Below are 576716 nucleotides of genomic sequence, written 5' to 3' on the forward strand. Positions count from 1 at the left end.
AGAATGGCCACACGCCCGACACATCTACACAGATGGATCAAAGGACTGTAATACAGTGGGTAGTGCCTATATTGATGTTCAATCCGGCAGCTGTGGTAAATTCAAGCTACCTCCGACAGCATCTATATTTACGGCTGAGCTTACAGCCATTTTGGGGGCTCTCGAATACGCTACAAATCTTCCTGAGCGGTTGATTGTGGTGTTGTCTGATTCTAGATCAGCACTGCAGAGTCTACAAACCATTAACTCACGGTCAACATCCTTGATTCTCGTACACGAGATTATTGCACAGGTACATCGACTTGAGACACAGGGGAAGAAAGTTTCATTTGTGTGGGTAAAAGCCCATGTAGGAATCCCAGGCAATGAGCTAGCAGACAAAGCAGCACGATCTGCTGCCACTGAAGGCCAACAGACATACACGACAGTTCCAGCATCGGATTACACCTCCTTGCTTCGTCGACGGCAATTGACGGCGTGGAACAACGAGTGGCATGATACCTCCCAACAACGCGGAAAACACTATGCCACTATCCATCCAGATATTGCGAACGTTCTTTGGTACCATCAGCGTCCCTATTCGCGTCAATTCGTCAGAGCAATCGCAAGAATGAAGTTTCATCATGGTTGTTTCCCTCAGCATCTGCACAAAATTCAAGTATTACGATCTCCCTTCTGTTCATGTTCAGCTGATACAGTTGCCGATCTTAATCATATATTCTTTGGATGTTCACACCACTTTGTTCGCATTACCTGCTTACTACAAAATTTATTGGCATTGGGTTACCAATTACCCCCCTATTCTTTCGTCAATTCTCCACAAAAGTGACCAATCTGCTTACTTTGAGCTATATGCATTTCTTTCTGACATTGGACTAAGAATCTAAGACCTTCACCTAGCATCGAACTTACCATATCAGAACTACAAAGGCCTTATGATGATAAGACGAATCCATCTCCCCTGTCTCCGAGCAATAAATAAAATACCGTAAATAAATAAAAACATAAGTTCCTAAAAATCCCTCCCATTCATAATTCACTGGCTGAGTGGGCTTTGACCCGAATGCCAAAAAAAAAAAAAAAAAAAAATTCATAGTCCGCCATGCTGACCACTTCGAAACCCCGGCTTCTTGTCCAAGTCGTCTTAGGGATTTTGTAGACGTATGTTCTAAACTTTCTGCGATTTCATTTACTTTTTCCTCGTTAAGTACATGTTTATTTTTTAACACTTCACTTTTTATCGAGTAAAGATTCAGTCCTCTTAATTGGTTTACGAGTTTCCACACGGTCTCTCTATGTGGAGGGCGTACACCTGGAAATTGTGTTACAAATCGCCTAACCACTTCCCTGCAAGACTCTGTTTTCACATAATTATGGTACATAAATACCCTTTCCTCTACCATGTACACATGTAGAGGCATTATGAGAATTATACCCCGAAGTAACACTTCACAACTGGAGAACACTTGAAGCGACAGATCAATACTTCATACACATTCTAAACACGGACCTGAACTGCGAAGTGCGGGCATTCTCGTGCGGTCACTGCGCTGTGTAACGGGAAGTGATGAGTCAACGGGAGACAGATAAGCTGGGCGCGCCTGCCGGCCAACCGATGAGACAAACTCACTGTAGAATATATCCACGGTATCCCCCGCCTGTCATAAAAAGCGACTAAAAGGAGTGCTCTCAATTTGGAAGCGTGGGTGGGTGACCACCGTTTCCCTAGCAGAGTCTGGCATTGCTTACACTTACTTCAGGCTCCTCACTTTTATCTTTTCTATCAAGTCTCATTTTTACGTCCGTCGTGGGCCCTCCCTTTCTTTTGCCGATACCTTCATTTTTCAAGTGTCGCATCTCTTCCACTTTTCTTCTGATTTAGTGTTAACAGACGATTTCACTTAGTTTTACGTCCTTTTATGGTGGTGGTGGTGTTGATTATTGTTTTAAGAGGAAGTACGACTAGGGAACCATCCTCTAGATAACACTAATCAGAGGGAAAAATGGAAGGGATCCGACATTTCGAAAAATGAAGGTATCGGCCAAAGAAAGACAACGTCCACGAAGCGCATAAATTGAAAGACTCCCTAAATCTCGAGACCTAATACCGCCGAGGTCAGAAAAGGACAAGTATTGTCCAACTGAGGTCGGATGCGATACATCAAAGTGAGGAGCCTGCCATACGTAAGTGAAAGAAATGCCAGTATTTAGCTAAAGCTCCCGCGGTCGCCAAGTTAAGGGCCTGTGGGGCCTCTCTTAGTCACCTCTTACGACTGACAGGGAATATGTGGGTGTTATTCTACTGCCACCACCCATGGGCGAGTTAGCTGTGCGGTTAGCGGCACGCGGCTGTGACTTTGCATCCGGGAGATAAGTTAGTGGGTTCGAATCCCACTGTCTGCAGCCCTGAAGATGGTTTTTCGTGGTTTTTCATTTTCACACCAGGCAAATGCTGGGGCTGTACCTTAATTAAGGCCATGGCCGCTTCCTTCCAACTCCTAGGCCATTCCCATTCCATCGTCGCCATAAGACCTATCTGTGTCGGTGCGACGTAAAGCCACTAGAAAAACTGTATTCTCCGTAACTTTTTTATGTAATACTTCTCGATAGGACCAATAATATAGGTATTTTTAAAAAAAATTATGTACCTTCACCTAAACTACCATTTCATCCAGAGTGAATAAACATGATGTCTAGCCTAAACTGCAGTAACTTATTCCCATACTTTCTTTACAAACCAATTTTCATTAAATTTTGTTCACCCATTTTCTCGTGGTTCGACGTTGATATGGACTTAGAAACAAAAATAGAAATCCAAGTATATCTTTGTCATCATAGCCGGTACGGTAAAAATTATAAGACATAAATGATCGGAAATTTAATTCTATATTTCTTACGTAGTATTTACCAACAGGACCACTAATAACATACATATTTGAGATCTCAATTTTAGGCCTTCCCCTAAACAAGCATTTCACTCAGCATGAATAAAATTATTTACAGTTTATATTGCAGTGCTTCGAGCTAGCTCCGATTTGACATACCGATGTTCATTAAATTCTCTTCAGCCATTTTCCCGTTATGCCCGTACGTACATACATACAATGATGACGGAAAATTAAAAAGTGCGTATCCTTTTAACCGTGGACACGCCCGATACAAAAATAACATAATTTTTAAATTTTGAGCAATGTACAGACAATGCTAGTATTTTATACATATAGATGTTAAAAGAAATAGAAGAAATAGCAGGTGGTTGGTACAAAGTACCCCGCCCCCTATGGTTGGTATTCCTAGGGTTAAATAACCCATCGTTCTACTTTAATGAGTTATTCAATTAAATACTATATTATTCTATGTTGCGGATAATGAGAAACTGTCTTCAACAAAACGTTGTTATACAAGCCGCACAGTGGTGTCGTATATGCCCCCAACGCACAAGTAACTTACAGTAAACAAAGTAGGGTGGTATCCTATTACTGGCGTTCCAACTATCACATAAACACTGAAGATAGACTAGCAAGCTAATGCCATTTGGAACACACAGTGTGATTCTAGGGATAAAAGGGCTTCCATGTCAACAGGATGGTGTCTAATTAGCTTCCCTTAACCGTACGTCTGTAACTGGTTCAGTAACGCGTAGCGCAGCCAGCCACCATAGAACAAGAATAAGCAGTAGCATCATCAATGAAATATGCTCTCCCCTTTAGTATCATGACAAAGCAATATATTAATGTTGAAAGCATTTCTTATCAGAAGAAGTATACTACCAAAAAATTAAAATTAATCAATTTCATCAATTGTCCCGAGTGTTGAAGGGATAAAAAGCCCAGAAAGGTTTCAAATTGTAAGTTTTGAACAGTTCTATCAACTAAAAAACAAATTTCTGAAATCACTTCCGGGCTAAATGTAGTTCCCGAAAAGCAGCCTAAAATCGCTTGTTTTTCTACAAGGTTTCTTTTTAATCCAAATCCTAGCCAAATTAAGTTATTTACATAATTCTATCTGTAATGCGTTTCTTGGTTCAATACCGTCAGGTATATTTTAATTTTTGAAAAATATCCACACCGAATGTAATTATAAGGACTTAAGTGCAACACATTAGCGCTCGTAGTGGTAGAAAAAATGCAAGTTGCTAATCTAATCGACCGGATAACGATGATTAAGAAATGGATTTTAATTTTTAGGAGTAAATAAAGAATATGTTCTCAAATTTTACTATATTTTATGTTTTGAATAATGAGTTGCTTGCTTCTAGCTAGAACTGTGGATTTTTTCAGGTTTCCTTGTTTCGTCTTCAATGTCAAGCTAGTGACATTGTCACTCTCCAAAATATACTGTCGTAATTCGAAAAATATTACCAAAACCTGTAATGCACTCCATCTGCTTGTAAATAGAAACTAAAATTTACCAGTAAAAATGTCACAGTCCACCTCTGTGGTGTACTGGTTAGCGTGATTAGCTGCCACCCCCGGAGGCTCGGGTTCGATTCCCGGCTCTGCCACAAAATTTTTGAAAAGTGGTATGAGAACTGGAACGGGGTCCACTCAGCCTTGGGAGGTGAAATGAATAGAGGTGGGTTCGATTCTCGCCTCAGCCAACCTGGAAGTGGTTTTCCGTGGTTTCCCACTTCTCCTCCAGGCAAATGCCGGAATGGTACCTAACTTAAGGCCACGGCCGCTTCCTACCCTCTTCCTTGCCTGTCCCTTCCAATCTTCCCATCCCCCCACCAAGGCCCTTGTTCAGCATAGCAGGTGAGGCCGCCTGGGCGAGGTACTGGTCATCCTCCCCAGTTATATCCCCGACCCAGGGTCTGAAGCTCCAGGACACTGCCCTGAAGCGGTAGAGGTGGGATCCCTCGCTGAGTCTGAGGGAAAAGCCGACCCTGGATATTAAACAGATTAAGAACAGAAAAATGTCATACGAAATGAAATAAAAGAATATCAGTTTTAAATATAGTAAAATGTATTCTCGTATTATAACCTATAATAAAATTTATTGCTGAAAACTAAACCTTACCAAAAGTCAGCCGACGTTATTTTCCAGGAAAGACAAAAGTGAGTGTTAGGTCATAATTATCAAACTTAGACTGCAGCGCCATCTTTTAATTTGTTCCTGAGCACGTCAGCAATATTATGGGTACAGACGAAACAGTTGGAATGATTTGTGGAAAAGATCTCTGCAAAGAAATAGGGCTTTTCCACACATGAAGCCAAACGCTGAATACTCGTAATGAATCATTTTTCTAGGATAGAACTTTGATTTCTTTCTCAAACTGTTCGGAGGACAGAGTTTAAACCATCCTGCGAATACATGGCTATTTCTGACTTTTAGCATGGTTTAGTTTGTTCGACTCCTTGGCTGAATGGTCAGCGTTGAGGCCTTCGGTTCAGAGAGTCCCGGGTTCGATTCCTGGCTGGGTTGGGGACTTAAATCGCGTCTGGCACTATGGAGGAAGAAGAAATTGTAACGGCATGCACATCTACAGCAGCAAACAGTGAGAAAGAAGATGGAGTGGACGAGGAGGGAGCGATCACAGCGCAACAGCGGACGACGCATGCATATGCTGGGCACCAGCTGACAAACATTACGGTGTACTTGGAGCGTCAGCCCGACACCATTCTAGCTGAACTACGAATGATAAAACGTTTGCGTGACCATGCTTCATTCAGAATCCACGCGTGTTTGAAATAGAAGACAGCGGACCGTTTATTTGTAAAGGATGTGATTTTATGTGATTAAGATGTTTATGTTTGTAATGTCTTGTAAACAATACTATGTACATAACTGAAGCGTGCGGCCGAATAAGGGTCTATGTTACACCCGGCCTGTTTCAAGTTATGAGCTTGAAAAGAGAGGAGAGCTTCAGTATGCCTGACGGAAGGCAAGTGCGCGCGTAGACCCTTATTCCGCACAAGCTAATTCTCTAACATAACTTCTGGAAATCGTGCCCATAGAACTTACTCCGTCAAATACTCAACCTGGGTAAAAAATGTTACATAGGCCCGTATTCGGGCGCACGCTTCAATTTTATAAACTGTAATTCTGCTTATTTAAGGATTTTGTTTAGGTTATTACTAGGGTTCAGAAGTTTATGACCTAAAGAAGTAGACAAATATGTCCTAGAAACTAGGTAAATATGACTTTTTTTTTTTTTTTTGGTATTTGCTTTACGTCACAACGACAGAGTTAGGTTTTATGGCGACGATGGGACAGGAAAGGACTAGGAATGGGAAGGAAGCGGTCGTGGCCTTAATTAAGGTACACCCCCCAGCATTTGCCTGGTGTGAAAATAGGAAACCACGAGTAACCATCTTCAGGGGTGCCGACAGTGAGGTTCGAACTCACTATCTCCCGAATGCGAGCTCACAGCTGCACGCTCCTAACCGCACGGCCAACTCGCTCGGTAAATATGACCTAAGAAAAGGTAAAATATGACTTAAGCATTTTAGGTATAGTTAGCAAATATTACAGTATTACTACATTTTGAAATCCTGTGTTTCAAAATCGACTCAAATAACACGCACCTTGTTGAAAACGACGCCTCAATTTGAACAAAGATTCTCAAAATAGTATCAATTATGCGGTTATATCATTAAAATGAGCAAAATATGACCTAAGCAATAAAAATGGCCGAAATATGCATTTATATGCAACAAAAAATTGTTTTAAACTGGGTCAGAGACCCATCATTCACTGTCATTTCTCGGATTTCGGGTAAAAGGACTTCAGGAATGGAATATGACTTTGCCTTAACATCCGAACCTTATTTATTACCCATATAAGCCGGATTATCCGGATTTTCCATTGTCCGGATTAATTTTGGTCCCAGTTAGTCCGGATAAACGCTGTTTTACTGTATGTATGTTCCTACATTTCTATAAAAATTTCATTAATTTAAAAATAATTTGATAGAATCTGATGTTCTTTCAAGACCGGAACATGCCATTCTCTGTTTAATAGCGTGATTTTTACAGATACCGTTATAGGTGTAATAATTACTGTTTGACAGACTGAAAAGCTCTTTGCATTTCGAAGAAGTTAGAAGTAACAGGCATGAAAGACTCAAGATTATAGCTGATGCGAACAGGAGGACAATGGCAGGAGAGTGCGTAAAATAAGGAGATGAAAGCTAATTTACGAATTAAATTCATTCGTGGACCAGCTCCGGTCATGTGCGTCGAATGGAAGAGGAGAAGTCACCTACGAAAATAATGGTCTGGGCCTTGGAGGGTAAGCAAAGCAGAGGGAGCGCAAGGCGATGATGGTTAGATTAGAGTTTTAATAATTGAAAAATAAAAATTATGTGGAACTAAACGAGGCTACACAGCTAGTTTAAAATAAAGGATTGTGTAGGAGCTTAGTTACTTCACAGAGACTTGCAGACTGAACGATTAAATGTATAATGGTAAATGATGATTTATTTATTTATTTATTTATTTATTTATTTATAAACTGGCGAAGTTAATTAATTTATAATATCACGATAATCAATTAAAGTTAATGAGATAAGACGAGTAAATAAGATAAGGAGTAATAACAGTACAATTAAATAAAATTGCTATTGATGAAAAAAGTAGAGAATAAATAGGGAGTAGACAAAAAACAGGAAAATATCAAATTAATAACTAAAGAATAAGTATACCTACTAACTAGCTTTAAGAAAAACATATTCTAATACGAGGCAAAATGAAATAAACAATGTGTGTGTGTTTCTTACATCATCTTAAATGAACAAATTTCTAAGCCTTAAAGTTTAAAATTAAGGTGCTCGGTTCGCCCGGAAGGACGTGGGTTCGAATCCCCGTCAGGAAGTCGTAAAATTTAAGAAACGAGATTTCCACTTCCGGAGGTCCATATGGCCCTGAGGTTCACTCAGCCTACACCAAAAATGATTACCAGGTTAATTCCTGGGTCAAAGGCGACCGGGCGTGGAGCTAACCACTCTACCCCATCACGTGCCGAGGTTAACAATGGTCGAAACCTTTACCTTCCACTCCTCCAAGGGCCTTCATGGCCTGTACGGAGGTGACTTTGCTTTGCCAATAGATACCGTGCACTAACTACCGCTATTGCACGTTCTTCCATGAAGTTCCGTACCTCTCTTTTCTTCTGACTACCACAGACACAACATAACTCTGGAGCTGGCCACTTTAATTAGATGTGCGATTCCTGGAAGTAGCGATTTACCAAGAGACTGTCAGTGTCCCTGCGGTTGGTAATAGTCTGCTAGCGAGAATTCATTCTACACAAAAGGCTCGTTATATCAACCTTGTAAAAATCAGCAAATAAAATGCTATTGACGTCACTTCAAAGTACTGTTTCCACTCTCAAGGTTGAGAACTAGAAGAATTGTTCTCGGAAATATCAGAACGAAGGAGGGTATGCCGATAATTATACATTCAGAAAATGTATCATATAAACGAAATGTACAATACACTGTTACAATTAATTTAAAGGAATAATTATTAATTTTATTTAAACATTTTAAATTAAGATTAAAATACAGTTTTCAGGGTGGTCGGAAACAACGTGAACCGGGTATATGAGCGTTAAAGCGTTGCTCTTACAGATAAATAATTAGAACAAATTACTTCGATTTTTCACGCCATTTTTATTTTATTACATGATGAAATTAGTCAATCAGATCGCTTCGCGGACGACTTCAGCTGGGCTTGCGAGGCGGTGTTGCTAAATCTGCGTGGGAATTTGCAGTGGATTACATATTTCCTTCAGGAATGCATGAGAAGTAACATGTCTCTATTGACACGTTTTAATGCGACGTGTTAAAATTATATTTTCCTACGAAAGCACGTGCCAGTAACGTGATATATGATGAAGCTGAAGAAAGTCGATAAATGAGGACGATTTCCGAATTTATTGCAGGGTACAGTTCCTCGTCCAGAGTTGTGGGAAATTCTCCATGGTTCTCAGATTGCATACTGTATCTCTGACCACTGGCGCGGCACTCTAACGTTGATGATACCGCCCTTAATATCTACCCTTGAAATACAGTTAAATGACTCTTTAGTTTTTTCCATTACCCACCTTGAAGTAACATGCAAGTCCTGTCCCACAGAACATGGACTAAACATTCAATTTTTCGTAATCATATGAGTAATTCCCTGTCTAGAAAGCCAAGAATAACGGCCGAGAGGATTTGTCGTGCTGACCACGTGACACCTCATAATCTGCAGGCCTTCCGGCTTAGCAGCGGTCGCTTGGAAGGCCGAGACCTTTCAGGGCTGTAGTGCCATGGGGTAAAGTATATACATTATTATCCTTCGTACTATAAATAAGTACATAACATAAAGGAAGAAAATATATTCTAAAACGTTTGTTATATACAGCCTTTTGATAGACTTAATGTTAACAAATATTTTTGAGAATACTCTTCCTAAAATTACCAACTCCATGTGATTACCATGACATCATATGCACCTGATAACACAATGCTGAGTGAGTAGATTCCCAATACGTAGTTTGGTTGAAATAAGTCCGGCAGTTTTCCACTTTCAGGAATAGACAGCCAGACACCAAAGGGAAACGTTCTACCTCATGTTTCTTAGATGTTCAGTTCTATTAAGTGGGGTTAATTTACAAACCGAGCGAAATATAATGCATCCTCTGATTTTCTTCTATTAAGGATCCTTCAAATAACTGTGTGTCTGCGAGAGTGACCGTCACTGGTTGCAGGGCATGAAACACGTAGAAAATAGTAACTTTCTCCGTCATTTGAAGATAAGCGCAATTATGCACATGACAAATACGATTTAGAATGAAGGGGCGTTTCACACATGGCCTACATATTTTGCATATAAACAATGGTGTAAGAGAAAATGAAACAAGAACTCTTCTGATCTTCCTATAAATCCCCATTCTATTGAATGATTTTTAAATAATATGCATACAGAGACCTGTTTCTGGATGAGTAGACTGTAAATATAAACTTTGGTCGAGATGAAATCAATAGTTTAAGAGAGGAATGAAGAAAACCTATCCCGGTCTCCCTATAAACTCCCGGTCTGTTCGGTGATTTTTAAATAACATGCATATTGAAACCTGCTCCCCGATGAGTAGAATCTAAATGTGAAATTATGTCGAGACATAATCAATACTGTAAGGGAAAATTGAAAAACTTTCTGGTTTTCCTATAAACCCCCGGTCTACTAAATGATTCTTCAATGCTGTGCATATAGAAAACCTTCTCCTGGATGAGTAGACTCTACATACGGTATGTTGTTTGATCCAGATATAATGGGTAGTGTAAGAGAAAATTGATGAACTCTTCAGGTCTTCCTATAAACGCCCCGTCTATTCAGTGATGTTTAAATAATAAGCATGTTGAAACCTGCTCCTGGATGAGTAGACTCTAAATACTGCATGGCGTTTAGCCGAGATTATAATAATTAGTGTAAGAGAAATTTTGAAGAAACTCTTCTGATATTCCTTCAAACCCCCAATCTATTTAGTGATTTTTAAATGATATGCATATCAAAACCTGTTCCTGAGTGAGTAGACACTAAATATGAAGTTTGCTGTGTAAGTGTAAATAAGTGAAAATTGAAAAAAAAAACGCTTCTGGTCTTCTTATAACTCCCATCTTTTCTGTGAATTTTAAATTATATTCATATCATAACCTGCTCCTGGATGAGTAGACTCTAAACATGAAATTTGGTCGAGATCTATTCAGCCGTTTATCAGTGATGGTAGAACAAACAGACAAACAAACACGAAAGCTAAATGTACCAGGGCTACACCTTCATTGGCTATTTAAACTGCACGCCTTCTCTAAGGCCATCTATGTAAATAAACTTGAACTTGTGAACTCCCAGAAACTTTTGTTTCCTACAGTTAAATGTCTCTACCATCGATTTATTTGCCCCTCTCGCGGGCTAAGCTCAAATTATTTCATAGAGTAATGTTTATTTTTGATGTTTGTAAACCTGGTTCTGAGAATGATTTTTTTATGTACCGAAGTTGTCAATATTTCAGCTGTTCGACTGTAATCCTCGATTGTAATCAACCTATCAAAAACTTGGAAATATTGTCTCTAGGCAATTAAAACCGGGGCTGTGTATCGGAATCCAAATCTATCAGTAAAGAGTTCTGGAAACTTCCCCTTATGGTACTATAAAAGCAGCGCGCTTTAGGACCGTATTGTCTGAATTGCTCTAATGTTTGAGGAGTGTGGCGTGACCTGGGAGGGCAGGGGTGAGGCCTGCGTGAAGAAGATCCAGCGGCACAAAATAATGGCAGAAGTTACCTAGACCTGTGATAGACTCTGCGAATAGTTTGAGAGGAAGGTTTTAACCTATTTACTTTTAATGTAATTTTGTAAAACTGGTGGTTTCAATGTAGAATTTTAGGCAAGTCTAAGAACTCTGTTCTAATCCCTAATGAGAAATATCTAATGTAAGGGACCAAATAGTGATGACCCTCTGTCTTTCCCATTCAACCTTGCATTGGGTGACAAAAGTTTATAAAAATTCAGAATTCTGTAAATCATGTCTCGGCCTTAAAGTTCCTCTTTTAGTCACACCTTATAGTGTAGCTTCTGTATCTTTGGGCCACAAGCCTACTTTTGGATTTAACCATTTATATAAGGAGGGCAAGTGTTTCGCTTACTAGCCTTTTGTTTATGGCCGGTTATGTGCAACCTTTTCTTTTGCCATTAAGGTCACTTAGTACGGGCAATTATGCCCCTGTGTATTCATTTCAGAGAGTAAATTTTTCCTTGTGTTAGTTCCATTTGGGAACAGTGACTATTGTGCAATGGATAAGCCCACATTGGGGCAACAGTTCATGAACACTTTAATGTGAAGTGGAATTTTTATTGCGCCGTAAGATACTGATGCCTCCGCGAGGCTAGACTATGGTATTGTGGAGCTCAGACTCCTGAGTAGTGTAACTTCTGGTGGCTAATCCTGCTCTCATAAAATATTGTACCTGTCAAGAACAATATTGCTCTTTTCTATGTAAATTAACTGACTGTTAATTATCACTAGCTTTTGTTCCTGAATTTCGGAGTTCTAAGTCCCTGATATTGTTATAGCTGACGATATCAGTAATAATATATTCTATTGGCTTGTTATTCTTTCAAATTCTGTATCTATCAACTTTAAACTAGCAAAAAAAAAAAAAAAAAAAACAAGAAAAGAAATAAAATTTTCAATTTTTGTTAAAAGTTGCTCTAAGTAATTCCTTGTCCAGCCATTCAGCCCAGGCGCTTCCTAACCCTCTGTGAGCCACGGAAATCTCGTATCACTAAAACCACTGATACGATTTTGAGCTAACCCAAAGCGAATAAATAAGTAGTATAATTGGATGGTTCGGCGGCCTCCTCCTCCTCCGGCTCTCGGAAGAGGCCTCCTCCTCAGCCAGTGGCCTCCTCCTCCTCCTCAGCCAGTGGCCTCCCAGTGGCCATCTCCTCCTCCTCCTCAGCCAGTGGCCTCCCAGTGGCCTCCTCCACCTCAGCCAGAGGCCTCTTCCAGTGCTGCCAACTTAACCTAACTAGCGCGAGATAAACAAAGCCACGTGCTTTTTGACAGACAACAACGCACCGCTAACCTCAGTACTGCCATCTTGACGGGCCTAAACCTCAGTAGTGCCAACTTAACCTCACAAGCGCGAGGTAAACAAAGCCACGTGCTTTTTGACAGCCACGTGCTTTTTGACAGATTTGTAAACAAAGCCACGTGCTTTTTGACAGCTGTCATCGACAACAACGCATCGCAAACCTCAGTACTACCATCTTGACGGGCCTAAACCCCAGTAGTGCCAACTTAACCTAACTAGCATGAGGTAAACAAAGCCACGTGTTTTTTGACAGCCACGTGCTTTTTGACAGATTTGTAAACAAAGCCACGTGCTTTTTGACAGACAACAACGCATCGCTAACCTCAGTACTGCCATCTTGACGGGAATAAACCTCGGTGGTACCAACTTAACCTAACTAGCTCGAGATAAACAAAGCCACGTGCTTTTTGACAGCCACGTGCTTTTTGACAGCTGTCATCCGCCATCTTTAAACTACAGAGCGCTGTGCTGCCCTCTTTCGTCACCTGTCATCGGCAGTGCTGCCATCTTGGCGGGCCTAAACCTTAGTGCTACCAACTTAACCTCACTAGCTCGAGATAAACAAATCCACGTGCTTTTTGACAGCCACGTGCTTTTTTGACAGCTGTCATCCGCCATCTTTGAGCACAGTGCTGCCCTCTTTAGCTACTTACCTTTGAAATGTGGTGGCGGATAATTTGAAAAATGCTTTTTGACAGCAGCCATCTTGCATCGCAAACCTCAGTGCTGCCCTCTTTAGCTAGATACCTGTGGTAGCAGACAATTCCACGTGACAGCAGCCATCTTTAATCAAGAGAGCACCGTGCTGCCCTCTATGTGGTGGCGGCAAATTGAAAAATTCCACGTGCTCTTGTTTGGAAACAAACTCACGTGCTTTTTTGACAGCTACCATCCACCATCTTTAATCAACAGAGCACAGTGCTGTACTCTTTAGCTAGATACCTTTGAAATGTGGTGGCGGCAATTTGAAAAATTCTATGTGCTCTTGTTGGGAAACAAAGCCACGTGCTTTTTTGACAGCTGTCATCCGCTATCTTTAATCAATAGAGCACCGTGCTGCTATCATGCGGGCAATTTCGTCACCTATCACCCGCCATCTTTAATCTACAGAACACCGTGCTGCCCTCTTTATGGCTACTACCTTAAGCATGTAGTAGCGGGCAATTTGAAAAGTTCTGTTAGCTATCATCCGCCATCTTTAATCAAGAGAGCACCGTGCTGCCATCTTTAGCTAGATACCTTTGAAATGTGGTGGCGGCAAATTGGAAAATTCCACATGCTCTTGTTTGGAAACAAACTCACGTGCTTTTTGACAGCTACCATCCGCCATCTTTAATCAACAGAGCATAGTGCTGCCCTCTTTAGTTTGAAATGTGGTGGCGGCAAATTCCACATGGTCTTGTTTGGTAAACATAGCCACGTGCAGCTATCATCCGCCATCTTTAATCCAGAGAGCACCGTGCTGCCCTCTTTATCGCAGTAGATGTAAATTCGTCACCTGTCATACGCAGTGCTGCTATCTTTAGCTAGATACCTTTGAAATGTGGTGGTGGATAATTTAAAAAGAAAAATTCTACAGCAGTCCTCTCTCGACGCTAATTGCATAAGATGGCGGCTATACATGACTCCTTAAGGGTGCTTACGCAAGACGGCTGCTATACAAAGGTTCTTATGAGACGCCCTTGGGATGCTTGCGCAAGATGGTGGTTATACAAGGCTCCTTATGAGACACCCTAGTGATGCTTGCGCAAGATGGTGGTTGCTCTTATGAGGCGGCTTAAGGGTCCTTGCACAAGATGGCTAGAGACGCCCTAAGGATGCTTGCGCAAGATGGCGGACACAAGATGGCGGCTATACACGTCTCCTTATGAGACGCCTTAAGGGTGTGGCGGTTGCTCTTATGAGGCGGCTTAAGGGTCCTTGCACAAGATGGCTAGAGACGCCCTAAGGATGCTTGCGCAAGATGGCGGACACAAGATGGCGGCTATACACGTCTCCTTATGAGACGCCTTAAGGGTGCTTGCGCAAGATGGCTGCTGCTCTTAGCTTAGAGGCTAACGTGTCGTGCTAGTTCGATTCATTAAATTTAGGGCTTAAATGCAAAATGTTAAATATCTCGAAAGCAGTGCACCGTAGAGCAAAACGGACAAAATTTTTCTGCCTAATACCTAGGTTCGCAGTATGAGGAACAAGAAAATCATAGTCTAATGATGGGATCAACGGTTCGGTTCCTACTTAGGCCCTTTGGCATTTGCTCTGTTTTAGCTTGTATTGAAGCGAGTCTTCGTAACATGATCAGGTTTAGCTATGGTAGAGAGTATAACATGCCGTGCAGGTTCGATTCATTAAATTTGGAGGCTTAAATGCAAAATGTTAAATATCTCGAAAACGATGCATCGTAGAGCAAAACGGACAAAATTTTTCCGCCTAATACGTAGGTTCGTAGTATCAGGAACAAGAAAAAACATAGTCTAATGATGAGATCAACGGTTCGATTCCTACTTAAGCCCTTTGCCATTCGCAGCTATCTATTTCTACAAGATGGTGGCTGCTCTTATGAGAAACAAGATGCCTTGAGACGTCCTAGGGATGCTTACGCAAGATGGCAGACACAAAATGGTGACTATACATAGCTCCTTATGAGACGGCCTAGGGGTGCTCGCACAAGATGGCGGCTACTCTTATGAAGAAAGCTAGCTTAGAGGCTACTGCGCAAGATAACAGCTGCTGTTATGCATGTGGTGGAGGGCAATTTGAAATTCTATGTGCTTAATCAATAGAGCACCCTGCTGCCCTCTTTAGCTGAAATGTGGTGGTGGATAATTTGAAAAATTCTTTTGACAGCTATCATCTTTAAACAAAGGCGACTATACATAGGCTGTTAAGGCCTTATCATTCTCCTCCTCCTCCTCCTCCTCCTCCGCCTCTTATGTCAAGGCATAGCTTTATATCGAACAAGTTTAAACCTGCATCGCGAAGGCAAGCGTGTGCAGCGATAACATTATTGTGCATGTTTAGACTTTCGAAACATAAGAAGAGTAGAATCAAACGCTGTACTCGATACGACATGTGATCAGAACATTGATTGATGCGTTCAGAAAACAAAATAAGTGATCAAGACTAGAATCGAACAATGTACTCAATACATCATGTGTGTTTAGAATATGTCAGGGGATACGCTTGTTCTAAGAAGATCAGATTGAAACATAACAAGACTAGAACAGAACACTGTAATCGATGTTGTTAACTTCAACATGTGATCAGAACATTGATTGATGTGTTCAGAACACAAAATAAGTGATCATGACTAGAATCGAACACTGTACTCGATACAACATGTGATCAGAACATTGATCGATGTGTTCAGAACACGAAATAAGTGATCAAGACTAGAATCGAACGCTGTACTCAATACAACATGTGTTTAGAACATGTTAGGGGGTACCCTCGTTCTAAGAAGATCAGAATGAAACATAACAAGACTAGAATCGAACACTGTAATCGATGTTGTTAACCTCAACATATGATCAGAACATTGTTTGATGTGTTCAGAGCAAAAGTACAATTTTGATGATTTGCGCAGCTAACTCGCTCGGTAAACGATATAGCTAAAGTATAACTTCAAATTATTTACCTTCCATCATTCGTCTTGTGTGTAAAAATCAGTCGAACAAGTTATCGCATAAACATGGCTGAAAAAAAATCGTGATAGGGTATGGAACCCAGGGGTTACATCTTATCAGAAGGGCAAAAAGGATGAAAGGACTCTTCCTCCTCCTTACCGCACATTCCTTGGCTAAAGGGCTAATGGGCTAAAGGGCTAATGAGCTAAAGGGCTAAAGGGCTAATGGGCTAAAGGGCTAAAGGTGCAACAACCTCATCGATCGCTATCAGCAAGAACGCTTGTACTTTGTTAAGTGTAGAAAATTAATCTTTAATGGTAAATGGTTTTATGTTCAGAACAAGGAATGGAACCTAGGGGTTACGTCTTACCTAATAAAATCCCCGAGGTGCGATGAGTTACGTTTTTCGAACTAGTGTTTGGAACACTGAACTTTTCAAGATGGCAAGAGTGAGGTTAGCAATGTTCTGTTGTTGGATTTTAAATTCCGCGCTACAACATGCATAAGGTGGCAGCCCTTGAGGTTTACTCCCGTAAAGATGGCAAGAGTGAGGTTAGCAATGTTCCGTTGTTGGATTTTTAAAATTCCCCGCTATAACATGCAAAAGGTGGCAGCCTTGAGGTTTACCGCCGTAAAGATGGCAGCAGTGAGGTTAGCGACGCTCAATTGTCCTTCAAAGTGAGGTTAGGGTTCGTCAAGAAGACAGCTGTCAAAAAAGCACGTGGCTATGTTTACCAAACAAGAGCACGTGGTCGTGACGTCACGATCACGTAGTATGCTGCCTCAGCATGTAAAGTTCAATGTCTACACCTACGTAGTTAACACTCTGCTATGTTCACAAGATTTTTATACATCACTATTCTTTAAGCTTTAAGTTCATTCACATAGGCTATGCTAAGATAGCAGCACAAACACATGCGAACTTTGTACATTCTAATGGAATAAGTTTAGTACTGTGTGCGTCATGGATACATGATGTGTGCACGCATTTAATCTTAACTATACGTAATGCTGCTGCTTTGTTTACAAGATTTTTATACATTGCTATTCTTTATGCTTTAAGTTCGTGCACGCACAAGCGATACTCGTACGCTCTAGCAGGAGAAGTTTAGTACGATATTCGATACATGCATTATCGATAGGTGATGTGTACACGCTTTAGAACATAGCTCATCTTTATGCTTTAAGTTCATGCACATGGGTTAGGGATACTCAAAAGCGATTGCTACATGCTCTAGCGGAAGAAGTCTAGTACGATAGTAGATGCATGTAACATCGATAGGTTATGCTAAGATAGCAGCACACTTACATGATTTTAGCACAATCTAGTGGGAAATGTTTAGTATGATAGTCGTTTCGTGCAAAATCATTAGCTAATGTGTAAACGCTTTGAAACAAGGTATTCTTTGTACTTTAAGTTCATGCGTACAGGTTATGCTAAGATAGCGGCACAATCTAGCGCAAGAAGTTTAGTACGAGAGTCGATGTATGTAAAATCGATAAGTAATGAGTACACGCTTTAAAACATAGTTATTCTTCGTACTTTCAGTTCATGCATCTTAGTTATGCTAAGATAGCAGCACAGTCTAGCGGAAGAAGTTTAGTACGATATTTGTTGCATGCAAATCGATAGGTGATGTGTACACACTTTGAAACATGGCTATTCTTTTTACTTTAAGGTCATGCGTATAGGTTATGCTAGGATAGCAGCACAATCTAGCGGGAGGAGATTAGTATGAGAGTCAATGCATGCAAAATCCATAGGTAATGTGTACATGCTTTGAAACATGGCTATTCTTTGTACTTTTAAGTTCATGTGTATAAGTTATGCTAAGATGCCAGCACAATCTAGCGAAAGAAGTTTAGTACGAGAGTCAATGCATGCAAAATCGATAGGTAATGTGTACACGCTTTGAAACATGGCTATTCTTTGTACCTTAAGGCCATGCGTATAGGTTATGCTAAGATACCAGCACAATCTAGCGGAAGAAGTTTAGTACGAGAGTCGATGCTTGTAAAATCGATAGGTAATGTGTACATGCTTTGAGACATAGCTATTCTTTGTACTTTAAGTTCATGCGTCTTAGTTATGCTAAGATAGCAGCACAATCTACCTGCAGAAGTTTAGTACGAGAGTCGATACATGCAAATTCGATAGTTGATGTGTACACGCTTTGAAACATGACTAATCATTGTACTTTAAGTTCATTGGTATAGGTTATGCTAAGATAGCAGCACAATCTAGCGGAATAAATTTAGTACGAGATTTGATGCATGCAAAATCAATAAGTAATGTGTACACGCTTTGAAACATGGCTATTCTTTGTACTTTAAGTACATGCGTACAGGTTATGCTAAGATAGCAGCACAACCTAGCGGAAGAAGTTTAGTACAATATTTGATGCATGCAAAATCAATAAGTAATGTGTACACGCTTTGAAACATGGCTATTCTTTCTACTTTTAAGTTCATGTGTATTGGTTATGCTAAGATAGCAGTACAATCTAGAGGAAGAAGTTTAGTACGAGAGTCAATACATGCAAAATCAATAAGTAATGTGTACACGCTTTGAGACATAGCTATTCTCTGTACTTTAAGTTCATGCGTATAAGTTATGCTAAGATAGCAGCACAATCTACCTGCAGAAGTTTAGTACGAGAGTCGATACATGCAAAGTCGATAGGTAATGTGTACACGCTTTAAAACATGGTTATTCTTCGTACTTTCAGTTCATGCATCTTAGTCATGCTAAGATAGCAGCACAATCTAGCGGGAGAAGTTTAGTACGAGAGTCGATGCGTGCAAAATCGATAGGTAATGTGTACACGCTTTGAAACATGGCTATTCATTGTACTTTAAAGTCATGCTAAGATAGCAGCACGATCTAGCGGATGAAGTTTAGTTCGATGGTCGATGTATGTAAAATCGATAGGTGATGTGTACACGCTTTGAAACATAGCAATTCATACTGCTGCTCTGTTCCCAAGACTTTTAAGAATAGCTAATCCTAATGCTGCTCTTAGCGACGTCGAGCTAAGGATTGATTACGTGACCGTGACGTCACGACCACGTGCTCTTGTTTGGTAAACATAGCCACGTGCTTTTTTGACAGCTGTCTTCTTGACGAACCCTAACCTCACTTTGAAGGACAATGGAGCGTCGCTAACCTCACTGCTGCCACCTTTACAGCGGTAAACCTCAAGGCTGCCACCTTTTGCATGTTATAGCGGGGAATTTTAAAAATCCAACAACGGAACATTGCTAACCTCACTCTTGCCATCTTTACGGGAGTAAACCTCAAGGGCTGCCACCTTATGCATGTTGTAGCGCGGAATTTAAAATCCAACAACAGAACATTGCTAACCTCACTCTTGCCATCTTGAAAAGTTCAGTGTTCCAAACACTAGTTCGAAAAACGTAACTCATCGCACCTCGGGGATTTTATTAGGTAAGACGTAACCCCTAGGTTCCATTCCTTGTTCTGAACATAAAACCATTTACCATTAAAGATTAATTTTCTACACTTAACAAAGTACAAGCGTTCTTGCTGATAGCGATCGATGAGGTTGTTGCACCTTTAGCCCTTTAGCCCATTAGCCCTTTAGCCCTTTAGCTCATTAGCCCTTTAGCCCATTAGCCCTTTAGCCAAGGAATGTGCGGTAAGGAGGAGGAAGAGTCCTTTCATCCTTTTTGCCCTTCTGATAAGATGTAACCCCTGGGTTCCATACCCTATCACGATTTTTTTTCAGCCATGTTTATGCGATAACTTGTTCGACTGATTTTTACACACAAGACGAATGATGGAAGGTAAATAATTTGAAGTTATACTTTAGCTATATCGTTTACCGAGCGAGTTAGCTGCGCAAATCATCAAAATTGTACTTTTGCTCTGAACACATCAAACAATGTTCTGATCATATGTTGAGGTTAACAACATCGATTACAGTGTTCGATTCTAGTCTTGTTATGTTTCATTCTGATCTTCTTAGAACGAGGGTACCCCCTAACATGTTCTAAACACATGTTGTATTGAGTACAGCGTTCGATTCTAGTCTTGATCACTTATTTCGTGTTCTGAACACATCGATCAATGTTCTGATCACATGTTGTATCGAGTACAGTGTTCGATTCTAGTCATGATCACTTATTTTGTGTTCTGAACACATCAATCAATCAATGTTCTGATCACATGTTGAAGTTAACAACATCGATTACAGTGTTCTGTTCTAGTCTTGTTATGTTTCAATCTGATCTTCTTAGAACAAGCGTATCCCCTGACATATTCTAAACACACATGATGTATTGAGTACATTGTTCGATTCTAGTCTTGATCACTTATTTTGTTTTCTGAACGCATCAATCAATGTTCTGATCACATGTCGTATCGAGTACAGCGTTTGATTCTACTCTTCTTATGTTTCGAAAGTCTAAACATGCACAATAATGTTATCGCTGCACACGCTTGCCTTCGCGATGCAGGTTTAAACTTGTTCGATATAAAGCTATGCCTTGACATAAGAGGCGGAGGAGGAGGAGGAGGAGGAGGAGAATGATAAGGCCTTAACAGCCTATGTATAGTCGCCTTTGTTTAAAGATGATAGCTGTCAAAAGAATTTTTCAAATTATCCACCACCACATTTCAGCTAAAGAGGGCAGCAGGGTGCTCTATTGATTAAGCACATAGAATTTCAAATTGCCCTCCACCACATGCATAACAGCAGCTGTTATCTTGCGCAGTAGCCTCTAAGCTAGCTTTCTTCATAAGAGTAGCCGCCATCTTGTGCGAGCACCCCTAGGCCGTCTCATAAGGAGCTATGTATAGTCACCATTTTGTGTCTGCCATCTTGCGTAAGCATCCCTAGGACGTCTCAAGGCATCTTGTTTCTCATAAGAGCAGCCACCATCTTGTAGAAATAGATAGCTGCGAATGGCAAAGGGCTTAAGTAGGAATCGAACCGTTGATCTCATCATTAGACTATGTTTTTTCTTGTTCCTGATACTACGAACCTACGTATTAGGCGGAAAAATTTTGTCCGTTTTGCTCTACGATGCATCGTTTTCGAGATATTTAACATTTTGCATTTAAGCCTCCAAATTTAATGAATCGAACCTGCACGGCATGTTATACTCTCTACCATAGCTAAACCTGATCATGTTACGAAGACTCGCTTCAATACAAGCTAAAACAGAGCAAATGCCAAAGGGCCTAAGTAGGAACCGAACCGTTGATCCCATCATTAGACTATGATTTTCTTGTTCCTCATACTGCGAACCTGGGTATTAGGCAGAAAAATTTTGTCCGTTTTGCTCTACGGTGCACTGCTTTCGAGATATTTAACATTTTGCATTTAAGCCCTAAATTTAATGAATCGAACTAGCACGACACGTTAGCCTCTAAGCTAAGAGCAGCAGCCATCTTGCGCAAGCACCCTTAAGGCGTCTCATAAGGAGACGTGTATAGCCGCCATCTTGTGTCCGCCATCTTGCGCAAGCATCCTTAGGGCGTCTCTAGCCATCTTGTGCAAGGACCCTTAAGCCGCCTCATAAGAGCAACCGCCACACCCTTAAGGCGTCTCATAAGGAGACGTGTATAGCCGCCATCTTGTGTCCGCCATCTTGCGCAAGCATCCTTAGGGCGTCTCTAGCCATCTTGTGCAAGGACCCTTAAGCCGCCTCATAAGAGCAACCACCATCTTGCGCAAGCATCACTAGGGTGTCTCATAAGGAGCCTTGTATAACCACCATCTTGCGCAAGCATCCCAAGGGCGTCTCATAAGAACCTTTGTATAGCAGCCGTCTTGCGTAAGCACCCTTAAGGAGTCATGTATAGCCGCCATCTTATGCAATTAGCGTCGAGAGAGGACTGCTGTAGAATTTTTCTTTTTAAATTATCCACCACCACATTTCAAAGGTATCTAGCTAAAGATAGCAGCACTGCGTATGACAGGTGACGAATTTACATCTACTGCGATAAAGAGGGCAGCACGGTGCTCTCTGGATTAAAGATGGCGGATGATAGCTGCACGTGGCTATGTTTACCAAACAAGACCATGTGGAATTTGCCGCCACCACATTTCAAACTAAAGAGGGCAGCACTATGCTCTGTTGATTAAAGATGGCGGATGGTAGCTGTCAAAAAGCACGTGAGTTTGTTTCCAAACAAGAGCATGTGGAATTTTCCAATTTGCCGCCACCACATTTCAAAGGTATCTAGCTAAAGATGGCAGCACGGTGCTCTCTTGATTAAAGATGGCGGATGATAGCTAACAGAACTTTTCAAATTGCCCGCTACTACATGCTTAAGGTAGTAGCCATAAAGAGGGCAGCACGGTGTTCTGTAGATTAAAGATGGCGGGTGATAGGTGACGAAATTGCGCGCATGATAGCAGCACGGTGCTCTATTGATTAAAGATAGCGGATGACAGCTGTCAAAAAAGCACGTGGCTTTGTTTCCCAACAAGAGCACATAGAATTTTTCAAATTGCCGCCACCACATTTCAAAGGTATCTAGCTAAAGAGTACAGCACTGTGCTCTGTTGATTAAAGATGGTGGATGGTAGCTGTCAAAAAAGCACGTGAGTTTGTTTCCAAACAAGAGCACGTGGAATTTTTCAATTTGCCGCCACCACATAGAGGGCAGCACGGTGCTCTCTTGATTAAAGATGGCTGCTGTCACGTGGAATTGTCTGCTACCACAGGTATCTAGCTAAAGAGGGCAGCACTGAGGTTTGCGATGCAAGATGGCTGCTGTCAAAAAGCATTTTTCAAATTATCCGCCACCACATTTCAAAGGTAAGTAGCTAAAGAGGGCAGCACTGTGCTCAAAGATGGCGGATGACAGCTGTCAAAAAAGCACGTGGCTGTCAAAAAGCACGTGGATTTGTTTATCTCGAGCTAGTGAGGTTAAGTTGGTAGCACTAAGGTTTAGGCCCGCCAAGATGGCAGCACTGCCGATGACAGGTGACGAAAGAGGGCAGCACAGCGCTCTGTAGTTTAAAGATGGCGGATGACAGCTGTCAAAAAGCACGTGGCTGTCAAAAAGCACGTGGCTTTGTTTATCTCGAGCTAGTTAGGTTAAGTTGGTACCACCGAGGTTTATTCCCGTCAAGATGGCAGTACTGAGGTTAGCGATGCGTTGTTGTCTGTCAAAAAGCACGTGGCTTTGTTTACAAATCTGTCAAAAAGCACGTGGCTGTCAAAAAACACGTGGCTTTGTTTACCTCATGCTAGTTAGGTTAAGTTGGCACTACTGGGGTTTAGGCCCGTCAAGATGGTAGTACTGAGGTTTGCGATGCGTTGTTGTCGATGACAGCTGTCAAAAAGCACGTGGCTTTGTTTACAAATCTGTCAAAAAGCACGTGGCTGTCAAAAAGCACGTGGCTTTGTTTACCTCGCGCTTGTGAGGTTAAGTTGGCACTACTGAGGTTTAGGCCCGTCAAGATGGCAGTACTGAGGTTAGCGGTGCGTTGTTGTCTGTCAAAAAGCACGTGGCTTTGTTTATCTCGCGCTAGTTAGGTTAAGTTGGCAGCACTGGAAGAGGCCTCTGGCTGAGGTGGAGGAGGCCACTGGGAGGCCACTGGCTGAGGAGGAGGAGGAGGTGGCCACTGGGAGGCCACTGGCTGAGGAGGAGGAGGAGGCCACTGGCTGAGGAGGAGGCCTCTTCCGAGAGCCGGAGGAGGAGGAGGCCGCCGAACCATCCAATTATACTACTTAAATATATCAAAATATGCCGGAATAAATTATATTACAGACAGCAGACCCCCTAAAACTTTATTTGTAAAACTAGTTACAGAACCGAATCCTTGCGAAACTGTCTGGTTCTCTTAAATGTTGGGCAGCGACGGGTTTATAAAGCTTTACCGTTAACCGTTTTGTTGCTCTGTGGGCAGCTTGTACCACGAAACGCGACACGGATTTTGAGTTCTTTGTAATAAGAGTTCGTATTTCATCTATCTTTTCCTCTCTTAAAACAGTTCGTCTCCTGCGTGTTTATCACTAAATTACGTATCGTATTCCTATGGGGGAGGAGAATGGCAGGAAATTTTAAAATGAATCGAAAGCGGCACTCTAACCAAATAATGCTTCACATAGCATAACACAATGAATGCACGCAATATTATGAAGGAAGACTGAATAATAGATATGGGAATATTTCCAACGGTCTCATTGTTGGGGAGGCCATCTTCCTCATGAGACTTATCTGTAGGACCCGCATGAGGGAGACATTAACTGGAAACCATTAAAGTAATTTAAGAAACGAGTCAGACGTCCATAAGAGATTTCCAACTTTCTTGTTAATCTTGTAAAACTTCGGTGTCTGGAGCGAACCATTTGGTAATAACTAGTCCATCATTGAAATATCTTGGATCTAAGATCTCCTGTTCTACAACATATTTGTCACCATCTTAAACACAGTAATAAATGTAAACATCTGTCGAAGGCCAAGCCATAGGTCATACCTGACGTGAAGTTAACGAGTGGACTTCAGAATCGACAAATTTTGGTAGTTAAAATTGAGTAAATCACATTTTTATTCTGTAAATTTTAATACAGTCCATAGTTTCTTATGTGTTCATTTAAGCAGACGGGTTATATACTACTGTATATAAACTGTCAAATTCAGTTATAATGGCTGAGGACGACCCTTAAAGAGTCGAAACCGGCGCCGATCTATAACTTACATCAAATATTAATTTGTATTGAATTGTGAGGTATTAACTCATAAGGCACATTTCACAATATCCAGTTATCGCTGTTGAGAGATTATATATTAAATCTTTAAACTCCATATCCAATGTTGGCTTTAAATAACCTAAAATGTTTATGGTAGCCTAATAATAATAATAATAATAATAATAATAATAATAATAATAATAATAATAATAATAATGTCCGCCTCTGTGGTGTAGTAGTTAGTAAGATCAGCTGCCACCCCCGGAGGCCCGGTTTCGATTCCCTGCTCTGCCACGAAATTTGAAAAGTACAAGGGCTCGAACGGGATCAACTCAGCCACTGGAGGTCAACTGAGTAGAGGTGGGTTCCATTCCCATCACAGCTATCCTGAAAGTGGTTTTGCGTGGTTTCTCTCTTCTCCTCCAGGCAATTTCCGGGATGGTACCTAACTTAAGGCCACGGCCACTTCCTTCCCTCTTCCTTGACTATCCCTTCGAATCGTTCCATCCTCCCACAAGGCACCTGTTCAGCTTATCAGGTGAGGCAGCCTGAGCTACGCACTGGTCCTCCTTCCCAGTTTTATCCCCCGACCACAAGACTCACGCTCCAGGACACTGCCTTTGAGGCGGTACAGGTGGGATCCCTCGCTGAGTCCGAGGGAAATACCAACCCTGGAGTGTAAACGGATTGAGAAAGAAAGAAAAGAGGTAATAATAATAATAATAATAATAATAATAATAATAATAATAATAATAATAATAATAATGCTGTACATATAAGACGAACGCCTAACAACTACTCTACAAGTCTGTCTTAAATAACTCATCGGATGCTAATCAGCCAAAATGACAAGGAGAAATGTGATATATATGAATCTGCAGTTCATATTACGCTGAGAGATATCATTTGGACTCTACAGAGGTATTATGTGGTAAGGGAAATAGGCACGATTACTTACATATATCACAACATTCGCGAGAAATTTAATTTGGATAACCAATTTTGTTAAGGACATTGGGTTAGCAGTCCTGAAAGGCTCGTTTACAATAGTAATAAATCATGTATGCTCCTAACTATATATTTGTCCTGTACACTAAGGAGTTACTCATGGGTATCAAAATTATTGAGAAATATTAAATATTAAACATAATTTTTGGTTATCGCTTTCCAATGTACGCTAGTTTCTTTTTTTAATTGAATGTGCCGAATATTTGTGATTTATTAAAGAAGCAATTAAAATACTTCACCTACGAGCAATTTGTAGACCTATACAATTTAATTGTAACCACTTCAATTACTTACAGAGTATACGTTTTGTTTTACACTAGCTGTTGTTCGAGGCTTCGCATGCATGAAAATAAAATCCGTTTTGTGGTCATTCGTAGAAGTAATGATATTGGAAACTGTATCAAAGTGCCTTCGATATCATTTTAATAATGTACGGATGAGTTGGCTTCTGTTGATTTGTTGACAGTACTTGACATTTTCAAACAGAAGAGAACGAAAGTGTAGAGAAACCATCAGCTCATAGATAGTCGCTTAACATGGCCATATAGCATACGATCGGGCATAAACTCTAGTATTGGTACACCACTAAAAATAGTAGTGTCTCAAAACAACAAGTCAAGAGCTAGAGTAAAGTGTTTTTGATTCCTTTGGATTCTACACATCGAGCAGAAGGCAAGGAAGTACGCAATGGTTAGCAACCGGACAGTGCACCTGGGTGTGGTACCGGTTGTCCAAAAAGGAAGTCACTGAACTTGTTCGCCTCTCCCTGTTGCTAAGAGGCGTTATTTTCGTGATTGAAAATGTTATGATTAATATTATTAATCAAATGCAGGGAAATTCTGGACGACTCCACGAAAATCTTGGTAAGTTTCATGAAAAGTGACCTGGCGGTTTTTGCGTTTAATCAATCCAAAATGAATGACAGGCAAACAGAAAAAACTTTCAAAATCATTGGCATCGTCTCCGCATCGTGTATACTGTCGTCAACTCTCTCAAATGTGCGACATAAAATGAATGTATCGTCAGTTACTCCCACTAAATTCTCATTTTATACTCTGAAATATTTCAATTGCAATATACTATTGTCGCATTCACAATGTGAGCAGTTGAAATTGTTTAAATTACACTTGAAGTAATTTTTAGAGGTCTTCGCCGATTCCTTCCACTTCCACACACAATTTCATTCACCATCATTAATTTCGTCTTCATAACCACCTCAACAGAATTTGATGTCAGGAAAGGCACCCGATCGTAAAATCATGCTTTGTAATTTCATTTCACTTCATCCCTGGCCCCGTATCAGAAAACGTAACCAAAGGGTAACCACGCGTACACTAGAGTAATTTTAATTCCTTCTCTGTTAAATTGGAAACATGATATAAATGTCAATATGTATTCAACTCAGTGACGCGCTCGGAAGAGAACGCTTTAAGTCAACAATTTGATGTTTACCATGGGATTGCAGCGCACTCACTTCAGTGATTCATGAGTTATCGAATACAAACAACTCATCTAATTACTACACAGTAGGCCTACCACTGAAACCTACAGTAGCATACGATTCATAAGTTAAGACAAATTTTGATATAACCGTTTACTTCGATATATAACCACTAACAATTTGCAAAATGAATGATTCTGAAATTACGAAGCTGAAACGTTAACATATGACTATATCAAATTTTATTTCACCTGTGAAACAATATTCTTAAAAAGTTGGGAGATGATCGCGTCATTGGTACAGATCTACCAAGTTTATAATTAATATCCTGAATAAGCCTATCTATTTTACATACAGTGTCAAACAACACATGACTAAAGCGAATAAAGCTTCTGATATGAACCTTCCCTCTACTAAGCTTAGTAGTATTCAATGAAATGCCCATTGAGTTCAATTTTCATTATAAATACACAATATCATTTGGATATAATATTCACTTTGTGAAGCAGATGGACTTAAAATGTCAACATGTAAAATCATTTATCGTGTTGCAATTTGACACGTTTCGTTATAGTTTGATCATTAGCTTAGAGTTATCGAGTACAACACCTAAAATTAAGCATGAATGTCACATTGAATTTATAAATCTTATGGACGAATGACTTGAGCAAGTAAAAAGCCATAGGGCGAAAATACAACTTTACTATTTTCGGGATACTTTCTCTGTTCAAAACACAACAGTGGCAGTCACATGAACATAATTTGCCGATAAAAGTGTGGTTGTGGCTAGTTAAGTCTTGTATATGGTAACGTCTTACAATTAACCATTTCTTATGATAATCATTGTGAATATTAAATTTACTATCAATGAATACTTGTACCTCAATTTACAGAAATCCAATATTCTCCAAGGTAATCTGTACTCGTCCATTTGCCTCAGATGACCCAAAAACGGAAGCCTATTTTATGCGTACTCCTTCATCCATCAAGTTTATTCCTCACTTTTTATTTTCTCATTCCAAGTACCTTCCAGCCACTGTTCCCACGTATTTGTACTAGCGATCATTCTCGCTACTTTCATGTCTCTTACTTCTGACATCAGTAAGATACCTCGAGTCCACCCAGCTTTCACTCCTGTACCACAAAGTCGGTCTGAAATATAGGTGAACTATTTTTAAATCACATCTGATTTTGTTTTTGTTTTTTTGCTATGAGCTTTACGTCGCACCGACACAGATAGGTCTTATAGCGACGATGGGATAGGAAAGGCCTAGGAGTTGGAAGGAAGCGGCCGTGGCCTTAATTAAGGTACAGCCCCAGCATTTGCCTGGTGTGAAAATGGGAAACCACGGAAAACCATCTTCAGGGCTGCCGATAGTGGGATTCGAACCTACTATCTGATTTTGTAAAAGAGAGTCTAGACCACTAACTTCGCCACTAAATAAGACACTAATAAATAAATAAATAAATAAATAAATAAATAAATAAATAAATAAATAAATAAATAAATAAATAAATAAATAAATAAATAAGTAAATAAATAAATAAATAAATAAATAAATAAATAAATAAATATAATTTGGTAGGGACATTCCGAGCGACGATTTACAGTATATGTGCTAGTCGGCATCATTGGTGATTGCCTAATTGGGCCCCACATATTATTCGCCTCTCATAGGTGTAAATTACCTAACGTTCCTGAAAGAAGAATTATCGGCGTATCTTGAGACTTTACCATTCCAAATGGACATGAAGAGGCACTTCTTCGCGATGGTGCACCACCTCATGCGACCCACGATGTTCGTGAGCACCTCGACTGTACATTTCCACGCCGTTGGATAGGGCGCAATAGACCAATTACTTGCCATTAGGTGGCCAGTTAGGTACAATATCCAGAGTTTCGCGTATGTAGGTGAAATCGACATGGAAGATGAGATTTACCAACGTATTTTTTCCTGCATCGGAACTCATTCGGGCGGGGGGAAGCATGTGTGCGAACAAATGATGGAGATATCGAACAACTACTCGAGTAGCTTGGGCATCCTCGGTGTCCATTTTGAAGTTTACCCACAATTTGTACCATAGTGCGTGATGTTGTATGTGCGAAGGTCAAAGTCCGCAGCATGTCACTGGATGTGGCTGTGAATTATAGACACCGACTCCAGTGTCATATTTACTTGTCTGACGGTCACCCATGTGCAGTGAGTACATATGTGTTTACAAACACTCGCCACGCACACGACGTAAAACAAAACAGAAAACATTGACTTTTGTCCTCCTGGGCAATAACAGGGCCATACAGTAGGAAATGCAGTTCTTACACGCCCCTCATGTTTTCAGTATAACTTTCCCTTACACTTTGTATGTTCATTACTTTTATATACTTATCTCTCTGGTAGTATGGGAGTGACTACATGAGCGACATAACAGAAGTAGTGATGAATGGTGTAAAAATATTACTTATATGCTTGTCATATGTATAAGTTTCAGTGGACTTGGTCGACTGATATATAAACGCACTCTGTAACTCAGTGAGGAAAGCAACGGGAATTGACATCTCTGCTCATTTCTATAGTACGCCTTATCAGTTATAACCAGACTTATTACGGCAGGTGTGGAAATGTTGGGAATCCAACCAGTATGCGAAATGAGGACACAACAAACAAATAAATAAGCATACATGCATTTATACATACATAGATACATACATACATACATTTTTTAAAATGCTATTTGTTCGGGGCGTCGACCTATGTGGATCTTTTGCCCCTACTGGCACCATATTGTATGAACCTGCGTGTAATTGGAATGGCGGTAGTGTGGAATGTTGTGTGTGAGGAAAGGGCGATTAAGGACGTCACACACACCACTCCCCAGGCCAGGGATATTAATCATTACAATTAAGAACCCATGACCCGGCCGGGAATCGAACCCGGGACCACGTTACTCCCTATCCGCGGGGCCGGACTACAAACATACATACAAACAAACAAACAAACATACAAACATAATGTTTACGTGATTACGATATTACACGTGAATATACCAAGAAACTACCATGTACCTCCCATGGCACTACAGCCCTTGAAGGGCCTTGGCCTACCAAGTGACTGCTGCTCAGCCCGAGGGCCTGCAGATTACGAGGTGTCGTGTGGTCCGCACAACGAATCCTCTCGGCCATTATTCTTGCCTTTCTAGACCGGGGCCGCCATCTCACCGTCAGATAGCTCCTCAATTCTAATCACGTAGGCTGAGTGGACCTCGAACCAGCCCTCAGGTCCAGGTGAAAATCCCTGACCTGGCCGGGAATCGAACCCGGGGCCTCCGAGTAAGAGGCATGCACGCTAACCCTACACCACGGGGCCGGCTACCATAGGATGGCCTTTTTAACGGATCTTTTACTTTTTGGCAAGACATCCATATCAATTAAAAGTTATCGTGTGTTATAATTATAAGCAAACAAATGCTCCACATATTTCTATCTTTCATTTTGGCGAAATAATGGAGTGCGCGATCCCACATTCATAACGTTAGTCTTCTTAGTATTCTCCCCACGGCTAACCTTTTTTCTGGTAATTCATTCTTCAGAGGGAGGCTTTCGCAACATATTTTACAAGACTCGCTAATGAAAATTATAATTCAACGAAATGGTGACAGACATACTCAAGTTTTTCTTTAATATCACTGGTTTCTACGGAGGAAGGAAATCAAGCGTTAGAAGAAATATGAGAGGAAGGCTGTGAAATAGGCAAGTTCTTTTCTATACTGATTTAAAGTGGAAATGTAGAGGCCAGCTTTGACCTTTAACTGAATGTTGAAATAAAATGAACCTGAAGCCATGAAGCATAATAGAGTCTTGCATCTTAAAACCACATAAAACCCCTTACCGCATACTGTGACAAATATGGCACACACCGGTTTTATTTTTATACAGCCTATATTGAACTGTTTATTTCATTACTGAATAGAGTGACAGATATGGTACACTATCAACAATAACTGGATGCGAGCTGTTGAGGGAGTAAGGAACTATTTGACATTATTCCCTTGTTTGTGTTGTAAATAGTTGACTAGATATCTGACCACAAGAAATTTGTATTTTATACAGTAATAGTTCGATTGTTTTTATAAAATTACTGTGGAAGCATTGATATGTCAGGACATCTGTAAAGATGTAAGTTTGAACATTTGTCTACTGGAGTAATTATAATCTTTCAAATTAGGTTTGTGACAGATATGGCACAATATGCAGTTGTGACATAATCTATTTCTCGTTACTGGATATATAAAAGTCAAATCTCTTTCCTTTCAGTTGGTTTACTGCAATGGATGTAGGAAAGATTTTTGCCTCTTCAACTCGCGTACTAATTACGCCCGAGGGGAATATTAGTGATGACACTGATCTATCAGATGATGATAGTGCATTACGTATAGAAGGAAAGAGATATGACATTACAGGATTCAAATCAGGTCAAATAAGTGGTATCTGAAGATATTCTTTCACCTCATAGACTTAGTTTGTGTAAATAGCTGGTTGCTAGGGAGAAGAAATAACTCATACTACATGCCCCTGGTTGATTTCAAGGTAGCTGTTTCAAATGCCCTCTGTAGAGCTGGGAAATCGGTATCAAGAAAACAAGGTAGGTCAAGCAACGAAGTCCAAAAACAACTGGATATTAAAAAGAAGACGGGGGGGGGGGGGGCTGCAACAGAACTCACACAGCGCGATGTACGACAGGACGGAGTAAATCGCATACCACTCTGGCTGGAGAAACGTGGTCGTTGCAAGTACCTAGACTGCACAGGAAAATATTTTGTAGCTTGTCAGAAATGCAATGCAGAATTGTGCTTAAACAAGGACTGAAATTGCTTCATGAAGTTTCATGAGGACTAGCTAGGTTAGTGTCAAATTGTAAGAACTAGCTATATTTGTGTGCAAGTGTCATAAGAATTCTCTATTATTGCGTCACGGTTTGGGAGGACTTGTTAAATTAGTGTAATGCCTGAAACCTTTTGTCATTTTCATAGATCAAAACTAAACTTCTAAGTGTAGCACTTTTAATTGGATATATATAACCCTCTCTGAATGTAATGTATGCTATTTCCTGTTTCCAAGTTACCACTGATACCATCGAAGGATAACCATTATTGCATGTTGTCCCGTATATGGCACAAACCATAAACCAACAACAAAGATCTGCCACATGAAGTTCAGATTTTTAAAACTTTTTTTCCGTAAGTCAGGACACTATATTTAAGTAGTCAGAAATTTTTCAGGAAGAAAAAGAGTCATCCAGTAAGGGGATAATGCTTCAACCAACATCAGCTAAGTTTTGGTAAATAAAAAATTTAACTAGTTACTCTATAATAAAATCCCAAAAGGGATTCGGTTTATTCGATCATCTGGCAAAGTAAAATGAAACGTTGAAATTGACGTGCAGGCAACTTAAATGGCTTCAAATTAAAATGCTTGCATACGATTGTCACTTTACCGTTGATATCCACTAAGTCATACGAGTTCGTTTTGGTTACTAAATTTTCTAATATGCATTTTCAGAAGAATTTATTTCAGATAAAAATGTTCTTCGAATACAATATAATTCTAAAATATATTACGTCCTAATTTTCCCTTCAATAATATGAGCAAAAGTTAGATAGCTACTGTAACTGTCAAAATAAATGTTACCAAGCGAGTTGGTCGTGTGGTTAGGCGCGCGCAGCTGTGAGCTTGCATTGGGGAGATAGTGGGTTCGAACCCCACTGTTGGCAACCCTGAAAATGGCTTTCCGTGGTTTCTCATTTTGATACCACGCAATTGCTGGGGATGTTCCTTTCCATCCCATCGTTGCCATAACACCTATCTGTGTCCTTGTGACGTAAAGCAAGATGAGTAGTTATGAAGTTTAATAAGAGATTAGGATGTTGAATTGTTCATTGTGAAAATATTTATATATTCACTTGTTTATTTATATACATCGTTGAAGATTTTTACATACGAGGGCTGTAAATAACGTAGTGGCAACGTAGTCCAGACACTCGCAGGAGATCGGGCATGCGCAAATAAGATACTGGAGCGGTCAGGTGGCGCTGTTGTCGATGTTTAGTGTGCATTTGACGGGCATCCAGTTAGGAGTGTTGTTGCTGTGTGGCATTTAAGTGAAGAGTGTCGATTTCGCAGCTCTAAAGCATGTTTTTAAACGATGAGCAGCGTTCGTGGATTAAAATCGAGGCTGCCCGAGGCAAAAATGCATTAATATGTTATCGAGGATTAAGTGAAGCATGTGGCGAGAATAGCATTACCATTTAGGATGGTTGCAGAAGGGATCAAGGCGTTTCGTGCGGGTCGGAATGAGGTTTTGGAACACCCTCCGTAGTTACCAGTCATGAGTCCTTGTGACATCGACCTGTTTCCGAAGTTAAGGAACCCCTTCGAGGCCGCTGATTTCCTGACGCAGTAGGGCGCTCCGTCGCTGTCACCTTGCGAACGGTCCCCAACTGCTTCGTGACATTGGCAAAAGGCAATAAGTTAGTTTTTGCGGCCGACTACAACCTTCTTATTTTTCTTTTTCTACCGCTTTATCCCACACCTGTGGGGTTACCGGTGCGAACTCTGTCGCACATATGGATTTGGCCCTGTTTTTCGGCCAGATGTCCTTCCTGACGTCAACCCTATGGAGGGATGTAATCACTATTGCGTTTTTCTTGGTGGTTGGTAGTGTGGTGTGTTATCTGTATATGAAAAAAGAAGTGTTTGGACAAACACAAACACCCAGTCCCCGAGCCAGAAGAATTAATGAGACTTGATTAAAATCCCCGATCTGGCCGGGAATCGAACCCGCGACCCTCTGAACCGAAGGCCACAACGCTGACCATTCAGCAAATTAGTCGGACTTGTGGGTGATTACAATGAATTAATGTAATGCTATTGTACCTGTTAGTTCATTAAATATTGCGTTCTATCAACATGGCCACTACTCTATTAACAGCCCTCGTATAATTGGTATAATAGCAATTACAAAATTAATTTGGTTGATATTGAAAATAATTCGCTTGCAATTAATGTATTTTATATGCCTCTAATATACCGCGCGTTCATTTTAAAACTCCCCACCCTCAATACAATCAATGGTTCTTATTTCGGTTTTTGGGTCTTACTTGGGAAAAATATAATAATTTAATTTTTGAGAGTAAAGTTCGAAGCCATTTCTGGTTGATTTTCGTGTTTTCCTCATTTTTAAAAAATATTTCATTATATTCAAGGTGGGATATTTTGAAGTGAATGCACGGTATGTTAAATGGTGACGCTAATTTGCTCAAGTACGAACAACAATTATCACAAATACAACGGACTGGCACTCATCACGCGCCCGCTCCAGAATATGGGTAGACAGGACACTCTGTTATAACGTCATATTGCATTGAGTTGAGGTTGCACGGCGTGTGACATTTACTACTAAGTTTACATGGGGATTACATGTAGTAATATATTTTGTATTGAATCCGGCAAAGAAAATCGGCGTAAATAAATGATACAGAATCGCCATAATATCCGTATCGCCTACATTATTTAATCGATATAACCTATCATCACGTGATCGATTGCGATGTTTTCTGTTTTCATACCTGCTTTTTAAATAGCCTAGTGAAGTCCAGTAACCTAGTTAGTTGTGGATGTATTAAAATCATTTCTGTGGATGACCATTCTTCACTTTCTCATGTTTCTTTTGCCTGTAAATATTCAATTGGCTATCGAAATTGAATAGTAAAGATAATATTATGGAAGTTACCAAACTCGATAGCTGCAGTCACTTAAGTGCGCCCAGTATCCAGTATTCGGGAGATAGTAGGTTCGAACCTCACTGTCGGTAGCCCTGAAGATGGTTTTCCGTGTTTCCCATTTCCACACCAAGCAAATGCTGGGGCTGTACCTTAATCAAGGCCACGGCAGCTTCCTTCCCACTCCTAGCTCCTTCCATAAGATCTATCTGTGTCGGTGCTACGTAAAACCATTTGTAAAAAAAAAAGTATATGGAAGATGATATTTTCGACAGAACAAACATAGATTGTTCGCGAAGTCGTTATCTTCTCAACAGGAAAAGCTGCTTCTTGTATCATAACAATAATAATTTTGTGTGGCTATTTCTAGCCTGGTGTAGCCCTTTTAAGGCAGACCCTCCTACGAGGGTGGACAGCATTCTGCTGTGTACATGAAACTGCGTGTTATTGTGTTGGAGGACTGTGTTATGTGTGGTGTGTGAGTTTCGGGGATATTGGGGATAGTACAAACACCCAGTCCCAGAGCCAAGGAAATTAACCGTTTACGATTATAAACTTCGACCCGACCGGGAGTCAAACCCGGGGTCCTCTGAGCGGAAGGCGACTACGCTGACCACTCAGGCCTTCTTGTATGATTAAGGCAAACGCTGACTCGCGATTACGGTCGTATTCATTGAATTAGAAACATTCTTTCGTTGGAAACTTCTGCCTTTTCTCTTATCGTCTTCCTTTATATCAAACAGATGGTTCGGTTACCTTCAGCGAAGACCAGAAAATTATATGACGTACCGAGTGGAGTATACCTATACGTTACCTTCATCGACTTAGAGGTCCCGATCCATGGCTAAATGGTTAGCGTGCTGGCCATTGTTCACAGGGGTCCCGGGTTCGATTCCTGGAAGGGTCGAGAATTTTAACCATAATTGGTTAATTCCGCTGGCACGGGGCTAGGTGTATGTGTAGTCTCCATCATCATTTCATCCTCATCCGGCTCCCTGGCGAAATGGTTAGAGTGCTGGCCTTTGGTCACAGGGGACCCGGGTTCGATTCCCGGCAGGTTCGGGAATTTTAACCATCATTGGTTAATTTCGCTGAAACGGGGGCTGGGTATATGTGTCGTCTTCACCATCATTTCATCCTCATCACGACGCGCAGGTCGCCTACAGAATCAAATCAAAAAACGTGCATTTGGCGAGCCGAACATGTCCTCGCACACTCCCGGCACTAAAAGCCATACGCGATTTCATTCATTTCAACGACTTAGAGAAAGCTTTTGACCGAGTCGACTGAGAACAACTTCTCCTTACCATGAAAAAAGCAGAAATTGATTGGAAGGATCAATGGGACAAAGCAAAATGCCAAAATGAGAAGATGAGTTAGGCAAGAATGTCCACTCTCTCCGTATTTCTTCCATATGTTCATCGAAGAAGACATCGCAGTCATGAAGAAGAAAACAGCTGGGGTCAAAATTAGTGGTAAACAAGTACATTCTGTAAGATTTGCTGATGATATTGCCATACTGGCAGAAATCGGCAAAAGTATTCAGAGAATGATCAACATATTGGGTCGATGTATAAGTTCGTGTGGTGATCTTTTGGGTTGGCACAATACGGCGTGAAGGGATTACTTATCGTTATTCCGTTGTTTTAACTGAGTTACGAGTTTGTTTGTTGTGAAACACAGGTTTTCTTGATTGTGAACGTATTATTTGTGTACATTTAAGACAAACGGATATGGAATGTCAAGTTGAGAATGAGCATTTTCGACACATTTTACTCTTTCAGTTTAACCGAGGATCCCGTGCAGTAGGAGCTGCGAGAACAATTTGTGAATTATACGGGAATGAAGCAATTGCTAAAATAACAGCACAAAAATGGTTTTCCCGCTTTCGAGCAGGACGGTTTGACTTGTCTGATGATCCACGTTCTGGAAGACCTTCAGATTTTGACGAAAATCGCTTGAATGAGTTGCTTCGTGAGAGTCCTTGTCAAATACCGCGAGAAATGGCGGAAGTTTTTGAATGTGATCAGTCAACTATTGTACGCCATATTGTACGCCATTTTCATTCAACGTGTAAGGTACAAAAATTGGCTGTGTGGATACCACATGTGCTGAGTGACGGTAACTAATATCAACGAGTAAACATCTGTTCGTCATTGCTTGCCCGGCACCGGTTGGCTTGAGATAGGCACGAAGCATTCCTTTCGAACATTGTCACCGGTGACGAGAAATGGTGCCTGTTTGTCAACATGAAGAAGAGGAACGAGTGGCTTAGCCCATCAAAAAAAAGCAACTCCCCGTGCCAAGGATAGTGCCCATCCATGTGTGTTTGGTGGCACAAAGATGGCATTCTTCACCATAAACTTCTTCCCAAAAACGTTACGATTACCTCTGCTGTGTATAATGACCAGCTAAGACGGCTTGCCGTTGCTATTGACAACAAAAATCAAAGACAACAACCAGTCTTATTGCTCCATGATAACGCTCGTCCGCATACAACGCAATTGACCAAAGGTGAGATAGCTGAACTTGGCTGGGTACCTCTTCCTCATCCTCCGTATTCACCTGACCTTGCTCCCTCAAATTTCCATCTTTCCCGCTCACTTTCTAACCACATTCGGCGGCAAGTGTTTCCTGACGAAGCTTATCTTGACCAATGGCTAACAGATTCCTTCCAGTCAAAACCAAAACAGTTCTACAGGCGAGGCATTCAACTGCTACCTGAACGTTGGCAGGAGGTCATAGAGAGTGGAGGTGAATACATGACTGCGTGATTGTGATTGAGAGTGACAGTGCGTGACAGTGGCAGTAAAATAAAATATAATATAATATAAAATATAAGAACCGCACGAACTTATGCATCGACCCAATATTAGCAGAAACCTTAGGCAAATGGTACCTCAAAACTAATACAAGGAAAACAAAAACCATGGCAATATGTAAATCCAAGAAAACACCTATGACACACATCAAAATTGGCCCTGGTAAAATTGAACAAGTGAGAGAGTTTTGCTACCTAGGAACCCTGATCATGAGTGATAATCGGAGCATATCAGAAGTCACGAAAAGGACAGCAATGGCAAAGAGAGCCTTAGAAGATAAAAAGCATCTGCTGGCCAACACACGTATAGAGATGCAAGCTCGGAAAACCTTTGCAAAAACCTTTGTATGGAGTGTGCTCCTGTATGGTTGCGAAAGCTGGACATTAGGAATACAAGAAAAGAAAAGACTAGAGGGAACTGAAATGTAGAACTGGAGAGGAATGCAGAGGATAAGTTGGACTGAAATGAAAAGCAATACCGAAATCCTTAGAGAGATAGGAGAAAACGGAATCTGATCTGATAACTGAAACTGAAAAACGGAAAATAAAATGTATTGGTTCACATTCTGCGGCATGAGGAGTTTCTTTATAACATCACTGAAGGAAGAATTGCTGGAAAAAAGTAAGAGGACGACTCAGAGTGTCTTATTTCAAGAACCTGCTTCTGAGGATGAACTGCAAGACCTACGCTGCGTTGAAAAGACTGTCTCTAGGTAGACATTTATGGCTGCGGCGACAAGGCTTAGCCTTTGGGATATGATGATGACAGAGTGGAGAAGCAGACAGTAGAAGGCCAGCCAGCTCTGAACAGACCTAAATTAAGATGGAAAACATGCATCAGGAAGGACCTGAATAGGACTAACACTGATGAAAATAGAGTGCAAGGTCGAAGTTACTAGAGGAGAGTTACCAGAAAAGCCGACCTCTTTGGGTGGCATAAGGCAGAGAAGAAGAAGATTTAAATCAGATGGTTCCTTTCGATGTTTCTTGTGGTTAAGGGGATGAAATTGATGTAACTACACTAATCAATAAGCATCCCCGAAAGACGGTAGAAATCAGTGTTTAATATTCTTTTCTGAATTGTGTGGTATTTTTAGTGCCTGTGTGAGTTCAAGGGTCTTCCCCGGGACGGCGTATGGTGATGGGAAGTGGTTGGAACATGGGCAGGGGGCCATGACCAATCGCGCTCATCCCTGATAACATGACCATTCACCCAAACGCCGTCGTTCGCTTCACGTGTAGCTCCCGCGTTCTTCTCACACGCAGCCGCTTTCCTTAGAAAGCGATAATGAATGACGATATTAGTGTTGATGAATCTTTCCGATACTGTCACCTTCTAGCGGTGTTTATCGAGTAGCACTAACAACCATGCTATTAAACTTCAAACAAAAACGGCAGCCGGCATGGGGACCTGCCGAAAATAAAACTCTCCAGGTAGTAGAGAAGGGGACCTACCGAAAATAAAACTACCCACATAGTAGTCAAGGGGACCTACCGAAAATAAAACTCTCCACACTGTAGACAAGGGGACCTACCGAAAAAAACTCTCCAGGCAGTAGACAAGGGGACCTACCGAAAATAAAACTACTCACATAGTAGTCAAGGAGACCTACCGAAAATAAAACTCCCCACACAGTAGACAAAGGGATCTGCCGAAAATAAAACTCCCCACACAGTAGACAAGGGGACCTACCGGAAATAAAACTCCCCACACAGTAGACAAGGGGACCTACCAGAAATAAAACTTCCCACACAGTAGACAAGAGGACCTACCGGAAATAAAACTCCCCAGGCAGTAGACAAGGTGACCTACCGAAAATAAAACTACCCACATAGTAGCCAAGGGGACCTACCGAAAATAAAACTCACCACACTGTAGACAAGGGGACCTACCGAAAATAAAACTCACCACACTGTAGACAAGGGGACCTACCGAAAATAAAACTCACCACACTGTAGACAAGGGGACCTACCGAAAATAAAACTCCCCACACAGTAGACAAGGGGACCTAACGATTATAAAACTCCCCACACAGTAGACAAGGACACCTTCCGAAAATAAAACTACCCACACAGTAGACAAGGGGACCTAACGATTATAAAACTCCCCACACAGTAGACAAGGACACTTACCGAAAATAAAACTACCCACATAGTAGACAAGGTGACCTACCGAAAATAAAACTCCCCACACTGTACACAAGGGGACCTACCGAAAAAACTCTCCAGGCAGTAGACAAGGGGACCTACCGAAAATAAAACTACCCACATAGTAGTCAAGGGGATCTACCGAAAATAAAACTCCCCATACAGTAGATAAGGAGTCCTACCGAAAATAAAACTCCCCACACAGTATACAAGGGGACCTACCAAATATAAAACTTCCCACGCAGTAGATAAGGGGACCTACCGAAAATAAAACTACCCACATAGTAGTCAAGGGGACCTACCGAAAATAAAACTCACCACACTGTAGACAAGGGGACCTACCGAAAATATAACTCCCCACACAGTAGGCAAGGGGACCTACCGAAAATAAAACTTCCCACACAGTAGACAAGGAGACCTACCGGAAATAAAACTCCCCAGGCAGTAGACAAGGGGACCAACAGAAAAAAACTACCCACATAGTAGTCAAGGAGAACTACCGAAAATAAAACTCACCACACTGTAGACAAGGGGACCTACCGAAAATAAAACTCCCCACACAGTAGACAAGGGGACCTACCGAAAATAAAACTCCCCACACAGTAGGCAAGGAGACCTAACGATTATAAAACTCCCCACACGGTAGACAAGGACACCTACCGAAATTAAAACTACCCACACATTGACAAGAGGACCTACCGAAAACAGAACTACCCACGCAGTAGACAAGGGGACCTACCGAAAATAAAACTACCCACATAGTACAAAATGTGATCTACCGACAATAAAACTCCCCACACAGTAGACAAGGACACTTACCGAAAATAAAACTACCCACACATTAGACAAGGGGACCTACCGAAAACAGAACTGTCCACGCAGTAGACAAGGGGACGTACCGAGAATAAAACTACCCACACAGTAGACGAGGGGACCTGCCGAAATTGAAACTCCCCAGGCAGTAGACAAGGCGACCTACCGATTATAAAACTCCCCACACAGTAGATAAGGGGACCTACCGAGAATCAAACTATCCACGTGGAACGATACATAGCCACCTCATTGTGGTAGTCCTCGAGTAGCGCTAAGAACCATGTTATAAAGCTTCAAAAATATTCATTTCATCTAAAAATAAAATATACCGGATTATCCCGGGTGAACAATTGGTATTCAGCTAGTTAGCTTATATTCTCCTTTGTCCTCTTAATTATCTGCAGGTACATCTATCATATGAATGGATGAAAACCATAACGGTGTAAGTAGCATTTTGGTCATTCAGAGAAAAAGGCATTCAGACATCTTCAACACTCATATAAAGCATGCTATTTGTAGTTATACCGCCCATCACTAGAGCGCAGAATATTATCGCTATCACTTGTATCTCTTTGCTGGTGAAAGGATACATCCTCCCGGAGTTACATCCTGCACTTAACTCATTTTTTTAATGTCACTTATAACGTTATGGTTTTCATCCATTCATATAATCTACTGCGTATTACTATTGAATGGTAGACCTCCTTAACATACCTACAAGCAGTGTCCACACCCTCCTTGTCACTCGGTATTCCCGGAGACTCCAGCTGCGGCAGCTCCTGGAGACAGGTATCAAGCCGGGTCTTGTTCTGGCACATCTCCTCATTGCGAACTGCCATCACACCGACTGTAACAGGAATAATTTATGGTAATTACTCAGCCCTCGCTATGTACAGTAAGTAATGAGAATGGCAAGCTGTCGGCGATAGGTTACCTTCTCCTCAACACAGTGTAGGATAATCTCTTGAAAGGGAATTGTGCAAGCATAGTCGTCGGGAGAAACCTTCAATTAATGTAGAATCACCCCTAGTCTTAGAGTTTGCTTACCTTCAGGGGAAATTCAGATTGCTATTATTTTACGTAAATACAATTACAATTTTGCATGTACATTTCATAGTTTGATCAAAATAAAGGCCACTGGGTGGATGGGATGAAGAAGGAGCTAGATAAAATAGGATCGGGGTATACTCTCTGGCACGTAAGCCTATACACTAATGGTACAGCCTTACTTGTTCTCCTCTGTTAATACTGAAGGTAGTGATTTTTAGTTATTTTCTAACTGTTGTGTTCGATTCAGTGTCGCTAACCATACAGTTTAGGGTCCCTACTTGCCTATACGACGTCTTACAGTTACTGTTAATCTCACACGTTGGCAATTCGTGACTTACGAGAATTACGTGTTGCCACTGTCGTATTATCAAAATCACTAGTGTTACATTTGCGAGTGTAAGTAGAGCATATTTTCTTTTTCTGTGGGATTGTAAATCTGTTTGGGTAATACAAGGTAAATAGAATTGTGGCATGTTCAAATAATGCACGTAATAACGTAGTTGGTGTGAAATGACGAACGCAGCATTTTAATAATACGGTCTTATTTCGTAAAATTCGTTTGTATAGAATACAATTAGAACGCATAAGAAGCAAGAAAAATTTGCAAGAACTGTTCCGAAAAGGAAAGCAACATTACCACCTGTATAAGGATCAGTTTAGTTGAAATGGAAGGAAATGTCGTTATCAGCATAACCCAATTGTCTTGTCACGACTTTGGTACGGTTTGCAGACTTAGACTTTGTGTATTCTTATTGAGTTACGGCATATGTACATGTAATATATTTGGTTGTATGTATTGTTACAGCGTGATTTCAAGTAAGTCCAACAAGTAATAGCAAATTTCAATAAAGGAGCTGAATTATTTACACCGGGCAAACACCGAGGAATACGGTTATAGTAATGTGTATATCAAAATAAAGGAAGAAATATGTAACAATAAATTGAGTGAGGGTGAGAGAGTGTGTGTATTTCCTTAATTCCTCACTGAGCTTGAAAACCGACTTAATTATGAATACCATAACTGATAAGTCTCACTACTATAGTACTCGTCGCGTAAGGCTATACACTAGAAAAAAATATTGCCAATCTATTCTATATTTTGATGACTCATCACTGCTGCCAACTTGACTAGTTACATATTGAAATCACGAGACATAACCATCGACAAACTAACCTCAATGTAAGTATCAATAATGATCAATAATGGAGGCTCACTTACCCAAACCTACAGATGGTGCATCATTCGATACACAAGCAATAATTAGCATAACAATCGAGGTTTAGCAAAGCCGATGTTCTTTATAACGCATGCTAAACAAGTCAGCCGTCATTCATCCACAGTATCTATACTCGAGGGACAATGTTGTGAACGAAACTGTACACAACATCCGTAGGTATGGCGAGAAATTGCCGTCGAATGTTGTCTTTCAGCATCCCTAATGAAGTCGGAAGATCTCGTTAGACTTGCTACTTCAGGTAAACCCCACAACCAATAATCACACGGATTAAGGTCAGGCGAAGGTGAAGGCCAAGTATGATGGAAGTGGTGGCTCAAAACGCGCATCCGACGCCCTCCCTCACGACAGCTCCTTTTATACCTCACACGGATCATAAGCGGCATCACTGACGTGTCGCTGTCCAGCGCGATCTGTTGGCCAGTTTGTGCACTCGTTGTTGATGTCAATAAAAAACCCTGTCATTACAAACATGTGTGGCTATGTGTACCTGACGTGTTGCTGTCCATCGCCATCTATTGGTCATTTTGTGTACTTTATTTCGCTGTCAATAAAACCCCATACCATGGGAATCATGTGTGTCAATTATTACCTCTCTACCTCCAATATTCCGTAAAGTATTGCCTCTTCAAATGTTAACGAAATTTTAGGTCATCTCGTATATGCTAAGCATGTTTTCATGCGGTTCAAAGCGTTCGACGTCAAGTGTGTCCCTGTTAGTACCGTAACGATCTTACGAATATTGGAAGTCTTTACATCGACTCCACCAATGTCATATATAGCCTGTATGGAAAAGGCTCTGTTTTACTTTGCTTGGAGGATAGTGCCTATTTTCTTTCCTTTTCAGAGGAAAAATGTTACAAGAATGTTTTTTTTTACTGGTGGAGAAGGTTTTAGATCTGAAAAGGTTAAACACAAAAAGGTACTTCATGCATTATTGTTATTGTATTGCTCAAGAAGTTAAATCCTGAGAATTGGACTGCTCTATTATGCAAAGCTTAGAGCTGATCCCTTATCTCGTCCTTACACACGTACAGAGGGTGTCCTTTCTTTAAACAAAACTATTAAAACAGTAGCGCCACAGCAGCTGTCTCTGCACAGCCCGTGTGTAATGTAAATCTCACTCTCAGTTCGTGCTCAGCAACAGAACCACTCGACTAGCTTCCACCGAGCATCACGGCCTGTTGCAAATTCTAGCAAGAAAATTGAATTATACAAATGTGCTATTTCCATTTGTCAGTAGCAACGATCATTATGGTCATTAGTCCCATGTGCATAATGTGGACAGATAATGATGATGTTTTTTGTTAAAAGGGGCGTAACAGCTACGTCATCGGCCCCTAACGGTACGAATGCAACGAAATGAAACGATAATTAAAACTTCAAAATGTATCCATTAACTACAATATAAAACGAATGAAAATCCACATCCTGTTTCCAGTCATTCGACCGGGTCAGGAATGGAATGAATGTAGCCCCCATCTAGCGGCGATGATAGGAATTGTACCAGCTGCCGAAGGCTATCGCACTCCTCTGGGGCAATGATTAATGAATGACAGATGGAATGAAATAATATTGGAGAGTGTTGCTGGAATGAAATATTTCAGGTGAAAATCGGAGTACCCGGAGAAAAACCTGTCCCGCCCCCGCTTTGTCCAGCACAAATCTCACATGGAGTGACCGGGATTTGAACCACGGAACCCAGCGGTGAGAGCCCGGCGAGTTTCCGCCTGAGCCACGGAGGCTCTATAAAATATAAAATGAATAATGATGAAAAAATGACCATAAAACCAAAACAACCAGTGGATCCAATTCATACCGCCTTCTTTTCTACGATGATGCTTGTTATAAAACTGGGTCGAAAATCCCGGTCACCGGCCTTTCATAATAGCACTAATCACTGGTAAAGCAGAACCATGGTGTTCCACCTATAGTGGTAGTAAGCACAGGTGACGCTGACCAGTGATGTTCCTCTCATAGTGGGACTAATCACGGGCCACTTATACTTTTACTGCCGCTCACTTGGTGGTACCAATCACAGGTAATATAGACCCAAGGTATGTCACACATGATGGCACCACTCGCAGGCAACACAGACCCATGATGTTTTTCACATAGTGGGACTAATCGCAGGCCACGTATACTGTTGGTGCCGCTCACCCAGTGATACTAATCATAGTGGAACTAATCGCAGGCCACGTATACTGTTGGTGCCGCTCACTCAGTGATACTAATCATAGTGGGACCAATCGCAGGCCACGTATACTGTTGGTGCCGCTCACCCAGTGATACTAATCATAGTGGAACTAATCGCAGGCCACGTCTACTGTTGGTGCCGCTCACCCAGTGATACTAATCATAGTGGAACTAATCGCAGGCCACGTATACTGTTGGTGCCGCTCACCCAGTGATACTAATCATAGTGGAACTAATCGCAGGCCACGTATACTGTTGGTGCCGCTCACTTAGTGATACTAATCATAGTGGAACTAATCGCAGGCCACGTATACTGTTGGTGCCGCTCACCCAGTGGTACTAATCATAGTGGAACTAATCGCAGGCCACGTCTACTGTTGGTGCCGCTCACTTAGTGATACTAATCATAGTGGAACTAATCGCAGGCCACGTATACTGTTGGTGCCGCTCACTCAGTGATACTAATCATAGTGGGACCAATCGCAGGCCACGTATACTGTTGGTGCCGCTCACCCAGTGATACTAATCATAGTGGAAATAATCGCAGGCCACGTATACTGTTGGTGCCGCTCACCCAGTGATACTAATCATAGTGGAACTAATCGCAGGCCACGTATACTGTTGGTGCCGCTCACCCAGTGATACTAATCATAGTGGAACTATTCGCAGGCCACGTATACTGTTGGTATACTGTTGGTGCCGCTCACCCAGTGATACTAATCATAGTGGAACTATTCGCAGGCCACGTATACTGTTGGTGCCGCTCACCCAGTGATACTAATCATAGTGGAACTATTCGCAGGCCACGTATACTGTTGGTATACTGTTGGTGCCGCTCACCCAGTGATACTAATCATAGTGGAAATAATCGCAGGCCACGTATACTGTTGGTGCCGCTCACGCAGTGATACTAATCATAGTGGAACTAATCGCAGGCCACGTATACTGTTGGTGCCGCTCACCCAGTGATACTAATCATAGTGGAACTATTCGCAGGCCACGTATACTGTTGGTATACTGTTGGTGCCGCTCACCCAGTGATACTAATCATAGTGGAACTAATCGCAGGCCACGTATACTGTTGGTGCCGCTCACTCAGTGATACTAATCATAGTGGAACTAATCGCAGGCCACGTCTACTGTTGGTGCCGCTCACCCAGTGATACTAATCATAGTGGAACTAATCGCAGGCCACGTATACTGTTGGTGCCGCTCACCCAGTGATACTAATCATAGTGGAACTAATCGCAGGCCACGTCTACTGTTGGTGCCGCTCACCCAGTGATACTAATCATAGTGGAACTAATCGCAGGCCACGTATACTGTTGGTGCCGCTCACCCAGTGATACTAATCATAGGTAATGCAAACCCACGGCGTATCACACATTATGGTACCACCCACAGACAACACAGACCCATGGAGTTCCTCATATAGTGGAACTAGTCACGGGCAGCAGCCAAACCTGTGGTGTTCCTCACATAGTGGTACTGATCAGAGGCAACGTAGACCCGTTGTGTTCTTCATATTGTGATACTACTCACAGGTAACGCAGATGCATTCTGGGCAGCCGAGTGCCCGCCACCCCGCCTCGGTGGGATATAGACGATGGTACTAACCACAGACAACGCCCAGACCCGTGGTATTCTTCGCATAAGGGTACTATTCCTAGGTAACGTAGATGCACGGTGTTCCTCACAAGGTGGTACTAGTCGCAAGTAACGTCGACCCATCGTGTTCCTCACGTAATGGTACTAATCACAATGGTTCTAATGTCATCATCCCTTGGTCGCCCCTGTTAGTTGCCTCTTACGGCATGCAAGTGATACCGTGGGTGTATTCCTTGTCTGCGTCCCCCACCCACAAGTCTTATGTGGACGGAAGTTGCCTGGTAATACTGTATAGTGCAATGATGTTATTAATGCACGATTCAAGAAAGACCCTTCAAATCAGTCCTTGATGGCATATCAGTTGATTGTCCATCAACTTAGATTTCGGAATTTGTTGAAGGAAACATAACCCCCGATCAGCTTACTCCGATTTACTAACTGAAGATCTGTAAAGAAAATGATTTCGGCAACAACGCAATTCGTGACCACTGCTTTGCTGATTCGCTAAGGATGGTGTCAAGCAAAGACATCAAAGTGACAGTGAATCAGGAAACAGCTGATCGTGTTCTGTTAAAGCTGAATAATGGCAGTTTTGAGGCTTTGTTTTGATTTGGTTTTCGATAAAATGAGCGATATACCCATTAAGAAAGTGAGAGGCTCAAATGTTTGATAGAATGATAGAGTCATCCTACTTATAGCAGAGGAATCTATTCTATATAAATAAAATTGTTTCTGTTTGTCTGTTTGTCTGTCTGTTTGTCTGTTCCACCATCACGTCGAAACGGCTGGATAGATCTCAACCAAACTTCATATTTAGAGTATACTGACCCCGGGGAAGGTTTCGATATGCATATCATTTTAAAATCTTTGAAAAGACGGGGGTTTTATAGGAAAAACGGTTTTCCTCCATTTTCTCTTATACTATTATAGGCAAAATATCGAATTTGTCGTATAAGGACGAGACAAAGCTCAATTTAATCCTCTTGACGCAAAGAACAAAACTCGGTAAGCCCTACGGGCCCGAAAACCATGTTTTAAGGCCCTAAAACCAACCGTTACGGAGATATTGGCACCACACTACCCCTGCTCTAGGAATCGGATAAAGAAATGAACTGCCGTAACCATGGCAACGTCAGCTCCAGGATTCTAGAGCAGTGAGATTATGCATGTACGTTTGGGCATAGCTGTCAACCAAAATAGGTACAAATAAGACTTAATATCTGGGAAAAAAATATACTGTTGTGTAAGGCACTCATAGGACTCCTTTGGGCGGGGATGGAAAGGGGGTGAAGAACGAGTGTAAAAATCTATATAAATAAAATTGTTTCTGTTTGTCTGTCTGTTTGTCTGTTCCACCATCACGTCGAAACGGCTGGATAGATCTCAACCAAACTTCATATTTAGGGTATACTCATCCCGGAGAAGGTTTTGATATGCATATCATTTTAAAATCCTTGAATAGACAGGGGGTTTATAGGAAAACCAGAATGGTTTTTCCACCATCACGTCGAAACGGCTGGATAGATCTCAACCAAACTTCATATTTAGAGGATACTCATCGCGGGGAAGTTTTCCATATGCATATCATTTTAAAATATTTGAATATATGGGGGGTTTATAGGAAAATCAGAATGGTTTTTCCACCATCACGTCGAAACGGCTGGATGGATCTCAACCAAACATTGTATTTAGAGTATACTAATCCCGGGGAAGGTTTAGATATGCATATCATTTTAAAATCCTTGAATAGACGGGGGTTTATAGGAAAACCAGAGTGGTTTTCCCACCATCACGTCGAAACGGCTGGATAGATCTCAGCCAAACTTCATATTTAGAGTATACTCATCCCAGGAAAGGTTCCGATATGCATATAATATTAAAATCTTTGAATAGACGGGGTGTTTATAGGAAAACCACAGTGGTTTTCCTCTATTTTCTCTTATACTATTGATTTTCTGTAAACTTCGTTTACCGTACGTGAAACGTCTCTTCATTATAAACAACTTTCGTTATGTTCATAATTTACCTTACTCTTCACATGACGGAGAAATTTACAATTTTCTGCTGGTATCATGCTCTGCATTTAGTGACCGACAGACCGACAACGAACCTACAGGTTACCATGGCAACGTCTCTGACTGCATGCCAGTAGGGAAGTAACGTATTGCCATTTTCCTCATCATGCTTTTAAATTCGTGGTTGTTCCTTGGGTAGATGGCAAGAGAGGCATCAATCGGCTCATCTGAGGGATATTGGCGGAATATCGTTGGAGGTTATAACCGCCCTCGAATAGATTAAGTAATAACACCATTAGTCATCTTCATATTTGTTTACCTAAGAATCACTGAACCTAAATTTCTCCTCTGTTAGCGCTTTATTATATCCATAACTCACGGCATTTATTTATTTGTCGTTATCCGGCTGTCCTCAGTTATAATCCATTTTCTATTAGTTTCAACATTCTTAACTGTATTATTTTCTTCCTTAATTACGCCGTATGTACGTGAATGCTAGAAACTACTGGATGCATTTCCACCAAGATTCGTATTTAGAATACACCTGTCCTTGATAGGTTTCAGGGCAAATATTGTTTCTAAATCCCTGAACTAACTGGGGGTTTATACGAAACCGAAACAGTGATTTTGCACTTCCAAAAAATATACACAACAAAAGTTTATGGAAGTCTACCTACCTTGGTAGAAATTAATGTCTAAACCTTTTTTTCTCATGTGCATCATTTCGATACGAGGATCAATAAGGGAGATATCATTAAAGGACCGTTTTTCTGTACAAGTCCCATCGGACTTAACTCACGAGCGGGTGCGTGTAAAGCGTATTCCTTACAACTTGAAAACTACTGAAGACATTCGAAACAAAATTTATATTTAGCATCCACCTGTCCAAAGGTAGGTTTTAAACGTAAATAACATTTCATGTTCCGGAATGGACTGGCGGTTTATAAGGAACCGAAATGGTGATTTTACTCTTCCACAATATATACAGAACAAGACCAACCTGACTGGAAATCGACCAAACCTGATGGAATTCCACCTCTAAACCTTTTTTTTCATGTGCATTTTTTCGTCAGGAGGATTAATAAGGGAGATATCATGAATGGTCACTTTTGCAGGTTAAGTCCAGCGGACATAGCCCAAAAGGTGTTTTACATGGAGCAGATTCCTTATCTATATAAATCAAATCGTAACGACTGTGTACCTCTACACTGACTATTTTGGCGAAATTTTCGTACAGCTTTCCGTTTAAGGGGTAATAATAACAATCTCCATAATTTTTGATTTCCTGAAAGTCCTAATTTTTACCCGCCTCGCCCAAAATCCACATTGTGGCATAATCTGCCAGAAGAATAAGAAGATAATTGAAATTTGACAAAATTATACGTTTTAGCCTGTAACGAATGAAAAATCCTATATCATTAAATTTTTCATTTTTTATCCCCGAAGAATATCGAAATATGCAGGCAATTTTAATGATGGTGCAGACCTTCGGAAATTCCTATCACGTAACAGATTGCACAATCTCCGTTCAATTTGGAATGATCTACAACCTTGGTCTTATGACTTTATGCCGTATCTGTATCCCTTTTACGTTTGATTTTTCTCTATTAATCGATGTTAAGTCAATTTGGAATTTTCACATGCATTATTCATACTTTCAATTACTTATATGAAATACAGAATCATCAAACTCTTCACGAAAATTGGCCCACTCAGTAGCCATATGTGAGCCAAATGTTACGTATGTAGCTGTCACATTATTATCCGAAAAGTAATGTAATGTGAGATGATCTTACAAAACCTTTACCCTGTTCCACGTTTCTAAATCTGACCCAAGAATAGATGACATATCATTGGACCAGCCATTTAGGCCACTAAATCCGGCGTGTCTTATGGTATAATCCTTTGTCGATATGACGTACGTTTAGTAGCAGTTAATCTGTAAATGAAGGTCTTCAATATTGTAAACACGCATATACTTTCGTATGTCGATCTATATATATTCACTGATGTCGATTTAGCGATCGAGAAAGGGTCGGTCTGCTATTGTAATCAGTACTCCCCACACCGACTTTGACTGGCAGTAGGAAAGGGTTCCTTCTCCAACTCCTGTGTAACTGTCATTAGTAAGGAAGGCCTACAATTGTAATGAATAGTTCCCTTCTCGATTTGACTTGCAGAAGGTAAGTGAGCATGCAGTTTTGTTTAAAACTCCCCTACCCGATTGTGTTTGGCAGTAGGCAAGGGTGCCCGCCATTATAAAGAAATGTACTCATCTAAAATGTGACTGGCATTAGGCATAGTGGCCTGCTATTTTGATGGAAACTCACCAACTTGGTGTGACTGGCAGTACGCTGGCTGGCAGTAGGAAAAGGGGCCTGTCATTATAATGATAACTGCACAACTCAATTTCGAGTGATAGTAGGGTAATTGCCTGCCATTATAATAAAAACTGTAATCTGTCTGGAGGTAGGAAAGGGGGGCTGCCATTTTAACGAAAACTCCCCAAATCGATTCTGTCCGCATAGTAGGCAATGGGGCCTGCAATTATAATGTAAACTTCCCAACCTGATTGTGAATGCCAGTAGGCAAGTGAGCCTGCCGTTATATCACAAATCCGTAACAAACACTTTACATTGGAAACGTACGGGGACCTCCCCATGCTCTTTCTCGGATAACGCTAAGAGACATGCAATTTTAAAACTATCTTATTTACTGCATGTACACTATTTACTTCGATATTCGAATACAATGTAGAATACCGTAGCGAAGCACGGGTACATTCGCTAGTACATTCATACAATATTACTGAAAATAAATAAACTGGTGCTTTGTGGGCGAAACAGAAATATAGCCTAGGCCACATAGAAGGAAATTGCTTGCGACTTCAGTTAAGCCAATTACGAATAATTGACGGCAAGAAAGCACACGAATCCTTACTTAACCTAAATCTTTTGAGGAAGTCACCTTCATTCCACGCAAAAAGTAGTTCATGTCTATATTCAAAATTCTTCTTAATATAATTTCTTCATCAGAAGTATTCATGTTAAGAAATTACAAGATATAAGTGCAATTATCAATGAGACTGGCGAACAGGCCACGATACACTGGCTTGCAATGATCGGAGTACGGTGCGAAAAGTACAAAAGAGCAAGCAAACATGCTACAGACAGGTTCAAGCTTTGTCACGTTGGCTTATTAATTCTAAACTTTGGTTACACATGAATATGGCAGAAATTAGTATTTATTTCAAGATATGGAGTAATTTTGTTGATGGAAATTAACTTGTTCTTTGTTCAAAATCGGTATAAGAATGAGGTTATACGTGAGACTAATGGCTACAGAAAACAAAATATTGCATAATTCAAATCGCAGCTTCTACATGAACTTCCATTCATTATCACTGAAAGGTTTAATCAGAAAGAATGAAAGAATAGCATCATCGAGTTTAAAGACTGCAGACAATACAGCTAGGTTTTATGACGACCACAGGATAGGAAAGAGCTAGAAGTGGAGATTAAGTGACCGTAGTGAAAAATAACATCTTGTGGAAGTATCAGAATTAATTAAAACATCAGACATACTGTGTGTGCACGTTCAGCACGGACGTCGCGCGTCCGCTCCCCCGCCTCGGTGGAACACACACGATGGTACTGATGATGATGATGATGCTTGTTTAAAGGGGCTAACATCGAGGTCATCGGCCCCTAATGGTACGAAATGAGACGATATGGAATGACAAATTAAAAGTCCAAAATTCTCCACTGACCAGAATTCAAAACGTGAGGACGAAGAATGAATGGATGAAGATGAATTTATAACAATCAGTGGATGCGACCCGCAATGCCTTACATTCACAGATTCTGACGTAAAACAATATGATTACTGACCAAGGGACTGCTGCTATAGCATAACATTCAATCGATGATGCTTGCAGTCTAAAGGGGGTCCAAAATCCAAGTTATCGGCCCCTCATAACGGTACTTATCGCTAGGAATGTAGAACCATGGTATTTTCAAAAGTAGCAGAGACTCGCGGTATTCCACACATTATGGTACTACTCACAGGTTATGAAATTCGACATTACAGACCTATGGTTTTTCACACTTTGCGGCGCCATTTACAGGCAACGCAACCCTATGGTTGCCAGCACATAAGAGTACTAACCACAGGGACCTTCCCCTATCCCGTGGTGTTCTTCATATAGTGGGTACTAATCATAGGCAAGGCAGAACCATGGTAGCTATCATCCCATGGTCCTGCTCATATGGTGGTACTAATCACAGGTACTGCAAAAGCCGACCGCACGGTGCTCCTGTTTGCTACTAATCACAAACCTATTTAGTACATAATATAGTGGTACTACGCGCAAGTAAAAGCGACCCATGATGTTCTCCGCGTGGTGGTACTAATCACAAGTAGTTTCATTGTTGCAAGACAATCATCCATTGGTCGCCCCTTTTAGTCGCCTCTTACGACAGGCAGGGGATACCGTGGGTGTATTCTTCGTCTGCGTCCCCCACCCACAGGAGGTTGTGTGTTTGGTCGGCGAGAGGTATTTTATTTCCCTCAAGTCCGCCGGTAAGCCGGTTAGGACCCCCCTATCCGCCACCTGGGACGCGCCACGATGGTACTAATCGCAGGTAACGTCGACCCATGGCGTTCCTCAAAAGTAATCGCGCATGGTTCCAATTCTCTCTCTTTTGGTCATCCCTTTTAGTCGCCTCTTGCGACAGTCAGGAGATACCGTGGGTGTATTCTTCGTCAGCGAACCCCACCCACAGAGGGTATATTTTATGCACAGTTAAAATTTCTGCTTCATATTTCACCTTTTCCGGGATTAAGTGCACTAAGATCGAAAATAGAGTTAATTAGTTAGGTTGCGTCGACGTCACGAGAACGCAGCATAATAAAATTTCTCTAAATTCAATATTTAACTTCAAGGATAGCTGGGATGTGCACTACATACAGCAGTATAGCCTTTATGTAGCATTGTGTGATAACTATACCCTGGCGTAGCATTACTGAAGGGATCAAAACCAGAAATATCACATTTCTCCATTAATATTAGCTAAATCGTAAAATCGTAAATAATATAAGTTGTACAAAATATATTTATATTGTATATGTTTTTTTCATCGTAAGAGATGTAATAACGGAGATTTTCACCATTATTACATTTTCTACAAACTTCCAAATAGCACCGGAAATCTTATTTCTGTCATAAAGGTTTAAATAAAAACAAGTATCGAAACATCTACTTTTAAGTATTTTATGTCTGATTCTTTCTTATTTTTTATTTCATTTTTTATGATTCTTTCATAACGAGTTTTTTTGTTATTTGCTTTACGTAGCACCGACATTGATAGGTCTTATGGCGACGATGGGACAGGAAAGGACTAGGAATAGGAAGGAAGCTGCTATGGTCTTATTTAAGGTACAGCCCAGCATTTGCCTGGTGTGTGAAAATGGGAAACCACGGAAAACCATCTTCAAGGCTGCCGACAGTGGAATTCGAACCCACTGTCTCCCGGATGCGAGCTCACAGCTAACCGCACGGCCAACTCGCCCTGTTTTCACGAGTTTAAGGAAGTCCATCAACAGCCATCCACGGTTGTAAGGAGCAGCTGACTGTCGTAGCGAGAGGTCATACGTGCCTGTCGCTCCGCTGTCTCTCTCCTCTCACCGAGACCTTCAAGACTACGAGACTACACTACCTGTCCCAATCGGTTACCGCTTCTCGGTACCTAGGGTTAGATAGGGAATCTGTAGGCCAGGGACCCGCTTAACAACGGATCATCCCGCGTCTACTAGCTCGCTTTAGAATGTCCCCACACAAAAACACACGGCAACAGACTCGTAATCTCCAAAAGGGCATTTGTCATGCACTTAGGAAAGAGCAATTTGTCAGCGAGTCTGGAGCCACTACAGACATATGCGACGAACTTCAAGAATTGACGGAGAGTGAGGAGATGCCGTTATCACGGCTCCCTACCCACTCTACGGCCGTCAGTCCACCAGCGGAGGGAACAGCGCTGTTCTCACAGCGCAACCCCCCGCCAACCACCCAGAGTACGGTGGGGCTGACCAGCCCCATATCACTACACAAGGACACCTTTAAGGACTACCTCCATTTCCTGCCTTCAGGTAGCCCTACCCAAGCCGCCAACGGCCATACCATGTTGTGCTCCACGGTGCTGTCACCGCAGTTAAGCAACATAGGCCTTGGTCAGTGTTTGGATGGGTGTCCACAAGCGCGCAGCTCAGCGCTAACGGCCCCCGCTACGGCCACGGACCCGGCCGAGCGGGGACTGTTGGCGACCCACCACTGCGTGCCCCCCGTGAGCAGTGAGCTAAATGCGCCAGAGGAGCACAGAACAGTCACCCCTGATTCTGTGCAAGTAAACCTGACGCACGAAACTCACGTAACGGGGTGCGCCATGCAGTACTTTGCGCTCACCACCACCACGAACACAACAACCACCACCACTACCAGGACAACCCCCATAGCCACCCCGTCAGTAGCCACTGGCAAGCACATACCTGTGCAGCTGCTGCCCACTCGGCCGGCTGGCTCTACTCGAGCCGAGCCCCGAGAAAGGAGCGCGCAGCGCGGGGAAAGCGAAGCAGGAGGCCTGACGTTATGTGCGAGTGAGCGGGAACCGGGGTTCGACTCTGAAGTGCCGGAACTCGCACATGGGAAAGTGACTGGGGAGACACCTGAACATAAACAGGAGGCCACCTCTCCCCCTAACACAAATCTTGCCCCCAAACCCAACCCAGCGGCAAGCCAGCCGGACGCCGGGAAAGCGGGACCCAGTCCCGCCAACCTGTGTGATGAGGCGGCGCCCAAGGTAAGGAGTGAGGGCAAGAATAAACGAACTGGGCGAAAGGCCCAAAGTAAAGTTCAACCCCACCACAAGCAAGCTGGCAAATCGGACTCCGACTCAGATGAGGAACAACTGGTGATAGATGCATCAAGCACATCCCAGGATGCCGACTCTGAAGGCTCGGGGGGAGAGGAACCGTGCGAGCGCGTGGCGACCGAACCCGAGGTCCCAGCCACCCGGCTGGGAAACCAGGGCGACGGCTTCAGGGAGGCAAAAGGGAGGAAGAGGGGGAAGGGGAAAGGCAAAGTAGCCCAGCCCCTGAGCCGCAAGGCTCAGAAAGGCGGGGTACGTAAACCAAGTACCCAAGCCGATAACAACACTCGGCTGAGCCCACCTCAACCACCACCACCACGAACACAACCAAACACCCGTAAGGTGGCAACCCCCCCACCCCTTACGGTGTACACCAAGAACACCAAGTCACTAGAAGAGGAGCTCCTCAAAAAGCTAGCGCATGATCAGAGAAACTACTACTTCTCTAGGCCGAGAGTAGATGCGCACGAAGCAATCCGGCTGCATATGACTAGCTTTGAGAGCTATGAAATCGCTATCGAGGTGCTGAAACGGCTGAATATTAACTTTGTAAGAATATTGCCCAACAGCACTATGAAGCGATTCGTAGTGAGGACTCCCATTAACGGAAGTAATGCGGATGAAATCCAACTTGCCCTGAAGGCGCAGGACATCCCCGCATTCTCCGTGGTGCGAATGAGACCAGGAAATAGGCCTGCCAAGGGCAACCTTTTCCTAGTTGCCGTGGCGGATACCCCAGGAGCGGACAACATGCGGAAAATGAGGATGCTCGCGAACATGCTGGTGTCAGTCGAGCCGTACCGCCCCCCAGCCACTGGCCCCCAATGTGGAGTGTGTCAGAGGCATGGCCATCCAGGGGCGGGGTGCCGACTGGAGCCCAGGTGCCGCAGATGCGCCGCCTCCCACTTGTCTCGCGACTGCCCCCATGGCAACGACCCTGCGTATTCCAAGTGCGCAAACTGCGGGGAAAAACACGCGGCTAATTTCAGAAACTGTCCCAGCCGCAGGACACTCGAAGCCGTCAATCAAGGCAAAGGGCCAAAGGGTAATAAGCGTGGCAACCCTAAAGCCCAAGCAGGCCCTTCAGGCAAAGGCGCATCACGCAAAAATAAACCAGGCCAGTCAGGCAAAAAGGACCCTTCAGGTCCTGCAGGTCCCTCAGACACAAAGGGCCAAGAACAAGGCCCTTCAGGCACACAGCGCCCATCAGGCATGAGAATATTAAATTTTAAACCCCTAAGGACGGTGGGTGAACACAACCCCGGGCCCTCAGCCCAACCAGCCCCCACCACCGTTCAAACCAAGAACTCCAAACTAGACAAAAAGAAGGCCCAGACCCAAGCAAGAAACCAAAGGCAGGCTAAGCCCACGCAAGCTCATACCGAGCAGCCACAGGGCCCCACCCAGGCCAGCTCCACCCCCCGCAGTGAACCTGCCAATAGTAAACCGGCATTCGCACCACCGCCCCCAACGCCCGCCCCCTGCACAACACCAATCACAACACCTACACAAGAACAGGCACAGAAGCCAGAAGGGAAAATGGTAGTAAAGGCGTTCAGGGAAAGGATCGAAGAAATCCTGAAAACCTTCTTCCCGAACCTGAACCTCACGGCAGCCATAACCACTGGGGTTATGATGGCCAACATGCTACCATTCCCCTGGCTGAAGGACCTGATTAATGCCATTGCTGACCTCCTGACCCTAGATGGCTGAACAACCAAACGAAGACGATAATAATAATAATAATAACAATAATAACACGCAGGAGCTTCGAGTTCTAATATGGAACTGCCAGGGCGTCAGGTCTAGGAAATACGAACTCGAAGCCTTCCTAGCCGCGAACACTATACACGTAGCTCTCCTAACTGAAACCTTCCTCCCACCGGGGAAGAAGTTCACTATAAGAGGCTACAAAATACACAGAAGCGATAAGGCTAATAGAGTCGGAGGAGTGGCAGTTCTGGTAAGGAAGGACATCAAACATATGGAAATAGACTTACCAGAACTGGTCGAGCTGGAAGCGTGCGGAATTGCCATGCCAGTGCGAGGAACACTCGTTAATGTAATATCGGCATACTCCAGACCTAAACACCTTAACACACAAGATTTAGAATCGGTATTAAGGCAAAATCGAAACACGATCCTAGGAGGCGACCTAAATTCGAAACACGCCAGCTGGGGGTGCCTGAAACCTAACGCAGACGGCGAAAGGCTGTACAACCACATGCTATCACAGGACTATGTGGTAACAGCCCCCAGCGAACCCACGTTCCTAGCACCAAACGAACAGGTCGACGACATACTGGACATCGCCCTACTGCGAAATATTCCTCAAAGACACACCATAAAGGTCATTAACGACCTAGGGTCGAGGCATCAACCAGTAATATTTACACTGGAAGCGAACCCGGAGGAATATGAGAATAACCCCAAGCGCCGACTCAACTATAAAGCAGCCAATTGGGGTAAATTCGAAAGAAAATTAGATTCACTCCTGCAGGGGACTGAGGACATACAAATAGTAAACCCAGCCCAAACGGATGAATCACTAAGAACACTCGTAAATGCGATCCAGGCAGCCACAACTGCGAGCATTCCGGTACACAAACCTAGACAAAACACTAACATTGAAATACCGGCCCACATTAAAGATCTAATACGCCAGCGCAACAGACACAAGCGCAACTGGGCCCGACACCACCGCGATGAAGACCGGATACGTAAAAACGAACTCAGGGTCGAAATCGAAACCGAAATAATGGAGTATAGGTCACGAATCTGGAATAACAAACTGAGTACATTCGACACAAATACCAGACCGGTGTGGAACTTAGCGAGACATTTCACGCGAGAACCACACGTGATCCCAACAATTAAGGGACCCAACGGACCAGTATACGAAAATCAAGACAAAGCAGAGGTGATAGCCGACTCACTCGAGGAGGCCTTTAAGCCCAATGACGAACCGTCGGACCCCGCCTTCATTAGGCAAACAGAGGTCAAGGTAGCGGAATTCCTAGCAAACGCACCTAAGCCCGAGGTTAAGAAGACTAATATCCACGAAATTAAGTGGATAATAGATCACCTTAACCCGAAGAAGGCACCCGGCCCAGATGAGATTCAAAATATAATAATCAAAAAGCTAACACCGAAAGCCCTCGCACTACTCACTAAAATATACAATGCAATGTTCCAATTGCAGTATTATCCGGAACAGTGGAAAAAGGCGAGAATTCTTGTATTCGGCAAACCAGGCAAGGACAAATCTAACCCCAATAATTATAGGCCCATCAGTCTCCTGGACGCCCTCAGCAAAGTATTTGAGAAAATACTGCTGAAAAGGCTCATAGCACATATCAAGGAAAGAGGAATCATTCGAAACGAACAATTCGGTTTTAGAAACGGCCACTCCGCCCCGCAACTGCTTACCCGGGTCCTAGAACAAGCGACCATCGGACTAAACAAGCGGAGGGACACAGGCACGGTATTCCTTGATATCCAGAAGGCATTCGATAAAGTCTGGCACGAAGGCCTATTAGCGAAATTAATTGACCTCGAATTCCACCCAGGGTACATAAGATTAATTAAATCATACCTGGAAGGCCGAGAGTTCCAAGTAGATGTTCATAACACGCTGTCAAGCACGCGACCAATCAGGGCGGGCGTAGCCCAGGGGTCACTTATAGGGCCAATCCTGTTCATTCTATTTACGAATGACATGCCGACAGCGGAACTCACTACCACGCACCTCTACGCGGATGACACTGCTATCACAGTACAACACTTTCAGCTAGCATGCGCCCGAAAGAGACTACAAGTAGCACTGCGAACTCTCGAGCCCTGGCTAACCAAATGGCGTATCAAGGTCAACGTTGACAAATGCCAAGCTGTGTTGTTCACTAGGAAGAACAGACGCACACGTATGCCAGCTAACATAAAACCGCTCAAACTATTTAATCGGGATATAGCATGGCACGACAAGGTCAAATATCTAGGAGTAGTCCTAGATAGAAAACTAACCATGCTATATCACATTAAAGACATCCAGCGGAAAACAAACGCACGACTGGCACAGCTCTATCCGATACTGAATAAAAGATCCAGTATTAACAAGCGAGTAGCAATAAACATGTACAAGGCCCTAATTAGGCCGATAATAACGTACGCAGCTCCCGCCTGGGGCTACACTGCTATGACAAACCTGGATAAGCTGGAACTAATACAAAACAAATGCATTCGAGCAGCGGCTAGACTCCCGTATGACACACCAATACGCCACCTACGCGCAATTGCGAAAGTCAGCTCGATAAGACAACACATACGAAATCAAACACTCCGAATGTACAAGAAGTCATGGGGTAGTAAGGTCAACCCACTAGTCAGTGGAATAGGACGCTATGACGTCGATCTATACACCAAATACCCCACACCGAAACACATTCTGTTCAGGCACAGGGCCAGGAGGCCGGGGGCCCAAAACCGCCCTCGCTCTTAAACTGACACCAACCCACAATACCGCACCACTTAACACTATGCACACACACCGCAACACCTGTATATATGTGCATGCTTGTCTACAACATACATCCTTTCCCTAGATTGTGTTATGTTATTGCTATGTTACAGATTTGGCCAAGCGAGCGAGGATTGAGAGAAGTAATACATCACGACGAAGGCAGCACAGCCAAGAAAGAGACGATCCAATCCTACCCGCTCCCACCAACGACAAAGGAGTGGACAAAAAACCCACGCCTGCTAATATCATTAACTATTAATCTACTAATTGTACTTGTATTTGTTCTACAGGACACGAGAGCGGAAATGCGGCCCGCACTCTAAAGAAGAAAAGTAATAATGTATATATAATAGGATGTGTGTATATTTGTGTATATATTTACAGAGACAAGTGTGTGACACCAACACCGCAAAGAAGGGACGTCATCAGGCGGGAAAGAAGATGCCCCTTACAACAAGTAAGGCTTGGCACTAATCCCCTTCTCCTTAAAAGGAGACTTGGCACCAGGGACTGCTGGCTGCTGGACCAAGGGACTAACCTGTGGCCCAAAGCCCAGACGCCAGCGGACCCGAGCCGCACCAGGCAGTGACAAGTAGGACTGATCCCCCATAATAATTGACAAAAGCTAGGTAAATGGTTATGATTGCATGACACATATTCCTAACTAACACAACCTCTGGTCTTTTTCCAGCCCACATCCTTGCATGTGCTATCACAAGATGTCAGGTTTTACATGTAGGCTCTTTCTTCTTTCTGCCTATGTGGTTTTTCCCTGACCCTTCAATACCATACTTCAACACCATATACCTAACACAATCTCGCCTGGTAACGTGTCTGACATGGAAACAGGCAGATACTCCTTGTATCACTTCCCACTCTACCCAGCTATCTCTTTTCTACTTAGAAATTAATAGCATGTCGGAGGCCATGTAGATTGAGTCGATGGTCACGGCGGGGGAGCGGGCTACGGGGGCCCCCCGTATAAAAAAAAAAAAAAAAAACCGTCGTAGTTCACTGGGGGCACCACTGATGTTGGTGAGGTAGTTTCCTTCATTTGTTCACTCTTGAAATCCCACCTTGGCAGCCTGCTGTCTGAGTGTATTGAGCTACTTCACTGCTATTTCTGCTGAGCTCGCCAGGAGTGCCAACGCCATTTGCAAATTCCGGACAATCCACTCTTGACCGTCTCGTTTGTGTCCCAAGTTAATCCCACTGGAGACTTTCTGTTTATCCAGCTCTTTCCAACACTCTTTGAAGATCTTGTCTAATGCACAGGTAAAAAGGAGATTAGAAACCCCCTCCTCGTCTAACTCCTGTCTTTATCTCAAACCTCTCTGACAGTATTTCAATGAACTTCACTTGTGATCAGGTGTTACAGATGTCCTGTTGGATAAGGCTGTGCGTCTTCTGGTCCAGTCCCATTTCCCGAAGGAATTCTTAGGAGAGTAGGTGAGTCAACTGAGTCATATGCCTTCTTAAAATATTTATTTATTTATTTATTTATTTATTTATTTATTTATTTATTTATTTATTTATTTATTTATTTATTTATTTATTTATTTATTTATTTCTGACTAGCTGTCATATCTGTCGTTAACGGGTTAGATTTTGTACAGTTGCAGCAGTAATACAATATGCCGGAGATGAGTGGCTACAGAAGAGACAAAGCATACCTTAACTAACAACAATGGCCGTGTAATGTTATTGTTGAAATATTTCAGGGACTTAGGACATTGAAGGCCATCTCATTTCTTCTACTTCCTACTAGGTGATGTCACAGCATTCAAGGCCTGGGCTTGCCATATCCTCTTTCATGATTTTCTTTTCATTTATTCTGCGAATGATCTATTTCACAGTTTTCTTATTTCGATAGATATGTTCATTCTTTTCCTGATCAATAACAGTTAATGACAAAGAGGTTGTACAGCTTATTAAAACAATCAAAGCAACCACTGCCATTGCAAGCTAGACCTTTACCATGGTGACTGAGCAATATACGCACACCAGCAATTCTCGCTGTTGGTGGTGGTGGTGGTGGTGGTGATTATTGTTTTAAGAGGAAGTACAAATGGGCAACCATCCTCTATTAACACTGATGGAAGGAAAAATAGAAGACGTCCGACACTTGGAAGTTATCGAAAAAGAGAAAAGATGACCAGGCCGCGAAGGGCGTTAAAATGAAAGACTTCCTAGGCCTCGAAACCTAATATCTTTGGGGTCAGAAAAGAATAAGAGATGACCAAGGGAGATCGTATAGGATATATAAAAGTGTGCAGCCTGGCACAAGTAAGTTGAAGCAATTCCGGAACTCAGCTAAGGGCCCCGTTGACGCCAATCCACGCTCCGAAGCTAAGAGCCACTGGGGCCCCTTTTAGTCGCCACTTACGATTACCGTGGGTGTCATTCTACCACCTCTGCCTATAAAGGGTACAAAGGTGTAGTTCTACACGCCTTGAACATATGTTCATCAATCAATCAATCAATCAATCAATCAATCAATCATTGATCCTCATTTAGAGCTGTTGCCCAGATGACAGATTGACTAACAATTTGTTTATCTAATATTTACTTAAATGATCCCAAAGAACTTGAAAATTTATCAAAAATCCTTGATAAATTATTCCACTCCCTAATTCCTCTTTCCATAAATTAATATTTACCCCAATCTGTCCTCTTGAATTCCAAATTTATCTTAATATTTTGCCATAGTGGTTTGGTCTCCATGTGTGTGCTAAATTGTGTTTTGTGTTACAAGAAAAGTGGCCATTTGTATGTAAGATTTGTGTACTTTTCGTATGGGTCCTGATATTAAGGTGAGAAACATTCGTTCGTTTACTTGTATTACGAGGGCAGATCAAAAAATAAGTTGCACTTTCCAGTTATGGCAATTTATTACACCACCTATACAACAGCAACACGACTATAACGACATACACTGTAACGTCACATTTCCACATAGTTTCCAAGAGACTTCAAACATTTCTGCGAACGCACAACCAACTTGTCGGTGCCGGATGCATAGAAATTTCCTCCAGCGTTCTGCAACCACTCGGAGACAGCGGCCTTCACTTCCTCGTTGGTCTGGAAGCGTCGACCGCTGAGCTCCGTTTTGAGCTTACCGAACAGATGAAAGTCACATGGTGCTAGGTGGGGACTGTAGGGTGAATGTTGCCAGACCTCCCACTTGAAACGCTGCAGTAGTTCTCTCGTTTGGCGGGCCTTGTGAGGTGTTGCGTTATCGTGCAACAAAATCACACCGGCACTCAATTTCCCCCGGTGCTTTTCTTTAATCGCTTTACGCAACCGGTGCAACGTTTGACAATACGACGCCGCGTTGATCGTCGTTCCTTTGGACATGAATTCCAAATGCAGCAAACCCTCCATGTCAATGAACACTGTCGCCATAACCTTACAGGCTGAAGGTTGAACCTTGGCCTTCTTCCGTCGTGGTGATGAGGGGCGTACCCATTCCATTGACGTTCTCTTCGTTTCGGGGGTGAAGTGGTGGACCCACGTTTCGTCGCCTGTGACGATTCGCCGCAGAAACCCGTTGCCGTCCGCGGCATAGCGTTGCAAAAATGCCATACGACATGTTCAGCTGCGCCACTATTTCTCTCAGTTTAATGCGCCGGTTCTGTCTAATGATCGCATTCACACTGTTGACCTTTGCACGGGTCCTGGACGTTGCGGGCCTGCCTTCGCGATGGTTGTCCGTGATATCCGAGCGTCCGGCTTCGAATTGCTGACACCACTTTACGATACCTTGCCGGGAAATGGACCGATCCCCATACACAGCACTAATTTCACGATGAATGTCCGTGCAATTCTTCCTTTTGGTCCATAGGAATCGGATTGTCGCACGCACCTCATATTTGAAGTGAACGTCCAGTTGACGCGCCATTGCATTTGGCAGCTATTCACACAATACTAGACAAGACACCACAGCGACCTGACTAACAGACGTATGGGCAGTGTCTGTCCCTTTCTCCGCTGTCCCACGTTTACGACACACAGCGCGCTGCTGCGGCGCGTTAGTGCAACTAACATTCTTTTTTTGCTAGGGGCTTTACGTCGCACCGACACAGATAGGTCTTATGGCGACGATGGGATAGGAACGGCCTAGGAGTTGGAAGGAAGCGGCCGTGGCCTTAATTAAGGTACAGCCCCAGCATTTGCCTGGTGTGAAAATGGGAAACCACGGAAAACCATCTTCAGGGCTGCCGTTAGTGGGATTCGAACCTACTATCTCCCGGATGCAAGCTCACAGCCGCGCGCCTCTACGCGCACGGCCGCAACTAACATTACGATCCACATACGTACATACAGGATGTTTCCATAAGAGCATGCAAAAATTTAACAGGACATAGAAAATGATCCACTGAACAATTTGATGTAGGGAACTTGGGGTCGGAGAAGCCGGCTTAATGAGATATGGAAGTAAACTTGTCTACCGCTTTGTCTCGCATTTACTGTTTTCCAGCTTACTTACAACTAACATGCGTACAAGTTTACACGTGCTGTGCTGTTTATTTAGGTGTACATTATATATTTCCTGCAAGGAAACAAGGACGAGCCTGACTAGGAAGTCATGATGCATGTTTTGTTTACTTTACCTGTCCATGAGATGGCTCTGTTGTATCGTATTTATATTGTCCCATGATAGAAAGTGCTATGAATCACCGACAGATCCATCCATTACTTAGTGCTATTCTGAGATGTACAGCACAATACGATGTAGCGGTACTGGCACGGTTTCGCAGAACTCACTGACATGCACCTTGTGCATGGGGAAGTACGATTCAATACTCTCGCTGCTGAAAGGCTGTACAGGGAACGATTTCCTAACAGGGATCATCCGTCACGACGAGTGTTTATTTCTCTCGATCGACGAATGCGGGAGACTGGCTCATTGGAAATAAGAAACGAAGGACCTTGCAACATGAGGACCACTCGCACGCCCGATTTTGAAGAGGAGGTGCTGGAACGTGCTGCAGCTGACTCCACTAAAAGTACTCGTCGTGTTGCACGCGAAATAGGCGCTGCACACACTAGCACTCCACGAACAACAATTACACTCATATTACCCACAACTCGTCCATGCAATGCTTGTGACTGACTTTGCACCAAGGGTCACATTGTGTCAGTGGTTGCTCCAGCAATTGATTGAGCGACCAGATTTCCTCCAAATCATGCTGTTTACTGACGAGGCCTCATTTGATCGTGATGGTATTTCGAACAGCAGGAATAGCCATGTGTGGGCTGTGGAAAACCCTCACGCTATAGTAGAGTCAAACCATCAAGTATGTTTTGCTGTGAATATCTGGGCCGGTATTGTAGGTGACAATCTCATTGGGCCATATCTTCTACCTGGCCGCCTGAATGGCCAAATTTACTGAGGTTCTTGCAAAGAGTTCTGCCTGAGTTGTTGGAGGACGTACCCGTGGCTGTTCGTGTGAGGATGTGGATACAACATGACGGTGCACCGCCTCACTTCGGTGTGGATGTCCGCAACCATCTCAGTGCTGTATTTCCTGTTCGCTGGATTAGAAGGGGAGGTCCTATTCCATGGCCTGCGAGGTCACCTGACCTGAACCCCCTTGATTATTTCCTATGGGGATATCTAAAGTCACTTGTGTATGAGACCCCAGTGGATACGGAGATGAAATTAGTTGCCAGAATTGTAGCTGTTTGTTATGTGATTCCAAACACACCAGGAATATTTGTCAGGGTGCGTCAGAATCTTGTTCGCCGATGTCATGCTTGCATTGAGGCTGATGGCTGTATGTTTCAGCACGCTTTGTAAGATCCAGTGCAAATGGTACGTTCATTGTGTCAATGATGGTATTTGCAGTTAACTGTAACTAAAGTAAATAAAAAAAGTGCACAGTAATGTGATTGTATTACTATTATCTCCTTAAGCTGGCTTCTCCGACCCCAGGTTCCCTACCACAAATTGTTCAGTGGAGCATTCTCTATGTCCTGTTGAATTTTTGCACGCTTTTACGGAAACACTCTGTATAGATACCGTACTCATTGACATCATTATATTTGTGATCCGTCAAAATGTTTGGGTTAGGGCAAGAAAAACTCACAAAATGGCGTGGTTGCTGAAATCGCACCACCACTGAGTTGCCTAAATAGCACCGGTACGATTTAGGAACCTTTACTGGTGCGATTTAGGAATCTTAGTAAATATAGGTGCTTAGACTAGATGTTTTCATACGATACGTTTGCAGGATAAAATCGTGGCCGTGAAAGTTGACGTTCTACAATGAGTATGGGCCTAATGTTGTTGTTTCTTTCTTTGTTTCTTTCTAGATTTCGGTTAATAAGCAGGGAGGCAGTACGGGAAATGGTCTCCGGAGTTTAAAGAAGGGAAAATAAAACTGAACGAATGTAGCAGAAAATATGATATACTATAGGAAACTTTTCTAAGGCACGCCCGAAGGGACGTTAACCGTGGCAGCAACGCGGCAGTGAATGGAACACAAACAGCGTTACCATTCGCAGCTGAAGAACTCGTAGTGTAATTTGTAGAGTTCGAAGAAAGCATGTTCGGTCTTACGGTAACTGACGTCAGAAAGTTAGGATTTCAAATACTTGAGGTTAATCCCCGTCTTGGTAATGTATGGAAAAAATGGTTCTACGCTTTTATGAAACGTCATCCTACACTAAGTTAACGACAGCCTGAAAATATGTCTATTGCTAGGAGGGAGCAGAAAGAATCAGAGAGAAAAGCAACTTGCTCTTCATCTGCATCATTTGTGAGGATTCTGTGGTAAAGGACATGGCGCATTGCAAATGCTGCAGAAAATGAGCCCATGAAACCTGTTCCGTTATTCTAAAACATGAAACAACGTTTCAGTGCGAGTTTTGTGCATAAGTTAAAGACTGGACCTGAACACTGATACAATTATTTTCTTGCTTTCAGTGGACTGATTTATGGACATTTAATTCCATAACAATCATACAGCATTTTTTAATATATTTTTTTAGGTTTTTTGGTTTCGTATTTAGTGCAATGCATAGTGAGACTACTTCGAAAAATACTGTCATTTTTCAAAACAAGTTCAACTGAAAACCACGTACTGGTAGGCATGAGTGCGATTTTGACAACCTATGATGCAATTTAGGAAACCAGTAGCCTAAATGGTACCACACGTCGAGCTTTATAAAAGCACCAAAATAAAAAGTAGGCCCTATATATTATCTATAATAAAAATTACTTAAAAATCCTTTTGATATCCAAAACACAGATGAACATTTCTATATATTTATATTACTGAAATAGAGGATGTTAAGGCTTCTATTACAATTTTTATGAAAAGTGGTGCGATTTAGGCTACCTTACCTTACGCCATTAAAGATATATCCATATACGTGACCTGTTGCCTGGAAGGAGATCTAACGTCGGATTTTTCATTTTTTAGATTTTTTGTGATTCTAAAATTGGCATAAGATCCTGGGCATTTTAAAAAAAGAGTTCATGATTCTAAGTGCAGTACTTCAGAAGATATTAATTACTCTAGGCTGCAATAATTTTCTGGTTTTGGTGAAAACTGGTTTTCATATGGAAAACAATGTGTTGATATCGAAAACGCTGAATGTTTTGCCGTAACATATATAGAGATTTTATGTAATTAAATATTTCATATGACCTTTCTTGCTGAAAATAATCCATACTACTGTTTCCCGAAATATTTACTATTCCTCCTGAAATACCATGCATTACTGTATGTGCTCGAATGAGTGAACCAGGCTTGGGTGGCCTTTTATAGTCATGTTGAAGCAAATATTTCACCACTGAACTTAATTATGACTGGCACTTTTCACTTTGTATCTCAAGCGAATTGACAGCCTATCCGCAGGATGTTTGATCGGCTGCAGCAGGCGCTTTACTTCGCGCAATCTGTCACTTGCTCTAATGAAGCTACCTCTGCCCTGTCCTGTGGCTAGCGTGTGACGGGACGTGATTAAATTCTGCACTGCTTCAAGTTTAGACGCTGGATGCAGGAATAACAGTATCCCTGACTGCACAGATGAGATTGCCACTTTATTGCCTTCTTTGTTGGGCCGACATACCCTAAAGCAATATTCATAATCTTCTTTGCTGAACCGAGCCAGTTGACTGCAAGGACCGTGTAGCTGTATGCCTGCATTCGGGGGATGGTGGGTTCGAACCCCACTGTCAGCATCCCTGAAGATGGTTTTCCGTCGTTCCCCATCTTTACACCAGGCAAATTCATTTACATCACAATCAATTATTTCCCAGTCGTAACCTTTTGCTATCCTGGCGTCGCCGTAAACCGGAAGTGTTAGTTCAGTCCAATCAAAATCCAATCAAAAGATGAAATTATTATTATGATTACTATTTTATTTATTTATTTATTTATTTTTTATTTATTTACTATCGTTTGGCTTTTAGTAGGGAGCCTCCGTCGCCCAGACGGTAGCAGCGCGGTGGCTTCTCATCGCTGGGTTCCGTGATTCAAATCACGGTCACTCCATGTGAGATTTGTGCTTTTTAAAAAGAAGCTGAGGTGGGACAGGTTTTTCTCCTGGTATTCCAGTTTTCCTTGTCATATTTCATTCCAGCAACACTTTCAAATATTACTTCATTTCATCTCTCAGTCATTAATCATTGCCCCAAAGGAGTGCGACATGTTTCGGCAGCCGGCACAATTCCTATCCTTGCCGCTAGATAGGATTTCATTCATTCCATTCCTTCCCCGGTCGAACGACTGAAAACAGGCTGTGGATTTTCATTTTCATGGCTTTTAGTGCGGAGAGAATCCCATGATATGTTCGGCTCACCTGGTGCAGATCTCTCTATTTGACACCCATAGGTCACCTCCGCGCCTAGATGTGCGATGATGATGATGATGATGATGATGATGATGATGATGATGATGATGTAGGGAGATTGTGAAACCCGGAGTCGGCGCATAGTCTTCTCCTGTCGATTAACACCAAAGGGTCTCAGTGCTTTACTTTCCCATCCGACGGACGAATCACCGTCAACAACGTAATTTGCTCTCACGCCATAAGAACTCTGCAGAAAGGTTTGGAATTAAATTCAGGCTTTTGGCACGTACTCTACTGCCGGCTAACATTTGATGATGAATTCGTTTTTCGACCAGCGGGACTCGAACCGCGGTATCAGACCAAATAGTTTTGACGCCTTAACGATCATGGCCACCAAGGGCGCTATAATAATAATAATAATAATAATAATAATAATAATAATAATAATAATAATAATAATAATAATAATAATAATAATTTTATTATTTTTTACGTCCTACTAGCTACTTTTACGGTTTTCGGAGACTTCGAAGTGCCAGAATTTTGCCCCGCAGGAGTCCGTTCACGTGCCCGAAAATCTACCGGCAAGAGGCTAACGTATTTGAGCACCTTCATATACCACCGGACTGAGCCAAGAAGAGGTCTGATATGGTGGTTATTCGGTATGTATATGAATAAAGGGTAGTGATTGGAAAATAACACGATATGTATGTTGTGTGGTGAAAAACGAGAAAATTTTCACCTGCTAAAAGCTTGTAAGGGAACTCTAGTAATTAGAAGAAAATTCATAGACGAAAGTCAGTTGGCTGCCTTAAAACAGGAAGGTAATGATCATAAAATCATAGGGTGGTTGGTTAAGGAATGGAAAAATACGGCTAATATAAGTAGATTTTTAGATATAGTGAGGAAGAAATGTGTAGAGAATCCAAGGAAAAGTTGAGGTAAGTGTTGTGTGTGTATCAATGAAATGAAATGAAATGGCGTATGGCTTTTAGTGCCGGGAATGTCCAAGGACATGTTCGACTCGCCAGGTGCAGGTCTTTCGATTTGACGGCCGTAGGCGACCTGCGCATCGTGAAGAGGATGAAATGATGATGAAGACGACATATACACCCAGCTCTCATGCCAGAGAAATTAACCAATGATGGTTAAAATTCCCGACTCTGCCGGGAATCGAACCCGGGACCCCTGTGACCAAGGGCCAGCATGTTAACCATTTAGCCATGGAGCCGAACTGTGTATCAATAGTAGGCTACGTATGGAAAACTCCAGTGTCTAGATGTAACTTTAAGTCAAGTGTTAAAAAAAATCAGAAACGAGTGTTAGTAGAAAGGACTGTTTGCTTTAACTCAGCAAGAGAAAAGACGTTTGGGAGTGTGTTCCCCTACCTAACGAATATCCGACCTGGGGAAGTCAGAGGGTGTGTCAGCTGACTGAGTTCCTATCCGACTGAGAATATTGGGATAGGAAAGTTAACATTAAGCAAGCATTTTTTTATGATGCCTCCTTTGCTACTGGATACAGTAGAGAGGAGGGGGAAGGGGATACGAGAGTACAAAAAAAAACTCGTGTCCTCATCCTGAGGTAGTGCAGCTCTTTTCAGGCATACCCCCATTGGAGGTGAGCTGCATGTACCATTTCAACCACACACCAGCCCTCCTGCCATTCTTAAATTCCTGGCAGTACCGGGAATTGAACCCGGGCACCCGAGGACGGCAGCTAATAACACTAACCGTTACGCTACGGAGGCGAAGGATAGGAGAGTGATAGTTGGTCATGAGATAGGTGGCTTGTAAGAGAGGCTCCGCCCCCAGATTGCTGGTTATCCGCGACGGCGGGAAGGGGGAGTTCATCCATGCAGATGAAGATTAGATGTAGATTAGTTTTGTATACCTGTTTATTTTTTGTGTTTTTAATATATTTCCTCCAAGAAATGATCTAATTGGGAGAGTTCTGTGTGGATCACGAGAAAATAAAGCTACTGCGAAGATACCACCGGACTGATAATGAGTTGCATTTATAATGCAGCTCCGGATCGAATCCCAACCAATGTACCGATGCATGGGAATTTGAAAAAAAATGGAATGCCTCTGTGGCTTCTATTATACGTAATTTAGGAGGTCCCAAGGCTATTAACAGCATATTAGCGGTCACATTAAAACAGAGGACCAGCTTACTTTACACGATACTCTCAACGGATTGTTTCGCAGACAGAACTTAGTCCTGGAATGTTCTTGATATTTGTATTACACTAAAGGAAATGAAATACTATTCTTGGTATCTTCAGACCAAGAAAGAAATAGTTTTGTCATCTTCCTCTAGCTGAGAAATGAAGCAATCATTCATGAAAATCGCGGCCACATTGGTGAGAAGCCACGGTTATCAGGGCCCCTGGAGAAAGAGCAATTCCATCTCCGTGCCGACCATGAAAGTTTTATTAGGAGTGGAAGGTAAAGGTTTCCACTATCCGTAACCTCGATACCAATCGGAAAGAGTGGTCAGCCACATCCTCAGCCTCCTTTGCAGAATTAACCTGACGATTCTGTCGGATATAGACTGAGTGAACTTCACCAAAAGTCTAACTAAATCTTGCTTCTGAACGGAAATCGAAACAACGCACTCCAGGGAGAACAAGCATGTCCCTACCGCTTTGGGAAAAGAGCCTCCATTCAGGAAAATATCAAGTGTAAAACTTTATATATCTGAAACGTCAACCTTGATCTGTCTTTTTTGGTGTTTATGGAGTTGACCGTTGTTTCAAGCGAAGAAACAAGGAACCTACTTGACCATTGTAGCCTAAATACTGAACGAAGAAGGAACAGACCCATCTTCTCAACGAGAAGAAAGCAGATTTATTATTATTATTATTATTATTATTATTATATTACTAGCTGAAGACAACCCGCTTCGCTAGGTATTTTTGTACATCAGTGCGGTTTTCCCTATATAGAAGACGTTCGTTAAAAGACCACTCTTTTTCTGTTTCTTCTCTTATTTTTATTGTCTTTTCGGGGTACATAAATATCTTACATTCTAAGTCACTTCATACAAATATATTCTTATTTGATGTCTTGTTGTCTGGCGAATGCACAAACAGATTTTCTGCTTTTCCGACACGGGAGAAGGCAACATAGGGCTGACCTAGTGTGAAACAGGAATCCTTCAAATTAACTCCGAAATTGTGGAACGTTTGATCCTTAGCCTCATTGATAGTCATACTATAAGCTAATCTCACTGAAAATTGTAATCGTTTGAAACAAAATGACAAATCATTTAAGACCAATGGAATTCTTGGAACGAAAAATGTACTGAAGCAGCAAACTGTTGTGGTTCTGAGATCACAATATTCCTGCAAGTTGAATCAAAGAAGGTATATAAAACCAAGTAGTACATATCACAGCCTTCTAGAGTAGGCTACATCTCACTCCGACACTTCCAGTACATTCTCACTCATTTTAATATATTCAACGACGAAATCAGCCACTTTCAAGCCCCACATCTCCTACACCACCACAGCTATAGACACGCAACCGCCATATTGTACGATGAGAGAATCGAGGCTAATACCGCACACGAACACCAGTGGTCTGTAGTGTGTAGTTGTGGCTGCAAGGCGAAATATACGGACACACACACACGAACGTCTATTTATACGTATTGTAGGCCAACTTCAAACCCCACATCTCCCACACCACCGCAGCTACAGACACGCAGCCTCTATAATGCACGACGGGAGTCTCGAGGATGTTACCATACACAAACACCAGTGGTCTGAGATAGGAAGTTGTGGCTGCAAGGTGAAATATAGGAACACACTCGTCAATTTTATATAATGTAGTCGGCCACTTTCAAACCCCCCACATCTCTCACACCACTACAGCTACTGGCACGCAATCACCACAGTGTACGATGAGAGACTTGAGGCTACTACCACACACAAACACCAGTGGTCTGCGATGGGTAGTTGTGGCTGCAAGGTGAAATATACGGACACACAAGTCTATTTATATATACGTATATAATTACTATTATTATAATGATTCCCGCCTTTCTGTTGTAGTGGTTAGTGTGATTAGCTGCCACCCATGGAGGCCCGGGTTCGATTCCCGGTTCTGCCACGAGACTTGAAAAGTGGTTCGAGGGCTGGAACGGGGTCCACTCAGTCTCGGGAGGTCAACTCAGTAGAGGGGGGTTCGATTCCCTTCTCAGCCATCCTCGATGTGGTTTTCCGTGGTTTCCCACTTTTCCTCCAGGCAGATTATGGGAGGGTACCTAACTTAAGCGCACGGCTAATTTCTTCCTTCTTCCATGTTATATCCCTTCTAATGTTCCCATCACCCCACAAGCCTCTGTTCTGCATAGGAGGTTAGGCCACCTGGGTGAGGTACTGGTCTTCCCCCCAAGTTGTCTCCCCTCGACCCAAAGTCTCACGCTCCAGGACACTGCCCTCGAGGCGGTAGAGGTAGGAGCCGTCGGTGAGTCCGAGGTAAAAGCCAACCCTGGAGGATAAATGGATTTAAAAAGAAAATTATTATTATTATTATTATTATTATTATTATTATTATTATTATTATTATTATTATTATTATTATTATTATTATTATTATTTGCTTTACATGGCACAGACACAGACAAGTCTTATGGCAAAATGGGATTGGTAAGGGCTAGAAGTGGGAAGGAGGCGGCCGTCGCCTTTATTAAGGTACAGCCGCAGCATTTGCCTGGTGTGAAAATGGAAAAACACGGAAAACCATCTTCAGGGCTGCCGACAGTGGGGTTCGAACCCGCTATTCCCCGAATGCAAGCTCTCAGCTGCGTGACCCCAACCACACTGTCACTTGCTCGTTGATGAAAGGAGAATTAGCGAAGAAGATCGTATTGGAAATTGGTCAAAGATAAAGCAGCCACAAGTGTAAAGAATACCAGAGTTGTTGTTCTTGATGGCTGAGTGAGATTTAAACTCTATATTGGACCTTCAGCTTCCTTCTCTTCCAAAAGTGGAGATTGGCATTGAGGAAATGACACTTGCAGCGCTTGCGCATCCTGAAGTGAAGTGACGCTTGATGAGGTACTGTGTGTAGTAATTATCATCGATAATGGGGGTTTACAACATGCCCAGATGAGCTAGTGTTGTTTTTAAGTACGAACATGAATAACACGTTCGCTCCCCACACGCTAAAGTACTGAGAGCCTGTTGTGGAATGCTGTTCCATAGAGGGTCGGAGAGGCTGTGTTCTGTAAAGTGAGGCTTGTCACTTCCATGTCGCGTGTTTTTACCCTCACAGAGCTAAAATAATGGATGCATCTCCTAAAAGCACAGTCCAGTGGAGTTAGCGAAATGACATTGACTTTCCTCAACAAAGTGCCGAGAACATTCCATCATTTAAGCTGAAATAAAATAGAAATCTACCATTAACTGGTGATGGTGCTGAGGGACGGGAAACTGCTAGGCCTAATTTTTTGTTCCTTAGAGGTTGATTAGTGTTACACTAATGAACTGATACAGATTGTGTAGATTTAATAAAAATGTTATTTGTTTTACGTCCCACTAACTACGTTTTTACGGTTTTCGGAGACGCCAAGGTGCCGGGATTTAGTCCCGCAGGAGTTCTTTTACGTGCCCGTAAATGTGATTGTGTAGATTTAAGCCCGAGAACCGGCCACATGGCGGTTTCTAGAGACTTAAATATTAGCCAGTTACACTCAAAATGCAATATTATTATCATTGTTTCTATACAAATTGTCATCCATCTGCTCAGTATTTCAAGCTGAGCTATGGGCCATCAAATCTGTTGTGGAGTGGTGTGAACGCAACAGCAGTAGCACTCGCATACTAAGTGACTCGCAGGCTGCGTTGAACACAATCAACAAGCACATTGTCAATCCAATAGCTGTTACTATAACATCTAGAGCACAGCAGTGCCTCTACGTCTGTCTTTCCTGGATCCGAGGACGCATCAGGTCTCCTGGAAATGAAAAGGCAGATATCCTCGCAAAAGCAGCTTTCTCATTCAACATAGAAATTACCTACAACAAATCACCTCCAAGCTATGCAAAAGCCCAAATCCAAACACATCTAATAGTTAAGACAGTGGAACAACCTGTGGACATCAAGTACAAACAGGTCTAGGCCTACTTATTTTTCTTCTTCTTTTCCTACCACTTTTCCGACACCTGTGGGGTCGCGGGTGCGAACTGCGTCGCAAATGGGGATTTGGCCCTGTTTTACGGCCGAATGCCCTTCCTGACACCAACCCTATACGGAGGGATGTAATCACTATTGCGTGTTTCTGTGATGGTTGGTAATGTAGTGTGAATATGAAGAGGAGAGTGTTGGGACGGACACACACACCCAGTCCCCGAGCCAGAAGAATTAATCAGAAGCGATTAAAATCATCGACCCGACCGGAATTCGAACCCGGGACCCTCTGAACCGAAGGCCAGTACGCTGACCATTCCGCCAACGAGTCGGACCAAGTACAAAAGGATCTATCAAAAGAGAATTATTATTTCCCGACATATATAGCCGACTCTATTGCAAAACATTAGTGACCAAATTCATTCTCACTCTGTTTCTCTCCGGCCATGGAAAGTTTAAGTGCTACTTTGAGCGCTTCAAAATTAACATTGCAGACGATTACTTGCGCCTTTGTGGATTTTCACAAACGATGGGCCATTTGCTGTTCGAGTGTGCCATGTTTGGAAGGACACGATTCGAACCTGAGTGTCACCTAAACAGTTGTAATGTGGAAGTTTCGAACTATGTACTTAGGAAATCCTGCTGCTACAAACAGTTCTTTAAGTTCTTCACCACATATTCAATCAATAATTTAAAAAAACTTATCAAAACTATAACCCTAATATACTCATGTACAATAGGATTCAATCTGTCAGCATATTTAATAAATAAATATTCTTTCTTTTATCGTTATGCCCACTCAAAGAGCAAATTTGAACTTGTTCGTTGGCGTGTTGGTTTTCGCTTTCTTTTCCTCCCAAAATCTCTTCATGAAAGTACTGTGTTGCATCTTGGGTTCTGTTGACCACTTCCTACCAGTTTTCTTTTTAGGTTTCTCCGCGAATATGTGCTTGGCTACTATTGTACTAAAGGCTCGACGATCTTCTATGATGTCGTCCGTGATATTAATTTCTTGGACCGGGCGAATTGGTCGTGCGGTTAGGGGCGCGCGGCTGTGAGCTTGCATCCGGGAGATAGTGGGTTCGAGCCCCACTCTCGGCATCCATGAAGATGGTTTTCCGTGGTTTCCCATTTTCACACCAGGCAAATGCTGGGGCTGTACATTAAGTAAGGCCACGGCCGGTTCCTTCCCATTCTTAGGCCTCACCACTTCCATCGTCGCCATAAGACCTATCTGTGTCGGTGTGACGTAAAACTAATTCTTAAAAAAATTCGAGACCCACCTTAGTTACTTCTAGCCACTTTATTTTGGCCTTCATTGAATTATTATTATTATTATTATTATTATTATTATTATTATTATTATTATTATTATTATTATTAATAATAATAATAACATGAAAAAATAAAATCTTTAAAGATCAGAGCAGGATGAAACGTAAACGTTTTTCAAGGCATTTTCTTGATGTTTCCTGTGTAACCGGGTTAACATATTTCCTTCTTACTTTACTATAAAGAGTCCAGTTCCTGATAAACTACTTGAATCCTGTTTCATTAAAAACTAGCATTTTTACTGATTTCTTATCTAATTAATAATCATTCCGATTTATATTTGGATACTGTGTGAATTCTTTGTAATACCTGACAGTTTTAATAGCTAAATTACAACATTTATAATTATGTTGTTTTTTATAATTCACTAATTCTTCATTTAAGATGGAAATATTGTTTATCAGATACATGGACACATACACTTAATTGTAAATAACTTTATATAACCATGCTCTCTATCTGTAAGGGAAGGCCAATTGATATTTATCCTGTCAGGATTGACTTACTTGACTTATATCCTGTGTCCCCTTTCGTAGCAAAGGGCTGCAACAAAAGTCATCCATTGGTTCCGTCTCCTGGCAATCAGCTGTAATTCTGTCCAGGATTTGTCGTCCTCCCTCATCTCTACCTCCACACTTCTCCTCCAGGTCATCCAAGGTCTTCCTCTTTTTCTTGCTCCTTGCGGGTTCCAACTAAGTACTTCTTGCTCGATAGCATCCTCCATTCTCAGACAATGACCTATAAATTCCCATTTTCTCCTTTTTATCTTCTGTTTATGTGGATTTTTACTGTCAGGATTAATATATCATTAACCAATAAATCAAGTAAAAAATGCAGTTGTCAGCACAGACAACTCAAGTGTTATGTAAGAGTACGATATAGCTAAAAAATACTACAACGAAATTGTTTTCATAATAACGGTACTATGAACTAAAATCGACAACAGTAGATGTACTCTACTACACTGTCCCTTCCAAACTGGGACGTTCTTAGATACAGCAGAAGCATTATCTTCAGAAAACTATGACTATTCTTCTTCATATCTTCCCGGAACACTCGCAACAGTCATCCTCTTAACAACATTATTCATCCATGTCGTCCAGTGATATACTCAATATATAAATTTCTCCACTTGGTGACAAAGTTGCCATAAAGAGCCTTTACAATCCTTTGAGTTACAGCGCACATACACAAGCTACTTTCTCGACTCCCCTTGAGCTACTGTGACTGACTCTCCTATCTCATTCTGTTGGATTTCTTGCACTTTCAGCTTTCACGTTTTGTTAACAGTTACATTTCCGACTTCAGACATAACTATTTCATTACGAGTTTAACGTTTTGAATTTTCACATTAACTCAGAAATAACAAATAATAATGTTATTTCCTTTACGTCCTACTAACTATATCTAAGGATTTCGAAGACGCCTAGGTGCCGGAATTTAGTCCCGCAGGAGTTCTTTTACGTGTCAGTAAATCTACCGACACGAGGCGGATGTATTTGAGCACCTTCAAATGCCACCGGACTGAGCCAGGATCGAACTTGCCAAGCTGGGATCAGAAGGCTAGCAGCGCCTCAATTATCTGAGCCACTCAGCCCGGCACCTCAGAACTTGCAGAGTCAGAAGACAGGAACTTACCGTTCCATCGTTAGTCGTCTGCCACAGCTGCTTCAATAGAGCTCTTAGATCTTGGGGTCGTAGCGGGTTCATTTCTGTCACTACATTGACCAAACGATAGGGTTCAGAAGAGAGTCTAACTACTTTAAATGAGGAGCAAAATGTGCTTACTAAATTCTTATTCAATTAAATCACGAGAAAATATTTACCAAAATCATCCATAAAACAATCACTTAATAATTTATAATGTCTTGACGCAGTCACAATACATAACGTGAATGTTATCTTCTTATTACCGTTTAACATTATGTTAAAAAAATGAATAACGTATTATAAAATTCGTGGACAGAAAAGTAGAGAAACGAAAATAAAACCTGAAAATCGGGCACCATTAATCCAAACGTTAACTGAGAGTTAATCCACAAGATCCGTGGAAAATCTGACCTTTAACAAGTAGAATTCCAGATTAACATTTAATTAAGGTTATCCACCAGTCTGGTATCCTATTGGATATTGGAACATCCCCCGAATGGTCCCTTAATCGAACCAAATCGACTATCAGTTGCTTTGGATAGGTTGCGAAATATTACTAGAAAGCATGCTGTTCATTACAAGTTAACAGCAATGGTCACAATCAAAAATAAAATTCCACCATGTATTGTCATCTCATGACACTCTTTAGTTACAGGATAATCCCGATGCTGAAACATGCATCACCCAAACAGATGTTCAGAAGGAACCAACAACAACTTGATCCAAGAGGATCTTACGTTACGTCGTCCTGAAGGGGGGAGACCCAGCTTAACAAAGGAAAATGAAAGGTTAATATTTAATCGATTGTTAAATATGCTAGAATTGTTGTTGACATTTGCTGAACATATCCCAGTATTGGCATGCTTCCTAGCAACCAGAAGCAACTTCATGTCAGAATTTTAATAATTTTAATATTTTAAAATGAAATGTTGAAAATTTCCTGCCTTTTAACAATATATCACTGTTTCCCTTATAAATTCCAAGTTTATAAGAATTTTCGTACTTTTCCTTTTTTGAAGTGTATATCAAACCTACAGCTACAAAACGAACCTCAATGATTAACATAGACTGTGATTTGGATTTTTTGTCGGACTTTTATTCCGAGCACCAGAAAAAATTATTTGTGTAAATAAATATGTTATATAAAATCTAATTTAAATCCTATTGATCTGAATAAGTACAGATTGTAGTACCTCACTATGGGAGGAAACTCTGAAAAAATCATAATTATCCATGAAACAGTAAGAGAGTTGTGAAGGAAACCGTGATATATTGTTAAAAAGGCGGGAATTTTTGAACATTTTATTTTAAAATGTTATAATTAGAATTTTGACATTATTGAAGTTGCTTCTGATTGCTAGGAAGCATGCCAATACTGGGACATGTGTAGCATTTGTCAAAACAACGTTTGTAACATATATAACAATCGAATGAATATTGGCCTATTTTCCCCGTGTTAAGCTAGGTCTCCCTCATGAAGGAACAAAACTGCGAAATGCAGGAAGCACTAATTCATTATGCATTTAGAAGAAATGCTAAACACTGAAGATAAATAAAAGTTATAAGTCACTTGAAAATGTTCTTACTAAACCGACTTGTAGGTCATAAATAGTTGTGTCGTCAAGTTTATTAACATAAAGGTCCTCATCCAAACAAAATAAAGGAAAACTTTCCAATTTCTATAACTACGACTATCATTACAAATCTGTCTACCTACACTTGTCCTATTAAACCAGATTACAAGTAATCGGTAGACCAACGTCTCACCTAACATAAAGTGAAATAACGAAACTTGAAAATAAAATATATTAACAGCTGACGAATCCAAACCGCATTCGTAGCATAAATCCACCATAAACATAAATTAACTAAGTGCCTACACACGGCACTATCATAAGATACACAACCTCCAAATAATAAATTTAAAAGTAAAGAAAGTAAATATAAAAATGAAAGTTCACCGAACTTGAACAGGTACGGCTAAGCAGTAATCATCAATCCCCATTAGCCAGGTTTCCATGCTGGACAACCCTCACATTCATGCCACCAATGATGCAACGCTGTTATGGGAGCACCTTCTGGCTGGTAAGAATTATGCCGAAACATGGTCTGAATACTACCTGCTAACACTCTTCACATCTGTATTTACTGCTGCAGACACTAACATCGTTCAAGCCGATTCGCAAAAATGACTAACCTATGGCTTGCTTATATACAGACGACGCCCTAATCCTGTCGTTGAGCCTACGAAGTGTCTACACATCCTTAAATTTATATAATACACGCAGCATCTTAAATCTATCGTTGAGCCAAACTTGGGATATCTACACATCCTCAATATTGTCAGGCGAAACTCGAATCTCTGTGAGAATCTTCCTCGCTCTCACCCCCTTGTTATGCCAGATGGCCACGAGATATGAGACTTAAAGCTTATCTTGGCTAGTCTACAACTCCCCTACTGGTTAAAAGACATACTATAATTTAATGAAAGCTATCTATGTACTCACGGTTTTCATTTGCAGAGGTTAAGGAATTCTACTACTAATTCAACTAAGGAAATATCTTTTGCCACTTTACCATTTGTTAAAATATTTTATCTCAAGCTAGCTAACTCAGTACATATCACAAGTTTATTTGAAGGAAGAGTTCAAGATCCCTACATGACATTAACGAGGCGTGGATCCACCCTCGCGACGACCAGTGGAAGGGATACTTATAGCTTCTCTAATGACTCTATCCTGACCATGAAGTATGGTGGTGTTATCATACTATTTGATAACCACTGTACCGATTTCTTTGAAACTCACCCCAAAAATATCCTCCTAATTTTCAAGTCATGATGGTGTTCTTACTGATTTTTCCCGTGCTTTTAACGGGCGTAATTAATTAATTTCATGTAGGTGATTTCGCGCACTTTCTGACTGCTTGATATTGTCATGTGCAGCTAGGCTGGCTGTATGTATGCCGTAATTTCTCCAGGCTTAATCAAAGAAATTTCCACCCTGTGGGTTTTAGCTTCATTTAATATTTCTGGCAATTCTTAATTATTTATTTCTTGGTTAATGATACTGCCGAAATCTCCTGCAATGAAGGTTCATTATATGGAATTTAATTATTAATTACACGCGGTCAGCCGAAGTATTCCGACACCGTCCGAATGGATGGTTCGCTCGCTCCCACGGCAGTCTTATGGTGACTTGTCCCGCCACGGAGGGTGAGATGAGCTTGCAATAAAGAAGTATCGTTGCGCTTGTAGTTGTATTTTGTAGTTGCAATTTTCTAGTTGCAATATTTAACAGGGATAGAATTATGGGTTCAAGGTGGTGGTTTAAGGTCTCATTATTACACAGAAGTTTTTCGGTGATACAAGCAGGGAAAAGTGATGAGAATGGGAGGATAGCGGCCATGGCCTTAAGGCGACCTGGACGTGATCGTATTGAAATTTATGCAGAGATATCTCAGCATGTAACTTTCGTTCTGTACCATCTTGTAATCTGCAACAGTACTACACATAGTGTAAGAAGTATTGCTTGCTAATTCGGAAGAATTTATGTCTGTACCTGTTTACTGTGCTATACATTGAGTAGCCAAATATCCCTGGACGGGGTTCTCCGTTAGAAAATATGCCTGAAAATGAACCCTGAGCATTGCGGCTAGCTGTGCCGTAGCTGAGCAGTCTGTCACAGGCACCAGTGTCATGAAGATGGCAAAACCTAGCGAGTCAACCGACTTTGAACGTAGGATGATCATTGGTGCACGAGCATGGGTCATAGCATTGCGGAGATTACACGCGAACTCGGGTTTCCGAGGTCAACAGTGTGGAGGGTAGACCTTCAATATCGCAAAGAGAGTGTTACAACCTGCGTAAACCGCCACACGGGAAGAACACTGGTGTTTAACGCTCCGGAGGACAATAGTGGGCGCTTGACGGGCTACTGTGAATCAGATCACCGCCCAGTTGAATGTTGGGAGTCACCGCTCTATGGTGACACGCAGTCGGTTTGAGGGGCACTCCAGTGAAGTAAATGAAATGAAATGGCGTATGGCTTTTAGTGCCGGGAGTGTCCGAGGACATGTTCGGCTCGCCAGGTGCAGGTCTTTCGATTTGACACCCGTAGGTGACCTGCGCGTCGTGATGAGGATGAAATGATGATGAAGACGACACATACACCCAGCCCCAGTGCCAGTGAAATTAACCAATGATGGTTAAAATTCCCGACCCTGCCGGGAATCGAACCCGAGACCCCTGTGACCAAAGGCCAGCACGCTAACCATTTAGCTGTGGAGCCGGACATTCCAGTGAAGTTACGACCACGCATTGGTCCTCCATATCTTAATCCAGTCGAGCATTTATGGGATGCTGTCTATGCTGATGTACACTCCGTGAACCCCGAACCAATCACATAAGACTAATTGTGGGTAGCTGTGCAAGGTGCGTGGGTCCAGATCCCTCCAGAATGATTCCAACACCTTGCCGAGTCGATGCTTCGCCTATTACTGCCGTTCTGAGGGCTCGCTGAGGAGCACATTGTTATTAGCATCACATACCGTGCCTTCCCATGACTTTTGGCCACTCAGTGTATTACAGCTTACGAAATAGGCAGCTGAAATACCTGAATCTTTGTGATTTAGATACACTTTTCTCATAACTTAATTGTGAACTTGTGGTGCAATTCAATGAGTTTTGTTGACTGCATCCATAGCCTATAGTTAATCTATTCATTTCGGTAAATATTTACTATAAAAAAATTATGCGAATGTGTTTACATAATAATATGCCACATTAATTGAAATTGTCATAAATTTACTATGGAGGCAAAAACAAATAAAATAAAATAAAATGCACGAAAGACACCAGGATAGAACAGAACAGACCTGACGAATGGGGAAAAAAAGTGTGTGGAGAAAACCAGTTTATTTGTTTCTATTTATTTCGTCTACCACTTTCGTCCCTGATTCGTCTGATGTCCTCTCTGATACTTCTCACGCACAGACGGTGTGATAGAACATCTCATTTTTTGCTACTTTGCTTTACGTCGCAGCGGCACAGATAGGTCTTATGGGGACAATGGGACAGGAAAGGCCTAGGAATGGGAAGGAAGAGGCCGTGGCCTTAATTAAAGTATAGCCCCAGCATTTGCCTGGTGTGAAAATGGGAACCCATGGAAAACCATCTTCAGGGCTGCCGACAGTGGGATTCGAACCCACTATCTCACTGCTGCGCGCCCCTGATCGCACGACCAACTCGTTCGGTGATAGAACATCTTAACCGGAGCTGATGGAATTTAATGTTGTCGTTATCTCCCGCTTGGAGCGCTGTGCCAGCATACAGCGAGCCACCTGGTGAAGAATGAGCGTACCACTAGAGCTCCAACTGTAAAGCATTCTTAAATTCAAACCCTCATTATTGTAGAAGTCTTCCTCGTGAACAATTGAGATTTTCTTCTGAAGGCGCAGACCAAAGTTCAGTGCGAAACGTAAACAGTTTCACCCTGTTTTCTTGACATGGCATAATTCAAAAGTCCATATTATGTACGGGCCATAACAGCATCAATATTAACAATTTACCTTTGTCAGCTATAACTTTTAAATAGAATCACTGATATCTGAAAAAAGCTAAAAATTTGTCAAACCACATTTCTACAGACCTATGCAGTAGTTTAAACATTTTATTACAATGTCACAGACTCTTCCATATCGTAGAAGCAAATTGTGACCTCCTATACATCATAGATATATGAAGCGCATTTAAAATAAGCATACAGCTGCCCTGACGTTATTGTACAGTATTGTGGACGTTGTAATAAACCCTGCGCAATAAACACCAGAACAACAGCACATCGCCATCTTTCCGGTCAGTGCGGCGGTTAAGCAGGACAACGACAAACTCAGCAGGGGGTGGAAACCACAAGCCAGGGAGGGCTTCTACCTAGCTCGTCATTGTTCGTGTTCAGCCATACATAGCGCAAGGGAAGCGGTAGAGTAACGTAAAGAAAACACCATTATAATCGTTAAATTTCAATAGCATGCGTGGTAAGGGAACTTTTAGATGGTACAAAGGATGTTGTCAGAATTATTGTTTCTATTTATATCAATCGATAGAGAAGGTATTTTTCAAAGTAGATACCTAATAATTACTTTAATTATCACTTTAAATGTTTATTATATTAGTACTCATAAATACACAGTGGAAATTACAGGTGCAGGTACTTCCTGAAAATAAGAGTTGTGACCAATTCTGACACTCATTAGGGTAATGAATAAGGGTATTTATTCAAATAATAATAATAATAATAATAATAATAATAATAATATAAAATATTAATTATTAATTATAATACTAATGTTATTATTATTATTATTATTATTATTATTATTATTATTATTATTATTATTATTATTATTATTATTATTATTATTATTTAGCGTAGCACTATCTATGTTTTTCTTAGGCACAAAGTTGCCAAAATGTTTTCCCGCATGAGTTCTTTACCAAACCAGTAAATATACCGACACGAGGCTATCGTATTTGAGCACCTTCAAATCTCATCGGATTGAGACGGATCGAACCCTACAACTTCGGCTCAGAAAGTCAATCATCTACTGTTTCAGCCAACTATACTGCTGGTACTGATTGTTTTCGCAACTCTCAACATAGCAAAGCCATCTCCGCATAGACCATAAAGGTCCCTGGGGAGGAGGAAGATAAAGGCTTCCACCTTCTCTAACCTCGGTTCTAAGTTAGCTCTACATGCAGTCACCTTCGACCACAGAAATTAACCTGGCACTCATTCGTGGTGTAGGATGAGTGAACCTCGGGGTCACATCCCTCTACAGCAGTGAAAAACTCGTTTCTAAATTTTACGACTTCCTGATGGTGAATCGAACCCACGACCATCTGGATGAACCGAGCACATATTTAAAACATCTTTTCAGCTATTATCCGTCCTTGATTATACGCCGTAGTGCCAAAAATTTATCCTGAAGAGATATTTACCGAGCAAGTGGTTGTGAGGTGGGGTTTCATGTACCTATCGTCTTGCATTCGGGATATAGTAGGTTCGAACCCCACTATCGGCCTAGCACTTTCCTATATGTGTCGGTGCCACGTAAAGCAGATTGTGTACATTCACCTTCATCATAGATTTCTATGTCTTTCAGCATTCGGTCTGCAAGCCTCTGTGAATTAGCTAAATGCTTCCACAATCATCTACTTTCAACGAGCTCTGCGACCTCCTTAAGTCCCATACCTCTCATATTTAAACGATCAGAAAATCAGTCTAACCATCCTCGTATTCTTCCCTCCTTCATCCACCCTCTTCCCTTACCCTCCATGGCTGAGTCCGTTACTCTCCTAGGTAAACCATCTTCCTCCACTCACCTCACATTACCACACAACAGGTGGTGGTTTATTCGTACAGCTTCATCCTAAAGGAGGTTTAAATATATTGATACACGTCTCTCAGATTTAAACACCAGGTAAATACCAAATGACTCCCCCGGGATTCGCACTCTCGACTTTAAGAAAAGTAGATGGGTACTTAATCGACTCCACTATTCAACTGATCGCTAGCTCTCGATGTCGAAAGAAGATAATAAGGATGATCCTTAGGATAGGAGGGACAAAATGTGTATGGCTGAATTTCTGAAGATAGGAGCCTCAGGACTTGCAGAGTCCGATGACTTTGAAGTTTAGCCCGTTTTAAACAATAACGCAGTATTTACTCTCTGCTATTGTCTTTGTGATTCACTGTCAAACATGTCATACAACTAAAAAACTATTCCTACTTGATCATTTCCTTTCCAAGATGAAATAAAATGTAGTTCTCTGACATCGTCAATAATTACTTATTCTCCCATTGAAGATTATGTCACGAAAATAAACCTGCGATCACTTTTTATAGTGTTATATTCCATTAAAAATAACTCGTGTATACTGTATTACCTATAATTGAAATTCCTTCCGATGTTCATGGATATTTAACTCATTTTTACTGGTGATTTAACGTCGTGTAAACACATAAAAGGCCTTCGTCGATGCAAGGTTCAGAAAGGTCTAGTTAGTGGCTGTGACCTTTATTATGGTACAGCTCCAAAATATATTAAAATTGGGTAACCACGGAGTATTTCTTAGGGCTGCTGGCGGAGAAGCCACCATCTCCTGAACGTAAGCTGACAACTACTTGACATGAACCGCGCAGTCAATTGTATCGGTTAATTGATAATTTGGAAATAGTCTAAGCGAATTCTTCCACTCAGAAAACGAAGCTCTGCATAGACTAGTATACCTTCTAGGAATGTTCCACGAGCACTTTGCATTCATAAAATGTTACCACTGTCAACTCTTAAATTAATTAGGGATCCCGGAGAGTCGTTCAGATATGAATCATTGTGTTGATTTCGGTTAAACTCAGTGTAGTTTTCCTATGTGAATCCAGCAGGCATGGTTTTCTTCCACTTGTCCCTCGCGTGGGTTCAATAAATTCCTTTTCCTCATCCTTCAGCAGACTCCAAAGTAACGCAGAATATAAGATTGTTCCTATAATTAAGGGTGGGAAAAATAAAACTGGCCCGGAAAATATTTATAAGACATTCAGAATTTACCCTTGTTAATGAACAGGGAAACGGACCATCACAGGAAATGCTAGAAACCGTGATTTCGATGCACCAATCGATTGCTGTCACATGTCTGCGCGGTTGCATCTCCCGAGTACGTCGCTGTGTCACTACGTGTGAGTGAGTGGAGCAGACGTGTTTAGTGACCAGTTGAATGCAACACAAAATGGTGCTCACGATAAAACAGCGCGTGTTTATTGTCGAGTGTTATGTGAAGCACGATTCGTAGGAAACCTGTGCGGAACTGTTTGCGCAAGAGTTTAAGACTGGAAGTGTTTTGGAAAAACCTCCATCAAAGTCTGCAATGCAAGACTTAGTGGCAAAATGGCATGAAACGGCCTCTGTAGAGAATAAAACCGTAACTATCCGAAAAGAGTTCGAACACCAGAAAACATTACTCGAATGAAGGAAAATCTTGAACGAACTTCGGCAAAATATCAACGCCGTTTACCTGTGCAAGTGGAAATTAAGAGATCGTCGTGTCGAAATATTATCGAAAAGGACCTGCATCCGTATCCATACAAAATAATTTACTGTTGTGCATGAGCAATGTGTTATAACGTCCAGACAAACCTTCGCGTGTTGAGTTCTGCCGGTGGTTTCGGAGTGAAGTGGATTCAGGACTTTTGGATCCTCAGTTTTTAATTTCCCGCATTTTATGTGATGCTCATTAACAGGGGTCAATCCCGCCTCAGTCCTATTGTAAATATTTTCCGGGCAAGTTTTATTTTGCTCGCCCTGTATAGACGTACACCTACAAACTAATGGTGAAAGATGACTTAATTTCCTAAAATGAATTGACAGTAATATTAACAATACTTTTGCAAGTACATTCAACTTTATAGGTATGTCATTTTACATAAATGAAAACTCAGATCAATCTTAGATTTTGATTAATTAACAGCCGTTGATTACTTTGGTACTCTTCTACTTCTTCCTGATCTATTCCCGATTTCCTTAGGTCGGCATTTTGTACGGTTTCACTATTGCGTGTGTGTCCCTGGTGGTTTACAGCGTGATGTGTTGTATGTAAATGATGCATATTAAAACGAAGACAAATATTCAGTTCCCGAGCTAGAAAAATTGACCAGAGAAAGTTAAAATCCCTGACCAGTCGGGAATCGAACGGAGGGGCCCTCTGAACTGAAGTCCCCCTGTGTGTGGGGGCGGTAGAATAACACCCACGGTATCCCCTGCCTGTCGTAAGAGGCGACTAAAAGGGGCCCCAGGGACTCTGAACTTTGGAGCGTGGGTTGGCAACCACGGGGCCCTTAGCTGAGTCCTGGCGTTCCTTCCACTTACTTGTGCCAGGCTCCTCACTTTCATCTATCTTATCCGACCTCCCTTGGTCAACTCGTGTTCTTTTCCGACCCCGACGCTATTAGGTTTGCGAGGGCTAGGGAGTCTTTCATTTTCACGCCCTTCGTGGCCCTTGTCTTTCTTTGACCTATATCTTCATTTTTCGAAGTGTCGGATCCCTTCCATATTTTCTCTCTGATTAGTGTTATATAGAGGATGGTTGCCTAGTTGTACTTCCTCTTAAAACAATAATCACCACCACCACCACCATCATCTGAACTGAAGGCTAGTACGCTGACCATTCAGCAAACGAGACGGGCGTTTATTATCTGGTACGAGATGTATTCAGTTTTGTATGAACCAAAGACTGAAGTTTTAACATTGGCAATCTGCAATGCACTCTCCCACAGTACTTTGAAGTTGGTTATGCAACCCACACAACCCGCATGCACAACTGAGATGAGCGTACCAGGCGGTCCGAAAGCAGCACACAATGCAAAAGCAAAGTTGGAAAATCGCTCTGTTGGGGACTACACATGCAACACTTCAACAGACAATATAACAACATTCAGCATAAGTAAATTCTCCGAGAGCATGTACTGTAGTCTGCATATAGTGCAAGCTTTATGCTTAACAGTCGTACAGTGAACGACATACAACAGGATGTGTGTAAATTCACCTGTCGATGGAAGGGCAGCACACACACACAGATTGATGATCCTGAGTAAAATAGGTTATTATTGCACAGTAGACGTATTGAAGAGAGAGATCACAATTAAGTCGCCGTTCGGCATAGATTACGTCCGCTAAATTTAATTTCTATAAGAAAGAATGGGGAAATAAACATGTGTCAATAATTGTCCCGGTCAGCATGCGACCTTCAAATGAAACGTTTGGGCGATTCCAGCAGATGTATACAGGTGAAAATACCCCGTTGTTAAGGTTTAGGCTCAGAAATGGTCGAAATGGTGTCGAGAGGTTCACGTCTCAAGGCTCGTTAACTCTCCATTCTCGTCAATATGGTCTGAAAAGTAGTCCAACATTATTACTTTTTAACTTTTAGGTCAATAATGTATATGTATATTCAGAGAGAATAAACACTTCCCCCATAATGAGGTTGCCCATGAGGACAATATAAATGATTTCTGAGTATGGATAATGAACCTTTCAAGGCTTTGAGGACCACATTTTTCGTTAACGACTCTGCTATGTTGAAATTTGAGTGGAATTCTTCGAAGAAGTTGGAGATGATTTCGGATGATACTGTAAGCGTGTTCTCACATCCAAAGGAAAAGATGTACGCTTGCGTGCAGAAAATGTAGCCCATGTACTGTAAGTACAGTGATTTGGTTGGTAATTAAGTGTCTGATCGAACCCACCCCATTCTATAGCGTTAATCTCCTTACCTTTCTTTCATACTTACAGCAACATGATTGATATGTGTATGAGCACTTAACACCCCTTCGTCTACAGGTCTAATCTCTAATCATATTACATTGCGCTAGCCCAACTATCAGTCTTTACTCCAATCATAGAAAATTGTATTAAAAGAGACTATGTACGACACCTTCTTCATTTGACACCAGGGTAAAAACATCGTTCATTGGTCTATTGTTATTCTTATGGGTCTACTAAAACCCAGCCATAGAGGAAAACAGTAAGTCTAGGTGAAGACAGGTGTGATTTAGGTAAATTTTGAAAATGTATCGAAGAGAAAGCACTTTTATGCAAGTGGAAAAAGTTAAATCCGCTTTGTAAGACAATTCGCCAACTTGGCGGAAACGATCTACTGGTGAAGAACTACTACAGCGACTGAGCTACTGTACAGTATACACCACCAGCTATCAGTGTAATTCTAAGGATATCGATAAATTGTATTACTCTCCTAGTGTGGACGTCACTGCGATATTCTTTCTACTCTTTCTTCGAACCCTGTCAGGGGGGTCACTTTTCGACGGCAGTTTCTAACATTGTTCACCCTGTTCGCATGTGACCATTCTAAAATCAGTACCAATATGGTTAAATATTGCTATCCATTAGCAATAAAATGGTTTTTTATGATGGATAATAGATTCTGTATTCACTTCAAAATAATTTTGTAATTTTTGCTCTCATTATTACTGATATCGTAGTTCACGTTTCACTTAGGCGCTAGGCATATGACCGTGTTCTGTTCCATGTAATTACTGTATGAGGTAATTATGAGTGAAATGACTGTACTGCTATGTTATCTGTTGCATTACGTTATCGTTCCTACTTTAAACTAGATATTATACAGTTTAATCTGGATATCAACAAAGTTATCTTCCTATAACCAATACAGAAATATTTAGGAATAAATTGGACACATTATAGGTGCGCGTATATACAATATATTATCCGCATCTGCACTTAGTTCATCCTCCCGCATTCGCACCCGCGAATGGTTATCTGCAGATATTGGAAATAATTAAATACATTGCACCCAATATAAACATAACACAGACCTGATACCTGACACCAGCCCTCCTACAGTCACAGGTTTATGAGGGATCTCCTCTTGTGACAACTACCGACGTACTCATCAGTTATCTTTCGTAAACTTTGTTTCTTCCTTCCACAAATTACGGGCAGGAGCAAGTTAGGTTCGGTCAGATTTACGACTTTATGGACTCAAGGCTCTTTATATACCACCATTCTCCCACACCTATGTCAAGGGTCGCCTAACCAAAAGCAAAAATATACCTGAGTAAAAATCCATAAATTTTACTATTTGGAAATTATCAGCAAAATTATCTACACTTCCATACAGTTTACATCCGCCAAGACACCAATTTCGCGGATATCCGCGGATAAATCCGTAAAGGGCTCTAAATATAAGGTGCTGAAAATTACTTTAATCCTGGTAGAGAATTGCTGAACATTGGTTCCCATTATTGATCATGATTATGAATAAACAAAAATAAGAAAAAGGACAAGTGCAAAAAATGTTTACTTCTGTCGTAACAGGCCTTCATATACAGTTCCTCCCAGCCCCATATATTTCAAGTGAAACATCTGCCCGGAATTCCTGGAGACCAGGAAGGTTGAACATTTATTATATACTCCACATGCCAATAATTCTAATTCCTCTCCTCATAGAACTTGGCCCATATACTGTAATATTATAGTGTATGTGTGTGTATGTATGTCAGTCCTCAGCCCGAAGGGTGGCTGGATCCTCAACAGCTCCACCATTGGCTGTCTTAAACGGCCAAAACAGTACTGAAGAGGAGCACTAGAGAAATGAGGAGTGAGGTAGTTTCCAGTTATTTTCCTCACTGAGCCAGAAGTTGCTATTACATATTAGTCTGTTAAGCCCACTGGAAAGCACCCACCATCCGACCCTATGAGCAACATTTTTACACCATTCATAGCAGGGAGTGGCTGCTTAAAAACTGACATTACTAGCATCGCTCATACCTCAGTCACTTTCATACTGTCAAAGCAAAGGATACGGCTGGAGGTAACAAAATTGCTCTAACCCATACCAGAATACATAGTTCACTGTGAACTCTATGTCTTACCAGCAAAAGCATAATATTATGTCATACAACGAAAACATGGAACTTTCAATGCCAAGTTTCGTAAGGTAACTCGATAGCACCATTGCACCTTGAAACAAATGTTTACGTTAGTCCTTGGTCCAGAGGGAGATTCACGGCGGTTCTCAGAAGCATCTCTGGGGACTGCAAGCTTGCTCGTGTGAGCGCAACGTTCTGCTTCACCTCATGGACCGCAGATCAATGTACAACGGCCCGAGCAAAGCTCTCCAAATAACTCGATAATTGACCAACTGTGGTTGAGGCATCGCAGGATATATAACACTGTAAGCTAATAAAATAATTAAGCTCTTTAGATAATACTTGTACAGCAATAACATAAATACTTTCCACATAGCATTAATTCCTACCCTTAGTGTAACAATAGGTGACGCGGATACACATTATGTTGAATAGTCAACCCGAAAGCTGACTGGATTCTCAGAATCTCCACCACTAACTGTAATAGATGGACTAGACGTCACTGAAGAGGTATACTTGGTAAATTGGCAGTGATCCAGAGGTTCCTATTGTATATCAGTCTACAGTATCAATGCCACTGACATGTACGCACCAACCGACTAAATGAGAAAATTTCACATCGTTCACATCGGGGACTTGTTGCATAAAGAATAATATTACAATACTAGTATCGCTCAAACCTCAGTCCCTTTTATTTTTCAAAGCCGAGGAGAGACCAAGACAAGCTCAATGAAGGGACGAATTGGCTCTAGATCACACCAGAAGACACAGGGCACTGTAAACATTAGGTATCGCCAGCAAAGGCGTGATACGCAGTAAGTTTTCTCGAAGTGAACTGTACCATTTTAGAAACTCAGTGATCCCAATTATGCTTGACTCGTAGAACGTATGCCCGTTATAGACTACAAAATGTACATATTTCCGCTTACACACAAAACATTACCCGAAATTGACCGTAAAAAATTCCAAAATCCGCATGAAAACATCGTGGTCCATATACAAGTATGAAAATGGCGAAGGTGCACCATCACGAGCTCATCCATTCATACTGACAAAACATGATAAGATTTTCATAGTGCCTAACTCACGGGACTATACCGTATAGTAAAAAGAGTTTTTCGTGAAAAACATTTCAACACATTAGGTCATTTTCAGTATATATAGTACATATTGAAGGGATGCAAAGTATAGAACCCACAACCTCCCTATATCATAGTTGGCCTGGATTCCTTAACCATCAAGGTTTGTCATGTAGTGAATGGCGTGAGGCAATTAAGATGACAGCAAACATCTTAGCAATTAGATCGATACCAGGAAGATCTCCGAACGATTCCCTTAGTAGGCGCTGTCTTAAGGAGATTTAAATTCTTGCGCATGTTCTGGTATCTTGTCCTCATGGAGAACTTTCAAGGAATACTCGCCTAAATAACATCCGCTCGTTAACTGCGTTAATTAGGTTTCCAGGTATTTGAAGAGGTTCATGGCTTAGTGGACAACGAAAGCCACAGATGAATCGACATCATTGCCTTCAAGAATAAGAAGAGAGGTTACATCATCGACCCCACTGTTCGCTTTGAAAGTCATAAGTCATAGCCCTCGTATGTCAACCTCGAGAAGGGGAATATTTACCTGCCAACTCCTCCTTACTACAGTGAAAAATACCAGCTAGAGGAACTCGATATAGGTGATTGGAGCGCGGGGAACAATTCCCGTTTTTACCGCCAATTTTTGGAAACAGATATCTCTGCCATTTACAGCTTTACGTGAGATTGCCATCATAGCCTTAAAGAGTTCATTGATAATTCTAAGAAATCATTCTTACAATTACATTGCCATCAAAATTTATCAAGTACATCTATCTCTCTTCTAAAACTGAATGTAAAAGTATACTTTGTCGAAAGGGAGCTTCTGCTTGAGAGGAAGTGTCATAAAAAATAAAAAGTGCGTTACGTTACGTTTGGTTTTGTAAAATTGTAAAAAAAAAAGAAGACTTCGTGGCTTTAATTAGGCAGAACATATTTTTACATGTGAGGGTTACGGTAACAAATGAGCAGCAGAGCGACGAGTGTATGAGTGAAGAGACAAGAGATCCTGAGTTCGGAGCGGCAGACAAGAACCTCAACGTGCAGTCTTGTTCCCAGAGCCACATTTTGTGCAAATCTGTTGAACATGATTAGACCCCTTACATGTCCTCGAATCTCTACACTTACTTAGCTGACATTAAGGAGACAGGTATGTACAGGTATACGTAAAGTACCTCCAGCTTGTGCAGTATTAAATCGCTGTTGAAGGCGAGCGCAATGAGAGGCCCTACGTGAGGATTTTTTAGTGGAGTGTGTGTCTGAAGACTGATGTAAAGACAACTCGAAACTTCAGAACATTATAAGCCGCATAGCGTGCACAATTATACTGTGAGGATGTTTGGAAAGCACACATCTCAAAGGATGTAAGGGAGAAAGTGGTTTTCTACAATCAACCGCTCGAAATAAAGGTCCTCATCAGCGTTGATTCTTTGGTCGGGACACAAGGGATTTTGTACCTACGTATGTTGATGACATTGTGAGTTTTGAGGAACACAAAGCACATTTGGATGCAGTTTTATGTAAAATCAGAGAGGGGGCCTCACATTGAAACTGGATAAGTCTAAAATGTTGCTCACAACAGGTCACATTTTTCATACACACTATATCTGCGAAGGGGGTGAAACCATAACAAACGAGATTAAAGAAGATCAACAACTTAAGTACACCACGTAATGTAAAACAGTTAAAATCATTTTGGGGACTTTGCAATTATTTCAGACGTTCCGTTTCGTAATCAGATATTCAGCATTGCTAAAGCCATTTAGAGAATAGCTGAAAGGTGGTTCTGAATGAAAGCAGACTGTTGAACATGATGAAGCATTTCAGAGGATGAAGAAAGGTTTCGATGATGCCCTGTGCTAGATCGGGAGTTCACACTCATGACTGGTCTTGTTTTTGTAACACATGAAGGAAAAACAGCATATGGTTGACCATCTCAGTGTAACAACTTAATATTCAACATATGAAGTAACTTTGTCAAGGGTTAGTGACACGATCGTTATCGAGGGCGTAATATCCGAGTGACGTAATCACTAGCTCCTCATCAAGGTGGCCGCTATTTAAATCCCGGCCAATGAATGTGAACATTTTTAATGAAAAGTCACGTTCCTGTGAGCCGGTTTCCACGTTAAACTGGAGGCCCTATAGTTATTAACAATCACGCAAAATTACAAGCTTCTTTCGTAATTCACATTCATAGGCAGAACTTGATAACATTCCCAAGCTACGATCTAATTTTACATCATTGCAGATATATCACGGAATAACCGCCTGACGGTCACTTGAAATTCATCGCTGTTCAGGCAGAAAGTCATGCCTCACAATGCTCTTCCTATCCATTATTCTCCTTAACACTGGCCACGCCTCCCAACCACACATGGATATTTAGTTCATCAGAACAATATTCGTTGTATTCATATACCTATGTGTATGTGTAAAGTAAAATGAACCCTTACCGTACCGCACTCTAGGAATGTATGTTTGCACGACTTATGTACGCACTCCTACTGCATAATGTACTTAAGGTTCATTTTACTTTACACCTTAGCATACGAAAATGAACACAACGTTAATTGTTCTGATGGACTGCACATCAATATGCGGCTGGGAGGCGTGAAGGTGTGAACAGTCTTAAGGAACATCTGAATAGGAATATCATTGTGAGACATGACGTTTTGCCCAAACAGCGATGAATTGTTCTTAAAAACAGAAATAACGATAGCAAATTATAATGGAAACATCAGACAAATAAAAGTAAACACAGAGCTCGATAAATGTTCACCTATTCTTGGTGCCCCCTGTTTTAGCCACCTTACAGCCACATAATGTTGTTGTTGTTGTTGTTGTTGTACTTCATTTAAGGGGTGTACAGTAATTTGTGTGTATCTCTTCGTAACTGGTATGAGAAATGGGAAGGATATTGTGGCGTGGGCGACCATATGTATAGCCATCGTCACGTAAAACTATACTCTAAAAAGCAAATATCGCCGCCCTATTATCTTTATGTTTTACGGCTCATCACTGCTGCCAATATTACTAGTTATATATTGAAATCACGAGACATAACTATCAACAAACTAGCCTCAATATATCAATAATGGAGGTTCCTTCATCATCATGATCACCTGTTTACCCTCCAGGGTCGGCTTTTCCCTCGGACACAGCGAGGGCAGTGTCCTGGAGCTTCAGACTCTTGGTCGGGGATACAACTGGGGAGAATGACCAGTACCTCGCCCAGGCGGCCTCACCTGCTATGCTGAACAGGGGCCTTGTGGAGGGATGGGAACATTGGAAGGGATAGGCAAGGAAGAGGGAAGGAATTGACCGTGGCCTTAAGTTAGGTACCATCCCGGCATTCGCCTGGAGGAGAAGTGGGAAACCACGGAAAACCACTTCCAGGATGGCTAAGGTGGGAATCGAACCCACCTCTACTCAGTTGACCTCCCGAGGCTGAGTGGACACGGTTTCAGCCCTCATACCACTTTTCAAATTTCGTGGCAGAGCCGGGAATCGAACCCGGGCCTCCGGGGGTGGCAGCTAATCACGCTAACCACTACACCACAGAGGCGGACGGAGGTTCCCTTGCCCCAGTAAATGATCAATCAAGATATTCATAATTAAGTCTGTTTTCAAGCTCAGTGAGGAATTAAGGAAATACACACTCTCTCTCACCTTCACTCAATTTAATGTTATATATTTCTGCCTTTATTTTGAAATACACATTACTATAACCATATTCTTCGGTCTTTGCCTGGTGTAAATAATTCAACCCACTTCTTGAAATTTGTTAAGACTTGCCGGAGTGAAATGAAACCTTGCTGCAATAATACACACAAAGAATTATATTATATGTGCGTTATGCCGTAAGTCCATAAGAATACACAAAGGCTAACTCTGCAAACCATACCACAGTCGTGACAAGAACAGCAGAGGAGGTAATGTTGCTTTCCTTTTCGGAGGAGTTCTTTCAGATTTTTCTTGCTCCTCATACAACCTAGTTGAATTCTATATACACGAATTGGACGAAATAAGACCGTATTATTAAAATTCTCCATTCGTCATTTAACACAAGCTACGTTATTAAACGCGTTATCCGAACAGCCACAATTCTACTTGTCCGGTATTACCCAAACAGATTTATAATCCTACCAAACCAAACCAAACCAAACCCCATGGCACGACAGCCCTTGAAGGGCCTTGGCCTACCAAGCGACCGCTGCTCAGCCTGCAGATTACGAGGTGTCGTGTGGTCAGTACGACGAATCCCCTCGGCCTTTATTCTTGGCTTTCTAGGTCGGGGTTATAATCCTACAGGAAAAGAAAATATGCTTTATTTATACCCACAAATGTATCATTAGTTATTTTCACAATACGGCAGTGGCAACACGTAAATGTCTCAAGTCACGTAAAAAACCATGTTTATACAGTGCCAACGTGCAAGATTAATAGTAACTCTAAGAAGTTGCATCGGCAAGTAGGGTCGCTAAACTGCATGTTTAGCGACACTCACTCGAACTCAACAGTTAGAAAATAACTAAAAATCACTACCTTCAGTATTAACAGAGAAGGATTTTTAAAAATTGACTTTACATCGCACCGACACAGATAGGTCTTATGGAGACGATGGGATAGGAAAGACCTAGAAGTGGGAAGGAAGCAGCTGTGGCCTTACTTAAGGTACAGCCCCAGTATTACCTGGTGTGAACATGGAAAAGCACGGAAAGCCATCTTCGGCGCTGCCAATATGGGGGCTCGAACCCACATTCTCGCGGATGCAAGCTCACAGCTGTGCGCCCCTAACCGCACGGCCAACTCGCCCGGTGAGAAGAAAGACTAAGGTTATACCCTTAGTGTATAAGCTTACATGGCAGGCAGTAGACCATGGAACCGCCTTTTTACTCGCGCTTTAGTACGTGAACTTAAATTCTGATTATTTTTCCTTGCACTCAAATGCTTCACAACCCTCCATTCTTCTCATGAACTCACCACTAAAATCAGTTTATGCACATAACTTCATCCACCACGTTCCTACCTAATTTTGATTTTATCTCCTCTTTCCTGGTATCCTCTTGCATTATTCCCACGTAGGTTTTCAATTGGCAGTATTACCGAAATTCGCCGTACAAGGACTTGACCTTGTTTCTCAGACCACTCTAATTCCCTTTGATTGCAAGCAATAATATGAAAACGTTACTGGTCCCGTAGCTGTGAGAGATGGCGGAGCCTCTTGTGATAATAGCTCCGACTTGTTGAAGATATCGTGAATGCTGCATGGCCCTCTGATAGGAGAAATACCCGTATGTGGTTTGACTTATGTGGCTCGTCGCCGCAGTACTCTAGAGGGTCATGACTCAGAATGCTGGCTGCCGTCCAAGCCCACCACTTTCAGCAGTACGAGTCAACTCGCTTACACAACTTAGCGCTCAAACTTCAGCATTCACTTCATCAACCAGTGACAAGACTTTTAAGGCGATTGCTGTCTCTACTTCTCTGAATACTTCCATACCAGCATTAGTGGTCGTAGGTCGATAACCCCTATATTCTCAGCCATCCATCATTCTTCGATCCATTTTTGCTGTTTATAGCCCCTAGAATCTACTTGGTCGAACGCGAAAGAGGGATAGCATTTTTAACAGTCTTAGGCCCGTATTAACCAACAACATTATCTCGGATAACAGGTATTATCTCGGTTTAAAATTTTACCGGAGATTGTTTGCTCGGGAAAATGGGGAATCTAATAGCCTTTCGAGATGGCTGCTCGTAGACGGTTGGAATACATAATCGCTAGAGAAAAACACAGCGACGAGTAATATGATCAAGATTATGCAATTAATAAATGTCCTAGGTTGATAAAAGTACGTTCGACATATTTCGAGGGCTACGGCGACACTGATTTTCAGACATAATTTAGGTTTTCTAAGTCTTCAGCACTGTCAGTCTTATCCAAAACGAATATAACCTGGAATTCCCAACACATAGGCAGACCTAAAATGAATTCTGGATTATAGCTTATATCTTGTACGGGGTACACGACTGCCTGACTTTTAAATGAAGAATTAAGGAATACTACCTTATATTTTGAGTGAAATATACAATGTGTATACCATAATTTGTTTTCTTATTCTCTGTGTTGTTAATGCTTTCAGTCACCAAATTCAATAACATTTCACTCTATTGGAAAGTCATATTGGGCTTCTTTCTTCGTTTCTGCTCAACAGCCGACATAATGTATGCAAATTATTTGCAAACCTCCAATGGGATCAAAAACTTGTTTACATCTAGATAGTGGCGGCTGCACGTAGTCATTTGTTTTCCGTGCACCAGTATGAAAAATTTGCGGTTCAAACTCAGATTGAAACAAAAACTTAGTTTTGGTAAACCGAGGTAATAAATTCTGTGGTGCATACGGAAGGGAGCGTTATCAGAGATAATGACATTATCCGAGCTTTGGAAATCTAAGATAACAGTAAAAGTAGGCTAACTGACGTTGGCGAATACGGTATTCCCCAACGCGAGCAAAAGGTTTCGTCTTGGTTGAAAGCTAATAAAACCACGATAACTGTTACTATCTGCGCACTTTTTAGCGGTAGATTTACACCCTAGTGCTGAATCGATCGACTTCGGTTACCTTCGAGATTCGTATTGGCAACCTTTGAAACACAAACTAAGAATCGCTTATCATCGCTGTGCGACATCTGGCGTACATTTTAAATACTCGTACTGTTGTTGTTTACACAGCAAAGCCAAACTATAGAATTCATGCTGGGAACAAGATTTGCATCGGGAAATATTATATAGTATTATATATTGTGTATGTGACACAGTTGTTGGCGTTAAGAAAATAAAGATTTAGAAAATTCATATCTATCGATCATATTATCGATTCAATTCAGATTTCATTTCCATTCAGTTGGCAGTATTTACCGGAACCGGAAGTGCTTCCTTCTTACTCCTCACCGACTACAAAAATCTATCACTAAAAAGTGCGCGTACAGTATATTTGTATTCACCAAGAAAATTATCTCGGATAACGGGTATTACCTCGGTTTAAAATTTTATCGGAGATTGGTTGGCCGGTAAAATGGGAAATCTAAGATAATAGCCTTTCAAGATGGCTGCTCGTAGACGGCTGAAGTATTTAACTGAAAGAGAAAATCACAACGACGAGGAATATGACCAAGACTATGCAATAAAACGTCCTAGGTGGATAAAAAGTGTTACATACTTTGAAGACCACGATGGCACTAATTTTGAAACACACTTAGGTTATCTAAAGATTTAACACTGTCAGTGTTGTCCATGATCGAACATAACCTGGAATTATAATCTATTAATTATATGTAATAATATCAACTTCATTTTCCGTATTGATCCAATGATCACAAATATAATGATAGGGACTTTCCACCTAATCAATACATTTATTTATTGTAAAGTACTTGAAATATTTTTACATTGCTGTACCGGTTCAGATCCTATGTATGGGTAATCTTCAACTGCTGAAGAACCTTAGTCTTTTTAAAAAATATATATAATATTAAAACATTACTTATACTAATCTGTAATCTTTCACCTTTGCTGTTCGTAGTTTACATGGATCATCTGCTGAAAGGTATAAAATGGCAGGGTGGGATTCAGTTAGGTGGAAATGTAGTGAGCAGTTTGGCCTATGCTGACGAATTGGTTTTAATGGCAGACTGTGCCGAAAGCCTGCAGTCTAATATCTTGGAACTTGAAAATAGGTGCAATGAGTATGGTATGAAAATTAGCCTCTCGAAGACTAAATTGATGTCAGTAGGTAAGAAATTCAACAGAATCGAATGTCGAATTGGTGATACAAAGCTAGAACAGGTCGATAATTTCAAGTATTTAGGTTGTGTGTTCTCCCAGGATGGTAATATAGTAAGATTGAATCTAGGTGTAGTAAAGCTAATGCTGTGAGCTCGCAGTTGCGATCAGCAGTATTCTGTAAGAAGGAAGTCAGCTACCAGACGAAACTATCTTTACATCGGTCTGTTTTCAGACCAACTTTGCTTTACGGGAGCGAAAGCTGGGTGGACTCAGGATATCTTATTCATAAGTTAGAAGTAACACACATGAAAGTAGCGAAATGATTGCTGGTACAAACAGGTGGGAACAATGGCAGGAGGGTACTCGGAATGAGGAGATAAAGGCTAATTTAGGAATGAACTCGACAGATGAAGCTGTACGCATAAATCGGCTTCGGTGGTGGGGTCATGTGAGGCGAATGGAGGAGGATAGGTTACCTACGAGAATAATGGACTCTGTTATGGAGGGTAAGAGAAGTAGAGGGAGACCAAGACGACGATGGTTAGACTCGGTTTCTAACGATTTAAAGATAAGAGGTATAGAACTAAATGAGGCCACAAGACTAGTTGCAAATCGAGGATTGTGGCGACGTTTAGTAAATTCTCAGAGGCTTGCAGACTGAACGCTGAAAGGCGTAACAGTCTAAAATGATAATGTATGTATGTATGTATGTATGTATGTATGTATGTATGTATGTATGTATGTATGTATGTATGTATGTATGTATGTATGTATGTTATACTAATTACGAATGACTAATGCTAAATTACAATGATGTGTTTTGGTATTAAAATATGCTTGGAAGAGTAGCGTGAAGGTCTAAAATGTCCATCAGTTCGTTTTAATGACACTGAGCTTGATGTACATTCATATAGTCAATCATTCGTAACCTGGAATTTCCAACACATAGGTTGGCCTAAGGCGAATTCTCGATTGTAGCTTATATCTTGCACGGTATACGACTGGGTGATTTTTAATGACGAACTGAGGAATATTTGCCTTATTTTTTAGTGAAATATACAGTGTGTAGGCTATACTTCGTTTTCTTATTCTGTATGATGTCAATGCTTTTGCCACCAAATTCAATTACAATTCCTTCACTTGGAACGTCATACTAGGTTTCTTGCTTCGTTTCTGTTAACAGTGGACATAATTTCGTATCAATTATTTGCAAACACCGAATGTAATTAAAAAATGTTTACATTTCGGTAGTGGCGGCAGCATGTAGTCATTTAATTTCGTTCGTCAGTATGAAAATTTTAAGCTTCATATTCAGATTGAAACGAAAACTTAGTTTTGGTAAACCGAGATAATAAATTCTGTGGTGAAAACAGAAGTTATAGCGCATGCATATACTCTGCCGTGGTCATAATCAATATAAATCGTTCTTAATTAAAGAGGGTGAAAAATAAGCCTATTTGTATAGGTATTACATGATTCCTTTATTTAGTTCTGCGTTTTTAAAGGGCATATGATAATTGCCTATTAGGCCCGTATTCACCCTCGCGAGTAAAAGCTATTATCTTGGTTTAAAGCTGAGAAGACCCAGATAACAGTTACATTTGTATTCACCAACCACATTATCATGGTTTAAAATTTTACCGGAGAAAAGTTGGCCGGTAAAACAGGAAATCTAAATAACCAAGAGTATGCAATAGAACGTCCTAGTTAGATACAAAGAGCGCGATATATTGAACCCGAGTGACTTAGGCCCATAATCAATCATGATTTGATCGGTAAAATAATATGAGACATTTATTGAAATACAGAGGAGTGTATTTGAAAATATTTCGTTTAGGTAATGTCGAAATCAGAGCGAAGGAAGGACGACAGACTGGAGCCTGACGGATTAGCTCAACACGACAACTTTTAGCTACTTCACAGCAGGGAATATCATTAGTTGGCGTACAAGGAAATACAGAGTCCACAAATAAGTCTTGGTCAGAAAGAGGAAGGGGGAGAGTCATACAAAGAAAACCCACCACATGAGTAAGACCTTGGGATATTTTTGGTAGGACGGAAATTCCATGACCTCATGGAAAATTACAGCGGCTGAGTGTACGTTCGCTAGCCTAAGTTCGAGCAGGTGGAGATTTAAATCACGTGACCGCTTGCCGGCCAATAGTAAAAATTTGATGGGAGACTCAGTGATACCATCTTAAGGAATGAGGGATGAGATATTTTCGTAACTACAAAAGTAATCAGTAATAAATTAATATGAGTACGCGGATGGATGTAATGAATTTATTAGATGTCACGCATGGAAAAATAATCAATACTTATTGGCAAATTAATTAAATTGAAGGCTGGATTTCTTGGAAACCGGACAGCTTGAATCTCATTGGCTGAAAGAAGACCACGTTGTCAGAGACGCTTACGAAGGCGCGAAATGTGAGGAGCGAAATCCATCCATATCTCCTAAATCTGTGATCACCTGGAGTTCATATTTTATCCAGCAGATATGCTAGCGGAGTGGATTAATTTGATGTAAATTTTAACTTCCAATTCGGAGTGCAAGTACCGATATTAAAAATCCCCCCCCTCCCTAAGGGGCATGACGTCAACAAATCCGCGGGAAAAAGGCTTCATCCATATATACGGAGCTGAATTGACGCTCGCCAACACTTGTCTTGAATCGTTGGAGCTGAATTGACGGTCGCCAGCCACTTGTCTTGAATCGTTGGAGCTGAATTGACGGTCGCCAGCACACGTGAATTGAATATCGGGAGCTGAACTGTTGGTCGCCGGTAACTTAGAATTCTACGGACGTACAGTCATTTAATGGCGCGAGCATCCGCCAGTGTTTGTAAAGTGTGATCGCGCTCAAGCAACATGTTAAATCTGGAAATAGTTAACGTAGGATAGTGTTTGTTATTTATGAATAATCAGTGACGTAAAGTAATTATCCTGCAAGAGAGTAGTATAAAATATATCACCATAAGTACGTACATAATAGACTGTGTGACGAACAGTACTTTAAGGAAGTAGTAGCCCGTACTTAGCTATACCGAACCGATGTAATGAACACGTCAAGAATGCCGTATAAATCGGGCGTATCGCGACGGGCGAAATAGTTGACACCTCGTCGTACGTGTCTAGGTCCATTGTGCGGTAGGTGGACGAAGATTAAATAGTGTAAATATATTAAATTCTTGGGTCTAGGATAGAAATTTGTTGTATCCAAATTAAAGTATACAGTGTTAACGTAGTAAATGGTGAAGGTTTGTGGTAATCAAGATATGAGTGTAAAATAATAATGTGCCAGGAAATCTTTTGTGAAACTACGCCATCAAGGATGGAGGAGTAAAACGCAGAGAGGGGCTGGATGAAGCCTCTCGTCTGCAAAGCTGCAATGGAATACCGATAACTAAGATGAGTACTAAACTGTAAAATATATTTGGGAAATGTTATCGTGATGGGAAAAATGGGAATAATTTGATCATACTTGGTTACTTTCTGTAACAAGATGGGTCGCTTAACGACCCCATCCTAAATTTGTAGCACGGACAGTAGTAAATCATAATAATGTAAATAATCGGGTCTTTTATGTATTCAGTTTGTTGGAGATGTAAATTTGTATATATAGTGTAGTACGTTAAGTCATGCATGCATTCATTAATTTCTTTGTAGTCGATAATTTTCTTTACATTTGATTTTGATTATGCTAGTTAAATAAGACCCGATATGTGCTTTTATGTTTTGTCATTTTAACGAGCCATTTAATGACATGGAAGGAAAATCCAGCTTCGCCATACCAAGTGTGTTTTGTTGAAATTAATATGGTCATATTTTCAAAGTGAAGTTGTTAAATTTGTGAGATGCGATTAATATACTAATATTTCCAAGTAAATCATATCTGGAGTGTTTAGTGCCAGAATAAATTGAATTTGTAAAAAGGGGTTATGCGTTAAACATATTACGAGGGGACTACCGAGTTACAGGCGAAAATATTTTTTTTTAAATATTAATAATAATAATAAATAAATAATATAACTATTGTTTTTAAAGAAGATATTTTTTTTATATGGTTCGGGGATAATAATAATTTATGTGATCAAGTGTTGAGTTTATTGGGAATCATTTAATGACGGGAGGTCGTTTTAATTCGGAATTAAAGTGCGTGGTAACTTAATTTGATCGAATAATAATATTGAAATGTAGATCGGTGCTAATAATCCGTACATGTTAATGAACGTGTGGTTTAAATTACGGTCCAATATTTTTTTACGTATAAATGTCGCGTTTTGAAGTTGCGATTCATTAGCCGGAACATGTAGTGCTAATATTACGAGACCATGATTGTCAAATTTTGGTAAATATAATTTCAAGATGTTACGATTATTTGTGGAGAATGAACTAAGGCATAGATCCAAATGAGATAGAAAATGTGAAAGAATTTGCAGTCAGATAATAAAAGGTCGTACAATGTCCGAAATGAATAAATAAGTCAGTTGATAATTCTGTGAGGAATAAATAAATGAATCGAGGAATATTGAGATAGAGAGGAAAATAAATTCCGTACGAGAGACACTTAGGATATTGATATGAGTGTAAAATGTACGGGCAGTGTCACAGAGAAATACTGAGTTACGCAGCGGGTAGAATTCGAACCCGTGACAGCATGTACGAAATAAATAGACTGCACAGTTATTCGTTGAGAAACAAGGGATCTAAGGATAATGAGAGTTCAGATTCCACAGAAATGGTCGTATATTGTATTCATTGTAATAACGAGTGAGGACAATCATGATGTCGTGATAATAATAATAATAAATATTGCAGATAAAGGATTGGACCGCCTTAATTAATTGAGCGTTGATAAGGATGTTAAACGGGAATCTAATTGAGAATATGCAACCGATAATAATAACAATGTAAGGACGATGTTAAATCACCGCGGTCGGATTAATAATAATTGTCATAATAATAACTGTAATGATGTCGTTGGTTGATCAGTGAATTAATTTGTAATTGCGACCGATATCTTAATATATAATTTGGCGGAGGTGACCGGTCCATTAATAATAATAACCTCTTAAGTGACATGTATGATAATAATAATATCTTGGGTCACCTATTCATTAATAATAATAATAACCACGAGAGGGATATAATAATAATAACAGTAATAACCATTTGTGTTTGCATCCCGCATAATAATGATGATATTAATCAAACGTGATAGTGCCAGGAACCGTTGCATAATAATAATAATAATAATAATAATAATAATAATAATAATAATAATAATAATAATAATTTCGAGGATGATAATATCGTGAATTAAATTATTTGGTGACGATATCCCTCTATTCGTATGTTTGAATAATGAGAATGATAATATTAGAGTCTTTTGGTATCTTTTTATTGTACGGTTTCCGTATGGGACGATGTGACAGTCATACTTGCGTGTTTGTTTACTTCGCTCGCGATGCGAGGGGGGCCATGGCCACGGTATTTCCCACCGCTTCTCGTTATCTCATCTGTGTCAGTAGTCTACTGAGGCTAACTGGTGACAATTCAGATCACATGTAAATAAAATGTAAATGCTGATTCATTGGTATGGCATCAGCTGGATATCGTAGGATAGGAACTGTCCGTGGAATCCAGTTTTCTCAATTCACGAGAAACATTACCCAGTCCGAGTACCGGTCTCGGAAAAATGTATATAGCCGGAGTACGTCATCTTAGTTAAATCGGGAAGCCGACCGTAACATGGGTTATGCTCGGGCTCCCGATAGAAGGAAGCTATATCCTTGAGTAACGGTTCGATTCAAATGGAATCGATCCGTAAATTATACCTCCAAAATGTCATTTTATTTCAGAAGCAACGCAGCAAGATATTGATACCACTTGCGGTATGGCAAGTGATTTATATATGTAACATGTGTGTAAATTCAAATATTGTTGCCACATGTATCAAAGTTTTATACGTCAAATGGCGTAATAAACCGCTCCTTCTGGCAAATTATTTCAAAGGAAACCACTCTCATAATCTTTTTATTGTAGTTAGATGATGCCCTTTTAAAGTAACAGTCACTTCCTAGTCCTATCATGGAGTCCTTAAATTCAAGTTACAATCGAGCCTTCCCCCTTTTAATTTTAAGTTGCTCCGTTCATTCCCGTGTTCTATTATGCCGTTATATTTATATTTGATGATTTAAATAATGAACCGACACCCCTGAGATAAATGCTAGTCTGGGACTCGGGAGGTGGACGGGTGCAAAATGGCGCCCAACGTGGGGCTTTAAGAACGGCAAAGTGTTGCTTTAAGAACGGCAGAGAGGCCAATTTCATTGCTAATCAATTGTAAAATTTTTATATTTTTATACTTTTTTTTCCAAATTTTATATTTTTAAATTTTTGATTTTTATTTATTGATGACCGCATCACGGTCAAGTGTGTGTTCACTTGTAACGTAATATCATGTTAGAATAAGGTTAGTTTCGAACGGAGCTAGATTTGACTAGTGTATTATTATAATCCATTGCTAATCTCTTCAAGTTTGGCAATGATTCAAAATTCAATAAGCTCGAAGATTTGATGTTTCTCTTTTTCCCATATGAAATTTAATATTATTTTGGTAATTCAGGACTCCATTTAAATGTCATTGGACATGAGATGAATATTATAAACAGCTGTTTAGGAAGGCTTGAAATGGTAAAAATATTACTGAGCACCAGTTCAAGTTATTAGTTAAAAAGAGGTTGAGATGGTATAAATTAAAATTAACGTATTTCAGGGCAGGAGATTTCCAACTTCATCGTTGTTTTTAATGTTGTTGTTGTTGTTATATTGGAGCGGTTTATTGTGAAATCTTAGGCGCAAGCCAGCATTCAAGTTGAATGACCTGCAAATGTAAACAAGTTTTATAGTCAAAATTTTTTTTTGTTAAATGAAAGTTAGTGTAGGGGTATAATGTCATAGGATAGGGCCTAGACCCAATAGCGTATTCCTTCGTGTGCAGCAAGGTGAGAGGCCGATCGGCCCTTTTGCTTTCTCAAGAAAAGTTATAATGTCTGACGACGGTGGGGAGCAATCCCAGGACATAGTGGTAGAAGGACAGGGAGAGGTGAAAACTCTCACGTTAGAGGACTTGATGCAAGCATTGGCTGCAAGTATTGGTCCAATGGAACGAAGGTTAGATCAATTACAGACTAATAGTGTTTCGGTAGAGAATAAAATAGATCAAGTACAGGCCGATAGTGTTTCTGATAGACAGGAAATTATTCAACAAATGAAGGTTAATAGTGCTTCATTAGAGAACAAAATAGACCAAGTACAGGCTGCGTGCGAAGTTAATAAAACAGAACTGAAAGCACAAATAGATGCAGTTCAGGCCGCGAGCGTAGCGATGGGACAGGAACTTAGGGACAAATTAACTCAAGTCCAGGAAGCATGTCACTTCGCGAAAGACGAATTAAAAGTGCACATGGATGCGTACATTACCATCGTTAATGAAAAGGTTGACCGCGTTAGAGATGAGGCTCAAATGGAACGCGCAGAAATTAAGGAAAAATTGAACGCTAGTGTCAAGGAACTCGCCGCTCTACGATTAACAGACAGAAAAGACATAGAATCACACATAGAGGAAATTCGGGATGAATGTCGGAAGGAGAATGACATCGTCCGGGGACAAGTCGAAGAAAAATGCGCGCAGATAGCTGGCACCTTGGACAAGCATGACAAGGGCATGAACGAGTTACGTGGGGAAGCCGCACGTACACTTGTCATCGTAGCAGGACTGAAAAACAAAGTCGAAGAACTAACTATAAATTTAGAAGACCGTAGCCAGAGAATAACTAAGTGCGAAGACGCAAACTTAGCGTTATTCCAGCGGACGGAAGACTTAATTGAACAGGGCCAATCATTTGCCGACACGGAAGTTCGCCTATTAGAACAATGCAAGGCGTATAATGGGCAAAATTCCGGCACAAAAGAAATAGCCAGTTGTAATCCCGACGGAATGGATGACATGCGAAAAGACTTGGAGATGTTGAAGGCTAGGTTGGAACCATCAGCGTCTAGCCAAGATTTTAACCTCCAATATCGCGAATACGAACCCCATGATAACCAGGGGATTCATAAGAAAGGAGGCCTATCCCAAACTGATACACACGGTTTCAAGTTTGAAAACAGAGATGGGTCGTCTACGTCATCAAGTGCTATCCCGACATCGGTGGTACACGTCATTAAGATGTCTGATGACAAGCCACCAAAGTTCGATGCCCGTGGGCATATCACCCCGAAAGGTTTCATCCGGGAAATCGCCGGTTATATAAATGAGAATAAAATACCAGTAGAGCGACAACTGCGAACGGTCGAGAAATTCCTAGACGGAGCACCAGCTGTATGGTTCAGGGCTTTCTTGTATACTTTTGAAGATTTTGAAGGATTTCGGCGGGCTTTTCTCCAAAAGTTCTGGAGTATTCAGGAACAGCAGGAGTTAAGGCTGGAAGTATACTCCAGACGATATGCAACATCTTCACCAACGAAATTCTCTGATTACTTTGTGGCACAATTTCACAAGCTACGGGAGCTTGATAATCCAATGAGCGAAACAGAATTGATTAGCGCCATTGGAAAACAATTGCCATTCGAGGTCCAACGAATGATGATAGCGTCAAATGTCCAGACAGCTGTCGATGCGGAGGCTTTATTACGTCAATTAGACCTCACAACGCATCATTCGAACCCAAGACAAATTAGGAGCAGGGACCAACAGGTGAATAATATCGAACGGACAATCGAACCGAAGACCACTAGTACGAAGAACCAGGGAACTAGTACTGATCCAGAACCTCGTCGAGCATATAATACGGAGTGGAAGCCGCGACAATGGACGAGACCAAGGAATTTTGCGGAAGGCAACCGGCAAACCAACCAAGGGAACTTTCGAGCTGACAGGGGATACCGTGGATTCCAGAGAAGTAATTATAGGCCGTATCCAGCTAGGAATCAAGGGAACCCGAGATATTACCAGGGAGGATCTCGTCAGGAGAAGGATGACCGATACCAAGAGTCTAGGCGGTATATAGAAGAGCTGAACAAGAGAAAATGGAAGGAGGCGATCCATGATCGAGGCCGTGAGGAGGAAGCGACAGGAGCGGAGAGCTTGCAGTTCCAAAGAGCAAGGAAAGGGGGCAGCGACTTGAACCCGAATGCACCGACGTTCGATTCGGGACAAGGAAACAAAGAGATGTGACTAGAAGCAGAGGATGAACGAGAGGAAGCAGATGAAGAGCCGGAAGAAGATGATGTCGAAGAAGAGGATGAAGAAGATGACGGAAGGGAAGAAGAAGTCCAAGTAATCCATACACCAATTGAAGCAAGGCCATGTCCAGAGTGTGGAGAGATAGACAGAGACGTGCAGGAATTTGTCAATACGATCCATGAAATCGAAAGACAGAACGAGGAGTTAAGGGTCAGGAACCAGATGTTGAGAGACGAAATCAATAGCCGTCGCAGAACAGAGGATCCGATGTCAAATCATGATAGTAATGATATGGACACATCATAAAAAAAAAAAAATCTCATGATGCTCACTAGATTTTTTTTACCTGGGCAAGAGGAAGATGAACCCGAGTGACTTAGGCCCATAATCAATCATGATTTGATCGGTAAAATAATATGAGACATTTATTGAAATACAGAGGAGTGTATTTGAAAATATTTCGTTTAGGTAATGTCGAAATCAGAGCGAAGGAAGGACGACAGACTGGAGCCTGACGGATTAGCTCAACACGACAACTTTTAGCTACTTCACAGCAGGGAATATCATTAGTTGGCGTACAAGGAAATACAGAGTCCACAAATAAGTCTTGGTCAGAAAGAGGAAGGGGGAGAGTCATACAAAGAAAACCCACCACATGAGTAAGACCTTGGGATATTTTTGGTAGGACGGAAATTCCATGACCTCATGGAAAATTACAGCGGCTGAGTGTACGTTCGCTAGCCTAAGTTCGAGCAGGTGGAGATTTAAATCACGTGACCGCTTGCCGGCCAATAGTAAAAATTTGATGGGAGACTCAGTGATACCATCTTAAGGAATGAGGGATGAGATATTTTCGTAACTACAAAAGTAATCAGTAATAAATTAATATGAGTACGCGGATGGATGTAATGAATTTATTAGATGTCACGCATGGAAAAATAATCAATACTTATTGGCAAATTAATTAAATTGAAGGCTGGATTTCTTGGAAACCGGACAGCTTGAATCTCATTGGCTGAAAGAAGACCACGTTGTCAGAGACGCTTACGAAGGCGCGAAATGTGAGGAGCGAAATCCATCCATATCTCCTAAATCTGTGATCACCTGGAGTTCATATTTTATCCAGCAGATATGCTAGCGGAGTGGATTAATTTGATGTAAATTTTAACTTCCAATTCGGAGTGCAAGTACCGATATTAAAAATCCCCCCCTCCCTAAGGGGCATGACGTCAACAAATCCGCGGGAAAAAGGCTTCATCCATATATACGGAGCTGAATTGACGCTCGCCAACACTTGTCTTGAATCGTTGGAGCTGAATTGACGGTCGCCAGCCACTTGTCTTGAATCGTTGGAGCTGAATTGACGGTCGCCAGCACACGTGAATTGAATATCGGGAGCTGAACTGTTGGTCGCCGGTAACTTAGAATTCTACGGACGTACAGTCATTTAATGGCGCGAGCATCCGCCAGTGTTTGTAAAGTGTGATCGCGCTCAAGCAACATGTTAAATCTGGAAATAGTTAACGTAGGATAGTGTTTGTTATTTATGAATAATCAGTGACGTAAAGTAATTATCCTGCAAGAGAGTAGTATAAAATATATCACCATAAGTACGTACATAATAGACTGTGTGACGAACAGTACTTTAAGGAAGTAGTAGCCCGTACTTAGCTATACCGAACCGATGTAATGAACACGTCAAGAATGCCGTATAAATCGGGCGTATCGCGACGGGCGAAATAGTTGACACCTCGTCGTACGTGTCTAGGTCCATTGTGCGGTAGGTGGACGAAGATTAAATAGTGTAAATATATTAAATTCTTGGGTCTAGGATAGAAATTTGTTGTATCCAAATTAAAGTATACAGTGTTAACGTAGTAAATGGTGAAGGTTTGTGGTAATCAAGATATGAGTGTAAAATAATAATGTGCCAGGAAATCTTTTGTGAAACTACGCCATCAAGGATGGAGGAGTAAAACGCAGAGAGGGGCTGGATGAAGCCTCTCGTCTGCAAAGCTGCAATGGAATACCGATAACTAAGATGAGTACTAAACTGTAAAATATATTTGGGAAATGTTATCGTGATGGGAAAAATGGGAATAATTTGATCATACTTGGTTACTTTCTGTAACAAGATGGGTCGCTTAACGACCCCATCCTAAATTTGTAGCACGGACAGTAGTAAATCATAATAATGTAAATAATCGGGTCTTTTATGTATTCAGTTTGTTGGAGATGTAAATTTGTATATATAGTGTAGTACGTTAAGTCATGCATGCATTCATTAATTTCTTTGTAGTCGATAATTTTCTTTACATTTGATTTTGATTATGCTAGTTAAATAAGACCCGATATGTGCTTTTATGTTTTGTCATTTTAACGAGCCATTTAATGACATGGAAGGAAAATCCAGCTTCGCCATACCAAGTGTGTTTTGTTGAAATTAATATGGTCATATTTTCAAAGTGAAGTTGTTAAATTTGTGAGATGCGATTAATATACTAATATTTCCAAGTAAATCATATCTGGAGTGTTTAGTGCCAGAATAAATTGAATTTGTAAAAAGGGGTTATGCGTTAAACATATTACGAGGGGACTACCGAGTTACAGGCGAAAATATTATTTTTTTTTAAAATATTAATAATAATAATAAATAAATAATATAACTATTGTTTTTAAAGAAGATATTTTTTTTTATATGGTTCGGGGATAATAATAATTTATGTGATCAAGTGTTGAGTTTATTGGGAATCATTTAATGACGGGAGGTCGTTTTAATTCGGAATTAAAGTGCGTGGTAACTTAATTTGATCGAATAATAATATTGAAATGTAGATCGGTGCTAATAATCCGTACATGTTAATGAACGTGTGGTTTAAATTACGGTCCAATATTTTTTTACGTATAAATGTCGCGTTTTGAAGTTGCGATTCATTAGCCGGAACATGTAGTGCTAATATTACGAGACCATGATTGTCAAATTTTGGTAAATATAATTTCAAGATGTTACGATTATTTGTGGAGAATGAACTAAGGCATAGATCCAAATGAGATAGAAAATGTGAAAGAATTTGCAGTCAGATAATAAAAGGTCGTACAATGTCCGAAATGAATAAATAAGTCAGTTGATAATTCTGTGAGGAATAAATAAATGAATCGAGGAATATTGAGATAGAGAGGAAAATAAATTCCGTACGAGAGACACTTAGGATATTGATATGAGTGTAAAATGTACGGGCAGTGTCACAGAGAAATACTGAGTTACGCAGCGGGTAGAATTCGAACCCGTGACAGCATGTACGAAATAAATAGACTGCACAGTTATTCGTTGAGAAACAAGGGATCTAAGGATAATGAGAGTTCAGATTCCACAGAAATGGTCGTATATTGTATTCATTGTAATAACGAGTGAGGACAATCATGATGTCGTGATAATAATAATAATAAATATTGCAGATAAAGGATTGGACCGCCTTAATTAATTGAGCGTTGATAAGGATGTTAAACGGGAATCTAATTGAGAATATGCAACCGATAATAATAACAATGTAAGGACGATGTTAAATCACCGCGGTCGGATTAATAATAATTGTCATAATAATAACTGTAATGATGTCGTTGGTTGATCAGTGAATTAATTTGTAATTGCGACCGATATCTTAATATATAATTTGGCGGAGGTGACCGGTCCATTAATAATAATAACCTCTTAAGTGACATGTATGATAATAATAATATCTTGGGTCACCTATTCATTAATAATAATAATAACCACGAGAGGGATATAATAATAATAACAGTAATAACCATTTGTGTTTGCATCCCGCATAATAATGATGATATTAATCAAACGTGATAGTGCCAGGAACCGTTGCATAATAATAATAATAATAATAATAATAATAATAATAATAATAATAATAATAATAATTTCGAGGATGATAATATCGTGAATTAAATTATTTGGTGACGATATCCCTCTATTCGTATGTTTGAATAATGAGAATGATAATATTAGAGTCTTTTGGTATCTTTTTATTGTACGGTTTCCGTATGGGACGATGTGACAGTCATACTTGCGTGTTTGTTTACTTCGCTCGCGATGCGAGGGGGGCCATGGCCACGGTATTTCCCACCGCTTCTCGTTATCTCATCTGTGTCAGTAGTCTACTGAGGCTAACTGGTGACAATTCAGATCACATGTAAATAAAATGTAAATGCTGATTCATTGGTATGGCATCAGCTGGATATCGTAGGATAGGAACTGTCCGTGGAATCCAGTTTTCTCAATTCACGAGAAACATTACCCAGTCCGAGTACCGGTCTCGGAAAAATGTATATAGCCGGAGTACGTCATCTTAGTTAAATCGGGAAGCCGACCGTAACATGGGTTATGCTCGGGCTCCCGATAGAAGGAAGCTATATCCTTGAGTAACGGTTCGATTCAAATGGAATCGATCCGTAAATTATACCTCCAAAATGTCATTTTATTTCAGAAGCAACGCAGCAAGATATTGATACCACTTGCGGTATGGCAAGTGATTTATATATGTAACATGTGTGTAAATTCAAATATTGTTGCCACATGTATCAAAGTTTTATACGTCAAATGGCGTAATAAACCGCTCCTTCTGGCAAATTATTTCAAAGGAAACCACTCTCATAATCTTTTTATTGTAGTTAGATGATGCCCTTTTAAAGTAACAGTCACTTCCTAGTCCTATCATGGAGTCCTTAAATTCAAGTTACAATCGAGCCTTCCCCCTTTTAATTTTAAGTTGCTCCGTTCATTCCCGTGTTCTATTATGCCGTTATATTTATATTTGATGATTTAAATAATGAACCGACACCCCTGAGATAAATGCTAGTCTGGGACTCGGGAGGTGGACGGGTGCAATATAGCTTGAAGACTACGATGACATTGATTTTAAGCACTCCCAATGTTATCCATGATCGAACATAACCTGAAATTCCTAACACATAGGTAGGCCTAAGATGAATTCTGGATTATAGCGTATATCTTGTACAGTACACGAGTGGGTGACCTTTTAATGAAGGAGAAAGGAATACTACCTTAGTTTTGAGTGAAATATACAATGTGTAGGCTATAATTCGTTTTATTATTCTCGGTGACCCAGTCTAGGAAGCCAAGAATAACGGCCGAGAGGATTCATCGTGCTGACCACACGCCACCTCGTAATGTGCAGTCCTTTGGGCTGAGCAGCGGTCGCTTGGTAGGCCAAGACCCTGCAAGTGCTGTAATGCCATGCGGGGGTCATTCTCGGTGTCACCAAAAGCAATAACAATTCATTTTCTTCAAAAGTCCCCTTAGGTTTCCTACTTCGTTTCTTGTAACAAGAAATGAAATGGCGTATAGTTTTTAGTGCCGCGAGTGTCCGACGAAATGTTCGGCTCGCCAGGTACAGGACTTTTGGTTTGACTCCCATAGGTGACCTGCGTGTCTTGATGAGAATGAAATGATGATGAAGGCTACACATACACCCAATCCCCATGCCAGCGGAATTAACCAATGACGATTAAAATCCCCAACCCTGCCGGGAACTCTGTGACCAATGGTCAGCACGCTAACCATTCAGCCATGGAGGCGGACTTCATTTCTGCTCAATAAAGGACATCATTTATGATGTAAAGTATTTGTAAACCTCGAATGAAATCAAAACTTGTTTACATTCGATATTGGCGGCAGCATGTAGGCATTTGTTTTCCGTGTGTTAGTATGAAAACTTTAGTTTTCGGAAACAGATTGAAACGAAAACATAGTTTTGGTAAACCGAGATAATAAATTCTGTGGGGAATACAGAAGTGAGCGTTATCCGCGATTATGACATCAGAGATTTTTAAATCCATGATAATAGCAATGGTAACTGACATTTGTGAATACGGGCCTTAGAGTGTGATAGTGACAGTAATAATTATACACGCAATGTAAATAGTTATGTACTGCTAATAAATTCATAACAAAAAATGTTCTATTTTACAAGTTATAATTGTATTATTGTTATTTGGGTCATCATTCCATAGACCGGTTTGATGAAGCTCTCCCCCTGCCACCCTTTGTTTCAGGAAAGTAACACAAAACTTCCTTGGAAGTAAGAAGAGATCCTAAATATAAAGTGTTTGTGAAACAAATGATCAAAACTTATAAATGTTTAGGATAAAATATGTCCTTGAAAGTAAGTTTCATGCAGGCCTACTCGGATCTAGATTTCTTTCCAGAGAGTTGCAGTGATTTATATGGGATGATCAGGAGAAAATTTTCACAAAGACATAGCATGGAGAGACTTTATGAAGGGAAATGGATGCCCACAATGTTACAGATTATTGCTGGAGTATAATTCGAGACAAGGAGGATGCTCAATACAAAAGGAAGAAATAAGACATGAAACTTTGTGCTGGCAAATTTCTGGCCTTATTTTCCATTTTTTATAAACATTTATAAATATTATTGTAAATGACTGTTAAAAAGAGAACAATATGTGAACACTTCAGCTATCGCCTTCTGTTATTATTATAATGTTTATAGCCCCTTAATTGAATTTATATCAGTATGTCTATGACTCTAAGTTAAAGCTGAACCCATTGAATTTCAACGAAATGCTAAGTCCCTCGTTCGGTAAAGTATATTTATTTGCACTTACAAACTGTTGAGTGGCAGCCTTTGCTGCATGTAGTTTCCAGTGGTTATATACAGACTCTAGAAATGAACTGATAGACTATAATACCTATTTGCAGAGAAATGTAGGTCCAATGTCTCTGAAATATAGCGCTCTTAGAGCACCTACTTAAACACTACATTTATTGTCCTATGGCTCGCTGGTACTGTTTGTACTTTCAAACTGCCAAATGATCGAGCTCGAAACTTTGCTACATACAGCTGGGCATAGATAACTAGAGGCTGGAGTAAATGTGCACCAACACGGCCTAAAGTCTGTCCTTGAGCTTTGTTAGTCGTTATACTGAATGCAAGGCGAATAGTAAACTGTCTTCCTTGGAAGAATAGTTTCCATGGTTTTAGATCAATTCTAGGAATCAAACCTCTCTGTTCAACACTTAACTCCGTAATTATTTCGAGATCCGAACAACTGTTGTGCATATTTCGTCCTTGTTTCGTTCAGATGCCCCTGTGAAGAATTTAAGTTTCTTAATTACATTACAATTGATCCAGGTTTTAATTCAAGGACATGAGGAGGCAAGCCACTTAATTCTAAGCTGTTCAGAAACTGTATGGGAAATTGGAAAGTTTCATCTTCAGTGATTAAGTTATTAACACTGTCGTACGTTCTGGCCATTCCAGGTAGAATATCTATAGCTCTAGAATTGGTCTGATCACAGTGTTCGTTTACAGGGGCAAGAAAGGCAATTTTGGAGAAACTTACAGCATCTACTGGTGACTCAAATTTATCCCCGTAAATTTCAGAGACGATGTCTTTCTTTGACAAGATAGAGCGTGGTCAGTCAACAACAGATCACTCTGGCGATTGAGGATTCACTAAATAATAAACTCCATGACCAATTTTCAGCAAAAAATCGCGAAGTCTAATTCTTCGGATATTGCTCGTATATTTTTAAACAGATGAATTATTTTAAATTTTGACCAAAAAGAAGAAAATTTAATATCGTTTTGAATAACAGCCTGTATGGACGCATGTGGAACAACAGACAAACCCTGTCTGAAATCTCCACCTAGAACAATAACCTTCCCTCGAAAGAAGATGGAATTACCCATGATGTCTATCAAAGGTTCCTAACGCACATCAGGGCATGCACATAGTGGAGTGTGCCAGCCTGGCCTCCGGAGAGACCTGATACAGGTCTTTCGGTATGACGCCTTATAGGCGACCTGCCTGTCTATATATGAAGATAGGGCCCTACTTACGATGAATTCTGATGGTGAGGACGGTACACACACCCAGCCCCCGAGCTATGGAATTAGCCAATGAATTAAAATCCCTAACCGGCCGGGAATCGAATCCGGGACTTGCGGACCAAAGGTCAGCATGCTAACAATTTAGCCACGGAGTCGGATAAAATTCCTTCTCTCGTCCCAAGGTGGTGAAGCTCTTTTCAGGCACACCCCCAACAGAGGTGAGCTGGGTGTACAATTTTGAACACATCCAAGCCCTCCTGCCATTCTTAAATCTCTGGGAGTGTCTGGAATCAAACCCGTGCCTTCGAGGACGGTAGCTAATAACACTACCGTTACGCTACGGAGGCGGACAATTGGGTGATTATTACTTCATTTTTTTCATACCAAACAAAGCTCGCATAGCTGTGAAATTTTCTGTTAGCTGCCACTTATAACGTCGACAATTCTGCACCCATTTTGCTCTCCTACTACTATATTTCGGAAATATAAATTATCTAGTCCCTTTAGATGAGTGACTTTTACAATTTATAGCCTATTCGTATGTCACTATATGGCGATTTTCCTTATCCTACCCAAGCTTCTAAAATCCCTAAGTATGGCAAACATCTGCTCCCTTCGTACTCTGCCATACGCGCTCCTTAGATCTACAAAACATAATATGTACAATTCTCGTAACATATTTCAGTTACTCGACGCATACTGAAAATTAGATCCTGACAGTCTGACATTATACTGATTTTCTGTAATTAAATAAATAAATCTATATAAATAAAGTTGTAGGGGGTCCGCTGTCTGTAATTTCGTTTGTTTTGGCAATCTTTCAGATATTTATCCGTTTTAGGCAAACTCAAGGCCGAATCCGCGGTTTTTATTTTCCGTGTCTCTTTATCCGTCTGTTTGTTTGTCTGTTTGTCTGTTCCACCATCACGAAAAACGGCTGGATAGATTTCAACCAAACTTCATATTTAGAGTATACTCACCCCGAGGAAGGTTTCGATATGCATATCATTTTAAAATCTTTGATTGGACGGAGGGTTTATAGGAAAACAGGAACGGTTTTCCTCCATTTTCTCCTATACTATTGATTTCCTGTAAACTCCGTGGACCGTATGTGAACGTCTCTTCATTATAAACAACTCTCGTTATGTTCATAATTTACTTTACTATTCAAATGACGGAGAAATTTACTATTTTTTGCGGGTATCATGGTCTGCGTGTGTGACCGACAGACCGACAACGACCCCCTGTGGGTGGGGGCGGTAGAATAACACCCACGGTATCCCCTGCCTGTCGTAAGAGGCGACTAAAAGGGGCCTCAGGGGCTCTGAACTTTAGAGCGTGAGTTGGCGACACGAGGCCCTTAGCTGATTCCTGGCATTGCTTCCGCTTACTTGTGCCAGGCTCCTCACTTTCATCTATGCTGTCCGACCTCCCTTGGTCAAATCTTGTTCTTTTCCGACCCCGAAGCTATTAGGTTTGCGAGGGATAGGGAGTCTTTCCTTTTCACGCCCTTCGTGGTCCTTGTCTCCCTTTGGCCGTTATCTTCATTTTTCGAAGTGTCGGACCCCTTCCATATTTTTCCTCTGATTAGTGTTATATAGAGGATGGTTGCCTAGTTGTACTTCCTCTTAAAACAATAATCACCACCACCACCAGACCGACAACGAACCTACAGGTTACCATGGCAACGTCTCTGACGGCTTGCCAGCAGCGAAATAACGTATTGCCATTTTCCTCATCATGCCTTTAAATTCGGGTTGTTCCTTGGGCAGAAGGCAAGAGAGGCGTCAATCGGCCATTCTGCGGAGTATTGGCGGAATATCGTTGGAGTTTATAACCGTCCTCAAATAGCTCAAGTAATAACACCATTACTCATCTTCTTATCTGTTGACCTAAGAATGCCTGCGCCTAAATTTCTCCTCTGTTACTTCTTTCTTGTATCCATAACTCACATCAGCATAACTTATTGAGGGGCATTTGATTTTCCAATACATTCACTTGGTATTTACATATTTGTCGTCATCCGGCTGGCCTCAGTTTTAATCCAGTTTTCTGTTAATTTCAACTTTTTTTACTGAATAATTTTCTTCCTTAAATACTCCGTATATATGCGTGTGCTAATCCCGAAAGCTTGACACTCTTTCCTTTGAGGAAATATTCCAAGTTATGCAAATGTATAACATTTGGCCCCGGAAAATATCGAAATATGGATGCAGTTTTAACGACGGTGCAGACCTTCGTTTCGAGATAATTGGTGGCTAATCGGTAAGTCTTATCACAAATCAGAAGGCACAATTCCGTTTCATTTTGGAGAGATCTACAACTTTGGTCCTATGACTTTTTGTCGTATTTCTATCCCTTATGTGTTAAATAGAGCTGTATTTCTCGATTTCAAGTTAATTTTTTACTTTCACACGTATATGTTAACATTTGGCACACTTATAGGAAAAATAGAATCATGACATTCGGCACGCACATTGACATGGCCAGTGGCCATGTGACAGCCAAATTTTATGATTCTAGCTGTCACATGAATATCACAAATATAAAGTAGTATGCGAAAACTGTACAAAATTTCACACCATTCAATGATTCTAATTCAATCTAACCCATAAATATAAGGATACGAGAAGATGTCATGGGACCAACCATGTAGAACACTGAAAGAGGCGTCTGATGGTGGAGTCCGTTTGTAGATATGTTGCAGAGTTTCAAAGCAGTAACTCTCGAAATACAGGTCTGCACTTATATAGTGTCTGTACATTGACTATTTTGGCGACATTTCTGTACATTTATCCGTTTCAGGTGTAATAATGACCACCTGCATATTTTTAGCTTTGGTGTCTGTCTGTTTATCTGTGTGTCTGTTTGTCCATAACTTGGCAACTACTGGATATATTTCCACCAAACTTCATATTTAGAATCCACCTGTCCTGGGGTAGGTTTTAGGGCAAATATTGTTTCTAAATCCATGAACTGACTGGGGTTTATACGAAACCGAAACCGTGGTTTGGCACTCCCACAAAATATACACAACCAAACTTAACAGAAATCTACCTGCCTTAATGGAAATTAATTTCTAAACTTTTTTCTCATGTGCATCATTCCGATAAGAGAATTTATAAGGGAGATATCATTAACAGACCGTTTTTTGGTACATCTCCCACCGGACTGAAGAAACGGGTGCGTGTTGAGCGTATTTCTTACAACTTGAAAACTATTGAAGATATTTGAACCAAACTTCATATTTAGCATCCACCTCTCCAAGGGTAGATTTTAAAGGTCAATAACATTTCCTGTTCCCGGAATGGACTTGCGGCTTTTAGGGAACCGAAATGGTGAATTTACTCTTCCACAACATACACAGCACAAGACCAACCTGACTGGAAATCGACCAAATTTGTTGGAAATCCATTTCTAAAACTTTTTTCATGTGCATTTTTCGACAGGAAGATTAAGAAGGGAGATATCATGAATGGTCAGTTTTGCAGGTCAAGTCCAGCAGACATAGACCAAAAGGTGTTGTACGTGGAGCAGATTCCTTATCTATCTATATAAATAAAATCGTAACGACTGTGTGCCTGTACATTGACTATTTTGGCGAAATTTTCGTACAGCTACGCGTTTAAGGGGTAATAATGACCATCTGCATATTTTTTGGTTTAGTTTCCTGAAAGTCCTCATTTTAACCCTCCTCGCCCAAAATCCATATTGCGGCATAATCTGCCAGACGAACAAGAAAACTGAAATTTGGCAAAATTATACGTTTTAGGCTGTAACGTACAGAACATTTCCAAGATCTTTAAATTTTTCACTTTTTATCCCCGAAGAATATCGAAATATGGAGGCAATTTTAATGATGGTGCAGACCTTTGGGAAGTCCTGTCACATAATGGACGGCACAATCTCCGTTCAATTTGAAGTGATCTACAACCTTGGTCTTATGACGTTTTGTCGTATCTGTATCCCTTTTACGTTTGATTTTTGTCTATTTCTCGATGTTAAGTAAATTTGGACTTTTCACATACATAATTCATACTTTCAAACACTTATAAGAAAGATAGAATCATCAAATTCTACACGAAAATTGGCCCAACCAGTAGCCATATGTGAGCCAAATGCTATGTATGAAACTGTCACATAATTATCTGAAAAGTAATGCAATGTGAGTTAATCTTACACAAATTTTACCCTATTCAACGTTTCTAACTCAATCTGACCCTTCAATAGATGAGATATCATAGGACCAGCCATTTAGGCCGCTAAATCCGGCGTCTTATCGTACAATCCTTTGCCGATATGACGTTTCGTTTAGCAGCAGTTAATCTGTAAATGAAGGTCTGCAATACTGTAAGCATGCATATACTTCCGTATGTCGATCTATATATATGCACTGATGTCGTTTTGTAGCGATTGAGAAAGGGTGTGTCTGCTATTGTAATCAGTACTCCCCACACCGACTTTGACTGGCAGTAGGAATGGCATCCTCCTCCAACACCTGTGTAACTGGCATTAGTAAGGAAGGCCTACCATTGTGATGAATAATTCACTTCTCGATTTGACTTGCAGAAGGAAAGGGAGCATGCAGTGTTGTTTATAACTTCCCTACCCGATTGTGCTTGGCTGTAGTCAAGGATGCCCGCCCTTATAAACAAATGTATCCATCTAAAATCAGACTGGCATTAGGCACAGTGGCCTGCTATTTTGATGGAAACTCACCAACTTGGTGTGACTGGTAGTAAGCTGGCTGGCAGTAGGTAAAGGGGCCTGTCATTATAATGATAACTACACAACTCAATTTCGACTGGTAGTAGGGAAGTTGCCTGCCATTCTAATGAAAACTCCCCAACTGTAATCTGTCTGGAAGTAGGAAAGGGGGCCTGCCATTATAACGAAAACTCCCCAAATCGATTGTGACCACTCTATTGTGAATGGCAGTAGGCAAGTGAGCCTGCCGTTATCATCACAAATCCGTAACAAGCACTTTACATTGGAAACACCGTATTGGGATCCTCCCCATGCTGTTTCTCGGATTACGCTAAGAGACATGCCATTTTATTTACTGCATGTACAGTATTTACTTCGATATTCGAATACAATGTAGGATACCGTAGCGAAGCACGGCTACATTTGCTAGTAGTAAATAAATAAAGAACATTTTTTTTTGCTAGAGGCTTTACGTCGCACCGACACAGATAGGTCTTATGGCGACGATGGGATAGGAAAGGCCTAGGAGTTGGAAGAAAGCGGCCGTGGCCTTAATTAAGGTACAGCCCCAGCATTTGCCTGGTGTGAAAATGGGAAACCACGGAAAACCATTTTCAGGGATGCCGATAGTGGGATTCGAACCTACTATCTCCCGGATGCAAGCTCACAGCCGCGCGCCTCTACGCGCACGGCCAACTCGCCCGGTAAAATAAATAACATACTTACATCATCATTATAGACCGTTATGATTTTCAGCGTTCAGTCTCTAAGCCCCTGTAAACTTACTACACATCGCTACAATCCTGTATTTGCAACTAATGCCGTAGCCTCATTTAGTTCTATACCTCTTATATTTAAATCGTTAGAAATTGGGTCCAACCACCGTCGTCTTGGTCTCGCTCTACTTCTCTTACCCTCCATAACCGGGTTTATTATTTTCCTAGGTAACATATCCTCCTCCATTCGCCTCATATGACCCAACCACCGAAGCCGGTTTATACGTACAGCTTCATCCATCGAATTCATTCCTAAACTTTATCTCCTCATTCAGAGTAGCCTCCTGACATTGTTCCCACCTGTTTGTATCAGCTATCATACTCGCTACTTTCATGTCTGTCACTTGTAACTTATGAAAATAAGATGTCCTGCGTCCACCCAGCTTTCACTCCCGTAAAGCAAAGTGTGTCTGGAAACTGACCAATGTAAGGATAGTTTCGTCCTGGAATTGACTTCCTTCTTACAGAATAGTGTTGATCGCAACTGTGAGCTCACTGGATTAGCTTTACTGCAACACGATTCAATCTCAGTTACTATACTATCATCCTGGGAGAACACACATCCTAAATCCTTGAAATTATCTACCTGTTCCAGGTTTGTATTACCTGTCTGACATTCAGTTCTCTTGGATTTTTTACCTACTGACAGCAATTTAGTCTTGGAAAGGCTAATTTTCATACCATACAGTACTTATTGCAAATATTTTCAAATTCCGAGATATTAGACTGCACACTTTCGGCACAATCTGCCATTAAGACCAAGTCATCAGCATAGACCAGCCTACTTACTACGTATTTCCGGCTAACTCAATCCCTTCCTCCACCTTTCAGCAGATGATCCATGTAAACTAGGAACAACAAAGGTGAAAGATTATAGCCTTGTCTAATCCCTGTAAGTACCCTGAACCAAGAACTCATTCTACCATCAATTCTCACAGCAGCCCAATTTTCAACATAAATGCCTTTGAATTATTTTAATAATCTATCCTTAATCCCATACTCCCTCTGTATGGCCAATATCTTTTCAGTAAATAAATAAATACTCCAGTTGGGGTCTTACAAGAGACATATGCACTCTTCTTTAAATCCTTACTACAACCCCTAAATATCCTCATAACCTTGTGCAGAGATCTGTATCCTTTATAAATAAATAAATAAATAAATAAATAAATAAATAAATTAATTAATTAATTAATTAATTAATTAATTAATTAATTAATTAATTAATTAATTAATTAATTAATTAAATAAATGCTCATGCCTCGTCCTTACATTCACTAAGTATTACTTTTGAGACTATCCTGTATACAAGATACAGTAGCTGAATCCATTCGCTCAATATGTGTCTCGGGGTGGAGTCTGCAGCACTCGAGCTGTACCAGTTGTGAGTAACCGCGCTGTACCACAGGCGGATGTAACGTATGACAACAACTTGGGACGGAGAAGAGTTTGGGGAAGTCGTTATTACCAAAACAGGAAGTCAAGCGGAAAGCGAAGAACACGAGATATATCTAGGTGGAGCTGTGCAAAGAACCGACGCAAGAAGGTCGTTTATTATAAACGATAAACTGAAAGCCGATGTTTAAAGTCAACTTTACAATTTCTCATAAATTTTAAAGCGGTATCGGAGTTCACATTAACTCTTATTCTTTCTGCACGATGTGTACGTTTCCCTCATTATACAGAACTACTGGAGAGTCCGCCCCGCGATTAATCAATCAATCGAACACCACTGACCTGCTTTTAGGGCAGTCTCCCAGGTGGCAGATACCCTATCTGTTGTTTACCTAGTTTCTTAAATAATTGGAAATAATTTGGAAATTTCTCCCTTAGAAAATTATTCCAATCCCTAACTCCCCTTCCCATAAAATAATATTTGCCCCAGCTTGTCCTTTTTGAATTCCAACTTTATCTTCATATTGCGATCTTTCCTACTCTTAAAAACACCACTCAAAACTCAAACTTATTCATTTACTAATGTCATTCCGCACCATCCCTCCACTGAGAGCTCGGAACATGCCACTTAGTCGAACGGCTCGTCTCCATTCTTCCAAGTCTTTCCAGCCCGAACTTTGCAACATTTTCGTAACACTACTTCTTTTTCGGAAATCACCCAGAACAAATCATTCTGCTTTTCTTTGCATTTTTTTCCAGTTCTCGAATCAAGAAGTTCTGGTGAGGGTCCTATAAATTAAAACCATAGTCTAGTTGGGGTCTTACAAGAGACATATGCATTCTCTTTTAAATCCTTATTACAACCCCTAAATACCCTCTTAACCTTGTGCAGAGATCTGTATCCTTTATTTACAATCCCGTGTATGTGATTACCCCAATGGAGACCTTTCCTTTTTAACACCTACAATAGGTACTTACAGTGATCCCTACAAGGAACTTTCACCTCATCAATGCATTAATTAAAACTCAGAGGACTTTTCCGTTTAGTGAAACTCACAACCTGACTTTTAACCCCGTTTATCATCATACCATTACCTGCTGACCATCTCACAACACTGTCGAGGTATTTTCGTAGTTGCTCACAATCTGCGTACAGGTCAGCATTCAAAGTCCCTTCCGACGTCGCATGGGTCTGTAAAATCTCCCTCTCCGTCATCCGAGAAGTGGTTTTCCGATTTGGACAAGAGCCCCCCCCCCTTCAGTATTAACCACTTAATACAGACGAGTGTCCTTCTTTGCTGCCATTGTAAGGAACGGACACCCAAATTCAGAAACCAGTCTACGCAGCAGGTAATTCAAAGTGACGAATGTGTCACCACTACACAGTAAGTCACAGGCAGGTGATCTGAGTTTCCTCCACTAGAGTGTCTTTTTTCACTGTTTTTCCTCCGTGTTCCTTCCCACCCCATCTGAGTCAAGCATCTACTCCACATTCCTCACCCTCAGCATAGAACACTCCAACAATTCCTTCTAATCCGTCTCTCAAGTCTCTTCAACAATATAAATGAGAGACACGACCTTGATATATCGTCAAGTAGAGGTACATTATGGAAGAGTATAAATAATTAAGACCGAGCGAGTTGGCCGTGCGGTTAAGAGCCGGCAGCTGTGAGCTTGCATTCGGGAGATAGTGGGTTCGAACCCCACTGTCGACAGCCCTGAAGATGATTTTCCGTGTTTTCCCATTTTCACACCAGGCAAATGCTAAGGATGTATCTTAATTAAAGCCACGGCCTCTTCCTTCCCACTCCTAGCCCTTTCCTATCCCATGGTTGACATAAAACCTGTCTGCGTTGGAGTGACGTAAATCAAATTGTAATGTAAATATTTAAGAATTTCATATAATGAACTTTGCCGCCATTTCTATCTACAACGACTTTGTTATGGGGGTTCTCGTGGTTTTGAATTCGGACACTAATTATTTATATGTACTTGATCTTGTTTTAGCCAACAGGCTTGAAGATGTGGAATTTGTCTCCTCTCTAAGGCACATTGGGAAATGCAAGCAAAGCTCGAAGATTTAGTAGAGGAAGGGAACAAGGTGAGACTAACGATAAATTCACAGAAGACCTAAGCCCTAGGGATTAACAAAAACAAATTAGACCCATCTGGTGAACCTATCGAGGATGTGGATAGATTAATTTACTTAGGCAGGGTAGTTGCCAAAGATGGAGGGGCTGCACAGGGTGTCTCGCAGCGCATTCAAAAAGCAAATGGTACATTTGTCCGGATCTACCAGGTGTGGAAGAACAAGAGGATATCTATCAGGACCTTAATCCGCATCCTCCGAAGTAATGTCAAGTCTGTTCTATTATATGGGTCCGAGACTTGGAAAGTGACTGGAGTATTACCTCCAAGTTGCAGACCTTTGTTAACCGAAGGGTTCTTAACATCTACCGGCTGGAAGTAAATTCCTACTATAAAGTTTGGAGTAGGACGGGAGAGAGTGAGATGGCCATACAAATAAAGCGGTGGAAATGGAAATGGGTTGGGTTACACTGAGGATGGGAAACGAAACAACAGAGAGAGGCGCTGGACTGGAACCCGCAGGGTAAAAGGAAGAGAGGGAGACCCACGCAAACGTGGCGAAGATCTGTTCACATGGAAGCAATGGAAGTAGGCAAGACCTGGAGTGAGGTAAAGAGACCGGCTGTCAACAGGACCAGATGGAGATGCTTTGTTGATGCCGTAAGTTCCACGAGGAGCAACAGGAATAAATTAACTCACCTGATCTTGTTACAAATTTATTACGTTTTATTGTGTGTGAGTGAGAATTTTTTTTTGCTAGGGGCTTTACGTCGCACCGACACAGATAGGTCTTATGGCGACGGTGGGATAGGGAAGGCCTAGGAGTTGGAAGGAAGCGGCCGTGGCCTTAATTAAGGTACAGTCCCAGCATTAGCCTGGTGTGAAAATGGGAAACCACGGAAAACCATTTTCAGGGCTGCCGATAGTGGGATTCGAACCTACTATCTCCCGGATGCAAGCTCACAGCCGCGCCCCTCTACGCGCACGGCCAACTCGCCCGGTATGTGAGTGAGAATTGCCCAGTGTAGCTGTTTCTTGTACTTTGAGAATTTACGAATAATAAATATCTAACCTCAACTTTAGGGGACTTCCGGAATGGTACCTGAGATGTAAACGAGTTATGGCTAGCTTAAATGCCACCAGAAGGCATACGGTGCAAGCGCGATATTTCAGGGCAGATGAGGCGTCAATAACAGGTTGAGCGCGTAGAGACAAAGCTGGATGTTGGCGACCACATGCCCATGCAAAAATGTACAACGCGTTTTAATTCAAATTTGCTCTCTCATTAAGTGCAATCACAGTATAGTGCAGGCAATAGGGTATTTTGCCTGGAAAAAATCATGGCAGTTCTGGAAATAGATTTACTTTATGCTTTTTGAGTCTCTGAATCGATATTGCTTGTGTTCCAAAGGGATCCAAAAGCCCTGTCAACGCTCCCTCATAATGGTACTTATCGCTAGTAAAGTAGAACCATGGTATTTTTCATGTAGTGGTACTGATCACAAGTAACGTAGACTCGCGGTGTTCCTCACATTGTGGTACTACTCACAGGCAATATACTACGCACAGTTAACGCAGACCTATGGAGTTTCTCACATAATGGTGCCACTCATAGGCAACGCAAACTCTTAGTGTTCCTCATATTGTGGATACAATTCACAGGCAATGCAGACCCACGGCGTCGTTCATATAGTGGTGCTAATCACAGGCAACGCCCAGAGCCGTGGTGTTCCTCGAAAAGCAGACCCATGATGTCCACAACCAGATGCTGAAACACCCCAGAGAATTTAGCTTCATTTTTCCTCCTTGGGGTGTTCTAACCGAACCTGGACAAGAGGGGAGACTCCGTCATAGTGGAATTACTATATACGGGTACAGTAAACCAATAGTGATCCACCCACAGATCCAAAGTATTCCTCACATAATGGTACTAATCGCAAGACGCATGGTGTTCCCTGCGTGATTGTATTAATCATAGGTGATCTCATGGTTCAAAATTCAGCATTCCTTGGTTGCCCCTTTTAGTCGCCTCTTAAGACGGCCAGGAGTTACCGTGGGTGTATACTTCGTCTGCGTCCCCCACCCACAGGGGGGGGGGGGGGTTGTCCAGTATTATCTATAGTGTATTTGCTACAATCTTCTTCTACTTACTGTGGGTGCTATGACGTTACCTCGTGTATTTCATGAACATTTTATTGGACTGCAGTGTGATATCGTGCATTACTGGATCTGCAGCAATGCATGTAGCTCCTAGTAACAGGACTGGGAAATACTGGATCTGCAGCAATGCAGCTACTTGTTTGTAGCTATTGTGATAAGCCTGTTATTCAAAGATATCCCAGGACGTAGAGTACGGTGCTACTCCAGAACTTGGTGAGGTTGGAATGCAGTGAACCCCCCTGTGGGTGGGGGCGGTAGAATATCACCCACGGTATCCCCTGCCTGTCGTAAGAGGCGACTAAAAGGGGCCTCAGGGGCTCTGAACTTTGGAGCGTGGGTTGGCGACCACGGGGTCCTCAGCTGAGACCTGGCATTGCTTCCACTTACTTGTGCCAGGCTCCTCACTTTCATCTATCCTATCCGACCTCCCTTGGTCAACTCTTGTTCTTTTCCGACCCCGACGCTATTAGGTTTGCGAGGGCTAGGGAGTCTTTCATTTTCACGCCCTTCATGGCTCTTGTCTTTCTTTGACCGATATCTTCATATTTCGAAGTGTCGGATCCCTTCTATTTTTCCCTCTGATTAGTGTTTAATAGAGGATGGTTGCCTAGTTGTACTTCCTCTTAAAACAACAATCACCACCACCACCACGAATGCAGTGAAAATGCACAGTTATGCTTCAACAGTAGTCGAGTTACTGACTTGTACCTTGTTAACCATACCATAAGCGATTATTTCAAAGTCTGATATGCTCAACGTTCTTTGAAACTCATTTCGGAAATAGTTTGAACATTCATCGACAGATGTCGCTACTATCAACTTTTGTGCGGCTTCTGGGGGGACGATGGACAATTAATTTTCAAAGTAATTTTGTGTGTCAAAGTTTCCTAAACTGAATTGTTTATTGGTTTATTTTGGTGTTCTAAAATTATCAACACTTCTATCTCTTCGCGCCAACTTAATATTTCAGCCAATAAGAAATCTGGAACCTTCCTTTCCGCTATAAAAGTTGGGACCGTTCGGGCCGTATTGTCTTCGTGATCGCTCCAGTCAAGAGGTTTGCTGTAGAGTGTGTTCGTAGTGGAGGCTGGGGGAAGGGCTGCCTCGTCCATCTGCGGGAGGTCCACCAGCTCAAGGATATGGCAGATTTTGTGTAATCATATAATGGTCTCTGAAAGATAATCTGAGGGGAAGGTTTCAAATGTCTTTCGTAATGTAACTTATATTTCTCAATGAAAACTCTCAAATAAGTCTAAATAACTTAACCGAACTTGGGGAATAAAGAGTGTGTTACCCTCTCGTATTCCCTTTCAACTTGATATTGAGGTGACTATGATTTTGTAATATTTAATATCTACCTCATAATTTTGTAACTTAAACATTTTCTCTTCATCTAGTCACCTCCGTAGCATAGTCTTAGCCTCTGTAACGTCGGGCCGTAAGCCCAAATAGCATTTTAATAATGTTCTGGTGAATTCCAAACGAGTGCAAAAGTCCGCCTCCTAACATTTTCATTTTCGGCCAGTAGCTTTAACCTTTTTTCTTTTAAACTAAGGCCACGTAAATGGGCACTTATTGCCCCTGTTAAAGTTCACTACTCTCATGTAATTTCCACTGTTGAGCAGATAAGACAGTGTCTACTGTCGGTTTTGTTAAATGTATAATATGCCTTTAGAAGGCCTAAATCTGTAAATTTTAGGAGAATATTCTCCTGAAAGTAATTGTGTGGAGCAAAGAAGCTCTTGCTTCCACTATTGTAAAGTCTGGAACTCGCTCCTCTTGTGTGTTGGTTGAAGGAAGCAATAGTTCTCTTCTTAAATTTGTAACTAGTGACCTTCAAGCTCGCATTGTCAAATTGTTGTTATCTGATTATTCTAGGCTTTTTCTAGAATTGTTTACTCAAGATTACGAGCTAAACTCATCTACCTGACAACATGTTATTATCTAACCATGTTTAAGTTTTGAAAAGTAACAAAAGATCAAAGAAAGAAATATAATCACATTTTTAGCTATAAATTAATCTCCCATCTTTTCTATATACACTGACTGACAGAGCAAATGCAACACCAAGAAGGAGTGGTCAGAACTTTATGCCAATTGCAGGGTAGACTGACGTCACTGAGGTATGCTCATGATGTGAAATGCGCCGCTGTGCTGCGCACATAGCGAACGATAAATGGGACACGGCGTTGGCGAATGGCCCACTTCGTACCGTGATTTCTCAGCCGACAGTCATTGTAGAACGTGTTGTCGTGTGCCACAGGACACGTGTATAGCTAAGAATGCCAGGCCGCCGTCAACGTAGGCATTTCCAGCAGACAGACGACTTTACGAGGGGTATGGTGATCGGGCTGAGAAGGGCAGGTTGGTCGCTTCGTCAAATCGCAGCCGATACCCATACGGATGTGTCCACGGTGCAGCGCCTGTGGCGAAGATAGTTGGCGCAGGGACATGTGGCACGTGCGAGGGGTCCAGGCGCAGCCCGAGTGACGTCAGCACGCGAGGATCGGCGCATCCGCCGCCAAGCAGTGGCAGCCCCGCACGCCACGTCAACCGCCAGTCTTCAGCATGTGCAAGACACCCTGGCTGTTCCAATATCGACCAGAACAATTTCCCCTCGATTGGTTGAAGGAGGCCTGCACTCCCGGCGTCCGCTCAGAAGACTACCATTGACTCCACAGCACAGACGTGCACGCCTGGCATGGTGCCGGGCTAGAGCGACTTGGATGAGGGAATGGCGGAACGTCGTGTTCTCCGATGAGTCACGCTTCTGTTCTGTCAGTGATAGTCACCGCAGACGAGTGTGGCGTCGGCGTGGAGAAAGGTCAAATCCGGCAGTAACTGTGGAGCGCCCTACCGCTAGACAACGCGGCATCATGGTTTGGGGCGCTATTGCGTATGATTCCACGTCACCTCTAGTGCGTATTCAAGGCACGTTAAATGCCCACCGCTACGTGCAGCATGTGCTGCGGCCGGTGGCACTCCCGTACCTTCAGGGGATGCCCAATGCTCTGTTTCAGCAGGATAATGCCCGCCCACACACTGCTCGCATCTCCCAACAGGCTCTACGAGGTGTACAGATGCTTCCGTGGCCAGCGTACTCTCCGGATCTCTCACCAATCGAACACGTGTGGGATCTCATTGGACGCCGTTTGCAAACACTGCCCCAGCCTCGTACGGACGACCAACTGTGGCAAATGGTTGACAGAGAATGGAGAACCATCCCTCAGGACACCATCCGCACTCTTATTGACTCTGTACCTCGACGTGTTTCTGCGTGCATCGCCGCTCGCGGTGGTCCTACATCCTACTGAGTCGATGCCGTGCGCATTGTGTAACCTGCATATCGGTTTGAAATAAACATCAATTATTCGTCCGTGCCGTCTCTGTTTTTTTCCCCAACTTTCATCCCTTTCGAACCACTCCTTCTTGGTGTTGCATTTGCTCTGTCAGTCAGTGTACATCCATTCATACCCGCACCTTCTTTCACCTCTGCGTTCCACAGAATTCTCGGAACAATTATTATTATTATTATTATTATTATTATTATTATTATTATTATTATTATTATTCTACATCTTTATGCCCTACTTAGGAACTCGATTGAAGCAGCTTAGCTGATGTGGTCTCTTCATCCTCTCGCTGAGCTGCTTCTTTCGTTCTTCTGTCGAAGTTATAGTGGCTCTGGTATTAGGTTTATCTTCGAACTGGTGAGTGCCGATTTTGGTTCTGAATTTACATCTGTCTTGTACTATGTCTTCCAAGATGTTGATTTCCTGGAGATCTGATTCAATTTCACGAAGCCAGCTGTTCGTGGTTTTAGATGAAAGGGCCAGGTTGAGATTTCCTTTAGTTAGTCTAGTACTGTTGATTCTGATAATGTGTCCATAAAATTTCTCGTCTTTTCCGAAAAGTTTGAGATAATTTTTCAGAATGGCAATATATTTCCTGGGATAAATTTTTCCTCCATATTCCCTCTATACAAACTGGGCCAAAAATGCTAAAACTTTCCATTCCTGTTTCTGTATGTCTTTGGCTAGAGACACACCACCAATGGTTAAGGTTTCTGAAGCATATAACGCTTCACATTTGATTACTGTAATATAGTGTCTAATTTTTGCTTTCCCAGATATTGATTTTTTTATTGTACCTGTTTCAATTGATCCTGTGAGCTTTCTGTAATTTAGAAATTCTTTCTTTATTTGCTTCGCGGTTTAAACCGGAGGACTGAATAATTTCTCCCTAATATTTGAATTATTATAATTATTATTATTAATAATTAGAAATTTGTACATTTCATTACTGTTTTTTTTTTGCTAGGGGCTTTACGTCGCACCGACACAGATAGGTCTTATGGCGACGATGGGATAGGAAAGGCCTAGGAGTTGGAAGGAAGCGGCCGTGGCCTTAATTAAGGTACAGCCCCAGCATTCGCCTGGTGTGAAAATGGGAAACCACGGAAAACCATTTTCAGGGCTGCCGATAGTGGGATTCGAACCTACTATCTCCCGGATGCAAGCTCACAGCCGCGCGCCTCTACGCGCACGGCCAACTTGCCCGGTTCATTACTGTTAAATGTAAATCAAAAGCACAGTTCTAGCTCTTCAGGCAAGCAACTCTATGTTGAAAACATCCTAGGGATATCAGCTACGAATTTTAGGTTAATAAAATATAATAACGTATGAGAATATATCGTCGTTGCCGGGACAAAACCTCCTATGTGATAATATTTTTGGAGATATACTGACCTGCAGCACATACATTATGAAGAGCGAGAATGCCTTGACAATATTCACACAATATTGCACCTTAGATGACAGAACCTTACCGGCCAAAGTTCTAAGCTAAAATATTTCCCATAGGAGGTTTTGTCCCGGCAGCGACGATATTCTTTATTTATTTCTAAAATTACAATTATTTTCTTTATCATCGTTGACCGGTCGATTAGATTAGAAGTTTGCCTTTTTTTACCATTACAAGCGCTAATGTGAGTCAATGCATTGTTTTACTTAAGCACCACTACGAGCGCTAATGTGAGTCAATGCAGAGTTTCACTTAAACCCTTATAACATTCAGTGTGTACATTACCAAAAAATTGAAAAACACCTGAGCGTATTGAACGAAGGAACAAATTACAGAAATAATTATGTAAATAAGTTCAAATTGCGTAGGATTTGGATCAAAAAGAAAAGTAAAGTAAAGAAATATGCGATTTTAGACTGTTTTTCTGGAACTGCATTTAGACCGGAAGTGATTTTTGAAGTTTGTTTCATTTTATTTTCCTAGAAGTATCCAAGACTCAAAATTTGAAACCTTTCCGGGCCATTGGGCCCTTCAACTTTCGGTACAATTGAGGAAATTGTTTAAATTTACGCTTTTCATAGTATGGGAATCCCTACTTTGTCTGCTAAGAAATGCTTTCAGCATTAATACTGTTCTGTATACAAAGTATATCTGAAGATTAATAATTGCTCTCTTTCAATACCGGTACTCTACAACACCATATAAAGTCGAAGAATAGAGGAATCAACATTTGCCTGGTAGATATCTGATAAAATATACTTTTTCACTAAATAAGTTAACACTTATAAATCGACCTTTTAGTATGTCATGGCCTTAAATCCATCGCATCCTCAATAAATGTTGCAAAGGATGTATTGGTCACATTCCTTACCACATTATGTTCGTGATCTTTGACGGTCCTTGTTAAACTGTCATGGCTCATTCGAATCTCACTAAGTCATGATACAGAACGTTTAACAGGTAGAGTCGGCCCATCCTTTTTACTATTTCTGTCCACTTCTTCATTTAAATAATTTGGAAACCACTTATTCAGTCTTACGTAGTGGCCTTCACTTGATATCCCATCATCTGAAAACGGAAGTTGCAATTCTCCCGGCAACTCCGCAAAAAATACAGCTCAAGACTGGATTGAATTCACTTTGTAGAATATGAAAATCATATGACAACATTCCGCAGTGGTAATCTCAACTCGCAGTGAAATGTGTTATTTAACATCAATGTAGGAAAACAGTCTTGCCTAGAAGTAATGGAAAGAAAACTTATACAAGAGAGCATGTACGTATAATGAATAGGAAAAGATAGAGTAACAAAACAAACAAAGCTCGACTGTAATGTCGTGAGACAGATTTAGAAATTGTAGAATTTTATCATTTCATGTCCGAGATGAAAGCGTCACTTTATTTTAAGGTTTGTATGTACGAGAGCTTTAAATATAGTGGTGGCAATATAGTAGAGACAGGGTCGAGACACTCGCAGGATATCGGGCATGCGCAGATAGGATATGGGAGCAGTAAGGTGGCAGAGTTTTCGATATGTAGTGTGCATTTGATGGGCATCGAGTTTGCAGTGTTGCTGCTAGTGATGGGCTAGCGACGGAATCGAGTAGAATCCAGTAACATGCTCTTAGAATCGGTATACTGTACTCGACTCCAGACTCGAGTCCAAGCATACTAGTGTCACTAACTGGGCACATGTCTCAGAACTATAATCTGTTGTACTGGAGTGCACGGGATTCAGGATCACCAACAGAATATTTTGATGTGGATTGCAATATATTTGCTGCTGATGATTGGTTTTGTTGAGTCATCGGCCGTCAATAATTTGATTGTTACGATAATTATTGGTTCATGCATGCATGAACGTATCATTTGTTGGTAAGTTTTCACCATTTTCGGTACCTCTCCTACTTGTATGAATTTATGTTATATGTGGTTCTTACCTTAATTGTTTTCGGTTTGGTAACCTTTCGTTGATTTAATACAAGTTCCCTTCGACGAGCAATCATGTCACAGGTTAGATGAATACTACTTGCCTATTTTCCTTCTCTTCTCCGCTAACTTACGTCATTTTTTCTTGCTTGTTGATTGGTTGCATCACCTTGACATGACTGTTTGCGTCACCGGTAACTTCATTTCTAATTGGTACCGAGAATGTATTCTTCCGCGCCTTTCTACTTTCTCATTGGCTACATCTGGTTTTTTCCTTTGCCTTTGTTATATTATTAATTAATTTGAAATTGTGAATAATCTTTCTGGACTTCCTTTCTCCCGCTATTTTGCATTTTTGTTAAGGTTTGTATGTACTTTTGAGTAATTACTACCGTTAGTCTTACAGCACTACTTTATGTCGTATCTAGAACCTTCTGCAGTGCTACTTAAGGACTAACCCAATCAAGTTCTACAGGACGTAGCCCTCACTCTCTTCAAGGATCTCACCGTAATCGCTGCTCCACGGCAGCTTTTATGTTGTACTATCGTCCAGGCAGAAACTTCGCCGGGGGCCGATGACCTTCGATGTTAGGCCCCTTTAAACAACAAGCATCATCATCATCATCATCATCGAAACTTCGCCGCACGCACTAGAGAAGGCGGCTTCTCGATGACATGTATCTCGGTACATCTTGCTCGAGGTCGTTGACATGGACTTCGCTCGCTTGTTAGAACTGCAGTATGACACGTCGAGCGCTATTTCGACACTCTAGCAGCTGACTCGGCCGGCATTTCTATTTTTCTACGGATTTGTACTAATGGGAGCCTGGACCTTGTATTCTGCACCAAGTTGTGCACCAAGCTTACGAATATTCTATGAAATGTTTTAGCCAGCCATGTCTATTTCTGGAAAATAACATTTTTTTTGGGGGGGGCTGGTTTGGAAAAATTTCAATCGCACTGCAGTGGTGGACTATTTAGTTGCTGGTTTAACATTTGGCAACCTTTCTTCAATTGTCTCCCTGGTGGAGAATTTAGTGCTGTTTCGATTCAAGCCTTATAATCAAATTTATAATATTTGTGAATCCATTGGTCATAGCGACCTTTTTAATATCAACTTTATATTTTTTTATAGCTTTAATGTTCATTTAACTAGTCATTTTATTCAATTTTAATATCGGTCTGGCTTGGCCCAGCCGTTCAAAGTTAACGCAACTATTTCAGATAATCAGAATTTATGTTATTCAATTTAATATCGGTCTGGCTTGGCCCAGCCGCTCAAAGTTAATGTAACTATTTCAGATAATCAGAATTTTCAGGCTCCATAAGACAACAGCGTTATTTATATTTATATATCATGCGCACAGCCGGTGGCCATTTGGCTCAAGGACATGTGCCCAGCATTTGATCTTGTTAATTCTCAAAACTATTTCAACTATTTATTGTTATTTCTTCAAATATTGTAATGAATGTTGTAACTGCTGATCTTTACTTTTCTCATTTCCCGTAAAACTTAGGAATCCTACTCTGGCTTTTCCTAGTTTTCTCCAGAAATTATCATCATAGGCACTAAAATGTATGACTTACTAACAAACTATCAACTTAAAAGACAGATAAGTAGGACCGAAGATAAGCGTGGGATGGGGACAGTCTCCCCACTGTGTCCCCCACCTTTTCTGATGGCGATAAAGCTAGCGTTCTATTATTATTGTTAATATTTCTTTTATTACAAAGGAGCCTGGAAGTAGCCACCAGGGAATTGTTGACAGCTATTCCCGCGACGTTCATGTAGGAAAACGTGCCATAATTGTGCGAAACAAGGACAATATTATTGCCAGAGAAATTTATTGCAAACATACATGTGTAGGGCGTTCAAAAACATATGTGGTGTAGTATCACTTATTGGTATTGTTTGCACGCAGTCTGCATGAACAACATGCAAATCTCAACTAATTCCTATTGGATTAAATCACCTTAAAATTCACCGGCCAGTGGCTAAGTGAGGTGCTCCCTTTTATACCTGTAATTGTGCATTTCATCAGACAATTAACACACAAAGGATTAGGTTCATATCAGTCCTTAAATGAGAATATTACGGTTGTAGGTGTCGAGCATTGTTGCTCTACGTCATGTTTCTTGTATGAGAGAGAATTGCTGTATTTACACAACCAGCAACGGAATTAGAGTATATTTTTTGATGCCGTAAGAAGAAAAATATTGATATTCATCGACCTACAGAAAAGCAGAGCACAAAATATTTATTTTAAGTAATAGATGGTTTTATGTAAGTAATATATTAAAACATTGATTTTCTGTTGTTAAACTACGTTTACATTGTTTACATAACTATGTTACAGTATTTACCTGGGTATGTACTATGATCCTTGTCAATCCCACGACGGTGATGTAATTGCCCTTCAGGCATTATCACTCTGATTTCATGTGCTGCGTTCAGGTGTTTTAGCATTGTGTTTGTACTTTTGTTGTAACTTAAAGTATTATTACATATGTTGCATAGGCCTACACCTTTACTGGAAACAGTTTCAGGGACATTAACGTAGTCCCATACAACCGATCTCTTCGTACACGACATTGTTGATGTTTACAGTACTGCTTAAATCCCGCAACTACTCTTCGACCTTCGCTCAACTTCTAAAGACTGCAATACACTCGGTTTTGTTCCTTTGCGTAATCATGTGTTGCAATGATAAACGTCAAAACGGGGGATGTACTTTGTTCATTGCGTTCCATTAGCTGTTTGGCTAGAACAGAATGATGTTCTGTCTAATGATTTGCTGCGTGTACATACATCACATTCTGGACGTCCGACTCGTTGGCTGAACGGTCAGCGTCCTGGCCTTCGGTTCAGAGGGTCCCGGGTTCGATTCCCGGCCTGGTCGGGGATTTTAACCTTAATTGGTTAATTCCAATGGCACGGGGGCTGGGTGTGTTGTCTTCATCGTCATTCCATCCTCATCACGACGCGCAGGTCGCCTACGGGTGTCAAACAGAAAGACCTGCACCTGGCGAGCCGAACCCGTCCTGGGATATCCCGGCACTAAAAGCCATACGACATTATTATTATTATTATTATTATTATTATTATTATTATTATTATTATTACATTCTGGACGCCTAATCTTAATACCCTACATTATATCGGCCGAAAGTATGATGCAGATCTAAACTGCTGTTTTCACCTGTTCCCCCGGACGATTGTTAGCTTCGGCGCGGCTATGGTTACAATAAGTCTGTCGTGCTACCGATCATGTTAGCACATCACTGTCCCTGTGTCTATGAATAATGGCTACCTGCGATCCAACTTTCCAGTATCGAAGCAATACAATGTGTGTAGAAAGACCGTCTATAAAAATACACTAAATACAACATGCATGCCGTGACAGTGATTTTATTAGTTTTACGTCCAACTACGTACATTTTATGGTTTTCGGAAATGCCGGTATTCAGTCCCCCAGGAGTTCTTTTACGTGTCAGTAGTTCTACCGATACGAGGCTGACATATTTGAGCACTTTCAAATATCACCGGACTGAGCCAGGATCGAACCTGCCAAGTTGGGGTCAGAAGGCCAGCGCCTCAACCGTCTGAGCCACTCAAACCTGCCAATATTAGAATAGATGGCATCTTCAGTGGAGTGGGTAAGAGACGCCGTGAACGGATATTTTCATATTTTATTATGCGTAGTAGTTGTAGTATTATGGTTCTCAAGCCAACATCACAGTTAGGTTATTCCTTTTGCTTATTCATTAAGATTAAGGTGATCAGCATTCATGGATTAAAATTGAGGTTGCTCGTGGGAAAAACTAATCACAATTTATTGAGGATTACGTGAAGCCTGTGGCGAAATGCATTACTGTATTAAGGTACGATCTGTTCCCTAACACACTTCGAATGATTTTTGTAAGCGCTCCGGAGGCGAAACGTGCCACCATTGTGATGCTAAGTTCAGATGACCACACTGTTCCTATCCTCTAAATATAACTCCAACAGAAATATGTCACTTTTTTTTAATTGACGTGGTATACAATGCAAGGGAAATGAGAGTAATCAACTCTGCCTCGTGACATGAATTTATCGTAGTTATATTCCTTACGAAATATTTTCAATTTCATACTCCTTCCTTTCCTTCACCACATACCTTCATTATTCCAGGGTTCGAAACGTTTTCCCTCACCTCCTTCCATGCAAATCAGGAATCGGCCCCTTAGTTGAATATTGTCAGCGTCGTAGACACCGATTCACGTAGGCTTGGGTTTGATTCCCTATCCGGTCGGTTATTTTAGCTGTGTTCGAATAACATTTAAACAGCATATGACTTTTAGTGCCGGGAGTGTCCGAGGACATGTTCGGCTTGCCAGGTGCAGGTCTTTTGATTTGATTCCCGTAGGCGACCTGCGCGTCGTGATGAGGATGAAATTATGATGAAGATGACACATAGACTCGGCCCCCGGGCGAGCGGAATTAACCAATGACGGTTAAATTCGAACCCGGGACCCCTGTGACCAAAGGCCAGCATGCTAACCATTTAGCCATAGAGCCGGACTATGTTTGAATAATTTATGTAGCTATTGGACTGCCACTTCTCAGTAACGAAGGTGGACTTGATGAAATCAATACAGAAGGCATTAAAGTTGTACAGTTTAGATAAAAGTGGTATTTTCTTTTAAAAGTACGATATTATTTATTTATTTATTTATTTATTTATTTATTTATTTATTTATTTATTTATTTATTTATTTATTTATTTATTTATTTATTTATTTATTTATTTATTTATCCGTTTACCCTCCAGGATTAGTTTCTCCCTCGAACTCAAGTGAGTGATCCCAACTCTATCGCCTCAAGGGCAGTGTCCTGGAGCGTGAGACTTTGGGTCGGGGAGAGACAACTGGGGAGGAAGACCAGAACCTCACCCAGGCGGCCTCAATGCTACGCTGAACAGCGGCCTTGTGAGGGAATGGGAAGGTTGGATGGGATAGACGAGGAAGAGGGTAGGAAGCGTCCGTGGCCTTTTAATACCATTCCCGCATTTGCCAGGAGGAGAAGTGGGAAACCACGGTAAACCGCTTCGAGGATGGCGGAATCGAACCCTCCTCTTCTTACTTGACCTCCCGAGGCTGGGTGAACCCGTTCCAGTCCTCGTACAACCTTTCAAATTTTGTGCCAGAGCCGGAAATCGAACTCTGGCCTCCGTGGGGTGGCAGCTAATCACACTAACCACTACACCACAGAGGCGGACAAGTATAACATACGCAGGACATAACTTTCGGTTACACACCATCGTACTGAAATGAAATGGCGTATGGCTTTTAGTGCCGGGCGTGTCCGAGGACATGTTCGGCTCGCCATGTGCAGGTCTTTTGATTTGACTCCCGTAGGCGACCTGCGCATCGTGATGAGGATGAAATAATGATGATGAAGACGATACATACGCCCAGCCCCCGTGCCAGCGAAATTAATCAATGACGGTTGAAATTCCCGACCCTGCCGGGCATCGAACCCGTGACCCCTGTAACCAAAGGCAAGCACGCTAACTATTTAGCCATGAAGCCGGACACCATCGTACTAACTTGTGTCTTCATTTTGCACTATACCCCCACATTTCTTCTGAGTAAAAACATAAATGGAAACTATATACTCGTGTATAACACCACCAGAGGCACTATGAATCACACGTATTGGTGCATACATCGCATTTACACAGATAACATTAAAGCATTGACTGTAAAACTCTTCTCTAAAATAAACAACTATATTTAGTGATGGTTCATGTAAAAATGGTTTCAGGCTCTCCCAGTTCCAATTCCAAAAAAGGAACCTAAATTTTTTCTTTGTAAGCCATAATGGATTTTCATTATACAGGGTGTTAGGTGTATACGTGCAGATATTAAGCTAGTCGGCAAAGAAAAAGACATATCACAATATATGCTATGTACTTTTTACCTTGTCCTATTAGTTTGCCCATAACTGAGCCAAACATTTCAGGACCTAATGTGTTTTGAACGGCCGTAGCAGGTTATGCCGGTTACGTCATTCTGTCCACGCGTAGTGGAAGTACAGTAGCAGAATATAGGGCTTGTTGAACCTGTTTCTTATCGCAGGCCAACGCATGTTGTTGTGCACTTCCCCTAAAGGCTTGGCAAGTAGGAGAGGATGGCTCACGTGCCAGCCACTTGCTGTACTTGAAAACCGGTCTAGGGTACTCTGTATGAAATGTACACAGAATCGTTACAGTGACCTCGAAGATACGTACCAGCACATACATGCGAATCAAGTATTGTGTAGGTGTGTGTGATTCATAAGACGTCAATGGCAATACTCAGTGATCCAAGCTGACAAAATGAAAGGAAATAGTTAATAAGTAAATGAAAAATGAGCGCAACATTTCGGTGCTGTTATTGCGACAGGCTACGATGAATTTCTGACAATAGACAATGCGAGTTGTCTATGCTTATTCATAAACTTTTCAGGTCAATGAAATGACGGTGGACACTGAAAGAAAAGGCTGTAAGTATTCAGTCATATTGTTATTAATGAGACAGATTTCAAAAACCGTAGTTGCAACCATGCGTGAACATTGCTCGAAGGAAAAATAGCTACTGTGGATTTTTTTGCTAGTTGCTTTACGTCGCACCGACACAGATAGGTCTTATGGCGACGATGGGACAGGAAAGGGCTAGGAGTGGGAAGGAAGCGGCCGTGGCCTTAATTAAGGTACAGCCCCAGCATTTGACTGGTGTGAAAATGGGAAACCACGGAAAACCATCTTCACGGCCGCCGACATTGGGGTTCGAATCTGCTATCTCCCGATACTGGATACTGGCCGCACTTAAGCGACTGCAGCTATCGAGCTCGGTCTACTGTGGAATTGCCGCCGGGCATTTCTAATAGAAGGCTTATTCTTCTTTTTCCTAATCTGTTTACCCTCCAGGGTAGGTTTACCCTCGGACTCAGCGAGGGATCCCACCTCTACCGCCTCAAGGGCAGTGACCGGGAGCGTGAGACATTGGGTCGGGGGATACAACTGGGGAGAATGACCAGTACCTCGCCCAGGCGGCCTCACCTTCTATGCTGAACAGGGGCCTTGCGGCGGAATGGGGAGATTGGAAGGGATATACAAGGAAGAGGGAAGGAAGCGGCCGTGGCCTTCATGACGTTACAGCCCTAGCATTTGCCTGGTGTAAACATGGCAAACCACGGAAAACCATCTTTAGGGCTGCCAACAGAGGGGTTCGAACCCACTATACCCCACTCATGAGCTGTGGAACATCTCCATTCAATAGGACAAGGCGATTTCCAGCACCGCTTCTAATTAACATCTGGATGGGTGTAGTTGGAGGTCGGTTACATCTTTTTATTAATGTAGAGGCAGTACGTTACTGGAGCTTTCAGAGGATGTGTCGCTTCGACTACGCCGAACCACGTGGATTTTACACGATGGTGCAGACATTTCCTCAACGGTAGACAGGACGATGTGGAACTATCAATTGGCCAGCCCTTATTCCAGTGGATTGTTATGTCTGGCGGGACATGAAACACAAAGTATACTGAACTGAAGTAACCACTTCGGATGACCTCTGTAAACATAATTTTTCGGCACCAGAGGATATTCTGAACAACACAGGTTCCTTGTCTCGAATGCGTCGCAACTGCATTCGGAGAAGTGAAGCCTGCAGAGAAGCCCAGGGTGGTCACTGTGAACAATTGCTACGAGTTTCGCTTTGGTATGTCAGATGTTACGCCATTTCTGCCCCGTAATGACTTGGGAGTACAGTACAGTATCGATATAGTATTTTGAGTCCCGATAGTTCGATATTCTCATAAATCCGAGCAGTGAAATTGAAGTACCGGTAACAAAAATTATAAATCGAGAGTTTCAGTGCGCGAGTGACTTGTACGTGCCGAAAGCTGAACACAACACAGGGAAGACGTGCTTGTTAAAACTCTAGACATTGACCTTGAACGCATTTTGGCAGTTCCTCAATTCTACCCTGCATGTGGTTTTGGTTTTTTACGTGTGTTCGAGCAATTTATATTTTGTTTCTTATTCACTACGAGTTAAAACAAAAGGCTCTTTTAAGGGCCGATGACCTTAAAACAGCAATCATCATCATCATCACCATCATCATCATTAACACGTATAAAAATTCAATAAAATGCTTGTGTTATATTCATCACTACTGAAATAGGAAAAAATTCAATCAAATTAGTTATTTCATTCCCAGACCTCGTGGAGGAGTGGGTGGGCCTTCAGCTATGCGTGTAGCTCATGGGCCATGTAGTAAGAAAGTAGAGTTGTGAGGATGAAATAATTCAAGTTGGACGTATGTCTTGTACATACAATAAATTGAATTGAATACGTTAGTAAATATGCTTGTTGTTTAAAGGGGCCTAACATCGAGGTCATCGGCCCTGTTAGTAAATACCTGACCGCGCAGAGAGATAACCGCAGCAACAACACGGACCCAAGAGGAGGTCCGCAGAGCACCCCACCCAGGACAGAGGTCCCCCCAAACACCCCGTTTATTGAGTAAATTTTCATGGTACGATGTTGACATAGTACAGTGTTGACATACATACATACATTGGTAAATAAACAAACAAACAGAGAGAAGTGGTTGGCCTTGAACTTGCTGGGCCGATTGAGACGCGTTCTTAGTCCAGTTATGTGAACAAAACAAGCACTGAGGTCATTGACCATGCTACACTCTTAAAGGCTACAGAGCAGATTAAAGGTGATGTATCACAAGGTCAAACTTAAACATGTAACAGAACGTAAGATGTAATTGTGACACATGAGAAACGAAACGCAATCCGGGCTGGGAAAACAAACACAGACCTTGCAGCACTGTCTTGAAGCACAGACAGAAACATAGATGTACCGGCACACGACACAAAAGGTGAATTAAAGACGGAAAAAGTATTGTGTCACGTGAAGCTAAAGAGAAGTTATAAATAAACGAAATAAACTAAATCTAAATAATAAAAATAACAATAATAATATAAAAATAACAATAATATTAATAACAAAATATCAAATATGAATAAGAAGTATACGACTTAAAAGGAGAGTAAAAAGAGGAATAAGACGAAAATATGAACAGGTGAATAATAATAATAATAATAATAATAATAATAATAATAATAATAATAATAATAATAATAATAATCAGACGAGGAAAAGAGTAATAATAAGTAGTTCAATATGAGTAGTAGCAATAATAATAAGACTGAATAATAATAATAATAATAATAATAATAATAATAATAGTAATAATACCGGTAATGTTATTTGCTTTATGTCCCACTAACTACTCGTACTGTTTCTGGAGGCGCTGTAGCCTAATTTAGTCCCACAGGAGTTCTTTTTACGTGCCAGTAAATCTACCGACACCTTCGAATACCACCGGATTGACCCAAGATCGAGCCTGCTAAGTTGGAACCAAGAAACCAGTGCTTTAACCGTCTGAGCAACTCAGACTGGCCACTTTTATTTTGATAAATTTATTAAGCACTGCAAAGGAAGCAGTACGTTATACTTTATTTTACCATTACACATATGCTTTTCGTTTGTAAGCACGAAATAATAATGTAATTTATTACGTCCTAATAATTACTTTGACGGATTTTGGAGACGCCGAGGCGCCGGAATGTTGTACCGCAGGACTTTTTTTAATGCAAGTAAATCTACAGACACGAAACTGGCGTATTTCAGCACCTTCAAATACCCCCGAATTGAGCCTCCATCGAACCTGCCAAGATGGGATCAGAATACCAGCGAACTATCGTCCGAGGTACTCAGCCCGGCATTAGAGCTTGGAATACGTTGGTCGTGCGGTTAGGGGCGCGAAATTGTGAACTTTCATTGGGGAGATACTGGGTTCGAACTCCACTGTCGACAGCCCTGAAGATGGTTCTCCGTGGTTTCCCATTTTCACATCAGGAAAATGCTGGAGCTGAACCTTTATTAAGGCCACGAACGCTTCCTTCTCACTTCTACACCTTTTCTGTCCCATCGTCACCATAAGACCTATCTGTGTCGGTGCGACGTAAAGCCAATTTTGAAAATCATCATATTTAGGACATTATACAACTGTCGAGATCCATAGTTATAAACGATGAGAAGTATTTTCTGGGCAGACATTATTGGCGAGTAGTCAATAAAAATAATAATAATAATAATAATAATAATAATAATAATAATAATAATGATGATGATGATGGTATTTGCGTTACGTTTACGGTTTTCGGAGACGATGAGGTCTCGCAGGGATTCTATTTACGTGTCACTAAATCGACCGGCACGAGTGTGACGTATTTGAGCACATTCAAATACCACCGGACTGGCCCAGGTTCGAACCTGCGAGGTTGGAGTAAAAAGGCCAGCACCTCAACCGTCTGTGCCATACAGCCCGGCAGGAAGCACGAAATGTAGGTACGTACACCGGTAGCAGCCTTCAGCTGCTATCGTACTTCAGTTGCTCGTAAACATAAAACCAGTTTGGCAAGTATATTACGTAACATCTCGTTACAGTAGTACATTTGCTCTGAAACATAAACAGAAACCGGTTTGGCACGGGTGGCGCGTGACTTGCCTGTTATCAACGGAAAGCTATTCATTCGCAGAACAAGGCATACTACCTATTCTAAAAACATCGTACCCCTTTGCTTTCGAAAATAACTTCCGCTGATTACTAAAAGTTTGATATATAGTGGTTCGTGACATCGTTCTCTATTGCTACAAGAAATATCTGCACGTATACACCTAACAGCCTGTATAGTTGCTTAGGTAATTAATTTGTTTCTTTCGTAATGTTACTTTAAGCTTTGGAAGTAGTCTTTAACTGATCTAAATCAGGTACGTTTTCAGTGGCAATGGAACCGGAAAGGCCTAGGCCGGGGAAGGAAGCAACCGTAACCTTAACTAAGTTCCTGATGAGAAAATCCCGGTTCAACCCGGTGTTATCTAAGGAGTTCAAATAGGCCAGCCTTGTGTCTGTAATTTTATTAGCATGTAAACGAACTCCTGCCAGACAAAATTCCGCTACCTCGCCGTCTAAGAAAACAGCAAAAGTAGTTAGGGGGACGTAAAACCAAGAATATATATATACAGGGTGTTAGGTGTATACGTGCAGATATTAAGCTAGTCGGCTAAGAAAAATACATCTCATAATATATGCTATAAACTTTTTACCTTGTCCTATTAGTTTGCCCATAACTGAGCCAAATATTTCAGGACCTAATGTGTTTTGAACGGCCGTAGCAGGATACGCCGGTGATGTCATTCTGTCCACGCGTAGCGGAAGTACAGTAGCCGAGTATAGGGCTTGTTGAACCTGTTTCTTATCGCAGGCCAACATGTTGTTGTGCACTTCCCCTAAAGGCTTGGCAAGTAGGAGAGGATGACTCACGTGCCAGGTCACTTGCTGTACTCGAAAACCGGTCTAGGGTACTCTGTGTGAAAAGTACACAGAATCCTTACAGTGACGTCGAAGATCCGTACAAGCACATACGTGCCAATCAAGTGTTGTGTATTTGTGTACGATTTTTAAGACGTCAATGGCATTACTCAGTGATCCAAGCTGACAAAATGAAAGGAAATGGTTAATAAGCAAATGAAATAAGGGCGCAACATTTCTGTGCTGTTATTGCGACAGTCTACGATGAATTTCTGACAATAGATAATGCGGGTTGTCTATGCTTATTCATAAACTTTTTAGGTCATTGAAAGGACGATGGACACTGAAAGAAAAGGCTATAAGTATTCAGTGAAATTGTTATTAATGAGACAAATTTCAAAAACCGTAGTTGCATCCATCGTGAACATTGCTCGAAGGAAAAAGACCTACTGTGGAATTGCCGCCGGGCATTTCTAATAGAAGGCTTATTCTTCTTTTTCCTAATCTGTTTACCCTCAAGGGTTGGTTTTTCATGGGACTCAGCAAGGGATCCCACCTCTACCGCCTCAAGGGTAGTGTCCTGGAGCGTGAGACATTGGATCGGGGATACAACTGGGGAGAATGACCAGTACCTCACCCAGGCGGCCTCACCTGCTATGCTGAACAGGGGCCTTGCGGGGGTATGGGAAGATTGGAAAGGATAGACAAGGAATAGGGAAGGAAGCGGCCGTGGCCTTAAGTTAGGTACCATCCCGGCATTTGCCTGGAGAAGGGGGAACTACGGGAAACAACTTTCAGGATGGCTGAGTTGGGAATCGGACCACCTCTACTCATTTGACCTCCCGAGGCTAAGTGGACCCCGTTCCAGCCCTCGTACCACTTTTCAAATTTCTTGTCAGAGCTGGAAATCGAACCCGAGCTTCGGGGGTGGCAGCTAACCACACTAACCACTGCACCACAGAGGCGGACGGAAGGCTTATTACTGAACAGTAAGTACCGATAGGTAAAATGATGACTGTAATGGACCCGTTTAATTAGAACTTCCGTAAAAATAATATTACTACTACTACTGCTACTACTACTACTACTACTACTACTACTACTACTACTAATAATAATAATAATAATAACTTTACGTTCCACTAACTAATTTGCACGGTTTTCGGAGACGCTGAAATGCCAGAATTGTTTCATCGCAGTATTTTTTAATGCAAATAAATCTACAGACACGAGACTGACGTATTTGAGCACCTTCAAATACCACCGGACTGAGCCAAGACCAAGCCTCCCAAGTTGGGTTCAGAAGGCCAGCACTTTACGCAGTGCTGCACCAATCATCTTGCCGGGCTGAGTGGCTCAGACGGTTGAGGCACTGGCCTTCTGAGTCCAGTCTTGACAAGGTGCTCAAATACGTCAGCCTTGTGTCAGTAGATTTACTGGTACGTGAAGAACTCCTATGGTACTAAATTCCTGCAAATCCGCGTCTCCGAAAACCGTGAAAAGTAGTTAGTGGGACGTAAAGCCAATGACATTATTATCATCATCTTACCTGCACAGTTCATAGGGGTATCTTACCTGGAGTTCCTCATAGGTACGTTCTTAGAGCTTTCAGAGGACGCTCCGTTTCGACTACGCCGAAACATGTGGTTTTTACACGATGGTCCACCACCTAATATAAGCCGCTTACTGCGTGATCATTTGGATCAGTCCTTTGGTCTATGGCGAATAGGACGACATGGACCCATCAATTGGCCCGCCAGATCTCCAATGGATATTACGGAAGACTGGATTCGGAGAAGTGATTTTCTTTTGTTAGTTGCTTTACGTCGCACCAACACAGAGAGGTCTTATGGCGACAATCGGACAAGAAAGGCCTAGGAATGGTAAGAAAGTGGTCGTGGCCTTAATTAAGGTTCAACCCCCGCAATGCCTGGTGTGAACTTGGGAAACCACGGAAAACCATCTTCAGGGCTCCCGACATTGGGGTTCGAAGCCCCAATCTCCCGGATGCGAGCTCACAGCTGTGCGCTCCTAACCGTATGGCCAACTCGCCGGGTACGGAGAAGTGAAGCCTGCAGAGTAGTCCAGGGAGGTCACTTGAACAATTGCTACGTGTTTCACATTGGTATGTCAGATGTTACACCATTTCTGCAGCGTATTGAGTTGGGAGTTCAGTTCTCAATCGATGTAGTATTTTGAGTCTCGATAGTTCGATATTCTCATAAATCTGAGCAGAAAAATTGAAGTACCGGTAACAAAAATTATAAATCTAGAGTTTCAGTTCGCGATTGCCTTGTACGTGGCGCAAGCTGAACACAACACACGGAAGACGTGCTTGTTAAAACGCTAGATATTGACCTTGAACACAGCATGGCAGTTCTTCATTCTACACTGTACTGGTTTGGGTACTTTGCGTGTGTGTGTCTGTTGATGTGCATGTTTAATGTTTATACACAAAACCTGTTTGTCACACTTTGTCGTCTAGTGCTAACCACAATACGAAGATACACCTGACTCATCGCAAAGAGACCTGGTTCTGGTCTTACGCATACTATCCTGTAGTAAACTACTGCGAGCGATGTAGGCACGGGTGAAGTACATTTCATCTTGTTTCCTCCTACACCACACATATTTTACTATTTTCTTCCCTGCCTTTCAGCTCCTAATGGCTTGTTAATAATAATACCGGTAATGTTATTTGCTTTACGTCCCACTAACTACTCTTACTGTTTCTGGAGGCGCTGAGGTGCTGTAATTTAGTCTCGCAGGAGTTCTTTTTACGCGCCAGTAAATCTACCGACACGAGGCTGACTTATTTGAGCATCTTCGAATACCATCGGACTGAGCCAAGATCGAGCCTGCCAAGTTGGGGTCAGAAGGCCAGCGCCTCAACCGTCTGAGCCACTCTGCCCGGCAGCAAAAAATATTATTATTATTATTATTATTATTATTATTACCGGGCGAGTTGGCCGTGCGGTTAGAGATGCATGGCTGAGAGCTTGCATCCCGGAGATAATGGGTTCGAATCCCACTCTCGGCAGCCCAGAAGATGGTTTTCCGTGGTTTCCCATTTTCACACCAGGCAAATGCTAGGGCTGTACCTTAATTAAGGCCACGGCCGCCTCCTTCCAACTCCTAGGCCTTTGCTATCCCATCGTCCTATAAGACCTATCTGTATCGGTGCGTCGCACCGACACAGATAGGTTTTATGGCGACAGATATAACTAAGGACTAGGATCGGGAAGGAAGCAACCGTGGTCTTAATTAAGGTACAGCCCTAGCATTTGCCTGGTGTGAACATGAAAAACCACGGAAAATCATCTTTAAAGCTGCCGACAGAGGGATTCGAAGCCAGTACATCCCGAATATTGGATACTGTTCGAACTTTAGCGACTGCTACTATCAAGCTCGGTGATGATTTAAGAGTGGATTTCTGCCGCTGGTTAATTGATCAAGCACTCAATCCAGAATTTCTGTCAAGTGTATTAGTGACACATGAGGCAATTTTTATAGAAGGATTGTTTAATATTTAGTATACCAAGGCAACCTCTAGCACCGGCTCTCAATTAATATCTGGATGGATGCAGTGGGAAGTCTGTCTCTTTGACCAATCGTCTTTTTATTAGCATTATTTTGCTTTACGTCCCACATACTGTTTATACCGTTTTCTGAGACACTGAGGTGACGAAATTTCATATCGCAGGAGTTCATTTACGTGCCAGCGGTAGAGTGTCGGCCTCCGGATCCCAAGATAGCGGGTTCAAACCCGGCAGAGGTAGTCGGATTTTTGAAGGGCGGAAAAAAATCCATTCGACACTCCATGTCGTACGATGTCGGCATGTAAAAGATCTCTGGTGACACATTTGGTATTTACCCAACAAAATTAATTAAATCTCAGCCATAGACGCCCAAGAGAGTTTCGGTTTACTCGGTCTGCCATCTAGTGGGGGCCTAGAGTAAAACGGAACGTCGAAATTGACGAGCAGACAGCCAGATGGCGTCAAATTGAAATGTCTGCACACGGTAGCTGAGGCCATACGATTATTATTATTATTATTATTATTATTATTATTATTATTATTATTATTATTATTATTATTATTATTATTATTATTATTTCTACGACACGAGACTGACGTATGTGTGCCCCATCAAATATCATCAGACTGAGCCAAGATTGAACCTGCCAAGTTGGAGGTCGGAAGATAAGGACCTCAACGGTCTCAGACACTCAGACCGGTACCAATCACCTTACTTGCATAAATTTGATCGGTGTAGCTTTCCTTATGGTGACGATGGGACGGGAAAGGAAGCGATCGTGGCATTCATGACGTTACAGCCCCAGCATTTGCCTGGTGTGAACATGGAAAACCACGGTAAACCACCTTTAGGGCTGCCGACAGAGGGGTTGGAACCCACTATATCCCACTCATGAGCTGTGGAATATCCCCATTCAAGAGGACAAGGCAGTTTCCAGCACCGGTTCTAATTAATATCAGGATGGGTGTAGTTGGAGGTCGGTTACATCTTTTTATTAATGTTATCTTGCTCCTGTACAGTAGATACAGTACGTTACTGGAGCTTTCAGAGGACGTGTCGCTTCGACTACGCCGAACCACGTGGATTTTACACGATGGTGCAGACATTTCCTCAACGGTAGACAGGACGATCTGGAACTATCAATTGGCCAGCCCTTATTCCAGTGGATTGTTATGCCTGGGGGGACATGAGAAACAAAGTATACCGAACTGAGGTAACCACTTCGGATGACCTCCGTGAACGTATGTTTAAGCACCAGAGGATATTCTGAACCACAGTGGTGTCTTGGCTCGAATGACAAGTTGCTTTACGTCGCACCGACACAGATAGGTATTATAGCGATGACGGGGCAGGTAAGGGTTAGGAGTGGGAAGGAAGCAACCATGGCCTTAATTAAGGTACAGCCACAGCATTTGCCTCGTGTGAAAATGGGAAACCAAGGAAAACCATCTTCAGGGCTACCGACAGTGGGGTACGAACCCACTATCTCCCGAATACTGGATACTGGTAGCACTTAAGCGACTGCAGCTATCGAGCTCGGTGTACCAGTAAATATACCGACACGAGGCTGACGTATTTGAGCACCTTCAAATACCACTGCACGGGGCTAGGTTCGAACATGCGAAGTTGGAGTCAAAAGGCTGGCACCTCAACCGTTTTAGCCACTCAACCAGGCAGGAAGCACGAAATGTAGGTACGTTTAATTTACTTAGTTGTATAATATGTCCATTTTTCGTTTGAAACAAAACGTTCGATGTGCTTCGATAATTCAATTCTGATTCTACTCATATGGATATCCTATGCCATGCATTTGTTCGTTGGCGCAAGGAACTGTCTTCCTTCTTCTACCTTTACGCAATGCACAACGGGGATCGTACCGCATTTCACGTCCCGGCGTGCGTATCCCAACCAATAATTATATCACACGCTCGTACAGGTCGCGCACCGGCACAGGTTTTCAGGTCATTTCCATACTCACTAGACCACAGGGCTGACGACCACAGATATCCCTATCCCCTAAAGGACGTAACAGCAAATGAACCAGTATTAACGCTGAGAATTCAATACATCTCCAGGGTCCGAAACCGATAACTAGTGTTGTCTGAAACCCCTAAGACGGAAACTAAATACTAACAACAACAAACCAGTCTGGCGATAATGTAACGTAACATGTTGTAGACTGGTAGCCTTCAGCTGTTACCGTAGGTCAGTTGCTCGTAAACATAAAACCAGTTTGGCAAGTATATTACGTAACATCTCGTGGCATGGAATAGGGAGCCCTCAGCTGTCACAGTAGTACATTTGCTCTTAAACATAAACAGAACAGAAACCAGTTTGGCAGGGATGGCGCGTGACTTGCCTGTTATCAAAAGAAAGCTATTCATTCAAAAGAACAAGGCATACTACCTATTCTAAAAACATCGTACCCATTTGCTCTCGAAAATAACTTCCGAGGCTTACTAAAAGTTTGATATATAGTGGTTCGTCACATCGTTCTCTATTGCTACAATAAATATCTGCACGTATACACCTAACACCCTGTATATATAATTAGGGCAACAGATGGTAAGGTTCCAACCTACCCTCTCCCGTACTACCTAGCTAACTCGCTAGGAAGGCAAGCAACTAAGTGAAAGAGCCTACAGGTCCTACCAAAAGTTTAAGGATACCTGCATACAGTATTTCAGGAACATCACTCCTGTCGCTAGAATATCGGTCTCAGGCATACGATTTTTTACACGGAACTAACACATATTTTGAGGAACATTTGCTAAACTTTTCATAAAAATATCGCTCTTAGTTTTGAAGTTATTAAATATTATGTTTATAATAATTGTAAAGAAAAAATTTGGCACTTGAGGAGATCTTGGCAGTACAATATGGGGATTACATTAACTATATTTGTTATAAAGAAACACAGATACTTGTACAATATTTATAAGTCTAATAGAGCAGCCAAATGTGTTTCCATGAAAATAATTCTCTCATTTTATAACTCGCAATAAAATCATAAGATGTCATAAAACAAACATTTCTTGACCTTGGATGGACAGGAGACCCCTCAAGCTACCGAGATCATTTGTGTGTTACGTTGTAATCCCCACATTGTATTCTCCAGATCTCCTCAAGTATTAAAGTATAGCTATTTTCTTTACAATTATTATAAACGAAAATACTTATAACTTCCAAATTAAGAGTGATATTTTAATGATAATTTCAGCAAATGTTTCTCGAAATATGTGCTAGTTCCCTGTAAAAGCATCGTATGCCGCAGACCAAACGTTTGAGAACAGGAATGATGTTTTTAAACTTTTGGTAGTACCCATATGTAAATATTAGAGGTTTAGAAGTGCCTTACCGAGGTGTGGTGAAGGGTGTTCGGTTCATCATCAAGAACGTGGTTTCGTTTCTCTTGTCTGGTACTAGAGACATTCAGAAACATGACTTTAATTCCTGGAGAGGCCCCTGAGGTCCACTCACCCTAGTACAGAAATGAATACCAGGTTAGTTCCCGGGCGGAAGGATGGTGGTGGTGACTATTGTTTTCAGAGCAAGTACAACTGGGCAACCATCCTCTATTAACCTAATGAAAATCCACAGACCGTTGCCAGTCATTCGACTGGGTCAGGGATGGAATGAATGAAGCCCCATCTAGCGGCGAGGATAGGAATTGTGCTGGCTGTCGAAGCCTGTCACACTCCTCTGGGGCAATGATTACTGACTGACAGATGAAATAATATTGGAGAGTGTTGCTGGAATGACAGATAAAACCGGAGTACCCGGAGAAAAATCTGTCCCACCTCCACTTTGTCCAGCATAAACCTCATATGGAGAGACCGGGATTTGAACCACGGAACCCAGTGGTGAGAGACCGGCATGCTGCCACCTGGGCTACGAAGGCTCTTCTGTTAACACTAATAAGGAGATAAAAAGGAAGATGTCTGTCCCTTCGAAGAATGAAGGTATCAGGGGAAGAAATTGAAGGGCTACAAAAGACGTGAAAATGACTGACTCCCTAGACCTCGCAAACATCGTACCATCGGACTCGAGTTGAGCAAACAATAGCATATTCAGGTACGAGCCTCGTGGTCGCTAACCCACGCTCCCGTAAAGGGAGCCCTACAATCCTTTTAGTCACCTTTCACGATAGACAGAGGGTGGTGGGTGGTCGTGGTGGCCATTATTGTTTTAAAAGGAAGTACAACTAGGCAACCATCCTCTATAAAACACTAAACAGAAAGAAAAAATGGAAGGGATCCAACACTTCGAAAAATGAAGTTATCGGCCAAAGGAAGACAAGAGCCACGAAGGGCGTGAAAATTACACTCCATAGGCCTCGAGTGCTCTAATGCCGTCGGGGTCGGAATAAACAAGAATCGACCAAGAGAGGTCGGGCAGGATAGATGAAAATGAAGAGCCTGGCACAAGTAAGTGGAAGAAATGCCAGACCTCTGCTAAGAACCCCGTGGTCGCCAACCCACGCTCCAAAGTTCAGAGCTTCTGGGGCCCCTTTTAGTCGCCTCTTACGACAGGCAGGGGATACCGTGAGTGTTATTCTACCGCCCCCACCCACAGGGTAAGTACAGACAGAGGGTACTGTGTTATTCTACCACCCTCACATATAGGGCCTGAAGGTGGTAGAACATAAAGACTTAACCATTCTACTCCAGTTAGTGCAGAGATTACGCACAGCAGAAACCTTCACACTCCAATCCTCCGGGTGCCTTCATGGACTGCACACGCATGGCTTCACTTTGCACTTAAATATTAGTACGGTACTTTGGAATATTCACTTTGTACAGCCATAAGCTTCTGAAGTCCTTATTCATATATTCTTTTCTAAAGGATTTTAAAAGTTTTAATCAATTTATTTTACTCGACTTACTGGAATGAAGCAAGAAGAAAGAGAGATTCGGAAAAGTAATATTGAGTGGTTGAGCAGTTCCAACTTAATTCACGTAATTAGATATTGAAGGTTTTGAGAATTCAAGATTGCAATGGTAAAGATGCAAGTCTTCCAACTCTAGTGAACATTAAGCAATTTACGAAGAAAGTCTACATCTGAAACCGAACCTAATAATTATCTGTAATGGTTCAACGTTGCATTTACAAACGAAACCCCATGGTACTACAGCCCTGATGGGTCTTGGCCTACAAAGAGGCCGCTGTTCAGCCCGAAGGCCTGCAGATTACTAGGTGACGTATGGTCAGAGCGACAGACACTCTCGGCCGTTATTTTTGGTTTTCAAGACCGGGGTCGCAATCTCACCATCAGATAGCGTAGGCTGAGTGTACCTCGCAGCGATGCATTTACGTATATTGAAATACACTGACTGACAGAGCAAATGCAACACCAAGAAGGAGTGGTTCGAAAGGGATGAAAGTTGGTGAAAAAACAGAGACGGCACGGACGAATAATTGATGTTTATTTCAAACCGATATACAGGTTACACAATGCGCACGGCATCGACTCAGTAGGATGTAGGACCACCGCGAGCGGCGATGCACGCAGAAACACGTCGAGGTACAGAGTCAATAAGAGTGCGGATGGTGTCCTGAGGGATGGGGATGGTTCTCCATTCTCTGTCAACCATTTGCCACAGTTGGTCGTCCGTACGAGGCTGGGGCAGAGTTTGCAAACGGCGTCCAATGAGATCCCACACGTGTTCGATTGGTGAGCGATCCGGAGAGTACGCTGGCCACGGAAGCATCTGTACACCTCGTAGAGCCTGTTGGGAGATGCGAGCAGTGTGTGGGCGGGCATTATCCTGCTGAAACAGAGCATTGGGCAGCCCCTGAAGGTACGGGAGTGCCACCGGCCGCAGCACATGCTGCACGTAGCGGTGGGCATTTAACGTGCCTTGAATACGCACTAGACGTGACGTGGAATCATACGCAATAGCGCCCCAAACCATGATGCCGCGTTGTCTAGCGGTAGGGCGCTCCACAGTTACTGCCGGATTTGACCTTTCTCCACGCCGACGCCACACTCGTCTGCGGTGACTATCACTGACAGAACAGAAGCGTGACTCATCGGAGAACACGACATTCCGCCATTCCCTCATCCAAGTCGCTGTAGCCCGGGACCATGCCAGGCGTGCACGTCTATGCTGTGGAGTCAATGGTAGTATTCTGAGCGGACGCCGGGAGTGCAGGCCTCCTTCAACCAATCGACGGGAAATTGTTCTGGTCGATATTGGAACAGCCAGGGTGTCTTGCACATGCTGAAGAATGGCGGTTGACGTGGCGTGCGGGGCTGCCACCGCTTGGGGGCGGATGCGCCGATCCTCGCGTGCTGACGTCACTCGGGCTGCGCCTGGACCCCTCGCACGTGCCACATGTCCCTGCGCCAACCATCTTCGCCACAGGCGCTGCACCGTGGACACATCCGTATGGGTATCGGCTGCGATTTGACGAAGCGACCAACCTGCCCTTCTCAGCCCGATCACCATACCCCTCGTAAAGTCGTCTGTCTGCTGGAAATGCCTCTGTTGACGGCGGCCTGGCATTCTTAGCTATACACGTGTCCTGTGGCACACGACAACACGTTCTACAATGACTGTCGGCTGAGAAATCACGGTACGAAGTGGGCCATTCGCCAACGCCGTGTCCCATTTATCGTTCGCTACGTGCGCAGCACAGCCGCGCATTTCACATCATGAGCATACCTCAGTGACGTCAGTCTACCCTGCAATTGGCATAAAGTTCTGACCATTCCTTCTTGGTGTTGCATTTGCTCTGTCAGTCAGTGTATTTTGTCGATGCTAGAGCAGAAGAGCGCTAGGTTTGTAGTAAGATACAGTTCCCGCATTTGCCTGATGTGATATAGGAAACCACGAAAAACTACCTTCAGGGCTACGGACGGACAGGTTTCAACCCACCATCGTCAGAATGTGACCTTACAGCACACATTCAAGAGGAAGAAGAAGAATGATTTAGAGAATCGCCCAGGGAATTGACAAAACTTTCGATACAATGAATTAAAGTACATGTATTTTCCAAGTAATGATCTTAAATCATAAATTGTTGGTGTTTCTGTCACGAATGGGTTAGAATTAATAGAAATAAATTCTCGTTATGTCAAGTTGATGCGATACGTACATAACAATACAGTTTTTGTTATATGGTGTAGTTAATGCATGCAGAAAATATGTTTCGCACGCTTTTTCGTAAATTACCATTACTGCAGTGACTATATTGCGGACTGAACTGAATGCTGGACTGACACTTGATATAATTCATCTCGAAGCCCTATAAGAAAAAAATGTGTCTTTTATAATTTATAATTACAAGACAGTGGTGAGGTATAAGGAGCCGAAACACTAGAACTAATGCGAAGAGGTGAAAGGAACAAAATTATTAACATAGGAAGAAGAATGGTTACAATCATTCTTGGCCCAAGGACAACAGAAGCATAATATAACAGGCCACGGTCTAATAAGGAAATATATGTACATGTGGAGAATATAGTGAACACCATGTGTAAAAGGAGATTGTCGTTTTTCGGACATTTGAACAGAATGAAAAATGACAGACTCACAAAACAAATTTGTAATAAAATCATAATGTACAACGAGCGTCGTCTACACAGACATTAAATAATCTAAAAGAAGCAAACAATGACATTAAGGATGCACTTAATAGGAAGTTATTTAGGAACAAAATTCAAAAAAAGTAATCTTCAGAGATGAACAAGAAAGAAACATTTCCTAGTATAGGTCACTACCGGTAACCCTCTCAACTTCTCTGAACATCTTCATCGTATCACATGTCCTTGGCCTAAGAGACGGCGTTACCGTCTAGGGGGCCCGCCATCCCCTTCAGGGACGGAATTAAAACATTTAGTAGCAGTAGTGTTTCTCCCCGTCTGTGTAGAATACGAAATATACTGTCATGCCGGATGTCAGCGGTAGTGTTGAGCAGTGCTAAGAACAATATAACACTGTGAACATTGTAGTTCTTTGCTAAAAAGAAATTTGATCTAACCAAAAATGAGTTAAGATGTAAAAAATAGTGCACTGCTGCGAACATTAAAACTATTCTCGTTTTATTTTTCTGTATTTGTATTTTTTGCTCTCAAATCTCGTCTTTGCGGGAGTTAAATGTTATGAACTAGTTCAATTGAACAGTGTTTACCTGTACACCTGTCGAAATGAGAATGAATTACGACAAATCCTCAATATAACAATAATTAACAATTCCCTCTACAATAGTTTCTACGGCCCGCCCGATATCGTTGAATCGAGATTTCATTGTAGTAGGAAAGACATGCCACTTAATTCAAAATAGTGATTTGTTAAGAAGGAAGCCATACTTTTGCAGTGTCGACTCAGTTAAATGTAACTTAAAAGATTTTTCAGTCTGTGAAACACACCTGTTCACTATAACATGTCTGTAAAAAAGATCATTAAACAAGGAATAAAAATGCACGCTATTGAAAAATGAATGTCATGTTTCGTCCTTAAAAGAACATCATCAATTTCTACCAAGTCACATTCAATATTCAGATTATTTCTGTTTATTTCTGCCTAAACCCATGTGAATTTAAAATTTGGAACTTATCTTAATGACGTCTTGCCTTGTTTCAACTCCCGCATACTCTGCGAGGCCTGGACAGAAATAAACATGCACTGATGACGCACTTTTAAGAACGAAACATGTAATTCTTTGTTTCATGGTGTGTAATCTTATTCCTTGTGTAATAATGCGGTTTTATTTACACGTATGGCAAAGTGTAATAGTTATATTTAACTTGTGTGTTCGACAGATTGAAAAGCTTCAAGTTACCAAAATCGTGACACAACTTCGTTTGTGAACATGAAGAGGAAACCGGCTCATAGTGTCTTCAATAGGAAAGCCTTTAACATTAAGGAATATCTCCTTTAAGCTTAGTGGAGAAACAACTCTCGCGGATAAAGAGGGAGCTGGCACTAAAAGGTGTGCTAACCTGCTTGTACGGCAGACAGAAGATTAATCTTCAAATCTTGGTGTATCTGGATTAGCCTACACACCCATGTAATTAATTTACAGAGAGTATTTGAACCTTCCTACCTGGATTTCCTGAACGCTGGATAGAAGAGGATCTCTGTCATCGTCGGCTTCGTGTAAACACGGGTCAAAATAATGAGTGGTAGCTGAATGAGGCACGCCCGTATACCTAAACCCATTAAGGGTTATACTTTCCACAAAAGAGCGATTGGCTAAACATTTCTCCCCGACCGAAACGAAGGGACATACTATTATAAAGATTACGAACTGTATCTACATATTGCCAATAAAAGGGTGCATTTCTACATGTCCTAGAATCCATTTCAATGTCAACCGTTTTTTTATAAATTGTCCTAAGCGGTGTTTGTCACTTCTCTACGCAACATTTTTGGCACAGTGTGTACTAGACAAATGAATACTGAAGAGTAAGAAAAGAAATGTCCACTTCTATGGTGCAGTGGTTAGTGTGACTAGCTGCCACCCCCAGAGGCTCAGGTTCGATGCCCGGCTCTGCCACGAAATTTAAAAAGTGGTACGGGGACTGGAACGAGGTCTATTCAGCCTCGGGAGGTCAACTGAGTAGATTCCCACCTCAGCCATACTCAAAGTGGTTTTCCGTGGTTTCCCCACTTCTCCTGGCAAATGCCGGGATGGTACCTAACTTAAGGCCAGGGCCGCTTCCTTCCCTCTTCCTGGTCTATTCCTTCCAAACTTCCCATCCTCCCCACAAGGCCCCTCTTCATCACAGCGGGTGAGGCCGCCTGGGTGAGGTACTGGACTTCCTACCCAGTTGGATCCCCCGACCCAAAGTCTCCCGCTCCAGAAAACTGCCCTTAAGGTGGTAGAGGTGGAACCCTTCGCTGAGTTCGAGGGAAAAACCAACCCTGGAAGGTCAACAGGTTAAGAAAGGGGCCTGGTGCAGGTCTTTAGAATTGATGCCCATAGTCAACCTGCGTGTCTGTGAGAATTTGGCTCTAGCTATGATGAATTATAATGCTGAAGTTGGCACACACAACCAGTTCTCCAGCCAGGGGAGTTAAGGTTAAAATCCCCAACGGTACCGGGAACTGAGGCCAGGACCACTTGGACCAAAGATCAGCATGTCAACCTTTTAGCCATGAAGCAGAACATTCCTGCGATTATTCAGTACAAGGAGTGTCAGGCTCCTTGGGTGAATAGTCAGCGGCGAGGATTTCGATACAGAGGGTCCTGGCTTCGAGTCTCGGTCGGGTGGGGATTAGAGTCGCATCTGATTCATTCTCCTGATTCGGGGACTGGGTGTTTATGTTCGCCTCAACGCTCTTGTCTTTATACACACACCACACTACCAAGCACAACTTAAATATGCAATAGATAATATATTCCTCCACATAGAGTTGGTGTCAGAAAGGCCATCTGGCTGTAAAACAGGGCCAAGTCCATGTGCGCTACACAGTTCATACCCGCAGCCCCATTAGGGTGTGAGAAAAGTGGTGTGCAGCACTGAATACTTACTGATACCCTACACTGGATGTAGTTCCTGTGACTCACTCCCCTCCAGCCCTCTTTAACAGAAACTTTCTCACGAATGAGTACGGAGTAAGTGAAAGTGCTCCGATGTCACAAATGTATAGTTCGTGGAATTTCCTCGTTAACGACCGGCACGCTTTTGAAGCCTAGCTGGCCGGCTGTGTTTACATTCCTTGTCCGTGGAGTACCCGGATTTAACCCTACTCGAGACACAGCGTTATCACCTCTCCGTTTTAACTACTTAGCCTCTGAGAGCGAGCAGCGAGAGTGGACAGAACTGCGTACATCTGTGCAACACTTGAGACCTGACAAGCGAGCCGGCTCCAGGACCGACACGCTTTTGAAGTACTCCACGTGGACTGTCACTGACAAAGCAATAATGCTATTGGTCAAGAGCCATCTCCTATTGGTCACAGCAGAGGTAACTGTAGACAGTCTTAAATCTGGTTACTGTCGGGCGGTGGTACTGCTTAGCGTTTGAGCCACCGGTCGTCGTCCGGCTCCAAGGCTAAATGATTAGCGTGCTGGCCTTTGGTTCTATTCCAGGCAGAGGCAGGAATTGTAACCTTAATTGGTTAATTCCCCAGGCACGGGGCTGGGTGTATGTGCCGTCTTCATCATCATTTCATCCTCATCACGACGCGCAGATCGCCTATGGGCATCAAACCAAAAAGACCTCCACCAGGCCCTTCCGGAGGCCACACGCCATTATTATTACCGGTCGCCAACGAGGAACTTCAGAGAACTATACTTGGAAGCTGCTGCCAGAGCCAATACGTTCTCAAGACAATTAGTTCATGTTATGCTTATTGGTTACAAAGAGTCACTGAGTTTAATCAGCCCATTTATGCAGCATCTACAGGGTTATTCACCTAAGATGTTACACGGAAATAACGTCTAAATCATTAAAGATATCGGTATTCTGTTTTCATATTCGTAAATGATACCCAGGGACTTGTAAAATAACGTGCTACTTATTCTTATGGGATGATTAATAACCGAGATATTAATGCTAACTCCATATTTTTAAATGGAATGGCAGAAATGCATACAGCTGGCCTAAAAGTTCAACTTCGTACAAGTTCAAGTATGTAAGTATTTTCAGAATCGGACAGTTACTTTTTGAGATCTCAATAAAAATCACATTTGGGCTTTTAGCAGTGACGAAGCTATTAGTTAAAGTTTTTTGTAGGGTAGTTACAAACGTTGGCCGGCCCCGCGATGTAGGAGTACGTGCCTACCTCTTACTCGGAGACCCCGGGTTAGATTCCCGGCCAGATCAGGGGTGTTGACCTGGATCTGAGGGCTGGTTCGAGGTCCACTCAGCCTACGTGATTAGAATTGAGGAGCTATTTGACGGTGATATGGAGGCCCCGGTCTAGAAAACCAAGAATAACGGCCGAAAGGATTCGTCGTGCTGACCACACGACACCTTAATCTGCAGGCCTTCAGGCTGAGCAGCGGTCGCTTGGGAGGCCGAGGCCCTCCGGGGCTCTTGCGCCATGGGGTTTGGTTTTTAGTTCCAAACGTCGAGTTTTCTTGGTTGCAAAATTGTCAATCACACGGTCCTTCAATACTTTATCACTCATCAATTCCTTCGCAAGCTTTTTCTCGACAGAAATGGTACTAAAACTGCTGAGTCTTTCATTGTTCTTGTATTACGCAAGTATGTCTATCCTCTTCAGAGTGCTCATACTCCTTTCCAGAAGATGAGCCCTTTTTGAGGATATGCTAACAAATGAATGAAACGCTGTCAGATTATGAATGAAGAGTCTGACTTATTTTATTGTTTTGGGGCAATGGAGAAAAACGAGGTTTAACTTGTGGGCATAACAGTGTAGAAATATTGCCCCTAGGCAAACTTGTTTTAACGTAATGCTCAACATCCCTATGCTTTCCTGCCATTGACATACGACTTTATCAATCACTCCCCACTTTCGCAGAATGTCGACAATTAATTCTGATAGCCTGATACGGTCTTATCAATCGAAACATCAGACAAGCTCATTAATCTTTCTGTGGGATCCTGTTTCGAGCAGAACCGGAATATTACACTAACTTGAGATCTGTTTGATACATCTAAGGTCTCTTCTGCCTGAATACCAATGTAATCACTAGCATCTAAGTCCGCTTTGATTTTCTCCTGAATTATGGCAGTTTCAGACTCAATTAATTCATTCTGTATTTCGCTTGATCTGCCTTTAAAGCCCGATGTGGGCTGGAGATGATTTCGAATGTACTGTTCCTGTTTCGAAAGAAGATCTAACAACTCTAGGTAATTGCCCCTGTTGATTGAGTCTTCCCCTTCAAAATGACCTCAAAATCCAAGCTGCAGTCTCCCAAGAAACACAATGTCAACAAGTCTCTCAAGAAGAAGTTGATTTTGTTTCACGACTTCGTTATGTTTATCGGCTTGAATTCTTGCACCCGTGCCCCAGTAAACGGAATTTCTCCTCATTATGAATATGTTTATTTGAATTTTGATGCTTCTCTGCTTTTCTAAGAAAGGTTTTTGTAACGATTACCTCATTTAAATTCCACTCCTCTTCACCACCAAACAAAACACTCTTATAATATAAAAGCTTCTTGCTTTCAGAATAGGCTGTTAACCATGAATATCGTGTATAGCAAGAAAATTGTAATTTTCTCGCTACTTTACAGTCAAAGTACTTAATGTCCAAATTAGGCATACATCTTTTGCTTTTGGCTTCACACTTCTCTTTGTAAGTCCAAGATGAGAACAGTTTTACGGGTTAAAGAGTTCAAAAGACTCGCAAGTTCCCGAAGGGGCCTACTTCACTCTAATGAGTTTCAACTGGATGATGTCAGTCTTGTTTTAAACAACTAACAGTCCATGTTTGAATTGTCACATATAAAGCCTACTAATTCAAAAGATTAACACAGAATTAACAATACGGTATTTCATTGTCACCTTCGCGCGGGGAGTTTCCGCACTCTCAAATAGCAGGTGAGGCATGCCTCCCTGGGGTCTAGACTCCGCGGCGAGAGGAGCGCGGGCGGTAACCTATCGTTCCTCCGCCACCCCACCCAGTCAACAAGCTGATGGAAGGGAAACAAAACAAAAAGTCCTGAGTGAGACAAGTTACAGACTGCCTCCTGGTCAGAACAAGTAGTCTGCTGTCGCCAACCAGCGGGGCGATCAGCGAATTACATCATCTGCTGTCATCATGTAGCACATATCAAATAGAAATTACTGTTGATTAGCCCAATAATGACAGAAGACAAATTTGTTACGATATGTATGTTTAATCGTATTTCCTAGGGTAGGCATTGCCTCAAATGCCTCCAAGTAGTTTCGCCACTGGCTTTTGAGTGCCGCATCAGACAGCGTACGTTCGGCCAAGGACATATTGGCACGCGAACTGTTTTCTGGCATTGATTCCAGCCACATAACTGATACAGGCTTGTACTGTAAACTATCGTACACAAAATGTGATGTACCATAACATACCCTGGGTGTGCAACGTTATTGTATGACTGGCGAATACACACCGGGGAAGGAAGATTAAAGTTGTTGTTTCTCTTGTTTAGAATTCCATGTGTGCTTAGTTTGGCGTTTTTCCCCACGGATGGGAATGGAAAGGACGTTGGCCGTGGCCCATCTCAAAGGTACCAAATTATTTAATTTACTCCTTATAAAAACATCAACCCCCCCCCCCCCCTATTCTGTCATGAGTTCGCCTGTCATACACACTTTGCGAACCCATCACATGTGTACGATATGCTTACATGCCTGATATGCATTCTGTGGCTGCAATCACCCTCAGGGAACTGCTTGCGCGTCAATATATCCTTGCCCGACTGCACGCAGTCTAATGCGGCATGCAAAACCGCGCATGTTATTCTTATTGATATCTCGGAAAGTAACTGTCTGATTTTGAAAATACTTACATATTTGAACTTGTACGCAGTTGAACGTTTAGTCCAGCTGCACGAATTTGCGCCATTCTATTTAAAAATATGGAGTTAATATTAATATCTCTGTTATTAATCACCCCATTAGAATACGTGGCACATTATTTTATAAGCCCCTGGGTATCATTTACGAATATGAAAACAGAATACTGATATCATTAATGGTTTAGACGTTATTTCCGTGTAATATCTTAGGTGAATAACCCTGTATATTATGCACAGTGTACATTTTATTTCAAAGTGAAGGAGAAACCCAAACTAAAATATACTTACTAAACACAAGACCATATAAATATGAGTACAAACTTAAATGAGTATATTATGAGCTAAGCAAATGGGCATAAACAAAATATAAATCAATGATGGAAGAGGTGGGTGCAAAAGGTAGGGAATTTATTTCCAAAGAAAAGAAATTACTAAGAGAACTTGTCGCTTAGTAGACAACGAGATGTTATAGCGATCGCAGTGTACCAAACCCCATGATGCAACAGCCCCGAAGGGCATTGGCCTACCAAGCGACCACTGCTCAGCCAGAAGACCTGCAGATTACACGGTGTCGTGTGGTCAGCACGACGAATCATCTCGGCCGTTTTTCTTGCCCTTCTCTATTGGAGTTAATATCTCACCGTCAGATAGCTCCTCAATTGTAATCACGTACGCTGAGTGGACCTCGAGTAAGCCCTCAGATCCAGATAGAGATCCTGGCTGGGAATCGAACCCGGGGCCTCCGGGTAAGAGGCAGACACGCTATCCAAACACCGCGGGGCCGGCCATCGCAGTATACTGAACCATTCTGTTCATGGACCAATAGTATAGATTTTAGTATTGGATATTGGGATTACATAAGACCACCCAGGGAGTCATTGTCTTATAGTTTATTTCATAAAAGATTCCAGAAGAAGCGTTCTCGTGTGAAGAGAGCTAGAGCGTCATTATGAAAATCTCCAGAACCTCATTAAAGGGAGTTATGTCCCAAGCCAAGCCTCTTAATGAAGATTGGGGACGCTTCCCGGATCCCGGCAAAACTAACCTTCGGAGGGAAGAAGGAATTAAATTAATATATTTGGTTACGAAAGAGATGCATTGGATCTGATACAAGAATTGCAACCTGCATAATGTATGCTTAATTTTGATATGCATTAGGGCTGCAATCATAAATGCATTCGTTAAGTAGGGTACTTGACGTGCTTTGTGCGGGAAAACTTCGAGTCGCGGGCTCGCGTATCCTGCACGCGATCAAGCGGCGTGGCTACGCCAACCTGATTATAAATGCAAGGCCGCCTGGCACATCAGTCTCATTCTCTGACCGTAAGGCTGCTTGAACGAAGTCGTCATGCTGCAAGTCGGTACCGAGAACAACGTGTATCTTCGAGCTGCACATACAACTAGTACTACTGAATCTGCGAGGAAGTAAGTAATTAACTTGCATATTCAGCTAAATTCTTGATATTACCTGTATTGATATGCTATGGTGAGATGAGGTACTGCCTATAATAGACTGATGAACTAGTAGCTTCATATTTCTGTGAGGTCAAGTTGTAACTGACGTAATGCTGGAATAAATGTAGGCTCAGGGTAGTTCTGATACCACTACATGTTGTCCGAGTGAAAGGATGGAATAACATACTAAGAGTGGTGAAGAAACTATAGTGTACCAGGTTTAAAATTCAGAACAAGACTTGGTCAATGTAACGTGTGAGGCACAATATTGGTGGAAACAGGCATCGAGTCTGGACAGTCTGTAATAAATGAATTTGTTTTCAGTTACCCCTGCATCAAGCCAGAACGAGCTTCTACATCATCATTGCGAGGAAGCCACAACGGGAGCTGAAGCCGGCACGACATCGGGAATCGATCCAGGAACGTTGGGCGTACCTGATCAGCGCGACGTCGAAGGGGACATCTTCCAACCATCTAAGGAGCTGTACGAAGGACTCACGCAAGATAGAATGTCTCCCATTGTTCACCAGTATCTGCTGCAAGCGTCGCAGTTTGTCATGATGTGGTAAATTCAGTGGTCCACAGGAAGGGCCGCTCCGTCATGTCATCAATCATATAAGGTCAGAGCTTTCCAATTCTGTTTCAAGCATGTCATTTAAATTTAGATAGGAATAGGGGGGCCGTCAGCCAACAGGTTAGTTTATAGTAGGAAAATTCTTGGTAATAAAGAGCTAGGCCTCAAGCTCGAACCCCGTACATTAGGGTAGATGATAGTTGTAGATTCCTTGTTGGTGTGTTTATATTTCATTTCGATAGTATTATATTAGCGTACGTGTTATCTTCATGGGTCAGGTCGAACTCCCTTGGTCATGGTAGGTTAGTTAAACAGGCAGGCACTGTTTATTGTGTCGCGTTTAGGCATTTGTCTCTGCAGACGTAGGCTGTATAGTTGAGACCAGGATTTACCCCGTAATTCACCTAGCTTTACTGACAGGGCGAGCGAGTCCGAATGTTTGAGTGATGTGGGCATTATGCATGTAGCTGACTGTATGAATTGATATGAGAGAGCCCCAGCACAGTTTGAGAGTGTATTGGATGCATTTGAGATGCCTTATTATGGCCATGTGACTATAGCTTACTGTATTGTGCCTTTGTATTATCAACGTTGAGCCCATGGGAGGCGGAAATAAAATTTGTTATATTGCTGGTGATATTGAGATGAGGGCGGATAGCCCGTGTGTATTTAAAAGAGTGCTTTTAGCAGCCAGATTATGTGAGGTACTTTGAAAGGCGAAGTTTCTTAGCACGCAGTCAGTCAGCTGGGCTCATAAATTGTGTGGACTGCCGCCTGTCGAGTGCTCGGCTGGTGAGGGTTATTGTGCCTGACGTCACAGTCTTGAAACTTGGTTATATGGCTGTCTGCAGCTTGTCGAGTGTGTAAGGGGGAGAAGACGACCTTGATGTTTTGTACGCAGGGAGAGATTTTGTTCTGTTTGTTCTACTTTAATTTTAACACTGGCCCTTTTGATACTGACCCCTCGGACATGTTGGTTGTGTTCTTTTTATATGGTTTGTATATGGATATTCTACGCCTTACTCTTCATGGGACCAGGGCTCGAGACCGAGTCAGGACACTGTACATTGTGTGTTTATATTTGTTTTCACCGGGGTTCGATGGTACGAGGCATAGTAAAGTTTATGGAAATTACGGTTAGATGTGTATTTCAGCAGATATCCATTTTTCTAGATTTCATTACTTACACAATTGTAACATGCTTGTTACAGCGCAGCTGTTTCGTGAAGGCAGTGAACTGGTTGTCATCGGCTCAACATTATCTTTACCCCAATCATATTTGAAAGCTCTTATATTTGTAAATAGTATATTTTTTATGTAATAAATCCCTGATTGTAAAACTTTGAATGCAGCGATGTTTTCTGTTAGATTTTTTTTCATTTATTTCAGCTGATTCTTACCTGATTAGTCACATATCCTAGTGTTTTATCTTAATATTGCCCTTTGTTCTCCCTTGTCATCCCTGAGAAGTGCGCGATTGTGCGGCCGAGCGTGGATATGTGTTCAGGTAAGACTATGTGCACAAGATCACGTTTGTGGGAGTTCTTTCACTACTGTACTCTGGGTTCGAGACCGGCATTCGCCTGGCCGGAACCATAGGGTCCTGTAGGGCACAATACACAATAATTATTCACTAATTAACTACTACTACTACCTAATAATAACTGTGTGTGCCTATTCCTAGCCGAGTGCAACCCTCGTAAAATGGTCAAAGCTCTGGGCTATACTTATTGAGATGGGGACGCCTAGACATTTAGTGTACCTGATTCAACAATTGTACTCTTCGAACACTGCGACAGTGAGAGTTAATAGCAACTTCTCAGACATCTTTTCTACTATTGCTGGAGTGCGACAAGGTTGTATTCTCTCCCCCCCCTCCTATTTAATGTATACAGTGAATACAGTATGAGTGAGATTCTCGAGGAATGGAATGAGGGCATCACAGTTGGTGGCAGGAAAATTAACAATCTCAGATATGCGGATAGCACTGTGATAACTGCAACAGATGATCATGAATTAGAAACCATCATGCAAAGGTTAGACGAGCGATGCAGAGAATATGGTCTTGAAATCAGCAATAAAGAAACCAAAGTGATGATTGTAGATCGTTTTAATAACAACAGCCCTGCCATAACAAGAAATGCTGATTATGAGGTTGTTAGTCGCTTCAGGTATCTGAGATCTATTGTTACAAATACCGGAGGCTGTGAACCTGAGATCCGTAAGCACATTCAACAGCAAAATTTACTCGCTCTGAAAGGACAACACCATCGCTTCCAAGACAAAGCTCACCCTCATTCCAACTCTGATCTTCCCTATCGCGACCTATGCAGCAGAAACTTGGACGATGAAGACGGCGGATCGCCGCAGGATTGATGCTCTAGAAATGTGGCGCTATAGGAGATTACTGCGAATACCATGGACAGCACACCGCACTAATGAATCGATCCTGCAACAGCTCGGCATCAGAACAAGACTGTCGACCCTTATCAACCAAAAACAACTCAAATACTTTGGTCATATTACCAGAAGACGGGAGTCAATAGAAATACTTATCATACAGGAAAAAGTCGACGGCCGAAGACCTAGAGAACGTGTACCGTTACGATGGATGGAGCAGATCAAGAGCTTGACCAGCATGATCTTACAGCAAGCAAGTCATCATGCCCAAAGCAGAGACTCCTGGAGGTAGATCACCAAAAAGATTGTCGCGTGATGCCACTACACCCTTACGAGTCAGAGAGGGAGAGAGAGAGAGAGAGCGCGCGCGCGCGCAGCCCTTGTAAGGCAGACCCTCCGATGAGGGTGGGCGGCATGTGCCATGTGTAGGTAACTGCGTGTTATTGTGCTGGAGGAGAGTGTTATGTGTGGTGTGTGAGTTGCAGGGATGTTGGGGACAGCACAAACACCCAGCCCCCGGGCCACTGGAATTAACCAATGAAGGTTAAATTCACCGACCCGGCCGGGAATCGAACCCGGGACCCTCTGACCCGAAGGTTAGTACGCCGACCATTCAGTTAACGAGTCGGACACTGCTACTATCAAGACGTTTTCATTCCTCCCCTGAAGGAGGAGGCAGGCCTCTTAGACGGTGACGTCGTCTCTCAGACCGGGAGATTTGTCACGGTGAAGGAGATGCACGAAGGTGAGGGGGTTGACGGCCGTGTTCTATACTAGGAACTATCCCGGCATTCGCCTTAGTGCAAGAGAATGGAAAACCACGGAAAACCATTCTCAGGACAGCCGACGGTTGGGGCGAACCGTGAGGTCCAGCGCTGTCCCGTCTCCCGAATACAGAGGCGTAGAGCAACGGTAGAGCTCGGTTGGTCGGTCGGAGTGCAGAGCTGTTGGACCACGGACCAGCCATGGCCACTTGTGGGCAGAAATCCACTCTGCATCCAGCGACCCATTAACTAATGCCATACATTGCTATTATATTCAGTTATTACGTGTACTTACTAAAAGTTTTCTATTCATTCTTGAAACTGGCTGTTAAATGGTTTCTTGCAGGCGAGGTTTTAGCAGAATTCGTAAATCAGAAAAAAGAGAGAAATGGAGGTAATACTTTGTAATATTCTGTGCATTACGTATTTTTATGTGTGGCAGCCGAACTTGGAAATGAGGTGAGAAATATAACATCGTTTTTCATGAGGTAATTTATCAAGATTATTTGAATAGTTGTAAATGTTCCTGAAAATATTCCATGTTTCCTTTTTTCTATTCCGTGGCTATTCAATCGTGATTTGAATTATCATCACGCAGAGAGAACTCTCTAACAGAGCTTTGTCTTACCGTGCTTGTGATTAATGTCGTAGGACAATTGAGTATAATTGCCTCACTGTCACCAACATTCCTTTCGCATTCTATGCGCAGTTTGCTTTCAGAACTTTGTTGTGTTATGCATGCACATTTAAAGTCTGCTGTGTGACAAACGCGTTAAGTACACTGTTGTAGTCTGAAGTAATATAATGTGTCTTTTACAACTCATGCATCGTCCGGGAAATGATCACTTCCGAGTTATGAAGTGGGTACCTGATAAATGAAATATAAAGTTCGTATTGTTTCAACGGAAGATAGTGGATTCAAACCTCACTGTCGGTAGCCGAGGTTTCCCATTTTTACACGAGGCAAATGCTGGGGCTGTACCTTAAATTAAGGCCACGGTCGTTTCCTTTCAACTTCCAACTATTTTCTATCCCATCGTCGCCATAAGACCTATCAGTGTCGGTGCGACGTAAAGTAAATTGTAATAATAAAAATAAGTTAGGTACCATCCTGGCATTTGCCTGATGGAGAAGTGGGAAACCACAGAAAGCCACGTCGAGGATGGCTAAGGTGGGAATCGAACACCCCTCTACTCAGTTGACCTCCCGAGGCTAAATGGACCCCGTTCCAGCCCTCGTACCACTTTTCAAATTTCGTGGCAGAGCCGGGAACAGAACCCGGGCCTCCAGGGCTGGCAGCTAATCACACTAACCACTACACCACAGAGGCGGACAAGTGCTAAACTAATGATCCTATAATAATTACCCAGCGTTCCATTTGAAATCTTCAGAACAGAGAGATTAAGTTTTAAAACCTGAGTGATGGTAATGTAATAACTGATTTCTGACTCCTAAAACAAACAGTTATAATTAGAAGTACGCTAAATATTTGGATATTGCCATCCTTTAATTTTAATTAAATTTAAAATGACTGTTTACCTCATGGCTCCAATGACCAGCTCGGTACAGGAATACAGCCACTTCAGCCAATCAGAAGCTGTTATCGCCCTAATTTTATCGTTGTCATGTTATTACTTTAATTTTACTTCGTACATTTTTTAAATACAAATTAATCAGAAAACGCACTGAAACATCTTCAGTACTAGATTTAACCACAGACCACGCATTCAACAGGACGTAACTGTGTCAGACTATCCGATGAAGCCGACAGGCGACGTATCAGGAGACTGCGATCCAAATAGCTCAAATGCAAAGGTACTTTGTTATTATTATATTGAATCGCTCAGATAAATATATTTCTATATCGTATTAGTGATGACAGAATGAAAAAAAATACAAATAAATAGAACTAAATGTGTTGCTAGAGAGAAGTCAGTCCCAGCGTATCCGTCGAATGCAATTCAAAACAGAGTATTGGTTAGTTTAAGCCGAATTGTTTTTAATATTTTCAGTTATGCAAATATGTAAAAGTATATTTCTGTGGTGAATGTTTTATTCTCTGCGTAGGTTATGAATTTGTAACTGTTAGGTTCTTCAGCCTGCCGAAACTAATTTTGAATAATAAATGTATAAACTACATGGAAAAGTAAACATATGGTAACAAAATTATACCTGAAAAACAAGCAACTTAATTAAAATAGAATGAAATGTTTCGTTCTTGATAGAATATCATCAGTTTCTATCGAATTACACTCAAAAATGTTTAAACATTTCTGTTTATTTGTGCTTAAATCCTTAAATAGTTGAAATTTGGAACCTATCTTAATGACGTCCTCACTTCTCTCCACTCTGCTAGATTTTATACATTTATAAATATTTTTGAGTGCGATTTGATAGAATCTGATTTAGTTACGTGTTTTCCATTTCATTATTTCCCATAAGACTGGTCACGCCTCCCAGGCACATTTTTAATGACCTTTGGTTATACACCACCTGGCCAGCTGGTAGCGATAAGGATAGGGATGATGCTATGTTCTCTCGCCATGAGGCCAGTCATGTCAGGGTGGGAAGGTGAAATGAAATGAAATGAAATGAAATGTCGTATGGCTTTTAGTGCTTGGATATCCCATGACAGGTTCTATTTGACTCCCGTAGGCGACCTGCGCGTCGTGATGAGGATGAAATGATGATTAAGACAACACAAGACACCCAGCCCCCATGTCATTGGAATTAACCAATTAAGGTTAAAATCCCCGACCCGGCCGGGAATCGAACCCGGGACCATCTGAACCGAAGGCCAGTACGCTGACCGTTCAGCCAATGAGTCGGACAGTTAGGAGATTATCTTTATTAACTATTTCAGTTGGTGCCTTCTGCATCAGAGTTTATATAGTTAGATTGGTGTCTTGTAGAAAATGGATCAGTGCTCTGTAGATTTTGTTATCGTGGTATTGAAGAATAATGTTGACATTTGTGGAGATATGTAGTGAGCGAAGCTGTGCGAGTAACATTGTTCGTTGTTGCTCATGTCTGGAACAAGAAAATACTATATGATTCAGATCCGCATCATCGTAATCATCATGTGGGTAAACTTCTGAGGTAGTCACTCCGATGCGATGGAGATGGTGAGGGTAGCATCCGTGTCCAAGCCTCACCCTGATGATGATTGTTAGATGTCTCCATGCAATATTGTATTTTCAGAACCCAGGTTTTTCTGTATTGTTGTTTGCAGTGTTGTGTAATGTGTTCCTCGTTGGTGGCTAGTTCTTGCCCATTCATCTTTCCACTGGGTATAGGCTCTTATTTTAACTAGCGGCATACGGACGCTGTATTCCAGCTACATATTGATATACAGTCCATCAGAACAAGTTTCATTGAGTTCATTTTCCTTTGCGGTTGTGTATAGGAAAATGAACCTTGCTAAGATGTACCGTAGGAATGTACGTTTGTCTGACATATTTACCCATTCCTAGAGTATGATGTATTCAGTGTTTAGAGTGGTACTAGGCAGATAACAAATGCTCATCAGTGAACAATCAAACAAGAAGTGTTAGTTGAACAAATCTATGCTTCATAAAAGTAAAGGGTACTATGTCACAAATGTGAAATTCAGCATGTCTAAAAGTGTGTTCTTTTCTGAGTTTGTTTCACTTACAAATGTTAGTGAAAAGGTTCTTCAACTTCTTTTACATAACAACACGAACGTCTTGTCCGTTTTAACACCCACACTCATCCATTGATATTTATCATATATTTTGGAAATATACAGGACTTGGTGCATTTTAACTCTAACATAAAAAGTAGAAAACGAAATTAGCAAAGCACTATGTCATGATTTGACACAGTAAATTTATGATTAAATCGTAATTCACTCAGAAGCAGTTTTTATAGTTCGTGATAGGGAACGCAATATTTCCTTACACAATAATTTATTTCTGCAAACACACACACACACACACACACACACAGACAGACAGACAGACAGACAGACACAAACCTTGGCTACATTTTCTTTTCCTTACAATGCTACATATCGACAATAAAACACTTTAGTTTTCACGGAATATAAAATAATAAGCTACACATTGGTAGTATCTTTATGGTTGTCCACGTTGTCCTTACATTGTTAATGCACAGACAAATTCGTGTGAAAACCTCACAGTTAGTATATACATATTAAAGAGTAAGGCAAGAAATGTTGTACTAAAAACAAGAGCACGAAACGAGGTATAGAAAGAATAAAATTAATTCTTTGTGTCAGGAAGCGTACATTCACTCTGAATACGAACAACTTCACCACTCTCTCAAAGGAACTCTTACAAAATTCGATGCTTTATGTTAATACAAAAATACATTTGGCACCCTTCCACTGGTAGACACGATTGAAGAACAAATGTAACAGTCCTGTACTTGTAATCTTGTAACAATAGCGCTCTTCTTAGAACTACGAGTGAAAATAAAGCGTTACTTCTGAAAGGGAGATAAAATACTCTTCTAAAAGACTAGCATTTAAGAACGTGCCAAGAAAAGTGCAAAATTATCCGCCCTGTTTATCTCTTCCAAACTTCTAGCGTCAGACTCATAATAAAGAATATAACGTAATAAACAAGTTTAGAAAGCACTTCACGTAATCGTTAGGAATTTGTCACAGATGATTATTTAAATGTACCGCTTCATTAAGTGTTATTCTGAATAAGAGTAGCCCACCTGGTGGCCATGATCGTTAAGGCGGAAAGTGTATATGGCCTACAACTGTGGTTAGCCGGTTCGAGTCCCGCTGGTCGAAAAAAATGTCACCATCAGAATGTTGGCCGGCAGGGTACGGGATGTGGTGGTATACAATTTCTAATCACTAGATAGCGTGCCAAAACCCTGGATTAAATTCCAAACCTCTCCGCAGTGCTCATATGGAGTGAGGGCATATGACGCTGTTGATGGTGATTCGTCCGTCGGATGGAGACGTTAAGCCTTGAGCAGACCCCTTGGTGCTATTCGACAGGAGTAGGCTATGCGCCGGCACCGGGTTTCACCCTCTCCATTTCTACGATCATATATCACGTCATTCATTTCATCTCATTAACTCCTCTGATGAGGTTGACGTCAGGAAGGGGTCATAAAATTCGCCACGACAGGTTCACTCACCTCATACGCGACCCCGTAGGGAAACGGGTTGGCCATACACAAAATTGTGACTACAATGGTAATTTCCGTTCACTTGTCTGTCTGTCAGATCATCAGCCCAGGGGTGAGTTGGATTCTCAAACAGCACTACCAAAGATAATGCCGTTATAAGGAAATTGCAAAAACCAACTGTAGTACTAAAATGAGGCGTACTAGGTAAAATGAAAAGTGAGGTAGTTAGCCATTACTTTCCCCCGCTGTGCAAGAAAGTGCTATTGCAGCACGACTGGCCCTATGAGCAAAACCTTGCATAATAATCTGACGCACTTGTCGTGAACCGAATGTCATTACTCAGCACCCATACCCCAGAAGGTTTTTTTTTTTTTTTTTTTTTTTTTTTTTGCTACTGGCTTTACATCGCACTGACACAGATAGGTTTTATGGCGACGATGGGATAGGAAAGGCCTATGAGTTGGAAGAAAACGGCCGTGGCTTTAATTAAGGTACAGCCCTAGCATTTGCCTAGTGTGAAAATGGGAAACCACGGAAAACCATCTTCAGGGCTGCCGACAGTGGGATTCGAACCCACTATCTCCCGGATGCAGTTCCCATACTGTCACAGCCACGGATGAGACTGGGACTTCGGTGGAAGGTACCCTTCACTCTGGACTGTGTCATGCGATGGATGCAAAAGTACTGTATCCATCAAGAAATGACAACAGGCATCGCTTAAAGAGAGAAAAACTTATAAAAACTTATTTTCTCAGAGAAATGCGAAATATTCTTGCTTCAAAATACCGGTTGGTACGCCCACCCCTTTTATATAGTTTATGAAACCCATTCAACATCAAATTTCTCTTTTAGGTCGATATTGCTCTGAATCCTGCCTTTGTTTCAGCAGTGTAAATGAGCCGTGGAACTAGCAAGGGGAAAACGACTATGCACAAATTATCTGTCAAATCCTACGGATCATTGTAAAAACATACGATTTATTGCTCCCTGAAATAACACGTGCACTCCTAGTAGATCGAATTTATAGATTATGCCACGTGATATGTAATAAGTATGTTACAAGATTGTGAGCAACCGCAGAAACACAATGTTGTGAGATGGACAGCAGGCAATGGTATGGTTATAAACGGGGTTAAAAGTCAGGTTGTGAGTTTCAAAAATAGGAATAGTCCTCTTAGTTTTAATTACTACGTTGCTGGGGTGAAAGTTCCTTATGGGCATTGTTACCGTGGTTGGTGGATCAGCAGAGGTGAAAGAAGGTGCCGGGATTAATGGGTCTAACTACTAATCAAAGTTAATTTAAAACTTTAACAAGGTTATATTTTCTGAGTTTTAACAATCAATAACAACAAAATTTAACAGGATCCAAGAACTTTAAATCTCTTGGGCTACAAGGCCCTAGTTTTACAATTTCGAGCTCCTAGCTCCACGCCCCAAATTTGTTCAAGGGCGGAAATCCCCTAATGACATGGAGCACTTGCTCCCACTTTACAATGTCAAGCCTCCCAGAGGTATTCCAACAACACTAGAAAAGAGCTGACACGCTCTCAGTTTTTCAAGCCTTTTCAAGGCAATATCAGAAACAATTACTAGCCATCAAGGCACAACATACAAAAATGAAACAGGGGTATCTTGTACCCAGCCTACAGGGCCTTCGTGTAGAAGAAATAACAGATAAATAAATGGCCCGAAAACAAAATGAAAGAAGGCGAACACTTGCACTCCTCTATGTAGCTTCTTAAAACCTAAAAGGCACCAGGCCGATGAAACAGGGGCTATTCCCAAACTATGGAGGTGACCCGTATAAGAATTATTTAAGACATTAAGGAAGAGAAGAAAATCAGTTACCAAAACATAGTCACCTCAAACCAAAATGAAGGGGAGCTCGAGAGGGTAAATCACTCTCTATCCCCGAAGTACAGTTACAGATTTAATTAAGTTTTTACATTAGCCGGCAGAAAATTACATGTTTAGAAAGATAGGTTACATGGTAAAGGTTTCGGACCTTTCCCGCGGGTTCAACTGCTGAGCTATCAAGAAATAAAGACGTTAAATGGCCATTACCTCGCTGAAGACCTGCTGCCTGATGAAGGAGGCACCACCCGCCTCCTACTTCACATCCACACACTTAGATAGATGTTGATCAAGTTGTTGTTGGCCAAGAGACGTGAAAATCCGCAGTTTATAAACCCTCGGGAAAAGTTAGACACTTTTCATGAATAATCAAGACACACCCACAGAATTTTATTGGAGGATACAAAGATTACACTCAAGATCGAAGAAGAAACCTGCGATAGGCTGAAAATTAATTACAGAAATTAGGGATTGCCTGAATTCAAAACTGGCGGAAAGAAAAGGTCAATATTGCCAACCCACAAAAGAATGAACGAAATTTAGTAAAGAAAAAACTTATGAGTACAAAATTTCTTCAAAAAAGTTCCTTCATTTCGCACCAGGGTGCATGATCATAGTTTTTAGTAGAAGCATCTATGAGAGAATGTCCACACTTCTTGAACAACGGAAAACAAAACAAGTTGTAATGCACACAGTTCAGGAAACTTCACCATTAAAAAAACTTACTGTAGTGACATCTTCTGAGAAAAGTTTAAGTCAAGTTCCAAGTTCGGTGTTTCTCCTGTAGAGGAGGTTTTATTGGCGCAAGATTTAAAAGTGCGGCGTAGGGGTGTACCGTCCGGTACAGGCATCACTCTAAGTACCCAAGTGTTAATATAAGGAAAGATTTTCATTGGGGCAATCACATAAACAGGATTGTATATAAAGGGTACAGATCTCAGCACATGGACGAGGGTATTTAGAATTGTGGTATGTAAAAGACAGGGCATGTTAAGTCTCTAGTAAGACTCCAAGTATAGTATGGCTCCAGTGTACGGGATCCTCACCAGGATTACTTGATTCGGGAACTGTAAAAAATCCAATGAAAAACAGCTCTATTTGTTCTGGGTGATTTCTGACAAAAGAGTAGCGTTACGAAAATGTTGCAAAGTTTGGACTGGGAAGACTTGTGAGAAAGGAGACGAGCTGCTTAACTAAGTGGTATGTTCCGATCTACCAGTGGAGAGATGGCGTGGAATGACATTAGTAGACGAATATGTTTGTGTGGTGTTTTTAAGTGGGAAAGATCACAATATGAAGATAAGGTTAGAATAATTCAGGAGGAAAAATTGGGACAAATATTCTTTTGTAAGAAGGGGATTTATGGATTGGAATAATGTACCAAGGGAGATGTTCAATACATTTCCAAATTCTTTGCAATTAAGAAAAGGCAAGGTAAACAACAGATAGGGTATCTGCCACCTGGGTGACTGTCCTAAATGCAGATCAGTGGTGATTGTTGTGTGTGTGCGTGTGTGTTTGTACTTTTCAGGGTGATGGTAGAAAATTAAATGAACGCCGTAAACCATGATTGAAAACTCTGGTGCCGACATTAGCATTTTGGGTGGAAGGGGCGCAGTTTAGTGCTACATTTCTGATGAGTATTATGTAGGTTGTCTTTTTGGCTGAGACGGTAATGTGCCAAAACCTGAGTATCGGTATTGTAGCGGTTCAAATCCACCCGCACGCATTTTTTGAATAACAGGTCGTGCTTGTCCTGGCTGCGTAATATCCAATATTCAGGACCAAATAAAAATTGACCCGCTGGAACAAGTAGCTATATGGCCATACAACATCCACTGTTAACAGCATAAAGCAAAAAAACTAAAACGTACCAGCCTGGAAATTGAAACTCTTTCTTGGAAGCTTGGCTCTGCAGTAGCAGTGGCTAGGGCTCACTTGCGTTACTGCGTGGAATCTCGCGTCAAAAATGCACAACAATAATTTGGACTAGACCGGCCACACACAGCGTCTTCAAGGTCGCCCGCTCGAGGTCCATTTTGTTTGCGTGTTTTATCGTTCAATATCTGGCCACATTTGCGGAATCAAAACGCTGCGATATTGCGCTCTTGTTTGAATACTGCGCGTGATCCAATTGCGTTCGTTTTGTACTTTCACTTTGCAAAATTGAATTAGACTGTCAATAATTCTGGAGGTACAAAAGTACGATACAAAGGTCCAAGAATTCAAAAACAAAAACTTGAAGAGACATGCGTGGTTATCAACAACGGGCACTGTGTTGGGGGAGACGTTGTCTCGTTTGCAGATAGCATTTTTCTGCAAACAGAAAAGCATTTCAAATGAGTTCACGTACATTCTTTAATACTCAAAATGTTATCTTGCTTGTCTTAGTTTATTGTGTTGGAGCACAAATTGTCCACTTGGTTCGAATATTTTCTTTGACGACGACGACTAACAACCAACACAGCACATAACGCAACAACGGTGTTATTTTTTCATGGAATTTCTTACATATGCAGAGCAATGGCAATGCTTTGCTACTTTACAATATACAACACACTAATAAAATCACGCCCTGCAAACACGCACGTGTGGTCACGCGCCATGTCGTCCAGCTGCTTGAAAAAACACGCAGTAATGCAGCTTGAAATCACGCAAGTATGCCCTAGCCTTAGACGTGGTGTAGGACTGGCACGTAATTTTTAATTTTTAATGCTTTCATTCCTCACCCTCAAGGGGTGAGGCGGGCCACCCAGAGGGCAACACCCTCTCTCTGGCCGGGTGGCACGTATTGTATCTGTTTGTAGTCCTAATAGACTTCTTGCCAAACGTAACAGTGGTCATTTCCAACAATCATTATAGTTTACGTCATTGAAATAACACTGGCACTATTAACTACGTTTATAAGAGTATTTTCGAGGATGAACTCAATGGTACACCTGTAGTTGTAATAAGGCAATATAGGACCAGATACTAATGTTTTAGGTTGATTATGATATAAGATTTCGTCATGTTGCATATCTCCAAAAGAAAATAAGGAGCGGCCGGGCCACCCGGTATATCATGAATGAAAATCGCGTGGCACTTATGGCCAATTAAGGGCTTCGTCCTATTAAGACGAATGCTACACAGCCAGAGGGACTGCAGATATTTGAGTGGCATTTGGCCAGCGTGACAGTATTCTCAATTGCTTGGCTTTCGTGACCACATCCACCTCATAGCAGACAGACCCTTATAGGTCTCAGGAGGTTCACTGAACTACTTCCAGCCCTCAGTCGAGAATTTGAATCTCTGAACTGGTTTAGAATCGAATTCAGCGCCTCCATGGCTGACATATTATGAATAAAATAATTTTACTTATCCGTATATGCATCCAGTGTTATGGAACCTGGTTTCCATCCAAATATGTTTGAAGTGGAATCCTGAACTAGTTAGGCAACTTTAAAATTTGTGAATTTATAAATTTATCAGAACTATATTCCAGATGTGTAGGCCTATATATGTCATAATCCGTGTAAAGTACAAAGACTTCAAAAATGTTGTATTCCACTCCAAATGTGAAAGCATATCAGTCGCTTGAACACAAATTCTAGATTAAAATTAAGGGATAAAATGTGTAACAAAACCCTTTATTGACAATAATCTGGATGTGTGAAAAATAGCCTACATGTGTGATAATGGAAGTAAATGTCTTTTGGTTATGACAGGGTGAACTATTTTATTTTTATTTTTCTCGTTTTTACATACAGTAACAGTAAGAATTTGTCGGACAGAATAATCTATACATGTAATATCTAATACCCCTGTTATTAAATAAATAAGAGGTAATACATTCGAAAATACTAAACTCTGAATTTAATGCACTTCGTAGGTACTATAACTATCCAATTGTGATTTGTAGACGAGTTTACAAACTAATAGTACCTTTTACTTATTTGAGATACGAAAATTTGCTGGTCAATATTTTTCGGACAGGAGATGTTTAGCTACTCGAGGCATGCTTTGCATTTGTTATGCGCTGTGCAGGCAGATCCCAGTCAGTGCCTTCCTCATGCACAAAGCAGACGCAACGATTCATGAGCGAAATGGGACGCAGAGGAAAGAACATTACGTTTGATAAAAGGCAATTAGTAATATTCCATCATGAAAAAGGGAAAACATGTCGACAAATCGCAGATTTGCTTAATAGGAAGAAAAGTACTGTTAACGATATTATCTGCCAATACAAATGTCAAGACAGAATTGAAAACTTGCCTCAGACAGGTCGCCCGAGGGTCCTTAGTAGGAGAGAAGGGAGGGCAGCAGTAATAAATGTGAAAAAAAATCCACGTCTTGCTACAATCACTATTGCTGCTGCATCTGAGAACGAGTTTGGAAAGAAGATCAGTGCAAGAGCAATATGGAGGGTGTTATATAGAGGTCATTTTCAGGGGCTAACTGCAAGAAGTAATCCCTATATCAGCAATAGGATCAAGCGACAACTATTTGCTAAGGAGCATCTTAGCATGGACATGAACCGGTGGAAGACCGTAATTTTCTGTGATAAATCGACATTCAACACTTCTGGCTCAGATGGGCGCGCCATAGTTTGGTGACAGCCCAATAAAGAGTTTAAAGAAAGGAATATGAAGGCAACGGTAATACATGGAGGGGGACATGTTATGGTTTGGGGCTGTAGAGTAGGTAAGCTGGATTTTATAGACGGAAACATGGACTACCGCCAGTATCTTCACATTTTTTAAGAAAACGTAAATAAAAGTGCAGAAAATATGGGAGCTGGGGACTGTTTTAAATTTTATCAGGACAACGACCCGAAACATATGGCATATAATGTATGGCTATGATTGTTGTACAATTGTCCTAAAATTGTGAATCCGCCCCCCCCCCCCCCCACAAAGTCCTCACATTAACCTCATAGAGAATTTATGGGATATGCTGGAAAACAACATACGGAAACTTCCCATAAATTCCAAAACTGATGTGAATAGACGACTGCAAGAGGAGTGGGAAAAATTGTCCCATTCTACCACAAGAATACTCGTGGAGAGCATGCCGAAAGGCCTGACTGAAGTCCTCCACAGGAAGGGGAGAATCACAAAGTATTTGTTGTGTGTGTCCTCCACCGCCTGCAAGCTCCGCAACCCGCCCATCATCGACGCTTATAGATACCACGAGGTGTGACTGCTACGCGCTGACGTAATCGTGTGTGACGTCAGTCAGCGGATGTATATTGGGCGACGTCTTCTCCACTGCAGGCACTCCCACAGTGTCCAGCGATCAGACTACACCGTATGTCAGGCACGGAGGTATCCTCTTAAAAAGTGTTCTGAACAGGTGGACTAATTCTGGTCGGGAGGTTTCACCTCAGGACGTCTCCGCCTCAAGTATCCTGCCCCCCGTATCACCGACATGCATCCTGTCCTAGCATTCTGCTACTCATGAACTTTACCACACGTTCCCTGCAAGTTCTCCAACTTCGGCCTAGCATTCTGCTACCACGAACTTTAATCCAAGTTCCCTGTATAATTCTACAAACTACAGATAGCCATTAGCTATTACGACATTCGTTTCTTCAAGCGTCCTATCTGATCAAGATAGACAGCATTGTACATATGAACATCAATATATATGATTGTACAGACTTCTCAGACCATCAGTCTACTAGTTTATGTCATTATTTAACGTGTGCAGCGCTTCAAGCATCAAGTCAGTTTTCATTTCTGTTTTTGTATATACTGTGTAAAGATTTACAAATAATAAACCTTTATGTTGTGCTTTGTATATCGAGTTCTTTGTATACAACAGTATTAATACTCCTACATGGACTCCATCCTTACTATTTTTGTTGTACATTCATTTTTGTCAGAATATTTATGAACTGGCAATTTTGTATTATTATAATTACATTCATAAGTTTCAAATTTTTGCGTATCATGAAATGAAGTGCATATTTATGTTTGGAATCTTTTTATGGAAGTATTCATTCTGGCGTAAACAAAATTAAACGATATATATGTTTATTATTAATCTTTCTATGTTAAATATAAAAGAACTAGCCTCCGTGGCTCAGGCGGCAGCGCACCAGCCTCTCACCGCTGGCTTCCGCGTTCAAATCCCGGTCAGTCCATGTGAGATTTGTGATGGACAAAGCGGAGGCGGTTTCCCCCGTCATATTTCATTCCAGCAACACTCTCCAATATAATTTAATTTTATCTGTCACTCATTAATCATTGCCCCAGAGAAATGTGACAGGCTTCGGCAGCCGGCACAATTCCTATCCTCGCCGCTAGATGGGAGCTTCATTAATTCCATTCCTGACCCGGTCGAATGACTTGAGGCAGGCTGTGGATTTTAATTTTCATAAAGGAACTCTGCCTGTCCGAAAAATGAAGACGGTCACTGTACGTATTTCGTGTCATTGCTATTCTTGGCTCCCTTCATTCTTTTTAATATCACCTTATTCAATGATGTGAGCACACAGATAAAATAAAACAGAGATCGTAAACTATGTTAACACACTATCTGGATTTATAATCTTAGTCAGCCAGTTCTAACCTTTGTGAAGTTTAAAATAAAAATACAAGATGAATATAAAATGTCACTTTCTCTATATCAATCTTCATTAACTTCGGCAGGTTGGAATGTCTTCTCTGTATCACTGAATAGAAAAGCACTGAAAAAATAGCATATATCTAATCGGCTATTCAGCTGACTTATAACATGGTTAGGAACGATTCCTCACTTACCGTAAAGCGAACAGGAATGCGGAAAACATGCCAAACTGGGGACATAATCCGAGACCAGCTATAGTTGTTAACGAAATCATTTATGGAAAAAATTAGAGAAGTTACAACTGGTGCCAATAAATTCCTTCACAATAGAGCAATAAACTATTTCCTTTATCTGTTTCACCTGTGACTGTCGTTCATAGTGTGACATTGGAGTTCTCACCGCTAAAATTATAACGTCCGACAGGTGTCCACCATTGTTTGGTCTGCTTTTCAGCGACAACGGAGGATTGGAGTAAACCAAGTTTAACGTTTTACTGACGTAATTACACCAGAATTTTTACCTGGACAACTGAATATTAATTTCAGCCACATGCCTCACTCATTTTTCTATTGCAATATATCTAAAGCAAATGTATTCAAAAAGTATGAAATACGCATGCAGTTATGCGTGTTATGTAGGAAAACTGATCACCAAACTTCAGAAATATGAACTGCTGAACTGGTCAATACTACCAGACGTTCGTGGGAAAAGATATTTAAGAAAGGTGCGAACAGCGGGTTACATGTAATTAAAAGGAAGTTGGATATGGAGGATGAGGTATCCTACATATTATGACGTAATTTAAGTCATGAAAATATCTCAGAAAATCTTCGATTAAATATTGGATATACGTCTAGGAAGTATTTGCCAGATATAATTAACTATATATACCATAATTCTTTAGTTGTTATAATTAGAGCCCGGATGTTTAGACTGTCATAGGTTAGAATACAAACATACCAAAGCAAGTAATTAGTAGACTCTACCCGGACAACAGTTCTGCTATGAGATTTGCATAAGCAGTAAGTCACGGTCTATTACGACCCCTATAACGTATGTTACTCTCACTACACTATGGAAAAGCGGGTAGACGACAGTCCCTACCAGGTAGGTTGGTTTGCACACTAACCTATTACAGCCTAAACATCCGGACTCTACTGTAGTTATAATCAACTAAGTACATTTATTAGTAACGATTAACTTCTTTCTTTCTTTCTTTCTTTCTTTCCTTCTTTCTTTCTTTCTTAATCCGTTTACCCTCCAGAGTTGATTTTTCCCTCGGACTCTACCACAACAAGGGCAGTGTCCTAGAGCGTGAGACATTGGGTCTGGGATACAACTGAGGAGGAAGACCAGTACCTCACCCAGGCGGCCTCACCTGCTATGCTGAACAGGGGCCTTGTGGGAGGATTGGAAGTTCGGAAGAGACAGGCAAGGAAGAGGGAAGGAAGCAGTCGTGGCCTGAAGTTAGGTACCATCCAGGCATTGGCCTGGAAGAGAAGTGGGGAAACCTCGGAAAACCACTTCGAGGATGACCGGGGAGGGAATCGAAGGCCCCTCTACTCAGTTGATCCCGTTCCAGCCCTCGTACCACTTTTCAAATTTGGTGGCAGAGCCGGGAATCGAACCCGGGTTTCCAGGGGTGGCAGCTAATCACACTAACCACTACACCACAGAGGCGGACTAATGTTATAACTATTTAAACATGGTTTATTTACAGTAGTTTGCCATATTCTGCACAAATTGATTTTAATTTGCTTAAATCGGTTAACGGATATGTTCACCAGGTTCTTTCAAAGTAGACTGGCAGCATGAACCCGAATCCTTGAAAAATGCGCCGGTTCTTCGTCGTAATCTTGAATATTTTCGAGAACCGTTCATATTGGTGTGGGTACAAGATATTATCCTACAAATGAGTACACATAACTAGACTGTACAGTCCGCAGTGTATATTTTATGATGATTTAAAATCTTCCCTATTCTCGCCTCGCTCAACTTCCCAAACTGGCATCCTAGTGTATAAGACATATGGCCGGTTCCTGGAATGATTGTTATATGTAGATGCGTAGTTATCAGTGACTTAACATAGTGATGCGTTTAAAATGAGTTTCCGAAACAACAGTTATCGGATTCTTCACATTTATCTCCTCAACGACTGGTAACTGCAGCTAGTGCTGTAGTTACCTCTATGTTAGAGCTGATTCCAACAAATAGCGATATGAGGCGCCACTCCATACCGTTCCGTACAAGGTCTTATATTAGTTTCGTAAACATTATTGAGTGGTAATGAACTGGTAATAGTATATTTACAGTCATTCATTGTAGTTTTAACGTATTTGGGTGTGCTGGAGTTGACAATATTTCGGTCAGTGCGTTTACTTCCACGTTATCACAGGTTTTAGTCACCGATTCAACTTGTATGGTGTCATCTGTCCCGGCTGTTTACAGGTTACAGTCTCCTCGGAGCATGACGCCTCTACTATAGATGTATCTTCCAATACGGAAAATGAATCGTCAAATAAAGTAGAACTCGAATCAAACGGATTTTCATCAGGCTCAAATTGATCTTTCAGTATAGCTATAATGTTAAGATCTTTTTCGTCAGGCTCGTAACTTATGCTTAACTTTTGGACACTAGTGTATGTTCAAGGTACTGTGTTTCAACAATTGTACAGGAAAATCATTTCAGTGAGATAGTCAGGGCCAGAATTTTGATGATAAGTCATCGTTTAATTGGAACACCATAGACATTCCTTAGGCTTACATAAATTATTACAATGGCCCTCATGTTTCAGAAATGTATATTTATCAAGTCATTTTCTCGACAGTGACATCAACACTCAAGCTTCAACGTTTTTGAAAACTAAAAACATAAGATAGATTTCTCGAACTCTTATTCACTGTTATTTTGTAGCAATAATAAAATATCAAATAACAGGTGTTTTTGTATTGTTACCAATAAAACATTGTCCGTTTCTATCGATGTAATTTAATCTAGGATGACCCAATTAGTGCACATACAGTTATATTTGAGAATGGATGACAACAGTTGCCTAATTAGAGGCTATTTACTAAGTATTTTGTCCTCAAAGGACGTCTCAATCTGGAACGGAGACCCGTCCTTAGGCTTGATTAATAGCTCATATTTCTCTTCGCTTCTCACGTTCAGTCACTCCACTCAGCAGCTTCAAGCACACAGGTTGGAACACGCGGTTTGTCAACAATCACGTCCTATGACGACTGTTCCTTGGCGCAACTCCAGACAAGTCCGTCAACAAGCATTTCCCGTCACCGCTCCACACAGTGAACTACTCAGCACATATTACTCGACAAGACAATAAGACAGCACCACTAAACAACAGCGACCACAATTACACGTTAGACGCTGTCGTACTCCTCCAATAAACTCGGTGACGACAAACTACGGATGTTGCCATGTATACACGGTGTCCTCAAAAAACACTGACAAGGCTTAGTATGTTGTGCGGGATGGCGGACTGACCGGGTTTCAAGAAGGAACCCCTGTCCGGAAATGCACAGTTTGGGCGCTGGAGAGCGTTGAAGTCTGAGAACGGTTGTGAAAATGTGTTCCGATTTGGTGTCTTAATACGGAAGGTATGCAATTTTTAACCAACTGTGTACTGCGGATGGTCGGCTTCAGCCTAACAACATCCTTTCACACAGTCCTTGGTGCCACGAACCTGCTACGCTGGTGTAGTAGGGGGAGAGGTGATACTCCCACGTGGCGCGTCCCAGGTGGCGGATAGGGGGGGTCCTAACCGGCTTGCCGGCGGACTTGAGGGAAATAAAATACCTCTCGGGGACCAAACACACACCCCCTGTGGGTGGGGGAGGCAGACGAAGAATTCACCCACGGTATCCCCTGCCTTTCGTAAGAGGCGACTAAAAGGGGCGACTAACGGATGATCCAATTAGAACCATGAAACTACTTGTAATTAGTACCATCATGCAGGGAACACTATGGGTTGCATTTACTTGCGCGTAGTACCACTATGTTAGGTACGCAATAGGTTTGTGATTAGTAGCGACAGTGTATCAGGAGGTGGGTCCTACAGTACCTGCGATTCGTACCCCTACATGAGCGACACCATGGTTCTACCTTACTCAGTTCTACTCAGTTCCCACTATGTGAGGAATTCCGCGGGATAGTATGAATCCCTGTGGTTAGTCCACTTATGTGAGGAACGCCATACGTTTGCGTTGCCTGCAAATAGCGCCGCAGTGTGCGAAACACCTTAGGTCTGTGTTACATGTGCGCATTACACTACCTGTGAATAGTACCATAATGTGTGGAATACCGCGAATCTCCGCTACTTTTGATTAGTACCGCAACATTACACATAGCATGGTTCTACTTTCCTAGCGATAAATACCATTATGCGGGGCTGATGACCTGGATTTTGGACCCGTTTCGCATATACGCATAATCAATTCAGCATCGTTCTATAGAAGCAGTCCCTTGGTCAGTAATACTATTGTTTTGCGCCAGCTTCTGTGCAAGTGAAGCACTGTGGGTCGGATCTACTGATCGTTTTAAATTCATATCCGTCCATCCATTCATTCTTCGTCCTCATGCTTTGAATTCTGGTCAGTGGAGGATTATGGAATTTTAAGTTGTGCCATTTCATTTCGTACCATTAGGGGCCGATGACTTCGATGTTAGGCCCCTTTAAACAACAAACATCAATCGATCAATCAATCAGTCCTTGGTGCACATCCTACTGTGTTACTTGTGAACTGTAGTCTGCCAGTGAAATAACGTTGTCGACAGCAGTGCGACATGTACAGGTTCACAGCTGCGGAAATGACCGACATGGTGCTTGCATACGGCAAAGCGGATTGCAATGGTAGAGCTGCTGCAAAATTGTACGCGGAACGTTTTCCAAACAGACGTAACCCACATCGTTCCACGTTCTCGGCCATGGAGAGACGACTAAGGAAAGCCCGACAGTTCCACATAGGTAGTTTGAATAGTATGGTGTATGACACTCTTGTGACGTCAGTGGAGGACCTTATTGCTCGAGTCCACGGAGCGATTGAAATTCTTCAATTCTTTACAATTATTATTATTATTATTATTATTATTATTATTATTATTATTATTATTATTATTATTTGGTGTTATTTATAAATTTGATTCACACAGTGACGAATTAAACATACACATACTAGTTTTACCGGTCCGACTCTTTGGCTGAATGGTTACCATTGAGGTCGTCGGTTCAGAGGATACCGGGTTCGAATCCCAGTCTGGTCGGGGATGTTAATCTTATTAATTCTGAATAATTCTTCTGGATCGGGAACTGTAGGTTTGTGTTTGTCCCAACACTCTTCTTTTCATATTCAGACAACACACCACACTACCGACCACCACAGAAACACTCACTAGTGAATACACCCCTGCAGATAGGTCTGGCGCTAGGAAGGGCACCCGACCGTAAAACAGGGCCAAATCCGCATGTATGAGACCGTTCCCCCAGTGACCTTACATCTGGCGGAAAAGCGGTAGGAGAATAAGAAGAAAATGAGCTATTGTTACTTTGTTATTTTGGGGTGTATTTGATCATTTTTGTCATATTTTTAGTATTTTTGGATCATTGTATGGGTCATCTTTTGGCAGGTCACCAAAATCTGGACTCTTGTGTTATTAATACAATTTGGTGAAGTGTCTGCTATTTTAAACGATCACTGAGGTTATCGTCTCAGATCTCAATAGCTGCCCGTTAATGTACTTGAGGGACCGGCAGCACGTGCCAGTAAGGGTAATGACCATGACTAACAGCCAGGACAATAGCTGTATAATGTAACAGCCTGCCTGTTATTGCCAGACAATATGCTAATACTCTGGAGACAGCGGCTAAGTTAATTAGTGAACACCTAATAAGGGGAAGATATTAAATTATCAGTTTCAAAGCAAGCCTGCATTGACTTTTTTAATCTTATGAAAACAGTCAACCAAAGAATTTACAGTTTTATGAATAATATGTCGCTAGGGATGTGAAATTCACTTTCAGCTATCTCACTTTCATTGAACGGAATTTGAACAGTCATGAAATAGGTGAAAACCTTTTGTACAGGTCACGTTGCAAGCTAATGAATGTGGAAGTTGTATATGGATGGAAGGACAGAGCGATCCCGTAGGTAGGAGACAGTGCAGTTCGCATATTACACGACAACGAAGCTACTTTTAACATTTCCAAGAATTATTTAATGACAATAAATATGCCGATTATTTCTCCTTTTTATTAATCAGTAATTATAAATAAATTTTACAGTCGCACCGAGGATGGCATAGGAAAGTGCTAGGAGTGGGAAGGAAGCGGCCGTAGCCTTAATTAATGTTACAGCCCCAGCATTTGCCTGGTGTCAAAATGGGAAACCATGGAAAAACCGTATTCACGGCTGCCGACAGTGAGGTTCGAACGGACTAATTCCCAAATGCAAGCTCACGGCTGAACGCCTCTAATCGCACAGCCAACTCGCTCGGTAATAATTATACATCATGTTGTATTATTAAATTAGAAAGGTAGCGCCATTATTGAGGTTATAGTAAATACGACAACCAATAGTTGCAGCAAAACGACCTCACTGACACTTAAATGAAATGGCGTATGGCTTTTAGTGCCGGGAGTGTCCGAAGACATGTTCGGCTCGCCAGGTGCAGGTCTTTCTATTTGACACCCGTAGGCGACCTGCGCGTCATGATGAGGATGAAATGATGAAGACAACACATACACCCAGCCCCCGTGCAATTGGAATTAACCAATTAAGGTTAAAATCCCCGACCCGGCCGGGAATCGAACCCGGGACCCTCTGAACCGAAGGCCAGTACGCTGACCGTTCAGCCAACGAGTCGGACATTCACTGACACTGATGCCAGACTATGTGGAAGCACCACGTCGTTGGATGTGGAAGAAGATTATTATTGTTGGTAGGAATTGTTTTTGCTTTTCAGTCAATTACCGGAATCGTTCTATTCTTTCTTATCGTTCTGAGCAGGCATTACAGCGGTATTCATTATCAATATAATTGTGCAAGACAATCGGGCATTGCATTTCTATTGTTGCTTCTCTGAAGAATTCGGAAAGAACGTAAACTGGGTACATCGGATTTGTATTTCTTTTAAAAAAGAAGGAAGCCATATTTTCCAGTGTCGACTCAGTTAAATATTACTTATACACTTTTAGCTCTGTCGAACACACAGGTTATTAAGCAAGGGATAAAAATACACACTACTAAACAAAGAATGACATGTTTCTTTCTTAAGGGAACATCTTCAGGTTCTATCAGGCACAGTCAAATATTTTTCAATCATATTTGTTTTATCTCTGTTGACAGTATGATCAACCCTCTAACGCTCACACACCCAGCTCTCGCCGTTTCCGACCACTCTGTATTTATTTGTAATGGTTCTAAATAGTATCTCACCGAAATTTAAATCCGCAGTTCCTGAATATTAAACAAGAGATGAATATAAATATTGTTCCTAAATATTTGAGAGTAACTTGATAGAACCTGATGACGTTCTTTTAAGAACGAAACATGCCATTCTTTGTTTAACCCGCGAGGGATCGCGTACCGATTGTAACGTCAGGAGTCGCATACGGTCGTTTCAACCGGAAACCAGTAAAACACCAAACACTTGTTACAATAATATAAGATAATACTATTTAAACACAGACAAACACTTTTTAACATAATTATAATAATGAGATTGCCTTTTGCTGATGAAAGTGAAAATAAAAATTCAAGTTCTTTTTATGGAAAATACTTTTAAAATGTTGTTTAATTTCAATTAACATATATCTAGACAATGCTCCTTCTCCCTTTAACCAACAGTGAATGATAACAGTGCACTTTCCGCCATGAGTCGGTAATGGTTGAGTAGAACGGAGATGTAACGTGAGGAGTCGCGTGCGAATGAAACGACCGGATAGCCAACGTGTCACTCGCTGAAGGAGTGGAGAGGGATAACAGTGGTGTAACAGAAGTGTAGATGTGTCCATTGGACGGCACTGAGGGGTAGGAAGTATAATAAACAGTGTTCGCGGATGGACTGATCAAAATAAACAGAAATAGTTGAAACGACCGGACGTGACCCCTCACGGATTAATAGTGTGTACACACTCTTGATTGAGCAAGCAGAGAGAATGGATGTGCTGAGTGCTGAGGAATGGGGAACACCTTGCAACAACATAGGGCTGCGATAGGAACTTGGCAGAGCAGATGGAGGAGTAAGGAGGTAAAGAAGAAGAAGAAGATGAAGGATGTGAAATAGGGGATATTGGCAGCGCTGCTTGTGGCAGTGGTGGTGGCAGTGTTGGGACAGATCCAGGCCCAGGCCCTGTGGGTGCTTTTGGATAGGAAGAAATTGAGGCAATAAAATAGGCGGTGAAGGAGGCATGACAAACGGAGCAAGTAAGGGAGACGATAAAGAATCAGGCTAAGGATATAAAGCAGTGCATCAAAGAGGAGATGAAAGAGTTAGACGTGAATGTGGAGAGCAATAAAGAAGAGATATAAATACTGAGGAAGAAGATCAAAAACCTGGAAGAGGAGCTGGTAAAGGTGAAGAGGGAAGTTAATGGTGATCAGGAAAGAATAAGGAAGAATATCTTTAAAGCGTGGCTAATAGTGTGTATTTTTATCCCATGTTTGATAATGTGTTGTTTTTTTACAAGCATGTAGTAGTATAATTTAAATTGTGTGTTCGAAATACTGAATAGCTTTTAAGTTACATTTTACGTTACAGTGTTGGTCATACTGATAAATAACAATTTGACAAAAATAATTCGATATATCGCACCGTTTTTATTTAATCACTTGCTAAAGTTAGCTAATCTGACATCGTCGCGGGTGAATTCTAATGGGCACTGGGAGCCATACTGAGTCCGACTCATTGGCTGAATGGTCATCCTTGAGGCCTTCAGTTCAGAGGGTCTCGGCTTCAATTCCCGGCCGGGTCGGGGATTTTAATCGCGTCTGTTTAATTCTTCTTCGAATGTCTTTTCAAGATCTACGAACGCGATGTGCTTGCGCTTGTCCTTCCTAATTCGATCTTCTTCACGTATTCCTACATTTCTTTTGAAACCAAACTGATCTTCTCCCAACTCAGTTTCAGCTTGTCTTTCCATTCTCCCGTAAATAATACGTGATAAAATTGTGCAAGCGTGAGATACTAAACTAATGGTGCGGTGGTTTTCACACTTGTCAGCACCGGTTTATTGGGAATAGGTATATAAACATTCTGCCGAAAAGCGGATGGCGCTTCTCCTGTCTCATATACAGTATCTTACACACTAAATGGAATAATCTCACCATGCTGGTTTCTCCTAAAGCAGTCAGTAATTCAGAGTGAATGTATCAATTCCAGGTGCCTTATTCATATTTTGGTTAATCAAAGCTCTGTCGAATTCTGACCTCAAAATTGGGTCTCCTATTTCATCAGCATTAACAGCCTCTTCTTGTTCCAAAACCATATCGTCTATGTATTTACCTTGATACAGCTGGTGGCTATGTCCCTGCCATCTTTCTGACTTGTATTGGAAAGAAGTGGTTTTCCACCTGAGCTTTTAATATTCATACACTTAGTTTTCCTTTATCCAAAGGTTTCCTTGATTTTCCTGCAGGCAGCATCAATTTTTCTTGGGACCATACAACCTTCAACATCAGAAAATAATTATAGTATGTACAACATGGCAATATAAAGATAACAATTATAAAAGTAACAGTAGTAGCGATGATAATAATAATAATAATAATAATAATAATAATAATAATAATAATAATAATAATAATAGAAGAAATTGCAGAAATTACCAGCAAGTAATTTTCAAATTTTTGGGAAAATATGCTCATTTACGTACTCGTTCACGCTTCACTAATCATACAAGTCAGCTGGAAGTATTCAGCAAGTGATTTCGGCAATCCACCTTAAATGCAAACCTCTAATGTTGCCAGGGAGGGTATTCCACAGCCTAGCAGCAGTGACTTCGAAGGAACTGTTGTAATCCCTGGAATAACAGATATATAATAAAATAGAAGCCACATCGTGCGTCGTGGCTGTGATAGCAGGAGAACTAATTACAGTTTGATGAAAGGTAATTCGGTACACCTGGATTTAGAACTTTATGCAGAAGTGACAACATAATATGGAGACTGCGACACTCGTGCACACGAAGCCGTAACAACTCCCTATAATACGGTGAAATGTGAGAATCATATTGCAATTTAGATATAAATCTAATACGGGTGTTCAAACTCCGTTCGATCATCTTATTATTTTCTTGAGATATGTCCGTAAGTACAGTGCCGCAGTAGTCTAGAACAGTTAATTGTATCAATTGCATTTTAATTTTTGGGAAATAGAGTAGCATTTGAGAGGAAGAAGGGATTTCTGAATTTTACGGCAAGTGTTTGTCACTTGTTCAGCCCAGTTTAGTCTCAGTCACTATAACAGCTTTGGTTTCTTACAGACATACAACAGGATACGATAGTATTATTTAATATATTGCGGGTATATGTCTTTTTTTTAGAATTAAGGTTTCTTCTGGTATCAAATATTATAGAATTAGTTTTGTTAGGATTTATTAATAAAATTGTACTTTTGCATAGTCACTGATTCTTCGTAAGTCAAAATTTACTCTGTCATTGGCTACATGTATGTCTTGAGGGTGAGAGTGATAATAAATGTGAATATCATCTGCATAGACATGGTACATGCTCTATTTCGATGTATCCCCTATGTCGTTCGTACTAACGGTAAATAAAAGCGGGCCCAAAACTAACCCCTGCGGGACAACTATTGACTTGTTTTGCAATCCTGAGTACATTGTTCCTTCTGATACTTTCTGTCGGCGCTCAGTGAGGTAGGAGCTCTGCTTTGAATTGTATATAGAATATTCGACTAATAGTAAGCTTGGACGTGTTGGTTTTGTGTATTTCAGTGTAAGCATACCTTCTGTTAATATATCAAAGAACGTTGCTCCGTCTAAGCGAAAAGCAGTAACAACACTAAATGACCAGAATGAAAATTAAATAATATTCCCCCGCAATGGCAGTGCCCGAAATAATGAACGATTATTACTGTTGAATTCATAGAAATGACGAATCAAAGTGTGTCTTCTGCTCAATTCTATCGATATTATGTAAGAAAGCAAGAAGTTACCATTCTAAAAGCAAACATTTCTGAATATAACAAAGCCAAGATGTCGTTACGTTGACCACGTGGCAAGTACAAGCCATCTCATTGGGCAGCAGCTATCTTGGCAGGTCAAGACCATAATGGACTGATGCACAGCGGGTTTGTATGTTCCGGCAATGTTTGTGAGCTGTCACACCACTTACCATCCAATATAATGCCCTCACTATATTCACATTGTTCACTGGTTGATTGGATATGTGGATTTGTCTTATTTATCATAATATTCCAAATAAATAGAAGACCTGGGGAAAATGGCGAGCTGCATCTGCCTCCTAGACCAACGTTACAACTATATTACAATAATAGCATAGCTTCCTAAATAAATATATTGTTTATGAATAATATTTCTCGTTGCACTTTTAATCCCTCCAATAACATTCTGATCAATGATGGATCCTTAGATCAATATTCCAATTTATCATTCATTCACTCGTTAATGCATCGGGCGAGTTGGCCGTGTGGTTAGGGGCGTGCAGCTGTGAACTTGCATCCGAGAGATAGTGGGTTCGAACCCCACTGTCGGCAACGCTGAAGATGAATATCCGTACTTTCCCATTTTCACACCAAACAAATTCTCGGGCTTTACCTACATTATGGCCACGGCCGCTCCCTTCCCACTTTTAGCCCTTTCCTATCCCATCGTCGCCATAGACCTATCTGTATCGATGAGATGTTAAGCAAATTGAAAAAAAAAGAAAGAAATAAAAACACGTTAATGTGCTCGCACACTGTACTTCCTTTCATTCAGTCAGGCGGATATTCATTGCTTCTCTCGTACACATAGTTACATGCGGGAGTTTATTTAAGTCATTTATTTTTGCGTAGAATTTGTATTTCGATAACCGTTTTTGGTGTCCCCTGACAGAGAGTTCGATGTATTTGCAGACCGGCTATAAAATACATTCAGTAATGCTGGAGTACGGTTAAGGATGGAAAAGGTCATACTCCTTTCCCTTTCTCAAATCAATGGTCGCCTATGTGAGTGATAAACGATGCAGTGGCGAAATCGGAGAGAGATTTATAGAGATGATTAGGCCAGATTGTTTGTACTATTGCGTCAATAGATTTGTCCACTTGAATCGACACATTCTATCGCTCGGGGTCCGGGGGGTGCGTGATGGACTTGTGCCATAGTCACTGGCGTTCCTCAAAGGCGGCTGCTATTCCAATCTCGGCCAATGTAACCGAGAGTTTAGAAATGAAAAGACACGCCTCTGCTTTACAGATTACACGTAAAATTGGAAGTTCTGTGGCTATGATCGCTATATCAACAGGCACATAAAACTAATTCTTGCTTAAATTATTGTTTTGCTTGCATTGCATCGATCTCTTTACCAGTAGACGAAAGAACTGTTGGGAAAAATTGCGGTAATGTAATGTCCCCAAAAGTAATACTAATAAAAAGCAGAAAACAAAACCAGCAACTTTATTATTGACTAGTTCATAAGCCAGTCTTCGACAGTCGAAATTATAAAGTAATCGGAAATTCTATATGGAGCATTAATGTATATTACGAATAAAAGTTACACTTTCCAAGTTTTATACGACATTCAAATGAAATCAAAACAGGTATTGTAGTATTTGCTTACAAACCGTATTGACTGCAGTTGTACTTTGATATCTATGAGTCGGCGCACTCTTAAGAAAACTACATACAAATCTCCAAAACGAACCATATCAAAGGCGTCATATGCCCTCAACTTCATATGAGCACTGCGGAGAGGTTTGGAATTTAATCCAAGCTTTTGGCACGCATTCTGGTGATTAGAAATTCTATAACACCACCTCCTTTGCCCTGTCGCCTAACATTCTAATCGTAAGAGTTTTTGACGAACGGGACTCGAACCGTCTAACCAGGGAGTCAGGCTTTATATGCGTGGCGCTTTAAGGACCATAACCAGCAGGTGGAGTGCTCTGTCTCATGCTTATGAATAGAGATAAAACACAGAATAGAAAAAAATTATTCATTGCTTTCACTGAAAGATAGTATTTTTCACTGAGCAGTGTGATGGTCATCATTTCATTATTCTTCTAACCCATAACCGGTCCAGTTTAAGTCTCTGAAATATACCTGTGGAAGGCAACAGTAGCCAGGATGGACGCATTCGACATCATGGGATAGATACAGCTGTGTACCTACTGTACGTCATCATGGTGAATATGCAACAGCGACTTTGCTGATAGAAACATAGCCTACTTTTCTTCAAAAAGGTACACAAGTCGTAGTCATGAGAGGTCCATTGCTTTTTTTTCTCTTTTTTTTTTTTTTTTTTTTGGTAAACAAAGCATAACAATCTATAATTGGTATCAATTTCAGCAGTTGAAACCTTCTCAGACAGAATTAGGGATTTTGTATACCGGTATATAGATATTAACACATTAAAATAATATTAAGCATGGAGTATAAAGTCATATAGAAAGGAAAAAGAATGAGAACGACAGTAAAAATAAACACTAAGTGACGACCCGAAGAAATATATAAATAGAATGACAAAGAATTAAGACCAGAATACAACCAAGAAAGAGAGGATGAATGAAAAGGAGATAGGAAGAGAGAGGAATAATATTACGGAATAAGAGATTAGGAAATAAGAAGGAATGTTGTAGTATATTGATTAAAGGTATGGTGAGTAATGAAGCGAAGAAAATGACTCGAGTAGAGAAGATGAAGTCCGTCTCTGTGGTGTAGTGATTAGTGTGATTAGCTGCCACCCCCAGAGGCGCGGGTTCGATTCCTGGCTCTGCTACGAAATTTTAAACTTGGTACGAGAATTGGAATGGGGTCCACTCAGCCTCAGGAGGAACTGAGTAGAAGGGTTTCGATTCCCACCTCAGCCATCCTCAAAGTCGTATCCCACTTCTCCTCCAGGCAAATGCCGGGATGGTACCTAACTTAAGGACACGGCCAATTCCTTCATTCTTCCTTCTCTAACCCTTCCAATCTTCCCATGTCCCAATACATCCCCTGTTCAGCGTAACAAATGAGATCGCCTGGGCGAGGTACTGGTTATTGTCCCCAGTTGTATCCCGACCCAAAGTCTCACGCGATAGGACACTGCACTTGAGGCAGTAGACGTGGAATCCCTCGCTGAGTCCTAGGGTAAAACCAATCCTGGACAGTAAGCCGACTGAGAAAGAAAGAAAAGGAGATGAATCTGAAAAAGTCTACATAAACAGAATATTAAACATACTGTACAGAAGAAGCAACTAATGAACGAAAATGAAGAACAAACTATATAAAAATAAGACAGAACAGTAGATATAAGTATGAAGGAAGAATGGCAAGGCGTGTGGCTACACATGGCCATTACTTATTTACAGAAGCCCACATAAACTGTAAAAACTGAACTGTAAGTAATGTACTCTCTACAACTCGTTTGATATCCCTGGGGAGATCTGGCTCCCACAAGCTTGATGTACCACCACTTCACATTTTACCGTGTACACTAGTTTCTTTTCCTGCAGTATCCATTATCTAAATTATTGAAACACACCCTCATCATTTGCAAGCCCTCTAGAATGAACTCTCGGGTGCAATCTCATTGGCTTACATCTCTGCTCAGGATATAGCGCTCATTGTACAAAATGAGCTAGAATGTATTGAGAGATCGCTTGATGAATATCCATTGTACGCCAGAGTAGGTCCTACAGTACATAAAAGTGACACGCATTCACTTGACTCATCCAAAGGAATATCTATGAATCGTTTACGGTCAAAACTATTGTTATTTATTTATTTATTTATTTATTTATTTATTTATTTATTTATTTATTTATTTATTTATTCTCCTTGTTTCGAACGGGCCTGCTTTGGACCATGCTTGTTCAACTACGGGGCTTTGAACTCTGCCCACTATTCTCGTATTTTTTGCCGGTGTAACTCCTTTCTTCCATCTGTCCAGGGGATACCTTTCTTCCGGGGTTTTTCATGAAATCTATGGACTTCTTTCAGGATGCGTCGTAAAGATTGTCTGTCTTGAAGATCTGATATTCCCAGTTCTTTAATGTCCTTAGTTTCTGTCAGCCAAGTGGTACGGATCTTCTTGTTCTGCCAAAAGATGAACAGACGATTGGTCAGTCTTTTGGAAGGCAGTTTTAATATATGGCCATAGAAAGCTACTCTCCTTTTCCTAGCACAACCAGCAAGCCTGGCTATATATTCGTAGAGCTCGGAATTGTGCCGACTACGGAATTCTTTATCTTCATTTACTGGGCCTAAGATCTTCCTAAGAATTCTCCTCTCTCTGATTTCTGGTTTCTCCATCAGACCTATTCGGTTCACTGAAAGACACTCCATGACATACAAAGCTTCTGGTCGTATGACTGAAGTGTAGAGCTTCAGTTTCAGGTTGCGTGACACGCATTTTTTGTTATAAATGTTCTATGCCAGTCGTTAGGCCAGTTCCAACTTGATGACTGTCATGGATGATGATGCTCTTCCTGATAAGATGGGTTCTGTCCATTCGCCGAGATACTTAAATTTCTCAGTCTTCTTCATTTTTCCCCGTTCTAGTAGTATGTCTCTCCTAGCTTCTTTTATGTTGTTGAATAACGCTGTTTTCTACAACGACACTTGCAGACCTACTTTGGCTATCTGTCTTCTGAGACAGTTGACCTGTATTGTTGCTATATCCACTTCCTTCCCACCCCTAGCCCTTTCCTATACCATCGCCGTAACTGTGTCGGGCAACGTAAACCAAATTGTTAAAAATATTTATTTATTTATTTATTTATTTATTTATTTATTTATTTATTTATTTATTTATTTATTTATTTATTTATTTATTTCCTTTTACAGAGCTTAGCTCAAATTGCAAATGGTTATGCATCTCTTTATCTCTACGTATAAAAATAAAATGGCATCTCTCGGTCAGTCTGTGTGCCTTCGAAACAGAATCACGTCTTAACTACTGGGCAGATTTTTATAACATGTTGTACAAATCCTGGTCTAGAAAGCCAAGAATAATGGCCGAGAGGATTCGTCGTGTTGATCACAAGCAGCGGTCGCTTGGTAGGCCAAGGCCCTTCGGGACTGTTGCGCCATTGGGGTGGGGGTACAAATATTCTCAGTGGAAACTGCCACGTTAATAACTAGGTTGTATGTCAAAATACTGAATTGAAAATAAAATATTTGCTAAAATATCGCATAATAACTTAAAGTGCTCGCTTAATATTGTCCAAATTACTGGACAAATTGAGCTGAAATTCTATATGGATTTATCACGGATATTGAATTCAAACATAGTTTTATTTCATTTTGTCAATAATTAACTATTTGAAATGCAGCCATCAACGTGTATTTATGGAATTTCAGCACGTTTTATCCGCTAACTACTAAAATAATGGGGAAATGATCAGTCCTGTTACAAAAGAACGCTAATCGCGTGTACTTAAAATGCAGTTTCCTGCAAAAAAGGTGAATATAATGCACTCTAACGACTTCGCAAGAAAATTATGCTTTTACGTTTTAAGGCACACGTTCCAGAACCTTTAAAACTAACGAACAACGACATTACACTTACTGATACATAATATTCTTTTCACACAGTTTCCGTATTGTCTAAGCATGTGTTTTGACCACCAACTGAACAAGTCCATGTGGAGCACCCAACATCAGGTCATGATGGCTCTTTGAAATTCTCACCACCGGTCCCGAATCCTCCTCCATCTAGATGTTTCTTCTATGGTCCAAAACGATAGATATCAGTAATTACTAGATCAAGCCAGGTTGGTTCAGTGCCTCACAATGATAGCCTTGTGACAACTGACGTGCAGCGGTTAGATGAGTGGGCCTGATGTTATCGTGCAGTGCTATGACGTTACATAAAACTCAGTTTGTTTTTAACGACCTTGTCAGGTGTTAATACTCGTACATTCCTAAGGTGCAAAAGTCGTATTATACTTTGCACTTCAGTCGTTGATCATTTTTCGCCTGCTCAGTCATCTTATAGTACAGTACAGTACAGTACATGCCTATGGCCATGACGGGAAGGGGTGTTTTATTTATTTATTTAATACATTTACCCTCCAGGGTTGGTTTTCCCCTCGGACTCTGCGAGGGATCCCACTTCTACCGTCTCAAGGGCAGTGTCCTGGAGCGTGAGATATTTCGTTGGAGATACAACTGGGGACGAGAACCAGCACCTCGCCCAGGTGGCTTCACCTGTTATGCTGAACAGGGTCCTTATGGTGGATGGGAAGATTTGGAGAAAGTGGCAGTGGGCTTACGTTAGGTACTGTCGTGGCATTTACATTGAGAAGTGGGAAACTACGGAAAACCACTTAGAGGTGGCTGAGGTGGGAATCGACTTCTCCCCTCTACTCCTTTTACCTCCCGAGGCTGAGTGAACCACGTTCCAGACCTCGTACCACGTTTCAAATTTCGTGGAAAAGCCGGGAAACGAACCCGGGCGCCCTGGTTGGCAGCTAATCACAGTAATCACTACACCACACAGGAGGACGAAGATCGTCTGCATATGAATATTTTTACGAGTTATTGAAATCAGAAACGAGAACAAGGACATATTAATAGTCGTTTCTTCTGCTTCTATTTTTTCTAATGTCTTCTTTCGAGAAGTTCGGTGACCCTCACTGAGTAATAATTTCTATTTTACGCTTCCCGTTTCAGGGTTACGGTATCGTGGATGTCGAATCACTGTCAGAGGTTCCGTGCCGAACACAATCCTTTCTGACACGTACATGTTTCTCTTCAATCTAACCCTCTATTATCAGTCCTGCCAGGCTGTGTTTGTTCTTTTTGAAGATCCCTCTGTGAATCAGTTTAGAGTGTCGACCCCCGGATCCCAAAATAACGGGTTCAAATCTGGCAGATGTAGTCTCGGATTTTTGAAGGGTGGAAGAAAGCCCATTCGACACTCCATGTCGTACGATGTCGGCGTATAAAAGTTCTCTGGGAACACATTAGGGATTTTCCCGACAAAATTCATTAAAGAATTGAGCCAGAGACGCTCAAGAGAGCTTCAATTTAATCTGACATCTAGGCCTGGAGTAAAACGGAACGTCGAAATTGACGAGCAAGCAGCCAAATGGTGTCAAAAATGCTTGCAGAGGGTTACTGAGGCCTTACGAATTTGTTTAAGATGTACTTGGGATAGAATGCTTGTGTTTTTTCAAGAGTTAGGACTTCGAAAGATTTCCCTCGATGATAGAGTAATTCATCGTTGGTCACACAACGTATCCAGGTATCTCCAACACCTTGCGATACATCCAATAACTCTTAGCTAAGAACGTGTCTCTCAGCAGAAGTTATATCCGTCTCCATGGCTAAATGATTAGCATGCTCGCCTAAGGCCCAAATAACTCTTAGCTAAGAACGTGTCTCTCAGCAGAAGTTATATCCGTCTCCATGGCTAAATGATTAGCATGCTCGCCTAAGGCCCAAATAACTCTTAGCTAAGAACGTGTCTCTCAGCAGAAGTTATATCCGTCTCCATGGCTAAATGATTAGCATGCTCGCCTAAGGCCCAAATAACTCTTAGCTAAGAACGTGTCTCTCAGCAGAAGTTATATCCGTCTCCATGGCTAAATGATTAGCATGCTCGCGTAAGGCCCAAATAACTCTTAGCTAAGAACGTGTCTCTCAGCAGAAGTTATATCCGTCTCCATGGATAAATGATTAGCATGCTCGCCTAAGGCCCAAATAACTCTTAGCTAAGAACGTGTCTCTCAGCAGAAGTTATATCCGTCTCCATGGCTAAATGATTAGCATGCTCGCCTAAGGCCCAAATAACTCTTAGCTAAGAACGTGTCTCTCAGCAGAAGTTATATCCGTCTCCATGGCTAAATGATTAGCATGCTCGCCTAAGGCCCAAATAACTCTTAGCTAAGAACGTGTCTCTCAGGAGAAGTTATATCCGTCTCCATGGCTAAATGATTAGCATGCTCGCCTAAGACCCAAATAACTCTTAGCTAAGAACGTGTCTCTCAGCAGAAGTTATATCCGTCTCCATGGCTAAATGATTAGCATGCTCGCCTAAGGCCCAAATAACTCTTAGCTAAGAACGTGTCTCTCAGCAGAAGTTATATCCGTCTCCATGGCTAAATGATTAGCATGCTCGCCTAAGGCCCAAATAACTCTTAGCTAAGAACGTGTCTCTCAGCAGAAGTTATATGCGTCTCCATGGCTAAATGATTAGCATGTTCACCTATGGCTCAAGGACTTCCAGGTTTGATTCCTGGACGCACCGTGGATTTTAACCTTCATTGGTTAATTCCAATGCTTCATGGGCTAGGTGTGTGTGTCGTCTTCATCCTATCAGGCGTAAACTCGAAAAATCTGCACCAGACCTCTCCGAAAGCCACACGACATTTAAAATTAGAAGTAGGAGTTATTTCCTCGCAGCTTTTTTTTCCTCGTGCATTCACAATGGAAATTAATTAAAACTCTGCCGTAGCCGCCCAAAAGAGATTCAGTTTACTCTGCCTAGTGGAAAACGGAACGTCGAATTTGACAAGCAAGCAGCCAGATAACATGAAATTAAAATTCTTGCACATTGTATATGAGGCCATATGATCACTATTACAATGGAAATTCAAGTTACCAAGACAATAATTCGTTGACAAGGCGATAATAGTTTGATATTTACTTCATTCGTTTCGAATCAAGAACACTCCGGTTGATATAAAGTCAATTGTTTCGTTCGCCAAGAGCAACTCTCCCATAACGCATCAAATGTTTCAGAAAATTGGCTATTTCATTAAGCAGGAGGTTGTTTGGCAGTTCGCCACCAAGACATAAAAACTGCCTACATTTGGTATGCAAGCAGCAGCCTCCGCATCCTTCAGGCGGAACAAGGGCACCCTGTCACATACATCACAGGGGTGTAATTAGAGTGGGGTGCGTTGGTGACGTAGTGGGTAGAGTTGTAACTCCTTCTGCAGGTTAAACCACGAGTTTGTTTAGCATCTACTCTAAATGTTGCATAACAACACCAGCTTCGCCGCTAACGAACAAGCTAAATTCCATGACAGTCCGAAATGAAATAGTGTACATGTGTTCATAAAGGATCATGCAAGCTTACAATTTTATAAGACCATTGGTAACAATGATAAAACCAGTCTTATGAGGAATCCCACATGCACTGACCGGGATTCAAACAGCGGCTGACACAGTGAAAAATTAGTGATGATATCATTCAATTATTACATCAGCAAGTATATGTAAAAGTAAGTAAGTAAGTAAGTAAGTAAGTAAGTAAGTAAGTAAGTAAGTAAGTAAGTAAGTAAGTAAGTAAGTAAGTAAGTAAGTAAGTAAGTAAGTAAGTAAGTAAGTAAGTAAGTAAGTAAGTAAGTAAGTAAGTAAGTAAGTAAGTAAGTAAGTAAGTAAGTAAGTAAGTAAGTAAGTAAGTAAGTAAGTAAGTAAGTAAGTAAGTAAGTAAGTAAGTAAGTAAGTAAGTAAGTAAGTAAGTAAGTAAGTAAGTAAGTAAGTAAGTAAGTAAGTAAGTAAGTAAGTAAGTAAGTAAGTAAGTAAGTAAGTAAGTAAGTAAGTAAGTAAGTAAGTAAGTAAGTAAGTAAGTAAGTAAGTAAGTAAGTAAGTAAGTAAGTAAGTAAGTAAGTAAGTAAGTAAGTAAGTAAGTAAGTAAGTAAGTAAGTAAGTAAGTAAGTAAGTAAGTAAGTAAGTAAGTAAGTAAGTAAGTAAGTAAGTAAGTAAGTAAGTAAGTAAGTAAGTAAGTAAGTAAGTAAGTAAGTAAGTAAGTAAGTAAGTAAGTAAGTAAGTAAGTAAGTAAGTAAGTAAGTAAGTAAGTAAGTAAGTAAGTAAGTAAGTAAGTAAGTAAGTAAGTAAGTAAGTAAGTAAGTAAGTAAGTAAGTAAGTAAGTAAGTAAGTAAGTAAGTAAGTAAGTAAGTAAGTAAGTAAGTAAGTAAGTAAGTAAGTAAGTAAGTAAGTAAGTAAGTAAGTAAGTAAGTAAGTAAGTAAGTAAGTAAGTAAGTAAGTAAGTAAGTAAGTAAGTAAGTAAGTAAGTAAGTAAGTAAGTAAGTAAGTAAGTAAGTAAGTAAGTAAGTAAGTAAGTAAGTAAGTAAGTAAGTAAGTAAGTAAGTAAGTAAGTAAGTAAGTAAGTAAGTAAGTAAGTAAGTAAGTAAGTAAGTAAGTAAGTAAGTAAGTAAGTAAGTAAGTAAGTAAGTAAGTAAGTAAGTAAGTAAGTAAGTAAGTAAGTAAGTAAGTAAGTAAGTAAGTAAGTAAGTAAGTAAGTAAGTAAGTAAGTAAGTAAGTAAGTAAGTAAGTAAGTAAGTAAGTAAGTAAGTAAGTAAGTAAGTAAGTAAGTAAGTAAGTAAGTAAGTAAGTAAGTAAGTAAGTAAGTAAGTAAGTAAGTAAGTAAGTAAGTAAGTAAGTAAGTAAGTAAGTAAGTAAGTAAGTAAGTAAGTAAGTAAGTAAGTAAGTAAGTAAGTAAGTAAGTAAGTAAGTAAGTAAGTAAGTAAGTAAGTAAGTAAGTAAGTAAGTAAGTAAGTAAGTAAGTAAGTAAGTAAGTAAGTAAGTAAGTAAGTAAGTAAGTAAGTAAGTAAGTAAGTAAGTAAGTAAGTAAGTAAGTAAGTAAGTAAGTAAGTAAGTAAGTAAGTAAGTAAGTAAGTAAGTAAGTAAGTAAGTAAGTAAGTAAGTAAGTAAGTAAGTAAGTAAGTAAGTAAGTAAGTAAGTAAGTAAGTAAGTAAGTAAGTAAGTAAGTAAGTAAGTAAGTAAGTAAGTAAGTAAGTAAGTAAGTAAGTAAGTAAGTAAGTAAGTAAGTAAGTAAGTAAGTAAGTAAGTAAGTAAGTAAGTAAGTAAGTAAGTAAGTAAGTAAGTAAGTAAGTAAGTAAGTAAGTAAGTAAGTAAGTAAGTAAGTAAGTAAGTAAGTAAGTAAGTAAGTAAGTAAGTAAGTAAGTAAGTAAGTAAGTAAGTAAGTAAGTAAGTAAGTAAGTAAGTAAGTAAGTAAGTAAGTAAGTAAGTAAGTAAGTAAGTAAGTAAGTAAGTAAGTAAGTAAGTAAGTAAGTAAGTAAGTAAGTAAGTAAGTAAGTAAGTAAGTAAGTAAGTAAGTAAGTAAGTAAGTAAGTAAGTAAGTAAGTAAGTAAGTAAGTAAGTAAGTAAGTAAGTAAGTAAGTAAGTAAGTAAGTAAGTAAGTAAGTAAGTAAGTAAGTAAGTAAGTAAGTAAGTAAGTAAGTAAGTAAGTAAGTAAGTAAGTAAGTAAGTAAGTAAGTAAGTAAGTAAGTAAGTAAGTAAGTAAGTAAGTAAGTAAGTAAGTAAGTAAGTAAGTAAGTAAGTAAGTAAGTAAGTAAGTAAGTAAGTAAGTAAGTAAGTAAGTAAGTAAGTAAGTAAGTAAGTAAGTAAGTAAGTAAGTAAGTAAGTAAGTAAGTAAGTAAGTAAGTAAGTAAGTAAGTAAGTAAGTAAGTAAGTAAGTAAGTAAGTAAGTAAGTAAGTAAGTAAGTAAGTAAGTAAGTAAGTAAGTAAGTAAGTAAGTAAGTAAGTAAGTAAGTAAGTAAGTAAGTAAGTAAGTAAGTAAGTAAGTAAGTAAGTAAGTAAGTAAGTAAGTAAGTAAGTAAGTAAGTAAGTAAGTAAGTAAGTAAGTAAGTAAGTAAGTAAGTAAGTAAGTAAGTAAGTAAGTAAGTAAGTAAGTAAGTAAGTAAGTAAGTAAGTAAGTAAGTAAGTAAGTAAGTAAGTAAGTAAGTAAGTAAGTAAGTAAGTAAGTAAGTAAGTAAGTAAGTAAGTAAGTAAGTAAGTAAGTAAGTAAGTAAGTAAGTAAGTAAGTAAGTAAGTAAGTAAGTAAGTAAGTAAGTAAGTAAGTAAGTAAGTAAGTAAGTAAGTAAGTAAGTAAGTAAGTAAGTAAGTAAGTAAGTAAGTAAGTAAGTAAGTAAGTAAGTAAGTAAGTAAGTAAGTAAGTAAGTAAGTAAGTAAGTAAGTAAGTAAGTAAGTAAGTAAGTAAGTAAGTAAGTAAGTAAGTAAGTAAGTAAGTAAGTAAGTAAGTAAGTAAGTAAGTAAGTAAGTAAGTAAGTAAGTAAGTAAGTAAGTAAGTAAGTAAGTAAGTAAGTAAGTAAGTAAGTAAGTAAGTAAGTAAGTAAGTAAGTAAGTAAGTAAGTAAGTAAGTAAGTAAGTAAGTAAGTAAGTAAGTAAGTAAGTAAGTAAGTAAGTAAGTAAGTAAGTAAGTAAGTAAGTAAGTAAGTAAGTAAGTAAGTAAGTAAGTAAGTAAGTAAGTAAGTAAGTAAGTAAGTAAGTAAGTAAGTAAGTAAGTAAGTAAGTAAGTAAGTAAGTAAGTAAGTAAGTAAGTAAGTAAGTAAGTAAGTAAGTAAGTAAGTAAGTAAGTAAGTAAGTAAGTAAGTAAGTAAGTAAGTAAGTAAGTAAGTAAGTAAGTAAGTAAGTAAGTAAGTAAGTAAGTAAGTAAGTAAGTAAGTAAGTAAGTAAGTAAGTAAGTAAGTAAGTAAGTAAGTAAGTAAGTAAGTAAGTAAGTAAGTAAGTAAGTAAGTAAGTAAGTAAGTAAGTAAGTAAGTAAGTAAGTAAGTAAGTAAGTAAGTAAGTAAGTAAGTAAGTAAGTAAGTAAGTAAGTAAGTAAGTAAGTAAGTAAGTAAGTAAGTAAGTAAGTAAGTAAGTAAGTAAGTAAGTAAGTAAGTAAGTAAGTAAGTAAGTAAGTAAGTAAGTAAGTAAGTAAGTAAGTAAGTAAGTAAGTAAGTAAGTAAGTAAGTAAGTAAGTAAGTAAGTAAGTAAGTAAGTAAGTAAGTAAGTAAGTAAGTAAGTAAGTAAGTAAGTAAGTAAGTAAGTAAGTAAGTAAGTAAGTAAGTAAGTAAGTAAGTAAGTAAGTAAGTAAGTAAGTAAGTAAGTAAGTAAGTAAGTAAGTAAGTAAGTAAGTAAGTAAGTAAGTAAGTAAGTAAGTAAGTAAGTAAGTAAGTAAGTAAGTAAGTAAGTAAGTAAGTAAGTAAGTAAGTAAGTAAGTAAGTAAGTAAGTAAGTAAGTAAGTAAGTAAGTAAGTAAGTAAGTAAGTAAGTAAGTAAGTAAGTAAGTAAGTAAGTAAGTAAGTAAGTAAGTAAGTAAGTAAGTAAGTAAGTAAGTAAGTAAGTAAGTAAGTAAGTAAGTAAGTAAGTAAGTAAGTAAGTAAGTAAGTAAGTAAGTAAGTAAGTAAGTAAGTAAGTAAGTAAGTAAGTAAGTAAGTAAGTAAGTAAGTAAGTAAGTAAGTAAGTAAGTAAGTAAGTAAGTAAGTAAGTAAGTAAGTAAGTAAGTAAGTAAGTAAGTAAGTAAGTAAGTAAGTAAGTAAGTAAGTAAGTAAGTAAGTAAGTAAGTAAGTAAGTAAGTAAGTAAGTAAGTAAGTAAGTAAGTAAGTAAGTAAGTAAGTAAGTAAGTAAGTAAGTAAGTAAGTAAGTAAGTAAGTAAGTAAGTAAGTAAGTAAGTAAGTAAGTAAGTAAGTAAGTAAGTAAGTAAGTAAGTAAGTAAGTAAGTAAGTAAGTAAGTAAGTAAGTAAGTAAGTAAGTAAGTAAGTAAGTAAGTAAGTAAGTAAGTAAGTAAGTAAGTAAGTAAGTAAGTAAGTAAGTAAGTAAGTAAGTAAGTAAGTAAGTAAGTAAGTAAGTAAGTAAGTAAGTAAGTAAGTAAGTAAGTAAGTAAGTAAGTAAGTAAGTAAGTAAGTAAGTAAGTAAGTAAGTAAGTAAGTAAGTAAGTAAGTAAGTAAGTAAGTAAGTAAGTAAGTAAGTAAGTAAGTAAGTAAGTAAGTAAGTAAGTAAGTAAGTAAGTAAGTAAGTAAGTAAGTAAGTAAGTAAGTAAGTAAGTAAGTAAGTAAGTAAGTAAGTAAGTAAGTAAGTAAGTAAGTAAGTAAGTAAGTAAGTAAGTAAGTAAGTAAGTAAGTAAGTAAGTAAGTAAGTAAGTAAGTAAGTAAGTAAGTAAGTAAGTAAGTAAGTAAGTAAGTAAGTAAGTAAGTAAGTAAGTAAGTAAGTAAGTAAGTAAGTAAGTAAGTAAGTAAGTAAGTAAGTAAGTAAGTAAGTAAGTAAGTAAGTAAGTAAGTAAGTAAGTAAGTAAGTAAGTAAGTAAGTAAGTAAGTAAGTAAGTAAGTAAGTAAGTAAGTAAGTAAGTAAGTAAGTAAGTAAGTAAGTAAGTAAGTAAGTAAGTAAGTAAGTAAGTAAGTAAGTAAGTAAGTAAGTAAGTAAGTAAGTAAGTAAGTAAGTAAGTAAGTAAGTAAGTAAGTAAGTAAGTAAGTAAGTAAGTAAGTAAGTAAGTAAGTAAGTAAGTAAGTAAGTAAGTAAGTAAGTAAGTAAGTAAGTAAGTAAGTAAGTAAGTAAGTAAGTAAGTAAGTAAGTAAGTAAGTAAGTAAGTAAGTAAGTAAGTAAGTAAGTAAGTAAGTAAGTAAGTAAGTAAGTAAGTAAGTAAGTAAGTAAGTAAGTAAGTAAGTAAGTAAGTAAGTAAGTAAGTAAGTAAGTAAGTAAGTAAGTAAGTAAGTAAGTAAGTAAGTAAGTAAGTAAGTAAGTAAGTAAGTAAGTAAGTAAGTAAGTAAGTAAGTAAGTAAGTAAGTAAGTAAGTAAGTAAGTAAGTAAGTAAGTAAGTAAGTAAGTAAGTAAGTAAGTAAGTAAGTAAGTAAGTAAGTAAGTAAGTAAGTAAGTAAGTAAGTAAGTAAGTAAGTAAGTAAGTAAGTAAGTAAGTAAGTAAGTAAGTAAGTAAGTAAGTAAGTAAGTAAGTAAGTAAGTAAGTAAGTAAGTAAGTAAGTAAGTAAGTAAGTAAGTAAGTAAGTAAGTAAGTAAGTAAGTAAGTAAGTAAGTAAGTAAGTAAGTAAGTAAGTAAGTAAGTAAGTAAGTAAGTAAGTAAGTAAGTAAGTAAGTAAGTAAGTAAGTAAGTAAGTAAGTAAGTAAGTAAGTAAGTAAGTAAGTAAGTAAGTAAGTAAGTAAGTAAGTAAGTAAGTAAGTAAGTAAGTAAGTAAGTAAGTAAGTAAGTAAGTAAGTAAGTAAGTAAGTAAGTAAGTAAGTAAGTAAGTAAGTAAGTAAGTAAGTAAGTAAGTAAGTAAGTAAGTAAGTAAGTAAGTAAGTAAGTAAGTAAGTAAGTAAGTAAGTAAGTAAGTAAGTAAGTAAGTAAGTAAGTAAGTAAGTAAGTAAGTAAGTAAGTAAGTAAGTAAGTAAGTAAGTAAGTAAGTAAGTAAGTAAGTAAGTAAGTAAGTAAGTAAGTAAGTAAGTAAGTAAGTAAGTAAGTAAGTAAGTAAGTAAGTAAGTAAGTAAGTAAGTAAGTAAGTAAGTAAGTAAGTAAGTAAGTAAGTAAGTAAGTAAGTAAGTAAGTAAGTAAGTAAGTAAGTAAGTAAGTAAGTAAGTAAGTAAGTAAGTAAGTAAGTAAGTAAGTAAGTAAGTAAGTAAGTAAGTAAGTAAGTAAGTAAGTAAGTAAGTAAGTAAGTAAGTAAGTAAGTAAGTAAGTAAGTAAGTAAGTAAGTAAGTAAGTAAGTAAGTAAGTAAGTAAGTAAGTAAGTAAGTAAGTAAGTAAGTAAGTAAGTAAGTAAGTAAGTAAGTAAGTAAGTAAGTAAGTAAGTAAGTAAGTAAGTAAGTAAGTAAGTAAGTAAGTAAGTAAGTAAGTAAGTAAGTAAGTAAGTAAGTAAGTAAGTAAGTAAGTAAGTAAGTAAGTAAGTAAGTAAGTAAGTAAGTAAGTAAGTAAGTAAGTAAGTAAGTAAGTAAGTAAGTAAGTAAGTAAGTAAGTAAGTAAGTAAGTAAGTAAGTAAGTAAGTAAGTAAGTAAGTAAGTAAGTAAGTAAGTAAGTAAGTAAGTAAGTAAGTAAGTAAGTAAGTAAGTAAGTAAGTAAGTAAGTAAGTAAGTAAGTAAGTAAGTAAGTAAGTAAGTAAGTAAAATTGTCTAGTTTAGGATTTTGATCCACTCTTGTCATCAAAACCGGACTCAGTAGCTCCCTTCTGAGCTCAACTTGTCAGGATCCATCCTGCCTCAGTCCGATAGTATTTGAAGGGGCTCAAATACATCATCCTCGTGTCGGTAGATTTACTGGTACGTAAACGAATCCCTACGGGACAAAATTCTGACACCTTGGCATCTCCGAAAACCATAAGAATGTAGGTAGTGGGACGTAAAATAAATAGTATTATTCCTACCTTGTCAACAATCCTTCTATATTACTTGTACAGTATATGAAATTAATATGAATTTTTGAATACGACGTTGTTGCAGACATAGGTTGATTGATGACTGGAATGCCTTACCACCAGCTGCCTTAGAGCCTTTTCGCAAAAATGTAAGAACCGGGCGAGTTGGCCGTGCGGTTAGGAGCGCACAGCTCCGAGCTCGCATCCGGGAGATAGTGGGTTCGAACCCCACTGTCGGCAGCCTGAAGATGGTTTTCCGTCGTTTCCCGTTTTCACATCAGGCAAATGCTGGGGCTGTACCTTGATCAAGGCCACGGCCGCTTCCTTCCCATTCCTAGGCCTTTCCTGTCCCATCATCGCCACAAGACCTATCTGTGTCGGAGCGACGTAAAGCAAGTAGCAAAAAAAATGTAAGATGCTTCAAGAATTGACTCCAGCATTCCGTAAATTGCGTGTAAATTTCTATGTGATGGTGTCATATTTTAATGCTACGCTCAACCCACTGTAAATTGAAGTATTAAGGCATCTGAATAATTTGGAGTATGTGTCAATTTGCATATGAACGTGTCGTATTTACAATACTAAGATAATTTGTAATTGGACCGTTCAATCTACTGTAAGCCACAAAGTAAAATTTTGAAATGCTTAAGGTACGTGTGAATTTGTACACACTATGATGCTGGGTTTAGAATATTAAACTACTGGGCGAGTTGGCGGTGCGGTTAGGGGCGGGCAGCTGTGAGCTTTCATCCGGGAGATAGTGAGTTCGAGCCCCGCTGCCAGCAGCCCTGAAGATGGTTTTCCATGGTTTCCCATTTTCACACCAGGCAAATGCTGGGGCTATACCTTAATTAAGGCCACTGCCGCTTCCTTCCCACTCCTAAGCCATCGTCGCCATAAGGACTATCTGTGTCGGTGCGACTTAAAACAAATTGTAAAAAAAAGAATATTAAACTTTAAATTTTTTTCCATGGAATTGCTTGTTTTTGTGGTTGTTATTGTTGTTGTTGGGTAATTACGTAGAAGAGAGGGAGGAGGGGAAGGAGAAGGTGGTAGTGTTTCACGTTGGTACCAACAACGTAAGGCAAGCTGATATAAGTACCAACATAGTTGGAGATGTGTGGGATCTGGTAAATGCAGCACGGGTGAAGTTTAAGAAAGCGGAGATTGTTATTAGTGGAATACTGTGTAGAAAGGATACTGACTGGAGGGTGATTGGGGATTTAAATGAGACTATGGAGTGGGTATGTGGGAAACTGGGAGTGAAATTTCTAGATCCTAATGGGTGGGTAGGAGATAGGGATCTGCGCTCAGATGGCCTTCATTTAAACCGCAGTGGTACGTATAAGTTAGGAAATTTGTTTGGAAGGGTAATAGGGAGGTACATTCAGGGAAACGGGATGGCCTAGGGAGCGGTGATAAGGGAGCAGGGAACTGGAAATCAAGTAGGGATGACATAAAAATGTTAGTGTTGAACTGTAGAAGTATTGCAAGGAAAGGAATAGAATTAAGTAGTTTAATAGATATATATTTACCAGATATTGTAATAGGAGTTGAATCATGGCTGAGAAATGATATAATGGATGCAGAAATTTTCTCACGGCACTGGAGTGTGTATCGTAGAGATAGGATAGGAAGGGTGGGAGGGGGAGTGTTCATTCTGGTGAAAGAAGAATTTGTAAGCTACGAAAAAGTTAAAGATGAGACACATGAAATTCTAGGTGTAAGGCTCATTTCTAAAGATAATAGGCAACTTGATATATTTTATCTGACCCTGTAATAATTAAGAGGGGAATTCCTCAAGGCAGTATTATCGGACCTTTATGTTTTCTTATATATATATAAATGATATGAGTAAAGGAGTGGAATCGGAGGTAAGGCTTTTTGCGGATGATGTTATTCTCTATAAAGTGATAAATAAGTTACAAGATTGTGAGCAACTGCAACGTGACCTCGAAAATGTTGTGAGATGGACAGCAGGCAATGGTATGTTGATAAATGGGGTTAAAAGTCAGGTTGTGAGTTTCACAAATAGGAAAAGTCCTCTCAGTTTTAATTACTGCGTTGATGGGGTGAAAGTTCCTTTTGGGGATCATTGTAAGTATCTAGGTGTTAATATAAGGAAAGATCTTCATTGGGGTAATCACATAAATGGGATTGTAAATAAAGGGTACAGATCTCTGCACATGGTTATGAGGGTGTTTAGGGGTTGTAGTAAGGATGTAAAGGAGAGGGCATATAAGTCTCTGGTAAGACCCCAACTAGAGTATGGTTCCAGTGTATGGGACCCTCACCAGGATTACCTGATTCAAGAACTGGAAAAAATCCAAAGAAAAGCAGCTCGATTTGTTCTGAGTGATTTCCGACAAAAGAGTAGCGTTACAAAAATGTTGCAAAGTTTGGGCTGGGTAGAATTGAGAGAAGGAAGGAGAGCTTCTCGACTAAGTGGTATGTTCCGAGCTGTCAGCGGAGAGATGGCGTGGAATGACATTAGTAGACGTATAAGTTTGAGTGGCGTTTATAAAAGTAGGAAAGATCACAATATGAAGATAAAGTTGGAATTCAAGAGGACAAACTGGGGCAAATATTCATTTATAGGAAGGGGAGTTAGGGATTGGAATAACTTACCAAGGGAGATGTTCGATAAATTTCCAATTTCTTTGAAATCATTTAGGAAAAGGCTAGGAAAGCAACAGATAGGGAATCTGCCACCTGGGCGACTGCCCTAAATGCAGATCAGGATTGATTGATTGATTGATTGATTGATTGATTGATTGATTGATTGATTGATTGATTGATTGATTGATTGATTGATTGATTGATTGATTGATTGATTGATTGATTGATTGATTGATTGATTGATTGATTGATTGATTGATTGATTGATTGATTGATTGATTGATTGATTGATTGATTGATTGATTGATTGATTGATTGATTGATTGATTGAACTTCACTTTATTATCACATTATTGTAAGTGATCATCGAGCCGGCCGCGGGTGTAGGGGTAGCGTGGCTGCCTCTTACCTGGAGGCCCCGGATCGATTCCTGGCCAGGTCAGGGATTTTAACCTGGATCTGAGGGCTCGTTCGAGGTCCACTCAGCCTACGGGATTAGAATTGAGGAGCTATCTGACGGTGAGATAGCGGCCCCGGTCTAGAAAGCCAAGAATAACGTGCTGACCACATGACACCTCGTAATCTGCAGGCCTTCGGTCTGAGCAGCGATCGCTTAGCATGCCAAGGCCCTTCAGGGCTGTAGTGCCATGGAGTTAGTTAGTTAGTTAGTTAGTAAGTGATCATCACTAACATAATGTGATAATGAGTTTGTTCGGAACAGTTTAGCATGTGATATTTTTCACATCGCCCTCCACACAGCTTTCATTTACATTCCATGGCTGGTGTATGGTAACCACTTTGTTCGCATATATGCGGTGATAGAATCTATGTGTAAATGTGTCTCAGTTCGTAATTAGACTCCTCTCATTCGTCCGACTTCACTCTTGGAGTTGGAGAGAAGTCTGTTCTGCAGCTTTCAGATCTCTTTCCTGTAATACAGCAGGGAGGTTGTAAATAGCTGTGAGGTCTCTGATGACTATGGTCCAGTTTTATGACTTTATTGAACGCTGCAACGGTAGTAATTACATGGCGGAAGCTATCACATCTGCTGTACAGCATTTACGTGCCATAGATTATAACATACTATGAAAAACGCGTCTCTATCAATTTCGATGTGATGAGACTATACAAAATGGCGGTGAATTGACATGTATGTAATTGATCCTAACCAATCACGTTTTCTGCGATACCGTGACCACCATTTATCAAAAGAAAATTGTCTCTTGAACCAATCAGGTGCTCAATTCTCTACCTACAGCTAAAGGAGTATCTATGGTTTGTGCAGTACAGTAACATTTCGTAAAAATGACTGGAGTTTTGGACTCCGCTCTACATAAAACAGTACAGTGTTTTTGAGATGGGCCTCACTTACTGTCTCTTGTACCGTTTTTACATTGTGCCAAGAAGTCTATATCGGGCTAACTGCACATAATATTGCCGTAAGATGTTGCGCAAGATAGGACTAAGAGACATAATATTCTTAGCTGGTTGCATATGTTTGGGAAAAATAGGGGCAGCTGTACCAGCCGGTATATACTGTATCTATATTATAAATCGATTTCCTCTCAAACACAAGGAACAGAGATGTCCACAATACCTTCAATCCTAAAAGGAAAGAACTCCATGTTGCTACTGATCTGTTGAGCATTGGCCTACCAAGCGGACGCTGCTCATCCAGAACGGCTGAAAATTACCAATTGCGCGTGGTCTGTGCGACAAATCCTCGCGACTGTCATTCTTGGCTTTCTAGATCGTGGCCTGTATGTTATATTGAAATAACTCCTCAATTGTTTTCACGTTGGCTGAGTGGACCTCGAACCACCTCTCAGATCCAGACAAAAATCCCTGATTTGGTCAGAATCGAACTCGAGTCCTCCGAGTAAAAGGCAGGATCATTAGCCCTAGACTGCTAGCACTGTACTTTCCATAAATCGTACATAATGTTACTGCAGGTGTATAATGTATTTTCATTAGAGACATCACTAATTACAACACAAAATATTTCACATTACAGACTTCCACACTAATAATTCAGTACGTCAGTTGTTAATATGTTGAACCAAAGAGTGTATTGCATGTAGCCTGTGGTGCGAGAAATGAATCGCCTCACGGAGTGTGAAATGTGTTCGCATTCCATTTAACAGTATGATGTAAAATGTACGGCTTTAGAAGTTATAGCCCGTAAAAATTCTGAGCACAGACAGGAAACCACAGCTGTAATACTAGCTGTCACGCGACCGTTCATGTATTGCAAGTAAGTGGATAGGTGCGGTGGCAACATTACAGCTCCTTGGGGAACCTGTGTTATAGTGATATATTTCCTTTGTTATTACGTACTCGATGTCCGATGTTTCCTATAAACAGTACTGTGATTTGTTTAAAACCGTATATGTCAGAGATGAAATGAGAATATGAAAGAATTTCCACCGACCAAACATAATTTCCACTATTAAAAATTTCGTAAGGAGTAAACTCTGAAACAGAAATGTTATTGGAAATATAATGGCATGTTTTTGCAGTCAAGTGGACATCCTCAAGTACGTCAAATCAAAGTAGAAATATTCTTCTTCTTCTTTATCTGTTTACCTTCCAGGGTCGGTTTTTCCCCACAGACTCAGCGAGGGATCCCACTTCTACCGCATCATGGGCAGTGTCATGGAGCTTCAGACTCTGGGTCAGGGGATACAAGTGGGGAGGATGGCCAGTATCTAGCCCAGGCCGCCTCCCCTGCTATGCTGCACAGGGCGCTTGCGGGGGATGGGAAGATTGTAAGGGATAGACAAGGAAGAGGGAAGGAAGCGGCCGTGGCCTTAGGTTAGGTACCATCCCGGCATTTGCCTGGAGGAGAAGTGGGAAACCACGGAAAACCACTTTCAGGATGGCTGAGGTGGGAATCGAACCCACCTCTACTCATTTGACCCCTCGAGGCTGAGTGGACCCCGTTCCAGCCCTCGTACCACTTTTCAAATTTCGTGGTAGAGCCGGGAATCGAACCCGGGCCTCCGGGGGTGGCAGCTAATCACACTAACCACTACACCACAGAGACGGTTAGAAATATTCACTAGTACTAAATGCGGGCGTGTGTACGAATTACACAGTTATTGTAGTGCTGGAAAAGAACACCGGATTATAGTACTCATCACATAACGCTATATATTAAAAAGCAAATATCGACACCCTTTTCTTAAATGGCTCTGTTCCGGGATTTCCGTGGTTCACAGAAGGATAAGAAGGGTCTGGAATGAATGACTGGACAACGAATTAACTAGAACAGAACTTAACACAACAAACGTGGATTTTTTTCTTTCCTTTTGTTAAAATTGAAGGATAGAAAATCTGAATGAGAAACAAGCAAATGGAACAGATTATTAATGAGCTCGTCAACTGTAACAATATCAGGGAGTTACAAGTCCGAAAATCAGGTACAAAACTTAAGATAATTATCAATTTGTTTATTTACATAGAAAAGAGCATTATTGCCCTTGACAGTTACAAATATTTTATAAGAGCAGGATTTGCTCCAAGAAGGTACATTAATCAGGAATATGAACTCTGAAAAACCATAGTCTAGCCTCGCCGAGGCAGTCAGTTTCCATTGAAACACAGAAATTACACTAGAAAACCCATCGTATGAGCTCACTTTAGAGTGTTCATCAATTAGTCCACAATTACAATAACATTAAGCACTGTCCCTACAGGGAACCCAGACGCAGAAACAGTTAACGAATAAACAGGGGCATAATTGCCCATACTACATGGCCTTAATGGGGAAAAAAGGAAATGGTTGCACATAACCGGCCATCAACAAAATGCAAGGAGGTGAAACACCTGCACACCTAGAAATTGTTAAAACCCTATGTGGGCTTACGACCCGGAGATACAGAAGCTAATCCTATAAGACACCAGGGTGACTAAAGGAGAACATTAATGCGAAGACAAGATTTACGAAATTTGGAGGTTGAAAGCTTTAATCACTCAATGCAACGTGGAATGGGGAAACGACAGAGGGTCATCATCTTCCCTTTCATTACATATTTCCCAGTAGGGAACAGAACCAGAGTCCTCAGACTTGCCGAAAATTCTACATTTGAAAATACCAGTTTACTAAATTACATTAAAAGAAAAGAGGTTGAAACCTTCCCCTCATACTATCCGCAGGAGCCATCACGTGTCTAGGTAAATTCTGCCATTAACCATGGGGGAAAATTTAGATGTTATATATACTTAGTAAACTACATGTGCTGTAGCTCCCTTTGTGAACCAGTGGAAGAATGTCGTTTCTCAGGATCCAAAGTTACAGGTTCAGAAGGGACAAGTTATCAAATATTTGAAAAGCGGAAGAAAGGTCATTGAGCTCTCAGTGACGTACGTTGTCGGCATATGGAAATTCGTATTCGTATTTGTTGCTGTGCCGACATTCGAATCCCGCGCGCAGCGTGGCTTGTATCCAGTTCCCACCGGCAGAGCTGGCCAGGCGACCAGCTTACACTCCACGTCACTGCTCGAAACTCTACATAAGCGAGTGGACCGGGAGAGAATGCGGCGTCGGTAGATGCAGAGTGGGTCTCGGCCCATAATTGGACACAGCTGGTCCGTAGTCCAACAGCTCTACACTCTGACCGGCCAACCGAGCGGAGGATGGATGGCCACGGCTCTACCGTGGCTCTACGCTTCTACATTCGGGAGACGGGACAGGGCTGGACCTCATGGCTGGCCCGACCTGTCGGATGTCCTGAGAATGGTTTCCGTGGTTTTCCATTCTCCTGCACCAAGGCGAGTGCCGGGACAGTTTTTACAATAGTATAGGCCATGGCCGCCAACCCCCTCTCCTTCTCCGAACATCTCCTTCACCGAACAAATCTCCCGGCCTTAGAGACGGCGTCACCGACTAGAGGCTCACCTCCCCCTTCAGGATAGAAATGAAAACGTTTTAGAAGTAGTAGGATTGTTCTTCTTAATACAAGTACAGTGGACAACGGAGAAAAATAGATTGGCAGTTGATTCTGTAAAAGCGTTCTTTGACAACCAAGAACTCAGTATACAGTCCGACCTATATGTCTACAACACTAGGTGACACCAACAGAAAGCACTTAAAATATATGGGGGAGGTGGGAATTTCATGAAAAGGAAAATGGCAAGACCGTCGGCGAACAAACATCAGTATCTCAGAAGATGCCAATGCCACGAGCATTTTAGCTAGGATTTTCAAACATCAACTTCGAGAAGCTGACCGCGTTATCCACATGCCTAACGAAGGTCTTCCAAAGCAGGTGATATAATCTCACAGGACAAAAATTAGTCACCCTAGCGCTCACGCACAGATGGATCGTTAAGCCTGTACAGATGGTCAACGAACGAGTCCCGTGCTCAACCGCACGCGCACTGCCCCTACGTGAGCATAAGGCAGTAGCGATCAGGGAGACAATGATATTTGAAGCGGACAGTGTACGTCAACATTGCTAGATGAAGTAAACTCTTGCCATCATCCCGAGGCGGTGCAGCTCTTTTCAGGCACACGCTCAATGGATGTGAACTGCATGAACCATTTCAATCATATACCAGCATTCCTGTCATTCTTAAATTTCTGGCAGTACCGGGAATCGAGCCCGGCCCTCCTAGGGCAGCAGCTAATAACATTAACCGTTACACAACATGGGTAGATGTAAGGATATGACAGAGTGGAAAAAAGGGGCAATCATGCTCAACGTGTCTACAAGCAGTTGGCCACGAAACACGACGTCAGAACTGCGATTCGAGAGAGATCATGACTGAGAGGGGCCGGAGACACGATTCACAGCTTGTGAATCAAAATCACTTCCAAACCCGACAGGAATTGCTACCATCAGTGAATGAAGCATGTTTATTTAAACATTCTGGATGATCAGGTGTTGCCTTTCAGTCAACATCTGCATGATGAGTATGCTATTGACACCCGATTTTTTAAGATAACAACAGCAACGTTCATTGGGCTGGATGCATATTTGACCGGTTTTAGGAACATTCCTCCACCTTATTACATCTTGATTGGCTTGCAAAGTCGCCTGACTTGATCCCCATTGAAAATCTGTGGGATATATTGTAACAGCTGGTAAAACGCTGACATCAACATCACCGTGATTTGGTGGAAATCCTCAGCGAGTGACTTAATCTGGATGTGACGTACCTGCACAACCTTGTGGACTCACTTTCTAACAAAATCCAGGCGGTTATCAGGTCCAGAGGCGGAGTTACATGGTATTAAATGATGTGTTTAACGATTTCTCCAGGGGTGACTATTTTGTCCGATGAGCTTGTTATCAACTGCAGGATGGACAATGCAATCAGAAATTACAGTATAAAACGATACAAGAAGGTTGTAAAAACTAATACATTGCTCCCATTTTACGAGGAGTGTTGGCCCTCAGGAACCCAAAATTACTTCCGCATCATTCAGCCGACGGCCGACGTGCGCTCCCCCGACTGTACAAAACATCCCAGCAGTTAGTTGCTTCTCAGAATTGGCCGGAGTGTGTGTGCTACTATTAACTTATTTCCTGTAATTCCTTGGTGGAACACAGGGCCTTGACGAAATTTCTCCAGCTTGTTCTATCTACCGCTAATGCTTTAACGCCTCTCCATGTCTTGTTGTCTCCAGCTATCTCCCAGCCTATAGTTCTGTTCCAGGTAATTCTCGGTCTGCCCTGCCTGCAACTACATTGCGGATTCCAGCACAATGCCTGCCTTGTGATACCTTCTTGTGGTCTTCTTAGTTTGCACATTCCAGAATCCAATTGGTGTCCTTTATTTCATTGCAAAAGTCGTCTCTTTAAAATCCGGTAGGCAAAATTTCGTCTGGTTTCCATAATGTGTGAGTTATTAGCCCACAGCGCCCTAGTCCAGTGGAGAGGCTGCCTCCTGTCTAGACCGCATAATTTTACTGTAGATGTTATCTCCCTTAGCCTTTAAAGATTCCTCTTTACCACAAGGCAGTGGTTTCTTCTTTGTTTATCTCCAAGGAAAAGGGCTGTCTCCTCCGCCAGCTTTGTCGTACCAAAGGACTCCTTCTCCGCCGTTGCTGCCGTTGAGGTCTTCACCAGAGCCCACATAGCCGTCACTTTTGAGAATTCCTGTAGGGCCTTCACAGCTACCGTAGCGATAATGGGATACACGCAGTCCCCGCTGTACATCCCCGCTCTACTTCATGCCGTTGTCCGCCTCCCATGACGTAGACAAGGGGTTGACTTTGTGCGAGACACTGTTGCTTTTACATTAAGTAATCGATTGAAAACTGAAGTATTCGGTTCAACAGCGATTTTATTTGGTGGAATTTAACTTCAAAAATGATAGCTATGGAAGATGCGTTTAGTGACTTGCTCGTAAATATCCTGACTATAGTATTCCTACAAAATCTAACATTTCGAAGTTGATGAAAAAGTGGCGTACAACAGATTCACTCTGTGATGTACTGAGAAAGTGGAAAAAACTCGTTTAACTGAAGATAAAGCTGTGCGCGGTCAGAAGCAAGTCCGATAAAATCACTTAATGGCCCATTGTCGGCCCATAAAGCCACCAGACTGCTGAAATTTAAACAATATAAAATAAGTTTTGTGTGGGAAATTCACCAGGTTCTGTGATTAGCTCCGCGAAAGTGTGTACAATGGTAATTCGGATCCACAGCTAATGTTTATGTCTGACAAGGCTTGGTTACATCTTTCTGTACACGTCGGTTCTCAAAATGTGCGATTGTGGAGTACTGAGAACCTGCATATTGTAACGTATTAGGACTTAGTACTTTGTTGGTGGTCATATATAACCCCAGGGCGAGTAAATTATCAAGTGTTGGATCTTCCATAAGGCTCCGTTGTCCAGACCTGAGGGATCCAGTCGGCCGTGGTCCAAAGAATGTAGTTCAATTTTCCGACACCACGCGCCGCACGCATCGATTGGTCTGAACGAGTAGCTGTTGAGCGCACTGTTGTGTAAGCGCGACGCACTGGGTTAGAGGATTATATATTGCTTACGTGTGAACGGAGTGGTGTTATGAAAAGTGTAATCATCATCGTTGACATACCAGGCTGTTTTCTGCCAGGTTGTAAGTCTGGGTAGTTAAAGGCTATGGTAGGCACTGGTTTAGACCTAAGCAAAATTGTTTCAGTGAATGGGACAGAAAAATTCTAAGGAGTGATAAACTGTTAACTTTGAACGAAATTCTGTGTAACATGCATTTTAGTAACGGCATCCTGATAAAAGCTATTTGTTTTATGTCGCACCGACACATATAGGTTTTATGGCGACGATGGGATAGGAAAGGCCTTAATTAAGGTACAGTCCCGGCATTTGCCTGGTGTGAAAATGGGAAACCACGGAAAACCATCTTCAGGGCTGCCGACAGTGGGGTTCGAACTTACTATCTCCCGATTACTGGATACTGGCCGCACTTAAGCGACTGCAGCTATCGAGCACGGTCCTGATCAAAGTGGATACCTTCAATATAGATGGAAAAAACAGTGGAATTGGTTCGTAACAGGTGGAAGTTAACAGAGAAAGCTGTGCCATATAATTTTCCGCGATTACCAAGCTACTTCAGTCTATATGCGTTCCAGTGAAAGGAATTCTTTCCTCTACAGCGAATTGTGAGGATTTTGTTGACCACAACTGTCATCCTTTGCGCAACAGATAAGATCAATGGCAGGAGTTGAAAGGTGTAGACATAGGGAAGTGAAGGAAAATGTTCATTAACTGACAGATATTGAACCAGGCCTCAGTCCCATAGATCTGTCGGTTAATAATAAGAGTTCAGCAAGAGCAGGCTATAATCTCGTGTATTATTTATGTGGCTACTTGATTCACACGGCGGCAAAGGAACTTGTACCTTGCAGTGAGTGTGCGAAATAATTAGAATGTGATTCTGAAACTCAGTGTGTCCTTAGTGATGCGAGCGTTGGCGGCAGTGACTCTAAATTCCTCAAATATCCTTCGTTAGCCTTCTGTAACGTGATGAAACGTGTAGACGCTACAATGGAAGAGAAGATGAAAGGCAAAGGCGCGTTGTGAAGTGATATGTTTTCAGACTGTGTGGAGATGATATACGAACTTCCAGTGTTTCGAAATTTGTGCTGCTCAGAGGATCATCTGTTATTATATTTGCCCAAAGTTGTTCCATTATTTGAAATGCTTTTGTATGCCGGCTGGATAGCAAGCGTTGGGGCCTTCGGTTTAGAAGGTCCCGGTTTTCTTAAATTGAATGAAGAAGTAAATGCCTTCCTATGAAGATTATTATACAAATAGAGTTCCAAAATTTTATTGAAAATATAAGAATTGTAATTCGACTCGCCTACTGTACAAGACAATTTTATATCTTACCCTAGATTAAACATCCGCTAGGCAACCAGTTTTCACCAACATTTAGTTAAAAGAGTTCCTGGAAACAAAAGGGTTTGTTTTTTTTTTTGTTTTTTTTTTTTTTTTTGCTATTTGCTTTACGTCGCACCGACACAGATAGGTCTTATGGCGACGATGGGATAGGAAAGGCCTAGGAAGTGGAAGGAATTGGCCGTGGCCTTAATTAAGGTACAGCCCCGGCATTTGCCTGGTGTGAAAATGGGAAACCACGGAAAACCATCTTCAGGGCTGCCGACAGTGGGACTCGAACCCACTATCTCCCGATTACTGGATACTGGTCGCCCTTAAGCGACTGCAGCTATCGAGCTTGGTCCTCGAAACAAAAGAAAGGTTAAAATCGTTGAAGCTAGTGGAAGAAAAAACGCCATTTATGAACCTCCACTTAGTAAAACAGTGGTAGTACAAAAGAGTAATCGGCTAAAGAAAGTCAATCGAATGGATCTGTTAGTAAAATTATGTATAGTGTCCATATGTTATTGTTGATAGACACAATGGCCTAGTCAGGTCTGCAAGGGACAGCTACAAATTAAGCCCGTAGCTTGTGGTTGACAAGGAGCAGCTTGGGCCCATAGTTAGTTCCACAATGACTGCAAACTAAGCACAAAACATTAATATGGCATTATTCCAGCAATAAGCTTAATTACGGCAATAATATACAGCATGTATAATTATGCATCTGATGGTTAGAACGGTAGTTAACTGATAAAAGAACTTCGAATACTTTACTTTGATATTTTCACCAATTAATTTGAGTAGATTTCATGTACTGTATGCCCTATGCGTTTAGTTTGCAGCCTGGAGGCTGGTTGGATTCCTAACAGCTCCGTCATCAGCTGTCGCAGTTAACCTAGGCTTTATTGAAGAAACCTACTAGGTAAATAAGGAGTGCAGTAGTTTCTCGTTGTTTTCCTCACTGGGCTAATACAAATCAGTCTGCCAGTCCCACTGAAATGCACACACCAACCAACCCTATGAGTGACGCTGCCACACGATTTACTTATGTATGCCTTTATTTCCATGTCGTGACTCAGGCCATGAAACCTGCTATTCTGCCAGACCATGTCTTATAATGTGCATACAGTTTAACAATATCATATTATACACAAAAACACACACACTACAATACTAAACTTTACACATATAATTATAAAAACAAATTAAAAGAAAGAAAAAGAAACGTATGTAAAATAATTCAGAATGAATAAAATTGTCCTAATGCATCAATAACAACAAATTTAGTAAAACTTAGTGACACGCGGAATGAAATAACAAAACAGGAAAGCAGAATTCATGTAATTACACTCAACTTGATTCGTCCAAGTACAGCTGCCAACATTTCTTCCTAAATACCGGTTCAGATAAGGTGTCCCTTAGACCACTGGGCAACGAATTTCATATTAGAATTGTACTGACAACAAAAGAATTATTGTAGGGAGTGGATCTGGGATTCGGTATTTTGAGCTCTGCTCGGGATGTTATGAATAGTTGAGAGCAACTGGAAAGAATCTGTTATATAAGAGAGTGTATGCTTGTATATTATTTTGTGGCGTAGAAGCAACGAATGATAGCTACGACGCTGGTTTAGTTTAGACCAATATTGACCATGTTATGCATCACTAGACCAAGCGCCAAAACACCATTCTGAGGTAATTGAACTCAAAGTTTCCAGTCGATTAAAAATCCATTTATTGTTAAATTTCCCAATTTTTTGCGATAAACAAGTATTATTATTGTTAAACTCCTTTGTAAAACTTAATTACTTATCAAACAACGCTAAAGATAAATAAAATGGCGGTTAGTCTATTTACGTTTCTTTTTTTGATTGTGCATTTTTGTTTTGCATCAACAGACTAAGTGACTTGTAAGTCCTTTGGTCGCGTTATGCACAACTAAACGGTGCATTAGGATTAGTCTGTGGTAAAGCATAAGTAAACTACGCGATGTTTCTGAAATTTACAGTTCAAGAAATAAATTATAATTTCACTAGAAGGGACACATAATCGCAAATGAAGTTGTAAATTACGTTACCTATGATACAAAACATTTGTGGAATCTACAATTTAACGTCATGGAATTATGAAATAAGTCGGTTACTTTCGCTCCCAAGACTGTTCTGTAGAAATTCCTTTTCTTAGTGGGAGGGAATAGCAATAATACGCACGATTTTGCAATGAAAAGTACTTTATTCTTTACTAATTGGCACGAAACATAGTAATGTAATGTAAAACAACTGAATACAAATTAAAATAATAAAGCTTAAAAAACAACAACAAATCCAAAATGAACACTGACATTATGTATTTTATACTTTGATGCATTTTATTACCTGGCTTGAATCATAATACTCTAAAAATGAATTATAGTGAAAGATACTTGATGAATATTATAAACATAAACAAAACCCCTAAAATTAAAACGTGCCATTGGAAGTCTTTTTCACTAATTAACATGAAACACAACACTGCTCAGTAACTAAACAAAATTAAAGAAAGAAAGATAAATCAAAAATTGTCATTATTCACTTTCTATTTCGAAGTCAAATTGTCCATTGAACCCATCGATGTCGTCTATTATCGGTGTAAAGAGACCGATACAGTGGTCTGGCATCTTCTGGAATCAGCGGCAGAAGAGACTTCAAGTCTTCAAGTTTAGGTTTTGAAAATGTTTTCTCTCCTGACCACAGTTGAATTAAGTGTTCACTCAAATGAACTGGTTGCGCAGAAGGTCCTCCTTTCCTTTCTTTTCTTTGAATACTTAATTAACCTCCAGTGTCCTGGTCAAAGTCACTCTTCATGAAAATGCTTAGAGGTTTGTCTTTTCTGATTTCAAGTTCTCTCGTTTTCAGCCAGTTTCATTTGCGATTTTCCATGTAAAATTAACGGTTTGGTTTGTTATCTGTTTTTCCAGCATTTTTGTTCCAAATAATTATTTCTGTTCCATTCTGTGAACAACCAAAGCATTCTTTCTACGGCATACTTCCATCACATTCATGTAGTCATTCACAGTGTACAACCGTTGTTGTAGCATCAGCGCGCACTCTATGTCTCCAAAATCGCTGTCGTTGGGCAAAAAACTGTACCCTGGGAGAACATAGAGCAAAGTAATCTTTTCTAGCGTGCAGTGAGTTTCCAAAATCGTTTTAAGTATTAGAACTACTTTTATGTTTCGATTTTGGCCCCCACATGAGTCCGACCAAAGAATACGTTCCTTTGCAGAACTCAGATTTTCTTGGGTGTTTCTTAACGTAGCTACCAAACTCCTGAGCTCCGCGACCAGCTTCACTCTCAATCCAGACATAGCAGTAGCCTTTTTTGTCCTTGCCACTGTGAATACCTGTGAAACTGCCTTTGAAATGAAATGGCGTATGGTTTTTAGTGCCGGGAGTGCCCGAGGACAAGTTCGGCTCGCCAGGTGCAGGTCTTTTGATTTGCTGCCCGTAGGCGACCTGGGCCCCATGATGAGGATGAAATGATTATGAATAGGGCACATACACCCAGTCCCCGTGCCGGCGAAACTAAGCAATGATGGTTAAAATTCCCGACCCTGCCGGGAATCGAACCCGGGACCCGTGTGACCAAAGGTCAGCACGCTAACCATTTAGCCATGGAGCCGGACATAACTGTCTTTTATAATATACAATGCTATTAGGAATCTTAGGTAGGAGCAAAGTTTTCTCTAAGTCGAAACACAAGGTTTTCACATCAGGCTGATCCTTGGCTGCAAGCATGTCTTCCTTCCTCTTTGCCTGTGTCTGTTCTGCCTTTCCTAAATGTAATTTTTTTTCTTCTTTCAAAGATTGCAGCTTCATGTTACCCGCACAATGCTTCATTTCAACTTCTAATCGATCGCACATATTACACGAATCTTTCTTCAGTATTTTTCTACGCAAGTTGAATTTGGTCAAAAAATGTTTTATAAGAAGACAAACTTACTGGTTTAGTTACTTCTTCACAGTACAAGTTATGCATTTTTTCCACTGTTGTATCTTCTGAAAGAAATCCTCTCTCTGTATTCGCTCTTCTGTAATGAGACTTATAGCGGGTAAATTTGTTAATATGTTTTATTACCTCTTGTACACGCGTATCATCAAGTTTATTTTGCCCGCCACCTACTCCACGACAATCACGAACTCCTTCCGAGCGTTTCATATGTTTCAAAGCATTATTCACTTTACAACTTGATATCCTCAATGTCTGTAAAAAGAAAGTTTTACACACAACCACCCCACACAGTTTGTACAACCTACTACATTTTCTTTTGGTCGATGTTTTGTTTTTCTTTTTCTTCTTATAACTAACTCTTGAATCATTGAGCAAATCACTGCACGCTGGGCGTCATGTGATTCGATTCGACACTGTAAAAACTGGCATTTTCCTTACCTACTTTTTCCAAACATTTACAGAGGCAAATGTAATGACGGAACTCTTTACCTTCTTTGAACGCATTTCTTTGGATAAAATAATCTTTGTTTTGGATGCATAGTCTTTTTCTTGTCTCTCGGTTTTGGTCTTCATACGTTTTCTTCCCATTTTTGGTCTTCCTAGTATCTGATTTGCATCTGGTTCAAGATATGTATTTTTCATATCATTAGTATCCGAAGGCTGCTGTAGGTTAGCTTCATTTACAGTTTTTGGCCTTTCCTCTCTTTCTACTTTGTTACTGCAGTATTCACATTGCTTTATGAATCACGTGGCAGTATGCCCCATCATCAGTTTCTGTACCCACTACTACACTTACATTCAAATCATTACATTTTTTTCAGTAAGAGAAGTACTTGCGTCAACAATTATTGTGCTCAGCATGAGTTTCATTATTGGATAATAAACCTAACTTATTACGATCTGAAATGGTACTCATATCACATGCACTCAGTTTGCTGTTAATCAAGTCTCTTTGCACGCCAAATTCGTCACGTAAAGTTGACGACCAATCTTGCGATGTGCCATTAGAAAGAGATGAAAAACTGCTCAGCGCACCTGGCAAAGGTGACTCCGTGGTAACAGGCACTAGTTCAGTAAGGCCCATATTATCGTTTGAACGTAAGACATCTTTCGTTAGAATATCCTTGTTTGAAGGCGAACAATTACCCTTACTTCTGCATTCCAATACTTGAGAAGATACGCTGTTATTGTGTAACGATGTCTGATCTCTTTCCTAGCAATCAAAAGAAAAATGAATTACATAATTTACATACAAACAAAAGGAAGTGTTTTAATTTCAGTTAATTCGTTTTCACAAAACACTTTATTATAAGTCCAATACGTGCTATTATCCAGAACTACTAGAGCTATGACGTAGGTTATGTTTACTTTCTTTTAATCAACTTATACACCTTAAACTTCTTACATTTTCATCCCTTCACCACTATACGTTAAAAGGATTGGCATGTCAATTAATTAGTTCAACCATTAAATTTAAAACAAATCTTCAAATAACGTTTTTGTTTGTAACGTTGTTTGGAGGTTAACATAGAAAGGAAACGTTCGTTTTACCTATAAAACCTAATAGTTATTAGAAATCCTTATTGCATTTGTAACAATGCGTTCGGTTCTTGCTCTGATAGCCTCCATTACAGGTAACCACAAAGTAGGGAATACGACAGCACAATCGTTTACCATGTAAACATGCACAGTAACAACATACTAGGTTAGTAAACACTACACAGTTGACGTTGTCTGGTCTGTTGTGAACCAGTGCAGCCACCTGTTTCGTTTAGCATCACTAGACCACAGACTGGTAAAAGGCGCTTGGTCTACTGTTGCATAACTAAACATTGGCTTATCGCTTTCGGTTTCATGATACAAAAACACAAAATCAAACATAGGTAAATTGGCACTTAGATTTTTCATATATTTTAAAGCAACCGGTACTAGGACATGTAAGGTGACTTTTGTCCATTGAAGTTACGTTGTTTCTCAACAAAATGCGCACAACTACTGATTTTACGAAATGGTGCTCGCTTTAGTGACGCATAGTTAGCTCATGGAATGCAGGAGGTATATGATGAAATTTTGGAATGTTCATTATATTGCAGCATTCTGAGCTCTCTGAAGTCTATTGGAGACGGCGCCACTTAGACTGCCGTACATGACGTCACAGTAGTCAAACAGAGGCATTGTTAGCGGTTGAACCAACAGCTTTCTGACCTTGAAAGGAAATAAATCTTTTATTTTAAGTAGGTGAAGGGAGAAAAATACTCTTTGGCATATGGTGGTTACGTGGATAATGATACAATTTAGGGTTATTAGTGGGATAGCTACGTCCGTTAGGTGATAATGGGTCTTGGATATACAGTACCTATCATTATAACTTTAGATTTCATGGAGTACATTCTGAGTCCGTTTAGTCTAGTCCACATTTCGATACGCGCCAGGTCTTGATTAATTTTACATTTTATAAGTAGCTTTGTGAATACGGGTAGCTTTCGTGTGAGCATAGACCTGAAAATAATCTGCGTATAAATGATATTTACAATTTTCAATATTTGATTAAATATTGTTAATATAAAGGAAAAAGAAAAGAGGATAAATTATAGAACCCTGAGGCGTACCTGTCTCACCCCGCTTCCATGAGGACATAAAGTACTGTATGGCCTTACCAGCATCGCTCGTTCTAAAACTCGAGTTACTTTTATATTTTCAAAGCCAAGGATGAGACTGTGCTAAGTGAATAAAAGTAACAAATTTGCAATCCCTTGTGAAATCCTGTAGCATAAATTTAGTAGGTTCGTTTAATAATTTGCTTTTCAGTCCAAGAAACAAATGATTACACTAGCTGCTTTTCTCTCCCATATTTGTCTTATTTATTGGTATGAAAATGCAAAATAATGACATTGTGTATGTTGTAAACAAGGTTGGGTTTACAAAAAACACAACTTCTTTATTTACTTCACATGTAAAATTACAATATTTACACTAACAAAACTGAAAGTTATCTCGAAGCAAATTGAACTATGAATTTGGAGAAAGAGTCTGTCTTTGTACACTATATACACTTTGGAGTATTCACGTTCACTACTATTTCGGAAAGATAGTCCTTGTGACATGAAAAGTTCTTGATAGTCGAAAACTATCAGAAGCACTGACGTAAATATCTCAGAGAGTCCTTCCTTGTTGAAGTGTCTGAGTTCATTAACGTAAGTTCAATGACTGAAGAGTTCCTACTTAGCAAAACTAAGTTGATAATGGGAGCTCGCATTAGCTAGGGAATGATAGTGGCATATAATGGTAAGACTGGGCATGGACAGCGGAATAGACAAGAGGAGCGGTGACCCGAGGTGAGACCTCTTACTGCCAGAAATTCAGTCCACCTGGCCGAAGCACATTTTCAAGAGGAGTAGCCTCCGTGCTCGACGTAGGGTGTATTCTGGAGCTGGACACCGGGGTCAGTGGGCTCTGGACAGATTAGGAGCTCCTTTTTATAGCACACACGACGTTCCAGGCACGCGCACTGAGAGCTGCGCGTCGAGGCTCGAAGAATAACACACTGGCACGCGTGTAGCTGGCTGGCGGATCGAGAAGGGAGCGACGGACATACAACAGTGTATACCAGGCGAATCATCAGCCCAACAAACGTGTGAGATCGTCGTAGGGTCGACATTTTTCTGCTAGAATCCCATATGGTACTAATGCACGGTAAGCACTTGTGCAAAATGACCTGGCATAGCAAAAGAGGCTAAATTATTCCTTAAAACAATGGTACGGTGATGTGGAGAGTATACGAAACAGCGAAGTGGAGGAGTAACGTACTCGAAGGCATTATCAATACAAGTCTCACTCACACCCGTGGCGTAGTGCATGTTGCCTGCCAATTAACGGACCATAGTACTCATACCTTACCTTACCTTACCTTACCCCATGGCACTACAGCCCTTGAAGGGCCTTGGCCTACCAAGCGACCGCTGCTCACCCCGAAGGCCTGCAGATTGCGAGGTGTCCTGTGGTCAGCACGACGAATCCTCTCGGCCGTTATTCTTGGTTTTCTAGATCGGGGCCGCTATCTCACAGTCAGATAGCTCCTCAATTCTAATCACGTAGACTGAGTGGACCTCGAACCAGCCCTCAGGTCCAGGTAAAAATCCCTGACCTGGCCGGGAATCGAATCCGGGGCCTCCGGGTAAGAGGCAGGCACGCTACCCCTACACCACGGGGCCGGCTTATAGTACTCATAGTTCGAATAATTTCTTTCTTTCTTTCTTTCTTTCTTTCTTTCTTTCCTTTCTTTCTTTCTTTCTTTCTTACTCAGCTTACCGTCCAGGGTTGTTTTTTCCCTCCGACTCAGAGACGGATCCCACCTCTACCATCACAAGGGCAGTGTGTTGGTGATTATTGTTTTAAGAGGAAGTACAATTAGGCAACCAGCCTCTATATAACACTAATCGTAGAGAAAAAATGGAAGGGATACTACACTTCGAAAAATGAAGATATCGGCCAAAGAAAGTCAAGTGCGACGAAGGGCGTGAAAATGAAAGACTCTTTAGGATTCGTCGGGGTCGGAAAAGAACAAGAGTTGACCAAGAGAGGTCGGATAGGATAGATGAAAGTGAGCAGCCAGACACAAGTAAGTGGAAGAATGCCAGGTCTCAGCTAAGGGCTTCGTGGCCGCCAACTCATGCTCCCAAGTTGAGAGGCCCTGGGGCCCTAGTCATCTCTCACGACAGGCATGTGATATCATAAGTGTCATTCTACCGTCCCCAGCCACACGGAGATCAAGGGCAGTGTTCTGGAGCGTGAGACTCTGAGTCAGGAGAGATACAACTGGGTAGGAGGACCAGTACATCGCCTAGGCAGCCTCACCTCCTTTGCTGAACAGGGGCCTTGCTGTGGGATGAGAAGATTGGAAGAGATAGACAAGGAAGAGGGAAGGAAGCGGCCGTGGCCTTAAGTTACGTACCATCCTGGCATTTGCCTGGAGAATAAGTGGGAAACCACAGAAAACAACTGCAAGGATGGCTGACGTGGGAATCGAACATCCCTCTACTCAGCTGACATCCCAACGTTGAGTGGACCCCGATCCAGTCCTCGTCTCACTTTTTAAATTTGGTGGCAGAGCCGGGAATCGAATCCGGGCCTCCGGGAGGGGAAGCCAATCACACTAACTATCACACCACAGAGGCGGAAATTACAGTATCATTATTATTATTATTATTATTATTATTATTATTATTATTATTATTATTATTATTATTATTATTATTATTATTATTATCATTCCTCGGATTACCTCGCACTACGCTGGGCTATTGTTTCTAATCGAGTCTCTTCCATTGCACTCTGTCCTGGGCTACTTCATTGTTAAAGTTCTTTTCCACCAAGTCTTCTCCCTCAAGGTTCACCCACCTCTTCTCTGGGCGCCAACGTTTTCTCATCCCATCCACACAAATTCGTGTAACCTTTCTACCGATCTAGCCATAGTCCATCCTCATCACATGACCAAACCACCTTAACTTTGCATCCTGAATTATATTTGGTATTTTCCAACGTCCTGCTCCATAGCTAAATGGTTAGCGTATTGGCTTTTGGTCCAGTGGGTCCCGCGTTCGATTCCCGGTCGGGTCGAGGATTTTAACCTAGATTGGTTAATTCCGATGATTCAGGGACTGAGGACTGAGTGTGTATGTGCCGTCTCCATCGTTGGAATTCAACATAGGTAAGGCCCCATCCCCACAAACGCGCAGATCCGCTATACGTTGTCGATTCGAAAGAACTGCACCAGGCCTCTTTGGAGGCCACGCGCCATTATTATTATTATTATTATTATTATTATTATTATTATTATTATTATTATTATTATTATTATTATTATTATTATTATTATTACAACTTGCATTACATCGCACCGACTCAGACAGGTCTTATGGCGACTATGGGATAGGGAAGACCTAGGAGTGGGAAGGAATCGGCCGTGGCCTTAATTAAGGTACAACCCCAGCATTTGCCTGGTGTGAAAATGGGGAAACCACGAAAAACCATCTTCAGGCTGCCGACAGTGGGGCTCGAATGAACCATCTCCCGGATGCAAGCTCACAGCTGCGCGCCCCTAACTTCACGCCCAACTCGCCCGGTATTATTATTATTATTATTATTATTATTATTATTATTATTATTATTATTATTATTATTATTATTATTATTATTATGTGACCCGTGAGTGGCTATTTCCGAGGTGATTCTTTGTGGTGATACCGCACATCCATCGAAACATCCTCATCTCGTCTATCTATAACCTTCTCATATCGTACTTCAGAAGTCTATTGATTTCGTCTGAGAAGAACCGTTTGAATTATGTATAGCATAACTGACCTCACGGTTCTTCCATACATGTTTCCTTTATATTTAGCCGGCACCTTCCTATCGTAGAGTACTTCTGATATCTCACTTCCCTTCTCTTGAGTAGAAGTCCAGACATTTTAATTGCAGTAATGAACAATCATTCACGATGTTTTCTCGAGTAATGGTTTATTCTTAAACTAATTATATTGCACCTAAATTAAGAGTAAGTTCTTATAAGAATTGGATTTTAAAAATATCATTGGGATGAACGTGCATGTACCTTCTACTTTTATGTATTAGTTGTAGAGCCGATAAAATTCGCTCGGATTACTTTAACACTTGGCAAAGTTCTCTTACGCTATACAATAAATCTCAGTTTCCCCGCTCGCTTAATCCCTCTGCAGCTTTCATGCTATAATTACGAGAATTCTTTTCAATTGGGATCCTATGCAAAGACAATTGTTTGAGTTCTATCTAGCATGCATATCTTTTGTAAGCAATATCTAAGGAAGTCATAATAAAAATGTGCTTTATGTAAACAGATTGCCGTATTATTACACTGAAAAGAGGTGTTATTTTTACAATTGTGCTTTACATCGTACCGACATAGATAGGTCGTACTAAAAGATGTTTCAATCATGCCATAAATATAGTTAGAATGGCCGCCCAAATTAAATTGAGTCTACTGTTTATTTCGGTAATGGTCTATTGCTTGGAACACGTGAACGCACAAGAAGTAGAGTGATACAAGAGTAACATGTCTGCCCGCACATGTACTGCTGGTCATTTTCAAAGGATGAACCAGTCAAATGAGTCACTGAAAAATTCCTTCCTGCTTGTCCTTCAATTCACAAGACCTGAATCTGTCGTTTCTTCTTGTGTAAAGTTTACAACTTCGTGTTAGTTTCCAGACTTTCCTTGGCAGTTCACCTTCACTTAACAGTGGACAACTTTGCTTCTGTTTTATCACTTCGTGGAATTGACTTACTTTAGTTCCTGAAAGTATTCGCTTTTCCACAAACTCCAGCACGTGTCGAGTGCTGCCTGTTTCCCTGTCCACATCTGGTGAATGTTCTCTCCTCTTTTGGCGTTGCCCTCCAACCTAATGTTTCTGCTTGACAGTATTCCCGATTTTGTGGCTCTTTAATTGAGGAATTTTCAGTTTTACAATAATAATTAATTATTTTAAAGGTGGAAATTCCTCAAAAGATAAATAACACGTTTTAAGGATGACAATACGGGTTAAAAATGAATTTCATTTCTTGTAATACAGTAATTTTCCCAATATTCTCCAAACAGAAAATGGGCTTATACTGAGAATCATTTTCTACATTTATTTAAGGTCCGCTATTGATGGTTGCTTTAATTCCAAGAAGAACGGTATGCATTTCTTCATCAAAGAACCGTCCGCTTCTGAAACATTCCTTGGAATGTAATTTTAGAGCTTGTAACGATCTGTCCCAGAATTCTCACCACCAAACGGTTTCGGCAGCTCTCTTACCAACTGTTCCCTAAACTCAAACTTATTTATCAACGAGATGCTTTCGAAAATCAATCATTTATTCACACTGTAGAATTCACTCTGCAACATAAACACCACCATGCGTTTGTTTATAATGCCATAGCCACCAGAAATGTCAGATGGTGTGCAACATCTCAGGGTCATACATAGTCTATTTATTTATTTATTTATTTATTTATTTATTCATTTATTCATTTATTCATTTATTAATTAATTCATTTATTTATTTATTTATTTATTTATTTATTTAATAAAGTCTATAACAGACCAATGTTCCAATTACAGTAGACTAATTATTGAAGAAATACATTGAGTGAAAATTAAAAATGACAAAAGTAAGGACATAGAAACATGACAGGTACAAGATACATTTTAAGGTGACACTTAACTAAGTCATTCCTCAAAATATTGTAGTTTCTCGCTTTAAGCGAGTGTTCCAACGGTCCGATAAAAATATATATTTATACCCTTAATGAAGACCGTCTGTCGTTGGCAGCGATGCCATTCTCCAACGGTGCCTGGGACCTCTTCATCACCTGCAAACCGGCGTCCTTTGAGTGCTTTTCCTCATTGGTTCGAAGACCTTATATTCTCCGGGTGAGAGATCGAGGATTTGTCATCGAAAGAACCGCAACAAATCTTGGCATATTGGTGTCATATAGCGGCGGGCGTTGCAATGCACAAATTGAGATTTTTCTAAAACTTACATCTTTAGGCAATATGCATTCTGGAAACGCTCCATGGTGATGACGATTTCTGACTTAAATTGCATTTCATAAATTTTTCACAGTAATCAGCTTTGATTTGTTTCACATTTTATTATTATTATTATTTCGTCACCGCGAGCAATACCTCGTATCCCACAATGCACCTCAAGACTGGTCACGCCTCCCAGCCAAATATGCATATGCGGTCAATCGGAACAACGTTCGTTGTATTCATTTTCCCTCGAGTGTTAATTCCTAGGTTTCTATATCTTCAGAAGAGATAATGTCTTCTAGCGTATTTGCTTTAAATATATTGTATGTATAACTGGATTCACTGACGATATCTTTAACAAATTTTTGTTGTTTTGATTTCATTTGAAGGGCCACTACACATTGAACTGGATGACAGTCCTCTGACAGACGTTACCAGAATTCAAAGCCGAGATGGACTGACTGAAAGCGTGGATGGACAACAGTATCACTGCCCCGCCGATGGACTTCTTTTTTCAATATTATAATTAACTTGTTGTTACTCTCGTATCTGTCAATTTTAATTGGCTATAATTGTGTAGATGTTGCAGAGCATAAATCTGTATTGATGCAGAAGTGTATCCATTGGGGTGTAAGATTCTTTGAGGTGTATATAGTTTTATATTGGAGTAAGATCGTTTAGTTTATATGGAGATTATCTGTATCTGTAAATGAGGCGTTCAGAATACAAGTGGTGTAACTCCAAATAAACAGTTTTTGTGACTTTACGAATTAAAAATATATGGGTATAAAAATCTAACCATATATTTTACAAAAGTAAATTTGGTCAATTTGCAAAGAGAAAATAGTACTTCCCTCGCAGTTATAATTTCTTGAATAGAAATTATGGACTTGCTTCAGTTGTCTACTGAAAATGATTACAAAACATTCAATACAAAACATAACATTTACATTTTTAAGTGTGTAATTGACAAAATTCATCTTAAAACTACATCATCCCAATGTTTCCATTCGCAGTTCTTGTACTGATCACATTTATTTACACATTCACACATAGAACAATCCATCATTGTCTTCAGAACCAACGTCTTTTTGAACAAACATAACATTCATCTGAAAAATCTGTTGCATCTAATTTTAAATTCTCCATAGCCTGAGCAGCTCTTATTAAGTGCACTTCTCTTTCCTGCTTCAGGGACATCAGTTTAGCTTCATTCTGTTCCAATGAAATCTTTATGTTAATTTTAATAGAATTTCTATTCTTCTTTACATTCCTGCACGTACATATTGTCCATCTTGCAGATAGACAAATCTACGTTTAATTTTTTTCAGGATTTTTATTTCTGGTGCAATGACGCTGATATGCAGGAAATTATTTCATATGATTAATAACATCAGTTTTAGAACTTACCTTAATTTTCTTCCCAACACTCTTCTGTCAATAGTAATAATTAACTTATGTTATAGCAACAAAATCAAAACACAACATGGAGTGTGGAGTTGCTCCACTTGTATTCTGAAATAATAAACAACTGTTTCAGTGGTCATGTAAAGTGCTGCCACCTGGAAACAAACAGCTCAACTATGGACTTCATTCAAGAAGTTATCTGAAAAAGCCCCATACTGGAAAGTATAATACGCCTCAAACAATATTTTTTGGACAAAAGCTATTGCATTTGTTGTTTGATGCCAAATAAATGATTCAGTTTAATCAGTTTAACTTAATGTGCTGTCTAAAGGAAAATTAAACCATTAAACTTTAAATGCATTATACTGTAGGAGTGCGTTAAATACTTGATGAAAATATATATTCCTACAGTATGGTACAATAAGTTCATTTTCATTCACACACTGGCATAGCAAAATCAACAAACGCAACTATCATTGTTCTATGTACTATCCATGTGTGGCTGAGATGACGGTGGTGTTGGTTATTGTTTGAAGAGGAAGTTCAACTAGGCAACCATCCTTATTGAGGCGTGACCAGTCTTAAGCAAAATAAGGGATAGGAAGGGCATTGTGAAATACAAGGTATTGCTCGTGCATCGTTGATTTATTTTCTTTGGCCGTGCGGTTAGGGGCGCGCGGCTGTGAGCTTCCATCCGGGATATAGTGGGTTCGAATCCCACTGTCGGCAGCACTGAAGATGGTTTTCTGTGGTTTTCCATTTTCACACCAGCCAAATGTTGGGCCTGTACCTTAATTAAGGCCACGGCCGCTTCCTTCCAATTCCTAGGCCTTTCCATCGTCGCCATTAGACCTATCTGTGTCGGTGCGACGTAAAGCCACTAGATTTATTTCCTGATAGAAACATTCAGTTCAGCTGCTTGGTTCTGTGTTAGCCTGTCAACGTATAATAATAATAATAATAATAATAATAATAATAATAATAATAATAATAATAATAATAATAATAATAATAATAATAATAATACCGGAAGGTACACCTCAACTCCGCACATTCAAAATAAGCGCCTTAATGAACTCTTCTATCGACCAAAAATGTGAAACTGCTACTACATAAAGTTGAGACATTAATCAGAAGATGTCACTACTGAAGTACTGAGTAATTGTATTATTCTGAAGTTGCCTAAACTGACTGGACTTATTTGCTGTGTGTTTGTTTACTTCATGTCTTCATAGATGTCATTACCAAAAACTGTGGTCATGCTCTCTGGTGCAAGGTAAAGGAAGTTGTTATTGAAAGAAATTTTGTGTTGATGGGTTTTCTTTAGTAAATTAACTTTCATTTGTTTTTCTGATATATTTCAAGGTTGGCAACATTTCTTTCTCATCCCGCCAGTTTTGAATCTGGCTAATAATAATTTTCTGTAATTATTTTTCAGCCTATCACAGGCTTCTTCTTGGTTTTGGGTGTGTAAAGTTTGAATTGACCAATAAAATTGAGAGGATATGTCCGGATTAGTCTAGAACCCTTTCGAACCTCCCCTTCGGGTATATAAACTGCGGCTTTTCTGGCTACCTGGTCTCTTTATCGTCGTCTTTCTGAGTGTGTGTGTGTGTGTGTGTGTGTGTGTGTGTGTGTGTGTGTGTGTGTGTGTGTGTGTGTGTGTTAAGACAGGAGGCGAAGCGCCTCATTCTTCGGCAGGCAGTACATTAGCCAGGTAATGGTCACCCAAATTCTATTTTCTGTAGCTTATCCGAGGGGAAGGTCCGAATTTTTAACTATGTAACAAACCTTTTCTAAAATGTAAATTTTCGTTCGGCTAATGTAAAATTTCATAAAATCTTTAGCTGTAAATCGGGGATAGAGAGTGCGCTACCCTCTCGAGTTCCCCTTCAACTTGGTTCGAGGTGACTACGACCTTGTAACTGTTTTTCTTCTTTTCCGTAATGCCTTGAAGTAGCTTTCATTCGAGTCACCTCAGTAGATTGTGATTAGCCGCTGTATCTCTGGGCCGAGAGCCCCGTTAGGATTTCATTCTTCATTTAGGAGTGCAAGTATACGCCTCCATTCATTTTGTGCTCGGGCCATTAATTTAAGGGTTTTTCTTTTTCCACGAAGACCCAGTAGGTTGGGTACAAGATACCCCTGTGTAAAACTATTTCCATTGTAAATCGTGCCTTCAGAGGCCAGAGATTGTAAGATTTTGATGTAACGTTACCTTGAATAGGCTGCACGAAATCGAGAGCATGTAAGCTCTTTTCTAAGTTTCGTAAGAGTGAGGAGTGCCTCTGGAAGGCAGTAATGTTGTTGGAGCAAGTGCTCTTAAATTGGGATATTCCTGTCGTTGCCTAAATATTGAGATTTTGCAAAGTTTTGTAAACTGGATCCGGTATTTCTGAATTTGTAAACTAAGGGCTGGAAGCTAATCTTGAATTTTCCCAGTCTTATTTCAAGAGTACTATTTGTACCTGGCGTGCTATTATGTTCCCTCAGTGAAAATATTTGTTAAGTTTGAAAATTTGTAAAGAAATATAACCTTTTTAAAGTTTTATTTCAATTTTCATATCGTAGTTAGACCCATTCAAGCCCGCACCTTCTTTCACCTCTCTGCGTTCCACCAAAACACGGTAATAATAATAATAATAATAATAATAATAATAATAATAATAATAATAATAATAATAATAATAATAATAATAATAATAATAATAATAATAATAATAGGAAATGCGTTTCAATGTTTGTTGAACTATTACACAGAACCTACTGAATCGATTGAGTTGAAATTTCATGTGGGTATAGCCAAGACAATCTGATAACAAACTTCTTTCTTTTTTACTTGTTATTATAACTACGCTATCTTCTGTGCTCCGGTGACCATTTATGTGTACTGTAGTTATGTACCAAACTATTTCTTCTAAAAGTAAATATAACGGGGGGGGGGAAGGTTACTTTAATAAAAATGGAGCATACATTTTATATACTTCGAACTCAATTTCCCACAAAAATGTTCATAAGAATGTGGCCCGTTGCGTTGGTTGTGAAACTGGCATAATAGGCTGAGCTTTCTAAAAGAAAGGTCATGCTTCTAGGTGCAACACTTCCAAGATATTAATCATTGACTGTTGCTATTAAGAAAATTGAATGCCTGAGTAAGAGAAGGGGCTAACCCACAAAAACTAAGTTTTGAGATAAATAATGTTTTATTAGATTATACAAAGCACACAATCAAATTGAAAATTTAAATATCAATGTGTAGTCTTTAAATTAATTACATATCAGTGTAACTCAGAAAATTAAAAGTAGAATACATTTTTTAAAACCTTTAATTAAAATAACATGAATTTAAAAAAATAATACTGCATGCAAAGAAGGTAAAACTGTAAATTATTACTATTCTTTTATTTTAAATGTCTTGATTTACAGTGCCAAGATCTTCATTCACTTTCTTAGTAGTTGGTTTGAATTTTAAATATGCATAGTCTATGGTGCAACGTATGGCAGAAGATTCAGCAAATCTCTGTGTTTTAAGTGATTTATCTCCCTTCCTGGTGGAATACAGGGTAGTCAGTTTTTCCAGTGCTTGTTTCAACACTTGTTTTGTAAGTGGCACTTTTTTGTCCTACCAGGTTGTTTTAGGAAAATATGAACTTTTGTCCATGACTCTGAATGTGAGTGTGAGAACATAAGGAACGGGAAATCTGGCTTGTCTTTTGGTGCTTTTATTGTTCTTATTTCTCTACTCAGTACTTTTCTACCCTCAACACTTAGTTTGTCCTTCACTACAATGATTAAGAGGGTTTTTAAATCTTTAAAGTCTGTCTATTCCATATCCACTACTGTAAATGTTTTTTTTTAATCGGGCACACTCAGAAAAATAAGTACTTTCATTCAGACTTGCATCACTATCACTAAAATCATCCTCACCTCTTCCGGATCATTGTTCTTCGCTTATTCCATGTTTATCAACTGAAACACGCTTTGTAGATACAGAAAAAGTGTCGCAAAAAGCTTTGAAACACACACCAACATCTTCACCGTACATAATATTATTATGCCGCCTTCTCTTAGGCTCACTTTCCTTCTTTTTATAGGCTCTCTGACATGACTTCTGTTTAATCGGACCAAACAAAAGAACATTTTGTATGTTGTAATTAGCAAGTTTATAAAATCCTATGAAACGGTTTTAATTGCCAGATAATTTGTTATGCCCACACCACTTAACATTAGCCTTTTTTATTTTTCATTGCGTATTCCTTCACGCATTCTCTAAGCTGGCACAAGTTTCTTGATACGTAAGCTTCACCACTATTTCTCAGTCTCTCAGCTATGAACTTCTTCCAGTTATCTTCGTTTCGTTCACGTTTTTATGTATTTACTCACATTAAAACCGCTATTTGTACGCTCACAAGATATTTTAGGATAGAAAAGTCACTCTTCCTCGCTGGAGGCATGTGGGTTAGCCCCTTCTCTTACTAACTGTACAGCTCATTCCCAAGGTTCTCAGACTTCTGTGTGTACTTGGGCAGACAAGGAACTATCCCACAATCACAAGTAATTCACAGGACTGCTAAGAGATAGCAGCACTATGGAGAAACACGAAAAAATCAATTTCTGAATTTTTGTAGGTTAGCCGCTTCTCTTACTCAGGCACTCAATTGTATTTTGAGAAGAACGCAATTACAGTTTTCACTAATTTTATTACGACTTCTACAAAGTATTCCTGACATCGTGTAATGAGAAAACTGAAACTGCTGCGTAACTTAATTTGTTAAGACTACCCTCAAATGTAATTTCTACACCCTAGCCTCTTTGTTCATCACTGCTATAAAATTTCCAGTGCCTACTTTGGGTCCCTTTCCACGCAACGTGTCACACATGCATTTCGTCCATAAATCTGGCAGTTTTCATGGAAATTACGCCTTTACGAGTTATTATAGCTACGCTACCTCTTGTGTTCCATTCTTGAATGAAACCTACATCAGTGTTATTAAACTACATTAGGGCTAGTATGATACTGTAAGAGCAAATTTTATTCGTGATAGAATTTCGCTTAGTATGCCCTTCTTGTGAAAATTACTGCCGGTTTTTTATTGCCTGACGTCCACAGAAATTTCGACAGGAACCCAGTCGGGTGAAGCTTGTGCTAATTGTAGCACAGACTACGAGGGTGTTATTCTTACGCATGCTGTGCCTGAGGGACAAACCATCAAGTGACTACTTTTACCGATTTCTGGAGAGACATATATGTCCGGCTATGCGGCGCAAGAGTCCAAGTTTATTACGAGATGATCGCCCTAACGTGTTGCATGACAACGCACTTCGTCATGTCGCAAACAATATCAAGCTCTTATTGCAACGGTGGCATTATGAAGTCATGGAACAGCCTCCGCAGGGCGCCCCGTCACTGTCATCAACAGCCAACGGTCCCCAACGGCTTCCCGACATTCGGCAAAAGGTAATAGGCTTTGCGGGTGGCTACATTGAAGGAATGTAATGCAATTGTACTTGTTAATTCATTAAATGCTAGCAAATGTACCCGTGCCTCGCTACGATATTCTACATTGTATACGGATTTCTCCGTAAATTACTGTAAATGCAGTGAGTAAGACTATATTAAATTGCACCTACAAACGGACTTCACCATCAGACGACTCGTTCAGTGTTCTACATGATTGGTCCTGTGACATTTTCCCGTATCTCCTATATTTATGGGTTAGATTCAGTTATTCATTGAATGGGGTGAAATTTGGTACAGTTTTCACATACTACTTTATTTCTTTGATACTCATGTGACCCTGGAATCACAAAATTTTGAGATCATATGGCCACTGGTCATGTCAATGTGCCTGCCCAATGTCATGATTGCATCTTTCCTATAAGTGTGCCAAACAACAACATACTCGTGTAAAAAGTGTAACATTAACTTGAAATCAAGAAATGCAGTACTATTTAACGAATAAGGGATAGAGATACGACAAAATGTCATAGGCCCAAAGTTGTAAATCTCTCCAAATTGAAACGCGATCTTTTGTGATACGACTTACGGTTTAGCCACCAATTATTCCGAAAGGAAGTTCTGCACCGTCCTTAAAAATGCATCCATATTTCGATACTTTCCGGGGCCGAAAGTTATACATTTGCATGGCCTGGAAGATGTATTTCCTCCAAGAAAAGATTGTCCAGGTTTCGGGATTAGCACTTACATACATACGGAGTAATTAAGGAAGAAAGAAATATTGAGAAAGTTGAAATTGACAGAAAATAGGATTATAACTGAGGACAGCGGGATGAGTACAAATATGTAAATTCTAAGTGAATGTTTTGGAAAATCAAATGCCCCTCAGTAAATTATGCTCGTATGAGTTATGGATATAAGAAAGCAGTAACAGAGGAGAAATTTAGGCGCAGGGATTCTTAGGTAAACAGATAAGAAGATGAGTAATCGTGTTATTACTTGAGCTATTCGAGGACGGTTATAACCTCCAACGATATTCCGCCAATATCCCGCACAATGGCCGATTGACGCCTCTCTTGCCTTCTACCCAAGGAAAAACTACGAATTTAAAGGCATGGTGAGGAAAATGGCAATACGTCACTTCCTTGCTAGCAAGCAGTCAGAGACGTTGCCATGGTAACCTGTAGGTTCGTTATCGGTCTGTCGGTCACTCAATGCAGAGCATGATACCCGCAGAAAATAGTAAATTTCTCCGTCATTTGAAGAATAAGGTAAATTATGAACCTAACGAAATTTGTTTATAATGAAGATGCGTTTAACATACGGTCCACGGAGTTTACAGAAAATCATAGTATAAGAGAAAATGGAGGAAAACCGTTTTGGTTTTCCTATAAACCCCCCGTCTATTCAAAGATTTTAATATGATGTGCATATCGAAACCTTCCTCGGGATGAGTATAATCTAAATATGAAGTTTGGTTGAGATCTCTCCAGCCGTTTCACTGTAATGGTGGAACAAATAGACAGACAAACAAACAGACAAACAGACACGAAAGATAAAAACCACCGATTCGATCTTGAGTTGACCTAAAATGGATAAATATCTGAAAAATTTGCAAAACAAAAGAAATTATAGACAGCGGACCCCTTACAACTTTATTTATATAGATTGCGTTCTACCAATATTGCTACCCCTATATTTACGCCCTCGTGTAAGAGGAGAGAACTCCTGTACATGCAATTGCAACACAATAGATAGCAAATAATATTAGTGTAATAAAAGATAACAAGAATAACAACAAAAATGTCTAGAAACTATTTCAAAATATAGATGTGATTTCGTCTATGACCTTCATTTAAATGATCTATTACACATGGTGTTGAACCAACACAAGCACAGTCCACCGTCTTGACTCTTGTTCCATCCTCACACTAAGGAGGACAGAGTTCTGCTGGTTGTAAACCAGCTTGAAGTTCAAATGTAAGACATACGATAACACCACAGCATATAGGCGTTACCATACATCCTATTTCCGCTGAAATCTCACTTTTCTAAAATGCGTTGGTTACATCCTTATTTCGGACAGATCTTCAACTAAAGATTTTAAAAATCTCATGGTACAAAAAGAAACCGACACACTCTAAGGCAACAACTGATTTTTTTGTTGAAAAGGAAGCCATACTTTCTAGTGTCGACTCAGTTACATTTTACATTTAAAACAACTGAATCGATAACATGATTATCTTTCGCGCATCTGAATTCGAAATTTCACGATAGTAGTATTACTAACCGATATTTAATAAAATTCTTCCGGGCTGTTATGCCGTGGTCCACTCCTCTCGCTTCTCCCAGACGTTTCGACTACTGCTGCGGTAGTCATCTTCTGTGGCGGATTGCACAGCGCGAACCAATTGGAGGCCACACACTTACATATAAATACAGCTGCTTCCCAAACAACTTTCGCAGTCGCCAGCGGGATACAGGAGAGCGTATCTACACGACACCACAGAAGATGACTACCGCAGCAGTAGTCGAAACGTCTGGGAGAAGCGAGAGGAGTGGACCACGGCATAACAGCCCGGAAGAATTTTATTATATTGACACCGGCCGTGAAAGCCTTCATACTTTAATAACTGATATTGCTACCACCATGTGCATAGCCTACTATTAAATCTTTAGTTTTAGTATTAGTATTAAAAATAGTCCTTCTCTATTATCATGCCTTGTTCGGCTGCATGGCTAAATTGTTAGCGTGCTGGCCTTTGGTCACAGTGATCCCGGGTTCGATTTCCGGCAGGGTCGGGAATTTTAACCATCATCGGTTAATTTCGCTGGCACCTGCCGTGGGGGGTTTGTGTCGTCTTTATTATCATTTCATCCTCATCACGACGCGCAGGTCGCCTACGGGAGTCAAATCGCAAAACCTGCACCTGGCGAACCGAACTTGTCCTTGGATACTCCCGGCACTAAAAGCCATACGCCAGATCATTTCATTTGATCATGCCTTGAAAATGTATTATACACAACACAGTATTCGAAATGAGTACACTACTGTAGTACGTGTGAATTGATCGATGTACCAAATGGCAGAACGAACACTTTAAAAAATAATCCCACGGCATTGGTCATAATTAGATTAATAGCTGATACAATAATTTATAGACGACTCCCATTAATTTTGACAATGAACAAATATTTTAATCAATGGTTTAAACATGAAATACGATGTTGTTGAAAATTTGTAGATAATATGGCGCGGTATATCCCTGGCAATTACTCAAATTTGGTCAAAGCTTGATATCACATGACGCAAGTTCAATGACTGAAACCGAGCTCGATAGCTGCAGTCGCTTAAGTGCAGACAGTATCCAGTATTCGGGAGATAGTAGGTTCGAACCCCACTGTCGGCAGCCCTGAAAAAGGTTTTCCGTGGTTTCCCATGTTCACACCAGGCAAATGCTTGGCTGTACCTTAATTAAGGCCATGGCCGCTTTCTTCCCACTCCTAGTCCTTCCCAGTCCAATCGTCGCCATAAGACCTATCTGTGTCGGTGCGACGTAAAGCAAGTAGCAAAAAAGAAAAAAATCAATGACTGAATACACAGTGTGTTTAAAAGGCACAACGTGTCAACCCTTATCACTGATATTCAGCTGATCTCTGAAGGGAAGATCTCGAACCGGGGAATTGCCGATGTTGCGTAGTAAAGTTTGCACACACGTTACACGTACTGATATCTACAGATGTCATCAGAAGCTGCATTTAGTCTCCGATATACCACCAAATGTCGTCTTCCTCATTTTTGTCCCATGTGGCAATATGGTTGGTACCGAAGCCAGTACTTGTCCAAAAATCCGGGAGTCCTTGGGCGTCCTGCTCAATACTGTTTTGAAAGCGGTGACTTAAAATTGTCCACTTGCCCTTATCTTCACTTTGTTAGATGTGATTGGTGTAGAACCACTTTGTGCTTAAAAGCTTTCCTTCTCGAGCTTCATTGCTGCAGAAGCTGTATGGAGTAACTTGCTTTCGTGCGTAACGTCGGTGTTTATACCGTTGAACCTTTAATTTTATCATAACAATCTTATTCTATTTCCTTTATTCACCCACAATTAATGCAGGAAATAAATTTTCTCGTAATACCGCTACATCGTTTTCGCAACGTGCTACACAGTTTTTAATGGAATAAAAGAGATCTGTGGCGCGGTCCCTCGACATGTGAACGTAGAACGCACCGCCATCTTCTGTAGCCAAGCGCGCCAATTCAAACGTGCGAACTTTAACGCTTTCTCTGGGTCACATGCCAACGGCCGTAGCCGTGTTTAAACACCGGATCCCGTGAGATCTCCGAAGTTAAGCAACATTGGGCTTGGTCAAGATTTGGATGGGTTGCCACGCGCTGTTGAGGGGGGTAAGGGAATGGAGGAGCGGAAAGGAACTGGCCACCCTACCGTACGTAAACTCCAGTTCAGGCACACCTCTGCGGAGGTTCGGACCTGCCTTCGGGCAGAACACACCCTTACCTTACCTAGGTCACAGGAGTTAATTTCCGAAAGGAATGTTTTGGCGGCTGTGTTATTCTTGGCTCATTTAACGTGTGAGCGTAACATCCGTGATTCTCCCGTAAGCGCCCTCCCCTTGTCAGTGACACAAACGGATCGTCGTTGTCCAGCCAAAAAGTTAGACGCGCACCTCACGGAAGTCTGTGTCATTCGAGGGTGTTGTAATGCGTAACTCAGTGTCGGTATCTCCTCTTCTTTTTCTCCTACCGCTTTTCCCACACATGTGAGGTCGCGGATGCGAACTGCGTTGCAGATGTGGATTTGGCCCTGTTTTACGGACGGATGTCCTTTCTGACTCCAACCCTAAGTGGAGGGATGTAACCACTATAACGTATTAGTAGTGTGATGTGTTGTCTGAATATGAAGAAGAGAGTGTTGTGACAAAAAATACTCGAGCCAACAGGATTAATCAAACACGATTAATATCCCCGAACCGGCCACTAATCGAACCCGGGACCCTCTGAAAATTCAGCCAAGGAGTCGGACGTGACGGTAACTCCTGCCACTTAAAATAATGCCTGCAAATGATCGAAGTTCAGACACCCTGTCGTCTGTTAATAACGTTAATAAACCAAACATTAGATCAGTACGTTGCGGCACGGCCAGTTATGAATGCTCTATATGCGGGAGACAGGTCGGTTCGAACCCCGTCGGCCATTCTGAAACTGCCAGGACACGGCCGCTTTCTTCCCTTTCCTTGCTCATACTATTACACCTGCATCCAAACACAAAACCCTCACAGAGCGGTATATGTAGTTCACCCATAATGGGGTGTAATGGGAAAAGCAAATTCAGAACAAGAGCAAAAAAATGTTCTCGGGCACTTACAACACTACAGTCGTACGATAGAAGAAAGAATTATTAATTAATAAAGTCTACCTCTGTGGTGTAGTGGTTAGTGTCAAAGCTTACCGCTAGACTAGCCCAAGTCTGAGTCATGGCTATCCTTAACTAGACTTACCAAGGTGGCAGTGACTTGAATCCTTACCGACAGATGTGGATTTTTTGAAATTCTGCGTGATGTTCCCATGTAAAACTCAAGATTCCGTTCTTACGAGGTACAAAACTTTAAAAATATTCCCAGATCGCTAGTAAAATATTCTCCTGTTGAAGAGTTAGTGCAGGGTGGCCTAAATATTTGCCCTGCATGTTCAAATCCCATTACATCTAACATCACTCAACAAGTGTTACATTGAAATATTATCTCCAAATTCAAAATTTACGAAAGGAACGGGGGTTGGAAAGGACAGTAGAAATGGAAAATGTTTCAATGATAGGAAACAGAGGATAAGAAAGATAAGTAGATGATAACGTGAAAGAGTAGCGGAAAACAAACTAATTGAGTTTCTAATCTAACAATGATGTCAAGCTGAGTAGCTCGGGTGATAGAGCACTGGCCTTCTGAGCCCAACTTGCAGGTTCCATCCCGGCTCAGTCCTGTGGTATATGAAGGTGCTCAAATACGGTACGTCAGCCTCGTTTCAGTACATTTACTGGCACGTTAAAGAACTCCGGGACAAAATTCCAGCACCTCGGCGTCTGCGAAAACCGTAAAAGTAGTTAGTGGGACGTAAAATCAACATTATTAAAATATTAATAAAGAACCTAAATCATTAACTTGCATAATTTTAAGGAGATAACTAAATATGATCAATAATTTCATATAATATTAAGATTCATGCAATAGAATTGACAATGGTTACAAAGAATACTTTCCATCTGCGTTTTGATAATTTCGTGTGGCTATTTCTAGCCGGGAAAACTTAATCATTGGCGGTAGATCACTTATAAAAAGAAATAGAAAAACAAGAAAGAAAAATTTTGCGGAAAATTTTCGGCTCAGTCTGTACAGAGGGAGTATGAATGAAAAGGAAATCTCATGAAATTTATTGCCATACTGAAAAAATCTCAGACACTATCAGTAAAAGGAGGTTGAAATTATATGGTCACATTCTCAGAATGAACAATGATAGACTGACCAAAAGGATTCTAAATCTTGCTCTCACACTGAAAGTCAAGAACAACTGGCTAAATGCAATAGAGTCAGATCTTCAGGAAATCAGCATCAATCAGGGAACTGTGAAGAAGTGATCTGATTTCAGAACACTGATTTATAATCATTGTTTCGTGGAGCCAAAAGCTAGAACTAATAAAACCCTGGACAGAAGGACGTAAGGATTTCAGTGATAGGATGAAGGGAGTAGTAAATTATATTTATAGAACGTGAAATTATGATGTTGCCAAAATCACATTTTCAATTTAAAGTGTTTAAAGTATAATAATTTCGTCTGGCTGTTTCTAGCCAAGTGCAGCCCTTGTAAGGCAGACCCTCCTATGACGGTGGGCGGCATCTGCCATATGTCGGTAACTGCGTGTTACTGTGGTGGAGGATAGTGTTATGTGTGGTGTGTGAGTTGCAGCGATGTTAAGGACAGCACAAACACCCAGCCCCCGAGCCAAGGGAATTAAACATTTAAGGTTAACATCATCGAACGGGCCGGGAATCGAATCCGGGACCCACTGAACCAAAGGCCAGCACGCTAACCATTTAGTCATGGAGCCGGACTTCATGTCCGTTGAAGTCTGATTATTTGAGGATTGGATTTCAGGCAAGAAATCCAAAGCTGAAACAGGTGGATCGCTTTCAGTACTTTCGACGTGTATTCTCCCAGAATGGTAGAATAGTAAGCGAAATAAAATCAAGGTTTACCAAAGCTAATGCAGTGAACTGTCAGAGGGAATCAATGGTAATCGAAACATCTGAACTCCTGGACGGGATTACATTGCTCTCCTTTCAGACTGACTTTTCTGTACGAGAGTTAATGTTTGGTTCACTCAGGATCTTATTGATAAGGTGGAAGTAACAGATATTAAAATAGCTATAGTAGTTGCTAGTACAAACCGGTGAAAACGATGACAGGAGAGCACTCACACTGATGACGCTAAAGCTGTACGAAAGAACCGGCTTTTTTTTTCTATTTGCTTTACGTCGCACCGACACAGATATGTCTTATGGCGACGATGGGATACTTCCGGAGGTGTATATGGCCCTGAGGTTCACACAGCCTACACCAAAAATGAGTACCAGGTTAATTCCTGTGGGCAAAGGCGGCCGGGTGTAGAACTAACCACTCTACCCCATCACGTGCCGCGGTTAACAATGGTGGAAGCCTTTACCTTCCACTCCTGCAAGGACCTTCATGGCCTGTACGGAGGTATCTTTGTCTTGGTCTTTGTCGACGATGGGATAGGAAAGGCGTAGGAATGGGAAGAAAGCGGCCGTGGCCTTAATTAAGGTACAACCCTAGCATTTGCCTGGTGTGAAAATGGGAAACCACGGAAAACCACCTTCAGGGCTACCGACAGTGGGGAACCGGCTTCGATGGTGCAGTCGTGTGAGGCGAATGGAAGTAGATGATTTACCGAAAATATTCGGCTATGGAGGATAAGAGAATCACAAGTGGTTAGATTAAAATTTTAGTGGTTTTAAGGAAAGAGATCTGAAACTAAACGAGGCCACAAATAGTCAATCATTCATCAATGATCAGCATTTGGGGCGGTCACCCAGGTGGCAGATTCCCTATCAACTGTTTACCCCATATTTACATTTATTTATAATTGTTTACTTAGCTTTTTCTTAAATATTTTCAACGAACTTGGAAATTTATCGAACATTTCCCTAGATAATTTGTTCCAATCCCTTACACCTCGTCTTATAAATGAATATCTGCCCCAGTCTGCCCTCTTGAATTCCAGCTTTATCTTCATACAATGACCTTTCCTGCTTTTAAAATCTCCACTCAAGCTTATTCTTCTACTTACGCTATTCAGTGCCAACTTACCACTGACAGCTCTAAACATACCACATAGTGAGCATCTCGTCTCCTTACTCTCAAGTCTTCCCAGCCGAAAGTTTACAACATTTTCGTAGCACTACTCTTTTGTCGGAAATCACCCAGAACAACTCGTACTGCTTTCCTTTGAATTTCTTCTAGTTCTCGTATAAAGTAGTCCTGGTGAGGGTTCCATACACTGGAGCCATACTATAACTGCGGTCTTACCAGAGACTTACACTCACTCCCTTTACATCCTTACCACAACCCCTGAACACTCTCATAACCATGTGAGGAGATCTGTAACCTTTTAATATGATTACCCCGATGAAGATCATTCCTTATATTAACACCTGGTACTTACATTGTTCCCCATGAGATACTATTACCCCATCAACACAATAATTCAAACTGAGAGGACTTTTCCTCCTGGCGGAACTTACAACTTGACTTTTCGTCCCATTTACATTCATACTATTGCCTGCTGTCCATCTCATAACATTGTAAAAGTCCCCCTGCAGTCTCTCATAATCCTGTAACTCATTTACTTCTCTATACAGTACAGATAGAGGACTACAGAGGTGCTTAGTTCTTTCACAGGGACTTGGAGACTGAATAATGAACTCTTAAAGATATATGTCTATAATGAACAAATTATTAAGAGTTTGGTAAACGTTGTTATGCTTCATCTAGTGATGACTTTAACTTTATTATCAAATAACTCTTCTTCACCTTTTAGCTAATATTTTTAAGACTTTATTGGACACTTTCGAAGATGAAGGAAAGCCAGCGAATCTGCAATGACAGTCAAGCAATTCTGGTGGCGTACATCCAGAGCTTTTTTTAAAAAAAATTCTGTGGGTTGCATTGGTTCGATTCGTCCAAGTAAAAATGACCCAAATCCAAAGACATTTGAAAATTGTATGAATTGGCTATTGCTAGTCGTACACAAAAGAAATAATTGTATTTGTTATATTTCTCGAGTAGTCTGGAAGTTGAAAGGCAGAAGACATTGAAAAACGTAATGCACAACCACTACTGCATCAGGATATCCTTGGACCTGGCGAAGCACAAAAAGTAATATAAGAATGTCAAATGTCAATGTATCAATGAGGTTGTCGTTACTAAAAAGAAAATGAAAAATTCGCTAACAATCCATTCTGTGAGATCTTGTGAGTATGAGCTTTCCGCATCAAGTAAGCTATGAATCAATACAAGTGAACCAGAATCATTGCAACGGAATCTTGGTATTATACATTCATTATTTACAATCACATTTACAATGTGCGTAGCTATGCGAGATAGAGGAATACCTGACGAGGCAGTAAAGCCGTGCATTGGTTCACATGGAATGACGTGGGTACGATTCCCCATCAAGAAGTCGGAAAATGTAGAATAATCTTCTCCTTCTGGAGGGCATGCATTCTTGAGGTTTATTCATCGAACTATACCAGAAAATAACGTTATATTAATTTGTGAGGAAAAAGCCACGTGGATATATCACTTAACGGTTCTGTCCCTCTTAATGCTGATTTTATGGAGAGTGGAAGGTAAATGCTTCCATTCACGCAAGGCCCTCCTTTATGGACCTGGCTTGCAATTAGGCATGCGAGATAACGTTAAAGCCAAGATCGTAGTTAGGCCTATAGCTAGATGGCTGAGTGGCCCTTTTACCAATCTTCAAGGTGCATGGCAGTCTGAAAGTAGTAAATGCCAAGAGTTTCGATAAATGACAGGTATGTTCTATGCAGCAAGAAGTCAATTTTTTTTTCATTTTGTAAATGCTAAACATTTTCTGATCCTCTAAACTTAAAACTTTGCAGCCAATGACCATGGAATGAAATTAATTTAATTACGTAAATAATATATTTCTTAGACTTATACACAATATTGAGTCAGTTTGCGAAAACACTGGCTTCGATGGTGTGGTCATGTGAGGCGAAGGGAGGTGGGTGAAACACTTTGCTGGACGACACTCGTGGTGTAAACTAGGGTAGAAAAACTACTGTCGGATTTCTATTATTGCCACTCGAGTTTAGGGTTTAAATACTAACGAACCGATAGGCCTATGACAAAATGAGTTATACCAATATTTCCCTTGTTTAATTCTGCATTAGAGTGTATGAAAAAATTGTTTTTGAAGTTCATTACTTATTTTTATTTGTGATTGTAGTAAATATTGCCCGGGTTTTGGCTTCTTCTTTAGGAAGCGCTCAATTAAAAGTATGTACATGGAAAACTACTTGTCTGATGGTAATGAAAATTTTATATGTTATACCGACATGTATTCGTAGCTTAATATTCAAGTTCCAATTTTGTTCACCTACACGAAAGGAAGTTCTTATAATTTCTCTACAGCAACTTTTCTCAGCCCAAGTAAACATACAACAGGAAACATGGGATTGTTTTGAAGCACTCAGTCGTGGCTATCAGAAATTAAAACCACTGCAATCGTACGCTGTGATACTGAATTTATGAAGAATAGTATTGATGGAAAGTTGTGTGCGCGGTGGACTGTGCGATTAACAATTTGTCTTACACGCTCTAATGCAGAATTAAACAAGGAAACAATTGGTATAACTCATTTTGAAGTAGGTCTATCAGTTCATTTGTTATTGACGCCTAAGATCGAGTTTCCATAGTAAAACATCCGACAGTAGTGCCTGTGTCGTAGTACATAGTCCGCCTTTATCAAGTCTGTTTTATTCTTAACATCTGTGGCGTAGAAGATATCCCATATGATCCTCATCTTTCCACGCATTTCAGTTTGTAGTTGGTTAAATTCAGTTGTAGATGGCAACACCAGTTTGTATTGGAGTTCTTCCGTGAATAAAAGTCCTGTTGTGAACTCGTAACATAGTCTGACTAGAATTAGGTTAGAGAGGTACAGCAGTGTTTTCGTGTGGAGTGCTTTTATACTTATTTTGATGTCTTATAGATTTCATTTTTAAGGCACTCTAAACTTACGTAACGTACATACCCTCATTCTTGGAATGATGGAAATACTTCCTCTTTCTAGTACGCTTAGTACGACGAGACTTCTGATTAGTCTTATATAGAGGATGGTTGCCAAGTAGGCGCGGCTTCATTATACGATCTGCAGATCTGCAGGACCACGAGAATGAAAGATATAATACACAGCGATCAGCGATCCAAACCTTCATACTGAGTGTTGTTATCGAGCCAAAGACCGATACCCATTTAGATACTGGTGATCTGGCAACCTTGTTAGGACCTGTGAACGACAGAACACCAGATTGAAAGCATGAGGGGACGCATTTAACTACATTTTTCTCCGATAGATGGCTAAAAGCCGCCGATAAGGTTATGTATGAACTGCACGACTTGCAGCACGGCTGTGTGTCGCTGAGACCATACAGTAAGTAAATAATACACTAGAGGTAGCACCGGCGCCACCGTCTGCGAGAGAATCACTGTACCAAACAAAGCATATTGAAATCTCAGCTGTTTGGCAAAAAAGCTCCATCCGCTGTACTCATCAGTGTAAGTAGAGAACTTTTAAAACTGTGTGGATATTGACATTGTTTAAAATTCTTACATGTCAACATTATCATATACTACAGTATAGTTGTGATGCTTCTGTTCAGTATAAAGAAAGCCCAAATAGCTTAAATACAAGAGAAATGCGTGATAAAATAGGACGGTGTACAGTTGTGATTAAGTAACACAAAATTAATTTACTGTTCATATTAAGTCTTCGGATGATGAGGAAATCGAAAGAATATATGAAGAGATAGAAGATTCAATACAATATGTGAAAGGTGACGAGAATCTGATTGTGATGGGAGACTGGAAAGCAGTGGTAGGCCAAGGAAGAGAAGGTAATACAGTGGGTCAAATGAACGATAGAGGAAGTCGGCTGGTTGAATTCTGCACTGATCATAATTTAGTCCTTGCCAATACTTGGTTCAAACACCACAAACGACGGCTGTATATGTGGATGAGACCCGGAGACACAGGAAGGTATCAAATAGACTTCATTATGATTAGGCAGAGATTCAGAAACCAGGTGTTGGATTGCAAAACTTTCCCAGGAGCAGACGTGGACTCTGACCACAACTTGTTGGTCATAAAGTTGAGGAAATTGAAGAAAGGAAAGAATGAAAAAAGATGGGATCTAGACAAGTTGAAAGAAAGGAGTGTGATGGATTGTTTCAAGGAACATGTTGCACAAGGGCTAAATGAAAAGGTTGAAGGAAACACAATAGAGGAAGAGTGGATAGTCATGAAAAATGAAGTCAGTAGGGCCGCTGAAGAAAAGTTAGGAAGGAAGAAAAGATCAGCAAAGAATCAGTGGATAACTCAGGAGATACTAGACCTGATTGATGAACGACGAAAATACAAGAATTCTAGAAATGAAGAGGGCAGAAAAGAATACAGGCGATTAAGAATCAAATGGATAGAAAGTGCAAGGTAGCTAAGGAAGAATGGCTGAAGGAGAAGTGCAAGGATGTCGAAGGTTGTATGGTCCTGGGAAAGGTAGATGCTGCATACAGGAAAATCAAGGAAACCTTTGGAGAAAGGAAATCTAGGTGTATGAATATTAAGAGCTCAGATGTAAAGTCACTTCTATGGAAAGAAGACAAAGCAGAAAGATGGTAGGAGCATATCCAACAGTTGTTCAAGGTAAAGGTGCAGATAATTTGGTTCTGAAACATGATGTTGATGCTGATGAAATGGGAAACCCAATTTTGAGGTCAAATTTTAACAGAGCTGTAAGTGACCTAAATAGGAACAAGGCACCTGGAATTGATGACATTCCCTTTGAATTACTGACTGCCTTAGGAGAAAACCAGCATGGCAAGGTTATTCCATTTAATGTGTAAGATGTATGAGACAGGAGAAGTCCCATCCGATTTTCGGCAGAATATTGTAATACCTATTCCCAAGAAAGCCAGTGCTGACAAGTGTGAAAACTACCGCACGGTTAGTTTAGTATCTCGTGCCTGCAAAATTTTAACACTTATTTACAGAAGAATGGAAAAACAAGTTGAAGCTAAGTTGGGAGAAGATCAATTTGGCTTTAGAAAAAATGTAGGAACACGTGAAGCAATCCTGACTTTACGTCTGATCTTAGAGGATCGAATCAAAAGGGACAAGCCCACGTACATGGCATTCGTAGATCTAGAAAAAGCATTCGATAATGTTGATTGGACCAAGCTATTTAAGATTCTGAAGATGATTGGAATCAAATACCGAGAACGAAGAATTATCTACAATCTGTATAAAAATCAGTCTGCAGTGATAAGAATCGATGGCTTTTAAAAAGAAGCAGCAGTCCAGAAAGGAGTGAGGCAAGACTGCAGTTTGTCCTCCTTCCCTTTCAGTGTTTACATAGAACAGGCAGTAAAGGAAATCAAAGTGGAATTTGGAAAGGGAATCGCAATCGAAGGAGAGGAAATCAAAACCTTGAGATTTTCCGATGATATTGTTTTTTTATCTGAGACTGTAGAAGATCTTAAGAAGCTGCTGAATGGTATGGACGAAGTCTTGGGTAAGGAGTACAAGATGAAAATAAATAAGTCCAAAAGAAAATTAATGGAATGCAGTCAAACGAAGGCAGGTGATGCAGGAAATATTAGATTAGAAAATGAAGTCTTAAAGGAAGTAGATGAATATTGTTAGTTGGGTAGCAAAATAACTTACGATGGCAGAAGTAAGGAGGGCATAAAATGCAGACTAGCACAAGCAAGGAAGAGCTTTCTTAAGAAAATAAATTTTCTTAGTTCAAACTTTGATATAGGAATTAGAAAGATGTTTTTGAAGACTTTCGTGTGGAGCGTGGCATTGTGTGGAAGTGAAACATGGACGATAACTAGCTCAGAAAGAAAGAGAATATAAGCTTTTGAAATGTGGTGTTACAGAAGAATGTTGAAGGTGAGATGGATTGATCGAATCACGAATGAAGAGATAATGAATCGAATTGGGAAGAGGAGATCAATTTGGATAAATTTGACGAGAAGAAGAGATAGAATAATAGGACACATCTTAAGACATCCAGGACTTCTTAAGTTGGTTTTTGAAGGAAGTGTAGGTGGTAGGAACGGTAGGGGTAGACCAAGGTATGAATATGACAAGCAGATTAGAGCAGATGTAGGATGCAATAGTTACATAGAAATGAAAAGGTGAGCACAGGATAGGGTGGCATGGAAGGTGTATCAAACCAGCCTATGGACTGATGACTCAAACAACAAGTCTTCAGAAATAGTACTTTAAGTTTGGGGGTACATACATTTCTCTATATTTTGTGTAAAAGATTAGGCCTACAAGTAATCATGAATATTGGTAGCGAATATTTCCGAGTTAGGTATTCATGAAAATGACAACAGGAACAGATGATGTCCCCCCTCCATTAAGAAAGTCGGCTCCCAAAGATACATGCAGTTCTCGGAACCTATTAAAATATGGGTGTGTCGATACTAGATAAATATTTTTTTCTATAAGCGGAAGAAAGGATTTTTTGAAACTTTTCAACTGTCGTTTTTTTGTACAAGACAGTAATTTATATCATCAATGTCCCTCGAATTCGTGGTCTTACAAATTCAGATGTATGTTTACCTGTATTTTTTCTGTACATTTTCGGGAACTTCAAACTGATAGGACATGGAGTAAAGCGTTTCTGCGAGGTTTGAGGACGGAAGCACAGGAGCTCTGTTAGCACTTCCCGTATGCAGTACGAATTTTGATTTGTCCATTACAATGGACTGGACAACATAGGGCAGAACCACCAATATAATTCAGCACGATCCGCCAAGATATATACGGAGTATTGTGTTCTAACCGCCACCTTCAGAAGACTGTAGGAAATGAACTCTGCGAACCTTTCAGGAGAAAATAAACTGTGTTATATTTGAGATGTGCAATATGAAACATCATGAGGTAGATGATCTTTGTTATTCATAACTATAAAAGAAATATCGTACGGTGTAAGGTGCAGATGGAGAATATTCGATTTAACAACCTGTTCTATATCTACCGTGTATTTCAGAAAGTCAGTGAATGCCATGGGCGACGCTCTTCCGATTCATATTTTGTTTGATCAGTTCACAGTACCATTTTCCACTATGTGAACAACACCCGGGGTGGAAAGAATTGTGCTTGGCGGCAGTGCATACATCACTCCAATATCTCACCTTGCTCGTAAACATGGTTGTTTGTTTGTTGCTGGGCGAGTGGATGTGACTCTGCTTTTTCACGGTGATTTTCTTTCATTGCGAGGAGTTTGCACAGTCATAGATATACAATATTGTACCTAACAACTGATTCATGGTTCAATATAAGTGACGTAATAGTGGAGGCGGTAATCATTGGTTTAAAGGGTGCTACAGTTTGAACAGAACATGAAGTTGGGTAGAGGAGATGGCCGGAGAAATAGATACAACCCATTTTAAACTTCCTACGATAACAGATCTCTTGAGGATCGAGGACGGTACACAACGCAAGAGAGAAAGAGTACAAAGGAGAGGAGGAATATGTTGGGATGGGAAGGTTCCAATCATGCTTTTCTCAAATGAGAAAAATAAAACTAATATTCCAAAGAGCCATCATACATGAAGTTTCACATAAAAGCCAATTAACATTATACAGTACACCGCACGTCTCTCTTCAACAAAGGTTTATAGCCCAACAGGCTTAGAATTCAATATTACACTTCTTCGATCTATCTATAATAACAGGAATACAACAAATTGTAGAGCCTAAAATGTTACCTAAATCTCATAAATACCATCAAAATCAGTTGGTTCCAAGTGAACCACTAAGAAAGAAAGAATAGAAGAAGATATACCATCTGCAAGTCGATGGAGAAACAAAACGTAGAAGACGCAGACAAAGATGGTAGATCCTACAAATCAAGAACTGAAAACAGTCAAACTACAACCAGACGATGCAGTTGACCATGTTATGTAGCGTAACAAGATCCACAAAGCAGGCCCGTAACTCCTAAAATCCCGTGAATGCATATAATAATAAAAGTTATCACGTAAAAGACATACACAGAGATGACGAACAAAATGTTTCATCTCACAATACAAACAGCAATTTAAAAAGTTGACGTTTCAGAGAAGCGAATTACCAGAAACAATATTATTTCAAATTAATTTCATATAATCACAATCAGATTACACTGCATTAATTAGTTTCTGTTAGGTTATTACAGTTGCAATTGGTTGTGCTTTTCCATTTATTTGGTTCGATAACCCCAAATCAATTAATTAAAGACAGAAAAATTCACGTATTTCGAAAACAATTTTTATCTGACCTGTATAAACTCAAGTAGTTTGTCTATGAGGTTTAGATTCATCAAATACCGGTACATTAACTTTTATGTGGAACAGGACAACCCTATGCCCGAGAAGTACGATATTGTAATAATCACGAGAATATATCAGTGGTAAAATTTAAAAGTTGGTCCGCCTCTGTGGTATAATGGTTAGTGTGATTAGCTGCCACGCCCGGAGGCCCGGGTTCGATCTCCGCCTCAGCCATGAAATTTGAAAAAGTGGTACGAGGGCTGGAAGGGGTCCACTCAGCCTCGGCAGGTCAACTTAGTAGAAGGGAGGTTAGATTCCCACCTCAGCCATCCTCGAAGTGATTTTCCGTGGTTTCCCATGCCCCCTCCAGGAACATGCCGGGATTGTACCTAACTTAAGGCCACGCCCGCTTCCTTTCCTCTTCCTTGTCTAGCCCTTTCGATCTTCCCATCCCCCCACAAGGCTTATCATAGCAGGTGAGGCCACCTGGACGAGATACTGGTCCTCCTTCTCAGTTTTATCCTAAAGTCTCGCGCTCCAGGACACTGCCCTTGAGGCGAGAGAGGTGGGAAGTGTAGCTTGTTGCTCCCGTCTAGCATAGAATGGAGTCACCGTAGATCACTACATTCGCGAAAGAAAAAAGAATCTCCTCGCTTTCACTTCTTTCTAACACTCAATCAACGTCCACGAGACGTATTCTATAGCCAAGATGTCGAAAGTGAAATCACCGCACCCATCATCCAATTCCATCGGTCCTCCCAAACCCGCCGAATTTTCTGACCACAGAGAAGGCATTATCTTCTAAGTGGTCCGCTCCTCCCCTTCTGGGAGGGGAATGAAAACATTTCCTAAGCTAAGAGTACTCTATGTGCCGAAAGGAAGTTCGGCTGTGTCTTTGATACAGTCCCCACCTACTTTTACTTGGTGGTCTACCTCTAAAGTTGTTTAAATTAGGGCCATTTTCCAATGGTATTCCAGACTACAGTAGGGCCCACGAGAGTTGAAGTCTGACGTTTAGCGCCACCGGCGAGAAAAAGTTGACTAACGCTGCTCGAAAACGGGCTGTTGCTGTGGCAACAATAACAGAGATGCCACATTTAGGAACGCTATCGCCACCTACGTTGACTTGCTCTCAGTCGGTTTTGTGATATTATTCGAAGTAGTACTGTGTTAGCTGGTTTATGTAATTATTGACCCGTTTGTTCCCTGAATATTATTTTCGTTGTTATTTTTTGTTGTATGTTAATCAGTGGCTAGTTGTATAGTTCTATTCTCTATTTGATATGCACATTTGTTGGGGTTATTGTCAGGTTAGTGAATGTGAAATCTCGTATTTATCGGCAATGACGTGTTCTGTCATAAATGCTGGAATTATTAAGACGATCTTAGGAACGGGTCAAAGTTTATTGAATTGCATTAGGCCAACATAGTTGATTAAATATTCAGCCTGTATGAAAGTGTGATATGCCGCAGACTGAGGTAACTATGACAACGCGGCTTACTTCGTAGTTACCGCTTTCGCCGCTCAAATGTCAGACTTCAACTCTCATGGGCCCAACTGTAGTTGTCACCAGTTTCAGGGTTTCAAAAACAAGGTGTTCTACTACACGTTGGTAGAAGTTTCCTACCGAGAAGTTAAGAAAAAACGAGATTTTACATGAGTTATTCTCCAAATCTGTCTGTTCTGCCTGTGAGGTTATCAACCTGCAGGCTGATTGGATCCTCAAATAACGGTTATAACGAGACCGCAAAATCGCGATGACGACATCAAAGTGAGGCTTACTAGGCAAGATGAGGAGTGAAGTGGTTTTGCTTTACTCTCTGGGTCAACACGACTGGTTCTATTAAATACATCAGTCGCGTTCCGAATGCCACTGCTGCCCCAACTTGGCAGGTTCGAACCTGTCTCAGTACGGTGAAATTTGAAGGAATTTGAAAGTGCTCAAATAAGTCAGCCTTGTGTCGGTAGATTTATTGGCATTAACATGACTCCTGCGGGACTAAATTCCGGCACCTCCGCGTCTGCAAAAACCGTAAAAACGCAGTGAATGGGACGTACAAAGCAAATAAAATTAACATTCCGAATGTCGTACCTCAAGAAGTTTCCATACTGCACAGACTTAAATGAGACTGAAACTTCACTGGAAGGTCGGCGAACGCCACGGCTGGTCTATGGTCCGACAGCTCTGCACTCCGCCTCTGTATTCGGGAGACAGAGAGAGGCTGGTCCCCACCGTCGGCTGTCCTGAGAATGGTTTCCCGTGGTTTTCCATTCTCCTGCACTCAGGCGAATGCTGGGACAGTTCTTAGTACAGACCACGGCCGCCAAACCCCTCACCATCTCCGCACATCTTTTCCGATACAAATCTCCTGACCTGAGAAACGGCGTCACCTTCTAGGAGGCCCGCCTCCCCCTTCAGGGGAGGAATGAAAACATTGTAGTAGTAGTTCAATAGATGCTACATTTTGCTCCGGAAAGAAGCCGATGAAGAGATACTACGTCCATCAAGAAATATCAACAGGCAAATTCCCCAGATATGATCAAGGAAATTGAAGTAATCAAATTGACATCGCCTTACTGTTAACGTCTATACACACTCCTTGTTCGGTTCCACGCGTATATAAGATGAATAATACCCACGTGAGGCAAGTGACATGCATGCAAACCGTGTTTAAGCTCAGGTGTTAAATAATTTCAAATCAATCGTGTTTTGTCTCACCCCTTTGATGTAATTTAGTCAGAACATGTGTCTTGGTAACTACAATGTTACTGCGATAACGGCTTGCTGCATGGTGACACAACTGCTCCCGTGATTTATGCTTAACGCGTCTCGCCAATGGAGCGGTGACATTACCGTGATATACACAAGGCGAGTGCCAGACATTTCCTCGTGGACCAGCGCTCTCAATGGGTAATGTTCCGAGACTTTTCTCGCCTCCGGGCGGGACTAAATTACCTTCATCTCCACCTGACTACCTTTGTTCCACTCCACCATTTCAGCTCCCAGAATAATAATGTGTGTTGTCCTCGCATCCTGAAGTGAATATCCCATATCCCTATTTTATGAACTGTCATTAAACTTGTTTTTCATGAGGATATTTTGGCGGGATCAGTCCAATTGTATTCGAAGATGTTCAAATATTGTAATTTTGTCTGTAAATTTGCCGATCCATGCAAGAGCTACTGCGTGGCAAAATTTCCAATACCTTAGCTGGTTACTGAAACTTAAAACCAATAATAATTAGAATACTATCACTTGTGCATTTAAGAAATATTTTCTTAAATACGTAAGCGCGAATCTCTTCAGAACACTCTTCAGAATGCTCAGTGGGAAAGCTCAAAATAGAAGATTTCAAACTTTCCCTTGCAAGTACGTTAACAATAACTTTATTGGTTTTACGCCCCTCTAACCACTTGGAATTGCAGGTAGAGTGTGTCTTTAACTTTATAAATTTATCAATCAATCAGTCAACCAAGATTGATCTGCATTTAGAGCAGTCACCTAGGTGGCAGATTCCCTATCTGTTGCTTTCCCTAGTCTCTTTAAATGATTGCAAAGAATTTGGAAATTTATTAAACATCTCCCTTGGTAAATTATTTGAATACCTAACTCCCCTTCCCATAAACGAACATTTTCCCCAATCTTTTATCTTCAATTCAAACTTTATCTTCATATTGTGAACTTTCCTACTTTTAAAAACACCACTCATACTTATTCGTCTAATAATGCCATTTCACAGCTTGGAACATACCACTTAGTCGGGCAGCTCGTCTCCTTTCTCCCAAAGTCTACCCAGCCCAACCTTTGCTACATTTCCGTAACGCTACTCTTTTGTTGGAAACCACCCAGAACAAATCTAGCTACTTTTCTTTGGAATTTTTCCAGTTCTCGAATCAAGTAATCATGGTTAGGGTCCCATACACTGCAAGCATACTCTAGTTGGGGCCTTACGAGAGACTATTATACCCTCTCATTTCCTTTAATCCTTATTACAATTCCTAAATACCCTCATAATCATGTGCAGAGATCTGCATCATTTATTTACAACCCCGTTTATACGCTTATCCCAATGAAGATATTTCCTTATATTAACACCTACGTATTTACAGTGATCCCCAATAAAAACATTCACCCAATCAACGTAGTAATTAAAACTGAGAGGACTTTTCCTATTAGAAAACTCACAACCTTGTTTTCGTCCAAGGGAGTAGTGGGGAGGATGTGATAAGCGCAGTGGCTCAACTGCTAGATTTACACCCAGAGGGACGAGTTTCCAATCCCGATAGATCATACGGTAGATTTTTCACCTGAAAATTCCGTATCATTAGGAAGAGCGTCCAGCATTAAAGCACCAGCTAAAATTCAAACACCGGGCGAGTTGGCCGTGCGCGTAGAGGCGCGCGGCTGTGAGCTTGCATCCGGGAGATAGTAGGTTCGAATCCCACTATCGGCAGCCCTGAAAATGGTTTACCGTGGTTTCCCATTTTCACACCAGGCAAATGCTGGGGCTGTACCTTAATTAAGGCCACGGCCGCTTCCTTACAACTCCTAGGCCTTTCCTATCCCATCGTCGCCATAAGACCTATCTGTGTCGGTGTGACGTAAAGCCCCTAGCAAAAAACAAAATTCAAACAGTTCCAAACTGGTTACACTGACCCCGAAAGAAAACGGGACTGGGTGAAGTAAAACGGAATGAAATATCTTCTTCCAGTCAGAAGATATCTTATCCGAAATTCCTCTTCAATGACATCAGTTTTCTTCAACAGAGAATTAAACGATATTATAACATGAAAAGAAACGGTAAGATTTCTGAAATGTCGGCGACATTGGGACATGCGGTGCGTATGGAGGAAGGAATAATGACAAAAGAAAAGTGCTGCATGCAAGGATTATTGAAATGAGAAAGAGTAAGACAGACGAAAAAAAATGTATAGAGGATGTAAATCGAGAACCTAAAAGTATGAAGGTATGGGAGAAAGTAAAGTAAAGAATAGAGAAGTATAATACACTATTGTGAGGGAGAGCAAAACACTCCCAGGCTGTAGCGCCGAGGAAGAAGAAGGAATCGCATCATTCTATAAAATAATTATATCACTTGCTGCCGATGCCAGTGGAATAGTAGGTTACTCATTCCTTCTCTAGACGTAATGTTGCGAGAGTAACATAATTTCTAGTCCGTTTCCGCGGTGTAGGGGGATACGCGTCTGCTTGTCATACGGCGGCCCCGGCTTCGATTCCCGGCCCGGTCAGGGGTTTCTAATTGTACATTATTAATATCCCTGGCCTGGGGACTGGGTGTTTATGTCGTCCTTAATGTTCCTTTCCTCACATTCAACACTTTACATTTCCGCAATTTCCAAATACAAGATCTCAAGTCGACGCCCAGAATAAATAGCATTTAAGAAAAGAAAACAAAAATTTTTCGGATTCTAACAGGCCATGTCCCTGATATTTATGCAAATCTCGTAGTTGAAGTGTTGTGCAGGCTTGAGTATACTTGTTAGCATTCTAACCCGTCAGTGCCTAAACATCCAGGTTCTATCTCTATATCGATGGTAAGTTTAAGGGCTATCAGTTCTTCTCCTATCTTCTTGAATGCTTTAACAAGAAATATTTTATCCCCTGGCTATGATATCAATATCGTCTGCAAACAGAAATCTCAGCCTATTTTATTTCTCGACTATTCTGGATTCTGCGCATTCTGTTTTCTAAGATCTATAAAATTCTCCCTAAGATTTGAATTGGAAATGTCGCCGAGTTCCTTTTTTCTTTTCAGTGATAATTCCCAGGAATATGAAAGTCTTAAAGGAAGAGGATGAATATTATTGGGTAGCAGAATAACTAACGATGGCGAAATATAAAATGTAGACTACCACAAGAAAGGGAGAAAATAAATGTGTGCTCACTTCGAACAATGATGTAGGAATTAGAAAGATGGTTTTGAAGACTTTCGTGCTGAGCCTGAAATTGTATGCAAGTGAAACGTGGACGATAATCACCTAAGAAACAAAATATAATCTTTAAAATGGGGTATTACAGAAGAATGCTGAAGGTGAGAAGTTTAGGGAAAAGGAATATGTATTATTATACTGAATCACAGTAATTCTTGCTATCCCTTGGGGTTTCTCTACCTGTTCCAATATCGGTCGCGTCCCAGGTGGTGGATAGGGAGGCTCTCCGGACTTATCTGGTGGGTCTGAGGAAAATAAAATACCTCTCGCGGACCAAAAACAGGTATTGCCAGGAAACATATTGAGGCATTATGATTGTTACCAGCCCAAGCCAAGACTTGGAAGTGGAGGCCTCGCCCACACATGCTAGAGAGGTATCCATGGTTCCTCCACATGGGTGATACGGTGGTTCAGGTGGTGGGGCTGATGATTGAGGTGAAGGCTCATTGTGGACTGCTGGGACCAACACATCACTTTGCTCTACGTAGCCTGGACGAGCCACGGGTTGGGAACGGGGCGAACCCAAGCTAGGGGGAAACCCATGGCCGTGAACTCAGTCATGGGATTGCCAATGGAAACCACGTGAGTAGGCCTACTGAAGGGGGAACAATCCTGGCTAGGTTCGGGCCAGGGGCTGACTGTTGGATGGACGACTGAGGGGCGTGGTTTCTCATAAGCAAGTCCGAGTTGCGGGAGGACAATGTCTGGCTGTATGCCTCATCACGGATGGTGAAGGGGCAAAAACCCTATGATTACTTGAAACACGGAAGCTCAGGAAGAACCGTATTCGAAAACTTCTACATCAAGGGAAGCCATGGAAGCTCTAGCAGAGCAGATCCGGAAGCAACCCCCAGGCTGTCGCTAACACAAAACAAGAGACAGCAACAGAAGCTTCAGTAGAGCAGATTCCGGCTCCATGGCTAAATGGTTACCGTGCTGGCCTTTGATCACAAGGGTCCCAGGTTCGATTCCCGGCAGGGTCGGGAAATTTAACGAAAATTGGTTGATTTCTCTGGCACGGGGGCTGGGTGTATGTGTCGTCTACATCATCATTTCATCCTTATCACGACGCGCAGGTCGCCTACGGGAGTCTAATCAAAATACCTGCATCTAGCAAGCCGAACTTGTCCTCGGACACTCCCGGCACTAAAAGCCATACGTCATTTCCATTTAGTTGAGCAGCCTGCTATCACAAGCAAATCAGGAACGTCCGTAGAGAAAGAACTGAAAATTTCTACATCAAAAATCAACAGGTTGCATATTGTCAGACCACCTCGTGAAAACAGTGCCTACATAAGGAAAGGAAGAGAGCGAGGAAGAAAGCGAAAATAGTGCCTGGAACGTGGACGGAGAAGAAGCCAAGGAACAGCGATCGGCGAGAGGCTATCCCTCCGACAACGCCTAAAAGGCTAAGGTCGGGGGATAGTACGCCATCAAGTTCGGCTACAAAACCGCCCGCCAAAAGACAGAACATATGGTCATGTCCTTTCCGGAAATACTCACTTCAATTAAGGTAGCCATAGTACCTAAAACATTTCCAGATAGGAAACTGAAGGAGCAAGACATAATAGAACTCTCATCTGTTCTGACAGCGCAGATGAAACCGCTATCGGACTGGTGTCTTGCAGGCTTCCTCGAGTCTCCAAGACTGGAATGTGGAGCAGTGGTACTGATCTGTGCAAATCCAGAAACCAAAAGTTGTCTAGAACAGACAGTAGCCAATTGCAACCCTAGAAAGGAAAGAATTTGGTGGTGGCAGAAGCTAAGAAGGTGCTGAACACAACGAAGGTCATCACCAACTTTCCACCTCCATTTGCCAAGATAAAGGTAGAAAATGTTCTTGTCAGAACCCATCAGCATGACACCAAACTTCGACGAAAGAGTGGAGAGAGCAGAATGTGACAACACCTGACAACACAGGAAGGACAAATGTTTTTGCCCTTAATGAAAGAGATTTTGGAGAGCTTAAGAATAAAGGCCTTAAGGCCAATCTTGGACTTGGGCAGATCAAATTGCAAGTAATTAAGGGAAAAACAATGCCTAGCTTTGGCAAGGATGGTGCTGAAAGTTCTCCAGGCCAACCTTCAACATAAAAAGCAACTGTCGCCAATTTTGTCAGGAAGTCCAAGTCCGAGGCTATCGACGTGGCTCATAGTACATGAGCTATGGGTAGTTAATGGCAGAGTAGCAGAACTGGCGTAATCTGGAGGTAAGCTGATGTACGACATCACATCGGATATGCCCAGAAGTCTACTGTAAGCAGGAAATTAAAATGCCTTCTGTTACAGGAACACTGTCCAAGGGATCAAATGGTGGCCAAGATAAAAGTTGGTAATTGGGAAGGACGCAGAGAAATAACAATAGGCTCTGCGTACCTTCCATTTAACTCAACGAATCTGCCTCCATCGGAAAACGTTGAAGAATTAATTTGCAAAGCAAAGAGGAAAGGTGAACATCTAGTACTCGGATCATATGCAAATGCACATCACACTGCATGGGGCAGTACTAACTGCAATGCAAGAGGCGAGTCCTTTCTAGAGTTTAATTTTAGAACATAACTGATAATATTAAATCTAGGAAATAAACCTGCATTCATAAATAAGAATCGGAGGGAGGTAATTGATATCACATTGAGCACCACGCATATTGCAAACTTCATTAAGGATTGGAAGGTGCTGGAGGAGCCATTCCATCCAATGTGTGATAGGTACGAGACAATGTGGTGTTGAAATGTAGAGAGATCCTAAAAGAATGACTGAGATGGATACAGAGAAGTTCTTGGACAGACTGTAAAAAAAGATCCAAACGTACGTAAGGGGCCGAAGGGAATTGGGTGAGGCAGTGGAACAATTAGAAGAGGCCATTTTAGCCGCATACCATGACAACTGTCCCCTTAGAGAAAAGAAATCCGCCAAAAATGTTAGATGGTGGAATAACAATCTAGCCAAAATGAAGAAAGGTTAGAGCGTTTTGCAAAATATCATCAAGAGATGGTATGTGAGACGTATATCATAGGAAACTCACTAAGTATACGGAGAGCAAAAAGAAACTCTTGGAGACTGTTCTGCGAGAAAGTGAAATCAAACACTGAAGCAGCAAGGCTCCAGTAGGTTCTTAAAACGATACATATCAATCAAGTGGGAACACTGCAAAATCCCGATGGAACATACACTCAGATGGGTAAGGAGACGCTGGAGATGTTGCTAGCTTGTCATTTTCCTGAGGCTGAAGAAGTAGAAGGGGAAGAAATGGTTGAAACAGAGGCCAGAGCTCGAAGGGCGGACTGGAACTGTGCCAACCGATTAATTAAGCCTAATCACGTGAGGTGGGCAATCAACACTTTTCAACCCATAAAGGCTCCGTGGCCAGATGAGATACTCCCGATACTCCTGCAGTAAGGACGGGAGATAATCATCAAGGTCCTGACAGACCTTTTCAGAGCAAGTCTAATTCTGGGGTACGTGCCAAAATCATGGTCTAAAGCTAAAGCGATATTTATACTAAAACCTGGAAGGGCGAACTATGCCCAAGTCAAACCATATAGACCACTATGCTTAAATCCCTTCATGGTAAAAGCAATGGAGAAAATATTGGATAAATACATTCGGAAAATGGTGCAACTGAACTCAACTTTACATGAAAATCAGTTTGCATACAGACCTGGCAGATTCACTGAGACAGCACTCCATCACTTGGTTTCCAAACTAAAAGAAAGCCTAGAATACAAAGAAATTGCTCTGGTGGCATTTCTAGACAAAGAAGGGGCCTTCAGTAATACAACCTGCAACTCAATGATTAAAGCTGTTTAAGAGAGTAGGGTGAGCAAGACTGTTCGATTTACGTTAGACGGGAAAAAAAATTAAGGCAACTCTGCTTGAAGAGATGCTAACGGTTAGAGACACTCGAGGTTGTGATGAACAAAATCATACCCATGCTCAACGAACAGGCATTTTACAGTCAAAGATAATCAGATGATCTAGTTATTGTGGAAAGAGCTAAGTGATGAGTGTTATCCAGGACCTCATGCAAAGATCATTAATATTTAACCTTGTGGAGAAATGGTGTCGGGAAGAACAACTCGCAGGTCAACCCGAGCAAGATAACACTGGTCCCGCTTCAAGAAGGAAGAATTTAGAGGGGACGAGAACACTGAAGCTCTTTGGATAAGAAATCTATATGGAATAACAAATGTTGCACTTAGATATAATATTAGGCAAAAAGTTAACCTGGAATCCACACATAGAAAGAAACACATCCCGGACTAAGAACCTATTGTATGCATGCAAGAGAGCAGTCGGGACAATATGGGGCCTAAAGCCGGCAATGGTAATATGGATATACACAATGATCATTAGACCACTGATGATCCATGCTGAAATCATCTGGTGGAAGAAATCAAGTCAACGAAACGTCAGTAGCAAACTAAATAGCCATCAGAGAATGGCATGTATAGCCATAACTGGGGCAATGAAAACTACGCCGACAGAAGCTTTGAAGACTCTACTACTGGAGATCTCCCTGAATTAAGTATCTATAGAGGGACAGGCTAGAATGAGCACATATAGATTGGAGCAAAATGGAAGTTAGAAGGCTCAAAGGCCCAATCTTGGTCACTGCAAAAATAAGAGAGTAATAACATGGGAAGTTCTACACATGTCAGCTGATTATATGATTCCAAAGTATACCTTTGAGAAACCATATGAGACCCAGATAACTAAAAAGGAAGACTGGGATATTAATAGATAAGAAACTGATAGGGAAGATATAGTGTCGTGGACAGATAGCTCAAAGACTAAGAGGGAAACAGAAGGAGGGATCAATCGGGGTAGGCCTGGGAGATCAATCCAAATGAACCTGGGCAGACGCACTAGAGTTTTCCAAGCTGAAGTGATAGCCATCACTACGTGCCTTGAGGAAAATCTGAAAATGAACTACAGAGATAAGAACATTTTCATACTTACAGATATCCAATCAGCCATTAAGGCACTTGAAGCTGTCCAGGTTACATCCAAAATTATTTGGTACTTCTCCTGAATGTCTCAGAGTACAATGTTGTTAAACTAATATGGGTACCTGGGCATGCAGGCATATAAGTACTGAAAAAGATAAACAGGCAAGAAAAGGGTCAGAAACACCTTTTGTGGGCCAAGAATCAGTGTGTGGGTTATCTTATAGACAATCCCGCATCTAAATAGGTAAATGGGTACAAAAGAAAGAAATAGAAAACTGGAAAAATGCTCCAGGATGCAGGCTTGCGAAATAACAAATACAGAGCCCAAACAAGAAACATACTAAGGAACTGCTGGAACGGCAAAAGATCTTCGAGGTCGACGCTAAAAAGAACTTCTAAAGAGACCCCATAAGAGAAGAAGAAGAATTCCTACAATAGGTATGCATTCTAAAATCTCTCTGTAACTGAATTTCAACCCATTAAGACCAGAATTATGTAAGTTATATCATTCATTTTTGTGAATACGGCTCAAAGACAAAAATATAACACTAATAATGTTCTTGATTCGGTTATTATGGACTGTTCTCAAAATAGGGCACTAGATCGTAAATGTATATTTTACCCTATATACAAATTTGAATTACTTTTTATGATCTATTATATATTTTCAAGACACCAAAATCATTATGCCTTGCTGAGTAGCTCAGTCGGTTGAGACGCTGGCCTTCTGACCCCAACTTGACAGGTTCGATCCTGGCTCAGTCCGGCGATATTTGAAGGTGCTCAAATACGTCAACCTCGTGTCGTTATATTTATTGTCACGTAAAATAACTCCTGCGAGATTAAATTTCGACACCTCGACGTCTCTGGAAACCGTAAAAGTGGTAAGGGGGCACGCAAAGCAAAATAACATTATTATTATTATTATTATTATTATTATTATTATTATTATTATTATTATTATTATTATTATTGTCAAAGGGAAGCTAACATTTTGTTTATGAAACTTCTTACATAGTTATCTGGTAATCTATACCAGAACATTGCAGAATTTCTACCGCTGGAAGTATGATAGAAATAGGGTATTATATTAACAACAATCTATTGATGAGCTAATGGTGAATGAATTACGAATATCAACTTTATTTTCGATAAATCAACGCTATAACTAGCGTGAAAATGCCATAGTTCATACAACTGAATAATAAATTCATTAATTATAATCTTGAAATTGCTTTTTTAACCCTGGAAGTGCCGAATGAACTCCACTAAATGGCAGGTCATTTACCTATGCATTGCACATTTATTTTTAAAACTAATTTAAGCACGCTTATTTAGATAAAGTTTGGACATTCAGAGCACCGCATTACTCAGAAAACGTTATTTAACATACTCGTATAAGTATTAGATAATTTACTTACTTATCTGATGATTATCAGGCGATCAAAGTTTGGAAAACAATTTTTTTAAAAATATATTTTCAAGTTCATCATTAACGATAAAAAAACACTCATTTAAAAAAGTTACTATATACAAAACACGCAAAAATGTATTCTAGTTTTTAAAAATATTAAGTTCTCAATGGTAAATATAGAGACAAAAACAAAAAAGAATTAAAAGTTCCGAGCTGCACACAGTTCCGTCAGCCGCCGAACGCTACTCGGAGTCTTCTCGGAGAGTTTCTTTTCCTGGCAAGCCTCATAGGTCTCAATAAGCAGTCGGAAGATAACGAAAGGTGTTCACAAAAACTAACAGCAACAATGAGTGAGCGCGAAGTTGCATAGAAAATGAGACCGCATGGGTGAGAAAAGGGCAGCTGACTTTATACCTACCCTGACCTTGACTGATCGATTTGCGGCTGGTGAGGAATGTGGGATGAAAGTCTTGTAGCTTTGTCTCCAATGTCTTATTTGTTTTAACAGCATAACTGAAAGATAAATGATGTTATATCTGATTAAGTGAATGCATGTACTATGCGTCGCGCGTGCGACGTTGGCATTCTACCGATACTATACTGCGTCACAAGCGCGACTTTGGCAGTTTTAGGGTTAATAGAATGAAATCAATGTCTTCAATATAGGAAATTTGGATTCAACGAGTCAAATACAAAATTGTCATCACTGGTATAACACAGTACGGAGTAATCGTATTTTCTTTGCTGGAATTGCCTTTGCCCTATTTCGCTCAGAAGGCTTTGTGAACTAAACACGTCTCACATAACTTACGTGTTTGAAATGTGAAATCCAACAAGGATTCGATAGGATGACTCCTTTGATCTCTCGAAATCGATTTATGTTATTAACGAGTGTGTGTGTGTCCACCAGAATGACCGAGGCAGTGAGAGATAAGCTGATGGAGATAGAAATAGTCTGCGCACAATGGATGTTAGAGGTTGACAATACGAAGGAAGGAAGGAAGCGATGCAATGCGCTGTATTGGAGTGTAAGAAAGCGTCCACAACACTGGTTTTCAGAGGAGATTTCAATGCAAAGCTAAAAGTGAAGAGAGAAAATTATGTGTTAAAATGTTAGCAGTGAAACACAAAAATTGTCTCCATACACTGTGGCCACGAAGGAAGTTACAAACTTCCTCGGTCATTTACTGCGACAAGATGGTTAGTCCCCGGAATTAACCTGGCGCTCATTTCTGGTGTAAGCTACTGTAATAATAAAATACTTACAAAATTAACCCTGTAATGTCCAGACCAATAGCACTGAGTCATGAAATTTAATTAGAATTCAAATGTACTTCTTTTAACTCAACTCATGTACCAGATACATTTTGAAACATACTTCTAATAATGATAAATAAATTACGTAACAATAAATTCATTCACGGCTTTCTATTCAGTAACATGTACACTTATCATATTGTTAGAAATTATCTTGAAGCCAATTATTACTTATGTTTACATAAGAAGTATGAAAACATAGAAGTATAAAACAAACTGAAGAAAACTACAGACTAATTCTTAATAAATTCTTACAGTTCAATTCTCAGTGTTAAAGCTTCTCAATTATCTACGGAAATGTGGAGCTATGTGTAAAAATTTTAGAGTAACCTCAGCAACAACAGACAAAGTAGGGGACTGCCTGTAGGGGTGAAGTACAGTGGGGACTTCGAGGGCCTTGGGACCGCTACGGTAGCTGTGGAGGCCCTTCAGGAACTCTGAAAAGTGGTGGCAAAAGGGGCTCTGGTTAAGACGCAGCAGGTCGTTGTGCTACTTAGGTTCCAGAATGGGTAAAAAAAAAATGCAATGTAAAGTTTAATCTTATACCAGATGTATAGTATCATTTGAAGTAATTCCACATACTGTATATTTTTTTTCTAGTTGCTTTACGTCGCACCGACACAGATAGGTCTTATGGCGACGATGGGATAGGGAAGGGTTAGGAGTGGGAAGGAAGCGGCCGTGGCCTTAATTAAGGTACAGCCCCAGCATTTGCCTGGTGTGAAAATGGGAAACCACGGAAAACCATTTTCAGGGCTGCCGACAGTGGGGTTCGAACCTACTATCTCCCGAATACTGGACACTGACCGCACTTAAGCGACTGCAGCTATCGAGCTCGGTATACTGTATATCAGTTGACTATATTTGTAAGTTGTACAGGAGATATTATAAGTAGAATTTTGTAAACAATATAAATTTATTAAGGATGAGCTGTGTGTTTAATAGAAAAAATTGTTAGCGTAAATTGTATAATATTGTATTATAGGAAAATTTTCTTCTCTTGTTAATTTAATATTTAGTGCTTGACAATAACGTATTTTAGTGTACCATTTTCCACCGAGGTAGACACCTCATTTGCAAGTAAAGACATTTTGATTTTTTTATTGATCTAGTTCAGAAGAATCCCACATATTTTCGAAGCAATATCGGCTGGCAACAAAACATTTGCCCAAATTGCCTAAATTCATAAATTAAACAGCTTATTTCCAAAGTGACGCATCTCCAAGGAACACAATTTTTCAGGAAACACCATTTTTAATTACTTGATTCCCTACTAAGGTAGAGACTTCATTTTATCTATGTAGCATCATCACTTCGAATAAAATCAGCTTGTTATAGTGACTAAAATCTTATTGCAAAGAATACTATAAAAATGGATGGAGGATCTTGGATTTACGTCGCTTTGGAACTGAAGACTGGCTCATAATACGAATTATGCATAACGCTGTAGGCTAGGACTCTTTGTAGGGGCTCAAACATTCAAAATTAAATGCTTAATACTTCACAAGTGCTGTATTTATTCACTATTTAAAAATTTCAAACTGCATATGATATGAATAGAAAATAAAAATGTCTACAATGTAAAAAACATACATTTAATTTACCACCGCTTAACATATGACTGAAATTAAACATAAATATGATTGTCTGGTATTTTTTAATACAAAAAAATTCGAGGAAAATGTTTGGAAGGACCTATTGGTCCATACACTTCACATGATCAACTCACAAAATAAATTTTAAAAATAATTCATACATTCAAGTTGAAGGACGTAATGTTTTTCATTGTAGGTTTCAATATTCAGCAATAGAAGTAGAAGAGAGCATTGCATCATAAAATGCCATGGTAGGATGTCCTTCGCGTACACCTAGTTTATCGAGGAGGCTATTAATATCCTTGACATTGTCTTCTTTCAATACATTGGCCAATGGTCCTTGTTTCCCTTCAAGAAACAACCATTCCCTACCTGTTTTTAGTTGGGTGTGTTTGCACACCGCAAAACCACGAGCGAAACAACCAGTAAGCTGTCATGTGATACGTGCGCGCGGGGCTTTTGGATGCCATTTTAATCACGATATACTCCACTTTGAAAATAAATACGTTCCCATATGATAAAGTACTATTGTTGGAATACATTTCCACATTCAGCTTGAAATTCGAAAAAAAAAAGAGGAGTTGCGTCACTTTGGAAATAAGCCCTTCAATTCCTCCAATACAAAAGCAATTATATTTGTACAATCGAAATTAACAAATTGATTAAGACCTTAAATAACCCTTCAAACATTCTGTCGAATATCAAAATTATATTTGAAAATTCAGTAAATAATCTACGTGTCATTATCAATGAGGACTTGGACTGGAATCAAAATATCACTCATATCTGTAAAAGAGTGTATACCCTACTCCATGCTCTGAAATAGTACCAACCGAGCTCGATAGCTGCAGTCGCTTAAGTGCGGGCAGTATCCAGTAATCGGGAGATAGTGGGTTCGAAACCCATTGTCGGCAGCCCTGAAGATGGTTTTCCGTAGTTTCCCATTTTCACACCAGGCAAATGCTGGGGCTGTACCTTCATTAAGGCCATAGCCACTTCCTACCCACTCCTAGCCTCTTCCTGTCGCATTGTCACCATAAGACCTATCTGTGTCGGTGCGACGCAAAGCAACTTGTAAAAAAAAAAAAAGTACCAAACCTATTACCACTAAATATAAAAATAGGTTTAGAGAAACATTAGTTATTTCTGTTGTTCTATTACTGTGACGCAATGTGACGCAACCATTGATCAAATTAGGAAGTTTTGCATCAGATTCATATTTTCTCTACGCTATGACATATAGGCCTACAGGGTGTATCAGAACAATACCGACAAAAAAAATCAGGGATGTTCTTCGTGTTATGTTAAGAAAGATGTTGCAATCGGATTAGCGGAGAAAAAAATTCTTTTCGAGAAATTGAGGTTACTTCGTTACATCCGGGCACGTGATTCAAATTGATGAACTTGTATTTGCTATGCCACAGAGACAACCGCTGCCTGTTGCTGTGCATCAGAGGAGGAAGGAAAGGGAGGAAAAGTGGGAAGTGCGAAGGAGTGGCGTATGCTGGGATCAAGACCTGGGCTACCACTGGACTTATGTTACCCCTTCTCCTTGGTTGGTTTAGTGAACGTCAAGCCTTCAGCGTTTTGAGCTGCATCCAATAGCCAAACGGAGAAGCCTGCTGTGTTGTGAAGGCTGCTTCACAAGCGACTGCCCTGGCCTCTATTACTGCTCAATGCTCAACCCCTGATCAGTGGAGATGGTAGCCTAAGGTTTAGCAAATTAAAGTTCAGCTTTGTGGCTAAATGGATAGAATACTTGCCTTTGGTCCGATGGGCCCGGTTCAATTTTCAGAATCACGCCCCTCATGCTGTTAATTCCCCTGGCTTGGGGAACGGGTGTTTATGACTTCTTCGCCATTCACTGTATCCTCATTAGGTCACCACCAAGCTTACACTGATGCCATGCACCAGTATAATAATACTTATTATTATTATTATTATTATTATTATTATTATTATTATTATTATTATTATTATTATTTTGCAAGTTGCTTTACGTCGCACCGAATAGTGGATACTGGCCACGCTTAAGCGACTGCAACTATCGAGCTCGGTAAATAATAATAATAATAATAATAATAATAATAATAATAATAATAATAATATATTGCTCCCATAACATCAGGCCTGCAGTATCTTCTTACAAGGATGTAGAAGGATGTATTATTATTATTATTATTATTATTATTATTATTATTATTATTATCAAGTAAAAATATTGAATTTTACATGGGTCGTACCCATCCTTCATTGGTTAATTAGCCTCCTCGGAGATCAGTGGTAGTGCCCGACCCATCATCACGGGTTCTTCTTACAAGAAGAACACTGGAATGAAATACCAGCACTGTGTTATCTGTATAATTGCGTCAGAAGTATGAAGTGAAGAAGTATATGCGATGAGTAACGCATGGTTGATAGCACGGTTACTAGATTGGTAGTTAGCAGTGGCGATCTGACGGACCGAAGCCTCACAGCTATCACTCCGGTACCCGTTCCTGTCTGAAATACAGCAGCAAGCCACTTGATGTGAGTCGAGGGGAGAGGGGCGAGAGTCTGGGCTGCAATATCAGTCTCTGATGCTTTGCCCACAGAAATACGTGCGACGTTTTTTTCTCATTGCTTTCATGTTGTTTTTTATATGGAACAATGTGTCAGATGCGTACATCATAATGTGCTTTAGACTTCCATCATTCTCAATTGAGGTTTGGGCTTCACTGATAGCCTTGGTAGCTCTCAGTATACGCCATTGGTGGAAAGTGGGAGACAGGGGTAATGCTCGGTGGGAATGCACAAGTTTATCGAGCGTTTCACACAGTCAACTCCCTCCCCCAGCCCCAGTAGGCAGTGTACAGTTTGTTCTGCACAAATTGACTACTATGGGAACTCCGTAAAAAGAGAATATGAACTTGTACAAAGAATACAGGCAGCTTTCCAGGTCGTTCGTGACACACCACACATATTGAACAGAGTCCAAAGGTCACTACTACACCGCTGTGAACTGTGCATCGAAGTAGGAGGGAGGACATATTGAACATCTACTGTAATCAAACCACTGCGAGTATTGTTTCCTTCGTTCAGCACTTCATTCCATTTACGATGTTGTGAGTGAAGCAATACACAAGCTTGGGGTGGTAGGGTTGCATCTTGACGCATGTTAAATAACACAGAACGTTACCGAGACCAACAGAGAAGAGGAGAAACGATCTGGTGCATTCCTTAACTGACAAGTGTGTCTTAATTACAGTGTGTTCTTGTACTGTGCGCAGTTATGGCTGCTTAATAAATGAAGTGTGGATATTGCCTCTATGTTACACCCCATAACAGGCAACGTTCCTTCTGAAATTTGAAGAACTCAGGAATCTTCATATAAGCCGTCTCGATGTTCTGTCTGAGAGATCTCCCCGTTACCTGTCCTCAAGTTTTAATCACCTCTCTACTTTATTTAGCATAATACACGCTTTGTTACCATCCTTGCCTTCTCTTTAGCAGGCCAGCTGCCTATAACCACTTATTTATTGCAATGGAAACCATATTGTAGAATTCAATTCAGAATAGGTTTCATAACACAACATGATGGTAGCATTTAAGTCTTCATTTAAGTAGTTATTAGATATGTAAACGATGTGAATTGTGAAGAGTGGATGATAGTGTTTTTCTGTGAATTATATAATTAATTTCAACGAATCTTAGTACCGTATGTAAGTAGTTTAACGAATGGTACGTATATACAGTGGACTGTGGTTAATTCGATTTTGGATATTTCGAATAACAATTACTTTCCTTTGAAACGTGTACTCTAATCAATGCAAAAAAAACTATTTAATTCGATTTTCTAAATCTGCAATTTGGATAATTCGAAGTCAGGATGTTATCGCAAGTTAATTTTGTGACGATGTCACGAACTGAAGCCTTCAAATAATTCCCAACAATTCTCTTTTTTATCGTAGCTTCCTAGGTATGGACAGGTAGTCTGGCTCCATGGCTAAATAGTTAGCGTGCTGGTCTTTGGTCACAGTAGCCTTGGGTTCGATTCACGGCAGGGTGGGGAGTTTTAACCATCATTAATTAATTACGCTGGCACGAGGGCTGGGTGTATATGTAGTTTTCATCATCATTCCATCCTAATCACGACGCGCAGGTTGCCTACGGGCGTCAAATCAAAAGACCTGCACCTGGCGAACTGAACATATCCTCGCACACTCTCAGCACTAAAAGCCATACGCCATTTCATATGGTCTGTTAGTCGCTATTTTTAGCAAATTTAATCTTTATTTCTGCGACTGTCAATGAGTCTATGATTGGCATGGCCTTCACCATTGCTTGTCTAAGGGCATCTGCAATTGGCGCCAGAAATGTTCCCTGAATCTCTCTCCTCTCAGTGTGTTCATAATATAAAAACGTAGTGCATACTGTACAAACAAACAAAAACCATCAACTTTTCTACGTGAGCAAGTGTAAATACTGTAAATTCTATCGGTTTACGAGTATTTATACAATATTTCTGTTCGTGCCAAAGTGCACGATAGGTATAAGGGGTGCGATAGGTATAAGGGATGATCAAAACGTTTCCGTTCGATGGTCATACACTGCTAAATCGGGATGCCAATCAGGAAAATATCGCCGTGAGCATTGAGACACTCATCCCACCGACGCATCAGGTTCAAGATCCCCGTGCGGTAAAACACCGTCTCTACAAAACAGGACAACATTGCAGCTGTCAATCTATGGTAGAATGTATAATACTGCAATAATTACCCAACAAAATATTAATTTCGGCTGATATATTGGTATCCAACACACGTCCCAATACCTTTGAAACATGTTGCTTCAAAATACGCAAACCATTTGTCTCTATCTCCCACCGTTCTTGAAATATACGACATCAATGATTTACATATGTTTAACGTCGTATCAAGGAAAGCAACTCCACAGACAGAAGTTACACTAGAGCACTGATTGTTACGTGAGGATCTAATGATCATGGCTTTAGCTAAGATTAGTGCAAATGTACCACATGGCACTTACTGGATTTGTTTGTTGCATAGACACATATGCAGCAAAACAGAAGTTATGCAACTTCCCGACCCTATAATCTCCGCTGCCACTGACTATAAAAGAAGCCAATGAAAATGTTCGGCTTTGTATGAAAAATAACGAAAAACACTGAAAACATTCTTTTTTTTTTGCTAGGGGCTTTACGTCGCACCGACACAGATAGGTCTTATGGCGACGATGGGATAGGAAAGGCCTAGGAGTTGGAAGGAAGCGGCCGTGGCCTTAATTAAGGTACAGCCCCAGCATTTGCCTGGTATGAAAATGGGAAACCACGGAAAACCATTTTCAGGGCTGCCGATCAACGCTGTTTCATTAAAAATAAAATACTGGCAACATTTTCAAAACCTGACGTGATAGAGCAAAACGGGTTTCAGATTTGAAAGCAACATGAAAAACTGCACTAGAAAGAGTGAACATCGTGTCAGGTATCTATCCCTTGTAAAACTATGTTATTCAGTATAATGATTTTATTAAATTATTTGTATTTATAAAGTACTCTACAATATTTCCGTTAAAATAGTCATTTTTGTTAGTTCGAATTTTGGATAATTAGATTTTTTATGAACCCCCTTGGAGTTCGAATCAAAAAAAGAGTCCACTGTGTTAGATTTAAAACAGCTCTTATGTTGTAGAAGATACGTATGACATGTTCAAGCGCTGTGAGTAGAGGCGCAGAGGCGCAAGGTTTACATTCAGCTGAAGTCTTTGAAAGAGAACGCTCACTGAAGATGGATGAAAAGCGAGGTGCTATTAAAATTGGGGCCAGTCAACAATTTCTCTTCTCCTACAACGCAGAGAAAATTTCAATATATAGTTTATCGGTGCCTCTTCGGTAGAGAGATTGAGTTCATTAAGCACGCTCATGCACATGAAAGGAAGAGGTACTATAATACAGAGCAGTAGTCGCTGTGGCTCAACACGGCCAAGAATTTGTATGATTATATAATATTTCAATATCAATTTCATTATTTTTAAAGTTTTATAAAGTTATACTGCAATATGATTAAGTATAAAAGAGGACTATGAGTCCTAGCTTCGCCAGGACTAGACAGAGAGGGAGGGAGATATTAAAGAAATGATAAATCGTCGGTCCTCCAACGAGGGTGACAATTCAGATCTGGAAAACAGGTTACAATACAATACAATTTAAATATATCAAAAAAGGAAATTGATAACTTTTAATGCTGAAATTGTCTTTTATTTTTCCAGAGGGGTGGCGGCGGAATGTTAATCATGTTCTCAGGTATAGATGGAAATGATTTATTTGTAGAGAGTCGCTCAGAAACTGTATTACTTGCTTTTTCTATATCGCTATATTTTATAATAAGGTCGATGTCTGACAAGGGAGGGGGCTTCTTGCTCCGAATAACTGGCCTCTGACAATCAACCGATAGGTACAAGGGGTCATCAAAAAGTTTCCATTTGAAGGCCACACAGTCCTGAATCGAGAAGTCAATCCGGCACTCATCCCTCCGACGCACCAGGTTGAAGATCCTTGTGTGGTGAAACACAGTGTCCTGCTGCGTGAAAAAGTTGTAACCGCCTTCTGCACATCTTCGTCCGAGAGAAAGCGTCGATCTTTCACGGACATTTTGAGGGGATTTCGGATTATAGGATTATAGGCTTCATCCACCGCCCGCATGTTTTTGTCAGTAATGGATGAGGCTGGCTTCCCAGATCGACCGGTGTCTTGTGTCGAAATGCGACCCGCACGGAACTAGGTGCACCATTCCACAACGGTGATTTTCTCCATATATATACTGCCCCATATGCAGTCCTCGTTCTTCAATGGATGTCCACCAGTGTTTGTCCTTTGGCAGTGAAGAACAGAATAACAACACGTTGTTCCTGTTTCGACGCGAAGTGGCCGCATTCCGGAAGCACCTCGGCACGACACGATTGCCACACTGATCCCTTTGCCTACCTGTCCGTGCTTATAAACCCGCATCCGAATCGCCCTACGTTGTATGTCCGCAGCAGCAACTCCCTCAAAGGGAAACTTTTTATCACGCCTTGTATTTTGTACTTTGCTGACAGGTAAGGCAAGTACGGTACATAAATAGCTTGCTTTTCTAGGTCCACACCCCGTGCGTGATTCGAGTCTCTTTCAAAGCGAATGGTGGGATCAAAATCCATTGCTTTACTGTCCTCTCTACTAACGGCTATTATGTCAGCTCTCCGATTAGAATCATCAGTAGAGATGCAGTGAACCTCTTCTTGCACCTCAAATCAACGCTGGCTCATATCTTGAGCAATCGGCGTTCTTACGCGGTGGTGGTGATGGTTGCACATTAGGTCAGTGCTCCGAAAGAATCCCAATGCATGTCCAAGGGTTTCTGTCTCGTTGCAGCCATTTTGGCGGCAACGGGTTGTGCTGAATGACCCGTCGAGAACTGCAGTGAGGTTGCATGACGTCTTGACTGCGTTTAAGTATTTAGAAGAGGACAGAGCTGATTCATGAGTCATCCAGGAGTTTGCAGTTTATCAAAGACTCCTCATCTCATGATACTCTATAGAATTGATTATTCCATTCGTGGTAGTTTCATAGGCCTGAGTCACTTTCCCCGCTCCGATGCACTGAATCCTACATTTGTCGACTTCAATGACCAAACACATGTCTGTCGAAAACGGTAAATGTGCCGTCATGAGGCTGGCTCATTTGGGCCCCTTCGTTATCAATTTGAGTTTCATTTACTAAAAGACACATCATTTGGTTTTCCGAAAGGAAAATTTCACGCCTTTTCTTTATTTCACTAACTTTCAAAATATCACATCCAAAATACACGTAATTCCCGTAGTACTTCACACAATTTATATCTTCTTTTCTTTCTTTCTGGTGTCGTATCCTTACACGGAGGTGTCCTTTTTTTACGAGTTGCCCATAATCACGTTTCCCTTCTATCTTGCCTTCTTTAATCAGTTGTATCAGGCCATATTTATCATTTTGTAAGATGTTTCCGAAATAGGCTGCTCTCCTGCATTTCTCGAGATTTCCCAGCATAACATGGTCTACCCAGTAGCGGCGATTGCGAATTAGAAGTGGAGGGGGGGGAGGCAAAATGTACACGGAACAAAAGTTTGTCCAATATACAACAAGACTGAAAGAAGAAAAAACCTACTCAGTGGTCTGTTTTTGGAGGATGCACTCTGAGCGAATTTCGGCACAGAGCTAAAGGTTGACAGTTCACCAACTTAAGTGTAGCAATAATAATTTTTGAGATCTTGATTCAATGTTATACAACGAAACACTCACCAAAGGAACAATATTACACATGTATTACAATTCAACAGAAATACGGCGTGATTATACAGTTAAAAATCATTTAGTATTTGACTACACACTTAGAAACTAACAGACATTAAAGAGACTGCCAGACTGACGAATGCGCGCGGCAAGTGAATGAATCATGCCTCAGTGCCCATGACCTTGGCAAATATATATATCCCTGCTACCCTTCCTCACAGCACATGCAAAGTGTCCACTACTTGCTGTGGCGCTATATAAACCAGTTAGCCGCGACGAACGGCATTTTGCGCGTATTTCAGCTAATAAGAAAAGAACTAGCTTATAAGACATACATACATACATATCTTTATTACCCACCCTAGAATACACCATCGGCTTTACAGGTAATAAAGACAGACAGAGCGAAACCCAAAACAAAATAACAAACAAACAAACACTAGGCACTACATCTCTCCTAAAACTACTTAGCTAAATTATTTACCTCTAAATCTACTCAGTGTCCTCCCACACGCACGCGGATAGCCGGCAAACGTGCAGAAAGCACCGCACTACAAATTACCCTATTTCCCTATTCCCCTATTCCTACCAACCACCTAGAAAAAATATATATATAGTAGACCGGTCTCTGCGTCAGCCCTGGTATGGAATACATGCCCACCAACCCGTTGATCGCAGGGACCAGCCTCGCCACGTGAGAACTGATCTTATTTCTCACCTACACCTGCTGACAATGTATTCCTTACCTACCATGTGTGCCAAGCCAGCTTGGCGGAAACCCGACCCATCACATGGCTTGTCACACACTTCCGCTATATACGTCACACCTTCTCTATTCATTGTCAGCTCACTACCTTCCCTCTTCTTTTTCTTTTCTTGCCGTGCAGACATGCTAAGCCTAGCTTCTTTGGGTTGGGTCAAGCCCCCAACCCCTCCCTCTTCCCTTGATACGCCACCTTCTCCTCTCTCGCACTATTCCTGCCCACTACATCTCACCTTCTTGCACTTAAGACTTAAACATCAACAATTTTTTTTTTTTTCACTTACACACAAACAGACAGTTTCCATTCCAAGTCCATCAGTTCACTCAGTCTTCACAATCTACAACACCACACTTGCCTCAAACTGTTAAACTTAATTTTTATACTTCCAACATTTTCTCCTTAACTACAGTCCCCCTTAATCTATCTAAATTACTATTACACACACCATCTTTATCCTCCCTCCTCACACAAATACTTTTTTTTACACCTCATATACACACAAACAAATAGTACTCCATTCCAAGTTCATTAGTTCGCTCAGCCATCTCACTACTTTTTTTTTCATTTTTTTTTTTTTTACCTAAGCTTCATTACTACCATCCACGGTAAACTTAAACTATAGAACAGCTTCTTAAATTTACACTACCCTCAAGCCAACTCAACCTCCCCTATTCTCAACTCTTACCTAATTTTCTCAGTCTTTCCCCTGTTACCAACTCTTCTCTTATACACCTCTGCTCTCATATTCCAGAAATCATTAATCTATCACCTCCTCCCCTCCTACTACTTCCCTATCTACTTCCCAACACCCTGCCCCAGGCGGATCACCTTTTCCACAGGGCAAGGTGCTCACCCCCTTTCCCCTAACACTACAGCCCCCTTTTCTGATATCATCCCCTTCCCGCATCTGCTCAGGGCGGATATCCATTCCTCTGAGCAGAATGCCCTCCCCCTTCCTCCCTCGGCAAGAACCACATTATCTGCACATCCCCTGTTACTCCCTCAATTTCTTTATAAATATAGCTCTGGCCACATTTAAGAATTTCGCTATATTCGTTCCTTTCTCCCACTCTCTACATAACCAAGATGTCATCTTATAACTTTCCCCTATCAAATCCAGCTCCTTCTTACTCAGTAGTTTAATCTTTATCTCCTCCAAAGCTCGGCATTGATTAAAAATATGCAGATCCTCCCACATCCCTCCACATAACACACATCTATCACTATTCTCACTGCCTACCCATCCCCTGTTCCTCGGCACCCCCAAAACCCACCAATACAGACCTCTCTTATCCCTTCTACCCTCAAACTCCGTTTTCGGGTTTATTACTTCCACCAATTTATTTAATACTGATAAAGAGACTCTCTCTCTACATTCCCCTATTAAGCTCTGTCTTTCAATATCTAGTAGTCTTCCCTTTATCCTTTCCCATACCCATTTATTCCTACCACCCCCCCAGGCCTCTCCATATTCCCCCAAACCAACCTGTTGTAACCATTTTTTGCACTTATTCACCCAGTAACCTTCATTCGTCATACCTTTCTGAAACTTAAACGTTTCTTGTACTAATGCCCCGCCCTTCCCTTCCTCCAATCTAATCCAATACTTAAACACCCTCTTAGCTATTTCAACCTCTATCGATTCTTTACAGACTAATCTGGCACCGGCATTGGCTGTACAGTTCGGTAGGTCCATCATAATCTTGCTAAATTTCGCCACCACCTGGTTTAGTTCACCCCTGCCCTCCTCCATTCCCCATACTTCGACCCCAAATAGCATTTTGCCCATTACCAGTGATTTGAACACCGTTTTCTGAATTTTGTATTTAACATTTGGGAATTTCTTCTCTAAAACCCCCACTACCGCAAGAGCTCCTCTACCTTTGAATTTTGCGTTCCTACACTGATTTTTCCAAGAACCATTCTTACTAATTATTACACCTAGATATTCCATTTTTACTCCTGGTCTAATATTTTCCTGGTCTAGCCTCCAAACTTCCTTATTCTTTCTTCCACCCCTTTTCCTACATACCATTATCTGAGTCTTCCTTGCATTTACTTTGAGAGACCACTTCCTAGTATACTCAACTACCTTGTCCAACCCTTTTTGCAATCCCCTTTCCGTCAAAGCCAAAATCAATAGGTCATCCGCAAATAACAACCCCGGAACCTCCATTTTTCCTATCCAAGGGCACTGCCAAGCCTCTCCACCATGACCCTCTAAAATATTATTTATAAATAATATAAATAATATCGGGGATAGTTTACACCCCTGTCTCACCCCACTCTTAGATTCAAAACACTTACTCAACCTTCCATCCTGCAATTTAATCATCACAAACACTTCCTCATAAATTGTCTGTATTGCCACCCTCATTTTTTTTGACATTCCAACCTCCCTTAGTCTCAAAAATAGCGCCTCCCTACTGACCGTATCGAAGGCTTTTTCTAAATCAATCGCTGCTACATATAATTTACGCCCTGCAATCCTCACATACTTTGTAATCAAAGTGTCCAGAATCCAAACATTATCGACTGTGTACCTTCCTTTCCTAAATCCATTTTGGAACTCAGATATCCTACCGTACTGTTCCGCCCATCTTGTTATCCTATTCGCCAAAACCCCTGTGTACACCTTCGACAACGAGTCTAGGAGTGTAATTCCTCTATAGTTGTTAGGATCGCTCCTAGCTCCTTTATTTTTATAAATAGGGCATAATACCCCCTTCCTCCATTCTCTAGGAAATTTCCCCTTTTCCAGCAACCTATTAAAGAACTTCACGATCCCCCTCAACATCGATTCATTTGCCCCAACCTCCTTCCATACACTATTGGGAATATCGTTCACACCTCCTGCAGCCTTGGGTCTAGCATTTTTTAATACTCTAATTACCTCCTGACTTGTTATCTCCCCATCCAAAATTGTAATGCCTACCTCCAATTCACTTCCTATATATGACTTGTCTAATTCTCTACCCAATTTCCCCTCCCCTTCTAAAAGCCTTTTAAAATGCCTAAGCCATTCGTTTTCTCCTATTTTTTCCCCCTTCCCCACCGGTTTCGTTCTTCTGATCTTGTTTATTACCTCCCATATCCTCTCAAATTTCTTCTCTCTACAATATCTATTTATTTTATTAGCTTCTGCCTCCTTCCATCCTCTTTTCTTCTCATTCAATATCTCCTTATATTCCCTTCTCAATTTACAATATTCCTTCCTCTTTTCTTGCTCACCTTCCTTCCTAAACTCCGCTAGGGCTCTCATTACAACCTCACGTTTCCTCCTGCATTCTTCATCAAACCATCCATTCATTTTATTCTTTTTTTTCTCTACCCTCCTCCTTACTTTCTTTCCTACCCTCCATACAGGGAGTTCTATTAATTTTACCACGCTATCCATGTCGTTCTCTTCTACCGCCCTTTCAATTCCTACCCTTAATATATCTCCCTCCTCTTTCAAATGTCGTCGCAATTTCTCTTTAGTATTGTCATCCCATAGATACTTCCATCCACCATTCCTATATCTCTCCCTACTTTCCTCCATCTTTCCCTTCTCATCCGCAACCAAAGTTCTCAATTTTATTTTGATAGGCATATGTTCCGTTAACCCACATTCTAACACCTCAAAACTTATTATTCTCCTTAACGCTATCTCTGAGCTTATTCCTATATCCACTGCACTTCCTCCATTTGTTGTAATATACGTCAACTCTCCCACACTATCCCCCTTCATCCATCCATTTAAAATAAATAAATGTTCTATAGCACACAGCTGTAATAACCTTTCTCCATAACTATTTACAACATTATCCTTACTCTTCCTTTGCAGTTCCCCTTCTACTTTTACTTCTTTCCCGTACACCGGTACCCTATTGCTCACTCTCGCATTCCAATCCCCCAATAAGATCATCCCATCTTCTACATATATCCCTTTAATTGTATTTATTTCTTCAATCAATTCGTCAAAAAAATATTTATTAGCATAAACTGAATCGCTCGGATGGTTATACAGCAGTGCCAGACAAATTGCTTCCGTTGCCCCCTTCCCCATTTTTACTCTCAGCCACACTACCCCTTCTACCCCAGTCTGTAACGTCTCCACCCATTCCGCTACCTCATTTCTTATTAAAACTACTATGCCCCCTGGATTTCGGCCTCTCTTCCCTATTTTTTTTCTTAACACGTTAACTACTCTATAACCGTCCCATGTAATTTCAACCCCTTTCCCTAACCACGTCTCTACTAGCGCAATTATCTCAAAATCTTTCACTAGATCCACAATTTCCCTATTTCCTAACTTCCCCATCAATCCCTCAATATTCAACACCCCTATCGCCATCTCTAGTTATTTATTTCCTCCCCCTCCCTCTCTATCCTGCGTTTCACCACTTCCCCCCTTACTTCTCGTAATTCTTCCTTTTGGCTCCACCACGTCACTCTCCCCTTCCTTCCCTTTCTTCTCCCCCCCAATCCTCCCCTTTTCCGTGCCAGAGCCTTTTTTCCCACCCCATAGATCTTTTAAACTTAACGATCTCGCCTTATTCAACGCCTGTTTTCTCTCCAGGTTTCTTTCTGCATTTCTCTTATTCGGGGAGGTTGAGTCACTACCCTGACTGCTTTCCCTTCCCGTCACCTCTTCACTACCTGTATCCACTTCACTTCGGACTAGTGTCCTACTTGTTGATTCACTCCTTCCTGGGTTGTTCTGACTCACCAAGGACTCTGCTGTCTCCGCCACCTGACCGCTGACACCGCAGTCCCGTCTTCTCTCTTCCTTCTCCATACTGATGTCGCCCTGCTCTCGATTTCTGCAACTCATTTCCTCCTCACATTTCTCCATCCTCAGCAGTTCCTCCTGAGTCCACGATCGCGACCAATTTCTGCCTGAAGTTACCAGACACCTCCCCACAATCTTGGTTCGCAATCCCTGAGCTCTAGCCCGCCAAATATGCCGCTTATAGACATCCAACCGCAACCTGTCTTCTTTCTCTGTCTCAGCTTTCAAATAAATGTTCGATCCTTTTAGATTTCCAGCATTCCTAAGAAGTATATCTGCCATCAGGGTTGAAATTAGCCTTAACTTCACCGGCCTATGACCCTTGTTTCTTCCTACTCTATATATATCATCTATATCAACTTCAGAAAAGTTTATCTTCATTTTGTTCGAAACTATGTCCACCACTTTCAATACTAATTCCACTTTTGATTCTGTTCCTTCCTCAGGTACACCATACACAAACACATTTTTTCTTGCTGATTCGCTCCTCGCTAACCTCACTTCTCTCTTCATTGCTGTCAATTCCTCTTCCAGTACCACCACCTTCTTTTTCAAGCTTCCCAACTCATCTTCTATCTCCACTACCTTACGATTTAGCCCACCAATTTCTTCTTTTATAAAATTTTTTTAAGTCCTTCATCTCCTGCTTTTGGTTTGCCTGGTGTTCCTGCATCATTTCCTTTATTTCATCTCCTTTACTCGCTTCCTTCACCACTCTCTTGATCTCTTCAAGTTCCTCCCATCCGAACGGTCCCTGGTTTGGCCCCGGGTTCATTTCTATACCTCCTACCACCAGCATTGTCGCAATCACCGCCGCACACAACATCATCTCCAACCGTCCTTTATAACCACTAATTTCTCTCCCTCTCTCAGGTCCACCTTCCTTCCAACTCCCTCTTGCACCATGCCATCTTCCAATTCTCATCCTGTATTGCTGTAGCGTTATTCCCATATTGCGCACCTCGTCTTACTCACACGTCTGCACTTCCCGATGTCTCGCTCGTGACTGTTGACTAGCTTATAAGACAAGAGAGCTTGTATAAATTGCTTTTTTAAATAATTCCTATAATTCATAGTTTCAGTCGGCTGCAATGGTAGAAAAATGTAATGTTTTCTCCACAAAATGGGGGGGGGGGGGCAAGTGTCCCCTCGCCCGACCCCTAATCGCCGCTACTGGACTCTACACAAGAGAAGTTGAACTTTCTCGAATACACCCACATTAGAGCTGTGCAGAACGGCGTTAACGGGCGCTGAAGCTCATTTACGAGAAATAGGTCCCACTCAGTCTAAACTCGTGTAGATATTCCTGCTTGAGCACTCTGTTCTGTGAGTGTTTGGAGGAAGGATCAAACTCAAAAATGTGATCAACTTCACTGAACAGATGAGTCTACCAAACTGCCCTTACTGTCTGATCACAATGAGCAGTAATTAGCCTGGACAGATCGAGCAGTTCGGGAACTCGGAAGTTCAAGTGACTCGCTCACTGATACACTGTTACCACATGCATTGGTTCTCCGAACATTTTTTTTTTTTTCACATAGTATGTAACACTCGTCTAAAGCAGAAACATGGCAACAACTCTCAGTTTGATCTCTCACCGTGTGACTGAACAATAGGGAACATGCATGATCCGAGGTTTTAATTAAAAATATGCTAATCTGATTCAAAATTTCATGCAGAATTCAAAAATGTGATCAGAATGTACAAATAATAACTCCAAACGTGATAAAAATCTACGAAAATGTCACGTCACGCAAGCACGCGATCTCATTGGTCTGACGTCATCGTACAGGTTGACTGAATTAGCAGACGAAGTAACACATAGTGTGCTGTGAGAAGCAGGATACACTTCGCGTATTTGTACTTTACGTTAGTGTCTAGTATGGTTAAATTCGAGGTCTATACATTGGATAATAATCTGAGTGGTATATTTTAGACTTAAAATGAATCCTGCGCAGACAGTGAGGCAGAAAACTTATAAATGGTGTAGAGTTCCGATGTGCAATAGCACATCGCATACCATACCAAACAAATTGTTTATAAATGTTCCAAAGACGCTAAAACTAGGGAGAAATGGATTTTGGCGAGCCGGAGAAATGCTGGTGATATATCGGAAAAGTCTACAGTTTATTTTTTTTTGAAGATTTTAACGTAAGATGAATTTGTTTGAATTTTCAAATCACTTTTCCATGTCAGCTGTTCTAGTGGTAAAACTTTAAATTTTAATGTATGATGCTTTATTTAAATGCTTCAATTACATCTTGGAATATGAAAGTAAAAAACAGTGCATTAAATAATGCTGATTATTAAAGTATTCTCCAAACCTAACCTATGTTTTGGGTGATCCATGTCAAGATAATAAATCAAAGGGGTTATGAACCATTTTGACAGCTCTAATTCTACCAATATATCTTGGCATGGGACAGTTATGTATGTCTTTATTGAAGAGCTTAATTGGTAAAGAAATTTAGGCTATATCTACATACTCTATAATGTAACAAAGAATAGGCGTGTACATCATGAAAGGAAACAACGTGAATTTAACAAATGTATAACTCTACACAAAACCAATGCTTCTCTGTTGGGGTCTTATAAGTTAACAATGCTCAATTATAATAATTATCATAATATTAATGAAATAAATAACATAATTGCACACAGGTGAAAATAGTGATGTAGGTGTTTAAAATATTGTCCAACTTAGCCTAAATTTTAGGTTATACAAGCCAAGTCAAAAAACCGAAGGGTAAAAATACCGCGCGAGTTGGCCGTGCGGTTAGGAGCGCGCAGCTGTGAGCTCGCATCCGGGAGATAGTGGGTTTTGAACCCCACTGCCGGCAGCCCTGAAGATGGTTTTCCGTGGTTTCCCATTTTCACACCAGGCAAGTGCTGAGGCTGTACCTAAGGCCACGGCCGCTTTGTTCCCATTCCTAGGCCTTTCCTGTCCCATCGTCGCCATAAGACCTATATGTGACGGTGTGACGTAAAAAAAAAAAAAGTAAAAGTCACAGCACCCAAGGACATTCCTGTATTGAGCGACTAAAATGTCACCGGGACACTTTTCTTTCCTGATATGCTCAGCTTGTTAAAAGCCAAATGTAATTAATGTTATTGGCTTCACGCCCCGCTAACTACTTCTACGATTTTCGGAGACGCCGATGTGCAGGAATTTAGTCCTGCAGGAGTTCTTTTACGTGCCATCAAATCTACCGACACGAGGCTGACGTATTTGAGCACCTTCAACTACCACCGGACTGAACCAGGATCGAACCTGCCAAGTTGGGGTCAGAAGGCCAGCACCTCAACAGTCTGAACCACTCAGCCCGACTTGTGAAAACTAGATGAAGTCATATTTATCTTTATCATGTTTAACTTTTTCCCTCCACAAAGATATTTAATTCTCTTTCATGGGCCCTGGAAGTGGGTAGGCCAGTTGTCCCAACCATAAATATATATTTTTTGGGGAATGATAGATTATAATCTATAGTACTATGATCTTTCTTTCCTTCTTTCCTTCTTTCTTTCTTTCTTTCTTTCTTAATCAGTGTATCCTTCAGGGTTGGTTTTCTCTCGGACTCAGCGAGGGATTTCACCTCTACCACTTCAAGGGCAGTGTCCTGGAACGTGAGACTTTGAGTATGGGATGGAACTGGTGAGGAGGGCCATTACCTCGCCCAGGCGGCCTCACCTGTTATGCTCAATAGGGGCCTTGTTAGAGGATGGGAGGATCGGAAGGGATAGACAAGGAAGAGGGAAAGAAACGGCCGTGGCCTTAGGTGCCTGGAGGAGAAGTAGGAAAATACGAAAAACGACTTCGAGGATGGCTGAAGTGGGATTCGAAACCCTTCTACTCAGTTGACCTCCCGAGGCTGAGTAGACCCCGTTCCAGTCCTCGTACTATTTGTTTTCAACTTTCATGGCAGAGCCGGGAATCGAAACCGGGCCTCCGGGAGTGGCACACATTCACCACTACACCACAGAAGCGGACTAGTACTATAATGCTACCTATATGTTTATGTTAGTGCTGAAATCCGATTTCTTACTTTACTAATGCTGAAAGCCCGAAAATGTAATGTTCTTCTTTAATAGCGGAATCAGTCTAGAAGGAAATGTTGAAAGTGATGTGATATCTATCCAGGTTCGTTGTTATCCTAATACTATGGGTTACAGTACATTGCACGTATATAAAAGACGCCACTTACAAACTTGCTTGTTATCCGCGAATTTCTGCGGCCACAAAAGTCACATTTTTCAAGAATGATGATATCTACACATGGTAGATTGTCTGACTGTGCTGTTTCGAACCTTTCTTCTGTCATTTCGAAGTAATTCGCGATCGTGAATAATAAACAATCAGCTTTTAGCAACGGCTGATGCACAACGGCTGATAGAGCTCCATGCGGTACTGGATCGTGACGTCACAGCGCGCCGCTTACGTCAGAGGCCGTTTCACTCGCCTTGCGGAAAGGCACTATTAAATATTTTTTTAATGGTAGAAAACAAGGCAACATACCACAATGTAATACGTTTACGTACTATTTCATTGGTGTACTTTTCAAAAAAGGTATTTTTGAAAATGATGCATGTTCCCAATTGAACGGTCTGGTATACCGCGCCTGTTCTCGAGTTTAGGTTGACTCACGCAGCTCACCGTTCAAATATCGACCATTTTGACCGAGCAGTAATAAGTCTGGTTCGAGTCTGTCCAGACCAGGTCATTTATGAAAGTCTTTCTCTGTTTCGTTCTAGCAGCAGGCTCATTCTCTGACCAATCCAGGTGGGTAGTATAAGTGGAGATGGAATGAGCTCAGACTCGCTCAACGCACGGCTCTAATCCAAATACATAATAAAATCCACAGTTCTAGCCCCTCGGGCAAGCAACTCAATGTTGAAAACATCCTAAGAATATGAGCTACGAATTTTAGACAAATAAAATGTAATGAAGTATGAGAAAATTTTATTTATTTATTCCTAAAAATTACAATCCTTTCCTTAATCATCGTTATCCGGTCGATTAGATTAGCAGTTTGCCTTTTTCTACCACTAATATGTTTCACTAAAGCACCACTACGAACGCTAATGTAAGTCAATGCAGAGTTTCACTTAAGTCCTTATAACTACATTCAGTGTGGACATTTTTGAAAAAACCAAAAAAGCCTGAGTGTATTGAACCAAGGAACACGTACAGAAAGAGTTTATCTAGGATTTGAATAAAAAAGGAAACGAGTAAAGAAACAGGCTATTATAGGCTGATTTTCCGGAACTGCATTTAGGCCGGAAGTGATATTCAAAATTTGCTTTTTAGTTTGATATAACTATACAAAACTCACAATTTGAAATCTTTCCAGGCAATTTAGCCCTTCAACGTGTTCGGCATAATTGAGAAAATGGTTTAATTTTACTTTTTTCGTAGTATGGGGATCCGTATTTTGTCTGCTAAGAAATGTTTTCAACTTTAAAATTATAAAATACTAAAATAACGTCACAGACGTAAGTTATATCGTCGCTGTTCAGGCAAAAGGTCATATCTCACAAGGCTCTTCCTATCCATTATTTTCCTTAAGACTGGTCACTCCTCCCAGCCACATATTCTGTGGTGTAGTGGTTAGTGTAATCAGCTGCCATCCCCGGAGACTCGGGTTCGATTCCCGGCTCTGCCACGAAATTTGAAAAGTTGTACGAGGGCTGGAACGGGGTCCACTCAGCATCGGGAGGTCAACTGAGTAGAGGTGGGTTCGATTCCCACCTCAGCCATCCTGGAAGAGTTTTTCCGTGGTTTCCCACTTCTCCTCCCGGAAAATGCCGCGATGGTACCTAACTTAACGCCACGGCCACTTCCTTCCCTCTTGCTTGTCTATCCCTTCCAATCTTCCCATCCTCCATCAAGTCCCTGTTCAGCATAGCAGATGAGGCCGTCTGGGCGAGGTACTTGTCATCCACCCCAGTTGTATCCCGCAACCAATGTCTCACGCTCCAGGACACTGCCCTTGAGGCGGTAGAGCTGGGATCCTTCGCTGAGTCCGAGGGAAAACCAACCCTGGGAGGTAAACAGATTAAGAAAGACAGAAAGAAAGAATAATATTCGTTGTGTTCATTTCCCTATGCTTACGTGTAAAGAAAAATGAACCTTATCGTATCACACTCTAGGAATGTATGTTTGCATGACTTATTTGCGCACTCCTACAGTATAATATATTTGAGGTTCATTACTTTCATTTACTGCCACTGGAGTGAGCCGGGATCGAGCCCGCCTTCTTGGACTCTACAGTCTGAGCCACTCAGCCCCGCTTGAAGAATAGGACCGACTACATTTACCTCATGCTGTGTCGTTTTGTGCTCTTGTTTTGTGCTGTGGTGCCATGAGACTCCAACCACGCTTCACAACCAGTGGTGACCTACCTATTTGACGAATAACGGACAAGTGAGTACTAAAGCAGGAACATAGCCCAGTACAAGAGTACAGGAATACCTGAGGTGGAAGGGTAGTCCTCTGCCAGCTACTTACAGCCCCTTCGTAAAGCAGAATTTATGAGAAAACTTCCTCTAACATACCAGGCTCCTCCACATCCCCTTTCGACATTGGTTACCCTGTTGCGGTCGTACCAAGACATCTCCAGCCCTAGACCACCGCCATTGTCAACCCCGATAGAAAAACACCCACGGTATCCCCCTGCCCGCCGTAAGAGGCGACTAAAAGTGGCTCCAGGGGCTCTCAACTTAGGAGCGTGCGTTGGCAACCACAGGGCCCTCAGCTGAGTCCTGGCATTGCTTCAACTTACTTGTGGCAGGCTCCTCACTTTCATCTATACTATCCGACCTCCCTTGGTCAACTCTTGTTCTTTTTCGACACCGACGGTATTAGAGCACTCGAGGTCTAGGGAGTTTTTCTTTTTCACGTCCTTCGTGGCCCTTGTCTTCCTTTGTCCGATATCTTCATTTTTCGAAATGTCGGATCCCCTCCATTATTTCTCTCTAATCAGTGTTAATAGAGGATGCTTCCTTAGTTGTACTTCCCCTTAAAACAATAATCACCACCGCCTCCACGGCGCGGCGACCTGCAAGGCTTTCGAGGTGAAAACTGGAAAAGGTAATGAAACCATTGACACCATAAGGTAGCCAATGAACAAACATTTTGGCGCGCGTTCAAGAGGGAATTAATTAATAAGAGGTAGCCTTGCAAACACCCATGTGGATGGCCAGTCATGCAGAAGCTCTCCCCTACGAAGCTACTTCATATACCCCTTCAAATTAGGTATTATTGCTGCCGCCTCTTACAACATCACGGACGGACCGCATAGAGAATGAGGTGCCACACCATTGTTATCATACAAGGCAAGCTAAGGCATATCTTAATACCTAATGACCAAGAGTTTTGTTTATTAAAACTTTCCACAATCTTCACGTCTGATAGAGGATATAAATGAATGATACAGTGAGCATCACAACTCGACCAGCCTTCAGCTCTGGAAAGAAATCCTCTTCTGAAAGTAATTTCCTCTATTATCCACATTCTTACTGCTGGATGATTGACCATGAGCTCCCAAATGGCACAGGATATGATAATGATAAAAATAAAATGGCTGATCTGGTTACGAAGCATTGTTCATAAAAAGTACTAAGTAAGGAGTTTGGGGGTTCCAGGAGAAAGAGAAGAAGCAAGGAAAATTGGCCTGGACGGAGAAAAGAAGGAGGAAGCATGGTGAAAGAATGAAGAAATACTGGAAAGGCAGGAAGGCAAGGAGAAGAAGAAAAGCATCAAGTTACTTGACGTAGTCCACATCTGGCCAAGATCGAAGAAATAATAATAATAATAATAATAATAATAATAATAATAATAATAATAATAATAATAATAATAATAATAATAATAATAATAATAATGATAATAATAATAATAATTGTACCCGGAGGTTCACCTCAACCCCATGCATTTAAATGAAGCGCCTTGAAGAACGCTCTCTATCACATAAAACTTCAAACAGCTAGTGCAAGAAGTTGGGACGTTAATCAATAGATGTCACTACTAAAATGATAAGAGTGTTCTTTTATGGTGTTTGCAACAATTATTTCAAGAAGTTTGGACTTCTCCCCATAGATGTCTCGATTCAAAAACTGAGGTTTTGCACTCTGATGTGAAGTGCAATAACTAGGAATTTAAAGAAATTTTGTGTTTATAGGTTTTCTGAACTGAATGGACTTTCTTTGTGTTTGATACTTCAAGGTTTGCAACACTTCTTACTCATCCCGCCAGCTCTGGAGTCTGGCCAATCATAAATTTTGTGATTTTTTTTTCAGCCAATCAAACGCTTCTTGTACCTTGTACCTAAAAATGATACGGTGTGTCCGTTTTTAATCCAGAGCCTTCTCGAACCTTCCTCTCGGGTATAAAAGCTGATGCCTTTTCGAGTTAACTTGTCTTATTGATCGTCGTACTATTGAGCGTGTGTGCTAGAGCGGAGACGGGGGGGCCTCATTCCATCGGCAGGCAGAACATCAGCAAAGGTAATGGTCACCGGTTTTCTATCTCAGTAGTTATCTCCGCAAGCTGAACTAGAGGGGAAGGTTCCAATCTTTAACTATGTAACAATCAATTTCCTAAAATCTATCTTCCTTCTCACGTAAAATTTCATGTAAGTCCTAAGGACTTAAACTGTAAACCGGGAATTAGTGCGTTACCCTCTCGAATTCCCCTTCAATTAATCTTGAGGTGACTACGATTTTGTAACTGCGTTTCTCTCGTAAACTGTAAATTAACTTGTCCATCTAGTCACCTCAGTAGCTTGGGGTTAGCCTCTGCATTATCGGGTCACAAGCCCAAGTAGGGTTTTAATTTCTGATTTCGAGGAGCGCAAGTGTACGCCTCCACATATTTTTGTGTTTGGGCCAGTAGTTTAACCTGTTCTTTTTCACGAAGGCCCGGTAGTATTTCTTTTTTTTTTTTTTTTGCTAGTTGTTTTACGTCGCACCGACACAGATATGTCTTATGGCAACGATGGGACAGGAAAGGTCTAGGAGTGGGAAGGAAGCGGCCGTGGCCTTAATTAAGGTACAGCCCCAGCATTTGCCTGATGTGAAAATGGGAAACCACGGAAAACCATTTTCAGGGCTGCCGACAGTGGGGTTCGAACCTACTATCTCCCGAATACTGGATACTGACCACACTTAAGCGACTGCATCTATCCAGCTCGGTAATTGTGAATTTTAGTGAGCAAAGACGCTGTAATCACCAATGTAAAACTTAAAGGTCGCCTTGGGTAGGCTGTAAGGGTTTGGGAGCGCAGTCTCCTTGGTTGAATTGTAGAGCATTGAGGCTCTTTTCTTCAAATGTAAAATCCATTTGTGTAAAGATTGAATGGTGCTTTTAACCGTTCTTAATAATTGTATTTTAAATATCATGTAAAAGAAATTGGAGGTTCGTCTCCTGGACTATCTGTCTGAACGCTACATTAGGGATGTAGGGACTTCTGTAAATAGGGAACTCAATTGTAATTAACCTTTCTGGGTTTTTCTATTTTCTATTTTGTACAAAACTACCTCTGTACCTGATATCTAGTTGTTGTTTTTTTTTTTTTTTTTACCTAGCAAATTGTTGGTTAGAATTTAAGATCTATCTGAAATTGCATAGTCCTAGCCGCCTGAGCACAAGGAGAGCCATGATTCAGAATATGTCCGAGATGCCCACTCCCATTCCATAGCAACTGGTATCCTGACTCTCAGGACCACTTACTAGGCCACTCAGCCGTTGCCCTTGGTTCACGGCCTAGGACGTGACTACAGTAACTCTTCAATAAATAAATGTAAAACTCTCTTTTTTGCTATTTGTTTTACGTCACACCGGCACAGATACTGTAGGTCTTATGGCGACGATGGGATAGGAAAAGCCTAGGAATTGGAGGGAAGAGGCCGTGGCCTTAATTAAGGTTCAGCCCCAGCATTTGTCTCGTGTGAAAATGGAAAACCATGGAAAACCATTTTCAGGGCTGCCGACAGTGGGGAAATCTAAAACAAAGGTAATGGCCTTTAAAAAGAAGGGCAAGCTAAAATCTAAATTAAAATCGGCAATGAAGTACTTGGAAAAAAGTAGACATTTATTCATGTATGAAGTAAGATCACTAGGAATGTTTGGAGTAAAGTAGAAGAAATACAATAAGATTATCCAAGCAAAGCGAGCCTTCAACTTTAACCTCGATAAAGGTTTAAGTTTTTCTTTGTTTTCTTGTTTGTTTGTTTCTTGGTTTCTTTTATTTTGTTTTAATTTTTGCTAGTGGTTTAACATCGCATTAATACATCGAAGGTGTCCAGCGACGTAAGGATAGGAAAAGGTTAGGATTGAGAAGGAAGCGGCCATACCTTTAAATACTGTACAGCCCCAGCATTCGCCTGATGTGGAAATGGGAAACCACAGAAATCCATATTCAGGACTGTCGACGGGAGATTTGAACCCAACAACTTCAAAATGTAAGAATAGAGCTAAGCGACCCTAAACCTCCCTAAGTAACAGTCTTGAAATTAGAAAAATATTTCTGAAAGCATAGGAATGGAATGTAGCCTTATACGGCTATGGAACATGGACTATGAAGACTGGAGAAGAGAGGAAACTCAATTCATGTGAGACATGATGCGAGGGGTACGTGCTGAAATTTAAGATTTCAAATGGAGAAATGTTTTAGAAGAATGGGTGAAAAGGCAAGCGTGTGGAAATCCCTTGTAAACAGAAAAGTACAGCATAATGGGCATTTAATGAGACATAAAAGTCTCCGAAAGACACTAACTGAGGGATATGTGAATGGAAAAATATTTAGAAGAAGACCAAGACTGCGTTATATGGAACAGATCATGAGAGATGTAGGATGCAAGAACTACGAAGAACCAAAAAGAAGGACGAAAAACATGAGGAATGGAGAACAGCTGCCAACCAATCTCAAGACTGAACACTTAAGCAGAAGTAGAAGAAGAAGTATTTGCACAGCTTTCGGAGACACCGAGGTGCCGAAAATTTGTCCCACATGAGTTACCTTCTGGCAGGGGCCTGGCGTTCAAATGCTACTGGACTGACTTGGGATAGAACTTGGCACCTTGGGCTCAGAAAGCCAGCGCTCTATCATCCGAGGCACTCAGCTTGGCAGCAACTCAGAATGAAGCAACGAGAATAATTGGAAGCTTCAGTATTCAAATGTTAGGACCTAATTTTGGAAACTGGGCCTATGGTTTGTACCTTGAAGTTAAGAACGATCTTGCAAATCATGGAACAGATTTTACGTGAAGTATAACTGCGCGAGTAAATACAAACTGATGTGCTATCTCTCGACCTCAGACTCAAGTGAGAACGTGGTTGTTTTTTCGAACTTATTTGCAATGTGAATGCTGAAGCGATCGATTATCAGGCGCTGAAGTGTAGTTGTCGTTGTAAATGAATGTCGGTTATCATGGCGCAGCAATTTCGGTTCAATTGTGTGGAACACAGTGAGCAGCATTTCATTATTGTCAGCTCAGTGGTACAGGCTGTGCCTCAAGTTCGACTTTGAAAGTATTACACGGCTGTTTTTTGCATTTGAAGGTGGAATGTAACAGTCATATTTTACACCAAAGCTCTGTTGTTTACATCCGTCATCAAATATAGTTAACTCCAGTCAAGAACACAAATTAATAAGGCTGAGGAAGTAGTTTTCTTAACCACATGAGTCATTGCAACATCTGAGTTGACAATAAATTACTTCCTTACCGTGTCGTGTCGTATCGCGGCACATTGTTTGGTTTCGTTTCACTCAGTTCCGTTTCGTGTCGTGTCATGTTTCAATTCCTTTTTTATTCGCTCCGTTTAGTTTCCATTCGTGTCATTTCGTTCAGTTCCATTTCGGGTCGTGTCGTGTCATGTCGTCGTTTCGTATAGTGTAGTTCAGTGTTGTGCCGTGTCGTGCATAGGTCCATTTCGTGCAATAACATGTCATTTAGCTTCGTTTAATTGTTCTCCTCCTACCCTATGTTCTCATTATCGTGAAAAATTATTATTATTATTATTATTATTATTATTATTATTATTATTATTATTATTATTATTATTATTATTATTATTATTATTGTCCGTTTCACCCTCCTTGGGGTACGATAAATCAATCAATGGTTAGTGAGTCGTGTTTCCTGTCCTCCCAGTACTTTTTCATTCTTTCAGATCTTTCCTTCCTCTCTTCTTCAGAAATTCTGTACAGTCGTTTGGGCTTCACCCTGTCCTGAAACCTCTTTATTTTATCTTTGGTTATTTTCTTTGCAGATCCATCTACAAGCATCTCTTCTGTAATTTGGAATTCTCGTAGGTCCTTCTCAGTTTCCTTAAACCAGTTCGGCTTGGTTTTCTTATTACGGAAATAGTCGAAGATTATTTTAGTTATCCTTTTCGGATCCCTTCTTAGGATGTGGCCATATAAGTCAATTCTCCCTTTCTTTATTGTGTCGGAAATCCTTTCTGATTTCCTATACAGGGCTTCATTGCTGATGTGTGAAATTTCGCTATTATGGAATTTGGGGCCTAGAATTTTTCGTAGTATTTTCCTTTCCTTTATCTCCAACTTTTCCATTGGACCATGTGTAGTTATAGGTAGAGTTTCTGCAGCATAAAGGGCTTCTGGCTTGACTACTGTATTATAATGTCTGATCTTGGAATTCCACGAGAGGGATTTTTTGTTATAGGTGTCTTTCGTAAGCTGGAAGGCTGTTTCTATTTTGGTTCGTCGAGATTCCATTGCTTTCTTCTCAAGACCATTCCAACTGATCCATTCACCAAGGTATTTGAAATCTTTGACGATCTCTATTTTTTGTTCCCCCACTTTCAAATATTTTGGAGGATTCTAAATGTTGGTTATTTTTTGGTCTTTCCAAAGGCGATTTTGAGACCTATCTTCTCTGCTTACTTCAGCAGTTCGAAGACTGCTCCTTTGGCTTCCTCCCACGTCTCAGCTAGTAAGGCCATGTCGTCTGCGAGAGCTAAACATTTGATCTTGATGCCCTTGTTTACGATCCCAATCGAATTCCGCCACTAGTTGTCTTATCCCATTCTCTGACTACCTTCTCTAAGGCACAATTGAACAGTATGGGGGACATTCCGTCACCCCACCGGACACCAGTTTTGATCTCAAAAGGAGCCGACAATTCTCCCATGAAATGTATTAGTGAGAGTTTCCCTGAAGAGGTTTGTTGTTTACTTGTCTAGACCGAATTCTTTGGGTACAGAAAAGAGACTTTCCCGGTCTAGTGAGTCATACGCCTTTTGGAAGTCAATAAAGTTGATGACGTATGTTTTTGCCCTAGATTTCTGGTATGCTATGAGATTTTTAAGGTTCAAGATTTGTTCCGGACAGGATCTCCCCTTTCTGAATCCCGCTTGATATTTACCCATTGATGATCCAACTGTGGTTCTGTCCTATTAAGTAAGGCCTTGAAGAATATCTTATATGTAATATCCAAAAGTGATATGCCTCTATAGTTGGAGTTCATTTTATCCCCCTTCGTGTGGATTGGGTGGATGAGTGCCATCTTCCATTCTTCTGTAATTCTTTCTTTAACCCAGATTTCTTCAAAAACTTTTTTTAGGGATTCTAGTGCTTCCTTGTTGGCATTCTTCCAAAGTTCGGATGTGATCTGGTTTTCTCCCGATGCTTTATTGTTTTTAAGGCTCCAAATGATATTTTCTAGTTCCTCGAAGGTTGGCGGCTGTGAGTCAGGATTGGCATTTGTTGGGACATTAAATGTCATTTTTTCTACTGGCGTTTCACAGTTGAGGAGATTTTCAAAAGTAGTCGGTTAGTATCCTGCAGTTATCAGTGTTGTTATGTGCTATATTTCCATTCTTGTCTCGTAACTGTAGAGTCGGTGGCTTGTACTTCATTGTTCTCCGTTTAAGGATTTTGTAGAAACTTCTTGTCATGTTTTTGGTAAAGTCGTCATCTATTTGAATAAGCATCTGGTTTTCGTAAGACTTTTGATTTTTTTGAATTTTTTATTAACAATCTTTTTGATATTGAAGAAATTTTGTCCATTGCTTTCCGTTCATTGCGACTGCCATTTGTGCCATGCTTCCTTCCTTTGTTTCAATAGATCATCACATTCTTCCGACCACCAAGCATGTTTTTTTAACTTTTGTTATAGAGGCAAATTTTTCGGCTTTTAGTAATAAGTTTTGTTTTATTTGATCCCAATTTTTTTTGTGTATACCCTTTGTCGCAAGATAGCATTCTTTGAAATTTAAAATTTTCTCCGGGTCATATCGTTTGCTTGTGTGTTTAAGGACCTTGTCTCTCCTTCTGGGGATGATTTTGATCTTTATCTTCGACATGTAATGGTCCGAGTCTAAATTAGCTCCCCTGAGGTCTTTGACATTTTGTTTCTCCCTATTGAATTTCCGTCTAATAGCCACATGGTCCAGTTGAAATTCACCCAAGTTAGGATTTGGTGAGATCCACGCTTTTTTTTCTAGGAAGCTTTTAAAAGCTGTGGATTTCAGTATCATATCGTGGGCTTGGCACAACTCTATAAGTCTGACACCATTTTGATTGGTCCTGTTATGCGCTGGGTATTTCCCGACTACATGTCGATACTTTCTCTCCTTCCCTATCTGGGCGTTGAAGTCTCCCATTAGTATGATGTTGTGTTTTTCAGGTACCCTTTGGTTGACATCGTCCAAATAATCCTAAAAGAGTTTCACTTTATCCTTGTTTTTCTGTTGTTCTCATTTATGGGGGTATGCGCATTCACAATAGTGTATATTATATTGGTAGATTTGAAAACCAAAGTTGATAGTCTTTCATATTGGGACTCAAACTGGACTATGGAATCCAGGACATTCTTGTTTATTATGAAGCCAGTTCTTAGGTGTGGCATGTTTTTCATGACTCTTTGACCAACTTTCCCCTTGTATATCCTGAATCCTTCAGAATCAAAGTTGTTTTCATCTATATATCTGGTCTCCTGAAGTACCGTTATGATAATTCGATGATTTCTGAGAGTGTCTGTAAGGTGTTTTAACTTTCCAGTTTTAAGAAGAGAATTAGCATTGAAGGTGGCTATGAAATTCGGGTATTTGTATTTGATTTTGTTTGAGGTTTCAAGACGCTCCGACTCGTCTCTGTGTAACGCTGCAGACTCCCCAGGATCTGAATGTCTGCCTGTGCACAACGGTGCACCTGAGGTAATTTGTTTCACATTACACTTTCCTATGAACGATAAATATGAGTTTGGGGTAACTACTTGAGTCACCAGTTTACAACCAAGGTTGGGAGCCCTGGAGGTTTCTTCCAGCCGCCCCTAACCTGGGGTACAGACGCTGACCTAAGGCCCCCCAATCTGGGAACAGACGCCTGGGGAATTTTATGTTCTTCAACCAAGATTCAATTATTGGAGGTAGCTCATCCGCCCTCTCTGCCGTTGGGAGATTCTTCTCTTCATCCGCCATTGAGACCGTTGACCAGTTTTCACCTAGTAACCCTACGCAAGGTTTGCCCCATCCGTCATCTCCACCGTACCGAAGGTCATCTTCTCCGCCATAGATGCCGTTGAGGACTTCACTTATAACCCAGGCTAAGGGCTCTCCATATTTATGACCCCTGGAGAGAGGCTGTCCCAGTATTTTAAAGTCCCCAGGAATTGGGCTACCCGTTGGTCCGCGGGTTGTATTGAGTATTTCAACCAGCCCTACAAACTGTACGGGCCCCTATCCGCCACCTGGTGACGCGCTCTGTAGGGGTCGGGTTCCCATGGTTACTTTCGGAAGTTAACCTCACCCACAAAGGCTGAGGTTATTTGCAGAGATGATTATTATTATTATTATTATTATTATTATTATTATTATTATTATTATTATTATTATTATTATTATTATTATTATTAGTTGATTTACCCGTGCTTCGCTACGGAATTTTACATTTTATACAGAATTCTAGGTTGGGTAGTGTACACGTTGTGAGCAAGATTGTATTAAATTGCATAGCTCTTAACGTTACCCTAGAAACGCGACGGGGAAGTCACCAAACGCCTTTCTCATATCTAGACTGGGTGACGGAATTTTCATTGTACTGGTAGGCCCGCTTGCCTACCAACAGCCATAATCAGTTTAGGGAGTTTTCATTATAATGGCAGACACTCACTCTCCACCTGCCTTTTTACATCCCCAGAAAGACTGCCTTGTGATTTTCCCATAGTTCATTACAACGACGTCAGTAGGAATGGCGTGATTAAAAGCAATGTTTTCATATGAAATACTCGATCTAATAAAAAACCACACATTTTCTCACTTTTAACGAATAGTGGACAGTCCCAGGGTAAAAACTATGCCCTTTTACTAATCTGTTTCCTAGGAGTATCCTGTGAGTCGGAAAATCTCAATTCACAACAATGGCGGCGGAAAAATCTATCTGACTTGGAGGCCAATTTCTCCTCCAAGCCAGGGGAGAAACCCCCTGTTCACTGCTAATTTGGAGTAAAATGAATGTATAATTTAATAAAAGTGAAGAGGAAGAAGCTTTTCTTAACAAACAGCTTTCAGAGTTGAATTTCGAGTTATTTAGTGAATTGTGGTGCTATAATTTGGAATAACCCTAAATATTAATTCTAGACCTGGTCTACTACTACTACTACTACTACTAATGAGCCTCTGTCTTAATATTGCACACTGCTCATTCAAAACAGCGCGTCAGAGTAGGTATCGAATGAACCAGTGTGTTACGTACTAGCAGTATCAGAAAATGTACGAACCAGAGTAATGGCATGCTAAAGAAGAAACTTTTCTATCTCCTCAGCTACTTTCCGCCAATATTCAGACAGGTTGTTATACTCGGTACGCAGCAGTAATTCCATCTATCGGAGTTGAGTGGTAGCATAAGAGACAAAGCATGGCCGACTGGATTCCTCGTACTGGATCCCTCGCAGCTAGCTAGAGCGACGCATCAAGTCGGCCTTTGGACAAAGAACATCACAAGAAACAATGGTCAATGTAATGTTATTGTTGATCAATGTTACGCGCTTTCGATATTGTAGGCCTTCACATTTAGTATTCTTCCGGTTCTGAAATACCACTCTTATCGTCGTCAGTACAGTAAAACTGAATACAACATAAAGGATTGGAAATTGTATTCTTTATAAATTTTGTTATGTAGTACTTTCCGATAGGACCAATAACACAGGTATTTTAAAATTGCATTTTAGGCGGCTTTCCCTAAACTACAATTTCATCCGGGCGAATAACATTGTTTATAGCTTAGACTATAGTTTCCTATTCCCCGACTCTACATACCGATTTTCATTCAATTCTGTTAGCCCATTTTCTCGTGGTTCGGCGTTGATATGGACTTAGCAACAAAAATACAAATTCATGAATATCTGTGTTATCATAGGAGGCACGGTCAAAATGTATGACAAAATGATCGGAAATTTAATTCTATATAACCTTTGTTATGTAGTGTTTATCGGTAGGACCACTAAAATATAAATATTTGAGAATTAAATTTTAGGCCTTCCCTTAAACTACCATTTTACTCAGCGTGAATAGAATTATTTATAGCCTAGATTGTGGTGGCTCATCCTCCGACTTTACATACCGATTTTTATTAAATTCCCTTCAACCGTTTTCTCGTGATGCGTGTACATACATACAGAGAGACAGACAGAAATACCATTATTTTCAAATTCTGCGCAATGTACAGACACAACTCTTATTTTATATATAGAATATATAGATTATTATTATTATTATTATTATTATTATTATTATTATTATTATTATTATTATTATTATTATTATTATTATTATTATTATTATTATTATAGGGTTGTTTGGGAGCTTCCGGAGCTCAGGTGGCAGGGCGCCGGATTCTCACCACTGGATTCCATGGTTCAAATCCCGGTCACACCATGTGAGATTTGTGCTGGATAAAGCGGAGGCGGAACAGAGTTTTTCTCCGGGAACTCCGGTTTTTCCTGTCATCTTTCATTCCGGCAACACTCTCCAATATCATTTCATCATCTGTCAGTCATTAACCATTGCCCCAGAGCAGTGCGAAAGGCTTCGACGGCCGCCACAATTGCTATCCTCGCCGCTAGATGGTGGCTCCATTCATTCCATTCCTGACCTGGTCGAATGACTAGACACAGGCTGCGGATTTTCATTTTTCATTGAATTGTTTGGAAGTTTCAAATAAAACAAAATGTAGGCCTATACGCGTGAGGAAAGAGTATTCATCTTTCTCTGTTAAGCCCATAAGTGTGATCCACCTCTTTCATTGAACTAGACTTAAATGTGAGTGAAATTATCAAATGCTCTTATTTTCAAAGAAATCGCTATAATCTGAAATTAAGGTTGAATATAGTGGCATTCTATTAATGTGACAGGTCAATGGTAAGGCATTTCAGTCACTTTCGAAGAGGTTTATTACGAGTGAGGCCTCGCATTGCCTTGACGTGATGCAATATCACTTATTTTCAATAGTCTCTCCTAGTGATTATTTTTCTTCTACCACTTTTCCCACACCTGTGTGGTTGCGGGTGTGGACTGTGTCGCACATGTGAATTTCACCCTGCTTTACAGACGGATGCCCTTAATGACGCCAACCCTATATTGAGGGATGTAATCATTATTGCTTGTTTCTGTGATGTGTTGTGTGAATATGAACAGAAGAGTATTAGGACAAACACCCATTCCCCGATCCACAAGAATTAATCAACCGCGATTAAAATATTCGACCCGACTGGGAATCGAACCCTGGACTCCCTGAATCGAAGGCCTCAATGCTGACCATTCCCTATTTGCAAGCAGCCAGAGATGTTGCCATGGTAACCTGTAGGTTCGTTGACGGTCTGTCGGTCACTAAATGCAGAACATGATAACCGCAGGAAATAGTAATTAAGTCCACGGTTTTTACAGAAAATCAATAGTATAAGAGACAATGGAGGAAAACTGTTCGGGTTTTTCTATAAACCCCCGTCTTTTGAAAGATTTTTAAATCATATGCATATCAAAACCTGCCCCGGGATCGGTATACTCTAAATATGACGTTTGGTCGAAATCTATTCAGCCGTTTCGCCGTGATGGTAGAACAAACAGACACGAAAAATAAAAACGACCGATTCGGTCTTGATTTGACCTAAAACGGAAAATATCTGAAAAATTGGCAAAACAAACAAAATTACAGACAGCGGACCCTCTACAACGACATCTAAATAAAGTCAAATGAGGAGTTTCAAGATGATTTTAAAGGAACTTAATCGATAGCACCCTAGACAGTAAAGAGTAATAAACAAGACCTTAACTGACACGCTAGTCGGTAATGGTTTGCCATCCCTGGACTAGATGGTTTGTTACGACATTGTTATCACGCAGTAGCCTACGCATTCTTCTGTGTCCCCGACTCAGGTCCGTTCGATTACATTTTCAGGTTTGAACGCACTAGTCTTCCGCATCCATGGACATTCACCACATCACTACTGAGCTTCCCTGATCACTAAGCACCAACCTGCATTTCGAACAATCCACTGCTGTAAGCTAGAACAAAAGAGTACCGCGATTGTAAAGCGGGCTGTGAGAATCCGGGCGCTACGAACCAATATCATAATTTTCCACATTCGATCCCTACTTCGCGAGTTCCTGGAAGTCCAATAACAATGCACCTCCCTACAATAAATATCACAAATCCACCGGCTTTGTTTTAGGTTGCACACTGAATAAACACTTCCAGGAATCTGTCAAATATAGAGCAAGGATCAAACACGCGACGTTCCAGTTCGCTAATGACGAACGAGCCTGATACATTACCGTCCAAAGGATACATGACATCAACTTCTCATATTGATGGGTGTGGCAGAAGTCACGACTCGCTAAACACAAGAGAGAAAGGCATTGCGGTTTAAATAATCACTTCCCGCTCTTTGGAAATATATTTTAAAAGCAAAAAGGATTACATGTTTTGACGCGATAGGCTAGCCCCGTGAAGTGGAGGTAGCAGGTTCGATTATTAACTCATTCAAGAATTTCAATAATGGCCTGAGTGTGAAATGGGGTTGACTGAGTCTTCTGAAGTAATAATGTTATTGACTTTGCGTCCCATTAACTACCTCGGCTTTCGGAGTCGCCGAGGTGCCGGAATTTTGTCCCGCGGGATTTCTTTCTCGTGCCAGTAAATCTACTGACACGAGGCTGACGAATTTGAGCACCTTCAAATACCACCAGAGTGAGCCAGGATCGAACCTATCAAGTTCGAGTCAGAAGATCAGCGTCTCCTGAATTCAGCCGATGAAGTGACTGATATGAGAGACTGTGGAGCCGATAAAGAGAGCCAAGGAATGAGGTTAAGAATGTCGTCACGCTCAGCGTAAGACCACACTTAGAGTATGGTTCCAGTGTATGGGACTCTCACAAGGATTACTTCATACGACAACTGGAGAAATCCATGGAAAAGCATCTCGATTTGTTTCGGGTCATTTCTGACAATAGAGTAGTGTTATGAAAATGGTGCAAAGTTTGAGCTGGGAAGAGTTGGGAGAAAGAAGATCTGCTGCTCAACTATACGCTATGTTTCGAGATGTCAGTGGAGAGGGACGTGGAATGACGCTAGTAGACTCATAAGCTTGAGCAGTGTTTTAAAAAGGAGGAAAGGTCACAATATGAGGATAAAGTTGGAATTTAAGAGGACGAATTGGGGCAAATATTCGATTATAGGAAAAGGAGTTGGGATGGAATAATTTATCAGTGGAGATGTTCAATAAATTTCCAGATTCCTTGAAATAGTGTACTTGAATTTTAAGAAAAGATTAGGTAAACAACTGATAGGGAATCTGCCACCTGGGCGAGTGCCCTGATTGATTGATTGATTGATTGATTGATTGATTGATTGATTGATTGATTGATTGATTGATTGATTGATTGATTGATTGATTGATTGATTGATTGATTGATTGATTGATTGATTGATTGATTGATTGATTGATTGATTGATTGATTGATTGATTGATTGATTGATTGATTGATTGATTGATTGATTGATTGATTGATTGATTGATTGATTGATTGATTGATTGATTGATTGATTGATTGATTGATTGATTGATTGATTGATTGATTGATTGATTGATTGATTGATTGATTGATTGATTGATTGATTGATTGATTGATTGATTGATTGATTGATTGATTGATTGATTGATTGATTGCAAGCCATTTGTCTAGATAGCCGAAGTCTTGTTTGGCCAAGGTTCTTTACGGACTGTATTTTATTTATAAGTGAAGTGTCTCCCGTGGTGTCACAAGTTCTGAGTCTGACATTGTTTCCAATTACTTTCGACAAGCTCCTCATTTTCACTTTTCTTATCCCACCTCTCTTGGTCAACACTTCTTAATTCTGATCCAAACAGAATTAATGTTGCGGGGTCTAGCGAGTTTTTAATTTCACGCATTTTATGGCCATGGTTTTCTTTCACCAGTACTTCACTTTTCCGACGGGTCAGATCTATCCTTCTTGTTGAATAGAGCTATTATTAGTCGAATCAAGGTATGACAAGCAAATGTACAAACTACTACACTAAGTATAGTATTTATAATAAATACAAATATGTACAACGGGCGAGTTGGCCGTGTGGTTACGGGTGCGCAGCTGAGAGCTTGCATCCGGGAGATAGCGGGTTCGAATCCCACTGTAGGCAGCCCTGAAGATGGTTTCCCGTCGTTTCCCATTTTCATACCAGGCAAATGCCGGGACTGTACCTTAATTAAGGCCACGGCCACTTCCTTGCCATTCCTAGGCCTTTCCTATCCCATCGTCGCCATAAGATCTATCTGTGTCGGTGCGACGTAAAGCAAATAGCAATATATATACTGTATATGTACATTAAAATTGATAGCTATACTCTACCGTAAAAATAATGTAAAATAATGTAATAAAGTAATGTGATGCATTCGAATGAAGTTAGGTGATGCAGGTAATATTAGATTAGGAAATGAAGTCTTAAAGGAATTAGATGGATATTGTTACTTGGGTAGTAAAATAACTAACGATGGCAGAATTAAAGGGGAAATAAAATGCATAATAGCACAAGTAAGGAAGGCCTTTCTTACGAAAATAAATTTGCTCACTTTGGACATTGATAAACTTTAGGACTTAGAAAGATATTTTTTAAAGTCTGGAGCGTGGAATTGTATAGACGTGAAACATGGACGATACCTAGTTCAGAAAGAAAGAGAATATAAGAAGCTTTTGAAATGTGGTGTTACAGAAGAATGCTGAAGTTGAGATGGAGAGACCGAATCACGAATGAAGAGATACTGAATCGAATTGGGGAGAGGAGATCGATTTGACTGAATTTGACGAGAAGAAGAGATGGAGTGATAGGACACATTATAAGACACCCAGGACTTGTTCAGAGGTTTTTGAGGGAAGTGTAGGTGGTAAGAACGGTAGGGTTAGACGAAGGTATAAAAATGACAAAGCATATTAGAGCAGATGTAACATGCAGCAGGTATCTAGGAATGATAAGGTTACAACAGGATAGGTTGGCATGGAGAGCTGCATTAAACCAGTCTATGGCCCGATGACTCAAACAACAACGACAATAATTATTTCATTTAATATCATTTTACTAACATGTGCCTTCACAGTAAATAACTTAATTTTGAATGTCTAAATGCAGTCATTTTTCGGATGACTGAAGTCAAATTAATGTCATTCAGAGGGAAGTATTTAGAGTTTCAGTACCAAAAAGTACTAACTCCATTTTTCTTGAATTTTTATTGAACTGCAAAAGTTTTAACAGAAATATTTTGTATAAAAATGTATCAATTCTATCTTAAGAAAAGTGACAGCATTAACTTTAATTGAAATTGTACGTTCTGAGTGTTTTCCCTCTCTCACATAAAATTTGAGTTTTGGAAATAAGCTTCTCACGCGGAGAATCCTGCCAAGTGGCAAGCAATATCATTTGCCACAGAGTTAATAGCCATCAAATCTTCGAGTGTGCACTAGGTTGAGGAAAGAATATAATGGTCCAAGTGATCTGCAATCTGTTGTACACTACACTACCACCTAATATCCGGCGAGAAGCAGGGGCTTTGAAAGGACCACATAATGTAATCAATTCTGAATGACTCCATCTATTAGTCCAAGCTGAAAGTAATGGGAAAATTTTTCAGCCAAAATAAATAAATCGAAGTCAGTCTTGAGCCTTTAGAAGTCTGACTCGAGGATATCGACAAACATCAAACATCAGTCAAACCAAAATCATCATCAGTCGTATTACTCATTACTGAGTGTCGTGACCCAATTGTTTTGTCTCTAGAGAGTTACATGCTTCACTAAGTGTCGCCATCCAACTCGATCTTCAGCTTTTCTTAGGACGTTCTGAAGAGGAAGGCCAGTTATCTTCCTAGCCTGATCTAGCCCCCTGCTTGCTGTCTTTCCACGTGGTCTGCCATCTATTTTGCCTTCTATGTCAGACTTTTCCAGGTTGTCTCCATCCCTCCTTATGATTTGTCCAACAAACTAAAGTTTCTTTCACTGACACGTGTGGAGAGACTTTTCGCTATCTTCAGCTCGTTAATGATGGACTCATTCGTTCTCCTTTCGGTCCAGGCTACACGTAGCATTCTACGCCAACACCACATCTCAAAGGCATTGATGTGGTCTTTGTCCTCAACATTGGCTGTCCATGTCCCACAACCGTCTAAGAACACGGAAAATAGTAGTGCTCCAACCAATTGAATCTTCGTGATTTTGAATATTGCCCTGTTCTTCCAGATCTTAGTTTACTCATGGCTGCACATCCCAGGACAATACGCCTCTTTATCGCAATTCCCTGTGTCACTTATAAATGACCCAAGGTATACAAGGTCATCAACGAACTCCAGTCCTTTTAATTGACCTGTGAGTTGCATTTGATTTCCACGATCAATGATCATGAGTTTGGTCTTATTCAAATTGAGTTCTAATCCGTAAATGAGACTTGTATCCTTTACTGTTGCAAGTAAATCTGCAAGCTCAACTTCACTACTGGCAATGAGGGTGCAAACCAAAATAAATATGAACAATTTGCGGGCTGTTGATTACATAACATACCTGGGAGCATTGATAATAGATGTGGGAAAATGTACTGAAGAGATTAAAAAATGGGGGAGCGCTAGGGTTGCAATGGCATATCACCATGGACACTAAAATACGTTTCCTTACCGCCTTGGTGGTCTCCGCATTTCAGTATTCATCAGAAAGCTGAACTCACAAAAAGATAGACCAGAGAACGTTGATGACTTCAAAATGTGCTGTTAGAGGTTGATGTTGAGAATCCAGTGATCTGATACGAGAACCAATCGTCCTATAATAAAATAAATCAAACTGAAAATACACTTATGAACAATATTGCAGCAGTGAATTGCGAAGCATTTCGGGCACATTTCAAATCAATATTGACTAGCAAAAAGTATAATTGGAGGGATAGTTGAAGGACAAAGAATCTGGGATACAGCTCCAACAAGATACGTGGATCAGATTAAACATAACATAAAATAAATTTTCCACTTTAAAGATGCATTGGTATGGCGTAAGACAGGGCTTTATGGTGCCACTGCAAATTAATCCATGAGATTATGATACTCAGACGGAGCGACCGACTTAGAATAATAAGAAGAAGACGGATCCTAATTTAATCATAGGACCGAGCTCGATAGCTGAAGTCACTTAAGTGCGGCCAGTATCCAGTAATCGGGAGATAGTGGGTTCGAACCCCACTGTCGGCAGCCCTGAAGGTAGTTTTCCATGGTTTCCCATTTTCACACCAGTCAAATGCTGGGGCTGTACCTTAATTAAGGACACGGCCACTTCCTTCTCATTCCTAGGCCTTTCGTATCCCATCGTCGCCATAAGACCTATCTGTGTCTGTGCGACGTAAAGCAATTAGCAAAAAAATTAATCATAGGATTCAATTCTCCTTGTTCCTTCCCTCTATTTTCTGCTTCAGCCATGGTCTTAATTATGACAGTCTTTATACTAAAACATAAATGAGTTAAGATTATTTGTATGTGAAATCTCTGTTTCATGGTCTAATAAGATATGTTAGTAACACGAGTCCGTTTAGCGACAAACTCTCATCTATAACATTATTAAAAACTGTATTTAATAAAGTTGTAATTATCCCCTACCGAGGGACATTAAAATCTATCTGCAAAATTTAATTTACCAGACTAAATAATGTATAGCAATGTTCGCTTGCTATCCACTGGGATTACAGCTTGTAGTTAATAGTATTTAAGGCAAATAACAGTGATAGTGATCTTTCCGCGAATCGTCTGCAGCATGACAGTCGACCTTCGTTAGTATGATAATACAAATATGATTCCAGTCTGTATCTGAAAACTATTATAAAACTGCAGCTTCCTTATATCATTGTATAGAATCATTATAGAGCCGGCTCCATGGATAGGTGGTTAGCGTGCTGGCCTTCTGTCACAGGGGTCCCGGGTTCAATTCTTGACAGGGTCAGGAATTTTAACCATCATTGGTTAATTCCGCTGGCACGGGGGCTGGGTGTATGTGACGTCTTCATCGTCATTTAATCCTCATTACGACGCTCAGGTGCCTACGGGTGTCAAATCAAAAGACCTGCATCTGGCGAGTAGAACATGTCGTCGGACACTCCCGTCACTAAAAGCCATACGCCATTTCATTTTTTCATTTCATTATAGAGCAAATCTCAACTGAGAACTCTTATCTCTTCTTATTATTATTATTATTAATCTGTTTACCCTCCAAGGTCGATTTTTCCCTCGGACTCAGATAGAGATCCCACCTCTACGGCCTCAAGGGCAGTGTCCTGGAGCTTCAGACTTTGGGTCGGGGGATACAACTGGGGAGAATGACCAGTGCCTCACCCAGGCTGCCTCACCAGCTATGCTTAACAGGGGCCTTGTGGAGGGATGGGAAAATTGGATGGGACAGGCAAGGAAGAGGGAAGGAAGCGCCCGTGGCCTTAAGTTAGGGACCATCCCGGCATTTGTCTGGAGGAGAAGTGGGAAACCACGGAAAACCACTTCTAGGATGGCTGAGGTGAAAATCGAACCCACCTCTACTCAGTTGACCTCCCGAGGATGAGTGGACCCCGTTCCAGCCCTCGTACCACTTTTCAAATTTCGTGGCAGAGCCAGGAATCGAACCTGGACCTCCGGGGGTGGCAGCTAATCACAAAAACCACTACACCACAGAGGCGGACACTCTTATCTCTCTTGTTCCAATTCTACGCACAAGCTGGAGGATCCATCGTTATGGTTAAAGCCCTGCACCTCTTGGCGTATACAAACTGTATGGCAGTGCGTATAATTTTGCTGATAATTTCTAAATAATGACATTTATAGATTTTCACTCAGGTATACTCTTATTTTTGCTTGTAATTAGGCGATCCTTGACAGTGATGTGGGAGAATGGTGATATATAAAGAGCCTTGAGATCATAAAGCCGTAAATCCCTCATAAACCTGTGACTGTAGGGGTTCTGGTGCCAGATATCAGGCCTATTTTATTATGTTAACAGATCTATCCCTTTCAATACCTTTGGTGTATTATACTGTATTTAAATATTTTCAGTATCCGCGCAGGACTCTAGTTATGGACACGATACCAACTGTCAGTAAAGAACTTTCTAGAGTGAATTTTAAGAAAACACAAATGATTTTATGAGGTATATATATCCTACAAAGGCTCTCTCACAAACTCAGACCGAACGCACGGTGTTTGTACTCTGCGCTACGGCAGCTGCCTTAGCCATACAGGCATTGTATCTGGTAACCACGCGAGTGCGTTCTGCCACAGTAATGTTTCTGATTTCATTCGTAATACTTTCTTTCAGTTCCTCCAATGTGTGAGGATTTTGTCGATACACGTTTTCTTTTTTTACCCCACAAGTAAAAATCACGCACTGTTAGATCTGGAGAACGGGGGGGGAAATAGACCAGCACTGATCACTCTGTCTGCAAACACTTCCGAGATTGTAAGAAGGAAATCTTCTGCTGTATGAGCAGGGGCTGAATCTTGTTGAAACCATCCTCGCGATTTTTCTTCTTCCATTAAGTGATGGAATAACGGCGTCAAAATGTCATCTTGGTACCTCTCTGCATTTACTGTCGTCTCGACAAAAAATAAGCCCAATTATTGGTCTTGCACTAACAGCACACCAGACACCAATTTTTCTATCACAATGAGGGACTTCATAAACACCATTAGGATTTTCTGCGTACCAATAGCGAGAGTTATGAATTATGACTGTTTACACGACCATTCAGATGAAACCAGAACACTTACACTTGAAAATACGGTGTTGCGATGATAACTCTCCACCATTTTAATAGCTGAGATTCACACTGGCAACTGATGCTTGCCAGGTTTATATGAGAGACCCTGTATAGGTGAGGTTCATAAAATAACGATTTTAAGACACTTGTAAGCGAATTATCTGCTTTTATCACAATAATGATCACTGGACTATAAGGAATATACGAGTTCGTCGTATTGCAGAACGTCATAAAACATACCGGAGTGACGTATATTCACTCGAAGACAGAATGGTCCAGAAAGAATGTCCATAATGGTCCACAAAGAATTCTCCACACATTTAATATTTTATCAGTAATGTAATATATTATCAAGCTACCTCCCTTATATACACAAACCCTGTGGACACCCACAACAAACGTTATATCTACATATTCAATTGTTTCTTACAAAAGGGTAGAGTGGTGTTTTTAAAAGTAGGAAAGTTCGTAACAAAGATAAAGCCGGAATTCAAGAGGACAAATTGTGGCAAATATTCGTTTACAAGAAGAGGAGTTAGAGACTGCAATATTTTCTAAGGGAGATGTTCTTTGAATTTTTTTAAAAATAGGTAGGCCTAAACAAATGACAGGGATTCTACCACCTGGGTGCTTGCCCTAAACAAAGATCCGTGGCGATTGATTGATTGATTGATTGATTGATTGATTGATTGATTGATTGATTGATTGATTGATTGATTGATTGATTGATTGATTGATTGATTGATTGATTGATTGATTGATTGATTGATTGATTGATTGATTGATTGATTGATTGATTGATTGATTGATTGATTGATTGATTGATTGATTGATTGATTGATTGATTGATTGATTGATTGATTGATTGATTGATTGATTGATTGATTGATTGATTGATTGATTTGTACCTTGACGAAATTATCATGCGCTCATTCTTTCTTGAGCGACTGTAAAAATGCGCTTCAAAAAATTAAGTCAGGGCCTCTCAAACGCCCAAAATCTCACAAGTGCAAACCGAGGCGCAGAGGTTTTTTGCACTGTGCATTGACCCAAACTCGCCTCGGTTCGGACCAGCGTTTAGTCTCGGGATGACTCGGCTAAGCTCGGCTCAACTCTGCACGGATGGTTGAGCGCTACAGGGCAAGTGAGGAAGGGGCAGACAGGAGGAGTGAGTGGGACAGGCGTAAACAAAGAGAGAGACAGTGCAATTGCTTAACATCCAGGAGTGGGGGTCTGTATTCTGGTAAACCTAGCCAAGTCGTCTTTTGCACTTTGCGCCGCGCATGCACCAGTGCGTGTACCCTAAGAGGCCCTGAATAAACTTAATTTACAGGCAGACATGAAGATACACAGATACCCATTACTATTATAGTCATCATTCCCACCCAAGCACTTGTTCCCACTGTAGACCAAAACTTCGTTACCGGCATGGAAGAAGTCTGCGTCCAGTCCCTGAAGCCAGGTCATACCGGCATGTTGAACGACAGTATCATCTTTGAGGCGCTTACCTCCCAGGTGCTTCTTCAACGTTCCCTAATATCGCGTAACAGCGTGATGGTCTACAATGTCATAGGCCTCTAAAACTGGCCACCAGTCATATTACACTAACTGTAGTTGAAGTCTCTTATGCTGCCACTTACCTCAACTTCACAGTACGGAATGTATCACACTTCTTTTATTTGATTAATTGCATACCTAACGGGACTTCAACCAGATCGGAGAGGACGAATTCGTGGTGATTCTTAGGATCTCATCACAGCCTTGTCCGACTCGTTGGCTGAACGGTCGGCGTACTGGCCTTCGGTTCAGAGACTCCCGGGTTCGATTCCCGGCCGGGTCGGGGATTTTAACCTTAATTGGTTAATTCCAATGGCACGGGGGCTGGGTGTATGTGTTGTCTTCATCATCATTTCGTCCTCATCACGACGCGCAGGTTGCTTACGGGAGTCAAATAGAAAGACCTGCACCTGGCGAGCCGAACCCGTCCTGGGATATCCCGGCACTAAATGCCATACGACATTTCATTTTTATCTCAGCCTTGTCCTCAGTAATTCTAACAACAGATTAAATTTGAATACACTGAGGTAATACTTACAAATGTTACATCTATTGAAGTTTATCCATAGCATGGTTTCAAAATTAATTTGCATGAAGGACACAGATAAGAAGCAATGCACAGGGCGAGTTTACCGTGCGGTTAGGGCCATGCATCTGTGAGCTTGCATCCGTGAGATAGTGGGTTCGAACCCCACTGTCGGCAGCCCTGAAGATGGTTTTCCATGGTTTCCTATTTTCACACCAGGCTAATACGGTCACGGCCGCTTACTTTCCATTCCTAGGCTTTCCTATCCCATCGTCGTCGTAAGACCTATCTGTGTCGGTGTGACATAAGTCAAATTGTTAAAATAAATGCAATCGGCAATGGAAAGTATACACCAGAGCTAAACGAAAGTGTCTGGGGTGTAAAAATTGCATTTCTATTTTTTGACTTCTTGCGCTGCCTATGGGTCTTCTTAACAAACTAAGTTACGCAACACTTTCAGTCTTCACCACTCGATGCTATGAAAACTTTGTACAGTTGGTAAGAAAATTAGTAAAAGCTGTAATTGTATTCTTCTCAAAATACGGCTTTCTTATGCCAATTTTAGAACCACAAAAATCTCAAAAATTAAAAATCTGACATTAGGTTATTTTCGCGTAACGGGCCACATGTAGTCCATCTACTTTTTTACCTCTTTTCTCCACACCTTGGTGGAGTTGCGGGACCAGTTTTAAAGCAGATGTCCTTCCTGACGTCAATGATAGTTCGTAGTGTGATGTGTTGTGTGTGAATAAATAGGTTTATATTAAGGCAAACCCACGTCTAGTTTTCGAGCCAGAAGAATTAGCCAGACGCGTCTAGATCCCTGACCTGGCCGGGAATCCAACCCGGAACACTCTGAACTGAAGGGTGTTACTCTGAGCTTTCAGCCAAGAAGCCGGGATATTATCATCGTAGAAGTATGAATCTCTAATTATTATTATTATTATTATTATTATTATTATTATTATTATTATTATTATTATTATTATTATTATTATTATTATTTTACGTCATTCCAACTACTTATACGGTTTTCGGAGACGCCGAGGTGCCGGAATTTCCTCCCGCAGTTATTTTACGTGCCAGTAAATCTATCGACATGAGGCTGACGTATTTGAGCACCGTCAAATACCACCGGACTGAGCTAGGATCGAACCTGCCAAATTGGGGTCAAAAGACCAGCGCTTAAGCCGTCTGAGCAACTCATCCCGGCGTATGAATCGGTAAGTGTCATATTATTGTTCAGACTTTAAATAAACTACTTAATAAAAGAATAACAAAGAATATGTGACTCGTGATGCAGTAACGAGCACAGAGAGATGTATATATTATACCGCTTATTTGCCTCTGGGAAGGAATTATTGCCACCACAACACATGCCCAATAATTCACATGATCATTACCATTTCCATACAGCCGACATATCGGCTGTTTGTGGACTTCAGCCACAAAATGAAATCAGTGACATACAATATCACCAGGGACAAGCTACAAAAATAATATAAACGAGGTGATTTTTAAAACGGCACATAAAGCAGAAAATTGAATGTGCGGCTACGAAATCGCACAATTACTGTTGGAGCTGGAAGATTAAAATTTTAATTCGAGGATAAAATAGCAGCGAATTGTTGGATTCCAGTTGAAAATGGTCCGCCGAATGAATTTCAGTTTAGAATAAATGAGGGACTACTTTATCAACAGCGCTCATACTCGGGCAAGGTAAAATATATCACTTGCTCTTGCGGAATGCAACGAGCGCTTTACAATACACTAGGGAAAATGGAAAGTGCAGTACTGTGCATGGGTGTGTCTACAACGCCCGTATGTGCATGGTGGACGGGTGTAAGGCAGTGATGCGTTGATAATACGTTCAGGTCCCCATGTTCGCACATGGACAGGGTGCGCCCACCCCGAGCAGCAATATATCTAGGTACTGCTGAATACTGCGATCTATGGACTCAACACTGTCCTGGATCACGTGCTGTGGAGTTGCTGCCCAAGATCGCTCCACCGCGATGGTCAGTTCGTCCAAAAATTATTGAAGTGGCTGAAGGGAGTTGTACAGGCGTTAACCAAACATTTCCCGCATATATTCAATGGGTATTAGATCCCGAAACTGACGGGCCACCAAAAATTTGTAACGTCTTGAATAGATTCCCTGGAGATGCGTAAAATGTGAGTGTGAGCATTGTCCTACACTGAAACATTCCATTTGTAACGGTCGCCATCAGAGGAACAACTACTGGATTGACAACCCTGTCCACATACGTTTAAGCAGTCATGTGCCCTCAGCAATCACTAATGGCGATTTCGCATAAAAGCCAATAGCTCCCCAGACCGTATTGCGGATCTTGAAAATAAGATCGGTGCGGCCCCTCTCCCCGCACGCCATCGTACATGATTTTGGCGATCGCTGACTATTCAACAAGGAACCGGACACTTGAAATTACGTTACACAAATAGCTTCTTCATTGATCGTATCGGCCTACTAAGAACCGCGTTATTTCAGCTGTCTTCTCTAGGCTCTGATCTTTGCCCATTGCCTCTTCATTCGTTGCCGGTGTTTCTCTTTCGTTTCCTCCGTCCACGACTTTCCTTTGGCCTTTCTTGAAAATTCTGATGGTCGTTGGTTTCCTCATGAGTGGTTGCATTCTTTTATGTCATCATAAGTGATCTCCACCTCCTATAGGTCCTTTTTTCACCTCCTTGAACCAAGTTGACTAAGTCTTCTTTAAAATAGGTCAAGATCTGTTCGAAAATCGTGTTGGTTTCTCTCTTAGCAAGTGGCCATAAAATACAATTCTTCTCCGCATGACATCAGAGATGTTCTGGACATGAGTATACAGCCAACGTCTATATTAATCTTTATATTTTTCCCTAAGATATTTCCTTCTTTAATTTCCAATTTTTTTTATCTGGCCTTTCTTGTTCAGAGCAAGGCATTCTGCTGCATACAAAGCCTCTGGTTTTATGACAGCTTTTATGATGCTTGTTGTTTAAAGGGGCCTAACATCGAGTTCATCGGCCATTAATGGTACGAAATGAAATAACAAAAAATTCAAATTCATTCACTGATCAAAATAAAAAAATTCTCATGAAGAATGGATGGATGGACATGAACCCTACAAAAAAAAGAAAACAAAAAACAAACAAACAAAAACAGGGGATCAGACTCAAAAAGTAGTTAATTAGAGTATTACTGACCAAGGGACCATTTATAAAGCACAATGATGCTTGATGTCTGAATGGGTGCTAAATTCACGTCTAAGGCCCCACAGAATGGTACATGTCGCGAGTAAAGTAGAACCACGGTATTTGTCATTTTGGGGTACTGATCAAAAGTAGCGAAGACTCACGGTGGTCCACACAAGATGGTACTACTCACAAGTATTGCAATTCAGTACAGAGAACGCAGACCTATGGTATTTCTCACGCAATGGCGCCACTCATAGCCAACGCAAACCGGTAAGGTTCCTCACCTAGGTGTACTAGTCACGGGCGCCGGTATTCCCGTGGTGTTCCTCACATAGTGGGTACCAATCACAGGCAAAGCTGACCTACGGTGCCGCTCATATAGCGGTACAACTCACAGGCTACGCCCAGACCCGCGGTGTTGCTCACATGGGTACGACGCACGGGTACTGGAATCCACCAGGCCAGGCTTTTTACTGCAACTAATCACAAACCTATTTCGTACCAATTTAGTGATACTACTCGCAAGTACATGCAACCCATGGTGTTCCCCGCATGATGGTACGAATCAAGAGTAGTTTCATGGTTCTAATTCAATCATCCCTTGGTCGCCCCTTCTAGTCGCCTCTTACGACAGGCAGGGGATACCGCGGGTGTATTCTACATGTGCGTCCCCCACCCGCAGGGGGTGCAATAATGTCTGAGTTATGCGTTTAAGGATATGGATTTCCTGCTGTAAACGTCTTTAGTCACTTGATAAGCCATTTCCATTTTATTCATGTGCGAAACGAAAACTTCTTTTCCAGAGACGTTTGGTTCTATACACTCGCTAAATAGCATTATTGTTTATGTCTATGAATTTTCCGTTTACTAATAAGTAGTAGTAGTAGTAGTTGTAGGAGTAGTAGTAAGGTGTTCTGCTCACAGGCGAGTCTTCACAAAGTATTGGCTCACCACATACACCCGTTCTTTGCTGATCTAATCAGCACGTATCTTCCTTCCACTTTTATATTGTCTGCCATCTTATATCGTTTATGTCCTCTTTCTCCCTTCACCATCCCCTTCTCTGCATCCACAAGTAAGCAACACCTTATCAACCAGTGAACCAACCAGTTTCTCTAATTATTTCCGATCATCCGTGGATTTTTCCTTTTTCGTCTACTCGTTTTGACAACTCCTCATTTGTCACGTTTTCAATCCAACTGTGCATACCTATCATCCATCACATCCACGTCTCAAAGGCTCCCAGCCTCTGTTTGATAAATAAAGATACTTTTATAAATAACGCCAGATTTTCAGAAAATTATCTTTAGTATCATTATTTCCAGAGCCTCCACGGCTCAGGCGGCAGCGCGCCGGCATCTCACCGCAGGGTTCCATGGTTCGAATACCGGCCACTCCGTGTGAGATTTGTGCTGGACAACGCGGAGGCAGGACAGCTTTCTCTCCGGGTGCTCGATTTTCCCTGTCATATTTCATTCCAGCAACACGCTTCAATATAATTCCATTTCATTGGGCAGCCAGCACAATTGCTATCCTCGCCGCTAGATGGGTCGAATGACTGGAAACAGGCTGTGAATTTTCATTTTCATCATTATTTCCACTTGATGTATTCCACAGACCAACCAAAAAGCATTTTAAAACGTTTTTAACGTTAATGCGTTTTGATGATGATGCTTGTTGTTTAAAGGGGCCTAACATCGAGGTCATCGGCCCCTAATGGTACGAAATGAAATAAGAAAAAGTTCAAATTCATCCACTGACCAAAATAAAATAAAAAATGTCATGAAGAATGAATGGATGGACATGAACAGAACAAAAAACAAGAAAACAAACAAAAAAAACAGTGGATCAGACTCAAAAAGAAGGTAGTTGGAGTGGACCAAGGGACCACTTATAAAGCACAATGATGCTTGATGTCTAAAGGGGTGCAAAATCCACGTCTAAGGCCCCACAGAATGGTACATGTCGCGAGTAAAGTAGAACCATGGTATTTGTCATTTTCGGGTACTAATCAAAAGTAGCGAAGACTCACGGTGTTCCACACAAGATGGTATTGCACTTCGTACAGGGAACGCAGACCTATAGTGTTTCTCACACAATGGCGCCACTCATAGCCAACGCAAACCGGTAAGGTTCCTCACCTAGGTGTACTAGTCACGGGCGCCGGTATTCCCGTGGTGTTCCTCCTATAGTGGGTACCAATCACAGGCAACGCTGACCCACGGTGCCGCTCATATAGCGGTACAACTCACAGGCTACGCGCCCAGACCCGCGGTGTTGCTCACATGGGTACGACGCACGGGTGCTGGAAACCACCAGGCCAGGCTTTTTACTGCAACTAATCACAAACCTATTTCATACCTAATTTAGTGGTACTACTCGCAAGTACAGGCAACCCATGGTGTTCCCCGCATGATGGTACGAATCAAAAGTAGTTTCATGGTCCTAATTCAATCATCCCTTGGTCGTCTCTTACGACAGGCAGGGGATACTGCGGGTGTATTCTACATGTGCGTCCCCCACCCGCAGGGGGTAGTGTGTTTGGTCCGCGAGAGGTATTTTATTTCCCTCAAGTCCGCCGGCAAGCCGGTTAGGACCCCCCTATCCGCCACCTGGGACGCGCCACGTGGGAGTATCACCTCTCCCTCTGCTACGCCAGCATAGTAAGTTCGTGGTTAATGCGTTTTGCTTATGGTTTTGTTGTTACAGATTCCAGATCTGACTTCAGTTGTTTTCTATCACCCACGGTTTTGTCACAATGTGACTTCGTTACAAACCAGAAAATTAGCGGAACATACTATAGGAGTGAAAACTAAATTAATATTACAAGATGTACAAAGCTTTGTCTAAACTTGAAAATATCTCCATTACATAGGTTTATGAGTCCATTTTTTTCTACTTCCTTTCCCTCTTCTCGCTAAAGTTTCTGGTGTAGCTTTTTCTCGTTTGAGTCGCTTGCTGAACTGTTCCAGCATTAGTCTCCCATCATACTGGTATTCCAGCGGCCCTGATATCTTCTTTACATCACTTTGATATCTTGATGGAAATGCTCACCTTGCTCCTCACTCACATCCCCAAATTGTCTGGGAAAAAATCAAGGTGACTGTTCAAAAAGTGAATCTTTAGGCTCTTTAAGCATCCTAACCTTTTGAACTTATCCAACATGTTGGCTACAATAGAAATATAATATGGGTCCTTTTAGTTGCCCAAGAAATTGGTATCAACCTCCTTGAGTGATACCCAAACTTCCCTCTCATTGAATTTAATTTTTGATTCAAAGTTGGAATCGAACATAATTTTTCAGATATCAGCTCCAACAAACATGCCTTCTTTCAATTTTGCTTCTGATAAATGAGGAAACATCTCGCAGAGATACTTGAAACATTGCCCATATCGGGAACGCTCCTTCATTTAAAATAATTTTTGGCATGTGCATAATTGCTCTTACTCTTCAAATGACGGAGAAAAATATTATAATACTGTATATTATACAGACCAGTGCAACTACTGCCATCCTAATTTAAACCCATTATTGCCTAGTGTATGAAATACCTTCGAATTTTGCTACAAATTTAATTTCCTTAAATAATTAGTTTTAAAAAGTAAAATACATGGTGGAGGATACAGATTTTTTATTGTTATATTCGGATTCAGCACACTAAAAGCCACAAGAATATGACAAATTCATTTTCTTTAAATTATGATCTTTGGCCTGTATTATAAATAACTCACTAGCCTCTTTTTTGATGTTATAGTGGAAGCCATTTCTTTACGGTGTTGACATAGTTAATCTATAAGTATGAGCTGTTATTTTTTACACCGCACCGACACAGGTGTTACGGCGACGATGTGACAGGAAAGGGTTAGGAGTGGGAGGGAAGTGGCTGTGGCCTTAATTAAGGTACAGCCCCAGCATTTGCCTGGTGTGAAAATGGGAAAGCACGTGAAACCATCTTCAGGCCTGCCGACAGTAGGGTTTGAACCCACTATCCCCGAATGAAAGCTAACAGCTATTTGCTCGGTAGTGAGGCTTTTCAGTCCGTAGAAACTAATTCAGGATAAATAAAATTAGAAAATATCTGATTTTTAAATGAATTTATGAATATAATGATCACTTCAACGAAACATATAATTCTTTTTAATTAAATTATATATTTTTCAGGTATAATATGATATTAAGTGTTTTCTTTTCGAGGTATTGGCTAATTTTGTTTAACCTGAATTTATTTTCGACAGAGTGAAAATCCTCTCCCTTGGCGTGTAAATTAGCGGGACATGGTATCTGTAAGATCTTCCTCTCCTAGATGGTGCTACGTTAGGATGACTAAATTATCAACCTCGCTGCTAACAAAACAATTAAGAGCCGAGCCCTCTATAGAACTACACGTCTATTTACGAGACGTGACGAAAGCTAGGCCTGTGAATTAATAGAGCTGCTCTTAGCTAACGTAACGAAGTAAGTCTTGCCTCAGCTCAGCCCGTTGACTAGAGTAATCCCAAGCTTAACTTGTGCATGGTTTGTATAGTACAACCATCGTATATCTGTACCGAGAAAGGCGGAGCTTTAAGCTAAGCACCGTTACTGTGTAAAACTAGTCTCATTAAAGGTGATAACTGAATATTATCATTACTTTTCCCCCCAATATATACACTCTCTACTACTGTGCATCTTAATGATTCTCAAGTAAACTTTGAATCCTTCCTATCTTCAACTAACTTTAATATATGAACATTAAGATAATCTGAAAATGTAGACTTTCACAATAACTAAATGACCTTATACAGTGGCGGAAAAAAATATCCAAACACCAAGAAGGCGTTGTGCTAGATTGACGAAAGTTGGTAGGCGTGATTATACATCTGAAAGATGATTCAAATTTCCCCGAAATCTCATTAGCGTGGCGCTAATAGCGCCCCCGTGACGTTGCACATCAGGTTTGGTTCATGTTAGCCAAACATGCAGGAAGGTAACAATGTGGGTTAGGGAATATTACAGGCACTTAGTCTTTGCCAGCCAGAGAAGTTAGCTTTGGCAGAGCATGCCACACATAAGGACCATCAAATAATGTTTAATGCGAATCAATTGTAAGGAGAAACGTGTTACCCCTACAATCATTCACTAGGTGATAGAAATTGCTGAACATTCGATTAATTTCAACAAAGGAGATGGCTATATACCGCGTAGATCATGGCTAGCCCCCCATAGTTAACTCTTCAATATCTGCCTCCTTGATTGTGGAAGCGAGGCACGTTTCTAACAGTGTCTTTCTACCTTGAGTCTAGTTACTATGGAGTGACATTTGCCACTGAAATATTTGTCATTGCTCTCAAGACGATCCTGGTTGCAGGTTTGAAACACGTCAGCGTATTATAAGCATTATTACACGATTTAGCATCGTTTTTCTTCCTGGATTTTCTTGGGATCAGCTATCGATGTGGTATGATCAGTTATACGGGCGAATGCTTTTCCATACCCCAAAGTTATGTGAAGGGATATATTCAGTATTGAGTGTTTCTGCGGTGGCTGGTAGTACAGTTTACTGTGTGTAAGTGAAGATGTGCATTAAGACAAAAAATACTACTCTTACCATTCAGTCAAAGATCCGAATATTTGCTGGCTTGTTCCATAACGAATAACTCCTAAAACTCATTAAAATGTGTAAAATTGTTTTAAGCTGGATGTCCTGAAGTAAATTTTGAATAAACAAAAATTGGTAATAATTGAATGAATTTCAAATATTCAAACCAACATTGCATTCATTCTAGAATATCCGAGCTGAATGACACAGGCGGTTGAGGCGCTGCCCTTCTGATCCAAAATCGGCAGGTTCAATTCTGGTTCAGTTCGGTGGTATTTGAAGGTGCTCAAATTCGTCAGCCTCGTATCGGTAGATTTACTGCACGTGCAAGAACTCCTGCGGGACAAATTTAGGCACATCGGCGTCCCCGAAAACCATCTAAAGTAATTTGTGGGATGTAAAAACAATAACGTTATTAATTCCAGAATATAATTATTATGAAATGTTTTAGATATAAATACGAACATTACGTGCATAATAAGGAATATTAAAATATTTCAAAACGGACAATAGAACTGCAATTTTCAAACTGAGTGTATGATGGATAAAATAAAAATAAGAGCAAGGGCAATGGGCCACAAAACTAGTTATTATTGTTGATACCAAACATTAAATAAACCTTTTTCAGCTCATACCATCCATCTCTGAGGTCGCTGCAGCCACTCAGGCTCGTTTTGATTTTGTCCGGGGATTTAAGGCCGGATGCCCTTCCCGACACCACATGACATTTTAGACGAAAATCTCTGCCAATTAACGACCCGGATTTGAATCTCAGCCCCCCGGGTAGGAAGCCATCAGTTTAGCCTCTGAGCTAATCATGCCCCTGAATTCCACCCATTAACTTTTTATTAATATTATGAGTACAGTAATTTTACTTTGATAAACTAGTGTGTTATCAGTTATCCAGTAATGCTTTGTAAATCCACTTTGGGTAGGATAAAGTAAATAAATAAATAAATAAATAAATAATCCCTTAGAGACGTCCCGTACTGTATGTTGATTTCCATTGTACTTCAATAGAAGGAATTGTTAAGCATTTGTCTATTTTGTAAGCGACATGATTCATTCCCATATATCTTCAAGTTCAGTTTCAAGTAGGAACTGCAACCATTTGAAGAAGCCAACACAAGGAGGAACTTTGATTCGAGGTAAATTATAAACACCTCTTAGCTCTTAAGTTTCAACAGTGTGGTTGTGAATCACCTGTAATTGCTGTCGATAGTGCGTTGTTTCGGCGACCGAGCATCCAAGTTGAGGATGAGAAACGGGACGAAGACATAGAGGATCATATGGCTTCAGCTACTGTCTGGCGGCATTCTGATCTGACGCCATGTAGACTGCCTGCGCGTCAATTTCGCCGTTCAGTTTCACTCTGTCAGTTGAGTTTTAGTTAATTTTGTCGAATAACATGTTGAGCGCCAGACTAATTTGTTTACATATTCCCTTTGTTGTGGCTTTTGTGTTGGCAAATCGCCTGCCGCATTTCATTTTGTCATTTTTCACAGCTGGCAACGTGGTGCCACGTCTTTTGTTATCTTGGTTAGAGAGAGAACATGGCGACCGGCAGCAGTAGACGCATCTTGGTGCATCTCTACATTTTTCTTTGTACATATGTGGTGTTCATTCACGTGGAGTAAATATTTTTAATCACCTACTGAGTGATGTGCTTGTGTCTGCTCGTGTAGGGCAGTCTGGATCCCCATTTGTTTTGCATCAAACTGTATCTGTACGCCTGTGGAAATGAAATATTTTATGTGCGTTCGATGTCTTGATTCATCGGTCACAACACCCTTTAATAATAATGTTATTGGCTTTACGTCCCGCCAACTACTTTTACGATTTTCGAGACGCCGAAATGGCAGAATTTAGTCCCGCAGGAGTTCTTTAACGTGCTAGTAAATCTACCGACACGAGGCTGGCATATTTGAGCACCTTCAGATACCAACGGACTGAGCCAGGATCGAACCTGCCAAGTTGGGGCCAGAAGGCTAGCGCCTCAACCGTCTGAGCCACTCAGTCTGGCGCAATACCATTATTATTATTATTATTATTATTATTATTATTATTATTATTATTATTATTATTATTATTATTATTATTGCTGTTTGCTTTACGTTGCATCGACACAGATAGGTCTTATGGCGACGATTGGATAGGAAAGGTCCAGGAATTGGAAGGATGCGGCCGTGGCCTTAATTAAGGTACAGCCCCAGAATTTTCCTGGCGTGAAAATGGGTAACCACGGAAAACCTTCTTCAGGGCTGCCGACAGTGGGGCTCGAACCCACTATCTCCCGATTACTGGATACTGGCCGCACTTAAGCGACTGCAGCTATCGAGCTCGGTGGAATATCCTTTGTACCGTGCTATATCTTGTATTAATCTTTTCATAAATGTACGAAACTGTGGGCTAAAAAATAAATATGCATAAATAAAATGCAGGTGAGGCTGCCTGGGCGAGGTATTGGTCCTCCTTCCCAGTTGTATCCTCCCGACCAAACGTCTCGCGCTCCAGGACACTGCCCTTGAAGCGGTAGAGGTGGGATCCCTCGCTGAGTTTGGGGGAAAAGCCACCTATAAGGTAAACGCATTAAGAAAGAAAGAAAGAAAGAAAGAAAGAAAGAAAGAAAATGAAATATAACTTATATATGTTTATTTTTGACATTTGCAATGGTCCCGTCATGAAATTGTTCCGCTGGCGTTTAATGTTCTTTTGTAGCGTGCCTCAAGGTCCACTTGAGATGTACCAAATTTCTCCCAGGGACCACAACGGTCCGTACCTTAAATCATTTCCATTTAGCAGCGGTCTTCTGGTCTGCAGGCTGCAGTAAGTTCCGTGCTTACTCAGTGGTCCCTGCGGACCACCGTGGCCTGACTGGAAATTTGACCGGTGATATCAACGGACCAAATGTGTCACCAGAGATCTATTAAATGTCGACATTGCACGACATGGAATGTACACTGACTGACAGAGCAAATGCAACACCAAGAAGGAGTGGTTCGAAAGGGATGAAAGTTGGGGAAAAAACAGAGACGGCACGGACGAATAATTGATGTTTATTTCAAACCGATATGCAGGTTACACAATGCGCACGGCATCGACTCAGAAGGATGTAGGACCACCGCGAGCGGCGATGCACGCAGAAACACGTCGAGGTACAGAGTCAATAAGAGTGCGGATGGTGTCCTGAGGGATGGTTCTCCATTCCCTGTCAACCAATTGCCACAGTTGGTCGTCCGTACGAGGCTGGGGCAGAGTTTGCAAACGGCGTCCAATGCGATCCCACACGTGTTCGATTGGTGAGAGATCCGGAGAGTACGCTGGCCACGGAAGCATCTGTACACCTCGTAGAGCCTGTTGGGAGATGCGAGCAGTGTGTGGGCGGGCATTATCCTGCTGAAACAGAGCATTGGGCAGCCCCTGAAGGTACGGGAGTGCCACCGGCCGCAGCACATGCTGCACGTAGCGGTGGGCATTTAACGTGCCTTGAATACGCACTAGAAGTGACGTGGAATCATACGCAATAGCGCCCCAAACCACGATGCCGCGTTGTCTAGCGGTAGGGCGCTCCACAGTTACTGCCGGATTTGACCTTTCTCCACGCCGACGCCACACTCGTCTGCGGTGACTATCACTGACAGAACAGAAGCGTGACTCATCGGAGAACACGACGTTCCGCCATTCCCTCATCCAAGTCGCTCTAGCCGGGCACCATGCCAGGCGTGCACGTCTATGCTGTGGAGTCAATGGTAGTCTTCTGAGCGGACGCCGGGAGTGCAGGCCTCCTTCAACCAATCGACGGGAAATTGTTCTGGTCGATATTGGAACAGCCAGGGTGTCTTGCACATGCTGAAGAATGGCGGTTGACGTGGCGTGCGGGGCTGCCACCGCTTGGCGGCGGATGCGCCGATCCTCGCGTGCTGACGTCACTCGGGCTGCGCCTGGACCCCTCGCACGTGCCACATGTCCCTGCGCCAACCATCTTCGCCACAGGCGCTGCACCGTGGACACATCCCTATGGGTATCGGCTGCGATTTGACGAAGCAACCAACCTGCCCTTCTCAGCCCGATCACCATACCCCTCGTAAAGTCGTCTGTCTGCTGGAAATGCCTCCGTTGACGGCGGTCTGGCATTCTTAGCTATACACGTGTCCTGTGGCACACGACAACACGTTCTACAATGACTGTCGGCTGAGAAATCACGGTACGAAGTGGGCCATTCGCCAACGCCGTGTCCCATTTATCGTTCGCTACGTGCGCAGCACAGCGGCGCATTTCACATCATGAGCATACCTCAGTGACGTCAGTCTACCCTGCAATTGGCATAAAGTTCTGACCACTCCTTCTTGGTGTTGCATTTGCTCTGTCAGTCAGTCAGTGTATAATGAATTTTTAATGTCTACAACTTCGGTCCGGTACTAGAATGGCATCCCAGAAAGTTGACTGGCAAATTTTTCAGGGGATTTTAATCACGCCTATAATTTTTAAACTACATGAAGCATTCTGATAGAATAAACAAAGGTCTACAGAAGAGAGATCAATATATCCAGCGTGAGCTTCAGTGCTGTCATCTCGCAATTCGCTAGAGAGGGTTTGGAGTGAAATTTGAGGTACGAATTGGCCGATCGGGCAACAGCTGAGGCAGTAAAAAATTGAGAATGTGAAACAATAGAACGTACATGGAATATTAATATCAATTAAATATACTTATTTTGTATTATCATTAACTATAACTCTGCATTAACCAGCAATTGTAGTTCTGTTCCCTCTTCCTTCTCATCGTCTTCCTCAGAACCCATTCTCCAATTACTGGAATATTGGTCACGGACTTGTGTCAGAACCCTTGGGAATCACTCCCTCCCGCAATCATAATCAGAGAGCCTCAACATCACGTGAAGCGGTCAGTGGTACCTGGTGTGCAACACACAAATGTGCACCGCAATACAAATCTACAGAATATGTATTGTGATTTTATATACAACGATTTATGGGCCATTTTATAAATGCCTGAAGCATGAATAAAAACGTGTCAAAGCAACAAAATAAAATGTACAGGTACATTGCAGGTGGGAATATATGCAATAAACAAACACTGTTGTAATGAAAATGTCGATTCTTAAATCAATATTTTAAACTTTGTAAATCATTATGGTACAGCTCGGAAATCATGAGTAAACTTTCATCAAACCATTAAGGAATTAAAAAGAGTTCAGGACATTACGACTGTACCAGTCGTTGTACATATATGGTAATACTTTAAGGTCACTAGAAGGAGTACTTAAAGAATCATTAATCATCTGGATCTCTCATATCCGACGGAATATCGTAAATCAGCTTCTAGAAACCTAAGGGGAAAAGTTTGTCAGAGGGGGTATGGCATTTGGAAAGCATTAACTGTAAAGGGCAAAGGGATCGAATTATACAGTGAAGTCACCGAAGCCAATAACTGGATTGACAACATGTCAGGACTGTCTACCTCTGAATGGGTTACCTGTCTGAAAATGAATGGCAATATTGAGGCAGTAAGAATAGTTTTCGGTCGGTCCTTGGATGGTTCCCGGTGCAAATATGGATGCCCGGAGAATGAAACCCTTGCTTACGTTCAAGGGCAATGTGACTGTGGTTTATTAATCAGAAACATTCGACACCATCAAGTAAGGAAACTAATAGCGGCAGCATTGAAAGATAAAGCAGGGGGAGTTGAGGAGAAGGTATCCCGTATTGCAACAAACTGTTCCACTAGACGAATAGACATCTTAGTATATTCAAAGGTCACCAGAAATGGATTCATTATAGACCCAACAATTAGATTTGAAACGGAAAGAAATCAGCCAGAAGAAGTAAATGTTGAAAAGAAGAGCATATACGAGCCAATAATTTGATATTTCAAGGGAAAATAACATCCGAAACATCTAGAAGTAATAGGGTCTCGTGATGTTAATCCGAAAGTCTTTGAATCGTTTCAGAACAAATGTTTAGGAGACGAAATTGTCACAATGGTGCTGAAGAAATCGTGCCAAATTTTGGCCCATCGCCTGAAATATGTACCGTGTAAAAATGTCAGAGTATACTGAGTCCTGTGGGACTATTTCCAATGGGAGATAGTTTCGAAATAAAATGAAATCATATTTGTATCTCTACAGATTATTATTATTATTATTATTATTATTATTATTATTATTATTATTATTATTATTATTATTATTATTATTATTATTATTATTATTATTATTAGCAAAGCAAAGAGAAAAGCAATGTCATCTTCGTTCAGATCATGAAGGCCCCTAGAGGGATGGAAGGTAAAGGCTTCCACTATCCTTAACCTTAGCACCTAGTGGAGTAGAGTGGTTAGCTCTACGTCCGGCCGCCTTTGCCTCCAGGAATTAACCTGGTACTCATTTTTGGTGTAGGCTGAGTGAACCTCAGGGCAATGTGCACTTCCGGAAGTGGAAATCTCGTTTCTTAAATTTGTCGACTTCCTGACGGGGAATGAAACCCACATCCTTCCGCGTGAACCGAGCACGCCTTTATCACCTCGGCCAGGCAGTAATTAAGGTGCCAAACATCGATATCATAAGCTCCTAAGAGCTAGGGCTCCATGAAAGGTTATTTTTTTAACTAGTGGTTTAACGTCTCACCAACTCAACGTTGTAATAGTTCGCCAATACCACTAGCTATCTGCGCCTAAGATCACGAGTTCCATCTTAGCAAAGGTGGAAGGATTGCTGAAGGAGAAAAAATCTATAGCACACTTTGAAGTTCATATTGGTAAGAAAAGGGAACCTCGTAATCACAGTACGGGTTTACTCGAAAAACTTCCATCCGATGTTCTCATGCGATACGCTAACAAAGAGTTGGCTCTGAGTGGCTCAGGATGGCAGAAATAGCAAGTTCGATCCTGGTTCAATAAGGTAGAATTCGAAGGTTCTTAAATATGTCAGCCCCTGTCGTAGATAGATTTATTGGCATGTAAAAGATCTCCAGCGGGACAAAATATTGGCACCTCGGCATCTATAAACACCATAAAACTAATTAGTACAACGTAAAACAATACAGAGTAGTAACGGACAACTACATCTTAGTGGCATCCGCAGTAGGAACGATGGGGACCGTGGTGTCAACAGGCTAAAAATCTTGTTTCAGATATCGGCAAGCAATTATCTGCAATTACTGAAGAATCTTCTTCAACAGAATTCCTGAGGCAAAGGATAGGAATTGCTACCAAACGAAGAAATGCTACCAACTTCATGGGCTCGTTTCCGGATAACGCTCCACTTACGTCTTAGACTTTCGAGCTGGAGCGAAGCACCAAAGTCAACAGCAGAAAACATTTATTCGAATTATTATAATTATTATGGTTACTTAGTATAATTGTAGTGTAGCTATTCTAAGAGTTTGTTTCCTGATCGTATTATCGTCGTGAATTCCTTGTATTATATACATTATTTCCTGCGTTTGGCATATATTAAAGTAGTTTACTAAAAACAGATTTAGCAAATCTGTCCGTCCGTTCTACTGGGCCAATTTACTTCATTTTTGTTTTATTCTCTCCGGAATTACCTGCTAATGAAGCATGAGACATTGATAGGTCTCTAAGTTCAGCCATCATTGTAATCATAAAATCAAATCATTAAATGATCACCTCAATAATTGCAGGTGAATGCTTACCCTAAACCGCAATCAATGTACTTAGAAGGTTGCTAAGCGACTAAAGCATTCTGATGTGCGATTTTCATCGTTAGTAATGTCCTTGCAAGCAGTCATGTTTGATTACTATCTCTCAAGCCAGAGAGTATACACTTCCTCTCATCACGGAAGAATACTATTTCCTGCTAGATACTCTTTGATTCTCCAACCTTTCCCAGCTTCCAAATATATTCAACAGACAGCAAAGTGTCTCTAATAACTTACATGCTGCTGAGAGAAAAAGGTCTACGTACAATCAGACCCCATCATGACATACGCCGTAGACATTATCTGCGAATACCTATCGAAGGATAAAACAGCTACACTAGAAAGAGTGAAGGCTCTGTGTCTTAAGAAAGTTCTCCGCTTGGCATAAAGAAAAACGCGTCTTTGAGAAGAACCTATGATCTAACAAGACAACCGTTCGATATAGAAGAACTGCGGTTAAAAATACCATTGCCTTCTACGATACAATACCAAGCTTTACATCAAGAATCGCAGGATAAAAAAGCGAATATATGGATAGATTTTTATCAGACAGACGGCATGATGACGTCAAATGAATTCTGACTACGAACTGCGCATACCAAGACGCGCAATTGAATGTTCATAAAACCATTGAAAAGGAGAGCTGAAACAGTATGACTATGACAGGCATATCAGGACGAATTATCCGACCCATTTATAACGAATGCTCTCGAAGGAACACGGGTGGTCTATTATTGTTATTATTATTGAATTTTGAGATAATCGCATTCATAGGCCCTAGTTTTTTTTACTGTTGTTGTAGTATTGTTTTTGACAAATGAAATGGCGTATGGCTTTTAGTGCCGGGAGTGTCCGTGGACATGTTCGGCTCGCCAGGTGAAGGTATTTTGATTTAACACCCGTAGGCGACCTGCGCGTCGTGAAATGATGATGATGATGATGATGATGATGATGATGACGGCACACTCACCTCGCCCCCGTTCCAGCGAAATTAACCGAAGGCGCTTAAAATTCCCGAGCCTGCCGGAAATCGAACCCGGGACCCCTGTGACCAAAGACCAGGACTCTAACTATTTAGCCATGGAGCTTGGTTTTGACGCCATTAGTGAACAGCAGATAAAGGAGGGTCAGCAATTTTACAGTAACTGGAATATGACTTTACTGCGACTGTCTCCCAGAGTGAGTAGAAGGTGTGATGGGCTTATTATGCCCTCTTAACATCTTGTACGCTGATGGCAAATGTTGTAGCCGGGCTGAGTGGATCAGATGGCTGAGGCGCTTGACTTCGGACCCCAACTTGGCAGGATCGATCCACGCTAAGTCCGGTGGTATTTGAAGATGCTCAAATACGTCAGCCTCGTGTCGGTAGATTTACTGGCACGTAAAAAAACTCCTGCGGGACTAAATTCCGACACGTTGGCATCCCAGAAAACCGGAACATTAGTTAGTAGGACGTAAAACCAATAACACTATTATTAAGTGTTGTAAATTGTGTAGTGATACCTTCGGAGGTAGCATCAAGGATCATCAATACCTACCTAGTTTACTGTGTTTGGAAGACAGACTTCTTTAAGTTGAGCACTTCCACAATATGTATCACTACTTTCAAATAGTGATATTTGTAGCTTTAATGGCAACGAATTCACGGACTACTGGGGAATTACCCGGATTGCTGTGAATTTAGCCAAATTATTACAATTACTGTAACTGAATTAAATAAAAAATAAATTGTAATATCGTTTAGAGGCATTAAAAATATAGCATAAGTAACACTGTTGCAGTGTATACACATTACTTTGATAATCATTTCCAACATGCGTCATATTTCCAATCTTGCCTTAAAACTGCGGATTTAGACGAGTCTCCACTATAATTAATGCACCTGCCCTGAAAGAAAAGTATTACAATTGCATCACCTGATTGAAGTGGGCTTGGCCTTCAATTACTACAGCCATCGTAAACATAGATAGAAGAAAGTAGTATTTAAGCTGACTTTAGTCCGAGTTTGTGCATAAGCGCAATTTGCGTCCAAATATTCCATTTCAGTCATGCATATATTATTGAAGGTTATTACCATACAACAAGGTTCGTTATGAATAATATAAAGTACTATATATCCGTAACAATATTTGCGAAGGCGATAATCAATTCCAATGGTCATACTGGACCTAATTTACATTTCAACTGCCTCTCCATACACGTAATTACTGTATTGATAAGGTTAACATATGAGTTGATCAATGCCCAGTGCTCCGAGAGAGAAAATCTCAATCACTGAAATGTAATTTTCTCTTGCCTTGTCGATCATGAAGTTATATAACTTAACTCTTTCGAAAAGTACTTTTTAAAAAAATAAACCGAGCGTGTTTGCTTTGGAACGCCCGTGTTAGGCATGCAGGCGAAGTTGCTGGCCCATGTTTGCTGATTATAACCTCAGTGTTCAGTGCTAGTAGTATTGGCCTCTTGTGAGATACTGATGGTTTTTCGAAAGTCCTACTATTGTACTGTTAATTGCTGGGATCTTTGACCGTGTGGATAGGTCAACAACTGGTGACGAGTGGTTAGAGTCGCGCACCTGTGTGCCTGCATTCGGGAGATAGTAGGTTCGTATCCCATCAAGGCCACGGCCGCTACTTTCCCAATCCTAGCCCTTTCCCATCCTTCCGTTGGAGAAAAACATCGATGTACCAGTGCGACGTTAAGCAAGTACCAAAAATCCACAGTTCTAGTCCTTCAGGCAAGCAACTCAATGTTGAAAACATCCTGGGGATGTGAGCTGCGGATTTTAGGTAAATAAAATATAATAAAGTATGATAATATATTCTTTATTTATTCCCAAAAATTCCCATCCTTTTCTTAATCATCGTTATCCAGTCGATTAGATTAGCAATTTGCCTTTTTCTACCACTACGAGCGCTAATGCAAGTCAATGCATTGTTTAACTTAAGCACTTATATTCGTTGGGATCATTTTTAAAAAATCATAAATTGCCTGTGGTTACTGAACCAAGGAACACATTACAGAAAGAAGTATGTAAATAAGATCATTTGGCTAGGATTTCAAAAAAGGAAAGAAGTAAAGAAACAGGAGATTTTAGACTGAATTTTTCGGAACTGCATTTAGGCCGGAAGTGATGTTTAAAATTTGTTTTTTTTTTACTTTGATAGAGTTATCCAAGACTCTATTTCAAACCTTTCCGGGTCCTTTAACCCTTAAACTTCCGGTACAATTGAGAAAATCGCTTAATTTTACGTTTTTCATAGTATGGAGACCCACCACTTAGTCTGCTAAGAAATGTTCCCAACATAAAATTATATTTCTAAAGTACTATTCTATGAACTTTTTAACATAGATATTATTAAAGTTAATATTTCCTCCATGTACAAGAATGGCCATATACAGGGTGTTAGGTGTATACGTGCAGATATTAAGCTAGTCGGCAAAGAAAAAGGCATATCACAATATATGCTATGTACTTTTTACCTTGTCCTATTAGTTTGCCCATAACTGAACCAAACATTTCAGGACCTAATGTGTTTTGAACGGCCGTAGCAGGATATGCCGGTTACGTCATTCTGTCCACGCGTAGTGGAAGTACAGTAGCAGAATATAGGGCTTGTTGAACCTGTTTCTTATCGCAGGCCAACGCATGTTATTGTGCACTTCCCCTAAAGGCTTGGCAAGTAGGAGAGGATGACTCACGTGCCAGCCACTTGCTGTACTTGAAAACCGGTCTAGGGTACTCTGTATGAAATGTACACAGAATCCTTACAGTGACCTCGAAGATACGTACCAGCACATACATGCGAATCAAGTATTGTGTAGGTGTGTGTGATTCATAAGACGTCAATGGCAATACTCAGTGATCCAAGCTGACAAAATGAAAGGAAATAGTTAATAAGTAAATGAAAAATGAGCGCAACATTTCGGTGCTGTTATTGCGACAGGCTACGATGAATTTCTGACAATAGACAATGCGAGTTGTCTATGCTTATTCATAAACTTTTCAGGTCAATGAAATGACGGTGGACACTGAAAGAAAAGGCTGTACGTATTCAGTCATATTGTTATTAATGAGACAGATTTCAAAAACCGTAGTTGCAACCATGCGTGAACATTGCTCGAAGGAAAAATAGCTACTGTGGATTTTTTTTTGCTAGTTGCTTTAAGTCGCACCGACACAGATAGGTCTTATGGCGACGATGGGACAGGAAGGGGCTAGGAGTGGGAAGGAAGCGGCCGTGGCCTTAATTAAGGTACAGCCCCAGCATTTGACTGGTGTGAAAATGGGAAACCACGGAAAACCATCTTCAGGGCCGCCGACAGTGGGGTTCGAATCTGCTATCTCCCGATACTGGATACTGGCCGCACTTAAGCGACTGCAGCTATCGAGCTCGGTCTGCTGTGGAATTGCCGCCGGGCATTTCTAATAGAAGGCTTATTCTTCTTTTTCCTAATCTGTTTACCCTCCAGGGTAGGTTTACCCTCGGACTCAGCGAGGGATCCCAACTCTACCGCCTCAATGGCAGTGACCGGGAGCGTGAGACATTGGGTCGGGGGATACAACTGGGGAGAATGACCAGTACCTCGCCCAGGTGGTCTCACCTTCTATGCTGAACAGGGGCCTTGTGGGGGAATGGGGAGATTGGAAGGGACATACAAGGAAGAGGGAAGGAAGCGGCCGTGGCCTTCATGACGTTACAGCCCTAGCATTTGCCTGGTGTGAAAATGGCAAACCACGGAAAACCATCTTTAGGGCTGCCAACAGAGGGGTTCGAACCCACTATACCCCACTCATGGGCTGTGGAACATCTCCATTCAATAGACAAGGCGATTTCCAGCACCGGTTCTAATTAACATCTGGATGGGTGTAGTTGGAGGTCGGTTACATCTTTTTATTAATTTTATCTTGCTCCTGTAGAGGCAGTACGTTACTGGAGCTTTCAGAGGATGTGTCGCTTCGACTACGCCGAACCACGTGGATTTTACACGATGGTGCGGACATTTCCTCAACGGTAGACAGGACGATGTGGAACTATCAATTGGCCAGCCCTTATTCCAGACCTTATTCCAGTGGATTGTTATGTCTGGCGGGACATGAAACACAAAGTATACTGAACTGAAGTAACCACTTCGGATGACCTCTGTAAACATATTTTTTCGGCACCAGAGGATATTCTGAACAACACAGGTTCCTTGTCTCGAATGCGTCTGCATTCGGAGAAGTGAAGCCCGCATAGAAGCCCAGGGTGGTCACTGTGAACAATTGCTACGAGTTTCGCTTTGGTATGTCAGATGTTACGCCATTTCTGCACCGTAATGGCTTGGGAGTGCAGTACAGTATCGATATAGTATTTTGAGTCCCGATAGTTCGATATTCTCATAAATCCGAGCAGTGAAATTGAAGTACCGGTAACAAAAATTATAAATCGAGAGTTTCAGTGCGCGAGTGACTTGTACGTGCCGAAAGCTGAACACAACACAGGGAAGACGTGCTTGTTAAAACTCTAGACATTGACCTTGAACGCATTTTGGCAGTTCCTCAATTCTACCCTGCATGTGGTTTTGGTTTTTTACGTTTGTTCGAGCAATTTATATTTTGTTTCTTATTCACTACGAGTTAAAACAAAAGGCACGCGCTTTTAAGGGGCGATGACGTTAAAACAGCAATCATCATCATCATCATCACCATCATCATCATTAACACGTATAAAAATTCAATAAAATGCTTGTGTTATATTCATCACTACTGAAATAGGAAAAAATTCAATCAAATTAGTTATTTCATTCCCAGACCTCGTGGAGGAGTGGGTGGGCCTTCAGCTATGCGTGTAGCTCATGGGCCATGTAGTAAGGAAGTAGAGTTGTGAGGATGATATAATTCAAGTTGGACGTATGTCTTGTACATACAATAAATTGAATTGAATACGTTAGTAAATATGCTTGTTGTTTAAAGGGGCCTAACATCGAGGTCATCGGCCCTGTTAGTAAATACCTGACCGCGCAGAGAGATAACCGCAGCAACAACACGGACCCCAGAGGAGGCCCGCAGAGCACCCCACCCAGGACAGAGGTCCCCCCAAACACCCCGTTTATTGAGTAAATTTTCATGGTACAATGTTGACATACATACATACATACATTGGTAAATAAACAAACAAACAGAGAGAAGTGGTTGGCCTTGAACTTGCTGGGCCGATTGAGACGAGTTCTTAGTCCAGTTATGTGAACAAAACAAGCACTGAGGTCATTAACCATGCTACACTCTTAAAGGCTACAGAGCACATTAAAGGTGATGTATCACAAGGTCAAACTTAAACATGTAACAGAACGTAAGATGTAATTGTGACACATGAGAAACGAAACGCAATCCGGGCTGGGAAAACAAACACAGATAAACGAAATAAACTAAATCTAAATAATAAAAATAACAATAATAATATAAAAATAACAATAATATTAATAACAAAATATCAAACGTGAATAACTAGTATACGACTTAAAAGGAGAGTAAAAAGAGGAATAAGACGAAAATATGAACAGGTGAATAATAATAATAATAATAATAATAATAATAATAATAATAATAATAATAATAATAATAATAATAATCAGACGAGGAAAAGAGTAATAAGAAGTAGTTCAATATGAGTAGTAGCAATAATAATAAGACTGAATAATAATAATAATAATAATAATAATAATAATAATAATAATAATAATAATAATAATAATAATAATAATAATACCGGTAATGTTATTTGCTTTACGTCCCACTAACTACTCGTACTGTTTTTGGAGGCGCTGTAATTTAGTCCCACAGGAGTTCTTTTTACGTGCCAGTAAATCTACCGACACCTTCGAATACCACCGGATTGACCCAAGATCGAGCCTGCTAAGTTGGAACCAAGAAATCAGTGCTTTAACCGTCTGAGCAACTCAGACTGGCCACTTTTATTTTGATAAATTTATTAAGCACTGCAAAGGAAACAGTACGTTATACTTTATTTTACCATTACACACATGCTTTTCGTTTGTAAGCACGAAATAATAATGTAATTTTTTACGTCCTAATAATTACTTTGACGGATTTTGGAGACGCCGAGGCGCCGGAATGTTGTACCGCAGGACTTTTTTTAATGCAAGTAAATCTACAGACACGAAACTGGCGTATTTCAGCACCTTCAAATACCCCCGAATTGAGCCTCCATCGAACCTGCCAAGATGGGATCAGAATACCAGCGAACTATCGTCCGAGGTACTCAGCCCGGCATTAGAGCTTGGAATACGTTGGTCGTGCGGTTAGGGGCGCGAAATTGTGAACTTTCATTGGGGAGATACTGGGTTCGAACTTCACTGTCGACAGCCCTGAAGATGGTTCTCCGTGGTTTCCCATTTTCACATCAGGAAAATGCTGGAGCTGAACCTTTTTTAAGGCCACGAACGCTTCCTTCTCACTTCTACACCTTTTCTGTCCCATCGTCACCATAAGACCTATCTGTGTCGGTGCGACGTAAAGCCAATTTTGAAAATCATCATATTTAGGACATTATACAACTGTCGAGATCCATAGTTATAAACGATGAGAAGTATTTTCTGGGCAGACATTATTGGCGAGTAGTCAATAATAATAATAATAATAATAATAATAATAATAATAATAATAATGATAATGGTATTTGCGTTACGTTTACGGTTTTCGGAGACGATGAGGTCTCACAGGGGTTCTATTTACGTGTCACTAAATCTACCGGCGTGAGTGTGACGTATTTGAGCACATTCAAATACCACCGGACTGGGCCAGGTTCGAACCTGCGAGGTTGGAGTAAAAAGGCCACCACCTCAACCGTCTGAGCCATACAGCCCGGCAGGAAGCACGAAATGTAGGTACGTACACCGGTAGCAGCCTTCAGCTGTTATCGTAGTTCAGTTGCTCGTAAACATAAAACCAGTTTGGCAAGTATATTACGTAACATCTCGTTACAGTAGTACATTTGCTCTGAAACATAAACAGAAACCGGTTTGGCACGGGTGGCGCGTGACTTGCCTGTTATCAACGGAAAGCTATTCATTCGCAGAACAAGGCATACTACCTATTCTAAAAACATCGTACCCCTTTGCTTTCGAAAATAACTTCCGCTGATTACTAAAAGTTTGATATATAGTGGTTCGTCACATCGTTCTCTATTGCTACAAGAAATATCTGCACGTATACACCTAACACCCTGTATATATAGGCATGTTGAAACACCGCATTCCATGAGATCTCCGATGTTAAGCAACATTGGGCGTGGTCGCCACTTGCATAGGTGTTGGTTAGAAGAGAGGCAGAAAGGAACTAGTGACCCTACGTAAATCAAACCCTAATTCGGGATGGTTGTTCACAGTCCCCACTTAGCTGGAAATTATAGGCATTTATTCACTAGCGAGTACACTAATTAATTGTACTCTGAGTCTATCAGCTAAAATGACTAATTATAGAACCACAGGCTCTGTACCAATGCTGGCAGAAAAGTCTACGAAGGCTATTTGTTGTAGAACCCAGAAGCCAGTTCTTCTCTGATTTTGCATTCCATTCTGTGACTCGTAGAGCCTCCGTTGCTCAGATGGCAGCGCGCCGGCCTCTCACCGCTGGGTTCCGTGGTTTAAATTCCGGTCACTCTGTGTGAGATTTGTGCTGGACAAAGCGGAGGCTGAACAGGTTTTTCTCCGGGTACTCCAATTTTCCCCGTCATCCTCCATTCCAGTAACACTCTCCAATATAATTTCATTTCATATGTCAGACATAAATCATTGCCCCACAGGAGTGCAACAGCCTTCCGCAGCCGGCACAAGTCATATCCTCGCCGCTAGAGGGGAGCTTCATTCATTCCATTCCTGACACGGTCGAATGACTGGCAACAGGCTGTGAATGTTCATGTTCTACGACTCCTACCTTCATCGATGTTCTTCAAAATGTTATGAGCTCCCGTCGCCACGTCGGTCGATCAGCAGCTACATCCTCCCAGTTGCTGACGGCAATTTCGTACTTCTTCACATTGGTCTTTACAAAGTCCTTGTAACGATTTTTCTATGCTCTCTGCCTTCTGAGTAGCTCAGACGGTTGGAGCGCTGGCCTTCTGACCCCTACTTAGCAAATTCGATCCTGGCTCAGTCCGGTGGTATTTGAAGATGATCAAATACGTCAGTCTAGTGTCGGTAGATTTACTGGCACGTAACATAACTCCTAACCTAACCCAATGGTACTACAGCCCTGAAGGATCTCGGCCTACCAAGCGACCTTTGCTCAGACAGAGGGCCTGCAGATCACGAGGTATCGTGCGGTCAGCACGACGGATCCTCTCGGCCGTTATTTTTGGCTTTCTAGACCGAGGTCACTATCTGACCATCAGATAGCTCCTCAGTTCTATTGACGTAGGCTGAGTGGACGTCGAACCAGCCCTAAGATCGAAGTAAAAATGTCTGACCTGGCCGGGAATCGAACCCGGGGCCTCCGGGTAAGAGGCAGGCACGCTACCCCTATACCACGGGGCCGGCTAAAAATCTCCTACAGGACTAAATTCCGGCACATCGGCAACTCCGAAAACCATAAAAGTAGTTAGTTGGACGTGAAGCAATTATTATTATTATTATTATTATTATTATTATTATTATTATTATTATTATTATTATTATTATTATTATTATTATATTAATATTATTATATTATTATTATTATTATTATTATTATTATTATTATTATTATTATTATTATTATTATTATATTAATATTATTATTATATTATTATTATTATTATTATTATTATTATTATTATTATTATTATTATTATTATTATTATTGTACCGGGAGGTACACCCCAAAGCCGCGCATTCAAATTCAGCGCCTAAATGAACTCCTCTATTGGTGAAACAGTGAAACTGAAACTACACCAACTTGGAACTTTAATCAGAAGATGTCACCACTAAAATATTAATTTTGTTATTGTAAAGTTTCCTAAACTGAATGAATTTCTCCTAGTTTTGTTTGCTATACAAGAAGTTTGGACATTTCTCCACAGATGACACTACCAAAAACTATGATTAGGCACCCTGGTGCAAAGTGTAAGATGTTATAATTTAAAGAAGTTTTGTATTTCTAGGTTTTTGTAACTGATTGATGTTCATTTATTTTTGGGTTGGCAATATTTACCTTTTCTTTCCGCCAGTTTTGAATCTAGCCAATCCCAAATTTCTGCAATCAATGTTCAACCTATCACAGGCTTCTTGTTCGATTCTGAGTGTAACTTTGAAATTGACCAATTAAATTGAGAGGGTGTGGCTGGTTTAGTCTTGAATGATCTCGAACCTTCCCTGATGGTTTATAAACTGCGGCTTTTCACGTCTGTTGGCCAATTGATCGTCATTTTACTGAGTGTATGTGTCAAAGCAGGAGGCGGGAGGCCTCTTTCATCGGTCAACAGAACATCTACAATATAATGGCCACATAACTTCTTTCTTTCTTGCTTCCTCCGTAGTTTAACCCGAGGGAAAGGTCCGACTCTTTTGTTATGTAGCAAAATTTTCTAAAATGTAAATCTTCTTCGGCTAATGTAAAAATTTCGTAAAGCTTTGACTTTAAATCGGTCATAGAGAGAGATGTACCATCTCGAGCTCCCCTTCATCTCGGTTTGAGGTGACTACGTTTTTCTCTAACTGTTTTTCCTACTCTAATGTGTTAAAGTAAATTCTATACGAGTCACCTCAGTAGTTTGGGAATAGCCCCTGTTTCATGGCCCTAGAGTCCCTTAGGTTCTTTTAGTGTTCATATCTAGGAGTGCGAGTATACGCCTCCATTCCGTTTGTGTTTCGGGCCATTTACTTAAGCTGTTGTTTTCCGCAAAGGCCCTATAGATTGGGTACGAGATACCCCTGTTTCAAATTGTGAGTTGGGCCATGGAAGGCCAGAGAGTTTAAGATTTTCGAGGTTGCCTCGAGGAGGCTGAAAGAAACGGAGAGCCTGTTAGCTCTTTTTCAAGTTTTGTAATTGTAAAGAGTGGCTCTGGAAGGCTTGGTATTGTAATTTTGGGAGCAAGTGCTCTCGATTTGGGGGATTTCTGCCCTTGACTTCATGGTTCCCAATTTTGAACTTAAATTTTGTAAACTGGATCCAGTATCTCCGGAATTGTAAAACTGGGGGCTTAAGGCCCAAAGTGTTAAGGTTCTGTTTCTTGGATTTTTCCCAGTCTTGTTTAATGATTGCTACTTGTTCCTATAATATTGCCATGAAAAAGATTGTTAAGTTTGAAGTTCTGAAAATATAACCTTCAGTTTCAGTTTTAAATTAATTTTGATATTTTAGTTAGACCCATTCAAGCCCGCACCTTCTTTCATCACCTCTGCGTTCCACAGATTACCCGGAACAATTATTATTATATGCTCTCTAATGGTTGTGTCCATGCTTAAATTGAGAATACATCATTTGCTGTCGAAGACGCGTGTAAGGCATGAAGGCGAAGTTGGTGGCCCATCGAAAAATAATGTTTGATTATTATAACCCCCATGCTAGTACTATTGGCCTCTTGTGAGATACTGATGTTTTTTCAACAGTCCTACTTTGATCTTTGGCCGTGTGGGAAGGTGACGAGTTCGTCGCAAACTATGGTAACAGCGTCATACTGCCCAAACGGAAAACATAGCTTGAGTGCTCACAAGAAACATACCGTAAATCTGACAATACTCCAACATAGGCCTAATAACCGATTTAATTTAAAGTACAGTTTTTGTAGAAAACAGACCTAAAATGTGGTTAAGTGTACGAGAGGGACAAGCACCCTAATTTTTCCACTTGAAAGAGGCCATAATAAATAATACACCGCGGGAGTTGCCTGTGTGGTTTGGGGCGCGCGGCTGTGAGCTTGCATCCGGGAGATAGTGGGTTCGAATCCCACTCTCGGCAGCCTTGAAGATGGTTTTCCGTGGTTTCCCATTTTCACACCAGGCAAATGCGGGGGCTGTACCTTAATTAAGGTCATGGCCGCTTCCATCCAACTCCTAGGCCTTTCCTATCCCATCGTCGCCATAAGACCTATCTGTGTCGGTGCGACGTAAAGCCACCAGCAAAAAAAGAATAATTAATCGATGTCTTCCAAACTGCTCGTTGTCACGCTGAAGCAAGCAGATAGGCTGCCACTCTATCCCGACGTGAGATGGCATGACTGCTCTACCACGGCCACACAATCCAGCAACTGATAGTAAACTTACTGTAAATAGGCCCTATTCCTCCAGATATTTGAATTATATTCTGTAAGTAGTCCAAGTCTCATATCCGTACGTAAGCGTTGGTATCACTGAAGCACTGTACAAGGACATGGAAGACCTTAAGGAGACAAACGCCACACTAGAATATCAGAGGTTATATTGTATTTCAGCGTCTATGTTAACGTTTGTCGAGAGATGGCTGCCAAGGCAGGAAAGTGTTCGAGAATGTGCCGGGTCTCAGCATGGACCGTGTTGGAAGAATCTGTCTAGTTTTGGAGGAGTTTCTTTTTTTTCAGGTTGATAGAAAAATTTGATTTGTTAATGTTAAGTTCTAAGCTATCCTGAACAATCACAATAACGAATTCTTGAGACCTGTGCTGCAGTGACACCAGAAAAGTTGAGACGTCTCTATGCAGACACCGCGAGAAATGTTCAACACTGCCTGCACCATCAGGGATATGTTTTTTAGCATATCTAATATGAGGAGCTGTAGAAGGAAACGTTCTTGTAGACCCAAGTGTAACATTTCAATTTTCTGAGCTTTGAAGCTATAATATGTATTAGGTGCTGTTTCATGCAAACAACTCTTTTATAGAGTGGGATGTCTGCACGTGTATAAATTAATAAGTCATTAAATGTTATTTTCTGCATCTTTGGCGTATTTAGAAATGCACCCTGTTTTCGAATGTGTGCAATAAAGTGACTGCTGTTTGTTACACGACATCCGAAATACAGCACGTTGTAGCGCTCCTGAAAAAGAAAGTGATTAGACCTCCCATGCATCACTAGTGCATGCGGGACATTTGTAACAAGAAAGTACGGAGCTCGCGGGCCGCATGGTATACATCGCAGACCTGTCAAAGTAGATGACGAATAGAGGAATAAGGTAAATACAGACAATACAACACGGTACAATCCCTGTGTATGCAAAAGTTTGTTACAGCGACAGAATAAATATCTGTCACTGTATCGTTAACTTTCGTCAAGCTGTCTCCTCTTCCTCGTCAGCTCAAGAACAAACCTGTTTACTTCCAGTGTTCTTTCCGCTTCCAGGACGACAACGAAGTCTGCTTATCTTGTTAACTGAACCGCTAGCTTCGAAGACTAATTTTTAGTACAAACTGAACATCCTTTTAGGTAAGTTTGTGTTTGTATACAAAACTTCCAACAAGGATAGGGAAAATACACTGTTAAAACTGCTTTATAACTTCCATTGTTAGAGTCCAGGCCTTAGTGTGATAATCAATATAATGAATGGTTGGAGTACTATGGCATGAAGACTTTCTTAGCCTCAGGTAATATATTTCTCAAAATTGTTGGAGGGGAGGGGTATTAACTGAGTGGCATTTTCAACAAGATAGTTCCGGTTTGAATCTCACATTTACGACTTTTGGAAACAAATGTGGTACGGCACGGCTCACAATCGAACGGTCGACTATCTTAACCTACTCTATGATATATCACGCATTCTGTTATCCGATATATCTCCATCTACCGCAATACGTCCCAACTGTTCGATTGAACCCCTCTACCATGCAGATGTACAGTACCTTAAGATGACATTAAACATTAAACATTACATCCTGCACCTAACGATCACAGGCTAAACAAACTGCAAATTTTCTCTTGTAAACAAAATTAACAGCAAATCAAAACAATCTCAAAAATCGCTCTTGGTGATCCTACATGAAATATTTCGTGCCAGGGTGTAAGAGCATAAGTCATGATATATCGGGTCTCCACAGTACAAGTCACTGATTTAATTTTCAACAGTAGCAAAAGAAAACGATTATTAAAAAGTAAAAGTACAATTTTCTGAAACATAATGCTGTAGTCCTATTCATTTCAAACTCTCTACTATTAATACTGCCTCTGTGTCTAAAACTTCGAACTCGTGACCCTTTGACTTATACTAACTCCTTGGCACGAAAGAAATATTTTTTGAAATTTTACGTAAAATACTAATAAATTTAAAAGTCAATTGTAAAGTACACAGTGGTATATAAGTAACGTTTGAAATATTATGCTCTCTTATTTTTAACCTTGTTCTTAATAATAGGCCTACTGAATATAGCAAATGTTGCAAAGGTTTCTCCTAATCGCACTCTTGTGCCAAAAAGTCATGCATGAAGTATGGACTCTGAGGTGTATTACACCTAAATAATGCGAAGATTTTCCTTTCGCAAATCCACGCAGAATACAGGTAAATGATTGCTTACTCTAGCACTGCCCTACAAATTTGCCTTCATCTGCTACGGTCTATCACTATCTTCATCAAGTCTGAAACTACTCCTACTTAAGGTCTCCCGGACGGTGTCCTCCCTAGAGAACGAAAAGGTTCTTTTATTTTCTCTCGACATTTTAAGTCAAATAATAGACTCGAATAATGCTTTAAAAAATTACATTTAATTGTAAAACTGTAAATTCTCATCAATAAGGAGGACTATTCGGCAATATCAAACTTAGTGTTGTAGTCCTATTCATTTCAAACTCACTACTATTAATACTGTCTCTGCTTTTAAAAATTCGAACTCATGACCTTTTGACTTATGCGCCAACCAAATCTCCATAGTGACTGACTTTAGGCGCGCAGTTCACTGGAAAATATTTTCAGATTGAAGATAAGGCACGGACTCTCGAGCTTCCGTCCGAGGATGTAGTGGTGGTGAGGGTGTTGGGATGTAAGGGGGGAGCGCGCTGGTGGACGGTTCCGGGTGACGGAAGGGTGCACGAAGAGACTTTCACTTCGGCACAGTCCATAGCAGAGTAGCAGTAAAGATGTCCTCACAAATCCCTATACGAGCATGCGCCAGCCAAATCTCCATGGTCGCATACTATAAAAGTAAATAATAATTTGTGACCTTGTTTGCCCTATTACTTATGTCCCACGGGTACATCTTCCTCGGCTGCGCCTTCTCTAAGGCAATTTATGCCAACGGACTTGAACTGGTAAACTTCCAAAGATTTTGTCGTCTACCATTAGATAGCTAAACCATCGATCTGTAACTACTTGATAAAGTAATGTTTATTTTGTAGTTGGTAAACCTGGTTCTGAGGATTGTTTTGTTATAATGTACCGAAGTTGTCAACACTTCATCTGGTTCCTCCTCGATTGTAATCTACCAGTCAGATACTTGGAAATATGTTCTCTAGCCAATTAAAACCGGGGGTGTGTACAGGAATCCAGCCTATCAGCAAAGAATTCTGGAAGCTTCCTCTTATTGAACTATAAAACCAGAGCACTTTAGGGCCGTCTTATATGAATTGCTCCAGTGCTTGGGAGTGCGACTTTACCTAAGGGAGGCAGGGGCGAGGCCTGCGTGAGGAAGATCCAGCGGCGCAAGTTAGTGGCAGACATATGATAGCTCCTGCGGGTAATTTGAGGGGAAGGTTTCAACCTCTTTCCTTTTAATGTGATTTTGTGGACGGGTGGTTTCATTGTAGAATTTTCTGCGAAGTCTGGGGACTCTGATTCTATTCCCTACTGGTAAATGTATAATGTATGGGAAGAAAGAGTGATGACCCTTTTGTTGTTTCCCATTCAACTTTGCATTGGGTGACTAAGGCTTTTAAAATTTCAAAACTTCGTTAATCTGGTCTTGGCCTTAAATGTTCCTCCCTTAGTCACAACTTACAGTATAGGATTAGCCTCCGTATCATTGGTCCATAAGACCACGTAGTATGGGCAATTATGCCACTGTTTACTTATTGCAGAGTGTAAATATTCCCTTGTGTTAGTTCCTTTGGGAACAGTGACCAATGTAACTGCTGAGCAATGAATAAGCCTTCATCGGGACAACTGCGCATGCACACTTTAATGTGAGGTAAATTTTTATTGCATCAAAAGAAATTGTTTTCCTCTGCGAGGCTATACTATGCTACTTTCGACCTCAGACTCCTGTGTAATGTAAACGCTAGGAGCAAACCTTGCTCTTTTAAAATATTTGTACCTGCCCGGAGTAAGAATGCTCCTCTATATGTAAACTAACAACTTGTTAAACTATCTCTATTTTTGTACCTGATTTCAGGACTTATAAGTCCATAAGCCAACGGCCGTAGCCGTATTGAAATACCGAATCCCGTGAGATCTCCGAAGTTAAGCAACACTGGGTGTGGTCAAGATTTGGATGAATTGCCACGCGCTGTTGGTGGGGGGTAAGAAAATGGTGGAGCGGAAAGGAACTGGCCACCCTACCGTACGTAAATTCCGGCTCAGGCACACCTCTGCGGAGATTCGGACCTGCCTTCAGGCAGAATACACCCTTACCTTTACCTTAAGTCCATAATATTGTTGAGAGCTGACGAGCTCAGATTTTCTACCCATCAAACCAAAACAAAAAGAAAGGAAAGAAATAAAATATCCAATTTTCTTATATTAAAAGTTGCTTTAAGTAATTTCTTGTCCAGCCATTCAAACCAGGTGCTTCCTAATCCTCTGTAAGCCACGGAAACTCCGTAAAAATTTATATTATAAGAAGAAAAACAATGTCCGTCTCTGTGGTGTGGTGGTTAGTGTGATTAGCTGCCATCCCCGGAGAGCCGGGTTCAATTCCCGGTTCTGCCACGAAATCTGGAAAGTGGTACGAGGGCTTGAACGGGGTCCACTAAGCCTCGGGAGATCAAATGAGTAGATGGGGGTGGTTCGGTTCCCTCCTCAGCCATCCTAGAAGTGGTTTTCCGTTGTTTCCCACTTCTCCTCCAGGCAAATGCCGGGATGGTACCCAACTTAAGGCCATGGCCGTTTCCTCTTCCTTGTCTATCCCTTCCAAACTTCCCATCCTCTCACAAGGCTCCTGTTCAGCATAGCAGGTGAGGCCGCCCGGGTGAGGTACTGCTCCTCCTCCCCAGGTGTATCCTCCGACCCAAAGTCTCACGCTCCAGGACACTGCAATTGAGGCGGTAGCGGTGGAATCCATCACTGATTTCCGTGGAGAAACCAACCCTGGAGGGTAAACAGATGAGAAAAGAAAAGAAAGAAAGAAAATAATAAATAAATTATTGATATGTAACATTTGAGACCAGTAATTTTGATTTAAATTGGGCCTCTGGCTTGCATTCCGCGTTTTGTGAGAGTTGGCAGTGGTGGAGTAGTTTGTTTTCACGCAAAAGACTTGAGTGAATGCTGTGGTACTGGCCAGCAGCAAAGAAATAGTTGTGGGTGGAAAAGTATTGTGGCCAACCCTCCGACCTGAGAGACCACCGGCCGTCACTGCTCCAGAACCTTCTCCTGTACTATTACACATCTCGTTCTAGACCTTCTTGGAAGTCTCTTCTTCTCTGAAACTTTCTGCCATATCTGTGACGCAATGGCTCTTTGACTGTCTGCTCCTGATAAACCGTTGAATTCTCTCTCCTTTCATCTCTCTGTATACCTCATAATTATCCGCTTAGATCAGTGGAAAACTTGGAGGTAATCACCTTCCACATTATTATTCAGTTTTCTCCAGTCACTTTTCTTGACTGACCACGTTTGAGATCCGTGGAGAACACTGGTTCGAATTGCTTCCTTTATTTTTTATTATACCTTTTTATTGGTGAAGTTTGGGCTCTTGGCCCTCTCTTACACTTAACCACTCTAGTAATACATCAATGGGAGCAGAGCTTTAAGTACGGTACATAATGTAGCCTTTAGTAAATAATCTACACAATAATAATAATAATAATAATAATAATAATAATAATAATAATAATAATAATAATAATAATAATAATAATAATAATAATAATAATAATGGCACTGTAGAAATTTATCTTGGAATTCTTAGTGATCGTTAGTGGTTTAACGTCGCACTAACACGTCGAAAGTGTTCGGTGACACAAAGATTGGAAAGGGCTAGGACTGGAAAGTTGTTTTTTTTTTTTTTTTTTTTTTTGCTAGTTGCTTTACGTCGCACCGACTCAGATAGGTCTTATGGGGACGATGGGACAGGGAAGGGCTGCCGACAGTGGGGTTCGAACCTACTATCTCCCGAATACTGGACTGGGAAGTTATCGGCCCGACTTTAATTAAGGTACAGCTCCAGCATTTGCCTGGTGTAAAAAATGAGAAACCACGGAAAAACCATCTTCAGGGCTGCCGATTGTGAGATTCGAACCCAGCACCATCTGCTGAATACAAGCCTCACAGCTACGCGCCTCTAGTCACGCGACCAACTCGCTCGGTCAAAGAAAGAAATATTGTAAACGTGTCTGAATTCTCTCCTTTATTTCAAGATTTGGTTCATAATGGTTAGTCAAACAAGTTCCGAGGTACTGAAATTGAATATAGAATTAACTAGTTATAATATACGAGTCTGTGAGACTCGATTCATTTACTATCAATACAAATGCACAATATGATAACCCAATATATGAAAGTAAAAAGAATTAATGTATGTTTTTCATTCCTTCAACAGTTGTAAACGTATAAAGAAAAAGTACCAATTAATTACAGAGAGCAATCTGGTAATCTACTTCACCGATCGAAGTACAGTAGTAGGAACCCAGTGTTTACGGTGCACTATGTCTTCTAATATGGGTTACAACTAATTTGTTACTCTCATTGTACTGTCTCAGTCTCATCCTTACCTTTGACTGAGGTATGAGCTATCTTAGTAATGCAATTCCATATGCAGCCAGTCCCTGTTATGAATGGTGTGAAAATATCGCTCATAAGGTCGGTTGGTGTGAGCATTTCAGAGGGCTTGGTGGACTGACATCTAATAGCATTTTCTGGCTGAGTGAGGAAAGCAACAGGAAAGTACCTCACACCTCATTTCCCTAGTACGCTCTTCAGTGACACCTATGCCATCTATGATTCTTTTTAATTTTATATACTGGCTTAGTATGCTGTGCATTATTTGTATTGATGGTAAATGAATCGAGTCTCTAGTCCTTGGTGGTGAATACTCAATATACATGTAGTAATTGAAATGAGCTATTCAACTGCTCCCATTTCAACTTCACAGTCAGATGTTGCACGAACTGAAGGCGAAACTGGGTGATGTCTGTCGCCCAATTTCTAAGTTCAGCTGTCTAATGTTATGTCACAAATAACAGGCCTATTGTCGCTCGAGGTTTGCTATTGTATTACTGCACAAACAAGCTGAGAGGAATGTCAAACAATTAAAGACTGGCAACGTTACTCTCAAAACATCCTCACGCACAACTACTCGCTCTGCGGCGACTGCACGAAGGCAAGAGAGAAATCTCGGATAGGAAGGCTCTCATTATGATATTACCAAGCCTTTTGGGACAATGCCAGCAAGATAGTTGGAATGTCTTAACGTCAAAGAAAGGAAATCCATTTACACAGCAATAATAATAATAATAATAATAATAATAATAATAATAATAATAATAATAATAATAATAATAATAATAATAAATTACAGAGAGCATTCTAGTAATCTACTTCCCCGATCGAAGTACAGTAGTAGGAACCCAGTGTTTACGGTGCACTATGTCTTCTAATATGGGTTACAACACATTTGTTACTCTCATTGTACTGTCTCAGTCTCATCCTTACCTTTGACTGAGGTATGAGCTATCTTAGTAATGCAATTCCATATGCAGCCAGTCCCTGTTATGAATGGTGTGAAAATGTCGCTCATAAGGTCGGTTGGTGTGAGCATTTCAGAGGGCTTATTATATTATTATTATTATTATTATTATTATTATTATTATTATTATTATTATTATTATTATTATTATTATTATTATTCTCGTGTCAGATACTTCAAAAAAAGAAAACAGTTACAATAATTTCAAGTAACATTTAAATAATATTGGACCAATATAACGCTACTTCGAGTCCTCTCTTCGTAGCTCGATGCAGGTCATCTTGCGTGCACAAAGATGGACACAGCGGACACTGAAGCATATGCTGGATGGTTTGATCTTCTCCGCAGTCACACTTGGTGTTCTCGCCATTGATGAAGCCCCATCTTGCCAAATTAACTTTGGACCTTCCCACTCCTGATCTCAACTTATTGAGAGATTTCCAGATTGTCCAGCTCTCATTGCAACCGGGTGGCAAACGTTCCTCAACCGCCATCTGCTGAGAGCCTTGGGGGATCTTCGTCTTCCATAGCTGTATCCTTGCCTTCTCAGCTGGTACTATAAGTTCCTGAGATGTTCGTAGGAAGCTCTTCCTAGATTTCAGTCTCTGTACTGGAATCTCATGTCCATGCAGTAGATGAGTAGTAATAATAATAATAATAATAATAATAATAATAATAATAATAATAATAATAATAATAATAACTCACTTGAAACAAATACAACAAAAACCCATATCCCGAAACGCAAAATTAAGGCATTACAACACTGTAATCAAGCCTGAAGCACTATATTTATCTGAAACGCTGATCATTGGGGACAGATCATTGATTAAATATGTATAAAAGGAAAAAAGAAAAGAACGGTTTTGGACTAGTCTGTACAGGGGGAATCTGGATGATAAGAAAATCTCATGACCTGTTCCGACACACAGAGAAAATCTCCGGCATATTTAGGAAAAGACGTTTGAAATTTTACGAATATATTTTCAGAATGAGTAATCAGAGATTGATCAAAAGATTTCTGAACCTTGCCCTACCAATGCAGAGGGAAACCACGGAAGATGATCATTGAAGAGGTAGTTGAGATGATGGGATGCCAAGGTTATGGAGAGATAAAAAGGATCGCACACAGAAGAGATCAATGGTTGCAGCGACAAGGCAAAGCCTTTAGATAATGATGACGTAATAATTGATTCAGTCGTAATGTAGTTTATACCACTTCTTTCCATTAAATATTCACTGTGCTTCGACCATTTGGACGTATCTGGATCTTAACATTTTCAAACGATCCTGCCCGAGATAATGCAACAAACAATTGACCGTGACTTAATATTGGTTCGGATAAGTAGACACCCACTTTTTCAAGAGTTTGTCCCTGGGCTTTATTACTGGTAATGGTCATACAGAAGACGTTTTCTTTTTTCCTTTTTTTTTTTTTTTTTTTGCGTCGCACCAATACAGATAGGTCTTATGGAGACGATGGAATAGGAAAGGCCCAGGAATTGGAAGGAAGCGGCCGTGGCCTTAATTAAGGTGTGAAAAATGGGAAACCACGGAAAACCATCTTCAGGGCTGCCGACAGTGAAATTCGAATCATACAGAAGACTAGTCGGCTTGATAACTTCCCGTTTGTGCACACGTCTATGTTTTATCTTAGCAGCATGGAAGTTATTAAGAAAGTTCTGCCATCTGTTGAGTATACTTAGACGCTGGAGAAAGTCAGAAAATCAAAGAGTATCTAGCACACAACAGTATGTTTCCATGATCAGAGGAGGTGTATACTCTCTGGCTTGAGGGGTAGTAATCAAACATGGCTGCAAGCAATCACATTATTAAGAATGAAGATCATATTCATTAGAATATTAATGAAATTGTTAGACTTAGCAACCCGCAAAGTACAGAATATATTGCGGGCTAGGATAAGCCTTCGCCTGCGATTACTGGAGTGGTGTCCGACTTATTGGCTGAATGGTCAGCATACTGGCCTTCGGTTCAGAGGGTCCCGGGTTCGATTCCCGGCCGGGTCGGGGATTTTAATCTTCATTGGTTAATTCCAGTGGCCCAGGGGCTGGGTATTTGTGCTGTCCCCAACATCCCTGCACCTCACGCACCACACATAACACTACCCCCCACCACAATAACACGCAGTTACCTACACATGGCAGAAGCCGCCCACCCTCATCGGAGGGTCTGCCTTACAAGGGCTGCACTCGGCTAGAAATAGCCATACGAAAATTAATTAGAGTGGTCATTTATATTTTGATTTTAGGATTATTCGAAGCTGGCTGAACTTAGAGACCTGACAATGTCTAGTGATTCACCGGTAGGCAATTCCGGAGAGAATAAAAAAGGAATGAAGCAAATCGGCCCAGTAGAACGTAAAGACGGATTTTCCAAATCCGCTTTGGTAAACTTTTTAAATATATCTATATGAATAAAGTTGTAGGGGGTCCGCTGTATGTAATTTGGTTTGTTTCGCCAACTTTTCAGATATTTATTCGATTTAGGTCAACTCAAGACCGTATCAGTGGTTTTTAGCTTCCGTATCTGTTGGTCTGTCTGTTCCACCATCAACGTGGGCTCTGTGTTCGCAAAGATCAACGGAGCAGTGTGAACTTCGGTTTACAGGTGGCCACGGCTCTACCGTGGCTTTACAGCTCTCTATTCGGACAGACCAACAGAGCAGAGTGAACTTCAGCTTACCGGTGGCCACGGCTCTACCGTGGCTCTACAGCTCTGTATTCGGACAGACCAACAGAGCAGAGTGAACTTCCGCTTACCGGGTGCCACGGCTCTACCGTGGCTCTACAGCTCTGCAGTCGGACAGACCAACAGAGCAGAATGAACTTCGGCTTACAGGTGGCCACGGCTCTACCGTGGCTCTACAGCTCTGGATTCTGACAGACCACAGAGCAGAGTGAACTTCAGCTTACCGGTGGCCACGGCTGTACCATGGCTGTACTATAGCTCTACAGCTCTGTATTCTGACAGACCAACAGAGCAGAGTGAACTTCCGCTTACCGATGGCTACGGCTCTACCGTGGCTCTATCGTGGCTCTACAGCTCTGTATTCTGAGAGACCAACAGAGTAGAGTGAACTTCAGCTTACCGGTGGCCACGGCTCTACCGTGGCTCTACAGCTCTGGATTCTGACAGACCAACAGAGCAGAGTGAACCTTGGCTTACCGGTGGCCACGGCTCTACCGTGGCTCTACAGCTCTGTATTCGGACAGACCAACAGAGCAGAGTGAACCTCCGCTTACCGGTGGCCACGGCTCTACCGTGGCTCTACAGCTCTGTATTCGGACAGACCAACAGAGCAGAGTGAACTTCCGCTTACCGGGTGCCACGGCTCTACCGTGGCTCTACAGCTCTGCATTCAGCAGACGGAGAGGGGATGTTCCTAACTTTGGCTTTCTTGAGAATTGTTTTCCGTGGTTTTCCATTCTCGCGCACTAAGGCGAATGCCGGGACAGTTCCCAATACAGGAAAACGGCCAGAGGATCCGACCCGTAATGCTGCACCTTACTTAAAACAATCGTATATACTGACCAGGGGGCTGCTTCCAAAGTGCAATTCGGAATCGATTTTTTTTTTTTTTTTTTTTTTTTTTTTGTCTAAAGGGGTCCAAAAACCTGGTCAACGGCCCCTCATAATGGTACTTATCGCTAGTAAAGTAGAACCATGGCATTTCCCATGTAGCGGTACTGATCACAAATAACGTAGACTCACTGTGTTCCTCACATTGTGGTACTACTCACAGGTAATGTACTACGCACAGGTGACGCAAACCTATGGTGATTCTCACATAATGGCGCCACTCATAGGCAACGCAAACCCATGGTGTTCCACACATTGTGGTACTACTCACAAGTAATGTACTACGCACAGGTGACGCAAACCTATGGTGTTTCTCACATAATGGCGCCACTCATAGGCAACGCAAACCCATGGTGTTCCACACATTGTGGTACTACTCACAGGTAATGTACTACGCACAGGTGACGCAAACCTATGGTGTTTCTCACATAATGGCGCCACTCATAGGCAACGCAAACCCATCGTGTTCCACACATTGTGGTACTACTCACAGGTTATGTACTACGCACAGGTGACGCAAACCTATGGTGTTTCTCACATAATGGCGCCACTCATAGGCAATGCAAACCCATGGTGTTCCTCACATAGTGGTACTAATTACAGGGGCCCGTACTATCCCGTGGTGTTCCTCTCATAGTGGGTTCTATTCACAGGCAACACAAACCTATATCGTCGCTCATGGAGTGGTACTAATCACAGGCAACGACCAGACCCGTGGTGTTCCTCGAAACGCAGATCCATGAGGCTCACAACCAGATGCTGAAGCACCCCAGCGACGTTAGCCTCTTTTCATTTCTTTGAGGTGTTACAACCGAACCTGGACAGAGGGGACCCGCCGACATAGTGGCGGACACTATATATGGGTACTGTTAACCCATAGTGATCCACAGACAGGCCCATGGTATTCCTCACAAAGTGGTACTAATCGCAAGAGGAGTCGACTCGTAGTGTTCCTCGCGTGATGGTACAAATCGCAGGCAATCTCATGGTTCAAAATTCAGCATCCCTTGGTTCTCCCCTTTCAGTCGCCTCTTACGACAGGCAGGGGATACCGTCGGTGTATTCTTCATCTGCGTCCCCACCCAAAGGGGTAAATAGAAGATGTTGACGAAAAGATTTTTGAATTTCCTGTTCCGCTCAAAGAAGTCTATGGACTGTTCGCTATAAGAAAAAGCAGTCTACTATCTAATGAAAGCGTAATGAATTAATGCACTGTGCTCGGTGTGCTATGTAATTAAACATGGTAATATTGCGTTGTGAAGCTTTTAACCGACCATTTTCGACGTACCACTCCATCAGAGCAAATGAACTGAGCTGTAGGCCGTAATGGAGGCTGCAGCCACTTCGTCTAGTTCAATAATACTGACGCCCGCAGCGTAATTTATAGGCTATTCTGGGAAATTTCTCCACACTAGCGGATCACATTATATTGTTCAAACTTGTACGGGGAACCAATAACCGCAGAGGCTATAATACTTTAATTATCCTCTTACTTTGTTGACCGCTTTTTGAATCTCTGGCTGTGATTAGGAATTTCATTTCACGAACTATGTCATAAAGAATAATTCCCGTTCAGCTTTCCTGTATGAGCTCTCCATGCTAGCCGATGTCCTTTTCTGACATCGCTGGTATTACAATATTGTAAGCCTGTTTTAATAATGATTTTTCATCCCTTTCATGACCCTTCTGTCCTGTTAGACGAAACTATCTCTCTTCGATAAACCGGATATCATCCAATATCTCCTTCCGTTAAGAAATGAGAGACTGATATCCTCATTCTTGTATCCATTAAGACAATAATTATCATTGCCCTAATAGCAAACAAGCTTAGGATCACTGTACCAAGTAGTTTACCGATAGCCTCTTCAATCAGGATTAATTGGGACTCTAGGTTGTCTAAATTAATGGAAGTCCAGATGAAACAAGTCACGAAATGAGCTAATTTACATAATAAAAATACTTCTTCAGTCAAAAGACTTACTTACTTCCTCTTCATGGATTAGGCTAATAGCCTGTTCCGACCTCAGATTTCATTCCATCTCTTCATAGGACGACCAATATCTCTTCTTCCTGTAGGATGGTATTCCAGGGCAAGTTTTGGGATTCTGTCGTTATCCATCCTCAGAACGTGGTTTCTCCAATTTATCCTGTTTTGGAATATTCTTTCATTCATTGAGAATATATTTAATTTTTGCCTTATTTCTTCATTTCGTATTTTATCTTTTAGGTAGTATCCTTTCACTGATCTTAGGAATCTCATTTCAGATGATTGTATTTTATTCCTATAGCTTATTTTATCTACCCATGTCTCACTTCCATATAGCAAAGTTGGTACAGCCATAGTCTTATAGAATTTAAGTTGAGTATCTTCTCTTACTTTTCCTTTCAGTGTTCGGCGAATTGTCCCACACATATATTGAAATCGATAAAGCTTCTTCTTCACCTCGTCATCGTCATTAAAAGATATTTCACAACCAAGGTACTTAAAATTTGTGACTTGTTCTACTGGTTGATTGTCGATTACTATCTTCGCTCTGATAGGATATTTCCCTTGCCATGCCATAACTTTGGTTTTTGTTGTGAGTAGCCGAAGATTATAACTTTTACAAATGGTGTTTAACTGATGTATTGATTTCTGGAGTTTATCTTCATCATCCTGCAGGATAAATTGATCATCTGCAAAGAGCATAGTTTTTATGTATGTGTTTGTGTTCAATTTTATTCTAGAGTGCACAATTCGTTTCCAATTTCTGATTACTTCATCTATATATATATTAAATAGTGTTGGAGAGAGTCTGCATCCCTGACGTACACCTTGATTAATTAATATTTCTTCCGTTAGTTTGTATCTTAAATCTAACACAATTCTCGTCCTTTTGTACAGACTTTGGATAACTTGAATAAGATGTTTAGGGTATCCATTTTTTACCATTATATTCCATAACTGTTCTCTATCTACCCTATCTAAAGCCTTTTCATAGTCGTCAAAAGTGACATAAGTATTCAAGTTAAATTCTCTTCTCTTCTCCAGTATCTGTTTGAGGCTAAATATATTATCTGTACAGGATCTGCCTTTCCTAAATCCACATTGTTCTTCCAATAAGAGACTGTGTGCAATGATTTTAAGTCTATTATTTATTATTTTAGCATATATTTTATAGCCAACATTTAATAAACATATTCCTCGATAGTTACTGCAAAAACTTCGATTTCCTTTCTTGAAAAGTGATATTATTTTAGCTTTTCTCCATTCTTTGGGTATATTTCTTCTTTTCCAACAAAGATTAATTAAATGTAACATTCTAAATTTAAGAATGATCCCACCATATTTGAACAACTCCATATTTATGTTGTCTAACCCTGGTGCCTTTTCTATTTTTGAAAGATTTCAGAACAGTATTAAGTTCATCTATATCTATTAGGTCAATTCCTTCAATATCGATATCTATATCCTGATCTTCCTGACTCTCCCCATACTCTCCGTTATACCACAATTCTTTGTAGTGTTGTATCCACGATTCTTCTTCGATTACATTTATATTAGCAGTTTCTCTTTCATCACTGTTGAGGTGCTTCATTAACTTAAATGCCATCTCTTGCCTACCATGGATATCATCCTCTATTGAGTTTATTAACCTATCCCATGATTCTTGCTTGAGTTTTCTCGTTAGTGACTTGACCTTGTTCCTGCTGTTTTTATATTCTTTCTCATTTTGTGGGGTGCGATGCTGTATCAGTTTCAAGTGTAATATTTGTTTTTGCTTGACAGCTTCTGAAATTTCTTTATTCCATATTTTAAGCCCAGTTTTTCTTCTAAATTTCTTCTTCATTCCAATGGCTTCATCTGCTGCCCTCTGAATTGATGAGGTTATGATTTCCCATTTTTTGTTAATATCAGTACTTGTTGGAATCTGTCCTAAATACTGTTGCAGCCGATTTTGATATAAGTATTTTATTCCATCATCCTGTAGTAAATATACCTTATAGATCTCTTGGTTTCTGTGTATATTTCTATTCAGCCTTTACCTCCATTTAGCAAGAATTCTGATTTTTGCAATGACCAGATAATGATCTGTATATAAATCGCTGCCTCTATGTACTCTGACATCTGTTACATCTGGGCCTAACTTTTTATTGACCATTATATAGTCAATAATTGATCGCTGTCCTCTTGCAGTCTATGTGAATTTATGTATATCTTTCTTCTCAAAGAAGGTGTTAATAATTTTTAATTGATTATAGAATGAAAATTCTATCAATAATTTACCATTTTCATTCAAAGTTGGTTCACCTTACGTGTACAGTAAAGTATTTTAAATTTAATAAATACAAAGGTTATCTAGTATACAGGATAAAATGCAATACAGTATCAGGCCCTACAAAATACAGAATACCAAGTTCAGTACAGAATTAGAACATGACAATCAAAGCCACCTTCATTGACCACGCTTGACATGCTTACCGGTGTGAAGTAACTGCTGTTCTTTTGTTGTCTTCCTTTGACATTAATTTAATTAATAATAATTAACTCACGCAGATGCCTCCATCATCATTTCATCCTCATCACGACCCGCAGGTCGCCTACGGGAGTCAAATCGAAAGACCTGCATCTGGCGAACCGAATTTGTCCTCCACACTCCCGGCATTAAAAACCATACGTCATTTCTATTTTTATTTTTATTTTTTTGCCTCAAATGTTCGTAATAATGCAGTTATGTTTTAATCGTTATCTTCAGCATATTTAATGACAATAGTTAGACGATCTTTAATGTCACTAAGTTTTGGCTTAGGGTTAATAAGGATGGGAATGTTGGAAGGGATAGACAAGGAAAAGGGAAGGAAGCGACCGTGGCCTTAAGTTATGTACCATCCCGGCATTTGACTGGAGAAGTGGGAAACTGTGGAAAACCACTTCGAGGATGGATGAGATGGGAATCTAACCCCCTCTACTCAGTTGACCTTTCTAGGCTGAGTGCACCCCGTTCCAGGCCCTCGTACCACTTTTCAAATTTCGTGGCAGAGCCCGGAATCGAGCCCGGACCTCCAGGAGTGGCAGCTAATCACATTAACCACTACTCCACAAAGGCGGACGACAACAGACTCACCAAATACACTTTTAAATATGTTTACAAGGGCAGAAATGGCAATCAGTGGGTTCAAGGATAAAGACATGGAAGAAAGAGGGATAACTGTAGACATAATACAGGACATTAGTAATGGCACCGCCAAGTCATGCCCAATAATTCAACTAGCGGGGCACTTTTGTGTGTGTACTTTGCATTATACACTGACTGACAGAGCAAATGCAACACCAAGGAGGAGTGGTTCGAAAGGGATGAAAGTTGGGGAAAAAACAGAGACGGCACGGACGAATAATTGGTGTTTATTTCAAACCGATATGCAGGTTACCTTCCTCTGCGAACCATGTGACCTTGCCGCGGTGGGGAGGCTTGCGTGTCCCAATGATGCAGATAGCCGAGCCGCAGGTGCAACCATATCGGATGGGTATCTGTTGAGAGACCAGACTAACGAATGGTTCATCGAAAGGGGGGTAGCAGCCTTTCGGTAGTTGCAAGGGCGGCAGTCTAGATGATTGACTGATACGGCCTTGTAGTAATACTCAACATGGCTTAGCTGTGTTGATACTGCTACACGGCTGAAAGCAACGGGAAACTACAGCCGTAACCACCTCCCGAGGACATGCAGCTCTCTCTGTATGAATGATGTACTGATGATGGCTTCCTCCCGGGTAAAATATTCCGGAGGTAAACTAGTCCCCCATTCGGATCTCCGGGTGGGGACTACACGAGAGGGGGCGATCATCAGGAAGATGGATACTGACATTCTGCGAGTCGGAGCGTGGAATGTTAGAAGTTTGAATCGTTGTGGTAGGTTAGAGAATCTGAAAAGGGAGATGGATAGGCTAAAGTTAGATGTAGTTGGTATAAGTGAAGTACGTTGGCAGGAAGAACAGGATTTTTGGTCAGGCGACTACCGAACTATCAACACGAAATCAAACAGGGGTAATGCAGGAGTTGGTTTAATAATGAATAAGAAAATAGGGCAGCGGATAAGCTACTACGACCAGCATAGTGAAAGAATTATTGTCGCCAAGATAGACACCAAACCAATGCCCACCACAATAGTGCAGGTCTATATGCCTACTAGTTCAGCGGATGATGATGAAATTGAAAGAATATATGAGGAGATAGAAGATTTAATACAATATGTCAAAGGTGACGAGAATCTAATTGTGATGGGAGACTGGAACGCAGTGGTAGGCCAAGGAAGAGAAGGTAGCACAGTAGGAGAATTTGGATTGGGACAAAGGAACGAAAGAGGAAGTCGGCTGGTTGAATTCTGCACTGACCATAATTTAGTCCTCGCCAATACTTGGTTCAAACACCACAAACGACGGCTGTATACGTGGACGAGACCTGGAGACACTGGAAGGTATCAAACAGACTTCATTATGATTAGGCAGAGATTCAGAAACCAGGTGTTGGATTGCAAAACTTTCCCAGGAGCAGACGTGGACTCTGACCACAACTTGTTGGTCATGAAATGCCATCTGAAGTTGAAGAAATTGAAGAAAGGAAAGAATGCAAAAAGATGGGATCTAGACAAGTTGAAAGAAAAGAGTGTGATGGATCGTTTCAAGGAACATGTTGCACAAGGACTAAATGAAAAGGCCGAAAGAAACACAGTAGAGGAAAAGTGGAGAGTCATGAAAAATGAAGTCAGTAGGGCTGCTGAAGAAATGTTAGGAAGGAAGAAAAGATCAACTAAGAATCAGTGGATAACTCAGAAGATACTAGACCTGATTGATGAACGACGAAAATACAAGAATGCTAGAAATGAAGAGGGCAGAAAAGAATACAGGCGATTAAAGAATCAAGTGGATAGAAAGTGCAAGGTAGCTAAGGAAGAATGGCTGAAGGAGAAGTGCAAGGATGTCGAAGGCTGTATGGTCATGGGAAAGGTAGATGTTGCATACAGGAAAATCAAGGAAACCTTTGGAGAAAGGAAATCTAGGTGCATGAATATTAAGAGCTCAGATGGAAAGCCACTTCTAGGGAAAGAAGACAAAGCAGAAAGATGGCAGGAGCATATCCAACAGTTGTATCAAGGTAACGATGTAGATAATTTGGTTCTGGAACATGAAGAGGCTGTTGATGCTGATGAAATGGGAGACCCAATTTTGAGGTCAGAGTTTGACAGAGCTGTGAGTGACCTAAATAGGAACAAGGCACCTGGAATTGATGATATTCCCTCTGAATTACTGACTGCCTTAGGAGAAACCAGCATGGTAAGGTTATTTCATTTAGTGTGCAAGATGTATGAGACAGGAGAAGTCCCATCCGATTTTCGGCAGAATGTTGTTATACCTATTCCCAAGAAAGCCGGTGCTGACAGGTGTGAAAACTACCGCACTATTAGTTTAGTATCTCATGCCTGCAAAATTGTAACACGTATTATTTACAGGAGAATGGAAAAACAAGTTGAAGCTGAGTTGGGGGAAGATCAATTTGGCTTCAGAAGAAATGTAGGAACACGTGAAGCAATCCTGACTTTACGTCTGATCTTAGAGGATCGAATCAAGAAGGACAAGCCCACGTACATGGCATTCGTAGATCTAGAAAAGGCATTCGATAATGTTGATTGGACCAGGCTATTTATGATTCTGAAGATGATAGGGATCAGATACCGAGAACGAAGAATTATCTACAACCTGTATAAAAATCAGTCTGCAGTGATAAGAATCGAGGGCTTTGAAAAAGAAGCAGCAATCCAGAAAGGAGTAAGGCAAGGCTGCAGTTTGTCCCCTCTCCTTTTCAATGTTTACGTAGAACAGGCAGTAAAGGAAATCAAAGAGAAATTTGGAAAGGGAATCACAGTCCAAGGAGAGGAAATCAAAACCTTGAGATTTGCCGATGATATTGTTATTTTATCTGAGACTGCAGAAGATCTCGAGAAGTTGCTGAATGGTATGGATGAAGTCTTAGGTAAGGAGTACAAGATGAAAATAAATAAGTCCAAAACAAAAGTAATGGAGTGCAGTCGAACGAAGGCAGGTGATATAGGAAATATTAGATTAGGAAACGAAGTCTTAAAGGAAGTAGATGAATATTGTTACTTGGGTAGTAAAATAACCAACGATGGCAGAAGTAAGGAGGACATAAAATGCAGACTAGCACAAGCAAGGAAGAGCTTTCTTAAGAAAAGAAATTTGCTCACTTCAAACATTGATATCGGAATTAGAAAGATGTTTTTGAAGACTTTTGTGTGGAGCGTGGCAATGTATGGAAGTGAAACATGGACGATAACTAGCTCAGAAAGAAAGAGAATAGAAGCTTTTGAAATGTGGTGTTATAGAAGAATGCTGAAGGTGAGATGGATAGATCGAATCACGAATGAAGAGATACTGAATCGAATTGGTGAGAGGAGATCGATTTGGCTAAATTTGACGAGAAGAAGAGATAGAATGATAGGACACATCTTAAGACACCCAGGACTTGTTCAGTTGGTTTTTGAAGGAAGTGTAGGTGGCAAGAACGGTAGGGGTAGACCAAGGTATGAATATGACAAACAGATTAGAGCAGATGTAGGATGGAATAGTTACGTAGAAATGAAAAGGTTAGCACATGATAGGGTGTCATGGAGAGCTGCATCAAACCAGTCTATGGACTGATGACTCAAACATACATGCAGGTTACACAATGCGCACGGCATCGACTCAGTAGGATGTAGGACCACCGCGAGCGGCGATGCACGCAGAAACACGTCGAGGTACAGAGTCAGTAAGAGTGCGGATGGTGTCCTGAGGGATGGTTCTCCATTCTCTGTCAACCATTTGCCACAGTTGGTCGTCCGTACGAGGCTGGGGCAGAGTTTGCAAACGTCGTCCAATGAGATCCCACACGTGTTCGATTGGTGAGAGATCCGGAGAGTACGCTGGCCACGGAAGCATCTGTACACCTCGTAGAGTCTGTTGGGAGATGCGAGCAGTGTGTGGGCGGGCATTATCCTGCTGAAACAGAGCATTGGGCAGCCCCTGAAGGTACGGGAGTGCCACCGGCCGCAGCACATGCTGCACGTAGCGGTGGGCATTTAACGTGCCTTGAATACGCACTAGAGGTGACGTGGAATCATACGCAATAGCGCCCCAAACCATGATGCCGCGTTGTCTAGCGGTAGGGCGCTCCACAGTTACGGCCGGATTTGACCTTTCTCCACGCCGACGCCACACGCGTCTGCGGTGACTATCACTGACAGAACAGAAGCGTGACTCATCGGAGAAGACGACGTTCCGCCATTCCCTCATCCAAGTCGCTCTAGCCCAGCACCATGCCAGGCGTGCACGTCTATGCTGTGGAGTCAATGGTAGTCTTCTGAGCGGACGCCGGGAGTGCAGGCCTCCTTCAACCAATCGACGGGAAATTGTTCTGGTCGATATTGGAACAGCCAGGGTGTCTTGCACATGCTGAAGAATGGCGGTTGACGTGGCGTGCGGGGCTGCCACCGCTTGGCGGCGGATGCGCCGATTCTCGCGTGCTGACGTCACTCGGGCTGCGCCTGGACCCGTCGCATGTGCCACATGTCCCTGCGCCAACCATCTTCGCCACAGGCGCTGCACCGTGGACACATCTCTATGGGTATCGGCTGCGATTTGACGAGGCGACCAACCTGCCCTTCTCAGCCCGAACACCATACCCCTCGTAAAGTCGTCTGTCTGCTGGAAATGCCTCCGTTGACGGCGGCCTGGCATTCTTAGCTACACACGTGTCCTGTGGCACACGACAACACGTTCTACAATGACTGTCGGCTGAGAAATCACGGTACGAAGTGGGCCATTCGCCAACGCCGTGTCCCATTTATCGTTCGCTACGTGCGCAGCACAGCGGCGCATTTCACATCATGAGCATACCTCAGTGACGTCAGTCTACCCTGCAATTGGCATAAAGTTCTGACCACTCCTTCTTGGTGTTGCATTTGCTCTGTCAGTCAGTGTATGTCGCAGTGTTGAAGATGTTTCAATTTATTTAAAAAAGGAAAGTAAATCACCGTAGCATTTCCCAGTAAAATCTTGTTATACAGTAATTCACGTCGTCAATAAAGAATCATTTCTTGCGGTTCGATTAGTAAGGCAACAATCGATGTGGGCGACACGGCTCCTAAACACACTTCTTGCACGATACTGTAGTAAATCTAGCTAGAACATACTGAGGTGCATTAGAAACAATAATCCACACCAGGAAACCTGTCCTCAGTAAATGTAAAGGAAAGGCTAATCGGTGTCACAAGAGCAATAAGTCGGCAGCCCTGAAGATGGTTTGCCGTGGTTTCTTATTTTCACACCAGGCGAATCCTGGGGTTGTATCGCAATTAAAACCACAGCCGCTAACTTTTCAATCCAATTCTAACATGCTGCCTTTGGCCGGGGTTTAAGGTGGATTGCTTTCCTGACCCCACATGATTCTTCTGGTGAAGATTTCTAACCCAACTCGACCGGGAGTCAAACCTTCGCCGTCTGTATGGAACGCCATCGGCTAGGACATAACCGTAATCATGCCTCTATATACATTTTTAATGAAATATAGTAGTTATAATTCCAAATGCATTTAACTCCAATAATATAATATGCAAATTTAATTTTATATTCTCAGATAATACTAGGATTTTTTAATACCTAAACATTATTTCATCAATGGTAACGAATGCATGTTAATCATCAAAATTTAGTGTAAGTAGAATTTGTAGCTGGTGAGCTATAAAAACTAGAATTTCTTTAAATTTAAGATAGATAAAGGTGTACCTCACCTCTTAAGAGAATTATGAGTCTAATTCCAGCAGGTTTACCAGCATATTAAAGAACCCCTTTCTTATGCAAACTTCAACCACTTCGGCGTCTTTTACGACTAAAATTATTTGAAGGAACGTTAAATACAACTTTTATTTATTTATTTATTTATTTATTTATTTATTTATTTATTTATTTATTTATTTATTTATTTATTTATTTATTTATTTATTTATTTATTTATTTATTTATTTATTTAATCGATCAGCATTTTCACAGAGCGCATTAAATCAATACTTACCGAGCTCGATAGCTGCAGTCGCTTAAGTGCGGCCAGTATCCAGTAATCGGGAGATCGTGGGTTCGAGCCCTACTGTCGCCAGCCCTGAAGATGGTTTTCCGTGGTTTCCCATTTTCACACCAGGCAAATGCCGGGGCTGTACCTTAATTAAGGCCACGGCCGCTTCCTTCCACTTCCTAGGCCTTTCCCTTCCCATCGTCGCCATAAGACATATCTGTGTCGGTGCGACGTAAAATAAATAGCAAAAACAAAAAAACAAAAAAAAATCAATACTTCAATTATGTTCCTTCATCCTCTCTGCCACATCTGTTTCATTCGTTCTGATATCTTTTTCCGAAGCTGTTCTATGTTGTGTGGCTGTTTTGTTTCTTTCTTGTTCATCCCTAAAGATCTCTTTTTTTGAAATTTGTCCCCAAATAACTTCCTCTTATGTGTATCGTAACGTCGATGTTTGCTTCTTTGAGAGCATTTAAATGCCTGTGTAAACCATGCTGGTTGTACTTTAAACTTTATGATTTTTTTAAAAAAATTTGTTTTGTCAGCCTGTCATTTTTCATTGTGTTCAAATGTCCGAAAACGAAAATCTTCTTTTACGGATGGTGTCCGCATGTGCATATATTTCTTTATTACATCGTGTCTTATTATATTCTGCTTCTGATGTACTTGGGCCAAGAATGCTTCTAACCAGTCTCCTTTCTACATTCATATTTTAGTTTATTTCACCTCTCCGTGTTTCGGTTCTATAGAGAGTCTCGGGTCTAACCACTGTACTGTAATGTTTAATTTTGGTGTCCCATGACAATGCCTTTTGTTTGTATATATTTCTAATGATCTGGAATGCTACGTTCACCTTCTTTGCTCTTGCCTCCAAACTGTGTTTTTCGTTGTTGTTTATGTGTATCCATTCACCTAAATATTTAAAGGTTCGAACCGCACTGTCGGTAGCCCTGAAGATGGTTTTCCGTGCTTTCCCATTTTCACACCAGGCAAATGCTCGGGCTGTATCTTAATTAAAGCGGAAGCCGCTTCCTTCCCACTCCTAGGCGTTTCCTATCCCATCGTTGACATAAGACCTATCTGTGTTGGTGCGACGAAAAGCAAATTGAAAAAAATATTTAAAGGAGTTGAAAGTTTTGACTTTGTTTTGGTTTATTATTAGTATTGGTATCATCGATATTTTTTATATTCTTCATCACAGAAAATGTTAGAACAGACTCGTTTGTGCTATTAAACAAGGAAAGGACACAAAAACCATTTACACTTGTTTAGAAAAATAGTTACAGAATTCAGTTCCGATTAATTCATATCTTAATTTGCAGGTTGCATTTACTTTTTGCGGCGCAAATGCGTACACATTTTTTGCGACGTTGCTTTGCGCGAAACTGAACAGACGTTGCAGTGAGGATGATATAAAAATGGTAATTCCAAAACTAAAGCATGGTTTTGTTCATAGAATAATACTAAACCAACATGCCAACGCATAGGCTCTATATCACTAGAGTTGGATGTGAGCACTGTTAACTTGAGCGAAGGGATTTCTTTGTGCTAAGCGTACCTGGCCGAGTGTAATTCTAAAGACTGTGCCATAGAACTGAAGATCAATTGGAGTCCATTGAGTTGAAGGGGAGTTCAATAAGAACATTCGCTATCTCTTTTATTCTCAGTGAAATATTAAGTGTCAAAATATTGAATAATACCCCCATTCCAGCGCAATAAACAGAGTGCGTTTGTGGTATGGTTAGGGTCGCGTAGCTGAGAGCTTGCATTGGGGAGATGGTGGATTTGAATTGCATTGTCGGCAGCACTGGAGATGGCTTTCCGTGGTTTCCCATTTTCACACCAGGCAAATGCTGGACCTATACCTTAATTAAGACCACGGCCGGTACCTTCCCAATCCTAGCCCTTACATCGTCGAAAACCTTCGATGTGTCAGTGCGACGTTAAACCACTAGTAAAAAATAAAATCCAGCTCAATAATCAATATGAACCGGGATGAACTTGCGGTAGGGTTATAACGCTCCCTCCATCTCTTCATCTGTCAATTGACTTCTCAAAGCAAACAAGCAGGCAAGCTTGTAGTTTTGTATGATCGTTGATATCGGAACCCCCAGTTTTACGTGAAATCCTAACCACAGGGTTGTGGCTTTTCATTTCAAAAATCCCGCATGAATTAGTCAGGGTTCCTAGGTAAAGGTATAGTGCCTGTACCACTCACTTACCGAGCCACCTTATTCAAAGCCTCTCCCATAACGCTATGATTGCTTTTGACATGATGACATATTGACAACGTTACTTTTCATGAGGTTTAATTTCTTTAATGAATATTGAATTTTCACGAGCTCATTGTAATCGTACAAAGAGCGACTTGCACGCACTCTATAGTGTGATGTCAGTAGTGCCAGATCTGTAGCTTAGATCCTTTCCAACAGGACAAATATGACCTAGGCGACCATAGCTCAATAGTAGAGCAACCGACGCGAAGTCGTAAGGTTGTGGGTTCGGATCCCACTGGTGTCTGGTTGACCATTTCTTCTGTACTTAACATCTCGTCAACACGTACTATGTGTATGTAACACGACCTATTAGGTAGAAAGTCGATATCGATTTAATTTCTTTATTGCATAGTAGTCGGAATTATGCAGTAGATGCTTACGACAACACAATAAAAAGTTTCAGAATGAATTCCTGGCCCGAAAAGCCGTGTAACCTCCATGCACTCCGATCCAAAAACTTATCCTGAGTTGGTTTATTGACGTAAAGTTTCGATTTAAACCAAATTTTCACACATATGAACATTGATACCACAATTATGGTATAAACTGTTAATGTCAGGTGCCTTTCTAAATGCTTCTGGAGTAGACTTTGTCGACTATTGATCATGGCTAATTTATCGACAGAATGTGAAATAAATAACAATATCATGTATGTAATTCTTTGCGTTTTTTCATTCAATTATATTGGGCTTTTTTGCGCAGATACGAACAAGGAATTCAAACGCAATGGTGGCCCTCCAGCTCACCCGATATGAGCCCCATTGAAAATATATGGGCTACAATGTTTTCCACTGTATACTCCGTAAATATAGCTGCAATGGTAAACAAGAATTAATAGAATGGAACTGTCATTAAATTGATAGTGACATATGTGAAAACTAATTGAGCCAATACGGCATCGAGCTCAAGATCTCACAAGGGCACGAGATGGTCACACAAGGTTTAGACTTAGTTTAGTTCCATAAAATATATCGTAAAAATAGTTGTACACTTACAAGGGAACATACACAAAGGTGAAGTCGCCGATCGCGATGAAACTTAGCAAACACATTGAGGTACATGTAAAAACAAAGCCAGCATCAATTTTAGGCGCCAACATTCATTAACGCGTTAACTAAGGGGCCTAAAAGTTGCGACATTTCAAGTTCCGCGCGAACAGCGATGAATTCCTCCTGACCAATGCTTAGCCGGAACACTGCTTTGTGCCACACCTCTGCTCCTCCTCCCCACCGCACGGCCTGGTTCAGCACCACTCGTTTCCCTCTCCCCGCGCTGCCGTCTGCTTAGCTGTCGAACAGAACCTGTGCTACACTGCATACGCTATCAGCCGTCCTCATAGCTCTCCCTTGGAATTTCCACATTGTATGGGCAGTGTACATTTTATGAAATATTTATGAAAACGTTTGCGACGAGTCCTTAAGGGTAATGTCACTGAGCGTGTCAAAAATTATTTTTCATCTTCAAGCAAAGCACGGAAGTCACGGTGAAGACGGTCCGCTGAACTTTCGGGAGCTGCAGCTTTATGACGCGATTGAGGGTGAGTGTTAAGCAGTCAACTATTGTCAAATAGGTTTTGACGCTCACAGGGAGATGTCACACTGCGGACATAGGCCGTAATAACGTAGCTTGAAGCGTGGTCTTTTGCGCTGCATGTGAAATTGTAGGTTTATGATATGTTGATACCGATAACTCTGTCCGACTCGCTGGCTGAACGGTGAGCGTACTGGCCTTCGGTTCAGAGGGTCCCGGGTTCGATTCCCGGCCGGGTCGGGGATTGTAACCTTAATTGGTTGAATCCTACGGCACGGGGGCTGGGTGTATGTGTTGTCTTCATCATCATTTCATCCTCATCACGACGCGTAGGTCGCCTACGTGTGTCAAATAGAAAGACCTGCACTTGGCGAGCCGAACCCGTCCTGGGATATCCCGGCACTAAAAGCCATACGACATTTCATTTCATTACCGATAACACTCTCGTTGTTTTTAAACGAACAGTTGTGTTCTCCGTTGTTCCTGTCAATACATATTCACATAACAACATGTATTTTAGTTATTTGTTTAATTTTTTTTCAGAGCTTATAAGTTGCTGTCTTGAAGGTGACAGTCTCTATTTGGAGGACGTTACAAGTTTGACGTACAAGTCTGATCAGTCGGAGGAAACCGAAAAGGATATTGAATATAGCGAGCCAGAACCGGGACGAAGCCAAGACAGTGCCAGTTCGGCGGACACCGTAGACTTACAGTATAAAACAAGAGCAATCAACTTCTGGAGGAGTGGAAAACGGAAAAATCTTAAATTTACAACTGTGCAAAAGCACTTCCGTCGTTTACATAGTGTGTCACAGCTCTCCGCCTGGAAAAAAGTTGTGGATGAAGGAGGCTCTCTCCGAGACAAATTTGGTCTTATTGCGATGGATTGCAAGAAAAACTTTGACGCGGAGTACCGTACGTCTACCATCCATGACGCCACAATCAAACACTGGGCAATGCAAAGTGCCCGCTCTCGCGGGCTCCATGACTTTAAAGCGTCCTCACGCTGGGTGTACGACTTCAAAAAGAAATTTGGGATCACATCCCGAAAAATTACTGTCGTGACAACAACGAGAAAACTTGATAAGGAAAGTGACGTTATGGCGGAAGCCCAAATGTTTGTGGAAAACGTAAAAGAAAAAATACAGTTATACAGCCCATCACATGTTTTTAACAGCGACCAAAGCGGCTTTAATTTGGAAATGTACACCGGCAGAACATTAGCGCGCCGAGGAGAAAAGTCGATTAGCACGGTGGTCCAATCAATTCCCTCTACTACGCACAGCTACACGATTATGCCTACCATGTCAGCAGAAGGTGAGCTACTCTCCCCGTTGCTAATCGTTTTAAAGGAAAGAAATGGCGTTTTTGGTTCCCTTGTTAAGAAACGAATATTTTCACACGAAAATATTCATGTCGTGTGCACCACGTCTGGAAAGATGGGCAAAGCAGAAATTCAGAGCTGGTATAATGACATCTTGAAACCAAGTTTACCCGATGGACAAAATATTTTATTGTTAGATTCTTTCTCTGGCCACAATGCGCTTGTTCATGGCACGGAAGTTGAAGTTATGAAGATTCCAGCCGGCGCTACAGCCGTTTGTCAGCCATTTGACGTGTATGGGTTTCGGATTTGCAAAACATACACCAGACGAATGTATTCCGGGCTGCGACTTATGAATACCGGCATCGTGCTGCATCACCGTAACACCATCTTAAAGTTGCAATCACTGTTACATTTCCAGCTGACATCTCCTCGATTCATAAACATGTGGAAGTACTCGTGGTACCGCAGTGGGTACCTTGATGATCATCCTGGACAATTCGAACACCCGGTAGTGTATTCCTTTGACAGTGTTGGCTTGGTATGTTCTTTGTGCCCGAATACTGGTTTTGTCAAATGTTCGTGGTGTACAAAGGACTTGTGCGTCGCACACTTCTACGAGGAACACCACTATTGTAAAGCATACGTCCCTTGAGAAAGGTATGGTGCCTGTTGTTAATTGTGTTTTGTTTCAGTCGTCTTTTCACTATTTTGTAATGTGTCGAATAGACCATAAATTGTTTTTGCTTACTATTATTGACGAGGAGTTTGCCCGATGTAATGTATATGGAGTCATTTATTGTGGTGCCTTGTAATTTTTTGTTGTTGTACCAGTTCGTACAATAGCCATGTACACTTTTACGTATGTAACTGCCATTTTACCCAGAAGACTGTAGTGTGATACTTTAATATGCCTACTTGTTGAATACATAGACCTCTGTCAACTATAGCGCAAAAGTACGAGTAAGTAGGACTACAGCTCTGCCTGTGATTATGGTATATCTACTGCATATATAAATGCTACTTTGATTTACGTCGCACCGACACAGATATGTCTTATGGCGACGATGGGATAGAAAAGGCCTAGGAATTGGAAGGAAGCGGCCGTGGCCTTAATTAAGGTACAGCCCCGGCATTTGCCTGGTGTGAAAATGGGAAACCACGGAAAACCATCTTCAGGGCTGCCGACAGTGGGGCTCGAACCCACTATCTCCCGATTACTGGATACTGACCGCACTTAGGCGACTGCAGCTATCGAGCTCGGTCATATATAAATGCACATCTTTAGTTCTTTTTAAAGACGTTGCTTATTACGTCAATCATTCCATGTCATACTCATATCAAAGTTGTCTATGTATTTAACTGATTTATGTTCGACAACCATGGCTGCAATTGAAATGTGTTGTGCCTTCCACTGCAAAACATAAATACATCGTTCAATACAAGCACAAATAAAAACATTCTATCTAGATTCCTTATACCAGAGTACGTAATACGGGAAATACCAGCAGTTTCTAACTCGGAGTTTATAATTGCTGTTGTTCGCGATTTCGTTTCGTTATGACACAACTGATAGCGTACACAAAATGGGGGTAGGGGAGTGGACATGAAAAGAAGGTCTGGACCTGTAACCATATTTTGATATGCCGAGGTAAAACATCTCATTACATTCATTGCGATCCTCTACCCGGGCACGTAATTTCTTTAAATAAAAGGATATGTAATGTTGTTTCAAGGTGGGTGATTTATTTTAATAAATTTCATATGTATGTCCACTCTAAATGACACTACCGACAGCTTCAAGGTGTTTCAGACGTAAATAATAATTTAAGCCTAGGTCGGACGCGGTACCTTATACCACGTTTGTCCACGCCCGATGGTGCTTAACTCGGGGTTGTACCCACGAATTGGCAACTCACCGGAATTAGCAGGAATGAAAATATAACATTTGCATAAAATATTAGTAAATACGTTTAGGTTATTTATTATCATTATGTGTGAAACGGAACGTGATTTAAAGGATTTCAATAATTATAGTACGTAAAGAAGCAAAATATAGCGCCGGTCTCGTTCCACAGCCAAGCAGCCGGCCAGCGCGAGAAGGGAGGGGAACGTGCCGGGGAGAACCACTTGGAGGGTAAAAGGCGGTGCAGAGGGTGTGTCTCCAGACGGGAAGTGTGTGTGCCGGCTTAGCATTGGCCAGCAGGTATTCATCGCTGATCGCGCGGAACTTGAAATGTCGCAACTTTTAGGTCCCTTAGTTAACGCGCTAATGAATGTTGGCGCCTAAAATTGATGCTGGCTTTGTTTTTACATGTACCTCAATGTGTTTGCTAAGTTTCATCGCGATCGGCGACTTCACCTTTGTGTATGTTCCCTTGTTAGTGTCCAAAAGTCATAGAAAGACACTGAATGTGATGTTAATAACGAGTTGCTCCTCCGCGATCCCTCAAAACGCCAGCAATACGGCGACTCTACAAGGTGTTGGAATCGTTCTGGAGGGATCTGGACCCACGCATCTTGCACTGCTACCCACAATTGGTCTTCAGTAGTTGATGCGGGGTTCATGGAGCGTACACCAGCATCGACAGCATACCATAAATGCTCGATTGGATTAATGTTGGGGGATCTGGAGAGCCAATCCATGGTCGTAAGTTCACTGGAGTCCTCCTCCAACCACCTGCTTGCCACCACAGAGCGGTGACATGGCGCATTGTCTGTTAAAACATGGCATCTCCATCAGTGTACTCTAGGGCCATAAAGGGATGCAGATGGTCTGGAAGAATGTCCACATAACATCCACCTGTCAGCGCTCGCTGCAGCCGCACAATGGGGCCTAATTACGACCATCGGAACGCCGCCCAGACATCCCGCCTGGACACAACCTTGTTGACACGCAGGATCCATAGTTTCATTGGGCATACGCCACACTCTCGCGCTCCCATCAGCCCGATAAAACTGGAACAGTGATTCATCGGACCATACTACACGCCACCACTGTTCCATGGTCCATTGCCCATGTACATCATTGAGTTCTGTGTCGAGGTGTCAAGCAAAGGGACGCCAATTGGTCGTCGGCTGGTGAAAGCCTATGCGGTGCAGTTGCCTCCTTACAGCCCTGGTAGACCTGGGTTTCTGACTCCCAACATTCAATTGGGCGGTGATCTGACTCACAGTAGCTCGGCGAGCGCCCAGTATGGTTCCGCGGAGGCGACGTGATGTCCATTCGTTAAACACCTGTGGTCTTCCCGTGCGGCGGTTTACGCGGGTGGAAACATTCTCCCTGCGATATTGAAGATCCACCCTCGACACTGTTGACCATGGAAACCCGAATTCGCGTGTAATCTCCGCAATGCTATGACCCATGTGCCGTGCACCGATGATCATCCCAAGTTCAAAGTCGGTTAACTCGCGAAGTATTGCCATCATCAAAACGCTGGTATCTGTAACAGACTGCTCAGCTACGCTGCAGCTAGCCGCAACGCTCAGAGATCAGACACGGCACATTTTCTAATGGAACACCCCTTCCCGTGACCTTTGGCCACTCAGTGTATATTCATATTATGCAACAAAACATTCATTTTTCTTTCATTTCTGTCATAAAGTACGTTTCTAGGCAAAGCATGTCGGTGGAGTTACATTTTTGGACCGCAGTGTATTGGAATAGGAAGTAAAACATAATATTTCTTCAGACTGTGAATGATTGACTTCCTAAGGCTTCTCGCTACGCTTTGCACGTCTCCCGCATCTAAGAACAGCAAATAATACTCTAATATATTGTCAATATTTACCTCACACGGCGCAGTCAATAGCGTGCGTTATTGATGCTGACACTGTTGTAAGAAGCCACTTAGCATAAAGTGTGAGGCTTGAAGCTGCTCGCAAAGAAAACACTCGAGATGCCCGAAGCGCCACATCGCCTGGCAGTAGCCCCTAGCTAACTCGGCAACGAGCCCAACACGTCCTCAGTAATGTCTTTCTTTTGTATCCCCTTCACAAGGTGTGCCTCCCGATAAGGAAGATCTGGAAAAAATGGCTCTTTCAACGAAACAAAATTTACTCCTACTTTTGTAATGTCTCTCAAACAGGACAACGTAAAAATTAAAGCAGCATCTATCTCTACATCATATAATTTGATATCAGTAAAATACTTGTACCACCAAGCAAGTGGCCGCGCGGTTAGGGGCGCGAAACTGTGAGCTTGCATTCGGGAGATAGTGGTTTCCCATCTTCACAAATGCTGGGGTTGTACCTTAATAAAGGCCACGGCCGTTTCCACTCCACTCCTAGCCCATTTCTATCCCATCGTCGCCATAAGACCTATCTGTGTCGGTGTGACGTAAAACAGCTTGTAAAAAAAACCTATACTACCGGGCTGAGTGGCTCGGACTGTTGAGGCACTGGCCTTCTGACCCCAACTTGTCAAGTTCGATCCTGGCTCAGTCTGGTGGTATTTGAAGGTGCTCAAATACGTCAGCCTCGAATCAGATTTACTAGCACGTAAAAGAATTCCTGCGGGACTAAATTCCAGCACCTCGGCGTCTCCGAAACCCGTAAAAGTAGTTAGTGGAATGTAAAGCCAATAACATTATTATTTAATACTTACACCCGCAATAAAAATAGATCCTGCATCATCGAAATGTTAAACCAATTCACTGTACTTCGTGCAACTCGTATAGGCTACCTCTCTAGAGGTGATAGCATTGTAACTGTACAACTGTTCCGAACGGTGCAATACTCAAACTTTTGCAGTTGGTACCCTAAAATGCCCATTGAAACAATCATTATACGATATCTGCTTCTTAAACTCATGTTTCTCATTACGCCTTAATCCAATTCAAAGCGCAAAAAGATTGCCTAAATTATCGTCCCAGTTTGGATCCCAATAAATGCGTGTGAGAGTTTTCAATGCTCAAAACATTTCCTAGCAGACTAAGTAGCGGTCCCCATACGAAAAAAGTACAATTAAGCAATTTCCACAATTGTGTCGAAAGTTGAAGTGCTAAAGGGCCCGAAAAAGTTTAAAATTGTGAGTCTCGGACAGCTATATCAATCTAAAAAGACAAATTTCGAAAAATCACTTCTGGCTTAAATGCGGTTCCGGAAAAACTGCTTAAATCCCTTGTTTCTTTACTCGTTTTCTTTTTGATTCAAATCCTATCCAAATTAACAAATTTACATAATTCTTTCTGTGATGTGTTCCTTGATTCAATACCCTCAGGTGTTTTTGATTTTTTGAAAAATGTTCGCATTGAAGTTATAAAGGGCTTAAGTAAAACTCTTCATTGACTCACATTAGCGTTCGTAGTGGTGCTTACGTGAAACAATGCATTGACTCACCCCTCGTAATGGTAGTCAGTGGCAAACTGCTAATCTAATCGACCGGATAATGATGATTAAGAAAAGGATTGCAACTTTTAGGAATAAATAAAGAATATATTCTCATACATTATTATATTTTATTCAGCTAAATTTCATAGCTCATATCCCTAGGATGTTTTCAACATTGAGTTGCTTGCGTGAAGGGCTAGAACTGTGGATTTTTAAATAATAACTTATATCCGTGTAGTTCAGAGTTTATATGAAGTTGTAGGTCCTGAAACTTAAGATTATAATATTCTAACACATATCAACTGTAAACTAACAGCATTTCCCTTAAACCTGCGACTCAAGTTTCATAAATACCACTTACCTAAAGGAATGTAGCAATTTCTACATCGGGAAAGTTTATTAGCATACTTTCTCCACATGAAAGTGCTCCCTCTGTGTTGAACTCTGGATACCATGAACGTGGACTCAACCCCGCCAGAGGTAGTCTGATTTTCTTGAGGGTGGAAAAAAATCTATTCGCTACACCATGTCGATATCGGTGTTTAGCGTATTAATTAAAGAAACGCAGAATGAATTCTGGCTTCGCTGCCGTCTGGTAGAGTAAAACGCAACGTCTAAATTGACAAGCAGGCAGCCTAAATATCGTTAGATCAAAATGCCTACACAAGATACCTGAAGTCATACGAATATTATTATTATTTCCAATTTGTGAGGGATGAATGATGAGTGTATTTTGACATTGCAATTTCTTCCCCCATTCGGTATTTATTCGTGTTATTTTAACTAGAATATATTTTAGTGGTTGTTTCGATATCATACAAACTCAGCATTTTTCATAATTAATACACATTTCTACTGAATCACTCTGTGTTCTGTGAATGATTAAAGAAGTTGATTTGTAATATACTAATCTACGTATTTCTACAGTTTCTAGCGTAAAGTGTACCTATAATTTCCGGGAAAAACGGACTTCGAAATCCATCAACATACTTCACTGAAGTAGTGTTAACACACTGTCTATTTTCAAACGTATTCTCAAAAAAATACTAAAATTATGAAATACGATGTATAAACCGGTTACATACAACATATCTGTTTAAAATTCCAAGCACAGTAATATACAAAAGAAACGCACAGAAATAACTCATAACAGGAACAAATATTTACAAGTAAACTACACTAATTAACTTAATTTTCGTGTGGCTATTTCTAGCCGAGTGCATCCCTTGTAAGGCAGACCCTCCGATGAGGGTGGGCGGCATCTGCCATGTTTAGGTAACTGCGTGTTATTGTAGTGGAGGATAGTGTTGTGTGTGGTGTGTGAGTTGCAGGGATGTTGGGGACAGCATAAACACCCAGCCCCCGGGTCACTAAAATTAACCAATGAAGGTTAAAATCCCCGACCCGGCAGGGAATCGAACCCTCTGAACCGAAAGCTAGGACGCTGACCATTCAGCCAACGATTCGGATGGTAAACTACACTAAAAGACAGAAACAAATTATGGAAACTCATTTTAGTATGACTATAATCAAAATTAAATGTTCGTATTCTCTTTACAAGACTGAATTGAAAAGATGAACTCTTCGGAGATTAGAACCTGAATATTTACCAGCAAGAAGAAATGTCATATCATCAGCACAGATACCGCAGAACCCCACAGCCTTATTACTCAGGATGACGAGGCACAAGTGTGTGGGGCGCTGACTAAACACAGTCAAAATACTGATATGTCTTACACCTGTTAAGCAAGCTGCGTTAGCATTTGTTACAACATGAATAATGTACCTATATTTAGAGCAGCTAGATCTAACCTGAGGAAACTGTTTCACTCAAAGTGGTAATTTCTAAACAGGAATGTTTAGAAACTGTGGATGTTCTCAGGTCTAGAAACCAATGCTACAAAATTTGTAGGGAGCTATGATGATGTACCACTCGGAACATAATTTCCCCTCCAACGTAGTCTGAAGTAAACATACTAGCGAACTGTCATAGACTGTTTTGATCATCAAAATTATTCTTGGTTCGAGTCCTGGTAGCATTTAAATTCTCAGTCCCAAGAAATGTACAATTTAAAAGAAACACCAACTAAATTGTTTCTAACTTTCTTATAACTAGAGCCCGGGTGTTTCGGTTGTAATAGGTTAGAATGCAAACCAACTTAGCTGGTAGGAACTGTCGTCTGCCCTCTCTTACGTAGTGCAGCGAGAGTAACATAAGTTGTAGGGGTTCTAATAGACCGGATCCCAACATTTATACAAATCTCATAGCAGAACTGTTGTCCGGGTAGAGTATACTTGTTATCTACTTCAATGAGTTTGCATTCTGACCCATTGCACCCTGAACAACCGGGCTCTACGATAACTTATAATAGTACCACTCTTTACTATTTACTATATTCGTACAGGCCACGGAGGTCCCTACAGGAGTGGAAAGTAAAGTTTTCTACGATTAATTTTGGCACTATGACCGGCCAATTTGCCCCCGAGGAATTAACCTGCTACTCATTTTTGGTATAGCTTAGTTTTAGTGACCCCAGTGCCATGTGTCTTTCGAGAAATGGTCGTTTCGTCTCTAAGTTTTCAACTTCTAAATTGATAATCGACTCCACGACCTCCTGGGTGAACATAATATATCATTACCGTCTCGTCTAGGCAGCCCTCATAACAATTCAATTAGAAAACTTTAATTTGTGACACCCCCCCTCCCCTTGAAGGACCTTGGCCTACCAAGCGAGCGCTGCTCAACCCGAAGGCCTGCAGATTGCAAGGTGTCGTGTTGTCAGCACAACAAATCCTCTCGACCGGTAGTCTTGACTTTCTAGACCGGGGCCGCTATCTCAGCGTCAGATAGCTCCTCAATTCTAATCACGTAGGCTGAGTGCACCTCAAAGCAGCCCTCAGGTCCAGGTAAAAATTCCTGACCTGGTCGGGAATCGAACCCGGGTCCGCCGGGTGAGAGGCAGGCACGCTACCCCTACACCACGGGGCAGGCTTCTTTAACTTGTGACAGGGCAGTATATTTACACGACACTAATAATGCTCTTCAGGAACTGCTCACATGATGAGTTAAACTGAGCACTGTCCCTGCATTGCAGGAGGCTATAGCCCTTAGGGGATTCACACGGCTAATTTATTTATTACTTATTTGATAACTATTCTATAAATTTTACATGCTTCACAATTCTTTGGGTACAAAGAATTTTATATTTTGAGAACGTTTTATAATATTCCTTGCCGGTAAATTTATTGCCATAATCAATTAAACAATGGGCTGCATTTAGGGCTATTGCCCAGGTGGCAGATTCCATATCAATTGTTTACCTGGCTTCTTCTTAAACATTTTCAAAGAACCGGAAATTTATCGAAGATTTCCCTTGATAATTCATTCCAATCCCTTACTCCTCGTCCAGTAAATTAATATTTTCCCCAATTTGTCCTCTTGAATTCCAACTTTATCTTCATACTTTCCTACTTTTAAACGCTCCATCCAAGCTTATTCCTCTACTTATGTCATTCCACGCCAACTGTCCACTGACAGCTCGAAACATACCACATAGTCGAACATCTCTTCTCCTCACTCGCAAGTCTTCCCAGCCCAAAGTTTGCAGCATTTTCGTAACACTACTCCTTTGTCGGAAATCACCCAGAACAAATTGTGCTGCTTCCCTCTGAATTTTTTCCAGTTCTCTTATCAAGTAGTCCTGGTGAGGATCTGGATCCCATGCATTGGAGACATACTCCAACTGCGGTTTTACCAGAGACTTATACGCCCTCTCCTTTACATCCTTACTACAGCCCCTAAATACTCTCATAACAATGTGAAGATATCGGTCTTTCTTAACAACCTTGTTAATATGAATGCCCCATTGAAGATCATTCCTAAGGAACCATGAGGTACTATCACGCTATCAGCGCAATAATTCTGAGAGTACTTTCCCTCTTGGTGAAACTTAAAACTTGACTTTTCACTTGCCACTGTCTGTAGATAGAACATTGTAAACGGTAATGTAATAGAAATGTAATTTCAAACAGCGCACAACATAGTGAGATCACAATTTGACGTCAACCAAGTTCTCCGGGACGAAGTAGGGAAAAGAACGATCTACGGACACCAGGAGAGAAATAAACCAAGTGAGCTCATGAATGTGAAAATACGACGAGATCTGCCGGGGAGACGAGCTATTCTTCGTGATTACGGAGCTGCAGCGAGTCTCTGGAGTTCTATTTGCAGTGTAACAACGAAACTTGCCTCAAAATTTGAAGTTTTAATACTTTTACTTCAACCCACAGAGCGGTCCCGACTGAGAGAATATATACAATTGGAACATACCTGAAGTTTCCCAGGGATTCAAGATCGAAATTCATCGTTGTTGACACCCATTCAGAAATTGATTTTTCTGAGACTCTTTACGAGAGTATGCTAAGATATCTTCTTTTCTTTTCTTTTCTTTTTTCTTTTCTTTTCTTTTTTTACAATTTGCTTAACGTCGCACCGACACAGATAGGTCTCTTATGGTGACAATGGAAAAGGAAAGGGATAGGAGTGGGAAGGAAGCGACCGTGGCCTTAACTAAGGTACAGTCCCAGCATCTGCTGGTGGGAAAATGAGAAACTATGGAAAACCATCTTCAGGGCTGCCGACAGTGGGGTTGGAATCCACTGTCTCCCGAATGCAAGCTCACAGCTGCGCGCCCTAACCGCACGGCCAACTCGCTCGGTCTTCTTCTCTACATTTAAATGATATTATTCAGATTTTTCGGAATAATTGAAAGGTAAAACTTTCTCCAAGTTGCATATCTCCGAGAGTGGTTCTACACCGACGATGTAGCGACTCTGGTACCGGGAACACAAAATAGGTAGAAAAAAAACTGTATGATGGTCGTCAACCTTTTGTGAGGAGACGACACTAGCAGAAGAAGTCACTTTCACAATGTCATGAAAGCTGAGGCTGAGACAGAGACATATTATTGAAATCGCTTGCTTCGAGCTGTCCGTGGAGACATGGCTTGGAATGACATTAGTGGACGAATAAGCTTCAGTGGAGTTTTTAAAGATCATACAATGAAGATAAAATTGGAATAAAAGAGGACAAATTGCGGGAAATACTCGTTTGGAGGAAGAGGAGTTATGGATTGGAATAAAGTATTTATCCAGAGAGATGTTTGATAAATTACGAACTACATACTTTGAAATTATTTAACAAAAGACTAAGTAAACACTTGATAGGAATTCTGCCACATGGGAGTCAACCCTAAATGCAGATTGATTGATTGATTGATTGATTGATTGATTGATTGATTGATTGATTGATTGATTGATTGATTGATTGATTGATTGATTGATTGATTGATTGATTGATTGATTGATTGATTGATTGATTGATTGATTGATTGATTGATTGATTGATTGATTGATTGATTGATTGATTGATTGATTGATTGATTGATTGATTGATTGATTGATTGATTGATTGATTGATTGATTGATTGATTGATTGATTGATTGATTGATTGATTGATTGATTGATTGATTGATTGATTGATTGATTGATTGATTGATTGATTGATTGATTGATTGATTGATTGATTGATTGATTGATTGATTGATTGATTGATTGATTGATTGATTGATTGATTGATTGATTGATTGATTGATTGATTGATTGATTGATTGATTGATTGATTGATTGATTGATTGATTGATTGATTGATTGATTGATTGATTGATTGATTGAAAGTAACAAACTTTGCTCTAGCTCACACCAGAAGATGCACTGAACTATCACGACAGCATCTCATAAGAGATTAATCTCGTCTTAGTAGATGTTAGATGTTAGAGATACAGTAGAACCTTTGTTAATCGGAACAGTTGTGGGGGGGGGTTACCCAGAACTTCAGATAATAATTACATTTTTAGAGGTCAAGGAACGTTTGTTGGCCTTTTAGGTGAAGATAAATGAAGACAATGCACATACAAGGTCCCTCATATAAACTAAGACCGTCGAAGCGACGTGTTTACTCTCCGGAACGTACGCTGCAGTATGGGAGGCGCGCGTATAGTTCTTGACCTTGCAAGCAGCTTGCACGTGTTCGACCTGGCAAGCATGAGTCGCCAGTCTGAATCTCAGCTGTTAACATAGCGAGACAGTTATCAATGCAACACCGTATTTTCGTATGTCGAAGTTCTGGTTTCATCTTAATGGTCGTGTCAAGAGTCATAACTCCCAATATTGGTGTGCAGAAAATTCCAATGGTGTTTATAAAGTCCCTCATTATGATAGGAAGATTGTTTTATGGTGTGCTGTTAATACAAGACGAATAATTGGCCCTATTTTTCGAGACAACAGTAAATGCAGAGAGGTACCAAGATGACATTTTGACGGCGTTTTCCCATCAGTTAACGGAAGAAGAAAAATCGCGTGGGTGGTTTCAACAAGATTCAGCCCCTGCTCATTCAGTAGAAGATTCCCTTCTTACTATCTCGGAAGTGTTTGCAGACAGAGTGATCAGTACTGGTATATTTCCCCCTCGTTGTCCAGAGCTAACAGTGTGTGATTTTTACTTGTGGGGTAAACTGAATGCAAAATGTATCGAACAAATTTTCACACAGTGGAGGAACTGAAAGAAAACATTATGGATGAAATCAGAAACATTACAGTGGCAGAACTCACTCGCGTCAGTCAGAGTGTGGTCACAAGATACAATGCCTGTATAACCCAGGAAGGACGACACTTCCAGCATATTTCACAAGGTAATATTCCATATAAGATTGTATACACACTTAAAGCAGGGCGGCCGCATGCTACGTAAGCTCGGCTGAGTCAGCTGCCGTACCGCAGAGTACAAACACCGTGCGTTCGCTCTTAGTTTATATGAGAGACCCTGTACAAAGTTAAAGTATTTTAATAAACACAAACTCTTGTACTTACTTAGAAAAAACTATGTTCCATAGTGCATATACGTTTACTATACAGTATGAAATAATTCTTTTTAGAAAGTGTTCTATTTTATTTTGGCTGGGTTTTTCATATCGTTTTCTAGGTACTATGCCACGTCACCGTTTCATTAGCAGACCGCCAAGGTTTTGATTCGTCACATCACAAACTGAGTTGGCAGTAGAGAAGGGAAGGGGGCAGTCAACGCAGTCCGCTTACTCATCCAGTTTGTCATAACCTAACAGACGATGCTTATTTAATTCTTTGTAACCGAAAATACACAGTTCAAAAGAATTAGGGGAACATTTTTTTAATGTCTGGTATGTGAACGTTAATTTGGTAGATGGGTTCCAATGGTCGTACAGCATACCCTGAGACCTTAGCTCCTCAGGGTATGTCAAATCGAAGTTACACTCCATCTGTAGGCGTAGCCATGCATTAAACTGTCAGGTGACCCCTCAAAACAAAGTGAATAGCGGTGCGTCTGTGTGTCGTTGTGAGGTACACAGACTACTGCGGTCACTTGAGCACGTTTTACGTCAAGCAGCACATCCCATGAGACGTCTTAACGAGGTTCAAGTCGCAAGGGCCGTCACTTTGATCCAGGAAGGATAGACTTACCGTCGTGTTGCTGTGGATCTCAATGTCTCTCCGTCAGTTATTCACCGCTTGTGGAATCACTACAATGAGACAGGGCAGTTCATAAGGAGGGTTAGACAAGGTCGTGGAAGCATAGACAACCCCACAGGATGACCGATATCTGACCATGTGTGCGTTGTGGCGTCATTCAGCAACTGCCAGAGAACTGCAACGAAACCTCAGGAGGGTCACTGGAGTCACGGTGTCTGACCAGACAGTAAGGAACAGGTTAAGAAAAGTGTCTTTACGACCCATACGTCCTGTTCGAGTGCCCCGTTTAACGCAGCAACATCACGCAGCTCGCCTGCTGTTTGCCCGTATCCACGTCCACTGGCAACTTCCCCAATGGAGACCTGTGTTGTTCACAGACGAGTCCAGATTTCCCCCGACACAGCGTGATGGACGTCAACGTGTATGGAGACGCCGTGGTGAGCAGTACATGCCAAAAGTTGTCCAGGAAGGCGACCGATTCGGACAAGGTTCTGTGATGGTGTGGGTGGGGTGGCATCAGTATTGATGACCGTACGGATCTTGTCGTCGTCCGTGGTAATCTTACCGCTGCGGGGTACATAGAGCAGATACTGCTACAGCATGTGTTGTATACTGCATACGGTGTTGGCCCTGAATTCGTACTCATGCACGACAATGTCAGGGCTCACGTAGTGTGCATCACCAGAGCTGTCTTGCGAGAATGACATTCAAGAAATGGAATGGCCAGCAGTGAGTCCCGAACTTAATTCCATCGAGCATGTGTCGGATAGGTTTGACAGAAGTGTTCGTGAGCGTCCTGTTCCACAACAGACTCACAGACTCTCCAAGACCTCGAACAGGCTCTCATTGAAGAATGGGACCTGAAACCCCAACATAACCTCCGTCGACTTAAACGGAGCATGCCACGTAAGTGCCAAGCTGTGATAAATGCTCATGGAGGACATACACCATACTGAAGCTCTCCAGCTGTGATAAAAATCCACCCTGGAGGACTGTTATCACTTTGTTGTCGCCCCTATTTGGACATTTCCGTTTGTGTTCTGAAAATGAACGCGAATCCATCTATGGTTATTTTTTGTATACTTCAACGGTAAATAATAAAGGTTTAGTTGGTAATATTCCTTGGTGTGAGGTATTGTTTTGTGCAGCATGGCATACGTTCAAAATCATGTCCCCCTAATTTTTTGAACCGTGTATATTTTTTCGTTTGTTTCCGTTAAACGGTATTTCGGTTAAAAGTGGTTCGGATAACAGAGGCTCTACTGTACTTCCTTCCAAGCCCTTTTGCCGTTGCCTCATCTAAAAAAAATTATTTTCCTTGTGGTTTAATTTCCACAACAAATTATTCAGTAGAATGGATAGTACAGTACGAAAGAAATAAGGGAAGTGGGACATCGTTTTTGGTACAATTTTCCAGGAACACTTTTGGTGCTGGATTGTTCAGATTTTCTAGTGGTATGTCAGCTCCTACCGCGAATACCAGTCCCTCGTCAAGATATTTTCTCCAACTGTATAGCTAATCCTACCGTAAGAATACGCAATCAAAAGTATTGATCCCCTCTTAAGCTCTAAACGCCACACTATTCTATTGGAAACCTTCTGAAACACTGTTTTCTCTCCGAATTGGTTATATTGAAACTTAACAGACGAACCGCACAACTGAATTGAAAGCCTGTAATTACCGTGGTATTGAACTTAAGGAAAGACTGACTGAGCCATGATTTAGAATTCTAAATCTCATCTGACTGGTCGAAAGGAATATTGTAGTCCTAATCTAGAAGATGGTCATATTTTCAATGTATTCGTGAAGAGAATATGAAATTTTCCAAGTAACTATGGGTATATTAAAATTGGATTTGCCGGGCTAAGTGTCTCAGACGGTTGAGGCGCTAGCCTTCTCACCCCAACTTGGCAGGTTCGATCCTGGCTCAGTCCGGTGGTATTTGAAGGTGCTCAAATACGTCACCCTCGTTTCGGTAGATTTACTGGCACAGAAAAGAACTCCTGTAGGACTACATTACGGCATCTCGGAGTCTCCGAAAATCGTAAAAGTAGTTAGTGGGACGTAAATCCAATAAAATTAATTATCATTAAAATTGGATTTCATCACTTGTTGCTTTCTTAATTTTACAGCATTTAGGTTTGATAGCTTCTTTTACGTGTACTTTTGTTTCTTTTCTATTTCTTTCCATGCGTTTCCTTTTACACCAGATGAATTAACTGCCCTTTAATGGGATTTAGGCAAACATCGGTTTATAACCTAACATGAAGACAATTCTCCCTGTCGTTCCTGAGTAGGTACTATGCATTGCTTATGGGGAGATATGATTGAAAAATAGGACCAAAAACAGTTTGTTGTTTTATTCGTAAAATTATAGTCCATTCCTTCCTCTATCAGATAATGGTATCAATTAAGTCGCTCAGACATTTTTGAATCCCTTAGCGACCTTTAAAAGGAGATTGCAATGTAATTAGGTAAAATATGTATTTATTTGTACCTAAATGCAACAATTAACTTAAAGGCCTACGATATGCCCTGAAGCAGCACAATGTCTCAGGGGAAAAATGAGAAGCCGTGATGAAAATAAAATTAGAATAGGCTATCATAAGTGCCAGAAAATATCCAAGGTAGAAAGAATTAGGAAGTCTGAAGGGGAGATATATGGCAGGGTAGTTCTGAAATGATTATATATTCTTTAGCATTTTTCTTGCTTTGCAATTTGTTAATACTTTGCTCTGTACAAAATACTTCGTGCGATGCAATTCTTATCAGAATTTGTTTTAACTTGGTGAGATCATTCTGAAAGGTAAAAGGATTTAAATCTGCAATTGTTTTTAAAATACTGTCAATTTTAATATGAATTTTGATGTTTAGTATGGGAATAATATTGACATTTTATAAAAAGTTTGAAACAAAATTTTAAACATTTCTGGACGTAATAATATTCATTTGATACTAAAACACAGTAGTATTTATATTTTTCATACGTTAGGCAAATGTCAACAAAACTTAAGCTTGATAAAACGAAAACTCTGACGCAAGGGAATTTTGTACGTTACTACTTTTTAATTACAAGAAATTTAAATAATATTTGTACCGAACAGCTGCAAACCGCTAATTGGGTAAAATATGTGTTTATTTGTACCTAAATGCAACAAATACATTTGGTAACACTCGGACAAAAATTGTAGAAGATTAAAAATTCAGTCCTAACTGTCCTTAAATAAAATATATCTCTTCGTTGTTGGCAAACCAGCAATAAGGAGTTAATAACAAATGAATCTATAAAACCATTCTACGTGTATAAAATAAATGCTTCGTGTTGTTGGGAAACTAATAATCATGATATTAACTTAACGTCCCACTAACTACTTTTACGGTTTGCGGAGATGCCGAGGTGCCGGAATTTAGTCCCACAGGAGTTCTTTTTACGTGCAGGTAAATCTTCCGACACGAGGCTGACGTATTTGAGCACCTTCAAATACCACCGGACTGAGCCAGGATCGAACCTGCCAAGTTGGGTTCAGCAGGCCAGCGCCTCAACCGTTTGAGCCAGTCAGCCCGGCTGTTGGGAAAATAGGTCGACCCTTAAATATTACTGTATTAGGACATCTACTATGAAATTCGCCGTGAACGTGTTAGTTGACGCCTACGCGGTGTTCAGAGTTCGGAATTTTAAGCCAGATGCTGGCAGAATAATTTTGATGAATTTATTTCAATTTCATATGAGCCGCAATAATGAAGAACAATAGAAATTATGCTTGCATGTTATGTGACATAACCCGTAAAAGCGCTATTTTAGTAGAAGCAGCACTTACACTGTGGATGAATAGTTGCCCATAGTGAAAATATTAACGAAGTACTCAAAATAGCAGGTAGGAGAGTTGTTCTCAACTGCAGAATGCACACCAGACGTCACTTGAGTACCCCAAACAGATGGTTCCTTCAAACAGACATCGCTTTAAGCAGACGTCTTTCAACACTTCGGAATGTATTCACAGTTGGCAGTCTCCGTCGAGGAAATTGTTCTTGATATAAGTGCTATGACTCCCATGAACTATGTCTTTTCTCTCCGTATAAGTAGTAACAGCATATCCACGTGGTCGATCATCTGAAAACGTAGCCGTTGCTTGTACAGGAAGTATGACCCGAATACATAGACACCGAGCTCGATAGGTGCATTCGCTTAAGTGCGGCCAGTATCCAGTATTCGGGAGATAGTGGGTTCGAACCCCACTGTCGGCAGCCCTGAAGATGGTTTTCAGTGGTTTCTTATTTTCACACCAGACAAATGCTAGGGCTGTACCTTAATTAAGGCCACGGCCACTTCCTTCCCACTCCTAGCCATTTCCTGTCCCATCGTCGCCGTAAAACCTATCTGTGTCGGTGCGACGTAAAGCCACTTGTAAAACAAATACATAGCTTCTCCTATGCTTTAAATCATACCCCTCTTAAGTCCAGATAATTAAAACTAGAGCTCGAAAGTTGAGGAATTTTCTTATATATATATTTGTCGAGTGACGGCAGACGAGACCCAACATAATATATGTTCATTCTGGGCGATTGTAGACCAGAAAATCATGGGTTTTATTTGTCTTTCTTTGTCTTTTCGGCGTATTTTGGCTTATTGGTACTTTTTAGCCTTTTTAGGTCTTAGGGACTATTTTGCAACTTCACCTTCTTTTGATTACATTTGTACTGCTCATTCTCAATAGTAATAATCATAAATATCTGAAAAGAGAAAAAATAAAATGAAATGAAATGAAAAAATGAAAGTAGTGCTTCAAAAACACCACGGGTATCAGATTATGTCTAAGACAAGTGAAATATTGAAAGAAAAATGTTTCCATGTGAGTGTTTTTAAGAGGAAGGTATCAGTTGCTTCCAGTATGAACCCGTAACATCCGCTGATGTGGAGAGAAGATTCTCGAAGTTTCACAACGTGCTGTCTGAAAACCGACGATCCTTGGCACCTAAGAACCTGAACATGACTCTTGTGATATACTGCAAAGCCAACTGATGTAAGGTTTCCGAATTCCAATTTCTGTGGGTTAAGAAAAATATCATTTCCAGTTATACTCATTTCAGTTTCTTTCTCCAGAATGTTCGTTGCGGATTCGCTGAATTCATTCTAGGTGAAGAAAATATTTCATTCTAAATTCTGCGACAACAGTTTTAACATACACGGAATTCTTTTTTAATCTAAAAATATGCAGTAAAATGTCTGAAATAAATATTTCCCACATATATTTTTGCACTGCATGTTGCATAGCACCAGATTTTTTTCTTTTTAAACATTATATGCCTTCATTAAGTATTTAATTAAAACTAAAATTATGAATTAATTTAGATCGTATTTTTACGTCCTTTTTTGCCGTTTTAGGTCCTTTTTCGGATATGTTAGGTCTTTTTATATGTCTTTCTCTAGGCAATTTATAGGTCTTAAACTTACGAGGCCTAGTTATGTCCGTTCTCAGTGAGTGAAGTATGAACATACTCTTTCCTTCTTTATTTCTTTCTTTCTTTCTTTCTTTCTTTCCTTCATAATCTGTTTACCCTCCGGGGTTGGTTTTCCCTCGGACTCAGCGAGGGATCCAACCTCTACCACGTCAAGCGCAGTGTCCTGGAGCATGAACATTTGGGCCTGGGATAAAACTGGGGAGAAGGACCAGTACCTCGTCCAGGCTGCCTCACCTGTTATGGTGAAAAAGGGCAAGGAAGGGAGAAGGAAGCGGCCGTAGCCTTAAGCTAGTGGGAAACCACGGGAAACCGCTTCGAGAGCGGCTGAGGTGGGAACTGAACCCCTCCAGCCTTCGTACCACTTTTCAAATTTTGTGGCAGAGCCGGGAATCGAACTCGGGCCGCTAAGGGTGGCAGCTAATCACACTAACCACTACACCACAGAGGCGAACATGAACATAGTACCTGGATGAATACTGTATGTCCAGCACAATGCTGACAACGGTATACACAATGTGTTTGTCAGTAGTCGATGTTTACGTGGCGATATTTATTTTGTTTTCTGTATTTACTGTAACTGCTTTATAAGGATGTACTGCACGATACTTCACGAATGTCAAATCTTCATAACGAATAGCTACACGAGAACAAAATTAACACTGAGAGATCATGAGCGAATGAGAGTTTTAATCCTCACTGCTCTGAGAAGCCAGGTATCTAACGTACAAAATTAGTGTGGCACTCTTGTCGTCCCGAGATGTGTGCGGTAAATGCGGCTACGTGAGCTACGGCGACGTTATTACCAAATGCATCCAAACACAACCAAAGTGTTATTCTGTTCTTGGCTGCCGAACGACAAACACCAGTGGACATTCATCGGAGAATGAAGACTGTATAGGACAGCATGTCTGTCGAAAACCACCTTTGTGGAATCGTGCACCAAGTTCCGTGCGGGTAGCGTTTCGATACAAGACGCCGGTCGATTTGGGAGGCCACGCAGAAGGTACGCTAACTCAAGTGAGAGACACTCGAGTAGCCGCCCTATAGTCCTGATCTCTCCCGATGCGATTATCACGCCTTCGGTCCCCTCCAAAAGACCTTGAAAGGTCGACGCTTCCTGTCGGACGAGGATGTGCAGCAGGCGGTTACGGACTTCTCCACGCAGCAGGACATCGTGTTTTACCACACGAGGATCTTCAACCTGGTGCATCGGTGCGACGAGTGCCTCAATACTCACGGCGATTTTGCCTGATTAGCATCCCGATTCGGGACTGTACGGTCGTCGAACAGAAACTTTTCGCCCTTTATATATCAGGCTATATGTACAGTACTAGAAATAAGTAACGACACACACGGCTTAAAGTAGACACTGACAATACGTAAAGAAGCAAAGCACTGTTGGCGCAGACCATGGGACTGGTACTTGCTGTAGCAACTAACATACCACTATAAAAACTGAACAATACACCACTAAGAGAGTTCCTGGAGAAAATATACCAGAAACAATGCCCCCCTCACCACCTCCCTCAACCTTGCGACAAAAAGTATTTTTTGGTAACATACTTAAAGATATGTGATGATTATGATGATGCTTGTTGTATAAATGGGCCTAACATCTAGGTCATCGCCCCCTAATGGTACCAAATTAGACGAAATGTAATGACAATTTAAAAGTTCGAAATCATCCACAGTAAAAAAAATATAACGATCAAGAATGAATGGATGGATATGAATTTAAAACCATCAGTGGATCCGACCCGCAATGCCCCACCTTCCCAGAAACTATCATAAACAATAGTATTACTGACCAAGGGACTGCTTCTAAAGCACAATCCTGAATCAAGGATGCTTGTTGTCTAAAGGGGTCCAAAATCCAGGTCAACAGTCCCTCATAATGGTACTTATCGCTAGTAAAGAACCATGGCATTTGTCATGATGCGGTACTAATCAAAAGTAGCGTAGGCACACGGTGTTCCACACGTTATGGTACTACTCACAAGTACTGTACGTCGCACAAGACACGCAGACCTATGGTGTTTCTCACATAACGGCGCCACTCATAGACAACACAAATCTATGGTGTTCCTCACCTAGATGTACTAATCACGGGCGCCGGTATTCCCGTGGTGTTCCTCAAATAGGGGGTACTACTCACAGGCAACGCCCAGACCCGTGGTATTTCTTACAATGGTACTAATCACAAACCTATTGTGTACCGAACATAGTGGTACTACTCGCAAGTAGAGGCGACCTATGGTGTTCCACGCGTGATGGTACTATTTACAAGTACATGATTCTAATACAATCATCCCTTGGTCGCCCCTTTTAGTCGCCGCTTACAACAGGCAGGGGATACCATGGGTGTATTCTTCGTCTGCGTCCCCCACCCACTGCGGATAGAGAGAGACAAAATAAAGAAAAACGAAGGGATACGTCACTTCGAAAAATGAAGTACCAGACAAAGAAAGACAAGGGCCACGAAGAGCATGAAAATGAAAGACTACCAAGGACTCGAATGCTCTAATACCATCGTGATCAGAAAAGAACAAGAGTTGATAAGGGTCAGACAGGATAGATGAAAGTGAGGAACCTGACGCAAGTAAATAAAAGCAATGCCAGGACTCAGCTAAGGACCCCGTGCTCCCAAGCTGAGAGCACCTAGGGCTCCTTTTAGACGGCTCTTAAGACAGGCAAGGGATACCGTAGGGGTATTCTTCGTCTGCTTCCCCCACCCACAGCGGGTCAAAGATATTTAACATAATTGCGGCAAACATTCTTTGTAATTTACTGTTTTAAAATTACATTAATTTACGAGTTGCTTTACGTCGCACCGACACAGATAGGTCTCATGGCGACGATATTATAGGAAAGGGGTAGGAGTGGGAAGAAAGCGGCCGTGGCCTTAATTAAGGTACAACCCCAGTATTTTCCTGGTGTGAAAATGGGAAACCACAGAAAAACATCTTCAGGGCTGCCGACAGTTGGGTTCGAACCCACTATCTCCCGAATGCAAGCTCATTGCTGCGCACCCCTAACCGCACGCCAACTTGCTCGGTATATTATTATTATTAATTATTTAACAACTAATAGTTTCATTCTCCTGATTAGAGAATCGCTGTAGTGTCTTCAGTTCCGAGAAGACGAAAGTTTGTGTTGTGTACTACTTCAATAAAAGAGAAAGAGCTACCGTAATGGTTTGGAAGCTTTAGTGTTCGATCTCAAATCTAGAGAGAAAGAGAGAGTACGTGTGTATGTGGGGGGAGGGGGGCTAAATATATATCACGCTACTGTACGTTGGTATCATTTATTTCTAAACTTTCTGGAATAACTTGGCTCCATCGCATACAAAATAGAGCTCTCGGCAAATCCTATGAGAGTTTGTTGCGGTAAGGGAAAGGCGAGTGTAGAAACTTATCTTCCATTTCACTTAGAGATGACTTCAAGAGACAAAACAGGTCTTACTGAACAGTACATCAGAACTAATTATAGTGAACCTTCCTCCTCTTCCCATTATTCTTTATTTCCCCTTACAATTTGGCCCTCTTCCTTTCTTCTTATTATTATTTTTTGCTAGGGGCTTTACGTCGCACCGACACAGATAGGTCTTATGGCGACGATGGGATAGGAAAGGCCTAGGAGTTGGAAGGAAGCGGCCGTGGCCTTAATTAAGGTACAGTCCCAGCATTTGTCTGGTGTGAAAATGGGAAACCACGGAAAACCATCTTCAGGGCTGCCGATAGTGGGATTCGAACCTACTATCTCCCGGATGCAAGCTCACAGCCGCGCGCCTCTACGCGCACGGCCAACTCGCCCGGTCTTATTATTATTACTATTATTATACACATACAGTACAGTCTTACTCATAAGAAATCCTTATACAGTTGTTTAACACTTGTATAGTTATACAACCCTGTACAAGTGTTGTATCTTTTTCTTACTAATAAACGTGGTATACGCATTGTATTACTATACTGCACGTATACACTCGTTCCAAGTCGTAGAAATCTCTTCCCCCTCTTCATTGACATATTCCGTCACGTTCATCGCCTTTATAACCAATTTTGCTAGTTATCTAGGTGCAAAACCTTTCGAAAAGCCACGTGGTAGCACGAATAGAATGTTCGAATAAACAAGAACAGAACAGTAATTCACATATTATTTCAGTGATATGCTATTCTCACTAGTAGTAATATTGTCACTGATAATCATGGCTAGGATTTTGATGACATATCATCTTTTAATTGGTTCACAACAGACATTGCTAATTCGTACAGAAATACTGATCATACTTCGCACATTGTAGAAATGCTACTTTATTAGGTAATGTCTTGCCCATTTTCTAAAATTATAAGTCATTATTTGGTCATTCTATGGAATTTATTAGGCTATTTTATACTTTTTGAGTTATTTTCTTACATATTTGAGGATTTTGAAGCATTTACGCGTGTGGTATTGGATATTATCACAACAGTAAGTGAAGATGAATACGGAGACTTGAGAATATTCAGAACGCTTTGTCATTCTGGGGGCTAAAGAAACTTTGTTCACCACTACTTCTTGAAAAGGTCCACATTCCAGGAGAGACGCCTCCAATTGGAGAAGTAAAAATATGAAATGGCGTATGGCTTTTAGTGCCGGGAGTGCCCGAGGACATGTTGGGCTCGCCAGGTGCAGGTCTTTTGATTTGACTCCCGTAGGCGACCTGCGCGTCATGATGAGGATGAAATGATGATGATGACACATACACCCAGGCCCCGTGCCATCGAAATTAACCAATGATGGTTAAAATTCCCGACCCTGCCGGGAATCGAACCCGGGACCCCTGTGACCAAAGGCCAGCACGCTAACCATTTAGCCATGGAGCCGGATATTGGAGAAGTCTTCCTCTTGAACAGTCGAGATTTTCTTCTGAAGACGCGGAGTGAAGTTCTCTGCAAAACGTAAAGAAATTCACCTTGTGTTCTTGACATGACAAAAGCCCAAGAGCTTATTATAATATCTACAACAAAAATATAGTCAATACCAACTCCAATAGTAAATTGATTGTAAAATTTCATTTAAAATGTATGTCATTTTTAAAGGGTCATTTTACTGGATTTTTGCCGTCATTTTACAGATAATTTTTACACACTTTTAGGTCATCAAAATCTGGCCCTGCTGATAATAATTACTAACCTCATTCCGCGCCCATGGCCGTAGTGCTGCGAGAACTTGAAATTCGCAAGATATATAGACTGTGTTAATGACAATTCCAGCATACTCTTTACTAAATCAATATTTCATTTTAAAACTTTCGTCGCCTAGGGGAAATGGGTCACTTCGTCTCGTAAGGAGACTTGTACGTGAACATTATAGAAAATGGTCCAATATTTGCTTATATTTATGGTACTTCTGCTAATGAGGTTTAGAATGCACAAGGTTAAAATTATTATGATAATTTCACTATATACCTTCAGAAATATTTAAGCCCATAAAAGGTGTGCTTCCCCAAACATTATTCTGGTTTGATTTTTAAATGAGTTTGTGCAACATTCAATAAATTTTGCCATATCATAGGTTGGTACATGTGTCTCAAAAACGAGTAACTTAACTGGAATGAAATTTGTCATACATATTCGCCATAATCTGTTCTTCAAAGTAGACCATTACCGCACAGCTAGTGCATGAGAATTCTACAGTGTGAATTTTTAAATTAATTTACAAACAAGAAAATATTAAAAATTTGCAGTGGTTGGTCCTAACTAAATATAATACTTCACCTAGAACTGTAAGAATGGTCTGCATTAATATAATATCTGCCTAAGAGTTATGAACGAAATTTCAGCTCTCTGTCTTCAGTAGTTTCTGAGATACATGTACCAACCCATGAAGTGACAAAAATTATTGTATGTTACAAAAACTTAAACTCAACTTTTATGGGTTTAAATTACTTTTCAAGGTATAGTAAAATTATCATAATAACTATAACCTTGTGCATTCTAAACTTCAATATCAGGAGTACCATGAATATACGCAAATATTGGACCATTTTCTATTATGCTCTCGTACAAAACCCCTTAAAGCGTTTTATTTAACGAACTTTTCCATCCTCCATAACCTCCAAATATTTTGTGTCTCCTATATTAAAAGTATCGTGGAGATAATCAACGTTATTTCCCATTCTTTTAATGTGTATTTATTGGATAAGTTGGTTATTTTACTACGATTATACCACTGCAGACTGTAAATACCACTAAAATAATTATACACTGATCACTCGTTATTTCCTTTTCGTTCCTCACTGCTATACAACGCTTATAAAAGCGCCCTGGTCTGTATAAGCAATTCAGTGAATAACTATAACAGAGGTCTATACAAGAGGCTGATATACGGTTTATTAGCAACAAATTACACATAAAAGGTGTATATGCCCGGTTTAAAAGTTATACGCCGTTTATAAGACTGATAGGCCATACATATTTCGCATATGCCATTATAGACATATGCATTTTATGGTTCAGTCAACAAGCCTCTGTGATTAACTAGGCGCCTCTACAATATTTTACTGGATGCTAGCACTGTGGTCTAGTTTACTCCCACATCTCTTAAATCATTAAAAGCTGAATCTACCCAGCATCTCCTTGGTCTCCTATTTCTCTTACTCTTCATGGCCGAGTCCGTCATTCTCCTAAGTAACCTACCGTCCTTCATTCGCCTCACATGGCCCCACCGACGCCGGTTGATTCGCACAGCCACATCCAACCAGTGTATTCTTAAATTAATCTCTACCTGTCCGGCTCCATGGCTAAATGGTTAGCGCGCTAGCCTTTGGCCCAGGGGGCGCCGGTTTGATTCCCGGCCTGGTCGGGAATTTTAATATTAATTGGTTCATTTTTCTGGCTCGGGGACTAGGTGTGTGTGCCGTCTTCATCATTAGAATTCATCTCACGTCGGACCCCATCCTCATAGACATGCAGGTCGCCTATAGGCCGTCTATTAGGAAACGAAGATCCCTCCGTTCAGTTTCCAGTTCTCGCATTGAAATCGCCCATTAGCTGTTGACCCTGACTATGATGCCATTCAGTGCTTCATAAAATGTGTCAAATGAACCTCAAATCGTGAATAAACTGAGGTAATTCTCGCCCTAATTCCTCCATCCGCTAAATCTAGTCGCATAATTCGCTCAGTTGCATACCTAACAGAAACTATGTTGCATGCTATAATGTTCCTGGTAAATAGTCTTTCTTAAAAATTTGGCCTTCGCCCTTTCCACGCCTGTTACGAACACCTTATAATCACCAATCGCTTTCTCGGTATCTCCCCTTGCCTGAACATCATTAACTCCTAACACATCCAGACGCATCCTCTTCGCAGACTCAGCCTGTTCTATTTTGTTTCCTCCGTAAGAGCCATTAATATTGATAGTCCCCCATCGAAATCCATTTCGTTTACTAAGTTTCCATGGGCCTGACAAATGGTAGTGAGTCTCCACCACTCTTATAAAAATTAACTTTTAAAGTTCTGAGGGTTCTCGATAAACATCCTGTGACGTAGGATACTACCCAGTGAGAATCTCTCCTGAAATGGGTTAGAGACCACTGATGGATTGTATAGTCCAGGGCCTCTCAAACGCCCAAAATCTCACGCGTGCAAATCGAGGCGCAAGAGTTCCGTATACTGTGCATCGGTCCGACTCTGCTCAACTCGGCTTGATTCAGATCGTGTAGTGTGCTGAAGGGAACGAAGCGTTCGGTGATAGACGGCTTGTTTATCAGTGAAATAGATAAGCGCAAGACAACAACATAATAATGGAGCAACCTGTTTCGAAGAAAGCAAAGACTTCCGAAAATCCATTTCAATCGAACTGGGAACTTTCGTATTTTTTCTCAGTCGTGACGATAAAGCCAAATGCTTAGTCTGTGGACAATAATTATGTGCTAAGTTAATCAAAAAGTCTATTTTCCAATTCAAAGGCTTTGCTCAAATTCTACGAGAATTTGTCGAAGAAAGATTTTCCTAAGCTATATCGAGATGCTGCTAAGATTTTTTCTATGTTTGGTTCCACATGCATATGTGAAAGGTATTTTTTCCTGTTTTGACTTGTAAGAAAACTAGATTGCGTGCGAGTAGAACTATTTCTGACTGTAATTTAAAGAAGGCTCTCAGAATTGCTGTCAGCCGGTCCCTTATTCCAGGCATAACTGGTATAATTGCAAAGGTAAAGGAAAATAAGAGCTAGAGAAGATAAATTGTCTGCTCAAACGAAATTGAAAGAAGTGTGTTTTAACAGCGGTAGCATTGTCCCGTACAATAGTGTCACCGCTCACCGCACATAAACATTTCGCAGTGAGGGGAGAATCAGCGAGGAAGGTGTAGAAGGCGAAGACAGGCCGAACGGGCGAGACAGGTGTAGGGGAAGTGGAGTAGGGTTTGCACTCTGGCCAACCTAGTGAAGTCGTCTCCTGCACGTTGCGCCGTGCAGTGCACGGGCGCATGCACTCTGAGAGGCCATGGTATAGTCCAAGCCGCGAGAACAATAGGAGGGCCAAGACTCAGAATATGTCCGAGACGCCAACTCATATTCCATATCAACTCGTATCCCGACTCCCAGACCATTTATGAGGCCACTCAGCCGTTGTCCATGGATCACGAACTAGGATATGTCTACAGTTACCCACACCACGAACCAATTAATATTATTATATTATTATTATTATTATTATTATTATTATTATTATTATTATTATTATTATTAGTAGTAGTAGTATTAGTATTATCCTCTGCGAGCCATATGACCTTGCCGCGGTGGGGAGGCTTGCGTGTCCCAATGATGCAGATAGCCGAGCCGCAGGTGCAACCATATCGGATGGGTATCTGTTGAGAGACCAGACTAACGAATGGTTCATCGAAAGGGGGGTTGCAGGCTTTCAGTGGTTGCAGGGGCGGCAGTCTAGATGATTGACTGATACGGCCTTGTAATAATACTCAACATGGCTTAGCTGTGTTGATACTGCTACACGGCTGAAAGCAACGGGAAACTACAGCCGTAACTACCTCCCGAGGACATGCAGCTCTCTCTGTATGAATGATGTACTGATGATGGCTTCCTCCCGGATAAAATATTCCGGAGGTAAACTAGTCCCCCATTCGGATCTCCGGGTGGGGAATACACGAGAGGGGGCGATCATCAGGAAGATGGATACTGACATTCTGCGAGTCGGAGCGTGGAATGTTAGAAGTTTGAATCGTTGTGGTAGGTTAGAGAATCTGAAAAGGGAGATGGATAGGCTAAAGTTAGATGTAGTTGGTATAAGCGAAGTACGTTGGCAGGAAGAACAAGATTTTTGGTCAGGCGACTACCGAATTATCAACACAAAATAAAACAGGGGAAATGCAGGAGTTGGTTCATTAATGAATAAGAAAATATGGCAGCGGGTAAGCTACTACGACCAGCATAGTGAAAGAATTATTGTCGTCAAGATAGACAATGCCCACCACAATAGTGCAAGTCTATATGCCTACTAGTTCAGCGGATGATGATGAAATCGAAAGAATATATGAGGAGATAGAAGATTTAATACAATATGTAAAAGGTGACGAAAATCTAATTGTGATGGGAGACTGGAATGCAGTGGTAGGCCAAGGAAGAGAAGGTAGTACAGTAGGAGAATTTGGATTGGGACAAAGGAACGAAAGAGGAAGTCGGCTGGTTGAATTCTGCACTGATCATAATTTAGAGATTCAGAAACCAGGTGTTGGATTGCAAAACTTTCCTAGGAGCAGACGTGGACTCTGACCACAACTTGTTGGTCATGAAATGCCATCTGAAGTTGAAGAAATTGAGGAAAGGAAAGAATGCAAAAAGATGGGATCTAGACAAGTTGAAAGAAAAGAGTGCGAGGGATTGTTTCAAGGAACACGTTGCACAAGGGCTAAATGAAAATGCTGAAGGAAACACTCTAGAGGAAGAGTGGAGAGTCATGAAAAATGAAGTCAGTAGGGCTGCTGAAGAAATGTTAGGAAGGAAGAAAAGATCAACTAAGAATCAGTGGATAACTCAGGAGATACTAGACCTGATTGATGAACGACGAAAATACAAGAATGCTAGAAATGCTAGTTGTTTTACGTCGCACCGCCACAGATAGGTCTTACGGCGACGATGGGATAGGAAAGGGTTAGGAGTGGGAAGGAAGCGGCCGTGGCCTTAATTAAGGTACAGCCCTAGCATTTGCCTGGTGTGAAAATGGGAAACCACGGAAAACCATTTTCAGGGCTGCCGACAGTGGGATTCGAACCTACTATCTCCCGAATACTGGATACTGGCCGCACTTAAGTGACTGCAGCTATCGAGCTCGGTTGCTAGAAAATGAAGAGGGCAGAAAAGAATACAGACGATTAAAGAATAAAGTGGATAGAAAGTGCAAGGTAGCTAAGGAAGAATGACTGAAGGAGAAGTGCAAGGATATCGAAGGCTGTATGGTCCTGGGAAAGGTAGATGCTGCATACAGGAAAATCAAGGAAACCTTTGGAGAAAGGAAATCTAGTTGTATGAATATTAAGAGCTCAGATGGAAAGCCACTTCTAGGGAAAGAAGACAAAGCAGAAAGATGGCAGGAGCATACCCAACAGTTGTATCAAGGTAAAGATGTAGATAATTTGGTTCTGAAACATGAACAGGCTGTTGATGCTGATGAAATGGGAGACCCAATTTTGAGGTCAGAGTTTGACAGAGCTGTGAGTGACCTAAATAGGAACAAGGCACCTGGAATTGATGACATTCCCTCTGAATTACTGACTGCCTTAGGAGAAACCAGCATGGCAAGGTTATTTCATTTAGTGTGCAAGATATATGAGACAGGAGAAGTCCCATCCGATTTTCGGCAGAATCTTGTTATATCTATTCCCAAGAAAGCCCGGACTGACAGGTGTGAAAACTACCGCAACATTAGTTTAGTATCTCATGCCTGCAAAATTTTAACACGTATTATTTACAGAAGAATGGAAAAACAAGTTGAAGCTGAGTTGGGAGAAGATCAATTTGGCTTCAGAAGAAATGTAGGAACACGTGAAGCAATCCTGACTTTACGTCTGATCTTAGAGGATCGAATCAAGAAGGACAAGCCCACGTACATGGCATTCGTAGATCTAGAAAAGGCATTCGATAATGTTGATTAGACCAAGCTATTTATGATTCTGAAGATGATAGGGATCAGATACCGAGAACGAAGAATTATCTGCAGTCTGTATAAAAATCAGTCTGCAGTGATAAGAACCGAGGGCTTTGAAAAAATAAGCAGCAATCCAGAAAGGAGTGAGGCAAGGCTGCAGTTTGACCCCTCTCCTTTTCAATGTTTACATAGAACAAACAGGCAGTAAAGGAAATCAAAGAGAAATTTGGAAAGGAAATCACAGTCCAAGGAGAGGAAATCAAAACCTTGAGATTTGCTGATGATATTGTTGTTTTGTCTGAGACTGCAGAAGATCTCGAGAAGTTGCTGAACGGTATGGACGAAGTCTTGGGGAAGGAGTACAAGATGAAAATAAATAAGTCCAAAACAAAAGTAATGGAGTGCAGTCGAACGAAGGCAGGTGATATAGGCAATATTAGATTAAGAAATGAAGTCCTAAAGGAAGTAGATGAATATTGTTACTTGGGTAGTAAAATAACTAACGATGGCAGAAGTAAGGAGGTCATAAAATACAGACTAGCACAAGCAAGGAAGAGCTTTCTTAAGAAATTTGCTCACTTCAAACATTGATATAGGAATTAGAAAGATGTTTTTGAAGACCTTCGTGTGGAGCGTGGCATTGTATGGAAGTGAAACATGGACGATAACTAGCTCAGAAAGAAAGAGAATAGAAGCTTTTGAAATGTGGTGTTACAGAAGAATGCTGAAGGTGAGATGGATAGATCGAATCACGAATGAAGAGTTACTGAATCGAATTGGTGAGAGAAGATCGATTTGACTGAATTTGACGAGAAGAAGAGATAGAATGATAGGACACATCTTAAGACACCCAGGACTTGTTCAGTTGGTTTTTGAAGGAAGTGTAGGTGGTAAGAACGGTAGGGGTAGACCAAGGTATGAATACGACAAGCAGATTAGAGCAGATGTAGGATGCAATAGTTACGTAGAAATGAAAATGTTAGCACAGGATAGGGTGGCATGGAGAGCTGCATCAAACCAGTCTATGGACTGATGACACAAACAACAACAACATTATTATTATTATTATTATTATTATTATTATTATTATTATTATTATTATTATTATTATTATTATTATTATTATTATTACATGTAGTCCACAGATTAGTAGGGAAAAAAGTGGCAGGGCAGAGGTCTGAACTAATAAATGTCCATCTTACTCTCTTTTTTATTGCTTTCTTTTAACAAGATCTATCACCCTTAATAACAATAAATAACAATAGTGATTTTACAACAGTCGGACTCGTTGGCTGAATGGTCAGCGTACTGACCTTCGGTTCAGAGGGTCCCGGGTTCGATTCCAGGCCGGGTCGGGGATTTTAATCGCTTCTGATTACTTCTCCTGGTTCGGAGACTGGATGTTTGTGTCGGTCCCAACACTATCCTCTTCGTATTCACACAAGACACTACACTACCAACCACTACAGAAACAGTCAATAGTGATTACATCCCTCCATATAGGGTTGTCGTCAGGGAGGGCATCCGGCCGTAAAACAGGGCCAAATCCACATGTGCCAAGCATTTCACACCCGCGACCCCACAGGTGTAGGAAAAGTGGTAAGAAAAGACGAAAAAGAAGAAGTGATGTTGCAACAGTGCGACAACTCTCAGAGCTTCATCAACAACAAGTCTGTTCCTTTCACTCACTCACACGTAATGACACAGCGACGTACTCGGGAGATGCGAGAGATGCGCACGCGCAAACATGTGACAGCAGCCAATTGGTGCATCGAAATCACGGTTTCCAGTATTTCTGTGATGGGCAGTTCTCCTGTTTATTAACCAGGGTCAGTCTTACAAATATTTTCCTGGCTAGTTTTATTTTGCCCACCCGGCATATATATATCGAAATCGTACTTCCGATGCAGCTTTTGATATATTATGTTATTTAGAAAGCTATTACTACTTTAATTCCTTATTCTAACTGGAAGACCGGGCGAGTTGGCCGTGCGGTTAGGAGCGCGCAGCTGTAAGCTAGCTTTCGGGAGATAGTGGGATCGAACCCCACTGTCGGCAGCCCTAAAGATGGTTTTCCGTGGTTACCCATTTTCACACCAGGCAAATGCTGGGGCTGTACCTTAATTAAGGCCACGGGCGCTTCCTTCCCATTCCTAGGCCTTTCCTGTCCCATCGTCGCCATAAGACCTATCTGTGTCGGTGCGACGTAAAGCAACTAGCAATCTAATTGAAAGAAGGAGAGAACTGATAGAATGAGGAGATCCCTTGAGAAATAAGGCGTTACATTCAAGACAGTAAAAATAAGGAAATAGCAGGAAGAGTTAAAGAGTACAAATGGAGAAAGAACAAGAAAATGAAAGCATTAACGAGAATGCTCAGTCCCCCTTCCCACCACGACCGCAGGCCGAAGGACGCATTAAGGATTGCGCTGGGAAAATAACAGCGTTGTGGTTTCAAGCTAATGAATTGTGCGGTCCTCATTCAACAACGAGCAATCTAGGAAACTCTCCACGAGTGCTGTGAACATAAATCTAAATTATAATAAAACAAACTGATATTACTACCCTTTGAAGCGACTTTCTTGTTGGTTAGTAGCAGAGAAAACGTCCTTGAAAGTAATTTGGTATAAAGAGGTAGAGGGTATGTTTTTGTGGCGTTCATAATACCTACGGTCTAAGACTTTTGTATTATTTGCTTTACGTCGCACCGATACAGATAGGTTTTATGGCGACGATGGGACAGCAGTGGACCCCATTCCTGTGTGCTTAAAATGAATGTGTGAAAAAAATAATGACTTTACAACTATAAAAGAAATCCTCAGATACGAACATAAATTATTTCGAAACTGAACCAGGTTAATACCAACGCGCATACACGTAGACAGAAGATCTTATGTCTGCTTTATGTCTATATACGAATAATATAAATAAGCTTGTATATAATAAACAATGTAAGCAATCAAAAGCACATAAATGACTATGAATGCCTTACACTTTCAAAACTACGATACTCCATTGTTGTGTTATTAATAAGTTAGTGTCATAGAGCAGGGGTAGCGAACCGATGACACGCGTACCACCAGGCGACACGCGAACGCAACTTCTGTGACACGCCACACAACACACTAATATATTTTAATTTTTTGACATGTAATAAAAAGGTCGCAAGTCTACCAACATAGCATATTTCAACATTACGCTTTGATAAAGAAATATGTCACAATCAATTCCTTGTCCTTATGTTTAATAAATTTTAATAGGCTAAAGCAAATGTATATATTATTTCTAAAATTAACCCGTTTAAAAAACCTAATTTTCAGTGATTTTTGCAAAATAAAACCATGAAACATGCAGTCGAGATCCTCCTCCCCAGTTGTATCCCCAGACCCAAAGTCTCACGCTCCAGGACACTGCCCTTGAGACGGTAGACGTGGGGAAAACCGACCCTGGAGGGTAAATGCATTAAGAAAGAAGAACATTCAGTCGAATGGATTTATATCTAATAAGTAAACGAAGTCAAACGAGGGGGGTTCATGATTGTTCTAAAGTAAAATAACCGATAGCACACTAAGCAGTAAAATGTAATAAACAAAACGTTAAGTGACACGCTAGTCGGAAAAAGTTTGCCATCCCTGACATAGGGTATACGCTATTTATAATTATCATTTCTTTCTTTCTTTCTTTCTTTCTTTCATTCATTCGATCTTTCTTAATCCGTTTACCCTCCAAGGTTGATTTTTCCTCGGACTCAGCTACGGATCCCACTTCTGTCGCCTCAAGGGCAGTTTCCTGGAGCGTGACACTTTGGGAAGGAGGACCAGTACCTCGCCCAGAAGCCGGCCTCACCTGCTATGATGAACAGAGGCCTTGTGGGGGGAAGGGAAGATTGGAAGGGATAGAATAGGAGAGGGAACGAAGTGGCCGTGGCCTTAAGTTAGGTACAATCTCGGCATTTGCCTCAAGATGAAGTGGGAAACCACGCAAAACCACTTCGAGGATGGCTGAGGTGGTAATCGAACCCCCTCAACTCAGTTAACCTCCCGAGGCTGAGTGGACCCTGTTCCAGCCCTCGTACCACTTTTCAAATTTCGTGGTAGGCCAAAACTCGAGCCCGGGCCCCCGGGGGTGGCACTAATCACACTAACCACTACACAACAGAGACAGACTATTATTATTATTATTATTATTATTATTATTATTATTATTATTATTGTTACCGTGTTTTTGGTGGTAGTTATGCGTGAAAGAAGGTGCTGGGTGGTGAATAGATCTCAAGCTACTAAAGTGAAATTAATTTTAAAATTTAATTTGGTTATATTTTCTTTTCAAAATTAGGTAACAACAAATAGAACAGGTACTTAGTAGCCGAAACACAATTGAAAAATACATTTACATAGGTACCCCATTTGGGGCTTCAAAAGTCAGAAACATAATTCTTGGGCAATCAGCTCAGTTTTACCCCAAACACAATTTTAACAGAGGGGCAGAAAACCCCATTCATACCTAGGAGCCCTTGCTCCAAATTACACTGAAAAGCCTCCTCGAGGCATACAATATACCATTTTCAAAAGAGCCACTCGCTCTCAATTTTAAGCCTCTCCCAGGCCACACCAAACTCCACCTTTAAGCTGTCCTCAAAGGACATATACACAGGGGTAAAATACCCAACCTACTGAGGTCTATTAAATGACAAGAAGGTTAATTAAATGGCCTCTAAAACAATTTGAGAGGAGGCGAACTTGCACTCCTAATACACTTTGATTAAGACCTACTTGGCGCTAGGCCGTTAATACAAGGGCTAATCCCATACTAAAGAGGTGACTTAAGAAGAGAACAATTTGTTTTACATTATCGAAGAATAGGTTGAGAAAAATAAGTTCACCTCAAAACAATATGAGTGGGAGCTCGAGAGGGTTAGCACTCTCTATCCCAGAATGTAGCTTTACAAGAGAATCGAAGAAAAGAGTAGTTACATTTTAGGAAAAGGTTACATGGTAGAACGCTTCGCACCCGCCCCGAGAGTTAAACTGCTGAGCAAGAAAAGAAAGAATTTATTAATCGGCCATTACCTTATTGTCGACCGCTGCAGAAGAAAGAGGCGCTACCCGCCTCCTGCGATGTACTTAATACACTGAAAGATGGAACAGAAGTGGCACGGAGACCCAAAAATCAGCAGTTTATAACCTCTCGTGGAAGGTTCTAGGCGTTAGGGGAATGAAAACACCCGCCCACAATTATTTTATTGGCTAGGACCCCGCAATCGATTCAAGTTGGGGGAAGATACATCTGATTGGATAGAAATTAATTTAAGAAATTCGGGATTGGCTACATGCAAAACAAGGGGAAAGAGAGGGGTATACAGCCAACTTAAACAATAACAGAAAGAAATTTAGCAAAGAACAAACATTTGAAATAAAAATTTCTTCAACAAAATAGTTCTTTGACTCCGCACTAGGTTGCACTATTGTTGATCTTCAGTAGTGTCCTCTAGAAGAGAAAGTTCACACTTCTTACTTCAAGCTAAACAAAAACACATCAAAAGTGACACAGTTCAAAAACTCAAAATTTTCCACGTGGTGACATCTTCTGAGAAAGTAGAGAATTAATAGAGTAGATAAAGTTCAACCTTCCTCCAGAAGAGGAGTTTCAACTGGCGCAACTTTTAAATAAACGGTGTAGAGGTGTACCGCCCGGTACAGACCTCCCCCCCCCCCCCCCAAAAGTTCCTCCAGGGGTGACGCATGAGATCAGTTTGAAACAAAGTCCAAGTAATGATGTTGATATGAAGATAGATAGCAGGAGCATTTACAAGATTTCTTAATTCAGTTTCAAACTGTTGTTGTTGCAGGTGAATGAAAGTCTTTATGTTTGTAGAATTTGAATTTCTGAAGATAAACTTTTACTACTTAAAAGTGAAGAAAATTTTGCAATGTCCACCAAATATTGTTGTTGAATTCCCAAGTGTAATTATTGCTTAAGGTGACTGTCCATGTAGTTGATGTAGATTAAGTTGGATGGCCAGACCGGCCGTTGCAGCTTGCGTCGAAAGGAGGCCGCTCGGACCCCTCAAGTACCCTGAGATACCGCTCGCCCGCACTATGAGGGGAGCAGAGGTGTTGAAATACGCCGCGCCCGCGGTGAACATATACAGGCTGCGGGCCAGTAGCAGGTCGTGCGCCGCACATCAGCCTTGGCCGGGAGGAGAGCTCCGGCTCGCCGTACACATGTCGTCCTCGCTGGAGAGGAGGGGGCCCATCCCCCTCCCCAGTTGCTGCACGGCGCTGCGCGGCTGCGGGGGCACTGAAACATAAAAGCTCGGCGGCAAAATTGTGTTGGACCATCATCTTTTTTTTTTGAGGGCACAGGCATGTAGATTGAGGGGCCAGCGGCGTGGCGATATCCATGGCATTTCATCTAAGCCAGCCACTGTATTTAGTGGAGCAGGAGACGGGAGCGTGGTAATGGCCGTGACAAGGACAGGATGGCAGTTTAACAATCGGGGGAGGTTTACAAGAAATGCTTACATATAAAATAAAATAGAAGGAGCAGAATGCCTTAAAAGTGGAACTCAAAAAAAAATATAACCATCATATTCCTATCAAATTATATGAAGCAAGTTGACACAAAATTTACACCGGTTTCACCTGGGACAGGTGAACCCTAAATATCCTCTCGGTGGCTGGATTGCTTACTAACAATGTAACCGGTGTGAGAAAATCGAGAATGATGCATGGCCCATGGAATCTGGGGGCAAGCTTGCCCGCGGGAACAAAATTTTTGACCATAACCTGGTCACCTACCTTCAAAGGGGTGGATCTCCGTCCACGATCATACCTTTCCCTAACCTTTTCATGAGACACTTTAAGATTGGCTTTAGCCTTCTTCCAAAGATCTTTAATGTTATCCGGATCTATTGTCTCGGGTAGAATGTCATTCAGAGACCAGAGGTTAGAGAGCGGCGAGTTGGGAACAAACTTGAACATCAAAGAAGCTGGAGTAAACTTGTGAGATTCATGAACCGCCGAATTCAAAGCAAAAGCTATCCAATGCAGGGACGTGTCCCACCTGGAATGATCTTCATGATGATAGGCAATAAGTGCAGACCTGAGATTACGGTTAACCCGTTCAGCCAGAGATGGTTGAGGGTAATAAGCAGAAGTAGTTACATGAGAGATGGACAAGTCAAAACAGAATTTACGAAACAGATTTGATGTGAATGCCTTAGCATTATCCGATACAATATATTGGCACGGACCAAAAGAAGCAAAAATGGAATTTAGACAGGTAATGGTGGACTGAGCGGTAGCCAGCTTAGTCGGAAATAACCAAGAAAATCTGGTAAAACCATCTACACATACAAAGATGAACTTGTTGGCATTACCCTTTGACTGGGGGAAGGGTCCTACATAATCAATATACAGGCGTTCCATGGGGCGCGACGCTTGATGCGAAGACAAAAGGCCTACCTTGGTGGACATGGTGGGTTTACTCAGCAAACATGATTTACAAGCTTTTACAAGTTCACGGATTTCACCGTCCATACCTTTCCAGATGAACATTTCACGAATCTTTTCACGGGTTTTAAAGATTCCAAGATGCCCTCCTAATGGGGTCTCATGATAATACTTGAAGATCATAGGTACCAGAACGGCTGGAACGACAACTTTCATCATCTTATCATGCCTCGATGGGCAACATAGAACACCATTCCTCAGAACATAAGGGACAACCTGTTCCCCAGAAGAAAGGGTTTCCATTATCGGAGCCAGCGTCGGATCTTCACGTTGGTATTTCTCAATATCTCTAAAAAGCATGGGAGCATCTGTTAGGATGGCATTAACCTCGGATAGTATGGACTCGGAAGGTGATGAACTGTCGACCGGTTCGTGGGTCTCGACCTCGTTTGAAAACATGCGGCTGAGTCCATCAGCAACAACATTTTCAGTCCCTCTGATATGCCTGACATCGAATTGGAAGGCAGAAATACGAATGGCCCAACGGGCTATACGACCAGTACGACGCGGCCTACCTAAGACCCAGCTTAAGGCTTGATTATCTGTTTCCAGGTCGAATTTGACATGTTCCAGATAGAGACGGAACTTCTCCAAGGCGAATAAGACTGCCAAACCTTCGAGCTCATAGATGGAATAATTGGCTTCTTGAGCCGACAAAGTCCTAGATGCATAGGCGATGGGTCGCCTCCCTAGTTCAGTCTCTTGAAGAAGGACTGCAGCTACAGCTGACGACGACGCGTCCGTTTGGACGATGAATTTCTTTGAGAAATCAGGCATAGCAAGGACAGGGGCATTACAGAGAGCTAATTTCAGATCTTCAAAAGCGGCTTGTTGAGAAGGTCCCCACTCGAATTTGATGCCTTTCCTACGAAGAAGGTTTAAGGGCGCCGCTCTATTAGCAAAGTTAGGAATGAACTTTCTGAAGAAATTCACCATACCAATAAACCTGGCGATGCCTTTAATGTCCTTGGGAGGTTTAAAATCACGGATGGCCTGTGTTCTAGAATGATCGACTGCTACACCATCAGGTGACACAATATGCCCTAGGAAAGACATAGAGGGCTTAGCAAAGGCAACCTTGGACAACTTAACAGTTAACCCAGCCTTACGAAGGCGATTCAGAACTTCTCGCAGATGATCTATATGTTCTTCGAAGGTCTCCGAAAACACGACGACATCATCCAAGTAGTGATATAAGTATTCAAATTTGATGTCGGAGAAGACCCTATCTAGTAGCCTAGTGAGCACAGCTGCCCCCGTGGGGAGCCCGAAAGGCACGCGGTTGTATTCGTATAAATTCCAGTCCGTGGCAAACGCTGTAAGGTGTTTAGACTCTTCGGCAAGGGGAATTTGATTATAGGCCTGATTCAAGTCCAAGATAGTGAAGAACTTGGCCTTACGAAACCATGAAAAACAAGAATGAAGGTCAGGAAGGGGCACAGATTGCAACACCACCTTCCGATTGAGAGCCCTGTAATCAATGACAGGCCTGAAGCCTCCTTGGGGTTTCGGGACTAGAAAAATAGGCGATGAATACGCCGACTTAGAGGGCCTAATAATACCATCCTTCAACATCTGATCGATGATTTCTTTCAGAGCCTTCATTTTAGGTGGAGATAGCCTATAAGGTGGAAAACGGACAGGAATCGAATCCGTGACCTCAATTTTGTATTCAATAAGATCAGTAACACCAAGAGTATCAGTGAATACCTCTGGAAATGACTGACATAATTTACGAATACTATTAGCCTGCTCCTCAGGTAGATGTCTAAGGTCTAACAACATCTCATCCTGGGTAGGCGAAATAGAGAAACATGACACAGAATTACACATTAATAGTGGGATTTTACAACTAGAAGCAAATTTGAATGTGCACGACCTAGACTGGAGATCGAGCACAAGACCAGTGTGAGAAATAAAGTCCGCTCCCAGTATGATGGGGCAAGACAAGTGCTTAGCCACAAACAGTTTGATTTTCCATGTAAACTTAAAAATACGAATTTTGACCAGTAAAGAACCTAGAATTTCTAATGGAGATGTATTAGCCGAAACATATTTAACAGGAGAAGAGTCATAGACAGGTAGTTTACAAACAGATTTCAATTTGGAGTACCATTCAGCCGAAATAATGGAACAAACACTGCCTGAATCTAATAGAGCTGTTATAGGTTCGTTATTTATCTCAATCTTAAGAAAAGGAACAGGTGCGGGGATATCCGCCGCAATCCTAAGACACTCTTTGGGGCATTCAAAAGATGTATTCGAAGACTTATCGTTCCCTGAATTCTCGACCTTTTTGCCAGGGGCTGAGCCTTGGGAAGATGGATTAGTTGACTCAGCCGAAGCCACTAGTCACTTTTGACTGTTGTTGGAAGTTACCCCAGAAGTTGAGCAGGAGGGGGTGCTATTCGAATTGAGACAATTCTTGGCGATATGTGAGAAAGCCCCACATTTAAAACAGCCCTGTGATGAACCAGCTCCATTATTTGCCCTACTAGACTTGATCAGAGGACACTTATTGCGCAGATGGTCAGGCGACCCGCAAGCATAACATTTACGAGGGGTGACTGATCGGCGAGGTGGAGGCCGAGTGTTACTAAAGGAAGGCGGGGGTTCTTTCGCAACACGCAAGGAATCGGCGTATCTAACTCCTTCCGCTGAGACGGCCAATGCTTCAAGTTCAGAGAAGGTTTGCGGGCACGCCGCGAAACACAAATATGACCTATAGGGAGGTGAAATTCCCTCTACAATAGCCTGTACAATCTGATCTTCAGGAAAATGAAGGGCAAACACCCTAGTATAAAACTTAATGTCCTGTATGAAATCAGCCAAGTTTTCATCCAAGCGCTGTACCCGATAATAGTATTTCTGAATCAGAGATGACCTCGCGCGGGCAGGAATGAAATTTGCAAGCAAGTGTGCGTGAAAATCTTCAATAGATGATTGTTCAGCAATAGCTCTTACTATTTTATCTGAGAGAACACCAATAGCATAAGGATAGATAATTTGCAAAATTTGACAAGGGGAAAGAGAAAACACAAGGGCGTGATCCTGAAATTCAACTAGAAATCTTAAAAATGAAATTACATCACTGGTGGTGTTAACAGAAAACTTAGAAATACCTCTGAGCAACATTGCCAATGGATGAGGCAAGCTGCTAAACCCGGGTGACATAGTAGGTAAAGGTTTCAATGGTAAGGAAGTTAATTCAGAACGGATGTTACTCAACGATGCACGGCGTTCAGATTCGGTGTCCAATGGGGCCGGGATAGTTTGAGCAGCAACGGTTATCCTATTGACTTCTCCCTTGGGAGGCGCTTCCTCACTACCTGCATTCACTATGGTGGGCTGATCAGATTTGGGAGGAACTTCCCCAGTTAACAATTGAGTGACTTTACTAGACAATTCAGAAATAGTTTCAAGGAGCGTATTAGCTTCCTTCCTCTGAACGTCATTCACCTTTAGAGACAACAGATCATTAACTCTATTTGAAAAGTGATATAGTCTGCCTTGCACACGCTTAATTTGATTAGGAGACGGATCATTTTCATCAAAAAAAACTAACTACCGATGCTAGCCCTGAAATATTCTCGACGATCGTGGAAAGAGAGTCATCAATTTCTTTCTCTCCCAAATTGGGGATGGAAATGGGCAAATCAAGGGACTCTCTAAGTTTGTTAGTGTCGATAGCAACCGTGCCTCCAGATTGCACGTTTCTAATAGTTAATTCGTAGATCAACTCCTCTTTGCGCAAATAGTTAAGGAGGAGAACATCGCGAGGGCCGGGCATGATGACGGAAAAATTTTGAACAACCTCAATAAAAAATTTCCAGCAACTGAGAAAATGGTTAGAGTTCGGATCAAAACAGTGTTTAGCCGTCAAAAGGGGCTAAATTGAGACCCATTCAACCACGCTCTGCTACCACTTGTTACCGTGTTTTTGGTGGTAGTTATGCGTGAAAGAAGGTGCTAGGTGGTGAATAGATCTCAAGCTACTAAAGTGAAATTAATTTTAAAATTTAATTTGGTTATATTTTCTTTTCAAAATTAGGTAACAACAAATAGAACAGGTACTTAGTAGCCGAAACACAATTGAAAAATACATTTACATAGGTACCCCATTTGGGGCTTCAAAAGTCAGAAACATAATTCTTGGGCAATCAGCTCAGTTTTACCCCAAACACAATTTTAACAGAGGGGCAGAAAACCCCATTCATACCTAGGAGCCCTTGCTCCAAATTACACTGAAAAGCCTCCTCGAGGCATACAATATACCATTTTCAAAAGAGCCACTCGCTCTCAATTTTAAGCCTCTCCCAGGCCACACCAAACTCCACCTTTAAGCTGTCCTCAAAGGACATATACACAGGGGTAAAATACCCAACCTACTGAGGTCTATTAAATGACAAGAAGGTTAATTAAATGACCTCTAAAACAATTTGAGAGGAGGCGAACTTGCACTCCTAATACACTTTGATTAAGACCTACTTGGCGCTAGGCCGTTAATACAAGGGCTAATCCCATACTAAAGAGGTGACTTAAGAAGAGAACAATTTGTTTTACATTATCGAAGAATAGGTTGAGAAAAATAAGTTCACCTCAAAACAATATGAGTGGGAGCTCGAGAGGGTTAGCACTCTCTATCCCAGAATGTAGCTTTACAAGAGAATCGAAGAAAAGAGTAGTTACATTTTAGGAAAAGGTTACATGGTAGAACGCTTCGCACCCGCCCCGAGAGTTAAACTGCTGAGCAAGAAAAGAAAGAATTTATTAATCGGCCATTACCTTATTGTCGACCGCTGCAGAAGAAAGAGGCGCTACCCGCCTCCGGCGATGTACTTAATACACTGAAAGATGGAACAGAAGTGGCACGGAGACCCAAAAATCAGCAGTTTATAACCTCTCGTGGAAGGTTCTAGGCGTTAGGGGAATGAAAACACCCGCCCACAATTATTTTATTGGCTAGGACCCCGCAATCGATTCAAGTTGGGGGAAGATACATCTGATTGGATAGAAATTAATTTAAGAAATTCGGGATTGGCTACATGCAAAACAAGGGGAAAGAGAGGGGTATACAGCCAACTTAAACAATAACAGAAAGAAATTTAGCAAAGAACAAACATTTGAAATAAAAATTTCTTCAACAAAATAGTTCTTTGACTCCGCACTAGGTTGCACTATTGTTGATCTTCAGTAGTGTCCTCTAGAAGAGAAAGTTCACACTTCTTACTTCAAGCTAAACAAAAACACATCAAAAGTGACACAGTTCAAAAACTCAAAATTTTCCACGTGGTGACATCTTCTGAGAAAGTAGAGAATTAATAGAGTAGATAAAGTTCAACCTTCCTCCAGAAGAGGAGTTTCAACTGGCGCAACTTTTAAATAAACGGTGTAGAGGTGTACCGCCCGGTACAATTATTATTATTATTATTATTATTATTATTATTATTATTATTATTATTATTATTATTATTATTATTATTACAATTTGCTTCACGTCACACCAGCACAGATAGGTCTTACGGCAACGATGGGGTAGAGAATGCTAGGAGTGGAAAAAGAAAGGACCGTGTCTTCAATTAAGGTACATTCCCAGTATTTGCCTGGTGGGAAATGGGAAACCACGGAGAGCCATCGTCAGAGCTGCCGACAGTGGGGTTCGAACCCATTATCACCCGAATGCAAAGTGGTAGCTACGTGACTCAAACCACGTAGGCACTTGATATGTACTGTATATATACCGTACGTTATTAAAACCCATACATAATTCACTGTTGATGTTAGATACATTTTTGGGCCGATGACCTTCGATGTTAGGCCCCTTAAAACAACAAGCATCTAGATACATTTTCAGTACATTAGTTTTGCACACCCCTAGACCCAGGAGAAGGCAGTGTATGATGTCGTCCTCCCAATATCAATAACAGCTGTTACGTCCGAAATAAGTGGAGTACCGAGCTCGATAGCTGCAGTCGCTTAAGTGCGGCCAGTGTCCAGTATTCGGGAGATAGTGGGTTCGAACCCCACTGTCGGCAACCCTGAAGATGGTTTTACGTGGTTTACCATTTTCACACCAGGCAAATGCTGAGGCTGTACCTTCATTAAGGCCACGACGGCTTCCTTCCCCACTCCTAGCCCCTTCCTGTCCCATCGTCGCCGTAAGACCTATCTGTGTCAGTGCGACGTAAAGCAACTTGCAAACATAAATAATAATAATAATAATAATAATAATAATAATAATAATAATTGTCCGCCTCTGTGGTGTAGTGGTTAGCGTGATTAGCTGCCACCCCCGGAGGCCCGGGTTCGATTCCCGGCTCTGCCACGAAATTTGACAAGTGGTATGAGGGCTGGAACGGGGTCCACTCAGCCTCGGGAGGTCAACTGAGTAGAGGTGGGTTCGATTCCCACCTCAGCCATCCTGGAAGTGGTTTTCCGTGGTTTCCCACTTCTCTTCCAGGCGAATGCCGGGATGGTACCTAACATAAGGCCACGGCCGCTTCCTTCCCTCTTCCTTGCCTATCCCTTCCAATCTTCCCATCCCTCCACAAGGCCCCTGTTCAGCATAGCAGGTGAGGCCGCCTGGGCGAGGTACTGGTCATTCTCCCCAGTTGTATCCCTGACCAAGAGTCTGAAGCTCCAGGACACTGCCCTTGAGGCGGTAGAGGTGGGATCCCTCGCTGTGTCCGAAGGAAAAACCGACCCTGGAGGGTAAACAGATGATGATGATGATGATAATAATAATTAGATTGAGTCAATTCTGTTAACTTATCCTCCCCTACAATTTAAGAAGGAAGGAACCATGTCCTTAATTAAGGTACCATTATCTATTTCATAGGATAATTCTGTCTTGCAATTCGTCTAACAATGCTCAACTCTTGCGAAACCGGGATTTTATTTATTTATTTATTTATTTATTTATTTATTTTTTTTTTATTTATTTATTTATTTATTTATTTAATTAATTAATTTATTTATTTATTTTACAAGTTGCTTTATTTTGCATTGATACAGATACTGTAGGTCTTATGGCGACGATGGGATATGTAAAGGTGTAGGAGTGAGAAGGGAGCAGCCGCACAGCTAACTCGGTCGATAAACAGGGATTTCCTTCGAGTTGGCCAACGGCCGTAGCCGTGTTGAAACACCGGATCCCGTCAGATCTCCGAAGTTAAGCAACATTGGGCGTGGTCAGGAGTTGGATGGGTTGCCACGCGCTGTTGGTGGGGGGTAAGGGAATGGAGGAGCGGAAAGGAACTGGCCACCCTACCGCATGTAAACTCCGGCTCAGAAACACCTCTGCGGAGGTTCGGACCTGCCTTCGGGCAGAATAACCCTTACCTTACTCCTTCGAGTTGCATGGGTAGTTGTCTGTGATACTGTGTTTCACAGAAACTGAAACGGTTTTGATCCAGAGTGATACTTGAAGCCGTTTTCGATCTTTAAAATTTGGAGCGGTCGGTTTTGTGCTCGGTGTGTAGAGATCTGGCCGCTGCCACAACGGTTCCAGCGTTCAGCAAGAAACAAGCCAGCACACTGTCGAGTGGATCTTACAAGCGAGACTGCGTACACAGTGTGTGGTTAGGTGTAAGAAAGGGCCAAGAGTTATCTATCTATATATATACACCCGGAAGAAAAAGACTGTAGCGGTGTTATCTACATATACTAACTAACCCCAAGGCGCTACAGCCCTGAAGGCTCTTGGCCTACCAAGCGACCGCTGCTCAGCCCGAAAGCCTGCAGATTACTAGGTGTCGTGTGATGAACACGACGAATACTCTCGTACATTGTTCTTGGATTTCTAGACCGGGGTCGCTATCTCACCGTCAGATAGCTCCTCAATTCTAAACCCGTAGGCTGAATAGACCTCGAGCCAGCCCTCAGATCCAGGTAAAAATCCCTGACCTGGCCGGTAATCGAACCCGGGGCCTCCGGGTAAGAGGCAGGCACGCTACCCCTACACCACGGGGTCGGATTACCTGTATATACCGGGTGAGCAAAATAAAAACTGACCCGGAAAATATTTATAGGACTGACGCGGAATTGACCCTTGTTAATGAACAGGAGAATTGTCCATCACTTGGGAGTGTGAGTTGGTGACCACAGGACCTTTAGCTTGGTCCTGGCATTGTTTCCACTTACTTGTGCCAGGTGGTGGTGATTATTGTTTTAAGAGGAAGTACAACTAGTATAACACTAATCAGAGAGAACAAATCGAAGGGGTCCGACACTTCGAAAAATAAAGGTATCGGCCAAGGGAACACAAGGGCCACGAAGGGCATGAATATGGAAGACTCCTTAGACCTCCATACGTAATACCGTCGGGGTCGGAAAAGAACAAGAGTTGACCAAGAGAGGTCGGATAGGATAGATGAACGTGAGGAGCCTGGCACAAGTGGAAGCAATGCCAGGACTCAGCTAAGTGCCCCGTGGATGCCAACCCACGCTCCAAAGTTCAGAGCCCCTGGGGCCCCTTTTAGTCACCTCTTACTATAGACAGGGGATACCGTCGGTGTTATTCTACCGCCCCCACCCAAGGGGGAACTTGTGCCAGGCTCCTCACTTGCATCTATCCTATCCGACCTCCCTTGGTCAACTATTGTTCTTTTCCGACCCCGACGCTATTAGAGCATTCGAGGGCTAGGGAGTCTCTCATTTTCACGCCCGATCCCTTCCATTTTTTTTTCTCTGTGATTAGTTTTATATAGAGGATGGTGGCCTAGGTGTACTTCCTCTTAAAACAATAATCACCACCACCACCACCACCTCACCATATTTCCAGATAGCAAATAAGGAACATGTGGATTTCCTTACCTTATAGTTTGAAAACGAAATATGGTAGCCATTAAATAATTAAATAATTTCTCATGAAGTTTCTTACCATTCTCGTCATAATGAAGTACACAAAAGGGCTGTTTTTTTATTAAATATACAAAACATTTCCTTCACTCATAAATTTTATCGCAATCACCGAAAATAATCTATATTTGTGTATTTATTTCCGTTTATTCATAAACTTATCCATTACCATGCAAGATAACCTGTAATTAACGCAGACGCCGGTTACACCGTACACTATGCAACTTCCGCTTGCAACCGAGAAGAGTAGCTTCGACTTGCAGTTGCCACGGCTGAACAACCGTGGCCTTAGAGCTCTGCATTCGGGACTGTTGACTGTCCCGAGAATTATCTTCTGTGGTTTTCTATTCTCCTCACTAAGGCGAATGCTGGAACAGTTCATTTTATAGGCCACGGCCGCTCCTCTCTCACACTTCTCCGCATCTCATATCCTGGCCTAAGAGAGGGCGTAACCCTCGAGTAGGCCTATCAGGGTACGAAATGAAAACCTTTAGTAGTAGTAGTAGTAGTAGTAGTAGTAGTAGTAGGAGGAGGAGGAGGAGGAGGAGGAGGCTACCACCGGCTGCAATAGCCAAATGGAAATTAGTAGTAGTAGTAGTAGTAGTAGTAGTAATATTTTAATGTTTGAAAGAAATGGGAGAGCCTGGCTGAGTGGCTCAGATGGTTGAGGCGCTGGTCTTCTGACCCCAACTTGGCAGGTTCGATCCTGGCTCATTCCGGTGGTATTTGAGGTGCTCAAATACGTAAGCCTTGTGTCGGTAGATTTACTGGCACGTAAAAGAACTCCTGTGGGACTAAATTCCGGCACCTCGGCTCTCCAAAAACCGTAAAAAGAAGTTAGTGGAACGAAAAGAAAATTACATTATTAAGAAATGGAAGATGTGAGGATAAGTTGAATCAATGTTATTTCTATTCCTATAGCTTTGGCGTCAGGAAGGGCATCCTGCCGTAAAACAGGGCCAAAGCCATATGTGCGACACACTTAACAACCGCGACCCCACAGGTGTGGGAAAAGCGGAAAAAAGCAGAAAAAGAATAATTTATATTAAATTTATATAAATATGAAGAATTATACATCATTAATTATTAATTAATAATTTATTATTAGTAGTAGTAGTATTACTATTATTTTCCATGGAGCGTGTCTTAGTTTACCAGACTTGAAGATGGGCAAGGTGACCGAACGAGTTGGCTACGCAGTATGAGTCGTGTAAGTGTAAGTTTACGTTCGGGAAATGGTGGGTCCGAATCTCACCATACGCAGCTTTGAGGCTAATTTACCATAGTTTACAATTTTCCACTCCACGCAAATGCCTTAACGCCATGGCCACTTCCTTTCCAGCCCTAACTCTTTCCTATCCCTTCGTCGGCGTAAACCTGTTTGCGTTAGTACGACGTTAAACACCTGGCGAAAGAAATAGGAGATGAGAGGATAAGTTAAATCATTGTTATTTCTATTCCATTTATTTTTCAAATGCGAAATTAGACTTAAAGTTCGTGCTAGTGTACTTTACATTAATTATTCCAGCCGTCGACGATGGCAAAATATGTACTTTATAACTTTGGTATTTTAATGTTGAAAAGTTGAAGGGCCCGGAGAGGTTTCACATTGTGATTCTTGGATAGCAACAAAAACAAACAAACAACAAACAACAGAAACAAATTTCCAAAATCACTTTTGGCCTCAGTGAAGTTCCGGGAAAACGGCCTAAAATCGCTTTCTTCTTTATTCGTTTTCTTTTTTATTCAAATCCTAGCCAAATTAACTTATTTACATAATTCTCCCCACAATGTGTCCCTTGGTTTAATACCTCAGGCGTGTTTTTTAATGTCCACACCGAATATTATGTGTGTTTAAGTGAAACTCTGCATTGACTCACATTGGCGCTCGTAGTGGTAGAAAAAGGCAAACTGCTAATCTAATCGACCGGATAACCATGATTAAGAAAAGGATCGTAATATTCATGAATAAATAAAGAATATATTCTCATCTTTCATTATATTTTATTTACCTAAAATCCAAATTTCACATCCCTAGGATATTTCCAAAATTGAATTGCTTGCCTACAGAGCTAGAACTTTGGACTTTTTGTTCGATTTTTTGAAGAATAAACTTCTCAGTAAGATGCTTCAGTTTGGCGAGCAGAAAGGACAATGTATCTAAAAACTGTCTTCCATACAACGACCTGTAAAGGAAACATATTTGGTTCCAGTGAACTCAGATAAATTCTCTGTTGTATGTAGAAAGTGTTAGAAATGAATATTTCCGGCTTTCACAATTGTACTAGATGTAAAGCTGTAATATCAGGTAACAAACTTCCAACTTCTCATGCGACAATTTTTCAAAGAGTTCGCTTTCTGCTTTCAGTACAACTGGTTTATAAATAGATCTCTCTGACAGTCTTTCTTAACAATAACTTTGGCAGCTCGTCATACATCAATTCGACGAAGCGAAAAGAAGAACAAGAATGGATCATCCAGCAATGCGGATAGGGAACTTTTTCACTGGCCTCGCTCCAACTTGGAATTCATTGACCTCTGTGACTAAACAAGCAGGCGGCAATTCTTTGAAAGATAGGATTTCTCGTACAACATAAACAAGACCAGTCATGATTGATTGATTGATTCATTGATTCATTGATTCATTGATTGATTGATTGATTGAGTTGAAAAATAATAATGTTTCAATATTCGTGTGATGTGAATGTAGTTATTATTATTATTATTATTATTATTATTATTATTATTATTATTATTATTATTATTATTATTATTATTATTATTATTATTATTATTATTATACCGGGAAGTACACCTCAACGGCGCGCATTCAAAATTAGCGCCTTAATGAACTCTTCTATTGAACTGATGTGGAAACTACTACAACTGGAAATTGGAACTTTAATCAGAAGATGTCGCCACCGAAATATTATGTAATTTTGTTATTGTACAGTTTCCTAAACTGAGTGAATTTCTCCTTGTTTTGTTTGCCATTCATCAAGAAGTTTGGACATTCTCCCATAGATGACACTACAAAAAATTTATGATCATGCCCTCTGGTCCAAAGTGAAAGAACCTATAATGTAAATAAATTTTGTATTTCTAGGTTTTTGTAACTGATTGATGTTCATTTATTTTTGGGTTGGCAATATTTACCTTTCCTTTCCGCCAGTTTTGAATCTAGCCAATCCCAAATTTCTGTAATTAATTTTCAACCTATCACAGGCTTCTTGTTCGATTCCGAGTGTAACTTTGAAATTGACCAATTAAATTCAGAGGGTGTGACTGGTTTAGTCTTGAATGATCTCGAACCTTCCCTGAGGGTATATAAGTTGCGGCTTTTTGTGTTTCCTGGCCAACTGATCGACGTCTATCTGAGTGTGTGTGTGTGTGTGTGTGTATGCTAAGCAGGAGGCGGGCGGCCTCTTTCGTCGGCAGCTAGAACATCTACAAGGTAATGGCCACGTAACTTTATTCCTTCTTGCTAACTCCGCAGTTTAACCCGAGGGAAAGGTCCGACTCTTTAGTATGTAACAACGTTTCTAAACTGTAACTTTCTTCCGGCTAATGTAAAAAATTATAAAATCTTTAACTGTAAACCTGGGAAAGAGAGTGAAGTACCCTCTCGAGCTCCCCTTCATCTTGGTTTGGGGTGACTACGTTTTTCCTCTAACTGTTTTCCCTACTGTAATGTGTTAATTAATTTCTATACTAGTCACCTCAGTAGTTTGGGAATAGTCCCTGTTTCATCGGCCTTGAGCCCTTTAGGTTTTTTAGTTTTCATTATCTTGGAGCGCAGTACGCCTCCATTCAGTTTGTGTTTCGGGCCATTTACTTAACCTGTTCGTTTCCGCATAGGCCCTATAGGTTGGGTACGAGATACCCCTGTTTCAAATTGTAAGTTGGGCCATGGAAGGCCAGAAAGTGTAAGATTTTTGAGGTTGCCTCGAGGAGGCTGAAAGAAACGGAGAGCCGGTTAGCTCTTTTTCAAGTTTTGTAATTGTAAAGAGTGCCTCTAGAAGGCTAGAAATTGTATTTTGGGGAGCAAGTGCTCCATGAATTACGGGATTTCTGTCTTTAACTATATAATTCTTCTTCCATTTGTAAAATTGTAAAACCAAGGGCTTAAAGCCCAAAATGTTAAGGTTCTGAATCTTGGATTTTTCCTAACCTGGTTTCTAGTTTGGCATTGTACCTGACTGTTACTTTTCCCTTGTGGATATTTAAGTTTGTTTTTTATAATGAAAGAAATAAAACCTTTGTTCAAGTTTTAATTCACTTCTTGACATTGTAGTTAGACCCATTGATCCCGGCACCTTCTTTCGCCTCTGCGTTCCACAGGTACTCCGGAACAATTATTATTATTATTATTATTATTATTATTATTATTATTATTATTATTATTATTATTATTATTATTATTACGGAGCTCGGTAGCTGCAGTCGCTTAAGTATGGTCAGTATCCCGTAATCGGGAGATAGCGGGTTCCATTCCCACTGTCGGTAGCCCTGAAGATTGTTTTCCACGTTTTCCTACTTTCACTAGGCAAATGCTGGGGCTATACCTTAATTAACGCCACGGCCGATTCCTTCCCACTCCTAGGCCTTTCCTGTCCCATCATCACCCTAAGACCTATCTGTGTCGGTGCAACATAAATGAAATCAACTTCTAAAGAATTATTATTATTACTACAGTATTATTTAGTCAGCATCAGCCTACAAAAAAGTTGACAGACAAGAAGGTATTTTTACGCTCATTCATGTTACCTACAGTACTAGGACAAAGAGCTAAGTCATCTCCACACACCTTTTAGGCCCGTGTCCACTTCCCGAAGTGGTGTATCTGTTCAGCCACACCCCCTCAACCCGAGTGAGTTGCATATGTCTATTTAAACACATACCAGCCTTTCTGCCAATCTTAAATTTCTGACAGTAATGATAATCGAACCCAGGCCCCGGAGGACGGCAGCTAATAGCGCCGTTTACTAAAGAGGTGCACAAAAGTACTAGAACTGACAATAAATTCACAAATGAATTTAATATGGTCCGCCTCTGAGATATAGTGGTTAGCATGATTAGGTGCCACCCCCGGAGGCCCGCGTTCGATTCCCCGCTCTGTCACGAAATTTGAAAAGTGGTATTAGGCCTGGAACGGGGTCCACTCAGCCTCGGGTAGTCAACTGAGTAGAGGGAGTTTCGATTCCCACCTCAGCCATCCTCGGAGTGGTTTTCCGTGGTTTCCTACTTCACCTCCAAGCAAATGCCGGGATGGTACCTAACTTAAGGCCACGGCCGTTTCCTTCCCCCTACTTGTCTATCTCTTCCAATCACCTCATCCCCCACAAGGCCCCTGTTCAGCATCGCAGGTGAGGCCGCCTTGGCGAGGTACTGGTCCTCCTTCCCTGTTTTATCCCCGACCCAAAATCTCACGCTCCAAGACACTACCTATGAGGTGGAGGCGAGATCCTTCGCTGAGTCCGAAGGAAAAACCAACCCTGCGGGTAAACAGATTAAGAAATAAGAAAGAAGAAATTAAATGGGTCAGTGACGAATGTAAAACACCCTCAACTGGTATAATTTGTTATGGGCTGTAGCGACAGCCTGGAGTTAAGTCAATTTCTTTCACTCTTTCAATTTATAGTTTCAAATCTGTATTAGAAATTAACAATAGGATTTAAATACATTGTGAAATAATCTCAACATTTAATATTGCATGAGTAAGTGACATTTTCAAAACTTATAAATATAACTAAATAAATATGCTCTTATAATTCCAAACTAGCAAATAACAGAGGTAAAATAAAGCATTTTAATCTGAATTACCGAAGTTTCAGGTCGACCAAAATTAACATAGCATAACTTCAGGGCTTGCCAATTTATCACACCATATTTCAGAGTCTTATGCCTGTTGTACACATTTTTGTTTCAGTTATGATAGTACATACATCATACCCTCACACTGTATTCATAAGTAAGATATATTTTTGTCATTATCCGTATTATTATTATTATTATTTATTTATTTATTTATTTATTTATTTATTTATTTATTTATTTATTTATTTATTTATTTATTTATTGTTGTCTAATTATACTTAATATTTTATAACGGAAGGTCTTCGTGTGTGATATGAGTAATTCGTTTTGTACAAGCAGGTGGGAAAACAATGCTATTTACAACTCGGAAAATTTCTGTGAGTCATACGGGCAGCCCAGAGTTCGATGACGCGGCCTTGTTGTTATTGTTTTGGGACCCGGAAGAGGTTAGGGGCGTGTTCATGGTATGGCAAGAGGATCTTCCACTCGTGATTGGATGGCCAGGATCAATCAAGACGTACCAGGTGAGAGTAGGGGGAAGCTGAAGTCTATTTAGACATGTGAAAAACGACGGAGAAGATTTGACTGAAAACTTTGGTAGGAAGAAGAGATATAACTTTGGAGGAATGGAGGTTGACTTAAAACCTTGGTAGAGAGTGCTTGCATTAAAACACTCGTGGGACGTGGATGACGTGAAATTTTGTGGAATGTGATGTGTGGTACTGACCTACAAACTGTGGAGTGCTCAGGTACTTGGTATTATATCACTCATGGCAGCTTGGTGTCTTATACACTGACTGACAGAGCAAATGCAACACCAAGAAGGAGTGGTCAGAACTTTATGCCAATTGCAGGGTAGACTGACGTCACTGAGGTATGCTCATGATGTGAAATGCGCCGCTGTGCTGCGCACGTAGCGAACGATAAATGGGACACGGCGTTGGCGAATGGCCCACTTCGTACCGTGATTTCTCAGCCGACAGTCATTGTAGAACGTGTTGTCGTGTGCCACAGGACACGTGTATAGCTAAGAATGCCAGACCGCCGTCAACGGAGACATTTCCAGCAGACAGACGACTTTACGAGGGGTATCGTGATCGGGCTGAGAAGGGCAGATTGGTCGCTTCGTCAAATCGCAGCCGACACCCATAGGGATGTGTCCACGGTGCAGCGCCTGTGGCGAAGATGGTTGGCGCAGGGACATGTGGCACGTGCGAGGGGTCCAGGCGCAGCCCGAGTGACGTCAGCACGCGAGGATCGGCGCATCCGCCGCCAAGCGGTGGCAGCCCCGCACGCCACGTCAACCGCCATTCTTCAGCATGTGCAAGACACCCTGGCTGTTCCAATATCGACCAGAACAATTTCCCGTCGATTGGTTGAAGGAGGCCTGCACTCCCGGCGTCCGCTCAGAAGACTACCATTGACTCCACAGCAGAGACGTGCACGCCTGGCATGGTGCCGGGCTAGAGCGACTTGGATGAGGGAATGGCGGAACGTCGTGTTCTCCGATGAGTCACACTTCTGTTCTGTCAGTGATAGTCACCGCAGACGAGTGTGGCGTCGGCGTGGAGAAAGGTCAAATCCGGCAGTAACTGTGGAGCGCCCTACCGCTAGACAACGCGGCATCATGGTTTGGGGCGCTATTGCGTATGATTCCACGTCACCTCTAGTGCGTATTCAAGGCACGTTAAATGCCCACCGCTACGTGCAGCATGTGCTGCGGCCGGTGGCACTCCCGTACCTTCAGGGGCTGCCCAATGCTCTGTTTCAGAAGGATAATGCCCGCCCACACACTGCTCGCATCTCCCAACAGGCTCTACGAGGTGTACAGATGCTTCCGTGGCCAGCGTACTCTCCGGATCTCTCACCAATCGAACACGTGTGGGACCTCATTGGACGCCGTTTGCAAACTCTGCCCCAGCCTCGTACGGACGACCAACTGTGGCAAATGGTTGACAGAGAATGGAGAACCATCCGTCAGGACACCATCCGCACTCTTATTGACTCTGTACCTCGACGTGTTTCTGCGTGCATCGCCGCTCGCGGTGGTCCTACATCCTACTGAGTCGATGCCATGCGCATTGTGTAACCTGCATATCGGTTTGAAATAAACATCAATTATTCGTCCGTACCGTCTCTGTTTTTCCCCAACTTTCATCCCTTTCGAACCACTCCTTCTTGGTGTTGCATTTGCTCTGTCAGTCAGTGTATATTAGTGACAGCTATGGGGTGCTGTATTTCAGACTTTCCATAATTTATGGTCTGTTAGAACAAGCGTGTGTTGCTCAAGTGAAATTATCTTTAAATCTTGTGTTAGAATCATTGAACATAGAATTATAAAAGTACAGTAGCCATGTGATATAACAAGTGCCAATTATGAGAATATGCAAGTTGTGTTGATACACCGAGACAATGAAGGTTATTTGTCCATATATATATGCTTTGGAATTAATATTCATCGGGCTGATTGCAAATTGTAGCTTGGTCCTCGCTTTTGGTTTCGCACTGCTTTTGTTGTTGTTGGATCATTGTGTAAAACTGGAGTCTGCCAGCAGTATTTTGTGAGTGTACATTAATGTATATTTTTGTGTGCTGATGAGGTGCCCATGCACGGATGTTATTCTGAATATAGTTAGTTATTTTAGAATCAGTGGAGTTATTAATGAACCTAGGTGCAGTTCCTACCTATTTAGTCGTTTTCAGACGGTTAGGTAAGGCCTGAAGCAGATGTACTAGTACGCAGCTTTATGTACAGGCCCTCGGAGAGCGAGTATTATCATGCTCTATTAAAATTTCAGGGATCCAGTCTGGTGAACTCTGGCGCCCATACTACACACATTTCGATTAATTATTTGTATCAATTGAATTTGTTTTATTTTCATGATTTTATTAATTTATTTCTGTTATACATATTCATCTACAATTTTAATAATATTACAATTGGCACACAACAGTAGGGCAATGTCTATTAATTGTTTAATATTTCACAGTTCAATACTTCACAAGAAAAATTGTCAAATATTGTCAAAGAGTGTTCAACATTGCTAAAGGTTTGAAAAGATTTGGCAAGGTTTGACAGCTTTTGCTTTTACATGAGGAAGAGCAAACAGCAGTTGTGGTTCTTAGACTAGCAGTGGGATATATTCTTGAAAAGAAGAGAAACGCGCAATAAACAACACGTTACATGGGGAAAATATTAACGTGATTATCTTCAACATAATGTTTGCAGTGTATTTACTGCCATGTAATCACTTCAGAGGTTATATTATATTGCATTTATTCGCATTAATTGAATAAACATTATAGCAATGCAACGGAATTTCATATCATATTACACGAAAACATTTTAGGAATTCCATAGTAATAATAATAATAATAATATGTTGATAAATCGAACATTGCAAATAGTGTTTACTTACAGGTTACTGTACGGTAATGAACATAAAAGCTGTCCACTTCCTTGAGATATTTATCTTGCAATCTCCTCGCACGCTGTCGTTTTATTCATTTCATTGTGGAGCTCTACGGAGGTCAATGAATATAGGCGGGGATGAAATGGCGTATGGCTTTTAGTGCCGGCAGTGTCCGAGGACAAGTTCGGCTCACCAGGTTCAGGTCTTTTGAACTGACGTCCGCAGACCTGCGCGTCGAGATGAGGATGAAATGATGATGAAGACGACACATACACGCAACCATGCCAGCGAAATCAACCAATTAAGGTTAAAATTCCCGACCCTGCCGGGAATCGAACCCAGGACCCCTGTGACCAAAGCGCAGCACGCTAACCATTTAGCCATGGAGTCGGACATAGGCAGGAATGTGCCTCATACTTAGCAGTTAATACACACACAATATCCCTCGGTCATGCAGACGAAGCCTTTTTTGTTGTTTTGATTCCCGCCCTGGCAATCCCAGCATGCCTAGCGTCATAGCGCGCACCGTTAATACTCGAATTCCATTGGTCAATTCTGTCAAAGACTTGGCAGTTCTTTGATCGATTAGACATGTTCTAATTTACTTTCAAGACTTGCCAAGTAATGAAAGTGATTTCACAAGTAAACTTGTGAGGTACTGAAAATTATTTTGAAGTCCTGCGAAATCTTGAATTTTGGAAAAATGTGAACTTGTACAAAAAGGCTTAAGAATACATCAGTAATGAACAGGCCCGCTACAGTGCAGGATTGTGTTTCAAAAATGCAATTGAGTGTAGTTATTTGGTAGGACATTATTATGAAGCAGCAGGGTTAATTGTCAAAATTATCAAACTGTCAAAAAGATGGGAAAGAATGTCACGTTAACTGTCAAAAGTATTAGGCAGAAATTTTCAGAAAATCATTTCGAAATATTGTGGCGCGTTATGAGCTCCTCAAAACTTAAATCACTACTCAGAGACGTATCGAGTTTTACCAACAAAGAAACCCAAACCCCACGGCGCAACAGCCCCGACAAAGCGACCGCTGCTAAGCCCGAAGGCCTGCAGATTACTAGGTGTCGTGTGGTCGGCACGAAGAATCCTCTCGGCCGTTATTATTGGCCTTCAAGACCGGCGCCGCCACCTCACCGTAAGATAGCTCCTCAACTGTAATCACGTGGACAGAGTAGACCTCGGACCAGCCCTCACACGCAGGTCAAACTCCCTGACCTGGCCGGGAATCGAACCCGGGGCGTCTGGGTAAGAGACAAGTACGCTACCCCCTACACCGCGCGGCAAACAGAATTGAGTTAGCGGCACGTGGTGTTCCCAAGCGGTCATCCATCCAAGTATTTGACCACATCCAATGTTGCTTAACTGCGGTGATCGAACGAGAACCGGTGTATTCATCATGGTATGGCCGTTAGCATCGTGTTTTACTGTCCACTAAATGTATCCAACTAGTATTTATGATTATTTGAAAGTTCACTCCCGTTTGAACTTTCTACTCGACACAATGTTTCACTCACACGCATTGGAACACGCAGCCATCTGGAGCATCGAACTCCTGCTCTCCACACTGTCTCTTCCAGCGCAGAGTCGCACCTAGAGGAGTTCACTTCTCAAACTAACAAGCCTCGCTGAACTCCTCTTTGTCATCTGACGAACTCATTCCAGATGAACGAACGACTCGTCATGGACTGCCGATCGTCTCGTAAATACTTGCGTTTACTCACCACTGACTAATTCAAGATTCTACCATTCCCTTGCTCCGCTCATTATAGAGGCTTGCAGATAATTCTCGTAGTTTCCGCTTCCAGGTCATTTCCGACGTCTGCTCCCCCCTGTTACCAACATACTCGTTCGAGACACTAGCGTTCCCCTGCTCCGCTCATTATAGAGGCCTGCAGATAATACTCGTAGTTTCCGCTTCCAGATCATTTCCGACGTCTGCTCCATTGTTACCAACAGACTCATTCGAGACACTAGCGTTCCCCTGCTCCGCTCATTATAGAGGCCTGCAGATTATTCTCGTAGTTTCCACTTCCACATCATTCTGGATGCCTGCTCCATTGTTAATCAGCGTCCAGCTTCTTTTAAGGAGCTTTATCACCGCGAGCCTCAACAACTGCCAAGCGAAATGGTTTTGCTCGCTGGTGGCTCCGCACACATCGTCGTCCCTGCGCCAGCATGTCACTTCTCGCTGGTATTGTACCCTTGCCAGCCCTCCCCCCCCCACTGGGCAGAAAAGGGTACATCCTGAGGTAACAGAGTTAACGCTACCTAACAAACAGTTAACAATCGCAAATACAGAGTGTACGAAAAATTTCGTCCAATAATCACACGCTGTAGCTCCGTGGCTCAGGCGGCAGCGAGCCGGCCTCTCATCGCTGAGTTCTGTGGTTCAAATCCCGGTCACTCCATGTGAGACTTGTGCTGTACAAAGCGGAGGCGGGATACGCTTTTTTCCGGGCACTCCGGTTTTCTCTGTCATCTTTCATTCCAGCAACACACCCCAGTATCATACCATTTCATTTGCAGTCATTAATCATTGCCCCAGAGGAGTGTGACAGGCTTCGGCAGCCGGCACAATTCCTATCCTCGCCGCTAGATGGCGCTTCATTCATTCCATTACTGACAGGCCGTGATAAATGGGATCAGAAAACTTAAGATGAGGATAGGAACGAAGGCCCTAAAACACAATGTTCATCGAGATTCAAGTATGACAAGTAATTTAGTGACCCAGATATTCCTTGAAATGCCTCGAAAAAAACCATCACAACATCTCGAATCATAGTTTATGTTGTGAACCCCCTTTTTCGGTACTTAAGAGACATGGAAAGTCAAGACCTGTTAGAAACCGCAGGCCGAATTTTTGAACAAATACAATAATTCCTTCAATCCTACAATCGCGTCGTTCAAATGAAATAAATAGAACTGCGACCAAGCGCAATGACCTCGGACACACCCACCTGCTACAATTTTCTCTTTCTTTCTTTCTTAATCCGTTTACCCTCCAGGGTTGGTTTTCCCTCGAACTCAGTGAGGGATCCCACCTCTACCGTCTCAAAGGCAGTGAGACTTTGGATCGGGGGATATAACTGGGAGGAGGACCAGTACTTCACCCAGGTGGTCTCATCTGCTATGCTGAGAAGGGCCTTGTGGGGGTGGAGGAAGATCGGAAGGGATAGACAAGGAAGAGGGAAGGAAGCGGCCGTGGCCTTAAGTTAGATACCATCCCGGCATTTGCCTGGAGGAGAAGTGGGAAACCACGGAAAACCACTTTGAGGATGGCTGAGGTGAGAATCCTACCCACCTCTACTCAGTTGACCTCTCGAGGCTGAGTAGACCCCATTCCAGCCCTCGTACCACTTTTCAAATTTCGTGGCACAACCGGGAACCGAACCCGGGCCTCCGGAGGATGGGAGCTAATCACACTAACCACTAGACCACAGAGGCGGACTTTAATTTATCTACGAAGAATAAATTCAAAATGGGTGCGTGATAGTCGAGTGAGGTCGTCGTTGAATTGTCACTAAGGTGGTCGGTGTTCAAATCCCGGTTAATGTAAGTGCAGTTTTTAATTGATAGTCACCTTTCAATTCCCCTTGGTTTGGATTGATCTCTGAGTTAAGGGGACAAACATCGGGGTAGTCGGTCGTAAAATTGGAGGTCTAGTAGCTATGATCACAATATCAAGAACCATGTACAAAAACTGCAAACTTTTTTTTTTAATGTACCCATCCTTTGTGTGTCTAGAGGCTGAAATAAGCGTGCTGGAACAGTGCTTATGAAAGACACTAAATATCATTTTATGGCAACTGTGTCATGTCCTGCCACTTCTGCCTTTATTTGGTTCGGTTTACGGAAGAACTACTTGTGTACTCATTAATTTCGGTATCGTGGCCGACTCTTTGAAATTTATTGTACACGCAAACTTAGCCCATGGAGATCACAAATGTCGCCTTTGTAGTCCTGTAACTTTACGACGTTTGTTCCCGATCTTGTCTATCTAGATTTTTCTCCATGGCTCTTCTTCAAAGTATTCATTTTTGGTGAAGGGTTACGGTGGGCGACACAATGTTCGCAAACGCTTGTTCTTACAAGCGTTATTTTAAACCCTTTAAGCATATACACATTGTCTCGGAGGTTTCCAACAGGCCTTTGCATATATATATATGGCCTGATTAGGGTATTTTTTTATTCCTGTTTTTCTTTTTTGTTGCCTCGTGTATCATGTCAATTTATATCGCCTCGTGACGTTGTAGCTGGCCACTATTTCTTTCTCTCCGTGGTTATTTATTTATTTGGTGGCCCGTTCTTTGTAGTTGTTGCCCATATTACGTTAATTATATCAGCTATGTTTTTCTTTGTGTGACAATACGGTAAGTCTTACATTGATTTGCGTCTTACAACAAAGTCCTTGGGTGTCTGTATTGCGTGAATGAGTCCTGTTGTACCTTGGAGATGATTTGCGTCGATTTTATTCTAGGGTTCATGTGTCGAAGTCTCTGTATTATTATTATTATTATTATTATTATTATTATTATTATTATTATTCATGTACCAAATTGCTCTCCGATGTCCCTAAAATGTTGTCGTATATCGGAGGGGCCGGTGCATGGATGGTTTGTGCTGGTTTGGTGTATTGAGAGACGTATTGATGATGTGAATTGGGCCTCCGATCTTGTGTGGGTTTGCCCTTGAATATCCACGTGAGACGTTATTTATGAACCGTACTTCTACATTTGGGTCCTACTAACCATTATTGTCTTTTATGCGTTCCCTGTTTCTTGGACCTCTTTATCCTATTGTGCGAGTGTTCGAGTGTGAGGTATTTAGGACGCATTGCCTTGTTGTGCCGTTTGTTCTTATTTTTGGTGTTTGGGGCCCTGACATTTCTTATTTTGGTGTGTGCATATATTCCCTTAGTTACACTTTGTTTATCTCTGATACCGGGCACCATGCCTGCGCGCGCCTCCTTTTCTTGATCTTTGGGCCAGCCATATTTGAATCTTCCTTCTTTTTGTGTTCGTTGGAAACCATCGTTGAGCGGCATCCCATTGAATGGCCGTATCACGACCGTTAAAGACTCGTCCTGTTGATATGGAGATAAGTAATAATTTATCATTTTGGGCTGAGCTATGCGTCACACATTCATTATATTTTATTCCCAGGTAACAATTTAGTTTATTATTTTCAAATTAATTGTATTCTATGTGTGATTGAACCTGTTGGCTGATTCAGGTGCGATGCTATGAGGATAGGGAATTGTTTATCGAGCTCATGTATTGTTCCCATCTGGGCCTGTTTTGCACTTTTTTATTTTTCTATTTTCTTGATTGTCGTGTGGCCATCTATTATTTTGATTTAATTATTATTTAATAAGCCCCTTTTGTTTTTTCTTGTTAATCGGCGTTATTATTGTTGGAATAGGAGGGGTAGCCTTTTAAATTTTACCCTTTTAATTTAATAGGCTCGAGTTCAATTCATGACCGTCTTTAGTCATTTTCGACCCGGTCCACGTGAACATCATAGATAAGTATTTATGTATCGCCCTGTTACCTCTGGTTGATTTAAGCTTCCACTGAATTTTTTATTGTTTCCATTTTTATTATCTTTCTGCCTGTGTATATATTGTGTTTTTCCGGCTATTTATTCCTCGGTGCTCATCATGCCCAGATCTAACGTGAGCATGCTAGAAGAATAACATGGGCCTGGTCTAACACAATAACATATAGTATTCGTCGTTGGAAATTACTTGTTCGCTTAATAGTGTAGGGGTGCAAAACTTACAAATATTATTTCGTTATTGACACCATCCTGCATGTCTATATTAGAAATAGACTTTCTGAAACATTAACGGATCCCCAAAACTCTGAACAGAAGAATGAAGAATTACTAAAAGAGCTGCAGTGGCAGAACATCAGGTTAAAATCTCTTAATCGGTTCAGTGTTTGTAAAAAAGGTATCCTTCAATTTCAAAAGAAAAGAAAGTTGGCAAATAAACAACCGTAATTTTTACTCCCTACATAGAGATATTCACTCAAGTAGGTTATATGAAATATCCGTCCACATCCATAGCTGACTTGTCATTGTCTTCGCTTTAGGATCCGGGTTTGATTACAGGTCGGGTCGTGGAATTATACACTGCCTGACAAAAAAATTTGAAGGACCCAGAACAAATGGCCGGGTATTCAATGTAACTTCGTACACGTACAAACCATCGGCGGGCATGTAAATGATTATTGGAGTTGTAATTCTCTGTGACAGGTAGATGATGATGATAATAATAATAATAATAATAATAATCATAATAATAATAATAATAATAATAATAATACTATTTGCTTTACGTCCCACTAACTACTTTTTCGGTCTTCGGAGACGCCGAGGTGCCGGAATTTAGTCCCGCAGGAGTTCTTTTTACGTGCCAGTAAATCTACCGACACGAGGCTGACGTATTTGAGCACCTTCATATACCACCGGACTGAGCCAGGATCGAACCTGCCAAGTTGGGGTCAGAAGGCCAGCGCCTCAACCGTCCAGCCCGACATGTGTCAGGTAGAACAGCCATCAGAGTGCATCAGTGTTGTTCGTGTTTAGTATTGTTACCAGGCCTGGTAAGGTACATATGGGGCATGAACAGCGTCAGATGTTGAGTGATCAGTGATCACCGTGAAGACACGGAGGTGCCGCACGCTCGTATGAGTCAGCGTTATCAGCACCTGACACAGTTTGATTGGGGCCTCATTTTGGAACCTCCATACCTCTAGAAGCCTTCAGTATAATCCCCTGCAATATTTTGCACCCCTCGGATATGTGGAAGACGCAAGATATCTGCAGCAGTGCCGCCTTTGTTGATGTCTACGACGGAGAGCCCTACTGCTTTAAGTATGTCAGATCGTATATGGAAACACTTCCCTCGAAATGTTTCCCTTAATTTAGGGAACAGATCGAATTCACAGGGACTCACATCCAGTGAATAGGATTGATGCTCCAGGACCTCCCACCTCCACCGTGCCAACTGTTCCCTCACATGAGCTGCATTATAACAGTGGGCAATGGGCGGATGCGCTTGCAAATGGGACCGTTCACTGCACAGTGCAGGGCGAAGATGATGGTTTTGTATTTCTGTTATTATAATAATGTAATTTCTTACGTCCCATTAACTATTTTCTTACGGTTTCGGAGACGCCGAGGTGCCGGAAGTTTGTCCCGCAGGAGTTCTTTTACGTGCCAATAAATCTACCGACACGAGGCTGACGTATTTGAGCACCTTCATATACCACCGGACTGAGACAGGATCGTACCGTCCAAGTTGGGGTCAGAAAGCCAGCGTCTCAACCGCCTGAGCCACTCAGCCTAGCATTTCCCTTATAATGAGACAGACAGCTATAGTAAGTTATGCCAGGCTAGAAGCGAGGGTCTTTGCGCTGCTCGTTTCAAAAGGTTGTCGAGTGACGGATGAGGGGAAGGGAACAGAGACCCGTAGTTCCAAAATTTGGTAAACGATGACGCGGATCGAATGCTCCTAGGCTGCCTGGTCAGCGTCTGTTCCCAAGAAGGGGCTAGGAAATCTCAGAACTCAAAGCCGATGGGGTAGACGTTTGTTACACTTCCTGTAGCCGAAAGATTATCTTGAAGATCATTCATCCTCAACTCCCACACCTAAAATGCTTTTAACTTAGGCGGCAAGAGTCTCTATTCGTCAAACACTGTGGAGAGGTATGTTTTAACCTCTTCTACATTCTCCCAAGATTAAACATTCTACTTAGTCACAATAATAGGACGGTATCTCTTTCCAAAATTACGGTCACCTAATCTTATGGCCCGTAGCTCAATAATCAATATTCACACGCAAACAAAACTGGCACGTTACCATACATCTGCCCTAAGTTTCCGTAGGCGAGCTTGCCTGTCCAAGTACATGTAAAGTTTTAGATATGACTAGCAAGACCCGTGCTTCGCTACGGTTTATACTGAAATTTATAATTGAATGCTTAACATTTTATATACAATCCGCCAAAATTCGCTATCTGACGGCAAAGTTCCTCCCATTTTTCAATCTTTCTTTCCAGCAATAGATTTCGTACTTCCCGGACTAGCTCCAGATATTCCGCCCGGTCATTTGGGTCCCTAAATCTTTGCCATCTTTTCCTATATGCATTTTTCATATGGATCAAATCCTTGAGGAGATCCGGCGTCGTGTCGTTTTGGTTGCCTTGACGGTACTGAACCCGCGGCTGGACTGCATTCGTGGTCATTACCCGGCCAGGACCCCTTTCCAGCGCCGTCCACACATTTTGACGACGGTCCAGAACAGTATTATTATTATTATTATTATTATTATTATTATTATTATTATTATTATTATTATTATTATTATTATTATTATTAGGGTGGGTGATATTAGTTGAATTTAGGTTATATTATTATTATTATTATTATTATTATTATTATTATTATTATTATTATTATTATTATTATTATTATTATTATTATTATTTTTATTATTTTTATTATTGATGTCCTGGACCCCGCAGCAAGATGCAAGACCGTTACTTGGCGGTAAATTACATCTGCTGCCATTGTCATTGCTGACAATGTGACCAGCACCGTTGTCGCGCGTAGACAAGTGCGCGGGATTTCTAGCGATACGAATGATAATTATACTTCCGTGCATTATTGATCTTATTATAGAGGTGAACAATTACACGGTCAACATCACTCCTATCGTTTATTTCAAATGTGTTTAAATTTTTATTTATATGCCAGGAGAATCTTCTGTAATCTAACTTTTAAGTTCTCCAAAAGAAAGATGGCTCTTGAAAACGAACCCAGGAAAGATTAAAAATGATCGGTTTATGATCAGTATCAAGTACATTATGAACAGTAAAATCAATTGGTCTCAACTCCCTTTTCACCCCACCGCCGTTAAGTTGATTCCCCACCCCCCTCCACCCCCCAAAGAAAAAGAAGGAGTGTTTCTTTATGTTTAAAGGAGATTTCAAATGCCAATGTTCACGTCTGATACCTTCCGTTTTGAGATATAAGTATCCCCATTTAAAGAATTCACTTTTTCACTGCCATTCACACTCCCTCCCACCTGAGGGAATTTTCTGGAAAAAATACTTGTTTCTTTATTAGTAAAGGATCTTCTAAATACCAATTATCACGACTGTAACATCTTCAGTTTTTGAGATAAGTATTCTCATAAAAAGGAATTCAACTCCTTTTTACCCCCCGTCCCCAAAGATTATGTTCCCACAAAAAATGCGTTTTTCTTTGTTTTTAAAGGACTTCCAAATACCAGTTTTCACGTCTGTAACAACTTTAATCCTCAAACAATTCATTAAATTATTTTTTCAATTCCTTCAACACTCCTCCATTGGATTTTCCGAAATCAAAGGAATACGTGTTGCTTTACTTTTAAAGCAGATTCCAAATACCAACTTTCACGTCTGCAAAATCTGCAACATCATTTCTGAGAAAATACTATCTTCATACAAATAATTCAACCAAATTTTCAATTCTCACCCCTCTCCCCTCCCTTTAAGTGGATTTCCGAAAAATAAATACGTATTTCTTTATTTTTAAAGGAGATTCCAAATACCAAATTTCACATCTGTACCATCTTCACTTTTTGAGATATCAGTATTCTTATCAGTATCCTAATAAAAAGAATTCAATCCCATTTCCAGTTATTTTTACCCTCCACCCAAGTTGGTTTTTCCGAAAACAAAAACATGTTAAGTTTTTGAGATATACTGTAGACATGCTCATTTTTAAATTTCACCTCATTTTTAGTTCGCCTTAAGTAGTTTCCGAAAACAAATCACCTATGTTTCTTTACTTTTACAGGAGATTGCAAATACCAACTTTTAAAACATTTTACGTTTCTGAGATATACTGTAGATATATTCTAAAAATTCACTCCGGTTTAACCCCCATTAATTGGATTTTACAAAAACAAAAAATACGTCTTTATTTTTAAACGAGATTTCAAATACGAATTTTCAGGTCTGTAATATCTTAATTTTCTGAGATATAAGTATCCTCATTAAAGGCATACCACCTCCTTTTCACGCTTTTTCACCCCTCCTAGTGGGATTTTCCGAAAAAATACCTGTTTCTTTTCATATCAATTCAGGTCCGATGATGCTATTCACTATCTATTTTTTGGAGAAAGCACGCACAAATGTCTCTACAGAGCAGTAAAATGGCAGATTTCTAGTAGAATCAGTTACACTAGCCGCTGTGTGCATATGGGTAAAGGGTCTTGGATCTTGTTATCGAGCGATTTGGTTTCGCGGTATGAGTTGTGTAGGTACAAGATTGAATTCAAGCAGTGGGTTCGAACACTGCAGTCCCCAGTCCTGCAGATCATTTTCACTTCAGGAAAGAGCCGGGACGGACCACGATCCCAGCCGTACCTATCCTAGCCCTTTTTATGGTGGCGTCACCGAAAAATTAACAGATTAGTTGGACATTAAATAGGAATAAAAATACCCAGTCAGATGAAATGAAGTGGCTTATGGCTTTTAGTGCCGGGAGTGTCCCCAGGACATGTTCGGCTCGTCAGGTGCAGGTCTTTAGATATGACTCCCGTAAGCGACTTGCACGTCGTGATGAGGATGAAATGATGATACACCCAGCCCCCGTGCCAGCAAAATTAACCAATGATGGTTAAAATTCCGACCCTGCCGGGAATCGAACTCGGGACCCCTGTGACAAAAGACCAGCATGCTAACCATTTAGCCATGGAGCCGGACACCCGGTTAGATGTCCTACAGACATTAAAAATGTAGATGATCAGCATGACGGATAAGTCAGCCTAACTTAACCGGTTTCATGGCCTCTTATATTCTGACTTGTCCTCACGAGGCTGGCGAACAGCATTTCAAACTTCAATCCAGCATGTTTATTTTTAAAGGAAGAATAGACGCCATCCCTATACCACGGGGACCTGCCCTTCCCATGAAAAAAGAAACCCTCAACCTGTTTCCAGTCATTCGACCGAGTCAGGAATGGAGGCGAGGATAGGAATTGTGCCGGCTGCCGATGGCTGTCGCACTCCTCTGCGGCAATGATTAATGACTAACAAATGAAATCGTCGCTTGGCAGGTAAAAGGTTGTATTCCACAAAGCTCTTCCTATCAATTATTCTCCTTAAGACTGGTCACGCCTCCCAGCCACGTATGGATATTCAGTCCATCAGAACAAATTTTGTTGTGTTCATTTTCCTATGCCCATGTGTAAAGGAAAATGAACCTTACAGTACCGTACTGTAGGAATATACGTTTGCATTACGTATTTACGCACTCCTAGTGTTCAATGCACGTAAGGTTCATTTTCGTTTAATCGTCGACAGAGGAAAATGAACACAACGGACATTGTTCTGATGGACTGCGTATCCATATGTGGCTGAGAGGCGTGACCAATCTTAAGGAGAATAATGGATAGGAAGAGTATTGTGGGATACAACGTTTTACCGGTGAAGCGAGGAAATGCAATTATATTGGAGAGTGTTGCTGGAATGAAAGATGACAGGGAAAACCGGAGTACCTGGAGAAAAACCAGTCCCGTCTTCGCTTTATCCAGGACAAATCTCACATGGAGTGACCAGGATTTGAACCACGGAACCCAGCGGTGAGATGCCGGCGTGCTGCCGCCTCAGCCACGTAGGCTACACCCTTCCTATGCCCAACTTTAATTAGTCACTATTACAGTACATACACTAAAATGCACACCACAGCCACACCGATTTAAAACACGTTGGCACCGGGCGATTTAGCCGTCCGGTTAGGGGCGCGCAGCTGTGAGCTTGCATCCAGGAGATAGTGGATTCAAGCCCCACAGTCAGCAGCCCAGGAAATGGTTTTCCGTGGTTGCCCATTTTCACACTAGGTAAATGCTGGGGCCATACCTTAATTAAGGCCACGGCCACTGCATTCACACTCCTAGCTCTCTCCTATCCCTCGTCGCTATAAGACCTATGTGTGTCGGTGCGATGTAAAGCAAAATTGTATATTTTTTAATGCTATTGTCAGGGCTAGGATTTTGATGACATCTTTCAATTGGTTTACTACAGACATTGCTAGCTTGTACAGAAATCCTGATCATAGTTCCCACATTGTAGAAACGCTCATTTATTAGGTCAATTTGTGTCATTTTTTGCCGTTTTGTATTTTAGGTCATTTTCTAAAATTATATGTCATTGGTCATTTTATGGGATTTACTAGACTATTTTATACTTTTTGCATCGTTTTCTTCCATGTTTGAAGATTTTGAAACATTCACGCTTGTGGTATTGCATATTATCGTAACTTTAATTGAGAATGAATACGGAGACTTGAGAATCATGACAACGCTTTGTCAATCTGGGGGCTAAAGAAACTTTGTTCGCCACTTATTTCTTGGAAATGTCCACATTCCAGGACAGACACCTCCACTGGAGAAGTCTTCCTCGTGAACAGTCGAGATTTTCTTCTGAAGACGCCAAGCAAACTTCTCCCCGAACCGTAAAGACCTTGTTTCCTTATGGCAAAAGCCCAAAAGCTTATTACAATGTTTATAACATAAATATATGCGATACCAACTCGATTAGTAAATTGATGGTATAATTTCATTTAAAATTTGTGTCCCTTTTTTAAGTTTTCCGGATCATTTTACTAGATTTTTGCCGTCATTTTATAGATCATTTTTTAAACAATTATAGGTCATCAAAATCCTGGCCCTGGTAATTACGATGTTCAAAATGACGAAGGGGTTGTGATAGGAGCTGAAATGGTTCTTTACTGATATTTTGAAAATGGTCAACTTTATCAAGAAATAGTTCAAACAAAACTTACTTTAAATGTCATTTTACCGAGCTCGATAGCTGCAGTCGCTTAAGTGCAGCCAGTATCCAGTAATCGGGAGATAGTGGGTTCGAGCCCCACTGTCGGCAGCCCTGAAGATGGTTTTTCGTGGTTTCCCATTTTCACACCAGGGGCTGTACCTTAGTTAAGGCCATGGCCGCTTCCTTCCAATTCCTAGGCCTTTCCTATCCCATCGTCGCCATAAGACATATCTGTGTCGGTGCGACGTAAAGCAAATAGCAAAAAAAAATGTCATTTTAAACATCTCATCTGTTGGCAGATTTTTGATAGAGCCAAACCTGACAGATATACCTGTCAACAACAATACAGTATTATACTGGCTGACTATCGTTAATTAAAGTGTGCGCTCTCTCTCTCTCTCTCTCTCTCTCTCTCTCTCTCTCTCTCTCTCTCTCTCTCTCTCTCCTGCCCGCCTGTAGGTGGGACCGGTAGAATATCGCACACGGTATCCACTGCCTGTCGTAAGAGGCGACCAAAAGGGGCCCCAGGGGTTCTGAACTTGGGAGCGTGGGTTGGCGACCACGGAGCCCTTAACTGAATCCTGGCATTGTTTCTAGTTACTTGTGCCCGGCTCCTCACTTTTACCTATCCTACCCGACCTCCCTTGGTCAACCGTTTCCTTTTCCGACCCCGACGGTATTGGGTTTGCGAATCCTAGGGAGTCTTTCGTTGAATTTATTTATTTATTTATTTATTTATTTATTTATTTATTTATTTATTTATTTATTTATTTATTTATCATTTTACCATCCAGCGTTGGTTTTTCCCTCGGACTCAGAGAGTAATCCCAACTCTACCGCCTCAAGAGCAGTGTCCTGAAGCGTGAGACTTTGGGTCGTGGATACAAATAGGAAGGAGGACCAGTACCTCGCAAGGCAGCCTCACCTGCTATGCTCAACAGGTGCCTTGTGGGGGATGCAAAGATTTGAAGGGATAGACAAAGAAGAGCGAAGGAAACGGTCGTGGCCGTAAGTTAGGTACCATCCGGGCATTTGCCTGGAGAAGTGGGAAACCACGGAAAAACACATCGAGGATGGCTGAGGAGGGAATCGAACCCCTTCTCTACTCAGTTGACCTGCCGAATCTGAGTGGACCCCGTTCCAGTCCTCGTACTCCTTTTCAAATTTCTCGGCAGGGTCGGGAATCGAACCCTGGCATCCGAGGGTGGCAACTAATCACATTAACCACTACACCACAGAGGTGGACGGATATATGTTTATAAAGACATTTTCATTAGATTATTATTATTATTATTATTATTATTATTATTATTATTATTATTATTGTTATGTTCCTGGCTTTTTCCCAGTTACCTAGATCAGCATTTTGTGCGAATATAGTCCTGTTTTAGGACCGATTGCCCTTCCTAACCCCAGCTCTATGTGGAGCAAAATTTATACGAGAACTGGAAAAGGTCCCAGGGAAAACAACACGATCTGTTCTGGAGGATATCCGACAAGAAAGTAGTAGTGTGACGAAAACGTTGCAAACTTTGGGCTAGGAAAGCTTGGGAGAAAAGACGACCTGTTGGACTAAGCCGTATGTTCCCAGTTGTCAGTGGTTAGATGGCGTGGAATGACATTAGTAGACGAATAATCTTGAGTGTACTTTTAAGGGTAGGAATGATCATAATATGAAGATAAAATTGGAATTCAAGAGAAAAAAAATTGAGGAAAATAACAAAATTGAGGAAAATATTGGTATATAGGAAGAGAAATTAGGGATTGCAATAGTTTACTAGAGGAAATGTTCCATAAATTTCCAAGTTCCTTGAAATCCTATAAGGAAAGACTTCTTACGAACGTAAAATTTAAAGAATAGTTTTGTGATTGTAGAAGTAGTTCCCGATACTACTACTACTAATAATAACAAGAATATTAATATATAATAATAATCGTAATCATTATCATGAACAGATTATAAACATATCGAGGTATATCAATTTGTGGTATGAGATGCCTGCCTGTCATTTTCGACAACAACAACAACAATAATAATAATAATATTAATAATAATAATAATAATAATAATAATAATAATAATAGCGTGTGGCTTCCAAAGAGATCTGGTGCACGTTTTTCGAGTTGACGTCGTACAGCAGACCTGCCGTCTAATAATAATAATAATAATAATAATAATAATAATAATAATAATAATAATAATAATAATAATACATTGCAGAAGTTAGATGCGCGGTACGGGCCACCCCACTGTCGGCAGACGCGTTTTCCCACGTAAACACCATGCGAATTATCTTAATAAATACCACGGCCCTATCTTCCCAGCCTGGGCCATTTTCTATCATAGCGTGCCGGGCTGAGTGGCTCAGACGGTTAAGGCGCTGGCCTTCTAACCCCAACTTGGCAGGTTCGATCCTGGCTCAGTCCCGTGGTATTTGAAGGTGCTCAAATACGACAGCCCCGTGTCGGTAGATTTACTGGCATGTAAAAGAACTCCTGCGGGACTAAATTCCGGCACCTCGGCGTCTCCGAAGACCTTAAAAAGTAGTTAGTGGGACGTAAAACAAATAACATTAATTATTATTACTATCATAGCGTTGATGGAAACCTATCTGCTTCTGAGCGAACTTAAACAGCTGGTACCGAGCTCGATAGCTGCAGTCGCTTAAGTGCGGCCAGTATCCAGTAATCGGGAGATAGTGGGTTCGAGCCCCACTGTCGGCAGCCCTGAAGATGGTTTTCCTTGGTTTCCCATTTTCACACCAGGCAAATGCCGGGGCTGTACCTTAATTAAGGCCACCGCCGCTTCCTTCCACTTCCTAGGCCTTTCCTATCCCATCGTCGCAATAAGACCTACCTGTGTCGGTGCGACGTAAAGCAAATAGCAAAAAAAAACAGCTGGTAATAATAATAATACTTGTTTTTTGCTAATGGCTTAACGTCGCACCGACACAGATATGGCTTATGGCGACGATGAGATAGGAAAGGCCTAGGAGTTGGAAGGAAGTGGCCGTGGCCTTAATTAAGGTACAGCTCCAGCATTTGCTTGGTCTGAAAATGGGAAACGACACGGCTGCCGACAGTGGGATTCGAACCCCCTACCTCCCGGATGCAAGCTCACAGCCGCGCGCCTCTAAACGCATGGCCAACTCGCCCGGTATAATAATAGTAATATTATTATTATTATTATTATTATTATTATTATTATTATTATTATTAGCACGTTGCATGGTGCATTAAATATTTGTTTCTTTTTAAGATTGACTGGGTCGAGCATCTAGATCACAGGCAGCTTAAAACAACCATCATCTTCAATATTGAACTCTGGTTTTCTTAAAAGATCTTAAATATTATCGATCTTTGTAATTTAGCCACTAAGTCACACTACACTATAAGAATGGGCAGCTGCACGGCATTTAGTTCTAAAGTTAAAATGTCGATCCTGACGAAGGCGATTCTGGACTTAATATTCACCAAATTTTCCATGCTCTCTTCGAGCTGAAACAATACTCATCTTACGCTAAGTCCAAGTAATTACTGTTACAAACAATACGAAAAATACGTATATTAAATCACCGCATACGACAGTTTCTACACTCGTTGCTACACGAAACCTACTATATTAAACCATGAATATGTATAAACAACAAATATATTTCTAAACATTCGGCTGTCATTCAATCACTAAAATCTAAATTAAGACGGATTATTTTTGGATACAATGAAACATCATCAGCAAGCTCATTTAAGTATATTTATTTTAATTCAGGATGGCATATGCATGATTTCAATTTTTATCAAAGGAGTACGATAGCATTGAATCTACTTTCCTTAAGCACTCATAAAAATATTCTAGAATGTATTATCCAGCCGCAATTAAATTTAAAATGCAACAAAGTAATAAAAGTTATCCTTTGGTAGAAACAGAAACAGATGAAATAAATATAATTATATTAATCGATGAAATTATAATTTCAGTAACATTTCTCCGTTGTAATACTACATGAATCAGCTTGCATTGTCCTGAAACTACATTTTAGAATCAACTGTAATATCGAAAAGTATCGTTATCATATTGCATACTATGTACAGTTAGCGTTGTAATATTGAAACAGTCGAACTCACCGATGCCAGCAAGAAGAATCCAAATCCACGTGTTCGCCATGTCTTGCTGTCACTTACAGTGCAATAGAACACAAGTCCACACGTGTCCACAGTCACGACAGAACTACGAGCGTTATTCTCGCAACACGGCCTGCTTTACCAAAAGCCCAGCGCATCCACTCTGCGCAATACCAGCCGGGTGAGTTCGATCTCAATTTCTGTACTCATCATCGTTAAATTAATTACTGTGTATGTTTACAGCTAATTAAATTACTTTTAAGTAACAATTTCATAACCTAGCACTGTTCTGTTTCGAATATAATCCGTTCAGCGCAGAATACGTTGTCACTAAATGCTGAATGGAGATTATATGATATTTTTCCCACAAGTAAATCACTCACTAGATAATCTAAGTGAAAGAAACTCTAATTTATGTTGTAAATACTGTATTGACTTGCAGTGGAATTTCTTAAAAATAAACATCGTGCAACGACCAGCCCTCAGATTCAGGTGAAAATCCCTGAACTGATTGGGAATCGAACCCAGTGCCTCCGGGTAATAGGCAGGCACGCTACCCCCACACCGCGGGGTCGACCTTGCAGCGGAATTACTTAAGTTTTTAATGCTGAAATCAGTTGTAAATGCAACAAGAACCATTAATGCTACATTTGGTGGATTTTTTCTCCAAAAAATCCCACTTTAAAAAGTGGGAACCCCTCTACGATGCATCAGCCCTACCAAGTGACCGCTACTCAGTCCGAAAGCAGCAGATTACGGGGTGACGCCTGGCGCCGTATAAGCGACCTGCACGTCTGTGAGGATGGGGTCCTATCTGAAATGAATTCTAATGCTGAAGACGACATAGACACCCAGCCCCTCAGCGACAGAAATAACTCCCGTGAATCGAACCGGGCATCCCTTGAACTATTTAGCCAGGGAGCCGGACGATAGAACTCGTGTCCTCGTCCTTGGGTGGAGCAACTATTTCCAAGCCCACTTCCAATGGAGGTGACCTGCATGTACCATTTTAACCACGTTGTCGTCCGGCTCCTTGGCTGAATGGTCAGCGCAGTGTTCTTCGGTTCAGAGGGCCCCGGGTTCGATTCCCGGCCGGGTCGGAGATTTTAACCGTTAATGGTTAATTCCCTTAGCTCGGGGACTGGGTTTTTGTGCTGTCCCCAACATCCCTGCAACTCACACACCACAAATAACACTATTCTCCACCATAATATCACGCAGTTATATACACACGGCAGGTGCCGCCCACCCTTATCGGAGGGTCTGCCTTACAACGGCTGTACTCGGCTACAAATAGCCACACTAAATTTGTATACCACGTTGCCAGCCGTCCTGACATTTTTAAATTTTTGACAGTAACGGCAAACGAACCCGGGCTTCCGAGGACGGTAGCTAAAGTGTTAACCGTTACACTACGGAGGCTAACATCAGCTCGATGAATCATGTCGGTGGTTATTCTTGGCTTTTCAGTCCGGGTCGCTACCTCACTGTCTGATAAGTCCCAATTGTTTTCGTGTAGACTGAGTGGACCTCAATCCAGCCCTCAACCCGAGGCCTAGACCATGTAGCCGGCATTAAACGTTCAAAACCGGGTGAGCTGGCCGTGCGGTTATGGGCACGCAGCTGTGAGCTTCAATCCAGGAGAACCCCACTGTCGGCAGCCTGAAGATGGTTTTCCGTCGTTTCCCATTTTCACATCAGGCAAATGCTGAGGTTTGCCTTAATTATAAGGCCACGGTCGCTTCCTTCTCACATCTATCCCTTTCCTATCCCATCGTCGCCATAAGACCTATCTGTGTAGGTGCGACGTAAAGCAAATTGCAAAAATAAAAAAGTTCAAAGGTTTATATAAAATTAATTGCCATTGCACATAGAATTTTGACAATGGTTGTAATGACTGGTTATAAATTCATTAACTAAGCCGTGAATTAAAAATGTCTTCGTCCAGAACATGAAGAGCCTCGGTAATAATAAGGGAACTCTTTGGGTTGAACCAGAGAGAAACATAGGTGAATTCTTTCTTTCTTTCTTTCTTTCTTTCTTTCTTTCTTTCTTTCTTAATCTGTTTACCCTCCAGGGTGGATTTTTCTCTTGGACTCAGGGAGGGATCCCACCTTTACCGTCTCAAGAAAAGTGTCCTGGAGCGTGAGACATTGGGTCGGGGGATACAATTGGGGAAAATGACCAATATCTCGCCCGGGCGGCCTCACTTGATATGCTGAACAGGGGCCTTGTGGGGGTGAGAGGAAGAAAGATTGGAAGGGATAGACAAGGAAGAGGGAAGGAAGCAGCCGTGGCCTTAAGTTACATACCATCCTGGCATTCGCTTGGAGGAGAAGTGCGAAACCACGGAAAACCACTTCGAATATGTCTGAGGTGGGAATCGAATCCACCCCTACTCATTTGACCTCCCGAGGCTAAGTGGACCCTGTTCAAGCCTCGTACCACTTTTCAAGTTTCGTAGCAGAGCCGGGAATCGAAGCCAGGCCTCCAGGGATGGCAGCTAATCATACTAACCACTACACCACAGAGGCGGACCATAGGTGAATTATCGACCAAAGTATCCTAAATTTAATGGTAGCAATACATTTACGTAAAATCAACGGTAGTTTTATAATTAATTGCTTATAAATTGCTGGGTGGCTCGGAGCAGTTAGCTGATGATGACGTAGAATGTCCTTGCGAATGCACTTTCGAAATATACCGGTAGTCCTACTTTAAACACTGTCCGACTCGTTGGCAGAATGCTCGGCGTACTGGCCTTCGGTTCAGAGGGTCCCGGGTTCGATTCCCGGCCGGGTCGGGGATTGTAACCTTCATTGATTAATTCCAATAGCCCGGGGGCTGGGTGTTTGTGCTGTCCCCAATATCCCTGCAACTCACACACCTCACATAACACTATCCTCCACCATAATAACACGCAGTTGCCTATACATGGCAGATGCCGCCCACCCTCATCGGAGGGTCTGCCTTACAAGAGCTGCACTCGACTAGCAATAGCCACACGAAATTATTGTACTTTAAACACTTTAAATTGAAAATGTGATTTTTGCAACATCATAATTTCACGTTCTATAAATATAATTTACTAATCCCTTCATCGTATCACTGAAATCCTTCTTACGTCCTTCTGTCCAGGGTTTATTAGTTCTAGCTTTTGGCTCCACGAAACAAAGATTATTAATCAGTGTTCTGAAAGCAGATCGCTTCTTCACGTTTCCTGAATGTTGTTGATTTCCTGAAGATCTGATTCTATTTTATTTAGCCAGTTGTTCTTGACTTTCAGCGTGAGGGCAAGATTTAGAATTATTTTGGTCAGTCTATCATTGTTCATTCTGATAATGTGACCATAGAATTTCAACCTCCTTTTACTGATAGTGTCTGAGATTTTTCAGTACGGCAATAAATTTCATGAGATTTCCTTTTCATCCATACCCCCTCTTTGCAGACTGGGCCGAAAATTTTCCGCAATTTTTTTCTTTCTTTTCTATATATTTTATAAGTGATCTACCGCCAATGATTAAGGTTTCCGATGCGTTATAATGATTTAGGTTTTATTACTGTATTATAATGTCTTAGTTTTGTTTTCCTAGATAATGATTTTTGTTATATGTGTTCAAGTAATTCGATGTGCTTTCTGTAATTTAGCAATTCTCTCCTTATTTGCTTCACGACTTAAACCAGAAGGTTGAATGATTTCTCCAAGGTATTTGAATTTATTTACTTGGGAAATATCTCCACATTTGGTCATCATAGCTTGCCGATCTAGAAAAAGAGAGGCTCCTTCCATGTACTGGGATTTTTCACATGATATATGAAGTCCTGGTTTGGCTGCAACTTCATGTAGGTTTTCGAGGAAGTGTATTGCTTCCTGACTATTATTAGAAAGAATTGTCAGGTCGTCTGCGAAAGCTAGACACCACACGTGAATTCTCTTTTCCAATTGTCTACCAAGAGTTATTCCTTTAACTTATTTTTCCCAGGTTGTGATTACTTTTTCTGGAACAAGACTGAACAAGAGAGGTAACAGTCCATCTCCTTGTCGAACCCCTGTGTTGAAATCAAAAGCCTCAGATATTTCTCCTAAAAATTTAACTTTGGAAGTAGTGTCAGTTAATGTTTGCTGGCCATTTCTCTTGTGTTTCTGTCTACTTTAAATTCTTCGAGTACTTTGAAAAGTGTCTGTCGGTCTATAGAGTCATATGCTTTTCTCAAGTCTACGAAGGTGACCACTATTTGTATAGTTTTGAGATTCAGTATTTGCTCTGTGCATGATTTGTACTTTCTGAAACCTGCCTGGTATTCTCCAGTGAGGTGATCTGTTTTCCTTTAAAGTATTCTCAGTAGAACTTTGGAGAAAATGTTGTAGGTAACTGATACCAAGGGGCATACCTCTATAGTTGCTAATGTCAGTTTTATCACCTTTTTTAGGCAGTGAGTGAATTAGTGCATACTTACAGTCCTCAGGAATCTTTTCCGTGATCCAGACATCGCTGAGAATAGCATGAAGTTTCGAGACAAGACTTTCGCCACCAATTTTCCATATTTCGTCAATTATACCGTCCTCACCTGGAGCTTTGTTATTTTTCAGTTCACTAATAATTTGTTTGATTTCTTCTAATGCAGGTGGTTCTAAATCTGGATTTGGTGTCGATTTTTCAAAGTTGAGTTATTCTCCAAGAGATTCACAGTTTAAAAGTTTATGAAAATGGTTTGCTAGCAGTTTGCAATGTTCCTGGTTATTTGTTTCTAGAGCTTCATCTGGACGTTTGAAACGAAGGCTAGGTGCCTGATAATTTTATATTTCTTCTCTGAAATTTATGTAACAGTTTCATGTGTTATTTTTTTGTGAATTCCAGTTCAATTTCTGCCAATCTTCTGTGATTATATTTTCCTTTCTCACATCTGATTATTTTTGAGGTTTGTTTCTGGACCTTAATGAATTCCTGTCAAGTTTTTTCAGTTTTATGGGAACTCCAATACCTCCAGGCTCTCGTTCTAATTTCTATAGCCTTGTCGCAGGTTTCATTCTACCATTTGTGTTTGCGTTTCCTGGGAGGGATGCCTATACTTGTGGAAGCTTCTACAAATGCTTCTCTGAGTTCTAACCAGTTCGATGGATTCTGGTTGGAGATATTTGCAATAAAGGAGCGAGTTTTTTTTAAGATGTTCCGGGTCGATTCGCAGTTTCCTGTTTGTTCTGATTTTGGTTCTGTTAGATTTAAATTTGACTTTAACTAAATATATGTGGTGATCAGAGTCAATAACTCCTTTCTTGGCTTTAACATTCATAATTTCCCTTTGATTTTCCTTAGAACTCGCTACATGATCTAACTGGAATTCCCCTAAATAAAAGTTAGGGATCTCCAAGTCGTTTCCTTTCGTCGTAGTGCCAGGAAATGAGTTGATATTAATTTTAAATCAAAACTCTCGCAGAAGCCAATTAATCTGTTTCCATTTCTATTGGTTCTCTGGTGAGTTGGATATAGTCCAATGGTTCTGAACTTCTTTTCCTTGCCAATTTGGGCATTAAAATATCCCAAAATGATTTTGACATGATGCTTCGGAATTTTGGCTGTAGCTTCTTCTAGTTGCTCCAAGAAGTCGTCTACTTTCTGTGGATCTTTTCGATTGTAGTTGTTTGTAGGTGCATGTGCATTGACTAGTGTATAGGCTTTGTCTCCTGACTTAACTGAGAGTAATGAAATTCTTTCAGAAGGAGACGTGAAGTTCAGTACAGAGTTTGTAAGATTTCTCCTCACTAAAAACGCAGTACCAAACAGATCTGGCTTGTTAGAAAGGTTGCTGGTTTACCTTTGTAAATTCTGTAACTGTCTGATTCGAAATGATTTTCATCAGCATAGGCCCCTACCAGATTTCTTGAAGTGCTAAAATTTGACGTTGAATTTATCTAATATGTTTGTTAGTTGTTTTCGTCAGCCTCGTGTCGGTAGATTTACTGGCACGTAAAAGAACTCCTGCGGGACTAAATTCCGGCACCTCGGCGTCTCCGAAAACCGTAAAAGAGTAGTTAGTGGGACGTGAAACAAATATTATTATTATTATTATTATTATTATTATTATTATTATTATTATTATTATTATTATTATTATTATTATTATTATTATTATTATTATTATTATTATTATTGAAAGAAGATAGAGCGATTGATAGTACAAGTAAACGGGAACACATAAACCAGTTTCGGTGGTGGGATCATGTGAAGCAAATGAAGACGGCTTGTTTACCTAGGACAATGATTGTCTCGGTTATGGTTAATAAGAGAAGTAGAGGGCGACTAATACGACGATGGTTAGACGGTTAGACTCCGTCTTTAATTACTTCAAGATAGGAGGCGTGGAACAATGGTCACAAAACTAGTTAGAAATAGAATATTGTGGAGGTACTTAGTTAGTTAATTCACAAAGGTTTTCATACTGGACGTTAATAGCCATAACAGTCTATAATGCAGATGTATCAGAAGAACAAGAAGAAGAGACGTGAGTTTAAATATGTGTACAACTAGCGAGGGATCTCTCTCCTCCCAGTAACGTAAAGTACGAGGACCTGTCTAAGGCCTTACAACGAGGGCAGAGAATCAACTGGACTGTCAACCGGGGAATGCCAAGGAGGTTCAAGTAGAGGCCTACTCCAAGATATAAACCAAACGGTTTGTTGATTTTTTTAAATGTGTTAGAACTTAACTTTTCGTGTTTATCTCATTTTTCCCTGTTTTCTATTTTGAGGACGACACACACACACCTAGACCCCGAGCTAGTGGAAATAACTAATTAAGGTTCAAAATCCCCGACCCGACCCCGAATCGAACTTGGGGCCCCTTGAACCAAACGCCACGCTAACCATTTAGCCATGGAGCCGGAAATGAAGGCTTGGGGCTCCGTGGACAGACAAACACTTTTTTAAATTCTCTAGTTATGACGAATATACAATAAAACCCACGAAGACTCGTTCTACAAACCCTGACAGACACGCACTCCTAGCTTCAATTCAGAGGCGAGATCTAGCAAACTTTCGAGATAAAACAAGGGTTCACAAGATGACGGACATTCCTCCACTCCACTTTAACTGCGTCCTTGAAAAAGTTGCAGGTGAATGGCACAAAGAACTGATCACTTGGATGTCCAGAGTGGGGTTTACCTGGGTCTCGAGAGGGAAGGGCTGACAGTAGATTGCCTGGCCTGTGCAGACGACATGGCTCTGATCTCTGAGTCCCTGGAAATATCGGCGTTCCAGATTATTTGTCTCAGAAGTCAGGCGGACAAAGCGCGAATCCAGATGTCACCAATATCAAAGAAGCTAATGGAGAGATAACACTAGAACAAGGTAAAATCAAACTTTAAGTTACCTCAGCGACTGGTCAGAGAAAGCAGCCCTCTCCGTGGGAGTTAACGAGCAGGAACTACCCTACGGACTGACTAATATCACCCACTACTAACGATGTCTGTTATGCAATCCAAAGCTGAAATGCTACAAAAGAGTCATCCGCCCGGAAGTCCTTTATATCCAGAAATGTATATCACTAAACATAAAAGGTTTGGTTGAAAAACTGGAAGTTCGAGAGAAAAGAATTCTCAGAAAAATCATTTTTTCTTTACAATTGGCCTTACGTCGCACCGACAGAGATAGGTCTTATGACGACGATGGAACAGGAAAGGTCTAGGAGTGGGAATGAAGCGGCCATGGTCTTAATTAAGGTACAGCACCAGCATTTTCTTGGTGTGAAAATCGGAAACCACGGAAAACCATCTTCAGGGCTGCCGACAGTGGGGGTTCGAACCCACTATCTCCCGGATGCAATCTCACATCTGCTTGGCCCTAATCGTACGGCCAACTCTTCCGGTTAGAAAAATCCTGGGCCAAGTACTGGAAGATGATTAATACCGGAGATGTCACAATTCAGAGATTTTTATTTTTATTTTTTTTTTTTTTTTTTTTTTTTTTTTTACTATTTGCTTTACGTCGCACCGACACAGATAGGTCTAATGGCGACGATGAAATAGGAAAGACCTAGGAACGGGAAGGATGCGGCCGTGCCTTCATTAAAGTACAGCCCCAGGATTTGCCTGGTGTGAAAATGGGAAACCATGGATAATGGGGTTTGAATCCACTATCTCCCGGATGGAAGCTCACAGCTGTGTGCCCATAACCGTACGGCCAGTTCGCCCGGTACAGTTCAGAGCTCTACACCCAGCTAGAGGGACTCTCTGATTGTGCCAGGAAAAGGAGAGTAGTTTTCTATGATCATGTAGTATGTTTGGATAATAAAAAATGATCAACCACCTGTTCATCTTCTGGAGAAGCAAGAAAGTCCCTACCACCTAGCTGACGGAACTGAAAAAGACATTTAAAGAACTGGAGCTGACGGGCTTACAAAACAGACAGATTGTAAGATAGATCTTGAAGAAAGTCTGTGATTTTCAGGAAAAATCTCTGAAGAAGTAGGGTAACCCCTCGTCAGAGGAAAGAAACCAGCTTCATCGGAAAAGATGCAACAATACTGGGAAAAGATCAAAACCCAACGGTTTAACAAGCTTGATCCAAGTAGACCCATTCGATAACAAGAAGAAGAACAACAAAATAAATACATGCATACATAGACTGTTATGCCTTTCAGCATTCAATCTGCAAGCCTCTGTGAATGTACTAATCGCCGCCACAACCCTCTGTTTGTAACTAGTTCTGTGGCCTCGTTTAGTTCTATACCTCTTATCTTTAAATCGTTATAAGCTGAGTCCAACCATCGTCGTCTTGGTCTCCCTCTACTTCTCTTATTTCCCTCCATAAGAGTTCATTATCCTCTTAGCTAACCTATCCTCCTCTACTCTCCTCACATGACCCCACCACTGAAACCGGTTTATGCGTACAGCTCCGTCCATCGAGTTCATTCCTAACTTATCCTTTATCTCCTCCTTCCGTGTACCCTCCTGCCATTGTGTCCACCTGTTTTTACCAGCAATCGGTCTTGCTACGTTCATGTCTGTTACTTCTAACTAATGAATAAGATATTCTGAGCCCACCCAGCTTTTATTCCCGTAAAGCAAAGTTAGTCTGAAAACAGACCGATGTAAAGATAGTTTCGTCCGAGTGTTGACATCCTTCATACAGAATAATGTTGATCGCAACTGTGAGCTCCCTGCATTAGCTTTACTGCATCTTGATTCAATCTCATTTACTATACTACCGTCCTGGGAGAAAACATATCCTAAATACTTGAAATTATCTACCTGTTCCAGCTTTGTATCGTCAATCTGACATTGAATTCCCTTGGATTTCTTATATACTGATATCTCTTTAGTCTAGGAAAAGCTAATTTTCACACCATAGTCTTTGCAATCTATATTTAAGTGCCAAGGTATTAGACTACAGGCGTTCGGCACAGTCTACCATTAAGACCAAGTCGTCAGCATAGGCCAGACTGCTTACTACCTTTCCAACTAACTGAATCACTCCCTGCCACCTAATACCTTACAGCAGATGATCCATTCTAACTATGAACAACAAAAGTGAAAGATTACAGCCTTGTCTAACCCCTGTAAGTAGCTATAATAATAATAATAATAATAATAATAATAATAATAATAATAATAATAATAATAATAATAATACCTGTGTCGGTGCGAAGTGAAGCAAATTCTAAAAAAATTGGTTAATATTCGCTCTACGTGTTATTGGACTTAACAAATGTCGAGATGGCGGGTGTTTTTAATGCAGAATTTATTTAAGGACTTGGAAGCCAACGATACGAAGTTTTCACATTTAAACCTTTTTCAAATAACACCGATTTCTATCGGGATCGGACCCTCTATCTAGGAAATAGAAGAACAGCGAATAAGTGTTCAAGAGGGCAGAAGTTGATCGAGAACTGATATTCTCCAACTATGGTTGCATGTTACGGAACAGTCGCTACTGGGTCATGCAGCAGCTGCTAGAAGGCAAAATACACGGAGAAGGAAATGTCGGGAGAAGGTAAAATTCTTGCATATTTAACAACAAAGAATGGGCGGGAAATTCGGGCATAGAAATATTGTTTTATTTGGCAAAAAATCGCAGTGGTCTCACTGAAGTAATTGCCGACATCAGGGGAACATAACAGGAGGAAGGACATCGTGCTTGTGGAACAGTGTAAATACTATATATGGTAAGTAGACTACACTCAAGTTTTGAGACAGCTATCCTAAATGGAACTAGTCATTGTAACCTACTAGTACATACATCTCTGCTCCGTTAAAAAAGACCGGACTTAGAAAATGATGCTCGAGTATTTTCCTGTTATTACAAAGCTACGAAGAAGATATCTCCTTCTCTCCAGTTCTTTATTGTCATTAGGAGGCACCTTTTGAGATTTCACTAATTACAGCAGCTAGTGAGTGCTGAACTGATTGTGTCGAAGAGCCACCGTGAACATCAGTTAATCTTCTCCTTTATGCTACTTCTAATTAGTCACTTTCACATTTATAATGTCTTATCTTTGAGTAACTCGAATTAACAAATTCATTGCCTGCACTTTCGCTAGTCTCGTAATGTAGGGGTAGCGTGCCTACCTCTTACTCGGGATAAGTTCCCACCCAGTACACACATATTTAATTCTGGACTGAGGACTGGAACAGGGTTCATTCAGCACCACAAGATCAACTCAGGAACTGTCTGTCATCAGACGTGGCGGACCCAGTACGGAAGTCAAGCAATACAACAGATGATGTCGTTACGCTGACCGCATTGCTTTCCAATACCTGCAGGCCATGGCTGTAAGGCAGTCGACTTAGCAAGCCGAGGTCCTTTAGGTACTCTGAAGGAACTTGGTTGGTTGGTCGGTCAGTTGGTTTATTCATTTGTTTACTTGACTATTTTTTGTTTGCTCGCTAATTTATTTATTTATTTATTTATTTATTTATTTATTTATTTATTTATTTATTTATTTATTTATTTATTTTTGTACTGACTGTACTTTCACAGGAATATTTGTTTGGAATGCTTGTTTGAACATAATGATCTAGCCCGCAAAACGGTTTTCTAGTGAGAGAAAGGGTAACTTCTACAATGTAGGCAACACACTCTACATGGATGTAGAGCTGACTAGAAGACACTTGTTGCTCACCGATCATTTTTGCACACTAACCTATTACTGCATAAAAATCTGGGCTCTAATTAATAATTATCATCGTCATCGTCATCGTCGTCGTCGTACGGCCTCGGTCACTGCTTGAAGTTTTATTTAGACTGTCCGCGTGTCATTTTCGTTCCGTTTTACTCTACCAGATTGCAGAGAATCCAGAACTCCATTGGCGACCTATTGCTGAGTTTTAGTTAAGGTTGTCAACAAGAACAATTTAACAAATGTTAACAAGAGATAACAATAAATATTAATGAGAGCTAATAACAAGGTAAGCTTGTGAGCTCAATAATTAACAATCATTAACAGAGGAAAAGGAGCTCTCACTTTCCCAAGACTATCTTTACAGTATCTTTGGTTTGATGCGGAGGCTTGGACTGCAACTAACAAATGCTTCCCTTCCAAACGGAAATATAATTTTAAGCTGATTTACTATGAATATGAAATAAAGAAGCCGAGGCTTCCAAGAAATCAGATGGAACTCGAACCCACAATTTCAAATAGTTACATATCAGGGGGTTTTGAACCCTGAACTTCAGCTTTGATTGGCCGAACGGGCCAAGAATCTACATCAGGATATTTCTTATTACAGTTAAAAGCTTAGCAGCTTTTACACCACTTGACACCCGTTGCCATTTATTCAGATCCAGCGATCAGAAGGATCTATAAAAGAAATAATATTCTTTTTACGTCTTACTAACTACTTCCACGGTTTTCGGAGACGCCGAGGTGCCGGTATTTAGTCCCTCAGGAGTTCTTTTACGTGCCAGTAAATCTAGCGACACAAGGCTGACGTATTTGAGCACCTTCAAATACCACCGGACTGACCTGCTAAATTGGAGTCAGAAAGCCAGCGTCTCAACTGTCTGAGCCACTCAGCCCGGCTAGGAAAAAATGAGGAGCCGGAACTCACACTAGACGGACAAGAAAGAGAAAAGCCAAAGATTAATAGAAAGGCCAAGAACAAAATTTAATGGAATGCTGAACTCACTCACGCAATCCCATGACATGACTTGTCATTTTAAAAAATGGGGTAGAAGGCTCGGTGATACAGAGCATAAGCCATACTACGTTGGTGACTAAGTCAAGAAATAAAGTTAAGACCACTAGCACTTTCACGTACCTTGAACTCGCTTGCGCTGCCACTGCCTGCTTGATCATCGCAATTCGATCTCTCTACAACTTCTTCATCTTAGTTTGACACCAAACACCCTTACTGTTTATGAATATTATCCATTTCCTGCAGCTTGTTCACAGACCACGTTCTAAACCATCTTCCATTCCACCAGGCGTTGTCCCCTAATGAGAGCTCTCAGCCCTTGCTTCCGGCTCTCACTAGGTGGTTATTTAAAATTCTAATGATTTTACTTCCGTCACTCCACATGTCTCGTCTAATCCACACTTTCTCGCCTTGTAGGATTCCAGAATTTCTAACCACAATATCCGCCATCAAGGTGGATAATAACTTCACTTCACTTTACCCGCTCTTTCCACATCGTCTATATCCACTTCACTCAAATTTATTTTCATTTTGTTCTGTATCACATCCACCACCTTGTACACTGTATCAATTTTATTTTCCTTCACTCCCTCATGTATACCGTAGATGAAGACATTTCCTCGTGCGTTCCTGACAGCTTATTGCATCTCCTCTCTTCACCTTCTCCAGCTCATCTTCTTCAGCATTATTTTCCGTCTTCAGTCTCAACTTCTCGACTTTCTCCTCCAGTGACCTCCTCATATTCTTAATTTCCGTCGACTCTTCCTTCGTTAGCTCTTTTACTTGGTCTAGTGGACACGCATCCTTCACAATCTCTTGAATAGTCTCAATTTCATCCAATTGATGTTTCCACTTCGACCAGGGCCTGGGTTCAATTCCACGCCACCAAAAATTAGTAAAATTGCCACCACCACTGCCACCGATGCCACAACCATCCTCTTCTCCAGAAATACTTTGCTTTTCGTTCTTTCTACCATTTTCATACTCCTACATCTCTGCCAATCTCCAATAACCGCTCGATATTGCACCAAGGAGATCCCCATCTCTCTCACTAACTGCCTCGCACGTCCACCTCCCTTCGTTGCTTTCGCTCGACTGTGCTACCAGATTACAGTACATTTAGAACGTTGGAACTGGCATTTAGACCCTTTATAAAGCACTAATAATTTTGGTAAAGTTCGTAAGGTAGTGCCGTTGTGCAATGTAATAAAGAATATGATATTTTTCCTCTCAAGAACGGTTTAGATTCAATTTCAATTTCAATAAAATGTACGCATTTCTTATTCTGCCTTCATTTGAATGAGTGCGCAAACCGACATGCGCTCTCCTGACTTGTATTAGTTGTTGATCCGGATCTCACAGGAACCTCTTCCGAAGATAAAACACTGTACAAAGGACTATTTGGCTAGGGTTTTTATGTGTTGTTAAGGGATGATGGAGTGCCAGCGGCTGCCTGACTCAACGCTCCAATTTCATCTACTAGAAAAATTCATGTAACAAGCACAAGCATGGACAGACTAGGCACAAGTCAAAACTGCTTTATATTTCAACCAATAGAATAGGCCTACAGAATATGGCAAGAACAACGTATACAGCTTGCGTTACAAATATAGCGATTTCGTCACTGTATCTGATGACTATTATCTCTTAACGAGAAGATGTCTTTTTTGCTCTCTTGTTAAAATAGATACCTAGCGACTTTTTCTTAAAACTCGTATTAGTGACAGGAAAAATCTTTCTCTATTTCTAATTTAATAATCCAGAAATTATGTCATGAATTTTGCTGCACTGGTTCATTAATGTAAGTTGGCGACTAGAACGCAAGCACACAATATCAAAATTGCTAACTTTTCTGGTGCTTATTGCATGCGTTTATGAACAGCGCCGTTAAATTATTCGTGTGTGTGTAAAATAGCCTTGAAGTTGAAGGTAAGACGTTTTGTAAATCTCACTTTCGTGGCAACTGAAATTGCGACCAAGTGTTTGTGCGCGTGCGTATGTTGGTAAGCACGTGTTACCCTCACTAGCGTTGTTATTAGTACATTTGATGGTGTCAATCGAGGTTTTGGAACAAATACTTGTGGTGAGTAGGCCCTACATACGTTTTCTCCATACTCTTTTGTTTCTGAGAGGTTATTAATTTGTTCAATAATTTTCCTAAAACTGGAATTACCAGGCGAGTTGGCCGTGCATGTAGGGGTACGCAGCTGTGTGCTTGCATCTGGAAGATAGTGGGTTCGAACCCCACTGTCAGCAGCCCTGAAGATAGTTTCCGTGGTTTCCTATTTCCACACCAGGAAAATTCTGGGGCTGTACCTTACTTAAGGCCAGGCCGCTTCCTTCCCACTCCTAGGCCTTTAAATCCCATCGTCGCCATAACACCTAGCTGTGTCGGTGCGACGTAAAGCAAATTGAAAACAAAACTGGAATTTTAAGAAAATTGATGTGGATTAAAATGAATATTTATATTAGTGTATTTAAAATTTCGTTTCAATTGGTTCTTCGTTAGAACAATGATCTTGTACAAAAGCAAAGCAAAGTCATCTCCGTACAGGCCATGAAGGCCCTTGGAGGGGTGGAAGGTAAAGGCTTCCACTATCCGTAACCTCGGCACTTGATGGGGTAGAGTAGTTAGCTCTAACCTTAAATACATTATACTGGAGGAGTGTGTAAATTCGACAGGCAAACAACATCCCTACAATACTGTATGGTAAGGTCCATTTTTCTTTACACATTCGCATAGGAAAATGAACACAACGAAAATTAATCTGATGGGTTGCTCATAGATATGTGGCTGGGAGGCGTGATCAGTCTTAAGGAATATAATGGGTAGGAAGAACATTCGAACATACGAGATTTTAAAAGAAAGCCATCGATATATACAGTGAGTGGCTAAAAGTCACGGGAAGGGGTGTCCCATTAGAAAATGTGCCGCGTATGCACCCTGAGCTGCGGCTTAGCTGAGCAGTCTGACACAGACACCAGTGTCGTGAAGATGGCAACACGTCGCGAGTTAACCCACTTTGAACGTGGAATGATCATCGACGCACGGAGTGTGGGTCATAGCACTGAGGAGATTACGCGTGAATTCGGGTCTCCAAGGCCAGCAGTGTCGCTGGTCGATCTTCAATATCGCAGAGAAAATGTTACCACCCGCGTAAACCGCCGCACGAGAAGACGGCAGGTGTTTAACGAATGGACATCACGTCGCCTCCGCAGAACCATACTGGGCGCTCGACGGGCTACTGTAAGTCAGATCACCGCCCAGTTGAATGTTGGGAGTCAAGAACCCATTCCTACCAGGACTTTAAGGAGGCAACTGCACCGCACAGGTTTCACCAACCGACGACCAACTCGTGTCCCTTTGCTGATACCTTGACACAGAGCTCAATGATGTGCATGGGCGCGCGAGCATCGGCAATGGACCATGGAACAGTGGTGGCGTGTAGTATGGTCCGATAAATTCAGGTTCCAGTTGTATCGAGCTGATGGGCGCGTGAGAGTGTGGCGTATGGTCCATGAAGCTATGGATCCTGAGTGTCAAGAAGTTTGTGTCCAGGCGGCAGGTGGCTCAGTTCTGGTCTGGGCGGCGTTCTCATGGTTGCAATTAGGACACATTGTCCGGCTGCAGGGAGCGCTGACAGGTGCACGTTATATGGTCATTCTTTCAGATCATCTGCAACCATTTCTGGCCCTAGAGTACGCTGATGGAGATGCCATGTTTCAATAGGACAATGCGCCATGTCACCATAACACCTTGTAGAGTCGATGCCTCGGCGTATTGCTGGAGTTTTGAAGGCTCGCGGAGTAGCAACTCGTCATTAACATCACATTCAATATCTTCCCAGACTTTAGGCCACTCAAGATATATATGTATTACGTTTTTTACGTCGAAATACATTCGATAAGAATAGAGCGCTTCACTAAATTGAATGTATGTTCCTCTATAGAACATTACAATGAATATAAAGGAAACTGGAGGCTGCCTAGCTGAAGCGATAAAGGTGTGCTCGGTACACCCAGATGGACGTGATTTCGATTTCTGTAGTATTGGAGCTTCGAGGAAATAAGATGGCCTCGTAATAGTCTGTATTTACGATGCTCGACTTCTCGAGAGGCACATGGCCCTACCCCAGAAATGAGTCTTCTTCTTCTTCCTCCACCGCTTTTTCACACATCTGTAGGGTCGCGGGTGCGAACTGTATAGCACAAGTCGATTTGGCCCTGTTTTACGGCCGGATACCCTTCCTGACGCCAACCCAGTCTGGAGGGATGTAATCACTATTGCGTGTTTCTGTGGTGGTTGGTAGTGTGTGAAGGGGAAATTGTTAGGACAAACACAAAGGCCCAATCCCCGAGCCAGAAGAATTAATCACGATTCGACCTGGAATCGAAACCGGGACCCTATGAACAGAAGGCTTTAACGCTGACTTTTCAGCCAAGGAGTCGGACTACCCCAGAAGTATGAGATTAATTCCTAGGCGCAGTAGTAACTGGGCACAGGACTAACCACTCTATCCCAGAGCTGTCCTGAGTGCAAATTGGCTGGTTCAGTCCGGTGGTATTTGAAGGTGCTCAAATACGCCAACCGCGTGTCGGTAAATTTACTGGCACGTAAAAGAACTCCTGCGGGCTAAATTCCGGCACCTCGCCGTCTTCAAAAATCGTTAAAGTAGTTAATAAGACGTAAAATCAATATTTTAAAAATTCATAACGTTGTGCCCAACTAAGGAGCGCGATGGAACTTATTTATCAGATGAATTTGATTTCTTCCCTTCCCAGAATCTCTTCGTCCTCTTGCTGTGTTTGTTCTCATCTTGGATTTTTTCAGCAAAATTATTTTAATTCACCAACATTCTAAAGCTAGGCCTGTCTCTTATAATTTCACTTGTTACGCTGATTTCCTGAAGGTCTTTTTCGATTAGGATTATTTAATTATTCTTGACTTTTAGTGAGGAGGCATAATTTAATATGTTCTTAGTAAGTCTTTCATTGCCCATTCTTTGAACGCGGCCACAAAATTTCAGTCGTATATTTCTAATAGTGTCTGATATTTTCTCAGAATGCTGGTGTAATTCAGGAGACTTCCCTCTCATCCACACCACCCCCTCCTATGCATACTGGGCCAAAGATTTTCCTATTATTATTATTATTATTATTATTATTATTATTATTATTATTATTATTATTATTATTATTATTATTACCGGACTCGCGGTGTACGGGTAGTGTGCCTTCCTCTTACCCGCAGGCCCCGGGTTCGATTCCCGCCAGGTCAGGGAATTTTACCTGCATTTGAGGGCTAGTTCGAGGTCCACTCAGCCTACGTGATTACAATTGAGGAGCCATCTGACAGTGAGGTACTGGGTCCGGTCTAGAAAGCCAAGAATAACGGCCGAGAGGATCCGTCGTGCTGACCACACGGCATCTCGTAATATGTAATCCTTCGGGCTCAGCAGCGGTCGCTTGGTAGGCCATGGTCCTTCGGGGCTGTTGCGCTATGGGGTTTGGTTTGGATTATTATTATTATTATTATTATTATTATTATTATTATTATTATTATTATTATTATTATTATTATTATTATTATTATTATTATTATTATTATTATTATTATTATTATTATTATTATTATTATTTAACTAGTCTCACAGTTTCCGCAGCTGATCTTGTGATATCAAGATGGCAAAATGTTGGTCTACGAAACGAGATGTGACCTTTAACTTTATCGAGGCTTGTCATGCTTTGCCTCAACTGTAGGACGCGGGAAATCGGTATCACTCAAACAGAAATTTTGAAAAACAAAAGCATACGATATACTTGTTGAGAAAGTACAGGTGTTGCATCCACATTTCACTCGTGTAATTATCATCGAAAGAAATTGATAAAAATGGGTTCGGTGTTTCGTAAGGAGTTGAAAAAAGAGATAGCTCAAAACGGTCAGATAGTTTACCAGACAATTGGTACGACCTGCCACTTTCATTTTTTGAATGTACGGTGAGACTGCAGTTAACAAATCATTCAGTGTATTTTCATCCACGTTTAAATAGTTAACATAATTGTCTATTTCATCAGGGATCCCACCTGCTGTGTGGTTATATACCAACTACCGCTAGAATGAGATACAGCAGAAGCAACCTGAAAACTACTGCAGTCTTGCAAACAACATCGACTACAGCAAGAAAACAAATGTGGTTTTCTCGACTATATAGTAACTTCTCCTGGTCTCGCTCTTCGGAAAGCCTTCCAACTAGGCATGAACAAACTTGGATTGTGTGGAGATCACTCAGTCCTCTTCGTTCTGGAGTTGAAAGATCCAAAAGCAATCTCCAGAAATGGTACTTCCTGTCGACAACGTTAACTGCGACTGCGGACAACCATGGAACATCCACTGGATTGCACGTTGTGCCGCATCTTCTCATTACGACAACAAGCGCTGTTTAGGTTGCACGTCACTGGTCTACTTCTTTCTTCTTTGCAAGTTGCATTACGTCGCACCGACACAGATAGGTCTTATGGCGACGATGGGACAGGAAAGGGCTACGAGTGGGAGGGAAGCATCCATGGCCGTAATTAAGGTAACGTTCCAGCATTTGCTTGTTGTGAAAATGGGAAGCCACGTAAAACCATCTTCAGGGCTGCCAATAGTCGGGTTCGAACACACCATCTCCCGAATACTGGATACTGGCCGCACTTAAGCGACTGTAACTTCGAGCTCGGTTCTGGTCTAGTGAAGTATGACTTAATTTAAGATTGTCATTTATGTATCTATATATTTTGTTTGTTTTTAACTCGAATAAATAAAATTTCATTTTGCAATATGAACACAATTTTCAGTTTCAAGCAGAAGTTCTTTCGTTATCTTCACGTCATAGAATTTATTTCTTCTCAAGTGCAACATCTTCCTCTATAGGCCTACACTCTGTTTCTTCCTTGTTCTTTACTGATAACATCAGCGTTCATTCGACAAGTAGAAAACAAATCACTACCTTTTCCCGGTTAGTCGTAGCAGACCACCTGAATTCACATACGTAAACAGGGAACTGACAAAAGAAACTGGTCGAACTGAAGTACAACAGCTGCAGATCATCAGTTCGGTTAATAGTTCAGTTTGTCGTTTAGTTCTCCTCGATGGCAAACAGGTCAGTTTAACTGATATAATATTATAGCGGACTTTAAACACAGTCTACTCCTTTGGATATTCGAGACCACAACAGTGAGTAAAAATAGCAAGTGTTTAACCTCCTGCACTACACAACCGGTCGGAATTGGCTGAAGATCCGGAAACGGTTCATCTCTTCTTATGCCTGTTGCACACCATCAAAGTTTTCTTTCATTTCAATACTTCACAAGAAAAGCTGTTAAATCTTGTCAAAGCTTGTTCAACATTACTGAAGGTTTGAGAAGATTTGGCAAGGTTTGACAAGATTTTAAAAAAATTGGCAAGGTTTGATAGCATTTTGTTTTTATATGGAGGAAAACCAAATTACAAGTTTGGTTCTTGGACTTGCAGTAGGAAACATTCTTAAAGAAGAGAAATGCACAATAAACCATAATTTACATGGGGAAAATATTAATGAGGTTATCTTCGACATAATTTTTGCAATGTATGTACTGCCATAACGTCACTTGCAGAGGTTATGTTACATTGCATTTACTCACATCAATTGAATAAAAATGAAAGCAATGCAACGGAAATTCTAATTTATTACATGAATATACATGAGGAATTCTATAATGATAATATGCGAAGATCGTAATAAATCGTTGCTGACAGTGTTTACTTGTAGGTTATCGTACGGTAATAAATATAAAAGCTGTCCACTTCCTTGAGATATTTCTCTTTCAATCTCGTCGTACGCTGTCGTTTCATTCATTTTATTGTGGTACTCTAGAGAGTCCATTAAATATAGGCAGGGATGACCCTCATACTTAGCAATTAATACACACACAACATCCTTCGGTCATGAAAACAGCCCGTCCCGTCCCGCCAATACCAGCATGCCAAGCGGCATAGCGCGCGCTATCAATACTCGAATTCCATTGGTCAATGTCAAAGACGTAATTCTTTTATCGATTAGAACATGTTCTAATTCACTTTCAAGACTTTTGAAGACTTCTCAAGATTTGTCAAGTATTGCAAGCGACTTTTTTTAATTTTTTTTTTTTTTGCCAGTTGCTTTACGTCGCACCGACACAGATAGGTCTTATGGCGACGATGGGACAGAGAAGGGCTAGGAGTGGGAAGGAAGCGACCGTGGCCTTAATTAAGGTACAGCCCCAGCATTTGCCTGGTGTGAAAATGGGAAACCACGGAAAACCATTTTCAGGGCTGCCGACAGTGGGGTTCGAACCTACTATCTCCCGAATACTGCAAGCGATTTTACAAGTAAACTTGTGAAGGAGTAAAAGTTCTTGTGAATTCTTGAATTTGACAAAAATTTAGCCGTGTACAACAGGCCTGCTATCAGAAGGGAGCGAAGGTGTGTCGTGGGGTCTCTATGAGAGATTCCTGTTTAATGTATCGGGGTACATTGATCTTTGCATCAGATAATCTTCTCTGTGGACCTTACGAAGCTGAATTGCTCTTATTAGAGATCTTCTTGGAATTTTCGAACGCAGAATTGAGTTCTCCCGACAGCAGTTTGTTACCCTAACCGGTAGAACGAGAGTTGCCCATTACTCTGCTCTGTATAAATCAGAAATTTCTCTTGCGGTACGTTATACCTCCTGTCAACAAAGCGTTCGTTCTAACAACAAATTTCACAATCAAATTGTTCTGTTCCACTGATATCCACAGAGATATAAACAAGCATTACGATGTGCAAGCTGTGAATCATCGCGTGACAGCCCAGACAGAGATTTATCGACTCCAAGAGCTGTCAATAGTAATTTTCGTCGTTCTCCAATACAAAGTTTATGAACAAAACCACTCACTTATTCAAATATAGTTCGTCACTTTGTCTGAAAGCCAAATGGTGTAGATAAAATATAGACGAGTAAGCAACTTAGCAAAGCAAAGTGATATCCACACAAAAACTCGAAAAAAAGAGTGAAACGTTAAAGCTTTTTATTTCATACTACGACATAATTGCCTTCTTTCCGTACTCAAAAGAGTACCGCAATTAAAGAGCCCGGTGCAAGAAGCAGACAGTTCCGAAATGTGAAAGGGTTCAGAAGAGACAAAAACTTCCTTCATGCGCCGGCAGAAACAGTTAAAACAACCCTGACAGCTCCTTTTACACTACGCACTTAATCAGTAGAGCAGTACAGTTCTAGCACCGCCACATATAATAATAATAATATCTTAGAGCAAAAAAAATTTTTTGTACTTTGCAAGTACCTTTACTTCGCACCGACACAGATAGGTCTTATAGCGACGATGGGACTGGAAAGGGCTAGAAATGGGAAGGAAGCGGCCGTGGCCTTAATTAAGGCACAGCCCCAGCATTTGCCTGGTGTGAAAATGGGAAACCACGGAAAACCATCTTCAGGGCACCCCACTGTCGGCAGCCCTGAAGATGGTTTTCCGTGGTTTCCCATTAAAAAAAGAAATTGACCAGTAAGTGGAGCTGCCTGGTCTGGTTCTTGCGCCGTGATCTTCAACTACTGTGTTATTAGAAGTCGTCTATGAGTGGTTGAACTCCGCTTCACAGTAATGTTAACACGGATAGTCACAGAGATTATGAAGCAGAGATCACCTAACTTAATCTTGTTGAATTGTTTCTCCGCCGAATTGCAGCACTGTGGTTGTGTGCCCATCGGAGACGCCTAGGTGCCGGAATGTTGTCCCACAGGAGTTATTTTAGTGCCACTAAATCTACCGACACGAGGCACCTTCAAATACCACCGGACTGAGCCAGGATCGACCCTGCCAACTTGGCGTCATAAGGCCAGCACCGAAACCGTCTGAGCCACTCAGCTCGGCTGTTTAATTTTCAAAGTACCGGGTTCAATGACTCTCTGTCAGTGAAACGAATAGCTATTTTCTAAATTTGTTTATTTTCTTAAAGTGGCATTTATCTCGTGAGAAATTTGTTAATGTGTGTGCGAGTCAATATACATGTAGGTGATGATCTGACAATGTTTGTATATGTTTCAAAATTTAAATTTTTCCATTCATTTGTTTACTAAGCTTTAGTGATTCATGGTGTACAATTTCAAATCATGTTTTCAGAATAAATTATCTTCTAGGTTCTGCAAGTCTGTTAATTGAGCTAAATGTTAACTATATGTACTTGAGTAATATGTACTTTGCTTATATTTGAGTGTATTCAATTTGTTATTGCATAAACAATTAGCCGCTTTTCAGGATAACCTTACCAGATAGAAACTTTTTCATCCGGCCCTCGGTTAATCTTTATAAAAGCTGTACAATAATTTATTCTATATTGTATTTTCGGGATAACCTTGCCAAAGAGTAACTTAAATCGGGCCCTCGTTTCATCATCATATTCTAAAGGTTAAGTCTTGTCGCTGCAGCCACAGATTTCTATCTTGAGCCAGTCTTTTCAACTCAGCGTAGGACTTGCACTTCATCCTCAGAAGCAGGTTCTTGAAGTAGGACACTCTGGGTCGTCCTCTTCCTCTTTTTTCCAGCAATTCTTCCTTCAGTGATGTTACAAAGGAACTCCTCATGCCGCAGAATGTGACCAATAAATTTTAGTTTCCGTTTTTCAATTTCAGTTATCAGATTCCGTTCTTCTCTTATCTCTCTAAGGACTTCTGTATTGCTCTTCATTTCAGTCCAACTTCTTCATAATAGCTGTATAATAATTTATTCTGTGGCTTGAACACTATGCTTTCAATTGCACTTGTTAATACATTTTAAATGAAATATTACTGTCTCTGATTCTAGGTTCTTTTACAGCATATCAACCAAAGTTAACTGTCAGTGTAGGATGGTCAGACTATAATAAGAGTTTCCAGTATTTATGATATATAAATAATGAATTAATCTCTTCTCAAATGTATGTACTTTTAAGTTGTGGTTCTTGTTTAAATGTACTTAATCCTTGTTAATTGGCAATTATTGTCATTTTAATAGTGTATGACATATTTTCCTGGAATTATAAATGTATAGTTTCTAACAGCATTTCTTTTAAATATGAACTAGTAGCGACGAGAGAGACATCACTGTGCAAATGCTCGAATCTGTTCGGGCGATGTTCCAGTGCGAGGCTTACTGATCGTGAGTGCCATCCGAGCAGGATTTGCGCTCTAGGGCGCTGCTGTATCTGCGCCGATGAATGACTCCATGCATTTTACCGAGCGCACATTTACGCATAATGCCCCCTACCTGTCCTTAGAAGAAGGCTCAGGAAAACTTGTCTGAACATGTATATATCTACAAGTACGTAAGCCTGTCTTCGACAGTCAAAATTATCATGTAAAATGTAATGAGAAATTTGAAATGAACATGTTAATATAATTATCTTCATAATAAAAGTTACACTTCCCATGTTACATCCCTGTCAATTGTACAGAATCGTAACAGATATCATGAAATTTCCTGATGAACCACGTTGAGTGTAGTTGAAGATGGGAATTGTACTTTGACTTTTATGGATGTGCGAACTGATGAAGTTATAGTGCATATACTGTAGCAATCCATGGGTGAACAGGGGAGTGGAGAGATTCGTCCCATATCTACGTAAATTTTGTTCCTATGCCTTATTGCCTGTGATAAAGAAAACTTAGAGCTCTCAATAGCTTTATCGCTGTATCCACTGAGAGGTACCTTATGTGTAAGATGTCGTGCATTGCTACTATCGTAGTTGCGACCTTGTCCTTGATGTGAAGTGTGAATGTGGTTTCTGTAGCGTCATTCCGGGGTATTTAAAGGATGCGACCGTCGTTAATCTTTCGTTCTCATAATAAATTTTGTCATATGATGCGATTCTTCCCTCTCGTCTGAATGTCATAACTACTGTCTCATTTTCATTCAGCTGTAGGTCGTTTCTGCCGGTCCATTCCACTAATCTATTGAAGGCTGCTTGCAGATCTGCATCAGATGATGATCCAATCGCCATGTCATCCGCGTAAACATATACTTTTACATTACTGGAATTTATTGTTGTTATTGCGTCCATGGTCGCTATGTTAAACAGGATCGGACTCAATGGGTCTCCCTGAAGCACTCCAGTCGTTTGCTCTATTGGGATATATTTTGTCAGATTGCCATCAATCTGTACGTAGTTTTCTGCAAGTATGTTTCGTATCATAAATAAGAGAGATGTAACACTTTCCAAGACATGCTTCAGTATTTCCAACAGTAACATTCTATTGATTGAGTCAAAGGCCTTTGAAAAGTCTATGAAAGCTACATGTAATTTTTCTTTTGGGTTTCTCGTCGTTTTGTGTATGTCATCTTGTAGACACTTAACTGCTTGTAGAGTTGCTCCTCAGGTATTTTTCAGTCCACAAGGTCAGTCAATCTATTTCTGATAAGCTTTGTCAGTATCTTGAAAGGAATGCATTCTAAAGCGATACCCCGATAAGCATCGGGGTCTCCAGGATTTCCTTTCCCCTTGTAAAACATTTTTAGAATGGCGTACTTCCATCTGTCAGGAATGGTTCTTCGTATGAGACATTGATTCATGATAGCTGTCCAAACCGCTTTGAACACTGTCAAGGTTTGTTTAAGATGTTCATTGAAGACGTTATCTGGACCACAAGCCTTTCCATCTTTACTCTGCAGAATGGCCACTTCTACTTCGTCCTCTGTGAACAGCTGGATATTTAAATCTGTTTCATTAGTATTTCTCTTAATCGGTCGGAAGCCCCTTGCTTGCAGTACCTTGCCAAAACGTGATGTCCATGTTTCCACTGCCATGTGCCTAGGAAATTTCGGTTGCCTCGGTTGCAGAGCCTTATATGGGTTTTCTTCTGCCTTTTCTACCAATTGGATTTCCATTTGACGCTGATACGCTTCCTTAGCTTCCTTAACTATCTTCTTGTAAAATCTCCTTAATGTCGAATAATTCTGTACGTTTGTGTCAATTTTTGTATGAGTCACTGCATGAAGAGCATCAATGGCATTTCTTTTTGCCTCATAGCAAGTAGCTTTAAACCATGGTTTAGCTCTGCGTTTATGTGATCTTGCTAATTCCTTTGAATTTTCTAACAAGTTTTCCATTGTACGTATTACTTCGTTCAAATCTCCATGTCGTATCATGTTTAGTAGATCCGGTGCTTTCGCTACTTCCTCTACTAGACGGTCACTATTAATCGTCCTGGCTCAAGTGTTTACAGTATCTTCGAAGCTAATCCTACCACATTAAACAAGCGCTTATCACCAACAGAATGATGAAAACTCCTGATATGAACATCCATCATTCTTTACTGACTAAACTTACAGTGACAATTCAGGGAAATTGGGAGATGGGGATATGCATATTTCATTTAGTGAACATTTAGTGCGTTCGGAAGGAACAGATAGCAAGTTTAATCATTGTACTGAAGGCTTTAAAAAAATTCAAGCATTGTGCTGAAGGCACCAGTAATAATAGAATACATAACCTTGTCGAAGGTACCATTAATAAACAAACCTTCAAAAGACAGCAAGACCGAGCTCGATAGCTGCAGTCGCTTAAGTGCGGCCCGTATCCAGTATTAGGAAGATAGTAGGCTCGAACCCCACTCTCGGCAGCACTGAAGATGGTTTTCCGTGGTTTCCCATTTTCACACCAGGCTAATGCTGGGGCTGTACCTTAATAAAGGCCACGGCCGCTTCCTTCCAACTTTTAGGCCTTTCCTGTCCCATCGCCATAAGACCTATCTGTGTCGGTGCGACGTAAAGCAACTTGCAAAAAAGAAGTATTTTGAGAGTAAGCGAAGGTTTGCAATTGAAAGGTAGATGTTTTAAGAAAACTAGGAATTACGACCCTATCTCGTCTTCACTGTCGCTACTGGAAGAAATGAACAGTAGTGGAGGAAGTGGGGACTAGAGATGACTGCTCTGCCAACCTCGCTCAATAGTGGTCTTCCTTCTCGGGAGCACATTAAGCCGAATCCACACTTGTATCAGGTCAGCGTATGTGCATCAAGAATTGATACGCGATCATGATACAGCCGGCTTTTGCCAAGGCTATCCGATATGTATCACGTAACTGTATTTTTTATGCGTATTTGTTAGTTTTCTACCCATCGGTGTATGCGACTCGTTGGCTGAATGGTCAGCGTACTGGCCTTCGGTTCAGAGGGTCCCGGGTTCGATTCCCGGCCGGTTAATTCCAATGGCCCGGGGGCTGGGTGTTTGCGCTGTCCACGACATCCCTGCAACTCACACACCACACATAACCCTATCCTCCACCACAATAACACGCAGTTACCTACACATGGCAGATGCCGGCCACCCTCATCGGAGGGTCTGCCTTTCAAAGGCTGCACTCGGCTAGAGATAGCCACACGAAATTTAAAAAAAATTACCCATCGGTGTTATATCATCAGTTGAGTATTAGCTCCGATATACAGACAGTGGTTCTCTAGCTACAGTTGGCTGCTGCCAGCTCTTCTGCGAGCCGCGAGCATATACATTTTCTTTTTGCACTATTCGATAGAGCTCCCATCGTCATTCGCGATTTCCTCCCATGCGTCATTCTTTTGTGAACCGATTACAATTGTGCGGATCCTTTGGATCTCACAAAACGGTCTTTTGTTGATAATAACTTATCAACTGTTGAACGTTTTCCATGGACCATTCCGAATCCGTTTTTTTTTTTTTTTTTAATCGGAATATCCCCAAACAAAGGTTGATACAAAACTAAACGAAGTCGCAAGGACGGCGAATAGAGGGGCGAAGGGAAGAGTGACAGGGGCGCTGAGCAAGCGCAGCACACGAGGTGGTGATACGGAGTGCTGATCGGGGAAATGCTTTGCCCACAATGTTCGTATATGTATCACGTCCCTTCCCCTTTGATGGGACGGCAAAAGACCGACTCTCGGAGGGAACATCCCCGATGCGATCATTGTATCATATATTATACACGATCTTGATACAGAACTCTATTTTCAGAAGGCCGATCATGATACAGAGACGCTGGCCTGATACAAGTGTGGACCCGGCTTTACACTATCACTACACCACTCGCGAAAGAATATGATTGAAATGTTTTCACTGTTGTAAAATGTCAGATAATTTCATTAATGTTCATTAGTAAATTAAACCTAAGACTGGGCTAAATCCATATAAAATACCGACCCCCCCCCCCCCTCCGTAATTGGGATAAGGCTACGAAGAAAGGATTGGTAACTAAAGAGTCCCCAAGTTTTAGTGCAGTTTACTCTAACACTAGTTTGAAGACTCTGCAGTCAATAAAATCTACTCCTTCCTATTTACTGCACGAATTCGATAAGGGGGATATTAATCCCAATTTTAAGGTTCCTGAATTATTAATGACACGACACGGACAATGTATCAGATGTACTTAGTCTGCATATTTCTCCACTAGAGGGAATGTTAATGAAACATTTCAGTTAAGTAGGTCAAGTTTAACATTCAATGAAATTTAAATAAAACATTTTCACCGGGACGTCTTATTAGGACGACATTTCACACTGAGAATGGAAGTCATCCTCCCAGCTGTACTCTTCGACTGCTATTTTTCATCCCACAGCAGGTAATATGGTTAAACTAGACAAGGACCGCAAAGGAAACTAGGTATTACCTAGGGAATTATCATTTTCACTCAGTTCACGGGATGAGTAGCTCAGACGATTGGGGAGCTAGCCTTCTGATCGCAACTTGGCAGGTTCGATCCTGGCTCAGTCCGGTGGTATTTGAAGGTGGTCAAATACATCGAATATGTAGATTTACTGGCACGCAAAAGAACTCCTGCCCGGACAATATTCCGGCACCTCGACGTCTGCGAAAATCGTCAAAGTAGTTAGTGGGACGAAGACACAAGAATTTTATTTTTATTATTATTATTATTATTATTATTATTATTATTATTATTATTATTATTATTATTATTATTATTATTATTATTATTATTATTATTATTATTATTATTATTATTATGTCCGCCTCTGTGGTGTAGTGGTTAGCGTGATTAGATGCCACCCCCGGAGGTCCGGGTTCGATTCCCGGCTCTGCCACGAAATTTGAAAAGTGGTACGAGGGCTGGAACGGGGTCCACTCAGCCTCGAGAGGTCAACTGAGTAGAGGTGGGTTCGATTCCCACCTCAGCCATCCTCGAAGTGGTTTTCCGTTGTTTCCCACTTCATCTCCAGGCGAATGCCGGGATGGTACCTCACTTAAGGCCACGGCCGCTTCCTTCCCTCATCCTTGCCTATCCCTTCCAATCTTCCCATCCCCCTACAAGGCCCCTGTTCACCATAGCAGGTGAGGCCGCCTGGGCGAGGTACTGGTCATACTCCCCAGTTGTATCCCCCGACCAAGAGTCTGAAGCTCCAGGACACTGCCCTTGAGGCGGTAGAGGTGGGATCCCTCGCTGAGTCCGAGGGAAAAGCCGAACCTGGAGGGTAAACAGATTATTATTATTATTATTATTACTATTATTATTATTATTATTATTATTATTATTATTATTATTATTATTCACACAGTTCCCGAGAAATGTATTTCACGAACGAGAAATAGCAGTAATATCTCAATTCATTGTCATATTTAAAAAAAGCAGCACAGATGTGAGCTGTCGTCATCGGTATTCTTATTCATTATACTGTTTTCGAGCGAAGAACAATTAGACACCGTTTTCAAAACTTCAGATTTCTAATTAGACCATATCGCACCAGAGAGAAGCTGGAGGGGGGGGTGGGAAGCATTTGTTCTCTCAGTCTACTAGATTAGTGTAAAGCGATAATGCACCTATCACATATGAATAAGGTAGTCAGTCACAGACAGTCGTTTCATAGTGCTAATTAAAAACCCTTTAAGACTTAGAAGAGTTACTTCCTGAAGTATACCACAGTCATGCGTTTTGTATGTACTGTATGTAGTTGGTGGTAAACGAGACTCTGGACTAAATAGACTAAGTTGATTATTTTCAAGATATTTAATAATAGTAGAGTAGTATAGAGTATTGGTTTAAAAATTAGTTTATCAAGAAGGTATTAACACTCTCCTACTATGTTTTAAATGTCGATGCTATTCTAGATCTTATCACAGGCTTTTATTCTATGCCGACAGTTCCATTCACTTTTATCTCTTCTGTTAATGTATCCATGTTAACTATTTCATCATTTGGAATAGGAAGTCTGTATCCTACCTATGCACAGGTTTACTGAAGTGCTCGTTTTCCACACAGAAGCTTTCCTAACTGTACACCAGTATGATTGAATATTTTTTATCGAAAAGAATGCATGATCTGTAAGTAGTCTGCTGAAACTCTTAGGTTAGAAATAAATATTTCTTTTATGCCCCATTTCTGCATTTTAGACACCATTCGAAATGTATTTTGTAATGACAACTATGTTTGGTAATTTGTATGTAGGTTGAAAAAGAATTTACTTGGCCAGTCAATTCATAAAGTCGTCCAACTGCCATCCATGTTCGAGACGATGACGTACACTAGGCTTTGACAGGCAATAAGTCAAAGTAACACTGAGTGAATTTGAAGTGGGGGAATTCATTTCCTAGCTTACTTTCAGAATGGTTAAAAACAATAACTGCTCTTCAGAGCTTAAGGGTTATTCATCATCATCATCTGTTTACCCTCCAGGTTCGGTTTTTCCCTCGGACTCAGCGAGGGATCCCACCTCTACCGCCTCAAGGGCAGTGTCCTGGAGCTTCAGACTCTTGGTCGGGGGATACAACTGGGGAGTATGACCAGTACCTCGCCCAGGCGGCCTCACCTGCTATGCTGAACAGGGGCCTTGTGGAGGGAGGGGAAGATTGGAAGGGATAGGCAAGGAAGAGGGAAGGAAGCGGCCGTGGCCTTAAGTTAGGTACCATCCCGGCATTCGCCTGGAGGAGAAGTGGGAAACCACGGAAAACCACTTCCAGGGTGGCTGAGGTGGGAATCGAACCCACCTCTACTCAGTTGACCTCCCGAGGCTGAGTGGACCCCGTTCCAGCCCTCGTACCACTTTTCAAATTTTCGTGGCAGAGCCGGGAATCGAACCCGGGCCTCCGGGAGTGGCAGCTAATCACGCTAACCACTACACCACAGAGGTGGACTTAAGGGTTATTCATCATCATCATCATCATCTGTTTACCCTCCAGGTTCGGTTTTTCCCTCGGACTCAGCGAGGGATCCCACCTCTACCGCCTCAAGGGCAGTGTCCTGGAGCTTCAGACTCTTGGTCGTGGGATACAACTGGGGAGAATGACCAGTACCCCGCCCAGGCGGCCTCACCTGCTATGCTGAACAGGGGCCTTGTGGAGGGATGGGAAGATCGGATGGGATAGGCAAGGAAGAGGGAAGGAAGCGGCCGTGGCCTTAAGTTAGGTACCATCCCGGCATTCGCCTGGAGGAGAAGTGGGAAACCACGGAAAACCACTTCCAGGATGGCTGAGGTGGGAATCGAACCCACCTCTACTCAGTTGACCTCCCGAGGCTGAGTGGACCCCGTTCCAGCCCTCGTACCACTTTTCAAATTTCGTGGCAGAGCCGGGAATCGAACCCAGACCTCCGGGGGTGGCAGCTAATCACGGTACTTAAGGGTTATTACAGTACATAAATGGTGAGAGTCGCATATCAACTTCAGTCTGAAAACATTTCACGATATAAAAGTATAAAACTAACAAGGGGACATTCCCTACTCGTCACCACCGATTTCGATAATTTGCAGAACATGCAGGGCTTGGCTAGAAATGAAAGTACCCATAGTGGGAACTTCAGATGGCCAAGCGTATAGAATATAAAAATAAAAATGTTGACGCGGCTCTCGCACCGTATAAGCCACTTACGTTAGTGTGCACGCCGACCAGTAGTTGGTGGCGTAGCGGTAAGAGCTCAAACTAGTAATTCGTTGGTCGTGGGTTCAACTCCCCATGTAGAGAATATTTTTTTCAATTTTTATATTATTCATTTATTTTAATTTATTTTTCTTATTTATATGAAAAAGACATATAGGAAGTCGTTTCTTTTTTTAATGAGCGCATAATTGTAGAAAATTTGGAGTTGCGAACTTTCCCGACGTGTTCAAACAGAAATTCTTCAATTTTCTCCTTTATTGGCTATCTCCCCTCCTTGGGGAATGTGCCATAAACGTGAATAGTCGTTTCGCTGTAAGATTCGTTTTCACCTGACAAGTGAAGGTTGCTCCTGGCGGCTGTACACAAACAATAGCTTCTTGGCGCAGGTGGACAATGGCAATGAAATCCCAGTGTTTTACCTTTTCTATGCATTTTGCGTATAAATAAATAAATAAATAAATAAATAAATACATAAATAAAATGAATTATTCACCTCTTTGCGTAATTGGAAAATGAATAATATAAAAGTTGACAGAAAAAGCTTCAATCTGCCGAATATCTCCCTTACATAAGCAATCACTGTAATGAGTGACACACGCAAAACAGAAAACATGCCGCGCTGACCTCACCAAAGATGATTCGCAGTAAGTAGTTAAGCTGAGTTATAACACGTATTGACCACTGTACACGCTACCGCACTATACGCTGAAATGTGGCGCGCGATGCGACAAGCATGGCCGGCTGTTCCGTGTACTGAACCGCATATACAAAATTTAAAAGGATGAACTCAAAGATATCAAAATGATTTTACATCTTCTTCAGTATTGTATGGCATAGCCACTGCTTGTTTCATAAGTAAAAATATATATGTTGATAGGAATTCACTATAATTCTTATATACATGTAGAACTAAAGTGGGTAACACCAATAGAAGTAAAAGCCCATAAAACCTGTAGTCTTTTCTTAACGCTGGATGCTCTTGGTGGGAGGGAGGTGAGTTGAACTGACAGTACGTTCGCTCACTGCAGGGTGAGTAAACCACATCTCTTCGCGCCACGTTAAACGAAAGGACCATGCAAGACGAGAATGGCAAGAAGAAACTTACGGTAGACCTGACGCGGAAAGGCCATTGTTTGCTAAATCGCGAACATGAACTAAGTGTGTGAAAGGCATGTCGCCTCCAAACGTTTTCGTGTTAGGCGTCATTATGAGCAGTATCATGCACATCAATACAGGATAGCAGGTTTCAGGACCTTGATGGTGTGAAAGGAAAGTTGCAGCTCTTTTCCGTAACGTTTAGTGTTCAACCAGAAAACGCACCCGAGAATTTACAACTGGAACTTACAGAGTTAATATATGCCGCGCAGAGTACAAAGAAAGGGAAATTATTGATTTTTACACTTGTCCCATTTCGCTTCCCATAACTTTGTGGCAGAATTCCTGTCAATCTTTCGAAGTACTTACAAATGTGAATAGTTCTTTTCCAGGATAAAGATCAACAAGTCTCGATTCCGATCTCGGCTACAGACATATATCTCAATCCAGTAATGAAAATAGTGTCTGCCAATACTATCAAGCCTAATACTGACCGATTTATTGCCAGCAAACGTTAGCAAGGTTCAGAGAACCAGTGAACATAAATGTGTCACTTTCAAGCAACGTGTTTTTTTTTTAAAGGAAGTGAAACCACGATGCCCAGGGTGTAGACAAGTGCTCACCGGAATGCTTCTTTGTTTTGTCAACGAGAATACTCTTAACTTAATAATTGAGTGTATCTGGAACATGTCAGAATTTTATTCTTCGTTTAATATTTGGTTAACGTGTGTAGTATTTAAGTAGCTTATTGTGCTATTGTCTTTGTATACATCAATAATGTGATGATTATTATTATTGTTATTATTATTATTTCATGTAAATGCCTTATCAATTATATTGATGAAGGACAGCTCTCCTTTAGAGGTAGCGCACTTTGTTCTCAATGAAGGAAAGAATACTATGCACCCCTAACGTAGCTCCTTCGAATCTATCCGCTGGAGTCAGCGTGTGCCAGCCGAGACCACACGGGAGTAAAGACACCCTGCACGTGTCCTTGACCTTGACATGCCTGCTATATGACTTTGTTGTGAATGAAATGGGCACAGTGGTGGATGTATAGCAATACACTGTGCCTTCATCACTACCCGTTCAGTCCTTCCCCTCCTTTTCGGTTCTGGAGTGGCCTTCAACACCACCCCTTCAGTCCTTACCCTCCGTTTCAGCACTGCAGTGGGGGAGTATTGATTGTTTATGTGGGGACACCATTTCTGTGCATGCGTGTTCACGAACACGTTACTATACAGCAGAAAAATTAGTAACTTTTCAGAAAGGTTTGTCATGTGAAAAAGTCACCGTTAGTAAATTAAATAATGCCTCAAAATAGCCTAGAGAGAAGTTCGTATAAAATATTTTTTTAAATGTCTGACAAATATACCAAAAATTCAGATATACACTGAATTTGTTTCAAAAATGACAGCGGGGACCAAAAAAATCGAATGCATGGTAACCAACTCCACATTTCTTTACATAGTTTACCGTTAACGAGTGAATAAGAGATTCAAATCGAGAGATGCAAAAGGGTCAAGCCCGATATTGATGTATGCAGTTGCATTAACTAGTTAAATATTAGCATTCCGTCCGTGCCTCCACAAAGTAACCAGTGAACTCTCCCAGAGTCAACACTTTGCCCAGCATTATGGAGCGGCGAAATTGTTCATGTTCTCTTTCAGAACACTTAAATATTACCTCGACGTTTTCTGCTGCATATTTACACATGTAGTTTGCGACACCTTCGGTTAACACTGTCTCTCCCATATCCATTCGAGAATGGAAATTTTCTAGCATTAAATGAGAAGTGGCATTTAAGATAATGTTATTTTGAGTCAGGATCAAGATATTGGAATGACGTAGCCTCAGTTTAGGAGCCTTAAGGAGCATTTAGCTACGTAGGCAGATTGTTCGTCCAATATGTACCCGACTATACATGTATTATCTCTTTAATAAGGAGTTACGATAGCTGCAGTCGCTTAAGTGCGGCCAGTATCCAGTAATCGGGAGATAGTGGGTTCAAGCCCCACTGTCAGCAGTCCTGAAGATGGTTTTTCGTTGTTTCCCATTTTCACACCAGGCGAATGCCGGGACTGTACCTTAATTAAGGCCACGGCCGCTTCCTTCCAATTCCTAGGCCTTTCCTATCCCATCGTCGCCATAAGACATATTTGTGTCGGTGCGACGTAAAGCAAATAGCGAGGTAATAAGGAGTTATTGAACTAATCGATAAATTCCTGTACGGAGTTGCTACATTATCCTATTCTGAGTAGTTCATAAATACGTTAGCACGAATGTAATTAATAAAATATCTTCAGTTTTTCAAAGTCATCATCATCATCATCAAACGACTGTTACGATTCGCTGAAGGTAAGCGCCTTAGGCTAAGTTATGCCAGGTGCGACCCATTAGAAATTGGTAAATGATACCTGTCCAGGAGGCTTACAGTATATTAAACTAGTAAGACCACATGCGTCCTTATTAAAATTTCGCATTAACTCTTCGTAATTATGTACAATGTGGAACTTCAGCAACCAATAAATGCATGCAGGTGAATAACTTGAATCTACTCTGTTCAAAGACAAAGCCTCAAAATGGCGATTGTATTCAGTATCTAGCAGTGCACAGGTCATGCCTATCACGCTTATAGACGGCAATTATCAAAGACAACAACTTCCCGTAAACCATATTTATTACAACACACAGGGAACTTGCCAGTGAATATTAATGGCAAACTTTCACCTAAATTACAACCAGTAATTAATGCATGCTAAATGCAGAAATGTATAATGAGGTCGGTGGATGCAGAGTAGGTCTCGGCCCACAAGTGGCCACGGCTGGTCCGAAGTCCAACGGCTCTGCACTCCGACCTGCCAACCGAGCAGAGGAGGGGCCCTACGCCTCTGCATTCGGGGGACGGGACAGGGCTGGACCTCACGGCTGCCCCAACCGTCGGCTGTACTGAGAATCGTTTTCCGTGGTTTTCCATTCTCCTGCACTAAGCCGAATGCCGGAACAGTTCCTAGTATAGGCCACGGCTGCCAACCCACTCACCCTCTCCGTGCATCTCCTTCAGCGTAACAAATCTCTCGGCCTGAGAGACGGCGTTACCGTCTAAGAGGCCCGCCTCCTCTTTAAGGGAAGAAATTAAAACATTTTATTAGTACTAATGTATAATGAACAACGCCAATTCATTATCTATTTCCTCATCCTACGATTGAATATCTGGTCAGATTTGTAACAATTGCATTGCTCAATATCTATTGATACAATAGATCGCTAGTTCTCAACCATCTTCAGGCTGCAGCTAATCGATCGCTCAATTTACACTTTCTCACAACACATTCAGGTTTAAATACACATTTCAGTTTTACACCTGTAGAAACTTTTGTATAAACATTGTCATAGTATTTTTAGCCCCAGACACATGCCCAGTAACACCATGTTTCCATGTTACATTGCCACGCACTAAGGACAACCTAGTCAAGAGTAAAATACGGGTGTAAATGCAATCAGAACCACTCAATTACCACCTTTATACGTAGGTCGAGTCATAAGTCATGGCAACTATTTTTTCTCGCGAACAGCAGACAACACGGAAAATCTAAGATACCGTATGTATTTGGAAACGTACGGTATTTACTTACGTATTATACCACTAGATGGTGTATGTAAACAACAGTGTTGGTCTAAGCACGCCCCCAAGTTCAGTGTGTGAGTGAGAGCATCCCATAATGGAAGTCAACAAGCAGGAGCAACGATCGTATATTAAAATAGCAGTTCTCCGCAGCAGAAATGCACGCCAATGTCATGCAGAGCTGCGGGAAGCCTTAGGTGTGCATGCCATGCCCTATAGAACAGTGGCGAGGTGGGTGGAGACGTTCAAACGGGGTAGAGTATCAACTGCCATCGTTCAGCCTCGCTTACAACGGTGAGGATGGGAGGTTCTTCCACACCCACCTTATTCGCCTGATCTGAGCCCATCTGACTATGATCTAATTTCCAAAGTCAAGAAGCCATTACGTGGACAACGGTTTGCTACCAAAGAGGACATCGTAACAGCATTTCGGAGAGAGGTGTCACACGTTAGCGGTACACATGCAGCGAATGGTATTCAGTGCCTGCCCCACCGCTGGCAACGCTGGGTGAATATTTCGAAGGTCTGTAACCAGTGGAGACCGGTCCTTTGTACGTAGTCTTGTGTATTTGCTGTCTGTACCATAATAAAAACAATGTTTACTAATGGCCTGTGTTCTGTCACTTTCCTACGAGAATCTCCTGAAGTCAGAATTTGTCTTCAGGCACTTTCCTACGAGAATCTCCTGAAGTCAGAATTTGTCTTCAGGCACTATGCATAAGTACATGCCCTATATTTCCAAATGCATATCTTAGATTTTCCGTGTTGTCACCTGTTCGCGAGAAAAAAAATAGTTGCTATGACTTATAACTCGACCCTCGTACAACTTTCATTATATACTGTATATGTATTCATAACTCAACATTTGTCATGTATACCAGACGTAGGAGTGCAAGGAAAAAAGGAAAAAGTAGAAAAAAGAAAAGGTAGAAAATAACAAGTAAAAAATAAAAATATTCATCTTGAATGTATGTATCTAATTCTATACATCTAATCTATGTATCTTGTCTAAGCAATATTGTAATCATATGATCATTCAATAAAACTTAGCCCAATGGCCATAAACTCTCCTTTCATCTCCTTCATTTCTCACATCCTTTACCCACCTCCCTCTTCCAGTACATCTCCCCATCCCGCCCGCATCTCTTGGCCAGACAAAGGGCGTTACCCTCTAGGTGACATGCCCCACCCTCTCAGGGTAGAGAATGAAAACTTTAAAAAAAATGGGACGCACTGCATAATCCACAGGTTTAAGGATTGATCTTAGGCAATCACTTAAAAAATTACTTTGACCATAGCCGGGCAGCTCGCGGTCGGAGTGCATACCCAATGTCCTTCACCAGAATGGTGTCTCGCTTGTTTACGCACACATAAGACAGTCGAGTCTGTACATATACTCACAGTTTCCTTCAGTGTGTTGCAGCAAGTTATATCCTAGATCTAAAAGCTATGCCTATTGGTCCCAGATTAAGAATTAAGTTGACGATTAATATTCACATGCGTATTCCTTCTGAAGCAGTCTTAACGGCATGTAAAGAAGGAATTTAGGTCGAAGTAAGCAATGTAACCAGATTTGTATCCGCTCATATTTGAGAACACTGTTACAAACGTGAAAAAAGATATGGTGAACTTTAACAGGTTTTGTTTTAATAATAATAATAATAATAATAATAATGTTATTTGTTTTACGTCCCACTAACTACTCTTTTACGGTTTTCGGAGACGCCGAGGTGCCGGAATTTAGTCCCGCAGTTCTTTTACGTGCCAGTAAATCTACCAACACGAGGCTGACGTATTTGAGCACCTTCAAATACCATAGGACTGAGCCAGGATCGAACCTGCCAAGTTGGGGTCAGAAGGGCAGCACCTTAACCGTCTGAGCCACTCAGCCCGGCGGTTTTGTTTGAAAACCTCCATAAAGAGCTTTAAATAGTAGCCCCATTATATGAGCACATGTTCTGAAGAACGTGTTTAGTTTAGATATAAAATTACGTTTATACCAATGCTTTGTAATATTTTAGATTCATGCTATGGTTAACGGCAGGAATACGACAAAGAGACCCTGATCTAGCTAGAGGTCAACTAGAGATGCGGGCGGATTGGGGAGATGTACTGGAAAAGAGAGGTGGGTAAAGGATGTGAGAAATGAAGGAGATGAAAGGGGAATTTATGGCCATTGGTCTAAGTTTTATTGAATGGACATATGATTACAATATTGTTTAGTCAAGATACATAAATTAAATATATAGAATTAGACAAACAATATTAGAAGAAAATACGGAATTTACCACTAATTCAAGGTCCTATGATTAATGTTGAAATCTCTACCCTTATTGCAAAAGTATTTCCGATATTAAGATGACATAGAAAGAATAAAACTCGAGGAAAGCAGATAAGTTCTCCATTTCACCGTTACAGTTGTGAGAAAGGGTTCCCGGTAAAGAGTAATAGATACTGTATGACAGAAGTTCCCAAATGTCCGTTCAAAACCGTATACTGTAACGTGGTGGGGATGTAAGTTGCGTCATTCAATTTTCTATTAAAGTTGAAACGGTGACCCTTACGGTGATACCACAACCAATATGGTCGAGACCTTTACCTGTTGAAAAGGTGGGCACGAGCACGTAACTTATGTCGTCGCCTCTACCTTTCCCGAGATGAGATCCACCCGGGATTGTTCATACACCATTCCGGGCTCCTGGTCCAAGACATGCTATGGTTAACGGAAGGAATACGACATAGGGACCCTAACCTAAATCTGATCTAGCTAAAGGTCAACTAGAACGCAGCCATACAGCGTTCGTTCGATCTCGAAAATTCGAAAGTAAAATAATAAATTCCATCATACTATCGTTTACAAGTCTACATAAAACAAAATGAAAATCCATGCTGTTCCGTACGCAGCTAAGAAATGTTCAAGCCATAAAGTCACTACTGAACTCTTTAAGGCCCTTCGAAAGATACCTACCTCCCTTACCTATCAGCAATCGGTATGAGATCTGCCTTTTGGGTCGCTTATGGATTGTTCGCCACTTGCTTAGGTAAGAGGTGGGTTTCAGTAATTTAATAATAATAATAATGCTATTTGTTTTACGTCCCACTAACTACTCTTTTACGGTTTTCGGAGACGCCGAGGTGCCGGAATTTAGTCCCGCAGGAGTTCTTTTACGTGCCAGTAAATCTACCGACACGAGGCTGACGTATTTGAGCACCTTCAAATACCACCGGACTGAGCCAGGATCGAACCTGCCAAGTTGGGATCAGAAGGCCAGCGCCTTAACCGTCTGAGCCACTCAGCTCGGCTTTCAGTAATTTAAAACTAATGTCTACAATGAATGCACTCGATTTAAAAGTATAGGTTTATTGACCATTTGAAACTACATCTGAAAACTTGTGACATTTCACAACAGCTGATCAACGAACGCATGCCTGACCATTAGAAACAAACGAAGAATAACAACGATGATGAGAGACGCTGGCTTTGGAGACATTAACTCAATTGCCTGAAAGGCATCCTTACTAGAAACCACCCTCTTAATTTGAGAAGAAAAGAAAGAAAGTCTGGAGATCCCTAAGATCTGTTTCCATGTGAGACTGCATGTACCACCATAATGATTCGTGATAATCCAGCCCCGTAACACGAGCTTTGAATTCTTGGTATAATTAAGGCTGTCCAATCGGTATGTGCCGCACAGTGGTTGTACGGCATGGACCCTTAATTGAATCGATGTGACCTGCGACTATGTCATGGACAGACATCTAACTGTGTGATTTACGTCAAAGTCATTGCGGATGATGACCGCAAGAAAAGTGATGCTATAATGGCAGATGGCCCTAATCTAACAGAGGTTGATGACCCCATGACCATCCAAATTTATAGGCTGACGGCTGAACACAATTAAGTTAAAGTAGTTGATGACCAAGGTTTCCACGTTAAAAAATCCCCCAGCACATCTGGTGCTCAACAAATCAAAATCAAAAAATAATAACAACAACAACAAATGCTCACAACACTTGTAGCAGTAAAGTTCCTTGCTATCGGACATGTCCCCTTAATCCTTACGTTAATAAGTTGAATTTTCCCAGCAAATAGAACTAAGATTTTCAGAATACATTTTTAAGTTAGTCACTTGGTTTTAAGCTAATTCTCAAAACACCGTTTCACTGAATTGAATAAATTAATAAATGAAGTAATCTCAAAATCCAAATTAACAACAAATTTATCCATCCGGACGAAGTGGTTTCTTTAAACTCCCTAACTGTTTCAATTAAATTTACGTTATCACTTGGACATGTTTACCAGAAACATTCCTTTAAAAGAAAATATTTAATCTATGTTTATTCTCATAGCTTTCTTGTTTCTCAGGTGGAATACGAAAGACATGGTCATAACCACCGGTACCATTTATTTATTTCATGATGTCACCCAACAAGTTTACGTTATAACACTAATAATTATTGAGATACTAGCTTGGATAATCCTAACCTTAAATCCTATAATCTGCATAAATTTACACGCAACGCAAAATAAAACAACCAACGTCAATCTCTGATAACGTCTACAGTTATTCCTTAGACTAATTCCGGTACCTCCTTCCAATATGATTTCATGCTGATCAGACTCAAGTAGCGTAATGCACCTCACCCAAACTCTAGGGTGAATGGACTACTGCACCCCCATGTGCACCAGAGGCTTTGACCGCATACTACAAGAACCTGCACTTGTGCCTTGGAAACCAACAACAACAACACCTTATCTATCACGAACTCTATGGATTGGCAAGCTATCGTCACATTCAAATAGAATAATCGCAAGACCTTGGACAATCCTCAACAACACGAAACAACATTACTATAGATTCTCAGACTTTGACACCCCTGAAAATGGTTATTTACAGCATAACACCACATCGTATCATATTCACCGCATGAATCTCTTCTTAAGTAACGAAATCTATTTCCAAACAATTATTATAAATGACAAAATCTCAGTTACAATTCCTTTCTGACAAATGAGCTGGCTCGCTCGCCCAAAAGGTGGTCTACTCGGAAAGAAGACCCTTCTAGTGACCTCTATGAAAGCAAAACACGTTATCTCTTCTAATCGTATCGATTGAAATCCCGTCTCGTTGACAACTCGCGTGAAAGACAATACTTAACCAATACAGAATATGCCAAAGATTTTATTTAAAACATCACTTGAAATGTTCCTAGCCACCACGTCCTACGGTTCCAAGTGGGATCCTCACTATGGAATGACCTTATTCCCATGCCATTAAATTACACAAATAAATCCTCGGGTTCCCTACAGTGAAAAACCCCGGTAACAAATATCACTTTAACACTACAGGATTTCAACCACTTGAGCCACATTTCCTCCTACTCTGCAGGACTTGAACTACTTGCTATCTCAAATTCTCCACACGACAATAATACGGAATCTCTCTCTTACGCGGTCCACTATGCTGTTACGTAAAACAATCTGTGAGAAATTAACCATCACTCCATGCATATCTGAGTCTGACAACAAATATTTCAAAACCGAAACTCACAACATGACTTAGAAAATTTTACCGTTATTTTCTCCTCACCAATCCTGAACATTTTTTATACACATTTGGAATAACAATTCCCTTCAACAAATCACCACCCAGTTTCGCCTCGTACATTCCTTGACAAATTCTACAGCACCGAACACATTAAGGCGTGCTCTCCGCAATAGCTGGCGTTCCACCATTATTACACAATAGGGAACATGCATGATCCGGGGTTTTAATTAAAAATATGCTAATCTGATTCAAAATTTCATGCAGAATTCAAAAATGTGATCAGAATGTACAAATAATAACTCCAAACGTGATAAAAATCTACGAAAATGCCACGTCACGCAAGCACGCGAGCTCATTGGTCTGACGTCATCGTACAGGTTGACTGAATTAGCAGACGAAGTAACACATAGTGTGCTGTGAGAAGCAGGATACACCTCGCGTATTTCTATTTACGTTAGTGTCTAGTATGGTTAAATTCGAGGTCTATACATTGGATAATAATCTGAGTGGTATATTTTAGACTTAAAATGAATCCTGCGCAGACAGTGAGGCAGAAAACTTATAAATGGTGTAGAGTTCCGATGTGCAATAGCACATCGCATACCATACCAAACAAATTGTTTATAAATGTTCCAAAGACGCTAAAACTAGGGAGAAATGGATTTTGGCGAGCCGGAGAAATGCTGGTGATATATCGGAAAAGTCTACAGTTTATTTTTTTTTGAAGATTTTAACGTAAGATGAATTTGTTTGAATTTTCAAATCACTTTTCCATGTCAGCTGTTCTAGTGGTAAAACTTTAAATTTTAATGTATGATGCTTTATTTAAATGCTTCAATTACATCTTGGAATGTGAAAGTAAAAAACAGTGCATTAAATAATGCTTATTATTAAAGTATTCTCCAAACCTAACCTATGTTTTGGGTGATCCATGTCAAGATATTAAATCAAAGGGGTTATGAACCATTTTGACAGCTCTAATTCTACCAATATATCTTGGCATGGGACAGTTATGTATGTCTTTATTGAAGAGCTTAATTGGTAAAGAAATTTAGGCTATATCTAAATACTCTATAATGTAACAAAGAATAGGCGTGTATATCATGAAAGGAAACAACGTGAATTTAACAAATGTATAACTCTACACAAAACCAATGCTTGTCTGTTGGGGTATTATAAGTTAACAATGCTCAATTATAATAATTATCATAATATTAATGAAATAAATAACATAATTGCACACAGGTGAAAATAGTGATGTAGGTGTTTAAAATATTATCCAACTTAGCCTAAGTTTTAGGTTATACAAACCAAGTCAATAAACCGAAGGGTAAAAATACCGCGCGAGTTGGCCGTGCGGTTAGGAGCGCGCAGCTGTGAGCTCGCATCCGGGAGATAGTGGGTTTTGAACCCCACTGCCGGCAGCCCTGAAGATGGTTTTCCGTGGTTTCCCATTTTCACACCAGGCAAGTGCTGAGGCTGTACCTAAGGCCACGGCCGCTTTGTTCCCATTCCTAGGCCTTTCCTGTCCCATCGTCGCCATAAGACCTATATGTGACGGTGTGACGTTAAAAAAAAGTAAAAGTCACAGCACCCAAAGACATTCCTGTATTGAGCGACTAAAATGTCACCGGGACACTTTTCTTTCCTGATATGCTCAGCTTGTTAAAAGCCAAATGTAATTAATGTTATTGGCTTCACGCCCCGCTAACTACTTCTACGATTTTCGGAGACACCGATGTGCAGGAATTTAGTCCTGCAGGAGTTCTTTTACGTGCCAGTAAATCTACCGACACGAGGCTGACGTATTTGAGCACCTTCAACTACCACCGGACTGAACCAGGATCGACCCTGCCAAGTTGGGGTCAGAAGGCCAGCACCTCAACAGTCTGAACTACTCAGCCCGACTTGTGAAAACTAGATGAAGTCATATTTATCTTTATCATGTTTAACTTTTTCCCTCCACAAAGATATTTAATTCTCTTTCATGGGCCCTGGAAGTGGGTAGGCCAGTTGTCCCAACCATAAATATATATTTTTTTGGGAATGATAGATTATAGCCCTATAGTACTATGATCTTTCTTTCTTTCTTTCTTTCTTTCTTTCTTAAGCAGTGTATCCTTCAGGGTTGGTTTTCTCTCGGACTCAGCGAGGGATTTCACCTCTACCACTTCAAGGGCAGTGTCCTGGAACGTGAGACTTTGAGTATGGGATGAAACTGGTGAGGAGGGCCATTACCTCGCCCAGGCGGCCTCACCTGCTATGCTCAACAGGGGCCTTGTTGGAGGATGGAAGGATCGGAAGGGATAGACAAGGAAGAGGGAAGGAAACGGCCGTGGCCTTAGGTGCCTGGAGGAGAAGTAGGAAAATACGAAAAACCACTTCGAGGATGGCTGAGGTGGGATTCGAAACCCTTCTACTCAGTTGACCTCCCGAGACTGAGTAGACCCCGTTCCAGTCCTCGTACTATTTGTTTTCAACTTTCATGGCAGAGCCGGGAATCGAAACCGGGCCTCCGGGAGTGGCACACATTAACCACTACACCACAGAAGCGGACTAGTACTATAATGCTACCTATATGTTTATGTTAGTGCTGAAATCCGATTTCTTACTTTACTAATGCTGAAAGCCCGAAAATGTAATGTTCTTCTTTAATAGGGGAATCAGTCTAGAAGGAAATGTTGAAAGTGATGTGATATCTATCCAGGTTCGTTGTTATCCTAATACTATGGGTTACAGTACATTGCACGTATATAAAAGACGCCACTTACAAACTTGCTTGTTATCCGCGAATTTCTGCGGCCACAAAAGTCACATTTTTCAAGAATGATGACATCTACACATGGTAGATTGTCTGACTGTGCTGTTTCTAACCTTTCTTCTGTCATTTCGAAGTTATTCGCGATCGTGAATAATAAACAATCGGCTTTTAGCAACGGCTGATGCACAACGGCTGATAGAGCTCCATGCGGTACTGGATCGTTACGTCACAGCGCGCCGCTTACGTCAGAGGCCGTTTCACTCGCCTTGCGGAAAGGCACTATTAAATATTTTTTTAATGGTAGAAAACAAGGCAACATACCACAATGTAATACGTTTACGTACTATTTCATTGGTGTACTTTTCAAAAAAAATATTTTTGAAAATGATGCATGTTCCCAATTGCTTTAAATACTAAACCACGGATTACACTTACGGGAACTGCATCTTTACACTGAACAGAATTTCGTGATAAATTAATATCTTTACTTGGGCAAACAACAAATATAGGAATAAACATACGGAAATGATACCCCACTATACACAGTACATTCGTTTTCCAACCATCAACTCCACCATTGTACAACATTTCACACGCTAGTTTCGCGGCTCTGCCGAATATCCAAGAAACATAAAATGACCTTCCGTTGTACACTCTTGACATTTCCACGAAATAAAAGGGTGACCAAAGTGCGTCACAGATACACAAATAAAATGGTGACATAATGAAATAAACAAATTCACTTTACAAAGGATAGCTTACATACCTGGAAGTCGTACGTGGCCTTGCATCGTTATAGGCCCACCAGCCTCTCTCAATCTCTTATCTAGCCATCCCAACAACTAGTGGCTTTACAGAACATACTTTTCCTTTCATCAGAATTCCTATCCTGGGTGTACTGTTTTATGGATTATTTTATATCATTCATCTTAAAATAGTGACATATAAGAAATACAAAATGCCCTTCACACGTTTCTTCCTTGCACGCACCAAACATGTTTGTCGAACCACTGATCCGCCCACGCAGGAATGATATTTGCTAATTCAACTGCAGGATTTCGGCATTAAAATGACCGTCTGTTGCCTAAACCTGAATCTGAATGATGATTTCACATTTTGAAATACCGTCGATTTACCTTTTAACCTATCTCCACTTGGAGATGAGGTTACAGCCTCCAAACCTCTCTTTTGCTATGTTACTCTGAACTGTGTGGAGTCGCTTCAAATTCTCCGGACACTCGGAAATGGCGCAGCGTTCTTTTACAAATGTTTCTCCCACTCCTATGCCATTTGAATTTACCGCCAAAAGTTTACTGGCACAGTTTTACCTCACGGAAAATGTAATTATGGCTTATTCTGAGATGACACATAATTGTTTAGTTTAGTAGCAGTACTGATGATAAGCATTAAGGGGTTCTCTTAACAAATTTGAGTCTTTAAATTAACTCATAAGCCAAGCACTATATTTTGGTCGATTTAACAGAGTTTAAGCAAACAGGCGCGTCTTTTCGGTAATTTCCGTTCTTGGGCTATATAGCGGCCTAAAGTCACCACTCACAACCAAATTATTTCATTTACGACCACCTGACGTTTACCACGGCGGTTTCGTCACCAATTATCTTTAAATGGAATTTCAGCAAAAATAGTCCCGCGCCAAATTAGTTTGAATCCCTGCACATTCTACACATGTGGGTGACGTAATTTCTGTTGCGTGAGAGTGAGAATATCACACCTGTTCTTCAAGTGTCGTCTCTGGTCAGAAATAAATACGTAACTAGGGCTCCTCGTGACTTGGCGCGCTGGAATTAAATGGTGCCTCATGTAATAAATTTAGGACTCTGGCTCATTACTCAAAGGTTATGGGTTCTCTACTTACAGATTTAGTTGAGTGCAGCTGCCGAAAAGCTCGCGCAATCTCGGTACCAAATCTGCACTACTGACTGACTGACTGACCATGTACGGGGGCACCGCTGGCCAAGACACGATCGGCATCTTCGGGAGATAGCAGAAAATTTCTTACCATATAGATAGGACCCGTCGAGTTCTTGATTCTGAATGCCTTCTTGACTGGAATACCTTCCACGTTGATTTCTTGGATTATGGTTTCTTCTGTAATAGAGGGGTCAACACCTCGTATTACACAGCTGAATGGGCGGTAGCGTGGTGGGAAGGGTGGATTTTTGATGGATAGGTGTGGAAGTAGTTGAAAATGAGCACTTGACCCAAGTTGGCGAGCTCCTATTGCAGTGGTGAGTCGAAAGCCGCGGTGTCCCCATTAATTTGAATGATGACTCCAGTTGTTGTTCGTCGGATGTCCACTGTATCCTCAAGGCGCATATTAAATCTGAACAGGGTGCAGAAAATGGCGTGGGGAGATTGGAACTCGGGGGCAGGGTTCGAGAGTAGAAATGAATGCGTTCGTGAGGGGGTTGGTTGGATCAAACGGGAATGATTGATGGGACGTCTTGTGCAGGATATTGGTAAAAGCACGAGCTGAGAGGGGGTGGTGGTGGCAGGGGTAGAATTAGGAGGAATGTGTTGATTGATGACATCCGTGGACGGCGACGGAGCGTCTGAAATGTCTGTCGATGGTGGAGGTTACGGGTTCAAAGCACGGCGTCGTGGAGTTTATTCTTCCCCCGGAGCAGACTGTGGGAAAAAACTGAAACTGTAATTAAAGTCTAGTGTTGTCCTATTGCGGAGCTGGTGTCATGGGAAAAAAATTCTGGCCTGGTAGTCAGGATCTACGAAACTAGGCATGACGGCAGAGTGGTAAGCAGCTGCGGCTGCTTAACTGAAGTCAGTGGCGGCGGTGATGGTGTTTGTGGTTGTATGGTCGTTGCTGTAGTGGTGACCGCGAAATAAGGTGAATATCGATACATGACGGCGACTGATCTTCCTGAAGATTGGAGATATGGTATTGCTGATGATGGGTTCGCCCAGAGGTGATACCTCTCGGATTTTCTTCTGTCCAGCTAGTGAGAACTCTTCTTTTAATAGGGAATGCCCTACATGCCTGAGTTATGGTGTAGAAAAACGATTGGACAGCGAAGGATGTGCCGACCACCCCTCTGTCCTCGTATTTATATTCGTGTGTAACGCAAGGAGCGCCACCAGAGCACTCATAATGCTAAAAGGACAAATTGCTCCAAACCGTCATTGAACAAAAAACGTCAGCATACAGGATTTCTCCCTGTGGGTGGGGGCGGTAGAATAACGCCCACGGTATCCCCTGCCTGTCGTAAGAGGCGACTAGAAGGGGCCTCAGGGACTATGAACTTTGGAGCGTGAGTTGGCGACCACGGGACCCTGAAATGAGTCCTCACACTGCTTCCCCTTACTTGTGCTAAGCTCTTGACTTTCATCTATCTTATCCGACCTCCCTTGGCCAATGCTTGTTCTTTTCTTACCAAGACGGTATTCGGTTTGCGAATCCTAGGGAGTCTTTCATTTTCACGCCCTTCATGGCCCTTGTCTTTCTTTGGCCGATATGTTCACTTTTCGAAGTGTCGGATCCTTTCCATTTTTCTCTCTGATTAGTGTTATATAGAAGCTGGTTGCCTAGTTGTACTTCCTCTCAACAACAATTACCACCATACAGGATTCTGAACTCCAGTTTTAAACGAACCATCAAAAATAAGATAAGTATAAATATATTACGTAGATCTACTTACAATACTGTCAGGCTGCGCATTGATAACGCCATCTGAAAAATTCCTGTCCTAAATTCGCGCCTTGCAACAGCGGTTATACGCGGTTTAGCTAAAATTTATTAAAATTCAATTTTTATAGCAGGTGAAAACAATTCACTTCTCAATGCTGTGATGGACTTTTTGAGAACCACGGATATAAGAATTTGACTTTGTGCTCATCGCATTGTTGCCAGTGTTTTGTTTGTTCTCCCCCTCTCCTCCCGGAAGAGAGATTCAGTCTGGTGTTTTGTACTTGAAGAATGTGGACTATTTTTTGGTTTTCATTCCTTATTTATGTACTTAGCGCTGACATTTTTATATGTGCTGTGAGTGTGCCTTGTACATGGAGGATGACCAAATGTTGTACCAACAAGGTCAATTAAATTTAAAAATGTATCGCAGAGAAACTAAAAATTCTACTTATACAAAAGTTTGCATTCTTAAAGTGCATTCATTACCATTTATAAAATAATAGTCATATATTGCAAAAGCCTAGGAATTATTTTTAATGTCTCTATAAAACATGGATGACTACACCCTTTTTGCAGTTAAATGGGTTCGCACTTTAATTACTACAATTTATTCAATATCTCCATGATTCTTTTACTGAAATGGTTTTAAAATGTCAACAACATACTCCAGAATCTCTAAGATATAGGCCTTCCATCAGAAAACATTTTTTATTACTAGTTACCGTTCATCTCTGTTTTGTCCCACTCCGTTACTAAGTGGTCAGCGTCTTGGCCTTCGGTCCTCAGGACACCAGATTCGATTCACGAGCTGGTCGAGATATTTAAACTTAAAGAGTTAATTTCCTTGGTATGGGGCCTGGTTGTTTGAGCTGTCCCAATATTCCTATAACTCATACACTACATACACACAACGCTATCCACACACACACACACACACACGCACGCACGCACGCAGTTTCCTATCACCACCCACCTTCGTCAGGGCTTACATGGGCTGCACCAGGAAATTAATAGTAGCAGTAGTAGTAAAGTAAACACATGCCCTCGTACTCCCCGAGGTGGTGCAGATCTTTCCAGGCATACTCCCAACAGAGGTGAGCTGAATGTACCACTTTGATCACATACCAGCCCTCCTTTCTTTCTTTCTTTCTTTCTTTCTTTCTTTCTTTCTTTCTTTCTTTCTTTCTTAATCCGTTTACCGTCCAGGGTTGTTTTTTCTCCATCGGACTCAGTGAGCGATCCCACCTCTACCGCCTCAAGGGCAGTATCCTGTTTGGGAATACAACTGGGGAGGATGACCAGTGCCTCGGCCAGGTGGCCTCACCTGCTGTACTGAACAGGAGCCTTGTGGAGGAATGGGAAGATTGAAAGGGATAGGCAAGGAAGTGGCCGTGGCCATAAGTTGGGTACCATCCCGGCATTTGCCTGGAGAAGGAGTGGGAAACCACGGAAAACCAACTCGAGAATGGCTGAGGTGGGAATCGAACCTGGGCTTCCGGAGGTGGCAGCTAATCACACTAACCACTACACCACAGAGGCGGACACCAGCCCTCCTCCCAATCTTAAATCTCTGGCAAACTGGGAACCGAACCTGAGCTTCCGAGAACGGCAGCTAATGGCACTATGCGTTATACTACTGAGGTGGATAGTAGTAGTAGTAGTAGTAGTATCTCCATTTTCTTTCTGCATTACAAATTATTTTTAACAGTTAAATTATCTGTATCGAAAGAGGCTCAATATATGTTGTTCATTCAAATAAAATATACTGTTATATAAAACATATTCAGTAGTTTTAATTATGATGAAAACCACGTGTAAAATTGAAATAATGGATTTAATTAATTGTTTCATAATATTAAAAAGGATTTGGTTTCTGTCGCACCGGCACAGATAGGTCTTACGACGACGATAGGATAGGACAGCACTACCATTGGGAACAAAGTGACCGGAGCCTTATTAAGGTATATTTGATTGGTGTGAAAATGGGGAAACAACAAAAAAAACATCTTCAGGGCTGGTGACAGTGGGATTCGAACTCACTATCTCCAAATGCAAGCTCATAACTACGTGAATCAAACCGCGTAGCCGACTCGCTCGGTAAGATAAAATGTGTCTATTCTATAAACATAAATATAAATTGAAAATTACAATTTCTGACCCAAAAAAAGTGCACCTGCCGCCTTCACTTGATTTTTCCTTGCTGGGTGTATCTGAAATAATGATTGTAGACATTTTGGTGAACTTCATTTAGCCATTGCCACTGGAGTGGTGCAATTACTATATTTGCTTTGAGACGTTTTTGGCTCAGTGGCTTATCTGTCGGCTTCTCACCTGGGAAGCTGAGGTTCGAATCCTGATCGATGCGTAGCTGAGATTTGAATCTCAAAAATCACGTGTCATTAGGAAGAGCATCCGGCCTTGAACCCCCGGCCGAAAGCAAAAATGAGCCTGAGTGGCTCCAGTGACCCCAGAAAAATTAGATACGCTGAAGAAAGTTCTTTGAGATATCGCACCAACTTCAATTGGCCAACTCTTTACTATACAGACAAAGTCAGGGGCCAGGATAAGAGGAATAGCGGATTCTCTTCCTCGTCCAATGGCAGACAAGTTATTGCATAAATAGCATGGTATTTTCCTGTACTTCTTTCTTTCTTTCTTTCTTTCTTAAACTGTTTACCCTCCAGGGTTGGTTGTTCCCTCGGACTCGGCGAGGGATCCCACCTTTACCGCCTCAAGGGCAGTGTCCTGGAGCTTGAGGCTTTGGGTCGGGGATGAAACTGGGGAGGCGGATCAGTACCTCGCCCAGTCGGCCTCACCTGCTATGCGGAACAAGGGTCTCGTGAGGGATAGGAACATTGGAAGAGATAGACAAGGAAGAGGGAAGGAAACGGCTGTGGCCTTAAGCTAGGTACCATCCCGGCATTTGCCTGAAGAAGAAGTGGGAAACCACGGAGACGGCTGAGGAGGAAATAGAATCCCCCTCTACTCGCTTGACCTCCTGAGGCTGACTGGACCCCGTTCCAGCCCTCGTACCACTTTCCAAATTTCGTGTCAGAGCCAAGAATCGAACCCGGGCCTCCGGGGGTGGCAGCTAATCGCACTAACCACTACACCATAGAGACGGACATTTTCCTGTACAATGGTAAAAATATATTCATTATTATTATTATTAATAATAATAATAATAATAATAATAATATTATATGGAAGTCTTATACACATGGTATTACACGTGATATTTGTGCTTGAGGCATTATGTGCTTCCTACATAACAACAATTCGACATTTGTTGACTTACGAAAAACATTAGAGCCATGCTAATTACGGAATAACTTTCCGCCACCGATCGAGGAAGATAACGCGCTGTTCCTAGTAACTCCGTCTCCTGCAGCAGGCGGGTGACCCTGTGTTTGTTTACATCAACACCATCCCTGACGATGTCTGTACCTTCCTTTGTACACTCACTTCCACCGAGCAAATGGTTAGCTTACATTCGGGATATGGTAGGTTCGAACCTCACTAACGGCAGCCCTGAAGACCGTTTTCCGTTGTTTCTCATTTCCTCACCGGTCTGTGCCTTCATTGATATCAGGGTCGCTTTCTTCCTAGTCCTAGTCCTAGCTCTTTCCATCCTATTGTCGTCTGAGTTGGGGCGGCGTTAAAATGCTAGCAAAACAAATAAGAAAGAAATTAAAATGAAATGAAATGGCGTATGGCTTTTAGTACCGGGAGTGTCCGAGGACAAGTTCGTTCGCCAAATGCAGGTCTTTTGATTTACTCCCGTAGGCGACCTACGCGTCGTGATGAAGATGAAATCATGATGAAGACGACGCATATACCCAGCCCCCGGGCCAGCAAAATTAACCAATTAACGTTCAAATTCCCGACCCTGCCGGGAATCAAACCCGGGACCCCTGTGACCAAAGGCCAGCACGCTAACCATTTAGCCATGGAGCCGGACAATAAGAAAGAAAGAAAGAAAGAAAGAAAGAAAGAAAGAAAGAAAGAAAGAAAGAAAGAAAGAAAGTAATACCCATTCCTCTAGGTTTTGATGAAATCTCTTTCCACTCTATAGTCAGATAATTTGGGTCCACGTCGCAGGTGTTGTAATTAAAGAACTCTGTTCAAAATTGTAAGCTTAGGCCAGAAATGTACTTTTGTTGTTCAATCTCGCTTCAAACTGGCATTGCGGTAACCCTGGGATTTAGGATTATTATTTTAGCCATTAATGAGACAAATCATTGTTGTTCTCTTGCATAATACCGAGCGAGCTGACCATGCGGTTAGGGTCGCGCATGTGTGAGCTTGTATTCGGGAGATGATGAGTTCGAATCCCACCGTCAGCAGCCCTGAACAGCCCCGGTTTCCCGTTTTCACACCAGGCAAACGCTGGGACTGTCTCTTAATTAATGCCATGGCCGCTTCCTTCCCAACTCCAGCCCTTTACGATTCTTGCGTTGCCGAAAACCTTCAGTGTGTTCGTGCGACGTTAAACCACAAGCATGTAAATTGCAGTCTAAGGAAACCGTGTAATAACAGCATGTTTGATATTGTTCAGGATATTGGTACATCTGTATTAATGTGAAAGTGATCTGTTCATACACGCACTCCCCTCAATAATTCCGAGTCTATGAAAACCCCGATCGACAGATGCAGAGTGGGTCTTGACCCACAAGTAGCCACGGCTGGTCCATGATCCGACAGCTCTGCACTCTAACCGACCAACCGACCAGAGGAGAGGTGGCCACGGCTCTACCGTAGCTCTACGCCTCTGTATTCTGGATACGGAATGGGGCTGGTCCCCACCGTCGGCTGTCCTATGAATGGATTTCCGTGGTTTTCCATTCTCCTGCACTAAGGGGAATGCCAGAACAGTTCCTAGAATTGCCCACGGCTTCACCGCACATCTCTTTCTCCTATACAAATCTCCTGGCCTGAGGGACAGTGTCACCTTTAGGACAGGGGCTCTTAGGGTGCATTGCGCGGTGCAAGGTGCATAAGACGACTTCGCTAGGTTGACCAGAGTGCAGACCCCCACTCCTGAATGTTAAGCAATAGCGCTGTATTTCTCATTCCCTACGCCTGTCTCGCTCGCTCCGCATGTTTCCCCTTCCTCACTTGCTCTCCAGGGCTCCACCATCCGAGCCGAGTTGAGCCGAGCTTAGCCGAGTCGCCCCGAGACAAAACGCTGGTCCGAACCTAGCCAGACTAGGGCCGATGCACAGTGCACAGAACCTCTGCGCCTCGTTTTGCACGCGTGAGATTTTGGACGCTTGAGAGGCCCTGGTCTAGGAGGCCCGCGTCCCCCTTCAGGAGAGGAATGAAAATATTGAGTAGTAGTAGTAGTATAAGAACCCTAACACGAAGATACTTCAATTAATATGATGTTGGGGCTAACATCTCTGCATGAAATTAATGGAAATGACCTTTGAGCCAAATTCTTCGGTACTTGTAACTCTCACAAAAAGTCTTAATAAGCAAGAATCATGAAAACTGAAATCGGAGAATTTTAAAGAATCGTAGAAGTTTTATTTAAAAGTGAATTTGTCTCAGTTGCAAAATGCTTTACGTTAACATAATGTCTATAGCATTTGATTCTAAAAATCTACCAGCAGTTTCCCACTGGCTCCGCCCGCAGTGTACAAAGTATGGTGTTGTTCGTTACTATCCTCACGGATGTATTTGCAAAGTTTCGAGTTAATGAAATAAAGCACACGATCTGCTGTGGTAATAGAATGTAATATGTCAACAAAGCACTTGAAAATACATCACACAAAGAAATTGAATTAAACGTTCCTTGGAACACACTACGCGCCGAACTGTTAAAAAGTCTTTCAAAGATCTTCGTCAAGGAGACAAATCTACTCATAACTTTTCTCAGAATCTAACAATTTATGTAGTTATTATTCAAAAGAAAGCGCTTGATCTACGGAGTGTTTTTAGATGAAAACGAACTGCGTACCTCAATTAGAACGAAAGATATGATTGCTTCAATGAGAAAAAGAAGTTGAAGAAACGATATGTCAAATTGAATGTGCACTCATAACTTTCCTCAGAATCAACCCGTTTGAATAGTTAAGAGCTGAAATGAAGGATTTTGATCCACTGACTGTTCTTAGGCCAAAACGAACTCCGTACCTCAATTAGAACCAAAGACATGATTGCTTCAAAGATACAAAGAATTGAAAAATCAAATAAATTGAGGAAGGCGGAAGTTAAGTGATTTATAGTACCTGATGACAAATCTGTGCATGAATACCTTTCAGTTAAAAAAATAAGGAAATCGACCGGATAGAATGGCCGGACTGACTTAATTTTCATAAAAAAATTAATATATAGATAATGAAGATCCTATAATTCTGGACAATAACCGGCATTGTTCACTAAAATATCATTTTGAATGTAGCCTAATTTAATTTATTAAAATAAAGAAAAACGTCCGTCTCCTTGGCTGAATGGCCTTCAGTTCAGAGGGTCATGGTTCGATTCTCGACCAGACCGTGAATTTTAACCGCGTTTGGTTAATTCCTCTAGCTCGGAGGATGGGTTCCTGTGATCGTATTAATACACATATTTATCTGCATACACTACATCATACTACCAACCACCACAGAACCGCGCAATAAACAACACATCCCACCGAATAGGTTTGGGTCAGGTGGGGGCACCAGACCGTATAACTGTGCTTAAACCACATTAGTCCCAGTCCAAATAATTGAGAAAAGGCCAGGAAAGAAAAATTAAAAGAAAAATGGGATTCATCGTACAGTAATATAAATTTCCCACGGGACTAGTCATCCTACTTAACACTAAGACATCTGAGTGCAATAATGTTATTAGTTTCATGTCCCAGCGACCTCTTTTTACGGCTTTCGGAGACACCAAGATGCCGGTATTTTTTCGCACAGAAGTTATTTCAACTGAGGTATTTCAACCTACACGGGACTGGCATAATTGAGCACCTTCAAATACCAGCGGAAAGAGCCGGGATCGAACCCACCAACTGAGGGAGAAAAGTCAGCTCTCTACAATCTGAACCACTCATCTCAATTCCCTCTATCATTCATAGCATATTATAGTCGGTGAACACTGCGACTATTTACCTTTCAAAGATCTACGTAAGAATGTCTTTATTTGATAAATACCGGGAGAGTTGGCCGTGCGGTTAGGGGCGCGCAGCTGTGAGCTTGCATCCGGGAGATAGTGGGTTCGAACTCCACTGTCGGCAGCCCTGAAGATGGTTTTCTGTGGTTTTCCATTTTCACACCAGGCAAATGCTGGGGCTGTACCTTAATTAAGGCCACGGCCGCTTCCTCCCAACTCTTAGCCCTTTCCTGTCCCATCGTCCTATCTGTGTCGGTGCGACGTAAAGCCACTAGCAAAAGAATTGTATTTGATAAATAACAATAGCCGGGCTGAGTGGCTCGGACGGTTGAAGCGCTGGCTTTCTGACCCCAACTTGGCAGATTCAATCCTCATTCAGTCCGATGTATATGAAGGTGCTAAAATACGTCAGACTCGTGTCGGTAGATTTACTGTCATGTGAAAGAACTCCTTCGGGACAAAATTCCGGCACTGCGGCGTCTCCGAAACCGTCAAAGTACGTAGTTATTGGGACGTTAAAACAATAGCATTATTACATTAATAATAAAAATAATATAATAATAATAATGATAATAATAATAATAATCGTATAGCCTCGGCTACTCTGTGCAGGCATTTTCAACACTCCGTTTTTTTGTTAGAGTAAACCGGATCGCTCTTAGGTGACCTGTGGCTGAGTTTTAAATAGTTTTGTCAGGTACACATCAACTGTGTCACAAAAGATCTGTTACAACGACGTAGAGTATCGAATGGATCTTTTTTCTGCCTTTCAAAAATCCGACTACTTCTGCCGCGTTTTGAACTCACAATCTCGGAATCCGGAGGTGGACACTCTTCCACTGATCTTCAGAGGTAAGGCAATAGCAGCCCTCAACAGAAACAAATCCAATATCAGCGGACACCGCAGAAATGAACTATAATAATTTCGTGTGGCTATTTCTAGCCGAGTGCAGCCCTTGTAAGGCAGACCCTCCGATGAGGGTGGGCGGCATCTGCCGTGTGTAGGTAACTGCGTGTTATTGTGGTGGAGGATAGTGTAATGTGTGGTGTGTGAGTTGCAGGGATGTTGGGGACAGCACAAACACCCAGCCCCCGGGCCATTGGAATTAACCAATGAAGGTTAAAATCCCCGACCCGGCCGGGAATCGAACCCGGGACCCTCTGGACCGAAGGTCAGTACGCTGACCGTTCAGCCAACGAGTCGGACAGAAATGAACTAAGCGTCCTGGAGTAGCCTTAAAGCTGAGCTCCTCCAGTGATTGATTACAGTGAACGCATTCCAGTAATCATACGGCTGAATGAAGCAGCTCTACGGGCAGTATTACGCGTCGCATAACATCTTGTCTACAAGAATAATTACGAGGAATTTTGCTAGGCATTCATGTTCATGTTAAGCCTGCCCATCGAGCACTGACAGGACTGAGACTGATTACACTTACAAGTGCAAATGTGAGATTAAGCGCAAAAGTACAGACATAGAACAAATAGGCGTACACATATGAGGGAATTTATGAAATGCCCTACACATACGAGGAGTGTATCCGCTGTTTTCTAAAGTTCTACTGAAAGCACACTAACTGTCTGTCTGTCTGTCTGTCTGTCTGTCTGTCTGTCTGTCTGTCTGTCTGTCTGTCTGTCTGTCTGTCTGTCTGTCTGTCTGTCTGTCTGTCTGTACACGCATCAAGAGAAAACGGCTGAAGATAATTTAATGAAAATCGATACATAAACTTGATTGATTGATTGATTGATTGATTGATTGATTGATTGATTGATTGATTGATTGATTGATTGATTGATTGATTGATTGATTGATTGATTGATTGATTGATTGATTGATTGATTGATTGATTGATTGATTGATTGATTGATTGATTGATTGATTGATTGATTGATTGATTGATTGATTGATTGATTGATTGATTGATTGATTGATTGATTGATTGATTGATTGATTGATTGATTGATTGATTGATTGATTGATTGATTGATTGATTGATTGATTGATTGATTGATTGATTGATTGATTGATTGATTGATTGATTGATTGATTGATTGATTGGCAGTGTAGATCAGAGGTTTCCAAAAGGCGGCCCAAGGGGTGCATGCGATTAGCGAAGCCATATTTTGCGGCCTACAAAAGCGTTTTAAGAAATAATGTGAAGAAAATTTACAAAAATCTAGGCTATAAATAATTTTATTCAAGCTGAGCGAAATGGTAGTTTGGAGGAAGGGCTAAAATTTAATCCTCAAATATTTCTGTTATTGGTGGTCCTGTCGATAAATACTGCATAACTAAGGTTATATATAATTAAATGTCCGATCATTTATGTTTTATACATTTTTATCGTGCCGGCTCTGATAACAGAGATATTCATGAATTTGTATTTTTGTTGCTAAGTCCTCATCAACGCTGAGCCACGAGAAAGTGGGTAAACAGAATTTAATGGAAATCGGTATGTGGAGTCGGGGAATAAGAAACTACAGTCTAAGCTATAAACACTTGTATGCACCATGGATGAAATGGTAGTTTAGGGGAAGGCACCTAAAATTTAATTCTTAAATGCCCATGTTATCGGTCCTATCGAAAAGTACTACGTAACAGAATTTATAGATAATACAATTTCCGATCATTTATGTTTTATATAGTTTTACCGGAAGAAAACTAAATGTGAAGGCCTACAATATCGATAGCTCAAAAAACTGATCAACAATAACATTGCTTTGACCATTGTTTGTTGTGATGGTCTTTGTCTCTAATGCTGCCACTCATCTCCGATAGATGGCATTACTTCTGCGTATCGAGACAGCCTGCCTGAATATTGGAGGGAAATAGCAGGGCAGTTAGATAACTTTATTCTCTAGCATACCATTCCTCTAGTTCATGCATATTCTGATACTGCTGGTACCGAACACGCTGGTTCATCGTAGTATTCCAGCTATTCGATCCCTACTCTAAACGCGCTGATTGGATTGATCAGTGTGAACATTTAACGGAGTAATGGCAGAGGTTCACTTCCGACTTCCGACTTTTTTTTTTTTAATTTTCACATCGAATGACGTTATAAGGGCTTAAATGAAACTCTGCACGGACTTGCATTAGCGCTCATAGTGGTAGAAAAAGGCAAACGCTCATCTAATCGACCGGATAACGATGATGAAGACAAGACCGACTCTAGGCAGTTCTAGAGTAACGTTAAGACCTATGCTATTTTTTTACCATCTTACTCACAACGTGTACACTACCTAACCTAGAATTCTGTAAACAATGTAGAATTACGGAAATTACGGAAAAGGAAAAAATGCATTTCTTTGTTACTGTGAAAACGACCGATACAGATATACCATTATTTTTTAATTCTGAGCAATGTACAGACAAAATTCTTATTTTATATACAGTATATAGATGATAGAACAGATAATTTCGAATATTATAAATAGCCAACAATGCCGATTCGTGTGTGTTACGGAACGATAGAATACATCGTTTCCTTTTGACAATTATCTAGGGTAGACACTGTGGATTGAGACCAGTTTTACGGCAGGATGCCCTTCCCGACATACATTTTTATGCCGGGGAGTTGTATTCACTATTGCGTGTTTCTATGGTGGTTGATTGTGTGGTACGTTGTATGCAAATGAGCATTTTATCAAGACGGTCACATACGCCTAGCCCCCGAGTGAATGAAATTCAGTTTAAATCCCAGACCCGGTCGGTACTCGAATTCGGGGTCCTCTAAACCGAAGGCCTGTTCGCTGACCGCTCAGCCAAGGATCCAGACTTGATATGAGTCTCCTGTAGGCTACTCATGCTATTCACCTTTGACTTTAAAAATCATTTTAATTATACAGAAGATTAAACACACGCAACTTCCATCTCTTCAGTATTCAATAATTTTAATGTTGAAAACCGTTCTAAGCAGACAAAATAGGCGTCCCCATACTACGAATTAAGCAATTTCCTCAATTGTGCCGAAAGCTGAAGGGTTAAAGTGCCCGGAAAGGCTTCAAACTGAAAGTATTAGATAGCTCTATCAAACTAAAGAAGCAAATTTTGAAAAATCACTTCCGGCCTAAATGCAGCTCCTAAAAAATCTGCCTAAAATCGCTTGTTTCTTTACTCGTTTTCTTTTTTTAGTCAAATCCTAGCCAAATCAACTTATTCAAATAATTATTTCTGTAATGTCTTCCTTGATTCGATACCCTCAGACGGTTTTTGATTTTTTGAAAAATGTTCACATCGAATGTAGTTATAAGGGCTTAAATGAAACTCTGCACTGACTCGCATTAGCGCTCGTAGCGGTAGAAAAAGGCAAACTGCTCATCTAATCGACCGCATAACGATGATTAAGATAAGACCGACTCCAATCCTCAGACCTTAATGCTACTCTCGACCGTTTAAAGATAGCGAATTGATTAACCGGATATGTTGGAAGCGTGAGTTTGTTTTGGTTTTTTGTTATCGTATGCAGATGGTGTAATTTCATGAAAGTTTGTAGAATATAATTGTGTGAGTGTATTTATATGGGTTAGTGGACACCTAGGATCTGTAATTATACGGAATAGTGAGAATGTGTTTGTTTAATCCTGTTGTGAACCAGGTTTAAGTCTAACTATGGCAATGCCACTCATACAACTATTCTTAAGTTTTCTACGGAATAAAACATTAAAAGAGAAATGGATTAGAATATACATCGTGGTTATTTTGAAGTCGATGAGGAAACTGTAGTGTGCATAAATCATTTTGAGAATAAGTCCGAGGTTAGGAAAGACTTTTCTCTAATACCAAACGGTGAACCTATTCGTGTTCCTCGAAAAAGATTAATTTATGATGATGATGATGCTTGTTGTTTTAAGGGGCCTAACATCGAAGGTCATCGGCCCCTAAAGATTAATTTAGACAGAATATAATTATAATTGGCATTGTGATATTGCGTCTGTGTCTATGTGCTTCAAAGTGTCGAGTGACTTAGATGAAAGTGTATTTTACAATAATCCGTGCTTCCTGCGGAAATGTTTGGCTGGATCTTGGAGTAGAACAAAACGTATAAGTGTGACAGATGCAGCAATCTGTATACTGTTACACAGAATAAATAGTGACTTGGATGGATTAACTGGGTTTGTAACGCAGGGTTTACACTACCATCACCTTTTGATTCATGCTGTGGTTATCTGGTTAAGGGGCTCTGGTTAAGACGCAGCAGGTCGTTATGCTACTTAGGTTCCAAAATGGGTAAAATATAAATATGTAAATAAATTCAATGTTAATTTTAATCTTATACCAGTTGTATAGTATTATTAGAAGTAATTTCACATACCGTACTGTATATGAGTTGACTATGTTTGTAAGACATTATAAGTAGAATTTTGTAAACAATATAAATTTATTAAGGATGATGTGTGTGTTTAATAGAAAAAATTATTAGCGTAAATTGTATAATATTGTATTCTAGGAAAATTGTCCTCGTCTCCTGTTAATTTAAAATTTAGTGCTTGACAATAATGTATTTTAGTGTACCATTTGCCACCGAGGTAGACACCTCATTTGCAAATAAAGAGATTTTGATTTGATTTGATCTGTTATCAAGCAGAATACACCGAACTGAAGCTCGTACATATGGTTAAATACCAATGTTTAGAGTCAATAGATTTTTTGCACTCATGTTCTTTAATGGGTAAAAACCGATTATATTTTTAGTGTCTGAACGTTTCATTACACAGCTTACTATCATTGTGTGAAGTGCTGCTATGCCATATGTCAACATCATATTAGCATCACCACGACCGTTCTTTGGGTTAACATAATTATTTCGGATGTACTCTGGCTGAGTGGCTCAGACGGTTAAGGCGCTGGCCTTCTGACCCCAGTTGGCAGGTTCGATCCTGGCTCAGTCCGCTGGTATTTGAAGGTCCTCAAATACGTCAGCCTCGTGTCGGTAGATTTACTTGCACGTAAAGTAACTCCTGCGGGACTAAATTCCAGTAGTTCGGCGTTTCCGAAAAGCGTAAAAAGTAGTTAGTGGGACGTAAATCCAATAGAATTATTATTTCTGGTGTACTTCCCTTTCATTTGGTGCTGAACATAAGAAATTATCTACAACATCAAAACGAAGGCAACACATTTTATTTAATAGTTCTGATAAGACCAAATAAATTGAGGAATTTCGCACCTTAATTTACTTTTAAACATTCTAAATGATTCTATAAGTATCATTTTACCCGTTTTATCATGTAATTTCATCTATCCAGCGAAGTGAAATCTATGAGAAAACGTTATTTAAATAATATATTGAAATTTCTAAATAATCAGCTTGTTGTTAGCTTTCCTAGTAGAATATATGTGATTCTAGTTAATTATATGTGGTGCGTACTTGTTGTCGAAGCGTTTTCGTACGTAAAAAAGTGACTTTCCCTGCAGTGTTACATGTATCATGTTAAATTATCGCCGTTGGTATTATATGTACGTAATATTTTCATGTTAGCCAGTACCAGCAATCCGGCTACTTCTGTCGCCATTTTTTTAATATTACGGGCTGAGGATTGGAGTCGGTCTTGATTAAGAAGACGATTATAAATTTTAGCTCGTAGCTCATATCCGTAAGATGTTTTCAACATTGAGTTGCTTGTCTGAAAAGCTAGAACTGTGGATTTTATAATGTTGTTGGTTTTACGTCCCACTAACTACTTTTGACGGTTTTCGGAGACGCCGAAGTACAGGAATTTTGCCCAGCAGGAGTTCTTATACGTGTCACTAAATCTACCGACACGAGGCTCACATATATGAATACCTCCGAATACCACCGGACTGAGCCAGGATCGAACCTGCCAAGCTGGGGTCAGAAGGCCAGAGCCTCAACCGTCTCAACTACTCAGCCTGGCTATTTGTTAATTTATCAACTCTCTTCAGTGTTATTCGCAATTTTTATTTCACGATTGCTTTATATCTCATGGCTTTACTCTCTGTTACTTAATTCTCTCTGTGTGTTTCCCAGTGAAGTTTCATTAATTAATGTTTAATTCTCGCCTAACTAACTGTTGTGTTACTGGTTATTTTCCATAACGGAAACGTTGCTGGAAGCTAAAACATATCGCCTATAGATCTGCCTTCTTATGATAATCAGTGAAAAGTAAGTTGTTTATAGTCAAATTTTATAATTATAATTTATTCGGATATTAAGTAATGGAAATGCCTCCGTGGCTCAGGCGGAAGCGCGCCGGCCTCTCACCGCTGGGTTTCTAGGTTCAAATCCCGGTCACTCCATGTGAGATGTGTGCTGGACAAAGCGGAGGCGTGACAGGCTTTTTCTCCGGATACTCCGGTTTTCCCTGTCATATTTCATTCCAGCAACACTCTCCATTCTAGCCGCTAGATGGGGCTTCATTCATTCCATCCCTGACCCGGTCGAATGACTGGAAACAGGCCGTGGATTTTCATTAAGTAATGATATGAGTGTCAAGCAGCTTTGATTAACCTTGGTACTACGTCCTGTTCTTAAGTGAAAAGACGTATTCTGGACTCCAATATGGTGCATTCTTCACCTAGTGTATTCCCTACCTGCAAACATCCATCCCAAATGGTAAATGAAATAATATAGCGTGTGGCTTTTAGTGCCAGGAGTGTCCGAGGACAAGTTCGGCTCGCCAGATGCAGGTCTTTTGATTCGACACCCACAGGCGATTTGCGCGTCGTGGTGGTGGTGGTGGTGGTGGTGGTGATGATGACGAGGAAGATGATGATGATGAAGACGACACATACACCCAGCCCCCGTGCCAGCGAATTTGACCAATTATGGTTAAAATTCTAGACCCTGCCGGGAATCGAACCCGGGACCCCTATGACCAAAAGCCAGCACGCTAACTAGTAGCCATGGAGCCGTACATCCCAAGTGGCTGTAGCCCAAGACTGGAGTTGTCTATCTGTCTCCTAAAAGTAAAATCAGCTAAAAATAGGACTATAAAACTTCAAGAATGAGCAGTTCAAATGTCCTGGTGTGTATTATACAGGGTGTCCCAGGAGGAATGGTCAATATTGAGGGATATGACAGAAACGGTCATTTGAAGCAAGAGATTCCATATGGACATATGTCCCATTCCGAATGGTTTCCGAGATAGAACACATTTAATGTACATTTGTTTTTGAGCTAGTGGCTCGTACGTATATGTCTTACCCACCCCATCTCCTTGACGTTCTGAAATGGGTACAAGTTTTCCGCATGTAATGTTCGCCATACACGTGTTCGTGGGATATTGATACGTACGGAAAGTCGCCGTGTGCTGGTACTACGATTAAGCTGTACTATTTCGACACTGCGTGGCTCTTCCTTCACAGGTTGTTGAACTACACGTTCAGAAGAAAAATGGGAACTTGGAAAAATACCTGTTTCATACAATGTGCTGAAAACTCTGGTAAACGCTCTACGATCAGGAATTCGACGTGTCGGAAAGCGCCGACGGTATTCCTCGACAGCAGCAGGAGCATTACCTTCGCAGAAGCCGTACACATACACCATATCTGCATATTCTTCATTAGTGTGGATGTGTGGCATTTTAGCCAGCGCGAGTACAAACACAGTTAACCGATGCTTCTCCCTGATACGCTCTCAGTCCCTCGCGCTACTTCACTCACAACCCACCATGGACAACTGCGCGTTCAACGGGCTAGTTTAGCGGCAGAAAGACTTCCCGAGCAAAGAGGTTGAAAGTAGGTTGGGCTAGAATAAAACGGCAAAGAGGTTGGGTGGGTAAGACACATACGTGCGCGCCACTAGCCTAAAAACAGATGTACATTAAGTGTGTTCTATCTCGGAAACCATTTGGAATAGGCATATGTCCGTGTGAAGTCGCTTGCTTCAAATGATCATTCCTGTCATATCCCTGAATATTGACCTTTCCTCTTGGGACATCCTGTATAATACACACCAGGGCATTTAAACTGCTCGTTCCTGAAGTGCTGTAGTCCTATTTTTATCTGATTTTAATTTTAGGCGATAGATACACAATATTTTGGTGACTCCAGTCTTGGGCTAGAACCACTTGGGATGGATGTTTGCAGGTAGGGAATACACTAGCTGGAGAATGCACAATTCTGGAGTCCAGAATACGTCTTTTCACTTGCGAACAGGACGCAGTACCAAGGTTAATCAAAGCTGCTTGACACTTGTATCTTTACTTACTATCCGAATAAATTATAAAAGTTGTAAGGGAAACTATAAACAACTTACTTCCCACTGATTATCAGAAGAAGGCAGATCTATAGGCGGTATGTTTTACCTTCCAGTAACTTTTCCGTTATGGAAAATAACTAGTAACACAACAGTTAGTTAGGCAAGAGTTAAACATTGGGCTAATTAATGAAACTTAACTGGAAAACACACAGAGAGAATTAAGTAACAAAGAGTAAAGCCATGAGATATAAAGCAATCGTGAAATAAGAACTGCGAATAACACTGAAGAGAGTTAATAAATTAAGGAATAGCCAGGCTGAGTAGTTGAGACTGTTGAGGCGCTGGCCTTCTGACCCCACGTATGTGTCTTACCCAGCCAAACTTTTTGATTGAAAGTGTATCAAAGAGAGGCATCGGTTAACTGTGTTCGTACACGTGCTGGATAAAATGTCGCACATCTCCATGAAGATATGTAGTATCCCTGAATATTCACCATTCCTCCTGGGTTACCCTGTACATCATTACAAGTTTCGTAATTCCAAATAACAAATTATAGTCGTAGGTATTGATGAATATATCGCAGCGACTTAAAGTCATGAACCAACATTATGATGTATAGCATTTACTTAAACTGGCCTGTTCATATCAACCCATTTCCTTTCCTACATTTATTTAACTGAAAAAATGTTCATCAAGACTGATTTTTAGCGTCGCGACGTGTACGATGTTTATGGACACTCTAGTAGTCAGACATCTGTCGGCGCCAGAAGCATCTCTTCAAATGTAGAGATTCGTCGGCGCCGGCTGATAAATGAAGTGTCTATCAGAGCGTGTTTATCCGTCCGCCCTTCCCAAGTAATTCATCGTGCCCCGGTTGTGAACCCAAGTGAATTAATTATGCATATATATATTAGCTGAGAACTCACTCTCTAGGATTTCGCATTTCCTCTGCCATAACTAGACATCGGATCTTCAGGATTTTACCTATTGTTTTCCGTAATAATTAATAATAATTGTACCGGGGGTACACCTTCTCCGTCCAGTTAAACTGCGCGCCTTCTATAAGGCCATCTATGTAACTGAACTTGAACGAATGTAATGTAAGATACTTGGATTTCAACCGCTAGATGTCTCTATCATCGATTTAATTGCTCCCCCTAGCGGGTCTAACTCTAATTTATTCAGTAACGTGTATTTTCAAAGTTGGATAACCTTAGTTTTGAAGATTGTTTTGTTCTTGTTTCAAGGTTGTCCACACTTCTTCCCCCTCCAACTCTTGTATATATCAACCAATCAGAAATGTTGTTAATATTTTCTCTAGCCAATTAAAATTGGTGGGGGGGGGGGGGTGTACAGGCATCGTTGCTTACGTTATTATACAAGGCTGGGAAGTACAAGACTTCGCTGGTCGTGAAAATGGTTACTGCTCAGGCTCGTGAAACGCATCGTTTTGCCGCTAGGAGCGCTCTTCTTAGTCATAAAATGCGCGGGCGAAGTACTCATTCAAACATTCACGAGCATGTCAAGACGTATTTGTGTACTTGATGAGCTTTCTTGTGCTAGTGCGGGTGCTTATAATTTAGTAACTGAAATTAATGACCCTATTTGCGTAATGTGAACATCGGATAGTTCTTAAAAAACATAGTGTAATGTAGTGTTCCTTACTGTAAATCAAAATCCTCAAAAGGGTGTAGTATTTCATTTCAAAAATTTTTCGAAAGACGAGGAACTTAAAACTAAATGGTGTTTGGCCATTTCCCATCAAGGAAATAGACTGGGATCTGTGGAAACCTAGTATGCATTCCACTGTTTGCAGCAGGTATTTTGATGATGATGATGTTTGTCGTTTTAAGGGGCCTAACATCTAGGTCATCGGCCCCAGCAGGTATTTTAAAGAATGATATTAGTGTAAACACAGCACTATAAATCCTACTTTCGAATGTCATTCAATCTGTATTTCAAGTGTTTCGCGGACACAAACAAACACAATCACATATAGGAAGACCACATTAAGAGGAAAGCTACAGTGGTGGGAAATGAAGCTAAACTCTACAATAAAAATGAACTTTATGTAGAACCAACCACATCTACACCAGCGAAGAGAAGGACCCTCCACCTGTAATTATCAGTGAACCATTATGTAAAAGCACGGCACAGAGTGTTCTCTTAAACCATACAGCACAAAAGTAGGTTTGAAACTGAAAAGAATAGTTAGAAAATGTATGAAACAACAGCAGTTATAATGACGCAGACAAATATAATTACCACTTTAAAAGAAAGGATGACCGGGCGAGTTGGCCGTACGGTTAGGGGCGCACAGCTGTGAGCTTGCATTCGGGAGATAGTGGGTTCGAACCCCACTGTCAGCAGCCATGAATATGGTTTTCCGTGGTTTCCCATTTTCACGCCAGGCAAATGCTGGGGATGTACCTTAATTAAGGCCACGGCCGCTACCTTCCCATTCCTAGGCCTTTCCTATCCCATCGTCACCAAAAGACCTATCTGTGTCGGTGCGACGTAAAACAAATAGCACGGCCAACTCACCCGGTAGAGAAGAAACTAAGGGATGATCTGGCATATATTCGTGTTAATTCCACACTATAAAACAATTGCAGTCGTCAAAACTCATTCTTCACTGAATTAATGTCTGTGCTGTAACATTGTCAGCTCACCTCCGCCACATTCGTCATTTTCCGCTGCTTTCTTCCCGGCGTTTGACATCCACACACTGCCACTGCTACGGGACTGCCGTCAGCCGATTACCTACATCAAAGCTGGATAACGTCATCGACTCTACACTCTTCATGGATGTTCTTGGCGTTTCTAGTGCAGTGCGTAGTGACGTCCCCTGTACCTCCCCTCTCCAACTGGCTCAATTTGCCTGCTACTTCGAGGTGTCCTTCGGCTGTTGGAGAGAGGGCAACATCTTTGTGTTACGCTGATGTAAATTTTCACACTAGTATAGGACTTATTGTTCGATCATGAAGTATTCGCATGACTACCTTCTCGAGTGGTTGCATTCGAGTATGTATCCATAAGGGAGCCTTTGTATGGAATGCTGTTCGAATTTATTTGAAAATGAACTTTCTGTGTGTCAATACTCTCGAAAATTTCTGGTACTTCAAAATTTGTTTACATTCATGTATTGCGTAATATTCTCATCTTGAACTTGTTTACGTTTATCCTGTTGGACTAGATGCATCTGTGTTACATCCAGTGTTTCCTAGAACTTGTTGTTTGAAATAGCGCACTATTTTTCTAGTCAGGTGGATTCTTACGGTCCACGAACTTACTACGCTGGCGTAGCAGGGGGAGAGGTGATATTCCCACGTGGCGCGTCCCAGGTGGCGGATAGGGGAGTCTAAACCGGCTTGCCGGCGGACTTGAGTGAAATAAAATACCTCTCGCTGACCAAACACACACACCCCTGTGGGTGGGGAACGCAGGCGAAGCATACACCCACGGTATACCCTGCCTGTCGTAAGAGGCGAATAAAAGGGGCGACCAAGGGATGATCGAATTAGAACTATGAGACTACAGTCTTGTAATTAGTACAACCACGCGGGAAACACCATAGGTCCCTTTTACTTCCGGGTAGTATCACTATGTTAGGCACACAAAAGGTTTGTGATTAGTAAAGACAGTGTGTGAATCAGGGTGAGTTTTACAGTACCTGTGATTAGTACCATTGTATGAGTGACACCATGGGTCTGCCTTGTATATGATTAGTACCCACTATGTGAGGAACATCACGCGATAGTAGGAGTCCCTGTGATTAGTACACCTATGTGAGGAACACCACGGGATAGTACGACTCCCTGTGATTAGTACACCTATGTGAGGAACACCATAGGTTTGCATCGCCTGTGACTGGCGCCGCAATGTGAGAAGCACCATAGGTCTGTGTTACATGTGCGCATCGCATTACCTGTGAGTAGAACCATAATGTGTGGAATACCGCGAGTCTACTCTACTTTTGATTAGTACCGCAACGTGACAAATACCATGGTTCTACTCTCCTAGCGATAAGTACCGTTATAAAGGACAGATGACCTGGATATTGGACCCCTTTAGACTACAAGTATCATCGATTCAGGTTTGTGCTTTAGAAGCAGTCCGTTGGTCAGTAATACTATTGTTTAACGCTAGTTTCTGAGAATGTGGGGCATTACGGATCGGATCCACTGATAGTTTTAAATTCATATCCATTCATTCATTTTTCGTCATCATGTTTTGAGTTCTAGTCAGTGGATTATTTTGGACTTTTCAATTGTCTTTACATTTCGTCTCATTTAATACTATTAGGGTCCGGTGACCTGGATGTTAGGCCCCTTTAAACAACAAGCATCATCATCAATTCTTACGGTATGCCCGGAATTTGTCATTTGTAATTTAAAACGCTGATTTTAATTCATTATCCTATTCTATTGTTTTCCCTATTTTCCCTAATGTTTCTTATTTCACGCTGTGCATTTGGCTGGGAAACATCTGTTCTGTTTAATGAATGCAATTGTAAATGTTTTTCGGATGAAATCCAAATTGTCGTTATCACCGATCTTTGTAATATTTCCTTCGTAATTTTTGTGAAAAGTGTTCTAATCTTTCGATATTTTGGTGCTGTACTGTTCCTAATTTGTTGTCTTGTGCTTCAATACATCTATTTTGCTCACCCGAAGTTGCTAATTCTTGTTCATCCCTTAGTATCATTGTATTGTTCTAGCCGCTTGTACATTGCTATTTATATCTTCCCCCTTTGTACCAGCCACGGTATACCTCTCGTTGCCCAGCACTTGAATATATCACTTCCACAATCCTTTTGTAATGAAAGAATTATAAAAATCTGCCATCTGGGTAACGGGGGTAAACGGAAGACTTTGGTGTTTACAAAAGCACAGTGAATGTCAACTGAAAAGAGCTACAGGTAACGTCGCAGAAATTGTTTTGAAGAAACTGCAAATGGTGTTTGACAGAAATCCGGTGTATACCGTATTGAAAATTGTGTGATATTTTGAATTGGGGTAACACAGACCTACCAGAACGGTGTAATCCCGTTAGTTTCATTGTTTAAGTCGTTCCGGTCACTTCAGAGATATTGAAAGATCATTATCTGCATTCAAACTAATCCTCTACATAGAAGGTTTGCATTTTGCACCGTCGAAATGTTATTCGAGGTAATTAAGACATATCAATACGATTCTTATTATTACACAAACGACAGGAAATTGTGCTGTATTTTAATTTACATATGAATGCTTACCCAATTAACAGGTAGATGTTTTATAAGCATAATATTTTAATCTGCTAATATGACAAAATTATTTATAGAGGGTGGTCGGAAACAACGTAAACAGGATATATGAGCGTTTGAGCGTTGGTAGTACTGATGAGTAATTTGATTTTAAAAAATGCGTCGATATCTCACACCGTTATCATTTTATCAGCTGCTGAAGTTAGCCAATCAGATCGCTTTGCGGGTGATTACAAATGGGCTTTGCGAGGCGGTGTTGCTAAATCTGCAAGTGACTTATAACCGCCTTGAGGGCACCAATAGAGGAAATAAACTTCTCCAGAGGAGGGACTTTAACAAGGAGCTCCCTGCTGATAGGCTCGGCCTGTAGCAAACACGCTACGGAGGCATTTGCTGAAACTCACGGGGTGTTAGTGTGTAATGCTCACCTCTTGTCATGGCTCTCAAGCCCGACCAAGCCACGTGCAGATTTAGCAACACCACCTCGTAAAGCCCATTTGAATTCGCCCGCAAAGCGATGTGATTGGCTAATTTCAGCAGCTGATCAAATGATAACGGTGTGAGATATCGACGTTTATTTTTCAAATTACCTATCAATATGACCAACCCTCTAACGCTCATATATTCGGTTCACGTTGCTTCTGACCACCCTGTATATACACTCATGTTCATAAAAAACAGAACACCTTAAAAACTAGAGATAGGAAGTTCATATTCACACGCCATCTTCATTAGTATGTTTTGCAGAAACGATTAGCATTTCAGTTACCTAGGTTCAGCATGTGTCCTATTGCCTAGTAGGGACTGGGTCCTTCATGGACACTGATTACTTTTTCCATGCGTGATGGCATCAACGCGTATAAGGCGCGAATGGCGTTCTCGGGTATTGCCATCCACGCTGCATTCACCTGGTTACACAGTCCATCTTTGGTGGTTGGCGCACCGTCGTTTCACCATATCCTACAGATTTTCGATTGGTGACAAGTCCGGTGATCGTGCGCGCCAGGGCAACAGTCTGGCATTCTATGAAAGCAAGAAGGTACGTGTCCGTGAAGCAAAATATGGTCACGCATTCTCCTGGTGAAATATGGCGTCCAGGGTGTCGTGCAGAAAGGGTATTGCTACGGGTCGCAGGATGTCATTCACGTAGGTCAAACTGGTCACAGTGCCCTAGACACTGTGATTTGTGGTCGTACCCAATAGCACCCCACACCATGAGTTGGCGCTGTATCTCTTGTGCGAATGCAGTCAGTGTGGTGTCTCTCCCCCTGGTTGTGGCGAACCAAAATGCGGCCATCATTTTCAAACAAACAGAACCTGTATTCGTCCGAAAATACTATCTGCTGCCATTCCTGTCCCCAGTGACGTCGTTCCATACATCATTGCAGTTTAGCATGTTCATGCACATTGCTCAAAGGTAAGCGCCAGTAACCCAGACCGTAATAAATGGCGACGGACTGTCACTCCGGATAGTGTACAATGTGTTAAACTGTTCCACTGTTGCGGCAGAGCCGAGGAAGACTCTGATCTGCCCTGCAATGCCATTCGAATGAGGTGTCGATCTTCTCGCGGGTTGGTCTGGGTGGTGCGACCAGACCCTTCTCGTTGTGCTCTGCGGCCTTCTGTAAACTGTTCTGTACACACCCGTTGAACTGCCGACACACTTCGTCCCACACGAGCAGCAATTTCCCAGATGAATGCATCACGTTCTTTCATGCCAATAATGCGCCCTCTTTCAAACTCACTCATTTGACGTTACCGTTCTCGTATACGTCTGCGAGGCATCCTGCGCGTCTGCTCAACTCACACTGATCCATTACCTTCGGTTTATAGCGATAACGATAGCCGCAGGCGCATTTTACAAGTCGGTGGTGGTGCGCCGATATATCGATGTGGTATACGTCTGGGAGGCATCTTGCACGTCTGCTCAAGTCACACTGATCGATTACCTTCGGTTTATAGTGACAACGATAGCCGCAGGTACATTTTACCAGTCAGTGGTGGTGCGCCGATATATCAATGTGGACCTTAAACTTGAGGGCCGACATGGTTCAAATGCTAATCGTTTCTTCAGAAGATGCTAATGCACATGTCCTGTGAACATGAACTTCCTATTCTGGTTTCCAAGAACATGAGTGTAATATGACTGCTAGCTGCTTTCGGGATTTACTGTTCAACAGGTACAAATCAAATCATGCATACTATTTACTTTGAACAACATATATTTAGGATTCATTAATGATTTTTTGTTAACACAAGTGAAATAAATCCAAGCAACAACATAACAACATATAGTACAAGTGTAGGCTGCAGAGATGTTCCCATGGAGCAGATGGACGTGCCGGTGTTGTTACACTTGAGATTTGAGAGGTATGTGGAGAACAGCGTTTCCATTGTCTCACAGACAGAATAGGCTCCTTCAGGCTTACACTTTTTCCTCGCAGTCTCAAATATACACGAGTGCATCCTATAGATGAGGCTGCGGAAAAAAGAAAAGGAAAATACAATTCACTAACATAAGCAACAAGACTTTTATAAATTGATTTATTACACCTACGGTCATTGTATGACCGAGTCCAGTAGGATTGCAAAGGCCCTCGTTTAAACGCCGGGGCATAAAATGTGGGGCTGTTAACAACATGTGCTAAAGAAATGTAGTAGGTCTATATTAATATGTCAACAGGACATACAGTGGTGGATAAGCATTCATCCATGCATGACTTGGCTCTTAGTAATAGATCACACGGTAAATAAGTTGTATTATTTTTTTCAAGTTGCTGTGTATCGCACGACACAGATACTGTAGGTCTTATAGCGACGATTGGACAGGAAAGGGCTAGGAGTGGGAAGGAAGCAGCCGTGGCCTCAATTAAGGTACAGCCCCAGCTTTTGCCTGATGGAACATGGGAAAATACGGAAAGCCGTCTTCAGGGATGTCGACAGTGGGGTTTGAACCCACTATCTTCCGAATACTGGATATTGGCCGCACTTTAGTGACTGCAACTATCGAGCTCGGTAACGTTAAGTTTGCACGTTTCTTTCTTCAGTATAACGTCCGGCTCCATGGCTAAGTGGTTAGCGTACTGGCCTTTGGTCACAGGGGTCCCGGGTTCGATTCCCGGCAGAGTCGGGAATTTTAACCATCATTGGTTAATTTCGCTGGCGCTGGCTGAGTGTATGTGTTGTCCTCATCATCATTTCACCCTCATCACGACGCGCAGATCGCCTACGGGAGTTAAATCAAATAGACCTGCAATTGGCGAGCCGAACATGTCTTCGGACAATCCCGGCACTATAAGCCATACACCATTTCATTTTTCATTTCAGTATACTGCCATTTGGTCCCTCTTTAACAAGTTTATATTGGTAGTATCACTTTAGTGCTTTTCAATTATAAAATATACCGACACTTTCTTCCGAAGGAAATGTTTTCTATGGGACATAAATATTGAGACACATACCTCCCAGCTGATAATGAAAGACTGTAACCAACAAGACCCTTGTGTCTGCCATACGTCAAATTCTAGTCTGCCTTCAATCAGTGCATGCCAAACACATAGGCTTTAGATTTACTCTCAAGTGCGTTGAAATGGACAGGAAAGGAAACTACGTTCGAGGAGAGAAGAATTATTACTTATCTTCACGAACAAAGGGTAAGTTATGCAGATAATGCGACTGTGGTAGACAGAAGTCGTAAACAGTATATAGCATAGTACAGGACGGTACATCATACCTGACCTGGACGATCACAAAAACGAAGTCATAGAGACAAGATAAAAATCGCCAATTTAATTACAATGGACCCCAATAAAATGGCACCCGAAATAACAGCTGATCTGAGAGAAAACCTTGACAAAGAGATTTCAGCAAACACTGCCCGCAGAGAGTGAATCGAGCTGGTTACCACGCCAGGGCTCCAAGAAGGAAGTCCCCAGGTAAGCAAAATCAAACAGAAGAAACAAAGAGATTTTGCTGAGGAATTCCTACGTAAGTATTTAGAATTGTGGGGCAAAGTTTTTTGGGTTTATGGGAAGCAGCTACATCTGTACCACAAGGACAGCTGGATTTTGGTCGGGAGGAAAAGAAATATGGAATAGTATTCCAATTGTACGCAAATTTAAACTACTGTTAAACATGGAAGGGGTGGGATTATGGTGTGGGGTGTACGTATCTTCATTTGGACTGAGAAACCTCTTTTTTATAGAAGAGATCATCCGAGATCGTTTAAAAGAAAGTGTTTGGTGTGGTAAAATTAAAATGAAATGGCGTATGGCTTTTAGTGCCCGGAGTGCCCGAGGACAAGTTCGGCTCGCCAGGTGCAGGTCTTTTGATTTGACGCTCATAGGCGACTTGCGCGTCATGATGAGATTGAAATGATGATGAAGACGATACACACACCCAGCCCCCGTGCCACCGAAATTAACCAATGACGGTTAAAATTCCCGACCCTGCCGGGAATCGAACCCGGGACCTTTGTGACCAAAGGCCAGCACGCTAACCATTTAGCCGTGGAGCCAGACGTTTGATGTGGTATTTACAATAAACCACAACAGTAGACTTCACAAATAGACTATAGTGAGCCGTATCCTGCCGGCTCATAAGAAATATGCAGAGTATTATTTGAAAAAATATATATATAAATTTTTATTCATATTAATTACAGTCATAAATGGTAGAGTATTGAATCCCAAGATAGCTGAGACAGGAAATCGATGGAGACATCAAGTCGCTGGACATTGCCTAACACTTCCTTGTGACCGTGAGCATAGCTTAGCGTAACCAAGCGTTGGCAAGTTTCAGTCGTGCAGCTGGAAGATATAATTGTTCCAGTGTAAATAACTTTTCAGCAAGAAGATAGCTTCGCTTATGGAAGAAGGAAGTGCATTTCCACGTGTTGAAGCTGTGATCGACATGGAGTAGATCCCTATATACAGCAGGGATGTGAGCTGCTACAATGTATCCCGGGAGTCGCCATGAATTTAAGATAAGATGCTTGTGTTAATTATGGAATGTTATATGAATTATGCTAAAGTACTAGGGCAGTTTAGATAGGGTTTTTATTTCATGTAAAGTAAGCCTAACGGCATGTGTTTGATTCATTTTGATATTGTTGCATATACGGATAAGAGAATAATGCATGTACTTTTCATTTTCATTCTGATTCATGAATAGATAGTTGGGATAATGAGGGATTTGTTAGGATTAGTTTGTTGTTCAGTTATGCATGTTTACTTAGAATATTCCGAGTTTTATTTATATATAAATGCTAGGAGAATTAGATTGACAAGTTCATCCAAGATTAAAGTTATATACTTACTACGTCATTTTATTTTGGTTATTCAGGGAGACAGGTATAGTTAATTGCATGACGCATGGTATTTCAGAGGCTGTCCGAAGGAGCTGCATAACATCGTTGAAAGAATAGGATCTTTCGAATTTAGGTTGGAATCTGTTTTTGCCCAATGATTTGCACAGGAAACGAACCGGATCTCATAACGTAGAAGGCCAATGTGATTCGTAAGAGATATGAGAAATAAGATTGCATGCGGAATGATAAAGTGTTTATGCAGGCCGATTGCATGCCTGATATGTGAGAGAATAATGTGCAGTGGATATGTACCTGCCAATTGTCTTCTGAGAATATATTGTTATCAGAATTGACGGAATTAATTCCAGACTAATGAGTGTGATGTGTGTTAAATGGTAAAAGCATGCCAGGAAGGAATTATTATACGTGACTTTCCGTATAGCCGACGAAAGACGTTATCTCATTGCAAGCTGATATATTGGCCGTGTTTGTATTAGACGGCGCGAATGAGATGGTATTTCCTTGTGACAATCTAGGGAGACAGAATCCATACTTCTAGTACAGTGTTGAGTTCAACATTTCTTTTCAGCTCGCAGCCTACCCGGAAATACATGACGGATGATCGCGCTGTTGAGCGCTCAAATGCAGCAGAAGGAGGCAATGTTGCCCATTGCTTTCTACGTGATATTAGTGGCTATTTATATGTTTTTCTCTTTCAGGATGATGTTGCATATTGTTTCTCGTTGTTTTAATACCTTGTCTCGTTGTTTTAATTGGGGAACAGCCCGAGTGCTGAATTTTATTGATGGTCAATCTAGTTCTGACTAGATCCTTTGTGGTGAACCGCGATTCCCGTAGAATCTGTGTAGCACGTAAGACTTTTCTCGTTATCCGATATAAATAGATGTGTTTAGTGTCGCTTATTTGATTTGTTGTAAATATAGCGTAGGAAATGCCACTAGTATTTTACATAGTTTATATCACGTCCCATAGCGTCTTAGTTTTTCTTTTTCATCATAACTTTTCTTTTTATTGTAATTTTCTTTAACGTTAGTATTCTTGGCGACTCTCGATTTAAATTAAATTCATAACCGAATCGTTGTGATGATTTAGAGTGTGACTCCATGCGAAATAACTACATAGCAGTGTATGCGTACACGTATTATCATATATCCCATGAACTATGGACATATAAGAAGAAGATCAGTTTTGAAAGTATACAAGTATTCAATGTTGTGCTTGATACTTTATTTCAATTTTGTTTCTTAAAATAATTAACGTTGTAAATGTTCTGATATTTCTTTTATTTTGAAATTTTATAATGCTATTTTATTATTTGATTTTATTAATTTTCAGGTAGAATGATTTGGGGATATTTATAAATAAATTCATCTTACCCCACATGATTGTTTCTCATTCGTGTTATACCTCCATTTTCCTGTCATTTACTTATATTTAGAGTAGAACTCCGACTTTTATCCTGACCCAACCGACAACCAACCCACTCTCTGCCCAACCCTGAGTTAGTCGGATGTTCATACAGGAATGGAGGCATCGTCCTAGAGGGTATTTACCCTTGGGTACGGTACAATAGCTTACAACATTAAAACAAATATTAAGTTTTCTTTACCTAAATTGTCAATAATGAATTAAAACTGAAGAGATTTAATCAATTTTTTAATAATATTTAGAATACGATTATTTTGGTGTGTAATGATATAATCAAATACAATGATTTTTATGTTTAATATTTTAAACTGTATATTGGTTTAATACAGTATGTTTAGTAGTAGTAGTAGTAGTAGTAGTAGTAGTAGTAGTAGTAGTAGTGCTGGCTGACCGAGGCTGTAAAGGCGTGTTCGGTTCGCCCGGAAGGACGTGTATTCGATTCCCATCAGGAAGTCGAAAAATTTATGAAACGAGATTTTTCACTTCCGGAGGTGCACATGAGGTTTACTCAGCCTACATCAAAAATGAGTACTAGGTAATTCCTGGAGACAAATGTGGCCGGGAGTAGAACTAGCCTCTCTACGTCACCAAATGCCAAGGTTACGGTTAGCGGAAACCTACCTTCCACCCCTGCAAGGACCTTCGTAGCCTGTAATGGAGATGCCTTTGCTTCTATTATTATTATTATTATTATTATTCCGTGGCCATCTGTGGTCTTCCATCCTAGCCACATATCCAGCCCACTGCAGTTATTACTATAAAAACTTTCTTCAGCTTATCCCGCCCAGGATTTAGATTTTGGCCGGGGGTTTAAGGCCGTATGCCCTTATCGACACCATCTGATTTGTGAGATGAAAATATCAATTCAGGATCGGCCGGGATACGAATCTCAGCCGTCCGGGTAGGAAACTAGTTGCTAAGGTATTGAGCTGAAAACGCCCTCCAATAATAATAATAATAATAATAATAATAATAATAATAATAATAATAATAATAATAATAATAATAATAATAATAATAATAATAATAGTAATAATAATAATAATAATAATAATTTTGCACCGTATATTAGAATATGTCAACCTCTGTGGTGTAGTGGTTAGCGTGATTAGCCGCCACCCCCGGAGGCCCGGGTTCGATTCCCTGCTCTGCCACGAAATTTGAAAAGTGGTATGAGGGCTGGAACGGGGTCCACTCAGCCTCGGGAGATCAACTGAGTAGAGGTAGGTTCGATTCCCACCTCAGCCATCCTGGAAGTGTTTTTACGTGGTTTCCCACTTCTCCTCCAGGAAAATACCCAGTTGTATCCTCTGACCCAATGTCTCACGCTCCAGGACACTGCCCTTGAGGCGGTAGAGGTGGGATCCCTCGCTGAGTCCGAGGGAAAAACCAACCCTGGAGGGTAAGCAGATTAAGAAAGAAAGAAATTATTATGTAGCTGTTTAATTGTAGGTAATGAAGTAGTTTGAACTGTAAATCATTATTGCATACCTGATGACGCTCAACTGGATGTAAAAGAAGCAATATTTCGTGCAAAGAACCGGGCTAGAGAAGCAATCGAGGCACATCGATACTATTAATGGGATGTCCGCAATCGAAATTGTCCGCAATAAAGATTCAACCGAAAGAGAAAAACCTTGGAACGAGCTGGCACTCTTCTCAAATATTTTGTGTCCGCAATCCAGATTATTAATGGGGGTGTAATGCAATCGAGACTGTTCGCGATCGGGACGACACCGTACCAGGAATTAGCGACCACTCTGCTGCAGAATTAAATATTAGGTATCCCTTAAACACTTAACTATATAATGAGGAGAAAATAAAAATATACCAGTATAGTAAAGTTCGCCCTTTAAATTCCAAGAGTTTCTACGGCAAATATTTCCCAGCTGAGCATCAAAAGGCGGACACATAAATGTAATATGTGATAATTTCGTTAATATTATTAATAGGGCTATTGAGCAGTTTGTACCCCTTAAATTACTCAAACGGAACCCAGATCCGGAATACTACAATAGGAAACTTAGGAGTCTTAAAAGAAAAGTAAGGAAAGCGTACAACCAAAGGCAATTTAGTTCGGAGCAAATGAATAGGTTCCACAAGCTGCCCAAAGAACTCACTTCTGAAAAGAAAGCTGCTTATGACAAATACTACTTTCTTCCGGGGGAAATGGGTGGAAAAATGTCTATAAGTACATTACGAACTAGAAGTGAGCTCATCCTATAGTATTGTAAGTCGTAGTGTTAAGCACTGGAAATACTGAAATTGTGTGCGAATTTGTATATGATGATGATGGATTAGAATGTTAAACTAGTAGGTACTATTTCTTGTAATATTTTCTTTCCATGGAATTGCTTGTTGTACTCTTGTTGTTATTTTTTGTTGTTGTTGTTGTTGGGTAATTATGTTTTAACTTTATTATCACACTAGGGACTGCCTGGCCGAGGCGGTAAAGGCGTGCTCGGTTCGCCCGGAAGGACGTGGGTTCGAATCACCGTCAGGAAGTCGTAAAATTTAAGAAACTGAGGTTCACTCAGCCTACACCAAATATGAATACCAGGTTAATTCCTGGGGGCAAAGATGGCAGGGCGTAAAGCTATCAACTCTACCCCATCACGTGCCGAGGTTAACAATGGTAGAAGCCTTTACCTTCCACTTACCTTCCACTCCTCCAAGGGCCTTCATGGCCTGTACGGAGGTGACTTTGCTTTGCTTTGCTTATTATCACACTACTGTAAGTGATCATTGTTACAATGATATTTCCCAATTGTGATGCATTTTTAATAATAATAATTCGTTCGTTCGTTCGTTCGTTCGTTCGTTCGTTCGTTCGTTCGTTCGTTCGTTCGTTCGTTCGTTCGTTCGTTCGTTCGTTCGTTCGTAATCTGTTTACCCTCCAGGGTCGGTTTTTCCCTCGGACTCAGCGAGGGATCCCACCTCTACCGCCTCAAGGGCAGTGTCCTGGAGCTTCAGACTCTGGGTCGGAGGATACAACTGGGAGGATGACCAGTACCTCGCCCAGGCGGCCTCACCTGCTATGCTGAACAGGGGCCTTGCGGGGGGATGGGAAGTTTGGAAGGGGTAGACAAGGAAGAGGGAAGAAAGCGGCCGTGGCCTTAAGTTAGGTACCATCCCGGCATTTGCCTGGAGGAGAAGTGGGAAACCACGGAAAAACATTTCCAGGATGGTTGAGGAGGGAATCGAACCCCCCTCTACTCAGTTGACCTCCCGAGGCTGAGTGGACCCCGTTCCAGCCCTCGTACCACTTTTCAAATTTCGTGGCAGAGCCAGGAATCGAACCCGGACCTCTGGGGGTGGCAGCTAATCACACTAACCACTACACCACAGAGAGGCGGACAATAATAATAATAATAATTATTATTATTATTATTATTATTATTATTATTATTATTATTATTATTATAACGGCTAAAATGTCTCTCTCTCACACACACACACCAGCAAACAAACAAATAAACAGACAAATAAAACATTCTCAGAAGCTGCTTATTACCAAACTTTCTGGGTCTCCTTAACTTTATTCCAAACGTCTAACTCTGGACACGCATTTTACAATACTTACTCACAAACGTCAGGAGCTCCACCAAGTACACCCACGATTGCTGGAGTCTTGCACTCTTCAAACTGAATCCCATAGCAAGCTGGATATTTCATTATTTCTGTAAAACGAGAAAACAAATATGTCACGCTGTCCAATAATGTGAGATATAATACAGGGATATAAACTGTAATGATATTTCCTCATATTGTAATTAGAAATTCAAGAAATCCAGCCCTCGAAACTGTTTACCTGTTGCAAGCATACGACAGCGAATCCATGTTCTCAAAATAAAACGTGCCTTTATTCCCGCAACTTTCATAGTTGTAACTGCCACAACTAGGAGAGTACCAAGGAGGGTTCAGGAAAGAGCGCTCTTGTTCCGAGCAAATTATGAATCTGAAATCTATCCTCTCTTATCTGCAACTAAGGAACAAGAAATTTGTGGTGACCTACGTCGACTTTAAGAAGTGCAGGCAGTCGTAGGAGAGTATAGACAGTATAGGAAGTGGCTGTGTCCTGATCTAACATGTGAAGAAAGAGCAAAGTGCATATGTTGCATTTTCTTACTTCTAGTAGTACGTTTCAGTTAAGTGTTCCCATTTGATATTATTGCTACTTGCTGTTATTGCACGTATTCTATTGAATGTTTTGTGTAATTGGGTGAATATTAGTACTGTACTGTTTTACGATAAAGAACACGATTTATTTTGAATTTCTGCATGGTTTTTCAATTTTCGGGGGTTGGCAACGCTGGTCTGTTGATGGACAAGCGACATCACAATAGTTTTCCATAAAAGTGTTCGCCATTCGAATCCCAGCCATTGCATTTTAGACTTTTGAAATGAAATTTCACGACCCTGTAGTTCGGATTTCACGTAGATATGGAAGTAGTGTTAATAACTCACGGCAAATACGTTCCTTTATATAAAGAATGTCCATCGGCGAACAGGTCGCTGACTGAAAGAATGAAACCAACACAATTATCGAACCGGATCTCTACCTACTTTAAAGATAGGAAAACCAAGCCAACTTGGTTTAAGGTGATGAAAAGGGACCTACAGGAGATGGGGATCATTTATGAAGATATACAAGAAAGCAACCCACTCAAGAAGAAACTAAAAGACCACCAGAGTTTTCAAGAAAGGCCAAAGTTGAAGACGAGAAAGACGTACTTCGTAGATGGAGGAAAGAAAAGAGCAACACCGACAACGTATGAAGGAGCACTGGGCAAAGATCAACGCACAGAGAAAACAGCTGAAATCACGTGGTGCTTAGTAGGCCGATACGAACAAATAATAATAATAATAATAATAATAATAATAATAATAATAATAATAATAATAAAATCGTATGGCCTCATCTACCGTGTGCAGATATTTCAGTTTGATGCCGTCAGGACGAATAGAAATGAATAGTGTGACGACTCCCTCTGAATCACATGTTAACAGACACGGTGTACATGTTCTCCGCCACCTGCAGCGCTGCTGTCGGTAAAAGGGCCAAGTACGCGCGCTTTTCGTCGGCTTACTGTGGAAGTGTGCAAACAGTTTGTGGTCTTTTTCAGTAGTTTTATACATTCTCCAGTAAGTGCAAAATAGCTGGCATTAACTTTTCATGAACTGAAAAGTGAGAAGTAGGATGTATACTTTGACATATGCTTCAATTTAATACCGCATGTAAATATGCCTACAACTTGCAATGTCCCGGGTTGTAATTCGGGTTACAATAAACATTCGAATGATAAGAGTCATTTTTGTTTCACCCCCAAAAGATCCCACCCTGTTCTCAAAGTGGTCGAAGGCTATCCCACGTCAACATCTGCCTTAAAGTGATAGTAGCTGGTTGTCAAAGAGAATGCCAAAATCACAAGTACATCTCAGGAAAAAAAATTACAGCACGCTTACCTTTGATCAGCCACAATTATCTTTTTTTTTTTGCTAGCTGCTCTACGTCGCACCGACACAGATAGGTCTTATAGCAACGATAGGATAGGAAAGGCCTAGGAGTTGGAAGGAAGCAGCCGTGGCCTTAATTAAGGTACAGCCCCAGAATTTGCCTGGTGTGAAAATGGGAAACCACGGAAAACCATCTTCAGGGCTGCCGACAGTAGGATTCGAAGCCACTATCTCCCAGATGCAAGCTCACAGCCGCGTGCCCCTAACCGCACAGCCAACTAGCTCGGTCCACCATTATCAAGTTGGGAAGATGAACAAATAGCTCCTTTCACCAGTTCAAAAATTAATGTCATTCATCAGTTCTGTAGGTATATTGTTAAACATGCAAGCGAAGTGATAGGCTGTACAACATGTATTGGTTCTATGCAAAACAATACAGAGGAGGACCTAACAAGTCTAAAATAATACTTTAACGCATCCAACTATCTAATTTATCCATCGAGTGAATTATTATTGACGTTTTCTCATGTAGAGGAAGTTGTTGTGAGAAATATTAGTGTATAAGAAGCATATGGGGTGAAATATTTCAAGAATGCCTGGATAGTTTACCTTCAATTACTGTTTCTTATAGACTTGGGTGCTGTACTAAGCATGCTCAGGACTTGGTACCAAAATTAATTTTTCATTACATACGATGCCGATTTTATTTCCGAACAAAAGAAGTACGGAAAGAAATGCAAGCTTGTACGACCACAAAACATACCCGGAAAATGTCCAAGGTGTCCAGTTAACTGACTGATGGGGTGAAGTGCTGATAAGATTCATTAATTTGAGCATGTTAATATATAATTTAACTTAAATAGTTATGTAGGAATTACATATGCATGACATAACGGTACGTAACATCATTTGGGTGCCTGCAGAGTTTTAATATGCTTATATTACGTAGCATGTACACTAACAGTTGAACATGTGTATTTTTAAGGTTATAATTAATAATTGCAACTGAGTTTGATTTCGTGGTGAATTCATGAAATATGACTTAGCTCTGTGCACACATACCCGTTTGAGATATTCGTTAAGACACTGACGAACCAATTTCAGAAGTAATGCCATTAAATCATTACTAAATGTAAAATATTTCCTCCGAATTTGTCACATATTACTTTCAAAACAAGGAACACTATAATCTTAATTTGCACGAAACACAGATCGCACATAAACACAGTCAACGGTGAGTAAAGAGAATGCACATTCCTGAAACATAACAATAATAAATACACGGTTTTAAATAATTTATTTAAACGATAAATTCCGAATTAAGTCACATCAGATCTCATTTAAAATCACATGTTCATTGACAGCTGATCCCTCTTTACCTACACCAGCGCCGCGTAGTGTAGGAACATACCAAACAGCAGAAGTCGTCACACTACGTACTTCTATTCGTCCTGATGCCGTCTGGCCAAAATCGACTCCAATTCTCAGACCTTAATGCTATTTTCGATCTTCCAAGATGGCGAATCGAGTAGCCGGATATGTTGGAAATGTAGGTTTGTTTTGGTTTATTGTTATCGCATGTAATCGGTGAAATTTCATGAAAGTTGATGATAAATGTTAGTTTCTTTGTAGAATATAAGTGTGCGCGTGTATTTATATGACTCAGTGGACACTTAAGATCTCTAATTATACACAGTATGTGAGAATGTGTTTGTGTTGATCGTGTCGTGAACCAGGTTCAAGTCTAACTCTGGCAATGCTTCTCATACAACTATTGTTACGTTTTCTACGGAATAAAACATTAAGAGAGAAATGGATTAGGAATAGCATCGTGAATATTTTGAAGTCGATGACAAAACTGTAGTATGCATATATCATTTTGAGAATAAGTCTGAGATTAGGGAAGACTTTTCTCGAATTCCAAACGGTGAACCTATTCGTGTTCCTCTAAAAATATTAATTTAAATAGAATATAATTGATATTGTGATATTCCGCCAGTGTCTATGTGCTTCAACGTGTCGAGTGATATAGATGCAAGTGTATTTTACAATAAGTTAATCTGTGCTTGCCTGCGGAAATGTTTGGCTGGATCTTGGAGTACAACAAAACTTGTAAGTGTAACAAATCGAGCAATATGTACACTGTTACACAGAAGAAATAGTGACTTGGAGGGATTAGCTGGGTTTGTAACGCAGGGTTTTACACTACCAACACCTTCCGATTCATGCTGTGGTTATCTGTTATCAAGCAGACTACACCGAACTGAAGCTCGTCTATGTGCTTAATATCAATGTTTAGAATCAATAGAGATTCTGCAGTCATGTTCTTTAATGGGTAAAGGCATATTATATTTTTGTTCTCTCAACTTTTCATTACTGAGGTTACCATCATTGTGTGAAGTCCTGCTATGCCATATGTCAACATTACGTTAGCATTACTAGGGCTGTTCATTGGGTTAACGTAATCATTTCGGATATACTCGGGCTGAGTGGCTCAGACGGTTAAGGCGCTGGCCTTCTGACCCCAACTTGACAGGTTCGATCCTGGCTCAGTCCGGTGGTATTTGAAGGTGCTCAAATACGTCAGTCTCGTGTCGGTGGATTTACTGGTGCGTAAAAGGACTCCTGCGGTACTACATTCCGGCACTTCGGCGTCTCCGAAAACCGTAAAAAAAGTAGTTAGTGGTACGTAAAGCCAATAACATAATTATTTCGGGTGTATTTCCCTTTTCATTGGGTGCTGAAGATAAGAAATTGTCCCCCACTTCAAAACTAAGGCAACATATAATGTTTCATAGCTCTCATGAGAACGAATAAATTGAGGAATTGCACATCTTAATTTATTTTGAAACATTCGAAATGATGTAATAAACATAATTTTTAAAGTTTTATCATGTATTTTCATGTATCCAGCGAAGTGAAATCTAGAAGAAAACGTTATTTGACTAATTGAAATTTCTAACTAATCAGCTTGTTCTCTTTTCTAGTTGATTATACAGTATGTGGTGCGTACTTGTTGGCGAAGCGTTTTCATATGTGAAAAAGTGATTTTCCCAATGATGTTACATTTATCGTGTTAAATTACCGCCGTTCGTATAATATGTGCGTGATATTTTCGTGTTAGCCAATACCAGCAGCCCGGCTACTTCGGCCGCCATGTTATTTTTATATTACGGTCTGAACAAGACCAAGACCGTAGTGATGGGACATTCGATTCATTTTACTGAATCGATTCATTTGATTCCGTTCACGTTACTGAATCGATACAGTGATCCGATTCACGGCACATGAGAGTCACCGCTCCTACTACATCTGTGTAGTAGTATGTACTGGTAAGACTGCAGCAACAGCATTCAGTGTTCGCTGCTGGCATCTGGTCTTCATACTATAAACTCCTTTCTTAGAAAACATTATAGTCACTCTTAATACATCGAAGGTTTCTGGCGACGCAGGATGGGAAAGGTCTGGGATTAGCAAGGTAGCAGCCATGGCCTTAATTAAGGTACAGTCCCAGCATTTCCTGGTGTGAAAATGGGAAATTACGGAAAACCATCTTAACGGCTGCCGACGGGGGGATTCGAACCCACCATCCCCCGAATGCAAGCGCATAGCTACGTGATACTAACCGCACGTCCAACTCGCTCAGCCATTTTTGAAAATGTGTATTTTTCTATTCAGCAGAGGATTTTTTAAATCGTCATATTTTGTACAGGCTACCCGAGATGTACAGTAGCCCACTGGTTTTCTGATTCAACATACTGTTGGTTAAGTTATTGCGTCAGTCGGCTCACTTACCGTCCACATATGATTGAAGTCTTGTGCAACGATGTGACATACGAACTGAGAGAGTACTGAGCCGTTCTTCCCAATATAAAACAGGTACTTTTGAGTGGTCATGAGCACGACTCATAGTCATAGGGCAGGCTAGAGTCGAGTTTAATTAATTGTCAAATGTCAACTAAGTTATAATACTAAGATACATTAAACTTTTTTTTGCTTGTTGCTTTCCATCGCACCGACACAGATAGGTCTTATGGCGACGATGGGACAGGAAAGGGCTAGGAGTGGTTAGGTAGCGGCCGTAGCCTTAATTAAGGTACAGCCCTAGCATTTGCCTGGTGTGAAAATGGGAAACCACTGGAAATCATCTTCAGGGCTGCCGACAGTGGGGTTCGAACCCACTATCTCCCGAATACTGGAAAATACTGGCCGCACTTAAGCGACTACAGCTATCGAGCTCGGTATTCATTAAACTAAATTTTTAATTTCGTGTGGCTATTTTTAGCCGAGTGCAGCCCTTATAAGGCAGACTCTCCGATGAGGGTGGGCGGCATCTGCCATGTGTAGGTAACTGCGTGTTTTTATGGTGGAGGATAGTGTTATGTGTGAGTTGCAGGGATGTTGGGGACAGCACAAACACCCAGCCCCCGGGCCAATGGAATTAACCAATGAAGGTTAAAATCCCCGACCCGGCCGGGAATTGAACCCGGGACCCTCTGAACCGAAGGCCAGTACGCTGACCATTCAGCCAACGAGTCGGACATTAAACTAATAAATGGTATAGACTAATAGCCTACCTACTTACCAGCTACTTTAGAATTATGTTTTGACTACCTTTTTAACACTGCAAATGAATCATCTATTATTTAAACCTCCCTGTAAGAAGAGGACAGTGAATGCAAGTGGGTATTATTTTTAAATGAGCTGAGCTCGAGAGTCCATTATAGCATACGATTCTTTCAGTGTACCATGGCTCTGTATGTATTGCTTCGGAGAGAGGAAGTTCGGCTCCCCGCCAATGCCCAGTGTACCGATAATGAACCGTGTGTGTGTTGTGTCTCACTGATCCGTGACTGCATACAATTTTTTTGGTGTGCCGTGGCTCACTGTATGTCTCGCTGTAGCGGAAGCCCGGCTCTCCGCCAGTGTCCAGTGTGCCGATAAGGAGCTGTGTGTATTTTGTGTCTCACTGAGCCGTGTTTGCGCACAATTCTTTCGGTGTGGCATGATTCACTATCTCGCTGCAGCGGAAGCTCGGCTCCCCGCCAACGTTCAGTGTCCCGCTGCTGAGCCGTGAGTGCGCCACTCAGCACTGTCCGCTGGGAGTAAGCTGAATAGAGTGACGTGAGCTCGCCGTTCCTGTGAATCGATTCACTCGGACACTTGAATGAATCGATACACTGCTTCGAATCATGCATTCAGTAGCCAACACTACAAGACCGACTCCAATCCTCAGACCGTAATATTAAAAAACATGGCGGCTGAAGTAGCCGGATTGCTAGGATTGGCTAACGCGAAGATATCACTACAATGGCGGTAATTTAACATGACGAATGTAATAGCATAGGCAAAATTACTTTCTCACGTACAAAAACGCTTTACCAACACGTACGCACCACATACAATCAACTAGAATCACATATATTCTACTAGAAAAGAGAATAACAAGCTGATTATTTAGAAATTTCATTTAGTCAAATAACGTTTTCTCTTAGACTTCACTTCGCTGCATAGATGAAAATACATAATACACATGTTAAAATGATATTTATAACATCATTTTAAATATTTCAAAATAAATTAAGGTGAGAGATTTCTCAATATATTCACTCTCATGAGAATTATGAAACCTAATTTGCTGCCTTACTTTTGAATTGGATAATTTCCTATATTCAGCACGCAATGAAAGGGAAGTACACCCGAAATAATGTTATTGAGTTTACGTCCAACTAACTACTATTTTACGGTATTCGGAGACGCCGAAGTGCCGGAATTTAGTCCTGCAGTAGTTTTTTTACGTGCCAGTAAATCTACCGACACGAGGCTGATATATGAGTACCTTCAAATACCACCGGACTGAGCCAGGCCTACTAGATGGCAGACCGAGCAAACCGAAACTCTTGAGCGTCTATGGCTGAGATTTAATGAATTTTGGCGGGTAAACACAAAATGTGTCACCAGAGATCTTTTACATGCAGACATCGTACGACATGGAGTGTCTAATGGACTTCTTCGCATCAGGCTGTACCTTAATTAAGGCCACGGCCGATTTCTTTCCAGTCCTAGTCCTTTCCTATCCCACCGTCGCCATAAGACCTATCTGTGTCGGTGCGATGTAAAGCCAATAGCAAAAAACGTAAAAGAAATAGCAAAAAGAAGAAGAAGAATTTTAAGTAAAATTCGGTGAAAGAAAAGTATTTTGAGTAAATACATTGTAAACTGTTCGTTGTTCAGGCAACAACACTCCATACGTTGGCCTTACCACCATAACAGTAATGGTTCTTAATTGTCAGTGTTTAAACGTTAAAGTTCAGATTATCTTGGATAAAAATGTGTTGTGTTGCTGTCATATGGCAAATACTGCTCCGCCTAAAGGATTATTCAAGGAAAGAAAATGTAGGGGTAAAAAATACCCGATTAGCGTGATTAGCTGCCACCCCCTGAGGCGCGAGTTCGATTCTGGCCCTGCCACGAAATTTCAAAAGTGGTACGAGGGCTGGAACGGGGTCCACTCAGCCTTGGGAGGTCAAATGAGTAGTGGGGGGATCGATCCCCACCGCAGCCATCCTCAAAGTGATTTTCCATAGCTTCCAACTTCTCCTTCAGGCAAATGCGGGGATGGCACCTAACTTAAGGCCATAGCCACTTCCTTCCCTCTTCCTTGTCTATCCCTTCCAATCTTCCCATCCCCAACACAAGGCCCCTGTTCAGTATAGCAGTTGCGGTCGCCTGGGCGAGGTACTGGTCATCCTTCCCAGTTGTATCCCTGGGTCGAAGTCTCACACTCCAGCACACTGCCCTTGAGGTGGTAGAGGTGGGATCCCTCGCTGAGACCGAGGGAAAAGCCAACCCTGGAGGGATGAACAGATTAAGAAAGAAAGAAAGAAAATACCCGAAATAGAAACGGAAAACTAAGATGAAAGTGCTAACTATTTTGAGCCACTCCGTAGTTTTGTCCTGGTCTACAGTGAATTCGTGTAATGATAGTGTCCCTTTGCTCTTTTTTCCCTGTTCGAAATACAAAAAGGCACACAGCAAAACACATTCGAATATTTCCAAACACAGTTAAAGAAAAGCAAATCACTACACCATTAAAAAAAAAGAATTAGCGCATAAATTAAAATTCTTGTTTAGGACGAAGTTAATCACTTTGAGCCACCCATTACATTTGTTCTTGTTTACAGAAAGTTTCTGCTCGAAGTACAAAAAGGCGCACAATAATATCACAAATTCAAAGTTTTGTAAACACAATTTAAAAAATATAATCACCACACTACACAATAAAAAATTAAACTCACTAGCGCGTAACTATCAACTCTCACTATCAAGCCAACAAGCACCTCATTGCAAACACATTGTCAACATTTACGAAAGCAAAACAATATAAATAAAACTGGAAATGCAGCAAGTTGCGGTATACAGCTTCCTGTCAGTGACTAGGAGGCCAACGCTCCAGCGGCTTTATGGTGAAAATTTCCCATTAGAGCTTTATGCTGGGCTTCACAAAGCGATTGTCAAGGCCGGTAAGGAGCTAGCAAGAGCGACGCATCAAGTCGGCCGTGATTGGAGATTAATGTTATCGTCAGCTCCCACTTGGAGCGCTGTGCCAGCATACAGCGAGCCATCTGGACAAACGTTAAAGCAGGGTCGGCCAACTGGCTGGCGTGTGATGTAAGAGACCGTGCGACGTCGGAGAGACCATGTGACGTAAGAGCGCAGAAGATGGGGAGCCGCTGTCGTAGACTGGAGACGAAGAGACAGCCTCGCTTTGTAGTAAACAAGTGAAGTGCCATACAAGCTGGTGGCTACAGCTTTTATAGACACTTTTCACAAAAAGCCACACAAATCCTTCTTATTTAAAAATGTATCTCTTAGTTCTCTATCACACTGTAAATCTAGTAACTCTAACTGTAGGTCTAGATCAACGTTATCTGCAACAATTGAAAGTGGCGTCGTTAAAAGTTGAATATAAGTTTCCAGGCACTCCAAATTGTTAAATCTAGGATCAAATTCCGAATAAAGATTTTTTATGATTTTGACATACCTATCTATCCTCAGCCGTATGGTGTTAGTGGTACAGTACAGTACATACGTATGGACGAGCCGGGCACATCACGGTGCGAGAAGCTTTCTACGCCTCCGATCTTTTTATCTTTATGGGAAGATCTATATTTATTTGTTGAAAATGATAGGATTTCTACAGCTAAATGTTTAGTTTGTAGAAAAGAGCCACAGTATGTAAAAATACATAATTTACAACGCCAGTACAGTTTGTATCACGCTGCAGATTATGATCAGTATCAAGGTGAGGAAAGGGTACGTGTAATTACAGAACTAAAAGGTAAATTAAATAACCATGTCGAGCATTAGATCAGTGAGTCAGCAGTTCGACTGAGTTATAAAATTTCATATTTAATTGCAAAGAAACTTAAACCGTTCAGTAGCGGTGAATTCGTAAAGGAATGTTTAATTCTAGCAGGTGAGGAGTTTTGTCTAAATATCATTCAAGAGTTCGAAGCTACCAGCTTGTCCGCGCACACAGTGTCGACAAGGTTCAAGACCTATTTGATGATGTCCACCTAGAATTATTAGAACTGACAAAACGCTTCCGGGCATACTCCTTAGCAATTGACGAGGGCACAGATATTTCTGACACGGCCCAGCTAGCCATTTTCATACGAGGGGTTGACAGAAACTTTACAGTTTGGGAGGAAATACTGGATTGAGTGCCTATGAAGAATACCACGAAAGGCACTGACATTTTGAACTGCATTGTAAGTGTTGTTGACAATGCTTCCTTGCCATGGAACAAACTAGTTTCAATAGCAACAGATGGTGCACATTCTATGGTAGGGCGCAATTCTGGAGTAATTGGGCTCATAATATTAAAAAATGGTTTCCCCGATTGAATAGGTTTGCAGCGAGAATGTTGAGTATTTTCGGTTCCACGTATGGCTGTGAACGAATCTTTTCTATTTTGAATCAACAAAAAACATTGAAGCCAGTTGTCAGATTACGATTTGAAGTGTGCTCTTAAACTTAATGTTTCCTCAAACATTAACTCCAAATATTGCAAAACTAGTAAATGAAACAAGACTACAAAAATCAAGGAAACCCACGAGTGGCAACTGAGTATCGATATCATGATATAAAACGTATGTTTTGAGTTTACAAATTACTCTCTGTACTATTTTTGTTGTAAAACTGTGCTGTTTGCTACTATTAGCACTATTTTTACAGTAGGTGATATTGTAAAACACAGCAATTTTGTGTTCAATATCAGTTCCGAAGATTCACCGGAGAAAGTTAGTTTAGTTTGTATATGTAGAAATAAAGTTGCTTTAAAATAACTTTTATGTTAATTCATAACAAAGTTAAGTTACAATAAATTATGTGGAGATAAATATGTACTACACATAACCGCATTGTACTACCTGCAGCTCTTGGGCCTCCCCCTAGGAATGGCGTTGTGATTCCCCTCGCCCTTCTAGCCTTTACTTCTCAGTTACAGTACTAAGTACTTCGTTTCGCTGCTCGAGCAGAGTGTGTGACGTGTTACCTGACATCACACGTACACGCAGTTGGCTGACCCTGCGTTAAAGCATTCTTCAATTCGAACCATCATCATTATTGTAGAAGACTTCCTCGTGAACATTCTTCTGAAGACGCGGAGCAAAGTTCTCTGTGAAACGTAAAGAGTTTCACCTTATTTTCTTGACATGGCATAAGCCAAAAAGCCCATATCATGTCTACAAGTATGGGTCGTGAAACCATCAATGTTCACATATCTCATAGTTGCCATTGATGCTTTCACGGCCCGTACTTATAGGCATGATCCTGTATAGGCTTTTGGGCTTATGCCGTGTTAAGAAAATAAGGTGAAATTCTTTCCAATTGTTTAAGAAGCCTTTCTCGTTGACAGTCGTGATTTTCTTCTGATGACGCAGAGCACAGTTCTCTGCGAAACGTAAAGAATTTCACCTTATTTTCTTGACACGGCATAAGCACAAAAGCCTATACAGTATCATGTCTATGTCATAGTGTTCAGCTTTTCATTGTTGCCACGTACTCGTCCTCTGACCTCTACAACTCAGAAATAAGGCAATATTACATATTTACGTTTATACTATTATCTGGGCCAGCTTTTGAGCAGACTAAAAAGCGGAAGAGGGGGTATAGGCCAGGGGAATACGCAGGTGAGATAGACTGCGCCCACGATGTTATCACATGGCGGGAGAGGAGCAAGGGAATGTGTGTTTCGTGCTTCCTGTCAGCACGAGTTACGGCAATGGTGTACCCAATGCGAAGCTGCCGTACTTATTCAATAGATGTCTTGATCATATGGGTGCAGTTACTATCATTTTACATTGAAAACAGCAGTGGCGGTGTGGGACTCCACTAATGCGTTAATGCATTAATTCGTAAGTTACAACCGGTGAACTGTGCTGTGTTAAGAGTACAACTATTGCGAGCCTGTTCATTTGCTAACCAAGGCAAGTGTCACGAAGCAATGATGTTACTTCCGCTGTAGTCTCTTCAAAAGGTAGTCCGGAGTATAACATGAATTCGTGTTAGATACATAATAGTGTGACAGTGAAGTCCGAGAAAGTAAGGGGGATGGCAAAACTACAATGCCGGTGGAGCAGCGAGCAAAACAATATTGCCGGTTAATTGTTGAGGCTCGCGATAAGGGAGCTCCTTCGAACAAGATGGAACCTGATTAACAATGTAGAAGGCGCCCAGAATGAACTAGAAGTGGAAACTGCGATAATCTTTCCCTGGCCTATATAAAGAGTGGAGTCGGCGACAGTGAATCAATCCTGAGTCAATCGCAAGTGAATGTGAGTGAAGTACAAGACGGCCATGAGTGCATCTCCGAGAGTTAAGACGGTCTTAATCACGCGAACTGCGACGATTTGTGAAGTGAACTGCTCTAGGAACGACACCACTTTGCACTGCGAGAGTCCACGTTGAAGAGCAGGAGTTCGATACACCAGGAGGATGTGTGTTCGACCACGTTTATGAGTATAGACTGTGTGATGCGAAGAACTCGAACGCGAGTAAAAGTATAAATAACTGTATCAATCAATCAATCAATCAATCAATCGATCAATCAATCAATCAATCAACAATGATCTGCATTTAGGGCAGTCGTCCAGGTGGCTGATTCCCTATCTGTTGTTTTCCTAGCCTTTTCCTAAATGATTTCAAAGAAATTGGAAATTTATTGAACATCTCCCTTGGTAAGTCATTCCAATCCCTAACGCCCCAGTTTGTCATCTTGAATTCCAACTTTATCTTCATATTGTGACCTTTCCTACTTTTATAAACGCCACTCAAACTTATTCGTCTACTAATGTCATTCCACGCCATCTCTCCGCTGACAGCTCGGAGCATACCAGTTAGTCGAGAAGCTCTCCTTCCTTCTCTCAATTCTACCCAGCCCAAACTTTGCAACATTTTTGTAACGCTACTCTTTTGTCGGAAATCGCCCAGAACAAATCGAGCTGCTTTTCTTTGGATTTTTTCCAGTTCTTGAATCAGGTAATCCTGGTGAGGGTCCCATACACTGGAACCATACTCTAGATGGGGTCTTACCAGAGACTTATATGCCCTCTCCTTTACATCCTTACTACAACTCTTAAACACCCTCATAACCATGAGCAGAGATCTGTACCCTTTATTTACAATCCCATTTATGTGATTACCCCAATGAAGATCTTTCCTTATATTAACACCTAGATACTTACAATGATCCTCAAAAGGAACTTTCACCCCATCAACGCAGTAATTAAAACTGAGAGGACTTTTCCTATGTGTGAATCTCACAACCTGACTTTTAACCCCGTTTATCAACATACCATTGCCTGCTGTCCATCTCACAACATTTTCGAGGTCACGTTGCAGTTGCTCACAATCTTGTAACTTATTTATTACTCTATAGAGAATAACATCATCCGCAAAAAACTTACATCTGAATCCACTCCTTTACTCATATCATATATATATATAAGAAAACATAAAGGTCCGATAATACTGCCTTGAGGAATTCCCCTCTTAATTATTACAGGGTCAGATAAAGCTTCACCTACTCTAATTCTCTGAGATCTATTTTCTAGAAATATAGCAACCCATTCGGTCACTCTTTTGTCTAGTCCAATTGCACTCATTTTTGCCAGTAGTCTCCCATGATCCACCCTATCAAATGCTTTAGACAGGTCAATCGCGATACAGTCCATTTGACCTCCAGAATCCAAGATATCTGCTATATCTTGCTGGAATTCTACAAGTTGAGCTTCAGTGGAATAACCTTTCCTAAAACCGAACTGCCTTCTATCGAACCGGTTATTAATTTCACAAACATGTCTAATATAATCAGAAAGAATGCCTTCCCAAAGCGTACATACAATGCATGTCAAACTTACTGGCCTGTAATTTTCAGCTTTATGTCTATCACCCTTTCCTTTATACACAGGGGCTACTATAGCAACTCTCCATTCATCTGGTATAGCTCCTCCGACCAAACAATAATCAAATAATCATTTAATAAATTTTAAATTTAGTCGACAGTAGTATTATTTTAGTTTCAAGGATCCTGATACCGGGCGAGTTTGAGCGCGGTTCGGAGCGCGCAGCTGTGAGCTCGCATCCGGGAGATAGTGGGTTCGAACTCCACTGTCGGCAGCCCTGTAGATGGTTTTCCGTGGTTTCCCATTTTCACACCAGGCAAATGGTGGGGCGGTACCTTAATTATGGCCACGGCCGCTTCCTTCCCATTCCTAGTCCTTTCCTGTCCCATCGTGTCCATAAGACCCTATCTGTGTCGGTGCGACGTAAAACAACTAGCAAAAAAAAAAAAAAGATCCTGATAACCTCCACAATATCATGGCAAGCTGTTTCGCGAATTATTATTCTACATGCCGTATATACACATCTCTCTCTCTCTCTCTCTCTCTCTCTCTCTCTCTCTCTCACACACACACACACACCTATATCGCTATCTTCATTGAACAGCAGATTAAAATAAATCCATACGTTTGCCCAACAATAATAATCATAGCTGATAACAATTGATAATTTATCAATAATAATTAAATGCCCATAAAATAACTTCGTTCATGGTGAGGATATCGCCTCGGGAAATAGAATATACAACATTACCAGAGGCTGTAAAGTTCAATAAATCAATTTAAGGAGAGTTAAAAACTCCTTTGCTTTGGTTTTTCACACTTTAATCTTACAAATTAATTTGGAATTTTCTGTTTAAATTGGAGAATTAGATGCTAAGAAATTCGTTGCAGGAACAAGCTTTTTATATTTCCCAAGTTTACATTCCACAGGCTTCTCTTGAACTCCCGAATTTTCAAAATTAATTTATGTATAAGGCGAATTAGTAAAGGAACCTTCGTTATTTTGGTGGCAGCTTAGTCTAAATTGTGGCATTGTGTTTATAATTAAATGCTTGGTTGTGGTGAATATTCATTCTACGGAAGTAATCACTGAGACAGTAAAATTCAAAGGGTAAATTACTGATGTACTAACCTTTTTTTATATGTGAGTTGTCACATAAGGTATGAATCATACTTGTCCAACCTGAGTATAAGGAGGAAAAGTCTTTTTTATCCAGAACAATGGGACATTGTTCAACATGCTTCTCTACACAACGAAATCCATCTCCCAATACTCTGTAAAGAGAAAAGAACAATAAGCATACTCACATTATATGCCAACATTTATGACAGTGAGCAGATGACACTGTCGTTCAGGGATATGAACCTATGATCTATCTTACCTGCAAAGAAAAAACGAACATATCTTTATAGACGGTTATGTCTTCCAGCGTTCAGCTTACAAGCCTCTATGAATGAACCAAGCGTTGGTATGGGTGGGAGAATACACCCACGGGATCCCTGACCTGGCGGCTGAAAGGGAAACCCCAGGGAATCTCATTCTGGAAATAAAGGTTCGCGACCATTGGGCGGCCCAAGCTGAGTCTGGCACTGGTTCCTCCTCGCCTTAATCTTTCCTAACTGACCTCCCTTGGTCAACTCTTGTTGACTTAAATATGTCTTATGGCTGGGGAAAGCAAAGAAAAGCAAAGTCACCTCCGTACAGGCCATGAAGGCCCTTGGAGGGGTAGAAGATAAAGGCTTCCACTATCCGTAACCTCGGCACTTGATGGGGTAGAGTAGTTAGCTCTACGCCCGACCGCCTTTGCCCCCAGGAACTAACCTGGTACTCATTTTTGGTGTAGGCTGAGTGAACCTCAGGGCCAAGAGCAGCTCCGGAAGTGGAAATCTCGTTTCTTAAATTTTACGATTTCCTGACGGGGATTCGAACCCACGTCCTTTCGGGTGAGCTGAGCACGCCTTTACCGCCTCAGCCAGACAGCCCCTCTTATGGCTGGGGTTCATATGAAATTAGCGACACAAAATGTGTGACGTGATGTTACCTAGCAACCGTTGATGGATGGCCATGACCAAGAGACATACCGGTATATATGTACAGAACTCGGTTTCGCTCGTTGGGGGCTCCGCCTCCAAACCCCGAATTCCTCTACATTTCAAGTGGTCACATGGAAAATTACTGTGACGAACCGGTACTTCGTTACGAAGAACGGATTGCGCCACCAGACGGCCCATATATTCGCGTACATATTTGGTCCTCTAATATTTTCTCGTACCGTATATCCACGATTTGTAGAAAAGATAGCGTTAAACGTTTCGACGTGGTGAAAATTACGTACGATTCTCACAAGATAAGAAATTATTTTCCTAACGTAACGGGGAGCTATAATCTTGAAACTTGGCAGGTTTATCGTGGTTGAAACGCTCTATATTTCCGTTATTTGATGTTTTGTCGTATCTGCATCGAGTTGACCGTAGATTGGTTTAGAATCTTGGATTAGGAGTACAGGGTTTACGTATTACTTTCGTTTTTCCATATTTACAGGGTGCTAGAATCATGCATTTTGCTCACTTGTGGCCCATGAACGTTCCAATGAGCCTGCCAAATTTCATGATTCTATCGGTCTTATAAGTGTGTAAAACAGTACCTAAATTAATTACGGAAAATGTAAAAAATTGACGTTAAATCTGAAAAATGGAGTTCTATCCAAGGCATAAGGGATCATGATACGACTAAAATTCCCCGGACCGAAGTTGTAGAACCCTTCATGATGGGATCCGAACGTCTTGTCCATTTGGCGGTACGACTTACAGTTTAGCCACCAAAATTCTCGAAACGTCACTTAGCACCATAATGAAAGTTGCTTCCAGATTTTGATAATTTCTGGATATGAAAACGTTAAACAATTCAACTCCTTCGAATTTCTCCGTCGGTTGCAGGCCAAAGATGTAACTGCGGCAAATTTTAATTTTTTGGCGCACAGCAACATGTCGTCCAAAATTTAGTTTAAGGCAAGGGAAGTAAAAATAACACAAAATCAACATATGGAACTTTTCCACAATACAGCCTATTTGCTATCATATTGTCAAATTTTAAGTTTATAGCTCATGCCGAAGTGGGTAAACATTTATGCCGGCCAGTGAGCCAAACAGTTTTTTATATATATATAATATAGAGCCAGGCAATGTGCACGCTAAATAGTGCAGACTTCAATTAGGAAATTTATTGCGGAAAAACGGTACGCTGTATCAAAGTACGGATTGCGCCATCAGACGACCCCTTTAGTCTACATTACTGTCTTAGGCATTTTCTAGTATCTTGCGTATTTATACCAAAGAAGGAGGTGAACATTTCGATCCATGTCAAATTTCGACCGCTTTAAACAAGTTGAAAATAGATTTTGCCAACTTAGTAGACAGCTACAATCTTGAAACTTGGCACGCTGCACGACAATGCAACGACCTACAATTTTGGTTGTTTGAGGTTTTGCCGTATCTCCATGGTCTTCACCATAAATTGATTAGGTACATACATTATGCTGAAATTAAGGTAGTGTTTCTAGGTATTCCTTCAGTTTCCCATACATTCATAGCAGTAGAATAATGAAAGTCGGTCTACATATGGCCAATGGTCGTGCCAGGGAGCGTGCTGAATTTAGTGTCTATCTGTCTTATGAGTGTGTTAATCAGTAAACAAATGTATGGAAATTTAACAAAATTGATAAAAACCGGGAAAATGAAGCTCAATCTAAGGTAGAAGGGGTCGAGGTACGACAAAACGTCATACGACCAAAATTGTAGACATCTTAATTTTAGGACGCGAAAGTGCAATCAGTTCATTGATAGCAATTACCGTTCAGCCACAAAATAGCTCTAAACGAAAGTCTGCATCGTCATTAAATTCGGCTTCATATTTCGATTTTTCAGTGGGTTAATTATTCAAAATTTGAACTTGTTACAATTTCTTCGTAGGTTACAGGCTTGCATCTAGAGCATTGCCAAATATTAATTTTGTAGGGCACTGCATCATGGCGTCCGCCATTTTGTTTGGGGGGAGGGGTGCAGAGGATTTTGATTGGGTGGTGGAGGGGTAAATATGAGAAAATGGAATGTTTTGGAATTTTTTCTTGGCTTCTATCATATTGATTAATTTCAAATTCCTGGATCATCTGGATGGGCCTAACACGAAATTTGAGTCTGATAATTTGATTGGGCGGGGATTGGGCTAAATATGAAAAATTTGAACTATTTAGAATTTTTCCTTGGGTTGCAACCTAATAGCCATCACATCGCCGAATCTCAAGATCGTAGATCATCTGGAAGGGTCTAACACGAAATTTGAGCCCGATATATTGATTGGGCGGGGGAGGGGATTAAATATGAAAAATTTTAACTTTTTGGCATTTTCCCTTGGGTTTCAGCCTAATAGCTACCAGATTGCCGAATTCCAAGTTTCTAGCTCATCTGGAACGGAAGGGTCTAAACCGAAATTTGAGTCCCATATTTTGATTCGGTGGTGGGGATAAATATGAAAAATTTGAACTTTTTGGAATTTTCCCTTGGGTTGCAGCCTAATTTATATCAGATTGCCTAATTTCAAGTTCCTAGTTCATCTGGAAGGGTCTAACACGAAATTTTAGTCCGATAATTTGATTGGACGGAAGGAGGGCTAAATATGAAACATTTCAACTTTTTAGAATTTTTCCTTGGGTAGCAGCCTAATAGCTATCAGATTGCCGAATTCCAAGTTTCTAGCTCATCTGGAACGGAAGGGTCTTACCCGAAATTTGAGTCCGATATGTTGATTCGGTGGAGGCTAAATATGAAAATGTTGAACTTTTTGGAATTTTTCCTTGGGTTACAGCTAAATAGCTATCAGATTGCCGAATTTCAAGTTCCTAGCTCATATGGAAGGCTCTAACACGAAATTTCAGTCCAAAATTTTGATTGGGCGGAAGGGGGGCTAAAGATGGAAAATCTCAACTTTTTGGAATTTTTCCTTGGGTTGCAACATAATAGTTATCAGACTGCCGAATTTCAAGTTCCTAGCTCACCTGGAAGTGGGAAAACATTAATGTCAGTCTGTCAGTCAGTGAGTGAGTCAGTCAGTTAGCCTTGTGGCTTTATATATATAAGATGTTCTAGGAGGAATGGTCAATATTCAGAGATATGGCAGGAATGATCATTTGAAGCAAAAACTTCTCACGGGCATATGCCCTATTCCGAATGGTTTCAGAGATAGAACTTATTTAATGTAATTTTGGGGGGGCTAATGGCGCACACGTATGTGTCTTACTCACCCACCTCTTTGACGTTTTATTCTAGCCCAATCTACCATGTTGCTTTCAACCTCTTTGCTCGGGAAACCCGTTGAAAGCGCAACTGTTCATGGTGTCTTGTGAGTGAAGTAGTGCGAGGGATTGAGAATGGATCAGAGAGAAACATCGGTTAACTGTGTTTGTACAGGCGCTGGATAAAATGCCACCCATTTACACTAATGAAGAATATGTAGATATTGTGTATGTTTACGGCTTCTGCGATGGTAGGGCTCCTGCTGCTGTCGAGGAATACCGTCGGCGCTTTCCGACACGTCGAATTCCTGATCGTAGAGTGTTCACTAGATTTTTCAGCACATTGAGTGAAACAGGTATTCTTCCAATTGCCCATTTTTCTTCTGAACGTGTAGTTCAACAACCTGTGCAGAACAGTCACACATTGTTGAAATGGTGCAGCTTATTCCTACTACCAGCACACGGCGACTTTCTGCACGTATCAATGTCCGACGTACAAGCATCTAGTGAACATTACATGCGGAAAACTTCTGCCCATTTCAAAACGTCAGAGAGGTTGAGTGGGTAAGGCATGCGCGTCACTAGCCCAAAAATAAATGTACATTAAATGTGTTCTATCTCAGAAATCATTCAGAAAAGGTCATATGTCCATATGAATTTCTTGCTGTTCCTGTCACGTCTCTGAGAACCGAGCTCGATAGCTGCAGTAGCTTAAGTGCGGCCAGTATCCAGTAATCGGGAGATAGTGGGTTCGAGCCCCACTATCGGCAGCCCTGAAGATGGTTTTCCGTGGTTTCCCATTTTCACATCGGGCAAATGCTGGGGCTGTACCTTAATTAAGGCCACGGCCGCTTCCTTCCAATTCCTAGGCCTTTCCTGCCCCATCGTAGCCGTAAGACCTATCTGTGTCGGTGCGACGTAAAGTAAATAGCAAAAAGTGTCTCTGAGTATTGACCATTACTCCTGGGACACCCTGTATATTAAAGGCAATGTCCTGACTGATTGGCAATCAACACCGAGCCAAAACTACTCGACATAAAGAAATGAAATTTTGGGGATATATTTCTATTACAGTGTAGGTGCTCATTAAGGGGGTGAAACCCTGGAAACGAACCACTCAAGCTTATTCGTTTTTCCGCTGACTGCTCGGAGCATACCGCTTAGTCAAGCAGGTCGTCTTTCCAAGTCTTCCCAGCCCAAAGTTTGCAACATTGTCGTAACACTACTTGTTTGTCGAAAAACATCCAGAACAAATCGTGTTGCTTTTCTTTCGATTTTTTCCAATTTTGGAATCAAGAAAGCGTAGTGACGCTCCCGTACACTGGAACCATGCTCTAAATTGGGATTTTAGCAGTGATATATACACCCTCTCCTTTACGTCCTTACTACAACACCTAAATACCCCCGTAACCATATGAAGAGACCTGTTACTACCTGGTTAATGTGATTACCCCAACGAAGATATTTCCTTGTATTAACTCCTAGGTGATTACAGCAGTCTCTATGAGGTACATTCACTCCAACTAAAGGGACTTTTTCTCTTGATGAAACTTACAACCTGTATGTTCACCCCGTTTACCATCATATCATTGCCTGCTGACTACCTCACAACTTTGTCGAAGTCTTGTGCAGTTGGTTATAATCATGTAACTGGCTTAGCTGCTGGTTTCTCACCTGGAAGATTGCTATTTGTTTTATGTCGCACCGACACAGATATGTCTTATGGCGACGATGGGATAGGAAAGGTCTAGGGAGTGCAAGGAAGCACCCGTGGCCTTAATTAAGGTACAGCCCCGGCATTTGCCTGGTGTGAAAATGGGAAACCACGGAAAACCATCTTCAGGGCTGCCGACAGTGGGGCTCGAACCCACTATCTCCCGATTACTGGATACTACTAGATTGAGGTTCGAAATCCGGTCAATATTTTCATATCAAAAGTAACGTGGCGTCAGGAAGTGCATCCTGTCTTAAGCCTCAAATCAAACCAAAAAGTGCCTGGTAGTCCCAGGGACCCCAGAAATATCTAGGAATAGCTGAATAAAGTTTGTCCCCGACTCATTCGCTGAATGCTTACCGTAGTGGTCTTCGGTTCAGGGGGCTTTGTGTCGGGGATTTTAACTTCGTCTGGTTAATTCCTGTTCGTCTTAATAGCCTACTCATTTACATAAAATACACTATAAACCATCACCGAAACACGGGTTACTGGATTCATCTCTGCAGATGGGGTTGGCGTCAGAAAAGGCGTCTTGTAGTACAACTGGGCTGAATCTTTACAAAGTGCCGACCAAAGGTAATTTGAATAAGGCCAGAAAGAAGAAGCAGTTGTTATACCAAACACACTAGATTCTACCGCATTTGGTTATACTGGGTGAGCCCCGGAAGGGTTGCCGTCCCTCCTGCATGACGTGTCGGCTGACGAGAGCGCGGTAGCAGTTACATCGTTCCTGTGCGTCCGAAGACAACCCATCAACTTCGATGAATGGATAATCAGATTTTAAAATGGTAGAAAATCAAACTTACCCCATTACAGTAGGTGTTGTAAAGTATTTATCATTCAATGATATAATGTCATTTTCAATACATGTGTGTAATTGGGGTTGGGCTAAAAATGATTTCTTACATCAACTCAACAAAATAGAACAGTTAGAAAACGTTATGGTCTTGACTATTCCGTTAGAACTAATATTATTTTTAAGGATACTAAAATACTCAAAATTGATCACACCATACATTATAACGCTATATTCTTCATTTGTAAGTGGTACACAGGTAGAACTTATATTAAGTTTAAATTAATCAGTAATGATGGTGTTCATAACTACAATACATGAAACTCTAATGTAATACACTTTCATGCTAGAAAATCTACCAAATATGGATTAAATAGCATTATTCACAACTTGTCAAAACTATACAATGAATTACCAAAACATGTACTTGAAATTAAAAACCCATAAAAACAGAAATTTGAGTAAAAAGGTATTTGTTAAATAAGGAATGAAGGTTACACAAAAATTTGATATAGGTCTATCCATTAATTCGTTTTGTTAAAATATTGTCAGCACTGATCACAGTATTGTAATTACATAATCTGATGTCGCTTGGTATCTCATGTATATTGCTTCCTTTAATGAGCACTTGCTAGAGGGAGTTCATCTTTCGAATGAATTTTAAAAAATTATTTTCTTGAACTGGTTGACAAGCGTTGTAGCGTGTGGTGATATTCCAGTTCTTTCCAGTTCACTGTCTGCAATTCAGTCTCATGAATCATCAAAACATCAGTGCGAATTGTATTTAAAAAACTACAGAGTACAAAAATACGCCGTTCAACACTTAATTCAGAAGCTATAAAACCACTAAACAGATAGAATACTACTGTATAAAAAGCAATCACGCTGTACGGTGCACGGAAGCTTATCGCAGACTAGCTAAGACCATGACATCACTGACCGAGCAATATGGGTCTGGCGGCTATTGCATTATCAAGTCGCCCAGACACGGCATACGCAGTACATCTTCAGTCTGTGTTCTTGTAGAAGGAAGGAGCAATGAAAGAAAATGTGGAGCAAGCCAAAGGGATCACATAAATGGTATTTTAAATAAAGGTTACAGATCTCTTCATAAGGTTGTGAGAGTATTTAGGGGTTGTAGTAAGGCTGTAGAGGAGAGGACGTATAAGTCTCCGGTTAGACCCCAATTAGAGTACCGTTATGGGGTCCACATCAGGACTACTTGATACGAGAACTGGAAGAGATCCAGAGGAAAGCAGCACGATTCGTTCTGGGTGATTCCCGACAAAAGAGCGGCGTTATGAAAATGTTGCAAAATTTGGGTTGGTAAGACTTGGAAATAAGGAGACGAACAGCTCGATTAAGTGGAATGTTTCGATCTGTCAGTGGAGAGATGTCTTGAAATGACATTAGTAGAGAATAAGCTTGAGTAAATTTTTAAAAGTAGGAAAGATCGTGTAATGAAAACAAGATGGAATTCAACAGGACAAATACGGGCAAATACTCGTTTATAGGAAGAGGGATTAGGGATTGATTAGAGATTGGAATAATTTATCAAGGAAGATGTTTGATAAATTTCTAACTATTTCGACATTATTTAATAATAGGCCGGGTAAACAACTGATGGGGGATCTGCCAACTGGGCGACAACCCTAATTGCAGATTGATTGATTGATTGATTGATTGATTGATTGATTGATTGATTGATTGATTGATTGATTGATTGATTGATTGATTGATTGATTGATTGATTGATTGATTGATTGATTGATTGATTGATTGATTGATTGATTGATTGATTGATTGATTGATTGATTGATTGATTGATTGATTGATTGATTGATTGATTGATTGATTCGTTCGTTCTCGTTCGTTCGTTCGTTCGTTCGTTCGTACGTCCGTTCGTTCCTTCGTTCCTTCGTTCCTTCGTTCCTTCGTTCATTCATTCATTCATTCATTGAAAGGGGATATAGGGTACGTCTGGATCCCTTAAAAGAGAATATAGTTCCTAAGTTGTTAGAAGGACAAGTAATGTTCCCTGGACAAGGAATTGAACATGCTATTGAGGAAAGAGAAGAAGCGTAACGGAGATCTTAATCAGATATAAGCTATTAATGTATGGGGGCAAACATGTTGATGAACTCTAGTTGCCGCGAGGACAAAAAAAATCCTCTCTCATAATTCCGGAACATTCCTATGTAGATCATCTGACTGGAAAACAGATTCTTTCAGCACCTGAGGGCGTTAAGGTCAAGGGAGTGGGAAGGATACGGGAATTCCATTCCACGTGAAATAAAGCAATCTCTGAAAAGTTGCTGCATCCATTGACGTTACAGTGGCAGGTTTCTATGTTCAGAGTACGTCCATAATGTCAGTAGTATTTATTTTGCCCCATACTGTATAGAATTTTCACTATTGTTACCAACAGTGTTCAAATTCGATTTCTGACTTCGATGTGGGTGGAACCGCGGGTACTGATAATAATATAATAAATTCAATACACTCTCCAAACCAAGATTTCCATTGGCTAGGTCCACTTACCAGACAGAGGGAGAGGGTTACGTAAATGTAGAACTGAGAAGAAAAAGAAAAAACTCAATGGAAGGTCCATACAAAACCGGAATAAGCTAGCTAGCTCGTAATTTTGCGTGACTGTTGATATCGTCATCATACCTACAGGAAGGTGAACTTTTTCAAGCTTCCCGCATTCCTTGCCCAGCATTCGAACCGCAACCGCCTTGGTGACAATCCAATAGCAATGTTACTCGACTTATAACTATTCATTGGATAGAGAGGTAGTATTCTATTATTATTATTATTATTATTATTATTATTATTATTATTATTATTATTATTATTATTATTATTATTATTATTATTATTATTATTATTATTATTATTATTATTATTATTATTATTATTATTATTATTATAGTTCCCTCCGTGGATCAGTGGTAGAATGTCGGCCTCCAGATCGTAAGACAGCAGGTTCAAACACGGCAGAGTTAGGCAGATTTTAGAACGGCGGAAAAAAGTCCATTCGACACTCCATGTCGTACGATGTCGGCGTGTAAAAATCTTTCGTAACACATCTGGAGTTCACTCGACAAAATTCATTAACTCAGCCATAGACGCCCAAGAGATATAAGAAATATTAGATACACTCTCCCATCTAGTATGCGTAGAGTAGAATGGAACGTCGAAATTTACGAACAAGCGGCCAGATGGTGTCAGATTAAAATGCTTGCACACACAATAGCTGAGGCTATACAATTATTTATTTATTTATTTATTTATTTATTTATTTATTTATTTATTTATTTATTTATTTATCCTCCAGGGTTGGTTTTTCCCTCGGACTCAACGAGGGATGCCATCTCTACTGCCTCAAGGTCAGCGCCCTGGAGCTTGCGACTTGGGGTCGCGGGATACAACTGGAAAGGAAGACCAGTACCTCACCCAGGCAGCCTCACCTGCTATGCTGAACAGGGGCCTTGTATGGGGATGGGGAGATTGGAAGAGATAGACAAGGAAGAGGAGAGAAGCAGCCGTGGCCTTAAGTTAGGTACCAACCGGACATTTTGCCTGGAGGAGAAGTGGGGAAACCACGGAAAACCATTTCGAGGATGGTTGAGGTGGGAATCGAACCCACTTTAATCAGTTGACCTCTCAAGGCTGAGTGGACCCCGTTCCACCCCTCAGTACTAGTTTTCAAATTTCGTGACAGAGCCGGGAGTCGAACACGGGCCTCCGGTGGATGGCAGCTAATCACACTACCCACTACACCGCAAAGGTGGACTTTTATTATTATTATTATTATTATTATTATTATTATTATTATTATTATTATTATTATTATTATTATTATTAAGAATGCCACGGCAAATGTAATATAATATCTAGATGTGCATTAATTATAATTAGGTTATGGTGACTAAAGGACGATTTCAAGAAAACAGAGTCCTTCAGACGACCAAAGTAATTTCCAAGTAATTTTACTCTTAAAAGAAAGGATTAGACTGTACAAACTGTACGCATATTTGTAGAAATACCTTTTAAGAATTATACTTCATTTTTCAAATTAAAATACAAATCAAGAACAATACGATCAAAGACAACAGTTTTATAGTGAATTGTATGTTCAGTTTACAATATAAAATCCAACTTCCGAGGCTTCTTAGAAAATATGCAAAAGACGACATCGCTAGGTTGACCAGAGTCCAGAACCCACTCCTGGGTGTTAGGCAATAGTGCTGTCTCTCTCTTTCCTTACGCCTGTCTCCCGCTTCTTCACTTGCTCTGCAGCGCTCCACCATCCGAGCAGAGTTGAACCGAGCTTAGCCAAGTCGCCCCGAGACAAAACGCTGGTCCGGACCGAGCCGAGTTGGACCGATGCACGGTGCACAGAACCCCTGCGTTTCGCTTTGCACGCATGACATTTTGGGCGTTTGACAGACTCTGGCGCAGAGACTGTGAAAACACGTTCGAATTCGTAGTTATAGACAGAGTTTGTATGCAAGGACAACACAAACTCAAAGAGACCGGCTGAAGACGCAGATGGGCAGGCAGGCTAGCACAGCGGGCTCATTGTCAACGAACATCAAGTATCCAAAACACGGGCTGCACAAACACACACACGTCTGCTCACAAGGAAAAATCGCGAAGTGCCTGACTGACTGTATAAAATCAAATGCGATGGAATGTTCACCTATAATCCATGTTTATTGTACCAATTTTAGCTTATCATAGCGGTAACGTTTATGAGCCTAGATAGATATTGATATAATAATGAATCCGATAGACTCTCATCTATAAATAACTATTATTCTGCCAACTTTAGCTGTTCTTACATGTTGAGTGTATTAGAACTATATCGAGAAAAAAAAAGCAGGTATGTTCTACGTGTTGTGTTTAGAACGATGGTGCAATCGGATTGGCTGAGATTATTTTCTTTTCGAGAGAATGAGGTTATTTTTTTTTCTTCCGGGCGTGCGTTTCAAATTGACGAACTCGCTGTATTTGTTATGGTAAAGCACAAGCCGCTGCTACGCTTCAAGGAAGAGAAGGGGAAGGCGGGGAAGTGGGATGTATGATGGAGACAGAGATAATGCTCCGCGCGTATGCACTCGCGCCGGATTATCCTCGTTTCTTACAGGCAGTGTCCACAGTTCGTTTATTAAACAGCCGTAACTGCACACACAGTACAAGAACACACTGTAATGAAGACACACTTGTCAGTCAAGATCGTTTCTCCTCTCGACTGTTGGTCGCAGTAACGTTCTTTATTATTTAGCATGCTCGAATATCACCACCGCCCCACGATTGTGTTTTCCTTCACTCGCAATATTGTAAATGGAATGAAATAATGAAGGAAACAATACGCCCAATGATTTGATTACAGTATGCGTTCAATATGCCCCCCTCCTAGAATAGAATAGAATAGAATAGAGTAGAATTCCTCCATTCCCTGGTTCCGGATCGCCTGGAACACAGGAGAGAGTAATCATTTATTACAATTCATATTATTCCGATATATGATTGCTTTTCTTATTATATTTACATGTATCTACCTTAAAAATTACACTTACACCTACATACTATTTCCACCTAATCTCTTTTTTTTTTTGCTAGTAGCTTTACGTCGCACCGACGCAGACAGGTCGTATGGCGACGATGGGATAGGAAAGGCCTAGGAGTGAGCAGAAAGCGGCCATGGCCTTAATCAAGGTACAGCCCCAGCATTTGCTTGGTGTGAAAATGGGAAACAACGGAAAACTATCTTCAGGGCTGCCGACAGTGCGATTCGAACTCACTATCTCCCGGATGCAAGCTCACAGCTGCACTCCTCTAGCCGCACGGCCAACTCGCCCGGTCCACATAATATCTAAATTGTAGTTTTTTTTAATGTATTTTTGTCCTAGACATTAACAGTGTTTTATTGTCTAGGACAACCTGTATCTTAACCCTTATTATTAATTGGCGCGAGTGTTTCTTTTGTTACGACTGCGAATAGATTTCTCCTCAGCTTACAGTAGACATTGTGAATTCTCAACCTAAGCAACGGAATTCCAGCAGCTGAGGAAGAAACATCTCACCTATTATAAGCTGAGCAGCTTTGCAAGCAATTTAACACAACAACAGTGATAACAACAATACAACCATGATTTTAAACGTTGACTTTCTCCTTGGTTTTTTAATACTTTTAGTTAGTGCTATTCTTTTTCATTTCCTTGCCCCCCTCCTACTTCGACGCACAGTTCACAACGGTGTAGTAGTGACCTTTGGAGTTTGTTCAGTATGTGTGGTATGTCGCGAACGACCTGGAAAGCTGTTGAATTCTTGGTACAAGTCCATCTTCTCTTTCAACAGGGTTCGTATAGTAGTCAATTTGTGCAGAACAAACTGTACACTGCCTACTGAGTCTGAGAAGTGCCTATGCGAAACGAACGAGAAACTTGTGCATTCGCACCGAGCATTACCTTTGTCTCTCACTTCCCACTTCCCACTTCCCCTCCCTTCCCTTCTCTCTTATGACGCACAGCAACAGGCAGCGGCTGGTTTTCTGGCATAGAACATACGGCAAGTTCGTCAATTTGAATCGCGCACCCGGAAGTAACAAAGTGATTTCATTTTCTCGAAAAGAACAATTTTCTCCACCAATCCGATTGCATCAGCGTTCTTACACTCTGAGACAACTCAAGTCTTAAGCGGTCCTTTTGATGTTATATAAAAGCCGCTTACATTACCCGCCAGGTTCAGGACGAGAATCGAAATGGAGAAGGGAAGGTGCTCATTCACGTATGGACCCTGCTGGATCACACAGAGATTTTATAATTCGCTTTTCTGGTCTTCCACATGGCTTTCATTTCTTCTCCATAGGCCTTCTTCCATTCTGCAGTCCACTTGGTTTCTGATCTCCTTGAAACTTAATTCTCTGGCTGTACTACTCACGTGTTTACTCTTTTACGGAAGAGATTTCTGTCTAATGTTTCCGATATATCATCTGGGCTTTCTCCAGGTTCTTTTTGACTTTTTGGATCCATGGAACACTCTTCAATTTTCTGCTATATGACATAATCTTGTGTGTAAGCCTTGTTTTTGGGAGTCTTTCAACGTGGCCATAAACTTTCAATCTCCGTTTTCTAATATCTGCTGTCAGGTTAGACAGTTTCCCCGTTGCTTTATGGGATTTCAGTCTGTACCCGTCTTCAATTCTTTCTGGACCAAAAATGTTCCTCATAATCTTTCATTCTTCTTTTTTTACAATGGATTTAACGTCGCACCGACAGGTATGGCGACGATGAGATAGGAAAAGCCTAGGAGTGGGAAGGAAACGGCCATGGCCGTAATTAAGGTACAGCCCCAGCATTTGCCTGGTGTGAAAATGGAAAACCACGGAAAATCATCTTCAAGGCTGCCGACAATGGAACTGGAACCCACTATCTCCCGGGTGCAAGCTCGCGGCTGCGTGCCCCTAACCGCATGGCCAACTCACCCGGTCTTCCGTTCTTTCTTCAGAATATTCTCTAGTTCCCCTTTGGTATTGAGTACCAGCACTTCGCTCGCGAATAAAACTTCAGGTTTGATCATTATTATCTTGGTACTTTCTGCCCAATATCTTGAACCTTTGTGAACTGATTTGGGAAATAAGGGAGCCTAGTAATTAATTCTAGCAAGTGAAAGTGTAGTCGCAATGTAATTCTTCTTACCCGCATGCTTCTTCAAGTTCCTGTAGATTAGAATAAAAGATGTGTGCTTTCAGATGTTTTTGCATGATTGAGAAACATCTCACCAACTCATGAGTGTCTTCGCAGGAGGACTGAACAGAATTGAGTGCACCTGAAACATAGAGTTCAATTTATAATCTCAATTAGTATGTTTGTAAATGAGTTGTTCAAACTGATAAATAGCAATTTCTTTAGGTAAGCAACAATAGTAAATCGCAGTGGTTAGTTTAACAAATATTATAGTTAGTTCCTAATGAATATTTTCTTTCCTCACACTTTTGACAGTGTTTATGGAAGAAGGGAAACAGAAGATCGTAAAATAATGTTCTAATACTAAGAGTAAATTAGTAGAACATGCGAGCACAAGGGTGAAGTTCGAAATGAATTTGTGAGGAAACTCAAGTCAATCAAGAAGGCTTCTCTGATTTCACGAAGTCTCAGTATAGTTATCAATACATAACATACTGTTACGAATAAAACAGTGTATGTTTTAATACTCTAATTCATTTCAGGACGACCCAATAAATGCACACGCACACATACACACACATAACATACAATTCTAATCAGCTATAAACGGCCACACTTACTAATTGCTGATCTATTTACAAGTCTCTCTTCCTTAGGGCACAGTAGGCGGCCCGGGCCGTTGCTATTACCTGGGGACGGCTTATCCCTACTTTCACCTCCCCAAGTCCAGTCACCTTACACAACAACCGTGCGTAGACCACTGGATTTGAACACAGGGCTACGGGCTACACGACACACAATGACTATTCCTTGGTTCGATTCCAGAGACATTAATTCGCAGTAATTCGCATAGTCGCATGCAGTGGAAAACTAAACAGCAACAGCTCAATAGTATTCAACAGCAGGACGATACCACATCAGCGAATATTAACACAGATCTATTTACCATCACATTCGCGATAGCGGCTTCCCTCGCTCACTCATGGCAATCCTCGGTACACAGAAGTACACATACAGAACTCTAAGGCAGTACATAGGCTTCTGACCCGTCATCTTCAGTCCGGCCACTCTTTGAACACTCCGGCGCAACAACAACTCGATCAGACCTCGGTGAGACACTAGCGACAGCCAGCACCTCTGTCGCCCTCAGTTCAGCCACCGAACCCCAACACACTGAGTCTCACTCTGACTCCCCCACGGAGCCCAACACTGACTCCGAGTCCAGCCCCAATACTGACTGACTGTCCGCGGCTAGTCTCCCTTTTTACAGCTCGGGTGATGTGAACCTGAATATTCGCGATGTGGCCAGAGACGGAATATTTCCGTTGTTTCTCCAAGAAACTTACAGGTAAGCCAGCCGACGAGAACAATACACGGAAATGCCAACCATGCCCTCCAGGCCGGCTGGGAGATCCCCGGTTGGATGACTCGCTAGTCACTTCCAAGAAGTACCGAAAGGGGCTACCACAGGCCTGGCACGTAACAATACAATCATCCTAGGTATAACAAAGTGGAGTGACACGAACATGAAAACACTTAAACGACTGATCCGTGTCTATAACAATCAGGGGAGAAGTAATAATAATAATAATAATAATAATAATAATAATCGTATGGCCTCAGCTACCGTGTACAGACATTTCAATTTGACGCCATCTGGCTGTCTGCTCGTCAATTTCGACATTCCGTTTTACTCTAGGCCCCCACTAGATGGCAGACCGAGTAAACCGAAACTCTCTTTGACGTCTATGGCTGAGATTTTAATGAATTTTGTCGGGTAAACACCAAATGTGTCACCAGAGATCTTTTACATGCCGACATCGTACAACATGGAGTGTCGAATGGACTTTATTCCACCCTTCAAAAATCCGACTACCTCTGCCGGGTTTGAACCCGCTATCTTGGGATCCGGAGAAGTACCACCATACACAAAAATCCAATCAAAAGAATAAATATTCCAAGAAAACTCGAATAATAATAATAATAATATATATATATAAATTAAACTTTGGGAATACATTCATATTAAGATGTACAGTAGGTGCTCGCTAAGAGAGGATTTTTGGATATCCCGTCGCTAAGGGGGTGAAAAGGGGGTTGAAATTTTAAATGTTTTTGTTTTCGGAAAATCCCAATAGGAAGGGTGGAAAAGGGTGAAAAAGTAATGAGGATACTTATATCTCAGAAATTGAAGATATTAGGGACCTGAAAATTGGTGTTTGGGATCTCCTTTAAAAATAAATAATTTTTTTGTTTTTGGAAAATCCAATTAATGAGGGGTTGAAAAGGGGGTGAATTTTTAAAATGAGTGTATATTTATCTTCAAACTTTCAAAGTGTACAGATGTAAACATTGGTATTTTAAAAATAAAGAAACACATGGGTTTTTTGAAGGGGTGAAAAAGGGTGAAAAGGGGTTGAATGCCTTAAATCAGGATACTTATATCTCAGAAACAGTAGATATTACAGACCTGAAAATTGGTATTTGGGATCTCCTTTGAAAATAAAGAAACACGTATTTTTTGTTTTTTGAAAATCTAATTAATGGGGGTTAAACAGGAGTGACAAATTGGGGTGAATTTTTAGAAAGACTATATCTACAGTATATCTCAGAAACGTAAAATGTTCCAGCCGTAAAAATTGGTATTTGGAATCTCCTGTTAAAGTAAAGAAACATAGGTGTGTTTTTGGAAACTCCACTTAAGGGGAACTGAAAGAGGGTGAGATTTTAAAATGAGCATTTCTGCAGTATGTCTCAAAAATTTAACATGTTACCGAAGTGAAAAATAGTATTTTTATCTCTATTGAAAATAAAGAAACATGTATTTTTTTGTTTTCTGTAAAACCACTTGAGTGGAGGGGAAAAAGTGACTGAAAATGGGGTTGAATTATTTTAATTAGGATACTGATATCTCAAAAGCTGAAGATTTTGCAGACGTGAAATTTGGTATTTGGAATTTCCTTTAAAAATAAAGGAATACCTTTCTTTTTTTTCAGAAATCCACTTAAAGGGAGGAGGGAAATTGAAAAATTAGTTGAATTATTTGTATGAGAATACTATTATCTCAAAAACGAAAGATTTTGCAAACGTGAAAATATGGAATCTGCTTTAAAATTAAACAAGCACGTATTCTCGGCAAATCCCATGAGGGGGGGGGGGGAGGGGAGGTGAAAAATGGAAAAATTAATTGAATTAATTGTATGAGGATACTTACATCTAATCAATATATATAAAATAAGAGTTTTGTCTGTACATTGCTCAGAATTTGAAAAGAATGGTCTGTCTGTCTGTCTGTCTGTCTGTCTGTCTGTCTGTCTGTCTGTCTGTCTGTCTGTCTGTCTGTCTGTCTGTCTGTCTGTCTGTCTGTCTGTCTGTCTGTCTGTCTGTCTGTCTGTCTGTCTGTCTGTCTGTCTGTCTGTCTGTCTGTCTGTCTGTCTGTCTGTACACGCATCACGAGAAAACAGCTGAACGGAATTTAATGAAAATCGGTATGTAAAATCGGGGGATGAACCTCTACAATCTAGGCTATGTTATTTTTTTCACGCTGAGTGAAATGGTAGTTTAGGGGAAAGCCTGAAATTTAATTCTCAAATATTTACATTATTAGTGGCCCTATCGATAAATATTACATAACTAAAGTTATATAAAATTGAATTTCCGATCATTTATGTCTTATACATTTTGACTCTAACCGCTATGATAACCGCGATATTCGTGAATTTGTATTTTTGTTGCTAAGTCCATATCAACGCCGTCACGAGAAAATGGGTGAACAGAATTTAATGAAAATCGGTATAATAGAGACGGGGAATAAGAAACTACAGTTCAGTCTAAGCTATAAATAATTTTATTCACCTTGGATGAAATTGTAGTTTAGGGGAAGGTATCAAATATTTAAAATATTTAATTTTTAAGTACCTATGTTACTGGTCCTTTCGAAAAGTACTACATAACAAAGGTTAGAGAGAATACAATTTCCGATCATTTGTTTTATTCAGTTTTATTGTACAGACTATTATAAGACTGGTATTTCAGAGTCGGAAGAAAACTAAATGTGAAGGCCTACAATAACGAAAGTTCTTAAAATTGATCAACAATAACATTATATTGACCATAGTATGTTGCGATGTTGTTTGTCTCTTATGCTGCCACTATATTCCGATAGACGGGATAACTGCTGCGTACCAAGTATAACAGCCTGACTGAATATTGGCAGGAAATAGCTGGGGAGTTGGAAAACTTTCTTCTTTAGCATGCCATTCCTCTGTTTCATACATTTCCTGATACTGCTGGTACGTAACACACTGGTTCAACATAGTACTCCAGCTATTCGATCCCTACTCTGGCACACTGTTTTGAATGAGCAGTCTGCACATTTAAGTTAAAGGCTCACTTGGTGGTGGTTGTAGTAGTAGTAGTAGTATGACCTGGTCTAGAATTACAACTTAGGCCTGTTCCAAATTATAACACCACAATTCACTAAAGTAGTATAATTGGACGGTTCTGCCGCCTCCTCCTCCTACGGCTCTCGGGAGAGGCCTCCTCCTCCCGCGGGAAATTTGCATTTTGGCGGGAATTTAGAATTTTGGCGCGAGATTTGAATTTGTAAACAAAGCCGCGTGCTTTTTGAGAGGTGTCATCGACAACAACGCATCGCTAACCTCACTGCTGCCATCTTGACGAGCCCAAACCTCAGTGGTAACAACGTAACCTAACTAGCGCGAGATTTGAATTTGTAAACAAATCCACGTGTTTCTTGACAGCCACGTGCTTTTTGACAGACAACAACGCATCGCTAACCTCACTGCTGCCATTTTGACGGGCCTAAACCTCAGTGGTACCAACTTAACCTAACTAGCGCGAGATTTGAATAGGTAAACAAATCCACGTGTTTTTTGACAGACAACAACGTATCGCAATCCTCAGTGCAGCCATCTTGACGGACCTAAACCTTAGTGGTACCAACTTAACCTCACTAGCGCGAGATTTGAATTTGTAAACAAATCCACGTGCTTTTTGACAGCTGTCATCCGCCATCTTTAAACTACAGAGCACCGTGCTGCCCTCTTTATCGCAGTAGCTGCAAATTCGTCACCTGTCATCGGCAGTGCTGCCATCTTGGCGGGCCTAAACCTTAGTGCTACCAACTTAACATCACTAGCGCGAGATTTGAATCGGTAAACAAATCCACGTGCTTTTCTAACAGCTGGCATTCCGCCATCTTCAATCTATAGAGCACAGTGCTGCACTCTTTAGCTACTTACCTTTGAAATGTGGTGGCGGATAATTTGAAGAATGCTTTTTGACAGCAGCCATCTTTGAGCACTGTGCTGCCCTCTTTAGCTAGATACCTTTGAAATGTGCTGGCAGACAATTCTACGTAATAGCAGCCATCTTTGTGCACAGTGCTGCCCTCTTTGTGGTGGCGGGAAATTCCACGTGCTCTTGTTTGGAAACAAACTCACGTGCTTTTTTCTGACAGCTGTCATCCGCCATCTTGCATCACAAACCTCAGTGCTGCACTCTATAGCCAGATACCTTTGAAATGTGATGGCGGCAATTTGAAAAATTCTACATTCTCTTGTTTGGAAACAAACCTATGCGCTTTTTGACAGCTATCATCCGCCATCTTTAATCCAGAGAGCACCGTGCTGCCCTCTTTAGCTACTTACCTTTGAAATGTGGTGGCGGCAAATTCTACGTGCTCTTGTTTGGAAACAAACCCATGTGCTTTTCTGACAGCTGTCATCCGCCATCTTTAATCCAGAGAGAAGAGTGCTGCACTCTTTAGTTGAAATGTGGTGGCGGCAAATTCCACGTGCTCTTGTTTGGAAACAAATTCTACGTGCTCTTCAGCTGTCATCCACCACCTTTAATAAAGAGAGCACCGTGCTGCCCTCTTTGTGGTGGCGGATAATTTGAAAAATTCTTTTTGACAAGCAGCCATCTTTAATCCAGAGAGAACAGTGCTGCCCTCTTTAGCTACTTACCTTTGAGGCGGTTAATTTGAAAAATTCTATTTGACAAGCTGCCATCTTTAATGAAAAGAGCATCGTGCTGCTATCTTGCGGGTAATTTTTACGTCAGCTGTCATACTCCATCTTGCATTGCTAACCTTAGTGCTGCCCTCTTTAGCTACTTACCTTTGAGGCGGACTATTTGAAAAAATCTATTTGACAAGCTGTCACCCGCCATCTTGCATCGCAAACCTCAGTGCCGCACTCTTTAGTTGAAATGTGGTAGCGGATAATTTGAAAAAATTATTTTTGACAAGCAGCCATCTTTAAACTACAGAATACCGTGCTGCTATCTTTATCGTAGTAGCGAGCAATTTAAAATCTAGATGCTTTTTTCTAACAGCTGTCATCCACCATCTTTAATCTAGAGAGCACCGTGCTGCCCTCTTTGTAGTGGTAGTAAATTCCACGTGCTTTACAAACCCACGTGCTTTTTTTGACAGCTGTCATCCGCCATCTTTAGTCAAGAGAGCTCAGTGCCGCACTCTATGTAGTAGCGGATAATTTGAAAAACTCTTTTTGACAAACAGCCATCTTTATTCAACACAGTTACCGCTATCTTACATCGCTTACCTCGGTGCTACACTCTTTAGTTGAAATGTGGTGGCGGTAAATTCGAACAAGTTTAATCATACATCGGGAGAGCTAGAGTAAGCACGTGCTGCAGTGATGACGTCATCATGCATGTTTAGACTTGTCCGTTTTCTTAAGAGTAAGTAGGTGTGAAGGAATGCAATAAGTATGCATCATAAAAACAAGAGTTTGCATGTGCTGCAGCGATGACGTTATTGTAGGTGCGCATGTTTAAACCCGTTCGTTGACTAAAAGCTTTAGTCTCAAGAAACAGTGATAGAGAGTAGAGTGCAAACATGACGAAAACATTAATAGTTGATGTGCAAGGCTTTAAAGTAAACGGAAACAAATTTGTGTTTAAAGAGGTGGCTGGGTTAGATTGCAGTGTGTTGTGGGCACCAAAACTTGTTAGCTTAGTATTTACCCCACCGTTCCCTTACTGTTTGCAAACAGATGAAGATAAAAAGCAGACTCAGTGGATTGAAAACAATTTAGGTTTGAAGTGGGAAGAAAAAGGAATACCTTATCGTTTTCTACATTTAATGATGAATGCACATTTGTCAAGAGCAGATCTTGTTCTTTTAAAGGGTTGTGAAAAGAAAGAATGGTTGCGTGATTTTCTACCATCATCGTGTGAAATTATCGACATGCATGAATTGGGGTGCCCATAATTTAATATTCTTCCGAAAGAGCATAGTAGAGAAACAAGTAAACAGTCTTTACAACATGTATGCATGCTCTTTGATTGGTTGTGTTGCAGTGCATGCCGGGAAGTGAACAACATATGTAAACTGCAGTGTCGAAATAACCTTAGTGTAAAAGAAACATTTGTAGAGTAAAGACGTCATGTCATTTCTAACAGATACTAAGTGTAACGCAGTTGAAAAGGCGATCGTAAAGTTTTATGCATGCAAAAAGAAGCTATACACTTTTACTGAAGAAGAGTTAAATGCATTACCAAAGGCATTTTTGGTTAATGTACCTGCGAATGCTGTAAAGAAGATTTGGGATAAGGTGCCTCGTGAGTGGACTCAAGATCCTGTTTTGTCAGAGCTTCAAACGTGTAGTTTACATCATGAACACGTGAGTTTAGGTAGAAGACCTTCTGTGAGACAGTGCCGTACATGTCAACTAATTAAACTGTATCACGGACCTAAAACTAACGAGTTGTCTTCGCTTATAAACACTTATCATGGCTGTGGAGAGAGTAAACAAGGAAAAGGTGAAGAAACGTGCTGGGAAAAAGATGAGGAAGCATGTTGGGCGTGGACTCATCATTAGAGTGATTGATCTTCTTTTCTTCGTGCTTCATCTCGCCTGCGGCCCTAGAACACGTTCGCCTGACACGTAGTTACATGCTGCCTGCATAGAGTATGTCGTGTACCTGTTAAAATATGCTTCGTAAAGTTATGCTGTGTGTGTGTGTGTGTGTGCGTGTGTGTGTGTGTGTGTGTGTGTGTTACTACCTAGTGCTTTAGCTGCTCAGAAGATAGCAGCACTTGTCGTTCTTGGTGCAATAAAACGAAAACTGAGTGACAAAGACCGTAAAATAGACAAAGGATAAAAATGTATATATATTCTAAAATAAATATGAATTGTCAAAACATATTACAGGTGTTGTTTAATCCTACAGCATGTCCTAGTGACTTAGAAGAAAGGAAACGTAGAGTATTAAAAGAAAACACACATAAGATTTAAAGTACATCCTCTTTATTAATCCATGAATTAAAGCTGTTATTAAAACCAAGCCATTTAACATACAGTTTATTGCCACGACGTCGAATAACACGTTCAACTAAATAGTGATCAGGATATTTTGTTTTCTGCAGTTCTTCGATGTAGAATCCTCCTTCAATAGGCTGTCCTCTGAGATCGCGAAGTAAATACGTAACTGGATTATTAAGCTTAACACTTCTGATTTGAAAAATTTCAGGTCTCCAGTTAGGTGTGTATCCTTTTGCAAAGATAGACTTGTGTTTGCTGATGCGAACAAAATCACCTTCTTTAAAGCGATGGCGACGTGGATCAGCTGTTTTAATTACAAGATGAATAGCATTTATACGAGGTGCATTCTTTGTAACAAGACGTGGCTTTGTTCCGATAGTGCGATGAGGTGTATCGTTGTAGGTAGATAAAAGTCTAGGTAGCAAATCAATCCAACGATATGAACCTTGCGCTGTAAATTCTCGCCACATCATTGTTTTGAGTGTACGATTAAAGCGTTCTACAACACTTGCTTTGAGATTGATGAACGTAGAGTAGTGTTGAATGCCAAGGAACTTGAGGTAAGAAGAAAAATCCTTGTTGTAAAACTCTTTACCTTGATCAGTTTAAAGAAGCCTTGGGCAGCGTTTCGATTCTTCAACAATATGTTTAAATGCTTCTTTAACTTGAGCTGCTGTTTTAGAACGCACGGGTTGTGCAAAAGCAAACTTCGAGTACACATAGATAACAGTAAGTAGATACTTATACCCCTTATTACTAGAGGCATATGGAATCATTTCTACTAAGTCTGCTTACCAGAGATCATCTTTTCCTCGTGTAATAACGCGTCTGCGACAGTAGGTGCTACGTGCTGGTTTATGTAACTCATGTGCGATGTTTACCTTTACAGGTGAGATCTTCTCTTGACGAGCCATTACAAAATAATACCGGCATAACGTAGCTCTCTTCCTATTTCTAGAATTTCTGATCCGTGACCAGTGTGACCAGCCTCTTGCGATGCTCTTAAAAGTTGTAATCGTTCAACGAGTAAGTTTGGGTCATTCCAGTATCTTACATCCACATACGGCAACAAAGGCTTGTAGATAACATCAAGACTACGTGCAGTCGGAAACAGCTTAGAAATAAACTCACGATACTTGTAACTCTTATTCGCATTTGCAGCTTCTGTTCTCTTGTAATTACGTCGTGTTGCGTCAGTAGCAAAAAGTATTGCTTTATATTTTTTAAGATCATCTTGTAAAATTATATCCTTGTCAGGTATTCGTGAGAAAATAAGTTCTAAGAGTCCTTTCGTAGGTTTATAGGTAACACCTTTTACAATGAGTTTGTTGTTATTAATCTTAACATTTGAATTTCCTATCCAGAAACAATCATCTTCGTAGCGAATACCGTAGGTAGTGTCAGTTTCTCCTGTAAAAAGTTTTTCTATATAAGGTGCAAAGAGAGATCCATAGGTATCTTGAATAAAAGTTCTAAACTGATTGCGATACTCTGGTGTAATCATAACCTCAGACAAAGATGGTAGATTTTGCGTCGATGTAGTAGGTGTTTCAGCAATAACATCTGTAGTTAAAAACTCAACACGCTTAGATGGTGATGTATCATTAAGTTCTTCTTCTTCTTACTTATCTTCCTCTTCCTCTTCTTGATCTACATCCTGCTTCTTCTCATCCTTATCTTGTTCATGCTTTTCTACTTATTCTTCATGCTTCTCTTTATGATATGATGTTTGCATAGAAGCAAAACTTGAAGTAGACTGCGGTAATGAAGTAGAATTAAAAATGTCTTTGAGTGGTGTACTTAGTTGTGTTTTAAAAATAAACACGTGTCTGCTTGAATGCGTTTAAGCTCTTTAAATTTCCGTCGAATATTGTTTCGAGCTTGGATGATATGTTTTGTGATCTCCTTGCTAGATGTTAACATGATGATGGTTTTTAATCAAGTAGTTACTGTAATTCTGTGTTAATGCATATAAAATGATCGAAACCCATGCGATATCATCCATGCTGTACATCACTTTCTTTATCAATAACTAAAAAGCTGTAACGGTGTAATGACCAACATTTAGCACACATACGTTGAAAGTCATCGAATGTCTTATCAGTGTTAACATGATCGTTATACACATGTTGCATGCTGCGCTCATCTTGCCGAAAAAGCACAATAGCATTTGCGTTGTCGCGTATCGACTGCTTAGGCACACGAGAATAGGTTTGGCACAAATAGATGCAATCAACATATTTATGCCGACCCATACTAAAGAATGCACGAATAACGTTTTGCTGTTCTGTTGCGACATCATCAAAGATCATAAGAGAATTAGGAAGCACATCGTCTGGTGATGGTACTTGCTCATGCGAATTAAATTTAAAATATCTTATTCCATCTTTAACTAGATCGTGCATTACAGTTTGTAGAATAGTATATAGCGGCTGATAGAGTGACTTTGCGAAAACGTAAATATTATCGAAGCGTACACCATTTACAGAAGTAATAAGTGTGAGTAAAAGATTTGTTTTCCCGCATCCCGACGGACCTGATATAATACATCGAACAGTAAAAGGAAACAACGTTCCATGACGTTTTCTTGTAGTTCTACTAGAACTAGGTAAGAGATGTGGTACAATGTCGGTAACAGGTAGTGTGTCTTGCTGCTTTATAATCTTCATGATAACTGAATCATAAAGTGCGTAATAGTAATATATATATTAAACGAAACAAGAGGCAACGGTTAGTTTATGATTTGCTCTTGACTAGTAAAGTCGTGTACAGCATGGTGAAACAACGATATCCAAACGACATGAAGAAGAAGAAGAAAGTAAAAACTGTTGGATGGGAATATGTTATAAAGGCTGCGCAAAAAGCTATTCGAGGGGAATACAATCCTCGTGTAGCTATTACTAAGGCGTTACGCGCAGCAAGAGCGAGAATTTCTCCAAAGTGCAGAGCAATATTTAGTAAACGTGCACGAATTATTCCTGTAGCAAAACGAGGAGGATTTCTTCCTGCGCTGTTTGCTGTCTTAGCAGCTTTAGGGTCATTGCTAGGTGGTGCTAGTGCTGTAGCGAGAACTGTCGAAGCTGTAGAAGAAGCGAAACAACAGTTGAAAGAGAGTGAACGTCATAACAAGACGATGGAGGCAATTGCGTTACGAGGCAAAGGTGTGAACATGAAGCTAGCGCCATACAAGAAAGGGCTTGGTATCTACATTTCTCAAAAAAACGTCTACTGAATGCACTGCCACATCCAGCTCTAACGCATGATGAAGTTTTTACGTTTGCTAAACAACTAGGAATTCATTATTTTCGAGGAGTGTATATGCGCGATCAACTACCAGCGCGCCCACGTGAATGTGAAAGTGCCGTAATTAACTTGGACGACAGTCGTGGAGCTGGAACTCATTACGTTGCTTATGTAAAACGTAAATCTAAAGTATGGTATTTTGATAGCTATGGAGACTTACCTCCTCCTTTTGAGCTCATACGTTATTTCGGAAGCAGTGCAGACATTGTTTACAATAAAAACCGTGTGCAAAACTTTAATACACGCATGTGCGGACGATTATGTCTTATGTTCTTATATCAAACCCAGACAGTAGAGAAAGTGCATTAGTGTCTACGTGATGACGAACAGTGAAAGAACGTTTGCTGTACGTGGAGAAGGACCTGAAACAACCATCTATTTTAATCAACCAGTCGACCTTGGTTATTAGCCGCATAGTCTTGGACTAGTATCGTTTGAAAGCTACAATAAAATCTATAATGTGCGTGATGGTGTAAACAAGTTCTATTACGATGAATATGTGCTAACACTACCCTCAGGTAGTTATACAGTAGACGATATTCACGACTATATTGAAAGTACGTTAATTGATCAGTTTGGGGAAGATAGTTTTAGTCATCATAATTACAAATTCTCAATCACTATAAGCAACATTACACATAAATGTGTTATTGAATCATCATTTAAGATTGACTTCAAATCACAACCTGATTCGATTGGACCACTGCTTGGATTTTCATCGAGCGAGCTCCTACCGAACGTACCTTACGAGTCTGGCCAACCTATAAAACTCTTCGATGATTATAATGTGAACATTACTTGTAATATTATTACAGACTTGAATAGTAATCTACAACCTTCGCACGTCCTGCACGACTTTATTGTTACAGAGGAACGTGGATATACTATTTGTGAGAAACCAGCAGTAGTTCTTTATCATCCTGTGTCTGTAAAACACATTAGCAACATTACTCTTAGACTTGTAAATAAACATAATCAGCTTATTCATTTAGATCAGCACGCGTACGTAGCTTACAAACTACATCTTAAACCAGTATGAAAACTATCTATAAAACACGGTGTACATTCCGAAGACATAGTACATGTGTGCGGAGACTCATCGAGTTAACAGATACCCATAAGCAGATACTCCAAGATTTAGGATATACACTACTACAACAGAATGGAAGAAATGCTAGACATTACGAATACAGTAGAAAGTCGTGAAGGTGTAGTACGAAGTGAGCTTCATTCCTATCAACCTTTTACGTTTGGATTAAATAACAATGATGAAATTCATTTGATTATTAATCAGCAAGATGTATACACCTTACCACACGAAAACTACCTCTATATTGAAGGACGACTAGAAAAGTCGGATGGAAGTGGACCAAGCACTTCACAACTAAACAACCATGCTCTAGCTTTTCTCTTTTCTGAAGCGCGATATGAAGTAAATAATGTTGAAATAGATCGAACGAAGAATGTTGGTATTACAAGTGCAATGAAACTCTACCCTTCTTTCTGTGATGAAGAAAGTAATCTTTTGCGGATGGCTGGATGGTGTCCAAAAGCTACTAACAACTGGATGATTAATGAGGATGGAACTTTTACGGGTATGTTATCACTGAAACATATTTTTTGATTCGCAGAAGACTTTACACGTATTATAATCAACGCAAAACAAGAGCTTATTCTAATCCGTGATCGAAGTGATTACAATTCTCTTAAAGCAGTAGAAACACCAGTAGAATCGAAAATAACACTGCATCGTATACTGTGGAGGATTCCACATGTAACCTTATCTGATCGTGAAAAACTTCGATTGCTCAAGATTGTAGAAAATGATACACCATTACCTATACGTTTTAGAAGTTGGGAGCTGCATGAATATCCTGTGTTACCATCTACAAACAAGCATAGCTGGGCTGTTAAAACATCACGTTTTACTGAGAAGCCCTTGTACATTATTTTTGGATTTCAAACTAATCGTAAATTCAATCACGAAAAAGATAGCTCACTGTTTGATCACTGTAAATTAAGACACGTTAGACTATATCTCAACGGAATTACGTATCCCTACGAAAACATAGACATTAACTTTGAGAAAAATAAGTTTGGGATGCTCTGCGACATGTTTTGAAAATTTCAATCATCGTATTATCAGAAAGAAGATCGTCCGCTATTTACACCTCAAGAATTTAAAAATAAAGCACCGATTGTAGTTATAGACTGCTCTTATCATGAAGAATCTATAAACGAATCTCCAGTTGATATTCGTTTAGAATTTGAAACATCTGAAAACATTCCTGCTAACACAGCAGCCTATTGTCTTATTATTCACATGAGTGATGTTACTTACCATCCGCTAACGAATATTGTTACGAGACTATAAATAAGAATAGCTCTTTATCATTTTCATTAGTGTGTGCTTCAACATCGTACGCTATGGAACAAAACTGCAAATGTGCATGCTGTTTGCATGCACATACGCAACATCTTATTTATCTTACACGAGAGAATGAGGCTATTAAGATGTTCTATAAACATAGATCGTCGATGCCGAAACATCTTATTCAATACCACCAGGATTTTTATCTACGAACGCTGCCTCTTACGTACATAATTTTTGGGGCATCCTTCCTCTACACAGTAAGATGTCGATCGAAGTAGCTTTATGCAGAACTTGTCAACGACATTACAAGCATCGAGGAGAAAATAGTGATGATGATTGGGATGGACCAAATCCGAGGATTGAACACTGTACACAGTGTATGAATGAACTTTCTCTAGTACCTCATGATGATGATGATGATGATTCCGAAAAGGAATAACAACAAGGTAAGAGGTATATTATCTTCTGTGTAAAGCATAACATACTTAGTTTGATATATTTCTAAATGTTTTGTTTAATTTGAATGTTGCAGGAGGCATTTCAGAAGCATACGTTGTTAAGAAGCATACCAACCTTGTCAGCAGCAAAAACGAACACTGTTGTAGTACATTTGCAAATAAATATTTGATCGCATTCAAAAATGTTGTACTTATTGCATTGCTTTACACCGACTTACTCTTAAGAAAACGATCAGGTCTAAACATGCACAATGACGTCATCACTGCAGCACGTGCTTACTCTAGCTTTCCCGATGCATGTTTAAACTTGTTCGAATTTACCGCCACGACATTCCTTTACACCGAATACTCTTAAAAAAACGGACAAGTCTAAACATGCATGATGACGTCATCACTGCAGCACGTGCTTACTCTAGCTCCCCCCGATGTATGATTAAACTTGTTCGAATTTACCGCCACCACATTTCAACTAAAGAGTGTAGCACCGAGGTAAGCAATGTAAGATAGCGGTAACTGTGTTGAATAAAGATGGCTGTTTGTCAAAAATAATTTTTCAAATTATCCGCTACTACATAGAGTGCGGCACTGCGCTCTCTTGATTAAAGATGGCGGATGACAGCTGTCAAAAAGCACGTGGGTTTGTAAAGCACGTGGAATTTACTACCACTACAAAGAGCGCAGCGCGGTGCTCTCTAGATTAAAGATGGCGGATGACAGCTGTTAGAAAAAAGCATCTAGATATTAAATTGCTCGCTACTACGATAAAGATACCAGCACGGTGTTCTGTAGTTTAAATATGGCTGCTTGTCAAAAAGATCTTTTTTCAAATTATCCGCTACCACATTTCAACTAAAGAGTGCAGCCCTGAGGTTTGCGATGCAAGATGGCGGGTGACAGCTTGTCAAATAGATCTTTTTCAAATAGTCCGCCTCAAAGGTAAGTAGCTAAAGAGAGCAGCAATAAGGTTAGCAATGCAAGATGGAGTATGACAGTTGTGACGTAAACATTACCCGCAAGATAGCAGCACGATGCTCTTTTCATTAAAGATGGCAGCTTGTCAAATAGAATTTTTCAAATTAACCGCCTCAAAGGTAAGTAGCTAAAGAGGGCAGCACTGTTCTCTCTGGATTAAAGATGGCTGCTTGTCAAAAAGAATTTTTCAAATTATCCGCCACCACAAAGAGGGCAGCACGGTGCTCTCTTGATTAAGGATGGTGGATGACAGCTGAAGAGCACGTAGAATTTGTTTCCAAACAAGAGCACGTGGAATTTGCCGCCACCACATTTCAACTAAAGAGTGCAGCACTCTTCTCTCTGGATTAAAGATGGCGGATGACAGCTGTCAGAAAAGCACATGGGTTTGTTTCCAAACAAGAGCACGTAGAATTTGCCGCCACCACATTTCAAAGGTAAGTGGCTAAAGAGGGCAGCATGGTGCTCTCTGGATTAAAGATGGCGGATGATAGCTGTCAAAAAAGCGCATAGGTTTGTTTCCAAACAAGAGAATGTAGAATTTTTCAAATTGCCGCCACCACATTTCAAAGGTATCTAACTAAAGAGGGCAGCACTGAGGTTTGTGATGCAAGATGGCGGATGACAGCTGTCAGAAAAAAGCACGTGAGTTTGTTTCCAAACAAGAGCACGTGGAATTTCCCGCCACCACAAAGAGGGCAGCACTGTGCTCAAAGATGGCTGCTGTCACGTAGAATTGTCTGCCAGCACATTTCAAAGGTATCTAGCTAAAGAGGGCAGCACGGTGCTCAAAGATGGCTGCTGTAAAAAAGCATTTTTCAAATTATCCGCCATCACATTTCAAAGGTAAGTAGCTAAAGAGTGCAGCACAGTGCTCTATAGATTGAAGATGGCGGATGACAGCTGTCAGAAAAGCACGTGGATTTGTTTACCGATTCAAATCTCGCGCTAGTGAGGTTAAGTTGGTAGCACTAAGGTTTAGGTCTGTCAAGATGGATGCACTGAGGTTTGCGATACGTTGTTGTCTGTCAAAAAAACGTGGATTTGTTTACCTATTCAAATCTCGTGCTAGTTAGGTTAGGTTGGTACCACTGAGGTTTAGGCCCGTCAAGATGGCAGCAGTGAGGTTAGCGATGCGTTGTTGTCTGTCAAATAGCACGTGGCTGTCAAAAAACGCGTGGATTTGTTTACAAATTCAAATCTCGCGCTAGTTAGGTTAAGTTGGTACCACTGAGGTTTAGGCCCGTCAAGATGGCTGCAGTGAGGTTAGCGATGCGTTGTTGTCGATAACAGCTGTCAAAAAGCACGTGGCTTTGTTTACAAATTCAAATCTCGCGCCAAAATTCAAATTTCCCGCCAAAATTCAAATTTCTCGCCAAAATACAAATTTCCCGCGGGAGGAGGAGGCCTCTCCCGAGAGCCGGAGGAGGAGGAGGCGGCAGAACCATCCAATTATACTACTCACTAAATAACTTGAAATCAAACTCTGAAAAGAGCTGTTTCTTAAGGAAAGCTTCTTCCTCTTCACTTTTATTAAATTCTACGTTCATTTTATTCCAAATTAGCACTGATGAGGGTGTTTCTCCTCTGGCTTGGAGGAAGAATTTGCCTCCAATTCAGATAGTTCTTTACGCCGCCAGTGTAGTGAATTGAGATTTTCCGATTCATCGGGTACTCCTAGGAAACATTAGCGAAAGAGCATAGTTTTCGGGCTGGGACGCTCCACTATTCGATCCTCCGCCGCCGAAAAAGGACGAAGAGTTTTCACGGATCACAGCTGTCTGCGGCTTGGTAATTCCAGCTCCGGAACTCTGGACTGTTAGGTCAGCGGCGTAGTACTGTTCGTTAAAAGTGAGAAATAGTGTGGTTTTTCATTTGATCGAGTATTTCATATGAAAGTATTGCGTTTATTCGTGCCATTCCTACTGACGTCATTATAATGACCTATGTCCATTTCAGTAGGGAAAACTACTGAGAAAGTCTTTTTGAGGATGAAAAAAGGCAGGTGGAGATTGAGTGCCTACAAATTAAAATTAAAACTCAGCAACTTGATTGTGATTGATAGTAGGCAAGCGGGCCCAAATTTCCTAACCCAGTTTTCATATGAGAAGAGACGTTTGGTGACTTCCCCGTCGCATGTCTAGGGTAACGTTAAGAGCTATGCAATTTAATACAATCTTGCTCACAACGTGTACACTACCTAACCTAGAATTCTGCATACCAAATGATTTTACTGTTCATAATCTACTTACTCTGATCATAAACAGATCATTTTTAATCCTTCCTGGATTCGTTTTCAAGAACCATCTTTTCTTTTGGAGTACATAAAGTTAGATTACAGTAGATTCTCCTGGCAAATAAATAAAAATTTAAACACATTTGAAATAAACAATATGAATGATATTGACCATGCAAATGTTCACATCTATAATAAGGTCAAAAATTCACGGAAGTATATCATTCGTGTCGCCAGAAATCTCGCGCACTTGCCTACGCGCGACGATGGTGCTGGTCACATTTTCAGCAATGACAATGGCAGAGGATGTAATTTACCGCCAAGTAGCGGTCTTACATCTTGCTGTGGGTTCCAGATCATCAATAATAATAATAATAATAATAATAATAATAATAATAATAATAATAATGTTCTGGACCGTCGTCAAAATGTGTGGACCGCGCTGGAAACTGGTCCTGGCCGGGTAATGACTAAGAATGCAGTCCGGCCGCGGGTTCAGTACCGCCAAGGCATCCAAGTCGACACCACGCCGGATTTGCTGAAGGATTTGATCCATATCAAAAATGCTTATAGGAAAAGATGGCAAAGATTTAGGGACCCAATTGACCGGGTGGAATACCTGGACCTAGCCCGGGAAGTACTAAATCGATTGTTGGAAAGAAAGATTGAAAAATGGGAGGAATTTTGCCATAATCTCTCAGAGAACGAGTCAGATCACGAATTTGGCGGATTCTCTCAGAAAACGAGTTAGATCGCGAATTTCGGCGGATTATATATAAAACGTTAAGCATTCAATCATAAATTTCATTATAATACCGTAGCGAAGCAGGGATATCTTGCTAGTTAATAATAAAATTAAATTGGTAGAACATGCGAATATGAGGGTGAAGTTCAAAATAAACTTGTGAGAAAACTCAAGTCAAGTAAAGAATAAGCGTCGCTACTTTGTCTAAAATCTGAATCCTCACAATTGCATGAGTACGGCTGGCTGATAAGAGTTACACGCCACTCGGTCTCGGTCAGATGACGTTCGAAAAGTTCACTTCATACATAATGAACAGGTAAGACGAATCCTAAAAGTGAACGTTCAAAAATACTCGGGCAGTACACGGAGCAACTTTATACACTGACTGACAGAGCAAATGCAACACCAAGAAGGAGTGGTCAGAACTTTATGCCAATTGCAGGGTAGACTGACGTCACTGAGGTATGCTCATGATGTGAAATGCGCCGCTGTGCTGCGCACGTAGCGAACGATAAATGGGACACGGCGTTGGCGAATGGCCCACTTCGTACCGTGATTTCTCAGCCGACAGTCATTGTAGAACGTGTTGTCGTGTGCCACAGGACACGTGTATAGCTAAGAATGCCAGGCCGCCGTCAACGGAGGCATTTCCAGCAGACAGACGACTTTACGAGGGGTATGGTGATCGGGCTGAGAAGGGCAGGTTGGTCGCTTCGTCAAATCGCAGCCGATACCCATAGGGATGTGTCCACGGTGCAGCGCCTGTGGCGAAGATGGTTGGCGCAGGGACATGTGGCACGTGCGTGGGGTCCAGGCGCAGCCCGAGTGACGTCAGCACGCGAGGATCGGCGCATCCGCCGCCAAGCGGTGGCAGCCCCGCACGCCACGTCAACCGCCATTCTTCAGCATGTGCAAGACACCGTGGCTGTTCCAATATCGACCAGAACAATTTCCCGTCGATTGGTTGAAGGAGGCCTGCACTCCCGGCGTCCGCTCAGAAGACTACCATTGACTCCACAGCATAGACGTGCACGCCTGGCATGGTGCCGGGCTAGAGCGACTTGGATGAGGGAATGGCGGAACGTCGTGTTCTCCGATGAGTCACGCTTCTGTTCTGTCAGTGATAGTCACCGCAGACGAGTGTGGCGTCGGCGTGGAGAAAGGTCAAATCCGGCAGTAACTGTGGAGCGCCCTACCGCTAGACAACGCGGCATCATGGTTTGGGGCGCTATTGCGTATGATTCCACGTCACCTCTAGTGCGTATTCAAGGCACGTTAAATGCCCACCGCTACGTGCAGCATGTGCTGCGGCCGGTGGCACTCCCGTACCTTCAGGAGCTGCCCAATGCTCTGTTTCAGCAGGATAATGCCTGCCCACACACTGCTCGCATCTCCCAACAGGCTCTACGAGGTGTACAGATGCTTCCGTGGCCAGCGTACTCTCCGGATCTCTCACCAATCGAACACGTGTGGGATCTCATTGGACGCCGTTTGCAAACTCTGCCCCAGCCTCGTACGGACGATCAACTGTGGCAAATGGTTGACAGAGAATGGAGAACCATCCCTCAGGACACCATCCGCACTCTTATTGACTCTGTACCTCGACGTGTTTCTGCGTGCATCGCCGCTCGCGGTGGTCCTACATCCTACTGAGTCGATGCCGTGCGCATTGTGTAACCTGCATATCGGTTTGAAATAAACATCAATTATTCATCCGTGCCGTCTCTGTTTTTTCCCCAACTTTCATCCCTTTCGAACCACTCCTTCTTGGTGTTGCATTTGCTCTGTCAGTCAGTGCATCAAGACACGTTATCTGGCCTATTTATAACGAATGCTGTGGAGCGGCGTTGTCCATCTGGTCTATATATTAAAAACGTTTACTAAAAACAGGATTGTCCAGTCCGTCTGACCGTTCTACTGGACCGATTTCCTTCGTTTTAATTTTATTCTCTCCGGAATAAGCTGCCGGTGAATTATCAGCCATTGATAGGTCTCTAAGTTAAGTTAACTTTGTCAAATCACTAAATAATCCACTGAAATAATTGCAGACGAAGGCTTACTCTAACCAGCAATACATTCTGTTCTTAGTGGGTGGCACACAGTTAAAGAGCAATATATTTGCGTAAAGATTTCGGCGAAGCTGAACGACAAAAGATGACGGCAACCGTAGACAAACCTGCAATTTCAAACAAACTTGATACACATATGACTTAATGCTATCTGGAGAGAAAGACGGTGGGAGCAAGACACACCCAGCATCCCTAGGAGTGTAGTGGGGAGGGAGCGATATGCACAAATAATCGAAAAAGACTTATATTATTGTTGAATCCATAGTGTTCGGGGTCGCTGAAACGAATAGTGACACTCCAGATGGCATTTAAGTCCTAGTTCATCTACCTTCGGCATGGGTGGGTGAGAAGAGAAAAAAAAAAAGAAATTGTCCAAAATGACCAACATTATCTGTGTATGTATGTATGTATGTATGTATGTATGTATGTATGTATGTATGTATGTATGTATGTATGTATGTATGTATGTATGTATCGTAGCCATGCAGGATGGGAGTAATAATAATAATAATAATAATAATAATAATAATAATAATAATAATAATTGTACCGGGAGGTACACCTCAACCCCACACATTTAAACGAAGCGAGTCAGGGAACTATATATATCAAACTAAACTTGAAACCTCTAATGCATGAAGTTGGGACATTGACCAGAAGACGTCACCGCTGAATAATTGAGTAATGTGTTATTCTGAAGTTGCCTAATCTGACTGGATTTATTTATTTTGTTTTGTTTTGTTTTGTTTTGTTTTGTTTTGTTTTGTTTTGTTTTGTTTTGTTTTGTTTTGTTTTGTTTTGTTTTGTTTTGTTTTGTTTTGTTTTGTTTTGTTTTGTTTTGTTTTGTTTTGTTTTGTTTTGTTTTGTTTTGTTTTGTTTTGTTTTGTTTTGTTTTGTTTTGTTTTTGTTTACGTCGCAAGTTTGAACTTTTCTCCATAGATGCCCTTACAAAATACTGAGGTAATGCTCTCTGGTGCAAGGTAGAAGAATTAGTGATTTAAAGAAGTTTTGTGTTCATAGGTTTTCACAACTAAACTATATTTATTTCAATATTTCAAGGTTCGCAACACTTCCTTCTCATTCCGCCAGCTTTTGAATCTGGCCAATCAGAAATTTTCTGTAATTTTCTGTAATTATTATCCAATAAAAATGAGAGGGTGTATCCGGATTTAGTCCAGAGCCTTCTCGAACAGTCCCCTCGGCTATATAAGCTGCAGCTTTTCAAGCTACCTTGTCTTATTGATCGTCGACCTACTGAGAGTGTGTGTTAAGA

The 576716-nt window shown here is 41.1% G+C and overlaps 1 pseudogene; it reads right to left on the minus strand.

The window, feature by feature from the left end:
* Positions 1 to 429969: 429969 nt before the first annotated feature.
* On the minus strand, positions 429970 to 430089 carry LOC136859383 (5S ribosomal RNA; annotated as a pseudogene).
* Between the last annotated feature and the right edge of the window lie 146627 nt (positions 430090 to 576716).

Source organism: Anabrus simplex, chromosome 1, assembly GCF_040414725.1.
Source record: "Anabrus simplex isolate iqAnaSimp1 chromosome 1, ASM4041472v1, whole genome shotgun sequence".
NCBI classification, from domain to species: domain Eukaryota; kingdom Metazoa; phylum Arthropoda; class Insecta; order Orthoptera; family Tettigoniidae; genus Anabrus; species Anabrus simplex.